The following is a 530,349-nucleotide window of genomic DNA, read 5'->3' as shown; positions in this document are numbered from 1 at the left end:
ATTGCCAGCCTCAGCAATTTGGAGAGACTGTCTCAAAAAAGAGAACATCTGGCTATGTAGGTCAGTGGTGAAGCACCCCTTTACCGAGTTCACGCTACAGTACCAAAAACAACAAAACCCTTCATTAATAACTCCTTAATATCCAGACTACATATGTATTTTTGAAATGTTCTTTTCCTGTTGTGTGCCTTTTATACTGTTAGTATGGTAAACATAATACTATTCCTTTCCATGAAGAATTAAGGTCCTGTTGAGGAGACAAGAAAGATACAAAGTACACAAATTCATGGGTATTGCTAACCATACCCTAATAGTGTTACCAGAGTCATAGGCCAGAGGCCTGATTCTGGGGATCCAATAAATCAGAGCCAGCTGTAACAGAGGTTCACTTGATGTTTTGACTGTATTCCTTTTCGCTTTTTTTCTTTTTCCCAATCTTCTCCCTGATCTTCTTTTCCCTAACATCCTTCTTGATCTTCTTTTCCCTGATCTTCCTGACCTTCTCCTCCCTAATCTCATTTTCTCTGGATCACCCCTAGAAGCCCCCTATTCTTGCTAATGGGCAGAATCACAGCCTTTGGGACAGGAGGTCCCCCCCTCCACCCCATATTTCTCCTTTGCCAGCAAAACAATAAATCATTTTCCTTTTTCTTAAAAACGTGTCCTCGTTATTTGATTGGCATTCAGGGGGCAAGGACCCAGCTTTTGGTAACATAGCTACTCACCCCAAAAATCAAACAGAAATGGTAATGATGAAAAGCATGAAAGGAACTTCCTGAGACAGCTACACCAGGAAGACAAAGGGACCCAAGTTTTTAATCCTGTCTTTGAGGAACAGAGGCGGACCTTGTAGTTTTATAGGAAAAGGAAGGAGGGCAAGGATTTGCACAACTGAAGCCTTTTTACAACTGCCTAAGTAGGTAATCTTGATCAGGTGTGGTCTGTCCACCATTTCAGAATTGGTCAGACTGGGTCCCAGATAAGAAAGTTGCTGTTGCCTGGTTCTGACTTCTCCTCAGGGGATGTTTATCAGATCAGATCTCATTCCTGGAATCCAAAGTGACTCAGAGCAAAGGAGACTGATGCAAAATGGAGGCAGAGATGCCAAATCTTTAATCATCTTTTAGCCACCCATCATATGTATATATGAAGAGTCTAAGTCCTTATTACAATAGGAATTTGGTGGAGATGTCACTGGTGGAATTCCCAGACAGGCGGACCTTGACTGTGGACCAGAAGGGACTTTGATGGAAAAGAATTTCAGCACCTGTCACTACGTAGTGGCACAGACAAATTTATTTAGGAAAAAAAGGAAATAGACATTCAAGGGAGAATGAGAGCCATCTTGAAAGTGAGAAAATTGCTTTTGAGATTCCTGGCTTCTCTTTTAAAGGGAACTGGGGAGGGGTAGATATGTGAGGCTGATGTCTGTCTGGTCATTCTCAGGATCCTTGAGCTGTTGTGCTTTCCATTCTTGGATTGATAAATAATGTTGGAAAGCTCCCTCAGTTATAGGTTTCTTTTTTAAAAATAGTTTTTAGTTGTAGTTGGATACAATATCTTTAATTAATTTATTATTATTATTATTATTATTATTATTATTTAAATGTGGTGCTGTTACTGCTGTTTACCAGTGATGAGTCCTTGCTTCCCCAATGCTGAAGTATAACACCAGAGGAACATGCCCAGGCAAGTTTAGAGTGGAAAGTAAAAGCTTTATTAAAGGACAGCAGAAAAGACTTCTGTCCTTTGTTCTGTTATCTTGCAGTGATAAAAGTAGGTGGGAAGGCCCAAAGGGTGGGGGACAGAGGGGCCCAAAGGAATAATCTGGGCAAGAAGGGCTTTTGGATTAGCATCTCTTTGTTTAGCATAGTTTTTGGATTAGCATCTCTTTGCTGGGAGCTGCTTTATTAACATTTCCTTGGAATGGGCTCCATCTTCACACCACTGGATATTAGACAGGATGTACCTAACTACAATAACTACCTGCCTTTAAATCTGGCTTCAGTGCTGGGGATGGAACTGTCCTTTGTTCTGTTATCTTGCAGTGTAGAATGTGGGTGGATAACAGAACAAAGGACAGTGGATTACAGAACAAAGGACAGTTTGATCCCCAGCACTGAAGCCAGATTTAAAGATAGATAGTTATTGTAGTTAGGTATATCCGTATATCCTACCTACATTCTATCACTGCAAGATAACAGAACAAAGGACAGAAATGCGGGAAAGTGCTAGATGGACACTCACTGCTGAGCCACAACCCCAGCCCCAGTTACAGTTTTCTTTCTTTTTTTTTTTTTTTGTCATTTAGTTTTTATTCATAATCATAAACTTAACTCTGCAATCCAGCTAGACTTGGGAGGGGAATAAGGAAAACATGGAACCCAAAGAACTGCAGCGAGAGCACAAAGATTATGGGATATTGCAAGCAGATGGGGTGGAGGGGTGCTCTCCTGAGCTACAGGAATGGTATGGTGGTTAAGATAAACACAAGTCAAATGTATTAGAGTTGTCTACAGTCGGAAATGGTGATCTTCTTGCTGGTCTTGCCATTCCTGGACTCAAAGTGTTCCATGGCTTCCACAATGTTCAAGCCCTCTTTCACCTTCCCAAAGACCACCTGCTTGCCATCCAACCACTCAGTCTTGGCAGTGCAGATGAAAAACTGGGAACCGTTTGTGTTTGGCCCAGCATTTGCCATAGACAAGATACCAGGGCCAGTTACAGGTTTCTTAAAGTGTTCTCTCTATTGTTGTATCTCTCTTAATTTATCTCTTGGGTTAATGAACAGTGCACCTGGTGATTTTCATAAGTGGGTGAATTTACAGTGACTTTAAAGTTTACAAAGCAGCCTTGGTGGTGAAGCCAGATTTACAGATAGGTAGTTAGTGTAGTTAGGTAAATCAGGTCTAATATCAAGTAAAATCAAGAATGAAGGCCATATTGAGAATGGAGTCCAGGAAAAGGGGAATTGAAAAAGTCCCCAAGGCCCGGAGCCCATCCCAAGGAAATATTAATGAAGCAGCTCCCAGCAAACAAAGAGATGCTAATCCAAAAGCCCTTCCTCCCAGATTACTCCTCAGGCCTATCTGTCTCTCAGCTTTTGGACCTTCCCACCTACATTTCAGCACTGCAAGATAACAGAACAAAGAACAAGAATGCATATGGCAGGAATGCAGGAAATCTGAAAGTAAACCTTAGCTATAAAAAAGGGAAGACCTTCCCCTTCCAAGGATTCCACCTCTTGGGTCCCCTTCTTCCTCCAGGGAGAAGTCTTTTCTGCTGTCCTTTAATAAAACTTCTACTTTCCACTCTAAACTTGCCTGGGCATGCTTCTCTGGTGTTATACTTCAGCATTGGGGAAGCAAGGACTCATCACCAGTAAACAGCGGTAACAATACCACAGGTTACCAGATGAGTTCTGCTCCCTCAAAGGTGGAAGTTTGAACATTAGAGAGGCATGCTGAGGGCTGGGGATGTGGCTCAAGCGGTAGCGCTCTCGCCTGGCATGCGTGCGGCCCGAATTCGATCCTCAGCACCACATACCAACAAAGATGTTGTGTCAGCTGAAAGCTAAAAAATAAATATTAAAAAATTCTCATTCTCTCTCTCACTCTCTCTTAAAAAAAAGAGAAGCATGCTGAGGCAAGCATATAAAGCACGGTTTATTTGCTTATTTATTTTTTACCTTTATTTTATTTATTTATTTTTATGTGGTGCTAAGGATCGAACCCAGAGCCTAAAGGTGAGCGCTCTACCACTGAGCCACAACCCCAGCCCCTAAAGCAGGGTTTATTGAAAAAGGGGTAACATAGACTTCTTCCAGGAGGGAGAAGGGAGGGGGCCATAGCTGGTATCCTGGTATCCCAAGAAGCAAGGGTTCTGACCGTTTTATATGTCCTAGGCTTCCTTTGTTCTCCTGCTATCTTCCCCTTATCTCTCTCCTTCCTGCTGGACATTTGACTAGGCCCTGGAATGCTGGTGGGGTGGCCAAAAGGTGGGAAACCGGTGGGGCTGAAGGAGGAAGGGCAGGATGGAGCAGCCAAGGACGTATTAAGCTTATAGTTCCTAGGGAGGGATAATTCCTGGGACAGGTTACTTTAGCAACAGTTGGAGCAAGGGGAGGTTCTTGATAAGGGTGGAGGAAGGGCTATGAAGGAATTAAAGTGTATATTTGGTTTTCGTTCATGGTTTCTGACTCCAGCTCCAGTCACCCTGGTGATTTCCTAAGTGACAGGGCAATAGAGTTTCCTTTGTTAAAATATTTAGCCCTTTGTATTTAGTTCCTGAATGAGCTCTGGAACCTTCCAGAGCTATAAGGTGAAAGCCAGTCTTTTGTTATTTATAACAAGCTCCTTTCAACCTCAACCTCGTGGCTTATGTTAATAAGATAATCTTTTGAAAATCTATGGATAACCACTGCAGGAGGGTGGGGAGGTTAGGGCTGGGGCTGACTGCCAGGGAAACCAACCCCATGCTCAAGAGCTTTGTAACTTACTGCCCCAGTCCCCAAGTACAGGGAAGGGATCGAAAGGTTGAGTTGATCCCAATGGCTGATGATTTAGTCAATCATGCCTGAAGGATATGAAAAATGACAGCCCCCAATGTAACAGTGGTCTACTTATGCTTTGAATATAACCCTTGCTGCTCTGCCACTGCAACTTATTTTTTTAAATGGACACTGTTTTTCCTCTTACTCTCTCCTTGTTCCTCCCTAATCTCACCCCATCCCTAATCTCAGGGAAAACAGAATTGCCTTTCTTCCCCATTCTAGGCAGAGTTGTCTGTTCCTGAGTACACACACACCATAGGAACCACATCATTCAGAAGATCTCAGAAATAACTACCTTTGAAATTAAAAACAAGTGAATTACAAATCCAGACAGAGAACATGTGGAATGTAGCCTTTGAGTCACCTCTTTAAAAGCCCCCCATTCCTGCTGATGGGCAGAATCACTGGCTTTTAGACAGGAATCCCCTGTGTTTCTAGCAATAAGCCTTCTTTTTCCTTTTTCTCAAAACCATGTTATTGAATTGGCATCAGGGATAAAGACCAAGCTTTTGGCAACACCAAGATAGTGTGACCTGGGAAGAGGGAGGGAGGAAGAAGACAAAACATTTATCCCTGCCTAGTTACAATGGTTTGGAAGTGAGAAGGCAGATACTAAATGCTGGGGCCCAGTACTTTCACCCTTTCCCATTGCTAATGAATCCCAGAAGGAGATATGCAAATAGTGAAGCTCTGGGAAACCATAGAGGCCAAACACTAATCCTTTCTCAGCGACAGTATAGTGACCCCTGGAGGAAAAGGATAAACTAGGATCCTCCATCCTTGCCCAGTAAATACAAGTCTCAAATTTTTACACTCTCTTTCCTGATTGCCCAAACTGACCCAGTCTATTGAAGACATCTCTCATTGTAACATAAAAACCCAGATCCCTTCTGTAACCAGGGGCCATTTTCTACCCAGAAAGTGATGCCTGACTCCGCTGCTCAATAAAAGACATTGCTGGTCCATGAAGTCTGCTCTTAGTTATTTATGTTTTCATTATGGTGTCAACAATGTTTTGCCTACAAAAGCATCCATAAAACTCCCAAAGAAACGAGCACAGCGGGCTTCTTCCAGGAACAAGAACACATCTACGTTCCAGAGGGAGGGGTGGGCCACCCTAACTCCATGAGGAATAGAGTTCCTGCCCTTGGGACCAGTCCAGACCCCATCACCCGGTTATTGGTGACAAGTTCTGCTCCTTCACATGTTGAAGATTGAACATTAGAGAAGCACGTTGGGGCCAGCACATAAACCAGAGTTTACTTCCTCTGGGAGGAAGAAGGGGGCCATCATTGGTATCCCAAGAAGCAAGATATTCTTCTTTTTTTTTTTTTTTCCTCTGGTGGTGTTGGGGACTGAACCCAGGGCCTTGTGCATGCAAGCAAGCACTCTACCAACTGAGCTATAGAGACCTCTGGCCTTTTTTTTTTTTTTTTTTTTTTTAATATGTCCTAGGCTTCCCTTGTTCTCCTGCTCTCTTCCCCTATTCTCTCCTTCCTGTGCACATGACTAGGTCCAGGAAATGCTCAATGGGATGGCCAAAATGTGGGCTGAAGGAGGAAGAGCAGGATGGAGCAGTTTCATGGGAACCCCAATTTATAGCTATCAGTCTGAAGCATAGTTAAAACAAGAAAGCAAAACCTGGAGTTTGTGATTGGCTTCAGAAAGGAAGGAGCAGTTTTATGGGACTGAACCCTCTGCCTGTGGAACCTGTTACTAGCTCCAGATAGATAGTATGAGGATTGAATTAGAGGACGCCCACCTGGTGTCCACTGCAGCATTTCTTGCTTAGTGTTTGGGCATAGAAGTGTTCTGTGCTGGTAAAGTATAACAGAAGTAACTAAGTTTGTTTTTTCTACTCATGGACACATTGTATAATACTGGTTATGAAGAACCTCTTACTTATGAAGACTTCTTTCCTTTTCAGAATCAGTAAATTACTACCAAGGACTGAAATGATGTTTAGAATGAAAATGGAGCAGGGATCAGGAAGGAAAACATTAGTTTAAACAGTGATCTTTCAGAGTTTTAAAATATTTAAAACTCATCAGTGTGCGCTGAGTGATTCTTAACAGAGTACAGGCACTGTGGTGCTGTTGATGGCCCAGTAAGAAAACTCAATGACAGGTACACATCACTTAATGACACCATACAGGTCTTGGAAATCAGAAACCTTGTTCCCTTGGTGTTGAAGATGAAACACCCAAGAAGCGTAGAAAGCAAGTTTTATTTAAGAAAGAGACAGAACAGAGGTAGCAGACTTCTGTGGAGAGAATTCGGGGCTCCAGAGCTGGGTACTCTTGGGAGGGTCTTTTCTCCTTGATAGATCCCAGATTCCCCCTCTCCACCTTCTCTTTCTTCCCTGCCTAAGGTGCCTAAGGAGCAGCCCAGAGGGTAATCACTTGTGTTATGAAGTGCAGATCTTGGAGATGTTAGCAGCCCATTAAGTGAAGTGTTATTGGAAGGATTAGCAACCCATTTCCTTTTTTTTTTTTTTTTTTTTTTTGATAATCAGTCCTCATCTTTCCAACCAGATCATTTACTCTCTCTGCTGACTACCTGTCCTTTGCCTATTTCTCAACACGGATGTGTATTAAATGTGACATGAGGATATCTTGATGATGTGCAAACATCACAGAGTGTGCTTATACAAACCTGGACAGTATAGGTCAATCACTTGACACAGCTCCTTCCTGCAGTCAAGAGACAAGGTGTACTCAGGAGGCTGAGACAGGAGGACCCAAGTTGTAACCCAGCCTGGGCAACTTAGATCCTGTCTCAAAATAAAGAGGCTGGAGATGTAGCTCAGTAGTAGAGCACTTGCCTAGCATGCCCAAGGTCCTGGGTTTGAGAGAGGGAGGGAGGGAGGGAGGAGAGAGAGAGAGAGAGAGAGAGAGAGAGAGAGAGAGAGAGAGAGAGAATAAAAGCCAAGTATATGCTTCTACTGCCATACTATTTTACAGTCAATTCTTTTATGAGTAGATAAACCATGCTCTAAAGTAAAATATGAAGTATAGCATACCAGGGCTGGGGATATAGCTCAGTTGGTAGAGTGCTTGCCTCTCATGCACAAGGGCCTGAGTTCAATCCCCAGCACCAAAAAAAAAAAAAAAAAAGTAGTATAGCATAGTAAATACATAAACCAGTAATATAGTAACTTAAATTATTATTAAGTATCATCTACTGTATATAATTGTATATGCTATACTTTTTTATATAACTGGCATAAATTTGTTTATATCAGCATTGCCACAAACCTGTGAATGATGCCTATCACTCTGACATTACCACAACCATGATGGCACAGAGCAATAGGAAATTTTCAGCTTCCTTATAACCTTAGCAGGACTATTTTTCTATTCTAGGTTCTTCTTCCTTGGTCCTGGGGATTGAACCCAGAGCCTCAATCATGCTAGGCAAGCCTCTACCACTGAGCTACCTCCCCAGCCTCTAGGGGTCTGTCCTTGATTGAAATATTGTTTGGCAGTGCACTACTGTAATTGAAAGAATCTCAGCACTCACTCTCCATGACCCTTTTATTTTATTGCTTTAAGAAAAATACCTTCTGGTGTATGCCTTTAACAAGCACTGATTAGCCAATATTTTTAATAAAATGCATCTGCCAGAAGTGAAAGTGATAACATTTGTGTGGGAGTAAAGAATATGAGCAACAGTTGGGACCTAGGGGGAGAATCCTATTTCTACCTTTTTATCCATGAAAGTAAACCCACCCTGGATAAAACAAAACAGTATATTCTGGTGATGATTTTTACCCTTGAATACAAAAAATAATTTGAACTGTAAAAACCACAACCACACTAAGAAATAAAACCATGGACAGCCTCTACTTAATAAAGCACCATATAAGAGATAGATAGATAGATAGATAGATAGATAGATAGATAGATAGATAGATAGATAGATATTGTTCTAAGGATTGAACTCCAGGGTGCTTTATCATTAAGTCACATCTCTAGTCTTTTTGAGTGGAGAGGGTCTTGCCGAGTTGCTGAGGCCTCAAATCTGTGATCCTCTCAGACTCTGGAATCACTGGGCTTACTGGTGTGTGCCACCCTCCCTGGCTGTAATTTTTAATTTTCTAGGAGCCATATTTTATAAAGTAAAAGGAATAAATGAAATTAATTTAATATCATAGTTTATTTAACTCAGTATATCTAAAATATTATCATTTCAACAGGTAATCAAAATAAATAATTATTAAGAATATTTTACATTTAAAAAATGTTTTCAAGCTGAGGCTGGTGTAATCTCAGCAACTCAGGAGGTTGAGTCAGGAAGATGGCAAATTTGAGGTCATCCTTGGCGATTTAGCAAGACCATGTCTCAAAATAAAAAATAAAAAGAATAGGGGATGTACTTCTGTGGTAGAGCATCCCTGGGTTCAATCTGTAGTCAGTCTCTCTCTCTCTCTCTCTCTCTCACACACACACACACACACACACACACACACACACACACACATCTTCAAGATACCTACACTCATGTTAATTGCAACATTATTCAAAATAATCAAGATAAGGAAACAACCAAACTGTTCATCAATGAATGAATGGATTATATTTTATTATTATTATTTTTTTGTACTGAAAATTGAATCCGGGGGCCTTTTACCACTGAACTACATCCTCAGTCCTTTTTAGTTTTTATTTTTGAGGCACGGTCTTGCTAAGTTCCTTAAGGCCTTGCTAGGTTGCTGAGGATAGCCTCAAACTTGCAATCCCCCTGCCTCAACCTCCCAACTCGATAGAATTACAGGTGTGTACCACTACACCTGGCAAATGAATAGATCTTAAAACATTTTTTTTGTTGTTTTGTATTAGTTGTAGTTAGACATAATATATTTATTTATTTATTTATTTATTTATTTTTATGTGGTGCTGAGGATCAGTGCCTTGCATGTACAAGGCAAGCACTCTACCACTGAGCTACAACCCCAGCCCCAAATGAGTAGATTTTTAAAATGTGTTATTTATACATGATGGAAGATAATCCAGCCTTTACAAAACAAAACAAAACAAAAACCAGGAAATTCTGCCATCTGTGACTTGGGTGAGCTTAGAAGACACTATGTTGCATAAAATAAGCAAGACGCAGAGAAATCCCATGTGATCTCACTTATGTCTAGAGAAAGTCAAAATCTAGAGAAAGTGAAATCTAGAGAAGATGAACTCATAGAAGTAGAGAGAATAGTGGTTACCAAAGGCTGGGGTGGAAGGTTGGGGAAAGGAAAGGAGAGATGTGGTTAATAGGAAGAAAGTTTCAGATCATAGGAGGAACAAATTCTGGAGTTTTATGTACAGCATAGTGACTATAGTTAACTATATTGCATATTTCAATACTAATGCTAATATGGATTATGAATTTCTTAGTGTTCCATAATGGATCATTATACTCTTTTTTCATTGGATGTCATGAACAATTATTATATCAACAAACACAGTCTGGAAAATGATTCTGTAAACTACTATAGAAATATATGCACATACCAGTTATTAAGTATATTCTATAATTGCTAAAATTGTAGAAAACTCAGATCACTTGCACCCATTCCCCAACTTTTTTTTGCACTGCTGGGGATTGAACCCAGGTTTGGTGTTTTTTGGTACCAGGGATTTAACACAGGGGCACTTAACCACTGACTCACACCCCCACAGTCTTTTTTTAAAATTTATTTAAGTAGAGATAGGGTCTCAATAAGTTGCTTAGAGGCCTGGGGTCCTAGCTCAGTGGTAGAGCGCTCTCCTAGCACATGCGAGACCCTGGGTTCAATCCTTAGTACCACATAAAAATAAATAAATAAAATAAAAAGGTATTGTATTCATTTACAACCAATGATGATGATGATGATGATGATGATGATAATTTGCTTAGTGCCGCAGTCTGGCTGGGCACAAATCATGAGCCACTCAAGCAGGAACACGCTTTATTTCTGAACTCCACCAGCACACTCCACACACGCTCCCCGGGAACTCTCCTGAATGCAACCCATGCAGCTCCTCCAGGAACACCACACACCAACTGGAACTCCCACCACCAGAACTTCCCCAACCAACGTGAACTCTTCAGGAATCCCCATGAGAGCTCAACCAGAACTCAACAGGAACTCCGCGAGAACTCAAAAGTCATCATCTTAATGGCTCGCTGCCGTCACCTCTCAACCACTACATCTGGCAAAAATGCCATGCGTCATCCCTACTCGGCTGAGGCCCTCAACATCTCTCCCCTTCTGTTTAATTAAACAACAAGCAATGTGGCTTAGGGACTATGCCTGTCTTAGGTTGTCCAATACTACATATGGTTCTTACCCGTCATCGGATGAGCTGACCTCAAGGCGTCAGCCTCCTGTCTTAGGTTGGTACCATTGCAATTGGATCTTACCTGTCAAAATTGACTACTGGTCCAGTATTCCGCCATACTTGTATATAGGCCTTTGCACCATTGGGGGTGAGGTTCTTTGCCTCACCTCTGTTGGCCCCCAAATTTGGCCTTGGTGCCAGTGGGGGAGTGAGGTTCTTTGCCTCACCTCTATTGGCCCCCCAATTTGGCCTTGATGCCGGGGGGGGTGAGGTTCTTTGCCTCACCTCTGTTGGCCCCCAAATTTTAGACCATCACTAGCAGAAGGGAGGAGGATGCAAAATGCCATGACACCAAGCCAAATGACGGCTCTTTTTGGAAAAATTGTACCACCGATGACACCATCTGCAAAGATACACCAGCACTACCACAATTCGCTGCACCAACAGATAGTTCACAATGCATACAAGTGATACATAGTCCAGGCAAGTTCTGCAAGCAGTTCAAAGCACAGGAATCCATCAATATGTCCATTTCCTCCCAAAGTAAATCCACTCCTTGATTGAGCATTACTTGTTGAGTTATTATTCATTGATGCATCAGTTTATACAATTTGTTGTAATAGCTATCATAGAAGCTGTAGTTTGGTTTTATCTTTGTCTTCACCGGCACTGGGATGAAGATAGGAATTCTGGCGATGATGGATGAAAAAAAAATTATGTAACATTCCAACAGGTACTAAGAAAACAATTTTCTGAACAATTTACATTATCCTGAACAGAATTATTAAATATAATGAAAAGGAAAGGTGAAAGTAAACAAACAGATCTGTTAACCTCCTTCTTTGTTCACATATTAAAACAATCCTCAACAGCTGTTTACCCAATTTAAATTAAACCATTTAAATCATGTGAATAAAAAAATATATTTGGATCCATTTTTTTCATGAGTGCTCATCATATATGATATATGGACATACACACATACAGACATACAACACAAAACACAAGTGTGCACACATAACATACAACACATAAGACGATAGTAAAGGCCTTGTAGCTTTACACAGGTGAAATCTCCATTGCAATGTTTAAAAACTCCACAGACAAAAAATAGAACTGATCAGAAAAACATTAACTTAGGTCTGTATGAGCTCAAAAAATAAAATAGAACTTCATTATGTGGGAAAAGGCAATAATAAAATAGATATTGAAAAAAGCATCCTGGTTTCATTAGCCTCCAGGTGTGGAAGAACACTGTTGCAGATGTAAGGATAGCCAAACTGGAGTTCTGGATATCAGCTGTTATGGATTTGAGCCAAGTCATCTTCTTGTTGGTCTGTAGAAATCGCTTTGGTTAGTCTCTCTGGAATCCAAATCGGCTGCTGTTCTCCCTGTGGAAACACACAATCAGAACCCCGACTCCAGACAATCACTGGGTCAGGACCTTTCCATTGTCCTGTTAAAATATCCTTCCAAAGTACCTTAGGCTTATGTACATTTTTTTGGATACATATGTCTTTCCATAGCACTAAGCCCTGATGAATCCAAATTTTAAAAGTTTTGGGCTGGGGATGTGGCTCAAGCGGTAGCGCGCTCGCCTGGCATGCGTGCGGCCCGGGTTCGATCCTCAGCACCACATACCAACAAAGATGTTGTGTCCGCCGAGAATTAAAAAATAAATATTAAAAATTCTCTCTCTCTCTCTCTCTCTCTCTCTCTCTCTCCTCTCTCACTCTCTCTTAAAAAAATAAATAAAAGTTTAGAGTAAAAAGGGTTATTTTAAGTTTATCTTTGGGGGATATATACCTCTTCCCAATTCCCTCTTTTTGCTTTAATAAGTACATTTTAATAGTTTGATGAGCTCTATGACTATGACTATGCCTTGTCCCTGTGGATTGTATGGGATTCCTGTTATATGAGTAATGCCAAATGATGAGCAAAATTGTTTAAAAGAGGTAGAAGTATAACCAGGGCCATTATCTGTTTTTAACTGTTTTGGAATGCCCACAGTGGCAAAATTTTGTAAGCAATGAGCTATAATATCTTTAGTTTTTTCTCCGGCATGAAGGGAGCCCATCAAAATTCCGGAAGAAGTATCAACTGTAACATGCAAATATTTTAATTTTCCAAATTCTGGCAAGTGTGTGATGTCCATCTGCCAAATATGGTTAGATATCAGTCCTCTAGGATTGACTCCAAGATTAACTTGTGGCAAAAAGGTCATACAATTTTTTTTTTAAAGAAAGAGTGAGAGAGAGGGAGAGACAGAGAGAATTTTAATATTTATTTTTTAGTATTTGGCGGACACAACATCTTTGTTTGTATGTGGTGCTGAGGATCGAACCCGGGCTGCATGCATGCCAGGCGAGCACGCTACTGCTTGAGACACATCCCCAGCCCCAAGGTCATACAATTTTGACATTGTTTTATTATTTGTCTAGCTTGTTCCTTAGTTATTTTAAAACGCTTTTGTAAAGTATTAGCATTGACATGGAACCTTTTATGAAAATTTGTAGCTTCTTCTAGTGTAGAAAAAATATGTATGAAATGTGTAGTTTTATCTGCTAAATCATTGCCCAAACTAAGGGCTCCAGGCAATCCTGTATGTGCCCTGATATGTCCTATAAAGAATGGATCTTTTCTGTCCCAGATTAGACTTTGTATAGTGGAAAACAAAGAGAAAACAGTAGAGGAAGGGGAAATCCTACCAGCATCTTCAAGGGATACTATAGCATTAACTATATACTGACTATCAGAAAATAAATTAAATACAGAATCTTTAAACATCACAAAAGCTTGTAAAACTGCATTAAGCTCTACCTTTTGAGCTGATTGTTTGGGTACTAAAAATGTAAAAGTTCGATCAGGGGTAACTACTGCTGCTGTACTATTATTTGACCCATCAGTGAATATATTTGGAGCATTCATGATAGGTGTTTTTCTTGTCATTTTTGGAAAAACTACAGGATGAGAAGGCCAAAAAGACAACAAAGGTTAGATGGTAAGTGATTATCAAATGAAACATTAGATTTGCACATGATTGTTGCCCAAGTATTTAACTCATTAGCTAACTCATCAATTTGATCCATAGTATATGGAGTAATCATTTCATTGGGAGAAATTCCAAACACTCCCTTTGCTGCTTTTATTCCTTTGAGTATTAATTGTCCTACAGCCTCAGGATACCTAGTAAGAATAGTGTTAGGAGAATAAGACAAATGTATTCACAATAATGGACCTTCTTGCCAAAATACTCCTGTAGGAATATTTTTTGTTGGTATTACAATAAATAATAAAGGCAAATTTATATCAATTCTATCCAAATGCATATTTTCCATATATGTTTCAATAATTTTTAATGCCTTTCTTGCTTCAGGCATTAACATTCGGGGTGAATTTGGATCTGATGGACCTTTTAGGATATCAAATAAAGGTCCCAACTCTCCTGTTGGTATGCCTAGATAAGGCCTTATCCAATTTATGTCTCCTAATAACTTTTGAAAGTCATTAAGTGATTTGAGTTGATCTACTCATATTTGAATTTTTGGTGGACAGAACATGGTTGAGGATAATAGAACTCCTAAATAATTAATTGGAAAATTTAATTGTACTTTATCTATTGCTATCTCTAGATTATAATTTTTTTAATAAGTTTGTAAGTGTGGCATAACATTCTAGCAATATGTTTTTATCTTTATGTGCTAATAATACATCATCCATATAGTGAAATATTTGTAGTTTATTAGGATTTTGATTTCTAAGTGGCTGGATTGCTTTGTTAACATAAATTTGACACATAGTTGGGCTGTTAGCCATCCCTTGAGGGAGTACTTTCCATTCATATCTCTGATCAGGACTTTCATGATTCAGTGCAGGGATAGTAAATGCAAAACATGAACTATCCTCAGGATGAATTGGAATTGAAAAAAAAACATTCTTTAATATTTATAGCTAAAACATACCAGGTTTTTGGCAAAGCAGACGATTGGGGAATCCCTGATTGAGTAGGTTCCATAATAACATCTCATTATTAATGGCTCTTAAATCTTGTAATAATCTCCATTTACCAGATTTCTTTTTAATGACAAAAATGGGAGTATTATGGGGAGATATAGAAGGTTGTATATGTCCCTCCGCTAATTGTTGTTTGACCAGGTCATGGGCTGCTTGTATCTTTTCTTTAGTCAGGGGCCACTGAGGAACCCACACTGGTCTTTCTGATTTCCAAGTGATTTTTATTGTCTCAGTGAGCCCTTCTGAAAACCCAATCCATGTCTATTTATTCCTTGATCTATTTGAATTGGTGCTGCTATACCTTGTTCTTGTTCTCCTAAACTTTTTTCTTTCCTAAAACCTTGTCTATCCCTAATAGTGGGTGCATTTGGATTGATGTTATTTGTTAATGTCAAACCTAATTGATCTAGGACATCTCGTCCCCATAAATTTATAGGAAGATGATCCAATACATATGGCTGTATAGTTCCTTCACATCCTTCAGGATCCTTCCAATCTAATACCATTGAACTTCTATGGGGATTAGTTGCCACTCCTAGGCCTTGAAGCGTTTGAGTGGCCTGTTGTAATGGCCAATGTTTCGGCCATTCTTGACGAGATATGATGCTAAGGTGTGCACCTGTATCCAGTAGCCCATTAAATTCATGTCCTTGAATATTTAGTTTTAGCATTGGGCGAGAATCTAAATTTAAAGACAGCATAGCCCAATCTACACCTGTGGAGCCTAATCCCCTGGAACCTCTTTCTATAGTACGGCTGGAAAATTTATTATGTAGGCTGGGTATTATTAATAACTGTGCTATTATATCTCCTGGTGAACTTACTGATACACTTCTGAGAACTAGCTATAATTTTTATTTCACCTTCACAATCAGGATCAATTACCCCAGGACTTATCATAAGTCTTTTTAAAGTAGAAGAACTATGTCCCAATAATAAGCCTACTCTTTTTTGGGGAAGAGGTCCTTTTACCCCTGTGGGAATGATTTGAACTCCCATCTCTGGAGTTAGTACTGCTCTGGTGGAGGCGCAGATGTCCAACCCTGTGCTCCCTCTGGTTTGTCTGATGAGAGATCTAATGGACAATGTGTCCTGGGCACTACCCTGATGGTGTCGCTGGGTTCCTCCAGTGCCCCATATATTTGTGGTTGTGGGCCCCGGAGCATTGGGCTCCCTGTCTGTTTTTTGGCCATGGAGCCCGATGCTTTTCTCCACGATATTATGGGTAAACACCTGGTCCTTGTCCGTTTTTTGATAATGGAGTACACTCTATGGTGGTTTGAGAACGGCATTCATTAGCCCAATGTAAATTTTCTTCCTCTGTCTGACTAGCTCGAGAGACCTTCTCTTTTACTTGATCTAAAATGTCTTTCTCCATGGTCTGAACCTCTAATAATTTACTTAACACTCTTTCGGTTTGTTTTTTACTAATTTCTAATCTACTATAAAGATAAAGCAACCCAACAAGATAACACAAAACAAAACCGAAACAGAATGAAACAAAAATGGAACAAAAAATCATTGTATTAATTTTCCTATTTTCTTGAAATGTATTTTCGTGGTCTATCTCTATCTCTTCCTCAGGGCCGAACAACTTCAAACCTTGAGCCAACCATTTTTCCCAGTTTGCCTGAGAAAGTTCTAGGGATAGGCAGCTTGAAACAAAAACAAAACAAATCAAAACAAGAACACATTGTTTTTTTTTTGTTGTTTTTTTAAATTTTTTTATTGATTATTTAAAGCATTACATAGCTCATGATATATCATCTTTCATACATTTGACTCAAATTGTGTTTTGAACTCCCATTTTCACCCCAAATACAGATTGCGGAATCACATCTGTTACATATTCACATTTTTACATAATGCCATATTAGTGACTGTTGTATTCTGCTACCTTTCCTATCCCCTACTATCCCCCCTCCCCTCCCCTCCCCTCCCATCTTCCCTCTCTACCTCCCCTGCTGTTGTTCAATTCTCTCCCTTTTTCTTCCCTCCCCCTTGCCCCTCATGACCTCTTATAATTTTATGTATCATTGAAGGTCTCCTACCATTTCCATATGCTTTCGCTTCTCTCTCCGTTTCTCTCCCCCCATTCGTCTTTGTTTACTATAGTCTTTTTCCTCGTGCTCTTCCTTCCTGTTCTGTTCTTAGTTGCTCTCTTTATATCAAAGCAGACATTTGGCATTTGTTTTTTAGGGCTTGGCTAGCTTCGCTTAGCATAATCTGCTCTAATGCCATCCATTTCCCTGCAAATTCTATGATTTTGTCATTTCTTAGTGCTGCATAATACTCCATTGTGTATAGATGCCACATTTTTTTATCCATTCATCTATTGAGGGGCATCTAGGTTGGTTCCACAGTCTAGCTATTGTGAATTGTGCCGCTATAATCGTTGATGCAGCCGTATCCCTATAGTGCGCTCTTTTAAGGTCCTCAGGGAATAGTCCGAGAAGTGCGATAGCTGGGTCAAATGGTGGATCCATTCCCAGCTTTCCCAGGAATCTCCATACTGCTTTCCAAATTGGCCTCACCATTTTGCAGCCCCACCAGCAGTGTACAAGTGTACCCTTTTCCCCACATCCCCGCCAACACTTATTGTTGTTTGACTTCATAATGACTGCCAATTTTACTGGAGTGAGATGATATCTTAGGGTGGTTTTGATTTGCATTTCTCTGATTGCTAGAGATGGTGAGCATTTTTTCATGTACTTGTTGATTGATTGTATGTCCTCCTCTGAGAAGTGTCTGTTCAGGTCCTTGGCCCATTTGTTGATTGGGTTATTTGTTATCTTATTGTTTAATTTTTTGAGTTCTTTGTACATTCTGGATATTAGGGCTCTATCTGAGGTGTGGGGGGTAAAAATTTGTTCCCAGGATATAGGCTCTCTATTTACCTCTTTTATTGTTTCTCTTGCTGAGAAAAAACTTTTTAGTTTAAGTAAGTCCCATTTGTTTATTCTTGTTATTAACTCTTGGGCTATGGGTGTCCTATTAAGGAATTTGGAGCCCGACCCCACAATATGTAGATCGTAGCCAACTTTTTCTTCTATCAGACGCAGTGTCTCTGATTTTATATCTAGCTCCCTGATCCATTTTGAGTTAATTTTTGTGGATGGCGAGAGAAAGGGATTCAGTTTCATTTTGTTGCATATGGATTTCCAATTTTCCCAGCACCATTTGTTGAAGATGCTATCCTTCCTCCATTGCATGCTTTTAGCCCCTTTATCAAATATAAGATAGTTGTAACTTTGTGGATTAGTCTCTGTGTCCTCTATTCTGTACCATTGGTCCACCTGCCTGTTTTGGTACCAGTACCATGCTGTTTTTGTTACTATTGCTTTTTAGTACAGTTTGACCTCTGGTATCGCTATACCTCCAGATTCACACTTCCTGCTTAGAATTGCTTTTGCTATTCTGGGTCTTTTGTTTTTCCATATGAATTTCATGATTGCTTTGTCTATTTCTACAAGAAATGCCGTTGGGATTTTGATTGGCATCGCATTAAACCTGTAGAGAACTTTTGGTAATATCACCATTTTGATGATGTTAGTTCTGCCTATCCATGAACAGGGTACATTTTTCCATCTTCTGAGATCTTCTTCTATCTCTCTCTTTAGGGTTCTGTAGTTTTCATTGTATAAATCTTTCACCTCTTTTATTAGGTTGATTCCCAAGTATCTTATTTTCTTTGAGGATATTGTGAATGGAGTGGTTTTCCTTATTTCCATTTCAGAGGTTTTGTTGCTGATATACAGGAATGCCTTTGATTTATGCGTGTTGATTTTATAACCTGCCACTTTGCTGAATTCATTTATTAACTCTAGCAGCTTCTTTGTAGACTCTTTTGGGTCTGTTAAGTACATTATCATGTCATCCGCAAATAGTGATAATTTAATTTCTTCTTTTCCTATTTTTATGCCTTTAATTTCTTTTGTCTGTCTAATTGCTCTGGCTAGTACTTCGAGAACTAAATTGAATAGAAGTGGTGATAGAGGGCATCCCTGTCTTGTTCCAGATTTTAGAGGGAATGCCTTCAGTTTTTCTCCGTTTAGGATGATGCTAGCCTGAGGTTTAGCATATATAGCTTTTACAATGTTGAGATAAGTTCCTATTATCCCTAGTTTTTCTAGTGTTTTGAACATAAAGGGATGCTGTACTTTGTCAAATGCTTTTTCTGCATCCATCGAGATGATCATATGGTTCTTGTCTTTAAGTCTATTGATGTGGTGAATAACATTTATTGATTTCCGTATATTGAACCATCCTTGCATCCCAGGAATGAATCCTACTTGATCATGGTGCACAAGTTTTCTGATATGTTTTTGTATTCGATTCGCCAGAATTTTATTGAGAATTTTTGCATCCAAGTTCATTAGAGATATTGGTCTGTAGTTTTCTTTCTTTGAAGTATCTTTGTCTGGTTTTGGGATCAAAGTGATGTTGGCCTCATAGAATGAATTTGGAAGAGCTCCTTCTTTTTCTATTTCTTGAAATAGCTTGAAAAGTATTGGTATTAATTCTTCTTTGAAGGTTTTGTAGAACTCCGCTGTATACCCATCCGGTCCTGGGCTTTTCTTGGTTGGTAGTCTTTTGATGGCTTCTTCTATTTCTTCCTTTGTTATTGGTCTGTTTAAATTGTGTGTGTCTTCCTGTCTCAATCTGGGCAAATCATATGCCTTAAGAAATTTATCGATATCTTCACTATCTTCTATTTTATTGGAATATAGGGTTTCAAAATACTTTCTAATTATCTTCTGTATTTCTGTAGTGTCTGTTGTGATATTGCCTTTTTCATCCCGTATGTTAGTAATTTGAGTTCTCTCTCTTCTTCTTTTCGTTAGCATGGCTAAGGGCTTGTCTATCTTATTTATTTTTTCAAAGAACCAACTTTTAGTTTTATCAATTTTTTCAATGGTTTCTTTTGTTTCAATTTCATTGATTTCTGCTCTAATTTTAATTATTTCTTGTCTTCTACTACATTTGCTGTTGTTTTGCTCTTTCTTTTCTAGGTTTTTGAGGTGTTGTGTGAGTTCATTTATTTGTTGGTTTTTTCTTTTTTTTGAGGTAAGAACTCCAAGAAATGAATTTCCCTCTTAAAACTGCTTTCATTGTGTCCCATAGATTCCGGTATGTTGTGTCTGCATTATCATTTGACTCTAAGAATTTTTTCATCTCCTCCTTTATGTCTTCTATAACCCATTGATCATTCAATAACATATTGTTCATTTTCCATGTGATGTAGGATTTTTCCTTCCTTCCTTTATCATTGATTTCCAATTTCATTCCATTATGATCAGATATGGTGCATGGTATTATCTCCACGCCTTTATATTTACTAAGAGTTGCCTTATGGCATAATATATGGTCTATCTTTGAGTAGGATCCATATGCTGCTGAGAAGAACGTGTATCCACTTGATGATGGTTGATATATTTTATATATGTCGGTTAAGTCTAGGTTATTGATTGTGCTGTTGAGTTCTATAGTTTCTTTATTCAGTTTTTGTCTAGAGGATCTGTCTAATGGCGAGAGCGGTGTGTTGAAGTCACCCATAATTATTGTGTTGTGGTCTATTTGACTCTTGAACTTGAGGAGAGTTTGTTTTATGAACGTTGCAGCTCCATTGTTTGGTGCATACAAATTGATGATTGTTATGTCTTGTTGGTGGATGGTTCCTTTTAACAGTATATAGTGTCCTTCTTTATCCTTCTTGATTAACTTAGGTTTGAAGTTGATTTTATTCGATATGAGTATGGCCACTCCTGCTTGCTTCCGAGGGCCATGTGAGTGGTATGATTTTTCCCAACCTTTTACCTTCAGCCTGTGTATGTCTTTTCCTATCATATGAGTCTCCTGAAGGCAGCATATTGTTGGATTTGTTTTTTTGATCCAGGTTACTAGCCTATGTCTCTTGATTGGTGAGTTTAGGCCATTAACATTTAAGGTTACAATTGAGATATGATTTGTAATTCCAGTCATGCTTCTTTATTTATTTATTTTAGTTTGGCTAGTTTTACTTTTTGGTTACTTTCCTCCCCCTTTACTGAGATACCTCCTGCTGTTAGTTTTGGGCACTATTTTTCAATTCCTCTTCTTGTAGTGTTTTGCTCAAAATGCTTTGCAGAGCTGATTTTCTTGCTGCGAATTCTTTTAGCTTTTGTTTATCGTGAAAGATTTTAATTTCATTGTCAAATTTGAAGCTCAATTTTGCTGGATACAGTATTCTTGGTTGGAATCCATTATTTTTCAGCGTTTGAAATACATTGTTCCAGGATCTTCTCGCTTTCAAAGTCTGTGATAAGAAATCGGTTGTTAACCTAATTGGTTTACCCCTGAATGTAATCTGCCTCTTTTCTCTCGTAGCTTTTAATATTCTCTCCTTGTTCTGTACGTTGGCTATCTTCATAATTATATGTCTTGGAGTTGGTCTATTATGGTTTTGAATGTTTGGGGTCCTGTAGGCTTCCAGGATTTGGCAATCCATTCCATCTTTCATCTCTGGGAAGTTTTCTAGAATTATTTCATTTAATATGCTGTCCATTCCTTTGGTTTGAATCTCTGTGCCTTCTTCTATCCCTATGACTCTCAAATTTGGTTTTTTTATGACATCCCATATCTCTTGAATAGATTGCTCGTGGGATTTAAGCATCTTTTCTGTGTTGACTATATTCTTTTCAAGTTGATAAACCTTGTCTTCATTATCTGATGTTCTGACTTCTACTTGATCAAGTCTATTTGTAATATTCTCGTTTGAGTTTTTAATTTGGTTTATAGTTTCCTGCAATTCTAGGATTATTGTTTGATTTTTTTTTAAGATCTCTATCTCCTGGTAGAGCTCGTTCTTTGCCATTTGAATTTGTTTGTTTAATTCATTTTCAAAATATACTTTTATTTCTCGGACTTGCTGTCTCATGTCTTCTCTAATATTCCTTTCCATTTGAGTTAGGTATGCCTTGAGTTCTTTCCCTATCCCTGTTTCTGATGTTTCTATGACCTCCTGTAGAATTGAGTTGTCTTGCATTGTTTGTAATCCTTTTTTCTTTTGTTTTCTCATGTTGTCCACGTTACTTTCCAGCTCTATTTGATTGTTGTGTTTCTGCTCTCTTCTATAGATTTGTTTTGTTTCTGTATTACTCTGATGTCTCTCCTTTGTGTTGTTAAATTATGCCTGCTAACGTGGATTCCGCTGGGAAGGAATTCCGACGTCCGAGCTCCAGTGACGACACTACTCTGCTATGACGGGCCCCCGTCTCCTTGCCGGGGTGTCCTAATGGGGTGCTGTGACTGGACTGTCTCTGTTTGGTTTCAGCTCCCGGTCGCGGCAGGCGGGCGGTCTCTAGCCACCCAGTATCACAGGCCGCGGGCAGGTGATCAGTCGCCAGCGGGCGGGCGTTCTCCTACCGCCCAGTTACGCGGGCAGTGGGTGAACTGTCGCCAGTGGGCCTGCAGTTTACAGCCGCCCAGTCGCGAGGGCCTTGCATCTAGTCCCCTGGTTTCTCCTGCTAGTCTTGGTTTCTCCTGCTAGACCAGATTTCCCCTGAGTGATAGTTCTTGGCAGTTCAAACTGTTCTCTGGGCCTGCCGTTTGTTGGGTGTGGAGGGTGGCTATTGGGAACCCCGGCACTCTATTGTTTTGTTTCCCTTGTGGGGGATAGAATTGTACTGCTTCCTTCCCTGTCTGAAATCCCGTACTCAGCCCGGGGGTCAGTGCGGGCTTGGCTGGCGGGATTCCACTGTGTCGCAGCCACTTATCTCCCCGCTTGCTAGTTAATCCCTTCTCTGCGGCACCACGCCTTCTGTAGCTGCGGGGCAGGCCGCGCGAATCAGACAGCCTGGATCTCCGGGGTCACACAGTTGGCTTTTGGGATCCCTGGCCCTCTATGGTTTTGATTTTTTTCTGCTTGCCCCTCCCCCAGCACTGGCTAGACAGGTTTTGTTTTGGCTGCTGATGGGAGGGGGGGGTTGAAGGTCAGGTGCCTCCAGTTTCCCCTTAGTCTTTATGCAGGCTCACTCTGAAACTCCCTCCCCAGGAAAGTCTAGGAGAGATTTTATGCGAAATCCCCCTATGTATGGGGGCTGAGCTGCGTGACACACACCTGTTTTGTTGTTGCAATCTGTCGGAGAGTGGCAGTGGATACTTCAGCTCTCCAAGATGGTGGCCGCTGATTGCCTTAGTGGAGTGTCCCTTGTGGGGGATGGGACTGTACCGCTTCCTTCCCCGTCTGAAATCCCGAACTCAGCCCGGGGGTCAGTGCAGGCTTGGCTGGCGGGATTCCACCGTGTCGCAGCCACTTATCTCCCTGCTTACTAGTTAATCCCTTCTCTGCAGCGCCACGCCTTCTGTAGCCGCGGGGCAGGCCGCGCGAATCAGACAGCCTGGATCTCCGGGGTCACACAGTTGGCTTTTTCGAACACATTGTTTTTTGAAATGGTCACCCATTCTCTTGCCTTCCCTCAGGGGCGAGCAATTTCACTTACCTCAGAGCTTCAGGCGTTCCCCGCACAGGGCACCAAATGCTGTGGTCTGGCTGGGCACAAATCATGAGCCACTCAAGCAGGAACAAACTTTATTTCTGAATTCCACCAGCACACTCCACACACGCTCCCCGGGAACTCTCCCGAACAAAACCCACGCGGCTCCTCCAGGAACACCACACACCAACTGGAACTCCCACCACCAGAACTTCCCCAACCAACGAGAACTCTTCAGGAATCCCCATGAGAGCTCAACAGGAACTCAACAGGAACTCTGGGAGAACTCAAAAGTCATCATCTTAATGGCTCGCTGCCGTCACCTCTCAACCACTACATCTGGCAAAAATGCCATGCGTCATCTCTACTCGGCTGAGGCCCTCAACATCTCTCCCCTTCTGTTTAATTAAACAACAAGCAATGTGGCTTAGGGACTATGCCTGTCTTAGGTTGTCCAATACTACATATGGTTCTTACCCGTCATCAGATGAGCTGACCTCAAGGCATCAGCCTCCTGTCTTAGGCTGTGGCCCTCAACAGCTTAGGGCCTCACTCAGTTGCTGGGGCTGGCCTTGAATTTGCAATCCTCCTGTCTCAGCCTCAAAACTTATCATTCAACTGGGTGTAGTGGTGCATACCTGTTATCCTAGCTACTTGTGAGGTTTTGGCAAGTGGATCACAAATTCAAGTCCAGACTGGGAAATTTAGTGAGAGCCTGTTTCAAAGCAACAACAACAACAACAAAACTAAAAATAAAAGGGCAAGAGATACAGCTTAGTTGTAGAGTGTTTGATTACCATGTATGAGGTCCTGTGTTCAATCCCAATCACTGTGAAAAAAAAAAGCCATAAAACAAAAAATAATTTCCCTCCTCAAAACCCATAATGCTTTCTGATCATCCTTATAATAAAATAAGCTGGGCACAGTGATGCATTTGTGTAATCCCAGCAAACCAGGAGGCTAAGGCAGGAAGATCACAAGTTCAAGACCGCCTGGGAAACTTAGACCCTGACTCAAAATAAAAGCAAAAGGGCTGGGGGTACAGCCCTGGTATAATCCCTAGTACCAAAGAAAAAATAACAATAAAAATGGAAAAAAATTCCTTTTTTTTTTTTTTTTGGTGCTCTATCACTAAGCTACACTCTCAGTCCACCAGTGAAACTTTTTATAGAATTTGAGAACTCAGTAGTACTCTTAAGATTTGCTGTTTATACACACACATACACACACACACACACACACAATTCTTCAGTTTCTATTTTTGTGTTTTTATCTTTAGAAGGTCAGGATGAGTTTCTGGAGCCGGATACTAACAAGAATCATATGAATCACTTAGTCCATTTGGGCTGCTATAACAAAATATCACAAATGGATCATTTATAAACAATATAAATTTATTACCTACAGCTGGGTGTGGTGGCCATGCCTATAATCTCAGCCACTTGAGAGGCTGAGGCAGAAGGATCATAGGTTTGAGGCCAAACTTAGCAACTTAGTGAAACCCTGTCTCAAAACAAAAAATAAAAAGGACTGGAAATATAGCTCAATGGTAAAGTGTTCCTGGGTTCAACAACAACAACAAATAGAAAAATTTATTCCCTATCGTTCTGGAGTCTGGGAATTCTACAATTGAGGGACCTGCAGAGCAGGTGTCTGGGAAGGGCTGAGTCTCTGCCTCAAGATGGCACTTCTTTCCTGTATACTTCATATAAGGAAGAGACAAGGCAACTTCCTGAAGGCAACTCCTTTTATAAGGGCACAAATCCCATTCATTGTTGTTGTTGATTTTACTGAGGCTGGCTTTGAACTCCTGATCCTCCTGTCTCATTACTTAGTCACTTCCCCCAGAGACCCCATCTCTGAATATGACATGAAGTATTAGATTCCAACATATGAATTTGCATGGGGCAGAGACATCATTCAGACCATAGCATATACCTAATATTTCTGCATGTATACTATGTGTCTGCAACTTTCTTAAATGCATAATATATATTAACCTCTTCAATCTTCCCAGCCAGTTTAATATTTGGATACTATTATTTTAGAGGTTTCTTTAGAGGACATATCTGCAGCACAGTGAGAGTTATTAACATGAGGCAAGTTATGAGTTATTTACCTGAGGCAAGTAATGAGTTAGCAAGTTAATGAGTTAGGGATCCGGGACCTGAAACCAGGCACTGTGTCTCCACATTATTCCCTTTTCTCCTTGTAAGGTCCTGAGGGAGCAGACCCAAGCTAGAGTTTATTTTTCTTGTCTCTGTTGGGCAGGCCCAAGATGGCTGTAATTAGGCTCCCTCTCTGAGCCTTCCAGTGGGCTATGTTTTGTTTTGTTTTTTTTTGTTTTGGGGTACCAAGGATTAAACTCAGGGGCACTCAATCACTGAGCCACATCCCCAGCCCTATTTTGTATTTTATTTACAGACAGGCTCTCACTGAGTTGCTTAGCACCTTGATTTTACTGAGGCTGGCTTTGAACCCCTGATCCTCCTGTCTCATCCTCCTGAGCTGCTGGGATTACAAGCACATGCAACTGCGCCCTGCAAGCAGGCTATGTTTTTAGTGACCAAGGTCATGAATGCCCTGATTCACAGTATGTACTCAAGGTCATAATATATTTGCTTGTGAGCATGCGCCTACTTATGTAACCTGTTGGAGATGTGCCTTCGTTGTCTAGCCTACATATCAATAAGACTTACGGAAATGGCTCAGGGGGCTAAATGGAACTGTCTGGGGCAAAATGGGGCTGGAACTGGAGGCTGGGGGCTGCTATCACCTCTGAATAAAGAATGTCTTCTATCCCAACTGTGTCTTGCATCTTTTTCACCTGCCAGAATCCCAAATCTGTTTCAGGGTCTGAACTTCTGCCTGACACTCTCTTCTTTAGATCTGGAGATCTACCTCCCCTTTCTTTCTGTGAAAGAATTAAAGCCAAAAATATTCCCATGTGTACCAACTTTTGCCAATAAGTGCATGGGTGTATGCAGCAGGGCTGCCAGAACCTCCCATTTAATAATTCAGAATATCACAGACCATTAAATTATTTTTCCTCATGACAAAATTATTTCAGATGGAAAAGAATACTCTTTTGTCTTAAGTGCAGATCAACTGATCCAGAGAAGTTTTTTTTCCATGGTACTGGGAAACCAAACTCAGAACTGCTCTACTGTTGAGCTACATCCCCAGAGTGCCGTTGACTTTCACTGCGGTTATAGGCATGTGATACCATGCCAGCTGCTTAGAACTCTTGGTGGGACCTCATCTGCACATCACTGGTCTGAGCAACAGAGTCAGAATGCATTTGCCTGCAGGTTCTGTTATTCACTAACTGACTTAAGGCAAACTAGGAAAATACTTTGTGCCTTGGTTTTCTTCTATTTAAAATAGAGATCATGATAAAAGTTTTAGGGTTGCTATGGATTAAGTGACTTAAAGAAAACACTTAGAACAGTAACTGGCATAAGTAAGTGCTCAATACCATCAGCTAATACTGATTTTCCCCTTTATTTTTGGTTTTAGACATTTCGGTATCCTTTTTGGAAACTTTATTGAAACTTTCTTATGAAGGGTTATGTTTTTCTCATTTTAATTGATTATTTATTTAACTTTGTTTTTTGTGGTATTGGGGATTGAACATAGGCATGCTCTACCACTGAGCTACACCCCCAGCCCTTTTTGTTTTTTATTTTTAGAAAGAGTCTCCCTGAGTTGCTGAGGCTATCCTCAAACTTGCAACCCTCCTGCCTTAGCCTCCCAAATCTCTGGAATTATAGACATCAGTTTAAATCTTACTGCCCCCCACCCCCTGGCCTTGGGATGTATTACATTGAGGAAGCTTGTGCTCAGCATGCCACAGGTCCTGAGTTCAATCTTCAGTGCCACACATACACAAAAAAGTAAACCTCTGGTTTTCATTTTCTTTCCCAAGTGAGGGAGGAATTATTTCAGCAATAGGTCCATTTAACCAGCAGAAAAGTATAAAATTCATAAATTCATACACATTTCATTCCACCATTTTCCAATTTGAATCTTGTAACACTTGCTGTGTTCTATGTGAAGACATGCATATGAAGTAGAAATATGAAGGCATTCATGGGAAAGAACACCAAGCAGTACCCTTTAGAGAGGCAACGATGGGGCGGTTTTCAGGAAGGGGGAACATAGGGGACTTCACATGTATATACTTGTCTTTTAAAAAAAAATCTAAAAGCCAAGTGTGGTGCAACTGTTCTGTAATCCCAGCTACTTGGGAGGCTGAGGCAGGAGTATAGAAAATTGGAGTCCATCCTAAGCAATTTAACAAGATCCTGTCTCCAAATAAAACTTTAAAAGGACTAGAGCTGAGCACACAGTGATGCACACCTGTAATCCCAGTGACATTGACACTGTAGGCTGAGGCAGGAGGATCCATAGTTCTAAAACAGCCTCAGCAATTAAGCAAGGTTCTAAGCAACTTAGTGATACACTGTCTCAAAATAATAATAATAATAGTAATAATAATAGGGTTTGGGATGTAGCACAGTAGTAAAGCACCCCTGCAGTCAGTCCTCAATTTCTCCCAACCCCCAAAATGGCTGGGGCTATAGTGCTAGTCCTCTAACACACACACACACACACACACACACACACACACACACACACACTCTCACACACACACTCACACACATCCCTGAGCTAAATAGGCAAAATATTAAAATGTGATAATATTAGATGGCAGGTATGTGTTCATTATTTTCTATACTTCATAAGTTCAACATTTTTCACAAAATCTTTTTAAAGATAAAAATTTGATAGAACATTGTACAAATAACATTTAGCTACTATTGTCTTTCCATATTAACAAATTCCTTGAAGAGTCAGACCAAATCAACTAATATTGTCAGCCCTGGTGTTACATTTTTTGACCAGTAGAGGTCACCACACAATGAAACATTTGGTTAGCAGACTACATGGTATAATTCCCTTAATGCAAAGATTTTTTTCCTTTAATCTGTAATGTGTGTGTGTGTGTGTGTGTGTGTGTGTGTGTGTGTGTGTGATGCTTAGGTTCAAACCCAGAACCTTGTGCATGTGAGGCAAGCACTCTACTAGTTTAGCTATATCTCCAGCCCTGTCTGAGAAATTCTTGCAAGGTGGAGGTGGAGTCAGAGATCTCAGAAGCTGGTCTGAGAGCTACTTTTGTGTATGCGGCTTTTTGCATTTGTTCTCCTAGCCTTGGGAATTTCTTCTGATGTTAAAATCTGAATTTCCTCTCTGCTCTCTGCAGAGCACCAATGTGGTAACTTTTGGAACCAAGATCATGAGAGGGAGCTGAAGAGCATGGCATCTGTTAATCAAGGTGCCTCTGGAAAGTGTCAGGCAGTGTCCATTAGCACCATTCCCACATCCCCAAGTTGTAGTGCTAGAAGAATCCTTGGAATGCTCACTCGGCATAAGGACTGTTCTCCTCCCCCACTCCCAGGTCTTTCTTTTTGCCAGAACCATAGTTGACTGCTCTCTCTTGAATCACTTAGCATGGTTTTGATTGCCAGTAATAGAAAACTCCCGCTTAAATAACTTAAATCACAAGAATAATTTATTATTTCCTATAACAAGAAGGTTGAGTGTGGGTCAGAGCCAAGGTGGGTCAATCACTGGCTCAACAATATTATCAAGGACCCAGATTCTTTTCATCTCTGTCCGGTTCACTTATCTATCTATCTATCTATCTATCTATCTATTTATATTTGTTTTAATTAGTTACACATGACACTACAATGACCTTGATATAGCATACATTTGAATCAGATGGGATATAATTTCTCATTTTTCTGAGTGTACAGATTGCAGAATCTCATTGGTCATGCAGTCACATATATACACACAGTAATAATAATGTCTGTTTCATTCTACTATCCTTTCTATCTCCCCATCCCCTCCCCTCCCCTCCCATCACTTCTCTCTACCTAATCTAGGGTAACGCTATTCTTTTTTTTTCTCACATCTTCATACATGTATTTTGTATAACAATGAGGGTCCCCTTCCACCATCCATGCAATTCCCCTTCTCCCTCCCTGTCCCTCCCACCCCTCTTCCCTATGTAGAGGTAATCTTCTTCCCATGCTCTTCCTCTCTTCCCCATTTTGAATCACCCCCTTATATCAGAGAAGACATTCGGCATTTGTGTTTTTGGGGACTGGCTAACTTCATTTAGCATAATCTTCTCTAATGCCATCCATTTCCCTGCAAATGCCATGATCTTATTATTTTTTAGTGCTGAGTAAAATTCCATTGTGTATATATGCCACATTTTTTTATCCATTCATCCATTGAAGGGCATCTAGGTTGGCTCCACAGTTTAGCTATTATGAATTGTGCTGCTATAAACATTGATGTGGCTGTGTCCCTGTAGTATGCTGTTTTTAGGTCCTTTGAGTATAGTCTGAGTGAATGGTTCCCCTTAAGTGTGTTACAGACAGTATTGGCCAGGGAGACCCGGTGTTACATTCTGTAGAAGATGGTGCTCCAACTGGATCCCCTAGAGTCTCTTCCTTCCCTTCCCTTTTACCAGGCCTCCTGCATGCTTTTCAGGCACTCTACCACTGAGCTACACCCTCAGTCCAGCCTTCCCACACCCCTGCTCCTTTAAAAAAATTTTTAAAAGTTTTTTCCTTTTTGTGTATGTGTGTGTGCGCGCGCGCACGTGTGTGTGTGTGTGTTGTTCTTTTTAGCCCCCCCCCATGTCTTTGACCATTTGTATGCCTGTACTTTTGCTTTTTTCTTTTAGAATTTTTTAAAAAATTATTAGTGCCTTATGGTTTTACATAACATCAGAGTCCATTTTGACATAATTATACAAGCATGAAATATAATCTACTCCAACTCAGTCCCCAGTACTTCCCCTTTCTCTCCTTTCTTCCCTCCTCCTGCTCCCTTTCCTCTGTTCTTCTATTTATAGTTTTTTTAAAACTTTATCTTGTTTATTTATTTATTTTATGTGGTGCTGAGGATTGAACCCAGTGCTTCACATGTGTGAGGCAAGCGCTCTGCCACCGAGCCACAACCCCAGCTCAGTTTTTTTTTTTAATTAGTGCATTATAAATATCCATAAAGGTGAAATTCACTGTGGCATATTCTTATATATGCATAGGCTAGTTAAGCACAAGTAGCTCTTCTTAGGAGGCCCTTGGACTACTGGAATGGCTTTGCCAGCCAAGAGATGGTGGTGTTTGGTCAGTCCTCTTGGGAGGCCCTTGCCCACTGACTGGTGGTACAGTAGCATAAAACCAGCTCCCATACCCAGTGTGACCATTCTGTAGTGAACTGACATGCCAGAGTTCTGCAGGCTCAGGTTAACGGAACCTTCCTTGTCTCCTCTCCTTTCCTATCCTGCCTCCTCCTCTTTCTGGTCACCCTTGAGGCCACTCCCATGAAAAATTATTTGCACATGAATTTCCAACGTAATGGTAAATCCTGCTTAAGTCATATTTCTCTTCTTCCTTCTCCTCCTCCTCCTCCTCCTCCTCCTCGTTCTCCTTATTTGCAGTGCTGGACTTCTAGACTAGGACTCTAGAACTGAGCTACACCCCCAGTTCCTGAAACACATATATAATTTTTTTTAATTTAAGAATTTTTTATTTGTTCTTTTTAGTTATACATGACTAGAATACATTTGCATTTTGACATATCGTAGATACATGGAGTATAACTTCCCATTTTTGTGGTTGTACATGATGTGGAGTTATACTAGTCATGTATCCTGCAGTCTGTATATAACATAGGAAAGTTGTCTGATTCATTCTACTGTCTTTCCTATTCCATTCCCACTCCCTTCCCTTTATTCCCCTTTGTCTAGTCCAGTGAACTTCTCTTCTTCCCCCGCCAACCCCTGCTTATTGTGAATTAACACCCATTCAGCCTTTGGTTTTTTAGGATTGGCTTATTTCACTTAGCAAGACAGTCTCCAATCCATCTATTTACCAGCAAATGCCATAATTTCATTCTTCTTTATGGCTGAGTAATGTTCCATTGTGCATACACACCACATTTTCTTTATTCCTTCATCTGTTGAAGGACACCTAGGTTGGTTCCATAGCTTAGCTATTGTGAATTGAGCTGCTATAAACATTGATGTGACAGCTGTGTCACTATAATAGGCTGATTTTAAGCCCTTTTGGGTATATGTTGAAGAGTGGGATAACTGGGTCAAATGGTGGTTCCATTCCAAGTAAAACACATATCTTTAATCTGACCCCGCTCCTTGCTCCCAAAGAAAGAAACTCACAGAATGAGTATATGTGTGTGGCTTTGTCCCCCAAGAGAACTGAAGAGGAAGAAGGTAACCTACAGTATCTTTTTCTCCAGGGTCTATTCATATCTGGAAGAGCTTAGCTTACTCTATGTATGGGAAGTAACTATTGCCTAAAAATACAGTATTTCTTCTTTCCCACTGAAAATATAGTTTGAATGAGTATTGGATATACAATTAGAAATTGCTGGCAGATATTACTTCATTGTTTTTGTTTTTTTTTTTTAGTTTCCAGGAATACTATAGAGAGATCTGATGCAATTACATTTTTAAAAAAATTCTCTGTTTGGAAACTGCTTTTCTTCCCTCCTGTCTGGAAGCTTTTACAATTTTCTCTTTATCACTTCATCTGAAATTTCATGATACTGTTGTTTGATAAAGATTTATTGTTATTTATTGTGCTGGACCCTTGGAGATTCTTTTTAATTTGGGAAGTCATGTTCTTTAGTCCTATCTTATATGTCTGATAAATTGTATTTTTTCTGGTAATTTCTTCCTTTCTCTACCCACTCCCATTTTCTGGAACTACCAGTCAGAAAGGGAAAGGCTTTCTGGGTAATCATCTAAGTTTTAAAAATCCCCTCTTCTCATAAAATAGTCCGTTTACTTGTTTTTACCTTCTTGGAGATAGTCTCAATTTAAAATTTTTTTGAAAAAAATTTTTTTTTTCTGTTAACCTGTTTCTTTTATATCCAAGAGCTTTTTCTTTCCCCCTGACTCTTCCTGGAGAAAGGAACTCAGGTTATAGTCAAAATATTGATTTTTTAATACAGTTTCTGCACAGTAGTCTACCCAGCTTCAGCCTGTGAACCCAACTGTGTGACTGATTAATGGGGTCTTACATTTGATTCAGTGCTATGGCTTGAATGTGTTGGAAACTTAAACTCCGAATTTATGTGTTAATGGTATTTAGAAGTGGGGCCTGTGGAGGTAATTAGGATTAGATGAGGTTATGAGGTGGACCCCCCCACTACCCCAAGGCATTGGTGGCTTTATAAAAAGAGGAAGAGAGATCTGAGCCAACATGCTTACTCCTTCTCTCTCCTCTCTCTCTCTCTTTGTGGTACTGCAGATTGAACCCAGCCATATCCCTAGCTCTTTTTATTTTTTTGAGACAAGGTCTCCCTAAGTTGCTTAGGGCCTCACTAAATTGCTGAGGCTGACCTCAAACTTGAGATACTCCTGCCTCAGCCTCCCAAACTCTTAGATTACAGGAGTGCGCCACCATGCCTGACTTCTTTCTTTCCATGTGATGCCCTCTGCATGTGAAGATAAAGCAAGAAGGCCCTCACCAGATGACTACCAGATGCTAGTATGGTGCTCTTGAACTTCCCAACTTCTAGAATCATAAGCCAAAATAATTTTCTTTTAGGCAGGAATTTTTTTTTTTTTTTTTTTTTTTTTTGTACTGAGAATTGTATCTACTACTGGGAATTATATCCAGGGGCACTTTACCACTGAGCTACATTCCCAGGCCTTTTAATTTTTCATTTTGAGACAGGGTTTTACTAAGTTGCTAAGGCTGGACTCAAATATGCAATCTTCCTGCCTCAGCCTTCCAAGTTGCTGAGATTATAGGCATGTGCCACCACACTTGGCTTGAGGCAGGATCTTGATATGTTGTCCAGGCTATTCTTAAACTTATTATCCTCCCACCTTAGCATCTGTAATAGCTGATGTGTGCCACTACACCTAGCCCCCAACAACTTTTTTTTTTTAATAAATTACCTGGTCTCAAGTATTTTGTTACAGAACAGAAAATGGACTAGGATAGTGAGTCAAAGTGTCTGGAAAATATCTGCATATTTTGAGTCTCACACTGCACTTCTGTCTTCAGAGGTACTTAGTTTGTTTAATTTTTTAGGTTTTTCTAGAGCTCTGAAGATGAATCCCCTCATCCAAGACTTGAGTTTCAGATTTCTGTGCTATGCTGAATTACTGACCACTAGTCCATCTACTTTCAGAATTTTGTAGACGTATGTTGTCACTCCATCTCTTCTCAGGGCTGCGATGTAGCTCCGTGGTAGGATGCTTGCCCAGCAAGGAGTAGAGGAGGAAGTCATCTCCTTGTAGTTTTTCAGCTTTAAAAAAAAACATCAGTTAAGATATATAACAGGTTAATATTCCAAGTGGTGTGTCGCCAGAGTATAATAAATATGAAAGTGCCATTTTCATATTTTTTTCAAAGGAAATAGCTATGAACCTGTTCTATTGCCCTTACCTGCTTTAAGGTTATAGAAGGGTCCAGAAAGAATGGACAGGATTTTGTGAAAAATGTTTTCATATAAAGCTGTTATATTGTGAGATTGCATCTCTTCCTTGCAGGATGACTGGGAGGATAGTTTCTGTTTCTTTCATATCAAGTCTAATGAAGCTTTCTCAGAGACCTGGAGAAGTTTCTCAGGTAGGAACCTTAGTTTGTGACCCAGGAGTGGGAAGGGTAGTAAGGAGGGGTTGATTCCTGTTCAAAAAATGTTGAGGGTAAAGGAAGAGCTTCTGGTCTGCGGGAAAGGCGCTGCTGTGTTGGGAGTTTGCTGCACAAAGGAGGCGAGTGCTTCCTGTGGACCAGATGTCAGCAGCACCCAAAAGAGTTACTGTGGGGTGGCCTGGGTCCAGCCACCAAGGCTGCCTTGACTGGTGGAGGCACTTTAGCGGAAGAAGCTGAAGAAGCTAGGATGAGGATCCACTGGCGGTAGAAACTCCTATAATTTTTATTAAGGGACCAGGAAAGCACTGTTGGAGCCTTAACTGGTGTGTATTACCACACGGTTCTGATACTAACCACCTGGACTTAGTGTCAGGGACTCTACAAGTTTCAGGGCATGGTTTCTAACAAAACTGACCTTTACAGACCAGCCACCCTTTGGCAGTCCCAGGCCTGTACTTCTGACTGGCTATAAATTTAAGATTCCCACCACCCCCTCCATCAATAATTTGCTACAATGACTCAGGAAAATGCTATACTCATAAATACAGTTTTATTAGAAGTGACACATACAGGGTGAAGGCTGGGGGAGAATGCAGGTTTTAGTTAAGTCACGATTGGTGCTTATTCAACAAACCAATTTTTAAAAATGTACTAAAAATCCTGTTTAAAGCAGGTTTCTTAACTTTGGTACTATTGACATTTGTGGTCAAAAAATTCTTTTTTGGTGGGAGGCTGTCCTGTGTGTTACAGAGTGTTTAGTAGAACCCCTAACCTCTATCCAGCAAATACCAGTAGCAACTCCCTCTGCAGTGACAATAGAAAATATATCCAGATATTACCAAATATCCCTTGGTGGTGGGAACAGGGAGGTCTGCCCCAACTGAGAACCACTGACATAAAGTAATGCTTTCCTAAAAATTTTTATGATTCAAATATTGTTCTTTAATTTATTTGCTTTGTAGGTCCAGATGGTTGTACATAGCTTTTTAAAGCTGAGTGTAGTTGCAATTCTACCTTTGTGGTTGTTCTTATCCTGAAACAAGTTCAGAGATTTCCCATGGAAAACTTGTCTCACCCTAGTCAAAAACACTGACAAGTTTTTTTTTTTTTTTTTTTTTTTTTTTTTTTTTTTTTTTTGGTACCAGGAATTTAACTCAGGGGCACTCAACCCCTGAGCCACATCCCCAGCCCTATTTTGTATTTTATTTAGAGACAGGGTCTCACTGAGTTGCTTAATGCCTCACCATTGCTGAGACTGGCTTGAACTCTCAATCCTCATATCTCTAGCCTCCTGAGCCGCTGGGATTACAGGCATGTGCCACCGAGCCCGGTAAAAAACACTGATAGTTTTTAATCGTCTTTGTTTCTTATTAGGTATTTTACTTTTACAACGTCTTTATTAAACTAAAATTTAAATAAAATCAATGCTGCATTTTATTTTTTGACATATCAAATGACTATATTATATCAATTTATTATTGTTATTAGATCTTTGTGCCAAAATATTAATACAGGCAAAACCCTGTTACAGTGTCTGATGCTAAGAAGAAAACTTAAATGTTACGTGTGCGTGTGTGCGTGTGTATGTGTGTGTGTGTGTGTGTGTGTGTGTGTGTGTGGTACTGGGGATCAAGCCTAGGGCCTTGCACATGCTAGGCAAACGTTCTACCTCAGTTCTTTTTTTTAAGAAGAAATTTGCTATGCTTTGGAGGCTTTGACAAACTGCTTTGGCTACTTAGATCCTGCCTTCCTCATGTCTCCACAATTGCAGAAAGTTAGAGAAGCTAATGGAGTGGAATGAACCTGCCACTGCCTCCTAATCCAGATGCTTGGATACAGAAAACCCCCTTCAACATTTCAGAAGCTAACATAGGAATGGATCTCTTAAAAGTTGCAGATTGTTGAGAGTGTGAAACATTTTAGCACAAAATGTGCAGCACATGATTTTTCAGATGAAGTCTGTTTGCATAGAAAATATTAAGATATATTCTCTCAGTTGTAGTCTGTCATTAATTTTTAAAGGTCTTTCTACATTTGAGAAGAGACCCTTAACATAGTCTGCCTTAGTAAAAAAAACATCTCAAGTAATATTTCCTAAAGACACATTAAAGAATGTTTGTCTTGCAAATGTGAACTGAATATTTATTTCCTATAAATATTGCCAAAGGACTCAATTAAATTTAGAGATCTTAGTGCTGGGGATGGAACCCAGGGTCCCGCAAATGCTAGGTGAATGCTATGTTGCCAGTAGGGTGCTTTTTAATTGATCAGGGTTCTTGGATTGCTCGTGTAAAATAAGGGACTCGTTTTTTCTCACTTTGTAACTTGGGAAGAGGAAGAGAGAAAATTAATTGTGGAAATCAGAAGTGCTTGACTAATAGAGTTATGCTATTTTCTGATACTAAATGTCTCTTTCTTTCTCTTAAATAATTTTTATTAATAATTTTGTCCTTAATACAAAATAAATAGTAAAATAAATTTCTCAATATTTAAATATATTTTTAACTATTTATGTTCTGGATTTTTGTTGTAGACATCTTATCCAGAATTTTACTTGTCTATAAAATTAAGTTCTAGAGTGTCCCACTTGCTGTCTCTTGGAGACTTTGGATGGCTGGTTTCCTTCCTCCCTCCCTTCCTTCCATCTTCCCTCCTTTCTTCTTTCCTTGAAATTTAACCCAGGGACACTTTACCAATGAGCTATATATATATATATCCCCAGTCCTTTCATCTTTTTTTTTTTTTGAGAGAGGGTTTTGCTAGGTTGCTGAGGTTTGCCTTGAACTTGTGATCCTCCTGCCTACCCTCCCCAGAAGCTAGAATTACAGGTATGTGATACTGTGGCTGGCTGAGGCTTCATTTCTATGAGCAAAAAATAACTCCATTTTTAGTAATGTAGTATTTCAGTCTATCTTTTTGTTTTTGTTTTGGTACTGGGGACTGATCCCAGGGTTGTGCTTTACCACTAAGCTACATCCCCAACCCTTTTTTAATTTTTAATTTTCAGACAGGGTCTTGATAAGATGCTTAGGGTCTTGCTAAGTGCTGAAGCTGGCCTCTAACTTGCAATCCTCCTATCTCAGCCTTCTGAGTTGCTCAATTACAGGTGTGTACCACCACACCCAGCTTTTGTATTTTTTTCTGGGGTTCAGAATGTAACTATATATATACTGGCTTTGAATTTGTGAGCCTTCTCTCTCAAACTCCCAAGTTGCTGGGATTATGGGTGTGTGCTATTGTGATTAGCCAGAAGAATCTTTTAGGAAAGAGTTACATGAGAGATAGAACTAGTTTTGTTTCAACATATTGTACCGCCTTACCCTGTTCATTGCTTTATTTCTGGTATATACATGCCTCAGTCTCTTGAGTAGTTGGGATTCTAGTCATTCATTACTGTGTTCAGCTATTTCTGGCCAATATTTTAGTTTATTATTGAAAAAAATCTATGAAGAGTTTCAGATTTTACACTTCTTACAAGCAACCTATTTTATAAATTCTAGAAAAAGTAACAATAATCTTGAATCAAAGAGAAAAGACTTTATTATTCCCAGAACAGCAAAACTTGGGCTCTATATTTTATATATTGCATTGTTTCTTCCTTCAAGTTCCACTGGGGTGACACAGATGGTCCAGGTGGGTACTATGCATGCAGGGGGTTGTCTCAGTATTTCTGAGCAGCTATGCAAGTTGAGGATCAATGAACTTGAGGAATCCACTGCTGTTATAGTGGGTAATAAGCAAGCTTTCTCTTTGTCTCAGAGGAGACATTATCTCAAGGATGTCCATTACAAACACAACCCTGAGAAATGTCCCGTGTAAAAAGCTGTCTGTTTTTTTTTTTTTTTTAATTAGGGGCCTTAAGTTTTTGACATAATCATAAGGATCTCAGAACCAGTGGTGATCACCTCTCCTAACAATATGTATACGCAGGTCATATATTGATGTATTTTGAGCAAATCAAACAAAAAAGCAAAAACATACAGATGACTGATTGAGGCATTTTGACTTACAGTAATGTGATTTAAGTTTTCAGTAGCATGGCTCAACCATCCATAGTAACTTGGACTATCAATATTTTTCAGTCTTTTTTTTTCCCAAATAAAAAAAGACAAATTCAGAAAGACATCTAGCAGTGTTTTGATCTGTGGGCCCAATTCCAACAATTTCTCTCTGTGTCTTTGCAAGAGGCTTGGAATGAAGAATGTAGACCTTTGATGCTTCCTAACCCCTTCCTTTAGGCTGTAGCTGACCCAAATCAGCCCTGATGTCGTTCTTTTTTTTTTTTTTTTTTAAAGAGAGAGAAAGAGAGAGAGAGAGAGAGAGAGAGAGAGAGAGAGAGAGAGAGAGAATTTTTTAATATTTATTTTTTAGTTATCGGCGGACGCAACATCTTTGTTTGTATGTGGTGTTGAGGATCGAACCCGGGGCTGCATGCATTCCAGGCGAGCGCGCTACCGCTTGAGCCACATCCCCAGCCCCAGCCCTGATGTTCTTAGTGCGATTATTTGTTCTTGATTTAACTGAGATATATTTGGATTTCATGGATTCTTTGAGGTCATTTAATGCTGGAAAGAAATTGCTATATATATGTTAAAAGAAATTCCAGTATTTAGTTGCTGGGTTAATACTCAATATTTAAGATAACTATTTATATGCAGTTTGGAGACTTTAGTTAGATTTTATATATGCGTGTATATGTGTATACATATATATGTATCTGTATGTTTAGGTATATCTATATGTATATACATATGTATGTGTGTACGTACACACACACACACACACACACACACATATATATATATATATTTTTTTTTTTAACCAGGAATTGAACCCAGGGACACTTTACCACTGAGCCCCATCCTAAGCCATATTTATTTTTTATTTTGAGATAGGCTCTTGCTAAGTTGCATAAGGCCTTGTTAAGTTGCTGAGATTGGCTTTGATCCTTCTGCCTCAACTTCCCGAGGCTGGGATTACAGGTATGTGCTACCATGCCCAGCTCCCTGCTTTTTTTTTTTTTTTTTTTTAACTAAGAAGGAAAAACAATTTCAAGAAAGTCTTACTTAGGGCTGGGGATATAACTCAGTGGTAAAACTCTTGATGAGCATGCACAAAGCCCTGTTCAATCTCCAGTACTGGAAAAGGGATAGAGAGTCTTACTTAAAGAAAATGAGCTTATGAATTAGAAGACAACGTTAATAGTGAGGCAGCTCTGACAATTTAAAAGTAATGAAGCTGAGGGTGTAACTCAGTGATAGAGCATGAGCTCAACATGTGCAATGCTCTGGGTTCCATACCCAGCACCAACAAAGCAGAACAAAATAAAAATTATGGAAATGGCAATGTGTTGTACATGAATACATTGTTGGCACTGTGTTAAATGCTTTATAACATCATTATGGGGCTGGGGATGTGGCTCAAGCGGTAGTGCGCTCGCCTGGTATGCGTGCGGCCCGGGTTCGATCCTCAGCACCACATACCAACAAAGATGTTGTGTCTGCCGAGAACTAAAAAATAAATATTAAAAATTCTCTCTCTCTCTCTCTCCTCTCTCACTCTCTCTTAAAAAAAGTGATCAATTCATTAAAAAAATAACATCATTATGCTAAACCTCACATAATCCCTATTATATGTATTGCAGTGTTGGAAATTGAACTCAACACCTTGTGCATGCTAGGCATGTGTTCTACTGAGATACATCCCCAGCTCCAAGTCCTATAATATGCTATTCATGTATTCCAAATGAGGAAAACTCAGAAAGTTAAATAATGCTTCCCAAAGTCAAAGTTAAATAATGCTCCTCAAAGTCCCGTTAGGTTAGAGCTAGGTTTAGAGACCATGTGCACCTATATCAAACTTTATCTTCTCACTTTTAAAATGACTCCTTGAAATTTAAAATATCCAAAAATAAAATGTTCTAGCAAGGAGACTCTAATTTTTTTACATTTATTATCTTTGTCAAGTGATACTCTCAGGAAAGAGGCATTATGGCTAATTGAATTTTCTAGCTCAGGCTACTCAGTGTGGCCTGAACCTGGTGCCAGTCTGTGAACCACTGATTACTGGTCTACAAAGTACAAAACTGAGATTAAGTATTTAGAAATGTTTATAGCAACAAAATATTGCTGGGATATCCCAGCATGTCATCAGTGAACTTGTCTTATTGAACAAAGGTCTACACATGTTCAAGTGTTGTTGAACTCAGTGTGGTGAATCTCATATGGGCATATGAGGAGAATTGCAAACTAGTCATGCCCAGCAGAGATTGGAAATAAGAAAGAAATGGATTCTTCATCGCAGATTGTTTGAATACTTTTCTGTGATGACTTAAACATAACAATTAAGCCAATTTAAAAATTAATCTGTGCTACTATTTTTGAAAGATTTCTCAAAGATTAGTATACATTTTCCTAGTTACAAGCCTTATATGTGGTCACTACAGAGTTTAAAACTTTGGGGTGGTCAAAAAACCAAAGGGGGAATGCTTTCTTTAATATGAGGATGCTGACTCATAATGGTGATTGTCAGGGAGAGTGGGAACATGGGAGGAATGGAGGAACTTTAAATAGGGCAAAGGGGAGGGAGGGTAAAGGAAGGGGCAAGGGGGTAAGAAATGATGGTGGAATGAGTTAGACATCATTACCCTAAGTATATGTATGAAGACACAATTGGGTGAAAATATTTGTATACAATCAGTGTCTTGAAAAATTGTGCTCTATATGTGTAATATGAAATGAATTGCATTCTGCCATCATGTATAACAAATTAGAATAAATAAAAAAAAACTTCAGGGTGGTAAGGAGTGGAGAAAGTTACGGAGCCATTGTGTATGGGAAGGATGTGGATGGCCTAGACACGGAGTCAGAAATGTGTGTTTAGGTGACTGTGGAAGACTTTTCCAGGAGCAGTCAGAAAGCAGGAGAACACACACAGTCATAAGATTATAAATAGTGGAAGGGCCAGTGCCAAACAACAGGTAGGAAAGTATGTTGCTATAATTTGGATCTTAAGTGTCTCCCAAAAGTCCATGTGATAAAGGCATGGTCCTTGATAAATTTTACCTACAAAATTGGAATGATGAAAAATCTTAGTTGAATTAATTCTGTGTCAGAAAAGATCACATATATATATATCTACCCATCTACCTATCTACCATATATAAATCAGTTCATCTATCCAATTACACATCTGTCCAATCTCATTTCATAAAGTACTTACAACAAAAAATAAGACACTTATGCTTTTATAGGAATGAGGTGAAGAAAAAAAATGGCATTTGTAACATAGATATTATGATTTTAAAATATTAACCATGTGAAACTGGCAACAAAACTATTAACCTCAAAAGATATATAAAATTTAAAACATAGTTCATGAGAGTGTTGATTAGAAATACTGATAATTCTAAGATCCAACTAATGTTAAAAATGTTCCAACTGGGCATGATGGTACACGCTTTTAATCACAGGTACCTGGGAGATGGAGTTGGGAGGATTGCAAGTTCAAGGCCAGCCTGGGAAACTTAGTAGAACCCTGTCTCCAATAAAAAATAAAGAGGGCTGGGTTCAATTCCTGTTATCTTAAAAAAAAAGTTACAATTATAATCATTACTTTTTTAGTATGTCAATGGCCTGGTTAAAATTTCTTGGTATAAAGTAAAAGTAAATTATATTTCATGCATGTATGATTATGTAAAAAAGAAGTTATATTATGTATAACTATCTCACACTAATAGAAACCAAAATTTCTTGGTATAATTTTTTTAAGTATTTATTTTTTTATTTTTTTTAAAGAGAGAGAGGTAGAGAGAGGTAGAGAGAGAGAGAATTTTAATATTTATTACTTAGTTATCTAGTTATCGGCGGGTACAGCATCTTTGTATGTGGTGCTGAGGATCGAACCCAGGCCGCATGCATGCCAGGCGAGCGCGCTACCGCTTGAGCCACATCCCCAGCCCCTCTTGGTATAATTTTTGAAATACTAGAATATAGAAATTCTGAATAGAAATAAAAGCCCCCCCTCATTTAAGTTTCTTTCATTAAATTGTCTCGGGTAATTTTCTACTATAAAATTTTTCCTATAAGGAATTATAGCTGTATATTATGCGTATTGATCCTTAAAAATAATATTCTTACCCTGCTGAATGCATCTGAACCTTATATTTGTTTCAGAAGGGTTATGAAAGGATCAATAATTATTCTCTTTTATGTTTTTGTTATATGTCTTAGAATTCCAATTTATTTTTACTTTTTAATTTGCTTAAGAACTATTGATTAACTACATGTCAAATTCAGAGGTATCTTGTAGGTGAACAATAATATACTAACAGGTCTCTAGGTGAGGCCCCTTGCTTCCTAAAGATCTCCCACCCTACTTACTCTCTTTACTATGTAATAAGGCATTTAAGAATAAGCTATAGAAACATTTGATGAACAACATAATACCATTTATACAGGTACTTGTCACCACAACTCATGGGATTGAATGGATGGATAGGTAGATGGATGGATGACAGTTTTCTATGGCTGTATAACTAGCCATTTCTGATCTTAATGAATTAAAAAATAATAACCATCATAAACATTTTTTTCCATAAATATGTCATTTGAACTGGGTTCATAAAAGAATGGCTCATCCCTGTTTCATACAATGTAAGTTTGGGTGGCTTAACTGAGAGCTGAAGGATCTGACTGCGGGGTGATAACACTCATGTGGTTGGTTATGTTATTACTAGTGGTTGGCTGGGACCTTATTGAGAGTTAAGAGCCAGGGCTTTGATTTTTCTCTATATGGATCTTTCCATGTGGCCTGTGTTTTCCATTGCATGGAAGTTGTGTGAACAACCTCCAAAAGGGCATGCTGGGTGGAAGCCATATTGCCCGTTTAACATATTCTAGAGAGTCATAAAGTCTCACTGCCACCATGCTCCATTATTGACATTCTAAACATTGTAGGATGTTTAGAAGCAGCAGCACCCACTCTACTAAGTGGAACAACCAAAAAATTGTCTCTAGATGTTGCCTGTTTCTTCTGAGGGGGAGAAGTACCATGAAAACCAATGTTCCTTCATTTTATATAGTCACGAGAACCTTCTCAGCTTCAAGGAGAAGAGAAATAGCTTCCATTGAGTTATAGGAGAATGACAAGAAAATTTCTTTTTCATTTTTTTTTAATTGGAACAAGAAATTTGGTTCTGGTCTGTTTTGGAAAATACAACTTGCTACAGTAGACTTTAACTAATGCTTTGGACTAAATGTTTGTGTTCTCCCAAATTCACATGTTGAAACACTAATTCTGAAATTGATGGTAATTGGAGATGGTGACTTTAGATCTTGAGGGTAGAGAGCTCATGATGGGTTTGCTGGCCTTATAAGAAGAGACACAAGAGAGACTTGCTACATATTGCTGTTTCTTTCTCAGTTTCTTTCTCTCCCAGCAAAGACTTAGCAAGAAAGCATCCATCTGCAAATCAGGAAGTGGGCCCTTACTGAGAAATAGATTTATTGGCATCTTGATCTTGGACTTCCCAGCTTCCAGAACTCTGAGAAGTGAATTTCTGTTATTTAAGCTACCCATTCTGTGGTATCTTGCTATAGCAGCTGGAACTGAATAAGACTAATGAAGAGTTTAAATTTCTTTTCTTAGTATTTTCTGTGCCAATTAATAAATTTTTTCTACAATTGTGATGATATTTCTAGCCCTAGAGAATTCTCATCTTATTTGTTCTTATTGAAGAGAATGCTTCATTTAGAATCTACCATCTTGACAATTTTGATATCTTAATTATATGAAGCAGTTCTTGAGGTAAGATTCTCTAATTAACATCTTATTTGCATTATAATCCATGAAATTGGACCATTAACCTGCCATTTACTCCCAGTATACAAATTCATAATGTACAGAAATATAATAGAAATAACATCCTTTCACTAAATTTTTAATCTTCAGTGATTATTTTCTTATTTTCCTTCCAATGATTAGAGAAGCTGCTTCATTTCCTTTCTGTGTTTCTATGGCCTTATCACCTCAATGGATCCTTTCACTCTCATGAAAATACAATCATTAACACCAGTGCCATTTTTTGTGTACTTTCTCTAGTTTGTCAATGTTTCTGATGTGCCACTGCAATATAAAATAAATATTTAGGTGCCCATTTCATATTGACAGCAAGTCTGAAGTTTTAAGAATTCTAGTTTAAGAAGTGATTTGAGAAGCTGGGGTGTAGCTCAGGGGTAGAATGCCTGACTAGCATGCACAAGGCCCTGGATTCAATTCCCAGTACTGTGAAGAAGTAATTGGAAATTGAAATTTTCTTTTTTAAAGCAGAGTTTAAAGCTTTGCCTAAAACTATTTTAAATTATCATTTAGAAGTATTCCCTCCTACAGATCTATGCCATAAAAATGCCCTTATACCATTTCCTCTATAATCCTTTCAGTACTACCATGACAACTCCCTGAAGGTTTGGAGGGCTATGAAATGTGGGCTTTTCATTCTCAGTTTCATTTTATAAAAAGATCTTTAAAGGATATGACTTCATTTAAAAACTTGCAAAGACTTTCCATAAAAAATCTTATCTCATGCCTTTGAAAAATAAGGTTGTCTAACATTTACTGAGTATATATTATGTAGATTATTTCATTGAATGCTCACAACCACCCAGTAAAGTACTGACTGTTATTATCCCCACTGTACAAACAGGGAAACCCTTGTCAAGGTAGAGCCCTGAATAAACTCTAGGCTGTGCATTCCTAGAACCTGTGCTCCTGACCATTGTTCTGTACATCTAACAGTCAAATGGAGTCAGAAGGTTGTCCACACTGTAAGACTTCACTGGTGCTTGGACTTACCGTTGGTATGGGTTAGGAAGGGAACCAGACCAAATGAACCAGCCAGGAGTCAGATAGATGAACATTTTTTTCCCTGTTATCCATTGCTACACAAAATACTACCCCAACAGTTAGCAGCTTAAAGGAAGAATACTTATCACTTATGGTCAGAAATCTGGGTATTTTTGCCTGGGTGCTTCAAGATGACCTCACTCACATGTCTATCAGTTGGAGTTCACCGTCAGCTGGGGTATTTTACTCTCCATGTGGCGTCTTATCCATTACTAATTCAGACTGTGTTTCTAGCAAAGTGGTTTTCAGGTTCCAAAGTATGAGAGCTAAAGCTGCAAGGCCAGTTGTAGCTTGGTTCTAGGACTCGCACAAAGTTTTTCTTACCATGTTCTTATGGTCAAAAGAAGTCAGAGGTCCCCACCGTTTGATGGGAGGTATGGCAATATCACATTGTGAGGAGGAGGCATAGTTGCCGGGTGGTATCAATTTTAGTTGTCATTATTACAGTGTTTTATCACAGTATTTCTGTCAGCCATATATTGCTATGTAATAAAACATCCCTAAACTTAGGAGCTTACAGTAATCATTTCTTTGCTCACAAATATGTAATTCAGGAATTCAGATGTGTCTTGATGGAAATAGCTTCTCTCTGCTTCACATGATCCTGGCTGAAGCAATCATGTGGGAATGGAGGATGTTAAATGGCCTCAGTCATCTGTCTGGCACCTTAGCAAGGTAAACTAGCTGTGTCCCTCTCTGGTCACGGTGGTGGCTAGGCTCATGCATATGTGGGAGTCCTTCATTTTCTTCCTTTGACCTCCACTCCCATGTGATGTCTTCTCTAAAACCTGTCTTCATGGCTCCTCTCTTAAGTAGGATAGAATGGATTTCTTTCTATTGTAGCAAAGCTCCAAGATAGAGAAGCACACATCCTCAGACCTCTGAAGATCCAGACCCAGAAAATCTCAGAATTGCATCCTCCCAGACCTTTTTATCAAAGCAAGCTACAAGACTATCCCAGATTCCATGAGGCACAAACAGACTTCACATCTTGATAGGAGGTGAAACGTGTGTAGATAAGAGGAACCACTGAAGGCCATCTTTGTGGACATTGTACCAGTGTTTGACCAAATGTGTAAAAATGAGAAGCTGGGGTCAAAGAGTTAGTCTAGGCTTGTAGCTACCTAGACAGGATTATAGCCAAAATGACTCAATCTTAGAGAAGGCAGATACATATGGAGAAAATTACAAAGCTTTCTCTCAAATGACAAATTAAGTAGGAGACAATGTAAGCACAGGGGTTGAGAAAATAGGGAGAATATTTCTGCATAAGGCATCTTCATTGCTGACTATGAGACAGTCGAATAGGAAATCCCAGAACTTGTGCAGCCAGGGGGAATGTTTGGCTATTACATAGGAAGCACCATGGGGTGGGGTGGGGGGACATGTGTCTTCTCCAAAGGCGTTTTGTCCTCATCAGACAAATGTGGAATTTATCCTCCCACAAATGGATGAGATCATAATATACCCCTTCCATTACCACAACTTGGGCAGGACCTAGAAGCAGATGGCCAGACAATATGGAGACTCTAATTAAGGAGATAAAGCTGCAGGGCCACCAAAATAGAAGGAGACATCTTCCTTCAGCAGTAACTAAGCGTTTGTAGGCATTTTTCAGTGTTTTGGAGGAAAATAAAACATCATTTTTGTGTAACTATGCTATACAAGGTCCAGGTGAAATTCTACTGCTCCCAGTGCCTTTTATGATTATTTATTTATATATTTATTTTTGTTTTGTAGTGATGGAGATCAAATGCAGGGCCTTGCACCCTACGTCTAGCCTGTACCTCTGACTTTCTTCTTATTGTTTTAACCATTTATTCCACTGAAAATATTTTTTAATTTTTATTTTTAAAGGCTTTGAATAAATTCTGATATTCATAACTCTGGTAGAACTGAAGGTGACAAAAGTTTAAAATTTTATGCCTTTAATATTCTTGGCTTCACACAGAGTCACACTATTCTTAAGGGTTAGTATTATTATGACAACAGTAGCAATAATAGTAATAAACAACTGATGCTAAAAAGACATATCTACCTTTTCCATAGCATACTCACATTTATGATTTATTTTTATCTTATTCTGCCTCAGTGATGAAGCTGTGTCTCTATGGCTCATGGGACTCTGGATTGGCTGTGAAGAATCAGAAACTAAGATACAATATGTTGCCATTCTCGCATGCATCAAATTCCTCATACTTATTTAGGCATTTTATTATTTTCTTCTCTAGTTTAAATGTTAAATCTTTTTAGTGAAAGAAAAAAATATCATATCTGGAAGCCAAAGTTTAATTAGAAACCATAAATACTAATTTTGTTCTTCTGCTAATGAGAGTCATTACTTAACAGTAGGTCCTGCGTGTGTCCCTATTAACACTCAAAATGAAAAGTAGTGGTGTTATTGGTGTAATTAGGCTTAACATTTAAATTTGTGTGTTCAAGAATTATTAAGGTTTGTTAAGAACCAGTACACATCAGTACATTCATTTATGGGTGCTATAGTTTAGATGTTAAATGTCTCCCAAGGCCCAGGTGTTAGAGGCCTGGCCCCCAGGATGGCACTTCTAGGAGATGGTGGAATCATTAGGAAGTAGGATCTACTGGGAGGCTTTTAGGTCTTTGGAGGCAAACCCTCAAAGGGAATATTAGGACCCCAGCCCCTTCCACTTCTCTTTTGTTTTTCATCCATCAGTAGTTTTGCTCTATTACATGCTCCTGCCATGATTTGCTCTCTCACCACAGGCCCCAAAACAACAGGGTCAAACAATCTTGGACTGGAACTTCCAAAACAAAACTTTTTTCTTTATAAGTTAATTATCTCAGATATTTGTTACAGTGATGCTAGGTTAACTAATACATAGGGAAACCACAGCAAAAGAATTGGATCTGCCCCTTCCTAAGTATCTCCCTGTGGACAGGTCAGGGAGCTGCCTCTGAGTGTGGCTATTCCCATTGGCCCCCAGATTGAGAAATGTTTGCATCACATTAAATAGGCCCAGGGTTGATTTAGATTTTGTGGGGCCTGAAGTTGTTGCCCCCCTGGTGGTAAGCCATTTGAAGCTAAAGCTGTACTAATTTAATGGATGTGAATCTTCTCAGGCTGCAAGGTCTGAGCCCTGCAGAGCATAGAGGGGTAAATAGGTGCAAGTACTGTAGAGGAAATAGATAGGAAAACATTATTGAAACATTGCTTTTTCTTTCTTTTTTTTTACACTAATAGTTGACTGATACTTTGTTTTAATTTTAATTTTCCAATTTTTATTCTTATCCACATTGTCCAGCAATGGCAACTACTGTAAGACACATTTCAGGCATCGTCACAAAACTTGAACAAAGTGAGAACAGGGTAAAAAAAAAACTCAAGTACTCCTAATACATATATTTTCTGCATATAATTTTGTTCTTTTTTGAAAAGAAATGCAAATCACAGTAAAGCACAGTAAAATGCAATTTGACCGTATGTCTGATATTTATTTTAGCCTCAAATGTAAAGGAAAAGAAATGACAAACTGCAGAGGTTGCAAAGTAACACATTACCAAGCAGCACTCAGCCTGGTAGACTTTCCCAGCAAGCACCAGCAGGGGAGTGTCAGGACATTCTCCACATCAAAGAGCCTTCTGGGGGATGGGGGTCAGCTCTCCAGAAAACCAAGAAGTCTCAGGCCACCACCTGTGGGTTTGATGTATAATGATAACTGAGATAAAGCCAACAGAAAGACCTTTGTTAGTTCCCACTTTTTCTGTGAGCCTTAGCCCAAATGTCACTTCCTCTAAAGACCTTCCCTGACCTTACAAAGAGCTGCTGAGTTTTAATCTCCCAGTGTCTTGTTCATATTTCTCTTAGGTCACTTACCACATTGCACTAACTATTCCTTTCCACCCATGACTATATCTTCAAGCTTTTAAGTTATGAGGGATAGGACTATGCTTTATCCATTTTTAAATTCCTTGGACCTCATTTAGTAACTGACTCCAAAAGACTTTTAAAAATCCTTTCTAGAGCATTAACATTTACGTGAAACAAAATATAATTTACCATTTTAAGGTCATTTCATGGATTCTGTCAACTGTGCATTCATCTGTAACCAACCACCCTAATTGTTTCTTTCAGCACTTATATTTCAGTTCGCTCTCCGAGAAGTCCACTGTCCTGTAATTTTTGCCCTTATTTCTTAGAAGATAAGGTGTTCTTTCCTCTGGCTTCTTTCACCTAATCTTTTGTTTTGCAGTTTGAAATGATACACCAGGTATAGACTTTTCAGTATTCATCTTGATTGGTGTTTGTTGAGATTCCTGGATCCATGGTTTGGCGTATGCCAATAATTTTGGAAAATTCTCAATCATTATTACTTCAAATATTTCTTTTGCTTTGTTATCTCCTTCTCGCCCCTCTCTCTTTTTTTCTCCTCTTTCTCTTCTCTCTGTACAAAGGATTGAACTCAAGGGGCTTTACCACTGAGTTCTTTTTATTTTTTATTTTGAGACAGGGTCTTGCTAACTTGCTGCGTGTCTCACTAAATTGTTGAGACTGGTCTTGATCTTGTGATTCTCCTGCCTTAGCCTCTGGAGTAGCTGGGATTTCAGGCAGGCACTGCCATGTCTGGCTTTTATTTTGTTTTCTATTTCTTTACTTTAGGTATCCCAAGTACTCATATGTTTCATCTTCTCAAATTTTCCCACAGATCTTGGATTTCAGCTTTCATTTATTTTATTTTCTTCTTCTTTTATCTCTTTGCCTAACAGTTTGAGAAGTTTTATGTATCTCTGAGCTTTGACCAATGAGTGTATCAAAATGCTTCTGATTTGCAGCATTTTTTATTGATTCTTTTTTAAGCTTCCCATCGTCCTGCTTACATTATCATCTATTCTTGCACATTATCTACATTTTTCAATAGATCTTAACATACTTACATATATGTATATATGTATGTATGTGTGTGTGTGTGTGTGTGTATATATATATATATATATATATATATATATATATACACATATATATAGAATTTTACTATTTTAGTAAGTGCTTTACCCCTAAGCTAAATTTTCAGTACTTTAAAAAGTTTTATTTGAGAGCTGGGGCTTGCCTAGCACTTGTGAGGCCCTGGGTTCAATCCTCAGCACCATGTAAAATAAATAAATAAATAAAAAGCTGTTAAAAAAAGTCTGAAAAACATTTTTTAAAAAATTTTATTTGAGACATAGTCTTGCTAAGTTGCTAAGTTGCTGAGGCTGTCCTTGAGCTTGTGATCCTTTTGCCTCAGCCTTTCAACTAGAACTACAAGCATGAGCCACTGTGCCCAACCAACCCTTAAAATGTTAATTACAATTATTTTAAATTTTCTCTTTGGGGGCTGGGGATGTGGCTCAAGCGGTAGCGCGCTCGCCTGGCATGTGTGCGGCCCGGGTTCAATCCACAGCACCACATACCAACAAAGATGTTGTATCCGCTGAAAACTAAGAACTAAATATTAAAAAATTCTCTCTCTCTCTCTCTCTAAAAAAAATAAATAAATGAATAAAACAAATGCCAAAACATGGAATTCAGTGTACCCTAACAAGGCCAAGAAATTACCCATCATGGTAATTACCCTGTCAATTTCTAATATGTAGCCGTTGCTTTTATTAAAAAAAAATTTCTCTTTGGAAACTCCCAAATATCTGTCATATCTGCATATGGTTCTGATGAGAGGCTTTGTCTTGTCAGGCTATATTTTCTTGCTTTTAATCATGATCTATGCTATAATCTTTCGTGTGTGTTGAAAACCAAATGGGATGTATCAGGTAATAGGAAATGAAGTAAAAAGCCTGTAGTGTGAGGTTTAATGTTAATCTGGCTAGGAGATGCTACAGCTGCAGAGCTGTGGAGGCTTCACATTACTCTAGTGTCAGCTTCCCTAGGAACTCCTTCTTAAATGGAGTCTGCTTTGCAGTTCTTTCCACTGCAATCCATGTTTCTGTACTGGAGTCTTGTTGGTATGTTGGTAAAGTGTGGGGGGAATGAAGACATTCTATAATCACAGGATTCAGTTTTGTTCTGTAGTGTGTCACTGGGCTGTAACCTTTGCAAATGTCACAAGGTCTTTTTCTTCCATCCACGTGAAAAAGGAAAGCTACAGGGAGTCAAGTTGGATCAGTACTCTTCCATAGTTAGGATAAGGCTCTAGAGACCCTCTTAGAAGATCTTTTTGCTGGAGAGTAGGTCCAGGCAGATAAAACTGGCAGATATTTGGAAATGCACAGAAGGTTAACTGCAACTTGCATTTTCATGAGCTGTTTGATGATAAGATTTTGAAAATTGGTAGCTTATGCATTTGAGTATTTAATATTTGGAGGAACACTCTGGGGCTCTGGTAAATTATATCTTATTTCATGCCAAAATGTTATATTAATGAATGGCATGGTGCTGTCATGATAAGACATATTTTAGAATGGTTACTATTCCTCTCCCTCTGCCAGAGCCATGAAGGAATCTTTCTAGGCAGTTCACTATGGGAACATGGTGGAGTTCCTGGAGGTCAAACTCATAAAAGTGTGGGGCCTTCCCCAGACTGTGGTCCCAGAAGTTTCTCATTCTTGCTTGTCTACACTCAGTCTCCATTTAAGTGTTCCTACCAGGTTGTGGCTCCAGGAAATTTTGCTGCAGGTTGGTGGATCTTGGCTGTGATTCTCTTATTTACCTGGCTCTCCAGATTTTGGGGGCGGCAGTTTGCCCTGTGACCTCAGTTTTCTGATGAGTTCAAGAAAATTGGTTGACTTCTGTTTGTTCCACTTTTTGCTTGTTTAAGGATGGGAGTGACAGTGCCCAAACTCTTTACATGATGAAGCTAAAACTGGAAGTTTGAGTTCATCTTTCCTAGTTGTTATCCTAAGTTATAGATGAGGAAACTGGAGCTCTGTGCTGCTGAGAGATCTACTCAAAATTACGTAGCTTACAAGTGTCAAAGTTAACTTCAAAGTTAAATACTTTAACTTGAAATTCAAAGCTCTTTTTCCCTTAATTGCCACATATAATACAGTTTATTTATCCTCAGGAGTTTCTGGAAGAGTTGGGGAGTAGAATTGATTGATTTAGTAAGTAAGTCTATGAGACCTTACAGGAGGCTGTAGTTCCTTTTGGCTAGAGGGAAATCAAAACAGTCCTAATTAGTAGTAAATTTCAAATAACTGAAAGTAGTTTTTAGTTATTCTTGTGTTATCCTCTTTCTAAGTGCTTTAATATACCAAAGTAAAGTCTCTAAAGCTATTTTAAGCTTCAGCATTCTATGCAGTAGCAGTTTCTGAAATAAAATTGGTGGATCTCTAAATTTTTTTAAAATATGAAAATCAAATAGTATAGAAAAATTAGTGTCACATAGTAAGATTAAATATTTTTTTTCATTCAACTTTTATTTATGAGTTTTGATATAAGTATGCAAGTATTATTATGTATGTATAAATATGTATACATATGTGCTTGATTGCAATGTAAAATGTATTTCTTGCTGTGGGTTGTGGTTAAATAAAAAATTTAAAGCACTTGGTCTTAGGAGATAAAGGAAATGGAGGAATAAAGCCTCGTTCTTAAGAGTACTTGAATTAGTAACTTAACCTTCCCCTCTCTCTGAATTCATTCAGAAATGAAAAAAGCACTCATATGCCAGATAAAACAGGAAGATATTTGGAAATGCACAGAACGTTAACTGCAACTTGTATTTTCATGAGCTGTTTGATGATAAGCTTTTGAAAATTGGTAGCCTATGCATTTGAGTACTTAATATTTGGAGAATAAAAATTTCTAGGTAGAACCTCAATGCCTCAAGATGATACAAAATTGGATTTGAAAAATGTGGGTCTTTTGGTGAACACTAATGGTAAATTATATCTTATTTCATGCTAAAATGTTATATTAATGAATGGTATAGTGCTGTCATTATAAACTTAGATCTAGATAAACTTAACTACAATTTTGATTAGTTAACTAATCAACTAATCTGTTCACTTATATTTAATTTTTATAAGACCTTGATAAACCTCAAAATTTAAGATTTAATGGACTATTTATTTTTGATATATTTCTTTGTATATGTTGCCAACATTAGAAACAGCATCTATAAGCCTGGTGCAGTGGCACATGCCTATAATCCCAGCAGCTCAAGAGGCTGATTCCATAGAATCACAAGTTCAAAGCCAGCCTCAGCAAAAGCAAGGTGCTAAGCAACTCAGTGAGACCCTGTCTCTAAATAAAATACAAAATAGGGCTGGGGGTGTGACTCAGTGAGCAAGTTCTCTGAGTTCAATCAATCCCTGATACACCCCCTCTCCTTCCCCACAAAAAAAAAGAAAGAGCATCTAAACTTTTACCCAATTAACCCCTGTCTTTCAGATTATCTAAAAACACTTAGATTTGGTTTTAGGATTTAGAGGTTATGTTTGACCTTCATGTAGCTTCATTGGACCTTTATGTGATATGGCTTGGTTTCCATTATATATCCAAGTGTGTTAGATTCTACTATGCCTGAGGCAATAGTAGAATGGCTATATCAAATCATATTGCTGCATCATCATCCCTAAAGCAGAGATGAGAATATTAGTTTTCTTTTCCCTGATTTTGTCAGCCAAGTATTTGAAACATCATGTCCCTGAGTGCTCCCTTTCTGTTCCCAGAAACCACATCAAGTTAAGGGAACAAGTCTGGGAGGGAAAGTCCAGATTCAGATTATCTAAAAGGACAATGGCTTTCTCTTTTTTTTTTTTTTTTTAAGAGAGAGTGAGAGAGGAGAGAGTTAGAGAGGAGAGAGAGAGAGAATTTTTAATATTTATTTTATTATTTTTTTTTAGTTCTCGGCAGACACAACATCTTTGTTGGTATGTGGTGCTGAGGATCGAACCCGGGCCGCACGCATGCCAGGCGAGCGCGCTACCACTTGAGCCACATCCCCAGCCCCTGGCTTCCTCTTATGTGCACTGGAAATTTGGGTCCATATTATCTGAAGAAAGCTAGTTTCTAGGTTGTGCACCAGGATGGATGCTCCATAGAATACTTATCAGAGAGCAAACTAAACAAGTTAATGCTGATGATGTCACTGCTTTTGCAGCCTAACATATAAAACCCCTCTCCGAATGGGATCAGGTGCAGAACTGAGGGCACTGTGGAAAGAATGCTTCTCATCTATCTCGTCGGCTGCCACTGAGCAGGGCGCTGAGGAAGAGGAGGCACTGCTCGAAAACCACTGTGAGGGACAGAGGTGCTGTCTTTCAGCGTTGCCACTGAACTCTTCTTGGAGCACCTTCTTACCTCTTTCCCCAGTGTCTCCCATGCTCTATCCAGGTATTCTCCTTGGTTTGTTTGCAACCTGACACAACTGGGCTGTGGACCAGACAGCTGCTAACCTAAAGAATTTCTTGAATTGAGTGGACTTTGATAATTCTTTTCTTGATTTGGATATAATTTGGGCTAAAAAGACTTCATTGAATCTTTTATTTAATTAAAGTTTCAAATACGTGGCTGACAAAATCAGGGAAAAGAAAACTAATATTTTCATTTTTGGAATTTGGAAACCTTTGGAAGAAGAGACATTTTTTTTTTTAAATGAAAAAATCCAGCCTGTTGGTTGGGCAGCACTATGTTTCTTCACCAGTAGTGATGTTGCTTACTTAGTAATTGCTAACGCCTTTGCTTACAGAACAGAGGAAGACAGTTCCACATACTAAGTTCCTTAATGCTCATGTAGTTCTATGATACAAGTCTTATGATACAAGGTCTTTACTCAAATTTTACAAATAGGAAACTAATTTTCAAAGGGGTTATGCAACTTGCCCGAAGTCATGCAACTGGAGTGAAGAAAGGTAGGACATAGACTACTTTGGATCCCGGGTCAGTCCCCTAAATCAATATACTCCACTGCCTGTTACTTAGGGATGAGCTCTGATAAACTGGTCTAGATGAAAAGAAGACTTTTCTAGGGTATATAGAATTGATGTTAGTAGACAAAATTTTTGTTGAGTCACTGTTTTTGTTCTTAGAGGTCACAGATATTTACAAGGGACTATAGAGATCATACAAGCCAATCATCTTATTTTTATAGACAATATAACAGACTCCCAGAATGCCAAAGTCAAAATATGGTAAGAACATGTTTGTTTTTGAAAATAAATGACTCTAGAATCTCTGACAAAGTGAGCTTAATTTCTCTTCAAGGTTTAAAACTAATTTCAAAATAAGATTTTTTTTCCCCTTTCAGAACTGTTAAGTATTGTGTGGATGAAGGAGACAATTATGGAATCTCTTCCATTTCCCTCACCATTGAAGAGGTCATTTAGAGGTCTAAGACAGAGGTTAGTAACCTGGCATAAGTGGTCACCCATTGTTTTTTCTGTCCCATTTCCATTCCTTCTTGGGAATGGCAGCCTACTTTTCCTCAAGGAAATGCAGCCCTTGCATTCCCTCTCTGTTGTGCCTGGGTAGGGATGATCTTCCTCAGGCTCAGTGTCCTAAGCCCAGCCAGACAGAGCTCTGTATTTCCTTGGACACAGTAATTGGTCCAGGACTGAGCATAGGATAGAGACGCTGAGACCCCAGTCTTGTAATATTCAGGAAGCATACTTTTTCTTTCAGATTTTCTGAGAGAAAACTCCTATTGGAAAGAGCCTGTTGGAAAATGGAGCTAATATAGACAAAGTAGAGGAGACCAAAGAGTATTATTTGAGCCTCTGTATCTAGTCCTGACTAAAGCAAAAATCCCTGCATTTTTCAATACTTGAGCCACACGGTTGTAGTCATAGGTAGCATTTGTTAAGTGCTTTGTAAGTGCTAAGTACTACCATAAGCATCATATGTGGGTTATCTTGTTTGGGTCTGTCCTTATTAATATTTACTATCATCATTTTCATTCTATAAAGGAGAAACTTGCGGTTTGGAAGTTGCTTAAGGTATAGATGTAAGAAAAGGAGGTCAGGAATTTTAATTCAGACCACCTAACTATTGAACTTGAATTTTTAAAAATATTTATTTTTATTAAGATATAGTTTACAAATAATTGTATGTACTTACGGTGTACAACACAATGTTTGATATATACATATGCTGCAAAATCAAGCTAATTTGAATATCTATCACCTCACATACTTACCACTTTTGTTGTGAGAACATTTAAGATCTCTTAACAATCACCATGCTGTATAAGAAATCTTAACTTAGGATTTGGATTTTTCACCTTCTACATTTTCAATCAACTTGAAAAGATATCTTTGACTCAAAAAAGATGAAAAAACATTATCACCTGCTTTTAATGGGGACAAGATAAATGTCCCAGTTCTCTTCTATAATTTTAGCTCTAGGATTCTATGTTGCATTGCTTTTATCTTTTACAAAAAAAAAAAAGGCACCTATCTTTATTTTAACTCTTTGCATCTTGGTTCATCTGGATAAAGAGTATGCTTTAATCTTGTTAGAAATCAGCTTGATTTTTTTTTTTTGATGGTTTAACTGTTACTAATACTTTGGTTCCATTGCTGTATCTTTGAGGTTGCAGCTTAGGTTGGAGGTATAGCTCAGTTGTAGAACACGTGCTTAGTATGTATAAGGTCCAGGATTTCATCCCTGTTTCATTTCCAGCACACACACACAAAAAAGACTATAGCCTAAAAGAAAATGTAGACAATTTCTCAAAGCTAAAGAAATTGCCCTACTACTGCCAGGACCCTTATTTCCTGGTTTGCTACTTCTCTCTTTAACGGTGGCATGGTCCTTCTGATGGTGGCTCATTTATAAAACAGTTACATTTAAAAAGACTCCGAAATGGGCTTTCATGCTCACAAAGAGGAAATGGCTCTTTGGAGAATAAAGGTTGATTACTTGTTCATTGAGAGCAAAGTTTTCCATTTCCACAAAGAAAAATTTTAGATTGTTTATGAAATTTCTCTTAGTACTTCAGTATTTGGGAACTTCCCTGGGTAATTTCAAATAAGTTTAAGAGAAAGTACAAGGCCTCCAAAGATGTTCCACTGGAAGTGCTTTTGCAGGGAGAATATTCTCAGCAGGCAAGTCCATGGGAAGGAGGAACCAGCTACTTGGATTCAGGGTCAGCATGGGTAAGTACAGAGTTAAAGGCCTGATGTTCCCCTGCTCATCTTGCCATCTTAGTTTGAAATCTTTCCACTGAACTTTGTCCTCCAACCCAGAAACAATAATAAGTATTAGGATGGGCTGTGATCAGGATTAAAGAAAAACAAAAGGAGATGAGCCCCAATTCTCTCCCACCTCCCACACCACCTCCATTTCTTGCCTACCTTCCTTCCTTCTTTCCTTTTTTTCTTCCTCACTTTTCCCCACCCCCTGACCCCTGGGGTCTTGCTCTTTAGCCCCTAGCTGGCCTCAAACTCTTGGTCTCAAACTGGAAATATAGGCATTTCTTGAGTTTATCTTACCCCTTAGTCCTTTGTTTCTCAAACAGATGGCTTCCTATAAATTTTATTTGACAGTAAATATGTTAGAAATGTATTTAATGATTTAACTGAAATGGTTCATTTAATAGTCACAGAAATACAATTTGTGAGTTTCAACTTTGCCACGTGAAAAGAAAAGAAAACTCATATGGGGTTCTTATGTTTATTAATTATTGTATTATTCAGGGTTCTGTAGAGGAACAGAACTAACAAGTTATGTATGTAAATAAGAGGGGATTTATTAGGGTGACTTACATAATTGGAAGCTAGATAGTCCCCTAGTGGCCATCTGCAGACTGGAGAGCCAGGGAAACCAGTAGCTGCTCAGTCTAAGAAGCTGGAGTCTCAGAACAAGAGGGACCCATGATGCAGCTCCAGTCCAAGATTTAAGGACTACAAACTCCATGCAGAATTGCTGATGAGTGTCTACATTGAAAAAGTGAAAGAGCTGGAGTCTGATATTCTCTGGCAATGGCAGCAGCAATAGACTCACCTGCTTAAGAAGAATGGAGCTTGAATCTGCAGTCACTTCATCCTTATTCCACTTCTTGTTCTATGAGAGCCTGTAGACTGGTGGACAGTTGTCCACATTTAGGGCCAGTCCTTCCCCTTAGTTTGCTGTTCCACATGCCAATCATCTCTGGAAACACCCTCATAGACACACCCAGAAGTCTCTTCACCCTAGGTATTTTCCTAGCCATCTCTCAATGGAATCCAGCTGGCAATCCAGATTAACCATCGCAGCTATTTAGGGTTTTTCTTGGAGACACTGAGGATCAAGCAAAGAGCTCTGCACACATACTAGGCAAGTACTCTACCAAGGAGCTACATCCACTGCCTTTTTATGTTTTATTTTGAGACAGGATCAGGCTGGCCTTGAACTTTGCAGTCCTTCTGCCTCAGCTTCCCAAGTAGTTGGGATTACATGTATATACTACCATGCCTAGCTAGTTATTTAATCTACTGATTTATATAAATCCCATCTGTTTCCAGAAAAAGATTTCAGGCAAGAGGAAGATTACATGAAGAGGTAGCTTAGTAAAATGAAGCAATAGTTAGAACTTTGAATTCTGGCCAAAATAAATGTTACAGATAATTCTCAGTTAACTAGAAATATATGCATTCCTTTTGTGTAATGTAGTTAATTTAACCAATGCTTGACTGTCAACAAGAAAGCATTCAGTGTTAATCCCTGCCAGTTAAAAGTCTTTCTGAACTATATTAACCCCCTTGGTTTTAAGAATCTTTCTAAAGAGATACATTTTTTAATCTTTACCAAAGAAAGAGGTTCATGATATGACTGAGACTCAGCACCATCCTTCTAAATATTACTTCTTGTTGTTTGATAGTCTAGATAAGTGGTCCTCAGCCATTTGATTAATCTAGAGACATATATTGATTGTTATTAGTGGGGAGTGCTATTGGCATCTAGTGGTTGAGGCCAAATAAACATGCTATAATCATAGGACACCCTCAGTCCCCAACAAAATATAACTCCCCTAAAAGTCAGTGGTTGAGAATATGAACAGATTGAAAAAGCCTGGTCTATGCAGAGAAAGATATAGCTGAATGGGTTCCAAATCTAGAACAGAAGTGGCAATTGCTTATTTCTGAATTTAATACATTCTGTTTTGCTTCTTTTTCCTTAAAATATTGGGCAGAAGGTCTACACTGATCTGAGGATTCTAATTAGTTGAAACTGTATTGTGCTATCATCTCCAGGATTATGGTTGTTTAACCTCAGGCATTACCTACTGTGGGATCCACATCTGTTACCAGTGTACCCTTATGTCCATCTTGTATAACTGATCAAATTATCTCTTAACTCATTTAAATCTCGCTCTTCTTTAGTGCCTGGAGCATTTAAAAACTCTCAAGAGTATCTGTTTCTCCCATTTAATCTAGTGGGTAGAATGATTTTTTTTTTAGGGAAAAATAGTTAAAATAAAAGAAAGTTTCTGCTTTAACATCACATCACAAACATGTTAAATAGCTATGGCCAAATCATACTTACTATTCAATATTAAAACCTCAAAAATAAAATTATCTTTTCCACATGGTCCCTTCCTTCACTGAGTATGATACTGTCATGCCTATTTCTGGTCAAGATTTTCTTTTATTATCAATTTCTATATAAGGTGAGAGTTGTCTGATGACCTCTGAGTTTTTTTCTAGCTCTCCCAATGCATCATTCAATGTCATTTTCAACATCTCATTGTGTTTTGATTTTCATTAGTTTTTCCCTATGTCTGTCTGTCTGTCTGTCTGTCTGTCTGTCTCTCTCTCTCTCTCTCTCTCTCTCTCTCTGTGTGTGTGTGTGTGTGTGCTGAGTGACATCATTAGATATGCTTGAACAGAGGTCAGTGTGATGGTCTTAGACTTCCAATTCTTCATAAGTGTGAGCTAAATAAACTTCTATTCTTTATAAGCTTTCCAGACTCGGTATTTTTTTAATATTTATTTTTTAGTCATAGTTGGACACAATACCTTTATTTCACTTATTTATTTTTTATGTGGTGCTGAGGATTGAACCCAGGGTCTCACACATGCGAGGCGAGCACTCTATGGCTGAGCCACAACACCAGCCCCTCAGTATTTTTTTTTATAACAACAGAAAATGGACTAAGATACCTCCCAAGAATTATATCAGGATACCGCTTACAAAAATATTAATACCAATTAGGAAAATATTTGGCTGAGGCCTTATATCACTTACAAAACTATTTGACTATGAGGTCTGTAATGGCAAAGACTAAATCTCAAAAGTCTGTTTTACCAAAAAAGTTCACAAAATAAATCTCAAGCCCCCTCGTGTACATGGACCCCATTGCAAGATTAATGCTCTCTCTCTCAGGGATTTGGAAAGGAAGCTACGGTCCCAGCTGCATACCAAGGGCATGAAGTGCTGCTCTAAGGAAGGGATTATTCTCTGTTGAACTGGCTCTTTTCAACATTGTATCACTACTACTCTCTTCTAAAATCTCCTCTGCCAAGAATTAAACTTCTCAGAACCTCCTTCCCTGTGTGTTTCTGGGCTTAATTTGCCAGTGAGAGGAACTGGTGTGAAATTTATAAGGTGACAGTAAGGAGGGGCTACAATTCTTGGGAGTTAATGCTAGTCCATTTTCTGTTACTATAACAAAATATAGACAGTGGGTAATTTATGAAGAACAGAAGTTTATTCAGCTCACACTTATGGCGAATGAGAAGTCTCAGAGCAATGGCACTGACCTCTGTTCTGGCAAAGGCCTGCTAGGTGCATCATAACATGGCAGACGGCATTGGCATTCATCACACTTTGAGGTAGAACAAACATGCTAGCTCAGGTCAGTGTTGAGTCTTCCTCCTCTTATGAGACCACTAATGCCCTCATGGAGATCCCATCCTTGTGACCTCATCTAATCCTAATTATCCCCAAAAGACCTCACTTCCAAACATGGCTAATATGTAAACTTTGAGATTATGTTATTAGCACATGAATTTTGGATGGACACATTCTGACCATAGCAGGAAGTCTTTATATTTTTTTCTAGTACTGGGGATTAAACCAGGGGTGCTACCACTGAACTACATCCCCAACCTTTTAAAAATGTTTTATTTTCAGGCAGGGTCTCACTAGGTTGCTGAGGCTGGCCTTGAATTTATGATCTTTCTGCCTCAGTCTCCTGAGTAGCTGGGGTTACAGGTGTGCACCATTGCACCTGATAGGAAGTCTTTGTTGGTAGACACTGTTGTTTTCTTGGGTGTGTAAATTTAACTGTCACCGAATTAGAGAGTTGGTATAGGTTTCCTTAGAGAAACTCAAGAATTGAAGCAGTTTTCTGGTAAGATTTGAGAACTATTTAATTGTGAGTTTCAGCTTGAGTTCCTAGTTACTATTTTCCCTAACTTTCAGTTGCAGTCTTTGGCCCTTCATTTCCCTAACTCTTACTGCAGCCTAAATTCTGATACTGAATCACCCAATTCTTCAAATATTTACATTGAATCAATTTTCTTAACCAAACTCAAGTGATATAGTTGTTATTATTAGTAGAATTTTACCTTAATATTGTACGTGACACTGATTTTGAGGTAAGTAAATAGACAGCAAAAAAAATTATATATATATATCTCATGTTGGGAAAGTGGTAAGCTATGTTCTGTAGTGGAGAAACATTAGATCAAATTTGTCCATGATAACATGGGAGGGAAATGTACTAATAAACTCATGGCATTGGGCAAGATTTTTAGTTTTAATTTTTTTGTACTGGAGATTAAACCCGGGGCCTGTGCTTGCTTAACATACACTATAACTGAGTTACATGATCAGCCTCTTGGGAAAGGTTTTAGGGTAGAACGTTAAGATGTGGAGAGCAAAAACGTATTGTAACTGCTATATTTGCAAGGTGTTAGAAGAAATAGATGAACTCAGAAAAGGACTGGCTTGTTTGCAAGTAGAACTGAGAGGAACTATTAAGAATACAATGATTCTGATACATGCAAGGTTGAAAAATGAAATGTTTTTAAAGAATTCCAAGCAGCAAAAGGTATAATCAAGAAATCCTTTTGAGTTAGAAAGGATCACAAGACTCCACCTCAGGGAAAGGCATAGTCATCATACCCTCTGGTAAGGATTCTGAAAGATCTTTTGGCAGGACAAGTTGGCCCTAGAAAGGAGACTAAGGTCATGGTCTTATAAAAGCCTTGGATGCCCAAAGGACTGAAATGAGGGAGAGATGCATGTCTCAGGGAAAATTCTTAATGTTGACTGGAATCAAATACATTGAAACAATAACAATGATAAGAGTTCTCCTGCTAAATGCGTCACCAGCCTAAAAGAGACTGTGATTGGGGGCTGGGATTGTGGCTCAGTGGTGGAGTGCTCACCTGGCATGTGAGGGGTGTTGGGTTTGATCCTCAGCAACACATAAAAATAAAATAAAGGTATTGTGTCCAAACTACAACTAAAACAATTTTTTTTAAAAGAGAGACTGTGATTGTCCAAGATATAAAAAGACCCTCCCATTTCTTGGATGACAATGTAAGCAGCTCCAAAAATCCACTTAAGTAAAGTTGGTAGACACTATTAAAAAACCAGCCATTTAAAGTTTCTGGAAATTGTCCTAAGGGCATATAGTCAATGAAGAAACAATTATTCAAGAAAATCTACTGAAGCTCAGTAAGAACATGGACAGTCTGTGTTTTTTTCAGCAAGGACAAGTACTCCCTCCTTCAGTTGAACTGGATGGAAGCTCTCCCCTATTCAGGTATAGACAAGTTGACAGGACTCCCTTTCTCTTTAGCCCCCAGTCAATACTTACTGTATCTCACCAAGAGGGGACAGCTGTCAACATTTCTTATCTCCTCAACTCCAAATTGAAGAGGCTAAATTCTTAGTAAGTGTGGTTGAAAAGCCTGGAGTTCTCTTCTTCTACCTAGCTCCTTCCATAGGACAGAGGCTCAATACCAGGTGAAATGGTCCTTATCGTAGGTAATTCACAGGACAGAGATTCCACCCCAGGAGAGGCAAGTCAAGAAGACCAGAGGCTGCCATATGAACCAGTGTCAAGGGCTATAGCTTAATGACTTTGTCCCAGGGAAGAGACAGCCCCTTGAAAAAGGGAAATATACACAGAAAAGCAAGCAAGCAAGCAAACAAAAAATCTGTATCTCTGAGAGGAATCTAAGGTCAGATTTATTAAAGACTTCAAAGTAGCTATTATATATTGGCCAAATTATATTGTTATATTGTGTGCATGTACAAGTATGTTAACAGCAAATTCCATCAACACATACAATTATAACATATCAAACAACAATATGGAAAAACAGCCATTCAAAGAACCATCGGAAGGAAGCCTGCTTAAAAAAGAAAAGATAGATATGAAGATAATGTCTCATCAAATAGGTAAAATGATATAAAGAGAAATAAAAGAAAACTGTATTGGAAATTATAATAACCCAACAACAAGAACAAGAATAAACATTAGAAGGGTTGAATAGTAGATTTGAACTGACATATCAGTGGTCTTTAACATAATTGATAAAGGTTATGCAAGACAGGGGCTGGGGTTGTGGCTCAATTATAGAGTGCTTGCCTAGCATGTGTGAGGCACTGGGTTTGATTCTCAGCACCACATACAGACACATTAAATAATAAAGGTCCATTGACAACTAAAAATATATATATATATTTAAAAAAGGTTATCAAGACAGAATTAGGTACTTTGAAAATAGATTAATAGGGATTGTGGAAGCCAAAGGACAGAGAGAAAAAAGAACAAAGAAAAATGAAGAGTTTCAGAGAAATGTGGAACAATCCCCTTAAAGTGTACAGCATACATGTAATGGGAGTTCTAAAAAGAGAGGAATAAGAGAAAGGGGCAGAAAAACACTGAAGAAATAATGGCTGAGAACTTCTTGTGTCTCATTCAGTTATTTGTTCCAGACACTAAGAACCTGGACCCAGGAACCCCTGGGAACCTCTGCCTGAGCACCAGTTATAAGAATTGAGAGAGCATGCCAACATTGATGGAAAGGAGTTCAAAACTTCTATGGACCAGCAATTCTACATGCCTAGCATTCTTATCCTTTTTGAATGGTTGTGTTTATTGTAGTTATTCTGTCCTTCTGCCACTGTAAGTGGGATGTGCTGGGGCAATAACTTGTTTTTTTGTTCATAGCTTTCAGATCAAGCAGAGTTACAGGAGTATCAGATATGTCATGAGATTATGTACCAGAGGCAATGTTTGGGTGGGAACTTTAAGGTGTCTTGATGAGTGAGTCAATATATTTTTTCTACTGTATATGAATGGGTTATTTGTGACCAAGAGGGAGAACTGTTATATTTTTGTTTCATGGTTTTTCCTTTCCTTCTTTGGCCATGATTCACTTTGGTCAGAGTATACCTTCCTTCTTGACAGACTTGCTTTCACTCATGGTATGTAAGCAAATATAATGCACGACACGTCCAACCTAAGCTTCAGTGTGCTTGCATGGCTTGATTAACCCTGATTTACTTCTGCCATCCACCATGGAAATGACGAGTGTTGGGTAGATAATTGTCTTAGAATAAGATAGATGCAGAGCAGTTTAAATCCAGAATCATTGCCTGAGTCAGAGCCACCCCATCACCTGTAGATGGATGAGTGAAAAAAATTTTTTTTTTTTCAATTCAAGTCACTAAGATTTTAGTGGGTGTTTTAAAACATCACTGCAGTCCTGGTGGTGATGCTGGAAATAGCAGCGTAACACACTCAGGTCCTGGTTGGCCTCACTCAGTATCCAGACCTTGTCTTTGACCTCAAGACAAGTTGCTGAACAATACATTAATCCATTCCCTATCAGATGTATGTGAGAGAACCAAAGGTCAGGTAGACCAGAGCCTGCTCTTCAGTACTGGTCAATGGACGCCAAGACTAGTAAAACCAAAGGACTTTCTGAGACATAGGAAGCTCCCCCCAAGAAGGAAACTGTGGAGAATGTTGCATAAGTAGTATTATAGAAATGAGTTGTAGATTGGTAGAATTGTTTTCATTTTATTATTGTTTATAATTAAACAATAATAAAAATGAAAAAAAGTTAACCACAACAGTCAACAGAGGAAAGACTGAATTAATTTCTATATTCTCCATAGAAAATATAACAAGGTCACATGGAGAGTTGCATTAGTCAACTTTTTGTCACTGTGACTAAAATACCCAATAAGAATAGCTTAGAGGAGGAAAGGTTTATTTTGGGGCTTACAGTTTCAGAGATTCAGTTCATGGTTGGCCAACTCTATTGGTCTGGGCCCAAAATAAGACAGAACATCATGGTGGAAGAACAGGCAGAGGAAAGCTGCTTAGCTCGCGGCAGCCAAGAAGGAGAGGGGGCAGGGGAGAGAGAGAGAAAGAGAAAGAAGACGAACTGGAGGGGTTAGGGAAAAGATATAATCCCTAAGGGCACACCTCCAGGGACCTAAATTCTCCAGCCAAACCCTATCTGCCCATCTTTATCACTCAGTAATCGAGTCAAATTATTAATCCATTAAATAAATCCATGCATTGAAGCATATTACACCTCTCATAATCTAATCATTTCACCTCTGACCATTCCTGTATTGCCTAGCACAAGCTTTTGGGGGGATACCTCATATCTAAACCCTAATAGATATTCATATGTAGACAAAATTCTAAGAAGATTCTAGAGGTGTACCAGACACTTAACTAATAGTAATCAAAAAGGATAATGCTCACTTTCTAATAATTTGGGATTTGTTAGCTTTGGCATTTCTAGTTTCTTCTGGTTTCTTTTTGCATTAACAATGCTCCTTTGCATCTGATTTTGTTTTGTTTTCTTTTTTTTTTCCTTAAAATGAGCCACAAAGTTACACAAAGATATGAATCCTGAAGCAGAGGAAGCTATAGTTAGCGATGAGGGGAGAGCCTGAAGCTTCCAATGTCACCATGAGATGACTACAGATGGAAATGACCCTGTAGATGGTGGAACAGTGGGATGGAGCACATGTGGGTACTTGGTATCATAGCTTGAGTCACTGAACAGGACACACTTGAAACTTTATTGCTGGAGTTTTCAATTCCAGAATCAATAAGTTTCTTTTGTTAGTAAGTAACTGAGATTTTTTTTGATCACTTGTGATATAAAGTGTCTTAATGAAAATAGAGAACAATGCACATAAAATGCAATTTTCTAAAATGTAAATCTTTCTTTTCATTCTTTCTGACTCTTATTGTGTTCTTGTTCAGACTCTTACTATTATTTTTTAAAAATTTATTTATTCATTTTTTATTTGTTAGTGGTTCCAGGGATTGAATGCAGGGCTTTATGCTTGCTAGGCAAGGACTCTACCATTGAACTACCATCCCCAGCTCAGATCCTCTTCATTTCTTATCTAACTTATTAAAATAGTATTCCTGTTCCCAAAACTCAGTTTTTAAGCCTCAGTTTCCAAACCATAAAATGAGTGGCATTGTTGTGAAGATTATATGAGATTAGGCATGTAAATTTCTAGAATGTTCTCTATCACGTAGAAAGTGATCAGAAACTTTTCCCCCTTTCAGGTTTCTCCCATATTTGCACAACTATCTTCGCTTCATATCTGATCATGGCATTCTCTTCCTCAAGTCTTTCTGAGGAAAGGTAAAATTCCTTTGCATGACTTTCAGGGTTCTGTGACCTCTATACCTGAGCCGCTCTTTGCTTCACGCATCCTGTGATGTATTTACTGTTTCTGGAACACACTAGGCACTTTGATGTCCTTAACCATGGCGCCCTTCAAAGTTGGGTGCTTTCAGCATGTGCCCCCTTGGTGAATCCCTCTGAGATCATTGCACCTAACTTTCATAGTGCCTACAGTGCTGGCATTCCTGTCCCTTGCCTCTTTTAACAAATGATAACTTACAGGAAGTCTCCCTACCAGACTGTGGGCTCCTTTAGGGAGGAAAGTTGCTTCTATTTCTCCTTTGTTGTTCTCACAAGACCTTGTGGTAATGTAAGGAGCCCAGCTTGTTGTGACTCATTCAAGACATTCCCATCTCAGGTCTCCTGACTACCTCAGGTCTATTCCTGCTCTCATCTTTCTGGGATAACAGCTTTTCTTTCTGTTATGGTTTGGATCTTAAATGTCCCCTAAAAGCTCATGTGTTGAAGGCTTGGTCCCCAGGGCAGCAGTGTTCAGAGGTGGGCTCTGTGGGGAGTGATTGAATCATGAGGGCTCTGACCTCATTAATGAATTAATCCATTATGAATTCACAACATAATGGGCTATTGGGAGGTGGTAGAAATCTCAGGAGGTAGGGTCTAGTTGGAGCAAGTAGCTCATTGAGAGCCTGCCCTGGATGGGTATATTTTGTCCTTGCTCCACCCCTCTTGCCTTGCTCTTCTTCTCTGCCATCCACTCTCATTCTCACTCTCTGCTTCCTGGCTGCCATGAGGTAAACAGTTTGTCTCTGTCCCACCCTCTCTGCCATGATGTTCTACTTCATCACAGGCCCAGAAACAATGGAGCCAATTGACCACGGACTGAAGCCTCTGAAACCATGAGCCCAAAAAAACCTTTTCACTTTTGATTATCTCAGTTATTTTGTCACAGTGATAGAAAGCTGACTAACACAGCTTTTCTTTTTTCAGTCCTCATCTTCTCACTTTTTCATTTAATATATATTTATTGAGTGCTATCTAGGTTCAGCAACTATGGAGATGAACAGGAAGACTAGTTGTCACCTACACAAAGTGCTTATTCTGATTGAGATAGGAGTAGGAAACGAATACTAAACAAGTAGAAAAATAAATGAACAAGAAATTTTCAGAGTATGATAGGCTACAAGGGGGAACAGAGTGGAGATATGTAATAGAGAACAATATAGTTAGTATGGCTCGGAGTCAAGTGATGACTATGTCTTGTGCCCTCAACAGTGACTCACTGCTATTTCTGGCTACTCTAAGTCCCTCTCCTGGTACTGTATTCAGGGAGCCAAGTAACACCATCCATGAAGCCACAGAGAGGCTTGAACCCATAAAGTGGAAGCATCTATTTGATATGATTAGCAAACTCCTAAAACCTTAGTGAAGTCTAAACAGGTGCAATGTTCAGGACTCATGATTTGTTAGACTTCCTTTTCCCTAGTGATTTAAAAAAAAATACTGTGAAAAAGAAAAAAAGGCAGAGGAGAATAACACTCAAAATTCTATCATTGAAAAGACAGAAATTGCCAGTTATAGTGGCTCATAACTGCAATCGCAGCAGGAAGATTGCAAGTTCAAGGTGAGCCTCAGCAATGTTCGAGGCCTTCAGCAACTTAGCAAGACCCTGCTCGAAATAAAAAATAAAAAAAGTACTTGATATGTAGCTCAGTGGTAAAGCATCCCTGGGTTCAATGCCCAGTACCAATAAATAAATAAATAAAATAAAGGCAGAAGTCTTCATACTTTTACTCCTGCTATATTTCCTGCTTTGATAATTGACTTGATAATTTGTAAATTGCTTTCCTTTTTCCTGTGCCTCATCTCTTTCCTATACTGTGGCTGGTATGTGCTTTGCTCTTTCCCTAAGTTAGTCACTGGCAATTGGAATTCTAGTTTATTGGGAAGATCTAGGTTATCCCTGCTCTGGGAAATGGCAGAGGTAGGGACCAAGAACCAATTGGCTTTACTTCATCCCATGAGCAACAGGTTTAAGAACAGATAAAGCTAGACGGTCCTATAGAATGGCATGTAAATACTGGGGTGTCATTATTTAAAGCCTGAGAAGCAGAATAAGCTTTTATTATTAAATTGTAGTTTCATTGAGAAAAGACCATGTAAGCATTATAAGGGGCTTCTTTGTTAAAATCAGGTTCGATGTGAATATTTTTATGAATTCTGGTCAGAAAAAAATTGAACTAAAAATAAATCCATCCAAGATTATTATTGTTTTTATTGCTTCCTTAGAACCTTGAAATTTCAGAATCAATTTGTGTCTATAAGTAATAAACGCTTATGAAATTAGACATCCTAACACAAGAAATTTTAGCACAGATTAATGCATTTGTACAAGTTACAGTGATTCATTTGCTTGGGTATCTAGGATTTAACTTTTGCATCAAGTTTGCTTTGGGATACTTTTGAGAGTGATTCTCTAAACAAGATATGTGCTTCCACATGTAATGTAGATTTGCAGTTATGAGAAGTTTAAAAATATGTGTTTACAAATTGCTTGCCCCCTCCCCCTGCCCCTTGCTAATTTGTCATCTGTGCTAAGCGGATGTGGAGACAATTTAATGAAGACAATTTACTAGACTTTAGCAAAAAATAAATTTGATTCTGGAGCATCACAACTTATAGAATCTCGGAAATGAAAAGGACACAGAAAGGTCATCTGGCTTGTCCTTCTTCATTCAGACAAGTTTGCACTTCTCATTACAGCTGGGTGAAAATCTATCCTAATTCCGAAGACATCCTGGGAAGAAGATCTCACCAGCTCTCTCGTTATCGATAATGGGAAGCATCCATCACACGTGGAAAATTTCTCTGAGAGACATCTAATTTCCTCATACTGGAGTTTATTCCCATCTCCTTTAATTGAGTGTTCATTGATGACCACAAAAGACTTCTGTTAATCAACCACTTTAGAGAGACAGAGTTGAAGGAGATAGTAACACCTATAAAGTACAGTGTCTGGCATATAATGGGCTCTCAAAGCTGCCATAATAATAATGACCATGATAGTAATAATAGAGGGAGACATCAGGTTCTTTGCCTACCTGGTGATAAGGAAACATTGAGTAATTTTGGTATTAGCAATTCTGACTGCCTGGTGGTGGTTGATTTGGATGTTGTATCCTGAAGCTGCATCCTGACGCAGTAGGAAGGAATGTATGATTAGTGGTTGACACAGGTGAGGGCAGGTGGCACTGAAGGAATGAATGGCACACTGTCCACTTTTGTCATTCCCATTATGTTGATTATAAGCTCTTGGAGGGCAGGGAGCTCATCTTACTCGTATTGGGGCCCCGATACTTACTTAAGCATAGTGCCCAGCACAGAAAGACACAAAATATATTGAACAATTATTGATTATTTTTAAAAATAATTCAACAAAATATGTTTTCATATGAATGTCATTCCTATTTTCTAAAAAAAAAAAAAACCAGTGGTATAATTAAAAAAGATTTGCCCTTGAACATATTGCTGTTTCTCAGATCAATCGTTTCTTTCTCACTTTTCCCATTCTCTTTTACTGGGCCAGAGAGGTCACTTTGGCTCTTGTTTGAAGGTGTTTCCAGTTTCTCCAAGCTATTTGTGAATTATAGAGGCCAGAAGTAAGCCCTGTGTCTTGCATCAACCTTGAGCATTGTGATGAGCTGATCTTTCATGCTTCATACTGATGCTTCCTGCCACCACACTGGCTTCTTATGTGAGGAATAACAAAGTTCAAAATCAGGGGAGGTGTCACAGTATTTCAGCCAATCTCTGACTTCCATGTAACATTTAGCCTTGACTAGGGCCATTGGCCACTTTCCTAATTGAGCTCTAAAGTGCTTGCTGGGGGCTCGACAATATTTAGCACTTAGAAGACCAACAGAGGAGTCATAGGGTGGGGAGGAGAAACCCTTGGGGATGAAGTAGGGAATATGCTCATCTTTTGATCCAGCAGTCTCTGCTATTCTGCAGCCATCTGAGTCACACTGTTAAACCCATCTGTTGAATATGGGAGAAGGTGGAGAAGGGAGAAAAAAATTCTTTTTTTAGTTCTCTTAGAGTAGATGCCATGCTATTATTCCACCTCCCACCTCCATCTTTTTTTGTTGCCCAAATCATGCACTGGAGGATTTATTTTTCTAAGACTCAAGAAAGAGGAGGAATAGGGTAGACTGGAGAAGAGAGAAGGGACTATACCTTGGGGTGAAAATTTTGTATTCAACCAAGTCAACAGGAGGAAGATTTGGGTTTGTTCCATTTCTCATAGGCTAGATGGAATCTAGGGGTGGATGACTTCTCCCAATTATTTTCTCTCTTTGTATGTTGTTTCCTGATTTTTAGTAAAAGAGGGTTCAGGAGATGAGTGTGGTGGGTAGAACAGAGCCGTTTATTTGAAAGCTTTATATTTCCTTAAGTGAACAGATTGATCTTCCCCTGGGGACTGCGGACCCTCTAGGATAACTGGAGAGAATGCTATCATCTTTTGAGTGGATCTGCAGTTTCTAAGTGGTACAGTTAAACATGAAGGGTATGGGTACAGTGAGCTTTTGGGGAACCCTCTTTTCTCATATATGACTTTGGACCTCAAGCATTAGTCTGAAGTAGAAGGGTTCTTGCAGATTGAATGAACAGTGAACATACTATATTTTTTCTAATTCCCAGAATCTAGGACTGAGTTTTTCTACTTACCAGTCCCAACCTCTGATGTCCATAAAAATACATCTTTGATGTACTTTGTCCTCTTTTAAATGAAATGACAACTATGGTGGCATTTTTAAAATGCATCCTGGCCCTTTTTATTTTAGGGAGATGTGTGGTAGCATCTGAGCTAGGAAATCAGAAGGGGTTGATGAAGGAAAGTGTCATCAAACTCAAGGCTAGGCTTCCTCTGTGTCATTCCTCTCTGCTCTGTGCTTAGTGTAAGGGTTGGCTTAGCAAGACCAAGCCCTCTGAACTTATATGTGTGACAGAGCACAAACTCACTTGTAATATTTTACTTAAATTTTTATAGCTGTCTCTTATTAATTTGACACAGGCAAGTGTCTTTGGCAGCAAGAGCAGAGACGTTTTGCTGTGGAGAGCTGCAATTTCTTAGAAGTTGTCATCCTTAAAAGTTTTAGAATATTAAGCAGTGGTCCTAGAGGTAAGACTATAACACACATCCCCAGCACTCTATTAACAAACAAAATAAGGTAGTTTTCTTTGATGAAAAGATAGCGTGGCATGGCTTAGATGGTCAGGGGCCTGTATTCTGTAGCCAGGATGCCTTGCTTCAACTTGTGGCTTTCCTAGTTGTGTGACCTTAAGCAGACTACTTAACTTCTCTGTGCCCTGACTTCCTTTTGTATAAAATGGGGGTGATAATAATACATTAAGAGGGTTAAATGAACAAATAAATGTATAGGACTCGGTAAATGCTGTATAAGAGTTTTTTTTTAAAATAAATAAATCTCTCTTTTCATTATCTGATAACCTCTTGCCTTGAAGAGTATAAATCAATGGGCAGTCTTATCATTTATCTCACTGTAAGGCAGGACTGGCTATGTAAAGTATGATACCTAATGCAAAATGAAAATACAGGGCCTCTTCTTCAAAAACTGCGAAGAATTTCAAGATGGCAACAGCAGGGTGCTAAGTTAAGTGCAGGACTCTGTACATGTCTGTATGCAAGTGCACATGCCTATGAAGTTGACTTTGGGGTCAGGAGTTAAGACTTGATTTAACCACAGGGCTGTTCTGAATTGATTTCAGGAATGGTAGTCAAATCAAAGTTCTTTGATTATCTCACCCTAGAGTTTTGGCAAGGTGATTTGCATTGAATGTTTTAAAAAATACAAACCAAGTGACATATATTTGTCATCTATCTAAAAGGATTCCTTTGAAAAGGGAGAGTACAGTTTTTTTCATTTCTTTGAATGGCAATGGTTCCAACTTTTATTTATTTATTTTTTTCCCAGAGACTTGGCGGTTTTACCCTTCACTCCTTCCAAAAGCCACCTGCCTAGAGTCAGTAATGAGGTGTCAAGAAACCATGGGTTGTTGGGAGGTGGCAGGTATGCCATGCTTAATGTTAAAGTGGCTTCATGCAGAGAACTGAAATGACACAGATGATTCATTTACACATTTATTTTCTATCTCGCTTATTCTACCAGACTGAAATGGAGAACAATGCCAGCAATTTTTTATAGACATTTTGACATAAAGTAAACAAGTATTTTGATGTTGAACAATTGTACAGACTACTACATGCATATAAGTATGCTGATTGGTTCGGAAATATTGAGTTGATCAGCAAAACTATTAATGCAAAATCACATTTTCTTTTAATGGAGTTAAAATGCAGCCGATATGGGGACACCAATACAAACACCATTAAATGGGGAGAGAAAGGCATTGTATTAATGGTGCAGGATGACAGCAGAACAAACACGAGGAGGCGAAATCAGATCCTCTTTATAGAACTGAAATCAACACATTTTGTTTGCAAATATAAAGAAATAAAGCACATGGAGGCAGGTGAATGAGACTAGACAAGACTTAACCACTTACATATATGCTTCCATTTCTATCAGGAATCTGTATTAAAAGTATCTCAACATACTATGAGATGAAAGGCTAATGCTATGATGTATGTAGACAAGACAGGTTAACTCAGTTGAGAACTCCTAAAAATAAAATACTGATTGTGCTTGTTTTTCCCTGCAGCATCCAGAGCATTCATAGACTAGTATGAAAACTCTAAAACATGAAAGTTAATAAAAGTGAAGGATGCTTCATTCTACTGTTATCTATAAACCTAATACCATGTATGACTTAGAAATATGAAATTTTTACTTAATATATATTTATATGTAATAGCATTTTTAAGGACTATGTTTGTAATATTTAATTCCTGATACTTTACTCCTTAGGTTTTAAAAATAGTTTTGAGTATTTTTTAAATCTGGGATATACTAGGGACTTAATAGAAAAAAATTAAAATCTATACAGCTTGAGAAAAAGAATAGGTTGTATATTAACCTGTTTATTAGAGAAATCACCCAGGATTATTCCCAACAAGTTTTCTTTTCTGTCTTTTGTTTTTTGGTATGTATTAATTACTGATAGTACTGGATAATTTCACTATAAGTTTTCAGAAAATTACTTTGTGAATCTTCACAGAGTTGTCCTGAGTTTATCAATAAACTTATATTTCAGCATTAAATGTTGAATTAATACGTTTTGGGAGTTAGAATTTTTTTTTAAATGTGACTCTAGTAAACCAGAAAAAAGAAAAGAAAAAGCAATAGATAATTCAGGCTCCTCTTCCTGATTCTAAATACCTTTCCCTCCTTCTTTTCCTCTTTCCCTCTCCCTCCCTCCCTCCCTCTCTTCCTATTCTTTTCAAATACTGCCTTTGAAAGTCCATGTAAGTTAATTTTGTGAATATCTACCTTAAATCGTGTGTGTGTGTGTGTGTGTGTGTGTGTGTGTGTGTGCGCGCGCGCGCGCGCACGTGCTTGGGAACTGAACCCAGGGCTTTGTGCATACACCCTAACCCCCAACCTTTAGCTTTTGGACACCAAAAAGAAATATTATATTCCTTGGAACACCAGACTTCAACAGCTGGGTCAATTCTGAGGAATGTGCATCCTTTGATTAGTGAAACGATCTAATGTCAGGCAAGGAAAAATTCACCATAACCCTCCGTAACCCTCCTCCCTTTATTTTACATATAATAGTGCTGAAAGAAACCATTTGAGGCAGGCCTATGTTGCCAACAGAAAATAATTTAAGCAATTATATGGGATTTTTTTTAGTTTGTTATTGGCAATACTGAATAACTGAATTACTTGACATATTGACTATGTAGATATGACACAGATTTTTCACTATAAGCTTGAGAAAACAGTCCAAAAATACTATTTCAATATTCATGGTCAAGAATGCACAGATTAAAATGATTCACATGGTGAGATGTTTTAACTAACAGTGTTATTGCACTGCCTCAAGCCTTTTTGGACTAGATGTTGAATAAGCAGTTTACAGTCATTTTTGTGCCTTGGCCTATGTACATGACACTGTGACAGAAGGTGTTGGCATAGTGAGATGAGAAGATCACAGGGCAGCTCTTGAATGAAGCAGACATAGGACAGTCCACGCTGAGTTTTTATATGAGCTACACAAATACAGATATAAAATACATCTAGCGAGCTGTTTGGGCAGCATGATGCTTTATCAGAATACTAGTGATTAAACTAGAAATTCATATTGTTTTGAGAAAAAAGAGGAATACAGTATTCATTAGGCTATAACTAAATAGTAATAGGACCCAAGTTGTCATGCAATTATGATTTAGAATGTGAATTACTTCTTAAAGAATCATAATAAATTGAGAGTCCCACTAAGTCATGTGTTACACTAGTTTTCATGAAATGAATAGGCAACCCTCCCCCAAAGCCCCCCAAACAAACTAACAAACACCTCCAACTAACCAACCAAATAACTCTGAAATAACCACCTCCAACCAATCAAAAATCCTCAATAAAATTATTGTTTTCAGTATAATTTCAAGTATTATTATCAGTATTATTTAAGTATTATAATGGCTACTGAATTCTGTGAAGGTGAAATTTTAATGTATCTTGGAAATTCCTTTATAAATTTAGTGGAAGAATTTCCAAGTCATCCTGTCTTTAACATCAGAATTTATTGCACCCTGCAGGGTCCCACAGGGTCCATCCCACTTTGGTTGGAGTAGTTGTGTTGAGACAGTGTAAGGACTGTATAATGTGCTGCATTATATGTAGTCCTTGGTCATTACTCAGCTCTAGTGCTCACAAGGACATAGGGCTCTATCTAAATTTTATGTCCTTGTATTTAAAAAAAATTGAAATTAAAAATTAGCTTCACCATTATGTTTCTAGATCAAAAAGATTAATTTTAAAACAAAGTAAAACAAAGTCTCCAATAAAATCTATATTAATAGAAATCAATACTTTAGATTTCAAGACAAAATTTAATGAAGAATTTTTTTTTTTGTACTGGGAATTAAACCCTGTGGTGCTCTACCACTAAGCTATAACCCCAGTCCTTTTAATTTTTTATTTTGAGATAAGGTCTCATTAAGTTGTTCAGGCTGGCCTCAAACCTGCAATCCTCCTGCCTTAACCTCCTGAGTTGCTGGAATTACAGGTGTGTGTCACTGTGCCCAGCTAAGAAATCTTTTTTTTAATACCAAAAGCTTTTATTCTCATAGTTTATTTTGACAAATGGCCAATCATGGTAAATCTGGAATCACATTGATTATGAATTAATTTATGAAATGTTTTCATAGGTTTACAAATGTTTAAAGCAAGAAAGATGGACTCACATATTGAATATTCACAAAATGATGAAGTATATTTAAATTTAGAGGAGGGGGTATAAAAGACTCTCAAAGTCTTAGTCATTGTAGGAAGCTATCTTCCTCTAGAAGAAATTGGTGTTTGTCTAGTAAACATTACAAATTTAAGGCAATTAGGTTAAAAAATGTGCTACCTAGTTTTTGTAGCATGCCATTGTCAAAATAATGTCAGTCTCTCTTTTCAAAACCACATGGGGCAGATTTATGTATGTGTATAATTTAGAAAATAAAAATTCCCTCTATTTTACATAATAGTAGTTATATTCTCTCTCTCTCTCTCTCTCTCTCTCTCTCACACACACACACACACACACACATATTCACACACACACACACATATTAAAATTTTTGACTGTTTAGGAAGCCACAGAAGAATGTGAGAATACTAAGTAATTAGAACACAAACGCGAGTTAAATTATTTCTTTTGGAATACTTTTTTTTCTTTTAATACTTATCTCCAGGTTGTGAGGCATTGTGCTAGGCACTTCCCTATAAACCATCTCATTTAAGTTATAATAATCTTTTTGAGAAACCTAAGATTTATAATAAAATTAGATACATTAATTTCAAATGGTCACCTAAATATATGTTTACATGAGAGAATTTTTAAAAAGTCTATTCCCAAAAATGACTTATTTGTAATTAGATGTATAGCAAAGTATAATTTTTCAATATGGCTTTCTCTCCACCCCTAATATCTTTCACTAAAGTTTTGTTTAAATGGCTATTACACTTTGGGTCCAGGGCCATATAAAAACTACCAAAATAATTTTAATTTTCCCTGATTGAAGTATTTGTTACCATTGAAAATGAAAAGGGTAATATTTGTATTTTCCTTTTGTTATACTGCCTTAAAAATAGACATACTAATTGGTTACAAACACACTGCGTGTACACACACACACACACACACACACACTTATTTAGTAGAAAGTTAGCATTTAGGATGATGCCATGAGATAAATTAACAAATTAGGCATCATCCTTCTCATCAACCAGGCTATTTACCTTTGAAGTTCAAAAACTTAGTAGAGGCTTAAGAAATACTGTGTCTTTGGGACGAGTGGTCTCAATAGTAGTGTGCCTAGTAGCATGTACAGGGTCCTGGGTTTGATACCCAGCACCACCGAAAGAAAACAAACCTGTTTTTTATTATTATTATTTTGGTTAATCATGGTAGAACACATTGTGTCATTGTTTTGTTGATCAAATCATGTCAACATACTCTATGGAGACAGTTCCTCTGTCCTTAGGCCTAAGTTTTCTGACCTCTTGGGCATCCTTTGGCTTTGGGCTTCAGGTTCCTGTTGCTAATGTCCTATTGGTCCTGCCTTTGACTTGGTACCTGAGGTACTCTTAAGCAGGAAGGCCCTAGGGAAGGATTGCTGGTGTGTACTGTGGATAGAAGAGGAAGGAGGCATTTGAATGGGCAGGATGTGAGATTTGATTACAAGAATCTTATTTCAAACCAGGATGGTGAAACCTGACAAGGGAGAAGGCTGACTCATACCCACAAATGATTTCCATTATTCTCCAGGACCCTGCAGGGAATGTTGATAAGATGCCCAGTAACTTTCTCCTTTAAACATTTTCTTCCATTTACATTCACTTCTTCAAACAAAGCAGCACAAGCAAGCAAGCCATATAAAACAGAAAAGATTCCAGATTGAAAGTAAGGTACTAAGAGCAGACATAGCCATTATATAGTTAATTAAATGTTATTAAAAATGTTCTAGTGTGATAATGGTACCTCATATTTGCTTAATAAACATTTTTTATATGTTCACTTTTGTTTTTTTCTGCTTTGATATCATACTTTTAAAAAATTGTATAAGTTTGGAACTTGGCTATGTGTGACAAACCTAATGTTTTGTAAGTTGCATGTTTTAATTTTTCTTCTTTGGTTTTGAACTAAATAAGACTTTTGCCAATTCTTTAGTGATATTTTTCAGAGCATATACATAATAATTCTGGTGATAGCATTAGAATGAATAAGTAATTTGGGAAATAGTAGATATTGCTTTTTGTGTATTTGTTTTCCTTTCAAAAAACTTCTAATTTTAATTAAACATTATGATTTGAGTTTAATTCGCAGGTTCAAAACATTGCCTAACCCATATGCTGAATAAGAATTTTAGAAGCATCTTGTTCTAAAGATGGGACAAAAATCTGGCTGACAATGAATTTCTGGCCAGCATACACAGATGTCTGTAGGGAGTTTAGAAAACACCTGCTATTTCACCAGGGTCAGTTCAGGGGTGTTTCAGGCTCTCCTTGAAATCTTCAAGTGGAATGGGAACTGTAGGTTTCCAAGCTCATCAACCCAATAGCTTCATCTTCACAGATCCATGATTCTTAAACAACTTCCACTTTTGAGTTCATATTCAGCTTCCCACTAAGGGCAGAAAGGTCAAAGTAACATTTATTGTGGATCCAGAGTGCAGACCAGGGCACTGTTAAATATTCAGCTAAAGTCGTGACTTTGTTGTGATTTAGAGGCAGCAGGGTGAAATATTTCTGAAAGTGCAGTGCAGAGAGAGGATAGCCACAGTATGATCAGATATTTGGGAGTAAGAAAGAGAAAACTGAGAAATTATCATAAAAAAAAAGAAAAGAAACTCTTGGGATGTAGTTAACTTTTGGCTATATGAATGGGTAACCAAAAGTCGTGAATTTTCTTTCAAGTTCTGCTTACCATATCCTTTCTTGGCAAGTAGAATTCTACTTTATCTCGGACTGACCACTAGAGGACACTCCAAGTGGAGAATAACAATCAGGATGGCGCCTCATGACTTCCTTCTGAACCTGTTAGCTCAGCTTCTGCTCTGTCACTGTTCTGTCTCTTGGGTCTTGATTCTTTATTTTTATTTTTTATTATTTATTAGTTACACACGACAGTACAATGATCTTGACATATTATACATTTGAATCAAATGGGGTATAATTTCTCATTTTTCTAGGTGTACAGGTTGCAGAATCACCTACGTGACTGTATAACCAATGTGATTCTGCAACCTGGGTCTTGATTCTGAAAGTTTGTTTTTATTATTTGATTCTGAGAAGCTGCTTTTACTATTTAGTATGCCATCAAAAATCTGTTTCAGGTTGAAACATAGCAAAAATAATAAAAACTCTTCAGCCACATTGTCACGGTGGGTGGAAGATAAACTACATTGCTCAGATTAGCATTCAACTTTGGTCAGATCAGCAGGTTGGGATGACTTTGATCACAGCATACAGGGTGGGATTAAAAAAAATCAAACAGAACAGTTGAAACGATAACTTAAACACAATTTCTGGGTGGAATCTTATTTTCTTTTGATAAAGTGGGAAATACCTTCATTGAAATACATTGTCACAAGAATTGAGCGAGATCAGTAGAAGAAGGGGACCAGGTAAAGCAGGGAAGGAGGGGAGGGAGATGGGAAATACTGGGAAATGATATTGGCTGAATTATGTTGTTATATTGTGTGCCTGTACGAATACACAACAACAAATCCCACCATTATGCACAACTACAATGCAACAATAAAAATATTGAAAATAAATAAATGAGGAAAAAAGAAATACATTGTTGCTATATTTCAGACAGTTGTTATAATTGAAAACCTGTGTATTTGGAAATTATGGGGTGGAACTTGAATTTGGGGAAAAGTAAAATAGGATGTTTTTCTTGTTTATCAAGGGTAATTTGGAAATATCTTAGATGATAAGAAGTAATTTCTTCAGGACAGAAAGTGAAGTTGAAATTGTGACCTCAATTCTAATTTTCATGTAAATAGTAAATATTTCATCTAAATTACATAGAAGTAGATATGTAGACCTAATACAATTTCTGTTTTAAAATGTACTAGTTTACTTACATTTTTTTCTTAGTCTTTCTTCCTTTTTTTTGTTCTTGTATCTTTAGCTAGCCTTGAAATGACTTATTATTATAATAGGCAATTTCCCCACCTTTCTGTGTTTATATGTATATTTATAGGTTAAAATGCTTTTAGACTTAGTAAAGAAGAGATTATGCATTAATGGCAATGATAAATATGGATTTATGGAATTAAGTCAGGCTGTTTTAAAAAGGCAAGTAGAAGAAATGGTTATTGAAACCACTAATGGATAGCAGTATATCACAATAAGTGCTAAGTTGAAAAATACATAGGAGATTCACCAAGATTTTATATTTGAGACATTTCTTCTTTCTCAGCAGGTATTAGCTTTTAAATCTTTTCATATCTACTTAGATTTTATAGTTTCCTTTTGCTTTCTTTTTTCTTTTATCTCCTTCTTTTTTAGTTTGTTTGGAGAACAACATTATAGTGGCAAAATATCCAATATATTTTCAAATCCTTGTGGACCTCCTGTATAAAGATCTGGAATCAAGCTAAATGATTTCTGCATATCAAATTTTAAATATTAGAAATTTAGAGGTCTAAGCAGAGAATCATGATACATCCCTAAAATGTTACCTATAAACAATAAGAAGTAAGAAAGAACATTAAAATGCTTCATTTTCAACCATGTAGCCATTGAATATACTATTAAAATGTAAAATTTTTATAGACCTTTTCACTAGTATTAAATTTTGCTTCAGTTATTTATGATAGACTATTGTTCACTATTTTCGACAAGCAATTAATCTATCTGAAAACATTTTTGATTTTTGTGTTTTGTTTTAGGTGTCAGAAATTGAATCCAGGACCTCACACATGCTAAGCAAGCACTGTGCCATTGAACTACATCCCTAACCCTGAAAAACTATTTTTAAATTCATCAGATAATTAGGAAAGATAACTCATAACCTCATGCAATCAATCAACAATTTGCTGTTTGAAAAACTAAACTATGATTAAAAATAATTATATATCAGGTTATAAACCATCCATTTCTTAAGAAAATAGTTCTTTGAAAAATAATATCATTTGTTACTGCTGTATACTTTCTTGGTTTGATCATGAAGTGATTTTTCTCCATTCTCTAAAGTGACATTTTTTTCATAACCCAGATCATCCTCAGCCTGGTTGTTGGACCAGGCAGCCCCATGAGACTGAGTTTGTACCTTAGTGCCTGGTGTTGAATATAGAGTGCTCAACTAGTATTTACTAAATGAATGAACAGTGGAATGATAGTCAAATTCAATGAGACAATATTTCTGAGTTTGGATTAGAAGTATTTCTAAAGTTTGATTTGCTTTTGTTTCAAAAGATCAAGTGGCTTCCTGCAGCCCTCTGCCTAATGTGCATGTCACATTGCATCACGAATAATGCATTCTCCTCTTTAGCCAAGGGGTGTGTATCTTATGGCCAGAATTCCAAATTGGCAAACATATGTGCTAAACATGGTCCATGCCAATTAGCTCAAGTCATTACCATTTGGCACGATCCACTGCTACATTAAGCAAACTGCATGGCTGTAAATTCACTTCTAGCTTTATTTACACAATTCCAAATATTAATAGTAAAAAGCCTCTAATTAAACATACTTTCCAGTGATATATCAGAATGCCAGACTTGAAGCCAGATGACATGCTGAGGCAGGTCCCACTATTCACCAGTGACCTGTGTGAACTTGAGCAAAGAACAAAAACCTCTCTTGTCCTTGATTGGTAATTCAGAAGATTGTTGTGAGAGAAGAAACTATACATCCATAAGGCTTTTTGTTTTTTTCACAACTCAACCCTCAAGAAAACATAGTTGTATTATTGATTTTGCTTGGCTAGTGTCTACATGAAAGTGAGACAGTTAATAATAAGAAATTAATGGGAATAGACACTTGGCACATAGTCTTCTTGTTACCTAATAGAGTCACATAAGGGATGCTTGCTTCAAAGCAGTTGGTTGTGCCAGAGTGAAGAAATTTCTGGTGAAATTGTTTAGAGACTAGTTAAGCCAACTGCAGGGATCCACTTAGTATATCATTCTTGTATATGTGGACCTACCTGAGATGTATATTGATGCCTATTTTATCCTCTTATGGATGGTCTCAATCTTTGGGCAAAGTGCACTGTTGTTGAGAACCAGAAGAATCAGATCAGTCTTTCCTGGGACTGTGCTATTTTGAAGTCATTCAAATAGTTTACATATTGACATTTGTCCCTGGTCTCTGAGTTAGTTATCAATGAATGAACTCTCTCAGCAGCAGACATTTTCAGTAGTCCTCAGGGTACCAATTCTATATTCCTGCCTATAATCTATATTGAGGCAGTGCTTCTCAAGTTGGGAATGCATTATCCGGGGGGATACAAAAGAAGTGTCCTACATTATAAGAATATTAATTTTGTTAGTTCACAAATAATACAAAACATCATTTTAAAATATTGAAACAAGTATTTCACAGAATAAAATGCAGCATTTACATGAATTTTAATGTAAAACTTATAAGACTTCGAAAGAACTCTTGTCTGGTAGGCATACTTCCAGATCTTTCCAGGCATACATGTTCATTCTCTGAGTTAGGTGCAGTTCATGGAAGAGGTTTAGAAAGCACTGCACAGATGCATCTTGGGAACCCTCTGTCACCAAACTGTCTCCCTGTGGAATACCAAATTCAAAGATTTTTTAAAGAGGAAAATTTTCTATTTTTCCTAACGAAAGACTATTGGCCCAGAGGAACTAGGATGAATTGAAGGATAAACTTTCCATGGGATATTTTAGAAAATTCTTTAAAACTTAAACCAATGAAAAGGAAACAAAGACACTTCCTCCACTTAGATTGAAGGGACAGAGTTTTTAGGGAAAACACTTCCATGAGCCTTGTCCTTGACTAGGCAAGGCTACTCATGTTAGGAATTCTGGAGCAGACACATGAATAGTGAGAACTTAGTCAATTGTCAGGACTACAAGATAAGTCCACTGTGCAGTGAAATTAATTTAAAAAATTGAGATATATCAGTAACAGACATCAGACAATAACTGCTTCATGAGGCTATATAAATAAAATGATTTTCATAACTTACTTGCTATTCATCTAATAGCCAATAAAACTGTTTGACTTTGAAAAACTATATATAGAAAATTCAAACACTCTAGCTTTACAAAAAATGATCAATGTTTAGTTTTAGACACTGAAATAAGTATGAGTAATGTAAATATCAATGATAATGACCATAAACTCTTAAAGGTTATGTTTTGAAACATAAGAAACAGAAATTCAAAGTACAGTGAAAACAAAATGTTTTAAATAATTATTTTTAGCAGCAGGGCTGCTTAGATTTCAACTAAAGATCAAAGCTTGTTTTCTTATCTGAGATTTAATGACCAGATTTTGTTAATAAAGAAATGTTAAAGCCTGAAGCTAGGTTTTAATATTTGGGCTATTTTTTTCTCCCTAAGTTTTTTCTTTCTTTAACAACTAGAATAAAATATAGAATGCTTTTTTCCCCCTTTACACAATAAGCTTTACTTTTAATTTGGCTCATCATTTTCCTATTTCCCTGAAATTTATACCCACAGGTGCAAAATGTATTTTGCTGAAGCAAAACCTGGACATTCATGGGAGACAAAGGAATAATTCATTTGAAGTTTTAAGGGAGTTTGACATCATTTTTTTCTTGGTTTTCATTTGGGCAAGACTGAGACCCAAAGAGATTGTGGAGGTTTATACAGGATCGCACATCTGGTCACTGCACATCTGTGATCAGAGCCTCGATTCCTGTGAAGTACGGTGGATTGGAATGACCAGGGCTCCAGGACAGACCTTCCCAACAGGGAACCGCCCGCATGTGCCTTAGTGCCTCTGGATTTCACCATTCTCGGTAGAAAATGCTGGAAGTGGCTTTCATCAAGGTTACCACTCCCAAGGAGATGGATCTGGAAACCTGATGAAGGTAGTTGCTGAAGGGGTTTCTGATGAAAGTAGTTACTGAAGGGGTTGCTGTCATCTGTGGCTTGGGCAGAATTCCTATCCTGCAAAAGAGAAAAACTTCCCAAACCATTACAGAGAAACACTCAGTGACCCATTTCTAGGCTTGGGCTCTTTCCTTTGTAACTCATGTTGAAACAAACTCTCTCTCTATAATGGGTGGCAGTCTTGTTTAAATGGCTCTGCTTTTAGTTTTTCAAAAGACATTTTCTGGAATTTCTATTTTGGCATCTCTACATTATTATAGATCTTTAGTTTGAAAAGTTTATATTGAATATAAGAGAAAAATGTAGTCAGGTTGAGATGGACAAAATAGTTTTTTAAAAAATCTAGTTTCCAAATATGGAGTGCTAATTTTTAAAAAAAGTTTTATGTATTTTATGTAACCCTTTATATATTTTTCAGGATTTTAAAAAAATGCATTTCTCTAATAGGCTATGGCATGATGCATAACCTATTGGCAAAATTTCAAGCTTCCATTCCAAATATTGTTATACCTGGTCATTAAATCTTGTTGATTTCCATGATTTATAAATAAAATCACAAATGCTACAACTAAGCAAAAGCAAAAAAGAAAAACATACCCTATGGATTATAGCACAAATAAATAAAAATACTGTATTCCTTTAAATGAATGTTCTTATAAGAGCTTTATAACCCAAAGCAAGATATGAGAGATGATTTAAGAAGAGGTTGCAGTTTTGCAACCGAAGTCTGTATAGCTCCTCCAGGCAGTAGCTGTGAAGGAAATACCTGCGTCTCAAAGACTTGTTTCCACATGTTCTTGACACTTCTGCATCCAGGCCCCGTTATTTACAACGTTATGCATTTTTGCAAGCTCAAAGCACCTTACTCCTCATAATTATGAATGCATGCAGTGACATTTCATCCTTTCATGTGCAAATTCTAAAATTCATTGTAACATAAAAGTTAAAACTTGAAAATCTGCCTACAATTTGAAATGAAAGGATCAAAAATGTCAGACATTGCAGAGGAACTGGTTCCTAACAGAGCTCTCTTTATTGGTTTACTGTTCTTCAGTTGTTTTTGTTTGTTACAAAATGCAGTCTTGACTCTTTATTTAAACAGTACTTAAACTAAACTGTTCATGCCATGCAAAAAATAACATTTTATGCACTTTTTTTGGGGTATAGGGGCTTCCCATGATTTAGTTCACAGGCATTATTAACCGTGTTTTAAGAAACAAGTTTTTTTTTTTTTAATTATTGCTTTTGTAACTAGTCACATGCTGGTTTCACGTGTGGGACAATAACCTGTGTCGCCTGGGTTGGAATGAATTTCTGGGGCAAACAAGTGGTTTTCCATCTTGCACCCTTCTTGACTACTCTCCTTTTTGACTTCACCCACAGCGTGACAAATGTCTTGCCTACAGTTGTGACTTGTGTTTTGAGGGGAGGAAGAGCCCACACAGCCCTCTTCTCTCAAAGGGTCTCTCCCATCACTAGGCTTATCTGCAAAGCAGTTGGGGCTAGAGACCGCTTGCATGTCCGGCCTGGCCCCTTGGAGCTCCAAGAAGTCTTCGTCTTCTCCAGTATCTATTTCAGTGAAGCTTCTCCTCTCCCTCGAAGAGAAAGGAAATAGTTTCTGTTTGGGAAACCGAGGGGACAGCCCTTTGGAAGGTCCCTGACAGTGTGCTGAAACATCAGCACCCAGCAAGGGTCTGTCTCCCTGGGGAAGGGTTTCTTCCAGGAGGATGGTACTGATGTGCTGCGGGGTGGTAAGAGAAAAGTCAGCTGTGGTTACTGGCAGTGGCCTGGCTGTGCTGGGTGGAGTCTGGGGAGCACTGCCTCTGTTTTCCTGAAAGTTCACTTTGAGGGATCTGGACTTTAATGGGTTGCTCCCTTTCAGCGAGCTCTTAGGGCTGTCAGTGGTACTGTCAGACGGCACAGGACCATGTAGCCCACACTGGGCACCACTGGCATCAAGGTTCACAGTTATATCGATTGGGGCATATTCCAGGGTGGCATCCCTGGCATCATGCCCTTTCTCTCTGCTGAGTGTTAGAAATGGGGGGCCTCTGGCTCTTTGGTGCTCATCTATCCCCGGGAGGTCAGTGGGGAACTTCATCTGCAAGTGAGATGCAGAGGGTGGTGGCAGGGGTGATCTCTCTGTCTCTGTGAAGTCAGTGGCACAGCTGGTGAAGCTGTCGATGCTGGAGGTGCTCTTCATGTCCACAATGACCTCGGTCTGCGCCACGGCCAGCTGCTCCTGTGGGTAGACCACTTCTTCCATTTCTATCTCTTCTTCATACACAGATGGCCTCTCAGGCTGTTCTTGGCAGTCTGGGTTCGGGTGAGAATGAGGCTGTGTCTTGGTGATTTCATTATACAGCATCTCCAGTTTCTGGGCACTCAGATGCTGTGGGCTGGAGGAAGAAGTGTTGTTCAGCTGCTCGTGGGAGTCTTTCTGGCTAACCTCCTGGTACTTATTCTCATAAGATTTGTTGGAGCTTGTTTCTGACAGAGCCTTCCTGGCCCACTTCCACCGGCTTGGGGACAGGTGATTATCATCAGCCGAGTCCTTTGTATTGGCTGACTCTCCAGCCTTCTCAACAGCCACGTCTATCAGTTCCATACTTCGAGCGAAGGCATCTTTTAAGTTCATAGAAACAATGCTTCCATTCCTTTTGGCCCGCTCAAGAGCCTCTCTCCTTTTAATGGCCTTCTCCTGACGTTTCTGCTCTTTATAAAACTCAGAAAAATTGTTCACAATGATTGGGATGGGAAGGGCAATAACCAGAACCCCAGCAATACAGCAGAGGCCTCCCACAATTTTCCCTAGTAATGTTTTAGGGTAAATGTCACCGTAGCCCACGGTGGTCATGGTGATGGTGGCCCACCAAAATGATGCAGGAATACTGGTGAACTTGGTAGCATCTTCATCCTTCTCAGCGAAAAATACCAAGCTGGAAAATATCATTATCCCCATGGCCAGAAATAATATCAACAAGCCCAGCTCATTGTAACTCCGTCTGAGGGTGAACCCCAGAGACTGCAGGCCCGTTGAATGTCTGGCGAGTTTCAGGATCCGAAGGATGCGCATGATTCGGAAGATCTGGACCACACGCCTCACGTTTTGGAACTGCAGTACACTCTTGTTGGACTCTGTGAGGAAAATGGTGACATAGTATGGTAAGATAGCCAGCAAGTCAATGACATTCAGCGGGCCTTTAAAGAACTTCCATTTATTTGGTGAGGACAGGAACCGTAAAAGGTACTCCATGGTAAACCAAGCAATACACACAGCCTCCACGTGTGCCAACTTGCGGTTGTCGGTGGGTTGTCCAAATTCATCATTTTCCTGCAGCTCTGGAAGTGTGTTGAGAGACAAAGCAATGGTGGACAGTACGATAAACAGGATAGACACGATGGCCAAGATCTGGAAAAGAGGAGAAAGGTCAAGTTAGTAAGTCCTCTTGGTCGCTTAGGTGGCCGGGCAACCTGTGGATCCGTGGTTCTCTAAATGATATGGAATGCTCCAAGTTATTCCAATAAGGATTTAAGAAGATAAACTTTTCAGCCTAAAGTTCTCTAATGAATACAAACACATTCACTCTTCATGAGTTCATTTCACTTAAAAGCTGAATGCACAGCTGGGAGCAGTGGCTGCACACCTGTAATCCCAGCAACCTGGAGGCCAAGGCAGGAGTATCAAAAGTTTGAGGCCAGCTTGGGCAAATTAGCAAGCCACTATCTTAAAATAAAAAATTTTAAAAAGGAGATGGCTTGGGTGCAGTTCAGAGGTAAAGTGCCTCTGGGTTCAATCCCCAGGTTTTTTTTTTTTTTTTAAAGAGCCTAATGTACATTTAAATTCTAGGACCTAATTAATTTGAACAAAGTCAAGTCCCCTTTCCATGCCATTGTTCTTAGGCACAGTTGTGTGGGTTTTCCACCATTGGATGTGGGCCCCATATGGCTAGAACAGTATTTTTTTTAAACAATCATCTTTTCTTTCTTAGCTAGCTGTAATTTTTCTCTCTTAACCATCCTGTTGTTTCCTTAAGTGAATTGTCTTACATACTATATAAGGTAAACAGAATTCATGATTGCTATAAGTTTTATTATATAACTAAGAATATAAATGCAGAACATAAATGTGGAGGGAGAATATGGCACTCTGTATGACACTACTTCTCCTAAGAACAAATACTTCTTGTGTGTAGTAAGACATTGGAATCAAGTCAGGATAGCCTTTGTTCTGGGATGTGTGCACTCTGGGCCAACATTGTGTGGGAAAGGAACATTATGAGTTATTATGGTTTGGACATAGGTGTTCCCCTCAAAAGTTTAGGTGTTAAGACAGGAGTGTTTAAAGCTGAAATGTTTGGATCATGAGAACTGTAACCTAATTGATGAATTATTCCATCTCATGAATTAATAATTTCAATGGACTACTCTATTGGGTGGTTGGCAGGTGGGGTGTGCTGGAGGAGGTGGGTCACTGGGGCACGCCCTTGGGGATTGTATCTTGTCTCCTTTGCTCCTTCTTCTCTGTCTGTTTCCTTGTCAGCACAAGTTAAGTAACTTTCCTGCCTTGTGTCCTTCCACCATGTTGTTCTGTTTCATCTCAGGCCTAGAGCAATGGAACTGGCCAACCATGGACTGAATCTCTGAAACATGAACCCCAGATAAACTTTTCCTTCTCTTGTCAGGTCTTTTGGTTACAGCAACAAAAAGTTGACTAATATGTAAGCTAAGTCAAGTCAGGCAAGATAAAGAGCTTGAAGAATGATCATGGTGATAGTGCAAGGCAAATATTCTAGGCAGAAAAGGTAGTAGCTTGGAAGGAAAGAGGAAGAACTCAGAAAGAAGTAAGAAGAGGATTGAATAACTGGGTTTTAGAGTCAAGAACTCTGAATCTGTCCCTGACTTTCACTGTTTGACCTTGGGCAAATTATTTAATATATCTATCTCAGATTGCAAATACGGTGAGTGAAGGTAATAATCATAGTCACTTCATGATTGCTGTAAAGATTACAGAATATACAGATGTTGCTACATATATAAAAAGTACTCATAATTGTTAGAGGCTGAAATGTCCCAAAAACAAGTATGTAGAAAATCTGTAAAATTATACATTATACAGGCAACCCAAGAAGGGATTTCCTCCCTATAACTCAATGTTCTAGATTTATGGGGTAAACTAGGAAGATTAATGTTTGAAGGCAATGTAAGGAAGATTTTGTTTAGTAAAGGATGCACATTTGGAATATAGTTCTTGGTGGAATAGGAAATCTCTCTTACTTAGGTCAGTTCTGGCTTGGTTTCATCTGACTTTTGGCCATGACCTTGGTAGGTGTCATTGGTCTCAAGTATTATAGGTAGCTTTGAGAAAAAATATACTGACAGTGAGTGTTTCATTTAGAGAGTCAGCGTCTAGTAAACATTTGAAAGGACAATGATTAATATTCTGAAACCACAACTCTACACATCAGATTGAAAAAAAAAATTAGTTTACATCAGGACTTCTTTCTCTATTTCTTTTGCTTTATCCTCTTAAATTTCTCTACTTCCAGACAATTCTCCTTTCCCTTCCTCCTTTCTCATCTTAGGCTTCCGATGCCTTTCATTGTTTGTTTGCTTTTTTTCTTCCTATTCTTTTGGCTCCCATCTTTCCTCTTAAATAGATAAAGAAAACCATAATTTAACATATTTCAGAATGGGTCACAGACATTAAATAAAGACTTAGGTCTCTTTAACTTAAAGAAAAATGCTTTATTATTAGTGTTTGTGGTTTTTTTCCCTTAGAAATAGGTTAAGCATTTTTTTTTTCTGAATATACTTCAGAATTTCCATTAAAAAGGTGGGTAAGTGAATAACAGTAGAAAAAGGTCATCTACTCTAAGAGATGGTGAAAGCTGAAGTTAGAAACTCCCTCAAGAAGGTTTATTTAAATAAACCCCTGGATAATGGGATTCAGATGGTTTATTAAAGGCACCCTGGGAATGCTCACCTTGCATCTCTTCCTTCAGAGGCCAATGGCAGACACCGCCTACAATACTCCATCACTAAAATGTGCCTGAGGGGAAGCATTAGTGAGATCCCATCCATTTACATGGCTCTTACTGTGAGGAACCAGGGCAGCTGTGCATTTTCTAGGTGGTCTCACTGTTACTAATATACCTTTAGACACTTTTGAGTATTGGATTTTCACCATCATTCTTGTACTGATACTCCCTAGATTTTCCACATCTAAATCCATTCCCTTGCCCATTTGGGATGCATTTTACTGATGTTTATTCTTTAAAGAGAAATTAGAAAAGCTGAAATGCAATTGAATTCACTCCACATTCTATTATTTTCCAACCTGCTTTCCTCCTCTGGAGATCCAACCTAAGGCCTTGTGTTTAATAGGCAAGTGCTCTACAACTGCGTCATACCCCCAGCCCCCACATTTCAATCTTTAGGACAAAGCGAAAAATGAAAAGTCCAAAGTGGGCCTTCAGTTTTTTTTTTAATTCCCAATCAGTGCTAGATTTGTAGGCCATTTTATTTCTTCAATTAATTTTTTTTTGGAAAAAAACACAAAATGTTCTATAATATTAATGTAGTCCATAGCCTAGCTGATTACAGTTTAACAAACATGGCTACCTTTAACTCTTGGAAATAAGCAAACACACAAGATGATTGGGAGTACATTCTTGAAGAAAAATAATTACTGAAGGAAAAACCACTCCAGCCCTAAACCACCCCACATTCATATTAAGGAAACCATAAGGCAATGAAATACATTATTTTCTCCTGGTGAAATTCACCCATCAAAACCCATTTGCTCTCAATCTAGAGGAATGGTTTATTTTAAATATCTTCTGAAGCTTGGAGTTCTCCCAGAAAGACAACACTTTAGACAAAATTTTGACCATGTACCAAAGGTGATGCGTGGAGCAATAACCCAAATGCACAGTTATTGTCTTATTGAAGGTTTTTTTATACACAATAAATATAATAAATGTGAAAATTTTCTCTAAGCTAAAGGATGAACTTCTAAACATGAATATTTACATTAGTACAGCAAACCCTCATGGCATTTAGGTGTTGCTTCATTTATCTTAACTGTGCACAGGTTAGGACAGGACTGACTGAAGTTTTTAATCTCCGTCACCTCCAACAACTGACTTCTGGAGCTGGCAGGAGTAGAACTGTTTCTCTCAGCTTCCGCAAATAGACTGATGTTTGTACGTGGCAAAGGAAGTGGAGGTTCCAAGTGATTGTGTCATGTTGGTATGGTCTCCTTGGAGATTTGGATTAGGTCATCTCCAAGTTTCCTTTACCTCTAACATTTGGTGGTTCTGTGTCTAAATTAGAATCTTTTGCTAATTCCAGTCATGTCTGTAAACCAAGCCAAGGACAAGGCAAAAATGACCCTGACATTTTGGTTCAATAGACAAAATAAAATTTTATTGCTTACGAAGTCAAAAATTTAAAAGGGAAGACTTTGAAAAAATATTGCACCATCTATGTTCTGAGTGTTTAATTACCGGGTACAGACATTCTTTCTGGATAAAATGTGCTTCCCTCGTGAATCGTCTGGATGATTACTTTGTATTTTTCATTTAGATATAGATATTCACAGGATCATGTGGAGTTAAGGACAGGACTCCTAACACTTGTATTGGTGGGCACTTGAAGTTCATTATATTGATCTCTGTTTGTGAGAGGGAGTGGGGAAGCTGGAGACTTGCCTCAGTTATGCCAACTTAATGATTTTAATCCTTTGAAGATAATGGTTGTTTTGCAGTGGAAAGAAACACAGGACAAGGAATTAAAGTAACGATACTGCCTCTGCTGACCATGTGGACAAGCCAGTTTCCTCCCCGAGTTTTAGTTCCTTCTTCTCAAAATGAGGTGCCTCACCTTACCTTGGAGGCTTGTTAAGGATCAAATTGGATCACACACAGGCAAGCATCCTATAAAATGTGAGTGTGCTAAGTGTAAAAATGCCAGAGATGTGTCTGGAAGAAATCTCTGACCAGCATTGGAAGAGAATAAAAACACTTAAACTGTTTATTTTCCATGTTAATACAATTCCAGAGCTGTTCCTATTCTCATCTTTAACACTTTCAAACATATTACCTAAGCATCGATTTGCCCAGACCAGTGTATCTTATTTTTTTTTGGACTGGACTATCTAGATTGTCTATATGTGTGGAAAAAAATAGATGTATAGTCCCCTGACCCCACTTTTAGGGATTGAATCCAGGACCTTACGTATATGTGAGGCAAGTATTCTGCCACTGAGGTGCATCCTTTGCTCTTTTTATTTTCTATTTTGACACAAGGTCTTGCTAAGTTGCCCACCTGGACTTGAACTTGCAATCTTCTTGCCTCAGCATCCCAAGTAGTTGAAATGAAAGTCATGCACCTCCCTGAGTGGGTAGGCTGCCAGTATTTATTGAAGAGAGTGAGGTTACTTTAGGTGAGTTTGACCTGCTTCTTGCAGGAAATTTTCTAGGCTTGTCTTCACATGTGGTAATCTGCTGTAAATTCACTGGTATTAAGCATTCCACAAAAATATACCGACATGTATGTACTTCATGAGGAAGGTAACACGTGGTACTTTCTCTCTTCCCTTCCTCTTAAACTCTCCTTCTTTCCTTTCATAAACATATGCTGAGAGGTGATATAAATAAACTGAGTTAAAAGATCTTAACCACTAATAGCACTCCTGCTTTTTTCTTCTTAGTGGGATGCAGGATGTATTTTTCTTAAATCTGATCAACAATGGAAAACAACATGGAGAAAGATGCTGGCAGGAATTTTCAGGATAAAACCAAATTGTTCGAGTTGATAAGAAGGAAAAGTCTTGTGACAAGCATTCTTAGAAAAGCTTGAATAATTTTCTACTTTCGGAATAGGGATACAACACGTTGGCATTTCTGAGTCTTTAAGCCAAATGCCAACCCACTTGTTGAGGGAAGAAGTAAGGAGTTGATAAGAATATCTTGATTTTTCATCCACTCATCTCCTACTTCTAGCTATTTCCCAGAAGACCACTGGGTGCAGCAAACCCAAAAGTAACTCCTTTGATTTCCTCCAAAGGAAGATTCATCTATGATAGTTTTCAGGTCTAGCTTTTCATGTTCCTTGAACCACATGATGGTCTCCTTTGTTAAAGCTAAAACCTCTCAATAGGCTAATAACTCTTCTCCAAAATGTTCCAGAATAAAAGATGTTCCATGCTTAAATATTCTCAGTTGATTTGCATATGCAGGCAAGGCCCCTTTGGGCTAACACCATATGACCAAATGCAAAAACTACATCTCTGTAAGGTTCAGTTGCATTAAAAATTCTTTGGGTCCAAAGGATAACATAAACTCAGGAATTCAATTCTTCCCCAGTTTGTGGAGCTATGGAATGAGGGATGATCCACGTACAAGTTGATTTCATCTGTAAGTCTCCACAATAGCTCCCATTTGGGGAGAAGTGGGACGTGAGAAGTAATCCTGTTCTACATACAATCAATTTCTTTCCCTTTCTTATTCTCACATAGAAACCCATCCTTTGAGAGGAGAGTTTTTGGTTCTCTTATGACTGAAGAAGCCATTTTGATATTTTCCTGGTGTCTTTGTAATGGACTTTGTTTCACTATGATATGTTTCTATATTTGAAAAGATGAGATTCTAAGCCAAACCATGAGGTGAAGGCTGGCAAAGGCAACCTTGATGTTATCACTAGTAACTGCAAAGAAAAGAGCCAGCAGTGAGGTGGAGATAACATGAATCTTAGCACTGACTTCCATGATTAGGCAGTCCCTTCCTAGGTAATTGGTCCTGAGGGACAGTCATCAGGAGCCCGAGAGTGAAAGGAGGGAATGGCCAAGCTTGGCAGAATGCAGACATTACATTCTTTACTAGCTCTCACTGGCAGGGATCCATGGCTTTCCTTTTGGTAGACTGTCTGACTCCCCCCAGGGAAAAGCACAACATGAATGTCCTTCTCTTTCCTGTATGAAATGATAGAGTTTGGAGGAAAGGTGCAAGAAGAAAATGAATGGAGTGCATCCTTTGAATAGGTGTTCATTTAAATTGATAAGCTTAGCATATGTAGATTATAAAAAAAAGGCCTGGAAGAAATATTAAAAATACTCCATTTCTCATTTCATAGGTAAAGAAATAGAGATTGAGGAATTCTATCAAGTGCCTGGTAGTGGGAGGGGTGATAGTGAAAGAGATTTAGAGTCCAAAGGCCTGAGTTTAAATCCCAATTGTGACATGCTTCGTTAGCTTTATGACCCTGGTGTGTTAGTCAGGTTTTCATTACTATGACCAAAATACCTGACAAGAACAATTTAGGGGAGGAAAAGTTTATTTGGGGCTCATTGTTTCAGGGGTTTCAGTCCCTAGCTGGCTGACTTCATTGCTCTGGGTCTGAGGTGAGGCTGAACATCATGATGGAGAGGTGTGGCAAGGGAAAGTCCCTCAGCTCATGACAGCCAGGAAATGGAGAGAGGGATGGGGAGCAGGGGCATGGGGGGCAGCAGGGACAGATATAGTCAGGCCATGTCCCCAGTGACCTACTTCCTCCAACCACACCCAGCTGCCTATAATTACCACTAAGTAGTCCATTCAGTGAGGTTACAGCTCTCATAATCCAGTCTTTTTATTTATGAACATTGCTGCATTGCCTTATACATGAGCTCTTTGGGGGACATTTTCATATCCAAACCATAACACCTGGATATCATAATTAGCTTTTCTGGGACTCCGTAGTTCCTTAGAGAAAATGTGGAAGACAAATGCTTGTTTTGCTTACCTAGATAGCCTTGTTTTGAAGACCAATTAAATATCGTGTATGATAGCATTTTGTAAAGTGTTAACAATGTCAATTATTATTCTTATCTATGAACTTTCCAAATCATATATCAAATTCTGTTGATTCTATATTCATGACCTCAAAGTCAAGATGGTGGTTATTTCAATATTTTACAAAGAGAGTGCAGTCGAGTGCACAGCATAATTAGGACAGTCAAAAGTGCAGCAGGTTCTCAGCAAGATTTCACCAAATGGTAAAAACGAACCAAAAATTCTCCAAGTTGGATTTTTCTTAACAGCTTCCAACCTCCTTGATTCTTCCACTTAACCGAGTTGAAGTGAACTCAGAAGCTGAGAGGAGCAGTCCTCTGGATGCTTGTAGTACTGATTTCCTACATCATTATACACAAGAGGTGCATGGGCACTTTTTGCATTCACCTGAACTCACACAATCTCCCTTTGTAGGCTTGCTTGTACTCAGCTGCCTATTTTTTCAGGGGAGTCACATTTAGGAAATAAAAATATAGCATGCCAGGTTATAGGTGAATTTAATGTTTATATGGGATATATTTAAACAGTGTTTGATGTGTAACTGAAATTCAAATTTAACAAGGCCTCCTGCATTTGATCCAGCAACCCTACCTCCTTGGAATTTTGGTCCAGGGGACAATACCTGCTCCAGGATGCCCAATTGTATTTTCTTGCTCCTGGAAATCTGGAAGTTTGAACTGAGAGATTTGGAGATGAAGATTCACTGGGATGGAGTCATGTTATTTATAGTGCTCCAGAAGCAGGAGCAACAAACTGACATTGTGGGAAGGCTTGGTTTCTGCCTTCTGATAGTACCTTCTGGTAAGGTGTCTATTCCCTTCTCCCTCTTTTGCTGAAGTTAGCCAGAGTTTTAATCAGGGTCTGTTAATATCCATAAACCCATACAATCTTCTTGAATAATCATTTGATAATTTCATAGGAGACTGTTCTGTTTCTCAAATGAAAATTTAGAATTGTGGAAGGCAATGCCTACTGATTTTCTATACAGTTTTCTAACAGAGAAGGCACTTTGCAAATCCACTGTGAACAAAGAAATGAGATAGAGAGAGAGAGAGAGAGAGAGAGAGAGGGCAGGGGAGGGAGGGGAAGGGAAAGGGAATATTTCCACAGAACAGGAGAAAATGGGAATGGACCTTGAAGAAACAAAATAACACCTAATCATCCAAGAAGACAATGAGGGGTACTTTGTCATTTTTGGTTGCTTTCATGAAGCCCAAGGTCAGCCTAAAAGTCTTAACTAGAATTTTTTTAAATTGTAGAATTTTTTAAAAATAGAAATTCATATTAAAAATAGTCCATTCTGAGATAAGAGAACAGGTCTACAAGTTCAATGACATAATTTTTTCCCAGTTTTAAGCTCTATACTTTTTATTAATCCTTTCCTTTTTCCATTATGCTGAATAGATTGTCTTTTAAAAAAAAATCCGTATTCTTTGGGAAGCCTGCTTTTGACTATATATTGGCTTTGGACTTCACCTTCACAAAATAATGCATTTTCTTAAAAGTGTACAGTGTTCATTCTATACCACATTTTGCTATTGTTGTTGAGTATAATTTGGACTCTGCAGTTAATCCAACCAGTTAAAAAAGTGATAATTGCATGTATAGATTCAGGTTTGTGCAAAACCACATTAATCCTCTAGAAGAATTAAAGTGTAGCTTATTCAATAAAATACCAACATACACTTTATATTACCTATATACCTATCATTGTTCCATGTATTCACAAGTAAAGCCCCACAGAAGAATAATAAAAAAGTCATAAAACTGTAAACTTAAGAATACTGTATGTTCCATTTAATAAATATATATTTTCAAGCACAATTTAAAAATATATATGTGCTTATAAATAAAGCATCTTAGATAACGTGGAGACAGGATAAAATAAGAAAATGGACAGCAGCCTCCCTCACTTCTCTCCTTATCAGTTTTCTAATTCTTCATAAGATAATTCATGAAAACTCAAGGGAGAAAAAACAGATCTTGAACATTGATAATGTTCTGAATACTAGCTTATTTACTATCCAGATTCTGTAACATTCTTTTGTTGTTATTGTTAAAATGTTTTCTTTGATCTAAAGACAATTCTAATAATAAATCTTCTTTTTGAGAGAAAATCTTAAAGGACAGGTAAAGGTTTCCAACAGAAAAGGGGATAAAGTACATTATGGGCTGAGAGAAGAAGGTGGGGAATGACTTTGAATCCCCTCCCAAGTTATGACTTGCTCAGAAAATGCCAAGTCATTTTTGTGTGGCTGGGGACATCTATAAAGAGACATGGCATGGAGGCATCTGTGGTGACTTCAGAGATGCTGCATATAAAGGTATAGGCTGTGCACTGTTCAAACCCTGAGGGCTCCAGTCAAGTTATTATAATGTGAATGATACTTCCATCGTTGGTGCAGTGCGTAACTTGTACAACCAATTCCAACCGCCCTGATTTCGGGGAAGTGAGTAGTTTGTTGTGATTGGACAGAGGTGCAGGCTCAAAGGGTGGGATGGGAAACTTCTGGGAAGTTAGACAATGGACAAATTATTCAGGGTATTTTATGCAGTAATGAAGTGTTGGTGGGCTTCCTTTTATAGGCCTGTTTTGCTCAGAGTATGGACCTTGAACCATCAGAAATACATCAGCAACATCAGCATTATTTGGTAAGTTGTTAGGAAAATTCCCAGGCCCTGCTCCATACTTTGGGAAGAGGTCCAGCAATCTGTCTTTTAACAAATTCTCCAGGTGATTTGTTACTTGCCAAAACTTGAGGATGCCACTGTAAGGAGTAAAAGCCACTGGAGGATCTCAAGTGAAGAGTTGGTATGCTCAGCCTTGCATTTTAGAAAGACTCCTGGCTATAATGCATGAGCCTAGCTGGGGGTACAACTGAGGGCAAGAAGTTTCTTTTGCAACGGTGGTAGAAAAAGAGGAGATGGGATAGGGTATATAAATGTTTGTGAAGCAATGGCTGTCAATTGCAAGCTGGGAGAGGAGGTCAAGGTGGACATTTTCTACAGTCGCATCAACTCATGCTGTTATCTGCATGGAATGACTCTTAGATTCTTGGAGGACTACTTAAGGCCTTGCCTAGTCAGCCTCAAATTATGGCCCTTGAGCCAGCAGCATCATCTGGAAGCAGATTGGAAATGTAGAATCTTAGGCCTCACAGCACGTCCACTGCATAAGAATCTGCATTTTAACAAGATTCTCAGGTAATTCATATGTGCATTTAAGTTTGAGAGGGCTAATCATGACAATTTCATTCACGTTACTAAGTTGTAGTGATGAATCATCATGAAGTGAAATTTCAGTCTTACTTGTTATGGAGATGGAAAAGTCCAGGACTCTCTCAGGTTCATGACTAAGTTTACCAGGAAACTTAAATAGCTCTGACAGATATCCATTATTATCTTATAGAAGTAGAAGACTCAGAATTATCCTACACCTAAATCATTTCTGATCTTTGAACATACTATTTCTCATAGTAAAAAATATTCTAATCAGAGCTTTAGGCTTCAAAATAAATTCTTTCTTAAACAACTATTTATTGGCATATGAATAAATTATGAGATACATTCGATATTACTTACCATAACTGTTTTCTTTTATAAACTTTTAAGTATACATTCTGCAATCACACAGGGCAAAGACTAGTTTAAGGAGCTATTTATACTTGCTGTTCCCTGAAAGCATGCTCATTTGTTGAATTATTTCTCACCCATCCTTACTTCCAATTTCTGCAAGGAAGTCTTCTAAATTTCCAGAATTAAAGTGCCATTAAAAACTGGCTTTGTTCCTTGAATACCTAGTCGGCCCCAGCAGCTCATCAATCACCATTAACAGAGAATTGCAAGGATTTATTTCCACCATTATCCCCCTATCTCAAGACCGCATCCCAGCAGCTTCAAAGGAAGAAAAAACAAAAGCCATAATGCAATCATTTCTCCTTTTAATGAATCTCTGCAGCAAACCTCTTCTGAAAAGTACTTTTGGGGTCAATGTCATTAAGACCACATTATGGAATGCCAGAAAACAGAAGACATGTGAGGGTCATGCTGTAATGGAGCAGTGCTGCCAAGGGAAAAGTTAGATGGGAGCCAAATCCAGCAGGGACTGAAGAAAATTTGCCCGATTCACTTTACATCTGCTATTAGGGAAGGCTGCTGTGCTGTCCCAGGGCCCCATGAGCAACAGTATCTCATGGATCCTTCTGTTGCAGAAATCACAGGTGGTGTTCTGGCAAGAAACTGAGGATCATAAACAAGGACCTTTCATTGAGTCTTATTGGGCTTGTTTTGGCAGCAACAACTGGGGACTGGTAATTCGAATGGGCCCCAGTTTTTCTGTACTTAGTAGGGACTGAAGAAGTATTCATTAAATAGAAAAGTCCTGCATTTTATTGCTGTCTCATGTAGACATTTTTCACAATCACATAAATTCATTCTGTGATCCACATAGAGTGACTCCTGGATTCTGTTGTGAGGGTTAATTTAAGACTTTGATACTCAAAATGTGGCCCTTGAGCCAGCAGCAGCACCTGAAAGCAGATTGGTAATATAGAATCTCAGGCCCTACCCCATGTCCACTGAAATAGAGGCTACATTTTAACAAGATTGTAAGTAATTCATATGGGCATTTATGTTTTAGAGGCACTGGCCTCAGATATAAATGCATACCATTTAAGGAAAAAAATCAGAATTTGAGACTTTTCCATACATTTTTAACCACTTGATCTCAGTTTTGTGGGCAAGAGCAGATTCTCAGGCCCTGTGGGGCTTTTCAATACTGTTCAGAGGTTCTGGGCTGGGAGGGTGTAATTAGTTAGAAAAAAGTCTTGCAGATGATGCCGATGTGGTGTCTGATTCTACCTTGACCTCTTCTCCTACCCTGTGGTTGACAGCCATTGCTTTAAGAACTTGCACATAATGCAATTCAAGATGGCAGTGGAAAGAACACTTGGTGTTGAGTCAGACGACTTAAGTTTCATCTCTATTATTAAGTAACTGCATTACCTGTATCAAGATGCAGAGCTTGTTGGGGCTAATCATGACAAGTTCTTTTGCATTACTAGGTCGTAGTGATGAAATTATACAATGCACGTGGAAATGTTTTGGAAATTATATGCTTCCACATAAATGTCAATATAATTAAAATTAAATTACATTAAAATAATTAATTGAAATACATTGTTTTCATGTGGGGTATAGAGTTTTGGGTAGAATTATTAACTCAAATATGATGTTAGGGGTAGAAGAATTTTATTCTTGTGACTTCCTGTTTGATGTTAATGGGTTCCTTCTTATGTAATTGCCAGGTAGCCCATTTCTGAAGATGATGCTGACTGATTTCAATAGTTTGGTTGAGATAAATGTCTGGTCCCTTTGGAAACTCAGGATACTGGGTTGAATAGTGCTATGGTCTGAATGTCTGTGCCTCTCCAAAGTCAGTATGTTGAAACTGAGTCCACAATGCAATAATAAGAGGTGGCATCTTTTGGGAGGTGATTATGAGGAGGTCTCATGAATGGTGTTAGTGCCCTCCTAACTGAGGCTGAAGGGAGCATAATTGCCTTTTCCACCATGTAAGGAAACATCAACATGTGTCATTTTTGAAGCAGGAAGGACGACCTCACCAAACACTGAGTCTGCCAGTGCTTTGATCACAGATTTCCCAGCCTCCAGAACTGTGAGAAATAAATTTGTGTTGATTAAAAATTACCCAGGCTAAAGCCTTTCATTATAGCAATAGAAATGGACTAAAGCAAATATGCCCACCCCACCCCTGCCAAGTCAGTACACTCAGAATTTCAGAATGTGACCTCATTTGAAAATGGGCTCTTTGTAGATATAATTAGTTGAGTTCATATTTGCTTAGAGTGGATCCTAACCCCATCGCCTGATGTCTACTAATAAGAAGGCCATGGGAGATACAGAGAGGCACACAGAGGGAGGATGACCCTGTGACAGAGGCAGAGACTGGTGTGGTGCAGCAGCAAGCCAAGGATGTCAAAGATTGACAGCAACCACTAGATGGTAGGAGGGGACAAGGAAGGCTTCTTCTCTGGCATCTTGAGAGAGAGAGCACGGCCCTGCCAACACCTTGATCAGACTTCTAGCTTCACGATGAGAGAATAGATTGCTCTCTGTTGTTATTTCAGGCTACCCAATTTGTGAAAATTTGTTATAGCAGCTTGAGGAAATGAATACAGTCAGGTTGTATTAGTCAATGAGTGAGTTTAACCTTTAATGAGAGCTAGAGCTAAGAATATTCAAAGAGCCCTTATTCTCTTCAGAAGTAAATTCAATGTCACCTGAAAAGGACCTGGAAATGCTGAGAACCGGAAACCGAGTCCCTAGGAAAACCAGTGAAATTAGGAGAAACTAAGTTATATTTACATGGGAAGTAAACAGCTTGGATTTGTTAAGTAGGTAATTAACACCAGCATTCTAAATATCAGGAAATCCTACCAAATAACACATTAAAAGCCTTAAGTTAGAAACAACAAATCTCTCTAATGTTAGAAAATTTAAGAACCCAGTTTTAAAACGCATCCCCTAGTGGTGACTTTGCTGAGGAATCATCATACCGTTGTCTAGATAAATCAGATTTTACATCAAAAGCACTATAAGTGGACTATGCATCCCTGACACTCTGTTATATTTAGCCTTAATAAAAGAGGGTGCTGCAAAACCATGGCGGTTTTGCATGCCGTATATGTGTAGAACGGTGTTTTCTTCCAAATTGGATTGATGGATCTTTAATAAAATTGAGTCATAATTAGCATTAAAAAAAAGTGAAACAGAAGAGATGAGAATAGAACAGAAAATATGAGAAAGAGTAGTGTTTTGTAATATGTGCATACTTATGTGTGTACTGGGTCATATTCTTAATTAAAATCATGATAATAATAGATGCTATTAAATTATCATTATATTTGATGAACCATTTAAAGGCAATAGGACCCCAGTGTTTCCCAAGCAGAGATCTAGACAATTTCTGTCCATGGGAGAGACGGTAGACTATCTTCTGGATTCTCCTCAAAAGGACAGAAGTCCTACTCTTTCAGTGGTAACTTTGGCTTAGGACTTTCAAAATTGAACTGCCAGTACAGTCACATGTAGATTAGATCTGAGAAAGACATTATTAGGTGATTTTGTTATTGTGTGAACATCAAAGAGCACACTTCCACAAACTGAGATGATTGTGATGCCCCTAGGTGATATCTTACCAAACCACTGATATGTGGTCGTTTAATTGCAATGTCATTATATGGTGCATGACTGTATATGATCACTTCATTATAGTCATGTTGGCACTTTTTTAGTTCTGACATTAAAACTTCTGTCCTTTGCTTTCACTACTTTTCATACTTCCTTACTATTTGGTTTATTTAAAAATTTTTTTTAGTTGTAGATGGAAACAATATTTATTTATTTATTTATTTATTTATTTATTTATTTATTTATTTATTTATTTATTTTTATGTGGTGCTAAGGCTCCAACCTAGAGCCTCATGTGTTTGAGGCAAGTGCTCTACCACCGAGCCATGACTCCAGCCTGACTATTGTTTTTTTTTAAATATATTTTTTTAGTTGTTGATGGACCTTTATTTTATTCATTTATTTATATGTGGTGCTGAGAATTGAACCCAGTGCCTTGCACATATGAGGCAAATGCTCTACCAACTGAGCCCCAGCCTCAACCCCACTATTGAGTTTTTAATAAATACAAGTAGTTTACTTTATGACATTTTCTAGGATATAAATTGGAGTAATAGATTTTCACTAATCATTAGGAAAACTATTGAGCCGATTTTAACCTTTGTTATAAGGAAATGCCATATGAAGACATTTTTTAAAACTTCCAGTTAAATCATTCAAGATTTAAGATAAATTAACAGTATTGGTAGATCATTGATTGATATTGATTTCTAAATATCATATGGGGGTTTCAATTATATGATTTGCCTCAAAATAAAAGACCAAATATTTTTCTAGACATATACAACTTATATTTTTTTCCAAATTTTTATTTTAATTTTTGTTTACTTTATTTGTCCCTTTTAGTTATACATGACAGTAGAGTATATTTTGACATATTTATACAAACATGGAGTACATCTTATTCTAATTAGGATGCTAGTCTTGTGGTATGAGTAGGTAAATGTTTACTGATCATATAAAAATTATACATGACTTAAATAGCTAACATTAAAATAATTGATTCCATAGTTTCAAATGCCAACTTTAGCTAATTCTAAAGTGTTCTGTATTTAAATATCAGTTCCATTACTCAGTCAGCTAGGTAATAGAGATGAGATCAAGATTAGAGCTTAAAAATCTATACCACCTAATGATAATTAATAATGGCTACTATTGGACTGGGGACATGGTTCAGTGATAGTACTTGCCTAGAATGTGTGAGCTTTGGGTTAGATTCCCAGCAACCCCCCCCACCAACTGAGTAATATTAATGCATGCATTTCCATAATAGTTTTCATAGGTTATGATTTATGTCTATAAAGATTCCTGTTTAGCAAGACAAAATTCAACCACTAAAATAGTCTACAAATTAAAAAAATACTTTGTATTATAACAATTGGTCAGATAATTTTTATATGTAGTATAAACATTTAATGTTTGAATTTCTTATTTTTTAGGTAAGAATTTAAAACATTTCTTCAGTTTCAAACTGGGTCAAACACGATTGGTCAAATGTAATCAGTTTGTCATTTGTTGACCTACAGGAAATGAGGTGTGGCTTGAGGTTGTGACAGTATGACTATGTGTAGGTCAACAACTGACAAACTGATTGTAGAAGGGAGATGGAAGGTCATGGCTGAAGGCTACCACACATCCTTTTCCTTCTAATGTTGGGAAGGAGTGTTTCTGGAAGCCTACGTTCTGTGTGGTGCACAACTATTTTGAATCAGGCCTTCTTTAAAGCTACATCTTCCAAAATTCTTTTTCTTGATCTCCTTCTGTGGTTTACAAAAATGCTTTTTCTGGACCCCTGGGGTTCTTTGCATGTGCCTTAGAGGGCATGCTGAGATAAGGAGAAGACTTACTGGGCAGCCCTAAGGGACACTCCCTCCTCCCACACATGAAATGGAGCTGTCCTTCCAGATAGTGCTGAAGTTGCAAAAATAGGCAAAGTGAAAAATGTTCACAGAATTCACCCTAATTTGATGGTGTAACATATACACACATATGAGTACATGCATTCATATGCACACACAGATGTATATCTCCTTTGGAGCTGATAATACTGTTAAATTTTGCTAGCTGTTTTGAGGACATGGTAGAAAAGACTTGTGTATGATTCAAAGCTCTTTCCAAAAAAAACCAAAAAACATTATTTACTCAAAAATAGATGCTATTTTATTTGAAGTCACAGCTGTTGTCTTCAGAGTTGGTTATTGAATACATCTTTGTCTTTTAGACTTCTAGGACTTCTAAATGCAAGGCCAGTTTTGTCTGTGCTAAGAAGCTAAAATTCGACATCCCAAAGCAGGCAGAGGTCATGAGTAAACACATTATATAAAGATAACATATAAAACTGGAATCCACTAAGCCATGGATGGTACCACATTAAATGGCTTCTAGGAGGCTGAAAGATTTGGGCACCAATAAGACTGAATTATTGGTTTTCTTCTTTTATAGAAGTAATATTTTATATTTTAGATGATTAGGTAAACATAATAAAGATCATTTTGCCTCATTATTTATAAACTAGTTTAGAATTCCCTAAAAAGAGTTTTCTAGGATTTTGTCCAGGTCTGAGCATTGGACCCAAAGAATACTCATTAAATATGTATTAGTCTCATCAAATTTCTATTTATACCAATGTGAGTCCAGTGAATACCATCTATGTCCCCTGGATGTTCTTAATTTTATTTTCTAAGACAATAAGCTGAGGAAAACAAATTTTAATCATTCTATCCATGTAAAAGAGTTATCATAATAATAATTTTAGAAAGCCCACTGTGTTACCCACATCTGCATTCTCTCATTGCATAATAGTAAATGTTTGCTTCTGAAAGTTTAAGTAGATCAGCGAACAAAGCACAGGCAGATGATGACTTAGTACTGCTGCAAAAGACACGACTTTTGTGCTGCTTGATCTTTTTGCTTTAAAATGCTCATCCTAATGATATGGTTGGGAGATTGTCAGGTACCACAGATTTGGCAGATAAACAAAGAACACCAAAATTCACAGTAGGAATAGGCTGAAAGGAACTAATTTGCTCTCTATAAAACCATGACTAGGTAGGTTGGAAATGAGAACATAATTGCCCAATTGTATATTGGCAATCCTGGCCAGCCTGGGAAACATGTGAGGCAAGTTTTATTTATCTTAGTTACTCTTTAGCCTGCTTCTCCTTTTCCACTTTAGATTGTTCACATGTCTACCTCTCTCCCCTTCCCTTCTTCATTTTCTCCTCTCCCTCGAAAGGCCAAATTCTCACCTCCTTGGGGCCACTCAGGGTTCTCCAACACACCCTGGCCTGGCTACTCTTACCTTCTTCTGTCCCTTTCCAAATATCACCCCAGTGAACTTTGCTTCCAACTCTTGTTCAAACTAACCTTGTATCAATACAAGTGGTGGATTAAATCTTGACCCAATGAGTATATCTTCATTAGTAGAATTTCACTATCAGGCAGTGCAGACATTTTTGATTAGTAGAACCTTTTAAATTATACCACAAAATATTTACCTGTTATGCCTAATTATAAAGCTATTATTTCTGGAGAAATAGGTTTTGGTATACCAAACCACAATACTACCTCTTCTTCCTCTTCCTCTTCCTCTTCTTCTTCTTCTTTATCAGGGATTGACTCCAGGGGTGCTTTACCACTAAACCACATCCCCAGCCCTTTTTATTTTTTATTTTGAGAGAGGATTTTACTAAGTTGCTCATGCTGGCCTTGAACTTGTGATCCGCTTGCCTCAGGCTCCTGAATTGCTGGGATTTCAGGCATGTGTCACTGTGCCCAGAAAACCATTATTCTTTTTAAAAACTTATCACCTAAATAAGTGGTATAAAATATTTTTTTCCTCCTAATTTCAACCTCAGTGACAGATAAAAATTCTATTTGAACCAAAATCTAAATACTTGGCTTTATTTGTGCCACAAACAATTGTCAATTAGAGACATTTTAAACAGAGTGGATTTATTGACTAGGTCTCAGGCTTTTAACTCTGGAATTCATTCTTATTTTCAATAAAATGATCATATGCTCATTTAAGGACAGCATAAATAAATTCCCTCTAATTTACATTGTCTCTTCTTGGCTTTAAAAAAAAATCTAAACATTACAATAAGGGTGGTATCTCATGTATTAATGACTGCCTCCAGTCAACTGATTATAGAATTTATTCTCTCTCATTCCATGTATATTTGGTGCTGAATCCAGCCTTTTGAATTCTTGGTTTCTCTTAGACATAGGTGAGTTTACTTCATTTGATTTATTCACTTTTTAAACAGTTCAGTTATTTCTCAACTTTGATACTTATCAAAATGTCTCACAAGGAAATATTTTCCTTCTCAGCTTAATGATTTACCATGGTTCATGTCTAGAAACTTCCTTTATAATCAACAACCTTTTATACTTAACCAGCATTCTACAAAAGTATGCAGTAGTGAAAGTGGTTTCAAATTAATCCCTTGTAAAACATAAATTAATCACATTTATTTGCACAAGTTTTCAGGGGGCTTCCAATATCTCATGGATTCTTTCCATGGCTCTCCTAATATAAAAAATAGTTTTCTGAGACCAGTTCCACATTTCCAGCTTCCTCTGTGATATTTCCACTTATATAGCCATTAGTCCCTTTGGCCTTACAGCTATTAGAAAAGAGAAGTCCTCCAAACCATCTTCTTCAATGGATCCTTCCTGACTTTTCTATTTATAATGAAAGTACTGCCTTTATTTTATTTTTGCAGCCTGGGAATTAAAGTGATTTTTTTTGTTCTAGTATTTTATGTCTACTTTAATCTATAACTCTTCTCCTTAATCTTCAGATTCAAGTCCCTAAGTTCTAGTTACTCGCCCTTGAATATTTTCCCAATCCTTTCTCCCGACTGCCCTTCCCCTTGTTAATTCAGATCCTTAAAATCTTATTCTCAAACAACTGCCTTGACCTTCTAATTGGTTCAACTGCTGCTAATCTTGCCCTTGTTCTTTCTGGGAATGGAATGAATCCAGGGGAAGAGGGAATTCAAGAATCAGAGTATCTTTCCATTTCCTTTATTTGTTTCACTCTCCCTGAAGCTTCTTCCTAGTTTTAAAGATTAGTTATTTGTTTTCTCTCTCCTGCTGCATTACAACTCCTCAGTGACATCAGATTGCGATCTATTTTCCTTAAAGCACATAACACAATTCTTGCATTTAGATACTTAATGAAAAAAAATTAATAAGTAGTGTTCATGAATTTTTTTAGAATATTCACTGATACATTCCAACAGTCAGTGAAATCCTTAATTACAATGTAAATATCTGATTAACTTTTAAAAATTATCTTATCTCCCCCATATGTCAAAGTACCCTGTTTAAATCAATAGACACTTTAATCAGTTTTATATCATTCAATTGCACTTGTAGGTAGGCAAACTCCATTGCTTTAACTCCAAATTCTACCTAGAAACTAAAACCACACAACATGAACAATTGCACCAAACAACCCAACTGAGAACTATTTCTTCGAAAGACATCAAGACTTTTCAATTATACATGCTTATGGCTAGGAAGTTTAGAAGGTTTGAAGAGAATCCAAAGTGTTTTAACTAATTGAACAAAACAAAACAACAGGATTGCCATCTTCTTACCAAGTTTACTCCTCTCCTAAACTTCATTTTCTTTCATTTGCTGTGATCTCAATGTTTTGTCCCCCCACTCCACCTCATTCATATGTTGAAATTCTGGTGACTGCATTAGGAGACTGCATTAGGAGCCTTTGGGAAATGATTGAGCAACAAGGATGGAGGCTTCATGAATAGGATTTGTGCCTTTATAAAAGAAGCTTGGAAAGAAACCCCACATGAGGACACTGTGAGTAGGTATCGATAAACCAGGAAATGGGCTCTCACTGGACATGGAATCTGCTGGTGCCTTGATCTTGTGCTTCCCAATCTCCAGAACTGTTAGAAATATTTCTGTTGTTATAAGGAACCCCGTGTTTGATACTTTGTGATAGCAGCCTGAACAAACCAGAACACATCCTTTTTCTCACTTCTTATTTCTGAACTCTTTGTTCTAATCAAAACTTAGGAAAGTACAGTTTTCAAAGTAAAATCTCATCACCATCCAAAGGACATGGCATAGGAGAAAACTGAAATGATTACCCATTCATGAAACTTGGGATGGAAAGTGTCATCTCTGGGGGATCAAAATAATATCCCAGTTTCCCAAAAGAGAGAAGATCCTCTGATCTGATGAAGCTAGCTATGAGTCATGGGAGTTCCAGACCAGATGGGAAGCACCTGTCTAGGGCCACCTGTGATATTTAGAATGTTGAGCATCTTGTCTCATGGCTTGTAAGATGGGAGAGCCTTATGGCATTCTATCTCACCTGTGGTTGGAAGGCAACTTAACAACAGTGTGTGTTAAAATGTCAGGATTAAGGGACATCAGAGATCTTGACCCAGCCTGGTGTTTGCCTCACCCAACTATAGCTAGTTGATGCAGTATCCTAAACAGTAGGTTAGTATATGAAGGAGAATAGAGATCCTATGATTGAGTTATAAAGAGTTGGATACATCTGAATTAAATTTTTTTTAAAGTTCTGGAGATTGAACCCAGAGCTTCTGACATACTGGGCAACCTCTCCAGCCAACTCTCCAGCTATTTTTAAAGACTTAATTTTGAGACAGGATTTTGCTGGGGAGCCCAGGATGGGTTTGAATTTGTAATCCCCCTGCCTCACCCTCCTGATTAGCTGGGATTACAGGCATGTGCCAGCAGGCCTGGCTTGATTTTTTCCTTTTGAAAATGTAAATTCCCCAAAGGGAATATTCTATATCTTACTCTCATACTGAGCATATCCAATACATTTTAAATAGTGAGCAACACTGCGTTCTCAGAATAAATTGACTGAAGTCTATGAAGTGAGGCTCGTTCTCGTCAGTAGGTGTCTCTGTTCCATCATACTCTAGTCCAGCTGGCCCAGGTTTCTCCTGGAAATGCATATGTTACATAAAAGGCATCTTTTCTTTAGAAATTGTATACTTTAAAGAGAAGATGTAAAATGACTTCTCTTTTTTATTTATATTCACTTTCACTCTGAATTTGGCCTTCACAGCACTGGTTGTTGAAAATGTTGGAGGGCGTTTTCAAGATAAGCTCCCTCTTCACTCTTTGGTACTTAAATGAGCTTTCTTGCTAAGCTTTATCTCTGTCAGATCATGGTGCATTTCTGAGAAAAATGGCAATAAATAAGTTGCTAGGTATGTTAGACCGCTCAAAAAGCCAGAATCTTTCTCTTATACACTTATTCCCTTGCTGATAAAATGAAGCCCTAGGTTAATCATCCTCTGGGCTACACAAGTATTAAATCTCAAGTAAAAATTATTCAGAGAAGGAATAGATAATGGTTAACTATGCAGCCTCTGGCTTCAGACAAGCAGGATCCCAATCCTGACTCTGCATCTCACTCCCTGTTTGATCTTCTTTGAGTTACTTATTCATTCTGTGCTTCAGTTTCTTCACATATAAAAGGGTGATAATAATAACTATTATTCTGTGATAAAGTTGCAGTGATTAAATATCTTACTATCTAAAATGCTCAGAATACTGCATGACATGTAATAGGTTATATAGATCTTTTCCATATACAGGATATATATATAAAATATCTCCCTCCTGTTGACCGAACTGAAGCAATAGGTTACTATAGGGCATATGTGTACCTTCTTTGTGTCTTGTCTCAGAAAGGCTATGGCTATTGGAGTCATGAAACTGTAGGTCCTGTGGGGTTTTCCTTGGAAGGTGGTTATTTAATCCATCTCATGATTTTTTTTCCAAAGGGGGAGAGCCACTCACCATCTTTTGGGGAGGTTTCTTACTCAATAGCATCCAGGAAACTCTTTTCCATGTGAAGTTGGGTTAGATGCTTTGGGTGTTACAAACACAACTCCAAAACTGAGGAAAGTCAGTGCTAGAGATGTAGCTCAATAGTAGTGCTTGCTTAACAAGTGAGGCCCTAAGTTCAATCAAAAGTACTAAAAAAGAAAAAAAAAAAAAGAAAAGTGAAATAAATGGGGAATAAATAATGGAAAAATGACCCACCATGAAGATGTACACAATTTTCATGACATTGCCTGGGAGCTATCTTGATTTTCCAAACAAGCTTGACTAGGATGTGAAACAAACAGAGGAAGATGTTTAATAGAGATAAGCAGTTATATGCATCAGATCAAAAACTCTTTTAAACAAGTCTTAAGGTAGGTACCATATTACCTTTAGTTTACAGACAGGAAAGTGGAAAGACAAATGATTAAGGACCATGCACAGCTCTGCATTAAGAAACACGTGCTAATCCATCTTGTTCTCACTGCTACCCTGTCAGGTGATACTACTTTGTTCTCATTATGCTAGATGGGAAACTGAGGCACAGAGAGATTAAATAAGTTGCTCATAGTGAGTAAATGACACAGCTGGGATTTGAACCCAGCCACATCTATTCTGGAGATGGCCATGTTAAGTAAGGATTTAGTCAGCAGTTCTCAAACTTGAGATTGTACTGTAGGAATCACCTGCATCCAGTTAGCCTGTTGAGATGATGCTGAATGATTGGGAAGTCCTGGCTAAACATACAGGCTTGGCTAAAGGGATGAGTGCTTAGCTTGAGTTCCGGCTGTCATTTGATCACTGAGTTTGGTGTGTGTGTGTGCGCGTGCTCGTGCACGCAAGTGTTTGATGTAAAAAAATCTTGTTTGATTTGTAGATAACACAGATCACATAAAATGTCCACCCAGGGATGGGTGCTAATCCCAAATCTGTGTGTTCTCTCTGCGAGTGAAGGGAAGGTGAGACTGTTTTTTAATCCACAAAACCCATTGAGAAGACCCTGAAGTGGGACATAGAGATGTAAACTGTCATCAGAAGTTCTGCTCCATAGAGACCTTTTAACACTTTAAATGAGAAAATGAATTCTCCAAGTGAATAAACTTGCAATACAGAAAATCACTACTGAGGCTATACAGAGTTTAATTCCTTTTCAAAAAAGCCTTGAGAACAGACAGAATAAACACATTATGCTTGGATGGTGTATTCAGGAAGTCTCCGCTATAGGAAATTACTTTAGAAATATTATTTTCCCTTTCCTTAGCCAGCACCTGACAATGCATGATAAAAAGCCAGAACAGGGCATCCAAATCCAGACGCTGAAGGCCTTTTTGTTACATGCTGAACCAGAGCACCAAGGAAAAATCACAGCTCTGTAGCCAGAACAGACTTTAACTTCGTTCTCATGCCTCTGCCCTGCACTGATTTAATAAAAAGTATTTGCATATTAAGTAGTGACCCATATCTGGCAAAGTCTTTCAACTTTGCTCTAATTTTCCTGCCTTTCCACTGAAACTCTTGTCTCTGGGGCCACTGATCCTAACTTGTCCTTAAATGCAAAGGCACTTTACAACCCTTATCTTTCTTGAGCCCTTGGTAGACTTTTATTCTATTGTCTACTTTCTTTCCTTGAAACACCCTCTTGCCTTCTATTTCATGATGGTATGGTACACTCTCCATTTTCCTCTCACCTCTATACTTTTCTTTTTTTTTAATTTAATTTTTTTTTATTGGTTGTTCACAACATTACAAAGCTCTTGACATATCATATTTCATACATTAGAATCAAGTGGGTTATGAACTCCCATTTTTACCCCAAATACGTATTGCAGAATCACATCGGTTACACATCACATTTTTACATACTGCCATATTAGTGACTGTTGTATTCTGCTACCTTTCCTATCCTCTACTATCCCCTCTCCCCTCCCCTCCCATCTTCTCTCTCTACCCCATTCACCTCTATACTTTTCAATCTCCAGCAGGTGTGTTCTTTTTTTTTTTTTTAAGAGTTCATTTATTTTTTTATTTATGCATGACAGTAGAATATATTTTAACATATAAAAATAGAGTACAACTTCCCATTTTTTTTGGTTGTACATGATGTGGAATTACATTCATCTTTGAACATAGGAAAGTGATGTCAGATTCATTCTACTATCTTCCCTATTCCCATTCTCCCTCCCTTCCCTTCATTCCCCTTTATCTAATCCAAAGTACTTCTATTCTCCCCCTACCCTAATAGGTGTGTTCTTTATGTTGGTGATTTTTATACACTTATCATTATTTCTTCAAGTAGTTCCTAATAGAGCAGTTCCCAGTGGTTCTATTTACTGGTATTTCTTAAATCTATATATATTCTAGGTAGATGATTTTCCTATCACCATCACCATCACCACCAATAAAGATTTATTGAGGGGATGTGCTCTACAAGCATTGTTATTTCACTTATTTCTCCCAGTGTCCTCTGAAGTAGGTAATATTATGTCTTCATTTTATGATTACATGTGATGTTTTCTCTTGCCTTCAACTCTTTGAACATGTTGGTCCCTAGTTTTGCTAAGATTTTCTTTTTCCTTCTCTCCTTATTAATGTCTTCTCATCTGGTTTGCAGGTGAGGCCACAGGTCTCGTGGGACCATGTGCCACCTGGGACCAGACTGGGTGCAGCTCCTCTGTGTGCCCACAGCTGTCTTTGCCTTACCTGTCAGAACATTTACCACATTGAACTCTACTTGCCCTGTTGTTGCTGTTTGGCTCATTAGTCTCTAAATTTTACAAGAACAGTGGCCATATCCACATCAATTTTTTAAATTCTTCTCTCCGCAGTACTGGGTATGTACTTAGTAAATATTGGTTGACAACCATCCATCTGATTCAACCTGGAGTTTCAAACCTTCCCAAGATTGTCTGGAAAATAGCAACTTGACATTCTGCTGATATTGCCATTGTGTCAAATCTAAGTTTGGAGCAGCCTCTGGCTCAGGGATATTTTTGCTGTGTGGGTCTCCCAGGTCAGAGAAATTTTTTCAGGCCAGCCCCTACTTTCTTTACAGGCAAGGGATCGACCTCTAAAGGGCATCCCCTGCAACCCTTGTTAATCTCCTAAGAAAGCACAAGGAAATCTGGACTCCATGACTCAGCCCCTCTGTTCCTGCTGTTCTGCAGCTGTTGCCTTTGACTGAACCTCCTCATCTGTGACCTGGACCCTGCAGCACCTTCCCACTCTTCCTGCCTCTGACTCTTCTGTTCCCAAGTTTCCCTCCATCTTGGTACCTCAGTGAGCTTCCTAAAATCCTAATCTGATCATTGTTGTTTTGACCTCTGTGAGCTTTCTTATGGTCTACAACATAATGGTGAAGAGCTTTAGCAGGGCTGTTTTATAATTCTATCCCCAACTTATCTCCCCATTCGTATCTGTTTTCCATTTCCAACTATGCTTATTTTCCTACAATATACTGTGAGCTCTTGGAGGAAAGAAACTGCTTCAATTATCAATCTACCCATTCATCATTCACCAGTCAGTCCACCAATTAACTGAATGATAACTGTGTGCTGGGCACTGGAATAAATTGCTGAACAAATTCAGACATGTTCTCAAGTTTGGGAATCAAGCACAAATCACATAATCAATAAATGAGTTTATTTGCAATTGAAATTAGATCTCTGAAGGAAAGACTGAAGTTTTATGCAACAAAGATGACTGCCCTTGACTATGGGAATCAGAGATGCTTTTCTGAGGAAACGATGCTTGAGATGAAGGAAATGAAGACATTAAATAGGTATATAATAGGGAGAAAATCTTATAATTCCTTCACTGTTCAAAGCTCTCCCTCACTGCATGTCACAAAAAAGGTGCTTAGTAAATACCTGCTGAATGAATCAGGAAAGGAGGGGGGAAATACCTAAGAAATAGTTGGTGCAGACCTTGTCTCAGAGGAGGACAAACTGAGCTTTGCACACAGGGTGAATCAAAGACTCAGAGTTTCCAGAATGTGCCAGAAGAGATGAACAGTCTTTGTTTAGATGGAGGATGATGGTTCCTGGAGGCAGGTGTACAAGAACCAGTGTCTTAGGAAGCTGGGGAAAAGACTGCTTTTTTTCCCCCCCCTTTAACTCAAATAAAAAGAAAAATAAATGAATTGAAAACTATATGTAAGAACTGATTAATTCGGATTGTAAATTTTGTTATATAACCTTAGAGGATATTTCGTCTACACTTTTGCATTTCTCCATTGGGTTCACAGACAGTAGAGGGTCCACACTCTGCTTCTTCTGAATCTAAACTATTAAACATCATGACATAGAGGCAGGGGGAGTTACTGAGGCTTTAACTTCATTTAACTTCTACTTCATTCAGCAGGAATTTACTAAGCACCTTTTTTGTGACATGCAGTGAGGGAGAGCTTTGAACAGTGCAGGAATTATAAATTTTTTTTTCCCTATTCTATACCTATTTAACTTCTTCATTTCCTTCATCTCTTTTTTTTAAATTTATTTTTTTAATTTTTTTTATTGGTTGTTCACAACATTACAAAGCTCTTGACATATCATATTTCATACATTAGATTGAAGTGGGTTATGAACCCCCAATTTTCGTTTCCTCAGAAAAGCATCTCTGACCCCTTAGTTAAGGGCATACAGATTTGATTTTCTATTTGTAAACATTTTTGTGTTGAGAGAATCCAACTATGTCTCTGTATTCTGCCAGGTAAAATTCTTTTAGGTTTCATAAAAATTTTAGGCATGGACTTCAAATAGGTTCTGCTCTGCTAGGCATTCCAACAAGCTTTGGATTTCCTGTACCTGTTCAACACATCTTCTACTCTGTATAAGGTACAGCTTTCAAAAAATATACTTTTAAATCATTTTTAAGGATTGCAACTTGGTTTTATTTATCAAAGATACTTCATGGTTGGTTAATTCTTGTAAATAAAAGTAGCAAGGAACACATACTTATCAGCAAGTTCCTATTTTTACTTCCAAGCAAACAAACATTGATTTGCTTGTCTGCTATTAATGGCAACATTCTTATGGCAGTACTGATTATACCACATCTTGGGGTAAAATGCAGGAGATATATTTTTGTAACCATAGACACCCATGGTCATAATTGCCCTGTGCATCCTTCAAGGACAGGTAATATGAGGTCACAGTGGGTAGCGCTGGTGGCAAAAGTGTGATATTTATAATGGAAAACTTAACATTAATTAGAAAGCAATCAAATGACAAGGCAGTCATTGCCGTTGGAAAGATATATTTTAAAAAGTCAAAACACTGTGAGTCACTCTCTTACAATGCAATTCTCTATGTTGGCTCCACCTCATTAATTTGCAAACCAACTTCTACTCTGAGAGGAAATGATTTTTTTTTTTTTTACATAAAAATCACTGAAGCAGCCTGCTTTCACCTTATCGTTTGAATTCTACAGAATATCTTTAAAAATCCTGAGTATTTTGGTTGTAAAAAAAATGGAAACAAATACTTTTTCTAAATAATAAATGATCTTGTTTAATTTGACCTCGTCCCAGGCGTAATGAAAATAATCCAAACTTCTTCCTGGGAATGCTTTCCATATTAGCTAGATTCCTAAGATCCATAGAGGAATAAACAGCAAAAGAGTCATTGGCTTTTTAAAATAGGTGGCTGAGATGAAAAAACTGTAAAAAGTTTAGTAAATTAAATCATCAGAGATAAATGTTTTTTTGGAGGAAAAGAAAGAGCACAAGGCACAATGCCAGGTTCTCACTTTGCTTGGTATTTACCCCCTCCTAAAATTTCCTTCAATGCAGCAGTTTTATTTATATGCAGAAATTAAACCTAACGTATTCATCTGAAAATGTAAATGGCAGCTCCAGGGCTGCTTGACAACTTAACCAAAGAGTAGAGGGGAAGAAGAGAAAGAAGTGAATAGTGACTTCTTCAAATGATAGAGGAGGAAGGTATTGAATATTGTGGATTTGGTCTGGTATTATCCCTACCACAGCATTGGCCCTGATGGATTCCAACTTCTTCATGTCCCTTGGCTACATCCCAAAGATCTTGTATGAATCTCTGATGGTCCAATGGCTTTGGGTGAGCATGGTATACTTCATGAATTCTGAACGGAGCTGAATAATCGGTCTTCCCAAAGTTTTGGGTGGATTTGGGGTTGAAGTCAGGCTAGTGGACTGGATTCAGGCATCTGACTGATGGCCCCTTTGTTAGAAGCAAGCCTGCCTCACACACAGCAGTTGAAACATTCTACTTCACAATGGATTGTCAATGGCAGTTCCACACTTGCGCTCTTAGGTAATCAGAAACCAATAGCAGAGGACTGCAGGTGACTGCATTAAGTAGCCCCTCCACCCTCTTAAGTGCCGGTGCTCTGGTTTGGCTGAAAGCTTTCTTCTTTATAAAAAAGGCCTCAAATCATTAAAATTCACTTAACTTTCTCTCTTATAATTTTAGTATACAAATATTTCTCAAAGGTTCTGATTTTTTAAAACATTTTTTCCTGCAATTATACTTCCAAGCGTTTTTTTCCCTTAAGTTCATCTGGAATGGCCAAAGTGAAGTAAAAAACTGCGAGATCCTGTGAATTTGGGACATTTTAGGGCAGGGCAGGAGGTGGTAATGGTGGCAGTGGTGGTGGGAGACAGGAGAGATAAGAGAAAATACTTGGTAAAGCTCTGTTAATTTGGCCTATGAGTGCTTTTCTTCAATCTGTACTGAGCTTGAAATATATTCAATTATCTTCATTTCTTAGGGGTCAAGCTTAGTTTCTAAGGTATTTCAAGAAACTTTAAAAGACTTTGGTTCTTCCATTTAAATAAACCATTGGATTGGAAGAAGTCAGAATCCCGTTTAAAGTGAGGTCCATAATTGGCAAGTGTGTCATGAATGAAAAAGGATCATGAGTGGTTCTCTAGATTTTGTGGAAAAGTTCAGTTAAAGCTGTCTCTCATCCATCTGTCTGTCCATCATCTACACATCTACTTTATACAAGGAACAAGAAATACAACAATGAAGAAGACAAAGTTTCTGTCTCTTGATGCTGAGAGGAAGAAGGAATAAGAGGAGAGAGTAGGGGGGAGCAAATGATCATAATATAAAGTGATAAATTTTCAAGTATAAATTTATGGAAAGTGGTATGGGAACATTATTGAAAAAGGCTTTAAAACTTTATTTATTTATTTATGCACTAGAGCTACTTAGAGGCAATGAACTAAACTAATTTAATTTGTATCTTTTTTATTCTCTTATTCAATTGTTAAAGGATTTAAAAAATGTCCAAGAATGAAGGTGCAGAAGAAAAATGAGGTGAAGTTAATATTACACAGAAAGTTACCCACTCTGAATAATTGAATTTCATAGTCTAAAACTATCTGTACACACTTAAAATAGCATGGTAGTTATACATCTTAGTAACACTACACTTACCTGTAAACACTTCAATTTATGAAAGTAATTGACTATACAGCCATCTTCTGTATATAAAAACAAATCATTTAGATAAAAATAGAGTTGAAAATGGAAAAAAGATGGTATAAAAATAAAAAATGAGAAATGAAGTATTTCAATTATCTTTACTCCTCAAATGCCTTTTAAAAATAACCTAGAGGACTGGGGTTGTGGCTCAGAGGTAGACAGCTCACCTAGCATGCATGAGGCACTGGGTTTGATCCTCAGCACCATGTAAAAATAAAAGTATTATGTCCACCTATAACTAAAAAACAAATGTTTAAAAAATAATCTAGAAACCTATTTTTCTTATACTATATTATTCATATTCAAATTAGCTTGCTTTTGGATTGTGGTTATTTATATTTCCACAGATTTTATCTCCCCTATTATGTAGTCTTATCATGGGTAAAGAGCTGTTGTCTTATCCATCTAAGTGCTATATAAAATTAAGTTTTTATTGAATAAAGAAATATATTTTTCTTTCTAAAACTTGGAAGAGTAGAAAGAGAAACTTATATGATCTTTACTTGACCAAGATTGAGATAGCTGGCTTCTTAGATGTCTAACTTTCATGGGGAAGATTATTTTTTCAGAGAAAACTTTTCATTTGAGGTCACTGAATATTTGAGAGGCGCTTACATTATCTTGAACCTAGTTCTGTGGCAAGGAACTGATGTAGTTTCCTGAAAGTAGTTTCAAAAGATCAATTCAAGAGGTTCAATGCTCCAAATTTTTATTTTTATTTTTTTTAAAGAGGCAGGGTCTTATTACATTGCCCAGTCTGGCCTAGAACTCTGGGCCTAAGTGATCCTTCTGCTTCAGCCTCCTGAGTAGGTGAAACCATAGACAGTTGTGCCTAGCTTCAAAGCAATTTTCAACCAAAAGAATTTCAGACTAGATGGGTAACTATAATCAACGTTTTAACTTTCTGAGTTTCAAATTCCATAATCACAGAATCCTGAATTTTAGAGTTAGAAGTGAATGGAGAAGTTATTCAGAACCACTCTTATCACTGAAGATAAAGAAATAGGAACTTTGCCCAAGGTTGCAGGTAGTGAGCAACTCTGGTACAAAAAGACTGATTTCTCAACTCATTGTTTAGATTTCCTTCTCCTACACAATTCTTCACAGATGGAGGGAAAAAAAATACAGGAACAGAAATATGCCATTTTTCCTTGCTAGTCATCCATCAGAGAACAAATCACAGAACAAGTCAGAAATACTAACCCAATTACTAAAAATAGATAACACTAATGTTCCTAAGTCATATGCTAGAGTTTGGATGTGGTTTGTCCCCCCAAAGGTGCATATACTGGAAGCTAGGTCCTCAATGTGGCAACACTGAGAGGTGGTAGAAGACAGTGCAAGGTAATTAGGTCACTGGGGTGCTACCTTGGAAGGAATTGATCCTGCTCTCACAGAATAAGTTAGTCATGCTCCCAAGAGAAACTTGTTATAAAAGAATGAGGCTGGACCTTCCTCACTCTCTGGCTTCCTGTCTCACCATTTTATTTCACCACCTTGCAACATGCTCCTGCTATAATATCATCCTTGGTGATGAGATATAGCTGGGAGACCCACACCAGAGCTGCTTCATGCTCTTGAGACTGCAGAACTGTAAGCAAAATACATTCCTTTCTTTTTAAAAAAATTTTATTAGCTTCAGGTATTTTGTTATAGAAACAGAAAACATACTGATACAAAATATTATCTCCTAAAAGCCAAATTAATCTTTTTTTGCAAAAATTAAGTTATTTATTCAATAATTTTTGCAACAACTGAATTATTTATTCAATAATTATTTATTCAGTGGTTCATTTTACAATTACTTTATGAGCATTTTACAATAGCTTTATGTTATGCTATTGACCCTATCAAAGTAAAATAATAGTAGACATTTTCTCTGTCAAGTAATTCCATCAACTCCAGTCATGATCTCAAGGGAAATCAAAGTCCATGTAATATACTTTTTTAATTACTTGACCTCTAAGCTTTTAATCTTCTTTTTTTTGTGGGGGAGGTACCAAGGATTGAACTCAAGGGTACTCCACCACTGAGCCACATCCCCAGCCCTATTTTGTATTTTATTTAGAGACAGGATTTCACTGAGTTGCTTAGTGCCTCCCTGTTGCTGAGGCTGGCTTTGAACTTGTGATCCTCCTGCCTCAGCCTCCTGAGCTGCTGGGATTACAGGCATGCACCAAGGTGCCCAGCAACCTTCGATTCTTCTCTAATTCAGTTGTCTACTTCCATTGCCCTACCCAACCTTCCTCAACCATCCTGTCTCACATGTTCTACTCCATATCTGAGACATCAAGCTCTCAAATTCTTCTCTCTGTTCACAGCCTAAAATCTTTTCAACCTTCCCATTTTTGTCTTCTATGACTCTTCATCATGACCTGCTGTCCTTTCAACTCCTTTCTATTCAGGCCCTTCTTAATTTCATTTCCTACTGTATGGGCAACACCTCCAATTAAACTGCTCTTTTGTTAATCTCCTATTCATTCCTATCCTGCCATATATTAATCAAACTACTTATCTTCTTTAAAGTCCTATGTTTGGTATATGAACCACTACTGAAGTAATTGTCCTGCTATGCTGACTGCTGCTAGGAGAAACTCAAAGACCAGAATCTTGCCTGAGTCCTCAACACTACTGAATGAGCCCATCCCACCTGTTGCTTGGTTCCCTCTATGGGCATTTAAAAACCTCCCTTCTCCCCTCAAGACACTAGCATATGCCTGCTTCCTGTTCTCTTCACTGATGATTATTTTCTATTTTAGCAGAAAATAGAAGCACCAGGTTTGAAATACCTAAAATCCCTACCCTGCTTCTTCAACATAACATTACATGGATTTGCCTTTCATTGCTGGTGCAAATAAAAAATGCTATAACCTCTGAGGCAGGGAATTTGGCAGCACCCAGCAAAAGTGCATATACCTTGACTCAGCAGAGTCAAGGAGTCTAGGAATCTATCTTAAAGGTAAAATGGCAAAAATACAAAGTGGTCCATGTGCAAGGCTATTAATTCTAACACTGTTAATAAGAGGAAAAGATTGGAAACAACCCAACTGTCCTTTACTACCATAAATTATGACATATCCACTGTGGAGCTGTAGAGAAGAAATGAAGAGGATCTCCATAGATTATAATGGAATGATCTTCAGTATTGATTAAGTGAAAAAACCAAGGTACAGAAGAAAATTATAATATATATCACCTTTGGCATAAAAAAGGGTGAAGTTATGAATCTATATACATTTTTACTTTCATTAAAAAAAATGTGTGGCTGTCTGACTCTTACATATCAACTATTTATTGCCTGATGTCCTAGGGCAGGGTTCTTTCTGTCTCTTCTCTTGAAACTCTGCTGCTGTTGTTTGCCAATCACTTGCTAAAATGTGCCTGATGTTGCTCGGGAACTCGGGCACCCTGTGTGCATGGTGCTTCTTGAATCTTCCCCTGTAGCTTTTCATGTCTTGTTCCAGTTCACTCCTCTTCCTTCCTGGGTCCCTGAAAGACTTGTCTTTTGACAGGCTGCTTCCAGAGTACAGGAGGGCAGAGGGCTCAAATAATGGAATAAATGATGATTTTTAAAAAGACACCTATTGGCATTCAGGACTACTAAAATCCTTACTTAAAAATGTAATCTATATTTTGTTGTTTCCTGTACTTAAGCACAAAAGAGATCGGCTACAGCCATCGCTCTTCCATTGGGCAAATCAGTTTCCTGAAGCAAAAAAGATAAAGTGAGCTGACAGACTTCTATAAATTGAAGCATCTAGAGGAAATTTATCAAAAGCCAAGCTCATTGCTACATATAAGAAGAAGAAAGAAAAAAAAAACCTTAGAATTCCATCCGTTCAGTCCAGTACTGGGCCTCTAGTTAATATTCAGAAAATAGCTATCGAATATTTGTTGAATTTGACCAGTTTATGTGAGGTTGATTGAAAAGCAATGTTCATGTGCCCATGAAGAAAGAAGCTTGTAAAATAAATTTCTAGGAAGCTCAGGAAAATTGGAAAGAAATGTGAAAGAGCAAGGGAAATTTCTGGCTTGGCTTGATAAGAGTCTTGGCTTAATTTCAATACATTTCCTAAGTATAGTTTAAACTACTGTTGCATTGGTCTTCGTAATGCAGTCTAGGGAATAACCCTTCCAGACACAATAAGTGGTCAGCTTTTCAATGTCAAAGGTGTTTTTAGCCTATAGTTGGAACCTGTCAGACATCTTGGCTGGTAAAAGGAATCCTCCTGAATTCTCACCAAATGTGTTAGTCCTTGTTAGACATGCAAATCCTCCTGAATTCCATAAAGAAATTAATCCTCGTTTTAAAAAATAGGCTTTGAAGTATGAAATGAAAGAGAGATAAGCCAGATCTCTGGGTCGAAGGGCTGCTCTTGGAAAGCCTAAGAAATTCTTAAGAAGCTAGAGCTATCAGAGGTGAACAGCTTCAAAGCACATAGGCTTAATAACTGCCCAGAGCACCTCTGTCCTTCCACTAGGGTCTGTGACTGTCTCCTTCAGATTCCCCCATATCTGAGAATAGGGTGCACCCAAGAAGTCAAAATCTCAAATAAAGAATAGTGTGTTAGAATGGAAATTTGTTTTCCTGAAAGGATTTTATATTGATTCCCCATATTCAGGATTCCCATAAAACAGTCAACCTTCCTACCAAAGCAATAGGGCTTTCAAGAGTGAAACTAGACATCCCAAATAAGGGGGCATGCTGGAAATAGGAGTTGTGAAATAATGAATTTGGGACAGGTAGATTCAATCTGAATAATTAGGACCAAATCCTACACTTAATTTTGCATGGTTGTATTGCTGTGGCCTCAAAGTTAATTTAAAATGATTAGCTGCTATTGTCTTTTAAATAGGTTCTTAAATCAAACACTTCATCTTGAGCTATGATTACACATACAAAACGAGAGAGAGAACTGGAATATTTTGTGGATAATTCAAGCCCAAAATGACTTATTTCGAATACTTGTTAGTGGCAAAATTTGTTTTCTACATTGGATGTTCAGGTAACTTTTTATATTATTTACTGTCCTGCTATACTAGATGAGTAGGATCTGGAGGCCTTAATTATACAGTTTTCTTTACTTGTTGTAGTGGTGCGGTTTTATTTTTATAGCACTGGGCATCCAACCAGGGCCTCATGCATGCTAGGCAAGAGCTCCATCACTGAGCTACACCCCAGCTCCAGTTATCCAGTTTTTTAAAAAAATTTTTTTAATATTTATTTTTTAGTTCTCGGTGGATACAACATCTTTGTTTGTATGTGGTGCTGAGGATCGAACCCGGGCCGCATGCATGCCAGTTGAGCGCGCTACCGCTTGAGCCACATCCCCAGCCCAGTTATCCAGTTTTATTGACTGCATCAAACAGGTGAGGTTAATTAGATGATCATCTTATTTTCACTTCATTTTGTATTATTAGTTTTCTGTTATCTAGAGAGTGAGATTCTCCATAAATTTAGAGTTGCTACTATATTCTAGATATAAGGAATTATGTAAAATCAATAAGGTGTGGCCTCTGTCCCAATACAGGGGCATGTATAGGAAAGATCAGTGCAATTTCCCACACTGTAATGAGAAAATTAAGTGTGGAACTTCCTAGAATCTGGAATGCATCTGTGTTGCATAAATCTATGCATTCATAGGCACAACCATAATCTGTATTTTTGATAAGGCTATTCCATTTTCCTAGAAGTCCAGAATAACTACAGAAACAGTTTAAAAATTCTGGCTAGAGGTAAATAGATACTGACAATGAAAGGGAAAGGAATTTTCTGGTCTTTTTTTTTTTTTTTTTTGGCACTAGGGATTGAACCCAGGGGCACTTAACCACTGAGCCATATCCCAAGCTCTTTTTATTTTTTAATTTAAGATGGGGTCTCACTAAGTTGCTTAGGGCCATGCTAAATTGCTGAGGCTGGTTTTGAACTTGTGATCCTCCTGCCTCAGCCTCTCAAGTCACTGGGAATGCAGACATGTACCATTGCATCTAGCTGAATTTTTCTAGTCTTGATACCTATATCAGGCTGAAAATAAGAATTTCTCTGAATGACTCATATCTTGACTTTTTCTTTCCAGGGGTAGAGCCTAGATGTAAAAGAATCTTCAATGAAAATACTATATGAAAAATCAGTCATTCTGAAAAATGTATGGTGAGAAAATGAATTTCTGACTCTTAAATACAACGTTTTTCTTTTGAAATATTATCTGGATCATTAAAATTACTGTATTTGATCTAATAATTTAGCACTCAACAGTGTGCTAGTTGCTGTTCACAAATTTAGATATATTAAGATGAACTTTGTAATTTACATACACATATCTGCACACATGTATGACTACAGAAGTTTCCCATGTAACTATGAAGCTTCATACATAATTATGAATCTGAAAAGGCTACTTTGTTCAACCTTTCTACTACAATTAGAGTGCTTCATTTATTCATTCATGAAATACCATTTAGCATTGACCTTGTAAAAGATACTGATCTCATAACTGGGGGGAAATGAAGGTGAATGATGTATGTTGCAATTTGTCCAAAGGGAGGAGAGAATTTGGAGAGAGAAAAATGCTAGCCCCACAGTAATTGCCAGGGCAAGAAATGAAGGTGATGGCATCTTCCCTTAGCTGGCTTATATAATGGACAAACAAGGGACACATTCAACTTCTGGAAGAGGTACTGCCTGAAAATTGTCATCAGAGTCAAGCTTATTAAATATCAATAGTCACTTAAGAGGATATCCTGAGCTAACTTTCTCTTTGTTTGGAACATTCAGCAAAACAAAACTCTGCCAGGGCATGAGATTATGCTTCATCATAACTCCTCAAAGACTCAAGGAAGATTACAGAAACTCAAAAAAAAAAATAATAATAGGCCAAGGATATTATGTCCTGTTAATTTTATGAGGTGTAAATGACAACTTAAATGGTTATGAGATATAGACTTTTAAATTAGGAACAAAAATCTATCCCCAATCAGCGGCTGTATTAATTAGCTCAGATATTTTTAAATTTATACAGAAATCAATCAAAAATATTCCTGTTGCCCATTAATTTAGACAGGCTGCTGGTCATGAATGTTGTTTCCAAAGACATTAAGAGCTTGTTTTGTTACCTTTTGCAGAAGGATTTCATTCTTTTTTCCTTTCCCTCCCTCCATCCCTTCCTTCCTTTTTTTCTTATTAGAACTTTATAGTTATACATGGCATTTGGGATCATCCTGACATAATCATACATGCATGGAATTTGATTTTAGTTCACAAATCCCCCATTTTTCTCTTCCTAATTCCCTCTCCTTCCCCATTTTCCTTCCTCTATTATACTAGAATTCCATTTGTTCTTCTGTTTATTTTTATTTGTTTGGTTCTTTTTACTTACAAAGAAAGGTAAAATTTCCTGGGGTGTATTTACATATACACATAACATGATTTTTAAAGATTTCACTACACATTGCCTCCTCTTACCCATCCCTCCACTCTGCCTTTCGATATTCTTCTTCTGCACTTATCTTCCCTATATCTTTATGATATCCTATCCTTTCCTCCTCCTTTCCTTTATTTTACTCTAGCTTCCAAATAGGAGAGAAAACATTTGAGCTTTGAGTATGGCTTATTTCATATACCATGATGTCCTCCATTTTCATCCATTTACCAGCAAATGCCATAATTTCATTCTTCTTTATGGCTGAGTAGAACTACACTCTGTATATATACCACAATTTCTTAATCCATTCATCTATTGATGGGCATCTGGGTTGATTCCATAGTTTAGCTATTGTGAATTGTGCTGCTATAAACATTGAAGGTGGCTATATTGCCATGGTATGCTGATTTTATATTTTTTTAAAATTTTTTTTAGTTGTTGATAGACCTTTATTTTATTTATTTATACGCGGTACTGAGAATTGAACCCAGTGCCTCACACATGACAAGCAAGTGCGCTATTACTGAGTCACAGTCCCAGACCCTGATTTTAGATCTTCTGGGGAAAGGAATAGGTCATATGGTGGTTTCATCCCTAGATTTTTGAGGAATCTCCATACTGCTTTCCAGAGTGGTGGCACTAATTTGTAGCCAACAATGGATAAGTATGCCTTTCCCCCCACAACCTCACCAGTAGTTATTATTGTTTGTATTCTTGATCATTCCCATTCTGACTGGAGAAAGATGAAATTTGGTTTGATTTGCATTTCCCTGATTGCTAGAGATGTTTTACATTTTTAAAATATATTTTTTGGCCATTTGTGTTTCTTCTTTTGAGAAGTTTGTTTAGTTATTTTGCCCATTTATTGGTTGGGTTATTATTTTTTTCAGGGTTAAGTTTTTTGAGTTTTTATTTGTTCTTGCAGAAGGATTTCTCTATATTAAGTTTTTATGAACCACAATTGGTGTCTATATTCTGTTGTGTTTAATAATTGTTTCATGACTATTGGTTTGTTTTCCCAACAATTTTCTGTTATCTCATTCCCTGCAGTTAAGGGGTCTACAGAAACAAAACATAAAAATGTCCACCTGGATACTTATAATACTTCTCAAACATCCCTTCCTTCACTGTAGGATCTTTCCAAGACCATTCTGCTTGTGTTTTCAATGAATATCTAAATGATCTAAAAAAATGCAATGCAAACTTAACATAAAGTAAGATTAAAATTCTCGAGAAAGAATCAAGATTTCATGAACTTACATAAAGTGATAGAGAATTCCTTGAGTCACATATAAGGTTACTGCAAAGGGAGTTTAGGCCAGTCAATATCTCAACAAGATGATTTGGCAGGATGCTGCTACCTTGAGTGTCTCACAAGAGAGGCCTTGGAAAGACTGCTGGAGGTGTCAAATATGGTGTCTTTATGGTCATGCTACAAGGGGAAAAGTGAAGTGAGGTGATGAGAGATCATGCAATTCGATATAACCAACATGTAATTCATTCTTTTATTAAGAATAAGTGCATGGTTCTAACAAACTCTTAAAACTTTAAAAAATACAAATCAGAGCTGGCTGTGATGGTACCTCCCTGCAATCCCAGCCACTCAGGAGGCTGAGGCAGGAGGATCACAAGTTTAAGGCCAGTCTCAGCAATTTAGTGAGACCCTGGATCAAAATAAAAAGTAAAAAGCACTGGGTATGTGGCTCAGTGGTGGAGCACTTGACTAGCATATGTGAGGGTCTGGGTTCAATACCTAGAACAGCAAAAAGAAAAGAGAGAAAAAGATAAGAAAATCAGATCATGTCCTTCCTCTTAATACTCTTCAATGGCTTCTTCTCGCCTTTGGAATAAAATACAAACTATTTTGATGGGGTGGGGGAGATGCTGGGAATTGAACACAGGGCAAGTGCTCCACCACTGAGCTACACCCCCATCCCTTATTATATTTATTTTTAGTTTTTGGACAGGGTCTTGCTGAGTTGCCTGGACAGGCTTTGAACTTGTGATTCTTGTGTCTCAGCCTCCTGCCTGCCTCACACCACACCTAGCCCTGAGGCAAACCAGTCCTGATGATGCATTATAACTGAATTTGAAACAGAATGATATTAGGCCCCCATCTCACACCACATACAAAACCCAATAATAATGGATTAAAGCAAATGTGAGACTTAAAAGTATAAAACTACTAGAAGAAAACAGGGGAAAGCTCCATGACTTAGATATGAACTTTTTTTTTTTTTTTTGCAGGGATAGGTGGGTGAGTGGTGGTAGGGTGGATATGAACCCAAAGCACAAACACCAAAAGAAAGAAAAAAAAAACTAAAATATAAACTCTTTACCTAGACCTGTAAAGCTCCACATGGCCCTATATCTCCTCTCTCTGATTTCATTTCCCCCACTCTCCACTTTGACCAGTGTCCTCCAGCCACAAAGCCTTCTTGCAAAGCTCCTTCTCACCTTTAGAAGTTTTGCATTAGTGTATATTATAGCTGAATATACAGGGAAACCCGCAGTGTCTTTCCTGCTTTGCTGGCTCCAAATTGTCGTTCAGAACTCAGGTCAAATGTTCCAGTGAGCCAGTCATCATTTGCCCATGCTCATCCTTTATTTGAATTCCTGGTATCACACTTATCCCAGAACAGTCCAAAGTAGAGGAAAGGGACTCAACAATTAGGCATGAAAGAATGGACAGTTGGGTTTATACTTGCCTTTATTATAGTTATCAGTTGGAATGAAATACCTTTGGGTTCAAAACTGATTTAAGAATGTCATAAAATGTACTGTTCTCTGAATATTTCTGTTCAATGTTCATGGAGCAAATCAATTCAATCAAACCCTTTGGCTTTTAAGTGCGTCTATCATCACACATCAGGATTGGGAAAACTGTCTAGCCTGACATTTTGGTGTGTGTAGAGCTAACTAATATTCAACATTTTTTCCTGTGTTATCTGCTAAGTGGACAAAAAAAAAAGATAATAATCGTAGTTGTTTCAACTAATTTTGATAATTAATGTACATGGAGATTGAATAAGATAACTCATGTATATAAAATACTTTGCACCGTTCATTTAGTGGTATTGTTGTTTTTGAAAGGTATTATGATTAAATTTTAGGTCAGAATTGTGCTTACTAATATTGTGGGGTGTTTTTTTTTTTGGATTAAAATAGAAACACCAGAAATACAAGCAAAATATCTTCAAATATGAAGTATATAAAATATAGGTGATAAAACATTCAACAGAGTTGGAAGGAACAAATCAGATGTGTGTTTTGCCCCATGCTGGAGTGGAAAATAAATTCAGTGTAATAGGACCTGGGACATATTTATCATGCTCAGAGTACAAACTGATGAGTGTGAATTTTTTTTAATAAGCAGAATAAATCAGGGCAGATGAATCTATCACAAAAACAAACAGAATCTCTTTATAAATAGCAAATCACACCAAGCCATAACTAGCTTGTTTTTTGTCAACTTGTATCAACCTCCTTCCTTTTATCAGTCCTTGGATCTAAATCACACACATTCATCATGCTAAGGTCAAACCAAATTTTCTAGCTGTGCAGTAGTCCAGGACAAAATCATTAACTATTCCCAGGAGTTGATCAGCAGGCACTGCAAAGCACATAGTTTCAGAAGTGAAATGTTATCACGGCCAATTCCTTAAGCACATTTGCTACTTTTGAAGATAATCTTCCATACCTGTTTGAACAGTAATTTAATTTAATTTGCAACCTAATGGCTATATGTCCAGAGCCATAAGATGGTAGAAAAATTTTCACAGGCAACAGTTTTCATAGGGGATTTTGAAAAAAAAAAAAAAGAATTGAGTGAGATGTGGAATCAGGATGAGAAGCAGTATAGAAGGGAAGAGAGAGCAGGTGTGGGAACATCCATGATGGGTTCAAATCCTGGCTCTGTCACTTTGCATCTATGAACCTTGGACAAACTGTGTAACCTTTGGGAGCCTTAGTTTCCTCATCTATCAAGCAGAGATGGCTTGGCAACTTCTCAGGTGCTGGGGGAGTTCATTGAGGTAATGTATGTGAAACAGCTATCATGAGCTGGATAGCTGGTAAATGTCCCCAGGGTTAACTGAGAAGAGCCAGCTTTCCTATGCAAAACCTGGAAAAACAAAGATGAAACAGGCTTAGAAGTTTGTAGCAAGGCCTTTTAATTTGCCAGAGGAAGCTCCTTCCTGCCACTCTCCATGGCTTGGAGCCCTGCCTGCCCTGTGGTTACCACACACATTCAAAGCCATCGCTCTATCCCTTCCTATGAGGGAATCACAATGCGTGTGCTGCATCTCAACTATCAAATGCTGAGTGCTCCGTGGTGGGAAAATATTAATTTTAAATAATCTCCAGTGGGAGAGGAGTTTAAAATAGATGACCTAATCATCTCAAAGAACAAGTGCAGATCCCCTCCTACTGTTGATTTCAACAGGCACTAACAATGGAATTGAGCAAAACTGAAGCTGTTGACATGATGTCTTTGGCTCTCGCCCCCTTATCATTCACCTTCTGTTTCAAGATGCTTTGACTTCTCAGACCTATGAGCACTTTTCAGACATTTAGATCATTTTGCCAGCCTCCCAAATTCTCTCCTCTCTACTTGGAGCCCATCAAAACTCCCATTTGACCAGTCATCCATTATGAGGAGACACCTGATTAAATTATCCACATTAAGGAATAATGGTTGATAGAAAGTATGATGCATTAATTACTGAAGGATTATTTTTCCTTATGAGGAAAAAAAAAATTCCCTAGGTACATTTAGCTATGGCATCCCTTTGGATTAGGCTGTAACTTCGCCCCTCTGGAGGATGGCCATCTTGAGTTAAATATCAGAAAAATGTCACAAAGATTTATGAACCATGAATGAGTGAAATCATTCATGCAAACATTTATTCATCAAAGTGCTATCTGCATTGAGGGTGTTATACATAAATGCTGAAATGGACCATGAGATCCCAGGTTGTCTGAACTTTAAATATTTGCTTTCTTTATACATACATTGAAAAATATATGATTTGTCTGTAATTTAAACTTGATAATTGTCGTTTCAGAGAATTGCATCTTATGCACCTTGTCCATTCATAATTGTATTAGCATATCTTTGTCCATTAATATCACCTCTAATTCTTGCCATATAAGCACATGTAGTAATTTTGAAGACAGTCGTAGAATTTTATGGAGGGCTTAGCATCCATCCTGCATTACCTACAACTATCCTATATATTTAGACAGTAAACATGGTCATTTACAGCTGTATATCTACATTCCTGGAATCTGCTTTTGTTATTGCTGCCTCTTGATGGCATAGAACCACAATTGTAAACTGCTGATTTTTTTTTTGTATGAAACATAGATAAGAAATATGTGGTTTTACAGCCACTAAGATTTTTGTATTGAAGCAGGAAACTTTAGTGCCATTTGAATCACTTTTATAGATGACACTATATAAGTGATAATCCTGGTTACCAACTCTTGTTGAACTATGTGCCATATAGATTTAGTCTTCTCCCAAATAACTTCATTGGCCCTCATAATGATGGGATTTGTGCTGAGGCTCTTGCAGTTGTGCTTGGTATATACAAAGATTCTCCAGTGCAATTCTAAAATGCCCGTATGAGCCAACATTGTTGCAAGTTAATTTTCTGCCACAAATTACAATCTCCATTACTGAAGAGATTGAGGTCTCATTGAGTAGACAACAACAGGACTGCCTCTACTATGGTTGTTTACAACAAATATTTGGGGGCAAAAACAGAGGAAGAAGTGGAATATAATGGAAGGAACATGGACTTTGAGGTAGAGGTGGCTCCTTCTCTGAGGTTTGGTGTTATCTGGAGAATGAGGTTGGGGTGAGGATTAAATAAAATAATGACCCCTGTAAAGAAAAAGTGTTCAAAGTTCATGCATAGCCACTTTTTACTCCATAAGGTCAGTCCTGTTGATTTCTGTGGCAATTGCTAGGAACAGGTGTGGCAGGTGGTTTTCTAGGCAGGTGATGGGAATGAGGAAAGGGTCTGAGCTTCCCAGGTATGAAGAGTGCTGGATAGGCAGGCCGAGACCTACTCATAGTGTGTCTGGGAAGCAGTGGTGTTCTGTCTTGCTTTGCTACAGAGAATGTTCTAGAACTGAATCTGATGCTTTATAGATGACGGGAAAACATGTCCTCTATCTCCTCGTCTCCCTCACCTTTCCAATCCTAGAAATAAAGATTAAAAAATAATGGGGCTTGTTTTGGTGCTGAGAGTTTTGCATTTATCACTCCATCTAGTTTTTTGTTTGTGTGTTTTGCTTTTTTCTTGTTGATCAGGGAGATGGGTGTTTTCCTTATTGAGCAAGGCTCTGTGAAAATGTATCTTTTGCTTAAATTCTTGCTTTATCCCACAGTGCCCTGGGACCCTGTGTTACTTAGCCCCAGTAAGTGTGTCTTTTCAGTTGTGTAATGAACATTTCTGCATTCAGTGAAGCTAGGAGGAGTAACAGTAACATCTTGAAGGGTTTTCTGAAGGCGCAATGTGGGACTACACGCAGTGGAAGCAGCCCTCATTCTCTCTCCCCTGAGAAGCATGTGGTAGTGCCTGTCAGATGCTGGGGAAGCCCTACAGAAACTAGGCTCTCTATTGTGCCGGGGATTTTTTCAGAAGTCATCCAGAACATTTCCCTCAGGTTACAGATCCTGCTGTAGATTATCTGTGTCCCAGAGTTAGTGTTATACAAACTGCAATTTGTGAATCCCAAATTTCATAAGAGCAGTAACGGCAGCAGATGGCAAAAAATACATTTCTAATTCATTTAAAATCCGCTCCAAGAAATGAGTTCTCCCTGTACTCTTTATACTGTTATTTTTCTATATGTCTCTTCTATGCCTTCTAAATGAAATAATTATGAAGAAGAAAGACAGGCTTATGTTCCACTCTGCTGAGAGGCAAAAGCAGTTTATGTTCCATAGTCTTACTGGGGAATCATAATATAAGCCTCTACCTTCCAAGGAACAAGGAGCTTAATTTTGTTGTTTTTCATGTCTGAGGCTTTTTGTAAGGGCAAAGTGCTACGTGTAATTTACCTTTATGTTTATGGAATGTTTTCTTATTTTAAAATGAATGGATGTGTCAAGAACAGCAGTCAGCTTGGGTCAAAGGCTTACGAAATATACTTTCATCTTGGTTCTCCATGGCATTCATGTCTCAAAAGCAAAGTCTTTACTTTAAAAAATGTCTTATAATCACGATTGCGATTATAGATAGATTAGAAATCTAACTGGCTGGAAATCCATCAAGAAATTTTACCAGGAGACCACTGTGTGCAAAACACTTGACAGAGTGTTCAGGGTCTTCCCTAAGGCATTTAACATCTCCGAGAGACAAGACACACAGGTAACACCAGCAGCCTACATTGTTTGGGTCTATCTTCTGCAGAGGTCACTTTGGGGAGCCAAGGAGCAGGCTGATGAGGATTGGGAAGGTGTCTTCTGCACCTCAGGCCTGTTCACATCCAACCTCCCCTCTGGGAAGGGAAGAGGTCCTGGACTTTGGCTTCAGTTTGGGTTCTGTGCTTGACCTGGGTTCTCTGACTTGATTAGTGAGGGCGGCTGGGATAGAGAAGAATACAAGTCCAAGAGTGATAACTAGTTAGATCAGAGAAGTAAAACCCTTAGCAAACTACAGCCTCAAAGTATCATGGGGAGCAAATTAATTTTGGAAGGAAGTCTCTTATGGGAGACTGCTGCTTCTCTTTGTGCTGGGAGCCAGGGAGTTCAGAGTGGTTCTTGTTGCAACACCCTCTTCTGGTTCCTAACTAGGGATTGTGCCTGTCTTCTGATAAGCTCTTAGAGTGATTATTTTGAAATTGGGCCATCCAGGAAAATTAGGAACCATGCCATGCCTTCACCTATGCACTCAGTAGACTAAACCTCTTATGTATTTTGGCCAACTTCCCTCACTCCGAGTTTTTAAATGAAATCAAATAATATTCTCCATCCTGTTTTAGTTATGGGAAGGTTGTTGTTAAAGTAGTTGTGACCCAGGCCAGCAAGGCCAAGTTTGAGATAGAGAAAACTGTAAGATGTGATATTGGATAGCACTTGTATTAGACAAATAGGACATCCAGGGGTGGAGCAAGCCATTTGCTAATATCATGGTTTCATTTTAAAACCCACAGGATTTAAATTCAGGATCTAACTCAACTCCCTCACTTGATGGCTCAAAAAACAGTTATAGGTAATCTCACTGAGCTGCTTTAGGGAATCTTCAACAATTCCCTTTCATTCATATAGCGCAGCTACAACCAGGACATGTCCTTTTGCCCAGAGAGCATGGCATGTGACAGTGAAATGCTTTTTGGAATCAGACAAATTCCCTTGGCCCATGTCACTTTGTCTGGGGGGCCCATGGGCCATCTCTTGAAGATTAGGACCCAGTGACTGCTCAGTTGTGACCTTGGTTAAGCCATCAGATTATGCTTTGGTCTCTCTTCAGTGCCACTGGATGGCTCCTGATTAATATTTACTGAATGTTCACATCGTGCCAGCTGCCACTGTGATGAAGAAGCTGATGATCCATTTAAATGGCTGCTATTTTGTTTGGCTGAAAGAGTCTGGAGATACTTGGAACTTTCTGAGGCTCTCTGTGAGCCAGGCTAGTGTCAGGGGAAATTACCCTGGCAGGGCTGAGGCTGGCGCTAGGCTTGGTGGGGACAAGCCAGGTGTGCATAGGGGTGTAGCCAGCTCTGCCTCCTCCCTGAAGGAACCTGCTTTGGAAAAAAATACCTCTTTCTGACCAGGGAAGAGTAGATGGTGAGGATGAATGCTCTCCACGTGGAAAGATATTTGATACCTGACTCTTTGGGGAGTTAGAGCGTGTGAGAAACAAAGAAGAGGCCTTTTAAAGTCTGGGTGAAGGGGGAAAGTAGGTGGGAGTCAGGTGCCCAGGTTAGAGGAATAGTGAGGAGTTTTTGGGCTTCCTCAGGAAAGTGAAGCACAAGAGAAGGTACATAGAAGAGTATTTATGAATGAATGTTTTTCTTTTGTTAAGTGATCAAAGCATTATATATGTGTGTGTGTGTATATATATATATATATATATATATATATACACACACATATATATATAACTGAGCTATTAAAATTATTTCTGATATATGGAAAGATAATTTGTGGTATATGAAAGCAGGAAAGACTAAAAGGTTTTTTTTAACCTCTTCCTGAGAAGCTAGTTTCAAAGCCCTGGAATTTGGAAATGGGGTTAAATTGTACTCAAAGTTGTAACATTTCATGTTTTTAGTCAGAATTGGAAAAATACTATGAAAAACAGGCAGCATATTCTACCTAAAGATATACCTCTATCTACATCTTAGAAAGCAATTGTAGTTTCAAAATCACAGCAGAAGATACTACTCTTCAGAATTGAGTTTTGTGATATGTGTAAATGAGAACATGAAAAAGGCAGGAGAAAAGGTAGAGGGGAGATGGAGAAGTAGAAAGAATAATGAAAATTATAGAAATTTAAAAGGGGGGACTAACTACTGATACTGTAGAAAAGTTTTAAAATCATGATATATTATGATGTACATCTTTATCCCAATAATGTTTTTATTATTTCTTTTTTTGTGGTGCTGGGGATGGAACTCAAGGCCTCACATATGCTAGGCAAGCACTCTACCACTGAATTACCTCCCTGATCCAGTCCTGATGAATATTGAGGTAAAGTAGATAATTTCCTAGAAAGCAATGAATTAACAAATATCTCAAGGAGAAGATGAGAGTCTAAATGTATCAACAACCATTAAAAGAAACTTAATCAGTCATTGGAAGGCTAAGCTTGCCTGAAATGCACAAAGCTGGTATGGTTTTATGGTTTTGTTCTTCAAGGAACAAATTATCCCTTTATTAAATAAACAGTTTTAGAGAAAAAGAAAAGAGAATGATGCTACCTAGCTCATCTGGCTAACTAAAAGTAAATAGGAAAGTATAAGAAAATTACAGACTTATCTCACTAATGAATATAAATGACACAGTTACTATATAAATAGTAAATTTGTTCAACAAGGAATATTTATTCAAGGAATGCAAGCATAGTCTAATATTTTATGACTTTTTTTTTTGGTGATGCTGGGATTTGAACGGAGGGCTTTGTGCATGATAGGCAAATGTTCTACCTCTGAGCTACATCACAGCCCTAGGATTAAGAATTCTTATCAAAGTACAGACAGAAAGAAACTTCTTTAACTTGATGGAAGGTATCTAAAGTGAAATTACAAATCATTCTATAACAGTGTAATTCCAATCCAAATTGCAATAGAGATTCTCATGATACATAATGAGCTGATCTTAAAAGTCACATGGAAGAGCTAAAGATTAAGAAGACCAGAGATAATTTAAAATGCAAAAGAAATGGAACTTGTCCTTATTATGAAGATGTGGTAGCTAAGATTTGTGAAGTTGGTGTGGGTACATTAAAAAGGAACAATGCAACAGAATAGAGATCCCCAAAATAGGCCTAAATATGTATGAAAATACATATATGAGAAAGGTAATTTGCAGACCTTAATAAAGCCTTAATAAAGGTGGAAAAGATAAAGCCTTAATAAAGGTGGAAAATTAATAGATACCTATCTCCCCCATAATGCAAATTCCAGAGGGATCAATAATTTAATTATGCAAATTACAATTTTTAAACTTTTAAAAAGTAACATAGGAAAATGTATTTTTGACTTCAAGGTAGGGATTTTTTGCCCTCGGTACTGGGGATGGAACCCAGGGCACTGGGCATCCTAGGCAAATACTTGACCACTAAACTACTCCTCCAGCCTCAAGGTAGGAAAATGTTTCTTAAACAAGAAAATGCAAGCCAGATGGAAGATATTGACCAATTGAAAACTCCTATAAAACAAACCCCTCTATAAAAACCTCTCATAAACACATCTGAGAATGACATTTTTGATGCACATAACCTTCAAATGATTGTTATTACAATTCAAAAACATGCCTATCGATTGATACAAAGTAGACAACTCAACAGATAGCAGGGAGAGGAAATAGGTGACTAGGCAATTCATGGAATCCCTATGGCCTATAATGCTCAAGCTAACTAGTAATCAAAAAGGGAAAATTTAAACAATGTCAAGATGTTATTTCACCCTTAAATGGGCCTCAATTTAAGACCTTGGCAATACTGTATACTAGAAAAGACGAAGAGGATTGGAAGCTCTCCTATATTGCACCTGAAAAAGCTCCAGCAATGACATTATTTTGGAGAAGAGTTGGCAATAAAATAAAGATAAAAAAGTGCTGCCTTGTGACTCACAGTTCCACTTGCAGGTATATAAAGAGAATTGTGCACATGTGTATAGGGGAGATAGATATAGGAACATCCATTACTGCCTTGTTGACAATAGCAAAAAAGTAACCAGACACCATCAAGAAAAGCAAATATTAAACTCAATAATCTATTTCATAGTGGTCCAGCCCTTAAAAATGAACCCATATCAAATGGCTAAAACTAAGAAGAGTATTTAAAACAATTCAAGATAAAGACAATTTAGGCTGCTGATAACCTCTGGAAATTAGGTAAGAGAATGGGATCTGGGAGGGATATTTTATTTCTCGTGAAAAAATAATCTTGAGCAGTATGGAAAAGTATGATATTTCAATAAAGTCAGGAAGTGAATGAGTTACGCTGTTCTCATTCCTTTTTATAGATCTGAAATAATCCATAATAAAATTGGAAACAAATGAGTTGATTTTATATAAGGATAGTGAAATACAGGCACATGGGGCATTTAGTAAAGTCAGAGATGGAAAGCATCCTTGCAGCCAGGTCAGAGGCATGGAAAGTACTGCTTCCAGGTGATGCAGATCAGCTGGAGGTGGGATGGTACCAAGAAGCAGCTGGAGCCAGACAGACGCCTGAGGAGGACTGCCAGCAATACTGCACTATGCAGAAGGACTGCTAGTTACACCTTGAATCCATGCATGCTTACTGATGCAATCATGCAATTAAATAACCAAGGATGTTACATAGTTTGTCATTTTCTTCTCAGGCACTCTTTGTTTTTATTTGATGTTCTGAGATAAAGAAACATCTTAGTGCTTTGTAAACTGAGTGAAGTGGACCTCCCCCAACTGTGTTCACAAGCATCTGGGCTCCCAGAGAGTATCTTGATGGGGACCCATCTTCACATCAGGTTATAAATGCCTTCTGGGACCAGGTGGGTACAGAGTGGGCAGGTGCCAGACTCTGGGGAGTGAAGGGGATGATGGGGGAACTACAGAGGGTGTCTAAAAAGAGGGATGTGGTCATGTCTTTAGCTGATTAGTGCCACATGGAAATGAAAGTATCAACAGATTTTACAAATCAAAGGAAGCCAGAAATTTGAATTTTTTAATAAGTGAAATTTCCTGATTTTTAAACGTTTCAAGTAATTTGAACATTTCTTAAAATACCGTGTAGGAAAACAACAATACCAACAACAATCCAATCTCTCCTTGATGATTTTTTCTGGCAGACCATCGTCTTGCTCGGAATCCACAGAGAAAGAACTGGCTGCTGGGGTCCCATGACCCATCTCACTACTGGCCTGGTTGTGGAGGAACTTCCAATGCAGAGCAAAAATGAACACACACACGCAGACACACACACACACACACACACACACATGCACACACACACACCATCCACCTGCAAGAACTGGCTTGGTGGAAATAGAAAACCTGATACATTAGCCTTCTGAAATCCAAACAGGAGCACAGCATGAGCTGGGAGGACCTGTGGACAGCACCTTGGGATGAACTGTGACTTGGTCCTACTCCCTTTTTGCCATTTGCGTCTCACACTCTCACTCTATTCCCTCCCGTGGGCAAGCCCCTGAAGAGGTCCGAGTTTTTGTTTTCATGGAACAGCCTGCTACATACGGGAACTCCCAGGGCCAGTGAAATAAAGGCAGCCCGAGTCAGGCACTGCACTGTTCTGGGGGGGGGGTGACAGTGCCTTGGGAATCTAACTAACGAGGGCTTTGCAGCACAGGTGTGCGATGAGAATCTAAATAACACCTGATGGCTTTACTATGTTTTCTTCCCGTGAAGGAGAGAAGACTGTAGAATCAGAACAAGAAACTTACAGAATTGCCCTTATTCAGAGTTCTAAAAAGGAACTGCTCGTTCCCCCAGCCTACAGACATGATAACTCTGGGTTTTATTTTTGGAAAAAAGTACTTTTCACCTTGTAAAAATTTAATGGACTTTGAGTGACAGGGAAGTTGCAAATGTTTTTCACTGGTTCTTTTCCGGCTGCAGCAGAAGGAAGACAGATATAAGGGCCAGGTTTGTCTCCTGCCTCCTCCCTGCTGCTCAGAGGGGCAGACAGGTAGGTAGAGAAACCCTCCTTTTCCATTGTCTGGGTGCCACTGCTAACAAGTTGCCTGTATGCTCTTCTTTCTTCTTCCTGCTCAGAGCTAGAGGCAGGGCAAACGTAGCCAGTCCTCTGGGTAATATTGCTAATACTAACAACCCAATTCTGTGTAATGCTTTTCCATCTCCAGATGCTTGAGTGCCTCTGTTCCTTTCTGTATTACAATGTGGAATGAGCAGCTATCTCCTTCCACTTGGTGCTAATATAAAATGATCACACATCTCATCATTAACATAAGACTCAGATCAGGGCTTCTTAAAACTGAACAGGCAAACAAATCATGTGGGGATCTTCTTAGAATGCATGTTTTCTTTTTTCTTTTGCAGTACTGAGGATTGAACCTAAGTGTGCTCTACTACTGCCATATCCCCAGCCCTTTGTATTTTGTCTTGACACAGGGTCTTGCTAAGGTCTATTTTTTTTAAATATTTTTAGTTATTGATGGACCTTTATTTTATTTGCTTATTTATATGTGGTGCTAGGAATTGAACCCAGTGCCTCACACATATGAGGCAAGCGCTCTACTGCTAAGCCACAACTCCAACCCCTCTTGCTAAGGTTCTTGAGGCTGGCCCTGATCCTCCTGCCTCAGCTTCCTACATTTCTGGGATTACTGGTGTGCACCATCATGCACATACCAATACTGTGGGTATGGAAGGGTTGAGAGGGTGCTAGCAAACTCTCTAGTGATGTCTAAGGTTGCTGGCCCATGGACCGGCACCTGGAGGAGCAAGGGAGGTTTGAGAACAATAGAAAAGAGTGTGGGAAAAAAACACAGTTTCATTTTCTTTGTTCTGAGGATGTGCCTCTGCTTTTCTTTTTTTTTTCTTTTTTTTATTGGTTGTTCACAACATTACAAAGCTCTTGACATATCATATTTCATACATTAGATTGAAGTGGGTTATGAACCCCCCAATTTTACCCCAAATGCAGATTGCAGAATCACGTCGGTTACACATCCACAATTTTACATAATGCCCTATTAGTAATTGTTGTATTCTGCTACCTTTCCTATCCCCTACTATCCCCCCTCCCCTCCCCTCCCATCTTCTCTCTCTACCCCATCTACTGTAATTCATTTCTCTCCTTGTTTATTTTCCCATTCCCCTCACAACCTCTTATATGTAATTTTGTATAGCAATGAGGGTCTCCCTTCATTTCCATGCAATTTCCCTTTTCTCTCCCTTTCCCTCCCATCTCATGTCTCTGTTTAATGTTAATCTTTTCTTCCTACTCTTCCTCCCTGCTCTGTTCATAGTTGCTCTCATTATATCAAAGAAGACATTTGGTATTTGTTTTTTAGGGATTGGCTAGCTTCACTAAGCATAATCTGCTCTAGTGCCATCCATTTCCCTGCAAATTCTATGATTTTGTCATTTTTTATTGCTGCATAGTACTCCATTGTGTACAGATGCCACATTTTTTTATCCATTCATCTATTGAAGGGCATCTGGGTTGGTTCCACAGTCTAGCTATTGTGAATTGTGCTGCTATGAACATCGATGTGGCAGTATCCCTGTAGCATGCTCTTTTAAGGTCTTCAGGGAATAGTCCGAGAAGGGCAATAGCAGGGTCAAACGGTGGGTCCATTCTCAGCTTTCCCAGGAATCTCCATACTGCTTTCCAAATTGGCCGCACCAATTTTCAGTCCCACCAGCAATGTACAAGTGTACCCTTTTCTCCACATCCTCGCCAGCACTTGTTGTTGTTTGACTTCATAGTGGCTGCCAATCTTACTGGAGTGAGATGGTATCTTAGGGTGGTTTTGATTTGCATTTCTCTGACTACTAGAGATGGTGAGCATTTTTTCATGTACTTGTTGATTGATTGTATATCCTCCTCTGAGAAGTGTTTGTTCAGGTCCTTGGCCCATTTGTTGATTGGGTTATTTGTTATCTTATTGTCTAATTTTTTGAGTTCTTTGTATACTCTGGATATTAGGGCTCTATCTGAAGTGGGAGGAGTAAAGATTTGTTCCCAGGATGTAGGCTCCCTATTTATCTCTCTTATTGTTTCTCTTGCTGAGAAAAAACTTTTCAGTTTAAGTAAGTCCCATTTGTTGATTCTTGTTATTAACTCTTGTGCTATGGTTGTCCTATTAAGGAATTTGGGGCCCGACCCCACAATCTGTAGATCGGAGCCAACTTTTTCTTCTATGAGACGCAGAGTCTCTGATTTGACATCAAGCTCCTTGATCCATTTTGAGTTAACTTTTGTGGATGGCGAGAGAAAGGGATTCAGTTTCATTTTGTTGCATATGGATTTCCAGTTTTCCCAACACCATTTGTTGAAGATGCTATCCTTCCTCCATTGCATGCTTTTAGCCACTTTATCAAATATAAGATAGTTGTAACTTTGTGGATTAGTCTCTGTGTCCTCTATTCTATACCATTGGTCCACCCGCCTGTTTTGGTACCAGTACCATGCTGTTTTTGTCACTATTGCTCTGTAATATAGTTTGAAATCTGGTATCGCTATACCGCCTGATTCACACTTCCTGCTTAGAATTGCTTTTGCTATTCTGGGTCTTTTATTTTTCCATATGAATTTCATGATTGCTTTATCTATTTCTACAAGAAATGCCGTTGGGATTTTGATTGGCATTGCATTAAACCTATAGAGAACTTTTGGTAATATCGCCATTTTGATGATGTTAGTTCTGCCTATCCATGAACAGGGTATATTCTTCCATCTTCTAAGATCTTCTTCTACTTCTCTCTTTAGGGTTCTGTAGTTTTCATTGTATAAATCTTTCACCTCTTTTGTTAGGTTGATTCCCAAGTATTTTTTTTTTTTTGAGGATATTGTGAATGGAGTGTTTTTCCTCATTTCCGTTTCAGAAGTTTTGTCGCTGATATACAGAAATGCCTTTGATTTATGCATGTTGATTTTATATCCTGCCACTTTGCTGAATTCATTTATTAGTTCTAGTAGTTTCTTTGTAGACCCTTTTGGGTCTTCTAGGTATAGAATCATGTCATCTGCAAATAGTGATAATTTAAGTTCTTCTTTTCCAATTTTTATGCCTTTAATTTCTTTCGTCTGTCTAATTGCTCTGGCCAGTGTTTCGAGAACTATATTGAATAGAAGTGGTGATAGAGGGCATCCCTGTCTTGTTCCGGATTTTAGAGGGAATGCCTTCAACTTTTGTCCATTCAGAATGATGCTAGCCTGAGACATAGCATAGATAGCTTTTACAATGTCAAGGTAAGTTCCTATTATCCCTAGTTTTTCTAATGTTTTGAACATAAAGGGATGCTGTACTTTGTCTAATGCTTTCTCTGCATCTATTGAGATGATCATATGGTTCTTATCTTTAAGTCTATTGATGTGGTGAATAACATTTATTGATTTCCATATATTGAACCATCCTTGCATCCCAGGGATGAATCCTACTTGATCATGGTGCACAGTTTTTTTGATGTGTTTTTGTATTCAATTCGCCAGAATTTTATTGAGGATTTTTGCATCTAGGTTCATTAGAGATATTGGTCTGTAGTTTTCTTTCTTTGAGGTGTCTTTGTCTGGTTTCGGAATCAGGGTGATGTTGGCCTCATAGAATGAATTTGGCAGAGCTCCCTCTTTTTCTATTTCCTGAAATAACTTGAAAAGTATTGGTATTAATTCTTCTTTAAAGGTTTTGTAAAACTCTGCTGTATACCCATCCGGTCCTGGGCTTTTCTTGGTTGGTAGTCTTTTGATGGCTTCTTTAATTTCATCCATTGATATTGGTCTGTTCAAATTGTGTGTATCCTCCTGACTCAGTCTGGGCAAACCATATGACTTAAGAAATTTATCGATGTCTTCACTATCTTCTATTTTATTGGAATATAGGTTTTCAAAATAATTTCTAATTGTCGTCTGTATTTCTGTAGCATCTGTTGTGATATTGCCTTTTTCATCCCGTATGTTAGTAATTTGAGTTCTCTCTCTTCTTCTCTTCGTTAGCATGGCTAAAGGTCTGTCGATCTTATTTATTTTTTCGAAGAACCAACTTTTAGTTTTGTTAATTTTTTCAATAGATTCTTTTGTTTCAATTTCATTGATTTCCGCTCTGATTTTAATTATTTCTTGCCTTCTGCTACATTTGCTGTTGTTTTCCTCTTCCTTTTCTAGGGCTTTGAGATGAAGTGTGAGCTCATTTATTTGTTGTTTTTTTCTTTTTTTGAGGAATGACCACCAGGCGATGAATTTTCCTCTTAAAACTGCTTTCATTGTGTCCCATAGATTCCGATATGTTTTGTATTTTCATTTATCTCTAAGAATTTTTTTATTTCCTCCTTTATGTCTTCTGTAACCCATTGATCATTCAGTAACATATTGTTCATTTTCCATGTGATGTAGGATTTTTCCTTCCTTCTTTTATTATTGATTTCCAGTTTCATTCCATTATGATCAGATAAAATGCAAGGTATTATCTCCACCGCTTTATATTTACTGAGGGTTGCCCTATGGCATAATATATGGTCTATTTTTGAGAAGATCCATGTGCTGCTGAGAAAAAAGTATATCCATTTGATGATGGTTGATATATTCTATATATGTCAGTTAAGTCTAGGTTATTGATTGTGATATTGAGTTCTATAGTTTCTTTATTCAACTTTTGTTTGGAGGATCTGTCCAATGGTGAGAGAGGTGTGTTGAAGTCACCCATAATTATTGTGTTGTGGTCTATTTGATTCTTGAACTTGAGGAGAATTTGTTTTATGAATGTCGCAGCACCATTATTTGGTGCATAAATATTGATAATTGTTATGTCTTGTTGGTGAATGGTTCCTTTTAACAGTATATAATGACCTTCTTTATCCCTTTTGATTAACTTAGTCTTGAAGTCGATTTTATTCGATATGAGGATGGCCACCCCTCTTGCTTACGAGGACCGTGTGCGTGGTATATTTTTTCCCATGATTTCACCTTCAGCCTGTGTATGTCTTTTCCAATCAGATGTGTCTCCTGGAGGCAGCATATTGTTGGATTTTTTTTTTTTTATTCCATGATACCAGCCTATGTCGCTTTATTGGAGAGTTTAAGCCATTATTACTATTGATATATCGTTTGTACTTCCATCCATGTTTGATTATTTATCCTTTTTTTAAAAAATTTAGTTTGTTTCTCCATGATTATCTTTCACCTCGCCCTCTGTCTTTACTGAGGCACTTCCCACTGATGGTTTTGGTTATTGTTTTTCATTTCTTCCTCGTGTAGTGTTTTGCTCAAAATGCTTTGCAATGCTGGTTTTCTGGCTGCAAATTCTTTTAACTTTTGTTTATCATGAAAGATTTTTATTTCGTTGTCATACCTGAAGCTTAATTTTGCTGGATACAGAATTCTTGGTTGGCGTCCATTGTCTTTCAGTGTTTGAAATACATTGTTCCATGACCTTCTTGCTTTCAGTGTCTCTGATGAAAAATCCGTTGTTAACCTTATTGGTTTACCCCTGAATGTAATCTGTCTCCTTTCTCTTGTAGCTTTTAATATTTTCTCTTTGTTCTGTATATTGGATAGCTTCATAACAATGTGTCTTGGCGTTGGTCTACTGTGATTTTGTGTGCTCGGTGTCCTGTATGCATCTTCAATTTGTATATCTGTTTCCTTTTTAATTTCTGGAAAGTTTTCTGTAATTATTTCATTCAGCAGGTTACTCATTCCCTTGGTTTGAAACTCTGTACCTTCTTCTATCCCGATGACTCGTAAGTTTGGTTTTTTTATGTTGTCCCATAACTCTTGGAGGTTTTTCTCGTGATTTTTTACCAGCCTTTCTGAGTTGGCTAGACTCTTTTCAAGATGATATATTTTGTCTTCATTATCTGACGTTCTGGCTTCTACTTGCTCCACTCTGTTAGTGATACTCTCAATTGAGTTTTTAATTTGGTTTATTGTTTCCTTCATTTCTAGAATTATTGTTTGATTATTTTTTATAATCTCTATCTCCTGATAAAGATGCTTAACTTCTTCTTTTATCTGTTTATGTAATTCATTCTCAATTTGTTCTTTCCCTGCTTGAATTTGCTGTCTTGTATCCTCTTTAAGGTTCCATTCCATCTGTCTAAGGTGTTCCTTGAGTTCTTTATGTGACCATTTTTCTGATGACTCTAGGTCCTCCTGAATATTTAGGCTGTCCTGCATTGTTTGTACTCCTTTTCTTCCTTGCTTTTTGAAGCTGCTCATGTTACTTCTTGTTCTGTTTGACTGCTGAGTTACTGTTTACTCCTATAAATTTATTTGATGCTTGGGAGGAAAGGTATTAGAAGGGAAGGGAAGAAGTCACTAAAGAGAATGAGAGTAAGCAGGTAGAATTCAAGGAAGGGGGGATAAGAGAAATGAAAAGACAAAAGAAGAAAAAAATAGGAAATAAAAAAAGAAAAAAAATTTTAAAAAACCCAAAATAATAAAAGAAATTAAAATTAAAATTAGAAGAAAAAAATTTAAAAAAAATTGTAAAAAAAATTAAAAAACAACAAGAAAGAAAAATGAAAATGAAAGAAAAACCCAAATCAAAAAAAAAAAGAGAGAAAAGAAAAAAAAGAAAAAAAAACTAATAAATGCAGTCTTAGAGTTTGATTAACTTCTCTTCCAGTAGGTGGCGCTGTGCCCACCAGGTCAAGTTTTCTCCTGTCAATACGCGGGAACCAATCACTGTGCAGCAGCTCCTCCCAGACTGGGCGAGTCTCCAATTCTGAGTGCCTAGGGCCTCCTCTTGTGTCTAGTCACTTCCCACTTTTCCTCTAGCCAGGCCCCTCTCACGGGTGCCGCTCACCACAATACTGGCTACACGCCAGGTCTGCTGCTCCCGGAAGCCCTGTTTTCATGAATGACTGGGCACACTCTTCCAGTTTGCCATTCCCTCAGACCCTAAGTTTGTAGAGCTTGGGGCTGAGAATCCTCAGCGAATTTTACTTGCCCTCCGGTAGCCACGCCCCCCGTAGCTGGTGCAAGAGGCCTCAGCAGTCAGCCCTGGTGGGAGCGGAAGTTCCGCGCCGCGGGTCCCGAGCCACCTCTGATTCCCTCGGGCTGGCTATCGCGCTCACGGGAGAGCTGGGAGGGGCCCTTACGGGAGAGCTGGGAGGGGCCCTTAAGGTTTCCCCGATGTGTGGAGAGGGAAGGCTAGGGAATTACACACCTGTACCTGCAGGTTTCAATGAAGTTATCTCCTCTGCCGCAGTCTGATGACGTGAGTTCTCTGCCATGGTGGTGTCTCTTGCAAATGGCGACAGTTCGTTTTCCTTTGCTGGGTGACCAATGCAACGGGTGGGTCCTTACTGTCTCTCCCAAGCCCCGTTTCAAACCTGTGGCCACTACCTATGAAGGCTTGGTAGGCATTTACCTCCGTAGGATCAGAAGGGCTGACCAGTTGTTTCAGCCGGATGGATTAGTGCTGAGTCACAGCTGTTTGTCTGCGGGAAGCAGGCGAACGGGAGTTTGAATTCAGCCGATCTGGGCTCAGTGTGTGTTCTGAGAGGCCCAGACTGTTTGCCCCAGATCCACGTCAGCTCAGCATTGCCTAGTGATCCTGAGCAAACAGATTTAGGTTGTTTACGACTCCCTATGCCTGCACAGCTGAAGAGGTCAGGGACTTGATCTCTCTGCGCCTGCCGCCATGTTGGAATCCTCCTGCCTCTGCTTTTCTTGCCCAGGACAATAATCCATCATCTGAGCTCTGTTGCTAGTGTTGGGTGGGTGATGGGGGTGGGGTTTGAAATCAGGCCCATAGCCCAGGAGGAGGTTGTGTGTATGTTCCTTTGTGAGAGAAGATGACAAGGTCAGCAGCATTGTTCTGAAACACCAGCCCTGGTCCTTCAGCCTTCCTGACAATTGTTCTCTAAGCTTCCAAAGCAGCAGGAACTGAAGGCTGGAGGAGGTGAATGTGAGGTCAGAGGGTGTTGGTGGAAAGAAGCTCCATGGATTCCAGAAAGTGGCCAATTATCAGTTCTGTGTTGCCTTTGAGGTTGTGGCAGGTTAGGGAAGTGAGAGAGGGTGAGCATGCTGCCAGTTGGGTCCAAGACTTTTCTTGGTACAGAAAGGATGGAGTGAATTAAGCCCTCACAGTGCCAGGGCAATTGGCCCGAGTCCCTGGCATACAGATGGTGTCACAGCCGGGCTGGCCCCCTCCTGTTGCTGACATGGAGGTGACGAGAACCTTGGGGGCCCTGCAGGACTGCAACAGATGTTTGGTTCTAGCAGCTGAGCAAAACCTCGCACGCAATGTAAACATTTCATCTGCTTAGCCAGTTCTCTGGCTGCTTTGCCTCGGAACAAGTGACTTTCTCTAAGTATTTGCATGCACTTTTTTGGTCAGCGTTCCAGCTGATAAACCATCACACGGCAAGGGCTCGGGTGTGCCCCCAAAGCTTGCCCTGCCGACATTTATGTGCAGTTAGAGAAGACCCTAGAAGCAGACCTAGGTAGAAACCAGACCTACAGATGTCAGGATGCTCCTGTCAGTGAATTTCACTCTCAGACTCCCTGGGAGAGGACTTTGGCACATCAGTGTTCATTATGGCTGGAATCAAATAGAGCCTAAGGCTCTACTTTTAAGATGTCTTTAAAAATCTTGGAGCATCTCCAGCTAATTTTGATTGGTCCCCAGGGGCACAGTTACATTACCTAATATACTTCTTAAATAATACTGGATGAGGGTAAAGATATTTTAAAAAATTAAAATTAAGTTCCACTAAAAAAAAAAAGAAAATAAGTTAAAGGGAAAAAAACAGTCCCCAGTGAAAAAAGAGCAAATAACTTTTTTTTTTTTTTAAAGAGAGGGTGAGAGAGGAGAGAGAGAGAGAGAGAGAGAGAGAGAGAGAGAGAGAGAGAGAGAGAGAGAGAACTTTTAATATTTATTTTTTAGTTCTCGGCGGACACAACATCTTTGTTGGTTTGTGGTGCTGAGGATCGAACCCGGGCCGCACGCTTGCCAGGCGAGCACGCTACCGCTTGAGCCACATCCCCAGCCCAGCAAATAACTTTAATTCACTTTAAATCGAAGATCTGAGTGAGCAGGAGTAGGCGAGTCTGCACTTGCCTCGTGATGCTTCTCCAGGAAATAAGGAAAAGACGATACTACGTGGAATGCAATGCCAAATTTGTCACAACCTTAGGCTGTAGCTGATCAGCTATCAGAAAACAGGAGTTTTCAGGAAATGCTATTTCTAGGTAGAGGGGGAAGCTGACATCTGTAGGAAGACAGGCCCCTGCTCATCTAAAGGTAGATAGCGCTAACAGGTATCATGTTGTAGATCCTGCTGCTGCTGCAGGCTGCCCAGTCTCCAGCTGTCCTGCTGGTGGCTTACAGCAGAAGATGTCATTTTCCCTTTGTCCTCAATGGAAAGACACTTGTGGGCCAGCATCCCCATCTCCTTGTGTAGGAGCCAGTTCTGCATCATTATCTCCCCCCCCCCCCCCCCGAGGTTGCCAAAACAAACTCAGAGGTCTAGAGCACTTACTGTCTCTCCGTGCTGTGCTCTGCTCACCTACAGTGACAGGTTCACTTTGAGCAGCTTGGCTGTGCCAGAGGCTACTATGGATGGCAACTATCATTTGTTGAGGAGCTATTTTGTACCAGGCCCTTGCATTTTTACTATCTCACCTAAAGCCAACCCAATGGGGTTAGTGGCACTGATTTTTTTTTTTTAATTTGGGGGCACTGATTTTTATTATTCTAATTATGAAAGAGCCAAAATTAGAGGGGTTAAGTGTTTGTTGTTTTTAGAATCAAAGGCTGCATGGAGTATGTCAGAGCTGGGTTTTAAGGTCATGTGGACTCTAAGGCTATGTCCTCTCTATTGGCCCTGCCGAATAGTGATGGTGGTGGCATTTATTTTGCCTGGGGGGGGGGGGAGGAAGAAGAATGACATAGTCTCTTAACCTGCATGACTTGTGGTCCCTTTTGCAGAGCAGGAGGAAATGACTACACTGCAGGAGGGACATTCTGGTTTAATTTTAAGTTTGGAATTCAGTGAGAGAGGATTCTGAAGACAAAAGCCATCACTGAGACCCTCAAATGTGCCAGGGTGGGACATGGTGGTGGCTGAAGAGTCTGGGAAGGGAATTGACTTCATGCTGGGTCAACTGTGGGGGCTGTGGTGTCAGCGCACAGGCTGAGCCTATAGGAATCACCCAGTCCATAAACACTTATTGAGTACCTACTATATGCCAAGTATGGAGAGTCACTGTGAATTCCATGGGGAATATACAGGTACGGTCTTTGTTTGGAGGAGATACTACCCTTTAAGCAGATTCAGGACAGAGCTGGCCCATATAGAGAAATGTAAAAACTGTGGTAGGTAGACAAGCTAACAATCTCCCCAGGAGGGTTTTTTGAAGATTTTGGAGCTAGGATGATTTTTCTTCTTGGTAGTTACTTTATCCTCATGAGATAAGTTTAGGCCAAGGACAAAGATCACATTTCTAACTTGATGCCCTTCTTTCATGGAAAGTTGGTCTGTTTTGAAAAGTTGCTCTCTCCATGGAGAACACCTTGCTACCATGAACTACTAGATAGCACTCGTGACAACTTAGTAGTGATAGTCATTTGAAGGACAGAGATAATCATGGAAACCGCCTTCACTTTTAAGTGAAATCTAAAGACTTCCTTCAATTTTGTTTTTTCCTTCCAGGACTAAAGCTACACCTCAACTACTCTCCGGGGACTCTCCACTGTACATACAGCACCACATTAGAACTGAGAGGAGGGGGAGGGAAAACTGTAGAAGACAGAATTGACTGAAGCCAGTTAAAGAGAGGAGATGTTTGGAGGCACACTGGGAAATGCTGGGAACAAGCAGGGCTTTTTCGACACAGTCATTTCCCTGAGAAAGATGATCAGCATCCTGTCTGCTCAGAACTTCAGCCCAGTACAGCCACAGTTGCATTGCTGAGATGCCAATTTATACTCAGACACCATCAAAGGAGCAATTTCCACAGGATGCACCATACACTAATTCTCCAAAGACACTCTGTTGTAACAAGCAAGTGGTCATGGCTTCAAGGATTCTACATGCTGCGGGACAAACTGAGTTGAGATTTCTTAACATTTGAGCACTATACTTAAACATCAAGGGGCCACCCTTCCAAGTTCAGAAAGAAGATTTTAGGACTGATACTTTCAATGAGAAACTCTTATATGTTTGGTCCAAATTCTCTGCCAAGGTGCAGAGGCTTTGCAAGATGGAACCATTCATACTAGTAAGAATTATTAGTGGGATTCTGAAGTCTGATTTGATTAAGATACTGTGTGAGTTTTAACTATTCTATTGTGTCTCATAATATAAGATAAGCCATTCTATTGTAACTCCTATAATGCACAGTATATTCTCTCAAGCATCCTGCTGGCTCTATGGTTAGCAACATGAATTTAAAGTCAAAGCACGGTGGACGATCTATTAATTTGAACATTTAAATAACGTTTTCCTCTGCCCTTTTTAATTCGAAGAGTCTTATTGAACAAATAGCAAAGGAAGAGTTCTGAGAAAATAAGGAATAGGGAATGTTTCAGTATGAAGACATATTAAGATTGGTTACAAGAGCAAGTCCTATTGGATATATAAATTTCTAAGTACCTGCTGAGTGCCTAGTGTATATTAACACTGAAATCAGAAATGTAGGGAATCCAAATATATAAGTAATGTGTATTTTCCAGAAGTCTAATTTTTTTTGTACCAGGGATTGAACCTAGGGGTGCTTAGCCAATGAGCCAATGAGACACCTCCCCAGCCTTTTTTTTTTTTTTTTTGGATACTGGGTCTCAGTACATTGCTTAGGGCCTGGCTAATTTGCTGAGGCTGCCTTTGAACTTGCAATCCTCCTGACTCAGCCTCTGGAGCTGCTGGGATTAAAGGTGTGTGCCACTGCACCAAGCTATAAGTCTGACATTCCTAACACTTAAGTGTTGGAGAAAGTTAGAGTTATGACTTTTAGTTGTAATCTCCTCATATGAAACATTTGTTATCTTTGTCTTGGGCTGAGTTTACAATGTTTTCCACAATAACGTATACCAGTCAAGATTTTAGTGTTTCAAATATTGGCAGCTTTATGAGGACCTTATCTGTCTGTCTGTCTGTCTATCTATCTATCTATCTATCTATCCATCCATCCATCCATCCATTCCAGCTGGACATGTAGCTTGGTGGTAGAATGCTTGCTGTGCATGCTTGAGACTCTGAGTTCAAAAATAAAAAGTCATTTATTCATTCAATAAACATCCACTGTGTAGTTTTTGTGTGCCGGGCATGGTATACTACTTCCCTCTAACATAATTTTTGAACTGCTTTGGTAATGGTTCCTATTATGTAATTCTTTGAGCTATAATAAATATGCTTCTACATCTGTTACTTCATTTGATCCTTTCATTAATCCTGTGAGGTCACTGGGGGCAGATGACTATTATTACAGATGATGAAACTAAGACACAGAAAGGTTAAGTACTTAGTTCAAGGTCACACAGCTGATGTGAAAACAAAACAAAGCAAAACAGAACTAGCAGCCATCTCTTAATTTCATTTCAAATGTTTTTCTCTACTTAGTGCTTTGAAATAGGCAGAAGGCAAAGTATTCTGTGTATATTATCTCATTTAAATTCTCAGAATTTATGAGAAAGTCAAAACTCAAACACATAATTTGGTCAAGGTCATATGTAGGTGGAAGAGTGATATTTGGAACCATTACCTTCCCACAGTTTCCTCTTGTTAGATTCCCTGTTTCCTTTTGAATGAGAATACTGTATAAGAATAAGTTCTCCCTTCATAAACTTAAGTTCACTTTGAATAAGAAGAAAAATGATCTAAAAACAATTAATATACAATAATGAATCCAGACCAGATTACATTCATCCTTATCTCAATGCATTCATAAAATATAATTTCAACATATTTAAATTTTTTTCCTTTATTATGATAAGAATGCTTGGCTTGAGATCTACCCTCCTAACAAATTTTAAGTGCCTGATAGAGTATTGTTAACTATAGGTACAATGTTGTATAGCAGGATTGCCAGAACTTACTCAGCCTGTATAACTAAAATCTCACACTGATTAAACAGCATCCCAACATCTCCCCCTCCCTCCACTTCCAGCCCCTGGAAACTACCATTTTATTTTCTGTCTCTGTGAGTCTGACTACTCAAGATCCTCACATGAATGAAATTGTGCAGCATTTGTCCTGCGACTGGCTCAATCTCACTTTGAAGTTCATCCATGTTGTCACATATGGTAGGATTTCCTTGTTTTTTAAGGCTGAGTAATATGGCATCATCTGCCGTGCATCACATTTTTATTTATCCATTCATCTGTTGATGGACATTTAGTTTGTTTTCATGCCTTGGCTTTTATGAATAATGCTGCAATCAACATGAGTTTGCAGATACTAGTTTGAGATTCTGCTTTCAATTCTTTTATACATGTTCTCAGAAATGAGACTGCTTAATCATCTGATCATTCTGCTTTCTGTTGCTGTGGTTGTTTTGGTACTGGGGATTGAACCCAGGGCCTTGCACATGCCAGGCAAGGGCTCTACCACTGAGCTACAACCCACGCCTTTTTAATTTTGAGACAGGGCCTCTATAAATTGCCCAGATTGGTCCCCAATTTACAATCTAATCCTCCTACCTCAGTTTCCTGAGTACCTGGGATTATAAACATGTACTGTAGTGACACCCCCTTTCTCCACAGAAATATCTTAACTGGGCTGCTCCAGAAATCTTCACCATGGCTGATTTTAGCAAAAGAATCTCTACAAAAGACTTCAGTGTAGATAAACTTCCTATTTTTGTGTTGCCCTAACTTGCTTGGCCACTGTTCTAGAAGAAAGCAGCACTCTAGGTGCTGGACACCCCCTTATAAGTTTTTCACAAACGTATCCAGGAGAGTAGTTTGTAGAAATGTGCAAACAAGGCCTCTGGCCTTGAGCTGAGCTTCACAGAGATGTCTACATTTCTAAGATAAGAGAAGTGACCAATTGGGCTCCATGGTAACAGCTGGCAGGGGGAGGAAAGAAAGGGGAGAAGAAAATTTCCCCTTCTCAGGTGTTGTCCTTGAAGGGTTAACTTGCCCAGAACAGTGAAAGAAAAAGCTGCTTTTATGTGAACTTCTGCAGACTGTGAACTTCTGAGCCCCTCCCCTTACATGCTGGGTATAAAACTCTGAAACTATCTGAACACGGTTCAGGGGATTGAATGATTACAGCAAAAGCTGTGCCCTCTGAACCTGGCTGCAGCCAAATAAACCTGTTTCCTGCTGTCTTTGGTGCCTTGCCTTGTCTATCCCTACAACTGTATTACTGTGCCTGGCTTATGTTCAGTTTTTTGAGGAACTTGCATACTGTTTTCCATAGTGGCAACAGTAATTTATGTTCCAACCAATAGGTACAGGGATTCCAATTTTTCCACAATCTCACCAACAATTGTTATCTTTCATTTTTTGATAGTGGCCATCCTAATATGAGGTGATGTCTCAGCGTGATTTTGATTTGCATTTCCCTGAAGACTAATGATATTGAACATCTTTTCATATAGTTGTTGGTCATTTGTGTGCCGCCTTTGGAGAATTTTCTATTCAATTCCTTTGCCCATTTTTTTCACATTTTATTTTTTTCTCCACATTTTTTATTGGTGCATTATTTGTGGTTACTTATTAGGACATGTACACAATGTAACAATATAATTTGGCCAATATCACTCCCTAGCACTTTCCACCACTTCCCTCCTCCCACTTGCTGGTCCCTTTCTTCTATTCTGCTCATCTCCCTTTGCTTTCCATGTGATCATCCCCTTTCTTTTCCTTTTTCTTTCTACCTTCCACATATGAGAGAAACTGTACGATTCTGACTCTTAATTTTCTGAGTTTAGCTTATTTCTCTTAACATAATAGTCTCAAGTTCCATCCATTTTCCTGCAAATTATATCATTTCATTTTTATTTATGACTGAATAAAACTCCATTGTGTCATTTGTACTACATTTTATTTATCCATTCATCCACTGATGGACACTAAGGCTGCTTCATAGTTCGACGATTGTGAATTGTGCTGCTATTAATATGGGTGTGCATGTATCACTATAGTAGGATGACTTTAATTCTTTAGGATAAATACTGAGGAGCGGTATAGCTGGGTCATATGGTGGTTCCATGCCTAGTTTTTTGAGGAACCTCCATACTGATTTCCAGAGTCTTCGTACTAATTTACAATTCCACCAACAGTGTAAAAGTGTTCCTTTTTCTTCACATTCTTTCCAGCCTTTATTATTGTTTGTATTCTTGATGATTGCCATTCTAACTGGTGTGGGATGAAACCTCAGTGTAGTTTTGGTTCACACTCTTAGCATTATTTCCTGAGCTTTAAGGGTCCTATTGAGAAAGATGTTGCATGTGTCTGAAAGCCGGAGTATTAACCTTAAGTTTTCTTCTAGGAGTTACATAGTTTATAGTCTAATTCCTAGGTCTGTGATCCATTTTGAGTGGATTTTGGGTCAGGGTAAGAGATATCGGTCTAATTTCATTCTTCAACATATGAATAACAGGTTTTCCTCTTGGCTGTCTTTTCTCCAATGTATGTTTTCAGCACCTTTGTCAAGGATTAGATGGCTGTAGATGTGTGGGTTTGTCTCTGTGCCTTAATCTATGTGTCTGTTTTTATGCTAGTACCATGCAGTTTTTTGTTACGATAGCTCTGTATTGTAATTTGAAGTCAGGTATTGTGATGCCTGACTTTTTTTTTTTTTTTTTGCTTAGAATTTCTTTGACTATTTTGGGTCTTTTATTCTTCTAAATGAATTTTAGGACTGTTTTTTTTTTCCTAGTTCTATGAAGAATGTAATTGGTGTTTGATGAGGATTGCGTTGAATCTATATATTGCTCTTGGCAGTATGATCATTTTAACAATATTAATTCTGCCTGTTTATGAGTATGGAAGGTCTTTCCATCTTCTTATGTCTTCTTAAATTTCTTTCATTAATGTTCTATAGTTTTCATTGTAGAGGACTTTTACCTCCTTTGTTAGATTTATTCCAAGATATTTTTTTTCTAGGCTATTGTGAATGGGATTGTTTTCCTGATTTTTTTTTTTTCTCAGTAGATTCACTGTTGGTGAAATCTACTGAGGAAAGCTATTGATATAGGAAAGCTATTGATTTTGTGGTCTGCTACTTTTCTGAATTCGTTTTTTAGCTCTAGCAGTCTTTTGTTGGAGTTTTTTTTTTTTTGGATCTTCTAGGCATGGTGTAATATCATCTGCAAACAGTGATAATTTGACTTTCTTCCTTTCCTATTTTTATTTCTTTTATTTCCCCCTATTGCCTCATTGCTCTGTCTAGAATTTCTAGTACCAAATTAAATAAGAGTGGTGAGAGTGAACATCCTTGTCTTGTCCCAGATTTTAAAGGAAGGGCTTTCGGTTTTTCACCATTGACTATGAGGTTGGCTTTGGTTTTTTTCATATAGAGCCTTTATGATATTGAGGTAGGTTCATTCTCTCCCTTGTTTCTTTAGTGTTTTTGTTTATTTGCTTGTTTGTTTTACTATATGTGAGTGCTGAATTTTGTCAAAAGCTTTCTCTGCCTTTTTCAGTTTTTTAAAAAAACTGAGCCACTTGAGTGGTCTGTTCTTGCCGTTGAGTTGTAGGATTTCTTTATATATTCTCAGTCTGGCAGAAGATTTGCAAACATTGTCTCCTATTCCTTTAGTATGACTTTAATGGCAGAGGGGCCTACAAAGGCAAAAGTGCCCAACGTTGATAAAAGTCATCATGAAATCCTGGTTTGTTTTGTTCTCCTTCCTAATGTGCATAGTCTTTTGAAGAGGATCCTTAGTTTTCCTTTCTTTCCGAATGACTCTGTCTGGAACAGAGGCTCACACACAGTTCTCCTGGCTTCCCAAGGCCACTTAAACTTGTTGGTGGCATTCCCCATAGGTCAGGGAACTGCATTACATCCTGTTCTTACCTCTGGGCTAGAAGATTCTCTCTATGATACTAAGAACTGGTGCAGACTTAGAGTGAAGGGTCACCTTCCTGAAGGCTGGCTCTAGTTTCTTCTACCATCTACTACTCCTTCTTCCCCAATTCTGTTTACTAAACTGGTTCTGATTTTTGATAAATGAGGACTTTGGAGGAAGAAAGAGAAACTGTCCCTTGTTGAAGGGTGCTGTGGTTAGTGATGGGTACTGGTGTTGTAATATGAAAAGGAGCCACATTTCAATCTTTGAGAGCCTGGATAGAAACTTCCATGGACACAGATGTGTACTTTTGGTCCAAACATGCTCTTTCTCTGATACTCTCCTGGCTTCCTGTATTTTGAGCGTTTCCATTTTTCTGACCAAATAGATTCAGAACATTATATTTCATGTCTTCCTGTCTGGGCTGTAACTCAGTCAACTAAGGCAGCGTTTAAAAAATGTTCACTTAAAATAGACAGTTGAGCTTCCAGGAGCCTCTTTTAATAGTGAGGTCTTTATTAGAATTGAAAAACTTGAATGTGTGATAATTAAATTTTTAAAAAAAGAATAAAACTAAAACCAACTTCCAATGCTTTGTTAGACTATTATTTCACAGACAAATGATCGATAACTGTCAGGTTTATAGCATCCATTTGAAGTATCGGACAACATATTTCCCATGCATCTGCTTGCCATCCTTGTGAGGTGAAAGGGTGAAATGAAGATAGTAGCCAAGAAATGTTGGCATCTACCCATAGCTAGTGGCCATGGCTCTTTTTTTGCTTCAGTCTAGAAAATAGCTTCAGTGATGTCATCTTCATTTGACACAAAAGAAAAAGAAAAGACTTTGAGAAAGAAATGCTGTCACTGGATGGGTCATTCAGGTCACGCTATGTCTATTGTGGGCTAATAGCTCTTTTTTAAATGTGAGTGGATTTGTAGGGCATGACTTTTCAAAACTCCAACAAGTGGGAGCAAAGAATGTGTGCCAACTCACTAATTAGATTCATGACAGATGTAGCCTGTACCACTCTAGGCTCTTTTTACAAAGGTCTCTTTAGGTCACAGACTCATTTGACTAATTTAAGTTTAAACAAGAGCCACTATTTATTATCAACAAGAAAATCTCCAGCTCATTGCTTTAAGACATGCTCAACATAAAACTTAACTGCACAAAGCAAACATAAGAACGTTTCCTTGTAACTGAGTAAATGTTCACCTCTGGAGCTACCTGTGTTCTTAATGCTTCATATTATGATGGTCAGTGATACATTAATTAGGTATTATTTTGTGGGTAGATAATGATATCTAAAAACAGGAAAATTAAGAGGGTTATAAAAAAGATGAACAATTGACAAACATATCTCCAAGCCATCAGCCTCTCCTTTCATGGTCTTAGACAGGGAAAGAGACAGATGTTATCAGACAAAAACTACTGCAAACAAATAGATCATTATAAGTAGCATTGAGCACTATTAAGAAAAAGGACCAAAGTGCAGTCTGAGAGGACGAAGGTGGTTTCTTGAGGGTGGCCAGGGAATACTTCACTGCAGTCACAAGAGACCAGAAGGAAAGAAGGATTCAGTGAGCTGAAGACAGAAAGACAAGTATCCCACACAGCTATGCAAAAGACACGAAAGAATTTAGTGACTGGTAACTTGGAAAGCCCAAAGCTTCTAAGGGGAAAAAATCTTTTATAATTTAGAGTTCTATGAATCCTTCTTAAATGTAAGCAACTAAAGAGGAGGAGAAAACTAACATTAAAAAAAAATATTTAGTTTTTAGTTGTAGCTGGACACAATACTTTTTTTTTTATTTTCATGTGGTGCTTAGGATCAAACCCAGGGCCTTGCACGTGCTAGGCGAGCACTCTACCACAACCCAAGCCCAAGACTGACGTTTATTAGCAGTGTTATGAGATTATTCTAAGTGATTTGATAATGATGGTGATTAGCATTATTATTGCTTATTAACTACTTACTGAGTCCTAAGTTATATGCACTCAAAATACATTTTCTCATGAAACTCACAGTCAAATATGTCCTTAGAGTTCCACAGAACGTTCCAGTCTCTTGGAAAGGAGATTGAGAACAATAAGGCAGAGCCGAAAGGAGAGGGAGGCCCAGGCCTGGGAAGTGGGACCTTTGGAGCTGTCTTCTTATTGAAGCAAAGGGGCATGTTGGGCCTCAAAGGCCAAACCATGGGGAACTGTTGGCTGTAGGAATGAGAAATGAGGACAGAGTGGTGAGGGGCTCTCAGGAATTTCCTGGCAGAGGCCAGAAACATTTAAATGACTACAGTTCAGCCAAGAGCAGGATGATATATAGGGGGAAAAGCCCAGAATCGACCTCTGGGGAGAATCAGGGGCCTGTTGCAATAGTTCTGGGAAGAGACTCTGAAGGTCATGGGCAGAGGGAAAAGACACAGGTGAGACACATGGAAGGTGAACTCAGCCAGGGCAGGAGGTTTGGGGAGAAGAGTTCTGTGTAAGAGATTTTGCAACCGCGGCGTCGGCAGGATGAACACATTTCATAAGTAGTTAGCACTGGTTCTGATTTCTTTTCACACCCATTTCATGAAACCAAATAGAGTCCCTTGTGAGGGATTTAATTAACCGGGGCTCAATAAAGCCCAGCCGGCAGCAGTTCCTATTCCCTCACAAATGCTCCTGAAGAAACATCAGATGGTTAATCAAGCTGTGCAAGGAAAGAAGAGTAAGTGCTGGGAATGGATCTCCATAACATGCCGGCCACAGAATCCTGTTGTCGTTATCCTCTATTTTTCTGTTATTTTCCACACTGGCATTGGGAAATTCCATATGAGGACGCAGCTGGATTCACAGAACGTCAAGGCGACCTCTCTCCCCAATCTTGATCCCTCTACATTAGCTCGGAGCTCACCCTTCTCTGACAACATGCACGCTGTAGGTAACACACTCTGGGTGACCTTAATGGAACCTCAATAAATTATTTATACCTCCTCCATAGCAGGCAGAGGGTGTCAAATAAGAGAACTTACAGAGATTTTTTTTTTTTTTTTTTTTTTTTTTTTTGCTCTGGGTTTAGTTTCTGTTCTTAAGAACCAGAACAGAGACAGATAAGAAAATATCTTCAGAATAAAAGATTCACTTTTAAAGATACAAAAGCTGGGCTTGAGGACGAAAACACTTTTGAGTTTTCATAGGTCCATGGGCAGCATTTTAAAAATGGAGCACTAAGGAGCACTAAGACTGCCACTGGTCTTCAGGATGGACGAAGAAATGCTGGACTCTTTGGCCTGAAGCTATGATGCATTTAATGGTTTCTGTCATTGAAGCTCTGATTCTATAACCTACCCACCCACGGCCTTTCTACCCAGGAAGTATAGTTGATTTGAATCAGGTTCAGAGATTAAATGTGGCGACTGGAGCAATCATGAAGCAGGCTGGAGTCTGGTTTTAGAAAACATGCTGCCTCTGTCACCTGTGATTATGCCCTTTGCTCACATCTAATCACACTTTGACATGGTGACAGGCTGTGTCTGGTAGCTGGAGGCCCATGAAGGACTGGCCTCCACTGTATAGATGCTGACTCTTTTTTTGTTGTTTTTTTTAAATTGATGCATTATATTTATGCATAATGGTGGCATTCATTATGCCATATTTGTATAGGCACATAACCTAATTGGGTCCACTTCATTCCTCAGCAGACACTTAGATCATTGGCCACTAAAGTTAACAGGTTGGTAAAAGACCTCATGGGATGATGGCTCAAAGTACATTAAGCTGATACAAATGTTGGGTTTTCATTTTCATTCTTTCTTCTTCTTCTTTTTTTTTTTTTTTTTTTTTTAGGATGTGTTAACTGACTTGAGATTTCGGATGATTATCTGGTGTGAATTCCAAAACCCATTAAAATATACAAAAACCTAAAAAAATTCCACTAATGCAAAATTTGTTATCATTTTGACAGGCCCAAGCTGGGTTGACTTACTTTTGCTTGGTGAATGTGTTTTTAATAAATGTAAGATTAATAGTGCAAACCAGATTGCTGAGGGAATGTTTAAAATACTTAAAGGACAAATTGTTTTCAGCACCGACAAGCCCTGTAGGAGTGCTGTTTACATAGAAACAAATGACATGCTGCTTATAAATCTTTAGAATTTATTAATTAACTCAGATCTTCCCTACTAGGCAACATTGAGTTGGCTTAATTTGAATTATTGTATGTTTTTTTTTCTCAGAGGAAAGGGGTATACTTATGAATATTCTCTTGTAATTGAAAATAAAATAACTTGGAATAGTACAAAAATCATGGGCTTTGCAATAAAAAAAATCTGGATTTGCATCATGGCTTTTTCCTTTTGCAGGTGGTTAATGTGGTTGCTGTCATTGTGACTTTGGGTGAACGGTGGCTGAATCTTTCTGTACTTTGGTTTTCTCACAGGTAAAGTGGGAACTACACTGACCTTCGCGGGTTATTGTGAAGATACCACAGTTACAATATAAAGCTATTAGAACCATCCGTAGGGCATCATGAAGGTTCATTAGTGTTTCTACCAAGGTAGACGTTGAGTCTGAGAAATAAAAACGTAATGTCTGCTGAAATACAATGTAAGCTCATTGGGGAGAACCTGAACAAGAACCGTGACTTGCTTAATGGCAAATGGTAACTCCATTAAAGCAATAGTAAAAGCAATGGCTTTCAATTACTGAGTGGAAGCTATCACAGGATCCCTTTTTCAGAGAAGAGGAAACTGTGGAAAAATGCCTGTCCTTGATAACTTTAGTATTCAATCCAACTTCGATTCAGAAAGAAAAAGATTTCCAACAAAAATAGGATCTCAAAAATCATGCCATACCTTTAATGTAAATATCTTGGAAGATTTTATGTGTTTTCAATATTTAAAAGCAATGCAAATTTTTATAGGTCTCAGGTTTCACATGAAAATAGTGTTGAGAGAACAATGGATGGGACAGTGGCCACAGCAGGGAAAAACTGTGTTCAATTTTTCCCAAGTGCATGACTATAATTTGTTGTTACCTGAAAACCATTAATATTATAGTTTTCATTTACACCTGAAAACTAACTGTTGGACCAATTATTTAAAATCAAATTTGGCTTGTGTCTAAACTGGCAGAAAGTAAAAATGGTGGTCATTTGGCAAATTTCTTTGACTATCAGACTTCTAGTTTCTTAACGAAAGCATGAAGTCAACTAAACATTTTAACCTGGCAACAACTCTGACCAGGACAGTGTTTGGCCACAGGAGACTATCCTTATTCTGCATTCACGGGATGTTAGGAGTCACCTTAATTAACAGTAAGCAGATATTAAGCATAGTGTTTTGTTTTGTTTTTCAACAAGATTCATGAACTTTTGTTCTTTGGTTTTGCTTTGTTTTTTCAGGTCAAGCAAAGTAGGAATTTTCCATTTGTCAGGAACATGCAGTCTAGTCCTGATGCAAACTGGCTGAGGTGCCCATTGAGGCTCACTAACAGGGGTCAACGCTAACACCAGATTGGGCTCCTCCCACATTCTACTGCCAAAAGCGCCCTTGGCACCAAAACAGCAGAGTCTTAATGAGTTTTCTTTTAACTGCACTTTGTAGCAGGTGCTGCTGCCCACCCTTGAGCTATCAGGCTCCTCTGGTGAGCTTTCATCTCCTAGGACCAGTCTCTGGGGAGGGGCCCTGTAATTACCTCTGAAAGGCTGTCAAGGAAGAGGATGAGGAGGAAATCTCTTGGCTTTCAACTGCCTGGATATGATCAAATTCTTATTTTTATCAAAATTGCATTATAGCAAATGACATAATGGCTTTGAGGTTAGAAATATACAGAAAAAAATCATAATGTGAAATTTTGATCATTTTGATTTCTTTCCCACCAGGGACATTAGCAAATGTGTGGGAGCTCAACATTTATAAATGGATTCTGTTCAGATAAGACAAGAGCATTTATGCTGAAAAGCAAGGGAAGTCACTCTCCTCATTAGGGATCTTAGTATTTTTCAAGAACAAATAAATGAACAAACAGAAAACAATCTTCCTCCGTTCTTCTAGGTTTTGAGATGAGTTTAATGCTTGAAGTCTTCTAGAGAATTCACTTACAAACAAACTTATTAGGGAGTAGCTATGATATGTACAACAATTTAGAGTTATTTAAAAAAAGAGTTCTAGATTTTAAGTAGTGTATAATGTAGTACACACACACACATAAAGCAATCTAGGAATAATATAGATAATATGGATAAGTTAATACCATGGTAATAAATTTATTTAGGACACATAAAAATTCTTATATTGCCCCAGTGCTTCCTTCATCTGAGAATGATTTAAAAAGCAAAAACAAAACAAAAAATGTCAAACTCACCACCATCAACAAAAAACCAACAGCAATTACACATGCCCAACAAAAGCAAAATAGGCACATGGGATTATATCCACATTAAAAACTTCTACACAACAAAGGAAGCAAGAGAAAAAAGACACAACTTATGGACTGCGAGAAATATTTGCGAATCATAAATTTGATAAGGATTTGATATCCAAAATAGATAAGGAACATCAACAACTTTATACAAAGAATATAGTCTGATTAAGAAATGGGCAAGGGGCTGGGGCTGTAGTTCAGTGGTAGAATGCTTGCTTTGCACATGTGAGGCACTGGGTTCGATCTTCAGCACCACATAAAAATAAACAAATAAAATAAAGGCCTGTTATCCATCTACCACTACAAGTACAAAAAAAAAAAAAAAAAAAAAAAAGAATGAGCAAGGACCTGATGGAGATTTCTCAGAAGAAGGTATTCAAATGACTTACAAATAACATGCAAAAAATGTTCACCATCACTAATCATTAAGGAATGCAAATTAAAACCACACTGAGATATTACCTCCTATCTGATAGAATGGGTATCATAAAAAAGAAAAAAAAGATACATGTTGGCAAGGATATGGAGAAAAGGGAAACCTTCTACATGGTTGGCTGATAGGACTGTAAATTAGTACAGGCATTATGAAAAACAATGGAGGGTTCTCAAAGACTTAAAAGTAAAAAGAATTATCACATGATCCAATTTCACTTGTGGGTGTTTACGTAGAAGATCTAATATCAGTACAGAAGAGGTGTCTGCATTCTCATGTTCATTGCAGCATTATTTACAAGAGCCAAGTTATGGAGTCACCCTAAGTGTCCAAATAGGGGCTGAATGGACAAAAAAAATATTATATATATATATATATATATATATATATATATATATATATATATACACACACACACACACACACACACACACACACACACAGAATGGAATAACACTCAGCTCTGAAAAAGGAAGAAACTCTGTCATTTATGACAACATGAATAGAACTGGAGAACGTTATCTTGAGTGAAATAAGCCAAGTACAGGAAGACAAATGTCACCATCTCACATGCATGTAGAACCTAGGACAACTGAGCTCCTAGAAGCAGAGAATGCAGAGATGATAGTGAAAAGGTACAAAGCCTTAGGAGGAAGAACTGTTTGATTTTTTAGATCAGTTGAACAGTGAGGTAAATATAGCTAATAACTGAGCACTGTGCATTTCAATATTGCTAAGAGAGTACATTTCAAATGTTCTCATCACAACAAATGTTGAATATTTGAGGTGATGAGTATGTTATTAGCTTTATTTAATCATCCCATGTTATATTAAAAATCATATCACTTTGTACTCCCAAAATACATTCAGCCATTATTTGTCAATTCATTAAAAAAAAAAAAAAGAAAAAAGAAAAACCTACAACGAGATACTGCTTTACATCCATCAGGATGGCTAGAATTAAAGTCAGATAGTAATAAGTGTTGACAAGGATGTCGAGAAACAGGAACTATTCATTTACTGCCGGTGGGAGTCTAAAATGGTACAGCCTCATTGGAAGGGAGGCTGATGGTTGCTCAAAAAGCTAAATGTAGAGTTACCACATGACTCAGTGATTCCACATCACATGCCTTAGTGAATGAAAACATATGCCCTCACAAAAACGTACGTATAAATGTTCATCACACCATTATTCTTAATAGACAACAGGTGGAAATAACCCAAATGTCCATTAGCTTTTATGAGTGAATAAGTGACAGGTCCTATATTCATGCAATGGCATGTTTTTTGGGTCAATAAAAAGATGAGGTATTGATACATGCTATAGCATGGATGATCTTTGAAATCATCACTATGTGAAAGAAGTCAGTCAGAGAAGACGAGATCTTGTATGATCCCAATGATGTGAAATGTACAGAATGAACAAATCTATAGAGATAAAAAGTAGATTAGTACTGCCTATTGTGGGTGGGAGAAGAAATGGGAAGATTGGAGGCGATGGAGAAGGAATACAGTTTCTTTAGGGGGTAAAGAAAATGTTCTAAAATGCATTGCTGTGATGTATGCACAACTTTGTATACATTAAAAACCATTGACTTGTATAATTTAAGCAGGCAAATTATATGGAATGTAAATTATACTGAAGCTATTATTTTAAAAAGTATTAAAATGTATGAGTAATTTTATAAGGAGACAGTACTGCATGATAATATCCCATACAGAATTCTGAACTTGTCATTGTTGTTTTGTGGTGCTGGGGACGGAATCCAGGCCTCATACATCCTAGGCAAGTGCTCTACCACTGAGCTACACCCCAAGCCCTCAAATTCTCAGCCTCACTTGCTCTTAGTCTTAGGTCAGTCCTTTTTGGTAATTTCCCACCCATAAGATGCCAGAAACCATGACAAACCACTCCACCCTCTTTCTTCCTCATAGGGACCTTGGTGAGACCAAACATTTAGGTCCCAGTGAAGCCAGATTTAAAGTTAGGTAGTCAGTGTAGTTAGGTAAACCGGGTCCAATACCGAGTGAAATCTAAAATGGAGGCCATGCTGGGAATGACTCAGGGAAAACACAGGACAACTCATGGAATGTTAATGAAGTCCCGAAAAGGCCCTAGGCCAAAGTCCACCTCAAAGAAGTGTTAATGAACAGCCCCCAGCAAACTTAAAGATAGCCCATCACAAAGAAGTGTCCCACCCCTCGGGCTTTCCAACCTACATTCCATCACTGAAAGAACTATAAAAAGGGGAAACAACCACACTTCCATGGATTCCACCTCTTGGGTCCCCTTCTTCCTCCGGGAGAAGTCTTTTCTGCTGTCCTTTAATAAACTTCTAATTTCTCCTCTGACCTTGCCTCGGCGTGCTTCTTTGGTGTTATTCTTCAACATCGGGGAAGCAAGGACTCGTCACCGGTCAACAGCGGTAACACCAGGTTCACACTGAGACTTTTTTCTCTTTAGGAAACTCATGCTCGAAAAACTGGAGGCATTAATTGTGAGCACTACGGGTTTACAGGGCCAACTGGTTGCAGAAGCAATCATTTTAACTTTCGGATAATCCTGCCTCTGCAATGGAGGCAAACAAGATTAAAAGCTCTGTTGAAGCCAAGACTCATTTACATGAGATAAAGGGTGTAGAAAACAGAGAACACTGTTCCCCTTGGAGAATTGCATTTATTCAAGGAAAAGTTACCAGGGAGAGGAGCAACTCACTCCCTGTAAGACAACACCTACTAAGGAGGAGAGAAAACAACAATAAAGGCCAGGACTCCCAGGTGGCCCCATTCTGTGGTCACTTTGGAAGGCCACTGGTATTCACAGCAGGTTCCCTTAGACATTTATAGCAACAACTATCTTGAGACCTCACATATTGGCCTCCTCATTTCCAAATCTTTTCTTAATGTACTTCTCTTTGGGAGAGGGTTGTGACCACAGCATTAAACTGCAGAGAAAAGCAAATTTGTGTTAGCAGTTTAACTCTGCAAAGTGAGAAAACTGCTTAGTTTCTATGCTTGAACACATAAAAAAAATGCAGTTATGAAAAATTATTTAATGAACTTCAGTGGAAAATAGCTACACTGCATATTAGAGAGGTAAAGTTACTCCCTGATCTAAACATATTTTTTTTTTACTTGCAAAAGCATTCTTTTTTATTTTATTGATTTTATTTTTTTAAATACAGCAGAATGCCTTACAATTCTTATTACACATATAGAGCACAATTTTTCATATCTTTGTATATAAAGTATGTTCATGCCAAATCATGTCTTTATACATGTACTTTGTTTTTTTGCATTACAATTCTTATTATACATATATACCACCATTTTTCATATCTCTGTTTGTATATAAAGTAGGTTGACACCCAATTTGTGTCTTCAAACAGGTACTTTGGATAATGATGTCTATCACATTCCACCATCCTTGCTAATCCCCTACCTCCTCCTTTTCCCTCCCACCCCTCTTCCCTATCTAGAATTCATCTATTCCTCCCAAGCTTCCCCTCCCTACCCCACTATGAGTCAACCTCCTTATATTAGAGAAAACATTCAGGTATTTGTTTTTTTTGGGATTGGCTAACTTCATTTGGCTTTATCTTCTCCAATGCCATCCATTTACCTGCAAATGCCATGATTTTATTCTCTTTTATTGCTGAGTAAACTTCCATTGTGTATATATATGCCACATTTTTTTTTATTCATCTATCCACTGAAGGGCATCTAGGTTGTCTCCACAGTTTAGCTATTGTGAATTGTGCTGCTATAAACATTGATGTGGCTGTGTACTGTAGTATGCTGTTTTTAAGTCCTCTGGGTATAGAAGCACTCTTTTTAAAAAGAAAATTTGAAATAGTGTTGTTTTTATGAACTTGCTTATGGTTTTCTTTTAAGACATATCTTAAAATTATAAGATAACTCATAAAATATTATTGGGCCAAAGACGTTTAATGGGGGTAATCTTTTTAATGATTTAAAAATCTTACACTTTTTAAAAATAAGAACTATATAAACTAGAAATGTACTCATTTATAAATAAATTTATTTATATGCGTCACCATTCTTTCTGCTAGATTAGAGCACTGTACATATGTTAATTTTTGACTACTGATGCATGTAGAAAGGTAATGAAACTAGCAAAATGCTCAATTGTAATATTAAGGCCAAACCGATATGATTTAACAACTTATCCTGAGTAACTTTTAATGTCAGAGACTGAACTATATTTGACTCCAGAAGTTACTCTTTAAACAGCTTGGAGTCTCCTTTTGGCTTGGCATAGTGGAAGAACATTGGCACTGTGGCTTGATAGATCTGAGTTTATATCCCTTGTGTATCATTTGCTAATAGATAATTGTGGGCAAGTTACCAAACTACTCAGCTTCAATTTCTTCATGGCAAAATACATTGTTGGGAGGATTAAATAAGATAATATCTGTACATGGTCTAAAAGTAGGTTTTTCAATGAATGGCCCCCCTTCCAAGGTTATGGCTTCTTCAGGTTCTAGTTCCAGGAAAGTGTAGCTTTTGGAAGCCAAGACTACCATATTCCATATTAAATTGGAACCTCCTATCCTCTTTTCTGAGCCTGGAGAATGCTCTGCCCCTTTCTATTCAGCTGGTCAATCCTACTTCTCCATCAATTCTCACCTCGATATCCCTCTCTCAGGAAGGCCTTCTCTAAGCCTCTGGTCCAGGCTCCATCCTGCCTCCAAAAGTCGGCCCACCTTTCACCTTGAACACCACAGACTCATCCAACATCTGACTTCCTCAAGAGGCTCAAAGCTTCTTGAAGAGATTGTATAGTCCCTTGGCCCAGCACAAGGTCTGACATATAATAAGTGCTCCATAAATATTCATTGAAAAAGTGAGCAAAGAGTGAGTAAAATAAGATTATATTCCTTAATAAATCCTTGAAGTAGTTGTTAAAGGTGAGTAGCATATTAGAGAGGACTATAGTTTGTCTGTCCATATAGTCTATGTCTGTGTTTCCATATTTTTCTGTGGAGGTGGAGAGAAAGCAGGAGAGTTGTTGAATCTTGCTCACTCAGTGACATTAAGTTTTATATATACAGGTCAAATGAGAAAAGCTGATTCTGTGTGCAAGGGAAGGAATGTTGCCTAGCAATATTCCAGCTGTTGTCTTTTTTTCCCTCTTGAAATTTAAATTTTTTTTCTCTTGCAATTAAAAAACAATCATCCTACAGTAACTCTTTATCACATTACAACCATTTATCTCATATATACTTGCAGTTAGAATCAAGAAGAGTAATTCAGGAAGAACAGAAAAAAGAAGCTGATGAGTTATTTTTTCCTTTGGATATGTGGACACTAGTAGAAACAGTTTAAACCATCAAAATAGAAAATCAAATCAGATAATTGAAACCTCTGAATTCTCAATGAATTCCTCCAAGGTGTTTTCAATATTGATTCTGTTCAGCTTATATTCAGGCTTTTAATTTTGTTGTTGCTGTGACCTTACCTGGAAGCTAACTGTCTAAATTTGTGAGGTCCAATATGGTGGCTATCAGCTACCTGTGGACTTCAAACACGGTAAGTCTAAAATGAGATTTGCCCTAAGTGAAAAAATACACATAAGATTTCTCATGCTTAGTATAAAAAAAGAATAATTAAAAAAATTTTTATATTGATTACATGTTGAAATGATAATATGTTGAATATATTGGGCTAAACAATGTATTATTAATATTATTTTCATCTGTTTGCTTTTACTTTTTGAATGTTGCTACTAGGAAATTAAAACTGTGGCTTGCAGTATTCTATTTTCATTTGGCAGTGCTGGGCTAGATTCTTGGGCAGTTAATTTGTAGGGTTCAGAAACCAAACTGACCTGCTGCCTGCTAAGTTATGTCCAAGTCTTTTTTTTTTCTTAGCCAGACACTATAATAGTCCTTAGAGACACAGAAGCAAAACAGATCCTATATTTGACTTTGTGGAGCTCATAATCAGGTTAGAAAAAGCTTCCTTGCAGAGGGGTTGTTTAAGCAGAGTGTTGAAATTCAGGAAAGGCCAGAAGCCTGAAACATTATGGTGTGTGCTGATTGTGATAAACATTGTGCGATTACAAGCAGCCTGGAATTGCTGGAGCATAATGATGCAGGGAGACATGAGAGATGGAGGTAGGGGGGAGACAGTCCGGTCTGGATAGGTTCTGCATGCAAAAACAAATTTTATCTTGCAAGCAAGCGGAAACTTCTAGAGAGTTTAAAGCATAACCATGTCAGGCATATAATCTAGGAAGCTACCGTGCAGATTGGATTTGGTCTTGAATCTGTTTAGTTCTATATTAGAGATTATACTACATCTTAGATGTATAATACAAGGCTCTCAGTGCTTTTAGTACCCTTGGTATGAGGGCAATATGAGGTTGTGCAAGGATGACCTTTGAGGGCAGAAATGGTAGAGGGATGGAGTACAATGGAGCTGAGAGGCACTGGTGGAGTCCCCACAGGAAGGCTCTTAATGGAAAGTGATCACAGATGCTAAGTCACAATAAGGCGTATGGTGGGGGGGGGGGTGGAAAAAATATAAGTGCTTTCAATTAGACAAAGGGGGATATGAAAGTAGGAAAGTTAGTAGAATGAATTGGATATTACTTTCCTATGTTCGTATACGAATACATGACCAGTGGAATTCCACATCATGTACAACCAGAAGAACAAGAAGTTGTACTCTATATATGTATAATATGCCAAAATATATTCTACTGTCATGTATAAAAAAGAATGAAAAAAATGAAAGTGATCACAGCCCCTTGTACACAGTGGATACAAGATTTATTTTGTTTGGATGGATATTACTTATAGTTGGGTGACTTTCCCTTCTTAAATTCTGCTCATAGTTTCTCTGGGTTATTTCTCTTAGATTTAATGCTTATATTATCACTTCTACCTTAAACTCCACCTGTAACATTTGATTATGCCTCTTCCTGTCATAGTGTCTTTGCACATGCTAGTTCCTCTTTTCCTCAATCTCGGATTAACAATTTCTTCTTTTGGAAGCCTTCTCCGATAACTTGGAGTTGCTCAACTGCCACTATCCTGAGAGCATCTATCACAGTTAGTTACATTTATACATTATTTGATTAAAGTTAGTCTCTCACTATCTACTCTGCATTTGAAGGGGGCAAGTGTTCTTTATGTTTCTTCTCACTATTGTGTCCTCAGATAACATTCTGTACCTATTAGGTCCTTGCTAAACATTTGTTAAATGAATGAATGAGTTTTCACTTCTCAAGGCATTATGAAGATTGGAAGAAGTATACTGGTCCAAGGTCAGGATTATGGAACACAACAATCCCTAGATTGAAAGTGGGCTTGAAAGCTAAATTTTAACTTGCCTTCTGACCTTTGAAAAAAATAAATGGACTCTTGCTATTGTGTAGGATGTTCTTCTCAATGTGTATGTAAGAACATGAGATTTTACTCTTTAATGATTTTATTTTACCTGCTTAGGAAAATGCATAATATTTAAAAGGAAGCAAAATCCAGTTTAGGGAAGGTCCTAATAGCTTTCCTGATTACAATTGACTAATCCAGGAAGTAATTAGATGCACTAAGTAAATAAGTAAATATCCCATAAATAAGTAAATAAATATCTCATAGGACTTGAAGCAAAATATCCCTAAATGATTTTTATTTTAATTGGAAGGAAATGTCTTAGACTTACAGATGAGTTGTTGTCAATTTTCAAATTTGTAGTAACAAGAGAATAATATCCCATGGACAGTGCGAAGGGTGAGACAGGAAAGCTGAATATTGCAGCAATATCTGTGTAATTGCATGGAAAACTTAGAATTTTAAAATAAGAAGACTCTGGGAAAAACAAGGAAAATTCTCCATTCAGGTTATGCTTCTGAGAAGATGCAGAGAAAAGTTTATCATCTTAGATCGATCCAAAAGGACATTTATAGCACACTTTGCAGGAGTCAAATAGTAACTCCCAGAGAATTATGAGAATCAGATCCCTGTCATTGGTTTTCGTAACAATATTGAAGAGGTAATAGCTAACATCTGCTGAATTCTTCCCAGGTTTCAAAGACTTTCACACAATGATACATTCTGTAATTCTCACATAATCCCACAGGTCAGCTCTTAAGACTTATTTTTACATAAAAAGAAGTGAAAGCTCAAAGGTTAGGTGGGATCTTAGATTGGATCCCCTATAGTCAGAGTCTGTAACAGGAATTTTTGTTCAATGATGTGTTGAGTGAGTACTTTGAGAAGAAGGAGCAGGAAGAAAGTAAGTAACATAAGGAGAAAAAAAGAAAAAGCCATATGAGAACACAAGATCTGCTGGAGATGAGATTTAGCCTAACTCTCAGGGGCTCTGAAGCACACTGTATCATGTAGCTGATCCCAGTCAGAAGCAAGGGAGCCACTTGGATGCAAAGGAGCCAGCCTTTTGTGCCTTGTGTCAGCTCAGTAACTGGCTGCTGGTGTGTAGCTTTCTGCAGCATCTCCTCAGTCTTCCATGAACTTGCACTTCTGGAGAAGTGCACCATCTTGGTAAAGAGGATTGGTTGAGGAACTAATAGGGTCTATTATAAATGGCTGCTCAAGATAATGCAGATAGTAGGTTCAACTATGTGTTGGGTCTGAACTTATCTATGGCAAGTCTAGGGGTCTTTTCAACACATTTTCAATAGAAACCAATGATTCCTCCCCCATTTCCACAAAAGGCTATTCCTACATGCAGAGGTGAAATTTATTTACCATATATTAGTGCAAATACTTTCCAAATAGTATTTGGATGTAATTAATTACACCGTGTTAATGAGAAAGCACTATGACCACAGGTTTGTTTTCTAAGTTCTAAGTATGTGAAATTCAAAAGTAAATAATTCATAGTACCTAAAAAGCTACCCGATAAACACAAAGCCTCAACATTATAAATTACAAATGGCCAAACTTCTATAAGGATGGGTGATTAAATAGTTTGTTAGTACTTGCTCATTGTTGATGTACATTTTTTATGGACCACTTTTACACAGAGAAATAAGACTGAAAAATTAACCTTCAAATTCTACTGGAATATCTCCCCCATCAACATGCAGAGACTATTACCACCAAACCTATTCGGTTGTAGATTACCCGCTACAGAATATGGCTATTGATTGTTTTTGCATCCCCACATAAATATTTAATAATATGTGCTGCTATAAAACTAAGATTAATGGAATGCAACTACAGGGTCTGCAATATTCCAGTCGTAGTTTGCATCATAATTAGTATGAGCTTTAACAAAGTGGTAAATAAAATGAAATATGTAATACTGCTGATAAGTAATACAAATGTCCTTTTTGACTAGTGGAAAAGTGGTAAAAATGGTCATGAGAATAGTGAAGAAAATTTAAAATTTTCAAAACAGTCTTTGATTAACTTAAAATGGTAATCTTAGCAAATTAAATCTTTTAAATTAGTGTTCTACAGTTACTGTTATGCTAGCAAACTTCAAGAGGACATAAGATATGGTTCTTTCATTTATTTCTTAAGGAGCAAATAGTTATTTCCAGAATAAGATGTTTGTATGGTAAGCGTTAAGCTTTGTTGACAAAGTCAATATGTTTTCTTATGGTTTCCCTGACAGTATTCCAACAATGAAGAGATTTTTGAGAAGGTTAAACCCTTTTGGAATAAACATTGTATTAATCTAGATTACTTCAAGTGGCACTTCCAAGTGAATTTAATGTGAGCCACAGGTATAATTTAAAGATTTCCAGTAGTCACATTAAAAAGAACAAAAAGAAACATGTGAAATAAATTTCATGGCCTATTTTATTTAACCCAATATGTCTAAAATATTGTCACTTAAACATGTAATTAATGTCACATGTATTAAAGGGACATTTTAGATTCTTACACTTTTTCCTTATTCTGTCTTCACTTTTGTTGTGTGTTTTCCACTTCGGCACATCTCAGTGTGGACCAACCACATTTCAAATGTTCCAAGGCCACACAGACAGTGTCTACTCTTTTGGACCACAGAGAACAGAGACATGGCATGCTGGAACTAAACCTAGAGAACACTTTCTCTCTTTTTTGGCTAATAAAGGTGCTATTTATATATTCTTTGAATATTAGAAAAAAGAAAATGAGTTTTTTTACTCTCTATATTCCTTTTAATCCTTTATACTCCAGATTTTCTCGTATCTGATCAGAAGTCTATAAAGATGGTGGGGAAAATCCTGGAACTCAACACATGTATCTTTTCTACTATTTCCTACATTTAAAAGAAGTAGAAGAGCTGGGTGTGGTGGTGCACACCTGTTATTCTAGTGGCTCAGGAGGCTGAAGCAGGAGGATTGGAAGTTCAAGGCCACCCTCAGCAACAGTGAGGCACTAAGCAACTCCATGAGACCCTGTCTCTAAATAAAATACAAAATAGGGCTGGAGATGTGGCTCAGTGGTTGAGTGCCTCTGAATTCAATCCCTGGTACTCACCTCCACCACCACCTCCACCAAAAAAAAAAAAAAAAAAAAAGTAGAAAGAGAAGGAGAGAAGGAAAATGAGAAGGAAGGGAAGAAAAGAGGGTCTAAGATAGTAAGTTCCCCTTGCTTAAATTCAGGTAAACATCAGCTGTCTTCTCTGAGGAGCTGCCTTTTAGTACAAGTACTTGATGAGCAAGTCATGCCAAGGGTAGTGTTGGACTTTTCTCTCCCCTTCCGTGGAACCACCCAATATCTCAGAGTGATATGTAGATGCTCAAAAGGAGCCCCAGGGTAGAAGTCAAATGCATCCTGTCAAAGGAAAACTGCCCCTTAATAGAAAGTGATGGAAGCTCAGGCAAGAGGTGCACTGGACTTAGTTTTTGGAGGGAACCTCTGGTTCTGGTAACCCTATCCAGTTCTTTACACAGATTTAATGTTGTTTTAGATTCTCCATATTGAAATTCCTTCTAAACTTCCAAATGATAAGAATAATGCAAAAATGAATGTGAACGTGTAACAAAGTGCTATGTAATACAATGTAGGTACTTTATCACTTGTCCTATTGCTGATGGTTTCTAAAGGTATATTTTGTCCCTTTTAGCTAGACTCCATTGTAATCCCCATTGTGTCCCATTGGGGCTAAGCACGTAGGAGGTGAGCCCCAAGGACTTAAGATGGAAGGCAGTAGTCTGATAAGGTCCTATGTCCAGATGCTTAGGAAATAAGGAGGGGTAGAATTTTCTGCGGTTTGCTTTCAGAGATGTTGTAACTCATTCCATACAAAGAGCCAGTGTATTCATAAACTTTATAGGTTTTTCTGAATTAGCTTTAACTTCTAGAGAGAGAATCAAGTTTGGGGATCATCAACTCTTTTTATGGGATGTACCTTAGTGTCTGTCTCTGGCTGCTGTGGTACAGGTCTCCCAGTCACATTTGGAGTTACACGTTGTGGACACATATTGAAGGACAATAAGAGGAAATATATGGAACACAAAATTAGAGCAAGCCACAAATACTAGACCCCAATCAAATGAAAATTAAGAAGGAACCTTTAAGGCTGACCCTCATATAAATGTTCTGTGTTATAATCACTCACACACACACACACACACACACACACACACACACACACACTGCAAAGTTAGGAATAATTAGCCTTTCCCATTTATGCCATGTGTTAGCCTTTTATATCTCATTCAGCCAAGGTTATAAAATGATTCCATTAAATTTTCTCCTTTGGCACTTCCACATTAACTGGAGTTTGGGATTTATGGGATTGCATGGAGATTATTGTACCCCATAAAATTCTCCATCTAATAATTGTTTTTTATACAACAGAATCTGAGTCTTGCATCATAATTATTCCTCTGGCTCCCTTGGGCCGACAGGCTTTTTGTAACGTATTAAATGTAAATGGCAAGAACAATCCTAAATGCTTACAGCCCTGAGATTACCCAAAATGAGATCTATACACATCCATACCTGAAAATGTGCTGTTATTGTACTCTTAACATTCATATGACAGACATTTGTTGAATGTACTTGAGGTGTCAGAAAAGTGCTAGGTGCAGGGATACAAAGATAGCTTAGATGTGGCCCGGACTACAGGTTGTAGATGGTTCTGCCTCACAGATGGGGTGTTATGAATAACTAGCCCTTGATGTGCTGCAACCGCAGGACATTGATTAACATACACATTGTTGTTGGATGTTAGATTTTAGATTTGAAGTCTTGAATTTTCTCATAGACTGCCTCCCAAATCTTATGTTTCACGACACTGATAATAGACAAAGATGCCTTCCAGTTGAAGAACGATTGAAAAACAGATACCAGCATAACTCCTGCTCTAAGACACATTTTTGGCGAGCTCTTCTCTAAAGCAATAAGGATACTGAACTTTCTCACTTTAAAAATGTGTATGTTTTCAAAGGAGGGGAGATTTTTTAAAAGTAAGCAGAATTATCTATTATCTATTTTAAATGATGTTTGACAGATTTAAAGAGCTTGCATTTAGCAAAAATAGATTTTATAGTCATATAATATGTGTGCTTTACATTAGAAAGAAGATTGTTAGGACCAACCCCAATGTTTCAGGTGCAGTTAAGGAAGATGAAATTGAAAGGAATTATGATTTGTAGGTTCTAGAATAAAGAGTTACAAGGGTGGTAAGGCAAACAATTCTCTTTTTGTGGTTATGAAAATGAAAATAATGAATAAGTATTCAAAAAAACGTATATATCAAAGATGATAAAAATATACTGAAAAATAAAGAATAATAATAGATATGAAAGTAAATGCAGTATAATAATTTTATCTAGGTTTTTAATTTCTATTTTGGGGGATATTTGAGTGGCAAAATTTCCAGTGGTGTGTAAGGTCCTGAGGGTAGAAACTAAATTCTTTTATTACTGTATCCTCTGTATTTAATCATTGCCCAAATCTTTTTTAAAATTTTTTTTGTAGTTTGTAGTTGGACACAATACCTTTATTTTATTTACTTATGTATTTATTTATATGTGGTGCTGAGGATTGAATCCAGAGCCTTGAACATGCAAGGCGAGTGCTCTACCCCTGAGCCATAACCCCAGCCCCATTGTCCAAATCTTAATAAGCTATCAATACATATAGTTTGAATGACTAGATGGATGAGTGAATTAACAAATGATGCGAATGGTAAGTTTTAAGAGAAAGGACATGGAACTATCATTCTTTAGACCTACTATGTGTTACGCCTTGCTTTGTTTCAGGTGCTTTACAGAGGGAGTCATGTATCCTTCTCTAAGGCTATTCAAAGTATGATCCTTGGGCCTGACCCATTTTAAAATTGACACTAATCCACAACAAGACACATGCAGAAATTGAAAGTAAGCATTTAGAATTTTTTCATACCAATTCAACAATGCCCAAACAATCAAGAGTATGATTATATTTATCTCAATTTTAAATTATTATTTACAAAGAATTGATCTATAACAAATTGAAACAATAAAACAAAAACAAAAACAAAAAAAGAAGCAACAGTTCCTTCACTAGAGTTTCCAAAATACTTCTCTAAAATATATACTACAATCTCCACTTTACTGATGAGGAAACCAAAAGTCAGAAACTTGAAATAGCCAGGAAGGGCAAGGATTATTGGAGCCAGAGCTTAAGACTTTCATTAGCTGGAACACAGATACATCTTCTAGCTAAGGGCTTGATTTTATAACCTGTTCTTATTGATAAAATGAAAATAAAAAGTTTATGGCTATTTTGCCATATTCTAAATGTGAAAGTGGGTTTCACTGGTATAAAACAGTGAAGTAATATTTAGGATTCATGCCAGAAACAGTGAAATGCAGGAAGAAACACACAAGAAATACATGGAATGGGGAAGCTTTAGGCAACAGGACTGGCCCTGGTTGCGATCTATGATGAAGAGAATGAGTGCAGAGGGAGAGAGAATTTAATATACTTCCCACAGAGACTCTGTCCTATCTCAGCTCTCCTGCTGAAGCAAATATCAGTCCGGGAGGCACTATTTACAGTGAGTTGGAGAACTGAGAAGACCAGCTGGGTTACATGGGGGAAACATCCATCAACTGATTCTTAACTGTTTGCTGGAATATCCAGAATATTGAGGAAAACGGTTTATTTGCTGTTTTGTGTTTCCCCTTATTTGGACATTTTTTTTCTTTTTTTTTCTTTTTCATTTTAAATATAGAGAAATCGTAGAGACTTCTCAAGAAACCGGGAACTTTTAGAATGGTATTAGCAGATGATGCAATCAAATGAAGTTAAAACCCTTTGCATTTTCAATGTGATTTTTCCACCTTTGGTTATATAGCTGCAAAAGGAAATATATAATCTTGATGCAAGAATACTTGAACTTATTGACAATGGTATTAGTATTTGTTAACAAATAGGAAACCAAATAGTTAAAGTAGCAATTAAGGGCTGGGAGATGCTAAGTAATCGGTTTGCATAAACTCTCTGCTTGCTATCCCAGGGGTCCAGACTTGATGCCTTGGGAGGCTGGCAGGCTGAGAGGAAGACCACTAGGGGGCAGTGTTATAAAGGGCACCAAGTGGGGCACTGGGCCATCCTTTGAACGTTGAAGGTTCCTTCTAACCCTAAGCCTCCCTGAGAAGGAAGGTCTTTTACGTGGTTTCTTGAAGAAACTCTTGATCCAACTCCTGGAATAGTTCCACATTTTAAAGGAGACTTTCAAAACTTGCCTCAAGAATTACTTCTCTTTACCTTTCTCACCCTCATCCTCTCCAAAATGAAATGTATATTAGATAGGACATGCAGGAATTGTGTTTTTTGCCTAATTAGATTATCATTTGCTCAGGGCAGAGACAGTGTCTCAGTCACCCTTCTGTTGTAATGACCTATGCTACTATTATGTGGCAAGGCATGGGACTGGTATTCAAAGATGTTTGTTGGATGAAGTGGAACCAGGTCTTCTAAAAACCGGGAGACAAGACTTGTAAAGTTATGTTTTCCATTTAAATAATATTTAATCATTTAATGTTATAAATAAAATGACTGTAGAAATGTAGGAAATACTTATAGGTCCCAGAGATAAGAGAATATAAGGTATCATATAACATGATTAACTAGAGGATATATATATATATATATATATATATGTTTTTGTATTCAATAATGAAAAAAGGAGAAGGAATGATGTAGAATGGAAAAGAATTATGTTGGGATGATGACCATCTTATTGTAATAAATATTCTTTATTATTATTATTATTGTTTAGTTTATTGAATCCAATTACCTTTTAAATAAATTCAAATTTTATTTCATCAAGGATATTGTTGAAAATAAATTTAATTACTTTATTGTGGCTAACTTAGAAAGTCAAGGATCATATTTTTTTCTCTCGTATGTGGAGGCTAGAGAGGAAGATGGAAAAGAAAGTTGGTGAGAATGAGAATCTCATGAAAATCAAAGGCAGATCTATAGAGGAAAGGAATGGGGCGGTGGGGGTGGAAAAAGGGGAGGGAGGAGGGAAATGCTGGGGAATGATATTGGCCAGATTATATTGTTATGTTGTGCATGCGTAAAAATATGTTACAACAAATTCCATCATTATGTACAACTATAATACAACAATAAAAATGTGGAAAGAGAAAAAAAAATAAATAAAAATATTATTTGTGGCTAATGTGATTTTAGGGAAAAAAAATGATCATAAGGTCCTCCCCTCAAACAATCATGGGAAGAGGAAAATACAATTACAGTTTAGATCTAGAAATTTAATGAGAATGACCCTACCAGAAAATGACTATAATACCTGTAGAATTTATTCTGAAATGCTCAATTAATGAATATTTTAAGAGAGTATACAGGGTGAGTATATTTCCTAAAGATAATATTAATGATTCTATAAGACCTAATTAATATAATTTGAAGAGATAGATCAGTATGAAAGCATAAATCAAATCCAATAAAAATTTTTAAAGAAATAAAGTTATCCTATTTAAATATCATTCCAAACTTAAACTTTGTTATCCAAATATTTTATAGTCTAAGTTGGTCCTTTGTAGTGAATAGGTTAGAAATAAAAAGCATTTGAAATTGGCAAAGTCTTGTTTCCTAGAGTCTGACATTTTCCCTTGCTGTGGATCAATTGCTACAGGACTGCTAGATCTCGCTCTGCTATGAATTGGCTCAACAAAATTTTTCTAAGTACCTCATGAGATGATACATTTTAATCTTTAAATTACGTTATTTTCTAAAAACCATGGATTTTAAATTGGTGGAATTCTGATGCGAATGTGCTTCACTCTATGTAAATTAATTGCTTCCCCTCAAATAATCCAGGCTCAGGGAAGATTGAGACACAGTCTGACCAATGGTAAGGTGATGGCCCGCCCCCATAGTGTTTTAGTGTATATTAGTTACACAGAGTAACGGTTTCACTGTGGATAGTGCAGCTTTTAAGGATGGTGCTCATTGGTTTGGTTTTAAGAACCTGTAAAGGGACTAGAGAATTCTAATGTGGGAAATCATTGGTAGCTGTTAAAAATCCAGGTTTCTAAGTATTTTTGCAAACTGAACGAGTCCAAATTACCCCAGCAGCCATCACAGCCCTAATGGTTTTCCAGCCAATGAGGAGAGTCACAAGAGATCCTAACTGCAGGAGGGACTTCTGGAGGGCTTCAGGTAATAGAACAGATGGGGCTGTTCTGAGAAGAACCCACAGACCTCAGGTGGCCCTTTGGATCCTGAATAAAGGACAGTTACAGAGCGTTCTTAACAGCTGCAGCCCAAAGTGGTTATCAGTAAATATTTCTCTGGTTCCAAGCATGGTAGCTCTATGCAACTCTAAACAAATCAAGTTGATGAAGTAGTATTTGTCCTCATCTTTATAGAATTAGAATCCACTATCTGGAAGAGTGTTCAGATCTGAAGTGGGGAGCCCACTGTGGACAAGTGCTTATTGAATCCACCTTGAATTTGAAGTCCCTGATTTACAGGAGAAAGCTGTTGGTGGCCTTTTGGGTAGTGAAAGGGGAATAAGGGAATGAACAGGAAGTGAACTCACTTCCATATTCCTTGGTGTAAGGTACTCAATAGTGAAAGGGTCACCCAGCTTTTAGAATTTCTAGGAAACAATGACATTTCCAAGAATAAGGAGCTCCCTTAGGCTGGTACGATAGCTTGTAAGAAGCGTCTGCCTGCTGCTGAGCCTCACAGTAACAGGCATGTCACTGGTCTTGAAAAAGATTTCCGCTTTCTGTTCAGTGGAACGTAGATTTTTTACCAAAGAAAGATGTCTAACTATTCATTGTCATTGGTGTTTCACTCACTAAAAGCTGAAGAGAATTCTCACAGGCCTGTTTTAAAATAAATTTATTTTGTGAATTGTATATATAGTTTTTTTTAAAAGCAAAGTTTTAGCTGCAATGTCAAAATTTTGAATGATATCCCTCTGTTGAATCTTTTTTGAACCCTGGTTTCTGTTACTCCTGTCACAAGTACTCGGAAAATTCAACAGAAGAGAAATGGTGGTAGGTAAATAGAATCAATGTAGGGTTCTTTTTTTGTTTGTTTTTTGGTTTTTGGTGCTGAGAATCTAATCTAGGTTCTTATGCATGCTAAGTCAGTGTTTTACCACTGAACTACATTCCCATTCCCCAATTTTAACTTAAAATTAGATAATTCTTTGAGCAACATAGCTCAGATGCAAATTCACCAGTAGACTCCAAAATTAGTAAAGGATAAGATATTAAATATGAATTATTATAAACAGAGCAAGGGGTGAGGGTTGTAGCTTGATAGTGGAAAGTCTAGCATGTGTAAGGTCCTGGGTTCAATTTCCAACACCACACACACACACACACACACACACACACACACGGCATAGAAAAAGGCAACCAGGCCAAAATTGACATACCCTGGGGAAGGCAAATGGTGGTGATTGTGTGCTCTGATATCTGTTTACGTTCACAGAACAACATCTTAAATACATTGAGCATCAGGTGTAGGATTGCACTAGGAGTGCGTGAATGTGGGAAGGAAGGAATATTTTCTAGAAGTAGATCTGCAGTGGTTAAGAGAGGAGGCAGGCTTTTGATCTGATTTATCCAGTGGCTCTTCACACTCTCCCATTTATCAGACAATTGTGGATTTTCAACTTGAGTCATGTGTGTGATTTGTACTTTCTAGTTCAGTTACACCTCCGGGGCGTTGGAAACCTCACACCTGGGAGCTCTTTGCACAAAAGACTTCAGAATAAGTGCAGGTTTTTATTTTAAAGTACTCTAAGTACTGTCCAGTTTCCATAACTCTCAGTGCCAACCTCAAAAGACAAAGGTGATTAGCTTCTAGGTTATCCTGCCAGAAGCACAATTCAGAAAGCAGGATTCCCAGCACAATTCAGAAAGCAGGATTTCATCTTTCTGTAAGTGTCCTGCAGCATATATTTAGCTTGTTAACTTTTTTTTTAAAAAATTGCTTTCTTTTTCCTGATAAGGCAAAGTAGCTAGAACCCATACAAATGACTGGTTTTAGTTTGATTTTGAGCATGGGGAGGCATACTGTTTCTTCCAATAGTCAAACATTATTTGTAAATTAAATTCAAACATTTGAAAACGCCACCTTGCCCTGCACTAATGTGAAGTCTCAGTAACATAACTTGAAACGTTATGAACAAAGTGGGTTTGGTCAACATTGGTCCTGGTTAGCTTCTATCAGGCAGGTATGCTTCACTCCCTTGATTTTTTTTTCCCCCTCAGTAATATGTGAACTCTGAGTTACTTGTCAAAGGTAATATTGCTACTGGAACATGAGGAATGAGCCTCACTAGAGGAATTAATCACTCAAGGACTCACACAATTCTCTTCTTCCTGCCAGTTTCCCATTCATTTGCATTGACACCCTTTGGAGGGTGCCAATATTAGAATGATAGAATCAAGGATAGTAGGGGATAGGAAAGGTAGCAGAATACAACAGTCACTAATATGCCATTATGTAATAATATGAGTGTGTAACAGATGTGATTCTGCAATCTGTATTTGGGGTAAAAATGGAAGTTCAAAACCCAATTGAGTCTAATGTATGAAAGATGATATATCATGAGCTCTGTAATGTTTTGAACAATCAATAAAAAAAGGAAAAAAATATGTACAACTATAAAAAAAGAATGATAGAATCAAGAAGGCAATGCTATGTATGTATGTATGTATGTGTGTGTGTGTGTGTGTGTATGTGTATATATATATATATATATATATATATATATATTCCCTACATTGCATTCAAAGATGATGATTTGTTTTTTCCTTCAATAATCATAGTAATTATTTTCCTAAAATATCACTGGGCACAATTAGATTATCCCCTCATTTCTAGTTTTTTTTTTTTTATGTTTTTTGGTACTGAGAATTAAACCCAGGGGCACTTAACCACTGAGCCACATCCCCAGCCCTTTTTAATATTTTATTTATAAATAAGGTCTCACTGAGGTGCTAAGTGCCTTGTTAAGTTCTGAGGTTGACTTTGAACTTGTGATCCTCCTGCCTCAGCCTCCAGAGCTGCTGGGATTACAGGTGTAAGCCACTGCACCCTCATTTCTGAGGCATGTCCAGATTGGGTATATCCTTGGTGTTTCCCAGTATTCCCTGGACATTAAGATCACGTCACTACTCCTGGACCAAATAGAGAACAGAAGTGGCCTCAGGAAAGTCACAGCTACTTGGGAGACTGCTTCAGGCTGACTCAGATTTTGTGTCTGAGGACTTCTAGCAAGGGTTTTGGTTTGGTTTCACTCCACACCAAAGGATTTAAATGAGTTTGTGAGTTCCCATCAGTAGCTCCTTGGAAACAGTGTCTCCCAGAGGGCTTAAGTCAAAGCTGGTCCTCAGATCTTTCCTGGGCCTGATATAATTCATGCCCCACCAACTTCAGATGTCGTTTTTCTCCCAAGAACTACTTTTCTCTTTCTGTAGCAAAAGTTTTCCAAACATCAAGATTCTAGAGTCATCCCATAGTCTGCAATCTGCAGGGTCAGCATTATAAAGTCTTTTTGCCACTGAAAGGCCAGATAAAGAAGGAACCTTAAAGATGTTACAGGAACAATGCAGAGCTTGAAATTTAAGGTAGTTGGTTCCTGTGAAGGTTAAAGATGTCCCACGCAGATGCACAAACGAATAGATCATTACAAACAACTAATTTGTATGGAAAATTGAATAATCCACAAAATCACAGATAACGTTTTTCTCAGTTAAGTGTTACCTTGAAGTTCCACCAGGGGGAAAAAATGCTTTTGTGTTAAAAAAGAAAAAAAGCATCTGGTCTGTAATGTTCAACAGATATTACTTGGGTCAAATCATATTTGCTGATTTGACAAAATGCAAGGGCCAAATGAGATGTGATGTGAAGTGATGTGAAAAGGAGCCATATTAAGAGGAGAGGATGGTAGATTCCTTTGGTGTCCACGCTGTCTTCTTCAGTCATCATTTTGACTTGATTGACAGGCCTTCCACTCTGACTGCATGTTCCTAAACTCCTTATCTTTATGGGTTTCCTCTCAACTCCACATCCGTCAGGCACTCCTGAGGCCGCATTTAGATCTGCTTTTCCGTCAAAGTTCCCACTCTCCCTCTGCGTTCACAGATGTCTACCTCTCAGCTCTTGTCCTCCACACTTATACTGGACAGTTCCTGGCCTTCCATACTTATTGATGTAATAATCATCTTCCTTCTTTTCTCCTAAAGATGTCCATAGTTCAGAACTCCTCACCCCCATTTCTCTGCTGTCTCTTACCCTCAATAATTCCTATCCTTTGCTTCCCCTGTTTCAGTTTTCATAGAGCAGAGAGATACCTGTCTAAGTGACCAGACTCTTCTGATCTGACTAACAAGTCATACCACCTCTCTCTCCTAAGCTGCAGCTTCAGTGTTACCAGTAGTCATTTTGTTTGCTCCTTGTTGATATCATGCCACATTTTACACAATAGATATGTAAAACTTAGGAACTTTTCCCATATTTTTTTTTTCATGTTCTCCTCATCTCCAGCCCCAGCTCTGAACCATCCTGGTTAGTCTTCAAATTGGCCTTATCTCTTCCTTTTGATCAAAGTCCCTGCAGCTTCCCACATCTCTTCTTGAAAATTCCACTGTACCATACCTGCTGTTCTTGCTCTTTCCTATTCTAGACAGAAACAGCCTCTCCTTTCCAACATTACCTTCACTGCTCTTGATTCTGGCTCTTCGGAGTCCTTTTAGAACCTTACCCATGAATTATTTATCTTTCATAATATTCAGTATTTCCACTGATGACTTCTCTTCTACTTATTGTTTGGGAACAATCCTCCATGGGTCTCCTGTGTTTCTGCATGTCCTTTAGTAGAAATATGCCTGTCTTTTTTTTTCTGGACTATTATCCCCACATGTCTGCACAGCAAAGAGCCTTGCAAGGTAGAGATAGTTTCTCCTTCCAAAGCAAACTTACTCTCCAAGAATGAAAGATTTGGGATTCTTAAACTGAGATTCCCCTCCTGTTGATGGCAGGTATCACCTGATCTTCTCGGTGTTGCCTTTTGGGAACTGGGACATGGGAGCCACTAGAAGAAAACACGAATAGTCTGGCTACTGCTATTTCTTGTAATAACACCCTGGTCTCTGACTTAGTGGCCTTGTGTCTTCTGCCAGCAGTCATGGAGCATGCTGACTTGTTAGCTTGAAAGTGTATTAAGTCTCAGAGTCTTTACAGTTCTGGGCAAAAATAATACAGGTCTTCCAAATCCTTTAAAAAATAACTTTCTCTCAGTTTAATGTTGATCCTATTTTCTCTTGCGTCTGCTGTTCAGCTTTTCAAAAGTGATATTGATGCTTTCTCAGAATTCTCTTAGAAAGCACTCATTCTGGCCTTGAACTCAGCTTTTGCCTCCAAACCTACTAAAACAACACTGAGATTTTTATCTCAACTCCAGTCAGAATGGCAACTATCAAGAACATAAGTAACAACAAATGTTGGGATGGATGAGGGAAGGCAACGTTCATACATTGCTGGTGGGATTGCAAATGGGTGTAAACACTCTGGAAAGCAGTAGGGAGATTCCTCAAAAAACTTGGACTAGATCCACCATTTGACCCAGTTATCTCACTCCTTAGCATATATCCAAAGGATTTAAAATCAGCATACTACAGTGAGGCAGCCACATCAATGTTTAAAGCAGCACGATTCACAGTAACTAAGCTATGGAAATAACATGTATGTCCTTCAACAAATGAGTGGATAAAGAAAAGGTGATACATATACACAAGGGAATATTACTCAGCTATAAAGAAGAATGTCTTTATGACATTTGCCAATAAGTGGATGGATCTGGAGACTATCATGCTAAGTGAAATAAGTTCATCCCCCAAATCAAAGGTCAAATGTTTTTGCTAATATGTGGATGGTAACCCTTGATAAGGGAATGAGGAGAGATAAAACTGCTCACTGAAAGATATTAGTGATTTTCTAATTGTCCAACTCAGGGAATTATCTTTTCTAAGTCCTTATCATATGAAAGTATGAACTTGACCATAGTATATCCTGTTCCAATGTTTTAATAATTCCTTATATTCTGCAGTATAACGTCCAAACTATTTAGACTGATATTCCTGACTATCCTTTTGTAATTTCAAGTTTCTCTCATGTGTCCTTTCACCAGGCAGTTTGGATTATATCCTCTATTCCTAGACCACACCTAATGCATTCCTGGGGGACTATGTTTCCATGTTAGTTCTTCTGAGTGGAATTCTGTCTTTATTATTTCTCTTAAGCCCTTAAAGATCAGCCAAATAATGCTTCTATTTGAAGTTTTCCTCAGTTCTTTCTCCAACATTTAGAGTATTACTGGAAGACAGTTTTAAAACCTTATTCTTAAAAGACTAAAAATAATATTCTAAAATGATTATTTGTAATACAATCTGATGATTTGAAAAATAGTCCCTCTAAATACCTGATGTACCATATGAAACATAATTTCTTGCATCCTTGCTCAAAGCAGAGAATAGTTCTTTGCCATTCCAACATATCCTATTATGTGTTGCTGAAGTCTTTCTACATAATTGGGAACAAAATTTGCTTAGATTACTCAAGAAAGCATAAACATTGATTTGAATGTGTGTGCAATATTTTATTTCAATTAAAAACATATAAATGTACATTCATTTGCTAAAAACCTTTTGAAATAGGCAAATGACTCTTACGCATGCTTGCCTGCCAGACAAATGGTGTCCTGGATCCCTGTTTGATTAAACCATATTCCTAAGCCTAAGGCAGAATTTTCAATTTTCAGTTTGGCTTTCCTTAAAGTGAATAATCTTTTCCTTGTGAATAATCTTAAGTACAAGTTCCTTCTAGAGTTGTACATTCTTCTTTCTCAATCTCTGACAGAGAGATTGAGAGATGATGGTGAGTTTTTAAAATTTGTTTTTATTGATTGCATCTTAGTTTTTATAGAAACAACTCTTTTTCCTCGGGCATTCATATTTCATTTGTGCATGTAATCTTTACTTAAATGACAGAATTATAATACAAGTATTAATGTAGTAAACTGGTCTGAAAGCAAACAGAGCTGATCTTGGTTGAGCATACAGCTCACTCTGTGGGGGTATAAGAATGAAGGTGTACTGGAGCATTTAGCTGGAGATGAACCTCAGTTAGCATGATTACTGATGGGAAAAGGAGTACTGGCCAGTCTAATGAGCTGTTAAAGCAGAAGAAAGTTAAGAGGGCTTCTACTACATTTAGAGTCAATTCTTAGTTTATGGCATTGGTCTATAAGGAGGAGAACAAAACAGAGAATAGATATTATGATTGATGTATGTATATAGGTGACTCTATGACCAGTGTGATTCTGCAATCTGTTCAATTAGAAAAATGAGAAATTATACCCCAATGATTCAAATGTATGAATTGCCAAGATCATTGTAATGTCATGTGTAGATTAAAAAAAAAAGACTTGAGTTAGAGCTTTGGTAAACCTGATTTGTGTGTGTGTGTGTGTGTGTGTGTGTGTGTGTGTGTGTGTATGTGTGTGTGTGGGTATGTAGGTGCGCGCACACATGAACTGGGGATTGAGCCCAGGGCCTCACACATGCTAGACAGATGCTCTACCACTGATCTACATCTCCAGTCCAAACTTGGGATTTGATGTAAAGTCACAGAATATTTCAATTTTCAGTGTACTTGAAAATTAGATGATCAGGCCCTGAATTTCATGTCACTCTAGATTTTCATTGTTTTGTTTTTCTCAGGGCGGGCAGCAAAGTGCCACAGAGATCAAAGATGTCACCTGGGTCAGGTAAAAATGGTGTCTGAAGCACAAGTTTGAGTGACCAGATGCTGATGATTTAGGTCTGGCATGGCCCATGGGAGTGCAGGGCACACCCATGTGCCTGATGATGGGCCAGGTCCTTCCCACGTACACAGAGGATTGAAAAGCATTCCATAAAACAGGCAAGAGAGTCCACAGATATTAAAATGCAAAGTTAACATGGATCTGGGTTTGGGAGAATAAATGGAGCATGGAATCAGTTAATTCTGGAAGGGGTGGGGTGGGTGGTAATGAGAATTTGATAAGTAACTCTTATGTGGACAAGAAATTGGTTGTCTTGTTCGTTTTAGTACTTAGTGTTCCACAAGTCCATTTTTCAGTATAAAGTAGCACTAGAATGGGTTTTGATGGCCCTGTAGAGTCATCTTTGAATTTGTACATCTTGAAGAGCAGGACCTGTGGACGAGTGAGCACATTTCCACATTAACCTGTTTTTTGGTAGTTTCTGAACAAGAAAGTTGCAATCTCCTTCTTTACCTTTCTCCTTTCCTTCTTTCCTTTCCTTTTGGGAAAGTATCTATGAAGATATATATATATATTTTTTTTTTTTCAGCCCTAAGAATTTCGGCTATTACACCAACATGCGTGGGAGTATGTCTGTCATTTGAAGGTAAAGGGACCAGGATGAAGAGGGTCGTGTTACACTAAAAGCAGAAGAAAGAGTGAAGAATAGAAGAAATAAGATTTTAAAGAACAATGGATATTCTTAGTATTCAGTGTACTTGAAAATTAGATGACAAACAGTAGTAATTTTTAGTGACCAATTAAGGAAGGAAAATTTTTTTGAAGCAGCCTTTTTCCCCCCATCTTTCAACTCCTTCCGACTACTCTTTTACCTCCACAAAGAATGATATAGTGTCTTTCTGTCTCTTATTATACATATAAGAATGCACACCTGTACAAATGGTTACAGAGGTCAATTACATAGAATCATTTGGACATTTTAACTTCAGACACATTTTTGTTTTGTTTACATTGAATTTTCAAGTCCTAGAAAAAGGGTTTACAAAGCCAAACAGAACAATATATTAAAAAGTGATAAAAAGTGATACTTGGAAGTACCATAACAGAAAGAATCAGAAACTCTCCAAACTGAGTAATAGTTCAGACCCATCCCTTAGTAATGTGACCTCCAGGAAGTCGCCTTGTTTCTGCAATTCCCACTTTCTCCTTTCATAGAGTAGAAAAAGCAGCCAGATGTGGTGGTTTACTCCAATAATCCCAATGACCTGGGAGGCTAGGCAGGAGGATTGTGAGTTTGAGGCCAACCTTGGCAAAATAAAAATAAAAAGGGCTAGGAATGTAGCTCAGTGGTTAAGAGCCTCTGGTTTCAGTGCTTGGCACCAAAAAAAAAAAAAAAAAAAAAGAGAGAAAAAAAATGGGAAGGAGTTTGAGGAAGTATTATTTAAAATAAGTTGCTGACAAGTCTTCATTTCACTTTTCAATGAACAGAACTTTGTCTTAGATGCAGATATAAATCATGGGAGGATTCTTGCCTGAAGAGGGCCTCAAAGTTAGTGCAGAACAGGGAAAGAGAGCAAATGTATGCAGGTAGAGCATCCAGGCACACTTGAGTTTTTCCTTTCCTTTCCCTTTCCCTTTCCCTTTCCCTTTCCCCTCTCCCCTCTCCCCTCTCCCCTCTCCCCTCCTCCCTCCTCCCTCTTCTCCTTCCTTCCTTCCTTCCTTCCTTCCTTCCTTCCTTCCTTCCTTCCTTTCTTCTTTTTCTTAAGACAGTGTCTCATTAAGTTGCTGACTGGCCTTGAACTTGTGTTCTTTCTGCCTTATACTCCTGAGTTGCTGGATTACACGGGCACCTGGCACACACATTTGTGTTTCATAATATCTTATTATAGTAGTCTGAATAAGGCAGAATAAGAAATATAAGGGGGCTATTTTCAAGCTATCAAACATGTTAAGCTTTCTCTGAGTGTTAGAAGGGAAAAGTTGCCAGCTTTTATTACTAATGTATACTTCACTTGGGGTCTTTTGATAAAGTAGTATTGGGGGCTTTCTAGGCTTAAAGTATTAAGAATGGGTGAATATAGCATCCTCATTCTTAGAGGGTTTGGAAATGAATGATCTTAGCTTGGCTTGAAAACTATAGAATAGAATATATTTTTAGCATAATAAATCTTTTCAATTCGTTCAAAAAATAGATCCACAGAAAGAGCAAACAGATGGAAGCCCATGTGCTGTTTTGTAACATGTCCAGGGTTTTAAACTGGATAAACACTGAAACCCTGCAGCCACAAATCTGTTCTTTCTCAAACAAAATCCTATGAGATTTTGAGAGCTGCTCTAATCAAATATGCACATTAAAAAATACAGGAAGCCCTGCCAACTTCTCTGCTAGGGCTATATGATAAATGGTCTCAGTGCATGGACATTAACCCATTTCTTATTGATGAAAATATGTACTAAGGACTTTTAGGATGCTTATGACAACAACAACCAATGCATTCAGGATATTAAGCAAATAGAAAGTCATACTGAAGTACTGCAAAACAAAGTTATTTTCCCATAGGATCTCCTCACATTATTTAATAAGAGTCTGTACTAATTTAAGGCTATGAATAAAATTTAATTCTATTTTTTTTCAGTAAATAATACTTAAGCTGAGCCCTCATGAGAGAATTGGTTAGAAATAAACTTGCATTTTTAAAAAAATGTTGTCTTCCCCTCACGTATTTCATATTACTCCTTACAACAACCTTTTCCACTTTCTATATAGTTGCAATTTAAAAGATATTTTGCTGAAGAAAAAGATAGTTTTAGTTGGAATTGAAGGCACAGAACATAAAGTGAGCTCTCCCAGGGAAGAAAAGATCCCTTTCTGTGAGGCTGGTGCCTCCAGCCATGGCCTACAACCTATTCACTTAGCAAGTAAGCATTTACAAATATTTGCTGAATTAATTAGCAAATAAGTGAGTAAAAAGTTGGAGGTTAGGATCTGTTTATAACTCTTGGGCACTGATGCAGCAATTAAAGCGTTTTTCTCATTTGTTCTTTATTTACTTGTTTCCTTTAAATTTGTGGCTAAGTAAATGTTTTGGTTGGAAGTTTTTTTTTTTTAACCTTAGCATAGTGCTTGGGTTTAAAAGATCTCTATGATGTATTTTAAGGGGTAGATTTTGTTTCCTTGCTTAAAAAAAAATACAACTACAAATACTTGCTTAAATACTTTAGTAATTCCAGTCACTACTGAAATGATAATTTATTCACTTTACTACCACAAACATTCGAATGCTAGATGCTGGGGTTTTAGGTTGAGCATGTGCCTTCCACTGGGAACCTCAGAGAGAGTAAGGGGAAGGTTGGGATTGAGGCATAACATTATAGGGAACTGCAAAGTGTTAAGATCCATGGAAGGGTGACGCCCTGGATACAGCAGAAAAAAATGTCACTCTGGGTGTAAGTGCAAGAAGCAGGAAGACTTCCCAGGGGCCTGAAGGATGAAATCACTCCCTGCTAAAGACAAAGGAATGGCTGTAGGAGGAAGCATGGTGTGATATGTAGTGGAGTGTCACTGGAGTAGAGGGTTCAAGTCTTGGAAAGAAGATCGGGGCTGAGAGGGAGGGGAGGAAGTCATAAGAGATATGGCCAGATGGTGAGCAGAGGTTAGAGTCAGGGATAAGCTGTAGGGGAAAAGTCAGCAGAAACTCTGTGAAGTTGGAAGGTTCACTTTCTGGGTCAGTAATGAAGTCATGATAACAGAATAATATAGCTAGGCATGGACTTGGATGGTAAGCATCCTAAGGATACTCTAGAAGCAAGTGCCTTGAATTCTCTAGGAAAAAAACAACAACTAAAAGTCTGAAATACTAGGTCAACACATCAGAGGATTTAACAGATTACTTGTGGGAAAAATCTCAATGTCAAGTTGACTCCCCCCAGCTATATCCAAGTTTCTTCTCCCCTCTCCCTTTTCCTGAGCATTTGGATTGTGCTCAGAGGATGAAAAGTAATTTTACTAAAGCCAGCTTCCCCGACCTGAAACCATCATGGGAAAGTCAATATCTCCCTGCTAAATCAGATGATATAATCTAGAACCAAACAGAAATGAATTCTTGGATTATCTGATGTTACAGCTATTCAAGTGCCGCTCTCCTTCAAGGCAATGGGCAGCCAAAGGGTGACCATAAAAACAAGTAGCATGCTGTTTGATCCTTTCCCTTCAGCATTCAAATATTTTACAGAGAGGCAGAGAGCTGAGAGGCAAGAGTAACAAAGATGCTAGGTAGCTATGATTGCTGTTTACATTTAGCTATTGTAAACAGTACAGAAATTGTGTAGAGAATAAGTAGCAACATATGTGGAAATTATATCCGTGAGTGCTCTGGGTTCGAATTCTTAATGCTCAAAATTACTAACTAGTTAGGTAAGGAAATCACTTCTTCTCAAAATATGGATTTTTCTCCTGCAATGTCATTTTCCAATAGAGAAGAGACTTTAAGGAGTTAATTCCTTCACCCCACCCCCACTTTTATTTTATGATGTCAGAAGAAAAATCTCTAAAGAAAGGTATTTACCATACTCAGTAACCTAGATATACATTCTCAGGAAATATCTAAATTAATCTCACATGCTGCGATTTAAACCTATTTCCTTTTATTCTCCCCTTAGTGAAGTAAGGGAACAGCTGTCCACAAACCTTGTCATATGCTTGCAACCTGTTCTTGTCACGCCTCAGCCTTCTTTTCTTTAAGTTGTATACACCTCTTTCCTTTCCTCGTTGTTCGTGGACATAAAACACAGTTATTGATTCACTTTTGTTAGGCTGGGAAACGCCAACATGTAGACCTGCTACTTTCTTAGGATTTGTGTTCCCCGGGGATCTCATGGGGGAACAGTTGACAATTTGCAGTCCCTACTTTTTGTATTCCTATCCTATAGATGTTGCAATCAGACTCTTCCTGCTTCAGCTCTGACCAAGGTACCAATAGGGTAGGTAATGGGTACCAAAATAATTGGAAGACAAATTTGCCTGTGAGAGTTCCAAAGAAAATTTATGATGTTAGGATACAGATCAAGATTTCCAAAAGACAGTTAGATACTTTAGGCCAAATACAAAAATTAACTCAAAATGGATCAGGACTTAAACCTAAGAGTTACAACTATGAAAATCTTGATGAAAGCAGAGGGGGAAACTTTTGTGACGTTAGATTTGGCAATGATTTCTTGGAATAACACCAAAAGCACAGGCAACTGTTGGGAGCTGCCACATAGGGGCTGAGCGCCCCCTAGCTGTGAGCGATGGGAATACGGAGATGTGGCAAGCCAGCCATGGGGCTGTGTGTGTGAGCTGTGAGCATTTTGAGCACACAAAGCAGACTGGACTGAGGATGCAGCTCTGTCTGAGCTGGTGCACTTAGGTGTCCCTTTCGCTTGCTCTGCCTTTGATCCCCACTCATCACGTGAGATGGGTGTGACCTTCCAAGATGTCAATCTCCTGACAGCAAGACATCACAAAGCTAGACTCAACCCCCCTGAAATCTGACCCTTTGCCTTATTTGAATGGCTTCTCCCCAATAAAATCGGTTCAAGGCATGCTTGTTCTCTTTTTTGCCTGCTTTGCCTCCTTTGTGGGAGCTGGGTCAGAGAAGCCATCACAGAACCCAAAGAAAAAGGTGTTTCTCTGTCTCTGTGTGATTATTTCGTGCCAGCCCAGTTCACCTGGAGTGACCCTGACTGGTTTACTCATGTGTCACGACAGGCAACAAAAGAAAAAAATAGGTAAGCCAAATTATATAATAGTTAAAACCTCCTGTGTGTCAAAGGACACTATCAACAGAACGATAAGACAGAACCCAAGGAATGGCAGAAAATATGGGCAAACCATAAATCTGATAAGGAATCAATACCCAGAATAAAAAGCACAAAAAACCCAATTTAAAACTGGGCAAAGAAGGGCTGAGAGTATAGCCCAGTAGTAATGGTAGAATGGTTGCCCAGCATGCACGAGGCCATGGATTCAACTCCTATCACTGCCCAAAAAGGGGGTGGTGCAAAGAGTTTGGATAGGCATTTCTTCAAAGAAGGTATACAAATGGCCAATTAGCACATGAAAAAGATGTTTAAAATCTCTAGTCCCTAGGGAAATGCAAATTAAAACCACAATGTCATAACATTTTCTATTTATTAGGAAGGATGCTGCTGGACAAAAAAAGCAGGAAAAAAAAGGTGTTAGAAAGGATGTAGAGAAATTGGAACATTGTGTACTATTGGTGGAAACAGAAAATGGTCCAGCCACTGTTCAAAATGATATGACAATCACTTAAGTAATTAAACACGTTCACAGCTTTATTCATAGTCAAAGATGGAAGCAACCCAAATGTCTACAACTGGGATGAATGGATAAACAAAGTGTGATATATACATATAATGGAATATTATTCAGCCTTAAAAAGGAAGGGAATTTGACAGACGCTTCAACAGGGATGGACCTTGTAGTCATTATACTGAATGAAGTAAGACAGTCACAAAAAGACACACCTTGTGTGATTCCAATGACATGAGGTTTTGGAGTACTCAAAATGATAGAGACAGAAGGTAGAATGTAGAGTTCCAGAGTCTGGTGGGTGGGAGGAATCAGTGTTCAATAGGTTCAGAGTTTCGGTTTGGGAAAATGAAAGGGTTCTGGAGATGGCTGGTGGTGATGGTTGCATGACAGTGAGAATGTGCTCTATGTGACAGCAGTGTGCACTTAACAGTGATAAAATGATAAATTTTGTGTAATGTATATTCTACTATAACAGAATCAGAAAGAAGTCAAGAGTGTTAAGGAGAGAGGGAAGTATGAGTAGCTCTCTAGAGGAAGCCTTTCAGGGGATTCTATCCAATTCCCCCCTCCAAGGGGGGTGTCATGTCTTCCATGGTAGGTCTGTTGGTGGATGATGGTGACGGTATTGGTGATGATGGAGGTGGTGGTGATAGTGGTGAACAGATATGAGACTATAGGTGAGCTTTGTCTCTCCAACTGGGATACCATCAATCAGTGTATCTAGACAAGAGTAGTCTCCTTGCTTTGGTTTCATGGCCATTAAACCGCTGCTTTGGCATGGCCTGTACTTGCAGAGTTTTGGGTCAGGCAGCGGAGAGACATTGTCAGATTTTTTTTATAGGGTCAAAAGGATCTCAGCAGAAACAGTCTGGAGGTTCACCCCAGGATGGCTAGTATATGAGGGAAGCCCAGGAAGTGACCATCTGTCTCCAGCAGGAGGGCCAGGTAAACATGGGGACAGAACCCAGCAGGGAACCTCACAGAGGAGAGTTAGCTTTTGGATGCCTGACAGGCCAGGGCACACGGAGCCAACTGGCAGAGATTCTAGTTCAGGAACCAATTGCCTCCCCACCCCCTAGTTCCCTGGGACAGATGCAGGCAAGGGGTGGGGCAGAGCGGGCACAAAGCAAGCCAAGCTGAGAGGGCAGATTCTATCAAGTTTCAAGTTTTGATGTATCAGATACCTTAGATTGTGCATTCTAATGTCTCAATTAAGACTGTGTTTGCCACATGAAATGGCTACCTCTAATGAAGAGAAAAATTAATGGGGTCTATGGAGAAGTGGGATATTACAAGTTCAAGGAAATGGTAGAGACAAAATATAAAGCTGCATTTTGATCCCCCACCACCTACCATGCTTGTTGGGCATAGTAACAACATGGGTGCTTCTGCGTCTTGAGGAATTGCCTTCCAGACAGTCCCTCACAGGTCAAGGTAAATTCCATCCTCCCCAGGGTGACGCTTGGGTTTTGGTCTAGTCTCCGCCTAAGGATGGGTTCTCTGTATCACTTTCAACCATTTCCTTAACCTCTTTGAACCTCAGTTTCCTCATTTATAAAATAGAGCTAATTATAATATCTCCCACCTAGATGGTAATGAAAATAACTGCTTTATAAATGTGAGCTGTAATTATTATTACAGGTAGAAAAATTACAGTGTTTGCCTCTTAGGAATTTAGTTTCCAACAAAGAACATCATGAATCTCCTATCTGGGACCCTAGAAACTTGCGTTTGATGAGGAGCTTGGAAGCAGAGTATTCCAGGCATCAAAGTCCCAACTCAAAGGACAAGATGAACGAAAGGGCCTGCCCCGAGTGATGCCCTCGGATGGGCCCATTTGGGAGACACAGTGTCTGTGCCGAGAGACTCCAGAAGCATGACAACCTGCTTCCTGGGGCCGGATTTGCTTCATAAAGCCTTTACCATGGCAACAGGGAAGCACTTGCAGAGCCCTGCAGCTGACACTGTGAAAAATATCACCTGCTCTCAAGGTACTCGAAATTGCACAGCATGACTCATGGTGGCTTTCTCTTTTTGGTTATCGGCTGGGTCATAAATGCTGAGCAAACATATGGTATTAAAGAGGTTCCTAAGTTACCGAGATCGCGCACGAGGTAGAGAGCGTGTTCAGATCGGAGATGAAGGATTTGCAAAACAACCTGCTCAGGACAGAAGGGAGTGCTTATTAACTCAACAAATATTCCCTGTCTGCTTCTCAGCAGCCAGGGAAGGCCACATGCTGGAAAAATAGTGGTGAGCCATGTGAACAGGCACCTTACTCTCAATGAGCTGAGAAGGTTCTGGAACGACCAGGTGGGAGACAGACCATGCACAGATTAAAAACAACAAGCCACAAGTTATTCCACGGTGACAACCATCATGAAGGAAAGACTTTGGGTGATCAAGAAAATGAAGTGGTAGCTATTAAGGTGAGATGTAAACAACAGGAAAAGATCTAGGCTTTGGGAAGATCCAAGGCCACCAAGAAAGATTCCAACCACACAGAAAAGCCAGTGGTGGGAGAACTAGGAAGGTATCTGGATTTGGAGGACCCTCCCCTAAATTTGGATTTTTTTAAAAATTTGGTTGGAAATCATTCAGGAGTCTTCACCAGGAGATTGATGTAATGCAATTTATAGTCATTTGAAAAAGATTGCTGCTGTTGTTGACTGAACTGGGTAAGAGGTGAGGAACAAACAGAAGAGACTAAACTGTCTTAATGGTGGCTCCTGATGCTGGGACCAGGGGTGAGGGAAGGTAGGTGAGACCACCGCTTCCTTCCAAGCAAGATAGGAACCCTCACTTAACACTTAGGCGCATGGCCTGTGGCCTGTTCATTCTTGTGCCTATATCTTGTCTTTGCAACTAGGCCATCGTGTCATTCAATACAGATACACCAAGCACGTGCCATTGTATGGCATTGGTGTTCCCCACCTGAGAGAACGTACCAGAAGGGAGGGAACATAAAACAAGTGCACATTTGACCTGCAACTGATAGAATACTCCAAGTGCCATGAAGGTACAGGTATCAGTCTTGTTGAAGGAGAGGGCAGCAGAGTCAGGAGCACACGCTTGTTCTTGGAGAAAGGCTCATTGCAGTGACTGAGAAGTTACTGGAGGGTTTCAAGCAGGACAAGGACCCACTTAGATAAGCAAGTGGGTTGCAGTTAGGTGAAAATAGCACAGAGAGACCTGTAGCAGGCGGGTGTGCAGCATAGGGTGAGGGTGGACACAGAGGAAAGTGGGTGAGAGTAAGACCCACGGAGAAGTGGAGACCACTGTGAGCTTGGTCACTAGCTTAAAAATTATTGAATAAAATCTAATTATCATATTTCACATTTTAAAAGAACCTCTTTACAACTGTATTACTGACTCAAATGGATGGGGATGGGCAGGGACAAGTGGCTCAGGAGAATCAGGGAGAAGGAGGACCTGCAGGTGGCCGCTCTCTCCCTTTCTCTCTTTTTCCTTCCTTGACCCATCTTCCCTCCCTCCCTTCCTTTCTTTTTGCTTTGCCACCTTCTTTCTGTCCTTCTTTCCTTCCTTCCTTCCAGCTTTGTTGCAAAAGAAATAAACAAAAAACCCTCTTTTTTTCTTTTTGTGTGACTGTTTATAGAAGGTAAATTGAATGGCAATATATTTCACAATTACTATTTTTTATATTTATTTTTTTAGTTGTAGTTGGACACAATACCTTATTTTATTTATTTACTTTTAGATGGTGCTGAGGATCAAACCCAGGACCTTGCACGCGCTAGACGAGTGCTCTACCGCTGAGCCACAACCCCAGACCCCACAATTACTACTTTTTACAACTCCACACACTGTCAGGGCTCAATATATGGGGGGTCCAGTGTGTGAGTGTGTATGTGTGTGTTTTAACAGAATAATTAGTGGGATGTAGAGACTTCCTTAGAATGAATACATTAGAAAACAGATCACTAGCTTAAAATTCTTGAATAAAATCTAATTATCATATTTCACATTTAAAAAACACCTCTTTACAACTGTATTACATAGTTTTAATTATCTCACTTCATAGAAGGAGCAGCTAAGGTCATCCAAGATCATGTGGTTCTAAAAGATTAGAGCCAGGACTTGAAATTAGGTCTTTACACCTGAATTTAGGGCTTTCCTCCCCACCCTGGACTCTGTGTGGGTCTGCTTTCACCAAGTGTCTGACTATTAACAGAGCAAGAACATTAACAGAGCATTATTACATCTGTTAGTAAGTACTATATATTTATTTCATAGTTTGGAAAAGTACATCAGAAAACTTTACAGATAAACTCAGCAATTCTTCCAGTACACTCCTGGGCCTCACGGGCCAGTCTGTTGTCCTTGATGCCTGATGAGCATGTGAACAGGTGGGGTGGGTGACAAGTTAAGGTAAACAAATGCAAGCACAACAGGCCAAGGTCACCGGCATCTTCTTTATTTTGTCCATTAGGTAATATTTTCTTTGAGAAATAACAATTGAGGAAGAAAATATAATCTTAATTCATGTGTTGGGGTATAAGAAAATAATACTAGAATATGTAAGAGAGTACCATAATAAAACCATACTCGTTTATAATTCTTTTCCAGTATATTAGAATGAAATATTTGTGGGTTGAACAGAAACAATGAACCACAATGGAAATATGCCCTGTACATTGCAGCAGGACAGTCTTAAGGGAAAAATAATATTGAGAAGAAACTGGCAAAACTAATGAATGTAAGAAACATAGTATGATTCTATATGAACAAAGCAGAAGGGGAGAAAAAGGACATTTTTATAAAATTATCTGACAGAGGGGATCAAAGTAGGACAACACATTTAGAGATAATAAGTTGAACAGTTTTGACAACTTCAAGAGGTAAAGACTACTATCTTAATTTAGGGGGACAGAATTCAAGTAGAAATAGCAAGATTCACTAAGATGCGATTCACAAAGTGAGAAAATGAAAAAATGTATCACAGAGAAAAAAGTCACAAATTAGATAAGATATCAAAAGATACATTTTTGCAGCCAGAGACAGATAAAGGCAACGTGATTATGTGCAAATTATACATTTGTTTTGAAGTGGGAAATTAAAACATTACTTGGAACATGTTTGAAAAGGCTGCCCTGAGAGCCCCACATGTTTATAGAGAAATTCAGTATGCAAACTAATTGGAAAGAAGTTCCTGGAATAAACATACTACTTAGGAAAATGAAAAGGTTAATTTGTGAAGTTACTCATTCAAAAGATATCATGAGTCTATGACTAAATTACTTCTGATGAAAAGAGGTGTACCACCAGTTTCAGCTAGGGGCTGACAATCTGGATAAAAGTCTGTTTATGGAAACAGTAACCACACAGAGAAGATAACTTTATGCTCAACGTATAGGATGAACAGTAAGGCTTGACATGGTTCAGAGGGGCAAGAGGTGGCCCGAGGAACTTTCTGGAGAGGGGAGGACTTTGCAGAGAGCTGAGGGATGAGTGTTTGGAGAGTTGGAAAGGAAGTTGGGGTTACTGGAATAGAAGTGTGCAGACCACCTGGAAGCCATACTTTGGGAGCCAGGGAAAGACCAGCCATCTGGAGTGGAGGATCTAGGAGGAGAATAAAAGACAAAGGTAATTGGTGTCGATAGAGCAGGTGTTGGATCTTAGGCTGAATTTGCAGTTTATTTGGTAGCAGTGGAGGACCTATGAAAGTTTTAGTTAGGGGAATAAAGAGATGAGAATAACCACCCAACATAGGATTGTTTGAGAGGAGACTGGTGGCAGACATCAATAACAAGAGTGTTAACAACGATCTCAGTGATGGTAAAAACAACGATCAAAATAGCAACTAGCATTTACTAAGTACGTGTCTGACCTGTCACTCTAAGTGCCTTAGAATCAACCTCCTGTGTTCTCAGGTTCTACACCTATAGATTCAACCAGCTCTCGGTTGGAATTTCATTTCATTTATGATTTTGGTACTGGTGATTGAACCCAGAGGAACTCTACCACTAAGCCACATCCACAGCCCTTTTTATTTTTTATTTTGAGAAAGGGTCTCACTAAGTTTCTTAGAGCCTCTCCAAATGGCTGAGGCTGGCCTCAAACTTGCCATCTTCTGGCCTCACTCTCCTGAGTCTCTGGGATCACAGGTGTATGTCACCACACCCAATGACAGTATTTAAAAAAAATTCCAGAAAGTTCTAAAATGCATAACCTGAATGCACCATGCCAAGCACTACAGTGAATCCATGTGAGTGAAGTGATGTGTAGCTTGCCCTGTGTGACCCCCTGGCATTTCCTAGATCTGCAGTCCCTCTCTGGCACTTGTTTTTGGAGTATTGTTTGTCTTGGATCTCGTTCTATGAAGTTAGGCCTGCAATGCTTTTGTCTTTCCTGAACACTCATGGACTTTTTTCCTTGCCATTATTCTCTAAACAATACAGTATAACAACTATGTGCAAGGCATTTACATTGTATTAAGTGTTTTAAGTAACCTGGAGATGATTTAAAGTGGAGGCTGGGAGGATGTGCGTAGGCTATGGGTGACCTCAAGGCCATTTTATATAAGGGATTTGAGCAACTGTGGATTTGGGTATCTGGGGGGGGGGTTCTGGAAGCAATCCCTCACACACATATAATCTCATTGAATTCTCTCAGCATCCTTAAGGTAATTATACTATTTACTCCTATCATAATTGCATTATAATCACTATTGATATTATTATCCCTTCCAATAGAGACAATCAGGAGCACATCTGCAGCCCCACAAAGGTAAGATTATTCAAGTTCCTATAACACAGGAGATCCTGAGCTATAAGAAATGCTGGAGTGTTTTGGTAAGAGGGATTTTGATAAAATTTGGGTTTGGCTCAATAATTCTGAGAAGGAGCTGGGAGTCACCTCTGGAAGAGGTGCTATTGCAGATATGGGATTAATAGAAATCGGGGTTAGCACTGGGCCATTTGCTGCCCTGAAGTGAGGGTAGTTTAGCAAATTGAGTATCTCAGTAAACTTTTTTTTTTTTTTTTTTTTTCCTCCAGGAAACAGAGGAACAAGGCAAGGCTGGGGAGTCACTGATAAGAAGACAGTAATTATTCACGAGACAGGGATAAGGCATTTTGTGGTTGGGATGAGACTTTGGCAGAATCATTATTTCATGTTGGCTTTGTCTCTGAATTTGTCTGTCTCTTGTCACAGCTTAATTGTTGGCAGGATGAGTTTCCTTCTCGTCTTGGGTTTTACGGTTACTATGCTACAGATGATGAATCGGAGACACAGAAGCAAGACAACTGTGCTTACACAACTGGTGAGGAGCAGAACCAGGATTGAAACCCACAGTTGTCCAGGAGTGAGGTTGGGAGGGTCTACTCTGTGGACAGGGGGGAGAAGGAAAGGAGCTGTGGTTTGAAGGATGGAAAAGACCTGCTTATTCATCAACCCTGAGGAAGGAGACGGAAGTCAGCCTGTCTGAATACTCAATCGGTGACCCTTGGTGCATTATAGGTGTTCCAAGGGAGGCATCCAGAGAGGTAGAGAGAAAATATTTTATTTTAGGCTACTGAAAAGTAGAGCCTCAGTATTAGTGTATGGTTAAGAAAGTTAAGTTAGTTTCTAAAATATCATCATAAAATTTATTCATTCATTATCAATTAATTTTTAGACTTTCATTATGATTACCTAAAAGATTTCCCCACCCACTGGCATAGCATTGTGCTAATTCTTGTTACTCAGTCCTTAAAATAGCGCTGTGTGAAGGAGGTGTGACTGTGCATTTTCCAGGGGAGGCCTAGGAAGTGAAAGTGACATTCTCAAGGTCACAGAGCAGGTTCCTAATGAACTGTAATTACACTGGTTTTATTTGCTGCCCATTGTGTAATTATCCCCAATCAAAATTTCTCCAATGGTACAAAGAGTATTGGATTTGGATATGTCTTAGTAGGAGTAACAGATTTAAATTTAGTAAGTTGTTTAAATGTCAGGAAAAAAAATCTTGACATCAGTAAATAGGTTATAGAACATTTTTGTTACACTACAGGGTGGTAGAGAATGATATTTTGTTATTGGAGGGTAATAAATTTTCTTTACCCACAAATGGAATGGCTGCAACACACTTCGAGTTAGGGCCCTTTTAATAATGAAATTCAGAGGCATCAAATTATGGGCCATTAACTCTATTGGGTAAACCTGTGTATAGCTATCAATTCTCCTAATACTCATTCACTTGTGAAAAAAAATAATAAAAAATTTGGTTGTTAACCTTCCTCTGCAACTCAATTTTCCCATTTGATGACAATATTCATGAAGATAATTGTAAAATATTTTATTGAAAAATTATTTATTTATTTTACTATCAATTCAGATTTTAAAATGATTAAGAATGTGAATAAGAAAAGAAACCATTTGGAGGAAATAGCTTTCTCTGAGGAAAGAGTTGCAAGGCATTCTAGTTGCCTTTACTTCCTGGGATCATGGAGGAATCCCCTAGAAATGGCAATTAGAGTAGGTAGTACCTCTTCCGTTCCCACAGGCAAAGGCCTTGAATGAACTTGCTTGGGGAGGGGAGTGGAAAGGGCAAGAAGAGGGCAAGACTTTTTTAAGCACAATCTGCCACAGCCCTAAGAAGGCTTTGCCCTATGAATCACAATTCCCTCCTTCAGAAATGGAAAACCATTGAGAAGATGTCATAAGCAGAAACTCTTTGATTCATTCAAAACCCTTTAAGGTATTCCCCAAGGTCAATGTTTTTCTTTTCTCTTGGAAGATTATTTTTCCAGAGGCTGTGTCCTTTTTCAGGACCTAAGGTACCAAGGTGTGTGAAAGTTGGGTTTCAGAATTCTCTAACTCTGGATATTTGTAGCATTCACTGATTTTTTTCACTGCAGCCATGGGTGGAGTAGAAAAGCCCTCCACAGACATACAAAGACCTGGATGTTCCCTGGGCCATCAAAAAACTGTTTCTATCACTTGGCTTTGGAAGTTCCACAGCTGGAGGTCTTGGGATGAGTCACAATTTGGGTCAAGCAGCAGTGAAGACCCATCATCTACCTGTTTCTTTACAATGGGGAAATAAGCAAGCAATAAATTTCATTTAATTTCTTTTTTTTCAACTGAGGTTTCAAAAACAAAGATGCTCCTTAAATCCCTAGTAGGAGAACTCCAATAAAAGGGGTTAAGGGTTGGGGTCTTAGGGTACATTTAGTATGGTATTTCTTAGGGAAAAAGACATTATCCATGAATTTATATTGTGAAAATATAAAAATGTTCAGCACATCTATATAGTCTGATTAAACTGTTTCGGAGACACATTTCTATTTAATTCATCTGCTGCCAGGCTACTTGAGGAATTGCTGTATTTTGTGCATATTTTGGACTAACTGCTTCAAAACCTTGACAATATGTTTAGTTTGCATAAATCAGGCAAAACATATTTTGTTTTGTTCAGCCTGCTCTGAACTTTCACAGTTATTTCATTATCTGTTCAGATGGTCCCTCAGCCTTGCTTCAACTGAAAGGGAAATTGTAAATGTTGTTAAAATAAAACCCGCCTGGTGCATTGGCAGCTGTGCAATTTGCGAAGGACCCGGGTTCAGGGAACTAGTTAAATCCAAGAAGCTTATCGTCACGAACTTCTTGTGGTGACGAGCATTACTATTCAGCGCGTTTCGCAGAAATCTGTTCCTCTTCTCTCTTTAAGGAAATCTATTTTCATTTTAGTCGAATCCATCTTACCCCAGCTTCCCTTCTTGGTTATAAGCACTGCTGACTTTCAGTTTTTTCCCTCTTTATAAAGTATTTTAAAACTTGTCCTCCTTACCGTGGTGTAATTTTGAATCACTTTATTACGAAAACTTTCATTATGATTGTTTTGTGTCTTCCTTTGTCACCATCTTTCGCAGTTAATTTGAGAACACTGTATTTAGATAGTTTTCTTTTATATTATGAAATTGTTTCTTAATACCCTCATTAATTCTCACAAACTTTTCATAAGGTTTCAGTGATTTGGTTTGCTCTCTGGGTTTTAGGGCATTCTTTGTGTTCCCCTTGACCTTCCTCAAGGACATTCGTAGCCTTCCCCTTCTCTCCTGCTATGTGAAACACTTCATGCTAAATTTTTGTCTTGGGTAAGAAATTTGGCATAATGGGACTAGATCTCAACCCCTTGCTCTCTGTTTTTATGAGACATGAAAGATAAAATTTACGGATTAGTCAATGAAAGATTAAGGAAAGCATTAACCTAGAGTTTGTCCCTATTCCTTTGTTCATTCATTCATGAACACAGCAGATATGTATTGAATAGTTCAGGTGCTCTGTTAGGCAATGGAGATAAAACAGAGAGCAACAGACAAAAGTCTCTGCTTTCTCTGAGTGCAAAGTTCCTCCTGGGAGATAAAAGATTAATCAAAAGTCCGTTGTGCAAAGATAACTGCTAATAAAGGAGAAAGCACATGTAATGATATATTTAAAAATTTAGGAATTTACAGAAAGAGATAAAACAGGTTTCCCCTCCCCCACTTTATTTTAGCACTAATGTCTGAATACATTCTGGATGGACTTTGTGCTAAAAATTTAAACTATCTATGAAATATCCATATGACATGAAAGTAGATTCCCAAACACAATTTAGGGGGCCTTTGTCCATGTCCTTTCTTCCCTAGTACAAAAGGAGGAGGCACTCAGTGTTTGCTTTAATGAGAAGAGTTGACTATCACTTTTACCTGGGTAGATTTTGTTAAAGAACCACAGTGGAAAATACTCTGCAATTCAAAATACCCACTTTTGCAGCTCCTTCCTTATGATCTCTAGCTTATTAATTTACAAGGAATTACCCAACCTCAATAAAAAGTCTCCTTTCTCTGCTTTGCTTTCTCTTTACCAATTATTAACCTTCTGATTGACTTCTTTAATTTTTCTAGTCATTATGCTAGCTCAGCCCACTGTTGTCTCTGTAATTCACACACTATTCCTTGGCTCATTATCTTGCATTATTTATACAGAACAATTATTATTCCACATACTTATAGGTGTAATTTATTAAAACTACAGTGTACTGAATAAAGTAGCAAAATTAGAATAGGAAAAATTTAAAAATCTGGAAACAGTGAGTCCTCTTAATGTTAGGACTTTGTGTAGTATTAATCCAAGCGAAAGCTGTCCTCAGTGGCGTGAATAAAATCTTTTGCTACTTAAGAATTTCCTATTCCTTTTGTTTTTATTTTATTTTTTAAAAATTGTTCTTTAATTAGCCAAAGGTTTACTAAACACTGGAACTAGCTTGCGTTTGTGACTTGTGCATAGCGGCTAAGATGGTAAAGCTGAGATTTCACAAGTATTGATGAAGATATAGAGAAAACAAAAACTCTCATATATTTCTGAGTGGAAAATAAGTTAATACAACCACTTTGGAAAACTGTTCAGTAGTACCTATAACAGCTGAACATTGCTACCTATCCAGAAGTAGCAATTTCACTCCTAGGTACAAACCCTATAGGAAGGGTAATGAAAAATCACGGATAAGAAGAATGCTTCTAGAGGTACAAGAACTCATAATAACTCCAGACCAGAAACTCTGTGCAGGCTTGTCAGTACTAGAATGGATAAATTGTGGTATATTCACATAATATAATACTATACAACAATGAGAATAGCATTGATGTCTGCCAACATAGCTGTATTGTACAAACATAATATTGAACAAAAGAAACCAGATACAAAAAAGCATGCCATACATGATTTCATTTACATAAAGTTCAAAACCAGGCAAAGTATGATGATCAAAGTCATGAGAGTAATCCTTTGGGAAGTGGTTGAAGGGGCTGATCGTTACATAATTGTGCTTCATTTGGGAAAATTAATTAAGCTATCCACTTCTTATTTGCATTTTGTAGTTTTACATATGAGTATAATTGTTGTATAAAAATTTACAAGGAGAAAGAGAGACAGAGTTAATCTACTCATTGATTGCATTCTCGTTAGGTCTAGACAAGTTAGTAAATTTGAAAAAATTTTCCATTGACAGCCTTTAATTTCCCTTCTCAGACTTCCTCATTAGTCTCACTCTCATGAACCAGGTGACCTCGAAAACTGAACTTTTTCTGTTTCTGTATGAAAATGATCTTCAGGAACAGATGTCTATAAATCATTATTTTAGGGTATAAACTTAAATGGGAATTTCATATCTCCCAGGGACAGCTGCATTTTAAGCCTTAGAACATTTCTAATGTAAGAAAAAGACATCTTTTGTCTATTATTACAGGAAATTCAGCAGCTAGAGACAAGTTTGGGGACAAGGCTTCTGAAATCACACTGGTTGGGCTTCTGCTTGCTTTTCTCATGAGAAAGGCCAACACTGGTTAAAGCATCATTTGTTGTTTTCTTTATGAAAACATTCTTTGTGTTCTCAGAGCATCTCCTATGTACCTTTACTACAGAAATCTATAATGTAATATATTATTGACATGCTCGTGACCTCCACTAGACCATGGGTTTCTTGAAGAAAGAGACTATCTCTCATTCATTTTTGTATCTCCAGTGACCAAGAACAGTGTTTGACACAACTTCAAGCCTATTGGGAAGCTTACCATATTATTAAGAAGCATTTAGGGCTGTGGCTGTGGCTCAGTGGTAGAGTGCTTGTCTCACACATGTGAGGCACTGAGTTCGATCCTCAGCACCACATAAAAATAAAGAAAGAAAGAAGCATCTAGTTTCCCCCAAGAAATAGACAAATAAAAAAACCTTCCAGATAAAGAATCTGGTTGATTCATGATGACTGCACAATATTGATAGGAAAATCTGTAAAACACTGTACAAAAAAGAAAATTACAACCCAAAAGAACTTATGGGTATCAATGCAAAAAGCCTATATAAAATAGTAGAAACAAGAATCTAGCAATATATTAAAATAATAAAATTTCAGGACTGAGTGGGAACTATCTGGAAACTATCCCAGAAATACAAGGATGAATTGGTATAAGACTATTAGTATAACATATATTTTATTTATAGATAAAAGGAAAAACATATGATCATCTCCTTAGACCCAGTAGTCGTCTAAATTCAGAAATTATTTATAATTTAAAGACACTATTTAAAGCAAGAATTGATAAATATATCTTGAGATAATAAAAATATTTTTCATATTTTTATCCATGCATCCATCCACCCATCATCCATCCATGTCAGCCCCAAAGTGGCATCAAAATTATTGAGGAAACAAAAGTAGCATTCTTGCTGATTTTATAGTTGAGATAAGGATGATCACTGTTAGCACTATTATTTAACAAAATTAGATCAAAAAGAAAAAAAGAAAGAAAAGTAAAAAAGTCAGAAGTATAAAAATTGGAAAGGAGGAGGTAAGATGAGAGAGTTTACCAGGAAAAGCCAAGAAATCAGTAGAAAATACACACAAGCAATGACAGAATCTAGTAAGATACACCATCAATTAATAAAAGTCAAGGATCCTTGTATATGAAGACAAGTTAAAAGATATACTGGAAAAAAGCTCTCCCCTCAGATGGTATCCCTGAAGATAAAACTTAATGAGAAATGTGGGAACTTCTACAACTTTAGGACATTGCTGAAGAAAGACCTAAATTAATAAAAAGATATCCCAAATTTTCAGTCAGAATATGTGACCACAGAAAGTTGTCATTTCTCCCTAAAGAAATTTATGAAGCTAACACAATCCTAGTAAAAATATCAACAAGCTTCTAAGAAACAAAACTAGGTGATTCTAAAGTTCATAGGAAAAAACAAATAAGCAAGAATAGCTAGGAATACTTTAAGTAGCTGTTAAGACAATATCTTAAAACCTTAAGAATTAAATCAATGTGGCAAAAGTACAGGAAGAGACAGACCAATAGAAGATGATTTTAAAAAAACTGAACCCATGACTTATAGGTGTTTATATGAGAAATGTGGTGTCCTTTGAACAGGGGTGAGCCACCTGGATAAAGAGAGTTAGATCTACTTTTTATCTCAAATAAATTCTAAATGGACCAGGGTTTAAAAAAATGAAACAATTTTAAAGATTTTTAGAAGAAAAATTATAAAAAAACCTTTTTCTTTATAAATTTGCCACCCTCATTCTGTGAAAAAACCATTTTAAATGTTGACTTAAAATCCAGAAGGTTAAAAAAGACAAGAAAATCCCTTCCATATCTGGAAGTGTGCAACTTGGTCCAGTAACTGAAACTCCTTTAAGCAAGATGGCAGCTGAAAAAGAAATGGTTGAGAAAGGAAGATAACAGATAATATAAATATGGTTTGGATAGGTCTCACGAGCAGAGGATATTCATCGTTTCTCTTTACTTTTATGTTCTAGCTTGGCAACTGTGACAGTAACACAACAAATTGGGCATTAGCAGGTCCTCTATCACAGTTTAGATAAGAATGTCCACCCAGAGATTTGTGGATCTTAGGCTGGAATGTAAAGGGGCACCCTATGCTGTCTTTCTTTCAAGTGCTAAAACTGTTTGATATCAAACACAAAACCTTTAAAACAATTCTGCTTTTGGAATGGAAGTCCTTTTAATTGATACAGGACACTTTGGAAGTAAGTGTTCAAAAATTTGGGAACAGGGGCTGGGATTGTGGCTCAGCGGTAGAGCACTCACCTAGCATGTGCAGGGCCCTGGGTTCGATCCTCAGCACCTCATAAAAGTAAATGAATGGAATAAAGGTATTGTGTCCAACTACAACTAAAAAAATAAATATTAAAAAAAATTGGAAACAGGAGGCTGAGGGTGTAGCTCAGTAGTACAGCACATGCTTAGCATGCATTGGGCGCTGGGGGTTCAATCCTCAGCACTGCAAAAACAAACAAACAAAACCCTTGGGAATAAGAGACATGTCTGTTCTCCTCTCATGGCTCTATTATAAAATTAACACATAACTGGTTCCATCAGGGATTCATGTGCATCACTTTAAGAACACTGGCAGTGCAAGTCAAGTCTTGGCCATACTTGATTGAGAGTATTTTCTTATCTAAATAAGGGATCTCAAGATCTAAATTATCTAAATAATGCATCTCAAGAGCAAAGGAGGCATAAGGCATCCACTATACCTACCTGGACTCTAGGCAGGGACAGCTTGATTGCATAGGAAAAACCATTCTAATAGGAGCCAAGGTGAGAGAGACATTAGGCCAATGGATTTTTATTGTTTTGATCCCATTGACAGTAAGTAAAAGTGTGAGTTAATTATGATTAAAGTAATGAGTACTAAGATGAGACTGAACACTAAAAAATGCAAAAAAAAAATAATAAGAAACAAAGGCTAACACCTTTGCAAAAGGCATTCAGCAACTATTTCTTAAAAAAGACAGATTACAAATTAAGATTCACGTTTGTTTCTAAATTGTAAGGTGGAAGGACTGATTCCAGGTATAGAAAGTACTGATGTCTTTTGGGCTGGTAAATCCTAGGATTGTTTTTGGGCCTTGGGACATGGGACTTCCTGAGAAAGAGTCATTCTTGCATATTGATGATCCTTGCCAGAGGAATGATATAGAGTATATTTGAGGCAACATCAGTATTATTTTTAGAATGTATTTATCTAATAAAGTTGAAAGAAGAAGTCTTACTTTATCCCACAGACCAATGTCCCTAAGTTAATCAAACTTAATTCCCTTTGACCCTCTAGGGATAGGGTAGCCTGCTGCATGGAGTTCCTAGGAGAGGAGCTATAAGTACTTCAACATTTCCCTTTCTCTTCATTTTAATTTGAATTTAATTTTCATTTGTAAATGTCACTTATACTATTGAGGGGAAATGAGATTTATAGGAGGAAGGATAAGTAACCCCTGTATACTAGAAAGAAATTTGTTAAAATATTTGTCATGGAAAAGAGAAAGAATAAATGATGTTTGGACTATCTGCATGTGGAATGGAATGTCAACCCTACACCATCATATGGAGCTGTGGTCATTGCAGTGGAAATACAGGAGGGTGCTTACCAGATTTAAAGACCACTTTATAGTAACTACAATTATTAGAAGGCTCTGTTTCATTTCTAAAAATTTGTTCTTTGTAGATACGCATGAAAGCAGAGCATATTTTGACATAGTGCACATTCATGGGGTATACCTTATTGTAATTAGGACCCTATTCTTGTGGTTGTACATGTTGTGGAGATTCACTGTGCTGTACTCATATATGAACATAGGAAAGTTATATACAATTCATTCCACTGCCTTTCCTATTCCCATCCTCCCTCCCTTCCCTTCATTCCCCTTTGTCTAATCCAATGAACTTTAATTCCTCATGCCTTTTATTGCGTGTGTGTGTGGGGGGGTGGGGGGGTGGGGGGGCGGGGGTGGATAGAAGCATTCACATATCAAAGAGAACATTTGGCCTTTGTTTTTTGGAATTGGCTTATTTTACTTAGCATGGTAGTCTTCAGATCCATCCATTTACCTGCAAAAGTAAAAAAGTCTTTCTTTTATGTGGCTGAGTAATATTCTATCATGTATATATACTGCATTTTCTTTATCCATTCACATGTTGAAGGGCGCCAAGGTTGGCTGTGAAGCTTAGCTATTGTGAGTTGAGCTGCTATAAACATTGATATCATTGTGTCATATCATTGAGGGGAAATGAGATTTCATAAGTGAAGGGTCAGCATGGGGGAAGGATAAGGGACTATGTCAAGTACATGAGTTCCCGATTTCTCACTAAATCATTTAATTATCAATGGTATTAGAAAGTTTTCCCCAAAGACACTAAAAGTGTTGTGAGTAATACTGACTAACTGCAAACATCCTTTGCAACTTTTATACTCTGTATGAAGCCCATGGGTTCTAGAGCACACTTCAGGTTATTGGGATTGGATTATAATGACTCTATTTTTTGGGGGGGGGTGGTATCAGGGATTGAACTCAGGGGCACTTGACCACTGAGCCATATCCCCAGCCCTATCTTGTATTTTATTTAGAGACAGGGTCTCACTGAGTTGCTTAGCACCTTGCTTTTTCTGAGCCTGGCTTTGAACTTGCTATCCTCTTGCATCAACCTCCCCAGCTGCTGGGATTACAGACATGTGCCTCTGTACTCAGCTACAATGACTCCTTTTAAAGACTCTGCTTGGCAGTTTTCATTCAACAAACATATTGCATTGCCTACTCTATGACAAGCACCATAGTAGGTGTTTTGAAAAACTATGTCATGAAATGGATTATTCAATAGTCCAGCCATGTGTTGTCATTGAAAGATTTTTATCTAGAAATATGAAGCTTCAAAAATATTAATAGGTCAGCCAGCACAGTGGTGCACACCTGTAATCCTAGTGGCTCAGGAGGCTGAGTCAGGAGGATCTTGAGTTCAAAGCCAGCCTCAGCAAAAAGGAGGTGCTATGGCTGGGGTTGTGGCTCAGTGGTAGAGAGCTTGCCGAGCATGTGTGAGGCACTGGGTTCAATTCTCCAGAACCATATATAAATAACATCCATTGACAACTAAAAAAAATGAGACACTAAGCAATTCAGTGAGATCCTGTCTCTTAATTAAAAAAAAAAGAAAAATACAAAAAAGGACTGGGGATGTGGCATAGTGGCTGAGTGCCTCTGAATTCAATCCCCAGTACCCCTTCCCAAAATATTAACAGGTTATTATTACATAGACTTAGATGTATTTCTGATCAAAGCATAAATTCTGCACTGTAAGAATGATGTGCAGAAAACTGCTGATAAAATTTATCCTATTACATGGAACCGGAGCTCATATTAAATGTAGACTGTGCTTCAGGATGGAACTGATCCCTTGCTACATGAGCTTTAGTGAGATGAAATGAAAGCCTGTATTTGGCCAAAACAAGGAAAGATTGCAACATGAAGATTCTTGGCTCTTGTATAACTTGCATTGAAACTGTCAAGAATATTATCATGAGGGAAATTACCATAAAAGTAGGATATTTGGGCAAAATTCCAGTCCTTTTAATAATACCTCAGCTTTACTAACTGGGTTTGCCCGTCTGTTCCTTCTCCCTGGCTTATTTCTCCCAAAGTCCCTTTAGAAAAGAATTAGAGAAATTAGAAAACAAAAATGTCTCCCTACTTGTGTGTGTGTGTGTGTGTGTGTGTGTCTGTGTGTGTGTACGCTCATTTTTACCAGGGTTTTTTTTTTCATTTACTATTTCCTGGAGGAGTATATAGAATTATGGAGATATAGAATTATTCTTGTCTCACATTTGTGTGACACAGCATGGCTGCCTCTCCTCTGCCCAGCTGCTATCTAGATGGAGTTTTCCAGTTCATGCTGCTGGGCAGTTTCCTGGGACACAGTGAGTGAGTCAAACATAACTCAGTCTGTATAAACAGTCAGAGGTCAGACCTCACCATTGTGATGTTGGGCAAGGTGAGTCTGATTAGCACATAGGAAGATGGAAGCAGTTAAGAACAAACTGCTCACAGACCCAAACTGAGCATCTGGAAGTGAGTGGTGCTTGCAGAAGCCATCAATAAGACCTATATGAGCAGAAGGCCCAGGAGTAACTTGTGCCTCCAGGGTGGGCAAGTTTACAAGGGCTGACTCACTTAAGAATATCTCAGATGAATCGCACAACCACCTTGGATCCCAGAAACCAGCTTCCTTGTATTGACTTGTATTACAGTATATGGTTTGTATACTTCATGTGAAGAGCTCTCTTGGGAGCAGACATGTTCTGAGATATGGGACATAACTACACAGGCTGCATGCTGTGAAACTTATCTCCGCAGCTTCCAAAAACAGCCATAAATCTCTCACTCCTTATTAGTGGGTGCATATTTAGGCCCGTAGTTTTATTAAAAATCCCAAATATTTTTCTCTCTTGGGGTTTTTGTGGTAAACTAGACTCCTTTTACCATGTTGGTCATCATTAAAATGAACCGGGGGGAAGGGGAATATCCATGAGTATGCTCTTTAGACTTGTGAATCCCTCTCTGCTAGTCTCTTTCACATTTATTTCTTTCAGAGTACTTCTAGCAATCTGAAATTATTTTGATGATTTCTTTGTTTATTATCCCATCTGCTGGAATGTATGTAAGGACCCATCCTGTCCACCATTGCAGTGTACTAGCACGGTACCTGGTACAGATACACTCTAGGCATTCAATAAATTCTTGAGAGGACTTCATGCAATTATGTTTTTGATTAAAATATTCATCACTTTTAGTTAATTGGGAATATGAAATAAAGCAAAGCAATAGAATTCACATAGTCTATCTCTTCAATTGAGCAAATAAGGGAAGTTGAAGCTGTAGAAATTGTGGTTTGCTCAAGGTCATGGCCAGGATTAGACCAAGGTCTCCTTAACTCACCTAGACCTCTCTCTCCTATCACTCCTTGGCTGATAATAGAGAAGGACAATATTTTGCACAAAGGTTACTTTTGCAAATCTCATGCACACAGATGAAAGAGAAGAATTTTATGAAGTATATAGCAAATAAGCCCAAAGAGGGGCATAATGATACCAGTAGGGTCATGCACCTTGAAAGCAATTATAAACATTTTGGTTGGTTATATGTTTTTAAAGAACCAGATTAAAAATGAGTTAAAGGTCGAGAGGAACATGAATCAATTTGGTTAATAAGGGGTAAAGGGGGCTAATTAAAAACATCACTGGATCAAAGAGGGGCTAACTCTTAGGTATCACTGTTTCCCCAGATCTTTATTTGCAGCAGGAACAATCCTTGTGACTATAACTGTATGCAAGGCGACAGATTTATAGTCTAAGATAATGTCTTTCGATTCCATCTTATACCTCCCTCAGGGTATCTACGCTCTACCATGTCACTCACACTTTCTCAGGAAGAAGCAGGCAGAATTCCACATAGTGAGAACAGCCACAACCTCTTCATTGTGATTGATTTCTGAGAGGATGGCTCCCTGATGAGAACCATGACCAAAAGGAGGAAAGCTGAGTTCTGTAGAAAGCCTCTGCCCCTTCGTATAATTCGTCTTGTCAACGTTTATTTTCTTTTTCCATTTTGCTCCTGCTTTTGCTAATAATAATGATGATGATGGATGACAACTGTTGAACAGTTACAATGTGCAAGGCGCTGCTCGGAGCTCTTCATCTCTATTAACCCACGTGATCCTCACAACGATCCTGATGAGGTGAAGATGCTCTTCTTACCAGGGAGGAAATGGAGCTGACAGGGTGGATCTGGGATTTGGACTCAGGCAATCTGGCATCAGTGCCCAGCAGAAGAGCCACGGCCATGGATCATCTTTAACCAAATGCTTGGAAGTTAATATTCTCATGGTGACATTAACTCTAGGGATTAAGACCCAGTTCTCTGTGAAACCCATGGGACCCAGTACGTCCTTTTCAACACTCCACTTGATCAAATCCTTCTTTATCCCTCACTTGCCTCTGCCCCAGCTCTAAGAAGCAGGGACAGTGTTTTCAGATAATAGGTGTTCAAAGAAGTGTTTAATGAGTGAATGAGTTTTCAGAACTAATTGCCATCCTTTTCATTTTATTAATTCTATAGCAAAGCCCCATAAGTCATTTCCTAATGTTATGTTTTAATTAGTAGTTAATTTGGCTTAACCCTTGGAGAAGGGGGTGGTGTGGAGAGAAAGGAAGGACAATATTGACTAAAATTTTTTATTTTGAAAAGCTTTGATGGGAATACAGTCAGATACCCAAACTAATCTTCATCAGCAGAGCTTTAATTTAATTTTTTGGAAGTTTAATTAAATTAATTAGGTTTTTTTTTTTATTTTGGCTGTTCCTAGGTGCCCAATCTTCCCCATTGTGATTTTAACTTTCCAATGACCATTAGCAGTTTATATATGCTGGTGATACTTTACAATCCCAACAGACTAGAATTTCTAGGCACTATTTTCTATCAAAGCAGTGAGTAAAGAGGTTAAGCAAAAAGGCAGGAGGTGGAGAAGAAAAAGGAAAAGGAAAAGAAGGTAGGTGTACTTGCTCTTGCTAGCTATTGAAAAAGTAGCTAACAATGTTAGCTGACTTAACTATTGAGGAAGCTTCCTGGTTTATTTATATTTATTTATTTAGCGTTCTCTCTCTTATTCCATATATTTGCTTCATTTCTGCTGATAGAAGTTCGATCCTATCACCCTTCTATTTAAATCCCTTCAGTGGCTCCCTACTGCCTTGGGGATAAGGGAAACTCCTTGAGTGACCCACAAGTCTTCCCTAGACTCACCTTCCTTTCCAGGCCCCTCCCCACCATGTCTACTGATCTGCCCTCATTCTGGTTGTAATGAACCACTGTTTTGTCTGGAACGTGTCACTCTCAATGTTCCTTTGCAAAATGCCATCCTGCCCGCACATATATCCTTCTCTCTCTGGGATGGAAAGTTAAAGCTGTTGCCCACACTCAGGCCTCCTCAGCTCCTCCCTCCTGCTCTCTTTGCTCCTCCAGCCCCATTATTCCAGAAGCCTGGGAGAGCAAGTGTAGTTTGTGACCCCTCATTCATTCTTTCAATTTCTCTCTGCCTTTGCCAGACATCCCTTCAATTCCCAGTACCCTGCCTCTCGTCTACATTTCTCTCAGCATTTCCTTACACCAAAATGGTCTTTGGCATACTGCAGGCACTCAGCATTTGTGTCTTCTCTCCAGATCTACAAACTCACAGGATTATAGAAAGCAGTGAGGGGAGGAAAGCAATCTCTATGGGACAGTCTTATGCACTCAGAATGTTCTGGGGGCTTCTTATGCCTTTCAGTTTCTATAGATATGTGAAGCAGGAATTCTGCCTGTTTTATAAATGTGACATTGGTGGTACCTGTAAGGTACTATCTTGGGGGTATTTTTCAGAGTGCCTAATGTGGCTTTGGGGACTTCTCAGACATAGGGAAGTTTGGAAAAATGTTGGTGAGATGCTATGGGCACAAAACAAGACTTCAGCCTAGCTTTTAGTTGCAAACTTTTGATTTTTGTCATCACTTGTAAGGTACAAACAAGTAATGAAGGGAGACCAGACACATAGCACTTTGCCAAACACATAATGACCTAATGAACTTCCTGAAAGATGATTAAAAGCCCAAATGAACATCTGTTCTTGTTACACTGCACAATATATTTAATTAAAACCAGTATGATCTTAGCAAAGTAAAATGAACATCAACACTTTTTAATATATGTCAATACAGAAACAATCAAAATAAGCGAGGAGTTTTCTCTCTGTACATGACTTTGTAGACTAAAGATAGTACTGTTTGCTATTCTGAGTGCAATAACTATGTGGTTGGTGACCATTGCTATCAATAATTAATGCTGCATGTCTATGCTTTTAGGAATTATTTGTCATCTCAAAGCCTTTCCAAATGGCTTTATTTGCCCTGTAGGACTGAAATCTCTGCATCGTTGGCTGAAAAATATTCAGCTCTGTGGCAGAACATAACAGTTGCTTAATACCAAATAACAACACTACATAACAATCGAAGAGACGTGAAGTCAAATTCTGAAACCAATTAAAACTACAGGGATAAATTAGGAAGGAGGAATGTAATTATCCAAATTGAGATCTGGGCAGACTTACAGGACTAATAATAAACTCATCTTTTACAAAGATTTTAATAAGGAAATCAGTGACTTAATTTTTCTTTTAAATGTTAAGTTTTTCGCTCCTTAGCAGCTGGGAGAAGTGGCTGAAATGATTCTGCATTTGTTTTAGCCATCGTGTAAAATGTAAAACAAGAACATGCTGCTGTTTATTTTGCTGTCTCATGGCTCTCATTCAGTCCATCTGGGAATCATCTGCTTCAAGCCTCTTCTTAGATACCTTCTCTGATGTGCCCAGATAAAGAACCTCCTCCTTAGTGGTCTCATTGCACCCGATCCCACCTCTCTCATAATGGAGAGTTTACTCAGTCTCATCTGAATTAGACTCTTGGGCAAGGACTGTGTTATTCATTTTTATATATTCAGTGCCTCAATTCGTACTTAGTAAATATATTTGGAAGTCAACAAATGCTCCAGAAAGTACAATGGCAACAGATAGTCTTAATCTATCAATTAAGATACATTACTATATGATCTTTAATGGATTCAATTCTAGTTATACTCTAGTCAGTATAACATCCATTTCCCCTACAGAAAAGCACCAAAAAAGAGAAGGGTTTGGGTAGATCAGCTATTACATTCTATTTTTTTATTTTTATTTATTTATTTATTTATTTATTTATTTATTTATTTATTTATTTATTTATACAAAACATAGAAAAAAGAATCACTGCTATCAACAAGGATATTTTGGGGTTTGGAGACAAATATATAAAAAGGGGGTACAAGATGACCCAATAGGCTACATAATACTACTATTTCAATCAAGTGATGATATCTTTTTGAGTCAGAAGATCTAACAGAACTTGGTATTGGTCTCAATCCCTTAAGGTCTAACAGGGATTTAGTTCTCATTGGTTTCCCCAAGGGGAGCCAGAGAAACATAGATCTCAGAGTTTAAGATTTTTCCCTTTCATGTCTGGGCCTCTGATGGACTCTTTCCTACAGGAAACAGAACAAACATAATGTGAAGGAAACTTTACAAAGAGCTGCTGGCAATAAATGTAAGTGGCTGAAAGAAAAGTTTCCCTCTTCTCGGAAGGCTCTGAATTTGCAAGTTTGCAGTTAGATGGTATCCTTATTGGATGCCAGACACTAGCACCTGAGGAGTGGTTTTGATTATCAGTAACTGTAAAAGAAACATCACTCCACCAAGTGTCACTTGGGGAAGCAAATCTGAAATTCTATCTGTTATAATAAGAAACACAACTGTAGTCAATTGCCTCCTTGCCTTTGGGGAGTTTGGAAACAACAACAACAAAATCTATTAAAAGGTAGTAGATATGTGTCACTGGCAAAAATGTTTATTGGATCTCAAAAGACTAATTAGGTCCTGGACCTTTCATAGTGCTCTAGGGTAATATCCATATATTTTCAAATATAGAGCCGTAGGAAGCAAGGGGCAGTGATTAAAGTGAGCTACTGGTTTCATTGCGGATTCTTTATAAACACATAGAGACTTTGATTGAGGAATAAACAAGCAACCTCAAGAATGTTTTTATATAAAAAATTCAAATTTATTCAATAACCAAAAATTGTTGGCCAAGACACATAGTGTTGCATAGTTAAGGGCTGAACTCTATAAACATTGATGAATTATAGTTGAATAAAATATAGAAATACAGCATTGTAGTTTGTATTTTTCAGGGAATACGTTGGACTTCTTTCTTAGAAAAATATTGTTAGGTTCCAATGACACAACACTTCTGCCAAATGAGGTTTCTAAAGGTCTTCATTATTTTCTTTGGACTAAGAAGACATTTTAAAAGCAAAACAAAATGTATTCGTGTACAATGTTGAGTGTTCTATACATGTGCATGTGCACACACATGCACATGTGCATGCCCCAAGTTATTTCATGGGCACTTGAATAAATACCTAAATTCAGATAGTTTTGATCCTTGCAGTTCTATGATCAAAAACTTTCAAAGTTTAAGGCCAACCGATGAAATTCAAATTCACTACTTTGGATTCTAAGGGCCACTGTGCTCTAGCTTTCACCAGTTAGCCAAATGTTCCTTTATTCTTTGTTTTGCACCCAGTGGGCTGCCCTCTTCCTGGAAAATACCCCAACATGTAAAATTTCCTGCATTGAGTATGTAGTATTTGCAGCTCCACATACTGAGACTATATCAGCCTTCAAGCCTCATGTGAATGAGGCCCTTTTGACTAAATCTTGGCCTTCTGACAAAACCAAATTTCTCCTTTTACTGAAATGTCCATGAGTCCATATCTTCAGATGTCTCCATCCTTCAGAATTCAGCATGGTGCCTAGCCCAAGGGCAAGGATACATATTTACTGCATTCATGTCTCTTGTCCTTCTCTTTCTGGTTTTCTTGATTGCACAATCTGTTAACAAATTTCACTATCATTTTAGATACTCAACAGACCCAAATTCTGTGACTTTAAAGTCATGGACATTGTATTTCTCGTCTGATTCCCTAGCCTTTCTTATAAGCTACCATATAGTTTTCCAGTTTTGGAAATTTATGAAGGTGCTAAAGAATTTTATCAGTATTTTTAAAGCACATTATTTTTATTTAAAAGTATGAATATAACTGTTTTTTGGAATTCTTATTATTCAGAGAATAATACTAATTAGTGTATATATTAATAATATATTATTTAATATATATTATATATTATACTATATTATTATCATTATTATTATTATTATTATTGAATTTGAATTTCATCTGTTGGCCTTAAACTTTGAAAGGTTCTGAGCATAAACTGCAAGGATCAAAACTATCTGAATTTAGGTATAAAAATAGGTATTTATTCAAGTGCTCATGAAATAAATAAATAAATAAATAAATAAATAAATAAATAATGGTGTGTGTGTTTATGGTACTGGGAATTGAACTCAGGGGAACTCTACCACTGAGCTACATTCCCAGTCTGTTTTAAAAAATTCTACTCTGATACAGGTTCTCACCACATTGCTAAGGGTGGCGTTGAATCATCCTGCCTCAGCTTCCTGAGTAGCTGGGATTATTAGCATGAACCACCTTGCCTGGCTCCCAGTGTGTTCTTGAACAGTGGATTTTAGTTAAAAATGAGTTAAGTCTTTTACACATATCAATTTGTTATTTAGTTTTTTTAAAAATCAAAATGGAGGAAAGAACTATTTTAGTTTTATAGTTAAGGAAGCTGAGGTTGGTTTGCTCACAGTAATGGCATTAAACTGATATCCAGGAAAGTTATGCTGTAGTCCTTTTTATTTGGCTCTCTGAATTGTGAAAAACAAGAGTGATGGTGTAACTAAGGGGTCATCTACAGAGATGAGAAGTCAGTAATGGGGCTGGCATAGCTTGGCTGTATTTGGACCTATCTCACTGAGACAGTTCACATTGATAATGCCCCCAGCAATGGCACTCTTTTGGCAAAGATGGTCCTGGAGAAGCTCTGCAGTGGAAGAGCCGCAAGAAGGGAGTGAGAGACTCTCTTCCCTTGTTTCTTACTTCCTTGACCCACCATGGTCACCTGGGGACTTGCCCATCCTGTGCTTCTTCCCTCTAAGGGATCGGACATCATAGGAATCTGGTCCCACCCATTCCCATCAGGAACCTCTAAGCTATATCATACAGCAGCTCATCTCTACCCTTAAGGGAAGTCACGATGTGAGAATGGATGCTGGGTGAAGTGAGAAAGTAGAAATGGATTACTTATGCGTTTGTGTGGCTGGGTGGGAGGGCGAGGTGGGGTGAGTCAGGAAGGAAGAAGTCACCTTCTTTCTCCCATATAAAGAAACCAGCTATTTATTAACATCTCTGACCACCAGGATTTCCAAGCTGGAGGACCTAGGTTTTAGTATTAGTTATTTGTCAGTTCCAGGGTAGAAAAGCAAAATAAATAAAGGAAAAGTCCATGTTCATAAGCACTTCCTGAGCAGTTCTGTGAGTGAGGCATTATGATTAGTGCTATGATAGTTATGTTACAGAAAAATACACACAGAACCTGCACTCAAAGAGAGCTTAAATCCATGCACCTGTGCTTAGGTCGCTGAAGAATTATTGGTTTGTATTCTGAAGTTGGGGTAAAATCTTGTCTTGGTAGGAAATCTTTAGACATAGCTAAGGAAGTTCCCATGGGTATCCCTTGCAGAATTTTAAGGCTGCAGCTATTTTCTTGAAGTTTATAAAAATGCAAACGATACTGATGAAAATACTTTAAAGGAAAGGGTCCAGCGTTACATGTATTAAGAAGGGAAAAGATGGAGAGGAAAAAGAGGTAAGGAAATGATGTTGTAGAGAGCAAGTAAGTAGGAAAAGGGATAAAGGACATGGTTTGAAATAGATATAAAATTTTGAGAGTTTTGGCTATCATAATATATTTAGAAAATGGAAGGCAAGGAGAGTCTTTTTAGCTGTTTCTCCACATTCCAAAAAATCATTTGTGCGGCTATTCTGCAATGGCATTACAGACAACACCTTTGGAGCTGGCAGGTATTGGCAGCAGTTGACATCATCATAACCCAGTTCCAGCCATGCTGCTGTTGGCTATGTGGATAATTGGTTTCACCGAGGTAAGCTTTGTCAGCATGGGTTATCCCAGATGCATGAGAAAATTCTCTAAACTTGGCAGGCACTGGATGTCGAATCTCAAAAACCTCATTTCGCTTTGTTAAGCAACTCCCATTTGTTGCACATTTTCTTTGTGATAGAGTTAAAGAAGTAAGTGGAAGAATAAACTGATTAACTTGATAGAAGCTAGAAGCTGAACTGCTGTGATCTCTAGGAGCCCCACTTTGAGCACAGGTCCTGCAGAGCACTGGACATGGAAGAGTATCATAAAAAGGGGGTGCCTTTTATATCATACTCTTGCTTTGTGGGTAATTTGTTAACAATGATGTGTTTATTAGTAGGGAAGCCAGAACTTAAAGTTTCTGAGACAACAAAATAGCAAGATTCATTCCATTTATGTATCTACTTTTTTCAGATTTTTTTTTTTTTGTGTGGGACTACATTGATAAAATGTTTAAAAATCTTTTAGGCTATTTTATCAATTCCCCTTAGAAATTCAGGGGAAAAATGTATTCTCTTTTAGAGATTATGTCATTTCCAACATCACCTGAATCAAGAAATGGTACATAGTAGGATCTCTCATTATTATATCATATCAGATCAGATACCATACCATACCATCACTATTAACCAGGAAGATTATGATGCTCAGATAAATAGAACTATTTGTAGCTTATGAAGCACTTTCATGTACTTGATACTAATTGACTATAGGATTCACCAAGAAACATTCCCCAAAGTACCTAGCATGTTCTCTGCTCAGGAATTATCAGAAGATATTTTTCTGGATTCTATAAGGAGCAACTGGGATTCATTTAGGATACATGCACTCAGGGGCAAACTTATCAATATGTAGCTGATATCAATTTGGTGACACATTAAAATTCTCATGTAGTTACTAAAAGATCTAAAACACTTCTATTTGACTAATTTATTCAGTACAACAGATCAAAAACTATTTCATTGGTATTTACTTCCAGGGGAGTTTTTAGGGTCTTTTGATTTTGCAAGGTTTGGTAAATTAGAGTAAATCTGATAAATTGATTAGGTACATTAATCCCAGTCTTGTTATCTCAATAAATAACTTGCGTATTTATAAATTCTCCCACAGCACCAGCAAGAAGCTAAGGAACCATAATTACTTTTAAATTTGACATAACTCAGTTTTCCGAAATTGCTTTAAACTCACAGGAATAGTGGCAAAATAAATCTGTTTTCCGTATTTTTGAAAAGGCACTAAATTGCTGCCTCTCCGAGTTGCATTAGCCAGCTCTTTGACTCAATAAAAATGGAGGAGACATATTAATCTCTATATCCCTTTATATGTAAGACCATCTCTGTCATTTCCCCTTTCTGTATTTATGACGAAATCCCAGGTACATAGAAGAAATTCCAGATTTCAGACTTAAAGAGCAAACCTGAATCCATGACAATTCAAACAATGATTATCCCAACGGCTCAAACAGGTGGTCACCCCTTGACAAACAAACCTGAACAAATATTTCCCTCAGTAAACATTTCCTGGTGACATAAAAGCTCATGGGTCATAAATGTGGCTGCTTAATGTAATACATGCCAGATGGAGCCTTAAAAGACTGACAGTTGTGATCTTTTTATTCTGTGAGAAGCGAGCTTTAATTTTTTTCCCCCCTTGGGTGCTACATACTATCTTGCCAGTTGAACAGCTTCTTAGGGCTACATATTCGTATTCCAATCCTTTTTTTTGTTAAAGACTTTCCTTTTCTTACAGTCTTTAAAATTATAGAAGCTAGTTTAGTTTTTGGTGCATGATTATAGGCCTCTCTGAGAGACTCTTGCTTGCTTGCTGTAAGGAAAACAAAAGAAATATGCTGTTCTTTCTCATGAATGTGAATAATGGTTGCATAAAGGTTTTTGACATTGGTGTATATTTAGTCATCTTCAGGAATTTTTAATTTTTAAAAAAATTCATATTTTTTCACAGTTCATCTACATATGGAACATTGTAAGACATTTGAGGGTAAAATTTCAGTTCCAGGGGTTTTTCTATTTTCATTTTACTTTTTATCCATTTTATTTTATTATTTTTTGAAGTGAAGCTCTCTAATGAATAAATGACTAAGCTCAAGGTAATTGGAATCTGATTTCCTGTAGTCATTGAAACAGCTGGTCCTTTGTGTGGCACCTGGATTACCTCATACATTGTATTTTCCTTTAAACAGATTAAGGTTGCTTAGTCTTCTGTCCACATCATATAATTTCAACAGAAATCTCAAAGTTGTAGCAGAAAACATTCAGATAATTTATTTAAAGTGTCATTTTGTGGTGTTACTCCCCTAGTCGAGAACTAGATCATTCATTTACTGATTGAAATTTCTGATGAGCCCCTACTATTGTTTCTTATACATCAATTCTCTTGGGTCCTGTTGAGTTTTTAAAGGAAAAGGGAATAGAAAACTTATTGGCCCAGTATTTTTCTACTTTGTAATGTAACTACTTATGTTACTTTAGAAACAAAAGTGATTCATATACTTTTTTCTTGCATTAGTATTTAAACCCTAAATCTTACTCATCTCTTAATGAACCTGCATTGATCCTGCTCATGTCTGCACACACAAGATGCACACGCAAACCTCGTTACCTATATATTTTCAGTCTAGGTCTGTTTTGCCAGATGTACCATTAATTTGTGGCAAGAATCTTATTGTCATCAATTGCATTCCCTTTGGTGATGATATTCCCCAAAATCCATACTGGAGACAATCCCCCCCTACCCCGACGCCCCAATGATTCTACCTCTATTAGACCTACAGCAGCATTTTTTATATTTACATATTCTTATATGTATATATCATAATTTGATCTATCTTAAGCCCCAATACCTTCCCCTTGCAATTCTCTCCTAATTGGTTTCCTTGCATCTGATGTTGCTGAGTCTACCCCAATCCATTTTCCATGAAGAAGTGTGGTATCAGTTTCCTTCTTTTTTTTTTTCATTTCGTAAAATTTCTGATATTTATTGGCATATATTTTTTTTTAATTTTTTTTATTGGTTGTTCACAAAATTACAAAGCTCTTGACATATCATATTCCATACATTAGATTGAAGTGGGTTATGAACCCCCAATTTTACCCCAAATGCAGATTGCAGAATCACGTCGGTTACACATCCACAATTTTACATAATGCCTTATTAGTAATTGTTGTATTCTGCTACCTTTCCTATCACCTACTATCCCCCCTCCCCTCCCCTCCCATCTTCTCTCTCTACCCCATCTACTGTAATTCATTTCTCTCCTTGTTTATTTTCCCATTCCCCTCACAACCTCTTATATGTAATTTTGTATAGCAATGAGGGTCTCCCTTCATTTCCATGCAATTTCCCTTTTCTCTCCCTTTCCCTCCCATCTCATGTCTCTGTTTAATGTTACTCTTTTCTTCCTACTCTTCCTCCCTGCTCTGTTCATAGTTGCTCTCATTATATCAAAGAAGGCATTTGGTATTTGTTTTTTAGGGATTGGCTAGCTTCACTAAGCATAATCTGCTCTAGTGCCATCCATTTCCCTGCAAATTCTATGATTTTGTCATTTTTTATTGCTGCATAGTACTCCATTGTGTATAGATGCCACATTTTTTTTATCCATTCATCTATTGAAGGGCATCTGGGTTGGTTCCACAGTCTAGCTATTGTGAATTGTGCTGCTATGAACATCGATGTGGCAGTATCCCTGTAGCATGCTCTTTTAAGGTCTTCAGGGAATAGTCCGAGAAGGGCAATAGCAGGGTCAAATGGTGGCTCCATTCCCAGCTTTCCCAGGAATCTCCAAACTGCTTTCCAAATTGGCCGCACCAATTTGCAGTCCCACCAGCAATGTACAAGAGTACCCTTTTCTCCACATCCTTGCCAGCACTTGTTGTTGTTTGACTGCATAGTGGCTGCCAATCTTACTGGAGTGAGATGGTATCTTAGGGTGGTTTTGATTTGCATTTCTCTGACTGCTAGAGATGGTGAGCATTTTTTCATGTACTTGTTGATTGATTGTATATCCTCCTCTGAGAAGTGTCTGTTCAGGTCCTTGGCCCATTTGTTGATTGGGTTATTTGTTATCTTATTGTCTAATTTTTTGAGTTCTTTGTATACTCTGGATATTAGGGCTCTATCTGAAGTGTGAGGAGTAAAGATTTGTTCCCAGGATGTAGGCTCCCTATTTACCTCTCTTATTGTTTCTCTTGCTGAGAAAAAACTTTTTAGTTTAAGTAAGTCCCATTTGTTGATTCTTGTTATTAACTCTCGTGCTATGGGTGTCCTATTAAGGAATTTGGAGCCCAACCCCACAATATGTAGATTGGAGCCAACTTTTTCTTCTATGAGACGCAGAGTCTCTGATTTGATATCAAGCTCCTTGATCCATTTTGAGTTAACTTTTGTGCATGGCGAGAGAAAGGGATTCAGTTTCATTTTGTTGCATATGGATTTCCAGTTTTCCCAGCACCATTTGTTGAAGATGCTATCCTTCCTCCATTGCATGCTTTTACCCCCTTTATCAAATATAAGATAGTTGTAACTTTGTGGATTAGCCTCTGTGTCCTCTATTCTATACCATTGGTCCACCCGCCTGATTCGGTACCAATACCATGCTGTTTTTGTCACTATTGCTCTGTAATATAGTTTGAAATCTGGTATCGCTATACCGCCTGATTCACACTTTCTGCTTAGAATTGTTTTTGCTATTCTGGGTCTTTTATTTTTCCATATGAATTTCACGATTGCTTTATCTATTTCTACAAGAAATGCCGTTGGGATTTTGATTGGCATTGCATTAAACCTATAGAGAACTTTTGGTAATATCAACATTTTGATGATGTTAGTTCTGCCTATCCATGAACAGGGTATATTTTCCCATCTTCTAAGATCTTCTTCTTCTCTCTTTAGGGTTCTGTAGTTTTCATTGTATAAATCTTTCACCTCTTTTGTTAGGTTGATTCCCAAGTATTTTATTTTTTTTGAGGATATTGTGAATGGAGTGTTTTTCCTCATTTCCGTTTCAGAAGTTTTGTCGCTGATATACAGAAATGCCTTTGATTTATGCGTGTTGATTTTATATCCTGCCACTTTGCTGAATTCATTTATTACTTCTAGTAGTTTCTTTGTAGACCCTTTTGGGTCTTCTAGGTATAGAATCATGTCATCTGCAAATAGTGATAATTTAAGTTCTTCTTTTCCTATTTTTATGCCTTTAATTTCTTTCATCTGTCTAATTGCTCTGGCCAGTGTTTCAAGAACTATATTGAATAGAAGTGGTGATAGAGGGCATCCCTGTCTTGTTCCAGATTTTAGAGGGAATGCCTTTAACTTTTGTCCATTCAGAATGATGCTAGCCTGAGGCTTAGCATAGATAGCTTTTACAATGTCAAGGTAAGTTCCTGTTATCCCTAGTTTTTCTAATGTTTTGAACATAAAGGGATGCTGTACTTTGTCGAATGCTTTCTCTGCATCTATCAAGATGATCATATGGTTCTTATCTTTAAGTCTATTGATGTGGTGAATAACATTTATTGATTTCCGTATATTGAACCATCCTTGCATCCCAGGGATGAATCCTACTTGATCATGGTGCACAATTTTTTTGATGTGTTTTTGTATTCGATTCGCCAGAATTTTATTGAGGATTTTTGCATCTAGGTTCATTAGAGATATTGGTCTGTAGTTTTCTTTCTTTGAGGTCTCTTTGTCTGGTTTCGGAATCAGGGTGATGTTGGCTTCATAGAATGAATTTGGCAGAGCTCCCTCTTTTTCTATTTCCTGAAATAACTTGAAAAGTATTGGTATTAATTCTTCTTTAAAGGTTTTGTAAAACTCCGCTGTATACCCATCCGGTCCTGGGCTTTTCTTTGTTGGTAGTCTTTTGATGGCTTCTTCAATTTCATCCATTGATATTGGTCTGTTCAAATTGTGTGTATCCTCCTGACTCAGTCTGGGAAAATCATATGACTTAAGAAATTTATCGATGTCTTCACTATCTTCTATTTTATTGAAATATAGGTTTTCAAAATAATTTCTAATTTTCTTCTGTATTTCTGTAGCATCTGTTGTGATATTGCCTTTTTCATCCCGTATGTTAGTAATTTGAGTTCTCTCTCTTCTTCTCTTCGTTAGCATGGCTAAAGTTCTGTCGATCTTATTTATTTTTTCGAAGAACCAACTTTTAGTTTTGTTAATTTTTTCAATAGATTCTTTTGTTTCAATTTCATTGATTTCCACTCTGATTTTAATTATTTCTTGCCTTCTGCTACATTTGCTGTTGTTTTCCTCTTCCTTTTCTAGGGCTTTGAGATGAAGTGTGAGCTCATTTATTTGTTGTTTTTTTCTTTTTTTGAGAAATTACCACCAGGCGATGAATTTTCCTCTTAAAACTGCTTTCATTGTGTCCCATAGATTCCGATATGTTGTGTCTGTATTTTCATTTATCTCTAAGAATTTTTTGATTTCCTCCTTTATGTCTTCTGTAACCCATTGATCATTCAGTAACATATTGTTCATTTTATATGTGATGTAGGATTTTTCCTTCCTTCTTTTATCATTGATTTCCAGTTTCATTCCATTATGATCAGATAAAATGCATGGTATTATCTCCACCGCTTTATATTTACTGAGGGTTGCCCTATGGCATAATATATGGTCTATTTTTGAGAAGGATCCATGTGCTGCTGAGAAAAAAGTATATCCCATTTGATGATGGTTGATATATTCTATACATGTCAGTTAAGTCTAGTTTATTGATTGTGATATTGAGTTCTATAGTTTCTTTATTCAACTTTTGTTTGGAGGATCTGTCCAATGGTGAGAGAGGTGTGTTGAAGTCACCCATAATTATTGTGTTGTGGTCTATTTGATTCTTGAACTTGAGGAGAATTTGCTTTATGAATGTCGCAGTACCATTATTTGGTGCATAAATATTGATAATTGTTATGTCTTGTTGGTGAATGGTTCCTTTTAACAGTATATAATGTCCTTCCTTATCCCTTTTGATTAACTTAGTCTTGAAGTCGATTTTATTCGATATGAGGATGGCCACCCCTGCTTGCTTACGAGGACCGTGTGCGTGGTATATTTTTTCCCATGCTTTCACCTTCAGCCTGTGTATGTCTTTTCCAATCAGATGTGTCTCCTGGAGGCAGCATATTGTTGGATTTGTTTTTTTTAATCCATGATACCAGCCTATGTCGCTTTATTGGAGAGTTTAAGCCATTAACATTCAGAGTTACTATTGATATATGGTTTGTACTTCCATCCATGTTTGATTATTTATCCTTTTTTTAAAAAATTTAGTTTGTTTCTCCATGATTATCTTTCCCCTCACCCTCTGTCTTTACCAAGGCACTTCCCACTGATGGTTTTGGTTATTGTTTTTCATTTCTTCCTCATGTAGTGTTTTGCTCAAAATTCTTTGCAATGCTGGTTTTCTGGCTGCAAATTCTTTTAACTTTTGTTTATCATGAAAGATCTTTATTTCGTTGTCATACCTGAAGCTTAATTTTGCTGGATATAGAATTCTTGGTTGGCATCCATTGTCTTTCAGTGTTTGAAATACATTGTTCCATGACCTTCTTGCTTTCAGTGTCTGTGATGAAAAATCTGTTGTTCACCTTATTGGTTTATCCCTGAATATAATCTGTCTCCTTTCTCTTGTAGCTTTTAATATTTTCTCTTTGTTCTGTATATTGGATATCTTCATAACAATGTGTCTTGGCGTTGGTCTACTGTGATTTTTGTGTGCTCGGTGTCCTGTATGCATCTTCAATTTGTATATCTGTTTCCTTTTTTATTTCTGGAAAGTTTTCTGTAATTATTTCATTCAGCAGGTTACTCATTCCTTTGGTTTGAATCTCTGTACCTTCTTCTATCCCGATGACTCATAAGTTTGTTTTTTTTTATGTTATCCCATAACTCTTGGATGTTTTTCTCGTGATTTTTTACCAGCCTTTCTGAGTTGGCTAGACTCTTTTCAAGATGATATATTTTGTCTTCATTATCTGACGTTCTGGCTTCTACTTGCTCCACTCTGTTAGTGATCCTCTCAATTGAGTTTTTAATTTGGTTTATCATTTCCTTCATTTCTAGAATTATTGTTTGATTATTTTTATAATCTCTATCTCCTGATAAAGATGCTTAACTTCTTCTTTTATCTGTTTATGTAATTCATTCTCAATGTGTTCTTTCGCTGCTTGAATTTGCTGTCTTGTATCCTCTTTAAGGTTCCATTCCATCTGTCTAAGGTGTTCCTTGAGTTCTTTATATGACCACTTTTCTGATGACTCTAGGTCCTCTTGAATGTTTAGGCTGTCCTGCATTGTTTGTACTCCTTTTCTTCCTTGCTTTTCGAAGCTGCTCATGTTACTTCTTGTTCTGTTTGACTGCTGAGTTACTGTTTACTCCTATAAATTTATTTGATGCTTGGGAGGAAAGGTATTATAAGGGAAGGGAAGAAGTCACTAAAGAGAATGAGAGTAAGCAGGTAGAATTCAAGGAAGGGGGGATAAGATAATTGAAAAGAAATGAAAAGACAAAAGAAGAAAAAAAATAGGAAATAAAAAAAGAAAAAAAAATTTAAAAAAATAAAAAATAAAAAAAATTAAAATTAAAATTAGAAGAAAAAAATTGTAAAAAAAAATTTAAAAAAACAGCAAGAAAGAAAAATGAAAATGAAAGAAAAACCCAAATCAAAAAAAAGAGAAAAGTAAAAAGAAAAAAAAACTAATAAATGCAGTCTTAGAGTTTGATTAACTTCTCTTCCAGTAGGTGGCGCTGTGCCCTCCAGGCCAAGTTTCTCCTGTCAATACGCAGGAACCAATCACTGTGCAGCAGCTCCTCCCAGACTGGGCGAGTCTCCAATCCTGAGTGCCTAGGGCCTCCTCTTGTGTCTAGTCACTTCCCACTTTTCCTCTAGCCAGGCCCCTTTCACGGGTGCCGCTCACCACAATACTGGCTACACTCCAAGTCTGCTGCTCCCAGGAGCCCTGTTTTCATGAACGACTGGGCACACTCTTCCAGTTTGCCATTCCCTCAGACCCTAAGTTTGTAGAGCTTGGGGCTGAGAATCCTCAGCGAATTTTACTTGCCCTCCGGTAGCCACGCCCCCGGTACCTGGTGCAAGAGACCTCAGCTGTCAGCACTGATGGGAGCCGTAGTTCCGCGCCGTGGGTCCCGAGCCACCTCTGATTCCCTTGGTCTGGCTATCGTGCTCATGGGAGAGCTGGGAGGGGCCCTTACGGGAGAGCTGGGAGGGGCCCTTAAGGTTTCCCCGATGTGTGGAGAGGGAAGGCTAGGGAATTACACACCTATAGCCGCAGGTTTCAATGAAGTTATCTCCTCCGCCGCAGTCTGATGACGTCAGTTCTCTGACATGGTGGTATCTCTTGCAAATGGCGACAGTTCGTTTCCCTTTGCCAGGCAACCAATGCAACGGGTGGGTCCTTACTGTCTCTCCCAAGCCCCGTTTCAAACCTGTGGCCACTACCTATGAAGGCTCAGTAGGCATTTACCTCCGTAGGATGAGAAGGGCTGACCAGTTGTTTCAGCCGGATGGATTAGTGCTGAGTCACAGCTGTTTGTCTGCGGGAAGCAGGCGAACGGGAGCTTGAATTCAGCCGATCCGGGCTCAGTGTGTGTTCTGAGAGGCCCAGACTGTTTGCCCCAGATCCACGTCAGCTCAGCATTGCCTAGTGATCCTGAGCAAACAGATTTAGGTTGTTTACGACTCCCTATGCCCGCACAGCTGAAGAGGTCAGAGACGTGATCTCTCTGCGCCCGCCGCCATGTTCAGTTTCCTTCTTAAAGCCATTCATTTAGTTACTTCTCATTAGGTTGTATGTATAACACAACCACATTTCCTTACCTTCATCCTGGCCTTCATTCTTTATTTAATGGATCCCAATCCTTTGTGAACACTGGGATCAACTTGGAAGAAACTAATGTTGAAATCCTAAAGATTTTGAATTGATGAGTTTGGTGTGGACCAAGACTTTGGTCTATTTTTCTTAAGTGATCCAGAAAGTACAGACAGAGTTGAAAACATTGCCTTTGTGCTTGGTTGTTTGAATATGTCTAGGTGCATGTCTCCATCCATTTTTGCTTTCCTTATTGATGTGCTAGCTTCTAGATATAGGATGTCCATTTCTGCCCTGGGACATTAGCTGCTCCAAATATGTTTCCCCAGACTTTTACAAGAATGCCTGCTTCTTGTCATTTGTTTCTTAATGCAAATGCCACCCCTTAAAGAAACATTCCCTAATCACTAAATCTCAAGTAACCACCCATCAGTTCCCATAAATCACCTGTTCTTTCTTCTTAGCACCAGTTGTTTCTGGTTCATTAATTTATTCATTTATTAATATAAGTTTGGTAAAAGGAGAAAGCAATACTTACGATATGATAGATCTCACCCAATATTTGATCAGTGAATAAATCAATGTGGTATCAGTATAATAATGGGAAAATATGAAAGAATATGTAAAACTAGTATGGTCCTGGAAAATCCAAGTTATTTTAGTTACTGAACAAATAAGAATATTTAAAATTGTGTAACCAGGACCTGGGGATGTACTATAATGGCAGAGTGCTTGTCTAGCATGCACAAAACCCTGGGTTTGATTGCCAGCACTGAAAGCAGAATGTGCAGCCTCTCAGGTTTTGAAGCATTGTTCTTTGGTTTGAGGGGAGGGAAAGAAAAAAAAATATTTGTTGAATGTTAATTGTTCATTTTTCTCAGATATTCCAACAACTTATATTTTAAGACATTTAATCTGCGGGGCTCAAAAATATCCTGCAGTCTATTATATTATTGATAAATGCTATTGATCCTTCTTCATGCTATGTTATACCATTTTGCTGATGTACTACAAAAGATCAAGGCAGAACACTTAACCAAGTATGTGTGGAAGTCTTAGAAACATTATTTAGCTTGCCTGCTACCACAGGGCTATCAGATAGATTGTGGACCAGGTCTGAGGTTACCAAGCTTGGCTGCACTTTAGAACCTTCTAGAGTAATAAACACACACACACACACACACACACACACACACACACACACACACTCCTAGATTGTACCATAGTGTAATTAAAATAGAATATCTGAATATGGGGTCCTGGCATCAGTACTTTTTACAGTTTTTTTTTTTCGCCTATGTTGTCCAACGGCTATGTGGCCAACTTAAGTGCCGTTGACAATCAACACAATTTTGGCTTAAGGAGAAGGGGAAAACCTAACAAATTTGCTAATATAGGTAGCAAATGTTCCAACAAGAGAAATCCTTTGCTTACAATAGGACTGAGTCCTTACCTTGAAATACATTGATTCTTCTAGCTCATCAACTTAACTTACAAATTCACAAATGCTCTTAGTCCTCCAAAAAAGTAAACATATAGATTTTTTGGGTGGGTGGGTGGTGGGTGGGTATATTTTTAAAATGTCAATTTGGCTGGAGAAATTTGGAAAGTGTATTTTATCCAGTGAGGCCAAGGGATTTTATTAGCTCCACTCCCAGGCCCAACAAGGCATCCAGGCGGTATGTGGAGACCAGCCCTCCTGCCCAGGCCCTGCCTTGCTCATTCACCCTGCTATTTCCTGTTTTGACTCTGGAGAAGTTCCTGAGCTTTTTGGCTCAGCCTCCCTCACTGCTCCTGCAGAATGTGATGATGACCTGCTCCTCCGTGGATCGCTGCAGTACCGTGAGCTGATGGATGGGGAGTGCAAGGTACTGCTGGTGATGCCATTCCTTCCTTCTTTTCTTTCTTTGCATTATGGATAGAATGGTGCCTTCCAAAAGTACACAGTAAGGACTAAGCAAGTGTTTGCAATATCTGTTGTCACTAATAGATTTTTGACACAGACATAGTTTACTTGAAGTCTTAAAAGATGTAATCTTAACATCTTTCTCTAGGTCTTTGCTTTTCCTTTCTTTATAAGGGAACATGGATCACTTTGTGGCCTCTGGTTAGAGATAAAGCCAGAGAAAATTGGAAAGTGAGAGATTCATGAAAGAATGTGCTGGTGCTGACAGGATGATTGGTCAGCCTTCCATGAAGAAGAGGGTGGCCCTTCAGTGTTACCTGCTAAAGTCCTCACTAAAGGGGACTCTGTGAATACACCAAGGATGGTTTCCCAATGCAATCTGCTGTTTTTCCTTTAAGAAGTAAGTGAAGCAAAGACCCAGGGGTTCTACAGTGGCTCAACATCCTCTGGCACACAGATGGGCATCATACAAAGGGCTGTTTCTCTTCTTAGAATGCTAGGCCTCTTTTGTCTGAAACTTAGAAACTGGCCCAATTCTCTAACCTTTTGTCCCATATTAGTCACTTCGAATATTTCAGTCAAATTTTGAGGGTCTTTTCCTCTCAACGTCCTAAACATGCAAATCTTTGGCAGGAGTCATTTGGTTCTTCTTTCTTCCCCTCCTCAGTCTATTTATTTATGGAAATGCTCACGTGAAAGGTTTTCTTAATTCTGATCACATGATAAAAGTAAACAAAACAACAACACTAACAAATTTATAATACATTTTAATGACCCCTGACAGCAAAAGTAAATATAAAAGTATTGAGTATAATACTCTTCAGGAGAGAAAGTTTTATAAAGGCTTTTATATTATTTAGCTGGACATAGAGTAAGCATAGGTAAATCTTATATAAAAATTCCAAGTAAAAACCAATTCATTTATCACTAGCAAAGAAGTCAAACTTGAGTAGACTGTCTGTAAGGTGTTTTTCAAAGGCCTGAAAAGTTAGGATATTGTTTGATCCTCAAAGGTTATGATATTATTAGAAGTATTAGATGTAATGGGGGAAAACCAATAGTTCTCTCTTGATCCTTCCTCCCTGCTGGCTGCCGTCACAGAAATATCCTCCTCTGGAGTGACCAAATTCTTGAAGGCATATATGTGCTCAAGACATTCATTTCCTCCTTCCCTTACCCACTACAATTTAACATTCGTCCTTTTAATCCACTGAAGGAACTACAGTCATGTCGCCAGCGACCTCCTAGTGATCACATTCAATGATATTAAGAAACCCTCACTTAACCTTTGTGCCATTGAACCCAGTAACCCTCTTGAATTCTCTGGACTTGAAGAATGCTGCTCTCTTTTGGTTCTCTCCTACCTTTCTGACCTCTATAGCATCTATTCTGGGTTCTTCTAGTTGCCAACTTTGGCAGGTCCTCTTGTCCGACCTGCTATTCTGGCGGCTTCCACTTGGCAACTTGACTTCTAATTGACTCTGGATAACAGCTTCCAAGTCACCATTTCCAGCCCCGACTTCTCTCTCTCTCTCTCTCTATGGGGCTCCAGAGTTGCATTTCTAGTGTCTACATGCAACATTCACTTACATATTCCACAAGTAACTCACAGTAAGGAATTTTAAGTGGAATCCTATCATTCACTCTGAACCTCCTCCCACTCTACTTTCCCCTCTCTTGCTTCAGAGAATGGTTATTTGACCCAATTCTTTGAGCTAGGAACCTAGGAGTCAGTCTCACCTTTTCACTCAACTTCATTTCTCATACCTAATTAACTGTCTATGTCTTAAATATATCTTTTCACACTCTTCTCCAGTTTTGCTCCCAGTTTCCACGATCCACATCATCTCTTACTTGGACTATTATAAGGTGAACTGGTCACCTTCTCTTGGATGTTGCAACTCTGAAATTCTGCCCTCTCCATCCCAGAATACATATCTTTATCAGAGTGCCTAAAAAACAGAAAGCTAATATCATTTTATGTTCTTTCCTGTCCCCTCTATCTGCAACCAACTCCAAGGTCCCTTGCTGTATTTGGGGTAAGCATGATAGTGCTTACTTCAAAGTGGTCTCACACGGGGCCATTCCCTCATACAAGTCCTGCTGACCATCCCTAAGTACTCTGTGTTCCTCTGTGTCTCTCAGTCCTCTGATGCCTGCTTCCTCCTTCTCCACCTGATAACTTCTGCTCCTCTTTGAAGAGCCAGCTCAATAAGAACTTCTGCTATTAAATATTTTGAGGCCAGAGAGATTTAGGTACTTCTCTGTGTTACAGGGTAAAGAGGCAGAACTCACTGTGGTGATGAAAATGTTCTCCAGCATCAGACACATCTGAGCTCATCTGAGCTCTACTACTTTGTGGCTGTGAACCACTGCACAAGACCTCATCTCCCCATTCCTATAAAATGTTGATCAGAACAGTACTCAACTCAGTATTTGTGGAAATATTAGATGAAATGGTGAATATAAAATACTTGACATACCTAGCACCTAATGATAACCTATTGTTACATCTACATAGCATTTAATCTTACAGCAAACAACTGTGTTCTATGTTCCTGGTTCAGTATAGTTGCTTATTCACATGTCTGCTGTGAGCTATGTAAGGTCGTGTTTTAAGAACTATTTCCCTTGTTCAGATAGTGTCTGGCACACAGTAGGTAATAAATGAATTTTTAATGAATGAATGCACACAGTAGGTAATAAAAAATTTTCAATGAATGAATGGAAGAATTAATAAAATTTTGAATATAATATCAAGGGTAAGAAGCCAGCTATTACACCTTGATGTTTACCTTTACCCAGAAATCTCAGGCTAGTTATCGAACAATGTCATGTTACTTCTTAATATATCCTCATGTAGTAAAGTACATGATGGGTGATTTATAATTGATTTTTCATGTGGATATAAAGGAAAAAGAAATTAAATAACAACTGCAATTTCATGTTGTGAGTCAATAGATTTAAGTATGGAATTAAGGTTCTCTAATTCTCTTTTGAGTTTCTATCATGAGGCATTAAAACTCGTTCTTTGGAGTTCATCCTATATGACAGGTCATTTCTGCTACAGCCCAAAGTTATTCTTGGTTCCATTCTTTATAAGTACAGTATAAATGTGGACTGAATTGTGTCCTCACCAAATTCATGCCAACACCCTAGTGTGACTGTATTTGGAGAAGAGCACTAAATGTGGTCATGAAGATTAAATGAGGTCATACAGCTGGGGCTCTAATCTGATAGGACTGGTGTCCTTATAAGAAAGGAAGAGATGCCAGAACTCTCCCTATGTGAGCACAGAGGAAATGTTTAGTGAGGACACAGCAAGAAGGAATCATCTTAAGCCCAGGAGAGAGGACTTAGAAGAAACCAATCCTTTTGATACCTTGACCTTGGGTTTTGAGTCTCCAGAACTGTGAGAAAGTAAACTTCTGTTGTTTAATCCACTCAGTCTGTGGAATTTTGTTATGGTAGGTTGAGAGGATTCATACACTTGAGTTAAAATTTCTGTTGTAATAATAAAACAGTATATAGTTGATGTAATGACTGTCAACTATCATTATGACAAAATAACTGAGATAATAAGCTTATGAAGAGGAAAGGTTTATTTTGGCTCACAGTTTTGAAGGTCAGTTGCGTTTAGGCCTGTGTTGAGGCAGCATATCATGATGGGAGTATGTGGCAGAGAAAGCTACTCACTTCATGGCAGATGAGAAGCAAAAGGGAGAGAAGAGACTATGATTCAACTTCCTCCCACCAGGCCTCACCTTCCAAGTAGCACCACAGTTTGGGGATCAAACATTTAACACATGGGCCTTTGTGGGGCATATATCTAATATATATATATATATATTATATATACATATATAATATATATATATACACACACACACACACACACACACACACATACACACACACATATAGCAAGGGCTTACTGTGTTGCCAGACACTATTGAAAGTTCTTTATGTGCATTATCTCATCTAATCCTCCCTATAAACTTGTGAAATAGATACTATTATCATCATTTTACAAATAAGGAAACAGAAACTCAAAGCAGTTAAGTAACAGGCCCAAAGTCACAGAGTATTGTCAGATCTGGAATCCGGGCAACTATCTCAGAGCCTGAATCCTCAACCACCATGCTACAGAGTAAAACTGAATTGTCTATTGTAAGTGAAAATAGTAATTAGTGGTTAATAAAAAAGTTGAAGTGAGGAAAGCAGTAAAAAATACAATACATAATTTAACAATGTAATTTTAATATAAAATGCATGAATGCACATTCATTTACCCATATTTCACTGGGGGAAGGAAGAGGAAGAGAGGCAATACTAATTTCTTTGATATGGATAATTAGAATTCTGCATTATCTTTCTTCCATAAACCATACTCCAAAATGCATTGTTTACTACCTCCAGCTGCAACTCCTTCAGAGTGGAATGGAGCTTTAAAGACCCTTCCTAAGCAATTTGTGCAAAGATCTGTCTAGATTTTTATCCTCCTCTCCTCAGTCTTTTAAAGCTGCCATATATACACCAAATTCAAATTTATCCTCATACCTTTACTGAATATCTCTAAAGAACTCACTTCAGTTTTCAAAAACCATTTTTATTGTACTATGTTTCATGAATGGATACACTTTTGAATTAAGGTACATAAGTACGACATCAACCTTAACTGGCATATACAGGTAGGGGTACCAATACAACAGATTTGGAAATAATCAAACACTGGATTTGGAGGGAGGACAAGGTGAGTGATCACCCTCTTAGCCCTAAGAGGTCAGTATGCTTGGGAATCAGTGTCTTTCAGAAGGAAACGCAGGTTCTTGGTTACATTGGGCATTTGTTTAAATAGCATAGGTTAAAAGAGATTCTGCTGTAGTGTTATCCCCTCCAACACTTTTTACAAAATGGGATCAAATTTATTTAACAATCACTTTTTAGGCTTTCATCTCAGTATCTTCACAGAGTGACTTCCTGTTCTTGGGCAAAGCACTTAATCACATCATGGTTTACTCCCTGTGTCAATGGAAAGCTGGATTCAACTCGCTAGGATCAGAGGCAAAAAATGATGAGTACTTCATCAATGGAATGGGAGAGTCTGTAGTTAGCAAATGATTAGTTTGGAAAGTACCAGCAAGGGCAATGAAATATGAGCGCTAGACATTGATTTACCATCACTTTTATGTGTGAACTGATATTAAATATGATATCTCTGAGCCTTGGAAGAGTTACTCTGCAGACATATTGAGAAAAAAATGGGAAATGAAATGCCTATTCTTCTTTAAGAGTCTCTTTATCAGATGATGGAGTATTATTCTCTGCCACTCTTATTACAGTGACTTTAAGACTTTTTATTTTAGCATACTCGTAATCAGTTTAAGATATTCAGAATTAAGCAAATCTAGGCTCTCAGAAGATATCCTCAAGTTTTCATGGCCCCGAGGAGGCTTAACTGAATTGTCTGATCATGTAAAACAATCCGTGCAATGAATCAAACACAGGAAGTGTTGAGATAGCAGCACTCTGGTGGTAATTCACAGCCTCAGAACTAAACTACAGCTGAATCTACCTAGTTGTATGGGGAGAGGGCAACAGGATCTGTGAAAATTCCTGACCTTTCAGAAGAATTCCATGTTGAAGCCAGCCTTGCCTTAATTTAGGAGTTTAGGATGTTTGAAGGCTGACTACACAGACATGGGGAATAAAGTTGAAGGAGTAAGTCATTGGGCAGACACTTATCCCATTTTGTCCTATCTTCCCAGATGTGGAACACCTGTAAAAACTTAAATACTACATATAATATATAATGTAATCATATAATATTCATATAATCATACAATAAGTGCAATTATATAATAATATCAATATAAAATATATAAAACTCTAAATTATGATTTACAGCCTATTTTAATGGAATTGTGTCAATTTTGTTGAGATATTTGCAAAACTGAAAAGTTGGGACTTAATGGGTTTTAAACATGAGCACTCTTCCTGAGAGTGCCTCAAACTCACTGAACAACTTTTGATAAACCATTTATTATATCTTCCTCATGCTAAAGTTGTGGCTAATAAGAGATTTGTCATAAAATGCTTTAAGAAGTACAGGAATTTGTGAGCAAAATGTCATACTCTATGTCTCATAAGAAACGAGTGTGTGTATTTTAAATGATGTGGCTATGTCAAATTATGTGGCAATGTTATTTTTGTCCTTCTAGCATAATTTATGATTTTATAAACAGATTAATAATGAATAATGCTAACTGTGGAAATGTGAGTAAAGTCTTCTTGCTTTTTTTCATTTTCAATATTTTCCCCCCTTCACATTTAATTATGAACAACTTTATTTTTGCAAAAAAACTAGCGACCTTTTTGTGTCTTCAAGCTGCATTTCAATATGGAAATACTTGTGAATTTAAAAATGGAATTGCCCTTTTTAGTATGCTGGTTATGGGAAAAGGTCTCATTAAATATGAACCCCATGATGTATCTTATTCAGCACCTAAAGCAGAGGCCGACACATAGTAGGCACTCAATAATTACTGAATGAATCATACCTTCTACATTAAGTTCCAGAAACTGTTTAAATCATTGCCAAAGAAAAATAGATTTATGGAGACCATGTTACCTCGCCTGAGCGTGCGTTTCTGAAATGCATGCACCAAAACAATGACTTATTATTCATGGTAGTCATCTCCAATCACGTGAAACAGGATGTCAGACAAATACCTGATTAAATGGTATCATCTACCCTTAAGGCAAACAACTTGTTTCAATTAAGGAGCACTATTAAATCCATGCCATTTATCTTTCTGACTTAATCTGAATTGTTAACTGATTAACTTTATTTTCTTTCCAGAAAATAGAGAAAAAGGAGCAAAGCATATTTTATTATTTTCTCAGTGACTCTCGTCACTCCCCGGGATAGACTTGATGGTTCTAGGGAAATGCAAGAAATGACTAACACAAATTTAGGCAGTTCTCAATTATTCAGAAGCTCATTATCCAGCATGTGGGCTGTTTATAATTCTTTTTTTCCTCCCTTTCTCCCACATATTTTTGTTAGGAAGAGAAAAGTACAGAAATCACACTCATCAATATAGCTTCTCATTGGTTAGCAGCTTTGATCCAATGGTTGGTGTAATTAATTTCTAAAATAAGAGTTGGGAATTAGGTTATCCTTAGCAACCACTTAGATTATTTTTAATGTTATAGCAATAAGCAACATTTCCCTTATGCTGAAAATAGAATGTGAAACATTAAATTATGAAGGTTTTGTTTTTAACTCTGAGAATCTAACAAAATATTACTAGCAATGAAATGTGGACTAAGGTTGCAATGGTTTACTTCTATAGATTCATGTGTTTTTGCAATATGGAGGTTGAAGATTCTGATCTTTAGCAAACTTTTATACTGGATGGTAAGCTTGGGGCTCAGAAAACAAAGATGTACTACTTCCTTGGGGTGGGCCCTGGTCCCCTGGAAGGGTCTAGAAACCAAATAAATATTTATAAAGCAATGAAGTCAGTGAAACAAACCAGACACAGAAAGGCAAATACTGTATGATCTCACTTATATGTGAAATCTAAAGAAGTCATAGAAGCTGGGTGAGGTGGTGCACATGGAGACTAGGGAACCAGAAGCAGGAGGATCCCAAGTTCAGAGCAGCCTCAGCAACTTAGGGAGGCCTTAAGGAACTTAGTGAGACCCTGTCTCTTAAAAAAAAAAAAAAGGCTGGGGATGTGGCTCAGTGGTTGAGTCCCTGGTAACTTAAAACAAACAAACAAAAAAAGTCATAGAAGCAGAGAGTTCAATGGTGGTTGCCCATGCCAGGTTGGGTTGGGGGTGGGAGTGGAAGTGGTGGTTGAAAAGATGCTGATCAAAGAGTACATACTTTCAGTTTTAAAAAGAACAAGTTCTGGGGAGCTGAGGTAAAGCATGGGTGGTGACAGATGTGCAAATTAATTTGATGATATTTAGACCAAAATACAATGTTCATGATTATCAAATCATCACCTTGTACCTTTAATATATTTAATCTTAATTAGTTAAATATTTAAAATTTTTAAAAATGTGGTAAGTACAATGGTAGAGATTGCAGAGTGCAGTGTAAGGCTTGGAATTGATTACCTAATCCAGCCGAGGAGGTAGGGGAGGCATCTGGACTAGATTTAATGGATGGTAGGGTTTAACCAGAAGATGAACAACCTTTCAGGTAAAGGATGGCATATGAGGTCAGAAATATTATGGCACATTCATTGAGACAGGAGTTTGTTTTAGAAAACACTTGGGATCATAATCTCTCACCCATACGCCTATGTGCATGGTGTAGGCAATGAACAAGAAGCAGGTCCCTACTTTTATGGAGCTGATATTTACTGAAAGAGCAAGCCTGCAAGCAAGTGGCTTCTGATAGTGATAGAGTCTGCAAAGAAAACAAAAAAGGCTAATGGGATAGAGTCAGGGGATGTGTGGGAAGGATGGGTACATTTAGATAGCAGCTCAGCAAAAGCTTCCTTTGGAAGTAACACTGGAATGCACCGTGAATCCCCTGAGGATACAGGAGAAGACATTTCCACACAGAAGAACCAGCAATTTCAAAGGCTTTAAGATACAAACCACCTGGATACTGGAGGGCCTGAGAGATGGGCAATTTGTCTGAAGAACCATGAGAAGAAGCGAAAAGAGGTGAGAATGGGGAGAAAAGAGTTTGGGGAGGGAGATGAATTCAGCCTTGTGGGGGCCTTGCAGCACAAGGTAAAGATTGGATTTCACAGGAAGTCAGTGTAAGGATGATTGGACTTATGCTCTAAAAAGATCATAATGGATGTTGTGTGGCAAATAAATGATGGAGAGCAAATGGAAAATAGAAGTTAAGAGTTCTTTAAAAATAATGGTGGCTTCAATATTTTTGTAGCGTGGGAACAAATGGATTCCCTAAGACACCTGTGAAGTCATCAGAGGTATAGTTGGGAAGGGTTTTAAGACATGGCACTGGATCTGTCTATACCTTAGAGTTGACTCAAGCATCTGATGGCACCGTGGAAGGTAAATGTTGAAGTTCCTTACAACTCAAATGAACTCTGAACCATTCTTATAAACAGCAAAAGCAATCTCTCTTCTATAACAATGGCTTAAAATACTCTTAAAAAGACCCAAAGGGAGAAAAATTTAATAGTCAAACTCTCTCCTCAAAAATTCTGTTAAGAGTAAGAGAAACTTTTCAAAATGGAATTGAACTTCAACTTGAACTTCACTCCCAGCCAGCAAGACAATTATTGGGGAAAAGTATTCGTGCGACATGGATAAGAGGAGCCACTGAGGAAGGAAGACTTGGAAGGATGGTTGTCTCACAAAAACTGTGCTCAAAACAAGGCACTCAGGCTTAGCATCCTCTCCCGAGTTTCAATAATCAAAATGAAGCAGAAAAGGCTTCACTTTGCAACTGTCCTGCCTATAATACATTTAAATAGAGCAACGCATTGCTTGACAATGGGGCCATGCTCTGAGAAATGATTGTTGCATGATCTCATCACGTGTGCACATCACAGAGCAATGTGCACACAAATCTAGATGTGGTCTCCTTGATGCAACCAAGGGAGGAGGTAAACACGCCATGAATGAGGCTGCAGCCACACATGGAACACGGCATAACCCGGCATACTGTTTACAGGAAAAATCTTTGTTATAAGTAGAGGGAGTGCACTAAAAATGGTAAAATATAATCCAGTAAATACAAAAACCAGTAACAGTTGTCTATTATCATTGTCAAGTATTAGGAAGTGCACATAATCATAGGTGCTGTATTTTTATACAGCTGATGGCACTGGAGGTTCGTTGCCAGCAGCATCACCACAAACACATGAGTGCTGCATTGTGATATGACACTAGGACAGCAGCCACCATGTCACCACAAGTTTTGGGGACCGCCATTGTATGTGCTGGTCTGTTGTTGTTCTAAACGCCGTTATATGGCACATGACTTTAACTAAATGGATTGCCTTGGAGTTCTTTGGAATACCACCTGAAGGATAGACACTTGCCACCAAATCTTATTGACCTCTTATACCAGCATGCTCTCTGGAAAGGGTGGACTTTTCCAATATGTTTTAAACACCAGGTTAATCACTCTAAGAAACTTTGGACTGAAGGAAAAAATGAGAATTTATTAATGACTTGAGATCTGTATAATTTGCAATTGATCCAAACATTGAAAGAGGCTTAAAACCTGGTTCCAATTTTGGGAAACTCTCTGTTTTTTGAATACTTTTAAGATCTCTCTTCTTTACAGATCTTTCTCTACTTGAGAATATTAATATCTTTCAAAGGCTAAGTGATATTTGCAGTCATTTTCTAGACAAAAGAGAAGAGGAATAATGCAAAGTGAAGTGGGAAAGATACATTAGCCATACAATTTAAGACGAAAAGATTTCAGTACCAGGATTCACAGATGTTTTGCTCTCTGGTCTTTATTTTTCAAATTGGCTTCAGATTTTTCAATTTCCTCTGAGCATAAGGACAATTGGAAGTCAAACGATAAAGTAAAAGTGTCTGGGCTGAGTGGCGAACACAGAGTATTTGGCTCCTAGCTCTGAGATGGAACTACTAGTAGGTTCTGCTTATGGCTTTGAATTTTATTAAATGATACTTCAGATGTAGAAGCTTTGATTTATAGGGAAACAGCAGCTTTACAGCACAGCTTTATCCACATCAACTGCCCTGGGATAAACAGGGAGATGGATTCTATCAACCAAGTACTGTCCATGGTGATTGGAAGATGGGTGCTGAATCAATCTCCGTAACAGTTTCAGACTCAATGGATGATCCTGAAAAGTAGTGGAGGGTACTGAAATACAGTCACTAAGGAGCAGCAGTCCATTTTTATACACCTCTCATATATTCCAGTCTGTGCTGAACCTAGAACATTTGGCTGCCTTAACCTTGATATTATTCAGTACCCACAGTTTTACATGTACTGACCCAGCACCTTTTCCTCATTTATCTCTAATTTTATATTCTAAAATTGTCAAGTTGCTTTAAAAAAGAAGAGCTCCATAGCCCGGCAATAAGATTTTCAAAGAGCCATAAAATTCACTAACGAAGGTCTTTCACATCCCATCTGTGAACTGGATTCCAGAAAGGGGTAAATGAAAATTAATAGGATCAAAGTTGGAGAATCATGTCAAATACATTTTAAATCTTTCTTTTTCATGTCCTCACTGGTAAGCTCAGGCATTAGGCAGTTTTAAACTGGCTGGGGAGATTCATGGCAGGAAGGCAACTAGTTCTGATTCGGCCTAAAGTAAAGCTGACAGCTAGCCGGCTTGGTCACTCGGCCCAAGAAACAGGAACATTCTGTATGGAAGCTGTTCTGTATGCACACCTCCATGTGGCACAGTTTTGTTCTTTGTTCCTAGGGTCAGCACCAGAGGAGGCTGACACAGGTTTCTCTTAAATGGATTCTTGCTGTGGTGTGCATATGGGTTGAGTGTCTTCCTGGGAGATTCATTTGTTAGAAGCTTGGTCCTCAGTGTGGCGGTGCTGGGAGGGGGTACAACCTTTTGGAGGTGGGACTTAATGCAAGTTAATTAGATCACTGATGGCGCTGCCAGAGGGAGGGAATAATATAGTTCTCTCAGGATCCCAGTTAGTTTCCAGCAGAGAGATGGTTCTTATAAAATAGCAAGGCTGCCCTCCATTGTCCTCTGGCTTCCTGTCTGACCATGTGATTGTCATTGTAATGCCATCTGTCTTGTGATGCAGCCAAGGTAGCCTCCATCAGAGCCAAACAGATGTCAGTGCCATGTTCTTGGACCTCCAAGAGCTAATTAAACTCTTGGACCTTGGTGAGTTAAATAAACCTCTGTTTTAAAAATACATTACCCAGTGTCAGGTATTTTGTTACAGCAACAGAAAACAGATGACTACAGAGACCAATGTCTTTCTTTAATGGAGGCAAAAATTATTCTACAAGGGCTAAAGATTAGAGGAGCCATAAAAATACTATGGTACCTGTGGCTTTGCAGGCTGAGTGTGCAGCCTAGTTTCCTCTGCCTGAGCTTCCTTGGCCAAAGCCTTGATCAGCATTTACAAAGAAAGCAACAAGCTAAGCTGTGCCTAAGCCACAAGTCAGGAGGGTTGGTGTTGGCTATTATCCAGCAGTACTTGCATTTGCTGACTGGGGCACGGGGAAATCACCACAGAGCTCAGCAATCCAACCACGTAGAATTGGCTGCTTAGGTATTTACCTGGCTTCTCACCATCAGCTGTGCTGTAGGTACCATTGGCAGCTATCTTTAAAAGAGGACATGTCAGCCAAAGCCTACACTTGGCTTTCCAAGTGACCCAGTAGGAAATTAGGCTATAAAGCTGGGTTGGGATTAGGCTGTATTACTTTGTTATCTTGAACTTGACTGGATCTGAGCAATTGCTAGAGAAAGGATATAGTGAATAAAGTCACCATTTAGTATCCCGAAACCAAGAATGTGCTTTTCTGATTTTCCTTCAAATGAGGTGAGGTCATAGTTGAACCAAAAGGATTGGTAGGGAGCCAGGGGCCAATGAGAATTACTCTCTTTTCATAAATCTTCATTTTCCAGGGTGGTAAAAACAATAATACCTCTGTGTGCAAACTCGCTCTTTGTTTCCATAATTAGAAAACTAAGCTGCATAACTGTTGGCTGGAAAGGAGAGAGTATTAATTATAAATATCACCCAGCAAGGGATGGCAGAGTTATCATATGGCCCACCCACAGAAGCTGTTAACTCTCACAGATGCTATTTTAGACAATTCATTTTCAGTGTAACATGAGTTTATAAGCAAAAAGCATGAGACAGCACCACTTTTGATCTCCTGTGCTTAAGAATAGATAGCGGGGATGCAAGGCCAACTTTATTTCAGATGTTTGGCATAATGGGACTAATAGTGCAGAAGACTTCAAATGAACATTCAGTCCTGAATCTGTCTTCAGAAGAAGGAACCAATTACATACTCTATAACAAATCAATGAATGTATAATTTCCAAAAAGATTGTACCAGCCAATTGTTTTGAAGGGCTAGCATGCTCTCTCTCCCCACCCCACTATTTTTGTCTTAAAGAAGACAGAATGCCATATATTACTGGGCTGGGGATGTGGCTCAAGTGGTAGCGTGCTCGCCTGGCATGCGTGCAACCCGGGTTCTATCCTCAACACTACATACAAACAAAGATGTTGTGTCCGCTGAAAACTAAAAAATAAATATTAAAAATTCTCTCTCTCTCTCTCTCAAAAAAAGAATGTCATATATTACTATTTCCTCTTTTTTCTTGACTACTGAACCTAAGAATAACAAGTAAATCAGGTAGTTTAAACATGCATGTACACATGTACAGAGCTTTTTAGAGTGTTTTTTTAAAAAAGAATATGACTATATTGCACATTAATTTATTCCTTTTAAGAAACCTGGGACTCTGGAAATTCTTGAAAAACAAAACAGAGTGGCAATAAGCAACCGGGACAATATTTTTTTTACACCAATTTTATAAACCAAGATGGGGAAACACCCAATGTAGCACATTGACCCCTGCCCCAGGGTCTGCCTGAGGTGACTCAGTCTGCTGAGATCCTACAGCTCAATCCTCTCACCTTCTTCATCATTTCCAGCTCCAATGAGGTTCAAGAAACCTTCATTCCCTTGTACCTCCCAAACCTACGTACTGCATCCTCTCATTAGCCAAACACCACATTAAACTGGTTCATAAAACAACTTGGTATCACTTGGCAAATAGGCAAGGCTAAAATAACAACAAAGACAATAGTATTCTCTAGTCTGTTGGACTTTATGTTTACATAGCACTAACTAGTTCACCTTTAGGCACTTGACTCTTTGGCATAACAGTGTATTGCAAAAAAGAGGAAGAGAGAAGATGAAAGGCAAATTCTTTAAGGTCCTGGTGCAATGTAGATTTAATTAAATAAATTCATCTTGTTTGCTTAAGATGATTCCTGTATTTCTTGTGAATTTTCTGAGGACTGTTCCAATTACATCACATATAGCATTAGATAAAAGAATAATGAATCACAGAGTTATAGGATGTCAAAATCTCAAGGAACCTCAGAGGTCATCCAACCCCCCCCCCCCCCATTTTCCAATGGAGGATGGAGAGTTTAGGTTCAAGGTCATTCAACTGGCTTGGCAGGTGGCAAGGTCTCCTCCCTCCCTAAAGGGCTTTGATCTGCAAGTAGTTAAGGAGATGTCAGGATCTCTAACTGATTGACACCACATGGATTAGTGCCTGTTAGTCTCTGAACCGAGTCATGATTTTTACCCCAGTACCCTTGGATGAGCCATATTGGATTTATCTGCCTCGGGCCCAGCCCCCAGGTCCCCACTGCACAGATGTTTGTAAAGGATACTTGTTAGCAGCAATCATAGAAAAACACAAATAAGATGCTGTGAACAAGGAGTCCTACATTGAAAAAGCTAAAAATATTCACCAGTGGAGTTGAGAACATCCTCCTGAGATCCCAATGCCCACACAAACCAAACATATGTAAATAAGGACAAGAGGATGAATAAAGAGCAAGGAGCTTTAAAAACACAGGAAATAATCAAGTGGCTTTAAAAGAAGGGCACAGCCTGGGATTTTTGTAATCTAGAGTGTGGCAGGCCTGTCTATTCTTACCTGTAGATCATTTTTTGGAAAGGCTCATTCATACAGCCATTTAATCCTCCCCTCCCCCCCATTTATTAATAAAAGGCTGGAAGATGGGGGTGGGTAGTCAAAGCGCTTCTCTGCTTTTGCTCCAAGGCTGAGGGGCGTTGCCATTGGGTTGTTTACTGTGAGTCACAAAGTAAAGTCACGCATCTGTGTTTTTTTTTTAAATATATATTTTCTTAAAGGGAGAATAAAGAACATGCTTTTAAAAATACATGCACACATTGTGTTATTGAGGGGAGAGCCGCAGTTCCTCTTAGGTCAAGCTGTTTGTTATTCTGGAGGAATTCCTGAGCCCCCTCCATATGGGATATTCAAAATGGGCAGCCTGGGACTACAGCTTGGTGGTTCTGCCCAGTAGTTTTTAAACAATTAGTGTTTAAACAATTTCAGTGTTCTTTTTTCTTTCTTTTTTTCCCTTTTATATATTACCTGCAGATTCTCCTTCTCAATGGGGTTCACTAGCACCTCCAGATGTTGGCTGGGGCCAACCATGTTTCAGATACTACTCTGGAGAAGGAGGGGAGGCTGTGTAAGGCCCTGACCTGAGGGGACAGCTGGCCTCTCTGGCGTTTGTCTGCATCAGAGGTAGAAGGCACAGGTGGCAGTTAAAGAGCCTGTGTCTGTAGCTCTGTGTCTGGAGTTCCTCTGGTGTGAGCATTAGGGATGACTGGGCCCTTCTCAGGTCCCTGGATACCTCCTGTACCCCTCATCTCTGCTGCTTAAATGTTTCTGTTCCTGCCAATTAATTAACTGGCTTCTCTGATTTCTCTAACCACGTTTAGGTTACTATCTGCCTTTAGTGTCCAGTAGAGACTTGATTTCTGAGTCACTTGGATAGGGAGTCTTTAAATAGGAGGCACTGGAATTAACATTAAATCCTCATAATATTTTATATGTAGTTTGTTATTGCTCTCAATGCATCACTAAGTATGACTCAGGGAAATACAAATTCATACTTAGACATTCTCTCATTTATATATTGTAATATATGTATATATAATATATATGTAAAATCTGGGATTATAGAAAAAAATATATATATATTAAAAATGTGGGGTTACTGAAATTGTAATTATATATAATGACATAAATGTGAAATAAGAATGCAAAGAAAAAAATATAGATACAGCCTTCTTTGATCATATATAAGGAAAATGGACAGAATAGTATAATCATGATAAGTGTAGACTCTGCTTGGGCTTAAATGCTGGCCACTTCCATGACTGACCTTTAGGCAAGTCACTTTCTGTGACTCAGTTTTCTTGCCTATAAAATAGGGATAATAACAATAATATCATAGGGTTATAATTGATTTAATGAGAAATATATTACAAGTCCTTGATAGAGTAGTATAACCAGCCCTTGATTTTTATTATTGTTGTTATTGCTACTGTGTAGTATAATTAAAACTTGACCTTTTAAGAATTTTAGTGGCTTTACAAGACTACCACTCTTGATTCTTGAATTTATCACTAATTATTATATTTCATATCAATCAGTTCAGACATTAGAATGAGTATGAGATTTATAGTTACATATAAATACTTCAGCATAAAGTATATATTCTAGCATATAATTCCATAGTTTAAGTCTTAAAATTCTTAGGTACAAAATTCATTGTGACGGTGAATAAACTCTAGGAAAATAAAAGTAAAAATATGCCAGTTCAAAATATAGGTAAATTGAACTCTTACCAAACATCCCAGAAAATACTCTAGTAATAAGATTTAATAATGAATTTAATAGGGAATTTAAATGTCTTACAAAGGTTTCAGGCTCCTCTCATGATTTCCATCAGTACTCTCAAAGCCATCTCACACTAAAAATCATCTTCTAAGCATAACCCCCATACCTGTGGAGATATCCTGGCCTGATCCTAATGTAACATAGGCTAATAGAAAATGAATGAATACTCAGGGTGAAATGTGGTCATGTTCTCCTTAGGAGATCCACACAGCCTTGACAGGCTTTCTGTGTGGACTGCATATAGATCTCTGACAATCAATTAGTGTTGACATGCCTGGGTTAGATTATATTTTCTTCCACCCTAACAAAAACTTAGTCTGTTTTCCCCACACAAGGCTTTGGCCACAAGAAGCAGGCTGGGCAAGTTTTCATGGTTTTCAGCTCAGCAGAGTAGCAGCTAATGACTGGCTCTCATCTATCAAATAATTCATGTGGCAGATGCTAAGGAGTGGTACCTAGAACATGCCCAGTTCAGGAAAGAGGCTAATACTATTGAGATCTTATGTGGTACCTTCCATTGTAAAATTATAACACCATCTTTCTAGGCCATTGATTATGGCCAATTAAGAGAAATGATTAGAGAGAAAGGTTATGAGAAATTCCCCTAAAGGGCAGAGTGAGCTAGGCTTGTCACTATATTGCCATCTGACCCTTGGTCATTTCAAGCATTAATGGTCAATTAGTGAGAAGGATATTATTGAGCCTGTGGGTTTTTTAGAATGTCTTAGATGACATATCAGAGACCAACACCAACTGGAAACCAGTTCCAAACACCCACCTCACCAAGAATGGAGTTCCTTATAGATCAGATTTATAATATGGACAGTGCCACCAATACTTCTGGGCAGGATATTTTTCATTTGGGTATTTATGGTTAATGAACAGACAAATGAAATTTTAACTATCATCTTATAAGGAGCATGTAGGTATGTAATTGTTTTTAGGGCAAAACTTGACTACTGTTGGTATTTCCTACCAGCCCAATACAGAAGCTATCAGAAAAATGACAAAAATGACTAGAAAGAACCTGCTGCTTAAGAACAAAGAAGTTCTTTTGGGACATCCAGATAGGAATATCAGGGAGACAAATAAACAAAAACAATAACAAAACAGAAGCTCAGAATGCCTGATCATCTACGTGCCTGTTCACCTTGGCAGTTCTTGAACTTAGGCAGCTGTGCCCACTTAACATGGTGATTCTCCATCAGGTCAAGTTTTGCTTCCCTCCTCGAAACAAAGAACTATCTGAAAATGTCAATAGGGCCAAGGTTGAGAAATCCTGACTTAACTCACACCTATGGGTTCAACTAGCTCTAGATTTAGACTAATGTTGGCCCTAGTTGGGGTCCTGCAGCTGGTATCTTAGTGACTAGGCAACATTAGCCTTGGTTTGCTCTGCCCTTGAACCCTAGTGCTAGGCTCTTATCTTTCCTCCCCATCCCTTGGCTTGAGTTTCTCCTCAGATTTCCTGGGTGGTGTTCTGCCTGGTTCATCAGGGCCATGGTCTTATCTTTCTTCCTGATTCCCTCAGGGACTGAAGTCCTGAATCTTGCCCTCTATTCTTGTGGGCTGGGTCTCTGGACTGCCATGGAATATTTTTGATACCTACTAGGTCATGCTGTGGACATGTGCTTCACACCCTGCTCCTGGGTCTTCTAAAGACTGCTGTAAGGATGGAGTAGACATGCTCACCTCTTGGATTTCAGGGTCTGAGTTTTGTTTTCATAATATTGCATGGGATGGTTTGCTTTGCCTAGCTCTTGGAACACCTGTTTTTAGCCATGGCTAGACTATCTTCATACCAAATCCTCTGAGCACTCTCTGATCATATTTGCCTGGTCTTAGAGGTCTCCCTGGTCTCTGTGCCTACCTGTTCCCTCTCTGGCCTGTCCTATCTATCACTCACTCACTGAAATTTGGCTATCACAGAACCTGAATTTTCCCATCTCAAGTTCATCTTTCAATGATTCAAAACCAGTAGGCTGGACTTCCCATCATAACACATTTTTCAGGTATTTGTTTACATTTAGAGAATCCAGAGGAAAATCAACTCCTTTAAAAAAAATTAATTCATTTAATAAAAAATACAAATTTGATGACAAAAATGGAACACTGTAACTTAAAGAAAAAATAAAAACAAGCAATCATTTTATCTGCGGGTAGGTAAATTAAATATTTGAGAAAATGCCACAGCAAAAATGTATGCTTTTCAAGCAAGGAGGCTTAGGTAATCGCCGATGTTAATTGCTAGAAAGGTTAATTATGTCTCATTGCCCCTGTGTTTATCATCGTAAGTTTTTTGTTAATGTATCCGTCCTTAATTATATGGCTTATGTCCATCTCTTGTGTAGTCATCGCAACCTCTGAAGATTTTTCTGGAGAAACTACAACTTCAGCTAAAGATAGTCCTGGTCACCTCTCTCAGCCAATAGCTGAGAACTTTTTTTTCAACAACAGACAAATAATACTAAACAAATATAGCTGAGTTCCTATCATTATGGGATGTTTCAAAAATATCATTTGGACTCATATGCAAACAGTATAGTTTCCTGAAAAGTTAATGCACGTTGCTTAGGGTGAATGGCAGAGCTGCGTGGTCTACGAGAAGGCTCGGCTCTGAGGCATTTACACACAGTAAATATGTTTTCAGTGCACAGCATCTATACTGATTTCCAAAGTCAAAATAAGAAATACCTTTGGCCCCTGGGATAATAACGACACTCATTTGTTAAGCACTTAATTTATGCTGGATAGCAGTGCCTTTAACATGGATTATCTCTTTTAATCCTCATTAGGGCTTTACGGGGTAGCTGTCTTTATTATCTTTCTTTTACAGATCAGAGAACTGACACTTCAAGGAGAAACTTGCCCCAGATCACAGAGCTGGTAAATGACGGACATCAGCTTTGAGTTTAGACGGTATGACTGTGCGCCTATACTCTGCTTGCTGTGCTCTCCTTCTTACTATTGATGTGGAAGAATTTTATTTCTCTTTAGAAATGTGTAGGAACATTTTCTTGCTCAGGTTTACAAATGAAAGCACTCAAGCTTTCCTCCTTGGAGCTCAAGTTAGGCATTATAGATGATTCCCTGAAGAAGCCTTTCCAATTAAGCACACAAGGATAACCTACGTAAGAGGAGTCATCAAACACCATCACAGTCTTTGTTGGTGAGAGTCGATTGGCTTTTGATGAGAAGTTATTTTATCTTTCTCAGCCTTTTGTTTTATTGGGGCTAGTGCTCTAGCATAGGGAAGGAAGCTTAGGCTGTGATTGGAATAGTTATAGTGGAAATTTTTCTATTTAAAAAGCAACATAAACACCTAGACATGGTTTGGAGATAATGAGAGATGTGTCATTCTCAGCCAGTGATGCCAGACCTAGAACCACCTCCTGCCGGAGCCAGATTCCCAAGAAGGTTGAGCAACCTCCAGAAATCCACTACCTAACTGATGTCTATGGTCCTTCATGGGTTCCTTCTTGCCAACAGAATGGGGCCCAAACTCCACAGGACAACATGAAGAGTTCTTCCAACCTACCTGTCTTTCTGTCTCGTCTTCACCCTCCACATTCACACTGCAATACTCCAGTCCAAGAAAACTCCCAGCAGATCAGTAGATCATTCCCCTTCTCCCAGGTTGCCCTTCTCACCTTCAGGGCTGAAACTTACATTTTACCCCAAACAGAGTCAAGCATTTGCATTACTATGCTTGAATTTTGCCTTGTATGTATCTCTATTAGAACATTTTACAGAGTATAATATTTGTGTCTTTCTTCACAGGGCACTAAGACATTGGATAGGAATTAGTCAATTCACCCTTCTCACCCTGAGTCCAGCACACAGGAAGTACTTAATTGGTTTCCAATAGAGGCTGAATTAGGCTCTTCAATTGATCTAGGACATTCACAGTATTCAGCATATATAACCACCTTGTCCGATTCTCAGTGAATCTTTTAATTTGTCTTTTTATGTTACTTAATTTAGAAAAAAATGAGGAGGGTGCTAAGGCTATATATAGGTGGAAAGAACAGTTCTTTTTAACAGATGATGCTGGAGCAACTGGATATTCACATGCAAAAGAATGAATTTGAATCCCTTCCTTATAACATACACAAAAACTACCTTGAAACAGATCAAAGGTTAAATGTAAGAGCTAAACTATAAAATTTTAGAAGAAAATAGGCAATAAGCCTTTGTGAACTTGGATCAGGCAATGATTTCTTAGATATGACACCAAAAACCACAAGCAACGAAGAAAAAATAACTGGACTGCATCAAAATTAAAAACTTTTGTGCTACAAATAATACAGTACCAAAAAATTACCATAAGTGAAAAGGCAACACATACATGGGATGCAAATTATACATTTTAGAGGGGATTTGTATCCAGTATGTAAAAATAGCTTTTCTACTCAATCATAAAGAATTAAATAACCCAACCAAAAACTGGGCAAAAGATTTGAATAGACATTTCTTCAAAGAAGATATACAAACGGCCAACAAACACATGATATCATTAACTGTTAGGGAAATGCATATAAAATCACAACTATGTAGCACTTCATATTCACTAGGATGGCTATAATAAAATACAAGTATTATGGATATAATAAAATACAAGTATTAGCAAGGATGTGCAGAAGTGGAGAACTTCATTCACTTTTGATGGAAATGAAAAATGGTGCAGCCACTTAGACAAACAGTCATCAATTCCTTATGAGAGCAGATTGCATTTTGGTTCATTGTAAACAAATGGAGCACAGCTTTTCATTTCTCTGGTGGTATATGATGTAGAGTTGTACCCTATGTGCAGTCATACCTGTACCTACAGTAATGATGTCTGTCTCATTCCACCATCTTTCCTACTCCTAAGTCCCCTGCCCTCCCTTTTGCCCAAAATTCCTCCATTCTTCCCATCCCCCACATTATGGATTAGCACCCACTTATCAGGAAGAACATTCAGCGTTTGGTTCTTTGGGAATGGCTTACTTCGCTTAACATGATATTCTCCAATTCCACAGGATTTCTTTTGCAGATGATGAAAATGTTATAAAGTTAGATTATAGTGATGAGTGCACAACTCTGTAAATATACCCAAACCATTAAACCGCATGCAGCAAGTAGGTGAATTTTATATTATATGAATTACATTTCAATAGAGATGTTAAAAAAATAAATATAAGCATGTATACAAAGATAACCAGGTAGACCCACCATGCCTCATCTCCTAAGAGGAAAATCATATGTCCTCTATATGTTCCTTATAAGCCTTCTTGGCACCTCAAAATGAATCTGACACTCCAATTAAGTATATCTTAAATGCTGTGGATCATGTTCATAAAAATCTGATGAATGTTTTGGGTCTTTTTTCCAGAAAATATAAGTGTATATGTTAATATATTCACATACAAACACACAATTTTAGTTCTATGAAGTCCATTTAAGAAAGAGTTCTTCAATAAAGTGTTCCTTGATGAAACAATTTGGGAAATCCCACATGGAACTGTGATGATACAAAGGAGCATAGTAAAGGCCTTGAGATATCTTGGTGTCAAACAATCCAGTAACTTTTTAGTCAGCATTTCCTGGCTACATCAGATTTGAACATCTGTTGGACCACAAATTCTCTTAAGGAACACAGGTTAAGAAGGACAAACTGGGAAGAATTTATTCATAGGCTATCCTTCTAGGACTGTGACTGTACATTAGAATCTTTGGGGAGCTTTCAAATACTTTAGTGCCCAGGTTGCGCTCAAATCAATTAAATCACAATTTCTGCAGTTGAAATCCACGATTCTAAGTTCTTTATAGATCTATATAGCAATTCCTCTGTGAGTCAAGGCATAAGAGTCATGGTTGCAGATGTTCATAGGTAGCACCTAGAAGACTTGTTCTTCACATAAGGATTCTGATTTGGACATCTGGGATGAACCCCACTCCTAGCTCACAAGGATCCAGGTGAGTCTGACATACATGGTCCTTAGACCATACTTGAAGTAGCAGCTTCAAAAAACGAAGGAGAAAAACATCTGGCTCAATCAACTTATCACCATAAACAGAGACTTTAAAATGACAGCGGTTGGGGGGAAAGCGAGGTTCTCACTGTTTTGATTCTAGACCAGTAGCAATCAACATCACCTTGGAACTTATTAGAATTTTATAACCCAAGAAAGTTAGAGAGTCTGAGGGGTGGGGCTCATCAATTTGTATTTTAATGAGCCCTCCAAGGTGATTCTGATATATACTGAAGTTTGAGAACCATTAAGAGATAAAGTGCAGCATTAATTACATGTGCATTTTACAGACTCAGTATTATTGATTATATAATAACCAGCTTGTCTGTGCTCATCACAGCTCTACAGATAGAGGTCCCAGACTATCTCGAAAGTGACTATTTTCCATTAAACTTATTCTGATCCTCAAGATTGCTAACAATAAACACAACTGGAACTCAGACTTTTTGAGAAGATTTAAAACTGAACAAGGAGCTTCCCAAGGATAAAGATTTGGATAGGACTGTGTTTATACTGGTTTGGGGGAAATATTCCCTTTAATGACATTTGAGCATAAGGCAGGTTGACTGAAATCAGCAGAGAACTTGTATTATATTTTGGTTTAATAAAGGTCACCGAACCTTTATTGCGTCATAGCAGAAGGGACAGTGATGGCAAAACCAATGCCATATTGGTAACATAACACAAAAAAGGAAATAAGTTAATTCATCTGAAGACTTCACAAGTTCTGATACGTTTCCTGTCAACTATCTCCTAAGTGCAATGAAACTGTGAATGAACAATCCTGGATGAGAGTTTATCTTGATGGCAAGGGGTAGGTTTGGCTGTCAGGGACAGTACAAGTAAAGATTACGGACATCATCATTCACAGTGTGACTTAGGCAACTGGGGTCCAGAAACAATGCTTGCTGACGGCTGTGCACACAACTCACCTCACCAAACAGCTATGCCAAGCTCTATTTTATAAGTCCTTGGACATGCTACAATTGGAAACCTTTAATTTTTATAAACTTGAAAATGTCTGCTGGATGTGGTGGTACACACCCGTAATCCCAGTGGCTTTGGAGGCTGAGGTAGGAGGATCGTGAGGCCAAAGCCAGCCTTAGCAACTTAGTGAGGTCCTAAGCAACTCAGTGACACCCTGTCTCTAAGTAAAATATAAAAAGGGGTTGGGGACATGGTTCATGGTTAAGTTCCCCTGGGTTCAATCCCTGGTACCAAAAAAAAAAAAAAAAAAAGTCCGTTGAACTGTAAGGGAGGGATGTCCTCCCCTGAAAGACATTAGTTATAATTCCAACTCTGTGCTTGTTTTAGTCAACTTTTTCATGGCTGTGACTAAAGGACCTGACCAGCACAATTATAGAGGAGGAGAGTTTGAGGGATCATGGTTTCAGAGGTCTTAGTCCATAGAAGGCTGGCTCCATTCTTCAGGGCTCAAGGTGAGGCTGAACATCATGTCAGGAGAGGGTGGCGGAGGGAAGCAGCTCACATCACAGTGACCAGGAAACAGAGAGAGGCTCCACTTTCCAAATACAAATAGATATCCCAAAGCCACACGCTAATTCCCTCTTCTTCCGGCCATATCCTACCACTCAGTCACCACTCAGTTAATCCCTATCAGGGGATTAATTCTTTGATCGGGTTAAGACTCTTCACAACCCAATCATTTCTCCTCTGAATGGTCTTGCATTGTCTCACACGTGAGCTTTTGGGGGACGCCTCACATCCAAACCATAACAGTGCTGTAAGGGCTACCTCGGTCATTCCTTGTCAGGGAATTTATCCCAGTGAATTTTGCAGATATATTTTCCCCAGAATAGACACTAACTCTGGCCTCCTCTTCTGTGCAGTGGGAGAGCACTGAAAACAGGTCAGCATGTTAATATTTATTTTCTCTTGATAAATAGGAGAGTACACTTTCCTAAAATAGAGTGCCTAAGAAGCAATCTGGCATTAGTTAGGATTATTCTGTGGTGATGACTATTGCTTATTTTTTTCAACTAAGAGAGAACATAGGCAAATGGAATATAGGACTATATACAATGGTCAAAAATAAGAGGACTTGTCCCCTGGTGTAGAGGTACACTGCCCCTATCAATAGTCCAAAAGACAATTTGGGGATCAGGACTGAAGCTCTACTTAGATTTGGAGGCTAAGCAGATGGAACTGCCTCTTCCCTATCACTGTCCCTCTAGAACACCAGCCTGCCTGGTTCAACCCGTGAGCCTTGGACAGTTTTTATTCCTTTCCATCTCTTCCTTTCCTTAGGAGCCCCATCTCTTGGCAATTTCTATGGAGTCCTTTGGAATCCAATTCCCCTATATCTTCAAATTCTTCCTGGAGTGTTATCTCCTTGCATTTAGTAAAAAACTGACTTGCCCCCCACCCCAGGCCCTGTTCCCCTTATTGACCACACCTTGAGTCAGGTGGCACACTCCCCCAGAGCATCTCTTCTCTACTGTCTATCAAAGTTCATGCTTTCCATTCTGTCCTCTCTCTTCATCATGCTCTGACGACCCTGAGGGTGCTGTACCCCTTCCATGGGGGACTTTGGCATCTATGTCACAATCCTTATTTTCCCCTCAACCCCTGAGATCATTCTGTAGGGTCTCTGTGGTTCTATGTCCTGGGCCCAGTCTCTGTGGCTCTCTTTTGTTGGACTCTTGCCTGTAAAGTTCCTAGACAAGAAAGGCTCTCTTCTGTGCCCATGCCTTTGTGCACAGTTTGATCTGCCTGGAAGGCGGCTCCTCATTTACCTACCTCTCAAAGCCCAACTCCTTCTTCAGGGGTCACTCTAATCTCACCTCCTCAGAGAAACCTGTTATTTCTGTTTAAGCTCATGATACATTCTTTTTAGAACTAAATAATTTAACATAACTTATTGAGCACCTAAATTGTGCCAGGCAGAATAGAGCTTTGGGTATGTGTTTAGAGAATTCTGTTTTTATCACTGGAATCTATTGACTTTACTGGCAGACACGTAATTTCCCTTGTCCAAGCTAAAATGTTTTTGAGAAACAGAAGTCTGTTTTTTAAATAATCATAATCAAATGCTGCTCTACCCTTGAGGTTCAGATCTAACCACAGAGCTTTCCATGTTATTCATGTTATGAATCACTCCAACCCCTTAAGGCTCAGTCTTAGATCTACAGAATTTAGCCCAGACCCAATGTACATCTAAGGAACTGGATCTAAGGCACATTTGTCGCATATTGCCAGATTTGGCAAAAAATATCAGTGGTTCTGATATTTCAGTGTGCTTCACAATTGCCATAGGGGGAGAGGTGTTCAAAACAGGAAACTCAGAGGCTGCCCTGGAAATTGTGGTTTCTTGAGATCAAGTTGACCCTAGGAATTTACATGGTTGTAGGGTACTATGGGCTGTGTTCTGAGATGCTCTGCTCTAGGGTCTTCAGGTTCCACACTCTGCTACCACATCATCAGTAAGGCAGTTCCTATAGAAAAGTCCTATGAATTATGACCTGATACTAGATCCTTAGCTTTAGGACAGGACTAGAACAGCTTGCTAAAAAGGAGAAAGAAAAAAAAAAACACCTTAACTCTGAAAAGCTCTGTCTGAAGAGATCAATCATTTACTGTTACCAAGCAATGTTTATACAGGGACCTTATAAACATTCAGAATAACACTTCTATTTCCCATACTTGTATTTGAAAGATTTAAATTTAAATTTGCCATTAAAGTGAAAATTTCACCTATTGCACCCATGTATGTATGTATGTATATATATACACACAAAGTGTGCACATATTTAATATAATTCACTTGTTGCTATGCTTTGTGTTGTTCTCTGTTTCTAGGAAACAAAGTCAACTTTTCAGTGCTCCAATGGAGAAACACAAACATAGAATTATCTAGCCTTAGGCCTCCAAGAGCAGGTTGGCATGAGCGAATAATAAGATCTAACATTTAACTGTACTGAATCTGTACCTAATATATCATTATTTAATTTGATCATATAAAACCATATGCATAGGGATAGGCATGTACATTCTTATTTTACATACATAGAGACTGAAGGCAGTAACACCTGTCAGGCAAAGTAAGGCCTGGAGTGGTCTGAAGACACAGTACTTAGGGTCAAGTGGAGCACTTAGTGTGAAGGAGAATTGTAAAGTGGTGGGGTTTAAATGAAGTTCCACTAGAAACTATTTTCTTTTCAATTTTGGTTTTGAATAATATTAAAACAATTTGTCCAAATGTGTCAGCCAATCATTTCTAGATCACTGATGTGCATATGCTGGAATAGGTATAAATGTCACATCATTTTTTTCCTGGAAAAATGTAAAGCCGTGGCCTCAAATCCACAGACCTCTCCCAGATCACAGAACACTGTCAGAAAGTCACATCTGCTGTAAAACAGGCAGTAATTTGAAATGGGTCTGAATGTAACTCTGGTGACATAGTTCTAGGTTCGTTTAGGGTAGGGGACAATGTTACTCGGAATAATTTATTACTAGGTAGCACCATGCTTTCCATAAAGAACATATGGCAATATGAATATATCTAAGCCCAGATTTAAAACTCTCAAGTGATGCCAGTTTAAACAAATTTTTGGTTTGGGTTTCTTAATTTAAATGTGATTTCTGGTGATATTATAAACCAGGCTGCTGATTAAGATAGACAAGTTATTTGGGCTATACTTTTGCAAGTTCTTCCCTCCTGAGACCCGTACAGACTGTCAGTAGTGGAGATATTAGAATATGATTTCCTTCTTTTGCAACAGCATTTTATTCTAAAATCAATGCCATAATTTTCATAGCTAATGGGTTTTGTTGATATGCATTCATTTGCTGCAGAGAAAAATCATTGTTTAAATCAGGCTGCTTCAAATAGGATTGACTAAAGCAAGCAAGATAGTATTCTTGTCAAAGCCACCTCATATGCCAATCGACATATTGTATTCTAGTGCTGACAGCTGAAGGCTAGAGTTTTGATTAATCCATTTTTCTCTCATTATAAACACAATCTCTCTTCCCTGAAGGTTCTAGCAATCACTTTAGCAAGTGTTAGACCTTGACAGAATAGTGCTTATCCTTTGATGGCCACAGTGTATACAAGAGAGAAAGAGCTGGTTTTGTTTTCTGAATCTCTTTGGGCATGGTTGAAAGGGGCTCCTTTGTGAAAGCATGTGTTTTAAGCTCAAGGCTGTATTTTGTTTTTCCTCTTCTATTTAAGGAATAATAGAGAGAAGGAACAGGTGTGCCATTAACATAAGCATGACAGACAGCTGTTGATGAGTCATTTCAAAGTCCACAGTGAAGTGGTACCCATTGCATGGACCACATAATAGGGGTAGGCTATAGAGTGGGGAAGCATTTCTTCTGGGTCACCTGTGCTCTGGATTGAAGAAATCAGAAGTTGTAGATTTACTCTGCTCCCTGCAACCCTCAGGCTAAACCTTATTATCTGGGCTGCTGTTTTTGAGATTTTAAAGTTTTGCAATAATAAAAAATATTCCTAAGTTATTTGGTGGTCACTTTGGTAATCGGTCCCCAAATACATTTGAGAAGAGTAGGTGATGGTACCTACTAAGAATAGTCTCATGCAACAGGAATGTGGTATGTTCTGTTGGTTTCTCAAACTTGATTAGGATCCATGATCGAACACATGGTCTGACAGAAGAAAGAATTTTAGAAATTATTGTTTTGCCTAAGTCTAGGGCTTAGGCATATTATGATGTAGATGGACCCCTCTTAAAGCCAATACCATTTGGGTCAAAACCAAGTATTGCCAACAGCAGGTGGATCTGGGTAGGTAAACATTCAATTGCACTCAGTATAAACTGTTTACCTGAGGGCCATGGGCTGTACATCTGCTCTATGCTGAATCACTAACCTGATTTATCCTCATACAATAGTTATCAATCTTACGCGTACATGAGAGTCTACTGGAGTGCTTGGTAACACACAGGTTTCTGGGCCCCACCTCAGTAGTTTATGACACAGTAGGTCTGGGATGGCACCTAAATTCCCAGGTGATACTGTTGCTTCCAGTCCAGGGACCAAAATTTGAGAACCCCATTTGGAGGCACTAGACAAGGGAATGCTTTACTTGCCCCATTTGAAACATGGTGGATTTCAGCACAGGTCTTGTTATGCTTTGGATGTGAAGTATCCCCCCAAAGCTCATATATGGGACAATGCAAGAAGGTTTAGAAGACTAAGTTATGAAAGTTTTAACCCAATCAGTGAACTAATCCCCTGATGGGATGAAATGCATGGTAACTGAAGTTGGATGGGGTGTAGCTGAAGGAGGTGGGCCCTGGGGGCGTGACTTTGGGGTATATATTTTGTGTCTGGAGAGTGGAGTTTCTCTGTTTTCTGAACATCATGTGAGCTGAGGCCCTCTACCACATTCTTCTGCCATAGTGTTCTGCCTCACCTTGAGCATGGAGGAATGGAGTCTGCTGTCCATGGACTGAGACCTCTAAAATCATGAGCCCTTAAATAAACTTTCCTCCTCTACAGTTGTTCTGGTCACATCTTTTAGTCACTGCAGGAAACAGCTGACTAAAACAGGCCCACATCACCTAGGATGTTTGGATATTCACTCACGAATGGGAAAAGGAGTATTTATTGAGAAAGTATTACGTGCTAGATACTTCCTACATTACCTCATTTAATGCCAACAACAGTCCAACAGGTAGGTATTATTATCCTTACTTCCCAATTAGAAGAATGGAAGCTTAGAGGTCAGTTGGTTGAGACTTACATGATTGGTCTGGCTCCAAACGTTTAGACTTTTCATAATATCTGGGCTCTTCCTTATAGAAACTCACCTATATCTTTGTAGAAGAAGAAGCAAGACTTGTAAGTAAAGGCATACAGCTGAGTTGACTATGTGAACCATCAATTCATTTGTTTTCGGAAGACAGTGCTCAAATTGCAGATGTCTCACACCCAGCTTTAATAAACTCTTGTTTCTCTCAGTGACATTGATGACCTGAATTCAATGACTTTCCCCCATACCGTGACTCTGATCTCATCTCACTCAGGAACACAGGCACCATTCCTAGCCTTTGAACAACAAGTTAATGCTAAACGGTGATCCCTTCCATGAGGTCATCACTTGCCCTTCCACCTACCAATGAGGATGTCATTTAAAAGGGGGCAAACACCATGCCTCATCCCACCCTCCCCCTGTCTCTAACTCACAAGTCCTGGTCATCATTTCTTCTAGAAAAAGGAAGAGTGCTTTTTATCAATTTCAGTAACTGTTGTGGGTCATGGCAATCCAGATCAGCCATGTTGCATTTTGGTTAATTCATTCCACACAGAGACAGAAGTGAGTGTGTCCAAAGCCTTGCACACTGTGGGAGCATAACTCTGGGCAAGCAGTAAGAGGAATAGGCAGTGTAGCTGGAGTAGAGAACCAAATTTAAATTCTGGTGACCCTCTATTAATATTTATTGAGAGCTCACAGGAGGCATGATCCTTTGCAGGATTCTTCTCAGGTTATCCAGGTTTTCCCAACAATAAATTCTCATTAAGATATTTTATATCTTTTTTTAAAAAAAACATTTTTAGTTGTAGATGGACACAATACCTTTATTTTATTTATTTATTTATTTATTTATTTATTTATTTATTTATTTATTTATTTTTTAATGTGGTGCTGGGGATCAAATCCAATGCCTCTGGTTGGGGCTGGGGCTCAGCGGTAGCACACTTGCCTAGCATGTGCAAGACCTGGATTCAATCCTCAGCACTGCATAAAAATAAATAAAAAATAAAGGTATCATGCCCAACTACAAGTAAAAAATAAATATTAAAAAAACAACGCCTCATGCATGCTAGGCAAGCACTCTACCACTGAGCCACAACCCTAGCCCAAGATATTTTATATCTTAATTTATGATAAATATAGAGAAGTGTACTTCTTCTTTCCCTCAGGGAAAATTTGATTTTCCATATCTTATAATGCAACCTAATGTCATAAAATAGAATAAATGGGCCAAGAAACAATTTTTTTCTATTTAAACTGAAAAGATATATAGCCTTTCCTCTATCCTTCCAATTCTTTTACTGACTAGAATAAACAGGGCTTAAAAACAAACAGGGGGAGTTTAGCCTTCCCATCTGCCCCACTTTATTTCCCTGATCCCAACAAAACACTTTCATCAGTTCAACCTAAGTTTATTAAATAAAAGAGAAGGAGTCCTAAAAATTCTTGTAAATTATCAGCAAGATTTTATTCTGATTCTCCAGCTGCCCTTTAATTATCCAGCAGAGCTAGGGCATATAATAAGGTAATCCAGATAAATGGCACTTCGCATATTTAAAGTAAATGTCAAATCAGGTTAGTTCATGGAGTTCTGCTCTTTTTTCTCATTAATGGAATGCTCATGGGAAATAACTGATGTTTTTGTTCCAAAAAATATAGAATCATGAGCCCTAAGTTTTCAATGACTGCCAATTTAACCACTATTTAACTATTATGTATTCACTGCAAAAGTAGCTCTAGAATTTCAGTTGCTTCTGTCTACCTGATAACAATGCAATAATCAGAAGAGAGAGTAAACCAATCCCCTTTCAAGAGGCAACTTGGAAACTGAGAGGTCTGTGGAATGAACAAGGAGAAAGATGACCTTGAGTGAAAGAACCAGGATATTTTACTTTTAGATGTTGGAAAGGGACCATCTAAAACCAAACTGTGATGCACTCATTAGCTATATAGTTGTATGGTCCATTTATATCTAGGTTTACAACATTTCTTTTGCACCCATTTGACTTGAACTTTTTCTAGCCTCCGGATTGCCTGGGCCTTGGACTTGAGCCACACCTGCCCTGCAGGATGGATTCCACAGTGTGTTCCTGAGCTACTAGACCTGGACTTCTAAGCACAAATGGAGACAGTAGCTCCACTATGAGGTCTGATGCTACTACAAACCCCTTCATCTCCAATCTCAACCAGACATCTATTTCACTTTCCTTGATTAGCTTCCTTTTCTGTTCTCATTGGTCTTTCTAGAACTTTACCCTTCTCCTCCAGCCTCTTACCAGACATCTGATTCCTTTTGATCAACAGATGCCATGAGTCCTGCTTGTTCACAGTGGAAAGAGAGGCTCTACAGTGGGGAAGCTCTCCATTTCTGCCTCCATGCTTTCCTTTAAGTTGGTTGGACTGACCCAGGTGATTCGCTACTCATCTTCAGCTCCCAAGACTCTTCTTACTGTATCTTTATTTTCCTTTCCTACCATGCACACCCCAAAGGGAACCCAATCTTGGTTTGGTGTGGTTGTCTTGACCCCCTTGTAACCTTTGAATGTGAAGACCCCCCTCTAGATTCCTTGACTTCCAATACTGCACTTGGGATTTTGTTCACACTTGTCCCTTGGTTTCTTCTGTTCCTGAATGTCTCATTTCCTCTCTGCTTTCAGTGCCTAAACCTCAGCACCCACAGAATCAGCTCGGGCCTTCTACATGGAAAGGTTCCAATGAGAATATTTTTTATACCATAATTTTCCTTAGAAGAACCATTCTTCTCTCTAGGTAACACACAACACAACACACACACACACACACACACACACACACACACACTCTCCTTCTCTGCATTCTGCATTCTCCTTGTTACCACTGAGTATCCCTCCCTCCCTCCTAGCCAACTTTTCAAGATAATAATTTATATTTGCTCTCTCCACTTCCTTACGTCTCTCTGTGTCCCTATTGTGGTCAGGTTTCTGCCACACCACTTTGTTAAAATGGTCCAGCCTAAGATACCACTGATCTCCCTGTTGCCCAGTTCAATAAAAACCACACTTGATCTAGCAGCAGCACCTGACTGGCGGACTAGTTCTCTTCTTGAAGCTGCATCTTTGTCTTTTGTGACATCTCTCATGGTTTTCCTTCTTTCCTTCTAACCTCCCAGTCTGCTTTGCTTACTCCCTTTCCTTGGCAAACTGCCCCCCAACCCTTAAGCACACGGATGCTCCCCAGAGGTCTGGTCTTCCCACCCCGACACCTGCTCTCCTAAAATAATCTTATCAACTCCCAAGCTTTTAGATACCATTTTATGCCAATGATTTCCAAATTATTGCTTTGGCCCACCTCTTTTCTGAGTATCTGACACTGTCAACCTGGATAGCTTCAAAAGTGTATAACATTCAACACATCTAAAACACAACCGATTTATTTTCTTCCTCCTGCCTCCTTATATTGATCTAACGGAACTTGGAACATTAGCCTCATCCTCTCTCTGACTCTCCATCCAATGTCCCAAAACTCTGCTGATTCCACCTTTGATCACTCAAAGCTACCCCACCTATCCATTGCTACTGCTGCTATTATCATTTCTTGCCTGAACTACTATTGGAATTTTCCAACTTGGCTAATAGAAGGGTCAGCTGCTATAATTATCCCCCAAAATTTGATACCTTTCGTCTACTCTACTGATTTCTCAGAAAAGCAGTAGTTTTTATTCTTGGCTAAATGCTGCTTAGAAAGCTTTAAAAAATATTGTTGCTTGGATCCCACTCCCCTTAATATGTTGTTCTCAGTGTAGGGTTAATCCAGACTTTTATTATTTTAAAAATATCTCAGGTGATTACAAAACCGCAGCTAAGGTCAAAGAACCACAGCTCCAAAGGGCTGACCATTTGCATCATCCCTGTGATAGAAAAACCCAAATTTATATGCATAATATAGGATACTTATACAATTTATTACACAAGTGAGACTCAGTGTGGAGGATAACTAAGAAGGTGGATAGGGCTACAGGAAGGCAGAAAGTAGCCACAGCAGGAAGTGAGAAGGCTGCTATTGACCACAGCAACTCACCAACAAGCAAACTGGGCACAGAATGACAATGAAGACCTCTATCCAATAATAACAAGGTGTGATAGATTAAGTCATAGCCCCTAACAAAAGGTATGTTGAAGTCCTAACCCCCTAGTACTTTGGCATGTGCCCTTATTTGGAAATAGGGTCTTTATAGAGGCAGTCAAGTTGAAATGAGGTTGTTAGTGGGTCCTAATCCAACAGGACTGTTGTCTTTATAAAAGGAGAAATTTGGTTAGAAAGACAGATGTGCAAGGAGGAAAAATTGTGACAATGCCTAGGGAGAATGACATGTGAAGATGGAGAGCAAGAGCATGTGGCTCTAAGCCAAGGTATGCCAAAGATGACTGGCAAACTATCATATATATATATATATATATATATATATATATATATATATATATATATATATATACTGTCTTAGTCACATGGATTTGGTGCTTTGTTACAGCAGCTCCAAGGAAATGAATATAACAGGTACCACCCTGTGTGGTAATAGGTGCAGGCTCTCTGAGATCCATCCTAGTATAAGAACCTTCTTGATGTGAGGGGTATTGTTCACGAATCTGAACCTCCCCCAACACCTTTCCTCCATTGGGATCATGTCTTCACAAGCCACGGGTGATCTCTTTCCATCTCTTTGGTCTGAGGGGTGCAGTTTTCTGAGGTTTACTCACTGACTACTGCAGGCAGGATTTTTTGTCTTCTGAATGATTCTAGTTTATCATTTAATGCCTGGCTATGTGCAGTAGACTTCACATACATTAATACTTTTTATCATCACATTAACCCTGTGCCATAGGTAGTATTACCTCCATTTAGGATACAGAGGTTCCGAAGCACCAATAGATTCTGCTAAGTGGTGGGACCTGGAGTCTAGTGGCCCCTAGAGCTTGTCAGATTCATTGTATTCTGCTATCTCCCTGGCACAATAACTTCTTCAGGCTGTAGTTGGTGCAAACTTTCCTTCAGATATCAGCAGTAGGGATTCAATGGACATCTCTCTGCTAACTAATTAGTGACTATAGTCTTTTAAACAGTCTTTCTACCCATGCTGGGGACCCTGGTAGCTATTTCAGTTGACAAATGCTCTATGATCCCATCCCAGTGATAAAGCACTTAGTAGAAGTTTGAAAGCATTTAACAAGAGAGCCAATCTCCGTGTCTCAAGAGCCAGTCATTACAGTAGGCCCCAAACCCAAGCTCTCTTAATTTCTTCTACTTTTCAAAGGGATATAGTTACTTATTGTTGAGTTTTAATAACTCTATATTCTAGATGTGAGTACTTTCCCAGATTTGGTGGTTGGTAAATATTTTCTCCTAGAAGAAAGACTCCTGTTCTTTTTTTTTAAAAAAATATCTTTGTTTAATTAATTAATTAATTTTTTATGTGGTGCTGAGGAATAAACCCAGTGCCTTACACATGCTGGGAAAGTGCTCTACCACAGCCCCAGCCCCAGCCCCAGCCCCAAGACTCCTGTTCTTAATGGGCAACAGTCTCACAGGAGATGGGCATCCACCCTGACTCACTCCTCCTCCATTTTTTCTGTTCCTACCACTGAGTCCAGGGCACTCTCCCCCAAGGGATCCTGGATGGGCCAACATTGGTAATCTATTTTTGCTTCAATGGAATCTCGTAAGGGGTGGGGATGTGGCTTTATGGTAGAGTACCTGCACAGCATGCATGAGGTCCTAAGTTTAATTCCCAATACTCAGAAAAAAAGTTGTGAAACTTTGTGAATATTGTACATACTAAGGATATAAAAATTCCCCAGATAAAATCATGATTTTCTTGAATAAAAAGAAAAAGAAAACAAAATTGCAATTGACATTTACAACTTGATTTTCTGTCTAGTCTAGTGAGTCTGCCACTAGTTTTGATACTGTGGCAGTGAATTCAAATATTAAGGCAGGCTTGTTTCGTATGACACTATAATGCCAATTTCCTAGGGAATACTTGCCATACTCCTGTGTCTATTCCTCTTTTTTACATTATTTTGTATGACATCTGGAGCCCACTCCACGGGCCCTCACACAAGTTCAACACCAATATCGAACCAAGGTAAGCATTATACACCCATAGGCTGAGGAGGGCTCATTCAAAATTCAGTGCAGACACCCCTAAAAAACAGCTGGGAATATTTTTCACAGAAGCTCAATGGACATAAAACTTTCATTAAAGTATTAAATCTCTGTATCAAATTCCTCTGGGGGATTAATTACCGCACTTTTAGAGACTTTGATTTATTAGCTGAGAAATGAACTTGAGAAAACCATGTTAGCATAAGTTACACAGTTTTTACTTTATATTTATATTTTATTTTAATTTTATATTTATATTTGAAAACTAAGAGATATCACCCATGCAGTAATTTAGTCCTGAGCATCCTCTGCCTCTTCCAGAAGGACAGCATCTTTGCACCAGGGTGACAAATGAGGCTCTGTCCTGTCTCTGTGTGATGGAGGCTAAGGCTTCTCTGCCACTGTCTAAGCTTGCTTTTTTTTTTTTTTTTAATAGAGACGAACTGTTTTTCTAGACCGTCTTTTTCTAATTTTACTTATTTTAAATTAAGGACAGTAAAATGAGTTTATTTTTTATTTTTTAGTTGTTGACAGACCTTAATTTTATTCATTTATTTATATGTGGTGTGGGGATTGAACCCACTGACTCACATTTGCAAGGCAAGAGCTCTACCACTGAGCCATAACCCCAGCCCCATGAGTTTTGTTTTCGTGAACATTTCTGTGAATTTTAACACATGCTTACTCATTAATCACAACCACAACCAGGATATAGAAAAGCTCCATGATCCCCCAATAAACCTTGGCTTTACAGCCTCTCAACACCTGCTGTCTGTCAATCATTGATCTGACCTCCATCACTACAGTTCTGCCTTTTAGCAAATGTCATAGAAATGGAATCACCAAGTATGTAACTTTTTGATTCTGGCTTTTAAAAAACCAAAAGCATGACGCTGAGATTCATCTAAATTGTGCATAGCTGTAATTTGTTACTTTTATGGCTGAATAGTATTCCATTATAAGAACATACCTCAGTTTATTTACGTATTCATACACTGAAGAAATCTGCCAGTTTTCGCGTGCCAGTGCCTGCATTCTCACAGTGCATGGAAGTCTCAGTTGCTCTGAATTCTCACTAGCCCTTATGTAATAATATCTAATGTGGTGGGGTTTTTTTGTTTTGTTTTTTTTCGGGGGGGGGGTGGCGGGATACCCAGGATTGAACTCAGGGGCACCTGACCACTGAGCCACATCCCCAGCCCTACTTTGTATTTTATTTAGAGACAGGGTCTCACTGAGTTGCTTAGTGCTCCGTTGTTGTTGCTGAACCTGGCTTAACTCTCAATCCTTCTGTCTCTGCCTCCCAAGGCGCTGGGATTACAGGCATGTGCTACCATGCTTGGCTCTAAAGTGGTTTCAATTTGTATTTCCCTAGTAACTAAAGGCACTGGGCATCTTTTCATGTGCTTAATTACTTACATGTTCTTTGATGAAGTGTTTGTTCAAGCCTGTTGGCATGTTTTGCCTCTGAATATAATTAAAAATAAAAACTATTTTTTAAGAGTTTTCATTTACAAGAAATGCATTAATATAATATTAAATCCCCCTTCACCCTGCCTCACCCTCTATGGTTAACACCTTTAGCACATATGGTACCTTTGTTATAACTGCTGAAGAAATGTTGATATGTTATTAATAATGAATGTCTATATTTTATTCAGATTTTCTTCATTTTCACCTAAAGTCCCCTCTCCCACCCTGTGACAGGATGAAGCAACTGACAGGCTCCTCAGTTGGTTACATCCTCATCTTGCAGGTTCTTACATTCTGCACTTCCCAATGTTATAACTGCAACTACTTGTGAAATGATTCTTCTTAACTATAAGCTCCATGAAGGCAAGCACTGAATTTGCCTGATTTTCTACTCTATTTCCAGCAGTAGAAACTGCTAAATATTCATTCAATTGCACTGTTATAAAAAGGGTGCTAAGTGATCCTTATAGAATGGTGACATTATTTATATCCACATAAACATAGGCTGTGATCATCAACATAAACTGATGTTTATTTTTATTTTTTCCATTTCATTATTGGTGTGTTAAAATTATAATGTAGTAAATGGGATTCATTCTACATGTTCTCATATGCACATAATATAACAATATAATCTGGCCAATATCATTCCCCAATATCTCCTCTTAAATTTTAATAAGCAGAACCAAAAGAAGAGTGTAAGTCAAAGGAAGTAATCAATAAAAAATTACTTTTCTGGGTGCTCAGGGTGTAGCTCAGCAGTACATTGTGTGCTTAGCATGTACAAGACCCTAGGTTCAACCCCCAGCGCAAACACACATATGCAGGATTTTCACCATGACTCCTAACCACCAACATCACTATTTTATTCAAAAATTCAGGTCTGTCATCAAGATACTCCTCAAAGAAGAAAATTCAGCAATCTTAAGAACACATCCTTCCACAGGTTGTCAGCTTGACACATTCAGGACAGAATCTCTCCTTCAGGGCTTAACATTTTGATTCATAGACTAAGATCTCAGAACATGAGTAAAATGGAAATATGTCATTTGGATGTCAGCGCTGATTTTATGATATTCTAGAAGGAAGCAAGTGGGAACATAAGGGCGTTCAGGAGACCCATCTGAGAGTTCAGTGCACACTGCCTTGAAGTACTGGAACGTGTGTGTCACCTTGGAGTGATCAGAAATCAGGGTAATGGTCATCGTCGTGGTCAAAAACCCGTAGCCTCTTTATGAGTTAGGGTTCTTCAGAGAAACACACTAATAGGATAACCCCCGCCCCCAAATGGTTTCCAACTTAGAATGATATGACTTAGGGATTTTCCCACTTTGCAATGATGTGAGTAAGTAATACTCGATTCAAAATTTGAATTTTTGAACTTTTCATGGGTAGGGATATATTATAAATAATACTTTCTTGAGATGCTGGGCAGGTCAGAGAGTCATACCTCCCAGTCATCGACATGATCACAATGGTAAACAACTTGTCCTCTGCTAAGCTCCATGGGCACCATGTGAACCCCTGTGCATGCACATGTGTGCATCCACACACAAACACACACACACACACACACACACACACACATACCCCACATGTGAGGTTTGGGAATTAGTTGGATTAAATGCACTTTTGACTTACGATATTCTCAACTTATGACACTTTACTAGGACATCACCTCATGGTTAATTGAGAAGCATATGAAATGAGGAATTGCCCTGCATGATGTTGGAGGTGAGGAGAGCCCCTGATTTACCATCTGTGAAATGAAGACCTAAGAACACTGGTGGCATAAAGTTTCCAAGTGAGCCCAAAGGTCTGAAAACCAGGAGAACAAATGGTGTAAATCCCCGACTGGGCACAGAAGAAGGTGGGGTGAGATGCTCTAGCTTCAGCAGGGAGGTCCCCCACCCACACAAGCCTGAAGAGGGGAGTTCACCAGACCATGCTGTTGGTCTCTGTCACACCCCACCCACTTGGTTACTAGACCCTTTTGATTCTACTTCCACAGTATTTCTTGCATCCTTTCCCTCTATATGTTCCCACTAACTCTGCCACAAGACTATCTTTGAAAGGTAATAGGCACTTTGTGAAGTGAAATATTTTCTCCCTCCCTCCTAGCAGTCATCAGATTTCAAGCTCCTGGAAGACAAGTGACATGTCTTTCTCATTTTGTGTTCATATGTTCATGAGTGTGCATGTGTGCACACTGTGTGTGTCCAAGAGCTCACATGGTGCCCCAAACAGTGCCAGGCACTTAGAAAGTCTCATGTGCACATTTATTTACCAAAATGTCCACGTGGACCCATCACTAAGCTAGTTTTGTAAAGACAAATTCAGAATCCCCAAGTCACGGCTGATGGTACATATATGTTTTTAGGGTAGCCAGGTGGTTCTGTAGCATCCCCCTTGAGACCTGCCCTGGCACCAGGACTTTACCTTATGAGAATAGCTTTATTGAATGGAGTTGCTGGGTCTCCAAAGGGTTCCTGTTGAAAAGAGGGACAGTTTAAGTAAAAAGCTCAGCTTCGGGGCTCTGGAGTCAGTAGGCTTGAGTTCAAATTTCAGCTCTAGCATTTTGGCTATGAAATTATGCTTTTTCATAGTTTAGCTTCTTCATCTATAACATGGTAATGAAATATTAATACCTATACACAGTGATGGTATACAGATGAAATGAGATAATGCATACAGAGAGATTAACACAGAGAATAATGGTTCATTTTCTTCCCAGAAAGAAGGATGAGCTGCATGTCTGGGATGAGTCTGGATTTCAATGGGCTGGTTTTTTCCCCTAGGTGGAGTTGCTGTCCTATAATATAGGCAGCCTTAGCCTCTGTCTCCTGTCTTCTACCTGCATGCCCTGGAGTTGAATATCCTTTCTTTCTTAGCTTCTTGCTCCAAATTTATAACTCCCAGGTCAGGGCCTGATTCATGATGCAGTAGGGAAAAGAGCCTTTCTTAATCTTCTCCACTGGTTACTGGGGACAAGTCAAATAAGGACTCAGCCAAGCTTTGCAATGTTCTCCAATGTAATTTTCCAAACAGAAATCTAATATTATACCTTGATTTTCACTTGCCTTCTGGTGAAAACCAAAGGGAAGGATAACTGAGTGACTGAAACAATTAGATTTTAATAATGTCCATCTATATTACTGCGTTAACAAGAGTTTATGGCACCTGCATGAGTAGAGCAGCACAGGTAGCCACTCACATAAATTCATACAGAAAACAAGAAACAAAACTGTGTTTCTGTCATAGTTTTGTTTATGGAGTTAATTATGGAGGAAAAAAAACTAACAGCATGGTGCATTAGTTAGAAGGGGCATCAGTGGGCAAACTATCAAAATTAAGCAGAGGAACCCAGAAGACAAAACTCATGTGCTGTAACCTCTTCATATCCCTCCTGAAACTTCAAAAAATAAACCACTCCCAGAAACAAGTAATTTAAATCAATTCAGTAACATGTATTGGTCATTCCTTAGAGCTTTAAGAAACTCTTTTTTTTTTTTTAACAGATGAGCATGAGCATACCCCATAATACAGGAAATCCTCTCCCAGTGATATAAGTGAGTCTCTCATATATAAGCACCAGAATATGATAGCAAGTGGCCACACAAATGTCTACTACTAAAAGGGGTAGATAAATTGTGGTAAGCCTATACAAGGGAATACTACATAACAGAGAAAATGAACAAAGTTCAACAACAAGCAACATAATCAATCAATTTATAATGTTGAGGAGAGCATGTCACAGAAGGCTAAGTCACACAACTAGACAATATGTGGTTTAAGGATCCATGTGTAGACGGTAAAAGCTTTGATAAATACTAAATTCACTTTAGTGAACATCTGGAGTATGTGCAAGCAGGGAGGAAGATAGGTATTGCTAATATTCTAGATGTCTAGTTGTATTGGGTTTGCAGATCTTTATTATGTTTTTAAATATACACAGATAATACTTTTTGGTGTGAACTAAATATTACATATTAGAAAATTCTTTTTAGGGTATTTTATTTATTTATTTATTTATTTATTTATTTATTTATTTATAGCTATTGTTACTACCTTTGTTTATATAGTCCTAGGCAATAAGAAATAGAGTGACTTATAAATATATATTTATAAGTAAAAATTTATATTTATATGTAAAAATGGTTTAAGGCTTCTTTCCTGAGGTGGGAGGGAATGACAATATATATATAAAATCCACACAAATATGGTGACTGTTTCTTAACTATGAAACACACACAGTCACAAGCCAAAAATTTTCTGAGAAAATGACTTGTGAGAATAAAATCTATGAGTGAACTCAGAAAAGGCCCTGGGTGACTTTAGGTTCAGAAATACTATATTCATTATACTTCTGGAATAAATCATGGGAGGGGACATTCTGGTCCAAAGGTACAAATTTCAGTTGGGAGGAAGAAGTTCAAAGGTCAGTGATACAATCAGTGATAATAATGATACTCAAGGTACCACATTTTGAAAATTGCCAAGAGCAGATTCTAAGTAGTCTCACCATAAAAGTATGAGGACTAGGTGAGGTTAATGCATATGCTAATTAGCCCATCAAACCATTCCACAATGGATACACATTTGCAAATATCAGGTAGTAGACAATAGATACGATTTTTATTTGCCAATCAAAAATGTATCATTGGAAAAATAAGGAGGAATTTTAAAAGAATAAACCATTGTAATGAAATATCATGTTACATTTCTTTAGCTTCTAATTCCCCAAATCAACCAAAGTGAATTGGGTACTCTAAGTTCAGTGGGACTGGGAAGTCATTTATCGTTTTTTTTTTTTCCTTTGTTTATTTCAACCGAATCCCTTTCCTTCAAGACTTTTTCCCTCAAAGCACTGAATGAGTACAGATCTTTGAATAAAAATAGCATAAAATTTACCCTGGTAAAATCAAATATTATGAAGCTTCCATCCACAATTTGTTCCTCTGATGGATTTGGTGTGTGATCACCCAGCGCAGAGACGGGTGGGGGTTCTGATGAAGTGCATCTGACAGGGCAATGTTGAATTATATAAATCATCTTAGTCGCCACATATTCTTCTGTAACTTTCTTCATAAAGGAAAAAAAAAATAATGGGACTGGAGTATAAGTCAGTAGTAGAGCATCAGCTCAGTATGCAAGAGGCCCTGAGCTGGTTCCCTAGCACCAAAATAAATAAATACATATGTAATAAATAGTAATTAAACCTCTTCACATTCTATAAGTAGATGAGACTAGAATTAATCGGGATATGAACTTCCAGGGTGTTAAAAATGTGACAACAAAAATTAAATTTATTTTCAATTAAGACAACCCATGTACACTTTTAGTCCACACTGTTTATTTCGTATAATGTTCCTGTTTACTCTTTCTTTGCCTTTTTTAAATCTTACTATCTGTGGGTGCCACCCTGTTCTCTACTTTTCATTATAATTTCACACTTGACCAAAGAACAGGGGAGCTGAACAAAGCTGTTGATATGTAAATAGCAGCTTTGAAAATGGAAGCACCAGATTGTTCCTAAACAGAAGAGAAATTGCAGTTGCTTTATTTGACTGAGTAGAAAAGAATGTCTCAATATATAATTTCAATGGCTTACTAAAATAAAAAGCACATCATCTGGATTTGAGCCTTTTACGGAGCATGAGGATATTATGGTCTGTTGAAAACTGTTAATTTCCTTTGCTTTTGGAAATATTCTCAATATTCCTCTAGAAATACACATTCTTATGGTGGTTTTAGATTTGGAGTTTGAAAATTCAAAAAGAATTTTATTTATATGGAACCTAAATAACCTCAAATACAGAAAGCAAATTAGGTTCTAGGGCAAAACAGGAAGGTAGATATGATCAAGTAGTGTCATTGAGAGAATCAATCCATCTATGCTATAGAATAGAAGGTGACCAAATTCTGTTTCTTCCTTCAGCAGCATCTGTCGATTACCCTCTATTATAAGGACATTGAAAAATAGGAGATATCCAACAGTTTTACTACTCAAAGTTTTGCTTCAAGGGTTGACAATTAATTAGCAAGACTTGAGAACTTGTTAAAAACATAGAATTTTAAGTACCTCCTCAGACCTATTGGCCCAGAATCTATATTTTACCAAAATTGATGACTAGGATTGCTGGATTTTGCAAATAAAGAGGACTGCAAGTTAAATTAGATACTCAGATAACACTGTGTTTTGTTTAGGACAAGTATGGCCCAAATATTATATGAGCCATACTTATCCTAAAAAATTATTTTTGTTGTTCCTCTGAAATTCAAATTTAACTGAATGGTTTGTATTTTATATGGAACTCAGCAGATATTTGTATGAACAATGTAGCATGAGAAACATGGTTGGAAAGCAGTGATTTTCAAAATGTAGTGAAGCACAGAGTCCCTTAGAGAGCTTATTAAAATACATACTGCTGGACCCAGTCCCCAGAACTTGCTGACTGCAAGACATCAGGTTGCAAGGTGTCCCCCAAATTTAAACAAGTTCCTAGATGATACTATTGCTACTCAAGGAACACACTTTGAGAACCACTATTTTAGAACACTGATTCTCCATGTGGCTTCCCATGGTAATAAGCTGAGAGTCTTGGATAAAATGCTAATGCCCAACTACAGAGATTCTGATTTTATTGGTCTAAGGTACAGCCTGGGCATAAGAAGTTTTCCATGTCCCCCCTCAGGAGATTCTGATGTGCTGCAAAATTTGAGAACTATTGCTTTAAAATATACGATCTGCATTTTCCCCCTTAAACATTTAAATACTCAGGTTAATTTTACAGTTTTATATAATTGCATGAGCTGTGTTTATACTAAATTTAAAAAAATTTTTTAAATAATCTTGATGCTAAAAGTTATTGGGACTTGTAGCTCAGATGTCACTCCCTAACCCCATGTAATAATCACATTTTCTAGTTTCTGTATTTGATAAATTGACATCTGGGCCTTGCTGATCCTGGAAAAACTGTCCCTGTCAGGGCTAACTAATTCCCAGAGAGGAAAATTTAGTTTTCTGGATGGTTAGTCTACGCAATGCTTGGAAACATTTGGTTGATTCGATTTTGTGGCTTCTATCTAAAGTTAGCTGTCACATGGGCATCATGGCCCATTGACTTCTTCAGGTCAGTGAAGGGCCAGCAATCATAAAGAGATATATTTCAGCCCTTCAAAGAATGATGCAGTCATTCTAAGACTGCACTTCACACCCTCATACACATCAGGAAGTGGAGGAGACAAAGCCTCTGTGCTTTGTTCAAGGTCATTTGAAAAAAAAAACGCAAATATTGTCACGCAAATCCTAGCTCTTTATGCAGTAAGAGGTGACATTCTCTGCATAATCTTCCATTGACTCACCCAGGCTTCTTTGATTATTTCTTTATGTGTGAGCTTTATTACTAGTAGACAAAGAAAATGTTGAAGAGTTGGTGGCAGCCTCTGATTTTAAATGTGAAGGACACTGAGGTTCTATTTATGACCATTCTCATCTGGACAAAAGAAGTAGCTAGGATTATCTTTCTCTCACCATTTTTTCATGATATTAATTTTGTGAGCCATCCATGGGCTGCATGTGGGCCACCGTGCATCGAGCCTAGTGCATAGGAATATTTGGTGTCCGGGAATGACCAATGGACATTTCCTCTGGTTAACTGTCCTGACACATTGAGAATTTCTATTCCGCTCTGCCTTGTCCCACACAGCACCTGAGATGGGTGTGACCTGCCAAGATGCCAATCAACCTGCTGACTGCAAGACATCTTGAAGCAAGACTCCACCCTTGAAAGTTACCCCTGCCTTTGAAGTAGCCTCTTAAACACAGAGGATCTTTCTTTGTCTAATTCCAGCTCTTGTGTGGACTGGATCTATCAGGGGCTCTGCTTTTGTAAATACATTTCTGTCTGTCTTTTGTTCTTCACTAATTGTTTTAGACTTTTAAGTTCTCAGGTGGCTTACACCCTCCTCTGCAGGAAGAAGAATCCCCCAATGAGATACTGGCCATCGCGCCCTAGAATTGATATCAACTCCATGTAATATTTGCCAGACATAGGCAAACATCCAACAAAGAAATTGGAAAAAAAATGTAGAAGAAAATAAGATTTAGGGCCCCAATTCACTAAAATCAGATTATGACATCTAAGGGCATCTTAAACGGAGGAAAAAGACTTATAGTGCCATTGCTTTTTTTTCTATTATTCTTAGGGCACAGTTTTGTCAGGCTATTATTAGATGTGACTGATATGTTTCAAAGCATAGATGAATCTGTATAATAATAAGTAAAACTTATAGGGAATTTGATAATATGTATACAACATGTCATAAATTAGCTATTGTGTTAAGGACATTGAATAAATATCAATGGTCGGTTGTCTGTCCCAGAAGAAAAAAAAAATACAGAAAGCAAAGAATTTAAAGTGAATTAAAGTTTATCCAATTTAGCATCAAATAAAGATGCCCTAGGCCCAGTGCCAAGGAATATTTTTGAATTGGAGTTTGTTCAACATCCTAAATTTAACCAGCTGCAGTTCTTTTTTAAGTGCCATCCAATACAACCTTTTGAGAGGGTGTGCTTTTAAAGGGTAAGTGACATTCCATCTGAATATTTATTGTCTAGATAAACAGATTGCAGCATGCTCAATGTAGATTAGAGAAGGCATAGGTCATAGATAAAGATGACACACAAAAGATTAGTTATGTGTTTCTGTCCAGGCCATAATGTTTAGAATATTGCCATGTTAAAATGTGTCATGGGCAGGCAACCTTCATGCCTAATATTTCATAAGGAACTGGCTTCCTATTTTGAAGAATCAGAATGTGTCGGAGCTGGAGGAGACTTTTCAGAATGTTTAGTTGCAATTCAAGGCCCCCATTTTACATAGGAGCAGTCTAAGGTCTTCATAATATGCAGGATGCAATGCAATTTAGTATCACTAAATTGGTAAGTGAAGGACTCCAGGTGTCACCAAGAGCCCATGTCCTCATTCATCCATTCCACAGATATTTATGGATGTAGACTACATTTTATTAAAAATAAATTATTTTATATTTTATTAAAAATAAAATATGACTAAGATTCATCATCCAATTACACTCCAACCCCAATGTGGACATTTATAAATGCTGTTAAAATGCACCAACTGTTTTGAACAGTACAGAGCCAAGTGTGAAAGAAGAGATTATCGTAGACTGGACAAGTTACAGGGTGACCATGGGATTCCTGTATATTGACCCTGGACCTCCTTCATGAGGACAGGAGATAGGAAAGGCAGCCAGGATAGAGAAGGTGGCAGAAGCCAGAAACCTGGGAGAAATGCCCCTTCCATGCTTGGGAGGATAGGAAACATTCTACCTGTATAGGTAACTCCAAGGACAAGGGTCTGATCACTAAATTGATGGTGTAGGAAATTGGACGATACCAGATGCCCCTTCCTGGGAGGAGAGAGCAGCCAGCCAGAGAGGAAAAAGACCAGCTTCTTTCTGCCTGTGAGTCTGGAATGTGGTAGGGGAGGGTGGGAGGTGTCTCTAGTAAGAAACAGAAATCCCAAGGCTGCGCCAACCATGAGTATTAAGTCTTAATCTATACCATTTTTATGGTGCTAGCCATCCCAGGCAAAGGTAACCTCTGCCCCCAGTAAACATTTTTCACGTGTGAGAGCCAAATTATAGACACATTCAGAAAAAGACTACAAGAATTATAACAGACCGTTACTTCAGAGAATCACTGAAGAATGTGCTTCAAGAAAGGGAAACCTGAATTCAGAAAGAAAGAATGGGATTCAAAGATCAATGGTGAACAGATACATTATTAAATTGCGGCAAAATCGAATGAAAAATAGATCAAAACCCTAAAAATTATATAATATAAAAACAGGGTTGCAAAAAGATGCATGACTCGAAGTATAAGCATAAAAATGAGAATCACTAATTCTATCTGGGGGAAATAGAGTAAGAGCTGATTTTGAATTGAGTATCAAATAATGAGCAGGAATTTAATAGGGGACAAGGTGCAGAAGGAGATTTTCAAAGGTAAATCTCCTAGACATGAAGGTACACAGAATGTTCTAGAAAACTGCAGAGTAGTTCATAAGCCAAGTGTTTTTGAGGAAGTGGCAGAAGAGAATGCTGGAAAGGCTGAATCTGGTCTTCCTTTCAAACCAAGTTCATCAGAGTCAGCTTGCACAGAATGTTAGATTAGGAACAATTAAATGAATTATACTGTTAGAAATAATAATGAAACAATGAAATGAAACATACTGTTAGAAATAATAATGCCAAATTTCATAATTTAGAGGCTTTTTTGGCCAAGATTGTTTAAAATAATTATTTTGCTATTTTCAAAAACCTCAGACCATATCCTTTCCTCTAGATCCCAGGGAAGTTTATTATCCCTGCAACTCGATATAATAGTAAGGAAACTTCCCATTTATTGAGATAACTCTTTCCTTTTTAGTAATCAAAAGTATTTCAAGTCTATTAAAAACAGCGAGGGATCAATTAAAATATCTAAAGTTAAAATATGCAGGATGCAATAGCCCCTTGAACAGTTTAGAATTGTTTCCTTTTGCTGCAAATTCTACTTGTTTAGGTTAAAAAAAAACAGTCACATAAATTCCAAAATGCAGGATTTAGTTAGAAGAACTGGTAAACATAAGATCTCATGAGAATTAAGGTGGGGATCTGGGATTTAAAGATAGGTTGAGGGATTTTCTTTGTTGGTAATTCAGATCAAAGCCATTGGAAAAACAATGCAGGGCTGCCCAAGGACCTTGTAGAGAAGGCCACCTCATATTTCTCCCTCTGGGCTTTTTTTCTGCTGTTTCTTGCTTTCAAAAGTTTTTCATTCATCAGCCTCTCATTATTCAGAACTTGCTCTTTAGCAAAGATCTTATAAGTACATCATGTGAGATATGAATGACTGCTAGGGGCTCCTCCTCTGTCACATTCACTGTGTAGTAGGGGACAGTGGCTTAAACTTCTCATTGAAGAGCTTGAGGCATTAGCTGGTGAGGAAGGGGTGAATCTTCATCTGGGCATTCCAAGAGCCCAAGTGTTGAACACATAGGTTCTTGTTTGTATCACCTCGCCATAAATCTGGTTCTGAATCCATGTTTCCGAAAATATTACCTTATTTGCTTTTCTGGGTCAATGTCAATAAAAATAGTACCTGTCTGAATTGACATAATTTCAAATACATTATGACTATTTCAATTGAATCAGAATTTAACCACTACTGAGTATTAGACAAACACAAATGATATCAGCATCAAAGGTAGATAGATGATAAAAAAAAACATAAAATCACAAGGAAGTAGTTTTTAAGATAAGCAGAATCTGAAAACTTCAAAACATGAATATTTACAAAAAGATATTCATGAAGTCACCAAACTGGGCCCAAAGTATGATTATAGAGAAGCAGCTGTCCTATCCAATAGATCAACCAATCAATGATCAGCACGTGTTTATTGAATGTCTGTTTTTGTGTGCAGTATTGCCCATACAATTTGATGTGGGTCTCCTCTTCTGCTTAGTTGGAGAAAGTTCTCATAAAATAATCAGAGAAAAACTAAGTGATGCACCCTGTGGTAGGTACTAAAAGAACTAATGATAGAATCTCCTTTTTACTCCTCCGAAGTCCTTTTATCTTCAGGATAAAGGCCAAAGCTCTTATCGTATTTTAGAGAACCCATTTTATTTGGTTTCTGCTTATTTTTCCAGCCTTATCTTGGGCACATTCTTTCATGAGCTCAAAACTCCAGCCCTACCAAACCACATGCAATTTTCCAGATTTACCATCTTATTTTTTCACCTCTAAGCTCATTCCGTTTGAAGTGTACTTCTCATGCTTTTTTGCTTAGTTCCAACTCATTCATTTAAAAGTTTCCTCCTTTGATACTCTTCTCTAATCCCTAAAAAGTTTTGCATTTCTATTTGTTTCTGCTGCATTTCTGTCTTTACCCCATGGCAGGGAATTTCACATTGTATTGAAATCACTTAGATACTGTCAGAATCTCATTACTCTGCTTTTTTCTAAACTATGAAGTATTTGTATCTCCTTTATGTTTGTGCCTAATGTGAAATCTAGACATTCAGTAGGGGTGGATAAATATTTATTGAATGAATCCAAGTTCTTTGGGGAGGGAGGAAGCATATGACATGCAAATTTTTTTTTTCAGTGGGCTCCCAGATTCAACGATAAAAGAAGAAATGTGTAAGAACACAAAAAGGTGGAGTGATTATGAGATGATATCTATGAAACCATATAGGATACAAGTGAGAAAAACATCCACCAGATCTCACAACACGTTCAAAAGGTAGGACTTGTCACTGGATCCTTGAAAGGCAAATTTGAAGAAAAGGAGGAACAACTCTTTACTCTTAACAAGTTGTCTAGTTGGAATATGTAAATACATAAAAACCTATTAAAGCCAGGGATGATTGTCCAGAGAAAACACTTTAAGATTAGAACTTTCTAACTTAGCGAGACCCTGTCTCTAAATAAAATATTTTTTAAAAGGGGGAAAAAAAGATTAGAACTTTCTAAATTTGATGTCAGGATGGAAATGCATCCTACGTTGCAACATTCCTAGATGATCCTCCCGCTGAAATATGTGGCCTGGGTAGAACATACAGTTTATTTAATATGATAAAACTCTTTTTAGCTTAACTTTCAGTTGGTTCATCTGCTATTCTTTTGCCAAGGATGCTCAAACCTGACCCTCTGTGCCCTTGATGGTGTTGAATTTTGCCAGAGAAACTAAGAGCAACCAATTAATCTGAATCGCCACATGCCAACTGTGAATGATCACAGCAGGGCTGCAAGGGTGGGGTGACAGCAACTTGCTCTCCTCCCAGGGATTGGTAGAGGGTATACCGGGATTGCGTGTCTCCTCACTGTAATGCATCCATGTAGCCAATGACAAATGGCCAGGGGCTGGCTCTGAAATGGAGAAGTAAACAGTAGAGAAAGTTGAGAAACAGGACTCAGACTTGGAGCTGACAGTTGCTATATTAGAATACAACTTCGACAGCTCTCTTTTAAACATTAGAAAACAATCTTAAAAGTCATTTTTGACAGAATTAGAAATCAAGCTTGGATTTGATGGTCAACTCCCAGAGGGACTTCCTGCCCAGAATCAAAGGTCAGGATGAACAGTAAAGGTCAGCACAAACATCTAAGAGGAGCAGAAAGGTGCATATTTATAGTTTAGGAATGGTAGGTTGGGAGATGAATGGATAAAGAAAATGTGGTATATGTACCCAATGGAAGCTTACTCAGCCATAAAAAATGACTTTATGACTTTTGCCAGTAGATGGATGGATTTGGAGATTATCATGCTAAGTGAAATAAGCAAATCCCCCCAAACCAAAGGTTAAACGTTCTCTCTGATATGTGGATGCTATCACACAACAGGGGTAGGGGGAGAGTTCATTGGATTAGACAAAGGGGAATGAAGGGAAGGGAGGGGGCAGGAATAGGAAAGACAGTGGAATGAATCTGACATAACTTTCCTATGTACATATATGAATACAGCACAGTGAATCTCACATTATATACATCCACAAGACTGGAATCCTAATTAGAATAAGATATACTCCACATTTGTTTAAATATGTTAAAATAGACTCTACTGTCATGTATAACTAAAAACAACATTTTTTTAAAAAAAGGAATGGTTAGGTATTTTCTCTAAAACGAGCTCTTAATCTTTTCTGAGATGCTACAAACTGAGAAATTGGTGAGGGCAGGAAGGCCCTCTTCTGGGAAAGATGCATAATTTTCACATCTACAGAGCTCTAGCTACCTCTTCCCCACTTCTTAGAGATCCCCTCAAGTTAAGAACTCTTTTAAAGAATCTGTGAAGATTGTATTGAGACTTTGTCATTGTGATATAAACGGTCTGAAAATTCTTGATTTTACATACGGGGTCAATTCTGCAGTGCTTATAGGGCTGGCATTTTGAAAATCAGGAAAATCTTACATTTTACTCAGAGTTTTTAGTGGTATCTGATAGAATTGCATCTATGTTGTAATGAAAGTGTCACCAAAGAAGAAAATTTGAGAAGCAAATGTTCTGAGTTAATAGCTTTTAATAATCAAGTCCTGAACTTTGTGTGTGCTGAGGAGAGGAAGTCCAGACTATGTCTGTTCTTGAATCTAGAACACGAAAGTCCTCTTCAACCATTGCTCCATTCCACCCCTGCTGCCTTGTCCAACTACTACTAATTAGTTTAGAGGTCTTCCCATCCTATTGCTGAGGACCCATGCCTCAATACCAAGGTCACCATACCTTGTAAGCTGTCTTGAAGTTGGCAATCATAATAGTTGAATCTATTTATACACTAGAAAACATCACACAAAGGATACATGTTCTCTTTAAATACTGCCATTAGGAACATTTGTCATTAACTGATTTGCATTAATGAACAGTGGCTAAGTAGGCATGTCTACAAGCTGTGAAGGTATAACTTCGCCCTGTGGTAATTCTGAATTGGAACCAAAATTTTAATCAGAACAGGCTATTGATTTTTCCCATAAGGAGCATTCATTACTTAACACAGTGGGCAAAATACAGATATTATCAATCAGAACTAATAGCCCTTGTTTGGTAAGCATGCACGTTGTTGTTTATTTGGGTCACAAATTATTTGCAAATGCAACTATAACACAAATTTAGTTGGAATTAGTTGGAAGCATCAATAAATATTTCAGAAATTATGTATCGTGCTTCTTGAGAAGAATATTTTTTACGATTATAAAGTATTTTTCAGTAACTTTGTTTTCTTGTATCTAATCGTACAAATAAAAATCTACAATCAAACCAAAAAAGCAAAAAAAAGCACCTTCATTGCAAATATTGCACAATTATAAATTAGATTAACATGAAACATAAATATAAATATAAACATACAGAAAATATTATATATATGTGTATGCATATCTGTTCATACATTATATGGATACAAATACATAGATCTATCTATGCAGATATATAGATATACATATGCACATATATATTTGATATATAGATATACATACATACACATATATCATATTTTCTAGCTTCATATTAGTTCGGGCCAAATTTTGCTATCAAATGAGTTTTGGTGCAAAACTTGGGAAATCACTACATTTTCAGTGTTTTTAGGATTTGGGAATGACAAATTAAGGATTATCGTCCTATATAAGTGTATGGAAATAATTTTTTTCTATGAAGGAGTAATAATCAAACCACTTGTCTGTCAATGTGCTGTTTGATTTGCTGGGAAGCTGTAATTTCCATGAAAGTTGAACTCTGGCCAGCCCTACCCTGTTTCTGTAATATTTTTTAATGACATCCATTAACAACAACCTTGTTGGCATCAGAACAAACCAGGAGATTAAGGGATTGGCAATGAGTGTGGTAAATGGCTACTACACATACTGTGCATACTCTGCGAATATTCCTAGATGAACAGTGCCATTATTGCTTCCGGAAGAGTCTAGGGTTGTTGTTCTCCTTAACAAACTAAATAAGCACAATTTAACTCACCCAGTATGTATCAGTACCTACAGAACACAAAGGCCCAGTCTTGGTGAAGCAGGGATGGGCTTCAATATCTGAATTTTTATCAAGTACCTTGGATGATTTGAATACACAGTAAAGTTTGAAAATCACTCATCAAGACAATACCTTGTTATATTATAACCTCATCCGTTTTTTTGTGTGTGGGAGACCTTTACACACACAAAATCCTGAGTATCAAGTTTGACATACAGATTTCTTATAGGAAATGGGAAATTATTGCCATTTTTTTTCCAGTAAGATACACAATGATTTTCATGAGTAAAATAATAAGTCTTGCTGTGAAATTACGTGATCCAACTGCTTCTAATCAAGTACTTTTAAAAGCCTCAATACTTATCTATAGCAAAGCACAAGAAATAATCAAAAAGTCACTTCCTGGTGACCGATTCTTATTTGTACAAATTCAAAATATTGTGTTAAAAAATGGAACCGCACTCCTGGATGCTATTTAAAATCGTGAAGATCGTCGTGGATTGGGGAGTCTGTGATTTAAATAGCCAGGGTGGTATAAAGTGACTATAATTTGACTATGAATCATGGTGATGCTCACAGGAAGATTGTGACAAGGAGACAAAGGGGCCCTGCTGTCCATTATAAACCACTGAATTGCCTTCAGATAAATGCATCTTGTCCTTTGAGTGGAAGCTACCTATCAACTCCCCCCCACCCCCACTCACAGCCTGTTTTGTTCATAGTAATGAAAATGCACTTGGGTACAGTAGGAGCTGCCTAATTCATCAGTGCAGGCCTGCACAGACCACCTGCCAGGCTCTGGGGTGAAGAACAAGGGAGAAAAACGTCCATTTTTCTAAAATTGCTGACCTTTACCTGAAATTGTTGAAAATCTTCCTTATTAGGGTGAGATGCTCCGTGCACCACGTAGCCAGGTAACTCCCTAGAACAAGCCTTAACTGACTGACAACAAGTTCCTTTTCAAAGAGCATTCAGTCTGATTACGTGGTGCTGGAGACCTTTAGAGGAGATGGCAATGAGTCTTACTCAACTTCCTTCTCCCAGTGAATATTTACCCATGGTTACCAGACACACTCACACACGTGGCAGTGTGTTACAGATCCTGCAGTTCAAGCCCTAGCAGCATCCAGGCTTGTAAAAATAACTTTTTCAGTATGGCAACAGAGGTAGGAAATGTTCAGACAGTTCTCTAAAAAATACTTTAAAAGCACCAGTTGACACAGACTTCCTGCTTTTATATCTGACAGTTTGTAACACCCTCGTTGGAAAGAGCGACTACTCTTAATTGAACCAGTCTGAGTGATTGTAATGGGGATGTGTTTTGAAATGGTTGAAGTCGAGGTTTCCTTATAAGAATAAAGAGGAGAGGGCTGCTGGGCTGGATTGATGTTGGCTTTTATTTTCACCAAAGCTCCCTGTACAGGTTGAACCTAAACTGACAATAGAAGCCCTTTTGAAATGGTAATGCTGTGTTTGCAATCTTTATGGATAAAACACTGGTATGCTGAATCTATGGGGGAGTTGATGAGACTGTTTTTTTACATCTTAAAGGAGTATCTAATTGCTAATCTCAATGTTCCAGATTGCAGATGATAAATACTCCATAAGCCATCTTCCAAATCAGCTCAGCGGCCTGGGAAAGGATCGAAGGCGATTTGCCTTTAAGAAAAACCAGTAACTATAAAAAGAGCCGGATCAGAAGTAGACGCCTGATCACACACCCACTGTGGTTGGGCTGACAAAAATAGCCACTTGCACAGATTTAGTTCACTTCAATGTCAGGCTTCCCCTCCAAACACCCTGTCTTCCTCCCCTACCTCCAAATCTTTAGCCTATTCCCATGGTGAATTCAGCCTTCTTAGCAGGTGCATTAGAGTCCTCAGCACCAAATGCCTGGCTCTGTGAGAAACGACCTGAAGAAGCACCCAGCTTGCCACTCTCCTAACAACCACAGCTCTGGAAATGGTTGATTTTGCAGTGTGCTAACATGTAGACCATGTCTACAGGGGGCCAGGCCCTGTACCAAATGCTTTACACACATACTTCATTGGGTCCTCCAAAGCTCTACATCAGAGACATCATGATCTTTATTTTACTGATAAGGAAACCAGGACTCAGACAAATAACTTCTTTGAGGGCATACATCTATCCCATCTCTGACCCACACCTGATCACGGGATCTGTGCTTGCACCCATTACCCTCTGCTGCCTCCTGTCTAGTCAAGAATAAAAACCTCACCCCACATCCTGGCTGGGTGTCCTCTTAAGAGGGGGTACTGATCATCCACACCCTCATCTCTCATCTCAGAACCAACATCAAAATTCTTGATTCTAGCTGTCTTGTATTTTAAAAGATAATACAGTGAAAAATAAAGAAATAAAGGGCTACAGTTTTGCCACTTTTTCTAGGAAACATTTCCTACAGATGGCAGGTTCCACAGCTCTGGGTCTGAGGAAAGGCAGAACACCGAGGCAGAAAAGTGTGGCAGAGGAAAGCAGCTCAGGACATGGCACCAGGAAGCAGAGAGAGACTAAGCTCAGCTCACCAGAGACAAAATCTATACTTCAAAGGCAAGTCCCCAGTGACCTACCTCCTCCAGCCACACCCTACCTGCTTATGGTTACCACCCAGCAAATCCATTCAAGTGGATCAAGGCATCCATTAGGTGAAGGCTCTCATAGCCCAATCATTTCACCTTTAAACTTTCTTGCACTGTCTTGCACATGAAGTTATGGGGAATACCACATATCTAAACCATAATATTGATGGTTAAAAAAAATTTTTTTTGAGCATTTAAGATTTCAGGTTTTTGGGTTACAGATGTTTGACCTGTACTATCTTAGCTAATAGTCCTTTCAAAAATAAAAATTAAAAAAAAAATCTAGCTATCTACTAGGCACCTCAATCACAGTTTCTTGCAATAAACATCTAAAGGGTGGACAGTGACCAGCATGATAATACTAAATATTTTCTAGAAGCCTGTGGGCTGCCTCCCAGCAGTGGAGTCAGGTCCGGTGAAGACTGACTATAAGAACACAGCTTGTAACGCAAAGCAGATTCTGTCTCAGATCTCCTAGCACCTTCTGGAGTGTGAGTTGACAGACCCATAAACTGCAGTGTTCACAGGTTCTGGCTAAGGAGTAGCACCTGCAATTAAAGACCTATAGCTTATCACATACAACTGCCTCCACTTGTACAGGCAAGTCAGGAAGCTCCTGTGGCAGACAGCTCAACTCCCAAGGCCAACAAATAGAAGAAGACATCTTCAGCAGGAAATGAACAAAACACCCTGTATCAGAGACAACCCACTTGGATGCAGTAATTTCCAACTGAGGCATCCTCTTGGCATCTGAATGGAACGAAGAATCAGCAGAGAACTCAAATCTAACTGTGGAGAAACATCTTTCATGCTGTGAAGATGAATTAGCAGAATTCACAGGTGCTACCAGATGCCACATGGGACCTCAGCAAAGACAGTCTCTAGGCAGCTGTTCCTAGGACACCAAAGTGGCCCTAGATGGACAAAAAATCACCAGGACAAAGATCCAGCTGACCAGATACGACATCAAAGAATTGCAGTTTCTAAAATCAACAATCTGTCCAAACACAGAACACTTTCTTTCAGAAGTTCTGTGACACATATTGATTTATGATGTGTTTTTCTCTCCTTTTCCTAGCTCATTGCTCATAGTTGTCCTGAGAGGAATTGACCTTATCATCCCATATTGCCTGAGAGGCAGCAGGGGCTGAGAAAGGTTAAATGATGTGTTCACACTCAAATTGAACACTGGCTCTCACTTATAAGTAGGCACCAGGTTGCATCCCAGTATTTACCCTTGAGCAAGTGGCCTCGCTCAAAACAGCTTCTAAACTGGTACCTTTTATGTGAAGCTTCTGTCTTCTTGTTTGTGAAGTATTTTCAAAAAGCGTAGTAACACTTGGTTAATGGGCAAATTCTCTTGGCAGATACTTCCACGTTTAACATACAATGATGATTGATGTTCAGAATGAGGACTGCTGGATTCAGAAATGCCTTTTGAATCATTAAGGGAAATAAAATCATGGCAAAGATGATTTTTGTCTTCAGTGTATTTTATTGTATGTTAATTCTTGTTTAATTTTTTTAATTTTCATTATTTTTTTTTATTGTGGTGAAGTATACATAAAAGTTACAATTTTAATCTTTTCTTTTTCAGTGCTAGGGATTGTATGTTAATTCTTTTTTTGGGAGGGGGGTACCGGGATCGAACTCAGGAGCACTCCACCATTGAGTCACATCCCCAGCCTATCTTGTACTTTATTTAGAGACAAAGTCTCACTGAGTTGCTTAGAGCCTTACTAAGTTGCTGAGGCTGGCTTTGAACTCTCAATCCTGCTTCGGCATCCCAAACCAATGGATTACAGGTGTGAGCCACCAAGCCTGGCCCCTGTATGTTAATTCTTAGATCAATAATTCATCACTGATACATTGATGAATTCCTTGTGAGGGAAGTATTCAAGTAGCAAAAACATTCCAATCTCTGAAAATGCAAGATGATACAATGCAAGACGTTTTCCTCTTCGGGTTGCCTTTTCTTCCTTGCTCACTCACCTTCCAGCCAATCTACCCCTTACACAGGACATTATTTAAAGTGCATTTGACCACTGCACCTTAAATCAGAATCTTCAAGGACCAGCATCACAGTCTGGCAGTCATTTCCTAGCCCTAAGTAGGACGACACACAAAGCAGAAGGGGGACTGGGAGAAGGGTTAAAAAAGGCTTGCTGGCCAGGAATGCTACAGCTTGGTATCACTGTTTTCATAAAACATACATCCTCTTTCATTGTGACATTTCCAGATAATTCATAATCTAACCTGTGCTCTTTTGGTCAGAGTTATTTGAATAATTTCTTGAAAATCAGATTATGAGAAATTGGTGAGACTGGCTGGTGTTTAGAAGTCCATCCTTGAGCGAGATGGTACCTTATGATCTGATGTTTAAAAAAAAATTATATGCCATATTCTTTCTCTCTCTCCACGTATTGTATTTTATGTAGATGATTTAACTCTGCCATTTTATCTTTGCAGATTCAGTAAGGAAAGTAAAAAATAGAGCTAATTGCTTTTTTTTTCCTTTAAATTTCACTGTTCATTGAAAAGAGAAAGTGGAAAAAATGACATCGGTTGTGAAGAAACCAGGACAAATGAATTAGTTCATGAGTTATTGCCATATTATACACTCAGTAAGACTTTTCTGGATTTAAAAAAGGGCCAACCACAACAGGTAAAATTTAATCAATCATTAAGATAAGAATTATACACTCTGTTCTTTCTTAATATGGTTTTAGTATTCAATTGACATTTAACTTAAAATTAATACCAGTTAATCTAGATTTCATCAAAGGGTATTTTAGGTATCCAGTTTCAAATTTATTACAATACATTAGGAATGGTGGTTGACTTGCAGGTAAGCAGGACAGTTGTGTCAAAAGCAAACCCATGTATTTTAGGGTCTAACCACCCCCAAATAAGCTAATTTCTCCCACCTTGGCAGTTGTGAATGCTTGGCTACTAATGTCTAGCCTAGGGTGTCCCTCAGAGTTGTGAGCTTCTCTACATGAAGATGATGTCTGAAGGCCTCAGAGGATTCTAGATTAAACCACTGGAATAACAATATCAACATGAATAACAATTTTGTAGCAGTAGAACTAGCTCCCCCTAGATATGAATGACTGAAAATTAAGTTTATTCTTTGCTCCTCATAAAGATCCAAATATTCTTAGGAGATGGAGTCACTAAACATTTTCAGCTCTTTTTGTTGTTCAGGAAAGTGAATTTTCTTTCCAGAGAAATCTGATAAGGGGAAAGGAGTGCTATGGAAAATCCTGATAAACAAGGGAAACTTCACGGGGTGGCAATTCACTTCAGATTTATCTTTCTCAATGGAGGGAAACAGAGTTGCCATGGCGGATCAGGAAATGGTCTTAGTGTTAGTTTGCATTTAAGTGAATTAACCATAAGGGGCTTCTATATCTAGAATGCTGGGAGTTGATGTCTAGAGTGAAATTGGCACACTAAAAACAGAAAATGGACCAATGGAATGGTACTGATGAGCATTGCTGCCAAAATAATATATGGATATATAATGCTGGTATTTAAATAAAGTCTAGAAACAGGAAAATATATGGCTAAGATTGTTATTTGACGTGCACTCTACAAAACTGCTTTAAAATAGTCAAAAATCTGTCCATTCCTAGAAATAATGCGTGTTTATTTCCTTTTTCTATAATAGTCCTAATCCATCTCCAACTTTTTGTTGTGTATTTTTCTTTTATGATCTCTTGCCTGACCTTCATTGTGACTTATTCTACAATGAATCTGTGTGCCAGTAGCTATTTCATACGAAGTCCATGAAATTTAGGCACTTCTTCTGTAATTACTCCATTATAGTTTGTGATAGTGAAAGAGAGCAAAGATAACCACCCATGGAAGGTTGAACCCCAGTCTTGCTAATTGGGTTCAGATTTGCAAATATTTCAAATAAGCAGCCCAGATATAAGGATCTCATCTATGCAAGGGGTTGGAAGCCACCTAGCAAATGAATAGACCGGCAGCTTTATCGGACTTTTGAATGCAAAAATGCTTCCATATTATAACAGTGTAGTACAGTTATACATATGAACTATTTTGATGAGCTGTATGAGAAATAGAATAAGAGGAGGATCAGAAATTTTGGTTTAAAAGCTTATTACAGTAGCCAAGGAGAGAAATGCTCCTATTTTTGAAAAACAAAATTAAAGTTTTATTTTTATATTTAATTGACAAATAATAATTTATCAATAATTATTTGTCAATAATTATATACTAATGGGGTACAATGTGATGTTTGAAGACATGCATCATTGTGTATCACCACATCAAATCATGCTAATTAAGTATGCTCCCTTTTTCTGAGTTTGTGATATTATTGCTAAAATATTTGATAGCTAGACAAAATTTCAAATTGTGCAGAGATTAAGTAAATGGGTAAATGCCCTGGGGATTTAAAATAAATCTAAGGGGAAGCACAGAGAAGTCAAATCTTTAACTTACCTACTGTTGGCAACATTTCTTTTCATTTTATTTCAATTTGTAAGGGTCTCGTTAGCTCATTAAAAAAAAATCTTAGTGTTTCTACTCATTAAAGAATATATGGTTCTTGCCAGACTCGGTGGTGCACACCTGTAATCCCGGTGGCTAGAGAGGCTGAGGCAGGAGGATTGCAAGTTCAAAGCCAGCCTCAGCAAAAGCAAGGTACTAAGCAACTCAATGAGACCCTGTCTCTAAATAAAATACAAAATAGGGCTGGGGATGTGGCTTTAGTGGTTAAGTGCCCCGGGGTTCAATCCCCAGTAACCACGTCCTCCGCCTCCCCTACCCCCCCCCCAAATGCCTATCTAAGAATACCTGGTTCTTTTTTTTTTTTTTTTTTAAAGCTTACTAGTCTTTTTATCTATGGAGTAGAAGAAAAGGAAAACTAGCAAATTAATAGTGATGAGAGACAAAGTAAAATGAGAGAAATACAAAGCATTTCCATTAGGTATTATTTAGGTTGCTCTCAGAGCTTTGAACAACCTCTCAGTCCATCAAGAGGCTGCTGGCTATACCTGGGAACTCTGGGCACCACAGGGAAAGACTCCTGGGTATGAGGAAACACCTCTTGGATCAGGCTTATATCTTTGTTTTCAGTTGCCGCTGCCTAAAGTGAGTGTTCATTAACAACAACAAAATTGCTTACTTTTTTTTCTGATTACAAAAGTAAAAATATTCAAAATTCAGAACTTGTAAATTATGGTAGAGCAGAGAGAGAGAGAGAGAGAGAGAGAGAGAGAGAGAGAGAGAGAGAGAGAGAGAGAAATAACTTGTAAATCAACTACTTAGAGATAATTATTTATTCATATTTTGATATATGACCTTGTGTTTCTTAAAAATTTGGATATTACTGCTGGTGGCATGGTGGCATACGCCTGCAATCCCAGTGATTCAGGAAGCTGAGGCAGAAGGATCACAAGTTTGAGGCAAGCCTCAGCAACTTAGCAAGGCTCTCAGCAACTTAGAAAGACCCCATCTCAAACAATAAAATGGGCTAGGGAGGTAGCTCAGTGGTTCAATCCTCAGCATCAAGAAAAAAAAATTGGATATTGGTGTGTGTGTGTACACATTAGTTCTTATGATATGTTTATCTAAATTATATTCTAAGGGAACTAAATCTATTTGTACCATATTTAATGCTGTTTTGTAGTCTGATTTTTCATTTAAATGTAGTAAACATTTTCCTATACTACAAGTCTACTAAAGCATGACTAAAACTGCATAATAATCTACATATGAATTTGCCATGATTTATTTAATCAATATTATACTTGTAGATACTGATCTTAGTTGGCTCAGGTTGCCATTGCAAAATACCCTAGAGTGGGTAGCTCAAACAACAGAAATTTACTTTCTCACAGTTCTGGAGGCTGAAGTCTGGGATCAAGGTGCCAACATGGTCGGTTTCTGGTGAGGGCTTTCTTCCTGATGTGTAGATGGCTGTCTTCTCACTGGGTCCTCACTCAGAGGGGAGACACAGGGACCAAGTTCTGCAGTGTCTCTTCTTACAAGGGCACTCACAAGGGTCCTCAGGATGTAGAGGGTGGCTGTCCAAAAGCCAAGTAAAGAGCACTCAACAGAAACTGACATGCTCACGAATCATTGTGGAGTGCTCACTGTGTTGTATGTACAAGAAAAAAATTCAATAATTCTTAATCCGCAGGAGTTCACAGTCTTAGAAGGATGAAGGCAAGAGAAGGGGTGGGAAAAAAGAAACAACAAGGATAGAAGCAGACTTCTTTTAACCCTACCCTCTACAGAGAACGTTTATTGAAACAGGATATAGGACCTCATACTGTTTTGTATTTATTGCCAATCTGTCTCCTTGAAAGCACATAATGTTTCCAGGAGCAGAAGAGGGAACCTACTTCCGAGAGTGTCAGTTCATATTTAAATACGTGCTAGACTGAATGTGGCCTTTAGTTGGCCATTCATTCTCTTAAATGGTTAGAAGTCAATTTACTGGTTCAGCGCCTATGCTATTCCAAATGACCATAGAAATGTCCTTTACTAGACAGAGAAAAAGTATGTGCATTCGTCACAAGTCCCCCATTCTTAGGCCTGATGAGAAGCAAACATTTCAAAATAATTTAATATTTCTAGCCTACATTTTAATTTTTGAATAATCTGGTGGAGAAGGAGAAAAAAAACCAATGACACAACCAAAAATGTAATTTTTTTTTCTAAAATATGGTTTACTTTAATAGAGATAGGGAGTGCTGGATTTTCCTGAAGATTTTTTTTAATGGCAAAGCTCTTATTTAATACAGTGTTCTTAATTAAGAATCATACATTATTACCAGTTCCTAATCATAATACCTGGACATTTGCTATATGCCAAGTGATTTGCATTCATCCTGACATTGACTCTCTACCCTCCATCTTTATACAGGCTCAGAAGAGTCTCATCATTTGTTCAAATTGGATAGTGGACAGATTAAATGTGAAATATGGGTTTATATAGCCTATCATGTGCTTATTTTTTATTGATTTTTAAAAAAATAAATGACAGCAGAATGCATTACAATTCTTATTACATGTATACAGCACAATGTTTCATATCTCTGGTTGTGTAAAAAATATGTTGACACCGATTCTTGTCTTCATACATGTACTTTGGATAATGATGTCTATCACATTCCACCTTCCTTGCTAATCCCCTGCCCCCTTCCTTTCTCATAGTGGGGTAGGGAGTGGGAGCATGGGAGGAATAGATGAAGATTTTTTTTAAAGAGAATTAAATATTAAGTAATTTTGTAGAAGTAAGTATGACATCTGTAGGATTAAAAATGAAGTTTAAAAAAGGAAGTAAGGGCTGGGAATATAGCTCAGTTGGTAGAGTGATTGTCTTGCATGCATAAGGCCCTGGGTTCAATTCCCCAGCACCACACACAAAAAAAGTAACATGTCTTGGTGGTAAAACTTTCAAACCTAAATCGTTTCTCTGAACAATATTTTTTTTTTCCAGAATGATAACCTGACTTCCCAATAAAGGAAAAGGAAAGTAATCTATAGTTGAATAGCCCTTATCAGATATGTTTTGGACCAGAAGTGATTAAAAAAATATATTGGAATATTTGTACATTCATAATGAGATATCTTAGTGCTGGAACTCAAGACTAAATACAATATTCCTTTATGTTTCATATACACATTATACATGGCCTGAAGGTAATTTTGTACAATATCTTTAGTGCACCTGCATTTTGACTGCAACCCATCACACGTAGTCAGGTGTGAAATTTTCCACTTGTGGTATTGTTGGGGTGCTTAAAAAGTGTTGGATTTTCAAGCACTTTATATTCCAAAGTTTTATATTAGGAATGCTAAACCTGCCTATCAAATGTAGGGTGCCATAATAAATCCTTTCATTTAAATGGTCTCAAACAAAATTGCTTTTATTTCTCATAACTGTCTTATGTGGAAGTGTTTGCCAACATTCAGCAAAGAAAACTATGGGATAACCAGTTAGATTTGAATTTCAGATATACAGCAAATGGCTTTTTAGGATATCTCATAAAATATTGGGGACATATTTACACTAAAATTGTTAATTTGAAATTCAAATTTAACTGAATGTCCTTTATTTTTTTTCTGGCAATCCTACGTAGGTATCATGATTCATATTTTTTGTTCCATACCATGGAAAATGAAATGGCCAGAAAAGATATAAAATAAAATTGTCACTGTGTGTCCACAATTGAAGCCATTAGTTCTCCTCTAAGAGTCAATTTTAAAATCCTGTGGCATATTTGGCTTGTCTTCTTTTGTCTTTACTTTGAGTTTTTCCAAAATGACACATTCACTGTTTTGCACTTCTAAGCCAAGATACACATTAAACGGAGAAATAGCTCTACAACTGTCATTGAAATATTAATTTGCTTAAAGATTGATTTTCCTGGCCATAACCACTCACTCATATTTAATTTACAGAACTGCAGGTACACAATAAATATACAAAGTAGACAGTGACACATGACATCCTGAAGGAAGAGTATGAAATACGTCCATAACACTGTAACAAGAAAGCAGAGCAACAGGGAGCAGAAAATGAGAAGCTCTGACTTACAGGGGAAAGGCACCGAGAATCAGAATAAAGGAAGGATGAAAGGAGAATTACTTCCCAGGCAACAAGAGGAGTTCCTCCTCATCCACTTGTGAAAATCCATAAAGGACGTGCTCATGGTAGAAATGTGTGCCCACAGAGGACTTTGCTCAACTTGCTACGGTTAAGCCTGTTGGCCTCTTCAGATAACTAAGAAAGAAATCTGGTCCAGAACGTTCCATGATTGGTTGTCTTAGTGGGCTTGGGAAACTCTAGAACTTCTTAGTTCTCCAAAAGAGTACTTATTCAAATGATTTTGAAATGGAAAACATGACCATAATTCTGGGCCTTTTTTATTTTGGACATCTACATTGTGAGACTGAGAAAATGATCTTGTCCAGTGTCTGTGGCCAGGGTACTAACTACTAGGTAGAGAAGCAACTGACACCAGGAAGCAGAGTCATCTATCAAGAGAGCAGAAGGGCACATAGCGTTTTCCAGGAGTTGGAGTACAGGGTACTGCAGGGTTCTGGGCTCCAGGGAGACCATAATGACAATCACTTCCTGAGAGGGGGTGCATAGCCTGAGGTTTGTAGATAGGTGACTTTTTATATTGCACATTGAAGAAGTGAGGATGATAAACTCATTTGGGACAACATGGTTGGTTTGGGGATGAATATGAATATTTTCTTCAGTTCTAGTGTCACCCTATTTTAAACGTTTGAGTTCAAATAAACACTTCATGCAAAGCATGTTCTCAGCACAAATTAAAGCAGTCATTTTGGTGCTCTACTTAGAACAAGGCATGGGGGGTGAATAATTGAAGAGAAATTTCATTTCTGTGCATCTCTCTGTTGAATTGCAATTTAATTAATGAAATTGCAATAAAATATTACAAGAAGCAAATAATTTTATAATAAAACATTATAAGAATAAAAAATTATACATTACTAGATATATTCAAATCAAATGCTTCTCAGCTCTGTTAGGCAAGTGTTAATTCTCTACGCAAGGGTATGCATTTTCCAGAATACTGCTAATGTCAAAAAGAAGAAATGAGTTGATTGTTCTCAACACTTTGGGCCATTCCATTTTGGAATTACTTGTGAGAAAAGAGATTTCACTCTAATGTGTGAGGTTATAATATCTAGCATTTTCCATAGCAGGTACTCCATGAATTTATTGATTAATAATATTGTACTCAATGTAATGGATTTTGTCAACAGATACTCGGGTATGTTTATTTTAACTTCCTATTTTTTTTTCTGAATCCACAGAGCTCTTGAAGTCTAAAGCAACATCTGCTTTAACATGCATAAGTGTATAATCATTTTGTCCATTTATTCAATCAGCATCTACTGTTTATCAGGACCTGTGCTGGGGAGAGCAGAAATAGACACTGTTCATGGCTTATGGATTCAATGACCCTGTAAGCTACAACTGTGACAAATATACAGAGGATAGACTTGATGAAAAATAAGTGGTAGCCAGGTAGAGATGGTGGTGAGAACATTCTGAGCAGAGGGCACTGCATGGGCAAAGATCCTGGACTAGAGAACATGCATTGTATATCCCAGGGACTAAAGGAAAGGCCCTATGACTCATGCAGAGGACAACAGAGAGGATAGGTGGCAGTAACTATAGGCTTCATAGTGATTTGTCTTACTTGTATAAGCAGTGAGAAGGGGTTGTCAGCTCAGACTTACAGTTTTGAAGATCATTCTGCTTGCAGAGTAGAGAGTAGAATGGAAGGGGGACTATAAAGGAGACAGGTAGCCTAGTGAAGAGATAAATGTCACTCTGGTGGGAGGACACCAGGGTAGCCTGGACAACTCATGGTGATCGAGAAGGTGTGGTCAGATTTGAGAAGCAACGAGGAGGCAAATCCAAAGGATCTGCTTATGGATTCTAGAGATGGGGTATGGAGAGTGTGGATACTGAGTTGTCCAGATGGCACGTCTCTGCCATCACTAGAAATCAGCAAGTAAGGACTCTCCGTGGAGAAGAGAGAAGAGAGAGTGTTTTCTCATGGGTGATTCAGATGATGGTCCAGTTGGTGACTATACTGTTTGTTCATGTCTGGAGCTCAGAGAAGACCCAAAGAAGCCATTGATGTAAGTTCCTATTGCAGGAGTATGTTAGAGAGGAAATTGCTTGTTTGTTTTTTTGGTAGGTGGGCAGAAGCCAGTAGAAGAGGGAGTTTCAAGCCACATGATTGATTTCAGAACCAGCTCTGCTAAGTGCAGACCGAGTCTTCACCTATCAATCAAGAATGACTTACAGGATGGAGTCTGTGTAAGACGACATCATGTGCAAGAAGCACACGGTAAAACAGAGTCCTGCACAAGGTCGAGGGGTTCTACACTGACCACCGAGCCAGCATTACCCGCCCCTTCATTCTGCCTCTGAAATCTTCCTTCTTCTGCTTCTGACATTTACCGGATCCCTGACCTTCCTCTCACCTTTTACATGGCAGGGTCAACAACATTACAAACCTGTTATTTTCTGGACTTAAATAGTGAGGAGACAGCTGGAGAAGAGAAAAGGTGCTTGTCATCAAGGCACTTCTGTTTTACAGGAGAAAATGCCACGTCAAACTCACTCCCTTAGTGTACCATTTAATAGACCTTACCAGCAATGACAGCAGTCTTCAGATCATGTAGTGTGGCCGAGGTCTCAGAGAGACACGGTGAAGAAAAACTATGAGAAATGGCAACATACAGACAAGAGGAAGCATGAGCCAGGTTTAAAGTTGGATGATGTTTCAGTTTCAATTTTAAATTTCAGAGTTTTGAGTATATCTCTAATGTCGGTCCAGCCTCAATTGGAGCTAATGACAGAATCCAAGTGTGGGGTCAAGAGCAAGGTCAAATGGAAGATTTTTAATACTTCTTGTTCCCTTCAAAAAGGCCCCACTCAAGTAGTTTTTCCTGTATCTGTAGAGTACAAAACGAGATATGGAGACTTAAATAGGAAAAAAATTCTTCAATCTTTGATTGGACAAAGGGGAAGGGAGGGGAGGGGCATGGGAGCAGGAAAGATGGTGGAATGAGATGGACATCATCACCCAAGTACATGTATGAGTGTACATATGGTGCGGTGCTACATTGTATACAACCAGAGAAATGAAAGTTGTGCTGCATTTGTGTATAATGAGTCAAAATGCATTAAAATAAATAAATAAGTAAATAAATAATAGAAAGTACTCAAGAGGCTCAAAGGGTATCTGAATGTTAAAGTTTACAATAAATCATAAAAGTTTGATTTAAAAAAAGAAAGAAAAATGTTCAGTAAATTTATCATCTTAGTACATGGAAAAATCGTAAGATATAATTAAAAATAATTTAGATTGGCTGATGAGGTATAGTATCTAGGGTGGATCGTATAATAAACTATTGAGAGGAAGTACCTTGTTATGGAGTAGGTGCTCATTAAATACATTAAATAGGTTTAGTAACCTAATCTATGTTTGTTTACTCATTGGACTAAGTTTTATCATGCTTACTATGTGCCAGGCATTGTGCCCTGGGGATGCCAAGACAAACGAGACCCTTGATTGAATAGGGAGGAGAGAGTGTACAGAAGCAAGCACAACTCAGTGGGATGAAAGCTACAGGAGAGGAAAGCCTAAAGGAAAAGAGCAGGGGAAAAATTACATGCTACTGGGAGAGGGTCTGGGGAGAGTTAGGAAAAGTTTTAGAAGGAGATGAAGTTGGCCATGAAGGACTTCTGAAAGGAAGATTTTCATTTGAAGATGAATTTAAAGATGTTGGGAAAGACATGCTCTGAGGGAAATCATGGTCAGGAGAAGGACTACAGCAAAATAATCCAAAGAGATTTTCTCCACAACAGATGAGGAAACAGGAAGAAGACTAAATGTCAAGCAAATGACATCTATCTCCCAGTCTTTGACCCCTCTGGGCTGAGTCTTAGTAAAGTGGGGAGCTAATCTATCTCCTTCTAAGCATCCCTCATATTTTGAGGTTTAGTAGATAATAGCTGATCTCTGAAGAAGAAGGCAGTATAAATATATACATATAGTCAACCGTTGGTATCCACTAGAGATTGGTTCTGGGACCCCCATGGATAACAAAATCCAAGGATGCTCAGGTCCCTTATATAACATGAAGTATTTGCATTTAACTCACACTCATCCTCCAATACACATCAAATCATTTCTAGGTTACTTATAATATCTAATACTATGTAAATAGTTGTTATACTGTATTGTTTAAGGAATAATGACAAGAAAAGTTATCTGTATATGTCCAGTATAGATGCACTTTTTCCAAATATTTTTGATCCATAATTGCTTGAATTAACCAATGCACAGTCTGCAGAGATGGACTTAAAAAACAAGGGTATGTAATATAAGGTACAATGTCTCTCGGTCAGGCTTTCAAGTGAGCGGGAAGATGAAATGGATGAGTATCCTAGCCATGTTCACTACCCGCTCTGGACTCTATCTTTTAGACATCAAGGACAGCCCTCCTGAGTGCTTCTTATCATCTGCTTCCTTGAACCACTTTTTTCCTGTTGTATTTTCTAAAAGAATTCCTTCTTACCAGAAGTTTCCTTTTTGTCTTCTTGTTTTTCAATTAAAATCAATTTTTATTTTTCTCATTTTGTTTTCATTTAAGCCATTAAAGTATTATAAATGCCAACTGCCACCAACCGCCCATGCCTTGTCCCTGGTAGACGGTGACTGGGAAGAGCAGAAGAGGAAACAGTTTAACCCTGAGGTCCAAAAGCATCTTTCTTCTTTCACCCAAAATGAAACCTTCAGGAGGATATCTGTAATGACTTAAGCAGAAAATTAATTCACAGTTTAGATTATTTTAAAAATATATATATTTTGATGGGAAAAAAACCAGATACTCCATAAACCAAACCAGTATTTGTTTAATTGTTAAGTGAATGTATTAGCAATAAGTATAACTGACCATTTTTAGCAGAAGAGATCTGAGATGGGAGGAATGTCATCAGATGTGTTTTATGCCTGATGCCCCCCAGAAAATTGGGCTTCAGGGGCTAAGAAAGCATGTCTTCCCAGGGTTCTGTGGTTTCTGCAAGAGCAACAGGCATATTGGGAGCTGAGTTCTTCCTTGTGGATGTGGATGATACCATTGGTCAGGCAGAACTCTAGAGTAAAGTCAAAAAGGAAAACCAAACAGTGATCAGAGAATATACCACTATGCCCCAGTATTGACCATTATTCCAGGTCTAGTATATTAGCATAGAAAAGAAAGCTTTTTGTATATCCCAAGTTTCATATCACTACTATGGCAACAATTCTTAACATTTGAGGTAGATATTATACCCAGATTTATTCTGAGAGAATAAAATCTCCCATCTCCCACTCTAGCACTCAGAGAGGAACTCAGCTTAGGGCTTTGTCGAATTTATTTTATTGACATTCTCTGAGCACCAGTTGTCTTATTTGCAAAAAATGGCGGGGAAGGGAACCCCACAACAATACCCACTCTGTAGATTTGTTGCTATAATGAATAATTCCCTGACCAAATGGTTATCCAACATTAGAATACCGAAGCACAAAAACTACAGTAGGTGAAAAGCTTTGAGCACCATCTGTGGTATATAATATGCATTTAGTTAAGTGATAGCACTTGTTATATTATCCTTACAGAAGAAAACCACATAATTGAGCTGTTAGCCCAGTCCACAGGACCTGTTCATGGGAGCAGTTTGGCTTTCCAAGTTAAGTCACCAAGCCAACTGTTTTCAAAGAAAAACTCATACCATAGAATAAGAGAGGGTAAGAAGTCTGCCAATATAACAGAGGTCAGTGAGTGAAACACTCTTGCTCATTCTAACAGCTATAAAGAGCAGAGCTACTGCCTGGTACTGCCGGGGTGCACGGCCTGTCTTTAAACCTGGGCTCCCCCTTCTCCTATTATCCTCCCACTTCCTTTTCTGCACTGAGTGGTCAGAATGAAACATTTACTGTGACTTATTTGCATTTTCTTTTTACACTATCTTTATTTTTTTATATGGTGCTGAGAATTGAACCCAGTGCCTAGCACATGCTAGGCAAAAGCTAGGCAAGTGCTCCACCACTGAGCCACAACCCCAGCCCTTGCTTTTCTTTTGATGGACAACAATCATCATTAAGTAAAGGCAAATTAAAAGGATAGTTGAACACATTTAGAATAACACAAGTAACATACTAAACAAATAACTAACGAGGACAAAAAGCAAGTTCATTTCTTACAAGAGCCTTTTGGAGGCCCATGTGGGCCTTTGCACATGCTGCATCTTCACTAAGGAATCCCGACCACCACCCTTGTCTTTATCTCATGAGTTCCTTAGGTAGCATAACTTCTACAAGCTCTACTGTTGAAGAATTTTTTTTTTTTTTTTTTTTTTTTTTGGTAACTGAATCCAGGGGTGGTGTTTTACCACTGAGCCAGATCCCTAGACCATTTTTTTTTTAATTTTGAGACAGGATTTTGCTAAGTTGCTAAGGCTGGTCTCAAACTTGCCATCCTTCTGCCTCAGTTTCCAGAGCTGCTGGAATTACAGGCATGCACCACTGCACCCAGCCTTGTTGAAGAACTTTTGAGGGTTCTCTTCCTGTATGCTTTCACATACTCTTTATCATAGACTTCATTAAACATTACTGAAGTTGCCCTCTAAGCATCTGACTCTTCAGTGTGGGAGTATGGGCCACAAGGGGAGGGATGATAAACCTGAGCCTTGCAGGAAGCCTGGCACAGGCAGTGGGGGCATTACCAATGCTGCTTGCAAATATTTCTGGCTCTTTGCTCCCAGGGCACATGTCAGGGTTGCACTTTTCTGCATGCCCTGGTTTTGTTGTGCTGTGAGGAGTATACTCTTTACAGTTAGATTCATGGGGAAGTGAAGGGTACCACTTCTGGGCCAGAGCAGTCAGTTGTCCGTGCAAGATGCTAGACAGCTCTTTCCCTCTGTCACAGGGACCAGCAACTCCCTGAAGAATGGCTGCTCCATCAGCCCAGATCATTCAATGAAAATGATGCAGAGCAGAGTGCCAAGCTGACCCATGATGGATACGAGAGCAAGATGTAAATCCTCATCACTGCAGACCACTGAGATTTTGGCATTGTGCTTAACATAACGTGGCCCATCCTTATACAAAAGTCCATAGTATTGATGAATGAATTAAGAAGGAATAGCACCTTGACCTCTCTATCTACTTAAATACCTTGAACGGTCTTCAAATTCATTGTTTCTCATTCAGGGAAGCCCATACTCCAATATAGATTCTTCTTAAAATCTCTAGAAATGACCAAGAGTACATTTGGATATATAATAACATCTTAGAACATTCTTTGTATCTAAACAGGGATGTGACATACTGCAGTGTCCTTGGCAGTACTGAAAGGCCCTCTGTGGTTTCATGATGCTTTTGGTCATGACATATTATGCCTAGTAGTAACTCAGCCCAGTGTGAGGGCAACTGTCACTATTACTGCAGTAGGTGGGCCCTGCTGCCCTTACCATCCACTTGTCCCTTAGTTTCTATTCCCCTGCTCCCACCACACACGTGTGCACACACACACACACAAACACACACACACACACACACTCCATTTTCCCTATATTTCAAAATGAACCCTCACAGTAACAAAGACTATATTCCCCATATCATCTTACTATTGGCTCTAATGAACATTTGGATTAATCATTTGTCATTTTCAAGTATCAGTTTCCTGTTAGGAGATTACATAAGCCTTGAAAGAGAGAATATATGAAAAACAAAGTAGAACTTCCAAGTATAGCCACATCTGTGGCGTGTGATTTGAAGGGAGCCAGAAGGCATAACTGCTCTTAAAATGCCAATACTCCCTTTTGTTGGTGTCTCTGGGAGGCCTTTATGAAGTTTAGTCAATCACCTGTAGGTGAAGTAAAATCAATTCAGTATTACCCTAAAACACCTGCTAGCTAATATGGTCTAAGAACATGGGGACATGGGACAAAATGTGCTCAGGGTATTGAGGAGGTGTTTCAATAGCCTCTCTGGACAGGTAGGTGCAGACTGAAGGCCAGGAACACACAGAGTATGAGTTATTGACAGGAGCAGCACTTTCCATCGCTGAGCAACATGTTTGGAGAAACATCTGTATATTCTGGGTAACAGTCCCTTACGGAGGGCCTCCAACATCATCAACAAAGTCACACTTAATGAGGATGGCTGAGGAACGGAAAGAATCCGGGTACTTATAAGAAGGTCAAACAAATTTTAAACAACTGAATCTTCTTTTGTCTTAACTTTATGCCAATGAAAATTAAATTGTGTGTGTGGGGGTGTTTGTGTGTGTGTGTGTGTGTGTGTGTGTGTGTGTGTGTGTGTGTGTCTCCATGTCACAGAGGAAGTGATAGAAACAGATTAGGGAGACTTTTCTTTTACTTTTTTCCCTTTCCATAGAAATGAAAATAGGGGCTGGGGACGTGGCTCAAGCGGTAGTGCGCTTGCCTGGCATGCGTGCGGCCCGGGTTCGATCCTCAGCATCACAAACAAAGATGTTGTGTTCGCCGAAAACTAAGAAATAAATATTAAAAAACTTCTCTCTCTCAAAAAAAAGAAAAGAAAAGAAAATAGTATTCCTACTTTTGCTCTTCTAGAGATAGTTAACCTGAGAGGTTAAGTCCAAATCACTGGGTGCTTGATAAAATGTGTAAAGGGACAGTAAATAATGCCAGCACTAAGCGAGGGCAATATTATCCAAAGGTAAATGATATAGGTCACTTTTTCAGTGCCTGTCATTTTTTACTGGCCACTCCTTTGTGACCTGGCAGAGTACCTATATCCACGTTTCATGCTGGGCTTCTGAGGTCCACAGATAGAAAGGCAATCCTGGGGGCAAGTTTGATTTCTAAAGTCTCTATGTCTCTATGGCTCTAAGTAGGATGGGAAAAAAAAATAGCCTGATACTGGATTCTCATTCTTTAAACTTTGTCAGACTTTGGAGACACACTGTTAATACTATTATGAAAAAATTAAAACAGAGGCAAAAGAGCATTATTATGAAGTCCAAAGATAAGAGCTAAGGAAAACATTTAGTTACATGTCTCTGATACAACACAAATCTGTATCTGCTTCCTGGCTGAGGGGCGCGAGGGATGGGCAGACTCCTGAAGACACTGAAATCAGACTGAGAAGCAATCACTCTTTCCACTATTAAAGGGTAAAATGTCTGAATAATTAACACCGGTGCAGAAAGGCTTGCAGGGAGATTTGAGGCTTGTTCCAACCCTTGATGAGAGAAGCATTAACTCTAAGATAATGCACCAGAAGATGGCATTCTCTGAAATCAATGGCAACTTCCAGTCCACACCCAAGTATTGATTCTTCATTGTACCACGAGGAGCCACTTTAGATGACCTCAGCAGATTAGAACAAAATTGGAGATTCACCTCCATGTGCACTCAGCGATTTCTCCTACAATTCTAGTCTTCAAATAATGTCCTTTCCAAAGGAAGAAAAAAACCCAAACAAGCTTTTCATAAGAAGCCAAATTTCTTCTTGCCAACTGTGCTGGGAATCTTTCATTTTCTTCCACTTTTTCTCCGGTGGCTCTTGCCCTGCAAAGCTTTGTGGAATGGTCACCAGCAGTAGGTTCCCCTGCACTGGGCTTCCTGTTGGGACAAACCAATGGAGCACACTGGTAAAGCACTGGCTGCAGTAGGCTGTGGAATCACAGGGGCCTGGATCTGTCCCTTACCGAAGGTCCTGGCTCCTCTCCATGCTGTCTGTCCAGGTCTTTCCATGTCTGGGTTTTTGTTTCCTTGACTCCTCTGGTCTTGGGGTGGAAAGAGACTCCTACTATCATTACCAGTTGGGGTTCCCCTCACCCTACTCCATGTTGGTGAAGAGTCCCTTTTTGATACTCTCCTTAAATGATCCTAATTTTGACTGGGCCATGTGGTCTGTTTCCTACTGGTTGGTAATTCATTTCAAAATGAAGAATTATATTTCTTAGGCCACATCTTGATGATTTGGAAAATGGGAGGAAAAAAGCTTGAATAGGAAAAATATTAAGCCAAATTCATGTTTTACCTTCCTGATTTAGGAGGTGCACCCCTTGGAGGTTTTGAGCTCTGACAACCTGCTCCGGGGGTTGCAATGCTGGATTTTTGTTTCCACCAGAACGCTGGTGGGACTCGTGCATGTGTGGATACCAATCTGTCTCTGGGGCGTGTGCCTGCGGGAGTAGAGGTCAGGTTTTCTGAAACTCTCTAGCCTCTCCTCTTGTACTTTTCACTCTGTAAAATGGAGGGGGAAAAAACCCAATCAAATCCAACAACAAAAAAGCTGTGCTTAAACATGGATCATGACATAGCTAAAAGAGAAAGAAAAGAGAAATGAAGGAATAATTTGGAGGCTCCTCCAGATTATAAAGGCATCCACCAACCATTCTTCATCCTCCTGGGTTCCCCAAGAAGAATTTAAATGACAGCATGAGGAACCTACATCAGAGACTTAAAACAGAGCCACTATGTGTCTATGAAAGTTATCACCTTTTGAAGCCCTAAAGAAGGTTATCAAGGAAAGCTGTGAAATTACTTTCTCTGGATGTCTTTGCAACTTCAATTCTTTCCTCTCTGGGATGCCTTAGTTCTGACTCCCTCTGAAGGCAAAGTTTGAGATGAAGTAACTTCTCAAGGTTCTTTCTTAGCCTATAACGTATTAATCAGAAAGCATGAACATTCACAAGGAAATATGATGAATGGGGTACGAGGCTGGAATTAAACAAAGTAGCCATAGACCTGATCATAGGAAGCAAGTGGCACAGGTGAGTGACTCAGAACCAGATGGACAATGAGCAGCATATGCTTATGATGGACACTGGTTCACAAACAGGGAAAGGGCTGTGAACAACATGACAGCAAAACAGGTCAATATCTTGAGAAATCGTTTGAGAAGATTGTGCTTATAAAGCAATGAGAGCCAAATGTTATTTTAACAAACATCTGGTGGCTCTACCTACAATTCTCTTCCAGAGGGCTTTATGTTATATAAAAATTACAAGTACATTTTTTTATTATGTGTGAGACAATGAAAAGATGGGTCATGTTCATTTTCCCAAATCAAGGAGCACTCAACACAGCAGTGTGTACAGATGGAGACAATGAGATTCAGGTGCTGGTTTAAAAAAGCTATAAATCCCTATGCTTGAATGCATGAGGAAAAAACTGGCAACATAATGCTAATTGGTAATTTACCTCTCTAGGAAAATTCAACAACAATCCTGATGCCTGAAGAATTCAGTCACTTTAAAGGAAACACATTGTATTCTACGTGGGATCCCTGTGAACTGCACTTATTCATTTTTCACTTTAAAAAATAATGTGGTTGGTGGTTTGAAACTAACACTTTGAGCCAAAACCCATGATGCACTTCCACCAACAGATGTGTAACCAAGTATCAATATTCAGCTTTCAGATGAGTGCTCCATAATATTTTTAATTGTGGAAACTTAGCTGAGTGAGAAAAAGATCAAAGTTTTCAGGAGGGTTTTGCACTCATTTCAACAGATTTCCCCCTACCCTCTGACATACGTCCCATCACTTTGTTCTTCTGGGATGTCCATGAAGATCTCTTCAGTCTTCTTCAGAATACACTACAGAAGTAGAAACACCACTGTGCATACTTCCCCCCCCCCAAAAAAAAAAAGTTCTTGATCTGATACTTCTCCTTTCCGTTATCAGGAGACTGTGTCTAGCTGCCAGTCCCATATTCTCTCAAATCCCTGGGCTCTGTCCAGTCCAGCTCTCCTCAGCCTCCTTCAAATGAATACGGCAATGCATCTTTAGTTTTGCCCTGGTCCTAGTAGGCTCCTCCGCTGTGTGTCTCTGACATCCTTCTTTCTCTAGCCAGGACCACTACTGGCTCCTCCTGATGGGGGAGCCCCAGCTCCAAGAATGGGCTCTTCTCCATCCTGTAATCAAGACCCCAGAGTTTATCCCAATCAGGAACAGGGTCTCTGTTTTGTCCTTCTGATCCTGAACCTGCCTCAGTTAGCTGCTGAGCACCTCAGGTCTTTCAAGACTAACCCTTTTCTTTTCTGGGGGGTGGGTACTGGGGATTGAACTCAGGGGCACTCGATCACGGAGCCACATCCCCAGCCCTATTTTGTATATTTTATTGAGAGACAGGTCTCACTGAGCTGCTTTGCTTAGTACCTCGCTTTTGCTGAGGCTAGCTTTGAACTCGTGATCCTCCTGCCTCGGCCTCCTGAGCTGCTGGGATTACAGGCATGCACCACTGCACCCAGCTAGACTTACCCTTTTCTTTACACCTAAATTTCTCCCATTGAGAGTGCTTGGGGACATTATCTGTTGTTGGATGCACGTGAGAAAAACGTCTCACTCTCAGGCTGCATATGCCTGACAAATCCAACTCTGGTGCCTCCTCAGATCCCCTCTTTCCTGTTAGGCCCTCATACAGTCCACAATCACTCACATTCTCCAGTTGTCCTGCCCTGTTGGCTTGATTAACTTCCTCTACCCTTAGGTAAATTCTGTTTCAGCAGATTCCTGCTGTCCACTGCGCTACTTTCCACCATACCTGATGTTACAGCAGATAAGAGGAACACATCCATCATGTCCATCTTTACAGACATTAGAAGGACCTACTTGAGGATTTATTTCTTCACAGGGACAGTGTCTCAAAGTTTTTCAATCTTTACTTCCCCTTTCTTCACTAGAGAGATCTAGCTTAAGTTCCTCTAGCATCATATTTTACTCTTTTTTTTTTCAGATGAAAAGCTTTAATAAAGTCTTTATTTTCTAGGGCTGTTTGAGTATTTCTTTTTTAAAAAATTTTTTATTTGTTATATATAACAATAGAACACATTACAACTCATATCACACATATAGAGCACAATTTTTCATATCTCTGGACGTACACAAAGTAGAGTCACATCCTTTGTGTCTTCATACATGTACTTTGGGTAATAATGAAAATCACATTCCACCATCTTTCCAACCCCAATGCCCCTTCGCTTCTCCTCCCTCCCCTTGTCCCCTTTGACCTTTCTAGATTCATTTAATCCTTCCAGCAGCATATTATAGATCAGCATTCTTAAATCATTTGGCCTTTGGGGATTGGCTAACTTCACTTAGCATTACATTCTCCAGCTCCATCTATTTACCTGCAAATGTCATGATTTTATTCTCTTTTAATCCTGAATAATATTCCATTGGCTACATATACCACAATTTCTTTATCCATTCATCTACTGAAGGGCATATAAGTTGGTTCCACAGTTTAGCTATTGTGAATTGTGCTGCTATAAACATTGATGTGGCTGTGTCCCTGTAGTATGCTGTTTTTAAGTCTTTTGGGTATAGACCAAGGAGAAGGATAGCTGGGTCAAATGGTGGTTCCTTTCCCAGTTTTCCAAGGAATCTCCATACTGCTTTCCATATTGGCTGCACCAATTTTCAGTCTTACCAGCAATGTATGAGTGTGCCTTTTTCCTCACATCCTTGCCAACGCTTATTGTTTGTATTCTTAATAGCTGCCATTCTGACTAGAGTGAGATGAAATCTTAGAGTAGTTTTTATTTGCATTTCTCTAATTGCTAGAGATGTTGAACATTTTTTCATATATTTGTTGATTGACTGTATATGTTCTTCTGAGAAGTGTCAGTACATTGGAAAAAAAGATAACCTCTTCAACAAATGGTGCTGGGAAAATTGGAAATCCATATGCAACAAAATGAACTTAAACCCCTATCTCTCACCATGCACAAAACTCAACTCAAAGTGGATCAAGGACCTAGGAATTAAACCAGAGACCTTGGGCCTAATGGAAGAAAAAGTAGGCCCTAATCTCCATCATGTCAGATTAGGCCCCAACTTCCTTATAGCATAAGAATTAATATCTTATAGCATAAGAATTAATATCAAGAATCAATAAATGGGATGCAAAAGAAACAATCAGTGAGGTGAATAAAGAGCCTACTAATTGGGAACAAATTCTTACCACATGCATGTCAGAGTACTAATCTCTAGAATATATAAAGAACTCAAAAATCTTTTTTTTTTAAGAGAGAGTGAGAGAGAGGGGGACAGAGAGAGAGAGAATTTTTAATATTTATTTATTTTTTCTTAATTCTCGGCGGACACAACATCTTTTTTTTTTTTTTTTTGTATGTGGTGCTGAGGATCGAACCCGGGCCGCACGCATGCCAGGCGAGCGCACTACCGCTGAGCCACATCCCCAGCCCCCTCAAAAATCTTAGCACCAAAAAAACCCCACAAAAATCCACAAATAACTCAATCAACAAATGGGCCAAGTAACTGAACATATTTTACTCTTTATATTTTATCAGGTAAATTCTGATAGATGCAGTTAGTAGAGGAGTGATGGTTCCTATGTATAAAATCTAGAGACAGGGTAACCAGGTGGGGCTGTATGCAACAGAAAGAGGCCATCTAAGGAAACATGTTCCAGGGATTGTAAATCTTAAGTTACTTCACCTTACTGGTAAACAGTTCAAGGTTCAGTCTATACCAATGATTAGGTAAAAAACAAAACAAAGTGAAGCCAAGATGTCAAGGGGACTTACACATGTAGAAGGAAAGGGTCCTTCTGAGGAACTATGATTAAAACTGCTTGTGGTTTTATTCCCCCTGCCATATATTTATATTTGAAGTCTGCTATTATTTGAATATGCCCTCCGAAAGTTCATGTGTTGGAAACTTAATTCCCAAATTCATACATTGGTAATATTTGGAGATGGATCTTTTGGGAGGCAATTAGGGTTAGATTAGGTCATGAGGGTAGGCTCCGGTGATGAAATTGGTGATTTTATTTTAGTTACTTATTTATTTTTTCTTTTTTTATTGGTTGTTCAAAACATTACAAAGCTCTTGATATATCATACATATTTCATACATAAGCTTCGAGTGAGTTATGAACTCCCATTTTTACCCCAAACACAGATTGCAAAATCATATCAGTTACACATCCACATTTTTACATAATGCCATACTAGTAACTGTTAAAAGAAAAGAAAGAAAAGACTAGAATTGGCATGCCTACTCTCTTGCCATGAGGTGTCTCCTGCCATGACATGACACAGCAGAAAGGTCCTCACCAGATGCCAGCACCTTGACCCTGGTGAGGACCTTTATTGTATGAAATCAATCTCTGTTCTTTACAAATTACCCAGTCTCAAGTATTCTGCTGTGGTAACACAAATGGATGAAGAGTCACTGTCAGATTCCTTTTCTTTGGTGAAATCACTCAAAAGAGTAACTCTTAATTATCTTGAAGCAGATCTTGGGTGATGGGTAGGAGAGTGCTTCTGAAGGCTGAGGACCTTCCAGGGACACAGTGCTTATTCTATTTCTGCCCCAAGTCTAGCGCTATTTGACTATTTTATTAAACCCACCCACACACGCTAACTTTCTGAGAGAGAGAGAGAGAGAGAGGGGAAAGAGAGAGAGAGAGAGAGCTGTAATCGTTGTGCCATTTCAGCAATTCCTTTCCGGATGCATACTCCTAGCAAATTTTTAGGGGAATAATACCAACTGTTAGCTGTTTAGAGAAATTTTCTTGCTTTTCCAAACTCCAATTTCCTCATCTATAAAATGGGGACACTCCTGTAATTCATTAAATGAGATAAAATTATGCTACAATTATATAATGAAAAATGAGCCCAATGTTAGTGGTCATTACTTTCACTTCACTTTGGTAGTGCCCTACAACCTCTATATAAAAGGTTACTTGCTCAATAAATGTCATTGACTAAATGACTGATAAAGTAATTTGGACCTAAATTCTCTCAATTAACTCCAGTAGCACAGGTCTGTTTTTCACGGTCACTGACATTATCCAAGAATGGATTTTTGAGCTGTGAGGTTTACATGGGGGATGATTACCCTCTGGCAGCCACACAATGAGAATTCAAATAGAGACATCAATCTTTGGTCTAGCTCTAGAAACTTCATCTACTGTTTTAAAATTTGTAACCATAGAGTCAAAGGCAATACATGATCAAGACCGGTATTAACAGGATGATGCTTGAGAGCATTATTTACTTTTCAAAAATGACATGCCCTTCAATCCAGTGCTTTTTCCCCAGGTGCACACCATTATCACAGGTTGTTTCTAGGGGCAATCAATGATGTCAAACTTCTTATGCTACAAATACCCTCACAAACCAATTTAATCACTAGTGATGGTGGTTTTGGGTAGGGCTATCCTTTGTGGTAGATATTAGACCCAGATTCTCCCTTACCCTGACCCCAGTATAGAAGCCCTTCTTCTCTCGGATATGGGAAGCATTAGCAACTAGCATCTCTCAGCTGAGACCCTCTCTAGAGGTTGTCTGAGGGTCCAGAAAGCCACTTTGCCCAAGATCATGGGGCAGCATGAACCCAGGGACTGGTCAGTATAGAAGTATAAAGGTCTAGCTCTCTTAGTCCCAACTGTTGACAATTGTGAAGGGTCACTCCAGAGCATCGTGTGGGACTAGCTATAAAATTGCAGTTCACTTTCTTCCTGCCCAATTGGTCATCTCTCTACATTCCTCCAAGTCCCCCGACACATGTTGAGCCCACAGGCTCTTCCCAATACGTTACTGCCTGCCAATCTCCATCCCTGAGATGCTCCCCAGGAATAGGACCTTGACACCATTATCTCATGATAGCAGGGAGTGCCTGTAATGTCCTAGTGTAGGCTGATGGTTAAGCTCCTGCCTCCCAATAGCACCATGACTAGGTTTAGAATTGTGCAGCTGGAGAAAGAAAAGGCCTTTAATTTCCACGTGCTCCTCTTGCTGGCTTTCTGATGAAGTGTTTATTGATATTTACATAAGAGCTCTCTACTGTTGTTCCAGTAAGATGAGAAACAAATCTGGAAGCTTCCTTGGTAGAATGTGGCTGGCAAAGTGTTCCCTGGGTGCTCATTGTCAACCAGGGACAAGGACAGGTCACGGTGCACAAGACAGTCTACATGTGGGACACAGAAGACCAATGGGACAGCATGGCTCTGGGGAACAGATCTCTGGGAAACCTGTTTCTCAATATTCTCCTTTAAAATCTGGTGAGGCAGACACTTCCTGAGCTTCTTCTCAGATGTAACAATAGCTCCCTGCCAGGGCTCTGTCCACCCACCTGAAGTGGCCTCTCATAAACAGAACATGACATTTAACAGCACAAGCTCACTATTTTTCTAGCAGATTCCTGGCAGAAGTTGGCTTTTGAATTAAACGAATGGCACATCATGGTTCAGTTTCTCCACATCATTTCTTTCCTTCCCAGGGTGGCAGCCCAGGACAGCGAGGGCCTGATAAGGTCAGTCCTCACTTCCTCTCTGATGTACAGGGAGTCCGAGGTTTTTGATCAGCTGCTAGCAAAGTAATTGACTGCATGTCCTATTTTCTAGCCTGGGGGGGGGGGGGAGAGAACACAAAATGAAAACAAAACCAGACTCTGGCTGAGACAAAACTGCAAACCAGGCCACCTACAGAGCTTGTTCATAACTCTGGAATTCTGAGAATAGGAACAGGTAGTTTGTTTGGTGTTACTAAGGATGTTCATTTCTTCCCTGCTGAGGAACTCCTATCTGTCTGGGTCTCAGTGGGGAGTTCCCTGGAAGAGGACAAGCCAGAAGATAGGGAGGAAACTGAGTTAGCTGGAAAGGAGAACAGTGCCGAGTGCAAAGGAGTTGATACAAAATTCCAACACAGAGAAGTTAACTCATGCATTGGGCATGTGCAGCCACTGGTGAGATCATATTCTGACACAGATAGAGGCTGGGGTGGTGTTTTGACCTCATGATCAGTGAAGAGGAAAGTTTGCTTAATGCTTTGGGTTTTTCTAGGTACATTTTACCAAAGTTAGGATAACCAGTAGAAAATTAAAAAATACAAAATAGAAAAACTGAAAAGAAAATTAAAATCACCTGTGACTTCACCTTCCAGAATTAATCTTTATTAATATTTCAGCTCCGATGTAGCATTACATATCTTACACTTTATATAATAACATCTACTGTGCATGAAAGAATATACTGCTTTGTTAAGCTTTGTTTCCACTTAAATTATGGCATGTCTATGATTTTAAATGGTTGCTTAGTTTTTCCTCTTAAGTATGTTCCATAATTCATTTGACCCCGCCCCTATTAGACATTCAGGTGTTTCCTATTTTGGGCTATGTTACCCATGCTCCTCAATTAATGACCTTGTAGCTCAATCTCCACACATGTGAACATGTTCATGAGTATTAGGATAAAATCTTAGAAACAGTACAGAAAACATTCTTTTAATGGTCATTCTGCCTCCTCTAATCTCTTTCCCAATCTAGGAAGTAGGAAAAAAATGAAAGCAGAGAAAAGTTAAAAGAAAAAAAGAATCTACATAAAGTACAGTTGTGATGCCAAACAAAACAAAACAAAAACTACAGCTTATTCTATGCAGTATCAATGTTCTGCAGGATGCAGGGGAGTGGGGAATGCTAGAAGCAGGTGTTACTAATAGATAGATACCTTAATCCCTAACTGACTTCCACTCTGTGGGACACGCCTGCTTTTATGCAACTTGTTAATTTCCTTTATACTGAATATAAACAAAATGATTGGTTCATTTTTTTTAAATGTCCAATGATCAGTGCCTGTTTCACAGTACAGTTCAGTTTTAATTTGAAATGTGTGAGAGAGAAGGTTCTCAAACCTTCAGGTGCATCAAAATCACCTGGAGGGCTTGGGCTTTGCTGAGCCCCACCCCAGAGTGTGGGACACAGGAGGTCTGGGATGGGCCTGAGCATTTGCATTTAACAACTGCCAGCTGATGCTGATGGTACAGGACTCACACTTTGAAAACTACAGTTTTAGCAGAACTGATTTAAAGAACCTGAAGTATATACTTGGTTTTATTCAAATTCTGCTTGGGTTAGGAAAAGAAAAAGTTACTTCTTATGTCAACAATTGCTTCCCAAATTTCCCATTAGATAAATTTTAATTTTATGAAATTGGATTGGATTTTTTGAAATAATTGGGCCCTATTTCTAATGCAAATCCAATTTCTCAGTGGTGAGGATTCCTTAAGTACATTCTTGGTTGAATAGCAGGTGAGGGATATTTACTGGAGAATTGGGTGCTGAAAAGACACAGATAGTATCTAAGGTAAAAGTAAAATATGAAGGATAATGATAATAGCTGACCTCTGCTGAGTGCTTACTATGAATCTGGGACTTGCACAAGCATTTCATGAGTCTCAACTCACATGATGTGCAATAATTATAGGAGGAGGCTCCTATCCCATTTTTTTTTCTGCCTCAGATGAGGAGGTTAAGGTATATTTCATATGCTATGGAAAGTGAAATGTTTAGTTATTTTTTAATTGTACACAATACATTTATTTTGTTTGTTTGTTTGTTTTTTCTTTTTTTTTAATGTGGTGCTGAGGATCGAACCCAGGGCCTCATGTGTGCTGGGCGAGTACTCTACCGCTGAGTCACAACCCTTGCCCGAAATGTTTAGTTATTTGCTGTGGCCATCTGTGTATTTTGAATACAGAACTTGAAACACTTCCAATAATGGCAAAGGATAGTGTCATAAGCTTCAACAATAAGTCAGCAATGATGCTTATATAGATTAAACAATAATTTGCTAAAATCAATACTTTTTAGTCTTGCATATGAATTTCTGGGTGATATAAAGCCACAAAGTTTCTTAGGATGATAACCCTATTTTAGATGTAACCAGGAAAGATTTTTAAAAAGATTAATTACACAAAATCATCATTTTTTCACTTGCTTTTCCCACAGATACACTAATAATAGGAAAAATAAATATTTCTCTATAGAGGGATAAATATTTCTCTATATAAGTGATGAAAAGAAAGGAATTTATCAAACTGAGACAAGTTAGCATGCACATGATTCACAAAGGTCCCTTAAGTTAGGTGATTTATACAGAAAAATTCTTTATATCTAGTAAGCAGAATCAAAGATCAGAATGGGGCTGTTCTTTTGTTCCTGGCTTCTGATTCCCTCATGCTGCTCTGTCCACTGTCCTCACATTGTGTCCAAATTGTACTAAACTTGAAGGATCAAGTCCAATAAGGTGCTCATTCTCTAAGTCTGGGATGCTTAATCTAGGGTCTGGATACATGAGCACATGGGTGCACACATGTCCCCATCGCCATGGCTCAGTAAACTCTTTGGATACATGTATATGCATAAGAGAAGACATGTTTTTTTGGAGAAAGGTTTATTAATTTTATTAGGTTTTCCAAGAGATTCATAGTTTCCTTAATTCCCCAAACTGATATCATCTCTTTCCTGTGAACTCTCCTATTGGTTGTGCAATTCTTAGGATCCTTAGCACATGAATCCTACTCATTTCTGTCTCTTCTCCTTGCTAGATTATAAACCCCTTTAGGGCAGGATCCACTTCTGATTCATTCTAGGCTTCTTGCCCAAGCACTTAGCACAGAGAAAGCCCTTAATAAATATTTATTGAAGGAAGGAAAGAATAAAGAATGGGCAGCAGGGAGAGAAACTTCAAAAACTATTAGATTTATCCCCAAGTCTCCTGACAAGGTTACACCAAAATGCCTCCAATAGATGACTCTGCAAGTGCCAGATACTAAATCACTTTAGAAAAATCACTTTCTCAGCGTGGTTCACTGGCTACAGCCTAGGACCGTGTTTAGATTCAATCTACATTCCATCTCTGTCTCTAATTCGATGTGTCACCTTGTAGGGCTAATACTTAATTTGCCAAAGGCCTTAGAAAAAAGAAAACAGACACAGAAAGCATCAAGTAATTAGGATGAAGAAGCTGCTGGAACGATTTAGCTGTGTTCAATGATGACCAAAATTTGTTCATTGATTCATTCATGGATTATGAATATACTGGTATGTCAAAATTCAGCTCCAGGAAAAAGATTGGATGAATTGAATTACACAACAAGAGAACAATCATGCCAGAAAAAAAGAGTATTTGGTATGTTCTTGTTGAGTTTGCTGATGGCTCTGGCATTGTTGCCTAAAGGAATCCCTCCTCTACACGTAGATCACTACCTGAGTGAATTAACGGAGACACCTAATACAGATTAAGAAGACTTCCATTTTTAAAAGCACTCATTTTACTGGAGGTGTGGGTCGGTGGTAGAACACTTGCTCACCATCCTCAGGAGGATGCATGCCAAAAATCAAAAATGGATAAACAAACAAAAAGTTCTCATTTTGTTATTTGATTAATATTTTAAAATGTCATTTTTATTCACATTTACCATAGTCACATAAACATGTGAACCCTCAAAGATTCCCTCTGAGCAGAGAAGACATGAGGATATGTAGGCTTACAAAGTTAGATCTTTGTAAAATTTTTTTTGATAAAAATTTAGGCATCTTTGTTTTCAGGGAAAAGAATCAATCATTTTAAAAGCCTGAAACAGATTTCAAAAGATTAGACAAATGAAAGAATTATTGATTGATTGATTGATTGCTGTGCTGAGGGTGGAACTCAGGGCTTTGAACAAGCTAAGTAAGCACTCTATCATTAAGTTATACCCCCTATCCATTAATTTATTCTGTTTCAAAAAACTGTATTTTTACCACTTAATGAGAAAAAGATGACCAAACAAATGCTATAAAACTTATTATTGACCACAGTCACTTTTTATTGGTTGGTCCAGATTGATTATATTGATAATGCACTGTGACCAATATTGAAAAAAATACATTCAGCAATGGCTTCGACTAGTGAATTAGCATCTAATATCCACATTTTGTTATATCTGGCAAGATTTAAGAACACTTTTTTTTTTAAATGCCTAAGTCTACATAGAAGTCTCCATCTTTCAGAACATTCTGATTAAGTTTTTCCATGTGCATTTAAAGAATTGTTATTTAAAAACTGTTGCTACATGATGGATTTATTTTGGGCTTTTAGAATGACTGCTTAAGGCAGGTTTCTCTTTAAAATGCTGAAATACACAAATGGAACAAATCCATACCATATATAATTCCTGATATTTCTGAATACTGGGGAGGGCTTCCTGTGGGAAGACAAAAGGAAACAGATATATTTGTGAGTGAACAGATGTGGCATGTCACACATGCAAACTCACCGATTTGACTCTAAAAGCCAGTCTTCTTCCCATCCACCTTATGCAAAGTAAAGGGCTTTGCATGCCTGCAAGGGGATATGTTAAGAAATGACCTTTGCAGAATAAACAAACAAGAATTAAATTAGGCTTAAAGTACTTCCATATCCCTTAATAGTTCATAATTTAGTTATAATTATTTATTGCTCTTCCTCTTGTAAGGACATACAAATGCACACATTTAATATTAATTTTTCAATATTCTTCTCAGTGTCATATATCATTTGATGCTCAGAATAAACATTTTATATGAAGTTGAGATAATAATAAATTTGAATGCATTTTCCTGTTATTTGAGAAAGGTTTAGCTAAAATACTGAAGTATAAACCACAGTTATTGTATTAGGAGGAAATTCAAATTTAGGACAATTTTCTGTTTTTTAGGTGAGCAGAATTGATATTTCTTGTATGCACAGGATGATTGAGAAAGCAATACTCTTATTCTCTGCCTCTCCTGGTCCTCTCTTTTCTGTTTTCTTTTTTTCCTCTCTAGGCACATCCAGTTCACACCGAAACCCTGTAACTATTGAGAGAGCAGAGTTTCACAGATAAGGTTAAGCTGGCTAAATTTTAAGTCATTCCAAGAATAATTCTAGAATATTACGAACTGCCTATACATTTCTGAGGCTGGGACCAATCTGAGGCCAAATGAGTGACAACTTGTACAGGGAGTTGTTGCTTTTTTTAGAATGGAGAACTTGCTCTCTCCCTGGCTGTGGGATGGACGTGCAGGTTGACAGACATAGGATTTATATGCTCCCTGTGTGACCCGATCTCTCACCAAGTCTCAGAGAACCTTATACAAGGACACAAGAAGGACAAAGCTTCACATAAGCAGATGTACTCTCAGACACAACAGGAAGTGTCACAGCAATACTTTTGCAAAAGGACATCCAAGCGCCAAGGGAATGGACTCTACTTTGTTCAGAGAAGAGAGACCATCAGGTGTAAAAAAGTGCTGTGGGAAGCCCATCTCCACTAGCCCCAGTGACCTTTCCCCTGCCACAGATAAACATATCACCCACCATGCCTGGTTGCACTGCAAAATCAAACAGCTGCTAAGAGAAGCAGGAAATACAAAGGGTAATCAATTGTTCTTCATTTTTTCAAATTACACAAGACAGCTAATAACGGTGACCAAAAGAAGTTGTCAGATGCTAATGATATCATACCATTATGATAATCACAACATTCTATTTTTCATTATCAAAAGCAAGTTACAGTTGGGTGTGGTGGTGCACTCCGTAATTCCCCAGTGAATTGGGAAGCTGAGGCAGGAGGATTGCGAGTTTGAGGCCAGCCTCGGTGACTTAGACCTTCAGCAGCTTAGTAAGATCCTGTGTCAAGAAAAAATAAAAATAAAAAGGGCTGGAGAGGTAGCTTAGTGGTAAAACAACCCTGGATTCAATGTCAATCCCCAGAACACCCTCTGCCAAAAAAAAATCAAGTTACATAATTTCATCATTAGGAAAAAGCTTAAAAAAATGCCCAAACTCACGATACTCAACATCACCAGCAACTACTGTTTGACTTAAGATTTTTCTATGACTTAGGCTTTGTTCCTAGTTCACACTTAAAAAAAATCCTAAATTAGGAACGACATTAATATATTTTAAAATCTATTGAATAATAAAAAATTTAGTATGAATGATCTCCAAGGTAGAAATTAAAGCCAGTAATGTGGAATACAACTTCAAAAGTAGAAAGTGGTTTCATATAATTTTTGAGATTATATATGTGAGATGTGAGGTGGGATGACATTATGGAAGGGGAGCCCTTTGGAGGGTACAAGCCTAGAATTCAAGGTCTAAGATTCTGTTTAACCCAAAATATAATACTCAGATACTGGCATAATATTAGTCAGAGATGTTCAAATCATTGGAGGCGAAGAGAACACACAAGCTTTTACACATAATGACTATCTTAGGTGAGAAACATGGAAACTTTCCTGTTCTTCCCACCAGCCAAGTGTCTCCAGGGGGTCTACTTCCCTATCCCACCTCCAATGCTTTGCAGATACTTTTAATAAATACTATAAAAATTAATAGAAAAATGATTAAAAAATCCAAAGATGTGCAAAATCTGAGCTCCCGTTTTTTTTATAATTAGGCTCAGCAGACAAGGTCAAACTGCTATCCCTAAATGCTCACTCTCCATTTCTGTATTTATTTCATCACCAGCCACTGGCGAACAATCAACTTTAAGTAGCACTCGTATAGACAGTTAGGTATCTTTAATCATTTCATGGAGAAATATTGAAATTACTGAAGGAAAAAAGCAGGGATAGAAATGAAATAGAGTCAGGCATGCAAATATTCATGGGAGGTTGATGACATCATAACAACGAAGCCACCATGAAGCTCCCTAATGATCAACTTTGGAAAGTCAAAAAGCTCTCTCTGTGAGAATCAATGGGCTTGAAAAATTTTGAGGATATCAAATGATTAGTGGGCTGCTGTACTTGTAGCTCAATGTGTAATTAACCTGTGGCACCTGCAGAGGTTGAATATTATTTCAGCAAACAGATTAGCTCTTTAAGCCTGAATAAAAACTACCAGTTACGTTCACTAAAATAATTATAAGGCTTACAACTTCAGAGGTTTCAGGATCTAAAACAGACTATCAACTGGAAGGAGTTTCTCACTGTGCCCTGACATGGCATAAGTTCAAATCTATAAGATTTTTCTTTGGACAGCAACTTCAGCATTGGCTGTTATGAGAGGATTTAAGTCATCTGATAATTTGATCCAAACTGGTAATATGTGTCCTCACAGTTTTAAGACCTCATTTTTATTCTGTGAGGAAGTTAGGTGCTCTGGGAGGCATGGAGATGTCTGCTGCTAGAGTTCAAAGCAGAGTATTATAGGCAATGACAGGCACCGGGGAAGACAAAGCCTATGTTTTAAAATGTCAAGTTATATAAACACGGAATTCAAAAGGGAAACAGACTAACTGTCTCTTAGCCTGGGGGAGCTGAACCAGCCCATCCTACAAAAATGGCCCAAGTCAACTTGACACTCAGCTCTGTCAGTGCAGCAAGTTCGGGTCTGCCAGGGACATTTCCGACACATGGACATCCGACTGCCCTGGAGACTTCCACAGACTCTGACATCAGGACAACATCATTATTTTCAAGAAGATGGAAACAGAGGCTTTTGCAAAGGTGAAAATCAACCAACCTCTTCTGATTTTAAAATGTGAGGGGACTTTTGAGATTCTTTTTTTATTTTTCCACCCACTACATGTAAAGATACTTTAAAAAGGTGACTCCGTATGCTTCATGGACAACTGAGTTAATGAAATAAGCAACATATCCTCTTGTCATTTTAATTTAAAAAAGTACAGCAATGCATTTGATGACACAATGAGATAAAATGGCCTCATACTTCTTTTTTTGTGTGGTAAATTGTTAAAAATTCTATAAGAATCTGAAACTAGGCACTTATAGAAATGACAGCTGCCGAAGTCTGGCTGGGCAAATTAACGGGGGGGTGGGGGGGTGGGGGGTGAGGAGCAACTTATGAAGTGGGAGTGGGAGCCGCTTTATTGCCGGACAGCAAGGGTATATATACATAACTGAATACACAGCTTAACTTAATTAACATAAACTAGATACAGCAGTCAACCAATAAGGAATCCTCATCATCTTAATGATTACACACAGCTTAACTTAATTGACATAATCTAGACACAGCAGTCAGTCATTAAGGAATCTCTATCATCTTAATGGCTCGCTGGTGTTACTTCTCAAACCACTCCTTCTGGCAAAGTGCCAGGCACCATCTTGACTTGTCTTTGGCTCTCAACAGACAGCCTAGCCAAGTAGGGCTTGGGAACTCTCCTCAAGAAGGCTGGAGTGTAGTGGCAGCGACCAACCAAGAATTACAGAAAATGCCAAGTAGCTTGAGAGAGGTAGGTACATGTTGGGGACTAGGTACAAGGCAGAAGGAAATTTTGAAAAATGAGAACACTTATTTTTGGCTTTATTCCCCTAAAAGAGGGATCCTTAACTGGCCTACAGGCACTGAGAAGACAGTTGATTTAATTGATGACAGTTGAAAATGACAGCATTTTCCTTCTCTTCTGCGGAGAGAAGGAAATAATAATTATTAAATCATATGATTGTTTTTTATTGAGCAGCATTTGAAAAGTCCAAATCTACAGGAATCAAGATGTTTCACTTAGGTCCCTTTCCACACAGCAAATGATTCATAGGAGCAAGTGATTTGACATTAAATTCTTCCAGCTTTCAAAGCTCAATGAATGACAAATTGGCTTCAGAGGGAAAAAAAAATCCTACAACATCCTACCAATGGTGACATAGATTTACAATTTTAAGAAATTGGACTTTTTTTTTTTTTTTTTTTGGCTAGAGCAAGCTTTAGCACAGACTTGTTAATATAATGAGTAATTTCAGCAAAAATAATAATTTTGTTTTAGGGTCACAAATAAAAGAAGTTGGGTCCTAGTCTGGTTACCAAATATAAAATAAAGCACATTTAATAGGTGGCAATGCAAAGCCTAAGCCAGACTCTCAAGCAGAAAAATTACTTTTAAATTCCAAAGTTTATAGCCCCAGTTGAGAAACAATACAAAAGCCCATCAATCAGTGAATGATTAAACAAAATGTGGTCCATTCATATAATGGAATTCAATTCAAAAATAAAGGAATGAAGTACTAATACAAGCTACAACATGGATAAGCTCAAAAATCTATGTCAAGTGAAATACCACAAACACAAAAGATCACAGGCTGTATTATCCCATTTATGCAAATTTCCAGAAAAGGTGAATCTATGGAGTTGGAAAGCAGATTAGTGGCTCCTTGGGGCTGGAGGTTGGGATGGAGAGAGACCATTAATGCTCATGAGCTTTCTTTTTAGGGCGATAAAATATACTAAAATTAGGACATAGTCATGGTTTTACATTTCTGAAAACATACTAAAAATCATTGACATGTATACTTGAAATGGGTGAATCTATGGTACATAAATTTTATTTCAATCAATACCAAAAGTAAACACTTCCAAGTTCAAGAATCAGCTCATGCTGAGAATAGCACTCACCAAAATGTATTATACTTATTATTTAATTATTATACACCATGTGAAGTGAATTCCCTGTTCATTTCCACTAGAATGCTAAATTTTGGAGGATAGGGTCTGTGTCTAAATAACTATAAACACAGTGCTTGACACATGGCAATTGTTTAATACATTGAATGAATGTATTTATTGATGAATAATTATATAATTAAAATAAATTTTAAAGTACCTTATATCTCCGTAGAACTTTATATCTACATTCATCTATCCATCAATTTTTTTTTCTCAAAATTTTAAGGTTATTTGTAAACATATGTACCATAAATTTAAAAAATTAATACATTTTCTCCTTTCATTTTTCAACTATAGTAATTGTGCCCTAAAGTGTCTCATTCATTTTCTCATTCCACTTTTATTCAAATATTCATTAAGCACTTTGCCAGGCACTGAAATGCAATGTAAAATAAGCTCTGTTCTCGAGAAGTTTACAGTGAAGCAAGACGAGTGGAAAATGGTAAAGAATTAGAGTAAAACATGATGAATACTATGAAGAAGGCAGGAGTAGGTAGGGTCCTGTGTAGGTATAGGGTACTGGGAGGTGGGGTGGGGAGAGATGGTTCTTTCAACCAAGCCAACCCAAGAAAGGTAAGTATGAATTTGCTAGAGGATGGTTCACAGAGGATGGACATTCCAGCTAAAGGCAGCCCAGGGAGACCTGAAAATGCGATGTACTTAGAGAAGCTGAGTAGATTCTAGGGGCTACAGTGATGAGTGCATCTCAGAGATCAAAAGGAAACAAGATGAGAAAGTGTGTGTGTGTGTGTGTGTGTGTGTGTGTGTGTGTGTTAGGGGGCAGGGGCAGAAACCAGGTCAGAAAGCTAAGGATCCCACCTCCTGCCCCCCAAAAAAGTCTTGGGTTTTGACCATAAAGTTATAGCTGTGAATGAGAATCAGACAGGTATTTTACAAAGATTCCTGTGTCTGTGTGGAGCACAGACAGGATGCACCTTATATAGGAGCTGCAAATATAGCTGTGCTCTCAGCCACCTCTCGGGCCCTTCCGCTCAGGTTTCCAGACTTAGATTCCATCTCAAGTAACCAGGGTTTCCTTTATCCTCTGGTCTTCCCACTATCTCTTACAGATTCAGCCTATCCCATCCTCTGTAGCCAAAGCTTCTCCAGCTGCCCTGCAAAGGAATTCCTGCATCTTCCATGATTGACACAAACTTAGGTCCAACAACAGTGACTTGTCAGGTACCCAGGCCAGTTCTGGGCCCCTGCATCATGGGATATGGAGGCATTGTGCATCTTATTTTAAAAGACATTCTCCTAAAAGTCTCCATTTCCAAGGCTGTTACATTGTTCTAGAGTATGATTTCGCAAAACCATCATTGCTTAAGGTCAAAAGGAAGTTACTGAAAAAAAAAATAGTTTTCAGTTTGAAAGAGCCAACTAACTTAAACTATCTGGAACAAAGTTCGTGACCTTAGGCTTAACAGCACAACACTTAGATTTGTTGTATTTTAATGTTTTTCTTGCTGTGGTTTTATTGTTTATGAGGTCCATTGTTGCGACTCCTCTCCCACCAAGAAAATCACCCCAAGGCAGCACACTTGCTGGAAATGAAATCTACTTAGACTGCTTTCTCAACCATGGGGGAGAAAGATGACAGGTTAAGCTTGAAAACAGGCTACCCGTGATATATGCATGAAATAAAATCACATTTTAGCGAAGAAAATTTTCTATTATTGCTATACAGGCTATCTAAAAATTTCCACTGGTTGGTGACCACAGCGCTAAGAGTAAACACTGATTCTATTCCAAGTAGTGCTCACAAAGTCAGGAGAAAATAGAAACACTTGCATTGATTAGCAGTTTTTAAAAACTGCATTGTTTTCAGGAACAGATTTTCCAGTATGTTGCTATCAGGAACCATCAACATCAAAGAGCGAGATGAATCATATTCATTCATTTCAAAGAATTATGAGGACATCTTCAACTTCCTGTCAGCGAGGGAGAGGCTTTTTATTATTCTCAGTAGCATTCCCAAGTGACTTCACACATAGCTTCCAAGGTAACTGATGCTATGAGGTGAGCACTCGTGTGAAGCAGATTCCTCAAGGGAATTCTACAGGAATCGTGGAGTCATCTCATCCTCATTATTCTATGCCATCAAGCTTAAAAGACCATTGTCCTGGACAATAAAATAACTTTAAGATAGGTATTTAGGTGGTACATTTAATTCTCAATATTGATCTGGGTAAACATGATGTGGGTTTAATTCCAGAATCTTATGCCTCAGGGCTGTTTCTAGCCAAAATCACTTAGGACATGTAATTCTACCATGATGTGAACTCTCATAACCTTAGAAAATTACTTATCACCCAGGGACAAGAAATAATTTCTTTTTTTTAATATTTTTTATTTTTTAGTATTCGGTGGACACAACATCTTTGTTTGCATGTGGTGCTGAGGATCGAACCCGGGCCGCACGCATGCCAGGTGAGTGCGCTACCGCTTGAGCCACATCTCCAGCCCCAAGAAATAATTTCTTAGAGAAACTCAATGATATACTGTTTCTGAAGTTAGGTTTGTTTTTAGGTCATTTGTTGGCAAGATCATTCATTCATTGCCTTTTGTGGCCCTGTAGCTTTTCTTTCAAGTTTTTTAGAAAAAGGAAAGAATTATAACACTCTGCTAACTTGGAGAAGCCCAAACCAACCTGATAAGACTAGTCTCAGATGAATCATATTCATTCATTTCAAAGGCTACTCTCCAACAACAGGCTTATCCTGTTGAAGAGTCCATGGAAAGGATAGAGTATTTTTCTGTGTGAAAGGTCAAGGTCTTGATACAGCAAGAAGTTAAGGAATTTCATGTTTCAAATGGGAAAAATATAATCTTACAGACAAAGTCTCAAGAGAAAAGGGTTGGCATCAGTATTCTCCCTTTCCTGGATGCACTTGAGGAATCTAGAACTTCTGTTCCCACAAATGTACCCAGACACCTTGCTCTCTCGCTGTCATCTGGGTGTTCTCACATGGTTGTTCCTCTACCTTCTTTCTGACTTTCCCTCAGGCCCTCTGTCACTCATTTTCAGGTCTCAGCTTCAACGTTCTGCTTGGTTATCTTCTTTGACCTCTACATATAGTTAGATACTCTTGAGGCTTGTTCCCATTCCCATGGCTTGCTGTACTTCTAATGTCAGAGTATCCAATGTACCTCATTTTTAATACTGTACAAGAATCTTTCCTTATAGACTGCAAACCAAGAGCCATTTGGTCCCTTTCAATATGGTACCTCCAGCTCCTACAGCAAAGCATGGCATGGAGCAGCAACCGGAAACATTTGTTAATGAATTCACTAAAACTGCCCCAATCTTTATGAACATATGTGTTATGCATATTGTTGTCAGAACTGGAAAGCAAAAATAACTGAGATTGTCGAAAACACCATCAGAATATGAGGGGATGATTGCAAGAGTGGTGTTTCCCCGGTGCCAGTCATTTCTTTTCTGAATACACATTTGCCAACATGGCCTGTCATGGTTGGCTTTACATCAGAATTTTTAAATTTTTCTTCTGACTTGTAAGAAGGGCATAGTATGTATTAAATCCAACATTGGTGCCTCAGAATAGCAATGGAATCCTGTCATATTTCAGAGAAATATTTATTACTTTTTGTGACCTTAGTGAAATTATATTTTTTTTCCATTGCTTGAAAACCTCCTTAATTTATTTTGACATGAATTATTTAAAGATGAAGGATTACTATTGCAAAGGAATAAAGATGATTGTGTTTATTCATAGGGCAGAAGCACAATAAAAGGCAACACTTAAATATTGGGTGGAAGACGTCATAAAATAAATTTAAACGCATTTGTGCAAAAACATCCTCAGTGGAATGTTCACAACCGGCACACACCCTTGACTTTCTCACTCCCACACTCAAACACAAGTCGGCCACCTATCTCAACAAATTCTAAGCCTTCTAGTAAAATGATTTGTTCCCCTCTCTCTTTCTCTTTCAACCTATTTAATGGAGTCTACTCTAAATATACAGGATGCACATTTCATCAGTGGATGGCTTGATGACCATTCATAAATTAAACTCCTCTACTTAATTAACATCCAGACACACACAATGCACTGCCAGCTCTCCTCTCTCCTCCCATTCTCTCTTCTAGTCCCTTCTTCCATAACAGAAAACCTCTTCTGTTTACTAAGGGCACAAATTTATTTATTTATACCTAAATAAAACCATACAGTATTAAATCCTTCGTGTCTACTGGCTTTGCTCAATATTTTGTGTGATTACTTATATTGTTTTCTTTGTTATTCTCTATTGTCAATTGAAATTAATTTTAGACTGAGACATAAAACATAAAAATTGTCCATATTTATGGGGAATCATGTGATGTTTTGACACAGGTACAGATTATGTGTATCTGCATCCTCAGACATTTATCAGCTTAAATGTATCTGCATCCTCAGACATTTATCATTTCTTTATGGTGGAAACATTAAAAACTCCTTCTTCTAGCTTTTTGAAATATGCAGGATGTTATTGTCATCTAGGGTCACCCTACTGTGCAGTAGTAGCATGGCAGAGCTTCTTGCTTCTGTAACTTTGTACCGCTGATCAGCCTCTCTCATACTCTCTTCCTCCTACTGCTTTGTTTCAACTGTGGCTACTGATCACATATTCTCTTTAATCTTCACATTTTCAAAAACTCCACATGGTACTAGAAAATACTAGACTAGATTTTTTTTCTTTAATAGAAAAGAATTTAATTATATTTCTACAATGTTATCAATTGAGTGTCTAGAGATTTATCAAATGTACCAACAGTTTTAGGTAAGTATGAATAAGGCAGATGACCTTCCTTCTTCCCTCATATCCCATCTTCTTGCTTCTGACTCAAGTTCTGACATGCAATTGGCAAGGATTCTAAATCTGTCTCTCTACCCATTCCTACTCTCTCCCTAAGTGTCCTTGCCTAGCTCCAGAGTTTTATCTCCTACCTGTATATACGACTGACTGCAGAACCTCTCAGCTGGTCTCCAGAATCTTTAAACCACTGCCTTCTGGGCTAACACCACCTGAATGTCTCAGGGAAACATCCAACCAACGTGCAAAATACAGAACATCCCATTTTGTATTTCATCTTTTAGTGATCACACAGTTGGTTCAAGCACGAGACCAGAGAGAGACACCCAGAATCTTGCTTCTCCATACCTTGTTTGGTATCCTCCGGGTACCAAACCCTTTACATCATTTACATCTTTACAATCCATCCCCTCATAACTCCACTAGTGCTGCTTTTAGGCCAGTTCTTGCCATTTCTCTTAACTGATGATCTTACTCCTAGTCTTGCCTTCTAATCTGTCTACCGCCTCACCAGCAGAATAATTCTTCTAAAATAATCTTTATGTTAGTATCCTTCAATCTGTGCCTATTCGAAGGGTAAAGTACAAACAAGAATATCATCTAAAGACCTTCAGGATCTAGCTCCTGCCAACCTTTCCAGCCCCATCCTACGCTGCCTCCTAACATGAATTTTCTCCTCCTCCTGAGCTTCCCTGGCATCCTGTGTGGATCCCTAATAATGTGTCTCACACTGTCTGATGAATGACCCCCAGCCAGCCCCCTCTGTAGCAGGCACCTGCTCCTTCTGCCTGTGTAATATCTGTTATCTCTTGTTTTGGCAGAACTTGGGACTCTTCAGGCTTTACTGGAGGATGCATCAATCAAGTGCTCCGCCCTCCCTGGCCAAGGGGTGGGCTCCTGACATAAGCCAGGCCAATCCAAAGCTCTTCCTAGAATGTTAATTGGGCAGAATGATCACAAATGGACAAGCAGTGGAGCTAATTCAGTTCAGCAACAGTGCCTTGGTGGGGATGTCCACTAATTTTCTGCTATCTCTATTCTAAGAGTTATCCCCATTCCTGGAATCCCTAAAACATAGTTGTTTCGATCCTTTAAATTTTTCAAAGTTGTTTGCAACAGCTGTCTCCCCCACAAAGAGAAATCCTAACTGAAAAAAAAGAAAAAAGTCCTGGAAAATAAATTTTATTGTTTTATTTTTCATTCTATATTGACCTGGCACAATGCCTAGAAACCAATAAACATTTAATGATTGATTGAATGAATGAATGAACATTTGCATGCAAGAATAATCAAAGCCCTTGAGGAGGAATAGAGAAAAAGTATTAGAAGCAATGGAAAGGGCTTAGGGACAGTGCCAACATCCCTCAATGATAATGGCAGGGTATTTGAGATATTTGCATCTCTTTATGTCTTTACTGTTTACTTCACATTTCCCTACATTACAAATGAAAGAATAAGAAAGTTTTTTCCTCATGTCAGGAAAAATGTTGATCAGAAGGACACACCTTATTATTCAGTAGTACTGGACCATGTGACCCTTTTCATGTTCTTGCCATGCAACGGATTCTGACTACACCATAAGCATGAAATAACAATCATTTTTTTCTAGTATTTAGAAGCATTCATATCACAATGATGAAATTTTATTAAATTTATCCAAGTGACAATTCAAATTCAACTTTAGTACCCATATTATCTGGTCAGTTCAGTTGAGAAAGACTCCGAGGCTGAGTCAAGCTATACAGTGAATCACAATCAAATATCCAGATGTTCTAATTTCTGGGATTTACTAGAATCAACTTTAAGATTACAAAAAATTCCTGTGTGAAACTGATGATGCTAATATCGTAATTAGCAACTTCTTCATAATACTAGCTAGCAGTATTCTAAATTCTGGAGGATAGTACAAACATTAAATGTGTAATAGAGTAAAGTATAAGATATTCTTTGCCTTGGTCTATAACCATGAGTCATGCTGGGTATTAAGAAGACTGGGCCAGATGTATGAGGTGGGGTTGACACACTCCAGCAACATTTGTTATATCATAAACTCACTGTAATAAATTTGAAAAGCTAAGGCCTTGTTATTCTCTAAAGGGAATTAGATTTCATACAGAGAATTGGGTTCATATTAACACATTATCTTAAGAAAACTAAGCGTCATGTCTAGAAAGCAGGAAATTGAAACCCTTCTTGGGATAGCTGGTAAAGCCTTCATGTCCTGGTTAATTTGAGCAGAGCTAAAGATCTGAAAATAGATCTTCAACCCCTAGAAGCAGATAGCTTTCAAAAGAATGTTCACTGAAGAATCTGGGTGTATTCAACCACCATACTTTGATTTTAGTTTTCTCTCCAGTTAAAGCAGGAACAGGACACTGCTTCCTTCAATGCTGAATTTTGTGTAACTCTGTCAGGGCTCTGGGAAAAGACCCAACCCCCAACCCAGTCCTTTATCACCAGTGTCGGTGATGTGAGAAAGCCTCTGTCCCAAAGCCAGCTGCTCATCTGACTTTTCAAGGCACAGCATGGGTGTCCTTAGTGTCCCGGTGTCCCGCTGAGAATGAATGAACTGCCATAGGATGGCTGAGGGGCAAAAGAGAGAGCTGCAGATGGACCTCACCTCCAGTGGCTTCCAGATCCACCCCAAATGTGCAGAGTTGCTGGAGAGTTTCGGAAAACATCATCACTGTCCCCAACATCAACGAAGAGAGGGCTACATTTGCAGCAGAAGTAAATCCAAGAGCTGCAGCCTTGGACTTGAGAAACAGGGGCATTGTTTTCAGCAAAAAAAGAACAACAAACTCTCATGCAAAGACCACTGCACCCACTATTTTCCATCAAGCCCATTCGAGTAGCACTTAAGGCTCATCTCCTGACTAGAAGGTCAAAATGTCTCCCAGAAACACTCAATCTGACTGATCCATATCAACACACATTTAGCCAGAGCTTAGAGGAATTCATTTACCCCGGGGGCCATCCTCTAAAAGTGAACACAAATGCATTTCACTTGGGATTAGAGCGTGGGAATAGCAAGCCTTTCTTTACACAGAACCAGTGATGCTGCACTTTATATGGGGCAGTAAAATGTCACTGGAAGGCTCTATGTTCCTGTCCTAAAAGCTTTGCTCATTACTTGGTTAACTCCCACTGAAAGGGTTCCTCCCAAGTCAAAGACAGCATTCTTTGTTGTAAAAAAGAAACTGCACTTATGAAAGCACAGAGCCTGCACTTTCTCCTAACATCGACTGCCACAGAGTACCACATCTAAGACGTAAGATACCCTGGGAAGATTCATCAAAATCTTTACAGCTGCTCTAAGGGGTAGATAACACTTCTTGTTGTTATTCTTTTATTCTGGCATCTTCTCAACAAGGGATGAAGTGAGACAAATTAGGGAGCCAGGTATGAAAGGCAGCAAGTGTCACCCCAAGAGCAAACAAGGGACTTCTGTGAACTCAGGCCCTGTCTGATTGTCCACTCAGTAGCTGTATGACCTTGAGTGAATCACCTGTCCCCATTGAGTCCCCACTTACTCAGCCAAAGAATAAAGGAGCTAAATCAACCACTAGGAAGCTAGTGAATGTCACAGTTTGGATATGAGGTATTCCCCCCCACACACCCCCTCAAACTCCTGTGTTAATGCAGGAGTGTTCAGAGTTGAATTGATTGGATTGTGAGAGTCATAACTGAATCAGTCCATCCTGGCTTGAATGAATTGACTGGGTATTAACTCAAGCAGGTGGGGAGCGGTTGGAGGAGGTGGGTCACTGGGGGGTGTGCCCTGGAAGGTATATTTTCCCCGCAGTAGCCCCACCCCCTTGCTTCCTGGCTGCCTTGAGGTGAGCAGCTTTCTTCCTCTGGGCCCTTCTGCCACAATGTTCTGCCTCACCTTGGGCCCAGAGCAATGGAGTTGGCCATCTATAGATGGAGATCTCTGAGACCATGAGCCCCAAAATAAACTTTTCCTCCTCTACGTTGTTCTTATTGAATGTTAGGTCACAGCTATGCAAACCTGATTAAAACAGCAGATCTCTCTATATATTTTCTTTTTAAAGCAGTCACATGGGAAGGTCTATGAAGGTCCACAGCCCCGCAGAGGGTATGACTGGCAACTTTGGGTTGGGAGCCTTAGGTAAAAACATGAACGACGGCCAACAATGGCCATGAACATCAGTCCTTGATAGATAGAGAAAATAACTCACACTGCCCCCGTAATGAGTTCATTATTTGAACTTGGAAGTAGCCTTACATGAGGTCCACTAATATTTCTCATGGAAAATCACACTGTTTCTTCAAGTCCGACATCCCCTTCACCATTATAAAATCTTGTCCCTCGAAATACACTCATTCCATTCTCCGGCAGGCTAGCCATTCTGTGGGTCATTTTCAACTTAACATAAAGCCAGTTATCAGTCTCATCTGTTCTTCTCTATCTGCCATGTTTGCTCCTTCACTTCTTTGGCTACCAGTCAAGAGGCTATCACAGGAGGGTAGAAGGCAAGTGTCACTAGTGCTTAGTATATCTGATCTTCACAACCCTCACCCTTTGAGGCAGGGTCTATTATTATCTCCATATTCGAGGCGAAGAGATTGCAGCTCAGAGATGTTGAGGACTGTATAGCTGAGTCAGTCCATCAGCCCAGAGTGGCCAAGCTCCAGAATTTAAACCCAGGTAGCAGAGACTCCAGAGTCCAAGCTATGTCAGTTTGCCTCTTGCACTTTTGAGAGGCTGGCATGGCACTCAGCTAGACGTTATTATATGTTATCTCATTACTCATCAGCATGACCTTGTAAGCAAGGTCATCTCCTCTCTCTTTAGAGATAAGGTCTCATAGCCAGGAAATAGCTCCCAGATCCATATTCTTTTTCTACTCTGCAGTGCCTCATTGGCTCTCACCTAGATTATAAGGACCACCTCAGCCCTGTCACTCATGTTATAGTATCTCAGATACAACTCCCCAATTAGTTTCCATTAGATGCTTCTTTAATCATGTCACTTTCTGGCTCAAAATCTTCTCATAGCTACACTATTTTTTTATATCTAATAAATTCCTAATTCATCACTTTAGATTCAAGGCCAAGTGAGAAGGTATGATGTGACATTCCTTCATCATCTGATTTCTTACTTTGCTGACATTATCTCCCAGGATTCACTCGCACTGGGATAATTCATTCCTTCAGGCTTTTTCCTCTCCCCACCCTCCGCCATGTGTAAGGTCTTCCTTTAGGGTTCTTGGTGTTCATACCCCAGAGGACAGGCCTGGGAAAACCCCTAAATGAATTGGAGTTGAAAGTGGGTTATAGGGCTCTAAAAATTCAGGTAATTAAAATCTTCTTAAGCATTCCTTATTATTAGACTAAATCTTGTGCTGAGATAGGTGACACCACAGTGAAACTTGGGTATAATATGAGCCTTCAGGATGCTGGTTGCATTATTGATCTTGGCATAATAGAACAGAATGAATAAAACAGGACCCATTACACAGTGATGCATCATTCCATTAGAGATGAGGATTGGATCAGACAGGAAGCTCTCAGCTGCCAAAAGCAGCCATATGATCAGAGAGCAGCTTTTGTAGGCAGTGAGTTCGGTTCAATAGTTGCCAGGTGCGTGTCTAACAAGGATGGTCAATTCTGCTCTTCTCCAGAGATTGTGCAGTAAGTCCCAGATCAGGTGGGGATTTAAACTGATGTCAGTCCTAGGGATTTCTCAAAGCCACAAGGTAGACACAGTTCACCTCTCATTTACTTTTGAGGATTGGGGGCAAAATGCAAATACTTGAACTGAAAATATCTCATAAATTTTGTCAAAACACAAAAAAATCAGTGGGGCTGGGAGTGGAGCTCAGTGGTAGAGCACTTGTGTAGCTCTCATGAAGCCCCGGGTTTGACCCCCAGCACAGACACAAACAAACAGAAACATTAAAAAAATTATGGACTTATTATCGAGTAGAATGGAAAATTCCATGGTTTTTAATACTAAAACACAAAGCACTTCTGAATTTGCTGTAGACTCCTTTGGTTTATAGAGTCAGACCCTTGGGATGCATGTTGTTCTCTTCTGATATTAGAAGAATTTCAGTGGAAAAACTTGAGAAATTCTGATGTAATGTGCTAAGGGATATGGACCAAGACCTGATGGAATCTAGTTATCCTGCGTTGAAAGGTTCTTGCCAGATATGAAGAGCATGACCATTCATAAATTTGAAATGTAAAATGTTGACACTTTTTTGTGTGTGAGCTTGTGCCCAAATAAGAACACGGTTCAAGCTATTCCTTAAAAGTTGGATGTTCTTATTGTTTCAGCTTATTTAACTAGGGTTTCACCACGTATCTTGGATCTTTCCAAATATGATTCAGCTATTACATTTTGGAAGATGTGCAATCTACATTCCTTTAAAACAAACCTGCCACAAAACAAGGTCATAGCAGAATAAATTTGGGTCAGGATTATAGATCAAGACTCAAAATCTAAAGTCTACACATTTATGCATTCCAAATAATTTGCCACGTGATGATCATCCGTCTAGACAACAAAAAAAATAAAGATAAAAAAGTTTCTACCAAGGCTGATTCCCACAGGAATCATCACAGAAACACATGGAAAGATTCTAGGTGGAAGAAAAAAATGCAAACATTTACATCAAGGTACACAGTAGACAGGAAGGGAAACCATAGCACTGAATAAAGTACTGAAATGTTAGCTTGTATTTGGCGGTCTAACGTTGTCAGTCCAACCCTGGATCATTCAGTAATTCAATTCATCTGTGTGTGGATCTATTCTAATGGCCCATGTTACAAAGTCTGGGTCTTCAAGAATCTTTCATTACTTTGCACATTGTGTACAAATAAAAAGGACAGAGAACGATGGGCAAGAATTGGAAGTCTTTCTGGTAAGATGACATATGACTACAGAGTGGAAGGAGTGAGGAAGTGAGCCAGAGAGTCTCCTGGTGGGAAAACATCAACAGCAGAAAGAACTGCAAGTGCAAAGGCCCTGAGACAGGATCATGCTTGGAATGCTTGGGGAGGGAAGGTTGGGAAGCAAGGAGTCTTCAGTGGATGGAATGGAATGAGGGAAGAACAAATCACACCCAGCCTGAAGGACTCTATGAGAACTTGATAAAGCTCTTGGAAAGAAGTGAGATGGAAGTGAAATGGGAACCACTGGAGATGGTGATGTGATCTATCTTATTTTGAAAGGACCACCCAGACAGTTACATGGAGAGAAAACTATACACCAATCAATAATGAAATATAGCTTTAATTAGACATGCAATAAACAACATCAGAGATAATGGAATCCGAGGAACACCCAACATTTAAGAAATAGTGTGAAAAGACAGAGGAGGTAGTTAGAATTCATTGGGTTCCAGATGTTACAAGGTAAGAAGCATTAAGATCTTCTCATACAGTGGATGGGGTGTTCAAGAAAAAAGAGAATAGTTAAGAATATTTCCAACTTTTTCATTCATACATCAGGAAGAATGCATTTGCCATTTATGAAACTGAGGAAGAACAGTTTTGGAGGAGACAGGTCAGCGTGAGAAGTTTATCTATCATTTACTTAGAGATATCCAGTAGTAGATAGATAGACGATTCCTGAATTCAGGGGTGAGGTTTCAGCTAGAGACAAATTTGGAAGCCTTGGCATAGTGTATTTTATTTAAAGCCAGGAGGACTGGAGGAGTTCATCTAAGAATGAATATAGATTCCAAACATGCTAATAGGCCTGGACAGTGAGTCATGATGCACTCCCCTTTATTTTTAAATAAAAATTTTACTGGGACATAAATGAAACACAACTATTTAAGGGAAGCAAAAGGGGATTTACTAGCAAAGGAGTCTGCAGAAGAGTAGATAGTGAATTATGAGAAGAACTTAGAGAATGGTGTCCTAGAAGTCAAACCAATGCTGCTGATAGATGGAGTAAAATAAATACTGAGATACATGCACTAGATTTGGCAGTGTGGAGATCAAGGGAAGTTCTGATCAAAACCTGATTGGAGTTAGTTCCAAAGGGAATGGGGCGGGGGAGAGTAGAACTAGCAATGTAAACAATTTCTTCATTAATTTTGCTATATAAGGGGGTAAGGAAATAGGGTCATAATGGGGGCTTACGCCATGCTTGTGTGCTGACAGAATTGATCCACTTGGAGGGGAAATTTTCAGAACCCTGGAGAGGACAGTGGGGTGGCAGTGAGAGAGAATGGGGCCTGTGTAAAGTCCGTAGCACAGCTGTAACCAAATGTCACACTCCAAGTGACTTAAACAATAGAAATTATTGTCTCACGGTGCTGGAAGCTGGAAGTGTAAGATCAAGTTGTTGGTAGAGCTAAGTTCCCTCTGTAGTTACTCTGAAAGGATCTGTTCTAGGCCTTTCTTCTAGCTTTATGTGGGTCCATGGCTTGTGGCAGCATAGCTCCAACTTTGACAGGAGTTCTCCCTGTATATGTGCCTGTGTTTCAGTGGTGGGTGGTAGATTAATGGACATGCGGACATTAGACAATGGGAGGAGGAAATTATGACAATAAGAATATAGGAACCAGAGAGAAGATGAGAGACAAACTCTCATTCAGCCATAAGGATTACAGTAGGTATTGGTCAATGTTTCATTGTCGTAGCCAAGGTCTCTGTTAAGAACAACTCACAGGTGGAAAGATGTTATTTTGTCTCATGGTTTCAGAGGTCTTGGTCCATGTTCAGCTATCTCCATTGCAGAAACATCAGGGTAGAAGGGTTTGGCCAAGAGAAGGTACCCAGCTCATGGCAAGGAGAGAGAGAGAGAGAGAGAGAGAGAGAGAGAGAGAGAGAGAGAGAGAGAGAGAGAGAACGTGCCATGGGAAAGTTTTAACCATCCCAGGACATGCTCCCAGTAATCTACTTCCTCCAATGAGGCCCAACCTCCCAGAAGTACATTCAGCTATCAATGGATTAATCCATTTGATGGATTAATCCATTTGATGGATTTCCACTTGATGAGGTCAGATTCATTATGATGCCATTATTGCCTAAAAGCCACATCTCTGAACCTTGTTGCACTGGGACTATGCTTCCAATATAGGAGCTTACTAGAGGGATATTTCAGATCCAAACTATAACACATAGAGTTTTTCTGTGATGTTTTTGGGAGAGAAGAAATATTACCTGTAAATGTTAATAATCACAGATTAAAGGTAAAACAATTATATTATCCATGGGAATTTAGATGACTGCACATTGTTCATTGGACTCACTTTTTTAGGTTTTAAATAAACTGTTTCTCAAGCTTTTCACGTTCAGCAATCACTGCACCTGACTTTGCAACAGAGACCTCGGCAAAGGCAATATTGTCATTTTATCATAATTTGCAGAATTTATCTGAAGAATCTGAAGAAGTTACATGACGACTAGGTTGGGGAGGGAGAGGAGACAGGTGATGTGAACAAAAACAATGCAGCAACCGCTTTGCAATTTTTTTTTCTGTTTCCTGCAAACATCCCTGTCTTCAAGTGAATGTTTCCAATGTTACAATTTTCCTAGTCTCAATTCTTCTCCAATGCACTCACATAATTGCTATTAGTATTTCTGTCTTTCTTGAGTGTATGAAGTGGGACAATGAAGCTCTCATACCAGATAGAATGATCTCATTCCACATATAAAAATAAGAGTGCAAACTGCTTGTTTCTGCAATGAGCCTCCCATTAATGTCAGGAAAAATGGTAGGAGTGGACCAAGGGTAATATATGGCTTGCAACCACCTAGAACTCTAGACACAGAGAAATGGAAAACATCTATTATATTGTCAGCTAGTCCTTACCCTGGGGACTGGCACTGATTTTTTTCTTATTGCATATTTTGTTCATTTTTTTTCCAATATTGCTTTGAAACAAATTGAGCAAAAGACTGCTGCTCATTTCTTCCATCAGGAAGCTCATAAACATAAAAGCTTTGATTTAGAAAAGTTCTTGGCAAAGATATTTAAACACTTTTTATTAAGTTTTTTTTTTCTCCCAAAGTACCTAGATACACTACCTAGCTTTGTGATAAAAACAATCCTTTTTTTTCCCTTCCTATCTATCGCTCTCTTCCAAATTTCGTTGACCGCCGTCGCAGCCCCATTAGTCACTGCTACGTTCAGTTGTGTGTAAGCAAAGGGAATGTCGGAAAGACAAATAGAAGTCAACCCCTCCAGCAAAGTGAAACCACAACAGTTACTTTTGTTGTTTTACTTCTCAGCCATACATAATATCATTTTTTTAAAACTTTTGCACAGGGGAAAAATATCCTTATTTTTAATTTGATAGGACTTCATCGAATGCATTGCAGCAGCAAGAAATAAACTTTTCTGACAATGCTTCCAACAGTTCAATTTTACTCTTAAGACTTTCTGCTACGAGCAGAGTTTCATAGCTACACTCTAGTAGTTTTCAATCTTTCTTTCTCTGGGAGTCAGATGTTAGGGCTTGTTCTGTTCATGTATAACATGTATTAAATATTTAATATATGACAAATATTAGTGCTACAAGAACAAATGGTATAAATCCATCACTAGGGATTTAGGAATATAATTTTACATTGTCCTTATTAATAAAAGAGAATTATAATCTTTCTCATGATGATATTTGTGGGGCATCTTTTTATTTATTTTTAACCTAATAAGCCAATGGTTCTGATCAATGACAGATTATGTATATAAAAGTCTATTGTACCCTAAATAGTGTACAAGAGCCTAAAGTTGCAAATGCGAAATAACTAAATTCAAAATGCCATTATACTTTTCCAAAACTTAAGTGATCTTTGATAGAATCCATATCTTAAAATATTGTTCATGTAAGTGATGTTTTATAAACCAAGTGAAGGAAAATCAGAAAGTTTTAGTGAAAAAGAACTGACACTTTTAAATTCTAAGATGTTTAATACTTTTACAAAAAAAAGACCTTTCAAAAGTAAACTGCACATGGATTGAAGAGAGATTAGTGGAGCAAAGAGAAAGGAGCTGGGGGGGAGCCATGCTGGGGATTGAAATCGAGCAGGCTGAGTTCCATACATCTAGTTCAGTGTTATCAAGTACATTAACACTGCTGGGAAACCATCATCACTACCCATTTCCATATATTTTTCATCTTTCCAAACTGAAACCTTATACTACTTAAAATAATTCCCCATTCCCATCTCCTCCAGCCCCTGGTAACAACTTTTCTACTTATTTGTCTCTATGACTTTGAGTATTCTAAGAGCCTCATTCAAGTAGAAATACACAACATTTGTCCTTTTGTGTCTTGGTTATTTTGCTTTGCATGTTTTTAGGACTCACCCATGTTGCAGCACATATCAGAATTTTATGACATTTTAAGTCTGAAAAAGATTCGATTGAATTTGTGTGTGTGTGTGTGTGTGTGTGTGTGTATCTGTGTGTGTGTGTTACTGGGGATTGAACTCAGGGCCTTGTGCATGCAAGGCAAAACTCTATGAACTGAGCTATATCCCAGCCCCTCTATTGAATGTTTATATCACGTTTTGCTCATCCATTCATTTGCTGGTGAACACCTGAGCCATTTCTACCTTTTGGCTATTGTGGATTCTATTGTCAGAACATTGTTGTACACTAATCTGTTAGAGTAGTCCCTACTTTCAACTCTTTGGGATTTATACCCAGAGATGGAATTGCTGGATCACATGTCAGTTCTATGGTTAACTTTTTGAGGACACACGATACTGTTTTTCAAGGCATCTATACCATTTAACATTCTTTATCAACAATGCATAAGAGTTCTAGCTTCTCCACATCTTCACAACGCTTGTTATTTTCTGTTTCTCTTGATAATACTACCAATTATTTTTGAATGGCAATGGATCAATCACACTATGTATGATAAAAGTAATAAGAACACAAAGTATTTTTTTAAGTTTAGTTATAGATGGACACAATATCTGTATTTTGTTTATTTATTTTTATATGGTGCTGAGGATTGAACCCAGTGCCTCACATGTGCGAGTCAAGTGCTCTGCCACTGAGCCATAATCCGAGCCACCATCATCCTCCCCACCCCCACCCTCGCCAAGTATTTTTAATGGTCATAAGACACTGTAAGTAGGAGCTAGGGAGATTATACTTGATGTTGAGATTTATTCTCTTAAAGTAATAGAGCATTTGAGGCAAAAACCTTAACTATAAACAGAAGACTATAGAAACTTCAGAAAGAGTTGCCTCTAAATAAAAAGAGAGACTTTTTGTTAAATTTGAGAGACGTAGCCAGGTGCAATGGCTCATGCCTGTAATCCCAGCAACTGCGGAGGGTGAGACAGGAGAATTCCAAGTTCAAAACCAGCCTCAGTATCTTAGTGAGGTCCCAAGTAACTTGGTAAGACCCTGTCTCAAAATAAAAAGTAAAAATTAAAAAAGGAATGAGAATATGGCTCAGTGGTTAAGAACCTTTGGGTTCAACCTCTGGTAACAAAAACAACAATAAAAAAGGGAAAGACTTCAATTGACCTTTCACTATAGATTCTATTAGTGCACGGTAATAGGAGCAATTATGACAAAAAATACAATGCTCTTAATTTATCACAGTGGTCCAGAGCCTCCCGATGCCCCTAGAGTTGTCTCTCAAAAAGCAATGTGCCCTTGTCAAATTTTATTATAGCCATCCATAATTCAGGATGTGTTACCATGTTGATAATCACCAGTGTAGAGAAGCAGCCCATGTTAATTTGCTGCAACTGTGGTGGAAATGTCTATGCTAATGAATTTGAGGGAAATGAGTTAGTTGAGTATTATATTTTTTTATGAGTCTAAAGAGAGAAATTCCTTAGGACCCCAAACTGCCCTTAGTACTTTTCTAATTCATTTAACTCAATTAAAACAATAATTTTGTAGCAAAATAAACTTTCTAGAATACCTTAGATTATTTAATAAATATTGGATCTAGCCACCCTTATACAGCTAGCCCTGTAGGAAACAACTATATATGAAATACTCGTTACTTCCTTGCTAAGGAACATACAAGATAGACGATTTATCTTTTCTTTCAGTGTATCAGTTATCTATTGCCACAATAATGTTGTACAGCAAATAACCATTCAACCTCAGTGAAAAGTAATATCCATTTATTTAGCTCATGAGTCTGCAGAGACTGATCTGGCCTGGGCTTTGCTAGGCAGGGCTGGGCTTGCTCACATATCCAGGTGTCAGCTGATTCTTGCCTGACCCAGGACAGCTGCAACTCAAAATATACAGGGGTTTCAGCACTGCCTTATCCTTAGCAGTCTAGCATAGGTGTGCTCTTGTGATCATGGCAATGAAGTAAGAGATGACACACAGACAGGTAAGTGCATTTTCAATCCTTTGCCCCTGACACATACTAACATACCAGCCAAGGTAAGTCAAAGAGGTGAAATAAGAATCAAGGGGGAGTGAGATACACTACACCTTTTGAAAGGAGGAATAACAAAGCCACATTGAAAAAGAAACTGGAAACGCAAGATGGCACAAGATGGAGCCATTAAGGCTAGCAGTCCACCACACCCCCTTCATATACTTAGGCTGTGAAGGAATTTTCCTTATCCCAGTGTTTAGAGTGGGGTTCTTTTTCACTTTGGCCCAATCACAGTCTCTTAACATAACAGCTTGCTCATTTGTGTGCACTCCAGGGCAATAAAAATCTAACACAATGCCTAAAGCAGGGTAGCTGTTCTCAATAAATGCTGGAGGAGTAAATTAATGAAAGAAGAAAAGATTCTGCTGTCTGTCATACTCAACATGGTAGCAATCTGCAACAGTATTAACATAAGAAGAGGGTATATTTTGTGATTTTTCTATATATATATCTATACTCACTGTCCTGTGTTAGAATGACTTCATCCACTTTTGTCCAACAAAAATGAAATGTTCATGTCTTTCATGCAAAACACAAGAGTATAAACTTAGCAATGTTCATCTCCCATGAAAGCCATGGGGTAGAAGAAAAACCAATTCCAGCCCTGTTTAGAATTCTAAAGGATGCAAAAAACATCTTCCAAAGAAGAATGTGCATTAAGGTTCCATTCAGCACTGGAATGCCACAGCTATATTATTTTAGGAATAAAAGAACAGAAGACAGAATGTTAAGTCCAGTTGGAAAGACACCTAGAATAATAGAATAACTTAAAGAAAAAAGAGAACACATCCATTTGGAGTTGGAATTAATTAAGGCTTTTGGGGACAGCTAACACATCTTGGGTGTTTTGGGAGAGGTAACCTTTCAGGACTTGTAGGCCTTTAAAAACCAATGGGAGTAGTATATGGACAAAAGTAGATGAGGCTGGATGTGATTAGAGCCAAAGGCTAATCCGATTTTGCTGTGGATAATTGGTGGAAGATATACTTCAAGGAAGGTGGGATCAACATTGTTTATGGTCCTGAATAGAAAGCTGGAGAATTTGTATTTATTTCATAGACGCTTCTGTTTGAGAAGGATTAATCTAACAGTATTGTATAGGACTACCTTGCATAGGGAGAGGAGGCGGGCAGAGAAGTCTATGGAAATTGTCCAGGTGAGATAGAATGAAGATACTAATTGGGAGAATGGCAGAGAGGCTCTGAAAAAGAGGGGACTGTGGGCAAGAGAGGAACAGCCCAGCATCTTGGACATTAAGACCTCTTCATAGGAAACCGGCAAGTCTATCCAAAACTTATATATTCTACAGTAAATGGTGGTTCTCAAAATATCCCCCAAATTTTCTATTAGAATGAATTTATTCCAAATCTCAGTTTTACCAAGGGCAGAGATGCTTGCTGTAGTAATTAAGCATTGAAGGTACCACTAGACTAATGAGAAGCTCAAACGGATTTATCACTAAAAACAGTGACCGGGCACTGGAAGCAGTTCACTGGTTACTCACCTTGGATCAGCCTGAACTGTCCTCTTGGATGGTTGAATGCGATCTAATGTCTTACTAATGCATGGAGTCCTCTAGACAGTCAACTCAAGGAAGACAGAACCCAGGCTTTTAGAGCTGGAAGTAATTTAGAGATCATCCTGTTCAATGTTCTTATGAGTGAGGAAACCGAGGCTCAGATAGTTGTAGTCAAGTGATCCAGCGAATCAGGAGGGACTAAGACCAGAGCCCAGCTCCCCTCATGCACAGTGCTCCCTGTAGGATGCCGATCAGCACTAAGGTACACTTGTGTCTGTTCACATATTTAGGGCATCATTCTCAACCATGGAGTCTTCAATTACAAGAGACACTATTTGATGGCAGTATGATGAGGCCAGCATGGAGTCATTACAGAGACTAGAAGACAAAGCTGTGACATAAGCTGCTTCCAAACTCTCTAGGACCTTGAATGACAAGACAAGAGTTTTGTACTAAAATAGAAAATGTGAAATCACAGAAGGCTTTTACAACTGTGCCTTATTTAAAAGCACTCCATTCTCTCAAATTCTTGTACAAAATCTGAAAGAAATGTACATCATATGATTTCATTACTATGAAAGAATAAATTTTCTGAAAATTGCCATGGGCAATTAGACTTTTTTTCCCTCAAAACCTCAAAACTGAGAGAAGTTTCTGTTTATTATAGTAGCATTTCCAAAATATACACATCATTATGAATCAGAATCTTTTGGATGTATTTATGTCTTTCCTCTCTGTCAGACTTCTTTAAATAGAGAAAGATATGCATTTTATTTAGGTATTTTTAGAACCCTTATCAGTCAAATATATTATTTAAATTCAAAACATGTTGGACAAAGTATGTTATACATACTTCAAAGTTTTCTTGAGCTATGATACATTAATTCTACCAAGTTCACTGAATAGCACTGGTCAGCTAAAATGCAAATGTCACATACATGCAATTTATGACAAAAATAGAAACACAATCTATAAAGGATCTTGATCTGTGGTGGTAGTGATGAGTTTAATCAACTCAAGAGGTTACAGGGGTAGCAAACAGATTATCCTCCTCTTCAATTGTCAAACTAGAATGATTTCTAAATAATTCATTAAGATTACAAATAAAACCTAAGGAAACAAACAATAAAATCTCAGCTCCCATCATTTAAAAATGTCTTTTGAGCTATGGAACCAACCTAGGTGCCCTTCAACAGATGAACTAATCAATAAAATGTGTACATATACACAATGGAATATCACTCAGTCATAAAGAAGAATGAAATTATGGCATTTGTTGGTAAATGGATGGAAGTGGATATTATCATGTTAAGTGAAATAAGCCAGTTCTCTGATATGTGGATACTGACTCACAATAGGTAGGGGTAGGGGGAGGAGTGGAGGTTCACTGGATTGGACAGGGTGGGGTATTGGGGAAGGAGCAGTGGGGTGGGAATGGGAGAGACAGTAAATGAATTGGACATAGCTTTCCCATGTCCATGTATGAATACATGACCAGTGTAAATACACATCATGTACAACCGAAAGAAAGGGAAGTTATACTCCATGTATGTAGATATGTCAAAATATATTCTACTGTCATGTATAACTAAAAAGAACAAATTTTAAAAATGTCCTTTGAGTACCAATTACATCTCAGATAATGTCTGTGGCACAAGACAAATGTGGTACCTGTCTATGTGCATCTTCAAGTTGGGGAGACAGATGAATAAGTGACTAAGAACAAAAAACACAATAATGACTTGAGATAAGTATTTTAAAATATTGGTCCAGGGTTCTGTGATGGAGAATAATAAAGGGAATGGACCTACTTGCATCATGCTGTCAGGAAAGGCCTCTCTGGTCTTAAAGTAAGACCAGAGAAATAAGGAGGAGACCAGGGACAAAGGCCCAAGGAGGGACAAGGCTTGGTCTGCTCTAGAAACTTCCAAATGATCAATGTGCGATAAAGGATTAACTCAGCAGGCCTATGTTGTCCAATGCTTGTACATTCCGAAGAACACTTTAGACTTTGACCAGTTCCTAAGAAATAACATGTAATTTGGAATTCCCTGCCTCAAAACAGTGGTTTTGTCTACTGGGACCATGGTCCACACCAGAGTGTTTCTGCTAGCTATGTGCTTTTTGGTAGGGGCTCTGGGCCATGTGGTGTCACCTTGACTCTGAAGAGGTTACAGACTAAGTAAGGTCAGCTGCATGCATACTCCATGTCTATGTGACTGATCCTCAATACAAACCTTGGACACCGAGGCTTGAGTGAACTTCCTGGTTGGCAATACTCTAAGTGCTGTCACCCACATCATCATTAGATGAATTAAGGGCTATTCACAGGAATCTCCCAGGAGAGAGCACTTGGTCCCTCATGGTTGGTTTTTCCTGGACTCTGACCTATGTGTCTTTTTCCTTTGTTGATTTTAATCTGCATCCTTTTTGTCACAATAAGCCATAACTATAGCAGGTTTTCTGAGTTTTTTAAGTCCTTCTGGTGAATTGTTGAACCTGAGAGTGGTCTTGGGAATCCTGAATATGAAGTCAGTGAACATGGAATGTCAGTGGGTAGATTATGATCACAAGGAATCTCTGATGGGAAGATTCTAAAGGTTATGAAGTTTAGGTTCCAAGTGCAACAAGACTTCACTGAGGAATTTTAAGTAAGGGGGTGACATCTGGTTTACATCTCCCAAGGATCGGCATGGCTGCCTTGCAGGGTAGAAATTATAAGGAAAGGGAGGAGAGGTTGAGGGGAGGAGATATATTTGAGAGAGAGGGAGATTGGAGATACACGCTGGATATAGAGGAAGACAAATTTCATAGTGGGTTATATTTCAGGAAGATGGGAAAGACACATCACAGATAATTCCCAGGTTTCTGTCTTAACAGGATAGATGGTGGTGTCTATCACTGAAATAGAGAAGAGCAGAGGAAGGAAAGCCTTGGGGAATAAGGGAAAGATGAAAATTCAAATTTATACATGCAAATTTTGAGATGCTCTGAAACATGTATGCTAAGTGGACCAAAGATATAAATTAGAGGTGAATACGGAGGATAGATGAATAAGACTTAAAGCCACAATAATGGGCGTGCCCACTTAGAGAGAATGTGGGCAGATACAAGGGCTCAGAACTAATCCCCGAGGTCTTCTAACATTCAGGGGTCAGGAGGAGACAGCTTATTATGCATCAGAATTTCCACAAGCTAACCTAGCTGATCTTAACAAAGACTCTAGGACATAATTATTATTATCCCCACCTCTTTATGTTTTAATTAATGTGTTAAAACTATACGTGGTAGTGGGGTTCATTGTGACATATTCATATATACACATGTACACATAATGTGATTTACTCCAATTCAATCAGACCAAGACATGAAGAATTTAGATAGCTTATCTACAGTTTCTTTTTGCTGTCTGTGTCTCTTGAACACATGCACACTTGTGCGCGCACACACACACACACACACACACACACACACACAATTAAGTGGAAGAAATAGAATCCAAATATCTGGCTCCAAAACCTATTTTGTTTTTGTTGTTGTTGTTATTCTACTTCAATATCATAAGCAGAGAGGAAAACAAAACAAACCCCTCAAAAACAACAAAATAAATAAAAACAGACGAGAACTGAAAAAAAAATCCTAGTATTTATGATTTCCAAGATTGAGAAAAATTCAGAGGAAGGAGTTTGGAGGAGAAAAGAGAGGGAAAAAAGGAGAAGAACTCTGGATTGAGGATGAGCAAGCTAGGCTACATACATTTATGACTTAGTGATAATGAACTCCACCATCATAGTATACCTATAATGCACTAAAAAACACACACAAGAAACTGTCCATATGTCAGGCAAACTACTAAATAAAACATAATACCACAAAATACTGCTCCCTGAACCTTTCATTCAGAATTAAATTCAAGCTCTTGATTTTCCATCTACACAATCAAGACAGTGGTTAAAAAACTGCTCTTGATAATGGACCCAGAGGTGCTTTAGAAAGTGTTCTTTCTAGCTGTTGTCATTATTCCCTTGAAGTTTTTTTGAGAATTGGCAAAATCATATTTCCTCTTGTTGGATGATCTATGGAATAAAGTAAGGTTTCTTTTCATTTTTTTAAGCAGCAGCAGTATGAAGAAGAGATCTAAAATGCATTTTTTTTCCTATGCAGCAGACATCAGGTGTGTGTTTTAGAGAGAAAATGAGATTAATCAGAAACATCTACAAGTTCTTTGTATAAATGGTATTATATGACTTTTTATTCACAAAGAACAGATAGTTGAAGATGTTCATAGGCAGTTTTAAAAAAGTAATCTTGAAAATGAACACTTTTGGTTTTCTTTTAAAGAAAAAAAAAAGGACATGGTCAGACCCATGAAGCTGTGGCACATCAGGAAAGGACAAGGACACTAACCCCTGCCCACAGGGACACAGGGAGTCCACTCCCTCCCCTTCAAGTGTGCACAGTGCCACCCTCCTTATTTCCCGGGGTAGCCAGTTTATTTTCACAGTATGTCGGCCGGTTAGGAGGGGAAGGATTGACTGTGTTTAATGATTAGCTTGATGGGAGGCAACAAGTCTGTTTGGGCTGAGTCTGTGGTTGCTTTTTTAGATGAATAAAACATAATCATTTGGATGGAACGAAGTTTTTGGCTGGGATAAATACAATCCTACAATTTGTAAATACCCATAAAAGCAAGAGTGATTTAAGAACGAACTTATGTAGATGTGAGTCTCCTTGGTGAGATACTTGATGGAATATAGTGAATATCCACTGAGTACTCATCTTAGGTTCTGAAGTCATAATGGTGAATAAGAGATTTCCTCCCAAATAATCTGATGACCTGCCTGTCTCTATAATACTATCTATCTATCTATCTATCTATCTATCTATCATCTATCTATCTATCTCTTTATTGTGGTGCTGGGGATCAAACTCAGGGCCTTGTACATTCGAGGCAAGCACTCTACCACTGAGCTACACCTGTAGCCCCTATATTATTTATAATGTTGACCTACTCAACAATCAAAAGTATATAGGTACATATGTATGTATGTGCATACACACACACACACACACACACACACACACATATATATATATGTGCATATACACACGTATTCTTCATAAATGTGTTTTATGGGTTTTTTTCACTTTTTTCATGGTAATACAAAGGACAAGCAGCAAAAGATATTGAGAGTTTCTCTGTTCTTTCCTCCCCAAATCTGCTCCCCTGCAGCTTCCCCACCTCAGCTAATGGTCACTCCATCCTCCCCGCCGCTCCAGATACAAGCACCAGAGACATCATCCTTGTCTTATGGCCAAGCCCCACCAGAGCCCATTCACCTCTCACCATCTCTCCTGAAGACAGTTCCATTTGGATCATCATGATTGCTGCATGGCTGATCTCCCTGGTTCCTCTCCCCCCCACCCTTTCCTATTCTCAGCACAGCTGCTCCAGCAACCATAGTCAACCATCCAGGAAGTCATCATGGCAAACGCGTTCCCCTTGCCAGTGCCCTCTGGTGGCATGTTCCCAATTCATGAAGAGTGAGGGTCTGTAAAGGGCCTTGTAGGTTCTTCCAGATTTGTTCCCCTAAATCTCCCATGACCTTTCTGCCTCTATCCCCAGTTCTCTATACTTCAGCTTCTCTGGCCCTCTGCCGTTCCCCGAACACTGAAGCCTTCTCCTCCCTTTTGTTTTTGCTATTTCTTCAGCCCATGCATCCACAGCCTTCCCTGAACACTCTATTTACATTTGCAGTACCTTTGACAATTCCATTTTCCTGCATTATTTTGATAGCAATTATGATTTTTCTAATACACTATGATTTTACTCATTTATATTGTCCATTTCTCTGCACCAGAATGTGCTGTTGGGTGGATAGAGACTGTTGTTTTGCTAATTCTGAAACTTCAGTACCTATAATAGTACCTGGGATGAAATAAAGATTATCACAAAAGGGAATGTGGTGATGAGAGATGTTTTCTATATTCCAAGTTGGGTAGTCTTTCCTTTGAAATAATAGGTTCTATAGATGAGGTCCCTAGGATACAAAAAGGGTTTTGGGTGATGCAGGTGGCATTTTACAATAACCCTGGACAGCCAGAAGTGATGGAAACTGTTGGAGCAACTGGTAGGAGAAGTGACAGGTGTTGTTACTGGGTGTGTTTGTGGTGTGTTATCCTCAAGCATAGAATCAGACACATGCTAGTTCAACCTCAGATTCACTCCTTCCCTGAAACATGGGAGGACTCTTCTTTCTTCGGGCACTGCCACTTTTCCTTCTCCCTTGGCCAATCCTGCACAGAAGACCATACAGACTCCACTGGGAGGAAGCTGCAGAGTGTCAGAGTTAGGAGCTGAGCTGACATGGAGCAGAACAGGTGGCCACTAGACAGAGCTAGGCGGCCAGTCTCACTCTCATCTCCTGGGAACTTAAAGCTTTGAAAGCCCGAGTGACTCACATAATTCCTACATCGAGAACAAATTCCCTTTTTACTTTCATCTGAATCAGAAAACTGGAACCTATTGCAAAGCTAAAATGACCCAATTTTGCATTCAAAGAGAATTTCACTTAAACCAGGATCCTGTTTGAAGAACCAAGGAGGAGGCCCATTTATCTATAGAAAGAAAATCATAAGGAAGCAATAATGTTGCATTATCAAATTCACAAAACTACAGTTGCTTTTTGGAAGTAACACTTCAAAATGTCTCAGTCTTTGTTGATAAAACGAACAATTAAAAATACAGAATTATGAAAGCTTTATCTTATCAGTATCAAAGTCATCTTTCTGATCGCTCTACCTTTGCTTACATTCCACTTCAATCCATCTTACAGGAATACCTTCATCTTACCACAGCTCACCCTTGCCCATGTCATTTCTCTCTCAAATGGCTTTTCATTGTTTAAAACAGTAGATAAATTTTTTATATATAAGCAATTGAACCCTTTCTTCAAAATAAGCATTATATTAAACTATAATACAGATGAATGTAAAAATCATCTGCTTAAAGTGAGATATGGGTGGAGAATCTAGAATCTAATTAATTGGCCTTTTACTAACCCCTTTTGCCCAACACTGCACAAATATTCAGAAACATTTGGGGTTAGAGGAGCAGTTTGCATAACCTTGACCTGGAGAATTAAGCGGCTCTTTCTTTTCATTCATTTATGTATTTAGACTCTGCTACAAATGATGACTCCAAATTATCTTCCTACTATTCTCTGATGTTCGGATGTGACATCTAACATACAGTCCTTTACAAGCCCAGCTGTCTGCTCACTGTTATTTGGAATACTTCCTCACTCATTTTACCATATTTTGTGTAATAAAAATTTGGTTGGGGGCTGGGACATGACTCAGTGGTAGAGTGCTTGCTTGCCTAGCATGGGTGAAGCCCTGAGTTCGATCCCCAACACCACATAAAAAAAACTAAATAAACAAAATAAAGGTATCGTGTCCATCTACAATTAAACTTTTTAAAAAAAAAAATCTGGTTGGAATTGAAGTGCCTACTACTTGTACAAACTTTAGGCAGGTTCTAGAACCTAATAATGCCTTTGTTAATCTGTAAGAGCTAAAAACAGAAGCATCTACTTCATAATGCTGTTCTGAGCTAACCCATGTCAAGAAATTGGAACCCCACATAGGATTTAAAAGTGTCCCCTAAATTTTGGTCATTATATGCCTAGGGACAGCCTCCACTCCAATCCATTTTATATAAATATCTTCAACTTAGCACAGCTCATCTGAACTCAGGTGACCTAGAGCTCCTACCCCTCCCTCCAAAATGATCATTGTGAAGACTTCCAGGTCACCAAACATTTCACCCTAAGCAAAAAGAGTCTGAAATTCAGGCTTTCCTTGCTCACAGTTGGACTGCACATTTGTGAAATCAGTGGATTATAAAATCGCTATTTCCTTCTTCTTCCCTAGTTTTTGAAGGTGAATTTAGTGAAAAAAGCCCAAACCTACCAGGAGTTCTCTTGCACTTTTCAAGGCAGGACAGACACAAATCAAGGATGTGACAGTGCTGCTTTCTGTGGCCTCTGTGGTCAGGATGAGGTCTCTAGGGCTGAGGGATGTAGTGGTTATTCAAGAAAATAAAAAGAACAGGTCAGGGTCATGGGCCTGCGAAACCTCCACTGCAGAGCTAGCCAATTTGCGAACACTGAAAGGGCTCTGGGCTGGCACTGAAACCCTCAGTTCTTGAGGCAGTCAGGCAGGGCTGGGGTAGCTGGAGCCCTCGCTCATCAGCCACAGCCCTTGAGTAGCTTCAAGTCAAATCCCAGCATCATGGAGTATAATCATCTATGTATTTTGTGGTGTGAGGAAGGATGGGAAGAACTGTCCTCCACCCACCTCACTGAGGTCTTTGCTGTTTCCCCCCCACTGGTTTTGTTCAGGGTGTAAATGCTCACCCGATGTCCTCTGCAATCTGTTGTGGCTGTCTGGAGTCTGAAAAGCTGGCTCTAGCAGTGGGTCAGCAGTGGTCTCTGGGGCCATGGATGTTCCCCTCCACTGTACTGGCTCTGGAGATGCATGCCAGGAGGTACGTTGTTAGGGTCCACAGACCAGGCCTAGAGCTCCGTGGATTGCTATGGGAATGGTGGCACTGATGGTCAGGGTAGAATATTTTAATACTATAATCATTTCAAGTCTGCTCTATGCAAGCAGAATAGGTTACTAGAATGCCTTCCCTTCAGACAAGAGGTTAAATCCTTGAGAGGCTTAGCCTCATTGAAAAAAGACACTGGAGACCTCGAATCAACTTAAATGGAAGTCAGACCCAAGAACAAAGTATTTGAAAACAACACAACACAACAAAACATGAAACTGGATGTCCTTATTAAAAAGCTTTAAGGCTCCAGGTCTTTACTTGAGTTTAAAATAGAGGTTTTAGAAAAGGACTTCGAACAGAGAAATCTAAATATTTAGAACGACGTTGCTGATGCCTGACATTACAAGAAAGATTTAGTCTTCAGAAGATGCATCAACACACATCCAATTTCAAGTAGCTGTAACTAAAACAGCTTTCAAAACACATCAGAAAAATGTGGAACAACTTCAGAAAGCACTGAAAGATACTGTGCATGAAAATTTCACCCTTTAAGGAAGTAAGAGGCTGATTTCTATAGAGCATGAGGAATGGAAAGGAGGACTGAATGAACACATTATACAGAATAAACTGACAGGAAACATGGAAGTGTTTATGGGATAAGCTTGATGACAAAGTTAAGGAAATTTCTAGAAGACCTCTTGCCAAAGGTGAGAGACTGAACTATTGTTCTCCAAGAGACACTATCGATGGTGGAAATCTGGGATTGGATATGACAAATGAATTAAAGAACAGAGACCTCTCATAATGAGAATCCAAAGGAGTTCTGAAGACCCAAGTGATATGGCTGAGTCAAATACACATTCAGAAAATAAAAAAGAAACCAAATGTGTATTCAATTAACTGAAGACAATAAAATAATTTGACGCACTTAAATATCATGTTAGAAGTCTCTAAAGTGAGAAATCTTCCCCATAGTTAGGGCAAAAAAACCCCCCAAAACTAACAAACAAACAAAGAAAAACAAAACAGAAAGGGAGATAAAAAAAACTTCACTAGGTAAACTCTCTTTTTTCAACTGCATGAAAAGAAAAAAAAAAACAGAGGAAAAAAATAAATGAATTTTCACCAAATATCCAATTTAGAACTAGTTCAAGCCATAAAAATACAGGCGAGTCTATCCAAAGCTGATGACAAGATCAGTCAGGCATGTAAAAATTATTAGCCAAAATTCTTTCATAAAAAGTCAAATAAATCACTATTATCAAAGCCTGCTTATTTCCCATGAAAGAAAAGCTCATGGTAATAGTTTGAGAGCTCTGTCAGCTAAGAGAAATTTCAATAACTTAAGAAGAAAAAAGGCATACATCAGACAAAATTTACTGTGGAAGAATTTAAACATTTCAGAAATGTTTAAATGTCTCTGATGTTGGAAGTGGGGTATTTGACAGACACTTGTGAGGACCATCAGGGAACATATGGACCAGATTACTCAAAGAAGAAGGAGAATTCGGTGGTGACATCACAGGGATCCAGGTCTGGTATCCTCCTTAAATGCCACCCTATTAGGGTCAAGACTCTGAAACAGGATCCCTCCATCAGGCTACCTGGGTCCTTCACAAGAGCAGGCCAGAGCTCTCCCTGGAACTCTCTGTCCTGGCAGGTACTGAGAACCTTCTGGTTCACCCCTTCCATCTGAATGGGATGCCTCCTGCAGCCACCCCCCAATTCCACCATGTGTTCCCATCAGATGTGACTGAGGGATCCCAGGAAGCATTGCCTTATGAGAGAATGCTTTTTCCTTCCCCTATTCTAGAAAGCTAGAACAAATCTCCCTAGGGATTCTCTCCACCAAGGGACTTTCCTGGTCCAGCACGTCCCCTCCTGACAGGAAGTATCTCTACACCAAGCTCTGGATTTGGTATCCTCCCTTCCCCAGTCCCAAACCTGAAAACAGAAATGAGATATCCTCTAAATTGATTCTTCCTTCATAAGCATCCCTCTGAAGGTCCATCAATATAGCAAGGTATTTTCCTTCCCCTGAGACTACAATAATTTTGATGTTTTCTCTATTAATTATATTGCTATAAAGTGCTTTTACAATGACTCAATTGGAGAATGATACAATTTGTAATTCTTGAGATAATGTTTTATAATTGTAGACTATCAATATGTGGATCTCATAGGTTAATTGTGTCTATTTTATTCTATTTGTAAGTAGCATAATTATGGTGTTTTTACTGTTAACAAGTTCACTAAAATCATCTAGAAACACAACAGGCAGTTATTTTCTTGTAAAATAATTTTGGAAATTTTCTCTTCCATCCTATTGCTATTACCTAATGATTATACAAGAGCTCAAATGGAACTATGATAGGATTATAATTTATAGGAGAAATTTCTATAGATGTACATCGTATAAATTTGAATATTAGTATGTGGCATACTTCTTCTTTGATGTTTCTGTTAGGTTTTTAATGAGTCTAAAATTCTCATTGTAACTATTTAACATGTCCTTTTGAAAAATCTAGAAACACAGAAACAGTTTGTTTCTCTTCCAAAGTGATTTTGAACTTCCTCTCATTTATTTTCACTGCTTGTAGTTAAGTGATTGCCCAATTGCTCATTGGAAGCCTAGTAGATTTATAATTCTTAGGATATTGTTTTAGAAATGTAGCTTAAAAGTGAAATTCATGAGTAAATGTTTCCTTTTCTTATTTTACTAGATACTTTAAAGATGATATTTCAATTGCTGCTATTTAATAAGTCCTCCAAAATGTGAGCTATAGTAAGAGTTTCATATGTGCCATCATGCAACTGTAGCAATTTGAAAATCAAAATTCTATTTCTGTAAAACTGAGGCTGAATTTACTCAAGATTAGTATATTTAGCTAAATAAATTCTGGTTTAAAAAAATCCTATCTATTTTTAAAGTATTACCCTCACTATTTTCTTTTCCAGGAATTTGCTTTTGAACTTTTTCTATAATTACTCCTATCAATGTTCAGAATTATACTTCTTTAGTTGTACATTATCCTGCTAAATCCTTGTCAGATCAACCATTATTCTGATAGATTGTAATTCTGTGTGTGTGTGTGGGGGGGGAAGAACTATACTTCCTTCTGTATATTTTGCAATGTCCCTAGTATATGAGTAAATGTTCACATTATAAATATAAGAATTTCAGAGGTGGCCAATAAGTATTTATTAGATTGAAGTACTTTACAAGAGTTAAGTGAACTTGAAAACATATTATATTCAGTAGTAATGTATATGGCCAGCAATAAGTTAGAGGCTGGGGATTCTATCCCATATGTGTGCTTAAAAATGGGATCATAAGCTTTTCTGTTTCAGATAATGCAATTTCTCCTTCTTGCAACTCCAGAATAAGAAAGTGAGTAAAACCCAATCTTTGCTTAATGGGCGTCTACCATCTGCTGAGCATTTTACTAAAGAAGGGCTTACAATTGTAAAGATGTACTTTTTGCACATCAGAAGCATTGCTCAAGGGACCTGCAATCCATTCCCAAGAAAGTATCCATCAAAAGAGTACGACCTCAGTCTCTAAGACTCCATAGGAGGTCAAAATCCTAACTCTGACGATTATCAGCCAACGGACACAGCTGGCCTGGTCTCATTTATAATAAACAATTATGTACTTTTCACTCTTTGACTCTGAGCTCCCAAGATCACCCTCAGTTACTTGCTTTTAGTTGACTTTATCCTGAAAGTCACACAGCTGAGATATACATTATTAGTCTCCTTCCTCTAGCTTTTCTGTAAATAACACCTCTGATATGTGGGTTATGATGCTAATGGTTTCGAAGGTCACTTTTCAGGAACTTGAAGGCCATTTCTGTTGAAATCACCGGCTCCTCGTGTGGGCCTGTGTGGATGTCTGATGGTGATCTTTTGACATCAAAGGGCCCAAACTCCACCCACACACCACAATAATGCTGCTATTTTCTGAACATGTGTCCCATGTTCAGAACTATGAAGGCTGATCACACATGTGAAGATCACTGATTACTTGACCTTCAACCATCTTTCCCCACACTTTAAGTCATCCTGCTTCTTTATCCCATAAACATTCCTAAACCCTATCCTTTTAGGCGTGGATCTTCCCCCTCCATGCAAGGCTGCCTGGAGAATAAAGTCTCTTTTGTAAAATTCATCTAAGTGATTAGCATACCATGAGGCAAGTAAGCTGCTGATCCTAAAATGGATCTGATGAGAAAGTATGAAGGTAATCAAGGAAATCTATGACCTCTACTGAAAAACAGTTCCCATAGTGTATGAGCTATTATTTCCATAGGAGGGAAATGCATTACCTATCAATATACTATATAGTCTTTTATTCCTTAATATGAAACTTCCTGTTAATACAATGTGAAGGCTTTAAGCTGTAATGCTTAAGAAAGTCTCAAATTATGAAAATCTAAGATTCTCATTATAATGATAACTTAATTTTATTGCACATTTTTCATACAGTAAAATAACCCTGGAAAGTTTATCTAGATATTGAGAGATATTATATATTATAACTGAATAAGTTAACATTTCAATGAAAGCCTTCACTTTTACATTTTCTGGCTTTTGTGTGCCATTATTATTATTTATGATTTGAATGTTGACAGCCAAGTCAGCATTGCATAAGCCATAGAGTAGGCATGGTTTTTGCCTTGGGGCTCTCTAAATGAATTAGATGGGCAAACTGTTTCATATTAACTCTGAACTCTGAAGATAGCTAACTCTCAAAGGTGCATGTTTCTTGGACTTTAATATATTTGTGCTTGCCCTTCTTTATCTTTTCTAACCTTTTGCCTTAATTTGTGCACTTCATCACTTGGAGATCATTGGAAAAAAATGAAAGAAGACGTCAATTTTCCTAAAAAAATTATTAGTCTGGATGTTCCAGTGCTGCAAAATTGAAATCACAGAGGTAAAGAAGTGGAATAAAGATCAGGACTGTGAGAATTAAATTAAGAATCTTTTGCCTCTATGCTCTGGAACAAGCTACTTCTTCTGCCCATGATGTCCTTTCTTCCTGTTTTCTGGCTCAGAAGTCTACGCAACTGAGAAGCCTCAATTGACCTTCCCATCTGATCATGCACTCCCAAAGGCAAGGAGTACCTCATTCAGCTGTGAAGCTGCAGCATCTAGCTCTGGATACTCAGCAACTAGAGGTAGTGATGAATAAATAAAAAATAAATAATAAAATAAGAAACTCTTAGAATGACATCATTCTCTTAGAAGATACAGCTAGTGAAATTTCCACCCATCTATTCATACTCTTCACATGATGATGAGTATGTTTTGACCCTGATATAATCTTAAAATACCACCTGTTTCATGATTTTTTTTAAATATCCACACTGATGTTCACTACCTTTTTATTTCACATCCTTTCACAAAGCAAATTATTGAAGAATGTGAAAAGGCAGTTAGTGATGAAAGGTCATTATAAATGCATTACCAAGTCCACATACCTATTGTTTTTTATCCTCTTGGGTGACCATTTGAGCTTGTTTAAAAATGCTGTAAGTTGCTTGGACCTTTAGATAGCACTTCTTTTTATTTGTACTGGGTATTAGAATTTCACCATATTTACTAGGTATTGTTTATCTGCCTTGGTGACTATTCTATACCTTTCCAGAAGTAGCAGGGGTACAAAAATTATATGCTTATACTCCAAAGTAGCTGATGCTCTTTTTTATATTTCACACTAAAATGTGAAATAATACTTAAGATTTGGCAAGCCTAGGATAGATGCCATGATGATAAACTTGTTCATGGAGACTAGAAAGTAGGAAGTGGACCCAGTTTCTGGATCTGCTCTTTTTGGAAGTTGACATCTGTTATGAAACAGAAGTAAAGGGAAGACCTCTAAACTTGAAGTCATAGTGCAATTGGAGTCCTGCCTTTGCCTCTTGCTATCTAGATGACCTCATTTGATTTGAAACAGAGATCATAATGTTGACCTTATTGAGTCATTATGAAAACTAAAGAAGATGGCACATTCTTCAAAGAAATCTGAGATCTCAAAAGCATACTCTGTAATCTTAACGGAATTTTCTCTCTACTTTTAACTATCTGAATTAGCATTTATGAATTATTCTTAGAAACAAACAAAAAAACCAGATATATTTCTCTTCAGAGCACTAGTCCTAAGACCAAATTTAATTTCTCTGCTCAGAAATAACTTTTTACAACATAGATTCAGCAAACATATACTGTATATCAGACACATATGCCAGGAACATGTAGTTTTCTGTAAATATACAGATAGCACATATTTTGGGCTTCGTGAGCAGCATGGTCTCTGTTCTGACTATTCATTTCTGCTGCTACAACACAAATGTTGTCATAAGCATGGGCTTGGCTGTGTTCCAATAAAACTTTATTTATAAAAATAGGTGGCAGTTTAGATTTGGCCAGTAGAGCAGAGTTTGCTGAGTCCTACTCTGGGTGACACTGAGATGAAGACAACAAAGTCTCTAAGCTTCTAGTCTAATACGGAGAACAATAAATAAACAAAATAAATACTACCCAATGATATGGCAGGTGGCATGAAGAAAAACAAAAGCAGAATAAAAGAATCAAGAGTAAGGAGGGAAGGTGAAGCTGTTTCAGACAGGGCACAGAGGCATGGCCTCTCATAGGAATTATAACTTGAGACGAAACTGGGATAATGCACAGAAGTGATGTTCTGACTATCAGATGAAAAAGACTCAGGAAAGAAACTGCGGAAGCAAGAGCTCCTATGTGGTACAGTAAGCTGAACTAGAGCTCTGAAGGATATGTCCACCTGGAATCTCAGAAAGTGACCCTACTTGGGAAAAGGGTCTCTGCAGATGACATCAAGTTAGCAATCTTTAAGATGAGATCATCCTGGATTAGGGTTTGTCCTAAAGCCAAGTCCTCAGAAGAGAAGGGGAAATAAACCGAGAGAGAAGAGGGGAGAAAGCCATGTGAAGTCAGGAAGAGAATGGAGTTACACTGCTATAATCCAAAGAATGGCAAGGACTGCTGGCAGATGCCAAAAGCTAGGAGAGACCCATGCAGTGGATCCCCTCTTGTTGCCTCCAGAAGGAACCAATCCTGTCTACCTCTTGATTTTAGACTTCCAGTCTCCCCTGTAATAGTAATTTATCTCTCAGAAAAACAACTGTTGAGAGTGATTATTTTAAGTCACTCAATTTTGGTGATTTGTTAATGCAGCTCTAGGAAACTAATACAGATGGAAATAAGCTCAGTAGGTTGTAGAAACAGCAAAGCATGAGCCAAGCAAGCAGATCTGAAAGAGGTTGTCAATGTAGATATTTGAAATATTTAAAACCCAATATAGCAGGGGCACCTAACAATCATTAAGTCTTGTCAATGCATATTGATTAATTATCAGCCTGAGAGGTCAAAGGGAAGACTAAAGAGACAGGGAAGAATCAAACGGTATCTAGATTTGCAAGCATGGAAGGGAGTTTGGATTTTATTCTATGTGTAAACAGATGCCAATGGAAGACACAGAGTGAGAAAGGATATGATTTGATGTATGGCCTTCAAAAGATCACTGTAGAAGTCCTAGGGAAAAAAAATGACTATAGCAGGAGGGCAAGAGAAGTACGAAGATTACATAGCTTTTACAATATTTATGGCATCAGAGGATGGTCCCCAACTCAGGCCACCCTATGCTTCCGAAGGTTTTTCACAGCACAATTGCAGGGATGCCATCCTTAGTATGAACATCATGGACTTATGTATTAATTTGCAATAGCTTTCCAGCAGAGGGGTAGGGATGTGCCTGTAAAAAAATATATTACAGCAATGTTCCAACAGGTGATTTTGTCTTGAGAAAGGGATGTCTTTTTAAAATTCACATAAAGGGTGGGGCACAGTGGTGCATGCCTGTCATCCCAGCAATTTGGGAGGCTGAGACAGAAGGATAGTGAATTCAAAGCCAGCCTCAGCAACTTGGAGAGGCCCTAAGCAATTTAGTGAGACCCTGTCTCAAAATTAAAAAAAAAAAAAATTTAAAAAGGGCTGGGGATGTGGCTTAGTGGTTAGGAACCTCCGGCTTCAATCCCTGAGAACTCCACCCAAAAAATTTTTATAAGGATCCTATTTGGGCTAATGATGCTTAGGCCCTAAAGTAGTAAAGAAAAGATACTGAGAAAAGGTCAAATTCAATGTAGATTATGGAGATTGAGCAACAGAGTTGTTACTGTGGGGAGTAAAATAGAAAGGAGTCAAAATGACACATTGCTTTTTAGACTTTAGCCACTGGGTGGTAACATTTACCAAAATGGGGCAAACCAGGTAATGATTGTTTGACACAGGAGGAGGGTACCAATGGACTCAAAGGTTCTGCTTTTTCCTGTTACCTTTGAAATGACTATTAAATATCCAGGTAAAAAGATCAAGTAGGTAGTTGCATATATCAAATTAGAGATGAGTTTCTGTTCAGTTCTTTCCCAGGATTATTATATCTAGAAAAAAATGCAATATATTGAAGTTACATTTGGTAATGGTCTGAGGTTGATTAGATGAACTGAATGTAGATCTAGTGCTCAAAGATAAAAATAAAAAAGCATTTTTCCAAAAGGTGCTCAGAATTGACAGATTATCTGGTACAATTTATGGTGGATGAAGCACATCTGGGCCTCTAGCCAAAACACTGCTGGGTCTTTTATCACTGGTTTGTGTGGATCAGCCACTGCCTTCATTGACTTTAGGGGGCAGAAAGTCTCTGTGGATGTTAATGTTAAGTAATCTTTAACAGCAGGGGTTTAATGAGTTGTTTTAGTGTTGGATGGTAAGTACTTCAAATCCATAATTCCACTTCAACTGCTTTTGTTATCCAACACCATCTTAATTGAAATGCAACTTCGAAAGAACTCCTAAGAGAAAATTGTTTATTATTCCTTTGCCCAAAAAGCCTCTCTGGGCCCTCACTGAAAATTATTTACTTATGAAAATAATGACTTTCATCAACTCTAGGTCAAATTGGATATTAATAGAATGAGAAAATTTTAATATAATTCTTTTATAAGGCTTGCAGAAAATGAAATATGACATTTAACTATGGCTCATGCACAAAATCTGAACATGTTCATATTGGAAAAAAAAAGTATTAAGCTATGCTTTGTCTTGTCCTCATTTCCAAGACTCTTTTCACCGAAGGTTTCTCAATGAGTGCTGCACAGTACAGGAAAAGGCAATTTTTTTTCCAAAGCTTCCCATAGCCTTGTGACATGGTAATTCTAGGTTTAGAAAAAGAATGTCAATTTTGACACTCGATGCTATCTTGAAGTTCCCAAATGTATCAGTCTACCAAATAGGTCTTGGCTGCCAGGTTGTAAATACAAGTCACTAAGGGGAGATTAAAAGTCATTTTTACTAGAGGAAGAATCCCTATCAGCATCTGTACTTTTATATTTATGTCTATCTCTTTATCAAAGCTTAGGGACACATCAAAAGACTACTTCTTTAGAAAGCATAATAAATGTCAACTTTCCCTTTAAAAATACCCTACAATCTTCATACTTTTTCCTTTTTTTATTACCTCACTTTTTATTGGTGCATTATGGTTGTATATACTGATGGGATTTGTTGTTATACATTAGTACATAAACATGGTATAAAATTCAATTTGGCAAAGATCATTCTTCAGCATTTCTCCCCTCCCTTCCTTGGTCCCTTTACTCTATTAATGTCCCTTTGATTTTCAGGAGATCCACCCCACCTTAGTATTCCTTATTCCTCTCTAGCTTCTGCACTTGAGAAAAAACTACGACTCTGACCCTTAACATTCTGACTTTGACTTATTCCACTTAACACGATGGTCCTAGTTCCGTCAATTTTCATGCAAATTCCATAATTTCATTTTTCTTTATGGCTGAAAAAAATTCATTGTGTGTATATAAGACATTTTCTTTATCTATTCATCTGCTAATGGACACCTAAGATGGTTCCAGAGTTTGGCTATTGTGAACTGTGCTGCTATCAACATGGGTATGTATGTATCACTGTGGTAAGATGCCCTTAATTCTTCAGGGTAAATACTAAGAAGTGGCTTTATACTCTTTTTCAAGCATACTCTTACATGTATACTCATTTATCAATGGGTGACTAAACAGTTACAGGACTTTGGGATGTGACACCCAGAGTATAAAGAGTCCAGGTGGTCTCTGAGAGACTTGGTAGGATCCCTGGCTTTGATAAACACTGTCCCTGTGCAATTGAGCAATGTGTTAAGTAATCTTTAACAGTAGGGGTTTAATGAGTTGTTTTCATGATGGACAATAAGCACTTCAAATCCCTAATTCTACTTCAACAGCTTTTGTTACCCAACACCAGAGGTTGCTTAACTTTTCTGAACCTTAAGTTTCCTCATCAGTAAAATGGAGATTGGTGAGAAGACGAAATGAGAGAATGTTATCAAAAGTGCCTCACTCAAAGCCAGGGTTAAGACCAAGATAATATCCTGTCTTCTTTTTATTCCAGACAAGAGCAGAAGAGTGGAAACAGAGCTATTAGAAAAAGGCAGTGACCAAGTAGGAGCGAGATAACTGAGACATTCAGCCAACTGAAAATCCAAGGCCAGGCATTCAGAAATGTGTCCTAGGTGTCTAAGCAATCTGAATTGGCTGGGCAGACTGGGGGAATATAGGCAGGTCGAACATAAAAACTAGGAAGGGTTCATGAAACAGCTACAGGATGTTGCTTAACATTTTTTCCCCTACAAAACAGCATTTTATTTAAAAAACTTAATTATGTCTGTAACTAGTTTAAAAGTTTCTAGGTGTAACTGTCTTTCCTTCTAATGGCCCTTGACTCCTTTATGATCTACATTGACATGAAATGGTTCACAACCCTGGTCAACTCTACTGGGTTCCCCTTTCAGTGGGCCTTCCAGGCTCACTGACTGCTCACTAACAGACCTGTCACTACCAGGAGAACCATCTGTTTAGTAAGATGCAGCTGTCATCCCTTCAGCTGCAATTTAATGACTGCCCCTGTTGGAGTCATTCCAGCTAGGTCTACTATTAATCACCTTATTTGATCATGTCATGTTCAGAACGGTTCAAAGTCCCAGCAAGGTGCAAAAGATCAGGATGTTCAGAGGTTCGATGAGATTCTAAAAGAAGCCAGTCTATGATTTGATAGCTGGCAAATTTTTCAGAGTGCACTGCTGGATATTTTGACCCCACATCTCCATCATGGAAGCATCTATTCTCATTGATGATTAATGGGAAAAACAGCTTTTAAAGGGCTCATGACTCATCTTCCAATCACTCCTTTGTAGATTGAATGCTAATGCATCCTTTAAATAAATGGGAGGTGGTGTTCCAGTATCTCTCAGAGAACTTTAGATCAAGACAACAATTTTCAGTACTGTATAACTTGAAAACATAAACCCATATCCATTAATTCAAAGTGGAATAGTTTAAGAAACTATGAGTGAGTAGTTGTTTTTTTAAAAAAAAGTAACACAATTTATCCCATTCTGTAAAACATAAGGAATATTAGGAACAAAATAGTTTCTTAGGCTATCAGATATAATCAAAATTTCCTCTTTTAAAATTAGAAAAGGAAAGTGTCTTAAATAGAAAAATAGAAAAAGAAAAACATAAGGCGTGATTTTGTATTACATACAAATCTATACAGCCAAGAAGCATACAGTGCAAAAAAATTTTTTTAAATACCTTGCACAGTATAAAATTTCACAAGAGAAAATGTCAAATTAATATAGTAGCATACATATTTCTTACAAAACAGTGCCCATTTTATGGATATCATCTACTGATCCTTAGGTTTTGCTGCTCGTTTTAGGAATAATATAACTTTCTGTTTATAAAAGCTCTTTAGATAAGATGTCCTTTCTGAATCAGTAATTTCTGTCTCCCTTTCTGATATGCATTATTCCATATAGATTTCCCTTCAAACACTAATAAATCTCATATCTTATCTAATCAGGAAAATTCTGGCTTGTGAACTGAAAGTTTGTGGACACTGAATGTGTTAATGAACACCCATCCATTAATATTTATTAACATTTTATTCAAGCTATGAATTTCTATTCTGAAAGAAATATATAAAATGTGCACATTAAAGCAGGAATTTATTGGGATTTCTAATAAAATTGAAACAAAAGTAGTATGGTATAGTTTAAAAGCTACATCTCATTGCTTTTATCCCAAAATAAATCATTGATATTTCTTCCCAAATGCAGGCCACCAAAGACAAAGTATTTATTAAAGGCAGGTCAAAACTTACTCATGATTCTCATATCTAATGTGGCATAGAAGAACTAATGCATTGTTTAAAATCAAGCTTTTCATTGGCATCTCCAAATCAGATAACATACTCTTTCCTCTGGAGAAATAACATCAAATACTAAGAGCTGAAGACCTCTCTGCATGAGTACCCCATTCATACTAAAGGACATAACTACACTGTAGCATGGCTTCTAGCAGCTTCAGGTTGTCAACCTGGGATGACCCAGCTCCCTTCTGAATTCCTGTTTGGAAAAGCTTAAGAATTTACTGTTCTTTCTAGCCTATACTTGACAGCAGCCTTTATTTTGCCTTTCTTAGAGCTTTTACTAAAAAGGATTTTCAGGGGCTGCTGATGTAGCTCTATGACAGAGCCCTTGCCTAGCATGTGTAAGGCCCTAGATTTCAGCACCACAATAAAAAACAAAAAAGACTGAGCCGGGCACAGGAGCACATGCCTGTAATCCCAGTGGCTCAGGAGGCTGAAGCTGCAGGATCCCAAGTTCAAAGCCAGCCTCAGCAACTCAGCAAGAGTCTGTCTTTTTTTTTTTTTAATTTTAATTTTAATTTTTTTTAATTTATTGTTGGTCGTTCAAAACATTACAAAGTTCTTAATATATCATATTTCACAATTTGATTCAAGTGGGTTATGAACTCCCATTTTTACCCCGTATACAGATTGCTGTATCACATCAGTTACACTTCCATTGATTTACATATTGCCATTCTAGTGACTAATGTATTCTGCTGTCTATCCTATTCTCTACTATCCCCCTTCCCCTCCCCTCCCCTCCCCTCCCCTTTTCTCTCTCTACCCCCTCTACTGTAAATCATTTCTTCACTTGTATTATTTTTCTCTTACCCCTCCTTTCCTCTTATATGTAATTGTGTATGACCCTGAGGCTCACCTTCCATTATCAGGAAGAAAAGTGCCTCTGTCTACCAGTCCCCATGGGAGGGGAGGATAGACTCCTCACTGCTGGCTAACAGTTACACTGGCCCAATTGCTCTCACACTGACTCACCCTTTGTGATTTTTCACTTCTCTGAGCCTGCCTCCCCCGCCCCCGACCTCTCAGTCTCCCTTCAAAATGCCCAATCACATCTGCATTAATAGATTAACAGGAAGGGAACTCAGCTCTGTCCTTTGCTGTCAGTAGTTACTAAATAAGATCTAATGCCCACCTGTGTTTATCTTCGACAGTACTAAGCTCTCACTTTTTTACTGAAATATAACTATTACGCTTAAATATCAGGTTAGGTTTCCAGAGAACTTCCATTAATGAATGTGCTTTTCAAAGCATAAGGAAGGGTCCCTATGTTCATTGAAACTGAAATGATTTTAAAATTTCTATTAATTTTCTTGGCACCAAACAAGTTCTAGCAAACTTAATGAATGCTAGTTTGAAAAAAAAAAAGTGTGTGTGGAGGGGGGCAAAAACAGGGTTAAAAATTAGTCAAACAATTAAGGATTCCAATAGAAAGAATTCTAAGCAGGGAATGCTAACATGGCTATGAATAGGAAATCCATCTTCTCTAGTTGTTTTTTTCCTTAGTAGATCATGCTGGGGCTGGGATGAGGAGTCAGCATTTGTAACAGAGTTTGCTGAGCCATGAGAGGTTTTTAGAACTCAAAAACTATTTTAAGACATGGAAGGTTCTCCCCAGACTGCCAGCCCCCCACGTCTCCTGCCAACCTCATTGCTAGAGGGATGTGAGTGTGTTCATCAAGATCCAGGGCTAGAGTCGGGGAATCCTCTGCTCCATTTTTAGCTCTTCCATTTATTTACTGAGTGATCTTGAGGTTACTTAACCTCTTTTTATATTGGAAATTCAGCCAGAAAATAGAAATCATTATAAGTTTCCTTAGAGGATTTCAGTAAAAATGGCTTTCTCATAAATGTGTTATTCTCATTCTGTGTCTCAGTGATCTTTCTCAGAATTACAGAACGCTTATCAGGAATTGTTCAGAAATGATGGAAAAATAGAAAAGATGCTTTAAAAAAGTATTGTGCCCACTTTTTAAAAGTAAGAAAAGGTATATCTTGAAACCAATGTACTTGGTCCCCTCCTTAAATTCACTATTTTAGGACTCTTGGAACCATACCCTCCAGTTCCAAGGAAGCCTCGTAAGAGTGATTAATTTTTCAAGAAAATTGTGGCAAAATATTCATAACATAAACTTTGCCAGTTTAACCATTTTTATGTGTATAATTCAGTGTGGTATTGAGCACATTAACATAGCTGTCACCATGATCCACCTTCAGAACATTTTCATCTTCCCAAAGAACACCCAACTCGACTCTAACTCTGCACTCCTCCTGCACTGGCCCTGGGCACCTCTCTCTCTACATTCTGTCTCTATGATTTACCAACTCCAGGTACCTCGTTTAAGAGGAATGGAATCACACAATATTTGCCATTTTGTGCTGGTTTATTTCACTTAGCACAATGTCCTCCCTCAAGGCTCATCCATGTCACAGTACATGCAGAATTTCTTTCCTTCTTAAGGTTGATTACAGAATTACATTTTTTTTTTTTTTGCAGTGCTGAGAATTGAACCCAAGGCTTTACTAATGGTAGGTAGGCACTCTACCACTGAGTTACATCCCTAGTCTCAGAATTACTTTTTAATCTAGCTTTTTTTAAATTCCATTTAAAAAATTTTGTCCTAATTAGTTATACATGACAGTAGAATGCACTTTGACACCCCATCCATAAATGAAATATAATTTCTCATTCTTCTAGTTGTACATGATGTAGAATCACATGGGTCATGTAGTCATATATGTACACAGGATAATAATGTCCAATTCAGTCTATTATCTTTCCTATCTCCACGCCCCTCCTCTCTCTTCACACCCCTCTACCTAATCCAAAGTATCTCTATTCTTCCCAAGCTACCCTCCACATTTTAAATTAGCACCTGCATATCAGAGAAAACATTTAGCCCTTTGGTTTTATGGGATTGGCTCATTTTGCTTAGCATGATATTCTCTAGCTCCATTCATTTACCAGCTATAATTTCATTCTTCTTAAGGCTGAATAATATTCCTTGTGCAGCTATCCCACTCCTTGGTTTACACACAAAGGACTTAAAATCAGCATACTACAGTGACACAGCCACATCAATGTTTATAGCAGTTCATCTCACAATAGCTAAACTATGGAACCAACCTAGGTGTCCTTCAACAGATGAATGGATAAAGAAAATGTGGTACAGATACACAATGGAATATCAATCTGGCTTTACGGGAAATATGATCCTTCTGAATGCTATCTTTCTGAATTTCATCATGTAACCAAAGAGATAATGAAAGATTTTTGAGTCAACCAGTCAGTTCTTTGAAAGAGTTTAGTTTGAGAGAATTTAAGAAATAAAAACTTTTAAAAGATGTATCTTTTAAAAAGATGTATGCTTTTATCAAAGCATCAAATATCAGTAAAATCATACAAGCTGCATACAATTCAAATAATGACTTTAATATATATAATACATTTAACATATATTACATTTGAGTATTTTACTACTTAGATATATATAGAATTTCTGATGTATCTATATCAAAACATATATGTATGCCTACTCATTAAACTTAAATATATCTAGAAAAATATTTAAACATACAATTGGGTCACATCTCCAAAAAACTCCCAAACACAACATGGGGAGTCTTTCATCCATTTTAAAATGAAAGAAAAATTCTGCTGCCAACATTAATGAAAAAGGTAACAACAGTTGCCGGGTACAGTGACGCACACCCATAATCCCAGCAGCTTGGGAGGCTGAGGCAGGAGGATCTCGAGTTCAAAGCCAACTCAACAACTTAGTGAGGCCCTAAGCAACTCAGCAAGACCCTATCTCTTAAATGAAATCACACACAAAAAAAGGGGCTGGGAATGTGGCTCAGTGGTTAAGTACCCCTGGGTTCAATTTGCTAGTACCAAAAAAAAAAAAAAATATATATATATATATATATATATATATATATATATATATATATATATATATATATAACAGTTGAACAGTTGACACTTACATGGCAGGTTCCAATTTGTTATCTGTGAAACAGGACATGTATTGAATACCAATGACAACAGCAGGAAGAATTTACCAATCCCCTTCATTTACTAATCAAGAAGTGACATTGAAGTAAAAAGGTGACACTGTTGCTGGATCAGCATTTAAGTTGGTAAAGGCATAAGAGCAGTTGATGTTTCCATTTGAAATTTCATTCTGAAGTAGGTGTGACTCAACTCCTGAGTGCTTAAGACTGGCAACTGGAAGGATCAGAACATAATTTGGTGCAGTTTTGAGATCACCAGTCAGGTTAGCTGAATTTAGAGCAGTCCCTTGGCCCCTCCAAAGCTTCAGCAGAACATAGAAATCCATACGTAACTCTGAAATAGGAGCCCAGGAGCTTTGATATCACTAAGAGCTGAGCCAAGTGAACTGAAACAGACTATATTTAATACCTTCTCTGGGGATGCCTTCAGCAGTGTGGGAAGACAGCAGTTTTGTTACTATTCCTTGCTAAGATCAATTGAAATTGACACTGTGATATATATATATATATATATATATATATATATATATATATATATATATATATATATTATAATACATATATGTATATTGAACTTGAAAGCATAAAATGTGCTACTGCCATCTTGTAGTTGCTTACATGAATAGTTCAGGAGCAGTGAGATATCAAGACATTCCAACAACAAAGCATATGGTCTACCATAGGGAGCCTATAAAATATCAAGGGGCATAGATCTGATGCATACACCCAACACTTAACATGCCAAGTCCTGGGGATCAATCTCCACCTGCATGGGGCATAGTTCTTTGGTAGAAGTTGAATGCTAGCATTTTGCATCTTTGCATATTGAATGTGGTTATCACTGGTGTGGTACTGGTGAGGGCTCTTCTGAGTGGTCAGGAGCAATCATGCCTCCCTGTGACTCAATTATATTTCACAGAGATCACAAATATATTTTTTCTCACTTCCAAAAAGATGAGTGCATAGGAAACACTAGCACAGTGTGCTTTTCTCTGTTGCAATCTGGGGCACTGTTTTCTCTCTCCTTCAACATAGACTCCTGGCCTACTGAAGAACCACTGAGCCAATGGCTGGACTTGGGGGGTTCACTGACAACGTGGATTTGAGTCTTGACTTTCAATTTTTTTTTTTTGGTCAAGCCATTTAATTTCTCTAGACATCAATTTCTTTATTTGTAAAGCCAGAGAAACAAGCTCTCAGGCTTGTGCAAAGACTAAATGAGATAATGTATGTGAACAATTCAGCAAGTACCTGGTATGGGAAAGTACTCAACAGATTATAATTGAATTGTAAGATAATACAATTGAGACGCAAACAAACACTTGACACATATTTAAAATGTCATTTAAAATGATGGCTATCTACTTTATAACCACAACTCTGCTGCAACTAAGATGCTAATCTAACACTATGTTTATGTTCTATAGAAAAACATGTAGGCTTTCAAATAAGGCAGCTCTAATTTGGCAGAGCTTGTCTTAATGCCTTAGGAACAAGGGTGTTATTCCCAGTATGTGGAACCACCACATTGCATTGCAAATTGAATGGATTTTCATTGATTGCCTTTCCCCCTTGTATTGTAAAGACCCAATCCACGTCTTCAAGACTGAAGTGTGACTAAATAGCATTGACTAGAAATCTGGTAAGTAATGAGTTAATATCATTAGGCAGCATAATTCAGAGCAAAACAAAACAGAAAAAAAATAAATAAAAACATTACTTCATTTCCAGATAGCATTCATCTGAAGAGAAGGGGGTGTGAGTTTTTTTTTTTTAAATCATAGTTTTAATGTGGTTGGCATAGTTACAGTGCACATGGGTAATTAAGTTTCTGGTATGAATTATTGTTTTCAGAGTATGAAAACAATTGGTTCACGTACAACCCGAAATCCCTTTTCAAAGAACATGGCATGTTATGTACAAATTTCGGTTGCTGATCATGTTATCTTTACTTATTCACTGTACACTCAGTTCAATGAATGAAGGGTCATTCTTTCCCCAGATGCTGCAAAGAACTATCACCTACTGATAAGAAAATGTTATTTCCTTCAATTTGTCCCACTGAATCCAATTTCAAAATGCTAGAAACGTTTGGGGGAGCTGACTCAAATGGCCTTTCTGCACATGTTCGTAGGGTTATTGTTTTCCTTGAGTATGGCTGGCGTTCTCCTTCAAAGCCTCTGCTCAGATCAAAGAGAAATTTGTCCCTCAGATGTATTTTCTCTTGCCCATGTTTAAGTCTGCTAGTCTTCAAAAGTCAGATCTGCATTGGAAATGTTCCAGTGTCTCTGTACTTCCCATTAGGGATTTGTGGCATTAAAGAGAATCTTCTGGAAGGGAAAAATCTAGCAAAAACTGGTACAAGATCAGAAGGAAAAGACGAGTAGGCCTCAAAGAGGAGCACAGCATTCTCTCCTGAAGGCAGACCAACAGATCATTGCAGAGGGAACCACCCACACTCCTCACCCTGGAGACCTCTTGCTCCCCATGAAGTAGCACGATTTCAGGCTCTGGTATAAGTCAGATATGCAAAAACGGGCAGAAAGCTACCTTAGGGATAACATTAAATAGTATCCGTCTAGATCAGGGATCCATGTGGGTGTGCCATACTTCACTGATACCCTGGGATGACTAGGAAGCTGCTAATTCCTCACCTGAATTACTTACCCCGGAGTTCCAGCTCATCCCATGCCTCCTCCCCTACCATGCCAATGCCCAGCCCGGTGCCTGACACACAAAGTTTAATAACAGATACTTCCTTTATCCTATCTTTACTTCCATCTTTCCCTTTTTTACTTCCAAAAATGAAAGTTCAAGATTTTTTTGTTTTTGATATTTGACTTTATGTGGAAAGGGCACCTTGAGTGTACTCATTGTGTGGTAATGAAAACATGCTTCGGAACTACAAGACAGCCACTTCACACTTGACATATATGAAAAGAAAAATAAAGTTCTGATAGACTGCTTGAGATTTTGTTTCCTTTATTCGGCAAGCTCAAACGCCATCTATCTGAAAGTCAAAACAGCTATTTCTTGACAAGGCTAAAAGCTTTCAAAATGCGCCTTTTTTTTTTTATCCTGGTTTCAAGTCCTCTGCACTCAGGCTTATTTCACATCTTATATTATTTCAACAAAGCATTCTCCAAAATATAATCCCATTTATTGGCCAAAACACTACACAAATCAGTGCAAAATAAATTTAATTTGTTTTCTCTGAACAAAAAGATTCTGAAGGCTTCAGAACCACTAGTGAACTATTTTATCTCCATTTTGATATTTTGATATCTGGTTTTGCAGAAGACAAACGAGGTTCAATTCTGAAAACTGGTTAGGAAAATTCCTCTGTTGTTTAAGTGGGTTGTCAGTAGATAACTAGTCATTGTTCCAACTCCCCCATCCTCATTTGCCACCACCAAGTATAAAAAATACAGATGACCTCAAAGCTTCCACATGCTATAAACCCAGTCACATAAAGCATTAGGAGCTCTTAGCACTGTCTCCCATAACTAGCCCATGAGTTCTTTGTACGCACATACCATGATCCCACCTCACCTCTTTTCTTTTTAATGATGATCTATACCAGTTAAAACACGGTAATGTACCAGAAATGTAATGTGAGCCACATATGTCACTTAAAATTTTATAAGAGTTATATTGTGGGGGGTTCCTGGGGGCTGAACTCAGGGGCACTTGCCCACTGAGCCACATCCCCCTCCCTATTTTGTATTTTATTTAGAGATGGGGTCTTACTGAATTGCTTAGCATCTAGTTTTTGCTGAAGCTGGCTTTGATCTCACGACCCTCCTGCCTCAGCCTCCGGAGCCACTGGGATAACAGGCATGTGCCACTGTGCCCAGCAACAGTTATATTTTTAAAAGGAAAAAGAAGTAGATGAAGTTAATTGTAATAATACATTTCCTTTAACACAATTTATCCAAAATATTATCAGTTCAACATTTAATCAATATAAAATTATTAACGACATTTTATATTTCCTCCTTACACACTAAGTTTCAAAAAGCAGGTGATGGCACATCTCAATTCAGACTGGCCACATTTCAAGTGCTCAACAGCCACATACAGCTAGAGGTTTTATAGTCAATAGCGTAGATCAGCCTTTCTCTGCACTTATGTAAGTCACTCTTACTTTCTCAAACTTACAGGTTCAATTTAAATCATGAGCTTAACACAGTCCCATGCTCAAGACAGGATTCATAAGTAGTTGGCAATTCACTGGAAAATTGTTTCTGGATGAAGGAGACTTGAGTGTACATATCTGTTGTAGCTTCCCAGGAAATATCTAGAGTTCCCACTAGCGCTAGCTGTCCACTCATCCCAGGCACTTATGTATGTTATTCATCTCCATGACTATCTTATGAGGTCGATAATGTGATCATATTCATCCTACCGATGAGAAAAATGAGTCTCAGTCAAGTAGCCTGCTCAAGGTCATGCTGCTAGGAAGAAGCTCTGTCAAGATCCAAGTCTAGACAGCCAAGTCAAAAAGTCCTAGAGCTTAGTCATCACACACTCGAGGCATTCAGATGCTCGAGGAGAGCCCACAGTGTCTGATTTCATTGGTGTCTAATTTAATGTGCTACAAAAACAAAGGTTAAAAGGAGGAAACATTAATAATGAGAGTAACTAAGCAAGGAAAGAAAGTACCAGGCAGGCCATCTAGAATGTCCAATTTCTTTTTTCTGGCATAGAAACGTGTAATATATATCTTTCTCTTTGGTGGGCAGTAAGGAAGGAATTATATGGATTTTATTTAACTCACTTAGGTGGTTACGGGAAAATAAGTTTATCCTGGAAGGTATATGAGAAATGAATGGGCATTTGCAAGTAGGAGAGAATTCATCAATCATTGCCAACAGAAACATCACTAGCCAAATAATCATTCCCAAATTTAAGTATCACTATGGTACTTTGGTTCATCAAAACTTATATTAAATATAAACATTTTACTGAAACTGAAGAGGGATTTGGGGCTATTTTATTGGCCTGGTTATATGAGGTAGCTGCTGTTTAATCTCCTATACTTTTGTTGACTTTTTAAAATCCTGAGGGTCCCTTTGCCAGTCTCCTCCACACCTCCACATGCTTCCTGTCCCAACAGAGGGACATGTACAGAATCAATAGTTACTATGTGATTTCACAAGGCTAAGGCCACAGAGGGCTCTGAAGTCCAGCCTCCTGTGATACGCAACTAAATTAATAGATCAGTTGATCATATCATTTACACAAAGATCAAGTTTCTCATAAAAACCATGAAGAGTCAATTAGTCCATGTTGAAGTCAACCCTAAGGTAATATTAAGAATTTATAAACTGTAGTGGGCTCAGGATGTAGCTTGGTTGGTAGAGTGCTTGCCTTGAATGCACAAGGTCCTTGGATCAATCCCCAACACCATAAAAAAGAAAGAAAAGAAAAAGAAAAAAAAAGAAATTTATAAACTAGTCAAATTCCTTTTTCTTTATATATTTGTATTATGTGTTATTTTAGGGACTTTCGTATACATTTCCATCCAAAATCTGATTTTGCAGAGATTAAAAATGAATTCTTTAATGAAGTTCTTTTTATTATTTTTTTTAAATCACTCTTCCAGGGCAGCATGGGATTGAGTGCTACTTACCACAGCTATGCATTGAATAATTGTAGAAACTCTATTGGAGGTTTAGCTGACCTGCTAGTACATATAGTTATTCTGGAAGAACCTGAAACTATCTTAAAGGTTTGGCATAATTTTTGAAGGGCAACACACTGATAAGTCAGGATTTGGATTACTTTATTTCCATGACATGCCCTGACATTAGATCCTTGGTGATTTTAGATAATGAGAAACAGAAAAACGAACAATTGGCTGGTAGGTGTGACTCTTCCATTCTTCCATTCATTTGCCCTGGTTCACCGGCTTCACAAGCACATGTTTGAGTCCTGCTGTGTGTGGCACTGGAGACAGACATGTTCCCATTATTGGAAAAGTCACTGTTTAGGAGAGTGTTGTATAAATAATAGGATCATGCAGCAAGCAAAATCTGGAAGCAGAGTTAATGGCCACCTAACAAAGTGTCCTCCACTTTCCCCTTCACTTCTTGTTAAATAGGATGAAAAAGCTCCTTTATCACAGGTCAGGGCCACCACCACATCACCTGGGGGCAATGATAATAGACATATGCAATGAGGCATTTGATCATCTACTCTTGAAAAGACAGCAAATTAATCTGCGATGTACTCACGCACACCCCGTCCTACCTTCTCTGCTCCCAGCTCTCCTTGACTTGACATTGTGCCATCTGTTTAGCCTTTTGGGGTTTCCGCTTCTTATTTCTATTTTTAGTTTTATTCTCGGGTTACAGGGAAACTCGGAGTAGTTCTCAACCCTGGCTGCACATGAGATTAGCTTAGGGAGCTTAAAAAATATAGACGGATGCCAGGATCTCCCCCCTGAAATTGTGGTTTAACTGGTCTAGGGCACAGCTCTGGCAGCTGCATTTTTGCAAAGCTCCCTTGGCAATTTTAGAGAACAGCTGGAACAGATTCCAAACAAATGCTCTACTCCTAAAACTTGAGGTGTCACACTTGGACAAAGTCACAGACTGCCTCGGTACCCTGTGCAACCCTTCGTGGAAAGAGCACCCTTGCCTCAGGAAGAGCTTACCAGCACTACAACTGGGTGGGAGGCAGGAAAAAAGGCCAGAACAAGGAGGCTCTGTTCACCCAAAAATACCACAAAGCCAATTCACAGCTAGAAGTAGGAAGGTCTACAACCCCTGATGGGAAATGGGAAATATCAAGAAGTTTGAAAATAAATGAGTGCACGACAGCTAAAAAATATATACATTTTTTTCTTGCCTAAAAGTTGAGGAGCAGGTAATCAATAGCATTACTTATGGCTGTCGAATCAATAGATATACTGCTGGTTGCACAGAATTTCTGTGTTTTCACTGTGGGTGGCAGAGCAAGCTTACCAATGATCACCCTATGTCAGACCCAGGAGATCTGCAGCCCAGGATTTCTTCAGTTACAATGAATACCAAGTTGGGGAAGGACATTGTTATGGTTTAGATGTGAGATGTCCCCAAAAAGCTCATGTAAGACAAGGAAAGAAAAATTAGAAGTGATATGATTAGGTTATTAGAGCTTTACCTAATAACTACATTAATCCCCTGATAGGGACTAAGTAGATGGTAGCTCTAGGCAGGTGGGGTATGGCTGGAGGAGGTGGGCCATTGGGGATGTGCCTTTGAGATATCTATTATGTGAGTTGAGCTTAGTGTCTGTCTGTCTGTGTCTGTGTCTCTGTCTCTGTCTCTCTCTGTCTCTCCTTCCTCATTGTCCTGTCCTAAGCTGCTCTCCTCTTCCATAATCTTCCACCATAATGCTCTGCCTTCCCTCTAGCTCAGAGCAATAGAGCTGGTCATCTATGAACTGAAACCTCTGAAAGCATGAGCCCCAAATAAACTTTTCCTCTCCTAATTGTTCTTGTCAGGTATTTTGGTGGTGAAAAAAAAAAAGACTAAAACAGACATGTTCACTAATCTCATAGTCAGGGACTATTCCTGATCATTCTAGCTCCCTTTAGGACCAGGATGAACTTCTTAACATAAAAGTTTCTAAAATTTTAAACAATTGATTCATATTTTCAACCTGTGCTACCACTAGAGATAGAAAGAAGAAGCTTTCTAGGTAATAATTTGGGCACACTGAGCATGCCTGGAAGCCAATAACAAGAATTCAAGGAAGTACCAACAATCTGCATAAGTTGGGTAATGGATTTAATAGTGTCTGAAATGCTTGGAATCATTTCCTTCAGGCATTTAGCCTCTGAATGCAAGAAGGGTGTTTTCACTTGGAGTTTTTCCACTTGGGGATGGGAAATGATGCAGTATAAAGGGAAAAGTTCCAGGTTCTTCCAGAATAACTATGTGTACTAGCAGGTCAGCTAAACTTCCAAAAGAGTTTCTACAATTATTCAAGGAAATGACACGATTCCAAATTCTCATTAAAAGAAGAACTCAGCCACTCAAAGAACTTTTTTTTTCCCCCTTTGGGGCAATGAAGAAAATTGATATGTAGTTACTTTGGAAAGAGGTCAAAGGATCAGCAACCCTTATGAGCAACGTGGCCAGTGCCCCTGGTAGAAATGGCTTCTGGAAACTTAAGAACAAAAAGATGTAATTCATGGTCATTTCATGGTAGTTTGCCAATCTTTTGGAGTCCATAGCAGAAGACTTTAGAGCCTTCTTTCTAGTTATAGTGTCATGTGAAAGACAAAAACACAAGAGAAAGATGCACTCTTTTGCATCAAAGGTCAAAAGATCTTAAATGATCCCTGAGGAGTTCCGAATGGCTGAGGCTGGACTTTACAACTGTGGGGGTAAAGAGAGAGAATTCTCACCACAGTGAATAGAAGGAAGTGCCAATATGTGCTTACAACTGCATGACACGGGCATCATCATTATTATTTTCCTATTTTGCAGATGAGAACACAAAGACTGAGACGTCCACAGTCTCAGAGTTGGTAAGAGGAGCAGTAAGGAAACACGTAACATGGACTGATGGTTTTTTACCTCCTTATTCTTCCCCCGCCCCTATTCCACAGCCCTCGCGTGTGGTCTGCCAGAAGGCTTCTCCACACTTGCTCTAACTTTTTCTCATCACATGTTCTCATACGAGTTGTGCAGTTCTTTGGCAGCCAGTGACTGTGGGTTTGGCAGTCTTCTAATCCAGTGCATATCCATCAGTGCAATTCATCTGTTAAGTGGGATTTTTAGGAAAGGAATTGAGAAAAAAAGGATGGAGAGAATTCTCCCAAGGTGTCCAAGAATTAATTATTTTTTAAAAGTGTGTGTCAGAGAAAGTCTAACAGTGACCACCCAGGGGCATCTATTTGGCGCATCAGCATCACCCAGAAATTTTCACACTATTCCTCTTTGTGTAGTCTTCTCTGCTCCCTCCCATCTTCCAGCCCCATGTGTGTGTGTGCATCATGATTCACTAAGAAGAATCAGGATGTGTAAGGAGGAGGTGAATGGATTGACAGATCTAATTACCCTCCAAACACCTATTTAGAAAAAAAAAAAAGCAAAAACACTGTTGATAGAAGCAATGAACTAAACTACATAATCCCTTAGTACAACCTGCCACACCAAAATAGATTAGTTTTCCTAACCAGGCCATTGTAAAATACTGTTTTATTTCAGAGTAGGACTATTTTCTGTAATTTGGTTTAATCCAGAAATACTATGAAGTACTAGATTGAAACAGACCACACCGTGCAGTGAACTAATTCATTCTCACTACCTTTGGTTCTTTTTAGCAGGAACAGAGTCAAATGCATTGGACAGTGACAGTCCATGATCTGTCAATCATGCCAAGCCACTCCAGTAGCACAGTAGCTTAATACAAACTACTTACTTGCTTGACAAATACACATTAAAGGCCAGATCACCAACCATCATTCTTCTCCAACTCACTGTTGCCCCTAAGCCCTTCCTGGAAAGGAACTGTGGAGCTGCTGGTGAGGTGGGGGGAAGATATTTTAAGACTGGAATCATAAGATGATAAGTCAGGCTTATGGCCTATTAGTGGCAAAAGTGGTCTATCTCCTGGTTTTATGGCTCCCCTTGTTTTTTCTTCTCATTTGCTCTGAATTTCAACTAACATCTGATCTTCTATAATTTGTCATGACAAAAGTTGCTGTGAGAGATCAAGAGAGTTGACTTATGGAAAGGAAAACATCATAGACATAAACAGCACTGTCTTTGGAGCCTGCTTTTTGATAGCTATGTGATCTTGGACAGGGTACTTAACTTCTCTGAGCCACAGATTTCAATATGCAGTGTAACAAGGATTACCTACCATAGTGTGTGAGTGTGGTGAGGACTGATCAGATCAAGTACAGCACTCAATGAATGTGGCTGTCATGATTTGAACCTAATCTAATCAAAATGAAAGGGTTAGAGCTAACTGGAGGAAAATTGCAGTCTTTTAGTAGTTCATAGTGGATAGTTGTCTGCGGATACATTTCTAATTTAGATAAAAGCTCATTTGCTATCAGTTAATTTAATGCCTTTTAGGAGAACATACTCACAATAACAAGCTGGATTTCAACCATCTCTCCCTACATGATAACTTTGCACCAGACTCTTTTACATCAACTGTACTTTCAGTTTAACTATAACCATGAGAGATTGGTATGAGAGTCCCTGTATTACACAGAAGGAGTTCCAGAGACATCTCAATAGACCTAAATCTGTACCAAGTGTCAGAATTTGAACCCATGTCTTCGATTTCCCTGTTGCTTCTTCAGATTCTCTGAACATCAGAAAACTCCCAATGATAGGATCGAATCTTCACTGAATACTTACATGGTGTGTGCCAGGCACCTTTCTAACCACTTCAGATTCATAAACTTATTTGATTTCATGAAAATCCTGGGAAGTAAATATCTATTCCATTGTATAGTCTGAAGGCAAAAAAAAAAATCCAATTAACTACTAGATAATAGGGCTGGTCAAAAATAGGACCATTTCTCTCTAAAGCCTGCAATGTTACCATCATACCATAGAGAAGACACAGATTATAATAAGAACCTTCCTTTTAGAGTAAAGGGAATTATACTTTCAATTCCTTATTGGCATAGCCTCTTTATCTTTTCTCCTCTGTATTCTATACCCCAAATAAAATTTTAGCATCTTTTTTTTCATTGAAAAACATTGTTATGTGTTTACCAATATTCATAGGGTACTTCCATCCTATGAAAATCATCCTCTTGATGATGCTAAAGGAGAAGAAATGGAACTGAAGACTAGGAATATTACCCATGAGCACATGGTGAGACCTCAGTGGCAGAGATGGGGACACTCATCTTTCAATCCTGAGCTCCACATCCCTCAGGAGGATGCCCTGGAATTCCTTTTAATTCCTGTCAATCAGGCAAACACAGCTGAATGAGGATTAAAATGTCACTGGGGAGATAATTCCTCCATTTTGAGGTAAGCAAACCTAATCTTGATGATTCAGAATCCCCCATAAATAGGTTGTTATTGCCTTTGCTCTCTCAAATCCTTGATCTCTGGAGGTGAAAGTCATGATACCACCTCTGTCTACCTTCATTTAGGATTTGCAGCTTACTGCCAGAGGGGCAAGAGGAAGCTTATTTGGGTCCAGGCTTGTCAAAAAAATATAGACTCAGCCACTATCTAGAGAGCCACTGCCCAGGAATGCCCAGTCCTCAAATCAAACTTCAGGCATCGTAAAGCTTTATGAAGGGATTAAATTTCCCCAGAAACCTTGAAAGTGAAGCCTGCTCTGTACATTCAGACTCAACTTGGGAGTAGTTTATACACATGCTCAGACTTCAGATTCACACTGCCTAGACCAGCTCCCAATAGGACAGAAGCTAACACTTTTCTGGGTTTCCCAAGGAAGTCCAGGTGGCTTAAAATACATGTGGAAAAAGGAAGACAATATTTAGTCCAGGGCCTAAATATCTCCCCATCAACACAGCCATTAGGCCACGTTGTCTCATTCTCCAATCATACTTAACCTGTTTTAAAGAAATTATCTTCCTTAAGCTAATTCTGATAGTTGTGTATGAATTATGGGTTTGTTTCAGCCATTAAGGCAGGAGGCTGCTTTTCTGGGAACTCCTGGGTGAAATTCCCTGGTTCGAAAAGGCCCAGATCATGCTGGTGTCCTGCCTTAGTTCATAGCCTTAGGATCAAACACAGCCACCTGGAGATGAGTGTAACCTGCCAAGCACCAAAAAAAATTATCTGTTTACTTCAAGACCTCTGCCACACTGAAAACTTACCCCTGCCACACTGAAACCTTTGATGTACTTCCCCTTAAATAAAGGATTGGGGCCTTTTTTCAGTTGTTCAGTTTCAGTTCGTATCAGGGCTGGAAGATCCATCAGGTACTCCCCTTTTAAATCTAATTTCTGGCTTTGTCTTTTATTCCTTACTGATTATTTCAGACTTTTTATTTTCTCATGCAGCTCACACCTCTGAGCAGGAATCTGCTCTACTGGGGTGCTGATAACCCAGGTGAATGCTGGCAACCCATGCTGAATGTTAGCAAGATCCCTGGATGATTCATGAGCCTGTTAGAGTTAACCCTCTCTGAGAGCCTCTGGGCTGTGATCATAGTCTATAAATAGGAAGAATTAGCTCCTCATTATTATTTCCCCTTCATCTTGCTTGGAAATTCCCTTTAGTTATTGGTTACCTACCATTTCCTGAATACAACTATAATGGAGTTCACATGTCTAGAATGCTTCACGTTTTCTCACACTTGTATCAAGTTCAAGAATTCTTCAGACCGTGGACATCAACCAGATTTGAATGGGTAACCAAAAACATCAGAGTGCCCAGCTAAATAATAACTCACCTATAACTTGAGCAGTCATACATAAATGGATACATTCCAAATGTCAAAGAATGTCTGTGTTTTCCAATCAGACCTTCCCGGATTTTGGCTTTAGGAGAGAAAGTATGGGTGAACAGAATGTACAGAACTTTTTGTTGGGGTTACAGCTTCAAACTGAGCAAGTTGTGCACGGCGCAACCCCAGTGGGCAGCGTTCACATGACAGTCTATTTATGTCCTGACTCTTTCTACAAATGTCTGAGCGATTGTGGCTTAGGCTGTTTGTGTTGCATGGGAATGACATGGTGATGTACAGATGGAAGACTAAAGTATGCTCTATAGTAGAAAAGGATTTCCCACCAAAAGGGGCTCTAGAGTGAAAGAGAACCTAAAGTCTCCAAGGTCAAGTGCTGATTCCCCAGTTACTCCAAGGAGAACACAGAAACGTAGTTGCTCAGGTTAGAAAGAGAGAACCTATAGAGATACGCCAGTTAGATAGTCATGAAAGATGTCGTGTCATAATTCCCAGAACTGGAATCTGTTAAATTTTTACAAGGCAAATGGGACTTTGCAGATGTAATGAAGATATTGCACCTTAAAATAGGGAGACTATCCTACATTATTGGAAAGGGCAATCAAATTACATGAGCTCTTAAAAGCGGAGAATGCTCTCTGGCCAGAGGCAGAAGACAGAGATTCAAAGCATGCAAGAGAGTTGATGTGCTCTTGGTGGTCTGAAGACGGAGGAGACAAAGAGACTAGGACTGCAGGCAGCTTTAAGAGACACTCCCCTTGACAGCCAGGAAGAACTGATTTCTGCCAAAATCTACAGAAGCATGGAAATAAATTCTCCTGAGCTTCTGGAAAGTAATGTGGCCCTGACAACATCTTGATTTCAGCTTGTGAGACCTGGAGCAGAGAAACTAGCCAAGCCCAACACACTTCTAACCTGTAGAACTCTGATAGAGTAAATCTGGAGTGTCTCAAGAAGCTAAATTTGTGATAACTTGTTGTGGCAGCAACAGTAAACTAATAGAGAAAAGATCAAACACAAACCCACCAAATTTAAGTGAATCAAATTACTTCAAGATGAAAGTTGCACATGAAGGTTATATTTACCAAATAAACATAAAATACCATCATCTTGGGGAGAGACTAGAGGCAGTAATGAACACACACCTTTGATCCCAGCAGTTCCTTCTGTCAATGGAATATTAAGCATGCTTACTAACAGCCTCGATGCAGTTTTCTAATTAAATGCTTACTAATTAACTGCATGATTTTTCTCATAGTAACAGATTAGACCCAATCATGAAGATGTTAATATTTATGAATGAAGATATTCCCTCACAGCAGGAAGACAGGCAGTGTCATATTTATTTGCCCCCATGATGGCAGGGCTGTGTCAGTCCGGAGCAGCAGCAATTAGTTGTGAGTGAAGTATAGTTTATAAAATTAGCATCCTAAAGCAACAAGATTTATTTGTAAATAGGCAGGGTCATTATTTTAGGCTTTGCAAACTTTGCTCTTTTGAACTCCTCAGCCCCGCCTGGACAGTATGAAAGCACTGATGATAGATAAATGGGAAAGTGTGGCTGTGTGCCAACAAAACTTTATTGACATTGAAATTAGGATTTCATACCACAATTCTTCTTTTGATTTTTTAGAAATACAAAAACCCTTCTAGGCTTGTAGATGATACCAAAAAAAAAAAAAAAAAAAAAACCCACAAGAAACAGGCAATTGGCTGACCCTGGTGTAAAACTAAAGCTGTACTTACACAAAGCAGATAGAGGCTCAAGAATGACCAGGATGGATGCAAAACTCGCTCAGGTCATTCTGAGTTGCATGTAAATCAGTAGAAATATTGTTTTTCAAAAGGAATAAAATACAAACAACAGTAAGTGTTGGCGAGGATGTGGGGGAAAAGGCACACTCATACATTGCTGGTGGGACTGCAAATTGGTGCAGCCAATCTGGAAAGCAGTATAGAGATTCTTAAGAAAACTTGGAATGAAACCACCATCTGACCCAGCTATCCCACTCCTCGATCTATACCCAAAGGACTTAAAAACAGCATGCTACAGTGACACAGCCACATCAATGTTTATAGCAGCACAATTCACAACAGCCAAATTGTGGAACCCACCTAGATGCCCTTCAGTAGATTCAAGGTAAAGAAACTGTGTTTTATATACACAATGTAATATTACTCAGCATTAAAAGAGAATAAAGTCTGGCATTTGCAGGTAAATGGATGGAGATGGAGAATATCATGCTAAGTGAAGTAAGCCAATCCCAGAAAACCAAAGGCAGAATGTTTTCTCTGATATGTGGATGCTGATCCATAATGGGTGTGGGGGGGTGGGGGCAGAAGTATGGGAGGGATGGAGGACTTTAGATAGGGCAAAGGGGAGGGAGGAATAGGGAGGGGGCATGGGGGTAGAAATGAAGGTGGAGTGAGATGGACAGCACTACCCTAAGTACATGTATGAAGACACGAATGGTGCAACTCTACTTTGTGTATAACCAGAGATATGAAAAATTGTGCTCTATATGTGTACTACTATGAATTGAAATGCATTCTGCTGTCATGTATAACAAGTTAGAATAAATAAATTTGTTCATGTATTGATATTAATGTGCAGTAATTTAATAATTTAATTACAATGCCGTTAGGAGTTGAATTATGACCTCCCCCGTTAAAGTCCCAACCTCCATTACCTCAGAATGTGATTTTACTTAGAAACAGGGTCTTTGTAGATGTAATTAAGTTAAAGTGAGGTCAATAGGGTGGACCCTGATCCAATGACTCCTATCCTTATTTAAAGGCAACATTTGGATGCAGAGACACAAACAAAAAGAACGGCATGTGAAGATGAAGGCAGAGTCAGGGTGATGCAGCAGAAGCCAAAGAATTTCAAGGATGCCAGCCCACCACCTGGAGCTAGGACAGGAGTACAGAACAGACTCCTCCCTCACAGCCTCAGAAGGAATCCATCCTGCTGACACCTTGGTCTAGGGCTTCTTGCCTATAAAACTGGCAGACAAAAAATTTCCACTGTTTAAGCCATGTAGTATGGTACTTGGCTATAGAAGCCACAGGAAACTCATACCAGTGCCTTTCTTGCTTTTAGAGTTAGGTTTATCAATGGATGTCTCTGTATTTCTGTATTTCTTTTTTTCCCCCTTTACCAAAATAACTGCATTTTGATAGAAAGGCGATGCTAACAAATCTAACAGTTGGAAAATCTGGGAATGGGAGAGTCTCTACCAATTTGAGCAGTTAAGAAAAACATATCTAAAATCCAGCCTTTTTTCTCTTTGTTATGTTAAAAAAATCAATATCAGTAAAGTCAAGCCTGTAGCCAGAAAGTCACACATCAACCTCCAGACACCTTGCCAATAGAGAATGGCAGTTTGATGAATGTACACTAAATGGAAAAATGAAATATAAAATGGCACTAATGTATAAAATTGAAGACCTTTGGATTTGCAGTAGAACGGAAGGGAAAAAATCCAATAGTTTATTAACTTCCTGCTCTGTCACATCTCTCTATCTATATCAATAATTATATGAATTTCATTAAATACTCTGGACAAAAAAAGGCGTTTACTTAAAGATGAAATTCCTGTAGCTGTGATAACTAGTGCTGTGCTGGTAAATGTGTAACAATGTGCTCTTGGTGCTGGTGATAGCAGATCTCTGCTCTGTCATGTTTACCAATTTCTATGGCATAGGTAGCCCCACTGTAGCTGATTTCAGACACCAACACTATTTCACTAAATGCTCAATAGGGAAGGATGTACACAATAATTTCTCACCAGCTAGTGTCAACCAGCTCTTGCATACAAATAATAATAATTTACATAACTGTATGCTTAAAAGACAATCATGCTTCAGTAGGTCAGCTTGCTAAAGGAACAGGACAAGATAACATCTTGCTATCGGAAGTGATTTTAGAGTTTCTAGACACAGTGATACCTCTAACTAGGTGTGTGACATTGAAAAATGTCACTTCATCTCTCTAGGTTCCAGTTTCCTAGTCAGTGTGTTTATTGAATTAATGTTCAAGATACTGTAAGCTTAAGGAAGGCACAGACTTTGTCTCTTGTTCACAGTTCCAGAATCTTTTCAAGAGAATTCTTAAGAGTGGCCATCAGGTGTTCTTTCCTGAACCTGAGTCACTCTCCTTTGGTGACAGCACCCTGACTTTCCTTAAAAACCGGCTTATCTTCTACTCTCAACTCATGTGGTTCAAATGAAACTAAGTCCTGCTCTGACTTCACACTGAACATGGGAGTCAGCCCATTTCCCTTACCACACCAACATCATGACTGGCTCAGGACTAGGATAAGACTATAAAATCAGACCAAGAAGGCTCAGTGTTGGGTCATTATTATTATCATTATTATTATTTTGGAAATTCTTGGGAAGAAAAATGTGTTTCCCATTTGGGATTGTTGAGAAGACAGAATACAAGCTTGGAGTTTCTGGAAGTCATGGAATTCCTTAATGGGAGAACCGAAGACTATATATCTATACAGTTGGGATTAACTTGTGGTGACATGAGTGCCCCTCATTAAGGTCACTTAAGTGGAGTCACCATCCACCATGAACCTTCCTTCTGCCAATGGGATTCTTCTCACTGTTAATATCTGAGTCTTCTTTAGAATTTCTTTGAGTATGAGTTGTAGTTTATTCTTTAGATGTCACAGATTTATCCTACTGAGATATACCAGACCTGACTATTCTACATCAGAACTGTTGTATAATGTGAATATTTCAAAGTGCCTTCTTTCATTTTTGTCCATGGTGCTACTATGCATCAATCACTTACTTCTTGACAATTTGTTTGACTGTCCTCAGTTAAATAAATGATTTATTAGTGTCTAAAATGTAAATTCTTTATATTTGCATCTCTAATAAGTTCTGGGGCTACACATAGCTCAAAAAGCACAAATCTACTTCTAAAACCTTGAAGTACAGAGATAAATGTGGAACTTTGTAGATGTAAGAAGACAGCCCGCATGAACACCAGACCAAAGTCTTATCTCAAGTGGGACTCACTTCTGGATATTTTTCAACAGCAGATGAGGGAAGGGAGCAGGGCTCAGCCTGCTCTGAAGGTTAATTCTAAGAGAAAACCACCAGTTCCTGACATGAGCTATATCTAATAATGAAAAGGGGGTTGCAAAGGATACCCCACGATCTGGAAGCTGTCTCCCAGGGGACTGGAGAGACACATGTATTAGCAGGAGTTCTGCGATACCAATATACAGAATCAAGTATGCATCATTATTTGGAGCTATTTGTTACAAACTCTCCTAAAAAGGGTTTTTGATGTCTAGTTAGTCCTTCTTTCCTGGGGCGGGGGGAATGATGCTAACCTGCTAACCACTGTGAAAAAAGTGCTTTGAAAAAATTATCCTTCAGGTGCATAGCACACACATGCCTAACCAGAGTCACAATCTGCATGATGAAGGGCTATGCAGTTAGTTCTGTGACAATGCGACCCACACATTCCTAAGCATCACTGTGCAATGCAAAAATCACACACACACAAAAAAACCCTGCACCATTTATTGGAAAAAATAAATGCTCAAAAATTTCAGCAATAAAAACGTTAAAAAACTGATAAAAATTATAGCAAGAATTTTTCACAAGTCAATGGTTAAGAAATAATATGAATACTACAATAAGTATTATACTTTATCTTGAGAAACACCTGGAGTTTGCTTGTGGGTAGCAGAGGGATTGCAACCTGAGTTTTTGTAAAGTGGGGGAGCAGGCTGAGCTGAAATCAGAAGGAAAGAAGCAACATCAGATATGGATGGATGATTGTGGCTCAGAACACAGTGAACAAAGGTGGCTGGTGGATGTGTGAGGAGTTGTGTGTGAGTGATTTATGCACTCCTACATGGCTCTGTTCAGCTGGGTGCACTTTTCTGCATTCACCTAGAGTTTTTCATGAACAAAAAAAAAAATCATGCATAAGAAAATAAGAAATTCACATTATGCTCAAATTGTTCTCTAATGTATCAAAATTGTGTTGGAACAACTTCGAGTTTTTAAAATAAGTGTAGAGCAGAACGGATTGTACTTTGCTTTTCTGACTATATACTTTCTATGGTTTCTAGGTTATAAACAAGGTTGCCTGTAATAGAAAATATAATTAGATACACAGAAAAATCCAAATTCAAAACCTCTGGAGAGTGTGGTTAATATCTCTGATAGTAATTAGACCAAATCTCCCCTGCCATTTTCCTTAGTGACCTCCTTCTCCAGAGATGATTCAGCACTTGGGATCCTCAGAGTTGTGCATCCTCTTCTCTATAAATATCTACTTTTTTATGAAAGAGTGAGAAAAACTTATTCAAGTATTCATAACTGATAAGCTCCAAGGACTAGGAATAATTTTATAGTAAAACCTCAAGGTAAAGTAATTTAGCAAGCACTTTGGGGATGTTAGGCATTATTAAACTGATGGGGAGCTATTAAAAGGAAAGCGATCTAAATACTTCATAAATATTATTACACAATGGATACCTATGAGAATAATAGTCTTTGGTATCCTCATTTATCCTGGTTGTTATAGCATCAGAAACTGTGTGTCTGCATCATGGCTCAATTAAACTAGTTGTTTGAAAGAGGTTTTTCAAGGCCTATCCCAGCACCCCTCAGTATCTTTCCTAGGGCTGCTTTGAAGAACAAATGAAGGAATGTGATGCCTGAAATTGTACTGGTCATGTTAACAGAAGGCAGCACACAAGGTGGTAGGAGACAATCACATTTCCTAAAGTAAAATCTTGACACCCAACCAGGCACCAGTAACCCCAACTAGTTAGGAGGTTGAGGCAGGAGGATCACCGGTTCAAGGTCATCCTGGACAACTTAGGGAGACCTGTCTTAAAATTAAAAAACAGGACTAGGGGGTATAACTCAGTGGTAAAGCACTTGCCTGGGAAGTGCAAGGCCCTGGGTTTAATTGCTAGCATCCTTTTAAGAAAACAAAATTGAGATAGACATACTCACTCCACATTATTGATAACAGGAGTTTAACAAGAAATACTCCATATATATATATGTCTTATGTGCATCAAAACACAAATGTTAGTCTTAACTACATGCAATCCATTAAACCTATAAGCTGCTCAATATACTCTGAATGTGAATGGTTACATATGAATTTCAAAATCCTATTATATCTATTCTACAGAATATGTCCTTACCTTTGTGAAGAGCACCAGTCCCACATCTGACCATCCTGCCCTTACTTTCTCTCCCTGGACAGGATCACTGGTAAGTCAACATTGGGAATGAAGTAGAGGCTCCTGATTCAGTTAAGACCTGCTGAACACTTGGTCACAGGCAGGCTGTGGCCTGTGTGTTTGGATATTCCAGGGCTGCATACAAAGCCAGATATGAAAGATTCAACCTAAGACCTTGCCCAACTGAGCTCTCTGGCCTGGATACCAGAACTAATGTACATACCATGTTCATGAATATGACTTCAATCTTCTAAAGATGAAGAATTACACACTAGTTTTTCTATTGAAGTAGAACTGCAAGGCTGATTTTCAAATTGCTTATTCTTTATCATAGTGACTTTTGGCAGTCATGCAATTAAAGCTTTTACACATCTTATTTTTGAAATGTGTTACAGGTACTGTGTGACCATAAGAGCAGGGTATGGCAAAGTTCTGATTCTGAAGTTAAAGACTGGGAAGATCACTGGTCCCACAGCTGACCCCACTGCCCTCACCTTTTCTCCCTTAAGAGGGTCACTGGTAAGTCAATGCTGGTATGTGCTCAGCCTAACTTTTCCTTCTTCAGAACAGAAATAAAATCCTCATGTGAAATATCTACCACATTGGAAATCAAGATGTTAAGGAATTTTGGATTTTCTTTCCCATTTTATGACTACTGAAATTTTTACTTCAAAATTATAATAGGTGGATTAAAGTTTCTAAACTATACATGTTCCAGAGATATCAGAATGTAGCTTATAGGGATAGGGATTTTCTTCTGCCCACCACTCCATTCCCAACACCTTCAAGCATGCCTAGAATGCTGTGGTGTTGTGTTAAGTTTTCTGTTTCCATCAAGGTGGATTAAGGAACTAGGCATTAAACAAGAGATCTTGTGCGTACTAGAAGAAAAAGTAGGCCCAACCCTCCATCTTGTCAGTTTAGAAACCAAAATCCTCAACAAGATCCCTAAAGTGCAAGAAGCAAAATCAAGAATCAACAAATGGGATGGTATCAAACTAAAATGCTTCTTCACAGCAAAGGAAACACTCAAGAACAAGAAGAGAGGGGCTGGGGATGTGGCTCAAGCGGTAGCCCGCTTGCCTGGCATGCGCGGGGCACTGGGTTCCATCTTCAGCACCACATAAAAATAAAGATGTTGTGTCCACCAAAAACTAAAAAATAAATATTAAAAAATTCTCTCTCTTTAAAAAAAAAAGAAGAGAGAGCCTACAGAATGGCAGAAAATCTCTGCCACCTGCACCTCAGAACATTAATCTCCAGGATATATAAAGAACTCAAAACACCAAAAAACTAAGTAACCCAATCAATAAATGGTCAAAGGAATTGAACAGGCACTTCACAGAAGAAGAAATATGATCGGTCAACAAGTATATAAAAATATTCAAAATCACTAGCAATTAGACAAATACAAATTAAAATTATACTGAGATTTCATCTGACTCTAGTCAGAAGGGCAATTATCAAGAATACAAGTAATAATAAATGTTGGAGAGGATGTGGGGAAAAGGGTTCACTCATACATTGCTGAAAGGACTGCAAATTGGTGCAACCAAAACAGTATGGAAATTCCTCAGAAAATTTGGAATGGAATCACCATTTGACCCAGTTATCCCACTCCTCAGCATATACCCAAAAGACTTAAAATAAGCATACTATAGTAAGGTATCCACATAAATGTTTATAGCAGCTCAACTCACAATAGCTGATCTATGGAACCAACCTAGGTGCCCTCTGACAGATGAATGAATAAAGAAAATATGGTATATATACACAACGGAATATTACTCATCCATAAAGAAGAATGAAATTATAGCATCTTCCAATAAATAGAGGAAAATGGAGACTATCATGCTAAGTAAAATAAGCCAATCCCAAAAAACCAAAGACGGAATATCCACATCTCTAATATGTGGATGCTAACTCACAATAAACTGGGTGGACAGAGGGAGAAGGGGAGATTCACTAGATTGGATAGGGCAGAGTTCGGGGAAGGAAGGGGGATGGGAATGGGAAAGACAGTAGAATGAGTCAGACATAACTCTGCTAGGTTCATATATGAATACATCACCAATTTAACTCTGCATCATGCACAATCACAAAAATGAAAAATTATACCCTAAGTACATATGATACATCAAAATTACATTCTACTGTCACATATAAATTTAGAACAAATAAAAATTAAAAAATTATATTAAACCAGAAAAAAAGATAATAAATTTTTTTTCATTTTCCCTAAAACATTTCAGTTCATTTTTGATGCCTATATTTCATTTGAAAGGACTAAACAAAAACCACAAATTTAATCACCAGTGTTGGCATAACACAAATATTTATGACACTATGTTTTATTTAATGGACATTTAAGGTTTTAAAAAGAAACATTTCAACAATTTTTATTATCTGAGTTCATTTAAATATCCAAATTTTCTTGTACTGCAATAAAGCCAGGTCTATGTGCCTGGACACCACTTCATGTTTATGAATAATAATACATGTTCAGTGGCAAAAATCATGTGAGTTACTGATGTTGAATTTTTGGCTGGTGATTTGGGGTTGTTTTATAACTATCAATGACATGAAAGACATTCATTGACCTCCTTGAATAGCAAATTCTTGTAAAATTGCCCTCAATATTTTTTATGATATTATTAACATATAACATCCTTTATATAAAAATAAAAGTTTTTTGTTTCCATGTAACAAATTACAATGAAACAACAGACACTGGCATCTCCCAGCTTCTGTGGGTCAGGACTCTGGACACAGCTTGACCAGGTCCTCTGTTAAGGTCTCCCAGGACTATGATAAGGGTGTCCATTGACTGATGTCAAAGTATCATTTGAGATTCAATAGGAAAAGGAATCTAGTTCCTTATGGCTATGAACAGAGGGCTTCGCTTCTTCCTAGGAGTCAAACAGAGGCTGCCCTCATTAGTAAGAGGCCGCTCTCAGCTCCTTGTCATGAGGGCTCCCAACCCAGGCAGCCTACAATGTGGTACTTGTTTCTTCACCAGCAAGGAGGGAGAAAGACTCCAGATAGATGGGTGCTGTGATATTATGTGGCATGCATGTATCTGGACATGTAATCATGGGAAACTTGTCACCTTTGACCTGTTCTGTTGGTTAGAAGCAAGTCACAGGCCCTGCCCACACTCAACGGGACAGCATAAAAAGGACATAGGCACCAGGAGGCAGGAGCCATGAGGGCCACCCTAAGTATGCAAACAACCGTGCATAATACACTCTGTTGACTGAATAAATGAATGCAGAACCGAAGAATATGGTTTGTATGATCAGATGGTGCAAGTTTAAATTTTGAGTCCTTTAATTCCATTCTAATTAGTAGATGTTCAATTTGTTCTTTAAGTGAAAAGAAGCACATATTTAAAAAAAAAAAGACAAGTTATTTGTTAAAAGCCATAGAGACTTGTAAAATTTGGGAAGAGATTGTGAATGAACCACAGAAGTGTAATGTTACCTTTTGTGCTGAAGATAGTGTTTCCTCAGCAGAAAGTCCTGTGGCAAAGTAAAAGCTTCCGAAGAAAAGGCACTTAACTTGCTTCTCCTAGAGGTTGTTCTCCCAGATTTCCTGAGCATACAGATAATTGGAAAGGTTTCCCCTCAGAACTATCTAATTCTATGAGACACCAGTAGGGAAGGCCAAGATGCATCAAACTAAATAATGATATTTAAGAACTTAGCAAGTATTTGTAAAATAGCTCAAGTATTTGAATAATAGAAACGTACTATAGACTGGTTTGATTTAAAAAGCAGAATGAACCGAAAAATTAGAAGCCATGGTTTCTAGTCCTGTCTCTATGAATGATTTATAGATCAGATACTGATGAACCCAGACTAATTCCATCTTAAGATTAGAAGCCATCTCGTCACAAAGTCATGAAAAGTTCATTTCTGTTTTACCGTGAAATACTAAGATTTCCATTTGGTCTGACCATAATTTGATGTTTTCAAAAACTTGCTTGGGATTTTTGACTGTGCTTTGAAATTACCCGTGCCCAGCTCTCCTTGACCAGATAACAACCCTCCCTGAAGTCCCAGCTGCTCCTCATTAACTTTGATGTTGGAATCTGAGTTTGCTCCCTTCCTTGAGATGTTAAACAATGAAAATTGTAAACCTGCTTGTATTATGCTTGCCAGAACCTGTTAGAGGTAAGTTCTCAAGATACTCCCTTTATAGCTTTTTGTGCTATAAAAACCTCTTTTTTTTCCCCTTAGAGAGCTGTTGCTGTCTTCTGGCCCTGTTATTCTGGGTGAGGCAGCCACTGGGCAGCTCTCTTTTGTGTACAAAACATAAGCTTGCTTTAATTTGGTTTAAATTGGAGTCTGTGGTCTTTTTTGCATGGTGCTTCAACAATTTCTTCCCCTTACTAACCACTCAATCTAATGGAAAAATGCTTATGTATTGATAAGGAAGCCATTAAAAATCTGAGGGTGGGGGTCCATGAAAGGAAGGGGTGATCATAAGGGAATCGAGAGAGCTGTGACTAAAGAGGACACTTTGGGGCCATTTGGAGTGGGTTGGACACTTCAGTGCTGGGACTCTGGGAACATGATCCATCTATGAATTCATCTCCTCATTCATTAAAGAGGGAGAATGATGGACTTACCTTCAGGGGTTGTGAGAATTAATTAAGTTAATACAGGTAAAGCATTTAGAATACAGGCAGGAAGATAAATGTTAGCTGTAGATTTTAGTACTACAGAAAAACAGATTTTAATTTATCCAACTGATAATGGATCCAAATACTTTCTTTCACAGAGGCATGAGAAACAGAGGGAAAATATTTGTAAATTCACTCTGATATCCTTAAGGGAAACCATATGAATGGATTAATATAGCATCACCAACAGCCCTTCTCCTTTTCTTTCCAAACCAGCAAAGGAAATGCAGGCTCCATGTGCTGAGATGTTACAAATGGGCTATCTTTGTAATCTGATATGTGTGAAGCCTGGTTCCTTGTACTGGTGTACAAGGTCATGTCTCCTACCTTTCCCCTGTCAACCTAACTACCTTCCTCCATTTGCATAACCTCTTTTGGTTCTTCATAGTCTCCTGAAACATGCCCAAGTAGCTTGGGTTCCAAAGTCCTCGATTAGCACAGACTGGCAAATGCAGATCACAGCCTTGAATTTCCAGCTTCTTTTGTCTTCTGCATTTCAGTGAATGACACTTGGGTTCTTGGTGTCTTCTTCCTCAGGCAGAGTTGACCCTGCTGCTCACCTCCAGCCCTCCTGCTCATACCTAAACCTGAGTATCTGCACTCCTGGAATCAGAAGGGCAACTGATGAGAAATGTCCCTAAACTGCGACAGGCATCTCCGTGGTCTACACCAGGAATTTATTTATTTTTCCTCCAGCTTTGGGGATAACTATTTCATCAGATCAATACAGCCAAAGAAAGTTAACCTCAACATTGATTGACTCTGGCTGACTGGAACAGAAAGAAGTCTTTATACACAGAAATGCTGCAATGAAGTGGCCTCATGATTAACAATCCAGTCAATGAAGACCCACTAAAAATAACATTTACAAACCTCCAGTTGCCTTCTTCTTATCCCATTTTGATTCTCGTAAAATCAGAAGGCTGAACCCACCCACTTGTTTTATACATGGAGAAATTCAAGGATAGGGAGAAGTTGTTTTTCACACAAGTCCACACGATCAGTTCAAGTACAACCTGAACAGATTCCAACCCAAGTACTGGTGTTCTGGGACTCTCAGGTTCACTATGGGACTCTCTTATAGGTGACTAAGATACATTGAACACTTCAGTAAATAGGGGTCCAAGATGAAAACACTTCATATTCTTCTGGATACAAATTATGTTTTAGTTAACATTCCTATGCCAGGCAGACAAAAAATATTTGGGTGCTCTGCATAGATTCTTATGCAGTCATCATGACATAACTGTAGACCAACTTTCAAAGAAGCTGCACAATAGAATTTAATTATCTAGATGATTCATGTCCCTCTTCATTAGATTCCTGTGTATTCTTAAAAAAAATATGCCTGAAGAATTTAAGCTAATAGATTAACCATTTTGCAAGGCTTGACACAAAGAAAATGACTTTTGAGCCACTTTACTCTGTATGTAGGAAGATGTTTATCCAGTCAGTCAGGTATTATTTACTCTAACTTTCTAACAGATCATGATATTAACATCACATTATAGGTTGAGTATTCCCTCTCAGAAATGCTTGAGGCCAGGAACGTTTTGAATTTTGGATTTTTAAAAAATTTTGAAATAGTTGCATATACTAATGAGATATCTTGGGGATGAGATATTTTCTAACAGAAAATTCCTTTATATTTTATGGACCTTATACATGTAGATTGAAGGTTATTTTACACAATAATTTAAAATAATTTTATGCATGAAACAAAATTTAATGAAGAGGAAATATCCACTGAGTATAACGTTCAAGTGCTGACAAAGTTTCAGATTTTAGAGTATTTTGTATTTTCAGATTAGGGATGATCAGCTTTGTATTTCAGCCATGGTCTTTGATGACAGGTTATGTTAACAACTTGTTTGAACATTTCCCATTACTAGTCAAGAAATGCTCCAGGTCATCTCAATGTTTTTGGATGTTAATGAGAGACTGTAGACATTATTCAGAAGCCCAGTTACAGAGGAGTAGGGCTTTTCTCCTTCTGAAATCATTTATAAATCATTTTTAAAAGTCAATAAGAAGTTAGAACTGGAAAACATTTTAATTCTTGTTTTGCAGAACAAAACAAAGTTCTAAGAAAAGTCTAAAACATGTCTAATTATTTTCTGTATGCCTTTCATAAGATCAGACTGAGAGCTTATTTATCAATTTATCCCCAAAACTTTGTTCAGGTCTAGCTACACAGTACAAACTCATAAAATATGGACTAATGGGTAAAATTATGAATTAAATGGCTTATAGATAATACCATATATATACATATTTATATATTTAGTGGTACTGGGGATTGAACTCAGGGGTACTCATCCACTGAACCACACCCCCCAGCCCTATTTTGTATTTTATTTAGAGACAGGGTCTCACTAAGTACTTAGTGCCTCACTTTTGCTGAGACTGGCTTTGAACTTGCAATCCTCCTGCCTCAGCCTCCTGAGTTGCTGGGATTACAGGTGTGCACCACTGCGCCCGGCTACAAATTTATACTTTAAAAAGCAAGATGCCAAACTGTAATTTGTCTAAAGATCAAATGGAGCAGATGAAATACCTTTAAAAAGGAAATTGCTGCCTATGTATTTAATGAACACTCATTAGATGCTTGAGGATCCGCCTCTAACATACAACTGGGAGACAACTTTTCAAACAAACACCTAAAGATGGTGAAATTATGTCACAGATTTCATGAGATACTTATCTGATCTTTACAATTAATTGAAGATTTGAGTCTAGATTTTATTAAGACTATGTTGTGGATGTTGAATTATTTATTTCCATTTTTTAAAATGTTATTGCTAATTAAAGTGAGTGAAGGGAAATATACAAGTCAAGGAATGTTATTACAGAATAAAAAGACAAAGCAAAAAAAAAAAAAACAAGCAAAACAAGATTTCTGGAAAGCAACAGAAAGAGTCACTAGCTGAAACTGATGACAGAAATTTTTCTTGTAGAAAGATTTGGAAGTTGGGATCAGGACTGGATGAGGTACGCCTACTGGGATCTTGACTGCTCTGAACCCCACGTACACCACCAGATGGCAGAAGCTCCTTGGTGTGTGTGAGAGGTCATTACCAACATGTTGGGATGAAATAATTTGGATCAAATTTTAAAAATACATGTCAGAAAGGGCCAAGAAATAGAACACACACACACACACACACACACACACACACACAATTCAGACAGATCTTTTAAAAAACATTTCCATAAGTTTGCAGTCTCTTTTTTTTAAATATACAAAATGAAGACTCCTTTAAACAGAATCACTGATATATTACTATTTCTTATTCCAGAATATTTAAATACCAGATAGTTAACTTTCACAGCAAATCAAGTCTCTGGAAGAAGTCCAGAGAGCACAACCACTTCTGTGTTGAAGGGCTTAATAAATAACCTCCTAAATTAACATGTCTCAAATATAATACTGCATGCCTGACCACCATGGATAACAACATTTCTAAGAGAAATGCTTTGGTTAGAAAGGGATATTGAGCTTTATAAACATAAGAAGGCACGGAATGTCCACCTCTACCGTACATGTTCATTCCTTTGAACCCTTTTCTTCCCAGTAATTTAAGATCCATTTTCGTCCTCAAGATGCTGCTAATTATATCACTGATACTGCAGAAGAAGGATCCAGAATTGGATCAGCACACACAATAAAACCACCCATTCCTTTTTAGAGAGACTTTCTAGTTGGTTCTGCAGGACCTTTGGTTAGGCTCTCTGGGTAGAGCATCTAAACTACTTGCTGTATTTGGTCTTGCTGGGCAACACTGTATTTTAACTGTTTTCTAATAGAGTAACCAGAAACTCTAGTTTCTCAAAAGCAGCATTGTCAAATACACAATTTTTTTTCATACTGTATTTTACAAATGTAAATATAAACAGCTGAGATTAATAATATGTTTTATTTATAACAACATTCCAAAATATTATTACATTGGTATTTAATCAATGTAAAAATTGATAAATGAGATTTTTTTAGTATTAATTTGTTTTGCAAAACAAATTTGGTGTGTATTTTACCCTTGCAGTAAATAGCTAGTGTGAGTGGAGATGTAATACATCTCCACTCACACTAGCTATATATGAAGTACTCAGTTGCTATCATAATGGACAGCACAGCTTTATCTATCCAATAAATGGATAAATAAACCAACCCCTTAATAAATCACATCAAAAATCATTCTGAAATTTGTTCAAATTTGCTCACCCCGTCGGTTCTGAGTATTATTTTGTTACTTGAAATTGATCGAAACTGTGCACAGTGTAATACTGAACAGCTTTTTTTCCCAAAACAAATCTGAAAATAGAATAATGTTCTTAAAATGAAGGTAAGCAAAATCCTTCTACTACTACTTTATCTTAATATCAATGGCAAAATAATGAAAATTCTTTTTATTGAGATCATATTTTAAAAACTTCTGATTTTATCAGCAAGAATGATAACTGAATGTGCGGGAAAGGTACACTCATACATTGCTGGTGGGACCGCAAATTGGTGCAACCACTATGGAAAGCGGTACAGAAAGTCTTCAGAAAACTTGGAATGGAATCACCATTTGACCCAGCTATCCCACTCCTTAGTCTATATCCAAAGGACTTAAAATGAGAATACTACAGTGAAACAGCCACATCAATGTTTAAAGCAGTTCAATTCACAATAACTAAACTGAGGAACCAATCTAGATGTCCTTCAACAGATGAATGGATAAAGAAAATGTGATACACACATACACACACACACACACACAAATGGAATATTACTCATCCTTAAAGAACAATGAAATTTTGGCATTTGCAGGTAAATGATGGAGCTGGAGAATATCATGCTAAGCGAAATAAGCCAAACCCCCAAAACCCAAAGGCCAAATGTTTTCTCTGATAAGTGAATGCTGATCCATAATTTGGGGGTGGGGCAGGGAAGAATGAAGGAACTCTGGATTGGGCAGAGGGGAGTGAGGGGAGGGGATCAGAAGGGGTGTGGGGGTGGGAAGGACGGTGGAATGAGATGGACATTATTACTCTATATACATGTAAGACTACACTACTGGTTTGATTCTGCATCATGTACAGCCAGAGGAATGAGAAGTTGTGCTCTTTTGGTGTACAATGTGTCAAAATGCATTCACTGTCATGTATAACTAATCAGAACAAACTAAAAAAAAAAGAAAGAAAATTGTAAATTGGAACACTTAATTCTGAGAAACTTGCTATTGAAACAGTAATTTTTCTAAACTCTTTTTTTTTAGAGAGAGAGAGAGAGAGAGAGAGAGAGAGAGAGAATTTTAATTATTTATTTTTTTAGTTTTTTCAACAGACACAACATCTTTGTTTGTATGTGGTGCTGAGGATCGAACCCAGGCCGCACGCATGCCAGGCGAGCGCGCTACGCTTGAGCCATATCTCCAGCCCCTCTAAACTCTTTATAAAGGAATGTATTTCAATTTTAAAACTGTGCTAGTTTCTCCAAAAGAAAAAGAAAAAAAGAATGATACCTAACACCACAGCACAGCAACACTCTTTTTTTTTTTTTTTTTTTTTGGTACCAGGGATTGAACCCAGGGGTTCTTAACCACTGAGCCACATCTCCAGTCCTTTTTATTTATTTATTTTTTTAGGTTTGAGGCAGGGTATCAATAAGTTTAGAGTCTCACTAAGTTGCTGAGGCTGGCTTTAATTTGCGATCCTCCTGCCTCAGCCTCCCAAGCTGCTGGGATTACAACATTCTTAATTTTAAGCTAATATTTAGGATGAACTAAGTAGCAAAGAAAAAAGAGTTTCCCTGATTCTAAGGGGACTGAAATAATCTAGGTGAACTATTTAGTTTTGATCTTGGACCTACTTCTCTGTTTCTAGGTCCCATAGAAATCTGAATCATATGGGATGATTAGTTCTTTGGGATCATTTTTTTAAACACACATTGTGCAGCTCCCAAGGATTATGAGGGACCATCAGTCTACACTGCCATCGTGGCTACCCTACCATCTCAGCAGGTATTTTCAGCTTCCTCATCATCCAGATGCAGCGCAGGAGGGACTTTTATGAGAAACAGCAGCGTGTGTAGGTACCAAGGTGAGTGGGAGGCTGCACGGCACCAGCAACTGCATAATGAAAGGCTCCAAATGTCATTGCTGATGCTCGAGACTGGGAGCCCTGAAGTTGTTCTGCCACATATTTATATCCCTTGCTAAAGAGCCTGAGATGCTGCTTAGATAATATTATGGTGTGTGTTTTCTAAAATAAGCTATAGACAGCACTTGCCAAAAATCGCTCTATTTTTAATTGGTTGTTTATTTATTTTTTGAGGGATGGGGAGGAATTCAGTGCTTGGGAAAACCACTAGATGGAGAGTTTAACAGTGAGGAGAAAGTATGCCACCTGGGCAAGCAAGACAAACAGCATCCCTTCTGAGTGAATCTGTGAGGCTGGAGGAGGTGGTCTGTGCCCTTTCCTTCCCTTTTCTCTAGTTTCCTTAGATAGTTGGTGTCCTTTTGAAGCCTTCTTCCTGCAACCTGTACCCTATTAGACCAATTCTGCAGCTCTCACTTGGCTTCCCAACTTTTGCAAACCTTTCCTCTGCCTGCCCAATCAGACCTTATCATAAAGCTCTACTCAATGACCAAATGACCAATGGATCAAGTGACAAGCAGGTAAAGTCTAACAGCCTAACACTGCTCCAGCCCCTTGCCCTTTCCAAGATGATAGTTTCTCCCTGGCGTCTGAACAGTACTTCAGAAGAAAACAGCCTTATTCCTGATTTCAAAACAAAGGTATGCATTCAGTGGTGTGTGTTCCAGATGGAAGAGGAAGAGAGCAAGAATAGGATCTAGAAAAAAAAGGTGGGAACAGCATTTTAGGAAGGCAGGGCTGTGTACTGTTCATTCCATCCAACCCCAGAGAGACTAGAACTCGCATCTTTGAACAGCAGGTCAGCATCCATGACCTGACATCTCCACTTGGCTCTCACCTATTCAATGTGGTGCGGCAATCAGTATATTTAATACAGACCAGAGTCACAGAAATGCAAAAAGGGACAATGAACCTTGGCTCCTCTTGATTACTGGACATTTTTACAATAGAGTCTTAATTATTGAGCCACTGTTTCACTGGCTACTTAGAATTGGCCTGCATAAATCACATTAAGCAGAAACCTGGCCCAACGTGTGAAGTCGTAGAACTCAAGGAGAAAGAGGAACTGTGAAAACCATTTAGTTAAGGAAGTTGTAGAAGCTGGGAGATTTCTTTAACCCCTCCAAACCTCCTCTGTCAGATTTCAGTGACAGGCAAAGGACAGTCAAATGCAGAGCCCTGAGGAAACATCGCCCATTATTATCACCTCTCTCTATAAATACCTTCAGCAAATATTTATTAATTTGCTTGTTGTGCACCAGGTATAGCTTCAGGAACTAGAAGGAACAGTAACTTAGATAGCCACAAATCCTTGCTCTCATAAACCTCACATTCTAGGAAGACGGTAAACAAATAAATAGATAGGAAAACACTGCTGCATGTTATGAAAATAAAATGAAATGTGATAGGGTAAGGAGGAGTTCTTTTAAGTGGGGTAATTTATGATGAATTCAGCCTACTATTTGGAACTGAGACCTGAAATAACCCAAAACAAACAAACAAACAAAAAAAAAAGTGTCCAGGAGCTAGAGAGTTTCACACTGAGAAATACTGAAACATGCCTGACTTTGGTGGCTAAAATAAATTCCATTAATATTGGAGGAAACAAAAAGCCTTGTGCAAATGACACTTAACATTTATGAGGATTAAAAACATGGCACTGTTTTGTTATTAGCTTGCACTGACTACTTACACAACCAAAATCCATATTAATTTTTAAACCACAGCTCTTCTTATTGCCCTAGATCTAATTGTATAGCCATTCTAAATAGAAGAGTCAATGGGAAAGAAATAAATGACAGTAAGGACCCTCTACTTAATTTCAACAAAATGCCTAAATTAATTCAAAAGGAGTCCTTTAATTTACAATTTTAGAAAAAGCAACATGATGGTCCACTGAGAAACTTAAAAAGTGTTAATTTAAATAAAGTTAGATTTTGTGTGGTTTAAGCTTAAGTTGCATTTTGTTCACCAACTTTATAAACTTATCACAGCAAATTATGATTCTTGTAGCTGTGAGCTTATGTGCTCTACTGAGAATAAATCTGCTTATCTGAGTTTTTTCCTCCATCGACTCATTTCATTCACTTACTCTAAAAACTGTGTCCTCATTTGGCAAAGTCAAGTCAATTTGTAGGTTTAGAGAGTTGTCTTTTTATTTTTTTATCTTATTCAACTTTCAAAAACTTTCCAAAATTTTGGGTACTTTGCAGGTATAAAAGTTTAAAGTCTACAATATATATCATTTCCTCAATAATTATTTCCTCAATAATTCTTCAAAGCATGGTCTGGAATCTTATGGGACAGAATAACATTTTGGTCATGGTTCAGTTTTATTCAAACAGTCAACTGTATGTTTGTTAAAACACAGATTTCAGGCTCAATCATAGACTAAGAAAACCAGAAACTCATGGGATGAAGTTATGAAATCTGCATTTCAAACCAACATCTTAAAAGTGTTGAATTTTATGCTCCATAGTGAGCCCTTCAATGCATGTTTTCAAAGTCATTTAAAGGAATTAGATAAGATCATAGATTCCCAAGTACTTTCACAAACATCTTGTTCCATTCTCAACAACCACCAGGTGAGGGAGACAGAATGACTAAATCCTGTGGGTTTCCCTTTACAGTCAAGAGAGCTGAAATTCTGGGGGGAGGGGGGGAGGGGAGGCTGCACCCCCTGCAGGTGATTAGTAGAATGCAGCCTGGGGGCTGGGTTTCATTCTGAAGAGCTCCTGTTCCCCGGCCTTCCTTCCCCACCTGCAGCAAACTTGCCATCCAAGGGACAGCTCAGGCAGCTGGTGCTGTGTGGAAAGAGGCCTGGCTCATAGCAGCAGGCTGCTGTGGCTTCCCTGGCCACATCTGTCATCTGGGCCCTCTCAGTGTACTACATGACCCTTGTTTCTTTAATACTTCTGATCCTTCACAAGTACTTCGAGCATTAAATCATCTAGGTCAAATGTGCCACTGTGGGCATCAGTAAGTTCTGGGGTCTCTCTGGGTGTCTTCTGAATGCTTCTGTGAGCATGGAGTAGGGACAGGAAATTGTGGAAGAAATCAAAGATGTTTTGAGGCAGGAGGAAGCCTACAGAAGGGAGTCAAAGACTGAGAATCTAGTCACACCATGGCATATTTTAAGTACCCTGAAGAAATTCTGTTGGAAAAGTCATACAGGGGCAGGCCTCTTCCCTAATATCCACACTCCAGCATGCGGAGCAAGGGTAGAGACCTCAGCTAACCACGACAATTAAGGGCTGGCTTCCACTCTGTGCCCCATACTGTATGTTAATCTCATTTAATTAGAAAAACCATACAGTTAGGTGGGGAGTACTCATGTAGCAACAGAAGAAATTGAGTTTCCAAGTCAAAACCTTGTTTATATTCTCAGGACGACTGGGGCAAAGTTAAGAGTTTGACCCCAAGACCTACGTGACCCTACACTTATCCTCATGCATTGATCCTGCAGAACAACAATAAATCCTTCAATGGTTGGATTTAACATAAAGAAATTTAAAAGTCTATATATATATATATATATATATATATATATATATATATATATATATATATTTAAAAGTCAATATATACTTAAATATATGTATTTAAAAGTAAAGGGTATTTTCTTCTTATTTGGCACTTAATCAATAGCTAACTAAACCTACTTTTACTCAATAAACAGTGCTGGTAGAAGAGATGTGTGATGTTATCAGAAACAAGAGCTGTTCCACACAGATTGTACATTACACACTTAACAAGAGCAAAACTAGTTTGCATCGATGTGTGACTAGCTACGTTCCCCCTATCCTTCCTAGCAGGAAGACGGCAGCATTTCTCCAGGAGAATCCACTGCCACCTGACTAAATTAGATCGTCCACATTTATGCTTTGAGTTGGTGTCATTATCTCAGCTGCAGTGTGGGAGTTTAAACCCATAATCTCTGCATATTGAGAACGGATAAGACCCAATCTGAAAAACTGCAAGAGCCTGAGAAATTCACTCATCCACTATACTTCATTCTGGTGATGAATTTTAAAAGCAGACCCTTCTGAATTTCCAGCAGAGGAAAGGAACTTCTGCTAATTGAATGTTCAATGTACCAACTGACAGAAACTAACAAGTGTACCACTGAATCACATCAAGTGTTTAGAATTCGACCACGTGACAGGTGTGAATACTAATATCAGATGTCCCTGGGTTGAAGTTTACCACTGAGAGCACAGCTTACATTGAGGAATCATGTACCACCAGTTGGGTGCATGCTACAGGCTATCAAACCTTAATATATAGCAAAACACTGATTCCATGTAAGAGGGATTTTACTTTTTTTTAATTAGTTACACATGACAGTACAATGATCTTGACATATCATACATTTGAATCAAATGGGGTATCATTTCTCATTTTTCTGAGTGTACAGGTTGCAGAATCACAATGGTTATACAGTCACATATATACATACAGCAATACTAGTGTCTATTTTATTCTGCTGCCCTGGATTTTACTTTCATGTGGATTTTTTCCCCCTTCTAAGTCAAATGGTGCAGAAACATGGAACTGATTAGAAATATTTTTACAGCTACATAACAAAAACTTTCAGTCATTGCCTCGATTACCTCAACGTATGTTGGATAACAGTATGAGAGGTATTTACAATATCATTTTTTAAGGACTATAAATGTATAATTATCCTAGGCATGGTAATAACTTCCCTAAAGACCAGTACAAGCCAAATATGATAGTCCCCTAGTCCCCCCACTTTTTTTTTGCTTATTATGACTGAATTCAGGTGGAAGATAACTGCTTATTCAAAATCTACTGTTTTCATTTTATTTTCAATTTATCTTTCTAAATTTGGATTCATTCTCTCTGGCCATAGTGTGGAAAACACTATAATGATACTGTGAGGCAGAAATAAATTAGTCCATATGTAACTGTGAAACAGTTTTTGATCCACTGTTATCTTGTTTTCTTTTATTCTACAGCAGTTATTTGAGAGCTCATATGCACGTGTGTGTGTGTGTGTTTGTGTGTGTGTGTGTGTTTGTGTGTGGGGGGGAGGGAGGATAGTGTTAACTTGATAGAAATGTTATTTCAACAGGAGATCATGTCTTCTAACAATGCCATCATGCTTAATTTTCTAAAAGGTGTTAAAATGCAGAGAATCTAACTGAAATCTACTGAAAAGAACATTCTAGGTTATTTTCTCATGCTGCACTTTATATTAAAAATTCATTCTTAGCAAGTTAAAATTGAGCACCCTTAGGAGTTCTAAGGGCTAAAATCATATTTTGCCTCAGAAATAAATCAATTATTTCACTCAGTAGCATTCAGAAGCCCATTCTACTCCACAAAGCCCAAGGCAGCTCTTTCTATTTATCTTGTTGTAGACTTTGACCCTGATGTCTAGGTTCCTGACGCTGCTTCACAGCCTGGAGCTTTAGTACGGACGAAGGAAGACTTGAACTACAACCAGTTTTTCTGGGGCAAGAATTTCTAAATCCCCAAACATCTTCCATGATGTAATTGGCTTAAAAGAGGTGGAAAAATTAGGGAAGAAGAAAACAGAGAAAAAAAAAATGGCATCAGTATGAATGACAAAGAACTGGAAGTGATAATCTGATTCCAGAAATTCACCAGTAAGTCTTTAGCTAGGTTTTATTTCCTTGTGTTTTCAAAGATCAAGTTGCTTATATTTAGTTTACCAAAGCTTGAGTATTTTAGGCACTTGTGGGTAAATTTTTAGCCACTTGTGGGTAGGTTGAGTGTCAATCTTCACGGAGAATCCAGCATTGTTGACTCCCTCAATGTCAGAAGAATAAATAATTTATATTTTAGTGAATTAAGGTGGAATGGGACAGCAGATTTAAATGTTCATGCTTAATGTTGTTACACGGCTATGAGCTGAGAAGTCGCAGAATTTATTAATTATGAGTTTTAACTCAAACACTCAAAATGACATTGCATATGACACTCTATTTGCTAGGACCTGATATCTGCATAGTGTTTTTAAGGTTTATAAACACTATTTAATTTGAACAGAATAATAAGTAACCTGGCATTATTTTTCTAATTTAAATAATAGCTAACATTTAGAGACATTCTAAACACATTTCAGGTGTAAATATTAATTGATTAGTACTCACCATTGTATCCTCATCACAATTCTATTGACTTCATTTGCAAATGAGGAAAGGGAGGATCTAAAAAATGAATGGGTTTCTCAAGATCAGGCGGCAAGTGGACAGTTTAGGATTTTAAGCCCAACTCAAGTGAACTATTGCTTTGTATATTATAAATAAAAAAAAGCAAAAAGGTGCAATTGAAGAACGGTGCCATGGCCTTTTTGTGGTGCAATTTGGAAGCTGCATCGAAGCAGAAGGTGTGCTTTCCACAGTGCACTGCATGGACCACAGTGTGCCATGGAGCAAGCAGCAAAGTCAGCTGCTAAACACTTCATGTCTGCTTCCATCACTGTTCCCAAGCAGACCACAGGTACTCATAAGATAATTTCTCATCACAAAATATAGAGACCATTCAAAGTCAATATTGCACAATATTAACACCATATGTGGTTAAAATAGCAAGGGGGATGGTAGCAGATGCAGTTATGGAACTTCAATCTGCCAGGGTCACAAAACCCCAAGAGTGGCAAGCTTAAAAGCAGTGAGCCCAACTTCATCCCAGGGGAGCCTGGGGAACCAGGTGACCCCTCCACATGTAAGAGACTTGTTTATGATATTTTTATAAAACATACCTTTTGTGAAAGACACTGCCCATTCATTTTGGGATACCAATTAACTTTGACAATGCTATTTTAAAAACATCTGTGTGCACACTTGTCAGGAATCTGTAAGAAAATATTGATAATATTCTGTGAATTAAAATGTCTTGCTTTTAAGACTTAAAACACACCCCCCTTTTTTATTAGTGCTCCTTACTCCCTACAGAATTTCAGAATTCAGGAATATAGAGTAATCGAAATACACATGCCTTGATTCCTTGATTGAGTGTAACCACTGCTAATCAGTATGAGTGCTATTTATTAGTGATAAAGGCCTTATTCTGAAGGTGGCCCCTCAACCCAAACTTAGGCTTGCAGGATCATTACTCACTGTAGAAAAAAAATCATTTTTCTTACAAATCTGGTCTCACGGGATTTGTTGGCCCGAGTCACCCTGCTAACTCTTCCTCGAGATAAGCTGCCTGCCTTATTTGTACATGTGGTTAATTACTCAAATCCTGTATGTCATGTGAACTACTTGTCTTCTAAACTCACTCAATCTAATGGTTGGTTTTCTTTGATTTCGCTTTAGAATGATCCCGTTTTTAGTTTAATGATATCTTAATTCACCCACATTTTTAAATGAGGTTAATAATAGACCCTATCTCATAGGATTGGTTGTAAGGATTAGTGAGTTAATATACTTCTAAAGTACTTAGAACAGTGCCTTTCCTATTTCAAGCACTGTCTAGTTATTGGTTGAGAGTATTTTTAATATTATTTTTACTGCACACATAATAAGAGATCATGTTATTAACCTTTTGTTAAGTGTGATTTGTCTTGAAAATTTCAGAAAGAGACTAACTGCAAACCTGGGCTTTAAAAAATAGCCTTTGGTGAACACACACAAGAAGTTCTGAACTAAATCATCGTACCATTGTAGATGAAGGGGGCTAAAAGTCTAGATTCTGTTTTAAACTTTTTCCCTCACGGCTTAAGAGTCCAGTTTGTATGTACATCAGTCAAAGAAAGAAATCCCACTGATTTAAGCAGGAAGACTAGAACGGCAAACCCCGGATGCCAAGGGGATTATATTTCAGTACAACATCTACTTTTCAAGAGATGTGATTTGAAGTGCTTTGAGAGTCATTATCTTTTCTCTTCTCTCCTAGATTTTCAGTGCTAATCCTTTTCTGTTCATTGATGTGTGGATTTTTCCCTGTTGTTTTGTCCCATCATTGGTCAAAAAAAAAGTCACCAAATTCTTTTCAAATATTATTAGATTATTGTACTTTACTAGGGGCAAGAAAAAGCAATTTTAGGATCCTTTCCATAATAAAAAGAAGATATCCTGGGCTACACCTTGTACAATTCCAGTGACAGCTGTGGACTTGTTTCATATGAATAGCAGCTCCTGGGTCCCAGAGCTCAGTGGGAATGGTGCCCTGGAGCTGCACTATGGGGCAGCACTGAAGATATCCAGATGATAGTGCTTTATTCAATTAGGGGCCATAATGAAAAATAATCTAGATAAATGCACACTTGAGCATAATGCTCAGTGGACTAAAACATTTTGCAGATATTCCAAGAACTGCAAATAAAATCATACTAAATTGATCCTAATTGACATTATTGCATAAAATATTAAATATTTTTTTCTTGGTCTTTTTGCCTGATGCCAGATTCTGCAGTACATTCCAAATCTGATTTTATCTGTGTCTGCTCTAGTTTATGTTCAGGCACAAATAAGAGGGCAGTAGAAAATACTAATATTTATTGTACCATAAACCCTTGTTCCTAATGAAAAAAAAATAAAGGAAAATCACAAACCCAAATGCGGGGAGATCTATTATTCTAACATTTTGATTCAAAAAGAACAAAGACTTTTTTTTCTCCCTCTTAGATGGTAAATACAACTCACTTCATGAAGGAACTTCTTGGAAAAGGAATATTAACTGAATGTTTATAAATCAAATGAGCATTTTAAAATGCTCCAGAAGAGTTTGTGTTTTAGCAGTACTCCTTTAAGTCACTTTTGAAAGCAAATAATTGTCACTGAATGCTATGTGATCACATGTGAATATGCACTTGTGATTGTGAATGTGGTTGCATGTGTGTTAAAAGCATACTTGAGCAAAGAATCATGGACCAAGTGTCTAGCTTTAAATCTTTCATTAACTACTACCTGACATTGAACACATTCTTGCCAATGCTCTGGGTCTGTTTCCTCATAAAACAAAGGGGGAAGTTATACCACAATCTCTCAGATTTCTTTCCATTCTAATCCTCCATTAAACAATTTCCCTGCTTCCCATCATATTACTCTTGCTTAAAATTATGCCTCCATCGTAGAAAATTACTCATTACTCATAATTGCATTAAATCATTGAGTTGTTGAGTAAAAGCACTTGTCTGTACATCTTGCTCCTCTTTGGAACCATTCTTTAACAATATTTGGATGATTGACATCTCTAATGATAACTGAGTTGGACCAAGTTGGGAAGTTAAGGAGTTGGCTCTTGATTTCTGACTAGGCTGCATATTGGTGGCCTATATCTGGCCCCCCAACTTTGGTCTCATCCCTTCCTTTTAAAAATACTTTCATCTCTCATCTCTGAGAGATCACACTCTGATTTTCATTCTTTATCAGTGTCCTTTGATGGCTGTTTTCATTCTGCACAGCCTCTCAATATTGGTGGTATCCCCAGGCCACCTTTCTTCTCTTTTTGTCTCTATCTGCCAGGTTGCCGTCCACCTTTAATTCACATCCTTGACCTCTCCACTTCTTGTTGCTCTATCCTCTCAGCAACTTCCACGTGCCTATTTCAATAGCTGCCCAACATCCTCTCTGCTTTCCCTCTTGCCACCCTGGAGCCCACTTTCCACATAGTAGCCAGAGTGTTTTTTTAAAAATATAAACCTGATAAACCTGATCACATCATACCTCTGCTTAGCCCCTCCATTGTCTACCCACAGCAATCCAAACCTGGCCCATACTGCTGCTCCAGCCCCTGATCATCTCTCTGATCACTCTCACCTTCCTACCCCAGCCACTCACTCCATCTGCTGGGAATGCCTAGCTCATCTATGTGCACATGGCAGGCTCCTTCTCCAAGAGGCTTCCTTCAACTTATGACCTAAGGTAGACACCCAGAAGTCTCTATCACATCACTCTACTCTAAAATCCCCGAATAGCTCATCACTATCTAAAAAATGTTCAGATCACTTCTCTTTCCCCCATGAGAATGTAAGCTCCATTAGGCAGAATTTTGTCTGCTTGGTTCACACTGAAATGCTGTTTGACCAGCGCTTGACACACAGCTGATGCTCAATAAATGTTTGTTTATTAATGATGAGTGAATGAATTCCTGAATTTTATTTACTGACCCAGACTAAATCTTTATATTTTACAATTTTCATTTTATAAATATGTAAGGTTCAACATGTAGGACAAATTAAATTTTATTTATATAGTTCATATTTCTCTTCAAAGTTATTATTTTCCCAAATGAAGTGCAAATATGGACTTTCTCTATTTTATAGTTAATAAACTTTTTTTTTTTTTGCTAAGACTAATTATCCAATGTGAAAATGATAAAATATTCAGAGACCAAGGAAGACAAATTTTCTACAGGTATATCTTAAGTTTATAAAAACCAACTTGACCATTTTCTAAAAAGATCATAATATATAAATATATTTTCTTTCTTATTGTATTACTGCTAGACAGAGACACTTCAGTGTTTTATACCCATTATTCTTCATATTATTTCAATATTTTTGCATTTGTCAGGGCATGCCAGCCTGGAAATGCAGCAGTGAGGAACCAGTAGCTGTAATTATAACACAATTAAATTCTCTAGTTCAGCTTCCAACAGATAAATTGCCCAAGTTCCAGCAGTCCATCTTTATCCTCCAAATAACTACATTTTGAAACAATGGGTCCTTGGAGTGCTTTGCAAACCTTCTTATGGAGATGGTCTTTTCTAGTTTAAGAGGCCTGCCCCTTCCTTCCCTCTGCTCCTCATGTGCATCTCCATTGGCCCCCATCTCTGTTCCTCAACTCTATCCTTCTCTCCACACTGAAGGCTGCTAAGCCTCTGGTTGCCTTTGACCTTTGTCACCCTCTTAACATCACTGCTGCCTTCCTCACTGTGTTGGATGTAACTCATAAAAGACTCAGCAATTGCCAGTTGGTGGTCGAGACAGGTACCTAGTTCTTCGGCCTCCCTCCTCCATCAACACATAGTAGTCTATTACTCTATAACTGGTTTTTCCCAGGTCTTTCCGCCTGTCAAATGTGCATACTTTGGCCACATGACCCCAACATCAGTCCCCAACACTGGCCCTCTCCAGATCCCAAGTCTCAGCCTTTCTTCACCATCTACCTTAAGATAGGCAATCATCCCCAGCAATGATGTCTTGGTACCTAGAACCCAGACTCATCTCAGATACACTCTTCCACCTCAACTTCTGCTCCCCCTTGGAAGGGTTATTTCATCATCTGGTCCTCTTGGGTCATAGCAGTTATGTGGTGTACATCTATTTCTATTTATTGGGGTTCTTCTCCATGGGGACCAGCCCTGATAGTCTATTTGTGATCTCTCCTCCATGACTTACCAGACCTTCACGCAAATTACAAGCTAGCCCAACTGACCAGCCAGCCCATAACCTCCTAAGGGGCCAAAAAACAAGGGCTGTGGAATTGAGGATATCTTGCTAAGTGCCTTTAGGATGAAAAATAATGTCTCATTTGTTTCTGTTTGTAAAATAATAGTGAACAATTAGTATGACAATAATAATAATTTCAAAAATCATCATTATCTGGCTATCCAGAGATAATTATTTATACTTTGATTTTAAGATATTGTAGGCTTTCTGAAATACTATAATATTCTATCTATAGTTCTATATTTTCTTTTACAAAGGTCTTAAGCATGTTCATGTATTATTAAACTTTCATCAAAAGTGTACAGGATTTCATGGATATGTCACTACTTTCAAGTCTTTATAATTTTTTTCTAGATTTTTCTAGAATTATAATGATTCTATGAAAAATTATCTAGACTTAATATTGGATGTATTTCTTACTGCTCCTTAGGACCAACTCCTAGAAATAAAACTACTGGCAAAAGGATAGAAATATGTTGCTAAACTATTTTTTCAAAAAAAATGATGCCAATTTGACTTTGTAAAAGGATCCTATCCCACTGCATACTCACCAACATGAAGTCTTATTGCAACCCTTGCAATCTTTGCCAATTTGAAAAGTAGAATGTTATTGAAATTGACATTTTTTTAGCATTACTTTGGTTTGTTCTGCCCTTTGTCTTTTTTTTTTTTTTCTGTTAGGGTAACATTCCTCTTGTTTTCAAGATATTAAGGGTAGGATATTATATTTTTATAGTTTCTATTGAAAAAGTAAGTCTAAAAAGTATGAATTTTATAATTCCTATAAAAATAAATTCCACTTAATTATCATCTTGCCTTTAATTTTATGACCTCCTGCCATTATTAGCTTCTTGATTGAATCATGTATTTTGACAGAGACAAAGTTGAAATTGAGAAAAGATTCATTTGAAACTAAGTCATTTGGAATATATATCAAAGAGTTGCTCATAATCATCTCATTTTCCTTTTCCATTTTTTTTTAGTACTGGGGGTTGAACCCAGATGGGCTCTCCCACTGAGTTAAACCCCCAGTCCTTTTATAAATTTTGAGAGAGGGTCTCACTGTGTTGCTCAGGCTGGTCTTGAACTTGTGATCCTCCTGCCTCAGCTTCCTGAATAGCTGGGATTACAGGAGTGCACTACTAAGCCCAGCTCCAGAATCATCTTGAAGCATTTTTCCCAATATTTACAATACTCCACTTAAATTGGTCCCTGTTTTTGTATATATGCATCTAGCTATTGAAAGATTTTCCCCTTTCTTTAGTAATGCCTTACAAAGTTGTCTTAATAAGATCACATGGTTCTCTTGAAATCCTGCTCCCTTTTTCTCCTAAGAGACTCCTTCAAGACCATGAAGTGGTTTTCCCCATAATTAGAACTCTTCAAGTCTCAGACTGGTTAAGTAATGACACAAATGGGCCCAAAGAACAAATTCAAAAGCTGCCAATACCACAAAACCCCTAATGAGGTCTTCTGTGGGGCCTCCAGTGTAGGTGAGACACTAACCAGCTGCCAAGGAGCAGGACAGCCTCATTTGGCACCATTGTTAACGCCACCTCCCAGCTGTGCTGTGTCAGACTTGGTAACGAGCACAGAAGCAGTGTGATGGGGCGTTGCATTTCTTTCTGATATTTCCCCCAAGTGACTTTTTTACAGCCTACTTCTATTAATTAACTTCATCTCCTAGCCCAGTGCTACACATACTTTCTTCTTGCATATCTGAGTGGCGCACACCATGGTAAGCCTCAGTTAGGTTGATTGGCTGTCTCAAAAGTGACAGCACAACAGGAACAAAATAAAATATTCCAAGCAAGACTGCTGATAAAGTTATGAGAACAAGAGAAAACCAACTTGGCATCAAGATGCCGTCATGGAAAGCTTGTCAAGAATGTTAAAATCATTTTCTCCTCCTTCACAAAACACAGGAGAAAGTATGATTGATGGATAGTTCATAAAATAATGAAAGACACATTTTTTAAAAGATCATGTGCTTCTACTCGGCATTCTAATCCAGGCTCTGGATGACCTTTGGAGTCTTAAGTGAAAAGATACAAAATTCAAAACCACAAAATGACATCAGGAAAGACATAGAATTAATTGCTAAAAAATGTTAATTTAAATAGGTACAAAGGGATTGATTTATACATTCAATCAGAAAGCATTTTTTGAGCAATTAGTATGTTCATGGCTCTTTACTCAGTGTTTATGGGGAAAAGAATACAGCTTTCATTATTCGAGTAGCTACTATGTGTCAGATACATATTAATTCCACTGCTGTAGAGTATGTATTATTTGATCATTCTGCAGAGAAGGAGATCGAGGTTCAGAGCGAAGTAATTTGCTCAGGATTACACAGTGGCTCTTAAATACCACATCCTGAACTTGAACTCAGGATTTTTGATTTTATAAGTTATGTCACACTGCTTTTAAAAAGACACAAAAACAAAGAGGACATGATCTATAACTAGTGAAGGACACACATAAGCATTAGTGATAGCATACAGACTGGAGAATTTATTGTATGCAGATGGTATATAGTTCCTGAATCATTTAATTCACACAAAAACTCCTTAAAGCAGGGTTGATTGTGATGTTCATTTTACAGATGAGAAGAAAACTGAAGCAAAGAGAGTATTAGTAATTTGCTCAAGGTCATCCAGCTAGGGCCTTGGTTTTCTAGGGCTGCCATAACAAAATACCATAAATTTAATGGTTTAACTAACAAGATTTATTCTCACACATTTCTGGAGGTTGGAGATGCAAAATCAAGATGTCAACACCTTGAGGCTCTAGAGGAGAGACTATTCTGGGTCTTTCTCCTAGATTTTAGTGTTGCCACGGTCCTTGGCATTTGACTTACAGACACATCCCTCCAATCTCTCCCTCCACCTGTCACATGGTGTCCTCCAGCTCTTTTCACATCATGTTCCCTTGGGCATGTCTGCTTCTGCATCTCTTCCTTATAAGGATACCAGTCATATTGGATTAGGACCTTACCCCACACCAGTATGACCTCATTTTAACTTAACTAATGACATCTGCAATGGCTGTGTTTTTAAATAAGGTTACCTTCAGAGGTTCCAGGACATAAACTTTGCTAATCAACCCAACTATGAAGTTGTGAAACTGAACTGGGGCAGCCTGGCTTATGTTCTGTACTCTTGACCACGGGTGTTTTGGTGCTTCTCTGACACATAGTAAATGAATATCTGCAAAATGGTGATATGCTCTTGCACTGGCAGTAAAATATATTGTTACAAGAGTACAGACAGGGCAGGTGATATTTGAATGGAACCTTGAAGAGAAATGGGACTTTCATTTTTATTAGGCAGACAATGGACAGTAGGACAACATTCATGGAAAAGAGAACTGTTAGGTATATAGTCAAACAAAGGCATTGGGGGAATGGTATGGCCAGAGCGTACTGGAACGTGGAAGGTAATAGAGGAATGGGAAAGAGTTGGAAAGGGAATTGTGGATGCTTTGTTTAAAAAGAAGACTGGGACCTAATAATAGAAGGTCTTAAGTGGCAGCTAATGCATTAGAACTTTGCTTTATAGATCACTCAAGAGTCATTCATGTTACATTATACAATCATACATGCGCTTTAGCATAATAATTTTGGCCACAGTGGAGAGGATACAAAAGAGACAGGAATACCAGTTAGGAGGCTATGTAGGAGATTCTCAGGGGCTACATTTGAGAGGTAAAACTCACTATAATAATTAAATTGGCTGTAGGGAGTAAGGGAAGGATACTGTGTACACTAGATTTACAGGAGATATGACTTCATGTTCAATGACTAGCTTGTTGGCTTTTGAGTACTCAACTTCAGAGGAAACTAAGTTGACTGGCCCATCCATGGCAGATTAAAGGTGACCTTGAATTTTCTGATGCACCATCCATCTAGAAAGGCACTCTCAATGTCTCCTCTCCTTAGTTCTTGGTGGGCTCGGGCATGTCCTGGGACTTCTTGGAGCACCAGAAGCTTTGTGGCTCCTACCTGGAAATTATGGGAAATTACTAGAAATTATGAGCTGTCATATAAGAAATCCAGCTATCTGGCTGAAGAAATCATATGGAAAGACTTAGACACTATGTGGAAAGGGTGAGGAGCCTGTATGAGCCCAGCCTCCCAGCTACTCCCATGAAGGTGTCAGGCTTCTGAGCAAAGACCACCCATCTACCAGCTGAAATACACCAGCTGGCCTCAGTTGAGGCTATATTTGAGAGGTAAAACTCACTATCAAATGAATAATTGCCAAGCTATGCCCTGTTTGAATTCCCAAGCCACAAAATTGTGAGTCATAGTAAAATGGTTATTGCTGAAGCCGCTTTATTTGGGGATATTTTGCAAAAGATAACTGCACCCCACCCAAAACTTAATCTCTCATACAGAAATTTTTGTAAAGCTTAGCATATAAGTATAATAGAAATTAAAATAATCTAAAATGCACAATCCTCCTTTGATTAAAATTCAGTAGGCTGGTAAAAATTCAAGTCATGATTCAGTAGAGGATATCTGTGGGAAAATTCTACTTATTGTTTTATGTAACATAAAGGAAGGGGAAAATGAAAGATGAAATTGAGGGTTCTTCCCCAAATTTAGTCTGGTATATTCCTGACAGACCACTCAGTGACAGATTCTGATATTCTGGGAACATCTCTCTGAATAGTTTTTAAAATGGCTGGAGCTGCCTAATATCAGTTATTAGTACCAAGAACCAAGCTTCCAAGCTAAATAGAACAGTTCGCTTTTCAGGAATGATAAAGCTTTCCCAGGGCTGCCACCTCTCTCCGCCTCCACTGTCCTGCCACAGTGAACAGAAATAGAGCATGTGTGGAGAACAATAAGCCTTCAACTACTTGATCATTGACCAAACTCGAGTTGCATTCTGAGGATTTAAGCAAGTTCAAAGATATGTGTGAATTTGTGCATCTCTGTGGAGCTTCAGTTTATGACTTCTTGTCTTTATTAATTGTCTGCCAATACCATTTAGACTTATTAAATTGTTGTCTGGTGATACTCTCAACAGATTGTTTTTGTATTAGAGTGTCCTGTCCCGAATTGGCATTTCAAGCCACTCAGGTCAAAGAAATCACATCAGTTTCTATTTTGAAAGTTAAGAGTTACCTGTTAGGACAACAGACATATATTTCTAGTAACAGTGATGACTCATCTTGCCTGAATTTACTGAGTCTTTCATACCAGAAGTGTTCTAAGGCTTAAGCAAACAAATATTGATGACTGACAGAAATTAAAAATAATCCAAAATGTACAATCTACCTGTGATTTTCTTTTCCCTATGAACACTTAACAGTGGATGTTATCAAGCAAGTTATAATAAGTCAAATCCCTATCCAGCAACCAATGCAAGATTGAATCATCAATTCTATACAAAAAGGGGTTAGATTTTTCAATCTGTTAAGCTTAGTTGTCACGTATATGTCACCACTAACTGGCACTTCCTGTGGTACTCCTTGGTGAAAGCTCTTTGACTCCAATTTTGTCTCCTTTTCTAAACTCAATTCTCCCCTTTAAGTGACAAGAAGCAAAATTCTATAATGATGGTATTTCCCACTGGAATACATATTAACAATGTAACTAACTGTTTTGTGGGGAAAAATTCTGATTAAGGATAATTGCAGCTAGCAAATGTAAGTCCAACATAATTGACACAAATGATGAAATTCAAGTATGTCAACTTTTATTAGAGTTAAAATAATGATTAAGAGAACATTAAATGAAAAGCTCTTAATTTGCTAACTGAAACACATAAAGCCTAATTAATAAATTTGCTAATATCTTTTCTTTACTGATAGTAACATAATTTTAAGTCCAAAATATAAGATTCATTGTGACTATTACATATCATTTTTCTTTTCTTTCTTTTTTTTTTAAGCATTTTTGGGTTGGGACCCACCAGTTGACAAAGTCAAGGATGAATTCCAAAATTGTGGATCCCTGACAACTTCATATTCCCATATGAGGTCAGAACAAAAAATATTAACTACATCATGAGGACTGAATTCTACCCATCTGCTCAATCAATAGAGTTAATTCTTCTTTTAACAACAATTCGATGAAGAAAATATTCTACCTCATTGATAGGTTTAACAGAAATTGGGATAAATTTGAAGCAAGACTGCAAAGCCAATTTCAACTGCTTGGCCAAAGACATTTCAGTGCACAGCTACATTTTTGTTTTTAAAAAACTTTCATAAAACTTTCTAATGATTCGCTGATGACATTTTGATTCTTTAAAGGAAAACAACAACAAATACTCAAAACCCCAAAACTATAGAGTCTAGACTTTTGCATTTCTTTAGGTAATGGCTTGACATTATCACTGGTAAAAAAGAAAATGTATCAGCTTAGGGCAATGAAATGGAAGGAAATTATCCATATCAAAGTGCTCCTGTATTGTTAGGGTTGACAGTGGAGACAGTAACATCAACAGAAAATCCTTAGGGGTAAACCACACATTAATTCGGGGACTAAATTTCTATATCACGTATATGACATTTGGAAAATGACAACAGTAGACACACTTTATACCAATAGAAGTGGCAGATGGTCTCTTTAGTCTTTATTTAGAAAATAAGATATAATACTTCGTGTTGCTTTTAATATAGCTATATCTTGAACTACTTCCTAACCTTTATATAAAGAACAAAAAGGCAAAAATACCACCAAACATCATTTTTGAAAGTAGGTAAAATGTAAGTTACAAATAGAATGGAATTTCTTGAAATTCTGAAGCTATCATCAAGGATTTCTTTTTTTTTAAATTTATTTTTTCATCATGGTATAATATTTGTACATCTTTATTGGGTATATCACGATAATCTGTAATGTGTAAGCACTACAAAATGATCACATCAGGGTAATAAAAACACTTCCATCTTCTCAAATCATTTCTATGTGCTGGGAATCTTTGTACTCTTTTGTGATTATTCTAAATACATCATAGATTGTTGTAACTAACAGTTACCCTACTAGACTACAGAAAACCAGAACTATTTCCTCCTAACTGTGTTTTGGTACCCTTTACCTAATTCTTGCTGCACCCCTACGCTTCCCAGTCCCTAGTGGCCACTTTTCCAATCTGTTCTTCTGAGAGGTCCACTTTTTAGTTTTCACAAATGAGTAAGAACAAGTGGTATTTATCTTTCTGTGTCTGACTTATTTCACTTAACATAATGACCTCCAATTCCATCTAAATTGCTTATCAGCACTGATTTTGAGAAAGACGTATAATACAGAAGAACGAGTCTTTAATGCTTCCTATGTGTCAGGCACTTCAAAGCATTTTATGTATAATATCTCATTTAAACCTCACAGCATCCTAATGAGACACTAAAATCATCTTGTTTATCATACGTTGAGACAAAGATCAGAGAGGTGAGATAACATCTTACAGACGTGAAAAAATTAGGCACAGAGCAATTTAATTCGTCCTTGCACAAGGTCATGAAAGTAGTAAGAGGGAAAGCCAGGATTTAGACCATGCATTGCCTGATGTGGATCATCACTATCATGGTTTTCTGTTTCTAACTCCAGGAAAGCCATTTTTACACTCTTTGCAACATTTAAGAAAGTCATTTGTTCACACTTCAGTGTCTCTATTGCGAACTGGGCATGATATTGTCTTCTTCCCAGGGTTGCTATGAGGAAGACAAGAGCAGCCATGAAAAGACAGAGAATATTGCTGAGCACCTGATAGATGTCGAAGAATGATCTTAATTTTTTTTGGCCACTTTTATATTTTTTATTTATTATATTTGCTTCCAATTAATTTCTTCAAGATATATTGAACGTTTACTTTGTATAAACACTGTGTTACGTATCAAGAGATTTGGTGGCAAACATGGTAAATGTATTGCTTGTTCTTAAGGCCAAGAATCAGCAAGCTTTTTCCAGAGCCCAGAGAGTAAATATTTTTGGTTTTGTGGGATACATAGTCTCTAGAGAGCCGAACTGCTCACTTCTGTCAGTCTGATATGAAAGGAGCTACCAAAATTGGGATAGTATGCTCCAATAAAACTTTGGTAGGAGTCGGATTTGGCCCATGAGCCATAATTCACCAATTCCTGCTCAAGACCATTAAACAAGTAATTAGGACATCACATGGAATCGGCTGGGTATATGAAGTTGTAGGGACACAGGGCAGGGCCACTTTTCTTGCTCAAAGATGAGAGAAGGCTTTTCAGAGGTAGTGATTTATGAAGTAAAACTCTGACTATGATTAGAAATTAGCAAGAAGAACTTCAGGAAGAAGAGACCAGACAAACCAAAGGTTAGAGAGAGACATAACCCACTTGAAGATGACCTCATGTATGCATTCAAGGACTGCAACAGAGTGGGCAATGAAAGAGGGCAGGAAGAGGCTGCCCAGCAGGGACCAGCCCCAGAAGGGCTCTGTTAAGGAGTTCAGAGTTGATGCCAATGGGAAGTTGCTGATTGCACATGTGAGTGACAGGATCAGATGGCAGCACTCTTCTGTAAAACAGCAGCCCTCAGGGACTGTTGAACATGAAGGACAATTATCTTTGGATAAATGGTTCCAAGTTGCTGAGCTTTTTGTTCTTATACTACTTTTTCATAGTTTTTTTTTTTTTTTTTCCATTTCGGCTATCCAGGTATTTCTGAATGATGTAAGTACACCAAAGAAACTTTTTTTTCTAATCTTCTGACTTGGTACTTCTAAGATGCTAAATATTGAAAGCTATTCAAATGCTTTATGAATATTTATTTATTTTTAAGGTACTGGGGGTTGAACCAGTGGTGCTCTTCAACTGAGCCATACCCTTAGTCCTTTAAATTTTCATTTTGAGACAGGGCCTCAAATGTGCAATCCCTACCTCAATTCTCCTAAGTAGCTGGGATGATAGGAATGTTCCACCATCCCCTGCTAAAACTGTTCTTTTTTTTTTCTCCCCCAAAGAGTAAATAAATTGGCCAAGGAAACTCTTTTATCAGAACAGGATAGGGTTGATGGGGGTCTGTGCTCTTTGGCCAGCTGTGTGTTTCATGGCTGAGTCAGTGACTGTCAGGTAAAGAAAAGTACTGTTGCATCAAAAATATATGGTTTGCTGAAAGCCATGCAGCTTTCTTACTAAAATTCTGGCCCAAAGAAAACCTTAGGCTAACTACCAAATTAAGTATCCTGTTTCCTTATTTCCAAAGCCATCCATATGTACCTGAAATATCACCTTTCCAACCCTCTCCCCAGCCACATCTCCAAGACGAATACATCATAGGCCAAAGCCATTTAAAAATTCCCCTGCCTGATTATATTTGGTTTAGAGAATATAATCTCAGTGATCTGGACTCAGAAATGGGGGGTAAGCATGCATTTGAATGATGATAGGCACAGCCATTGTGTGTGTGTGTGTGGGGGGGGCAAATTGCTTTATTTCTTATAGTAGAATTAAATCTAACTTTTTAAAGATTGCAAACACCTTAAATTCTTAATAATAAAAGAGCTCATTTTCTCTCCTTATTTCCACTTTCAAATTCTTTAAAGGCCATCATAAATATCAATGGAGCTGAGTCATATGCAATATCCAGATGAGGTGTATAACTAGGTTATAATTTCCTCAGACTTCACATTCCTTGAAATTGAGGCTAGTTTTACTCATCCTTCTATCTCCTACCATCTCTAGCACAATATCTTGCTCAATTAATCACTGTTGAGTAGCAGTAAGTAAAACAACCCTCACTGAAACTTCCCGACGGTTTCTATTAACTGACATTCTACACAGAGGTTTTCTTTCCCTTCAAGCTAAGAAAAAAGAACGTGCTCTTGCTTGCTTCCTATGAGTCCAAGAACAGAGCAAAGCCATTTGGCAGACTCTAGCTCATTCAATATTTATGAAATTAACCATAACCCAGCAGATTCAATCACTTTAGATGCTGTAACAATGGTCCTAACTATTGATCACCTCAAAAATCAATTAAGCCAGGCAGCAGATCATGCCTCCAGATCAGGAAGGGGTTACTGGAAATCTGCCCAGACCCTGCAGTGGGCCCTGACTTGAGCTGCCCCACATCTGACTCAACCTCTTGAAAGGTCACAGGATAAGAAGGTTGTCAGACTGCTGCCCTGATCTCATGTGAGTTCTAGAATGGCCAGGAATGAAGACAAATGAGGGGAAAACAGTCATGGTGGTTTTCCCAATACCCACCTCAGCACTGACATGTGCTTAAAAGTCTCTCTTTTCTGCCACTGAATTAATTTTTTAAACATCTTTCCCTAGTTGGTGAAGATGCCACAGCTGCCAAAGAGAAGATAGGACACATCTTAAAATGTGTCTAGAGCTCCCAAAACAAAAATCAGGACACAAATAAAGACTTTAGTGAAATTCTTTACATAAGTCATGTTTCTTTTATAGTTTTTTTTTAACTTTAAAGTACTTCTCTCTATACAGATATTTAGGGATCAGTACATCATCTTAAATGGAAATACTATACAAATGTCACAGATTATCTAAAAACAACTATGAATACTAAATACAGCTAACTATTATTTTCTAATTTAAATTACAACCACCAAGTATCAAGCATGCCAAATACTCCTTTTACTAAACGTCACCTCTCTTCTGACATTTTTACAAAAGAAGCAAAAAGTAAATGTCTAAACATTTCAAAGTAGTTCAAATTCGAAAAGCCTTTTATTTATTTTATTCCCTCAGATTCTCTTATAAATATTTATAGCAGAAAAACATGCATTTTCCTTCAAGGAGAAAAAAAAACAGAAATGATCTATATGGATAGTTTTAGATTTTGTCAAGGTGTGTTAGATTAGGTTATGCTGCTAAAACAAAACAACCCCAAATATCAAAAGCTTTATACACAGAAGCCTCTTTCATATTTTTATTGTACAAGCACAGATCATCAGAGCATCCTGTTTAGCAAAGTCACTGAAAACCTTGGCTATTGAGAACGCATCTCAACACACACTTCCATACTCACCAATGTAAAAGAAAAAGGTAAGTGCAAATTTCGTACTGAAACTCAAAAATGTCTGCCCAGAAGTGGCACCAGTTACAATATTCACATTTCATTGGCCAAGCCAAGTCATGTGGTCATGCCTCACATGACAGGAATATCTATGAATTGCCCTGATAACTACAATTTTAGATGGATTTTACATTCAGAAATGAACCAACAGACATACATTACATGAGCGCACACACACACATTTAGGCTACAATTACTTTCCCTTTAAATCACCTTCCTTAATTTTTTACCTCAAGTCTTAATTGCTTTCTATCATTCTCTAAAATATACAGTTATATAGTGATGTGTTATTTCAGATAACAGATTAAGAAAAGTCATTCTCAAATCCAGCACCAGTGCAAGCATTCAAGTCTCTTACATTTAACTCCATTTTCTATCTTTTGGGGTGAAGAGAAAAGTTACAAAGTCATTCTTACCCCGAGTACAGATTTCATAAATTTCTTATCATGAAATAAAGACAGACTTTGGGTAAAATTTACAAATTAGAAGGTTTCTATATATCAGAGCATGAGGCAGATGAATAATCCATTAAATCTTTCATTTTGGCTCACTAGAGCCTAAATATATCCAGTACTTGAGCAGATGGACATGGCATAATTCAATAATAATATGAATCTCCCAAGCCAAAATGTAAATTTCTTATGCTTTAAGATTTGAATGTATACTTTGTGTAGCTAAATATTCATTTCAAGAGATTATCTAGCTTTTAGTTATATAAACTTACAGAAGATTATTCTTAGTGACACTATTTTTATCATTCAAAAGGCTAACATTATAATATAAAAAGCTTTACCTTAAATAATAATCAAAAAATTGTTAATTAGCCAAATATTAACTGAGTCTACTAAGCCCTCTGCCACAAGGGATCCAAAGTGGAATGAGATTTGACTATGATCTTCAGTCCACAGACTGGTCTGATTACCTTTCAGTGAATTTCCTCCATTGTGTGTAAAATCTTGTGTGCATCCTCTCCTTAATATATTGAGAATTTGAGTCAATGTGAATAGAAAAATTGGAGGAGAGTAAGGGATGGGATTAAGAACTATAAATATAATTCTTGACTTTTCACTGATAACTAAACACATAATGAGATTCTATGATTTTGTCTTTAGGATTTCTAGAATAAATAATTTCTACTCCCATAGTAGGTAGAAATTACATTTTTGTATTACTTCTGGAAGATGTCCATCTTGTTCTATGCACCCATCAACTCCCAGCTTAGTCCCAGACTACCAATGTAGTTATTAGGTTGATTTATATATTTATTTATATATTAAATATCTCTTTGTAAATATATATCTGTAAAGACCTATACATATTTGTAAAGAAATATTTTAAATCCCAAACCATTATTGCTCCCTTGGATGCCCTGAAAAGAACAGATATGGGTGTCTGGCTATAGAAATCTGTGCTTATTTGAGTCAGCCAATATGCAGTTATGCAAAGCCTTAATGGATCCACTCAATCTCTGACTGCCTAAGAAACTAGAGCAACTGAATATCTAGTGTCCCAGCACTGGGAAAACACACTTAGGAAGTACTACAGTTACAAAAGATTTTGCAAAGAAGGTAACTAAAAAGAGCTGACTGAACAAAAGGTGTTTCCAAGCAAAAAAAAAAAAAAAAAAAATGGTAAAGCTATTTAAAAGTTGAGTGAACCCACTTTCACTTTTACTCCCACAATGCGGTGCAGAGTGTTGTGTAGAAGGCTTTCCTCTTTCCTTTTGTCACACGCCATAAATTTCAATCAGAAGCAAAGCTTTCACCTACCATAATTAATATTCAGCTGTGATTTCTAACTTTTGTTTTGGTTTTCACTTGACGGCATGAACAGCTACAAATACACAGCCTAAGAAATAGAGTGAAAAAAATGAATGGATCCCAGGGTGGTTGTTGTTTTTGTTTTGTTTTGTTTTGTTTTTGTTTTTGTTTTTTAATCCCTTCTTCTTGGTCCTGATACTTCATGGGAAATGGAAATGTGCCATTTCTCAGACTGGGTTGAATGCATTTATCTTATAATCAAAGCATATGGTTCACTTTTATTAAGCATTTAAAAGATGAAATGCTACTGTGATTTCTTGCAAAGTGTAAGGAAAATGCTACAAGATCTCACAGGAATGATGTGACCCAAATCAACAGCGGTGTCACCTTATGCTAGTCCTTGCTACACTGACATGAACTCTCATTATTCTCTGAAAGAAATTTACTTCTGAAAGAATTCATATTTCATAGGCCATGTGGTGTGTATGTCATAGGACATCCTGGTTACCATAGTGAAAAAGGAGCTTTTCTTTCAAAAGAAGTAACTTTGCCCTTTTACTCAATGGTATAAGCTCCTTTCTGATTCCAGTGTTCTTTCAGAGAATAGCTAAAAAATAAAATAAAATAATACAAGCAGCAGAGAAATGGGGAGCACCTTCTCAGGAAAATGCTGGCATTTTTGTATTGCTTCTGGATTTAGTGTAATTTAAAAATTACAAACCAGGTAGATTACAAAATATCTTAAGGGTCCCACATGGTACTTAAAAATGAAGAAGTGCTGAGGTGATTAAATTACCTATAGTTAAAATTGCTACAAGTTTTTGCAGAATAAAATTAATGACTGGATGTTTATGGCTCCAAGTAAATTTAACTCAGGATTCCCAGTTCCATCTGAAACAACACTTCCTTTGAAAAGCATCATTTTGTGTGGCTTTATTTACTGTACTGAGATGAAATTCATGGATAACTGAACTTACCTGTGACATACTTTAAAAAACATTAGAAGAACCTCACTGTAAAATGAAAGAGAGAAAATGAAAATGATTTATAATAATGCGATCTAAATTTCCATAATGTAAATGCTCAAGCTGGACAAACAGAATAAAGCAGTCGCACGTCTGTCCTTAGTTGTATAATCATCATGAAAGCAATATCTGGTTATCTGCAAATGTGTGTTATCAGTGACTCAAATCTCATGAGCAGTGTCGCAACCCATGTGTGATTTTCAGAATCGTTGAACAGCCCTGTAAAATTCAGAGCAAAATAAAGTACAGTTGTCTTTAGATTTGCACTTCAATGTGTTCCTGCAAAATTCAGTGTTTATTAATTCTGAGATCTAAAATATGTCAGCAGAATTGGTTCTAGGTTCAGATAATGCAGCACGCTTTTCCACTTTCTCATGTGTTCCTCCTGTGGGGATGACTCCTCGCCCAACAGGAGGTGGAGGACCCCAGTTTCTATCCAACAAGTATCAACAGTGCCAATCATTACATCTGTAGGGAGGGACACCACTCCTATTGAGAACCACTGTTCTAATTAACATATTGAAAAAGGAAAGCATATGATGAAAAGATATATTTTTAATGTTTCTCCCATATCCAAAGACTTATACTCAAAGCAGACAAGAGACACAAAGTCCAAAATTACAAATGAAGTTAGAAATTCTAAGTGAACCAAATTAATGTATTAATTGCCATTGACCATTCCATAGATTCTGAGGAAGTAGAAACCTACATTTACATATCAGGGGTTACCTCGTACTGTTTGGACCTAGAAGAAGCAAAGCTGGTGTTGGCCCTGGGTCACCATTCAGTTTGGCTACCTTTTGTTTCGAGTGCTGGGGGTTTTCTCCTTGTACCTGGTGTGCTTTCTTTGGATTTCTGGACTGCTCCCTCCGAGGAAAGTAGCATATACAGAAATTCAATCCACAGAATCTGGAAATCAGACTATGGGCTCATCCCAGAGCTCAACCACTCACCAGCTGCATGACTCTGGGTATGTGTGTTAATTTGTCTGTGGCTCTGTTTCTTCCCCTGTGTGATGGGATGAAAAAAATATCAATATCATAGGCAGACTATGAAGACTAAGTGAGTTAATCTACTGAAGTACCTAGAGTAGTGCCTAGTATAGTGTATAGTCTCACTAAGTGTTGTCTGTTACATTCATCCTGAATCCAAGTAAACATGAATGATATAGTGAAGCTACATACAACCACACAACCTAGTGAGAGCCTGTTTCAAAATAAAAACTTAAAAAAGGGGGGTGCTGGGGATGTGGCTCCATGGGTAAAGCATCTGTGGGTTAAATCCTCTGTTTAAAAAAAAAAGACATTTAACACAAATTAACTAAGAGTCTCAGGAATCTTACACTGGAAGGAAACCTAGAAATTAGACCAGAGACCCTGCACCTAATAGAAGAAAAGGTAGGCCCAAATCTTCCTCATGTCGGATTAGGCCCCTACTTCCTTAACAAGACACCTAAAGTGCAAGGAATAAAATCAAGAATCAATAAGTAGGATGGTTTCAAACTGAAAAGCTTCTTTTCAGCAAAAGAAACAATCCGTGAGGTGAATAGAGTCTACAGAATGGGAACAAGTGTTTACTACACATACATCAGATAGAGTACTAATCTCCAGGATATATAAAGAACTCAAAAATCTTAACACTAAAAATAAACAAATAACCCAATCAATAAATGGGCTAAGGAACTGAGCATACACTTCTCGGAAGAAGATATACAATCAATCAACAAATATATGAAAAAATGTTCAATCTCTAGTAATTAGAGAAATGCAAATCAAAACTGAGATTTCATCTCACTTCAGTCAGAATGGCAGTTATTAAGAATACAAGCAACAATAAGTGTTGATAAGGATGTGGGGGGAAAGGCACATTTTTACATTGCTGGCAGGACTGCAAATTGGTGCAACCAATCTGGAAAGCAGTATGGAAATTCCTTAGAAAACTTGGAATGGAATCACCATCTGACCCAGCTATCCCACTCCTTCGTTTATACCCAAAGGACTTAAAAACAGCATACTACAGGGACACAGCTACATCAATGTTTTTAGCAGCACAATTCACAATAGCTAAATTGTGGAACCAACCCAGATGCCCTTCAGTAGATTATGGATAAAGAAATTGTGATATATATATATATACACACAATGGAATATTACTCAGCATTAAAAGAGAATAAAATCATGGTATTTGCGGGTAAATGGATGAAGTTGGAGAATATCATGCTAAGTGAAGTAAGCCAATCTCAAAAAACCAAAGGCCAAATATTTTCTCTTCTAAGTGGATGCTGATCCATAATGGGGGTGGGGGGGGGAGCATGGGAGGAATGAAGGAAATTTGTATAGGGGAAAGGGGAGGGAGAGGAAGGGAGGAGGCATGGGGGTAGGAAAGATGGTGGAATGAGATGGACATCATTATCCCAGGTACAGGTATGAAGACACAAATGGTGTGACTCTACTTTGTGTACAACAGAGAAATGAAAAATTGTGCTCCATTTGTGTACTATGAACTGAAGTACATTCTGCTGTCATGTATAACAAATTAGAACAAATAAATTAAAAATTTTGAAAAAAGAAAAGAAACATTTGATCCTATTTTTCATATAATCAAGATGTAGTATCAACTTTAATACACAGAATATGATTTAAAAATGAAGGCTTATGGAGTTTACATTTTCAATATTTGCACTAATAAGCAAATTTAGACATAAAAATGTCATTCACTCTTGTTTTTACTGAGCCACCATTCACAGAGAACCCACCATTATTGTCACTGTACTAAGCTAAAAGTTACTAGCCCTGTCTTCAAGAAACTTTGGGCCTCGAACTGGACTGGCTGCCCCATGTGGACTGTTAGAATGAAAAATCATGTCAATCAAGAAAGCAAGATGCCACAACCACCAAGCTTTGATGCAGTGTTGTCGAGGGTACAGCATCAAGATTTGTTACTTCTCTATGGTCCAGTCTATATATACTGTTTCTTTTTTGAGAATAATGTGCTGTAGTACTTAGTCAAGTAGAAAATTTAAGATCTCATCTTTGCTTTCCATAGATCATATTATAATAAAGAACTCAGGGATATTAATACAGGGATGGGGAGTACCTAGCAACCTTTGAGAGAATGATATATCTACCCTGTGGAACTGAAGGGTGGTATTTTCTGACAGCAAATTGAATAAATGACCGCTGGAAGTGACCCTAGCCTTAGGAATCTAGGAGGCTTTTAATAAATGTGATGTGGTTGGACCGTTGACAGCAGTTTGCCTTCTTTTTTTTTTCCCAAGGATTATTTATACTGTCTGAATAGCATGGTTGATGGAATTACTCTAACCAGAATGTGCAGTTTGAAAATTCCCCTAGTTTTGCTACTTAACCTCTCTGAGCTTTAGTTTTTATCCTCCAAAGTCAGAATAAGAGCACTCGACTCATAGGATTAGTGTGTGGTCAAGATAAGGTGGAAACTGTTACAGCAGACAATTAAGCTGGTGTCTCTCCCAGACACCTCATCCTTCTGCATTATCGCATCATCATGCTCCTCAATTTGCTTAGCTCTTTTTCTATTAAGAGTTTTTTTTTTTTTCCCTCTCTGTGACTTAGTGCAGGAATTACAAAAAGTTCAACAAGTTTATTTCAAAGGCGATTTCAATGGGGAAATTTTACTGTCTGGTGAACTAGTTCAGTTACTTACAGCTTATGGGTATGAAAGAGAAATCTATTATTTTAACTACCACCTAGAACTCCATCTAAAATCTCCACAATAAAAACAAGGGGCTATTAAACGGAAACTTTTCATTCTTCAGAGACAATCTTTCAAAGTGGAGCTGAAAAACAGCCATGGCTTCCACATTAGTAACCAACTCTGCAAATGTATAAGTAGATCATTTTATAAAAGTTTTTCCCTCATGCAGGCAGTGTTAAGGGACCAGGGGACAGCAACGTAGGAGTTCCTTCTGGTGAGCTAAGGCCTCTGGCAATGTGGACATTTTTCTTCTCCACATGACAAACATCAGTATGTCACTTTTCAGGGATGCAAGTGAACCCTGAGTCTATTTAGTGAGAGAACATAAGAAAAAGCAATTAATTTTTTGAAAAGATCTGACTAGATAGAAATGCTATCTCCTTTCACATGTTTCAAACTACTGCCTTTCCAACCTGCCAGTTTCCTTTCTTTTTTGAATATTATAGATTTAAAAAAAAAATCAAATGACAAATCAAACAAATGTCAGCTGCCATCATTTGGCTGTAATAAGGTATTTTCCAAACCTGTTTAGAAAAGCCTAGTAGATCTGTGCTATAATAATATCACATTTTGTCATAATTGTTTATAGATGAAATTTTAATGGATTTTTTCTTTTTTTCACCATTGATAACTTCTGTCTTTAAAGAAAACAGTCAAAACCTAAGCATGATTATGTGCTCAATGCTTTGTGCTGCCCTGTAACCCTTGATCGGAACAGTAGAGGCAGACAGAAAAATAAAACAGGGGTTTCAGTCCTTATAGAGTTTCAGATCTAACTGGGGAAATCAATACATATTCACAGAATATACAGTTCAGAAGAAATTAATAAATAAATATATGGTTCCTTAAAGGAAAACTTTATCAATGGGTAAATCATGAGTAATTCCCAGGGAATTACTTGCAACTTTTTCTATGCTTCTTGGGATTTGTTTACAAAGCTGATTGCATCTTTTGCTTATACTCTGCCACTTGACTAAGGACAGAAACTAATAATCACAATTACAAAGAGCCCCTTATTTAGAGCTCACAATGAGCCAGGTATTATGTTAAGCCAGGTGACATCTACTCACACATTCAATCCTCGGCAAGGACTCAGGGACTGACTCCTCGTGAGAAATGAGAAGCATAAGGCACCAGAAGGGCCTACATCTCTGCAGATTATGAGTCCAGAGCCACAACTTACAAGGGTGAGGGCTCCAGAGGCCCCCTCCTAAGTACCTTAAATTTCTTGTAATAATCCAGAGCAGGGTGTGATGAGAGATGGAGATGGAGAAAGGGAAAAGGTTTTTTTTTTTTTTAATCTTCAACAGTTCCAAATCTGGGCTGCAGATGGTAGTTTTTGCCAATAGCATATTACCACAAAGCAAATACCAAAGTGTTTTCCATGATTTTAGACATTATGAAAGTATAATACCATGCCTTTTCATACAATAAAAACAGCACTATTGTACTTGCTCAGTGAATCACAACTGCAACCATGTTTGTGATGTTTGTTGAGGTTTTCCTGAGACACTGTGCTCCTACACAGGGCAGAGAGTGGCTTATAAAACCACTAACTAAATCTTGGTCTAGATTTTTAAGAAAACACTTTTTGCCCTTCCTGTAATTCATTACCGTTATTTATAGTCAAGGAAGTAGAAAATGGTAAAAAGAAAACATGTTTTTATTACATATTCCAACAGCAACAAGAAGGCCTATGCCCTCCATGTAAATCAAATTAGCTGATATCATGGGGAGCCAAAGTGGGGACAGGCCTTCAGCAACATCAGCTGTGACCTGCTGCAGGCACCAGAGCCAAGTAAAGGTACACAGCATTGTCTCCACATTGGAGTTTCCTGCCATGTTTTTCTCTGTGGTATTTGCAATTTTTGGACTTGGGTTGGTCTACTTGTCTTCTCTGACTTTTAATTTTTTCAAACAATCCTCTTTGGATGTCCCTTAAAAAAAAAAAGTGTCTGGATTTGTCTGAGCCTGATTTTACTTTTTCTAAATGCTTCTTTTTAAAGAAAGCACTAAACAAGGTTAACTAATTATAAGGATAGCTGGAGAGAAATCTACCACTGCTGGCGTTCTTAAGCTGCTTTATGTCTAAGAAAGAGGTGTTTTAATGTTTGTTTGAGTTCTTCTATTGTTATAACTGTTGAAATCTGATTTTTGCCAAATGACACTTTTCCCATAAAAAAAAAAAAATGGGTTAGCTAGGACAATGTGCGCACAGACACCAGTTTAAGATGAAAGACACAAAATGTAAATATTCTGGATTGTTTTTTTTCTTGAAAAAAAAAAAAACAATATGCTCATTCATCCTGTGTAGTTTTATCATTTAATGGGATTCGGTCCTTCTCCATAATTATTACAATGGTGTCTAGCTTCCTCCTTCTCCCTTGGGAAGATTTATTTTCAACACAGAAGCTGAAGTCAGACTGTTAGAAAGGGAATCTGATTACCTCTGCTCAGGCTGGTGGCTCCCATATTCTCTTAGGGAAAATGGCAAAAGCCCCAATAAGGTCTTCCAAGGACCTATGGGATCTTGATCCTTTGAGATCCTGAGCCTGTCTCCTCTCACACTCCCCCAGGCACACTTCTTACTGTAGAGTAAGAAGGCTTTCTCAACCCAATACCACTGACAGTTTGTTTTAGACAATTCTTTGTCGCAAGGGGCTCTTCTGTGAACAATGTCACGTTATAGCAGCATCCTGACCTCCACATATCAGATGACAGTGGCATCCCCAGCCATAAAGTTGGGAACCAAACAACGTCTGTAATTGCCAAATGTTTCCTGAAGGCCGAAATCACCAGACAGGCTCCCACCCATGCCTGGGACCCTCTCCCACTCACACCCACAGGGTTTCTTAATTTCATCAGAAGTTTGCTTAAATATAACCTTTTCAGCAAAGCCTTCTCTGGGAAGCCTGTTTCATTGGAACTACCAGCTACCAGGCATTCTCTGTTCTTCTTGCTTTATTTTCCCCACACTAATGTGTTTTTACTATGTTATACAGTTGTTCCTCAGTATCCTTAGGAGACTGGTTCTAGTACCCTCTGCAGACCCCCAACTCCACAGAGGCTCAAATCTGTATAACATGTCTCTTACATAAAGCGTTATAGTATTTGCATATAACCCACACACATTTTCCTGTATTGTCATCTCTACATCACTTATAATATCCAATACAATGCAAACACTGTGTAATAGTTGCTTTACTGTATTGTTTAGGGAATAGTGAAAAGAAAACAAAAGCTCTTCGGCATCAGTACAGATGCAAATTTTTTTTCCCAAACATTTCTGAATCCACGGATGTAGAATGCACAGAGACAGAGGAGCTGATTTCACAACTTCTCATCCTCCCTCCATAATGAGAAGGAAGGGGTTTTGTCAGGTTTTTTTTTTTTTTTAAGTGATAGAGGGAGAGAGAGAGAGAATTTTTTTTAATATTTATTTTTTTAGTTCTCGGCGGACACAACATCTTTGTTTGTATGTGGTGCTGAGGATCGAACCCGGGCCGCACGCATGCCAGGCGAGCGCGCTACCGCTTGAGCCACATCCCCAGCCCCAGTTTTGTCAGTTTTGTTCTAGGCTGTAGCCCCAGGATCAGAATAGAATCAGGTGCTGGGTAACATATGTTCAACAAATGAATGGTCATCTGAAGAGTTGACCCTGCCCACTCCCTCTCTTTTCCAAAGGACCTGACTTAGGGAGGGACCATAAAGCCTGCCTCATAAGTCCAGATTTTTATGTTATTTTGTACTTTTTATTTATGTGTTCCTGTTTGCACTAAGAATGTTCAACCTACACTCTTCCCTCTAATGACAGTAGACAAATGTGTCATGAATTTATAGATGCCTGTCTCCCACTTTTCCTTTTACCTTGATGTCCCTAAATTCCCTTTGATTTGTCTAGTTTTTGTACCTCCTACCTTTTCATCTTGTTTACCCATTCTAGGTAGCTCTCTATCCACAATCCATTCAATCATTTATTATCATGTCATGTTGCCCATCTCTGTAAGCTACTTTAAATAATTTGAGGAAATGAGACCTGGTAATACATGCTTTTAATCAAGAACATGATTTATTAAATGCTAATCTATTTTAAAAAACCTGACATTTTGAATGTGAGAGAATTTTTATTTAAATAAATTTTCACATCAGGAAACAAATGCTATGCCAAATACCTACCTCAATTTTAAATTCATATAATGTGGTTCTTCATGAAAAAATCAAATAAAAACTAGCATTTTCTAGTGTTCTAACTACTCCCTAGTTATTATACTGTTTTTGAGCAAACTCAAAAGCTTTTGAGGTTCAGCACATTTTTTTTTGGCTGATACTACATTTACATTGAATCCAGTTCTCCCTCAGCCAAATAATTACTTGCAGTAAAACATATTACTGTTAATGCATCATAATGTCAGGGCTTTAGAAGGTCAATGGTGTGTGTTCAATTTCACACCTTACTAACAGATACTTAGATAAGAAATACAAGCTGATGAGCCCAACTGGTAAGTGCAAAGTGATAGACTGATCACTTCCCTCTCTCAAAGCAAAGCTCTGCAAGTGAATAAGAACAGAACTATTTATAGCTGCTCAACTTCTGGGCAGTTATATTAATATCAGTGATTAATATTATGGTGTCTTTCAGGAGAACATCTGGATAAGAATGCTATACTGTAATCAAGTTTTGGAATGGTCAGTACATTCTCTTTATTTTCTCTGTTAATAAGATCCATTTAAAAATAAATAAATATAGGAATAAATAAAGGCTCTTTAAGATTTAAATTTTAATTTGTATTCCAGGTTCCATACATCAAAGCATAATTTTCATGAAAATCTGGACAAGTCAATAAACATGAATTCAATTAGCTGTTCTTAAAGGGTTTAGCTCTAAAATAATATGAGGTAATTCATTACTGATACAAAGATATTGTCCTTCAGAGTCTAATAAAGTTACTCAAATTGTTACAGAAGAATACTAAATATTTATGGAAAAATGTTCTCTTTGTAATAATTATTTTGAGCATGGTAATGCAATACACTCTACGCACATGTATCAGGTACTCTGTTAACTAGCTTATTTAATCCTCCCAATAATTATAGTCAGTATATATGCTCTTTACTATTCAGCTGCTTAGCAAGGTCACCATGTTGGTTAAGAAGCAGAGTTGGCTCACCAATCCAAATATGTCTTACCCCTGAGCCTGGGCCCTCACCACAGTGTTGTTCAACCACCCTTGAAGCTTGCCAGCAGAGAATGACACATTGGAGGCCAAGCCCCACCCACCGGCATAACAGCAGACTCCCAGGCCAGCTCAAGTCAGAGCAGCACAAGCCCTTCCTTGATCCTCCTGACTGCTACCTAGGACAATTTCCCTAAAGTCCATGCATGAACCCAGTACCTTGACCCCTTTCCTTCTGCCTGTGTTTATGCTTTCTCCCTCTTTTCCAAACTTATTCTCTTTCTACTTCACTCCCTCTCATTCACAAAGCTTTCTCTGTTATAATTCACAAAATCAGACAATTTCTCTTGAATTCTCAATAACATATAAAATAGACATCTACTTGAACTTGAGCTTTTATAAGGAACTTTTTCTGGTCGTTTTAAATCTATCAGTTTTGTCCCCCATAAAATCCTGTGATCTCTTCAAAGACTACTTTTTCTTCTGGTCAGTGCATAAATAATTAACTGCAGAAGTGGAAGCCTACTTTAGCTTGACAGTTCACCTTTTGTCCCTTTTGTAAAAGAATTTTGAAAGACTTAAATTACAACAATGCTATGAAAAACTCAAAAATGTATTTGATGGTGTCAAAGGATTTAAGAAATGAAAACAATTTTACTCTTAACTGTCATCTAATTAAAATTCTTACAAGATATGCTTAAGGTTTCAAGATTTCTAATATGCAAAATAACTCTTTAAATAATATTTTATGAATTATAAAACTGAAACAAAGTCAAAATCACCTCCTAACTGACTGGGAATTTTAAGACATTGACTAAGATAAAACTAATTTGAAACATCCATAAACACTACCTGAAATATCAGAATAATATTTGAACACACTTGACAATTGTGTGGTAGGCTGAGAGTAAACTTTTTTGACAGAAAATGAATGTCTAATTTCTATAAAAAAACTCAACCTACAAATGTTCAGAAAATATTTTTTTTTGGATTACAATGAAAGTTCCCTCAAATTGATAACATTATGATTTTTCTACCTTCTTTAACTAAGGATTCCCGATCCTCCTTTTCTACATGATGCCATTAAGAATTTATTTTTCCAGACTATCTTTGAATCTCCACAAAAAAAGTCACCATACTGGTCTTGTTTCAAATCCTGGATTTATACAATCTGTGACTTCTGAGTAATGCAGTAACCCTGTAGGACAGTTTTCAGGTGGCCTGGGACCAACCCAGACTCCCATCTTTCTCAGTGGTGGTTTTATACCAACAACCATGGAGTGTTCTGGGTAAACAACATCCTGATACAGAGACTGTTCCAGAGCCCTCCAATGCTTTAGGCTGGTGAGTCACTTTATCCCCAAGATATGAAACCCAAGGCAGGTTGCTTTTCAGGGTCCCTCAGCTGCAGTACAAGAGGAGTACATGCAGACAAATCTCTGTACACTCTGGGAAGCTTTCCTGAGCCTTGGGGGAACAACTCACCCTGATTCCTAGGCTTCCATTGTCCCTTGCTGCCTGTGTGTAAGTAATACACTGCTCCAAGTGACTTGTGTGCATCAATGTTCTGTCTCACCATACTCACAATAGCACCTGGTGCACAGTGCACCTGCTTCACAAACCCAAGGTCCTCCAAAGGTAGATGGCTGAATGTAGAGAAATGATCTATCCATTCTCTAAGGTCGTGGAAGGGTTGCCCTTCTGATCTCCTTCCCAAGGTCAGACCAAGCTCTCTTGCCACCCACACAAAGGCTACATTTTGCAGATGACAAGAGTTCCCAGAATCTGTGGTTCATATGACAAAATGAGCAACTTAGCAAAGCAAAGCATCTGCCAGCCTGCCTTCCAGCAGCACCTGATTCCTTTCCTGCATACACTCTGGCATAGAGCAGCCTACACTGCTATTCTAGATGCAGAGTTTATACAATGTGAAAACGTAAAACTCACATCTGCGGCTCTCATTCTATTTTAAAAACACAAAGCCGTTTAAAACTGATAAGATATCTACCTTTCTTAAGCTGTGAAAAAAAACAAACCCAGCAATACTCAGGACCAATCATTTGGATTAAACAGTCAACCTCTATCTATGTTGCTTAATCTTCACAGAGAAACAGAAATATGTAGTCTAGTTATTTCTGCCCTTCAGTGCCATTCAGTGGCAGGAAGTGAGTATTTTTCTCTGTGTCAGGAACTATACTAGGTATCAAGAACTGAAGATAAGAGAGGTGGTCTGATCCCTCAAGTGCCACAACCTAACTGAGGAGATGAGCAGAGCACAGATAGAATCTCTAAGTTACAACGAGGAAGAGAGAATTAGGGAAGAAACAGGGGTGAGTCAGGCAGACAGCAGAGAAGAGTGACATATGAGCTGAGAAATAAGGAAGAACAGAGAAGTGGTAATAAGTATTCTAGGTAAGGAAGCAGTGGTGGCCACAGAGACAGTGTGTCAGGTGTGTGCAAGTGTGGCTGCGGTTATTGTACAGGCACCCTGTGCAAATTAGGAAAAACACTGCAAGGATGTCACCATGTGACAGTACCATTTGTGGAGTGCAGTGAACAACTGCCTAGATGAGAGCCCCATCTTCAGGAACTGAGACAATTGAAGCATTGGGTTTGAGGAGCAGAAAGGCATACGGCTGGATAGGAAGCAGACAGAGATCTCAAATGCAGCGCTCAGGATTTTGAACTAGACTGTACACAATGGGCAATCACTGAGGCTTTTAGTTCAGGAGCGACCCATCAGAGACATGTTTAAAATAGAAGGCAGAGCAGGAGAGAAGAAGCAGGGGACCAAGGGTCTGGAAGGAAGGGAGGCAAAGGGGAAGCACTGGGGAATAAAGTTGACCAAATGATGCTGTGTGCAGGTATGAATATATCACAATGCCTTCTAATTTACTATATATAACTGTAATGCATAACTGGCTATATAGTTTTATATATATATATATATATATATATATATATATATATATATAATTATATATAATTATTGAAATAAATAAATAACCAATAGAATAGAGAAAGAGGATCAGGAGAGGGAGGGGCAGAGGAAGGGGTAGTATTGGAGAAAATGGTTACGTGCATTTATGAACATGTCTAAATGAACCCCACTATTTTGTACAATTGCAATGCACTGAAATATTTTAAAGGTAATTGTGTTGGCTAAATGGAGAATGGGTTGGAATGCGGGGGTCAAATGATGAAGTTCTCTTAATAACTTATTGCAATAGTTCAAGTGTGACATGATCAGAGCCTAGACCACAGGTGTATTTCCAGTGGTCCCAACTGCGCGACACATGAATGGGACAAGTACAGACTTAAGAGCCTGCATCAGGGGCTAAGGACAGATCTGGTGGGACACAGAAGACTCAGTGGTTGTAATCAGAGTTCAAGATTCCAGAGACAGAATAACTTCAGCCATAGACTAACAGAGTTCTAGATGTGGAAAATGTAGGGTGGGATTTATGGCTACTAGTCCTTCAGGGTAGCAAAGGGATAAGATGATTTTAAGTCATGAGTTGCATCCTCAGTGAATATCAGGGAGTGACAGGAATATTGGACAATGATGAGAAAAGGAATGAAAGCTACACCTGGACAGGAAGAAGCCCTGTGGGAAGCCAGACTTGGGGTGGGCTGAATACGAATACTGGTATGCCACTTAGTGTGGGGTACCAGACCTGAACTGATATTTCCAAGTGTCAGCAGTTTAATCTGTATAATGGAATTAGTGATGTCCTCTCACAATGCTAACCTCAACTAGCAGTTGGCAAATATGTCCCAGGGTCAAATCCATCTAGCTTGCCAAGTTCTACTGGAACCTGCTATACCTCTTTGTTTGCCTATGGCCTATGGTTGCTTTCTCACAATATGGCAGAGCTGAGAAATTGCATCAGAGACTTTATGGCCCACCAAGCCAAAAATATTGGCTTTCTGCCTCTTTACAGGAAAAAGTCTGCTCACTCCTGCTGTAGAGTCAACATGAAAGCTCCCAAGCTCTGTGCATGGCTCACAGTACACGCTCAGTATCAGTTCCTCCCCCCCCACTTTCTGCTCTTTCAGGAAGACTGTAGTGATTATTGAGGGAACAAGAGAAGGTGGCCTTCACTTCCTGACCCTGGATTGCAGAGAATAAGGTCCATTGTCCCCTGGTTGTGAGGGAAGCAGTACTGTCACCCAGGAACTGGTTTGAGTTAGAAGACAGAGTAAAGGCTGCAAGAACACTCTTAAGCATCAGGAAGCTCTGTCTGTACCTCACAGCAGACGCCAAAAACAGAAGCTAATACGCCTTTGTGAAAAGCATCTGTTACTATATCAGGTACCAACTAACCACGGTCTCTTCCCCCAGAGTTAAGTTTCTGCTCAAAACAGAAGTCTCTGGGGAGAATGCAGGAATAGAAAGTAAACCCAGTTTATTGGGCACAGAGAGTTCACAGATGAAGGGGAGGGCACAGGGTAGGTGAAAAATCTGCTTCTATCAAAGGAAGAGGAAGAGGACTATTTAGATAACTGCTTTCAGAGTCCAGGAGAGGAGTGTCTACCTTGCCTCCGTCTCTGATGCTAAAGAAAAAGAAAAACCTGTCTGCTTTACAGGTTCAAGACAAAATGAAATCTGGATTTGGGGAGGTTTCTAGCTTTTCTAATTCAGAATCTCCACTTACATCCCATTTCATTGAGATTTAACTAGATATCAGCTCACTGAAAGATTTAGGAACTAGCCGAACATAAATACAAAACCCAATTGGAGCCAAAGAAATTAAATGGAGAGTCAATAGGTGTTCAATAAAGTCTAATCGAAGAGTCCTGGATAAGGAGGGCTCTTGAGAGGCTTCACTCAGTGGGGGCTGCACACGGAGCGGGCAGGGAGTCAGGGTTTTCTTTTGCATTTCTCTAGAAAGGGTGGCACAGGTGAAGGAGCTGAGAAGTTAAGAATGAAGAGAATTGCTGAGGATGAGTTGAGCTTCCTCAGGCAGAAAGCAAATAAAAGCTTGAAGAAAACAATGAAGATATCTCCTTATTTGGGCTGAGCAGCAATGAGAAGGACATTTAGATATTTTCTGAGTACTTACTGGTGGCAATATGGTGCCTTGGACAGTTTCTTCTGTGCTGGAAAGCACACCCAAAGGCCACTCCCTCCCAGCAGGTCACAACAGCCAATAAACAGCAAAGATCTGCCAACCAATCTTGAAGCTTACTCTTTTTAGATAGACATCAAAATACAACAGAAAAGTTCATCAAGGCCTCAACATCTTCTAAGACACCCCACAAAGATAGGTAAACCTAAACTCCAAAAAAAAATTCTTTCAAATATAATAAGATATTCTTTTTTGTAGGCATATAAATGTACCTGGTATACTGTTAAAATATGAAACCGTTTGCTACCCTTTAAGCTACCTCATGCTCACCTGTACATAAAACTTTGGAAAAGAGAAAAGTGTGTATGATTAACACTTTGTAAACATTCTATGTGATTTAAAATATTTATAATGGCTTACGAGCCAGAGATGAAAAATTAAAGTGAGTGCTGAAAACAGATTTTTGCTTTGAATTTTGATATTACTCATAATGCAATTACTTTACACATACAATACAATAATTTTCACACCTGTAGAATTTCATTTAAGAAATATAATAAAGTGTGCTAGCTGTTTTTACATAGCAAAAATTAAATGGCAAGTTCATGTCATCCTAGATTCTAGTCTACCATCCCATATTATCTTTCATTACATATGGAGTCCATTCCATCTATAGTATTGCAAAGTATCACTTTCTAAAGAACAAGACTGCCTGCCAATCTTTTTCTGTCTCTAAAAAAAAAACTTCACTGAAATGGAACAGGATGCTCACCTCAAGGATATTATGCAGGGCCTCTGCTGGTTTCCCAAAGTGAAAATTTCCATTGTATGAATGAAACACACCTAATTTTCATAGCAGAAATCTATTGCTGTATGTCATATATAGTAACTTATTTTTCAGTTCAACCAAATTCTGGTTGAAACTATATGCTCTGACATTAATGCACAAGTTAGACAATCCTATCAAAGTGTTGCCTGAGACAGATATAACTCTAAAATGTAAACTAAAAATTGAATATTAAAAAATTCTGTTAGAAGAATAACATTTGAGGACTTCATTTGGATGTCAGCAGATAAAACAACTGCAGTTCAAATCTAAAATAGCACTCTAGGATTTATATTGATTAAAGCTCAATGATTCCAAGGCCAGAAGTTCTTTCTTTCATGTGCAAAAATCCTGAGGTTCACTATTCCAAGGAATTCTGCATCCAATCAACCTACCTAGAGCTGTGCAGGGATTACTTGGCCACCCTTGGCACAGCTGAGGCATCTATTCAAAGTGGCATGTGGTTGCATCAGGAATGATTCAATGAGAGATGGTTAAATCGTGAGATCGTTTGCGGCAATGACCTCTAGCATCCTGAAACAAAATCCTAGGATGCTAAGGAAAATACTTCTTCCTTCTATTCTTGGACTTTTAGAGCACTTCCCAAGGATTTTCACACCTGCTCAGAATATCAGGAAAGTTTCTATTCTGAATTAACTGACTCTTATTTGGAGGACAACGTTGCATTCGCATGGAACTATGTACATGGAATTTCATTGCCTTTTTCTGCGGGTGTGTTGTTTATAACATAAGATACTCTGATGGAGAGATGGCAGTGTGTGTGAGTAACATTTATCCCCCCCCCTCTCTCTCTCTCTCTCACACACACACACACACACACACACACACACACACACACAGAGACTTAGCTCAGGTACATTCTATGAAGACTGACACCCCCTGGTTTAACCACCATAAACATAGAAACTTGACTGCAAACATCAGCTGGACCTCTCTATGTAAGGTAACATCCAGAGAAATTCCTTTACCTAAAGTTTTATAAAGACATTAAAGGAGTGACTTAAGAGGAAAACACTCCCTTCATTTTATGCATTAGCTAACTCAAACTCAGATACAGACCCAGTGAAAAATAAAAAAAAAAAAAAAAACAACATGCAGGTTCAAAGTCTGGTATAGTTCTGATGTCAGCTTTTAGTGCCTCCAGGAAAAGCTTCACAGAGATGAAAGCAAAGATAGTCCTCTTCACTTTTCCATTACCAAGCTTGTGCCAGTTACTGCACCTCTGGTCCCCTTTGGTTATGTCTGGGCTAAGATTGGTATAGAATCATGGAGGAGTCTCAGACTCTTCAAGCCTGTTAAATTTCTCATTATGAACTCTGAAGTCATCATCAACTACAGCCCAAGAGATATTGGCAAAAAAAGAAGAAAGGGCAGGGGTGAATGTTGTTTACAGGAAGTGCACCTTGCCCCAGTGCCCATGTGCTACGTGTAACATGCTTGCCATTGTGTCTAGGGACACCTTTATCTAGCTCTGTCCCATCGGTTTTAATCCAGGCTACTGGTGAACAGGAATAATTTCCAGGGCTGGGGCTGTAGCTCAGTGGTAGAGTGCTTGCCTAGCTTATGTGAGTCCCTGGTTCGATCCTCAGCATCACATAAAAATAAATAAATAAAATCAAAGTACTATGTCCATCTAGAACTAAAAAAATAAAAATAAAAGAAGAAGAAGAAGAAGAGTTTCTAAGCCGAATGTACCTTAAAAAGCTCCTATCACCTTTTAGAATACTTAGATAGGATATTTTTAATGAGGGATGTCATGAAAGCTTTATAAATATCTACTATTCTATATAATCTTCCCTATTAAATACACTAACAGTTAAGGACAATCAGAATATGAAACAATAAGGAGAAAAAACAAATTGGGTTAAGTTGACAGTGCTGGGTAGCCAGCTAAACTCACTCACTATCAAAGTCATTAGCTTCACAAACCAAGTTTACATTATACATAATTTATGCCTCAACACATCACAGTTGCTGAATGTTATGGAACTTGAGGTTATTCTCTAATAGAATAAAATCAACAATGCTAAACAATATCTTATACAAAAATATATTTTAATCTATAGTTGCTTTATGAATTATACTTTAACAGCTATTTTTTAATGTAGCATGTTTGAACAAAATGGAGTTTTTGTTTGAGTAATTCCAAATCAGTTTTGTTAATTATTTTGAAAACATATTCCTTTATCAAAGTGAACAATTCAAATGGGAATCCAGACAGAGTCTCTATGTAAAAATGACTTCTATTCGGGGGCAGTTAATAATGTTCACTAGGACCAGAGAGGTAAGATTTTCTAATTATGAACACCAACACTTTAATGAATTTCCTACTTTATTTAAAAATTATAAGATTGTCATTGTAATTTTTAATTAAAATCATTTAATGTATTTTATAGAAAATGTTGCACTCTCTAGTGTTACTCTGACAATGTAAAATATACTTCTTTTAATTTTGTTTTTTGTTTTGGATTTCTTTTTTTTTGCTATTTCATTTAAATAATTTGTGTGTGTATTTTTAATGGGCTGCCCCTTCAGTAGAACCAGCTGGAATTAAAAATAAATTTGAAGAATTATTTTAATAAAATTATTAATAATTTTTAAAAATTAAAATAAATGGGGATCCAAAGATTTTTCTTCCTAATAATTCAATATGTGCAATATTTGAGACTCAATAAAATGAAAATATTCAATATTTATATGAAATATGTAATATTTGATAAAGATTATTTCAATAGTCTATAACAAATAATCATAACAGATTCTCTGCTGGGAAGATTATTTTATTTCATGCTGTATGTCAAATGATTCTGTAAATTATAAAAGAGGGGAAATTTCAGTGACATTCACTATAAATTCTTTCTAAGTTCAGTTCCAGCATAATTAACTACTATACTTATACAATATCACAATGTTATTAAAATGTGACTATCGATATATCAATTTCACCATGTATATTAATATATCAATCCTTAAAAGGGATGAACTAAATTCTCTCTAACATGCTGGGGAGAAAAGCTAAATAGTAGCAACGTAAGTAAATAGGGATAATGGGACAATGACTAACACCTCCTTGAAGAATGGAAGCAATTCTAGTCAACCACTGGATGAACTTTCAATGTTCCACGAGAAAACATGAAGGCTTAAAGGTAAACAATGTGGAGAAGTTACCTGCGGTCAAGATGCATGCACCGTAAGAATTTTCTTATATGAGTTTTTAGCATTTACAAAGTATTGGCTTTTCTTCTTCCCTTTTAAATGGGAGATAAAGCTCAGATAAGAACACTTAATGGAAAATATTATTCAAACCCTTCTAGAGTATTCTGTGTGAAGAGTGCTAAATATTGTGACCATTCCTTCATAATACTTATGCTTACCTAAAATAGCAGATCATTCACTTTAGAAAGTCTCTCACTTGAAATAAAGAAAACAAATCTGTTATTAACCAAAGCAATGTACTTGGAATTCCAAAGCCAGAATATTTAAATACTGACAATGTATTCTAGTTTCTGATAACATTAAGTAATGTGGAAAGAACTCCTCAGATTTTTTTTTCTTTGCTTTGAAAATGATAATTACTTACCGAGGTTTAAAAATCAGGTTTGAAAGAAATCTGAATGCCTTCTCTTAATATTACTGGAAACCAGTGATTTTTCAAAAGAGATGGAAAAATTGCTTGAAAATTAATACTGGCTCTCCTAAGATGCATCCAAAAGAAACAAAGAAGAAATGAAAAGAGCATAATTTTTGGATCTCTCTCTCTCTCTCTCTCTCTCTCTCTCTCTCTAAGAATATTCAGGCATGGGGTATAGTAGCTCTGTGGCAGAGTGCTTGGTTAGAATGCACAAGGCTTTCAGTTCAATCCCCAGCACTGTGTGTGTGTGTGTGTGTGTGTGTGTGTGTGTGTGAGAGAGAGAGAGAGAGAGAGAGAGAGAGAGAGAGAGAAAGAGAGAGAGAGAGAGAGATACAGGAAAGAGGGAAGGAAGGCAATTCACATATAAGATGATTATGCAGTTTATTGTGCAAACTGAGACATTATATCAGTGAAAGGAGATGTTATCAATAATTACATTGAGACAAAAGCCAGCACTAAACCCATAAAACTCTGTCCTGGGTCCTGGTATGGCATACTAGTAAGGGGACCTTGGGTGTGAGCTGTCTGTGGCCTTCCTCCTATCTTCTTGTCCTCATACTGATCAAAAGTGTCCAAGTGAACAGAGTGATGCCTTTCCCAGCCGGCCTTTCCAAGAAATCAGAGCAGCATAATCTATAAACAGGACCACTAAAGCTTAAAGAATGGAATGTTTGAGACATTTGAATAAAAATCCTAGGTTGGTTTTCTCCCTTCTTGGTTTTATTGTTTTGTAATGCCTAATTTATTCCATGTTCTTGACCTCTCCATCTGCATGGATTTTATATTTTTAAAAAGGAAAAAACAAATCTCCAAGCTCAACCTCCAAAGACTGTTCCAGTTCTTTGAAGGAAACAAATTTATTTAAAATATAATAAAAATAATAAAACATTTAGGAATAACATTAAGTTCTTTTAAACTCCATCTCCTGTTAGCACCTCTGAACTCCTGCTCTCTGTTACCAGAAGTGCACAAACAGCTTAATCTGTGCAGTTTGGATGTAGAAAGGAAAGGAGAAGAAAGGAAACCCGAAAACAATCAATACCCAAACTGCGTGATTGGCATGCTAATTAGCCCACTGCCAATTCTAGATAAGAACTAGAGATCTGCCCAAAACCCAGAAATGCCTTGATGTAGGCAGATTTCTGGGTGTGCTCATACCACACCAATGCATATTTCTGGCCCATTTATGGCTTTAATGGCCATTGTTACTTTTTATAACAAAGGAAGGCATCAGAAAGCTAAAGAGAGAGTTGTATAGCTGGAGCTGTTCACTTGATCGTCTATATACCCACAAGCACAGCAATGTGAAGGTTCTGTACTTGAACTAAAAGGAAATCATTTATGGTTCTGTTCCAATACCTTCCTTTCTTACTTTTTTTTCACTCAAAAGCATTAGAATAATTGATCCACACACTATAAAAAGAATGAGAATGTTATGCATTCTTCCCCCTTGATGAGCTCACAGGAGTTTTTGTTTCATTTTGATTTATTTTCTCCTTATTATTGCCATAGCTTAAAAAGACCCCACTCTAATGAACTTGGAAGGAATGTTATTCTCACAGAGTTACCATCAGTAGGGCAACTCAGCAGTGGGAATTTGTAACTTGGACCCCTGTCTCTCCAGGCAGGGAATCTATACATCTGCCACCACCAGCTCCCACCTTGACTCAAAGATAAATAAGGTTTCCCTGACCCTTCCCAAGCATGCATTAGGTGTCATGCTGCACAATGCCAGGACATGTGACTGGGATCATTCACCTCTTTCTTTTAGCCATTTCCTGAGTTCACAAGTGAGAAGAGTGGAGAAGAAAAAGGAGGAGGTGAAGGAGTAGGATAAAGGGGAGGTAGATTATGGAGCAGAGGAGAAGGAGGAGCCATTCAGGAAAACAGAAGCAGTTCCTGAAGATACAAGCAAGAAGGAGAAAAGGAAAAGAGGAAGAAGGAGGCAGAGGTGGAAGAGAGGAAGAGAGAGAGGGAGTAGGAGAAAGACAAGAGATGAGAAACGAAGGAGGAAAATATAAGAGGAAGTGGTAGCTGGGGATAAATGAGGAAATGGAGAAGCCAAAGGTGACAATACACAGCACCCCTACCAGGCCCTATATCCTGCCCAGTGAAGCTGCTGGTGGCTCTCACTGTTTGGTTCCAATGAACAGAAACATAAGTATTTCTGTAGATTTTGCCTTTCATTGTTCTAACCAGATAAGGGCTGCAAAGTCTAATGTTCCTACTTACTCCCCAAGGTCAGCTTGCTTGCTGCCCAGCACTGTCCTGCATGCCCGTCCATGAATGCTCCCAGGCTCAGGCTCAGCCATGCCCCTGTGGGTTTGCCTGAGACCTAGCTGATGTTTTAGTTCATGACCTTTTTCAGATAGACAGAGGGAGGGTGCTATGTGGCATGGTGAGTCTAGATTCTTTCGGATCTCAGGTGGGCTGTGCTCCTTGCTGACTGTCCTTTCATCCCAAGCCTGAGAATACTGCATGCCACAGGACCCACTTCCTTTCAAGGCTTTTAAACGCCTCTCAGACTGAAGTCACTGCATGTAATATTTACGGGGGAATAGCTACTGCAGTTCCTTTGGGAAGATGCCAAGCAAAGAGAGAAAAATGTTTCCAATCCAGCAACTGACTAAATTGCCCTAGTCTGGAAGAGGTACAGGATCAAGTCTAATTCCAAGTCACTGCCCAGGAAACTGGCAGGCATTTAAGTTCATTCTCTGACCTTGTATGTACCCGTAGAAGGATACCAGAGCCAGCAATCCCACATTATGTCGTTCCAGCTATTCCCCAAGCCCATGTGGCTGGATCACACAGTTACAGCCTCAAATTTAAATTTTGTACATTATCTCTATATGAGGTTAGAAACAGTCCCCACAGCACACTGACATGATTAAAAGCAGACAAAATCCATCCTACAGATATAAACTTTTGTCCCATCACCAGGTTATACTACCCCCTTGGAACTAAGAAAATACCATTTCTACTAGTCCTAACACATTTTGTGAAAAGTACAATTATATTTCAAGGTCTTCTGTGTATGCACACAAATGTTAATTTATTAAATATAGATATTTCAAATACACTCCATTCTTAAGTCTTGTTCTGGCTTTTTTTCAGTCATTAATATAATGCAAAGTTTAATTAATAGAAGTGGCTCCTTATGTTACACCAGGGAGTTGTTTTCTAAGAGCCAAATTGTCATTGTCAGGGTTGTATCTAAAGATAGAGCATAATAGGTCAATAGGACTTGCAATAATTTTGCATATCATAGCATATGCACATAGCATAAGCTTAACAATTATAACTTAATTGGTTACTAAATATCGATTCCATGTCAGTGAGATTTTAGCCCATTGTGAAACATCTGCTAGAAAGGGCCAAATTTTTCTTTCTCTACTATGGATATCCAATAATCATAACTTTTATACTTCATTACAGAAATATTATAAGTAAATTACAAAAATATTGAAAACCCAAGAGAAAAATAAATATTTTCAACAATATGAAATCTATGTTTAAGATAAGAGACTACTTTTTTAAAATTCTGCTATCCTAAGGTCTATTTTAATGAGAGTAGCACACGCAGAGCAAATATGCAACTGAGAGGCCAAACTAAATAAGCAACAATTGAAAAGGCACCATACACAGATACTCTCTCCCATAGAATATCTGTTCCTAAGCCAGTAAGGAAGAACACAGAGATTTCAAGCATCAAAAGAGCTCATGCATATGTAGGAGCCTGAGATACCCATAATATAAGGTGTGTCGTGATGACCAGTGTATCATCTTACTGCACCCATAATAAAACTACTTGTTTTTAAATTATGAAAATACTATTCTCACATACCTGCATTAGCATTGCCCTCACCAAGAATCACTCCAGAAAACAGCAGTTTATATGACTCAAGCAGCATGCAGGGAAAGGTTTATATACCATATTGTATAGACCTAATTTTAAAATAAATGAATAAATTAGCAATATTTTCACTATACTACTATATAATTCAAATGTAAATAATATCCACAGTATTTCACCAGTCAACCAGAGAGGAAAATGCAGACATTTAAATAAACAGATATAAATCCTTTATGAAAATGAAAATTCATTGAAGAATCTTTGTTAAGGTAGCAATGTTCACTTGGCTTCCTTAAAGATGTGGAGACAAATTGATCATTTGTAACTACATAAACACTTTTAAAAGCAGTGTTGTTAGTTGCTGGGTACAGTGTGTAGAAAAATATCTTCTTTGTACACACACACCCACTTTGAAGCAAATTTAAATAGTCTGATGTATAGGGTACCTAAGGGCATATCATAATAGATCATTATCAACATCACCTTCTTAGGGATCACGGAATGGTGGCTTCTTTCACAGTTCAGGAATTAAATGTACACCTTTATCTGGGAAATCAGGTTATTGACCCTATTCCAGCCTTACTTGAAATTCTTCAGAAAAAAATACATATGCATTTGAAACATTTTTCTGTAACAGTGCCTAACCTTAGAGGTATGTTAATCATGTTATGAAAAAAATAAATCACATTAATCTTTCAATTTTTCTTTGCTTTAGCTGCTCATTTTTATAGAGTTAGCTGAATCCTCCTAGAACTTCTGATGGAACAATGATTTATTCCTCAGTTGCCAAAAGTCTTGAAAAAGTTAATTTAACACCCACAATACTCACTTAAATCTAGAGTCTATCTCATTCACTTTCAAAATACACTCCATATTTTTAGTAGTAACTCAAATATGTAACTGAACACTTGGCATAGGAAAAAGCAATAGCTTTTCCTAACCAAAACCCCAAAATGTGGTACATCTATTTCTTTCTTACAGGTAAAACAAAAGTAAACAAAGGATTCATAACTACAAAAACACCTAGTTGAAATCTCTTTGATACAATATACATTTCTTCATTATATACATGAGAGAGACAGATTTTTATTTCATTTAGGTGCATGTCCCGACCAGAAAGTAAAATGCCTCTGGAATTCAGTCAGTTACAAAAACAGACATATCAAACAGCACAAAAAAGCAGTTTCATGATCATCTGCCTAGCTAATTATTTATGTAGTAGATTATAATGCAGAATCTTAATTTTGGATAGGAAGGCTCAGATAGTCTCTTATATTTCTGTAACCACTACTATTTATGAGACTGAGAATATTTGAAAAAACTGTAAGTAATCAAGAGAATTCATACAATGACACACTCTTCCCTTCTCCATTCCATACTCCAATTCATCCACTGGGCACATTGATACTAGGTTCCTGCTGCTAAAGATGACTCTTTTGACTTTTTACTTATCATTCATACTGCAATACAGAACTAAATATATGGGATGAAAATCAGTTTGCACTAACCCTCAAAGCTGTAGATAAAATTAGATAAACTGAATCATGCAGTTCAATTAAAGACTGAAATCTGTAACAAAAATTTTACTCTGAGATTTGGATATATGCAGGCATAGTGAAAATATGAATTTACCTTCATTTGAAGCACTTTAAGAACTCTAAAATATGGTAGTAACTCCATCATAAAAATATTATGCACCAACAGTCAAAAATACCATTGTTAGAGCAGAACTCAACAAAGAGCAGTAGATGGATGCATTCTGAACACTGATTCATTGCTTATACAGCTTCTTAAGACAGCCCCTCCTGGGAGTGGGGTGGTCCCTATCCCTCTGAGCCACACAGGGGGACTCTTTCCCTGAACCCCCCAAAACCAGGCCAGGAGGCACCTGCTCTACTTCCAACAACAGCACCTTCCCTTTGTTCAAAATGACATCCAGATCCAAGTCTTCTGCAAGATTCTGTGACTGATGGGTCTGGGTCAAGGCTCCTCCCCAACTTCCAAGTCACCAACACCATAGGGCACCAGAAAAACCAGAGTGCTTTTCCATACTCTTGTTACCTAGACCAGTTCCTATAGACAGTGATATTTATAAAAGAGCAGCAACATTTTATGGCATCACACAAGAAGAATGACACCATCTGACTAAATGATATTTTAGAAAAGATTCTTCACTGTCTGAATAGGCACAATTTGCTCTATCTTACCAAAGCAGTGAAGAAAAAAAAACTATGCTCTCTGGGAGGAAGGTACCACTTTTCCTGACCATGCACAGGCACTCAACATCCAGATTTTCATACCTTTGCGGCCACTGATGAGTTGGGCTTCTCCAGCAAGTCCCAAAGTTTCTTCCTTTTCTCAGGACAGCAGGTATTATCAAATTCTTCTCCCTCTCGTTCGCGCATGGTTTCTGCCTCTCGCCTCAGTTCTTCGTTCATCTGTTCTTTCTTTTGATGATACCTGGCTTGGCAGCAGGACTCCAAGTAGATCTCGTCGATCCCCCAATAATCAAGCTCTTGGCCAAAGGAGAGCGCGCACATTTCTTCCATCATGTGCAACTTCCCCGTGCGGTAGAAATTTAAAATAGAGGTGAAAGCTCCAGGATGTCGATCAAAGAAATATTCGTTCTCATTCAGGTTATAGTCATCGCACACCTCCAGGAGGCTCTCGTGCGTGTTGCAGTCACGGAGCTTCCCCAAACGCGTCCTGGGCAGCCTGTCCAACGTCCTCCACAGGACTTCGTGGTTGAGGCCCCCCACGTTGATCTTCACTCTCCTCGAGCACGTTTTGCTCCGGATAATGTCCACAGGTTCTGGAGGAAGAGAAAGTGTCGACCTTGAAGTCTTCCTGTTTAAGCCAGGGGGTGCCTTTTCTGCCATGTTGAACTGGACAGAGCCACAGAGCCAGCAGGGTCCTTACAAGTACGAGGTCAGCGGAAGCAACATCCCTTGAGGGCAGGCATGTTCCACCAACAGCTGGAAGAGAGCGACAACCATTTGGTTACTTGCATTTTACTTCAGGTTCTTTCTATTCTGTGGGATCATTCTGTTGCTACACCCAGGAGGTATATTATTGATTACTGCATATTTTCGGGAGATGTAAATCTTTGCTTTAGGATATAGTAAAGGGAAAAATAACACCATGCACTGCCCAGAAGAGGCTGTGTGTATGAGGTTGTATATACCTGTATGTTGACAACTGCTAAAAAGTATTACCAGAGGGGCCTCTTTCTCAAGCTGTAAACTAAAATATGCATGTGTTGATGGGGTCTTCCTAGATAAGCCACAGACAGAGTGAAACCTACCGTGCCTTCCACCTGCCCAGCCAGTTCCTGTTTGTTTTGCATCTTTTATGGCCCATCCCTATATCCAGTCACTCAAGCTCAAGCTCAAACTCAGACAAATCTTGATCCATCCAATTAGCACCAGGTCTTATCTATTTTGTCTTCTAAACAATTAACAATTCCTTTTTATTTTTATTTTTATACTGGGGATTGAACCAGGGGGTACTTTACCACTGAGCTACATCATCTTCAGTGTTTTTTTAAATTTTGTTTGAGGCAGGGTCTCACTAAGTTGCTTGGGATCTTGCTATGTTGCTGAGGCTAACCTAGAACTTGTGATCCTCCTACCTCAGCCTCCTGAGCCACTGGGATTACAGGAGTGCACCACTGAGCCAGGCTCTTAAACAATTCTTAAATCCTCCACCATTTTCCTCTGTATCTCTTGCTCACATCTCTATAACAGCCTCTTAACTTGGATCCCAAACTCTTATTCTGTCCACCTAAAAACCATTCTTCACACAGCTACTAGAAAGATCTACTAAGGTATATATCTGACCTTGCCACTCATGCTTTTGAAACCCTGCAAAGACTCACCATCACTTGAAGTATAAAGTCCCAAGAGCACTTTAAAGTCTAGTTAGTCCAACTAGGTCTGATCTACCTCTCATCTCTCCCTCTTCACTACACAGTAGTCCCCTTATCCACAGGAAATGCACTGGCCATCAGTGGGGGATCCACTGATGCCTGACATTGGGGATATCAAACCTTGTATATACCATGTTCTTTCCAATACATATATAACTACAATTAATTTTAATTTGTAAATGATTCAATAATATTCAAAAAATAGTAAAATATAAAAATTATAATAATATGGTATAATAAAAACTATTTAAAATTTATGAATCATTTATTTCTGGAACTTTCCATTTGATATTTTTGGACCTCATTTAACCACAAGTAACTAATACTGCAGAATGTAAAACTGTGGATAAAGGGGACTTGTGTACTCTAACAGCTCCATATTGCACACACCATTGTTTCAAGCTCCTGTCCTGGAAGGGCCTCCACCTTTCCCATTGACTAACTGCTGCTTGCTCTTCAGACATCAAGACTTTCCCCGGAAAGTCTTCAAAGATGTACCCCCACCTATCCACCTGCTGGAATCATGAAACTCTCTGCGAACGTCTCTTCTGTTTCACTGCAACACTACAGTAACATCTTTCCCAGAGTACCCTGGGAGCTCTTGAGAACAAAGGCCATCTTCTCTATCAACGAGCACAATGCTTATACATTGTAGGGTTTCATACCATTAAGCAATGAAGCAATTCATTATTTCTGTAAGACAGCTGACCAAAGTATTGAATATGGTCAGAAAATGCATAAATGGAGTTATTAGTATCACGTGCCTAAAATGCATCTATGTTTACATGTGATATGTGTGCAGTGTAGATCAGAATAGGTATGTGTGTGTGTTTTGTCTTCTTTTGCTTCACAACTTCTTTCTCCCATGTGCTTATTTTTTTTAAACATTACTGCCTTGTATTCCCTCTTGTTGATATCTTATTCTGATCCACAGCAACAAGAATCTTCACAGTTATCTTCCCCTGAAATGGTTTTGCAGAAAATTATGACGCTTCAAGCAATTCATCCAAAACATCACCTTTAATGCAAAACACCATGTTTCACAAGGCAATGGCTTATACCAATGGGAAGAATTTTTAGATTTAAGAGATTCTTATAATTAGCACTTTTTTATAATGCACACCAATTTCTGCATGTCTCTGGTTTCTGCATCATGTAAGTTAAATTTATTTCTCCATCTGGAGGGCAAGTATCCTCTCAAATGAATATGTTAGGTAGATGAAAATATGAAGATGCAAATATGAGAAGTATTTTACATATAGCCAGTAAATATATTTGAATTGAGAGTTTTTTCAACTACATAGTTACAGGAATATTTTAAACATATGTACACACACTTTCCTCTCAGATGAAAAAAATGCCTATTTTTACAAAAATAAAGAGGCACTATAATGACTGGGTAACTTACACTATCTGAGCTTCCATTTCCTAATCTACAATCTGCTTCATAAGTAGTATTATGACAATTAAATGAGAGTTTCTACAAAGTGCTCACTACAGGGAGGTATATCTAAACAGAGTATTATTCATATTTCTCCCTGAAGCTTAGTTTCTAACCACTGAAAGAAAATGAAAAATAAAAAATATATTTAGATCAATTAAATAAATTTTAGCTTCTAATTACTTTTCCCTTTGCATATATTCTGTCTTTCCCAATAGATATATATCTACAAGGCCTGGAATTATGGGTCCACAAATAATGGGTACCTCCTAGCATGCACCTTGGTGTCTTTGGATACTCTTTGGATATCATGTCCAAATTTTGCATTCAAGTGACTGACCACAAACTAAAAATATTTTTAAAACTGGGCAGTGATATCAAGATCAGGCAAAAATAACTGAAAATACTAGCGATGCGACAATTCAAGTAGAGAATCTTTATTAAGTCCAGTCTTTATTAAACATCTTTGCTGTAGGCGTATTGACATCTCAACAATCCATATAGATTATGTGACTGGTCCAAATGAATAATAAGCAGTTAGTCTAGTCCATTTTGAATTTGGATATGAATGAAAATAAAATTAATTTACTATTCTGGGAATGTTGTGTTTTATGCAAGTAATAAGAAGATAAAGTTTTTGAACTGATGATAACATTACATGTGAGATTTTACAAAAAGAGAGCTAACTCCATCATGAGATCTGGAGTTATCTCATGTATCTCATGCTCCTGGTCAAGGGTACAGTGTGACTTGCTATCTTAAAAAGTCATCACTAAAAGCAAATAGTATGTCAGAGTCACTGGTAGGTCCCCATTTGTCTTAAATAATTTCATGCCTATGATGTACAATGAATTTTCCTTTTTGTAGGGCATATGTCTCAAGTAAAGAGAGGTCACAAGACTTAAATTTCTAAATATCTTCTTTACTGATTGAGAACTTTCTATAATGAGAAATCCAGTGTTGATTACAAATCCCACAATGAAAGACAGACTGAAATTCAATGCCCTTTCTTCAAAGCAGGGATAGAGAAACTCAGGGAAAGAGAATGTCCCGTTGATTTGATTTCTTAAGGCTTAAAGATGACCCACTCTGATTATTTGTTAGTGTGGTTAAAGCTTTTTTAATTCTGCCTTGGCAGAATGTTCTGCATGTTACCTGATAAAGAGTGTAGGTTAAGGGTTTAAGTTCTTGAGCAGCTGAATAGCTGGGAATACTCTTCAGAGAATTAATTGAGCTTAAAGAATCAGCCATATTTCAAGTAAACTGCAGAGCATAAGCTCTGGTCAGCAGCACCTTTGAAACTCACTGAGCCTGTCTGCCAGCTTGTCCTTCTCCCTTCTCGCTCTTCCTGTGTAGTTTCCCCTCTACCTTCCTCTGTCCCTATTACCCCATACTTCCTTCCATTCCATTCCCTCTCTTCTTATCCTGTTCCCTAGATCTTTCTATCCTCACACAGTCACAGTCTTTTTTTTTTGGGCGGGGGGGGGGGTACCAGGGGCATTCGGCCACTGAGCCACATCCCTAGCCCTATTTTGTATTTTATTTGGAGACAAAGTCTCACAGAACCTCACTGCCTCACCTTTGCTGAGGCTGGCTTTGAACTCACACTCCTGTCTCAGTCTCTAGATCCGCTAGTGTTACAGGTGTGCACCACCACGCCCAGCTCTCACACAGTCTTAACCAACCACAAAATGTGTTTTCAAACTTGTAGATGCGTTATGAAGTTCTCTCTACATCCTGTCTTAATATAGAAGCCTCCTGAGCTCAAAAATCATGTCTTTTTCTAAACCAAGCTCTTACTCCCAGCTCCCTCCCATGCTGGGTGGATCCAGGGCTGGGCAAATGGTAAGCACATGCTCTACCACTGAGCTATACCCCAGCCCCGACTTTACTTTCTGGGTTCCACTCTGCTGCCCAGGCCTCCTTTCTTAAGTATGGGATAGCAGGTGCTAAACACTGTGCCTAACTCACGTTACTTTTTACAGAAGGTTGTATGAAGCTCAGGACACCTGGGTTCAGTTGAGTGGACCTTTGCCTCCTCCTCACCTTTCTAGCTGGACTTTAGCTTCCATGGTATTTCCATACCTGTACTTCATTGACTTCCTATGACACTTGGTTAATTTTTCCTATCACTGTGATTCTGTGACTTTTCCACATTAGCCCCTCCAATAACCATCCTTAACTTTATTTATTTATTTACTTATGGATTTATTTTACTTATATACCAAGGATTGAACCCAGGGGCACTTAATCACTGGGCCACATCCTCAGCCTTTTAAAATATTTTATTTAGAGACAGGGTCTCACTACGTTGCTGAGGCTGGCTTTGAACTCTCAGTCCTCCTGCCTCAGCCTCCCAAGCCTCTGGGATTACAGGCATGTGCCACCACACCCAGCTTCCTTAACTTTAGATAGAAATAAACTTATACTACCTTACACTCAATGAAAACATTTTTTCATGTCTAGTTTCTTAAGAAAAGGTGGTTTTCATATTTCATTTCAAGAGCCCTTTAATATCTACCATGGTCCCTTTAATATTTCTTTATGAACAGATTACCTTCAGAACACTATACAAGTTTCATTTTTATTATTTTAAATATTTGTATCTACTTTAAGTTTTCACTTTTAATCTATGTTCTTTTTTGCTATATTGATTTTACTTCCAACAATCAATCTGTTGGATCCCTCTGGGTTAGGTATTGTGGCCTACTACTCCAGAGTGTTTGCAAAATTTATGTTTTTAATTTTAGTAATGAAAATGGATACAATGCTATGTTTTCTCACATATAATTTTATAAGCAAAATTATGTCTATCATAATAATTTTACCCCATAAGAATTAATCATGTAATTCAATTTAGTATATACGTATACTATAAAATGTAATAATTCAGTGCTTAAACTGTGTAGATATTATGCAACCATGTAGAATTTATACACGTAAATGGTCAGTTACAACCCAAAGCCATGTATTTATGTCGAGGGAGAAATCTCAGTGAATATTTTCTTTTGGTAATTGGTGGATTTAGTTCACCTCGCTGGATCAATTGAAAGTCAAGCCTGTTACAAATCAGTTGGCCAGTGCACTGGTACTAAACATCCCTTCATTAGTCTGTTAGAGGAAAAAAAGCGACTTTTTAAACAGTAAACAACAACAAACATTTGAGTTTTGCACAGCTGCACCCTGCTCCTACCAGCAGTGTGGAATTATGTTGCCACCCGTTCAGGACCAAACCTGACAAAACACGACTTTCTCATCATGGCATCATAATTACAGCTTGAGACGCCAGGTTTGGGGGTAGGGTGGGGTTTATACTGTAGTCTCAAAAATACTAGCATTATGTCATATTCTTGACACTTGCTTAGTGTAGCCAGGCAGGGTAAGTCACATGTGCAATCCTGTGAAAATAAAAAGCACAATTTTTCTAAAGGTCTAAGTGTTTAACATTTTCAGTTTAGTGTTGCTATTCCACACTGTACAGGCATTTGCAAACAAACAGCTCTGAGACCTTTAAGTGGATATCATTCCATGTATGGCTCTGACTGAATTTTCTTAAATTTTCATGTATGATATTAAGTAGTAAATTTCTGAAGCAACTATTTCTGTTTCAGAGAGCCACAAAGATTATTTGCAGGAGATAGGCATCATAACTGTTGGATAGAAATGTAATCAATCTATTTTTAAATGTCATGACTTGCTGAGATTTTAAAAAGCACCTTCAAAGTTTAGTAATGAAAAACCAATAAAATTATAACACATTGTAAATGAATCAAACCTAACATGTAGACACACTATTTTAAAGGCAGGTCCTGAAAACTTTCAGCTATTTAAGAAACTGAACAACCAGGATTGCTTTAGAATTTAGAAATATTAATGAATTCCATACCATCTAATGTTGCATGCTATTTGTCAAGTTCTAGTAACAACTGAAATGCTGCCCTTGTCCTCGGAAAAGTAAAAGGTAGAATTTCTTTTCTGTAATCAAAGACTGCTAATGTCAATATGCTCATCAATTTTAGCACAAGTATTTACTCTTCAGTTAAAAAAAAATTCAGAACTTGTATCCTTGATATAACTGATGTTTTTTTTTAGATCCACTCAAATGAAATCCTAAAAGCTTTGCTTTCAGTGGTCAAAATAAGCACAGTGTTGCAGTAAGAAGGGGAAAAGACAGGTAATAAGTAGGATATGTAATCTGAGCATCTTTCAATATCATAGATTTCTCCAAATTTAGAAATAGACTTTTTTATTTAGATAACCTTTCATCAGAATACAGAATTAAAGAATTAAACCATTTAAATATATATATATATATATATATATATATATATATACATATATATGTATATATTTATATATTTATTTATTTATGCTAAAATTAGGGAAAACCACAGATTTGCCTTTAGAAAAATGACCTTTCATAAGGCTAACTCACAAGAATCCTTTTCCACTCTGGAAAAATATAATTCTGAGTTATAAGGCATCTTGGACTTTTTATAAACTACTAAGCTATAGTTGTGGTTGGAAATTTTCAGTCTGCTTCAAAATACAAAAAAAAGAAAAAAAGAAAATACCCTCAATTTTTATACAAGCACGCAGCCATTCAGATAGTGGATTTTCTATTGTGACAGTAAAAGTGCCCTTTTCACTGGGGCCCAAGATGCGTTCTTTCAAATGTCTTTTTGGCAAAAGTCTTTCCAGAGTCACAATGGAGTGAAGGTGATAAATAAAGATGAAAGGTGATGAGAAAAATACAGAAGGCAACCAAGAGAGGAACTCTTGGTCCCACTGAAAGGAATGGTGAACAATGGGCCACCCTGTAATATCTTGGATAAAAACCACAAGCTTCAGTTGCTACCTGATATTCTATGTGGATGACACAATTTGCTATTTGGGTGACTGGCTTAAATTTCATAATTCATTTAGATGTTTGGCATAACAAATATTTAACCTCCAAGAACCAAATTAAGAAATGTTCATGAAATGTGGATAGGCTTTGAATGTTTTATTAGGTTCCTCCTAATAATATTGATTTTTGGATCGTGTAATGATCAGTCTGGAATGCACGGGAATAAGATTCTTGTACAGGGATGTTTGTAAATTGGTATCTGTTTAATAGTAAAAATACACTTCCAGGGCTTGGGGGTGTAGCTCAGTGGTAGAAAGCTTGCCTCGTATGCACAAGGCCCTGGGTTTGATCCCCAGCATTCCTAAATTAAAAGTAAAATACACTTAAAATCCTGTCCTGATTGCTTCACAATTCAACACATGTTAGGTAACATGGCTCTTGTAAAAGCTCAAATACTATTAGTCTCTTTGACTTAACCATTACACCATGCTTTATGTACCTCCATGTTTTGATATTAGAACTACAAAACATGGCAGAAAGCAGTTTGGATTAGATCTGGTTCAATCTCCTCATTTATACCTTTTAACACTGATGTCCAGTGAGGTCACATGACTTAGCTAACCCCATTCAGCAGTTACTGAGCTTAAACTAGAGTCCAAATCTATAGATGTCTAGACAAGTCTCTTTCCATTCAAATCTTAACTCATTATTCTTTTCAATTCAGCTTGTAGTTGAAGTTTAAAAGAGCTTTTCTTTCTTGTTCTATCTCCATATCAAAATATGAATTCAGCACCTCGGGAGACTGAGATAGGAGGATTGAGTTCAAAGCCAGTCTCAGCAACTTGGTGAAGCCCTAAGCTGAGAACTCAGTGAGAAAAAAATACGAAAAAAAAAAAAAGAAAAAATAAATTGGGGGGGGGGGTGCACAGAGCTGGGGATGTGGCTCAGTAATTGCGTGCCCCTGGATTCAATCCCCAGTACAAAAAAATATATATTTTATCTATATCTATATCTATCTTTATACATAGATAGATAGATAGATATTATCTATCTATATACATAGGTAGATAGATATAAATATAGATATACAGATATAGAGAGAGATATTGATTCTCAAACAATGCCAAGCTGAGTCTTTATCTCCTAAATATTGTTCATTTCAGTAAAGCGTAATGGTTACAGTCAGAAAACTTGACTGTTCTCTTATAAAGAGACATGAACTTCACAGAACCTGTCCTTACTTCTGTTTCCCCAGAACTAGCTTTTCTGATAAGCATCTCCTTCCTCTCAACTCTCTAGTCGATTCTGTACCCTGCAGGGCCAGACACCAACAGGTTAGGGGGTAGGGTCACTTCTTTTTTATTTTTTATTGGTGCATTCTAATTATATATAATTGTGGGGTTCATTATGTAGGGCTCTCTCTCTTGTAAAAGATGCATCCATGGCTTGTTGATTCTCAGGATAAAGACACAATACAATACAAAGACTGCAGCATCTGAGCTCTACTTATCTCTGTGCTTCTATCAGGTACCTTGCTGCCTCTCTCTAACTTCTAGAATCTTCTTTTATTTCTTTGACAATGTCATTCTTCCTCTGCTGTGCAGAGTTTGCACATCTTTTCTTCCCCATCTTCATCTTCATGTCTCAACCCAAAGATCATGTCTTAGCTCGCTCTTGGCCTCCCTGGGTATACAATAATCTTCTTAAGAATTTCTGGAACCTGGTACCTTTTGCCTTTTACTTGTCACAGCATCAGATTTTGTATTTTCTGGCATGAGTACTTTATTTGATTAACCCACTAAGTCTCAAGTTTTCAATTCTATATAGGACAATAAGATATAATGGGTAAATATGCAAACTTCTCCAAATTCCTTGAGGACAGGGATCATGTCTAATCTTATTCATCACTGTATCCCAAATAAAATACAATAAATATTAACTGAATGGAAAACTTGATGATCAGATTTATATATTATATTCATTTATTTAAAAACCATTTTTTTCTTTCATTTCACCTACCTCATATTACCTACCATTCCCCAAATCCAATGACTTCCACATATGAAACTCTCTTTTACACATTCTCCATATGATAAACTGTTTCTTATTACTCAAGGTCAAGATGAAATACCTTCTCCAGGGAGAATTAATCTCCCTTGACCTCATGAGTTAGCAGTTTGTTTTATGGGTTATCTGCTTTTCTTACATCATCACTATCAGTTACAATCCTTTCTTATTCATCCATTCAACAAATATTTATGAGGCCCTACTCGGTTTAAGACATAGTCTCTGATATCATGGAACTTACATTCTAGTGGAGGTAAACAGACATTCTCTACTCTTATAAAATATGTAAGCAATGGCCTACCATGAGATAAAAGCTACAATGGAGAGGAAGGTGCCACATGAGCTTCTAACTAGAAACATCATCCTGACTGTTACATAAAAGGACAAACATCTCTTACCACATTTGCATCTTTGGTACCTGGCTAGCATGACACATGATGTGAGCGCTTAACAAATGCAAGAGACTGAATGAGTGAGTGATAATGAACTTGGAAGAATGAGTATCGTGTGTGGGGGGGGGCTTGTTTTGTTGCTTTAGTCAGATATTGTAGTAAACAATAATAGTCTATTATGGTTGCTTTCAATTTGTTTAAAAATTCAGCTGAACTTATTTGCCAACTTGAATAAGGCCTATGTTCTAAATAAGAGCTAGATTTTTCTGGAAGTAGGTAGAGAATAAATAACAGCACTGCCTGATAATTCCAGCTGGGCCCAAATGACCACTGCTCACATACATAGAAGAATTCCAGCCTTGTGGGAGGTTGACAAAATGGTCCCCAAGGTTCCTCCTATCCCAAGAATCTATGGTTCTGAGGTTTCCTAGTCATCTACATCAGCCACTGGACAGAGGAGCTCTGGGGAAAAGTTCACTTTGGTCAATTTCTTAAGTTTGTAATTTTATAAAAGTGAAATTTCTACTTCTCAAACCCCATTCACCCACTCCTAGGAAAGCTATTCTGTCCAGAAAAGCCAATATAATGAATTTTGCATCATTAAAGGAGTAAGGAAAAGTAAAAAAAAAAAAAGTTAGTGAGTACTGAGTCTGTTTTTTTTTAAAAGGTAACTTTTTACTCTTCAATAATGATCTCTTCTTTTTCCAGATAATATAATATATTGCCATGTGAAGATTCAAAGGAATAACCTTATAGTAATGGAAATATAATCAGAGAAGTATTTGAGTTAGGAAAATAATTTAATGTATAAGTTTAAAAAAACTTTCAATATGTTCTTATTATAATACAGAGGTGGTCATAGGCTATGGTCTGCATGTTTATGTCCCCTCAAAATAAATATGCTGGAATCTTACGACATATTAAGAAAGGAGACCTGATAGGAGGTGATTAGGTCATGAGAGCCAAGCCTTCATGCATTAATGGAATTAATGTCATAATAAAAGAGGCTCCAGAAACCTGCTTTGCTGCTTCCATTACATGAAGATGCAGTGAGAAAGAAGAGGCTATCAAAGAGGAATTGGCCCTCATCAGGTACCAGATCTGCAGGCTCCTTGATTTTGGACTTCCCAGCCTCCAGATCTGTGAATAATAAATTTCTGTTGCTTATAAATATCCCCATCTGCAGGATTCTGTTATGGCACCTCCCAAGCACTTAGACATCCTATCTTCAGAATCAAAGCATACCACTGCCAAAATCCACTCAGCAAAGAGTATTGCCACATCCTTAGGTACCTTTTCTGTCTTTCTCTCTGATTGAAAGAATATATCTGAATAATATATTCAGAAGGATGTGTTCTAGATTCTCATTTAAAAAAACCTGTTTGTAACAAATCGATAGTATTAAAGGAATTAGTGTAAAAAGCAGAAATGGTCACAAGTGTCGGCTCGATCATTTTCCTGATCATCATTAGGTAGAAGGGGAAGAGGTTCCCTCTACTGTAGACAGCACCATCTCTATATCCCTTGTCAATAATGTTTTCCAACCACTCTTGTCATCAGTGAGGATCATTAAGCAAAATTTTTTAAGCATCCATCTGTGTATGGCACTGTGTAAATATTCCTTCCCATTGCCCCTGTCCCGTCTCTTAACCTACCATGTGTCTCTGTTGTGCAAAAAGCTAGGGATCTACAAAAATCATAAATAATAAATGGTATGACTGTAAGGCAGATGGATGAGATGACCTACTAGCATCTATGAATCTTGGGATGTTAAATTTACTGCCAATAATATAATATAGCACAATTTGATAAGATAATATCAGAGCATTTCATGAGGAAAATGCACTCATAGATTTCCATCAACAGTTTCTAAAATAAAAATGTGAAAATTAGGGACCACAGATGGACTGACTGAAGCCCTGAGTTCATGTGATTTGTACCAGATGATACAGTCTTGAAATAAATAATTTGAAAAACAGTGTGGGAAAAAAATCATCAAAAATAAGATTGCAACATTATAATAGGGAATGTTACTTTGGAACAAGGGAGGAAATCTTCAGAAATACAGGATAGCTCAGGTGTGTGAAAGGTAGTATCATGGTGACGGGTGGTGAAACTATAGATTTTCTTTAACTTTTTTCAATTCTTTAATGTCATTATATTATTTTCACTGTTTTCTTTTTCTTCAAGGAAAGATCTGATTGTTCTAGATTTAGATATGATGATATTTAAAACACTCTTTTTCATCTTTGCAAGCCTCATTTAGTTAGGATTACAATGCAAGAGCATGTCAGAATAAAATAAAATGCTATAATGGGATTCAGATTTACAATTTGGATTTTATTTCAGCTTAAGATCAAAATGTCCATAAAGAGGATTTACGTTTCCTAGAAGGTAGGGATATTCTTGGAGTTCTATCTGAAAGAGAGCCAAAATTGTGATTTCATTTTCTTTGTGAACTTTGTTAATAATTATCAATGTCATCATCCATCAAATATTGATTATTTTATGTTGCCACTGAGATTACTCTATTTAATTCTGATAAGGAAATTATCATTATTTCTCAACCCATGCTGGAATTGATAAATAATTTAGGATCTTCTATTTACAGATAAACTGAGGCTCAGAAAGAAAAGTTTCTTGCCCAAAATGATACAAGCAGTGAGTGTTGATGCCAAGATTCCAACCCAGCAACATCTTAACCCAAAGCCCACATTCCTAGCTTGGATGGCAGGATTCTAGATGCCTCAGAATGAAAATAAAAAATGGAAATATAGGATCAATATTGAGCAATCCTCCTAGAATGATAGAGAAGGAAGAAGAGAACCCCAAATAATTCCCTACTATCATGTCCACTCCTTGGCCTAGCTGGCATGAATGAAATCTGTTACATGTCATATTTTCTTATGGTTAAGAGATGATAAGATTGTCAACTGTTTTTGCAGCTCTATATTTTAAAAACCATACATGATTTTTGGTATGTGATTTTCAGAAGTAATGTTCTTAGTCTTAGTATTTAAGATTCATGATCATGATAGACTTTCAATATATTTTTTTAAATGCTAAAAATATTCATAGCATTTGGAAGGAATCCACTCTAACTGGACAAACATCAGCAGATTTAAAGATTTTTCCCAGGGTCTATTCAGCATTAGAGCTGGTAGCCAAAGCTCCTGTACCAAAGTTCTCTCCACTAAACCTTGCTACCTCAGAGCACCAAAAAATAAATATGAAATTGAAATAATGACTGAGAAACAATGTGAAGCAAGGGATGCACATACTTGAAGCTTTCTACTTGAATTAAGCATGTTGCTGCAAAGAAAGAGAAACTAATGGAAAAATTCTAGCAAATGATGTAAGTTTTTTAATTTATGAATAGAATATTCCCTTATGCGCTCCCTTAGCCATTGTTGAGAATTTTAAGGTCATATTAATTTGTTAATTCACTCAACAAACATTTATTGAACAGCTACTACCTATCAAGCACTGTATTCCAAATGTCACAAACAAGAAAATGGCTCCCTAGATTTTTTTCAAATGACAAAAACCCTTAGTATAATGTTCTACTTCAGCTGCATATATATGATTGCAATCTATGTTTATTATGCTGGAAACCAAGTATTTTGTCGGGCATGAATCAAACCAGAAGCCAAATTTAGGAAGCAGCTTTTTAATAGTGTCTAAGCTTTCAATGTGCACTCTTTCTATAAAGCCTAATGAAAATGCTCTCCTTAGATTTAGAAAAAGCCAGGATTCCAAATTTAAAGTGACATTTATCTCAAAAGGAAATTAATATTTAATGATAGTCTGATTAATAATCATGATTTTATGAACTCGAGACATTTAGCAAAAAGCCCCTGGACCCATTTGTTCTGATCTACGCAGACTAAAGAAAAAAGGAGTCAAGACAGACTCTCTCTTTTTAAATGCTACTTTACTATCACATTTCAGAATTTTCTAAACCTCATATTCTTATTCCAAGATTGCTTCCTTGGAAAGTCTTTTATGTATGAGAGGTAGGGCAAAGACTTCAAGAATGAGATTTCTCAGAAAACTTGGAATGGAACCACTATTTGACCCATCTATCCCACTCCTCAGTCTATAACCAAAGGACTTAAACTCAGCATACAATAGTGACATAGTCACACCAATGTTATAGCAGCTGAATTCACAATAGCTAAACTGTGGAACCAACCTACATGTCCTTCAATAGATGAATGGATAAAGAAACTTTGGTATATATACACAATGGAATATTATTTAGCATTAAAAGAGAATAAAATTATTGCATTTGCAGGTAAATGCATGGTGTTGGAGAATATCGTGCTAAGTGAAGTAAGCCAATTCCTCAAAACTAAAGGCCAAATGTTTTCTCTGATTAGCAGATGCTGATCCATGATGGGGTAGCATGGGAAGAATGGAGGAACTTTGGATTGGGCAGAGGAGAGGATGGGGAAGGGTTATGGTAGGAAAGATGGTGGAATGAGATGGACATCATTACCCTAAGTACATGTATGATTGCATGAATGGTGCATATCTACATTGTGTACAACCAGAGAATTGAAATGTTGTGCTACATTTGTGTAAGATGAATTGGAATGCATTCTGCTGTCATGTATAACTAAGTAGAACAAATAATAATAATAATAATGTCAGAAAAATAGATACTTTCAAAGAATCAAAAGCTACTATAATATTTTCTAGGTGATACAATAGGGAAAAAATTCTGGTCAATACTGTATGTGACATTCTTTACATAATTAATATTCAAACCATCATCTCTAATAAATCCCCAAAACATATTAACTGACAGTCGAAGAACTATCATCATTTTGGAGATTGTGTGTGTGTGTGTGTGTGTGTGTGTGTGTGTGTAATGGTCTAATTTTTTTAAATTTGTTTTATCCATTTACTTATTTTTGTTCTATTTTTTGTTACTGAACGGAACTGATAAAACAGATTTTGTAAATAAGCACAAAGGAAAAGAAAAAGAACTGGATAAAGAACACAGAGGTGTGTTTGTGTCATTTTAAAAGTTAGAAAGGAGGAAGGAGGAGACAGAGAAGAGGAGAGGGAGCAAAAGAAAAGTCCTTTTGGGTACAAAGTAGACACAAGAAAACACTTAAGGTCATATTACATACACACAAAGATAACACTCTGCGCTTGTGTAATAGTTTACATTTTGTACAGGTCACATAAAGAAAGAAATGCCATCAATAAAAAAAAAACCAACTTCTGGCTGTGGCTGTGGCTCAGAAGTGGGGTGCTTGCCTTGCAAGTGTGAGGCACTGGGTTCGATCCTCAGCATCACTTAAAAATAAATAAAAAAAAGGTATTGTGCCCATCTACAACTAAAATAGTTTTAAAAAGAGAACCACTTCTATGAATAGAAACAAGAGACAATGCATCTAAACCCCTTCAGTAGGATGGACCTGGGAGATACCATCAGAGGCCAAGCAGGCACAGGGCACCAGATTGCTGACATGTTTACAGACGGTAAATCAGAGGCCAATATGCATTGTAAATGGCTATTTCTAGCATTTAAAGCATACTACTTTGAAACCTAGGGCTTCCTAAATTAGTTCATGCTAATAATAGTCTAGACCTGCACAATCTAGTATAGTAGCCACTAGCCACATGTGGTCATTTAAATTTAAATTGATTTTAAATAAATATAAAATTTAATTTCTCAATGTCACAAGTCACATTTCAAGTACTCAAGAGCTCATGTGGCTAGTGGCTACTGTACCGGAGAGCACAGATATAGAACGCTTCCATCATCTCAGCAAGTTCCAATTGAAGCCTTCCTGTGGAATTAGGAGGCTGGGTTCTGTTCTTAAATAAGAAATAAGTTCTGTTCTTAATAAGGATGAGAGAAAAATTCTACTGGAAGAACTGTGTTTTGTCTTATCTGTATTCCTATCCACCAGCCACCTCCATTACACCAGTGATAGACCCTGGGCCCTCAATTACAGATGCCAGCACCTCCCAAATTCTCAGAACATCTGATCCTTGTCAAGAGGAATGTGAAGAGGACATGAATATAAATAGTGCAGGATCATGGCTTGGTGGTTCATCAGACCAAAAAGCTAAAGAGGGAGGGAGGGAGGGAGAGAAAGAGGGATGGAGGAAGGGGGAATAGGAGGGAGGGAGGGAAATCATTTAAGGACATTAGGCACATGAATGACATGATCCGATTTAAAAGTAAAGTGCCAAAGTAATTAAAAGGCCAAGAAAAGAAGCTAAGAATCTCATTATGGAGCTTCAGTAGTCCAGTCAACGGGGGCGGGTAGTTTGGTGATGGCATAAGAAATGGTTCTGTCCATCATACCCAAAACCCTTCATTATTAATATGAACATCACCTTGTTTTCCTGAGAATGGAACTATACACTGGGTAGACCCCTGCTAGCTACCTAAGAGAGACCTCTAACCTCTGCATCCCCACAAACCATAGCATTCTGAGCTTATGGGGCCAGACCACTTTAATCCTGCCTGTCTGAATGTCCAAACAGTGCCTGCTCCATACATCCTGTCCCATATTCAGTCAGACATCCCCTGGTACTCCTAAGATCTAATTTGCTGACTGTGTGGACTGCCGTTGGTCATCTGCTCTGTTCTTTCCAGATGTCATGTTGCCCTATCCGGCTAATCTCCTTTTAGGACTGGCTTATCCTATTAGAAATAGGAGGAGAGAATATAAAAAGAACCAAATAGTTCAAGTCCTAGAATCTGCAAAAAAAAAAAAATAATAAATAAATAAATAAATAAATAGAGCGGGTGACCAGAAACAGAGCAAAAACTTATCTTCTGGGAAATAATGGCCCCATAATGCCTCAAGTCCCCCAATTTAGCACACCACAGACTACCTCCAGTTCCTTGCCTTGCCTTTCAAAACAGCTCATAATTCAAAGACTCATCAATGTTTCAGATCTAGGGGAGACTATGTAATTAGCACTAGAAGGGACCTGGAGAACCGTGTTTTGTTTCAGATAGAATGTAAGCCCTGTGAGGATAAGGACTAAGCTTGCTTAACCTGTGGCCCAGAGAGTGCTTTAAAAACGAAAAGTGCCTAATAAATATTTGCCAAGCGACTGTCTTTAAAAAGCTGGCTATAATTTCAAACCAGTTTGACTCTGAGAAGTGATAAGAATCACTTCTCTGTTTTGGAAAAAAACCATAATGGACTATTTGGCTAATGCAGAAAAATGCCCTTGTGGAAGTCAGAGACAAACAAGAGTTAAACTGTTCTGCATAATGAACTATCTTTGACTTTTGAAGACATCCACTGGCTCCTTGAGAAAGGACACCTTGAAAATTTTGTGGAGATAGGAGGAAGTGTTTTCTGGATCCCAGTGAGAAAAGAGCATGTGGGAAAACCCTTGTGGTGAGAAATGGTAAATACATTCTAGGAGCAATGACATCTAACATTTAATTTGAATTTGTTCCTTGTCTGAATTATAATTACCATCCTTTATCCCGAAGCACTCAGCCAGAGTCTGTTATATACAAAAGCCTCATAATAGTGTTACTTCAAAGAACGAAGGAAGATGTGTCCCAGAGGAAGATGCCCCAGAGGTCTGGGCAGAGAGCCAACAAGAAGACAGGAGTGAGGAAGGGGAGACGCCATCCACAGCCTTGGTCAACCAGTGCAGGGACTTAATTCGTGACCCCTTTTCCCCTAATATATCTAAAGGAAGATGACTACAGCAAGGATGGCTAATTGTCTATCTGAATTTATGTTCCACCTTCATTAAAGAGAACTTTTGTCCAAAGTTCCTGCTGAGCCAGGGATTTCATTCCCCAGCCCACTTCCAACTAGGTGGGACTGTTAGTCCTAATCAGTGGCATATAAGCAGAAGTGATGTCATATCTGAGTCAAATGTCTCAAAAGTGAAGATGCCTCTTCTGTGCTTTCTTCACTTGATTACTCTGTGGGTGAGAAATGTACTTTTTAAATGTCCTATTGCTAACATTCTGGTGTTAGTTGTATTTTCTAGCATTATCCTAACTTATTCTGAAATTGATACCTTGAATGGAGGTATCTAAGTATGTGGCATTGGTCAGCAGCAAGGAAACAGATATAGAAGTTTAGAGATATGGCACCTTAGTTATGTCCTAGAAAAAAAAACTGCATTAACTGAGAGACAGATCTGAGTTCTAGAAGAAATAGAAGACTCTGAATATTAATGTGTGAGAGTTGCTCCTCATTACCTATAGCAAAACATTACAAAATAATTGATGACCTTAGGAACGAATTGATCGTTTGAGAATAGATACAAGGGGAAACAGCCAAAGTCTAGAAATATATAACCTTACAAAGCTGAAATAGCTTATTGCTTCAAGGAATATAAAGATGTGGAATAATGTGGAAAAAAGGTTTTGTGCAACCAATGACCATTATAGCTTCCCAGTTAGACAGGCAGCCTTTCCACAATTATTGATTAATGAAATTATCTAACTACCCAAGCCTATTTTTCATATGACCCCATAGTAATCACTTGAGATATGAGAAGTTGAAACATGAGCAAAGGAATGAACAGGGTCAAGAAGTATGAATAGGATAGAACTTTCCTTGTAATTAGTAGTGTAACTAACAAAAAGCAAATAGTTAAGTAACCTATGAAGATTTTGAGGGAACTGTATTGTCAAGGAAATTAAGAGCTAAACCTAAGACCAAAGAAAACACGGTGACTATAAAAAAAAAAAAACTCTAGTCATCCATACTTGGACCAAGAAAAAGCAGGCAGAGAAGGTAATGTATATTCCAGGAAGAGCACACGTTCCAATACCTATCTGTGGATATGGCCATTGGAGTAATGGACAATGAAGAGCCTCCTAGAGAGTGGCCAGGGCTTGAGAACAATGAACAAGTTTCTTCCAAGACAGTAAAACCAGGGATGTAAAAAGGAGTTCCCACCTCTGTCAGGGCTTGGAGTTTTTTTACAGTATCTACTAGGATTTCTTCCATGTTCTACGTCAATAATTGTTCATTTTTCCTTTTTCCAACTGATAATTTTGAATGCAATTAATATCTGATCCATCAACTTATATAAACTGCCTTTTAGCCCAGTGGTTCCTGGACAATGAGGGACCCTATCCAGACAATGTGGGGGTAGGGGATTAAGTATTTCTGCACTTTGAGATGGATGCAGTGACGAGGTGGGATTCATGTTGTCATCTGGGATGCAGGATTTTCTACATGTGGCCAGAAAAGTCGATAAGGTAGAAATAGGTGTTCAACAAAAATTGTGCTTTTCCTTTCATAATATAGAAAATATACTGAGAGTGGCTGACGAGCCGGGGGGGGGGGGCTGCATATTCCAGACTTCTTTGTCTATAGATGAGCATGTGAGTGCCTGACCAATGGAATGGGAATGGAAGTGAGGAGTGTCAACTCTCGGGTTACCTTCTCTAATTCATTCTCTTCTACAGCTACCTGCTAGATGCAAAGAACTCCAAGTTCTAGTGTGAGTTCTAGAAAGAGTCTGAGTTCCCAAATCACTGCACTTAACTCATAGACTTTGATGTAAGTGAAAAAAAAATAAACATCTACTTTAAAATTTTTTTTGTAGTTGTAGATTAATAGAATGCCTTTATTTTTTTAATTTTTATGTAATGCTAAGGCTCAAACCCAGTGCCTCACTCATACTAGGCAAGAGCTCTGCCACTGAGCTACAACCCCAGCCCAACATCTACATTTTTTAACTACTGAATTAGGGAACTCTATCACAGAAGACCAAGTTACCTTGAAGAAAAAAAAAAAAAAAGGGAGGCGAATACTTCCTATTATGGCCTGTGGCTCTTGTTAAGAGCTAGAACACTGAAAGACACTTAGACTGCAAGTGTTGGCCATGCAGAATCCAAATCCTCTTCCCCTTCTTCATTATCCCTGTTTAGAGTAAGCTGTGAACCTTATCCTACCTGTATTTCACAACAGACCCCTAAATATTCTCCAAGGTATCCATCATTTCTCCTTTTATAGTCCACCCTCTCATGCTGGTTCAGATTGGCTCCAAAAATAGATTATGTCACTTTTTAAAAAATTGCAAGTTGACTCTGGACTGTCTGTCCAACAGAAGAAAGTCCAAATGACTCAGGAAGGAACACAACAACTTTTCCATCTAATCCTCAATCTTCTTCTTCAGCCTCATCTCCCATCATTTTCCTACAACTGCAATGCTGAGCCCCAATCACCAGCCCAGACCTTTTTATGACATTGGTTTGCAAATGCTGTTCCCTCTGCCTAGAATGGGCTCCATCTGCCTCCTTTTCTGCATGGAGAATGCTTACTCATCACTGAAAAACGAGCTTAGATGTCACTTCATCTGTGAAGTCTTGTCTGACACTCCCACGTAGAAAATGAAACTCTGACAGTTATGATCAGATCATCTCTATCAGTCAGCCTTATACATTGTGCCTACTATTAGGATGTCGCCAATGTTTAGCGATCTATATAGTTTGATTTTATTGCTGTTTATATTGTTTGTTATTTAGTCAGCCACTAAACTTGCCTTTTTACTAAAAACTTCAGGGAGTACTGCTTTTTTCAAATCAGCCAGTCATGCATTAGGATTGGATTGGCTTCTTTCAATGAGAGAAATATAGCCATAATCCCATAATCAGTGCTGCTGAATGGGATTAATACAGTCTGCTCTGAATGAGTTTTTGAAGGTTGTGATGTATTTGGAGGGGAAGGTCCAGGAATGCAGGAAATCCTGCCATGTTTGTGGAAATCCTGTGTGCTCTATAACATCAGACATCCACCTACATGAATAAATCCTAACCCTACTGTACAAAACATATTTTATTCAGGAATTTTTTAGGAACTTCACCAAGATTTGTTCACCATTTTGGAAAGTATAATGATGCTTGTGTTAACTGATTCATTACTATAGCACACCCACATCTGTTTGCAATTGTAACTGTTACACTCAATGGAATATATTTATTTCACTCTTACTTAAAAATACCAAATATACAAAGTATCACACATACTGAATAGAACATTATTTTCTTATCCAAACTTATTTTTTATCTTATTGTATCCCAAATTATCTTCTTATCAGAACTTATATATTTTCAGGAGCAAGCATTTATTTTACTACGTCTTCTAGTGTAGTTATACCTAAGTTTATGTGTATTGACATGCCTATTATCTTCTCTACAGCTACTTTTCCTTTATTTTCTTTCTTCTATTACAGATAGGGTAATTATATTGATTTTCAAAATATTATATGTGTAGATAGATTATTATCATCTATAAATATCATTTCAGAAAAACAGAAGGGACATTCCAAAATACTGCTTATAAAAAAGGGGGCCATGCATCTGACTGAGTACAGAATCATGGCTCTAAATAATTCCAGGAACTAAAAGCAACTGTATTTTTCTTACTCTTGGGATCCTTCTGTTATAAAACTACTCGATTGAACTGTCATACCAACCCACCAATAACATTTATGATATTTTGTCAGAATTTATTTGTCTATGCTTATAGGCTGTGAGTACATGATGTCTTATTCATATTTATGCCTCTAACAACTAGCTTAAGGCTTGGCACAGAGGAGGAGCTCAGTAGACACCTTTAGGATGAAATACCAAATGAGATTCCTTTAGGGGATATGCAGTTCCTGGCTCTCAGGATAGAACTCTGAATCAATTATTTAACATTTTGCTTATACCAGTCTTATAATGCTTTCTTCAATCTGCCTAATGTCTGAGTTGTCTATAACTCTCTCCCCATTTTCTTTTCTCCTTTGGGCCTAGACAGTACTGTATCCACCTCCATATCCCTAAAGAGTCTCACACTCAAGAAGTCAATAAACAGTATTTAAATCAAATGATTCCACAGGAATGTAGCATAATAGTCAGGTTTTTTAGTACTAACGGTATATCATTGATTGAAAGGACTTTGGTAAATTGGTCTGAGGACCTGATCATGATTTAGAACACTGTTTTTATGGAGAAGCATTTGCAAATTTTAAAGTGAACTGTTATATGAGCCAACTGTAGGTTGAGTGTGGCTATACAATGCTACTTAGCCTATGAGATCTAATACCTGTGCAAAAAATAAAAATGTCAGTTAATCCTGATGATGTATCTAAACATTTGGCTCAATCACATCCTGCAGGCACTATTTAATCAGATTATCTTTTAAATTTGATGCAGATGGCATTTTTCAAATACAAAAAGGCAATAGTTATTTAGAAAGAACTTAAATATTATGTAAATTGTTTTGATAAAAATCACAAAAATGACTTTTGTGATTGTATTATAGTTATCTGCCCCCGAATAAAATAAATACATTGAAAAATATACTAGAAGGTAAATCTGTTAGGTCACTATATATTCAATTTCCATTATAATACTAGGGTTACATTTTATCAGAGTAAAAAAATGGGGATAATACTTTTTTTTCTTTGAAAACATGAGTATCTAATTCTAAAAATATTTTAATATGTTCAAAAAATTCACAAAATCTTTAAAAAATCCTAGACATGAAAATAAGCTATCATTAGAAATTTACCATATAGATCATCTATAGCAGCCAGTCTCACTTTCCATGTGGTCACTGTAAGGATAATACTCTTTAATGTGTTATCATTCTGATGCAAATCTCACTCACATTTAAAAATTGGCCTCTAACTAATTACCTTATTTCAAATTCATGTTTAGAACTTAGCAATTTTCTCTTACTTCGGGAAAGTCCTTACTTTTTGCCTTTCCCCTGTACTAACAACCATGCCATTCGTTAGTGGGAAGATACAGCTCCAAATAAATTGAGGCACTGCAAGCATCTTTTCTTGTTCTGCTTGGGATCATGGTTCTTAATACTTCCTAAGATCATACTGGTTCAAGTGGAGCCAGAACAACTGAGTTCTAGCTGGGCTTTACCATTTACTTCCTATGTGACTTTAGACAGTTAAGCAAAGTCTTTGAGCATTCGTTTTCATGTCTGTATAATGAAGAGTACTGTGGGTATGAAAATATTAACCTTTGTAAAATGCTTAAAACAGCACTTGGCTCAAGTAAATGTTGGCTACAATCATTATTTTATATATGTAAGTATAATAATATAAATATTATGATTTATATGATAATATTCCAATTCACCTTAAATCTAAAATTAGATATTTTAGCAAAATTTTTAGTATTGTTGTTAATGATGTTTCCTAACAATTTCTAAATTCCATAGCCTGTAACAAATTTTTATGATCCTCTTCATGAATTTGTATTAATTAACCTTTTAAGTATGAAATTGTTTAATGTACTTCTGTATGTAAGAGATCTCTCATTTTTGAATGATTCTTCAGTTAGTGATTAAAGGTGCTTTTTTTTTATTGGACTCTACATTATAAAAAAATCCTTGAGTACAGGACTTGTTCTGTACTTTTTGTATGTATTACTTTCTTGTTACGTACTCTTCTCCTTATACATATTTAATAAGTAGGAAATGAATAAATGAATGTGTTAGTGATATTAAATGAGATGGTAAAGACAGATATGATTCAACCTATGGCAACAGACACTCTTTAAGATTACATAGGAGGGAGGGTTTGGCTTTCACTGGCCAAGAGGCCCCTGGTCTTCCACACTTGATATTCTGCCTCACAAACTGTATTCGCTGTAAAGAGCTGGGGGAAATATATATATATAAAGAACAGGGAGGAAATAAGCAATAAAAAAGAATGGGCTATAGATCTAAACTATGAAGATACTTGTAGTATGTGACTACAAAATTTAAGACTGCTCTGCTCTATAAAGTTTATTTTATCACTTTGGGAGTAACAAGGCCATAAAGTCTTACCTTAAAAAAAAAAAAAACACTCTGAACTTAAAAAAAAATCTCACGTATAACACATTTGTACCTTCTGCTCCTCTGAAGTCCTCAAGAAAATAATGGGTATCATGCTTGTATGCAAACTCCACTTGGTGAATATAAGCAAATCTATAATAATATTACCTTCTGAAATAAATAGAATATCTTAACCTTATTTATTTACCTTAGAAGGTACCTGAAGTATTTTACATTAAGTGTAAGGATTTTCCTTAGGAATTAGTCTCTGAGAGATAACAAATTTCAAAGGAACTAATTTAAAAATGCATTAAGGGACTATCTTACAGGTTTCCTAGATTTTACCAGTAATTTTAACTACTTTGAATATATATATATATATACATACATACATACATACACACACACACACACACACACACACACACACATACACACACATATACTGGTCTCTCTAGAAAAGTCATTTCAGATTTTTCTAGAAAAATTCAAGAAAAAAATATTTTTTTCAGTGCTCTAACCATATCCTGCCATTTTTTTCCCTAGCAGTCTCATTTTTATCACCTTCCTTAAAATTAAAAGGGCAGGCTGGTGGGCAGGCGGTGTTCATAGTTATCCCAGGGTATCAACAAGGAAGTTTTAAAAGCTAAGGAGAAAGCACTGGATAAAATAATAATTTCTACTGATCCCATCTGAATATTCGGAAAACACTAGGCTTGAAAAAAACGAACTACAAGATTTCAAGAGAAGTGAATATGGAAACAGTTCCAACAACTGATACATGATTGATCCTAAAAAAAAAAAAAAAAAACCAAGAGAAAGGACGATATGAGTAGCAGAACACTCAACATGCCAGACAGTAGAGTGATTTCCTGGGGTCAGTGCCTATGAATTTGTGTATGAGGGATATTTGGGAACTGTAGGAAAGGTGAAGGTGAAAGGTGGAAGAAACCAAAGAGAACTGCCAAGTGATTCATTCCTTTCTCCAAAGGTCTGACTAGTGCCAGAGAAGGTAGAAGAGCATATTAGATAGAATCCTAGTTGGTAAACAAGGGGTTTGAACCCAGTGCAACCCAATGAGGGAGGAGATTACAGGATTTGCTTTATGGGAGCATATTAACTCTTTCAGGTGCTGAGGATACTTCTCAGAAAGCCTAGGTTGCCATACAAGGAAGCACTTTACTCATGTCCTATGTTAAAAACACTTCAAGCAGCAATTAAGTGCACATACACATGCATGATGTGCCAAATTACTGAACTGTTTAAGTTCTGGTTAACTTTAGAACAAACAATTCTAGTCTAGATGTCTGTAGTTTTAATTCATGTATTACAAGTTAAGCTTTGGATAACTTTGCACTTATTATACACACACACACACTCACGCGCACCCACACATCCATCCACGTACACAATCCCTAAAGAATTACTTAAAAAAAAAACTTTATTATGATGTTATCCTCTTTTCAAAATCTTTCCTGAAAGTTATTCAACACAGAGAAGTAAGACTTTAGATCTTGGACAGAAATCTACTTTTTGCTTGCCCTATGAAATGTAATATCCTGATTGATGTTATTGGTAAATAAACAAGAGATCTCTGTCCCACACAATACTAAACATTTTAAAACAATAACCCTAAAATGCTTACTTTTCCTTTGACCTGGGCTTAACAATATCAGATTCCCTACAAAATTCAAGACCCAAATCAATGAAAAAATAAAAATGTGAAATTCTATTTCAAATATTGACATTATTGCATAACTTGATCAGAAGGGATGTTGAACCCAAGGGAAGTGAACTCCAGTGCACATCTGTGCATACTAAACTGTTCCAGTGTGATCTTGTATTTATTATTATTTATTGTAAAAACACTTGTGCAGTCATAAATGTTGCATAAATGGCATTTTGTGCATACTGCACACTGACAATTTTTATGAATGGATACACATAAATGCTCATAATTTGAGAAAATGGATGGCAGCATACTATTTGAGAAAAGTCATTAAATATTGGCAACAAATGATGAGGCAAATGGAGGGTGTCTTTTGGTGCCATTCAGGGCAACTGTATTCTCAAGTCCCCTAGCAGAGTGTGTTGGAAACAGCCATGAAGCTTTCTCCTTAGAGACCTGTCCTCCCTCTCAGGATTCGTGCTACAGAACAGAGACCGCGACCGCTTGAGAAATAAAATGCATGCATATCTCGGTACTGAGAACTGTTCATACACCAGAGACATCACACTCCCTAAATCCGGTCCCACAAGTGTGTGCATGTGAGTATGGCATTTACCAACAAATGAACAGAAGGCAACAAGAGCTCATCTCCTAGAAATAACATTTCTCATCCCTTCCCAGTCAGGCTGCCAGGAAGCTTTCCAGGGGCTAACACTTGCGTGCCTTCCCCACCGGGAAGGAGCCTTACATTAATAACCCTGTCAGGGCTAAGTCAGCTTTGTGTGTAAGTCCACTCGGCGCCATATGGCAGTTTCCAATTCCTTTAGCAACTCAAGTCTGGCTAGGTTGCAGCGATGATTCATTTTTAAAGGAAGACCCCTTCGGGAAGCAGCAATGCCCCCGCCACTTACCTAGCTCCCACAGACCCCTCTCAGCAGGCGACAAGGGCTCGGGCGCCACAAAGGGCTGTGGGATTCCCCGCTCCCTCCGGGGCTCCTCTCCCTGCGACGGTCCCCTTCGCCAATGATCTGTCGCTGGAAATCCCCCTCCCCTCCACAGAGAGGAGGGTCTCCCCGGCTGGCTGGAGCTCCTGGCGGTTTTCCCCCTCTCTTTACATCCCTGACTCTGGCTCACAGTCTCTAGTAGCAAGGCTCAAAGGAGAGGCGGCGGGAGGAAGCTAAGGCATCCTTAAAAAGAACAATAATCTTCATCGATCTTCACCCCCTTCCTCGCGTGGGGTCCCCATCCCCCTGCCGCCGCCCAGAGAAGAGAGGGCTGGAAAAGAGAAGGAAAAATCGAGCGGGGCTGAGCTCGCCGCGCGGAAGGAGCCGGAAAGGCTAGTCGCGCCAGCCCGGGAGTTGCCGCTCGCTCCGGCTGCCCGAGGCACGGCGGCGGCGGCCGGCGGGGGCGGCGGGTGGTGGGTGCTTGGTGGGTGTGTGTCAGTGCAGGAGCAGCGAGAGGCGGCGCGCGGGAGGCGAGGCGGGGCGCTCGGGGGCGCCGGTCCCCCGCCCCGCAGCTCGCCAGCCCGGCGCGCACACTCGCCCGCGGCCGCCCCAGCCTCCCGCTCAGCCTCCCGCTCCGCCTCCCGCGCTCCGCGCACCCGCGGGCTGGAGCGGTCGTCGCTTCCACCTCCGCTTTCTCTGCCACCCCCTCCCTCCTCCTCTTCCTCGGCGTTCGCGGCTCGCAAGGTGGGCAGCGGGGCGGGGCGGCTAGGCTGTGTTGTCCGCTGGGCACCTTTGGAGACGCTGGGGTTCGCTCGGCCTCGCGGCGTTGGAGCCGTGCGCTCAGCCAGGGACAGCGCCCCCATGCCCAGGGCGCGGCCGGGGCGCGGGAGAGTGGGCGCCGCCCACACCGCGGCGGGCACCTCCCTTTGCTCCCGCTCACCCTCCGCGCTCTCCGACCCGGGGCCAGTCTTTACACCCACCTGCTTCGCTCTGCGGCTTTCAACCGGCCGCTCCTGCAGAGAGGGTCCGCAGCCCCGAGGCCGCCCGAAAGCTCGGCGGCCGGGAAAGCCCTGGGATGCCCCACCGAGACGCGCTCCGGCAGCTTTGCGGGATTCCCTCGGCCCTTCTGCTTCCAATTACGGGGCTCTCCCGCCGCCCGACCCCTAAACGGCCATGGCCCTGGGCATACTGCTCGACCCCGATCCCGGGGAACTGGGACCAGGACCCATGACTCCTGAATGATGGGACCAGGAGTATTTTCCCGGAAAAGGAGCTGCGGGAATAATGGGGAGTGCAGATAAGATCTGACTTTCCTCCGGGCACATCCAGCTCCACTTGGGGGCCATCACTAGCCCCGGGTAACCCCGCTTTTCTGGGTTTGAGGGTAAAGCCGGGTCGGTGGCAGCCTTAACTCTTGCTTCCCACGGGGGCGCTATTCATACCTTGCTTGCTTTCTCTAGCCATCTACTTACCAGCTGGAAAACTATGCCAAGTTCCTCCAAGTGAAGCTGCTTGGTGAACACACAGACCCTTCCCCACCTTCAGGACGCAGGAAAGACAATGAACCTGAACAATAATAACGGGGCCAAACAGGTTCCTAACCAAGGTTCCTGACAGGTGGAAATAAAGACAGCCTGCATAGTTGTAGGGCTTTCAGAAAAACAAAGTAGCTTAAAACACCCTTTCAAAAAGAATGCTGGACATGATAATATATTTCAATCTGATACTTAAGAATTTCTGTAGATCAAGAAAGATGGCAGTTGAAGAAGTTTCAAACACATTTAGTTTTAAATATATCCCATTTAATCTTTGCTTTTGCTTTAGTTGTCATCTGTACTGGGATGTACTGTCCTCTTTGATTTCCTACACGTGGACTTCCTGCCTTCCCAAGAACCTACCTTGTGTTCAATGATCTTTTTGAAGTATCAGATGTTGGGTTGTAGTATGGAAATTGACCTTTCTGATACTGTCACCCTTCAACAAGAACCTGCCTTGCCCTCTGCACTTCTCTGGGCGTGTGGAGCAGGAACACTAGGATGAGATCACCCAGATTTCCACACCTTAATACAGTCCTAGCCAGTTTCCAAGCTTCAGCTCTGCACTTCCAGGGAACTGCAGAAAGCCCATTCCTTCACTCCAGTCTTTCCATCCTCTCATACAGTTTACATCCTCTCCTGCAGATGACCGCCCCAAATACAACCCTGAAGATAATCATTTCCCTATTCACCAATGTTCCCAGCTTTTCCATTCCCTATTGGCCTACTTCTATGCCATTGCATGCATGTATTTTTCTCTTTCTAGAATGTTTCTTTCCAGGTGCCAGCTCCAAATCATTGCAGCCCCTCCAAGGCCCACTTCACATTTTGCCTATTTTGTGACCCTTCCCCTTTGATATCTCCAGCACATTGTCTCAGCTCTCTTAAAAGGTATGGGCCACCTTCTGCTTCTTAGAGCATACATGAACTTCCTATGTATATATTCTACCATTTTAAGATGTAAGTTCCTTCAGGGCCAACTCAACACCTTTTGTTGTTTGCTTTCCTTACATCTTACCCAAGGCCACACATGTGGATTCAGAGATAACCTATTCATCCAGTAAACATTTATTTTGCAGTTTTTGTCAAGCACTCAATATTTGTTAATGAACAGAATTTATAAAATAGTTTAAAACTAGAAAGATCTCTTAGGACTTATTTTGACTATACCTAAATATAAATGGCATGATCCCTTTCCTTAGGCATGGTGAAAATCCCCTTACTTTATTAGCCCTAGATCAATAGTACTGATCACCTTGGTAGTAATTGAAATATTTGACAAGTATTGTCTAAAATTTTCTACCTTAAATTTCCATTAGATTTGAGAAAACTGAATCTGTGCCTACTATATGAGTGGTCATTAGTTAAAAGAGTAAATTATCTGTCAGGTAAAATAAAATGCTGCTGTATCCATTTCTGGAAGGCAAGGAGCTAGGAGTAAGTCATCCATCAATCCTGAGTCATGTCTGTGAGCATGCAATGATAAGAAAAAAATCTCTGGGGGAAAAGTTTAATTTTGCTTACTAAGTTACTCATGGCTCAAATGAGTTCTAGAGAACAACCCATTGTACACAGATTGTTTGAAATAGCAGGGTTCTCCATATGCACAGCTTGAATTCCACGTGGTAGTAGAGACTTGTATTCATTATCATCATGCAGCTCCATCCATAGCCTTAGTATATATAATTTGGATTTTTTTCATTTATTCTCCAAAGGAAAATTTAAATGATGTAGCTGAAAGTGTGATATGTTTTCACATTGCTTCTTAACTCATCTTTTTTTAACCTTTATTGAGATTTATAGAAATGTTCCTTGTGCTTGTATTTCAATTTCCCAGATTTATTTTGTGATATGATGAAATCATATTAAAGGGGAGAAATGTCTATTTAGTATGTCAAAATGTTTCCCTTATAAAACTTCGTAAGATAAATAACTCCAATACAAGTTTAACCTGAAATACCCTTAGGCATTTAAGTAGATAAATTTAAGCAAAATGTTTTCCCTCGTACGTCAATATAGGGGTATATATATATATATATATATATATATATATATATACACACACATACATACATATACACACAATATAAAGTATAAATAATAGGTTCTTGGGTTTTTTTGTTGTTAAATGTAATATTTGAAAAAAACATTAAGTATAATCTAGTTATACTGGCTGCACTTTATCAAGTTTGAGTTTGCATGAGCAAGTTGATTTACAGAGAAAGTCAGTATAGATTAGAAAAAAAATGGTAAATGTAGAGGACAAACGTTTTTAAAAATGTTAAAAGCATAAAGATAATGATTTGCAAGTTTTGCAAAAGAGAATTTGATGTGATTTTTTTTAAAGTCAAATGGAAGGAAGCTTATAACATATTGAGGAAAATCAAACAAAAACAAAAGTGAATTCAAAAGGAAGAGTAGTTTAAAATGATGTGAACCCCATTAAAGGGAAAATATACAAACATATATGTAAATATGTGTGAGGGTGTGTACGTATACATTATGAAAGCATCTGTATTAACTAGCTAGAGTTAACTCTGAGTTGGGAAGTAGCTTTTGTTTTATTTGGTATAACTTGTTTATATAAAAAGATGGGTGAATATTAACCTTTCTCAAACATCAGCACAAGAGGATACATTTTGCATTCCTAATTATAAGCCAATTTGTAAATAAATTGTGACTGTCTTCCCCCTAACCCCAAATAAGGGCGGATACCACTCTGGTTTTTTATTGTGATGTAAAAAGCAACCACTGAAGGATAACTAGAATTTGCCATATTCTTATACTTAATATGCCCTCTTTTTTCTCTTCTAAATAAAAATGTAGGAAAGCCTGGGCATTCTCAGCAATTCACAGAATCTTAGCAGCCACTGAAATCCTACACTCACACATTGCAGAAAAGGCTTGAAAAATAAATGAACCGTCTGTGTGTTCTTCATTGAAGAGATAAGTACTATCTCATTGATTCTTTTGGATTTAGTTGAGACAGATTTGGCTGTCCTTTGAAGATTTAAAGCTAGAGATAAGCTCCAGACTGACTGTATTTGTATTTTTTAAAACAGTTCTTGTTCTGAGTATGAACTTTTTGAAAAATGCCAGATGCTTGAACAAAGCATTTTTTTCTGCCATGTAATAGTGTGAATATAAGTACTGTGTTTGAATTTACCCTTAGACATACTTCCAGATGTCATCATTGTCTAAGCAGGCTGACTTGGTCTTAGAAATTGAGAAGTTTAGGGTGAGGAGTTTCTGGGGACAGGGAAGCAGAAATTTTAAAAATATACCCCTTAGATTCTGAAATTTTTAATATGCTGTTCTAGGGCATGATGGAGCAAGGATTGGATTCCTGATCAAAACTGAGTCTTATCTCTGTTTTGCATTTGTGCTGTGTAGTATCCAGTAAGTTTTACCAAATCCTTAAGACATGTCGGACATTAAACTAAATTGTTACAAGTATTGGCTACTAATATCATAATTTAATCCTAATGATAGCGCTTTAAGTTAAACACTATTATTATTATTTAGTTAAAAATGGAGGTAACCAAACTCAAGAGAATTTAAATTACTAGTCCCAGATCATATGTTAAATGAAAGAATTAGAATTTGACCTAAAGCAGTGTGTCCCTAAACTTTTAAACTATCTTCTGCCTACTTCATCGCACACTGGTAAAATCTTTCCGTATGTTTCACCAGATTATCTCAAGTTCATGTGAAAATTTTGTATAAAATATTGTCTTTCATTTTTAAAAATGAAATATAGTTATGATAGTGTGGTAGTTGCCAAATACAGCCTACCTCAGGAAAATAGGTAATCCTAAAATGGTACTAAAGGTGATGGAGATAGGAAATGTGCCTTTTGTATTCTAATATATAGGTTGATAGTGATCTGATGGCTCACCAGTCATCTGCATGTCTGTCCTCTGCAAATTTGATCCTGCCATGCTGAGCACCATGGGGATGAGACACATTGTCAGGGACTAAAATGGAGTCTTTCAGGCTTACAAAGGGAAGGTACCTGTGTGGACCATGGGCTACCCAGAAGTCCTAAACAGCTCCAGATCACAAACATACCATCAGCACAATAGCTCAGGTGCTCTTAGGAACAGAGTTCATTTAAAGCACTGTCTGTGCTTAAAAGAAAAAAAGGGACTGGAATAATCCCCCACAGTAGAGGTTGTACAACTGGTCACAAATGAAGGAGCTGCTTAGCAAATCCAAGGGCATTTTTCTCAGCCCCAGATTTCACATCATTATCAACAAAAAGTGGATTTAATAACATAATATGTCTCTGGCCATGCAAGGACCTTGTCTGTGAAAAGCCAAGATTAAAGCCATGACAAGCAAGATTAAATTAGTTGCCCAGTCTTTTCTGGGAAATTTCCATGTGGACATAGGACTCAGCAAAGCAATTGGGTTTAAATTGTGTCAGATACTCTTAACAGTGCCTTTGTTCCTTTCTGATGATGAGGACTGAGCCGACAATATGTTCAACAGAAATCTACTTCCAAAGGGGATATTAATTCTAAGTGATGAAAAAGTAATTCTGCCATATTTCTCTGTCCTCCTTGTAGTTAGCACTCAGACCTTCAGAATCTACTCTCCAGTATCAAGTAGAAATATTGATCATTTCCAGGACCTCTAGTCTGAAAACTATCATTTCCCATCACTTAACATGGGTTTAATGTTTTATCTAAATAAAACACATTATTGTCATAAATAAAAAAATAGTTTTTCTAGCATGGTATACCCACTAAAATTATATCAATAACTTAATAGAGTAGTTATTGGAAAGCATTTAACATTAACAATGAATAGATGTGAATAACTAGTAAAGATTGATAAGCATGTATATAAAACTTACAAACTCAAATATAAGCACATATTACCTAAAATGTACTGTTGCAATGAAAGAATGACTTTTTTCAATAATTTTTTAAAATTTTTGTTCTAGATAGTTTTACATGACAGAAGAAGGCATTTTGACACATTATATATGAATGGAGTATAACTTCTCATTCTTCTGATTGTACATATTTTAGAGTTACACCAGTCATGTAATCATATATGCAAGTGGGATCATGATGCCCGATTCATTCTATTTATCCCATCCCCTCCCTTCACTGCCCTCTGTCTAACCAAAGTACCTCTATTCTTCCCTACCCCACCCCCTTATTGTGAATTAACATCAGCATCTCAGAGAAAACATTTGAGTAGTGCCACTTTTAAGGTTGCTTAGTTACGACTAACATTGTTGGGTTATGGAATTTAATATCTATGATCATTATGGCACTCATTCAATATTTTATTTCATATATATTATTGTCACATTTTGTATAGTACTTGAAGTAAAATATTGTCAATGTACATTTTTTGTATTTGATTCTGTTTAATAATCTAGTTCTTTTCAAATAAAAAATGAAGATTTATTTCAACAAATACTGGTATGTATTTTAGAATACAAGAACCAGTGATTTTGATTACAATTTAAAATACAATCATTTTAAAAAAAATTTTAATAAGACCTGTAAATGACTATTTCTTACCTGCCTTGCCACATCTACTCTATGCATAACTAAATAAGGCTAGCCAGATTTTAGCATTTGTCAAATTTCATTTTAGCTAATCACATTGCTTATAATCAGACATGGGAGAGGAGAATCAAACATGGAAAGTTAGCCTGTTAAACAAGTCTAATTAGCATGAAGGCAGTTTAATTTGACTTTACACTTCTGCAATTCAAGAAGTCCCCAAACTGCCCCAGATATCAATCATTTCCCATAGTACTGTGTTGATGGAGACATTTGTTTCACTAAAGAAACAGATCTTCATGAGCTCTCATCAACCAAGGCTCATCCTATCATATTCTTTTCCATCACATGGGAAAGTGTGAGTACAGTAGAAAATTAAACTCTCCAGGTTAAAAATTAAAAAAAAAATACATCCCTGCTGTGGTTAATGCTGATTGGAGTAGAGGGATGAAAGCTTACTTGAATCAGAAGATTTCTCCTATTTTCTCTTTCACTATACATTTTTACCTCCAAAGCTAGACCGCTGGCACACACAGAGTAGAGTGTCATTCTCTTACATTTTAAAATTAGTGAATGCAGTAGTCATAAATAACAGTTGACACAAAATAAGTGTAGTGTAATCCCATAATCTTTTTTATTATAAGTTGCATCAATTTGAAATATTTCTAACACTTGTATTCCTATGATGTATCTTTAAAGTTTGGTATTTTGCCCATGCCCAAAATTTATTTAAAAATTCAAAGGGTACCATAGAGGATATTGTGAAATTATGTTTGGAGAAGAATGCATTTAGATATAATATACAAAATGAAATTCACCTATTAAGAACTACAAACTTGAGAGTTTCCAGGCACAAAACTTTTAATACAAACTGCCAGATTATTGGCTTATGTAATTTTGCTATATTGCCCTTGGCAATTATCAATAGCTATAGAACAGGAAAACTAATGCAGAAGAAATTAACAAAACAAAAAAATCAAAACTAATGCAGAAGAAATTAACAAAAAAAAATCAGAGTAGATAAATTGAATTAGTTAAATAGCTAATGCTGAGGAAGGAAGAAACACTTTTCTATCTCTTTACAAACTCTCCAGTTTACTCCCTGAAGCATGAGATTTGAGTGCCCATAGACAGTATTATTGTTTGGCTTGCAGAGCTATAAAGTACTCCTGGCATCCCCATTTGAAAAATGTGGCTGTTGACATTTAAATGACTCTGTTAAGATCTGACCTGGAAAATTACAGTGGACTTTGTGCACTTCATTACCAGAAGAATGTGGCCAGATGAAAAGGAATTGGAAAAGAGTAACACAAACAATTAAACAGGAGAATGGGAATTGTTCTACTAGAATGAATGAAGAAGAAAAGGAAAATACAGAAATACAGTGTCCATTGAGTGATGATGGATGTATGGATGTAACATTAAGATTATATTCAGCATATTAAATGTGATAAAACAGAAAGATCAAAGATAACTAACGGGTGAGTAGGTGATTCTGGAGATTAAAACCTAGGGCCTTGTGCATGCTAAGCATACAATCCAACCACTGAGCAGCACCTCAACCCCCCAAACCTTCTAATTTTAAAATATCTACCTTCATGAAATAAAAAATTATCATAAACTATTGTTCTTCTCTAGTCATCAAATATTGTAAGCCCTTTTTGCAAAGAAAATAAAGCAAAATGAAGCAAATACTTAAAGAAGTAAGTTACTAATAGTACAGAATTACATTATTCATATTCTCAAGAAAAAATCAACTATTTTTCCTGATAATATTTGCCAATGTAAGGAGAAGCAAAGAAATATGATACCTTCTTTGATCCCTTAAATAATAAGGTGCATTACATGATATATTTGGGGGCCTCATGTTCAAAATATATAGTTATGTCAGGTAATAAACATTAACATTATTTTAAAAACCAGGGTACTTATTGCTTTATCCTGGAACTATTTGTGATGTAAAGAATCAAAATTTTAATAATTCTTATGTCTAAGTGAAAATTTATTGGACTACTTCAGAGCATATAATTTCTATATAAAGTACTGCATTTTTCTCTAAGAAATTTGTAGACTTAGCCATTTTCTTTTTTTTTTAATTGTAGTTGGACACAATACCTTTATTTTATTTATTTTTATGTGGTGCTGAGGATCGAACACCAATGCCTTGCATGTGCTAGGTGAGTGCTTTACTGCTGAGCCACAACCCCAGCCCCAGAATCATTCTTCTTAATCACCTTCTTTTCACTGCTCAGTGTCAGAGCTTTGGCAGCCATTTTAACTTACCACTTGCTTCTTCTACAAAGGTTTCTCCAAAAGCCTTGACTTTTCTTTCATAATGTCTCAAACCTCTACTTATGTGGCCGAGGCCAGAGGATCACAAGTTCAAGGCCAGCTTTGGCAATTTATCGAAACTCTGTCTTCAGAAAACACACACACACACACACACACACACACACACACACACACCTCATACTTTAACTTCTATTCACAGTTCCCTCTAATAGGCACTCTCTCCCCATATCACCTTCCCAAAACAGCCCTAGCCCTGGGTGATTTAAAAACATAACAGCTGGGTTTAAGGGTGATTCCCTGTTGCCTGTTGAATAAATCCCCAACTTATTAGCCCAATGTTATAATTTATGTTTCCATGATTTATCTATACCTATGTTTTCACCTTCATTCCTCACACATGTTCCTGTAGTCCACATCCCACAAAGAGACCTGGGCTTTGTCAGTTTTTCACTTTCAATAGCACAATATGCTTATCTGGAGATACCCTTTCTTCCCTTCTCCATCAGTCAGAACTTTGAGAAAGTCCAACTTAAATTCCACCTATTCCCTGAAGCCTTTCTTGACTACTATAGGCAGAAGAGCTGTTGTTGCCTCCTAAGCGATAACACATTATCTGCTACTCATTTATTTTAGAAATCGGCAACATTTGGAATAGACCGTCTCTCTGAACATCTATTAGATTCATAACATATGCATTAAATACTATCTCATAATTACTTTCCAGGGAAAGTTTCAAAGGTCCTCTGTTTCTCTGTGTGATTGACATCCTGAAAGAACTTTGGTAGAGAAAACATTTAAAACCACTCAGTTTGCAATCACACCATCTACAGAGCTCAGCATATGATTCAAACATTGCTGTGAGAATGGGCAATTTCACAGGCTCCTCTTTTGTAAAAAGAAGATGATAAACCCATTTTGAAAGATTATTTTAAAGGTTAATTAAAATAGCATATGCAAAGATATCAATCACAGAGGCAATCAATAAATGTGAGTTATTTCCCTCTGTGTCCTCCAAGTAGCTCACTCACAGTGGGAATTTGGTGAAAATCAGAATGATAACACGCTCTGTTCCAACAATTTAAACTTTTAACACTTCTTAGAAAAGAAGTTTCTCAGTCTCATCACAATGAAAACACACATAAGTTATTGTGTAGGAGCTAGGTGTGGAGGCATGCCTGTAATCCTAGGGACTCAGGAGGCCGAGGCCAGAGGATCACAAGTTCAAGGCCAGCTTTGGCAATTTATCGAAACTCTGTCTTCAGAAAATGCAAAGGACTAGGAATGCAGTTCAGTGGTAATGAGCCCTGGGGTTCACTCTCCAGTACAGTAAAAGCGAAACAGAGAGTAAAGGGATTGACAATGTGAACTAGTGCCTGTCTGTGGATAACCTTGATTGTCAAGCTCTGGACTGTTTTTCTCAGTCTGCAATAAGACAGGCTGAAACACTTGAACAAAGAGTTGTGTGAACTATTGCTCTGTTTTTCATTTGCTCCCACTGTACCATGATGGAAACAACCAGAGTGGTTACTAGGTATTTACAAAGGAACTGACTTCATTTCAGAAGTCTGCCCTAATGTCCTGGCCTTGACAGTGAACGGCTATATAATCACAGGCAAATCCCTTTGCCTTCCTGAATTCTGTCTTTTTTTTTTTAATCTATAAAAGAAAACTAATAATTCCCTGCTCATAGAACTTCTTTCAGTATTAAGTGAGATGAAATATGTAAAATATAATTAATGAGACATGAAGTATCACCTCAATGTCAAATATAACAAGTCTTCTTCATAAATTATAGTTTACTAAAGTTAGATTTGACGAGATATACCATATGTAACTCTCATCAATGGCTGTAGTGCATGCTTGTAGTCCCAGTGGCTTCAGGAGGCTGAAACAGAAGGATTGCAAGTTCAAAGCCAATCTTAGCAATTTAGTGAGGCCCTAAGGCAACTCAGTAAGACATTGTCTCTAAATAAAAAACAAAAAAGGGATGGGGATGTGGCTCAGTGGTTAAGTGCCCCTGGGTTCAATCCCCAGTATCAAAAAAAAAAAAAAAAAAAAAAAAAGAAAAGAAAAAAAAAGGAAGCTACAGGTCTTTGTTTATGGTGGAATGGGAGTTTAATTATAATAATGGAATTGAATCTCATTTCACAGAGAGCTGAAGCTACAAAGAAAATAACAGTACCAAAGGCAGTGGTCCCTGTAAGATGGGCTTGTTTAGCTGCTGTTTGTCCTTTTCTCCCTTTTCTGGTCTCAGTGCTGCCAGATTTCAAAAGCAGGCTGAAATTCCATAAAGCAAAAATAATGTGATTTAACTGTTTACTAAATGCATAAGACAACATCGAATACTGGAAAAAAGTAATAACATTACATCAAGTTAAACTAAATCCAGTAGGCAGAAAATTCAATAGAATGTTGCAAAACAAAAGCACACATTTTGCTCTGAGCCCTAAAGACCAACAAGGGAATGGCAATGACGAAACCTCCATGTGGAAAGTTGGGTTTCTGTGTTCAGGTATGAGAACAGATGAGAGTAGCACCCGAGTTGTCTGGGCTGCTGTGATGTTGGATATGGAGGTAATTAGGCCCCAGATCTTGCCTGGTTTTAAGGAGCAAAGATAATTCAATACAAATTCAGAAATCAGCCCACAAATTGCAAACTGAATTAAGAAACAAGTAATAATCATTAATATTGTTTATATTTCTTGATATCATTTGAAGAGTATTCATCACTGATTTTCTAGTGGCAGGGAAGATTATATTTCTCTGGAAATAATGCAGAAGCAGTGTTGTATACAGAAGTAAGCTATGGATACCTGGGTTGTAATATTCTACTATTACTAGTTACTGAAAATGAACTTAGCATAAGGATGTACATGAAAAAAAGTTTGGTCCAAATTCTAGCCCTTGTTATATATTTTAATTATTTCTGGTTTGTGGTTGAGCCTTCAGGCTTGGTAGTCTTCTCATTTAAGTGAAGGAAATGAAAAATCGAAACACATATCACTTTTAATTAAAATTCTAATATCAAAAGATATTGAGCAGTCTCCCCTGATAAAATCAGTCCCAACAGTGCTTTTGTCTTTACAGTTAATGATTAATTTAATGATTTTCCATGCTATTTTTTATACTCTGATCTATATTGCTTGATGAGGAGGTAGGACTTCACTATTTCTAAGTTATAACATGGCATAAAAAGAACTGCCTGCAGAAGAATTAGGCTCCTTATTGGAATAGGTATGGAAGATCCTGGCTTAATGCAATATGCAAGGCCAATTAGTTGCAGAGATCTGAAGGTTATGGGAATGAACTATTTTTAAATACTGGAACCAATCTTTAGATTTCTTAATAGATCAAAAATATCTGTAAGTTAAGTTTTAAGCTTTATGTTTTATTGAAAAAAATAAAAGGCCCACTTTAATTTTTCAGGTCTTCAGGAATGCCTTCTTACCAGCTTTACTTTAAGGAAAGATGTCCAACTCTTGGGTGCTTTCCAGAGAAATGAAAAGACAATCAGGCTATCATCAGATTTCTCAAGAAAAATCTTCAGATTTCTAAGTAAAAACTATTTTCAATCTAGAATTCTATACTTGGCTAAACTATCAATAAAGTCTGAGTAGGCAATAAAGAAATTTTTAGATTTTCAAGAATTCAAAGTATTTCTTCTGATTTATCATATTATACTTTATATAACTTACCTTATTTCTGTACATTCTAATAATTTTTATTGTGGTAAAATATATATAACATAAAATTAGCCCTTTTATCAAGCTCTAATTGCACAGCTGAGTAGCATTAAGTAAACTTTTGTTGTTGTGCAACTGTCTCCACTGTCCTTTCCAGAACTTTCCAGAAACATCAAATCCATTAAGATAATAGCTTATCCATTATCCCCTCCTCAGTCCTGACAACCCACCATTCTACTTTCTGTCTCTGTGAATTTGACTATTTTAGGTACTTCATATAAGTATAATCAGAAATATTGAACCAATTGTGTTTGGCTTATTTCACAGAGTAGGTTTTCAAGGTCCACTTGCATTAACATATATAAAATGTTCATTCCTTTTTATGACTGCATAATATTACCTTGTTTGAATATACTACATTTTGTTTATCCATTTATCCATAAATAAACTTTTGGGTTATTTCTACCTTTTGGTTCTCATAAATAACAGTGAACATTGGTGTATAAATATCTATTCTACTTCTTGCTTTAAATTCTTTTTTTTATTAGTTACACATGACAGTACAATGATCCTGACATATCATACATTTGAATCAAATAGGGTATAATTTCTCATTTTTCTGAGTGTACAGGTTGCAGAATCACAAGAAGTGGAGATGCTAAGCCATATGATAATTAATATTTAATTTTTTTTAGAAATTTTCATACCGTTTTCCATAGCAGCTGCATTATTTTATATTTCCACCAGCAAAGCACAAAGGTTCCAATTCCTGTATCCCCTCCAACACATGTTATTTTCTGTTTGTTTTGGTTCTGCCTGTAGTAGCCATCCTAATGGACGTGAAACAGAATCACATTATAGTTTTGGTCTGCATTTCTCCAATAGTTAATGATATTGATAATCTTTTTCTATTGACTATTTGTATAACTTCTTTGTGAGAAATGTCTAGTAAAGTCCTTTACGCCCCCCGGCACCCTTGCCTTTTTTTTTTTTAAACTTTGGTGGTTTTTTCTGTTGTTGAGTTGTAGGAGTACTTTACATGTTAATATATTACCCTTTATCAGGTATGAAAATTCCAAATACTTTCTTCCATTCTCTGCATTACCTTTACAATCCTTTAATAGTGTCCTTTAATGTACTAAAATTTCTGATTTTTAATGAAGTCTGATTTATCTATTTCTTCTGTTACCTTTGTTTTGGTGTCTTAGCCAATAAATCATTGCCAATTCAATGCCAGAAAGATTTTCCCCAATGTTTTCTTCTAAATTTTTTATGATTTTTTAGCTCTTATATTGAAGTCTTTCATTCATTTTGATTTAATTTTTGTATATGTTAAAGATTTAACTTCTTTCTTTAGCATATGGATGTCCAGTTTTTTAGCAACATTTGATAAAAGAGTATCTTCTACTCAAGGAATGGTCTTGGAAATCTTGTCAAAAGTCATTTGACTATATTGGTGAGGGTTTATTTCTGGGATTTCTATTTTGTTGCATTGATCTACATGTCTGTCTTTATGATACTAATATTTACCTTAAGAGTTGCTTAAGTAAGTATTCCAAAGAAACCAAGAAAGAAGACCAGATAGATACTTTAGAAGACGAAAGTACCAAATCAGAACAGTGGTAAACAATTCTCAAATAATATTTTACTGAAACCAAAGGAGAAACAGTCCAGATTGAAGCAAGTCAGAAGTTTTCTGATGCAGGTCTTAGGGGTATGAAAGGATTTGATTAATTAGAAAGAATGAAAGTGTGATAGTCAACTTCTGCTCACAGTGAACAAAATATTGAGAAAGACAAGAACAATATCGAGAAAGAAAAGTTTATTTTGGCTCATGGTCTCAGAGGTTTAGTCCATAGTCAGCTGACTCCATTGCTCTGTGCCCAAGATCAGACAGAACATCATGGCGGAAGGGCATAATAGAGGAGTGCTGCCCACCTCCTAGTGACTAGAAAGTGGGGTTGGGGGAGATGAAACCTTCCATGGCATGCTTCCAGTGATCCACGTCCACCAGTCATGCCCCACCTGCCTACAGTTATCACCCAGTTAATCCATTCAAACACAGATGGGCTAATTGCGTTACAGTTCTCACATTGGAAACATTTCACCCATCACTCCTGCATTCACACTGGAGTTTTCTTGAGGACGCCTCATATTCAAACAATTACAGAGAATTTTGATAAACCTGAAAATATGGTAAAGACGTGGTGGAGCAATTCCTGATTGGAGGACAATTGCTTTGAGTAGCATCACAACTGTGACATCGGATCTGCAGGAAACAAAATTTACATACTTCTAATATTATAAACCTTGAATTGTTCATTAAATTGTCAATTTAAAAATTAATTCACAAACTATTACGAATACTGTCTGAAAATGTTGTAAAACAACAAACAACAATAAGTAATGAACATTGATGAAGAAGTCGAGAGATTGTTAAAGTACTGTGAAGGAATTAGAAGCAGTCATTTTTAAAGGGTTGCCCCTGAAGAGCAAAGCTGGAGGAAAATAGGAAAATAGGAAAGCTGGAGAAGCAGACTCTCTTCATTACATGCACTTCTATTTGAGTTTTCAAACACATGCATGTCTTGTTTGGATAGTGTAAAATAAAATACAAGTTGCAATGCCAAATAAAAACTACAAGATCATATTAGAATTCATAAACCAGAACAATTTGGGGTAATGGTGAGATTACAAAACATTTTTCAGTTGACTAAGAAGTCAGTGGTGGGTTTTCTTAAGTAGTTGGGACACCATCTGCATTCCATTGAAATAGAACTACTATAGAGTCATCTTAGAGCATCTCTAAAATCAAAATGTAAATCATTGGATTAAAAGCTTTTCTTTAAAACTTTAATTCATGAATCACTTATTTGTAAAATGAAGATAACTAAAAATCCTGAAGTTATATCTGAATTTATAAGCAGTAAAGTTTTATTGAACTAGAATCCATGTATTTGAGTTCTATCCTGGAAAACATACCAAAATCACAATATAAACCACTAATTTCTAAAAAAAAAACCGTGAGGTTCATGTCTCAGTTTTTACCAAGAGTCCAAACTGTAAGATATGTTAATGGTATTGATGCTAATATGTATGCACAATCACAAATAGTTTTTGGTTAGCCAATTATATATGTGTATGTGTGTGTGTGTGTGTGTGTGTGTGTGTGTGTGTGTGTAATAGAAGGTTGATAGCATCAAGAAGTCACTACTAAAAATAAGGAAAGGGACCCTGAAAAACAACTAAGATATAAGAACTTGAAAAAAAAAATAGCAGCTGGAGGCCAGTCAGTTTGCTGACAAATCTTCTCAAGGGAAGAGAAGGTGCAGTTCAACATGGCTGTAATTAGTAGGACAAATAACTTCCTCTATGTTGACGATTCTCAACTCAATGATTGAGCAATGTAGCTGATATCTAAGTATTTTTAACAAGTACAAAAATACCAACAAGCAATACTTTCCCAGTAAACACAGGAAAGATGCTCAACATTACAAGTGCGGGGGGTAGCAATGATTTAGAATGTTAAAGATGAAGAAGACTGACAACTTCTAGTGTTAGTTCAGATATATGAAATTGACATTTTCATGCACATTTGGTGAGACTATAAGATTTTGCAACTACTGCAACCAGCTTGGCAATCATTATTAGATAGTTGGCTCATAAATCTCACTTCTAGAATTTTATCTGACAGGGAAAAAAGTACAGTAAAGAGATGAATATGTAGGTTTATTGTAGGATTGATTTAGTAGCACTGTGTCTAGATATAGCTCAGTGATAGAGCCCTTGACTAACATGGGTGAAGCCCTGGATTCAGTCGACCAGCACTGGAAAAACAAAGCAAACAAACAAACAAACAAACAAACAAAAATACTCCTAGAAACTTAAATGCTTAACAGTAGAGGAATCAGTATACAAAATCATGACACATCCATACTGTGGAAAAATACAGAGTGAAGTAGATCTATGTACATTGACTTGGAAGAAATTGTCTAAAATACAATGACTCAAAAAAGCAAGTTGCAGAATAATATGTATCACATGATACAATTTTATAATACTCTTGTACAAGCAAAAGAAATACAGAAAGATAAAATTGTCAGAGGAATGCGAAAGAAGACTGATTTTGCTTTATATAGTTATAAATCATTTGAATTTAAAAGTGTTTTCAAATAAATAACTACTTGATATGTGGAAAAATAAAGGAAATTTAACAGACACCCGTCTACCAATTACTTAGGTACATTAAATATCAATATTGTGACATATTTTATTCAACTCTTTTTTAAAAGGAAAAAAGTGTCACAGAGAGAGCTAAAGTCATTTCGCCCACATCCCTGTTCCCACTCTTCCTCCCACTCTCTCCAGAGGTAACTGTTACTTTGATGTTAGGATGAATCCTTCCTGCACATGATTCTATAATATGTCGTCTATGCATTTGTACACCCACACACATTCAATAACAACAGAGATCTCTTTCTTTACATTTATATAACTGGTATCATTTTTATTGGTTCTTTTTTAGTTATACATGACAATAGAATTTATTTTGACATAATTATAGAAGCATGGAATAGAACTTGTTGTAATTCAGTCCCCATACTTATTTTTTGTATTCAACATTTCTTTCTAGAATTGTCCACATTTGTGTAGTTAATTCATTTTAATTACCTATAGTGTTCTGTTGTATAACCTCACCACAGTTTATTTATTCTGCTGTTGATGGAGATGAGTGATGCAGTGAATATGGTATGCATCTTATTGAGTGCATGTGCAGGAGTTTCTCCAGGTTATGGAGCTAAAAGTGGAGTTGTGGATCACAGGACAATTTATTTATTTGTCATTTTATTTATTTATTTATTTGGACTGGGGGCTGAAACCAGGGGTGCTTAACCACTGAGCCACATCCTCAGTCTCTGTCTCTCTTTGTCTCTCTCTCTCTCTTTTAATTTACTTAAAGACAGGGTCTCACTGAGTTGTTTAGGGCATCACTAAATTTCTGAGGCTGCTCTTGAACTCTCAATCCTCCTGCCTCGACCTCCCAAGTCTCTGGATTATAGGTGTGCCACTGGACCCGGCAGAACATTGTTTTTAGACTGATCAATTCTTATTTTTTTCTCCTTTAACCCTTGATTGGTTTTGTGTTATGGTTCTTTTATTATTTGTTTAGTAATTTTTGTTACATTTTAACATACTTGTTTAACTCTAAAGAACTAATTGATTTACTCCAAAGAACTTTGATTACTATCAATGAGTCTGACTTCATCTTGAATAACAGGAGCAACTTAGAACACTTGAAAATTACTGCTCTTCCTATCTCCATATTCTGTGCCATTGCTGTGAACTATTTTAATTTTATTTTCTTTTTAAATATCCTCACCCCAAATTAATCTTTGCTCTTGTTGTCACAGTCAATGTTTGTTTAGATGTATACATGTGCTTTATACTTCTTTGGTTCACCTCTGCTCCTTACATCCTTTCTTCCATGTTCAATTTACTTATCCTAAAGTACCTTAATTAGTATTTACAAAACATTCACCTAAAAAGTGTATTTTTGGTCTAATTCTTAATAGGTAGTTTAGTTACTAAAATTCAAAATGACAGTTCTTTTCAACCAGTAGTTGGGTTAGTGTCCCCCTATTTTTGGCTTCTATTGTTGTCACTGAGAAGACAGCAATAAGAATGAGGATTTCCCTGTTGATGATCTAGCTTTCACTTATGGGTTATTTTCACAATTTGCTCTTTATTATTGATGTTCCATACTTTTCCTATTATTTTCCCAGATGTAAATATACTTTTATCTTAACTAAACCAAATGTTTTTCCTCTAATCTGAGGATTTTTCTCATGTAAATTCTAAAAATTTGTCAGTCATTGTCTCCCTTAATATGCCCATTTCTTTCTTTTTCTTTTCCCTGTGTGTGTGTGTGTGTGTGTGTATGTGTGTGTGTGTAAAGATCAATAGAGGGAAGGGAGCAAGGAGAAGGGAGAGGTACTACAGTCTGAATTAGAAGATATATTCCATACTTGCATAATTATTTCAATATGGATTCTACTGTCATGTATAACTATACATAATAAATAAAAATTTTAAAAATTCACCTAAAAATACTCCCATTTTTTTACACAGTTCTTCCTTGTGTCTTAACAAATGTTTCATATTCATCTATTTTTATCACTGTGCTGCATTGTGTACATTTCCTTATGTAAATATTTTAGTTCACTAATTCTCTCTTCTATTGTTTTTCATTTGTTGTCTAACATATTCACTGAGTTTTAAATTTAAAATAATTGAGTTTTCATTTCTCGATATTGTTTTTTGTTATTTAAGAAAATTTGTCTTCTTTTCTTATAATGACCTGTTTTTTTCTATAATGTTTCCATTTAAAAAAAACAACAACAACTAACTTTAGCATTCTGAATATAATTACATTTGCAACTTTGTATATACTAATATTCTTAGAATTTAACCTGGCAGTTTCGTATCTCTGTTGGCTCTTACATAATCAGGTGGATTCTTTCCTTGTACATGTTATAACTGGAAGGTGAGTTTATCTTTAATGTGGATTATTTTTCTGTGAGAACCATGTGCCATTTGCATTCAGTTGCTGCAGTGTTTGTGCCCTTGATTCTGACTGGTACTCCAAGACTTGTCCCAGATCAGGGCTAATTTCTGATATTAATTTTTTATTGTTGTAATTTTCCTTACTTTGCATTTGGGAAGATTCACTGGCACATGACTCAATTTTTTTAAAAAAATTTCCTTTTTTGCTCACAGCTTCCTATCACTTCCCTGAGCAAAGGTATTGGCAGAGAAAGTTTTCAAAGCCAGCTTGCCGGTTTTCCTGGTGGTCAGACAGCTCTGATCTTTGTATTTCTCATCCTCCTTGGAAAGATTGGGCCATTGTCTTTTTGAACCAATGGCAGAGGCTTACAGTACAGTAAACCAAGACAAAGAAGTGCTTTCTGAATCTCTGATCATGTCATGTCCATTAGTCTACCATTGCCCATAGTGACCTGGTTAAGCCCCAAATCAATGGAGAGGGTCCTAACCTCCACCTACGGAGGTTGAAGAAGAAGTGAATATTTCTGAACAATAACCTAATCTACCGCACAGAAATACACCATTTTACTCCAGATGACGGTCTCCAAAGACAAGCACATTGTTTTCATCATAAGGTTCTATTGCTTAACCTCTCTGAATTCAGTTTCTTCCTCTGGAAAACAGGAGTATTAATATGACTAGCCATCTCATAGGGCTTTTCTCAGAAGCAAATGAACTGTTTCTACAGTGCTTGAGTAAGACCTGGAATGTGGTAAGAATTAAATACATGGGAACTATTTTAACTATTCTCCAGTTCCTCTTATCTCCCAGCAATCTCACTGCTTGGTCAGTTGCCACGTGGTGCTGATGTCCGTGACTGGTGAGCTCAAACTCTGTACCATTGGGTCATCTAGGTCTGGAGTCCTCCCTTTGATGACCCCAAGTTGGCCCTCTTTGAGGTTGCAGACTCTTGAGGTTTTGCTGTGATTCACCTTTGGTCCCAGATAAGACCAGGTGTCCTGTAGTCCCCAATGTAAAATCACTTTTCCTATTACTGTGACAACTTCTGACCACTCTGGGTTAGAAGGTCAGCAGGTAATCCTAGGCTGCTTCTTCCCATACACAATTTGATTTGGTCACTGAGTCTTCCCCTAAACTCCCTCTATGCTGCCACTTCCATATGCCAGCCAAATTAAGGGTGTCCCTTCCTTAATCATTGGCTTCCCTCTACCTAAAAGACCTCCCTATTCTAGGAAATTCTGAGAATCAGAAAAGCAGAGTGAGAACATAGGTACCTCACAAACCAGCTTCTTCTCCTTCAGGTGCCTTCTCCTTTCTCCTTCCTCCTCACAAGATTAAGAAGGTGTGGATCTCCAACTTTCTCTGTCTGCAGTTGTCCTATTCTTCTTTCCAGAGGGGACATTCTATCCCCTCTTTCTGGGAGGCAATGCTGATGAATGGTTGCCAGGGAAAGCATTTTACACAAAGAGAAATGAAAAGCATGTCCTTTTAATATTTGCAAATGACTATCTTACTTGCATTTTATTTTAATAAGCAAATTCCATATTATCACCATGGAGAGAAATAAGTGGTATGTTGGAGACATAAAATCTATTTCTAAATATTTAAAGAACCATCATGTTGAAGAGAGATTAAACATGCTTTGGATGGTACTGTAGGGTAAAATTGGGACCAAAGGGCCTGAAAAGTTATTTATAATAAATGTTTAAAAACTGGTATTTGCATAGGCTTTTTATTCATCTGGGAAAAGTGTATCTTAAAACAGATTTTTATAATAAGTTAATTCAGAAGGCTATTTCAACATGCATCTACATTTTTGCTTTTACATAAGATGTTAAGTCATATGGTAGAGATGCTCTTGATGAAGGAGTTGACTTGAAGTCCCTGGTCCTTGAAGACATTCTTCCTTTCTCTGTCGCTTTCTTCTTTCTACTCCAGCTCCTTATCTCCCAAATTGCCTTTGCTACCAAGCTATAATATTCTTCATAGACTTGATAGGGGTTGAAAGTACAACAAGCCCTCTGTATCTGAGTTCTACAGCTATAGATTCAACCAACCATGGATTGAAAATATTTTTTAAAAAATTAGTTGGTACTGAGTAAGTACAGATTTTCTTTTCTTGTCATTATTCCATAAGTGATTCAGTGCCCATTTACATAGCATTTACATTGGATTAGGTATTATAAGTAGAGATGATTTAAAGTATATGGAAGACTGTTCAGACGTTATATGCAAATACTGTGCCATTCATATAAGAGACTTGAACATCTGCAGATTTGGGGATCTGGAATGACTCCCCAGAGGATACCAAGGAACAACAACATATGACTGGACAAAAATATTAGTTTGTAAACACAGAGGTCATCTCAGATTGTGACAAATTGTGATGACCATTTTTTATCTTCAGCTTTCTGGGAAGGGGCTTCTGTAGCTGGCTAAGGAAGGACTCAGCCTGTTGAAGCTTGAGCAGCATGGTTAGTATATTAAAAGATCAAATGATCACGTGTGCAAATTAGGTGTTGTCTTTCTACCCATGTTGCCCTAAGTTGGAACAACTATCTATTGTTCCCGTTATTCATGATATATTTTAAACTTGAATAGATTCTTCTCTTTCTAGGCCACCCCTAATATTTAACTTAAAAGTTTCTAGTTCAGTAATATTGTAAGGGGCCATACTGTGAGTTAGTCTAACTCCTAAAGCTTCTAAATAAAGGGCCCTGGGTCAATGGCTATTTTTGTTCATGGAAAAATTGATTGAGGGTGATAGTTACTTTTCCTTTTACTCCTTTTTTATCTGATAAGTCAGAATCCTAATTGTTCATTGATCTTTTGTGTTTGTTTTGAAATGTAATTTTAGATATTTATGAGGTACAGTATGATATTTTGATACTGTTGGTCAGCTTTCTGTCACTGTGACAAAATGCCTGAGAAAATCTAATTAAAAGGAGGACATATTTATTTTGGCTCACAGTTTCTGAGGTCTCAGTCCATGGTCAGCTGGCTTTACTTTTGGATCTCTGGTGAGGCAGGACATCATGGGAGGGAGCACAAGGTGAAGGAAACTGCTCATCTCATGCTCACTAGGAACAAAAAGGGAGGAAGGGCCTGGGAACCAATGTCGCCTTCAATGGCATGTCCCACCTTAAAATTTACAACACCTCCAAGTAGCACCATCATTTGGGGCCTAAGCCTTTCAACACATGAGTTTTGGGGTGACATTTAAGATCCAAACCATAGGGCTGGGGTTGTAGCCCAATGGTAGAGTGCTTGCCTGACACATGTGAGGCTTGGATTGATCCGCACCACATTAAATAAATAAATAAATGTATTGTGTTTAGCTCCAACTAAATATATATGTGTACACACACACACACACACACACACACATATACACACACACACACATATATTTAGCCAGGCATGGTGGCATACACCTGTAATCTCAACAGCTCAAGAGGCTGAGGCAGGAAGATCATGAGTTCAAAGCCAGCCTCAGAAAAAGTGGGGCACTAAGCAACTCAGTGAGATCCTGTCTCTAAATAAAATACAAAATAGGGCTGGGGATGTGGCTCAGTGGCCAAGGGCCCTTGAGTTTAACTCCAGTACCCAAGGAAAAAAATTATGTGTGTGTGTGTGTGTGTGTGTGTGTATTCCAAACCATAAAATTGTATAATAATTAAATCAGTATATTTAGCACATCCATCATCTTCGACATTTATCATTTCTTTATGGTGAGACTAAATTCTCTCTTCTGGCTATTTTGAAATATCCAGCACAATATAGGTATCTCTTCACTCTGTTGATTGTTTCCTTTGTTAGGCAGAAAGTTTTTGATTTGATGTAATTCTATCTATCTAATTTTACTTTGTTGCATGTGCTTTAATAGCCTTAATCAAATTAATATCAAAGAATTTTCCCTCTATGTTTTCTTATAGTTGTTTTTTAAATTTCTTCTTTTTAGGTATACATGACAGTAGAGTATATTTTGACATAGTATGCATACATGGAGTATAACTTATGCTAATTAGAATCCCATTCTTGTGGTTGTACATGATGTGGAGATTCACTGGTCGTGTTATCATATAAGAACATAGAAAATTTATGTCTAATTCAATTCTATTGTCATTCCTATTCCCATTCTTTCTTCATTACCTTCATCCCCTTTGTCTAATCCAATGAACTTCTATTATCCACTCCCTTATTGTATGTTAGCATTCACATATCAGTGAAAACATCCTGCCTTTGTTTTGGAGGGGAACTGGCTTATTTCACTTAGCATGATATTCTTGAACTCCAACCATTTACTAGCAAATGCCAAAATTTCACTCTTTTTAAAAGATGAGTAATATTCCAGTGAGATATATATATATATATATATATATATATATATATATATATATATATATATATATATATATATATCTTCTTTGTCCATTTATATATTAAGGGACACCTAGGTTGGTTCCATAGTCTAGCTATTGTGAATTGAACTGCTATAAACATTGACGTGGCTGCATTACTGTAGTATGCTGATTTTGAGTCCTTGAATATAAACCAAGGAGTGGGATGACTGAGTCAAATGGTGGTTCCATCCCAGTTTTCTGAGGAATCTCCATACTGCTTTTCAGAGTGTTTGCACCAATTTGCAGTCCCACCAGCAATATGAGTGTACTTTTTTCTCCACATCCTTGCCAGCATTTATTGTTACTATGTTATTGTTGATAATTGCCATTCTCTAATTGCCATTCTCACTACACTGAGAATGGAATCTCAGTGTAGTTTTAATTTACATTTCTCTAATTGCTAGAGATGTTGAACATTTTTTTTTCATATATTTTTGACCATTTGAGGCATTAGACCAAACACTGTGCCTACTACAAAAAAATGTAGGCCCAATTCTATCATGTCTGCTTAGGAGCTAACTTCCTCAATTAGACCCCTAAAAGCATAAGAAGTAAAATCAATAAATTGGATAGCATCAAACTAAAAAGCTTCTTTACAGCAAAGAAAACAATTAAAAAAGTGAAAAGAAAGCACATAGAACCAGAGAAAATCCTTGCCAACTGCACCTCAGATAGAGCATTAATGTCCAGGATATACAAAGAACTCAAAAAATTTAACATAAAAAAACCAATTAATTTTGGGCTAAGGTTGTGGCTCAGTGGTAGAGCACTTATCTTGCATGTGTGAGGCACTGGGTTTGATTCTTAGCGCTGCACATATAAATAAGTGAATAAAATAAAGGTCCATCAACATCTTAAAAAATATTTTAACACCTCCCACCCCCCAAAAAAAACCCAGATAACTCAATCAATAAAAGGGCTAAAGAACTGAACAGGCACTTCTCATAGTACTTGTGAGTTTTTATGTCAGATGCAAAATATAGCTTCATTCTTTGGCACATGTTGTGGTTTAGATATGTGGTATCCTCCCTGAGGTTTGTGTGTTAAGACAATGGAAGAACGTTCAGAGGTGAAATGATTTGATTATGACAACTGTAACTTAATGGGTGGATTATTCCACTCAAATGACAAGATTTGCCATGTCCTGAGCTACTTTCCTATTCCATGCTCTTCTGCCAAGATGTTCTGCCTCATCTTGGTCCTATAGCTATGGAGTCGGCCATCTATGGACTTAGATCTCTTAAACTATGAGCCAAAATTATGTTGTTCTTGTCAGTCTTTTGCTTAAAGGGATGAAAAAGCTGACTAAAACAATGTGGTTATTCAGTTTTTCTAACACCACTTATTGAAAAGACTGTCCTTTTTCCATGGCAAACTTTTGGAACCTTCTTTTTTATTTTTTTATTTGTTTTAATTAGTTACACATGACAGTACAATGATCTTGACATATCATACATTTGAATCAGATGGGGTATAATTTCTCATTTTTCTGAACGTACAGGTTGCAGAATCACATTGGTCATACAGTCACGTATATACATACAGCAATAATAATGTCTATTTTATTCTGCTGTCATCATAAATCAGTTAGCTGTAAGTGCATGGATTTACTTCATTCTATAGGTTATGTGTTTATGTGTATGCCAGTATCATCTCTTGGTCATGATAGCTTTGCAATATATTTTGAGGTCAGATGACGTGATGCCTCCATCTCTGGTTCTTTGCTTGAGATTTATTTAGCTATTGGAGTCTTTATGATTTTATATGAATGTTAATGTTTTTTTCCCTATTTTTGTGAAGAATGTCATGACATTTTTATAGGAATTACATTGAATCTAGAGATTAGATTAAGTAATATGGACATCTTTACAATATTAGTTCTTCTAACTCATGAGCATAGAGTATCACACTTATTTGTGTCATCTTCCATTTCTTTCATCAGTGTTTCATAATTTTCAGTGTAGATGTCTTCTACCATGTTGCTTTAATATATTCCTAAATACTTTTATTTTTTCAAAATTTACTTATTTATTTATTCTAATTTGTTATACATGACAGCAGAATGCATTTCAATTCATAGTACACATATGGAGCACAATTTTTATTTCTTTTGTAACTTGTAAATGGAGTTTTACATTTATTTTTTCAGAATTTGCTATTATTGTATAGAAACACTACTGTGTTTTTGTGTTGATTTTGTATATTTCAACTTTACTGAATTTTTAAAATTAGTTCTAACAGTGTTTTTTAGTGGAGTCCTTAGAGTTGGTTTTCTCTAAATAAGATCATGTGATCGGCAAACAGGGACAACTTAAGTTCTTTTCAAGTTAAGTATCTTTTTTCTTTCTTTTATGTAAGTTTCTTGTTTAGGACTTTAAGTGCTATGTTGAATAAAAATTATGAAAGTGGCATCGTTGCCTGATTCCAGATTGTAGCAGAAAGCTTTCAGTTTTTCTCTTTCAGTATGATACTGGTGGTAGGTTTGTCTCATAAGGCCTTTATGGGTTTGATGTGCATTCCTTCTATACCTACCTTGTTGGGGGGTTTTATCATGAAGGATACTACGTTTTGTCAAATGCCTTTTCTGCTTCTATTGAAAGGAGCGTAAAAGAATAAAATAAGGGTCTTTAATTGTAAAAACAAGGCCAAACTAATGAACCAAAAATGCATATAATGGCTCAGCCACTCTTAAGTATTAGTACTTATATTAGTATGGACATTTATAGATATAAATATATACTTTTATGTGATTGTGGAGGAGCATAAATATAAGGAAGAGTCATCCATTTCCTCATCCGTTGATCATTACATAATGACACATTACTCTTAATATATAATAATTATTATATAAATTAGATAAATGACAAATTAAATATCCACCATATTCCATTACTCTCTCAACATTCTGTTTGGGCTCTTTATGTTGTATACTTACACACTTGGGTTTGGAAAGACAGGAGAATGAATCAGACAACTTTCTTAACATTCATATTTGAATACACCATCAGTGTAACTCCACATCATGTACAATCACAATAATGGGATCCTAATTAGAATAAGTTATATTCCCTGTATGTATAAGATGTCAAAAATATATTCTACTTTTAGGTATCTCTAAAAAGAACAAATATAAAAATAATGATAGTGGAAAAAGTTAACTAAATTTCATAATTGGTTCAGATTTTTATAGTTTTTTACCTTATGTGCTTTTTAAAAATTATTATTTTTTTATTTGTTGATTTTAGATATACCTGAAAGGAGAGTGTATTTTAATGCATTATACATACAGAGAGAACATTCGGCCTTTTTTTTTTTTTTTTTTTTTGGAATTGGCTTATATTGGCTTATTTCACTTAGCATGATAGTCTCCAGTTTCTGTTCCAGAATTCCATCTAGAACATCTCATTATTTCTCAATGTCATATGTTCTTAGGTTCCTCTAGGCTGTATCAGTTTCTCAGACTTTCCTTATTTTTAAAGACCTCAAACATTTTTGAGGAGCACTGCTCAACTATCTATTGGGATTTTCCTGTTTTTTTTTCCTTGTGAGTAGAGTGGGATTATGGGGATGGAGATGTTGAAGGTAAAATGTCACATCACACAATCAGCATGACTTATCACTGGTGATGAGCACCACCTGACTGAGGTAGTGCTTGTCAAGTTCCTCCACTGCAAAGCTACTATTTCTCACTTTCTATGTGCAGTCCTCACGTAAGGCATGAGGTATTGTTCTCTAGCACTTTGAGGCACCAACTATAAAATTATTGGAAATCCTTTGCAAAGAATGTTCATCTCTTTATTCATACATTTGTTATTTATTGATATCAGCATAGACTTATAGACTCATAGATATTTATCTTATACTCTGGGACATCATCTGATGCTATTTTATTGTATTGCTCAAATTGTTTTGTCTTTGGTTATTGTGAGGTTTTTTTTTTTTTTTTCAGTTGGTCCCTGTGTTCCTTTAACATATACCATCATTGTGGATGATTTTTTAGTACTTTCTTAATTTCTGGTGCTACAAAATGCTGTAGGTTCAACTTGTATATTTCCTGCCCAAGTTCTATGCTCAAATATTTATAAGAAGCCTTGGTTCCCTGAATTGTAGAATGGTATTAGAAACCAAGATGTGGGCGCTGGGTGTGCTTATTGCTGCTGGAGTGCTGTTATTTCTTTGCCTTCTCCATGGAAAAAACAATAAAATACACACTTGCATACTAACTCTTGTATATGCACATATCTATGAATATATCTACAAATCCATCTGCATTTATAGAAAACTAAATATGAGTTTACAATACTGATGTCTCCATATCTAATCTATTATCATCCAGATCATTCTTACCCTTTCCCCTTGCTTGTCCGCAGCCACTTATTCTAACAGTGAGAAAACCCGCTCTCACATTCTGCCATCCATTTAATTAATTGTTCAGTTCTATTACACATGTATAGTGGATTCAGTTTATTGGCCCTTATTGAAGAAAGATAAAGCTAAGTATTCAATTCTAATTGCCATTATGCACCACCCATACCAATGGCATTAAGTATTGATCTACTATTCTTAGTCCCATTTGGAGAATGTTAAGGAAATTAGTCATCAAATATTTGTATTACATGTAAATGGACTTTATTTGATTCAACAAACATTTGCAAACAGGCACCCTTATAATAGGTACTGATGAAGGTACTGGTGGAGGTAAAGGATCCTTCAGAAAAGAACAACATATAGTGTGGACATTCATGGAGTACCTACTATGTTGCAAAGCATTGCTCTGGGTATTGGACAAATGAAGATGAGAATGAGCCATTCTAAGAAATAGAATTAATTAGGAATTTAAGGTGTAACAGGGTAGACATACAAGGAATAGGTACAGAACTAGAAAGTGATACACAGAGTTTGCTCAGTCTTAAAGTATTTGTATAAGCAGATGGGTAAGGAGAGAACTTTTTACTGAGAGAGTGGGGAAGGATTAAGAGAACTGATATTTAATCTGGGCTTTGAAAACAAGCAGAAATTGAATAGCAGAGAGAGGGAAAGAGGGTCCTGGACCAAGGAGTCGGCAAACACTAAGGCACAGAGGCCTGAAAGTGCACATTATGCACTACCCATACCAATAGCATTAGCTAATTCTGAGTATCCTATTACTTTATCCTAATAATATCCTTTTACCACTCAGTGACATTAGTTCTTGGTAAACCATAAACATAAATGATTAATGGAGACTTGTGCTTTGGAAACACAGTGACATTCATAATACCTGCACTATTTCCAGCATGGGACAAACAGTGCAGAAATGAGGTACTAATAGCATCCTCAGAGAATTAGCATCTTAAAACAACAGACACGAAGATTATGCCAGAGGAAGCAATGGAATAATTAGGTTTTATGATCTCTTGGGTCTAATGGAACAAATCACTTCATTTTTCACTTGAGATTAACCCAACGGCTTAACCATAATTTTAGAGTATCATAATATTTATCATAGTCTTTCTGAGTACATGACCCTAAACACTGAATAATCTCCTACAAGGATATATGGAAATTAGGGAGTTTCTTTCCTTTTAAATTTTAAAAATGCTACCTTCAAATTTTTATTCAATTTTTCTCGTTTAGATTTATCATGTTTAACAAATCATTTTTTCCTTCTTTATGAAAGTAACCTTTACCCTCTGTAATGACGTTGTGTTCACATGTTCTTTTGCTTCATGGTTGTCATCACCACAAATAGTTTTCCTATTATATCACCCAAGTACCCATCAGCATTCTAAAACTGGAGCCATATACTGTAAACACTGAGAGTTCTTTACAACATCAACTATAATCAAAAGTTATTTCAGTGATAATGCCATAGTAATTTTACCTTCGTCCCAAAATATTGGGTATAAATCTAGAAAACGCAACAGCATGGGGGCCTAAGGTTTTTAAATAACGATAATGCTAGTACCCAATGCTCTATATTAAATTAGAATTTAAAAAAACTTAATGGCAAGGCATAAAGTCAATAAATTTAGAACAGAAAATTTCTTTTGTGAGCAAAAAGTCAAAGAACGGAGGGATTAGAAACAATACATATATTTATGTATTTCCTAAACAAAATACAGAATGTGCTGGATAACATTTGGGGATTTAATGCTTATTTTACTTGGCAACAAGGATTGATTTTTGTCTGGGGGGATTTGCTGTGGTAGTTGACATCAGTGGGGTTTGAACCGCATCAACTCATGCAGTCAGTGAACACCACACTTGTACCTGCTGTAATGGGCCACGTAGGTCCATTACATTACATTATATTCAAGTCCCCTGGAGCCTCTTACTAACCTGCCACTTCAGTGTCCTTCACTATCACTCCTACTAAATTGCTCCTGCCACTTTCTTCAAGAACCACCATTAGGCTATTCATACTGCTTCATCTAGACAACTGAGAGAATTTACTTACCAAGAAATTTACTTACCCTCCTCCCAACCTGAAACAGCCCAGTGACAAATACAGAAATATAGAAGACCAGCTCCCTCTGCTCCAATTGGAAATAACTCTGTGCTGTTTTCATATCACATACCACCCTGCAGCATCTGGTCAAGACTGGAAGGATTCACCTGAAATCATGCCTTTACCTGTTGGTTTGGTTTGGCCTTATGAACATACAGATCCCATCATGCAATAAAGATTAAAAATTACCATGGGAGGGGCTGGGGTTGTGGCTCAGTGGCAGAGCACTTGCCTAGCATGTGTGAGGCACTGGGTTCGATTCTTAGCACCACATATAAATAAAGAAAATAAAGGTCCATCAACAACTAAAATTTTTTTAAAAAAATTACCATGGGCAGTCTCTGGAAAGCCACAAGAGGAGCATTACAGCACAGACCTCTAGGTTTTGGAGTCAGATCATTTCATCTTTAGTAAGAAATTCTATATACCATTTGAAAAAAAACATGCTTTCAATATTAGTATCAATAATATAGGCCCTGTTAGTGACTGAGTAGTCCATGAGGTGGGTCCTGCAGGCCTATCAAGATTTAAGGTTCAAGGGGCCCAGTTGCAATTTGTTATATGATAAAAGTGACATGCGTGCGGCCCGGGTTCGATCCCCAGCACCACATACAAAACAAAGATGTTGTGTCCGCTGATAACTAAAAAATAAATATTAAAATTCATTCTCTCTCTCTCTCTCTCTCTCTCTCTCTCTCTCTCTCTCTCTCCCTCTCTCTTAAAAAAAAAATTAAAAAAAAAAGTGACATGTCAAGGCTCAGGCCCAAGGCATTCTCAGGTCTTGATGCCTCCACTAATTTTTGCTCTAGGCTTCTCCCTTATCTCACATTCATGGCCTCATGAATGGAGGAATTCCTTTGACCAGGGAATGGAAAAGAAAAAACTGAGCTTGATACATGACTTGGTATTTTGATGCAAATGGAAAGTGAACTTCTACCAGATACAGTCCCATTAAAGGGTATTTCAGAAAGGTAATGTGAGTAGAAGTCTTCCCAATGACCACTGGATCATCTATTTTGTGTTGAGAAAAAAATAACCGGAGGTAAGGATTTACTTGTGCTTAGGGGTAATGGTGAATGGCTTGGTTGCTTGATCAGTGCCCAGTAACATTGGACAGTGGAGTACAAAGAGGTTTGTGGGAAAACCATGCTAGTGAATGGATGGAAGGGACACAAAAAGGTTTTTATATTATATATTAACATTCACCACAGAGCATCCATTGTTGAAGAGATATAAGCCTACAGTGGACTGAATAGTCAGTTCAGTAAATGATGGTCCATTCTCTGTCCTTGGCTAGTTTTGTGAATGGAGTAATTGTGGTGGAATGAAGCCTTTGTGTAGGTCTACCAACATAATTTCTCTCTTATTGTTTTGGACTGAATGGTTTTTGTCTCTCCTCACTCCCCAAAATTATATATTGGAACACTACCTTTCAGTGTAATAGTATTTGAATTTGGAGAAGTAATTAGGGTTAGATTAGGACTTGAGAGTGGGGTCTTCAGAATGGTAGCTTCATAAAAAGAAGATATCTCTCTCTCTCTCTCTCTCTCTCTCTCTCTCTCTCTCTCCATCTCCATCTCCATCTCCATCTCCATGTACCGAGAAAAGGCCATAGCAAGGAATCATCTATCTGCATCCAAAGGATAGAGTCCTTACTGATCCAAATTGGCTAGCACTTTAATCTTGGACTTCGCAGCCTCCAGAACTGTGAGAAAATAAATTTCTGTTGTTTAAGACACCCAGTCTGTGGTATTTTGTTATGACAGTCTGAGCAAACAGACACTCACCAAGGCTGATCTATAGCTGCTTTCAATTATCCAACTTTTCAGCCACAAAGATTGACTTTAGGCCACCAATACTCTCTGAGGAGACTAGTACAAGAGTTTTGATGGTAGTTGATTACTTCAGGTACATTCTACCCTGAAAAATCAGACATTTCTCTTCATTGGGATTGAATCACAATTTAGTTATAGATTTGCCTTTTCTCTACTTAATACCTTGATTTGTTCATCCTAGGTATCATAGAATGTCTGATTTACTGACATGAGATCCCATATATCATTGCCTCTGATTGTGGAGAAAAAAGAGGTACAGAAGTGGGCATATAATCATGGGACCTTTTGTCATACCGCATACTACATCCAGAAGCTGCTGCTATGGTTAGTATCCGAATAGTTTATTATTTCAAATGTGTGAAAAAAATATGGTCTTCAGTACTCCTAGTTCCCCTCAGTTCCATCCATTTTGATACAACAATCCTATTTTTAGAACTTGACCTTAAATTAATAATATAAAACACAGATCAAGACTTACATTAAAATATTTGTCACAAAATTGCTGATAATAATGGAGGATGGAACCTTATAAATTCAAAAAATTAGAAAAATAGATAAATTAGGGTATATACCCATGATGGAGTATTATGCAATAATTGAAAATTATGTTTACCAAAAATTTTAGTGGCATGAGAAAATGCTTATGCTAGAGTTTTAAATAAATTTTTAAAGAAAAAATTGGTGAACAAATACAGGAAAATAAATTTATTTTATTAGATATGAGCATTAATTATAAAGCTATAGTCATCAAAATAATTCAGGATTTATAGAACAATCTACAAACAGTAATGCAAACAGTAACAACTAAGATTTTTAGCTTGTGTTATGTGCCCTATACTGATCAAAGTAATGGACAAGTATTAACCCAATTTTCATAACATCAATAGGAAACACATACTATTACTAATTGCATAAAGACTTCAAATGTCTTGCCTTTCTGAAACTTCATGAATAACTCAGAAACGTAACAAGTATATGTGCTACACAAGTGTAGGATAGAGGTAGTATTATAAGTCATTTATAGGAAAATAGTAGAAAAAAACACCACGTTGGACACATAGCTGTCAATTTGGGGAAAAAATGAAATTGGTTCCTGAGGTCATACCATATATGTAGTCAAATTATAAAGAAAAAGAAACACTGAAAGTTATTAGAATAATATATAGGGGGATATATTCATGACTGTTGATCAGGGCCAGGGAAGGAAACGGGATCATTCACAAGCATACACTGAAGAGATTTTAATTACTGGTGTATTTACAAAGTTGTGTGACAATTAAGGGAAGCCAACAAGGAATGATGAGATATTCTGGGGCTGGAATAGCAAATAGTCATTACCCTTATAATACCTAAGCTTGAAGGGGAAGGGAAAGGGAAGGGAGTGGACACAGGAACTGTGTGAGTCCTAGACCTCTAACAAAAAAGGCCACTCAATAAGAGCCATGACCTTAGAAAGAGAAATGCAATCATTCTCAAACTTTCACGAAGCAGGCAATAGGTCAGAAATACAAACTCCTCAACTTTCTTCTCTTTCTGCCCCTTGATCTCCTGCAGATGCTTCCCATTGGCCAAACTCAATTGGAAACCAGTGACTAAAGGAGTACAATTGGCACAGTCTACAGAGCCAGGATCTTCATGTAGCACAGAGCACAGAGTGTAGGAGGGTGGATGGTGGATCTGGGTTGGAGAACAATGAATAGCCAACAAAATGACTATTTTGAGTGTTAAGAAAGGATTCATTTTAGATAAGACACAAAAGAGCACAACTCTTAGACTGACAAATCTGTCTATATCAAAAGTAGAACTTGTTTAATAGTTAAGAAATATTTGAAATGTATCAAACAAAATTCACATCCAGAATATATTGGTACATATAGCTGTGTGTATACATGTATGTATATGTATACATATACATATATACATACCAAATGTTGAGAGCCATGTGAGGAAAAAAAAAACTAGTGGTAATGTGAATTGGTACAGCCATTATAGGGAGAGTAATTTGGCAAAAACAAGTGATGTTAAAATTGTCCCTACCTTATGATCCATCAATTTCTCCTCTAAAAATATTGTCCAGAAAAATTCTTGCAAATGTGCTCCAGGAAGTCATATTTTAGGAATATCCATTACAGTGTCTTCTGAATATAAGTGGAAACATTGAAAATAACTAAATGTTATTCAGAGGGAATAAGTAAATTATAGTTTAGACATGTCATGAAATATTAACAGTTAAAATTCATGAACCATTTACTCATTTTTAACAACATGGACATATCAAAATAATAAATTTAATAAAAAATTGAAGAGTTATTTAGTATTGTATTTATATAAAATTTAAAACACAAAAGTAAAATAACACACATACATATTGTCTTAGTCTATTTGATGGTGCTACAGTGGAATATCACAGTTTGGGTAATTTGTAAAGAAATGAAATGCTTTTCTCACAGGTACGAAGGATGGGAAATCCAAAAACACGGCACCAGCATCTAGCAAGGGCCTTCATGCTGCCTAGTAACAGGATAGAGGGAATCAGAGAGGTGGGGGAGAACTTTAATAATATAGCCACTTCTACAATAATAAAACCACTCCCATGAAAATAACATTGATTTATTCATGATATTAAGGGGTAGAACTTAATCACCTCTTTAAAGTACCACTTCTTAATATCATGATGGCAATTAAATTTCAACAAGAGTTTTGGAGGGTATATATATATATATATATATATATATATATATATATATACACACACACACACACACACACACATATACACACATATGTATATATGTATATATATATGTATATATATATACACAAATGATTATATGTGTATATATTATATTACATATATTATAATTGTATGTATATTATATATGTATATGTATTATATAGGTATATATATATATATATATATATATGTTATTAACTTGAAAGATATTTTAGAAAGTGATTAGCTCTGGGGATATGTTTGGGGAGGGAAATTTAAAAATATTTCAGTCTTATTTATAACATTTTGTATAATGTGTCAAAGAACTATAAAAAATAAATTAGAGTGAGGTATACTCAAAGATTAGTAGGCAATTTTCTGGAGAGTGGATGTTATTTATCCTACTCTTTGTATTTTTCAAATTTTATACAAAGACCATGTATTATTTTTAAAATTAACCCTCCACACCAGCTTGTGTATGTGTGTGTGCATGTGTGTGCGTGCATACCACTCTCATTATTAGAAGCAGTCATGGAAGCTCCCATTTTAGAAGCAAAACTGGGTAGCAGTCAGCACAGCCTCTGAGGAAGAGCTTGCCACCTGTGTGGATGCTCTTTCCTAGTTGGGTGAAATCACAATGGACTGGAGGTGGTGGCAATTTAAAATGCTTTGACTTCAGTACTGTGTGTCATACTTTCTTTATTCTGTGTTTAGCAAACTGAGTAAAAATCATCTGGAGTCATGATTTCCATGAGAGTTCTTCAGGACCTTGTCTAGGTTAATGAAATATATGGGTGAATCCCATATGTGCCTGCAGTCTGTTTTTAGGCATGTTCAAAAAGAACCCTGTGGATGGATACACTTCCTAAATTTATTTTGGCCTGTTGTTTTCTTATCCCCACTCTTCTCAACGTTTTCTTACTCTCCCACCATTACCTGTTAAACCAGTTTCTGTTACCACGTGACTACCTTCTGTCATTTTTTTAAACCAATCAAGATAAAAGGAAGCATGTCACAATATAAGGAAAATGGGATCTGTTATTGGAAATCATAGGTCTGTGTGCATGCTCTTCTTATTATTAGAGCAAATATTTATGAGCCTTGTTTTTTTTCCTAAGTTGGAGATGACCTAGATATCAGGTAAATAACCTCATTGGAATAACAAGTTCAAAGGTGTCAATGTGGTTTGTAAACTATAAAATGCAAAGTCAGGGCATATTAGCTTTCTTGGACTGAGTGGGTGACTTCAGGATAGCCAAGGAGCGATGAGGAAGAAAGGACCTAGCAATGTCCTTTACCATCAAGGAGCCAAATCCTTTGTAGAGAGGTATCCCTTGAAACAAAACATTAATCACTCTGTTACATGCACATCAGATATAGCACTAATCAGATGATCAGTGATCACATAAATCCTAGGTAGGAAGATCAATAAAGTTGATGCCCATTTTTAAATAGCTTTACTTTCTTCCATTCTTGGGCTTCTCCACTTATCTATATCCCACACATTTCGTTGCATAACACCACAATTTAAATCAAATGGAAATGTGGCAGAATTAATATTTACTCATTCGAATTTAAAAAGTAAGCTATTATATGCCAGGTACTGTTCAAGACCCAGCAATAAACATATGGATGGAGATTCTTGCTCTAGTGAAGGAAGAAAGGCAACAAACAAGTCAGTAAATTATATAGACTATTAGAAAGTGACATGTGCTATGGAGAGTAACAAGTCAGGAGTAAAGGTTAAGGTATAGAGAAATGGGCTGTGGCAGGGTGGTTTGGAGGTCTGCAAAACGTGCCTGACAGATCCCCAGCTACAGGGAGTGTATATTAATTTTCTATTGTTGTTGTGATGAAAGGTTGCCCCAAATCTTGGTGCTCAAAACAACACAGAATCAGGAGTCTGGCTGGACTCAGCTGGTTTCTCTACTCTGGGTCTCAGAGAGCTAAAATCAGGATGTTGACAGGCCTAGACTCTTATCAGGAGTCTCTGGGGAAGAATTCATTTCCCAGCTCACTTAGGTCATTGGCAAAATTCACTTCCCTGCTATTGTAGGACTGATGTCCTCATTTCCTTGCTGGCTGTCAGATGGAGCTTCTCTCAGCTTCTAAAGGCCACCTGCAATCTTGAAAAATCTGTTGTTTGAGTTTTTATTGAGGCCATGCTTCCCATGGCTGAGCATGGGACATAATCCTCTGACAGCCAACTTTGGCTTGAGGACTATACAAGGGCTTTGTGAACCCTTCCTTAGACTACTGAGCATTCCAGGATGCTTCTATCCAACTTTTCTTTCCTTTTTCCTTCACTCCGGTCAGGCTTGTGTCATAAGAATTTTCCCTAACAGAATCCATGCACATTTAATCCTGTCTTTTGTTTGCCTCTCAGAGGACCTAGCCTAGGAAAAGTGATCCAAAGAAACAGATGGAATGGTAAGCACTGGCTCACCCACCACCAAGCAGCAGGTGGAGAGGATGTTGTGCTGGTTGGTAGGTAGGACACAAGATAACACATCCATTGTTAAGGATTTCACTGATGGTGACCTACAGCTGTGTTCTGATGCATATACATGGCAGGTGCAATTAAGTAGGCATTTGTAAAATAGCAAGGAAGCAGTGCCTACAGAGAGGAGCTGGTCAGTTACTGGTAAGTTATAGTCACATCTTATGTAAGGATAATAAAAGGTTAAGGTTGTCAGCAAGCCTGGCAGACATAGGACCTATAGGACGCTTATAAGTTCTATCTCCTATAGCTGTGGGCAGGCTGAGGATCTCACTGATAGGATCACAGAGATGAATTCTGAACCAGTACAGGTCTGTCTTGTGAACGTCAGAGGGTCCTGAAAATGGGATGGGGATATCTTTAGAGATGTACCTGAGGGTGTTGACCATATTGCCTACCTCTCCCCGCCAGTAACTTCCATCATATTTTCAACAGTATTTTTTATTTACAGAAAAAATATATATATATAATTTCCCAAGATAATGTGCCAATTAACTAGGTGCTCTTAGAGCTCTCACTGTGGTGTAGCAGAAACACAATGACCAGAAAGTCAACTCCTCTGGTTTAGGTGTCAGTTCCACACAGCGCCAATTGTTGACTTCTTCAGAATTCAGAGATTCCTTGCAATTTACCAGCAGTCTGGTTCTTTGACCATGGTACCATACCAAGGGCTGAGAATTGATCTCAGCTGTTAGGTCAGACTTCTGTGGTAGCACTGGTGGGAGGAAGCTCACATCCATGAGTAGGTTCCAATCCTACCACCAAGAATACTCTCTCCATTGTCCTCTTATTTTACCCTGATGGTTAAAGACAAGACCTATTTGACTTTCACTAGATAAATCATCCAGTCCGTTGGATGTATCCTTCATATAGCCTCTGATGGGCAATGACATGAGCACAGATATGTTCCCAGTTTGTGTCACTTCACGGTTTCACTCATGTTTCTTCCTTTAGTCTCCTTGCTTTACATTCTTCTAATAGTCTAGACTTCTTTTAGTCCATTTGAGTGGCTGTAATACAATTTCACAAACTAGCTAGCTTATGAACAAGATTAATTTATTTCTCATATTACTGGAGGCTAGGAAGTCCAAGATCTAGGTGCCAGCAGAATCAATGTCTGGTGAGGTCTTGCTTTCTAGTTGAGCTTGCACCTTCTCACTATGTTTTCACATGGTGGAAGGGCAGGGAATCTCTCTTAGGTCTCTTTTTCAAGGGCAAAAATCCTATTCCTGACCTAATTACCTTCCAAAGGCCCTGCCACCTAGAGTAGATTTCAATGAATGAATTTTGGAGGCACAGAAACATTCAGATCATAGTAAGGCCCTTGACCAACCAACGAAGCTATTATATATATTCTGATCCCATGCTATTTGAATTCCTTTATACAAAGTTGATGAGCTGGGATGCTTATGGTTCTACCTACTGAGAGGATTTATGCTCATCACTATCCTTTAGGAGCAGCTCTGAGTGGGAGTGTAATTTAGCAGCAGCTCAGTTTTGGCTTGATCTCACATATTAAACTAATTCATCCATTAAGTCAGGCTTAAACAGTTGCCTACCACACCTGCTGGAAATAGGGAAATTCCATAGGGACATAAGTAGGCGGTAAAGGAATGTCAGCTGAATAGCGATAGGTAGAATGAGGGTCTGAGCCACATTTACATGCATCTTACTACTGCAGGCTGGACCAGCCCAAGAGTGATCTCCAATGCATCTTTTCAATTATACAGGGATGGCTTTTGAACCCACTGACCTTAAGACTTTGAGGATATGATAGTTCACAATGGGCTACTCTTAGCATAGACATTGATTGGTATTTCGTAGTCAGCTTCCTAATGCCTAATAAGATTTAGGAGCATGCCAAAATTTATTTTATTTTTTTAAATTAGTAAACTTTATATTTTTTAGAGATGTTTCAGGTTCACAGAAAAATTGAGCAAATTTGAATGTACTTTCTATCTTCGTGAGCACCGCATGTACACGCACACACAAAACTTCATATACTGTCAATATCTTGCAGCCAAGTGGTACATTTGTTACAATTGAACGCATATTCACCCACGTAACCACAGGTCTTTTTTTACTGTTTTCTGTTTTATCTGTTCTAGGATGTCACATAATTTTAACAACTAGAGTACAGCCTTTTCAGATTGGCTTGTTTCACTTGGTAATATGCATTATGTCCCTTCCATGTTCCTTTAGGATATGATTGTTACTTTGTTTCAGTACTAAATACTATTCCATAATCCTGATGTACCTCAGTTATGTATCCTTTCACCTACTGAAGACTATTTTAGTTGCTCTGAATTTTTTGCAATTATGAATAAAGTTGATATAAAATGTATGTTTAGGCTTTTGTGTGGACCTAAGTTTTTAATTTATTTGGGTAAACACAGAAATGTGATTTTTGTATTATATGGTAAGATTACATATAGTTTTGCAAGAAACAGGCAAATTTCTTCTAAAGTGGCTATAGCATTTTCCATTCTCACCAGCAATGATTGTTTCTTTTATTCCACTTCCTTACTAGCATTTGGCATTATCCATGTTTTCTTATGTCTGTCTAGACTACTGTAGCTTTATAGTACATCTAGAGTTTGGGTGATATAATCTTCTGATTTGATCTCCTTCAATATTGAATCAGCTATTCTGGGTCTTTTGCCTTACTGTATAAACTGAGAGATCAGTTTTTCGATATCTGCAAAGCAACCAGCAGGGCTTTTGATCGGGATTGCTTTGAATGTATAGGTCAAATAATATCTATAATCTAATTTCCAATGTCAGAGGAACTGACATTTTGACAGCATTGAGTCTTCCTGTCCATTTACATAGAATATCTCTCCAATTATTTTAATTTTTAATCAAGGTTTTACAGTTTTCCTCATACATATCTGGTACATATGCTGTTAGATTTATACCTAAATATATTACAAGAGTGCTAACATAGAGAGTAATGTGTTTTTGAAACCAAATTCCCCTTTTTTCATGCTATGTGGGAAATCAATGAAATGTATATTAAGTTAGTATCCTACAACCTTAATTATATTTGATTTTCAGTTTCAGGAGTTTTTATGTCAATTCTTTTAGACCTTCTACATGAATGTCAGATGTGAATATGGACAGTTTTATTTCAAATCACTGTAATTTTTATTTTTTTTTTGTCTTTTGCATCAACTGGGATTTCAAGTATGATATTGAAATGAAATGGTGAAAGGGGGCATCCTTGTCTTGTTTTGATATTAGCCATAAAAATTCTAGTTTTTCACCTCGTGCATAGTGCTAGCTATTAGGTTCAGATTTTGTGTAGACTTTTTTTTTTTTATAAAGGTGATTACATTTCTCACTATTTCTAGTTTGCTGAGAGGTTTTCTTTTTCTTTTTTTTTTAATCATGAATGAGTATTAACTCTTGTCAAATGCTCCTTTTTTGCATCTATTATGTGATCATATGATATTTCTTCTTTAGCTTACTGATATGATAAATTATATTAACTGACTTTGTTGAACCAGCCTTTTATTTAACCTGAGACAAATACCATTTAGTTTTGGTATGTAATTCTTTTCATATATTGTCAATTTGATTTGTTCATATTTTATTGAGGATGTTTGCATTTAAAATGTTCATGAGAGAGATTAGACTAGAGTTTTATTTCCTGTGTGTGTGTGTGTGTGTGTGTGTGTGTGTGAGAGAGAGAGAGAGAGAGAGAGAGATCTTTGATTGGTTTTAGAATTATCATAATTCTGTCCTTAAAGACAAGTTAGGAAATGTTACCTCTGCTTCTATGTTCTGGAAGAGATTGTAGAAAATTGGTATAGTTTCTTCCTTTAGTGTTTGATAATTCACCAGTAAACTTGTCTGGACCTGGTGCTGTTTTAGAAATTTATTAGTTAATCTATTTTTCCTGAAAGATTTTTGGCTGATTATACCTTCTAAGGAATTGGTCTGTTTCATCTAGATTATCAAATTTGTGAACACAGACATGTTCATAGTATTCCTTTCTTTTTTATTTATTTTTTTAAAATGTATTTTTTTAGTTGCTGATGGAACTTTATTTATTTATTTATTTATATGCAGTGCTGAGAATCTAACCCAGTGTGTCACATATGCTAGGCAAGTGCTCTAACCACTGAGCAACAACCCCAACCCCATAGTATTTCTTTCTTATCCTTTCTATGCCCATAGGTTCTATAGTAATAGTTTCTTTCCTTAATGATATTAGGAATGCGTGTTCTTTATTTTTTCTAAGTTGGGTAAATATTTATCAATTTTATTGATATTTTTGAAAGAATCAGCTTCTGATTTTGTTGATTTACTTCACTGATTTCCTATTTTAAATTTCCTTGACTTCTGCTTTAATTTTTATTATTTCTTTTCTTCTGCATATTTAATTTGTTACTAAAATTCAGCTTTCTAAGGCAGAAGCATAGATTATTGATTTTAGATCTTTCTTCTTTTTTAATAAATGTATTAAATACCATGAATTTCCCTGTAGGCACTACTTTTGCTGCAACCAACAAATTTTGATAAATTGTATTTTAGTTTTTTATTTAGTTCAGCATATTTAAAATTACTCTTAAGATTTCTTCCTTGACCTAACTGTTATTGAGAAGTGTATTGTTTAATCTATAAATATTTAGCTGGATTTTTTCCAGCTAACATGTGATTCTCTGTATCTGCCTACTGTCTCTCCAGTTTTTTTTGGCTGTGTTTATCCTTTGACCTCACTTTGCTAGTGGATCCAAGAAGACTTAATTATTTCTGAGATGTTTTGTTTTGTTTTTTAAATCTTTTCACTTGTTATTAGGATGAGGTCAAGACTTCTAAACTCTTTGCATGACAGACTGGAAAACAGAAGTAGAATCTGTTTTTTAATTGATAAATAGGCCTTTACTGAAGAAGTTGTTCTTGTCATGTATTTTGGTCACAAGAATGAAAAACTAACACACCATGTGATACAGCAATGACGAAAATGTGGATTTAAAAATGCATCATTTAATCTGCATTGACTAATAAATAAATTCCAGGAGATTTGAATGAACTAAAGTCATATTTTCCTGAAGAATCTAGCAAAGGCACTGGTTGGTTCCAAAATAATGATTTGCCAGGCAGGGTAAGAAGACACGTAATGCAGTGGTGTTGCTGTTCAATCCCCAGTGTTCTTTCCACCAAATTTGTGGTCTGTATGTGAGCGCATGCAGGATGGATTGACATGTACACAAAGCAGCATAGAAGCATGGGAAGGGAGCAGAAGATGGGAAAATTTAATAGGGAATGCCTGCATCAGTATGTATGGAATCAAAAGAGCAGTACCATGAAGATAATGAATATGAACCATATTTTCCAAAGAGACCCAAGGCATAAAAGGAAAAAAAAGACAATTATTAAAAATGACTTGAAACTTCAAAATATAGTTGGTCATAATACAATGGTCATGAAGATTGGCCAGCTTTTAAAGACTACCTCTGTGCAATTGCCACCATCTATACCCATAATATATTTCTTCAAATGTCAACTTTTCTTTTAGTGCTATTTTTAATCTCCTCCCACTATTTAAAATGGTAAGCATCATTTTTGACAAAGCACCAGGCCATGTATTTTATCTTTGTATCATTTACAATGCTGAAGGTGTAAATTGTATAAACATTTTTAGAACATTCTAATTTGTTTTTTAACTTATTTTGTAAATTTGACTTGCTAAAAATTTATTATTGCAACGTTGACTTTGTGTGGAAGTATTGTGCAGGTGTGTGATAACATTCAAACTTCCTCAATAAATAAAGAGATGTGCTTTTTGTACACATGTACTAGTGAGAGGTAAAATTCCTGGACATCTCAGACCTTTGGGCCACTGCATATACCACAGTGACCTATTATAATTTTTAATCAGTATTGTCAAAAGACGTGGGTTGTCCATCATGGCATTTCTGCTTTCTGCTGAAAGGTGGGTGCACACAATTACTAACTATAGTGATATGTGTTTATATGTTTTGCTTTTTACCCATTTCTTCATGAAAACAGTTCATCTGCTCATAAATGTGATACCCATGAGACTATTTGTAAACCTATTTATACTTGCAAAAAATGTACTATTGCTCATTCTACTGTGTAAAATGACCTAGGAAGTATTTGTCATTATTTGTGTATTTCTCAACATAAAAATAATTCCCTTTTAAAAATATAAATAAATGTTTTAAAACATTTTAACATTGTTACAAGAATTATACTTTTGAGTTTGATCTTTCCAGATTTTAGGGAAATTTAACATTTGGGATTGTGGTCTTCAGGACTATGCCTTCTGAGATCATAGCTTAAACCTTTTTCTCAGATACCATGCATACATTATTTTATCTATTTCTCATAAAATTTCTGAAAGATAAGCATTATAGTCATTCTTTTACAGAGAGGGAAATGAGACATGGATAAGTTAATTTTCTCAGAAGGCAAATCCTAAATCTACATTCATTCATCGTTTCATGTTATATGAAATCTCAAGAAAACGTGTTAAAAAATGATATTAGGTCTAAGTATTTGCTAAAGAACATATGGGACTTGTGGTCCAGGGGTTTCATTCCAGGAGGTTTGATGAAGAAATCTGATAGTGCACAGGAGACTTCAAAGCCTGTTCTGAGAATTCAGCTGCATTTCCTCTGGACCCAAAGGATCAGCCTGAGTAACAAACTAAAAATAAGCAGATAAACAAACACCAATGAGCAACAATAACAAAAAGAAATCAGCCAGCACAAGGTCAGAAAAAAAAAAGCTAGAGCAGATTTGTTTAATTTTTTCATCTCGATGTATCTTGGGAAGTAAAACAGAAAGCTGTCATAAAATATAAGGCACTGAAAATAAAACTACATTAAACAGAATATTATTGTGGGGTGGCCAGCACCTTGCCATGGAATTCTTGCCTGCTCAGAGGGATAAGCCTCCTAAGAAATTAAAGTCTAGAATAATTAGTGAAGAACAAAAGACAGAGTCAGAAAAGATAGTTTTAAAGAGGAGCCCTGATAGGTCTAGTTCACACAGGAGAGGGAGCTGAACAATTAGAAAATGGATCCCATGGTTTATTTAAGGGAGTACATCAAAGGCAGGGGTAAGGTTTCAGGGGTGGAGTTTTGTTTCCTGAAGTCTTGCAGTCAGCAGGTTGATTGGCATCTTGGCAGGTCACACCCATCTCAGAGGGACTGTGCAGCTGAGTGCTGTATGGGACCAGGAGGAGCAAAATATGGCTCACAATGTGTCTGGGTAGTCTTACACAGAGGGAATGTCCACTGGAAGTTCCCAGACTCCAGATTCTCCTATTCACTAGGTTGCAATGTGCAATAGAGTCCACAAACAGTCCATGGATGGCTCTCGACAGAATATTACCATTTATGTTTAGGCTAATCTAATGGTTTTCTCAATAAGTTCAGAAGTTTTCTTCCAGGAATGGCTTAGCAAGCCAGTGTATATGGTGGTTGCACTTTGAAGCTGACTATGGCAAATACCTCAATGAGATATTCAGTGTGTCTCTTGCAATTTTCAAGATAACAAGAGATGATTAGGATTAGCACCTCATGAAGTGCAGCTTTATTTCTCTGGGAATATTTAGCCATGGACGTAATTTGGATATATCCCTCAAAGATCCATGTGTTAAGATTTGGTCAACTGCCCGTGAGGCTTTTGGGACCTGATGGGACATTTGAGGGGGAGAAGCCAGTGGGAGAAACTTAGGTCATTGGGAGGTATACCCTTGGAGAGAATTTTGGGACCCAACTCTTCTCTTCCTCTCTCTTTGAATTCCTGCTGCCATAAGGTGAGACCTTTGCCCTATTTTGTGTTCCCTGCCATTATACACTGCCTTTCCACAGACCCCAAAGCAACAGGCCCACTGACCATAAACTGAAACTGCAAAACTGTGAGCCAAAACAAACTTTCCTTTCTTATAAGTTGTTTATCTCAAGTATTTTGTCATAGTGATGTCAAAGCTAACTAGTACAACCAATAATGGTTTTTCCTTCCCATCCATACTGATGATGAGTTACTACAGGGTGCTCAGAGTCCTACCATCCCTATCCTTCCCTGACCTCTACCCTTCACTCTTACTCTGCCATTGGAGTTATAGCGTAGTCTTTTCCTATTAAACCCAACCCTTAGATATCAAACTCTGAAATATCTCTTTTGGTTGATCATCTCTGTCACTTCTTTGTTCTTATTAAATCTACTCACCCTTTCACACAGTCACTCTATTTTACCTCACTTACCTCTCTCCTCAACCAAACTTTATATTTAGGTAAATGCACTAGAAAACTCTAGAGTGGAATTTTAACTTTCCTTCTTCTCCTTCTCCGATCGTCTCTACTTCCCTCTCTTAGATTCTTGCTCTCTATAAGCTATGGATAAACCTCTACCATTTGCTTTCCCTTCTGTTCTTTAAGCTTCTGGTCTCTAGAGAATAGAAAGCATGAAACTGCTGATTGGATATCCTGTTTGATGCTACTATAATTTTATAGTTATAGGAAATTGTTCATTCATTAGATGTATAATCTCTCTCCCTAAGATATTTTCCTAAGGAAACAATCATTCATATATATATATATATATATATATATATATATATATTTTTTTTTTTTTTTTTTTTTCACCTTTATGTGCTAAGGTGCCCTTAGTCAATGAAAACTAGTAGTGTAGACTGAACTCTATCTCTTTGACTCCAGTCCGCTATAAAACCCCTCAGCCAACATGCTCTCTATTCTCAATCCAATGATGTTAAATGTATTCTGTGCTCCACCTTGGGTCCCTTTCTGTCACTGTCACACAATTGTTGTTCTATAAAAACACTTCAACACATAATGGCTGAGAAAGGGTGTGCAGTTGATAGTGAAACTGTTGCAAGTGACCAGAGAACGAGGATCATGCTAGCTTTCAAAGGGCAGGCTTTATGCTTGAGCTGACTTCAGAGTTGATAGATCAGTTCAACGACATTATGAGGAATTTTTTTTTCATTATTTCTCTCTTCCTCTCCTCCCAATCCCATTCTTAGCTTTTCTCTCAAGGTATCTTGTCTCAGAACTGTAAGAGATGGTTGGCAGAAGTATTTAGGGACACAAAGGGACTGTCTTTTTCAGGGCCTTCTTAGTGGATAAAGCTTTCCTCAATCTTCCCCCTCCCCTAGAGACTCATCACTACCCAGCAAGGCCTCTGTGGCTGCCTATCAGTGACCACTTACCTTTGGAGTTGGAGGTGGGGGACAAGTTGGATTCCTGAGCAACTCCAAGGGTAAATCTTAACTGGCTCTACGTTATTTGTCCATTGGAGTCATGAGGCATATTCCTGGTCCCAATGTGTGAAGACTCTAATTCTGGTGAGTTTCCTTGTCACTTCCATGCCCTTCATTGGTGCATGGGAATTAACTTTGCTGGACTTACAGTGCTGGAAAATACACTGTGGGGTTGCATAAGATTCCCTCTGGCTGCACATAGCTCTCAGACCCACAATGTGTTCTTCATCCACTTCTGTTCCATTCTGAGAGTTCCTGTCTACTGAGATACAGTGTTTAGTCATTTTTTTTTCTCCTATTGTTTGACTGCTTCCTTGGGAGTCTTCTAGGAAGAGACTCTGAGCTTCTTCACTATCAGTTCCTACAACACTCTGGACCTTGTGTTGTCACCAGCCACCTTCCACCCTCCTTCTCCTCTCCAGAACTCAGTTTCAATGACCAAGGGATTGAACTGTATCTAAATTCCTTTTCCTCTGTAGTTTCTTTCCCACTCTGACTCCTCCTACTTTGGGTATCTTTATGTAATCTTATTGGTGTGAAGACATGCTCTGATTCATCATGAATTTTTTCACTGAATTATTTCAACACCTAGGGTTATGAAACTCAAAGTGCAAACAGGTGTATGGAAGAAAAAACACTTAAGAATCTTAGAAATCTTATGGAGAACGTTTTTGAGAGGAAGGTTCAAGAAATGAATAGGAATTTTTAAGAATATAGAAGTAGAGAGCCAGCGTACAAAGGGAGTATATCTTTCCCAAGGGTATGGAAGGCAAGGGTCCTTCACATGAGTATATAAGGTGTTCTGGGATTAGTAGTAATACGAGATGAGGCCAAACAGGCAGGCAGAGGCTTTGGCACTAAGGGATTATAAAGCTTTTTGATCTTATCAGTTGGTGTAACAAGGAGCCACTGGAACATTTAGAACTAGGCCAATGACATGGTTTAAACTGAAATATCAAACGTTTTCTGGTAGCAAACTGGAAAGCAGACTGGTTTAAAACTTAAAACAGGGAGACTATGAGGAAGTTTTGGTTGTTTTCCTTTAAGAGAAAGTAGAAAAGGCCCATAACATGTTACTGGTAGGAAAATGGCAGCTGTAGGTATGACATATAATTAGTATATTATATAATGACCCACGTAATTTGTAATATGCTTATGGAGTAAGGTAATTCTCTTATTGAATATGTTGAATTTGAGAATGTGAAGCTAACTAGAAGACATTGGCATTGGACATGTGGATCTAGAACAGGCAAGATGTTTGAACTAGCTATAAATGTGGAAGTCATAAGCAATAATATTATAATTAAAGCCACGAACATGTATAAGATTGTCCAGGGAGAATATATTGAGACTGAGGAAGGGAGGGGGTGAGCAAGGAAACAGAAAAAGAGAGGAACATCTACTCCGAGGGTGAGAAGCCCACAGAGGGTTCTGAGTAGTGATTAAGGAGGAGAACCAGAGAGAGTCTATTTGTGTAGTGAGGAGAGAACTGGACTTGAATGGGTTCAGAAGTGAATGGGAGGTGAGGTGGTGCAGGTTGCTGGTGCAGATCACTCTCTGTAGAAGTGTGTCCAGGAAAGAAAGACTAAAGAAGACAGAGGGAAATATGGCCCAAAGGAAGGTGCATGTTATAAGAGGGATGACATAAAGCTAAAATGATGTCCAGTGTAAATAAATGAACAAAGTGATTTCAAAGGAGACAAGGGAAAAGGTCTCTCAGAGTTGGATGGTTAGCCTCAGACATAAGACGATAACATAAACCATATGAATATTTAATATAGAGAAATTTTAATTTTAATGTGGCTAATTGGTTACACAGGTGATTGAAGAGTTAAGAAAGCAGAAATGTTCATTTACCCCAGAGATTAGCATGAGTGAGAAACCACTTCTAGGATACAGGGACAGAATGAGAAGGCAGTGCATCTGGAACCTAGTGGCCTGAACTTGTGGGTAGAAACTGTATTCTTTAGTGGGCTAAGATCATTACCAACGTAGGGGCAAAATATTTTTTTTTTCAGAGTATTGAGGATTCTCACCCTCTGGACCAGACTTTATAGAACAGCTGCAGCTGCCTCAAGCAGAAATGAAGAGTAAAATAAATTCAGGCTTCTTCTGTTTCACCTTGCATCTCCCACATGCTCTTTGAGGAACCAACAATAAGCTACCATGGAAAGGCAGCAGCAGAGAACAATCTTCAGAAATACAGAAGGGAGCCAGAGAAGGGAAAAATGGTTCTGAGAGCAAACAGGCCCCAGACAGGAAGGACGTAGTAGTGACTTAAACAGAAGGCTGACATTTTAGAATGGTCACTGTAGAGAAGAGAAGGGGCTGATAGGTCATTAGATTAGAAATATGACATAAAGTCTAACGGTGAAAACGACCTTAGATATCATACATCTGTATTGGCATCCGACCACACAGGCCCACATGGTGTGTCCACAATGGTTCTAAGTAACCAAGGTATAAGAGGACAGAAGAAGGATTTGTAGGATTCCTTAATTTCACTCTACTTAACTCAAATGTACCTAAATCTTCATTATCCTCTTTTGTCTTTACTTATTGTCTATTCTTGCTGATTCATCCATCTTTGCACTTGCTCCCATCCCCTCTGGCATCCTTGGAAATGTCCACCATTTGATACTATTCATGGTTGCATTATTTTTCTCTATCCTGTTCTTTTTTTTTCTCCTTTCCCTATGAGGGCTCCCAAATTTAATTAAACTGGTACAGCCTACTCTTGTTGTCCTTTGTCCAAATCTTCTCTTTACTTGTTTTATCCATTACTGAAAGGGATGGTGATGAAATTTCTGAGCATAGTTGTGGTTTTCTTTATTCCTTGTTTCCGTTCTTTATTCTGAAGAAGTGAGATGAAGTACATAGATATTTAGGACTCTTATGTTCTGTTGATGAATTAACTCCATTAGCAGCACAAAATGACACTATTTATTCCTGGTCATAGTTATTGCTTTGAAATATACTTTGATAATATAGCTACTGTGTTTTTCTTGATAGCAGTATTAGCATAGCACATCTTTTTCTATCATTTAAATTTTGATTTTCTGTACATTTATGTTTAAGATAGGTTTCCTTTAGATAGCATATAGTTGGGTCTTGATTTTCATCCAATCTGGTATTGAGGCCATTTATATTCAATGTGACTACTGATAAAATTTGGTGTAAATCTACTATCTTACTAATCTGCTTTCTAGTTATCTCATATGTTCTTGATTTTTCTCATCAAGTAACATATGATTTCACACATGATATAAAAACTATTCAACACAATACTTCCAATTCTCCCTTCAAAGTTATTGTCATTCCTTTTATTTCTATAAGTTTTATTAATAGCACAATAAATTGTCATTATTTTTGTTTTTACATTTTCTTTTGAAAATAAAAGGAAAAGTTTTCATATTTATCTACGTATTGATCATTTCCTGTGCTCTTATACCCTATCCTGTCTTTCTGTGTGAGAACTTCTTTTAATTTTTCTATAGTTCAGTTCTCTGGGTGATGAATCTCTTTTAGATTTTTCATGTCTAAAAATGTCTTTATGACACTTTCACTTTTGAATGATATTTTCTCTCAGTATGGAATTCTAGGCTGATGGCTTTTTTTGTTCAGTATTTTAAGATGTTGCTCCTCTGTCTTCTGACTTGCATTATTTCTAGCGAGAAGTCTATTTTGACTCTTATCTTTCTCTGTATATAATGTGTTTTCTTTTATTGCATTTAATATTTTCTCCTTATCACTGTTTCAAGCAACATTATGATGATGTTTTTTGGTATAGTTCTATTCATGCTTCTTGTATTTAGGGCTCATTGAGTTTCTTGAATTCTTGGGCTTAAAGTGTTCATCAGATTTGAATATTTGTGGACCATTAATTCTTTAAGTACTTTTTATCTATCCCCCACTTTCTTTTGGGACTTCAATTACATGATAATACTTTCAAGTTGCCACACATCCCCAAATGCTTCACCCACTTTATCTTTCAATGTTTTAAAACTTTTGCATACTTTGAATTTCTTTTCTTTGTTATTTTTAAAAATTGATTTAAAAAAATAAATGATGGTGGAATGCATTACAGTTCTTATTACTTGTATACAGCACAATTTTTCATATCTCTGGTTGTATATAAAGTATGTTGACACCAATTCATGTCTTCATGCATGTACTTTGGATGATGATGTTTATCACATAAAATCAAGTTCACCAGTTTTTCCTTCTGAAAGGATTAATGTTTTTATTTTGCATTCAACATTATTTTTTTAAAAAAAAATTATAGGCTGGGGATGTAGCTCAGTCCAGAGCACTTGCCTAATATGCATGCAAAGCCCTAAATTTAATCCCAGCCCCAAACACAAAAACAAAAACAAACCTCTCATATTTGTATGTTTTTAATTAGAAAAAAGAGGATTTATCAGGAACAAAAGAAAACAAATCTCCAGATACCTTAAATTCATATATCCATATTTGCTACCTCTTTTTTTTCCATTCTGATTAGACTAAAGTGCCAAAATTATAGGGAAAATTATTTTCTCTGACTTTCTTACTAAACAACTTTGTGTATCTTAATTTTATAATTTTCAATGTATTGCAAACATGAAAAAAATTATGAGCTTTAAAAAATATTTTATAGGTATAAAAGTTATTTTATAAAATAAAAGTTAAAATAAATTTTATACCTAAAAAATAAGTTAAATATTGAAATAAGTTAAAATAAGCCAAAATAAGTTAAGGTAACTTATTCTTAAAATAAAGTTAAAATAACTTTTATTACTCATTTACATTTTGAGTAATCCTTAATGAATCAGTTAATGATTATAAACAGATTTTATCAATAAAGTGATAAAATAGAATTTTAACTTATCATATACTTATCTTATGTCTTAGAACTATATATTATTTGATTGCAGAAGATGTGAAATATATAAAGAAAAAATATATAGGTATATATACATATAAAATGTGTATTTATAAAGAAAAAAACTAAAGACTCCATTATAATATTTAGAATAGGTGAATTCAATAAAGTTGTTGATTATAAAATCAACATAAAAATATTAGTATCATTTTATAACAAAAATGCATTTGCTGAGAAATAAATCATGAAAGGAATCCCATTAAAAAGTTGCAGGGGCTGGGATTGTGGCTCAGCCATAGTGTGCTCGCCTAACACGGTCGGGGCCCGGGTTTGATCCTCAGCACCACATAAAAATAAATGCATTGTGTTGTGTCCATCTACACCTAAAAAATAAATATTTAAAAAAATAGTCGTAAACAAGAAATAAAATCTAGGAATAAGTAACCAAGGGAGTGAAAATACCTCACCAATAAAAATTATAAAACACTGATTAAAATATTGACGAGGACACACAAAAAAATAGAAGGACCTCTTATTCATGAACTTGAAGGGTTAATATGATTAAAATATTCATACTACCCAAAGCAATTTAGAGTTAGTGTAATACCCAGCAAGATACCAAGGACATTCTTCACAGAAGTAGAAATATTACATTAAAAAACTCGTAATAACATGTACTATTTTTTCCTGTGTTGCAGGCAAAAACAAATCATGCTGTCTTGTGCAAAAAGTAGAAAATTAACTGTTGTGACTCTGCTTATTTGTATTCCTCTCTTTCAAAAAAATTATAAAACTCAAGAATATAAATCGATGTTGCAATATACTTAGGAAGACTAAAAAGAGTAAGGGATCCTTTGATGTAAATATTTGATCCAAAAGGATACGAAGAAGCTAGAATAGTATAGCATATGGCTTTGGTAAGTCCTATATAATGAAGAAAAGAAACTAAATTAGTAAGCCATGATGTAGATTAATTTTGACATTTAAAAATATATAAAAATGTGGATAGTGAACAGAGAAACATAAAATGCCTGAATATTTTAAAAAACAATTTCTTTTATGATAGCTGTAGGATTTGTAATGTTCTCTAAGACACAAGCTCTATTAAATATAGACAATGTTATATTTAAGAATTCTCAAAATAATTACCCCGAAGCATCTATTTTCTTTGTATATTCTTGCCTCATACATTTGTTATGCAGTGTAATGTTGATATAGTATAGAAAAGTGACATTTGCCATAACAAAAGAAGCATACCTCTATTAATGTTACACACATATGGGCCTATTATTAAGCTCTAAGCACAGATAGAAACATCTCTGTGACATGTACATATTAATTTCCGGAAAGGTTATTTGAAAAATTTTAATTAGTTTAAAAACTTACCTAAATTTGTTAAGGTTATTACAGGCAGCACAGAAGATGATTATACTGTAGATAATTTACACTATAAATATTTGTGTTCAATCTGCTAACAACTTCTTCAACCTTTGAAATAACTGTAAAATATACTCATCTATAATTGGGCATCATTTTTATACACAGGAAGTAGATGAGTGCTTCTCATCATATGTAGTATATCATTGACTTTTTTTTAGAAAGTGTGGTTTAAAATTCACTGTAATGACAAAACAAAAATAATATCAGGAGAAACAGCATAATAAAAAGTTGATTCCATGAAAATATTTAATAAAATACAAAAATTTGTGGTAATATGGATCAGTGAAAAAAGAACATTAGAAATGACACATTTACTTAACTATGGATTCAACAGAGCTCAGGAAAACAGATAACATTAAAAACAGTTTGATTCCAATAATTTTGCAAAGTTAAATGAAATATATATATTTCTAGAAATATGTAATATACTTAAAGGAAAGAAATGGAAAATCCAAAAGACACATAGCGACTGAAGAAATTAAAATAATATTTCAAATTTCTTTTAATGACAACAGACAAAATACTAGGTTCTGAAGCTTTTATGGTACATTCAACAAATGGATTATTCCAGGAGTTTACAAACTTTTCTAAACGTTTTCTAATCTCTGTGGTATTGTAAAGTTTCTAACTTTTCCTTTGCTTCCTAAAACAAGGTAACACATCCTATTCATGTGGCTTTCCCTTTGGAATGGGGTTGGTTGTGTGGTGACCCAGTTCCAGGGTGAGGCTGACCTAGCTGACTATAGCCTACCCCCACTTTTCTGCTGCTGATCTTCAGATGTGTGGGCAAGAAGTAAATATTTGTTAACCAAATCACTTAGATTTAGGAGTTGTTATCAGAGTATAAATTGAATAACACACTTACCGAGTCATTGTATAAAATGGTAAATCCTTGAAACACAAGTTTCTATTTGTATTAACAGATAATATTATTCCTTCCACTGAAAACTCAAATATAACCTATAAGTTTCAAAAAAAAAGGATGAATAATAAGAAAAGCTATCTGTCCTTCTAATTTCTAGTCCAGCACAAGAAAGCACTTGGAAGTTATTATTATGTCTTAACAAGAATTAAAAAGCTGCATAAACTGAAAAAAAATCAACAACTTATATCCATCGGAGGAGGTAGTTTATATGACAAATTGCTGTTCACCCCCATATTGGAGAGATAGCTGACTGAATACAGAGAATGGTAATTTATCGGATCAGAACCTGCAAAGAGAAACCTCTGTGTGAGCCAGTATCAGGTTAGGAAAACCTCAACTGTAACTGACAAATCCCTAGAGGCTCAGTGCAGAGGAGCTGACAGGTTAAAAACTCCAGGAGGACCCTCATACTGTTGTGAGTTTTACCTCTAGCAGCTCCAGCATCACAGTGAATGTGGGAGGCAAAAAATATCTCATCACACTTGTAGTAGGAGGGGCAAAGAAACCACTTTGAAACTCTCCAGAGCATTCTGTTCTCAGCAGGGCCTGCCTCCAAAGGAAAGTTCTATTGTTATGCCGGATTCCTGGGACCCCAATAGACCTCCAGGAGCCGAATTGGTTGCAATCACACAAGAATCTTTTTTTTTTTTTTTTTTTTTTTTACTTTTAAAAAAATTTTTTTTTTTATTGATTGTTCAAAACATTACAGAGCTCATGATATATCATCTTTCATACATTTGACTCAATTGGGTTTCGAACTCCCATTTTTACCCCAAATACACATTGCAGAATCACATCTGTTAACACACTCACATTTTTACATAATGGCATATTAGTGACTGTTGTAGCAGAATACAACACAAGAATCTTTATTGCAAGCTCCAGCCAGGACTCATCACAACCGTTTCCAAGCAGGGATCGAGTCCTGGTCATTTGTTCAGTGAGATTTTATAGGTTTTGGGGGGTACTCTATGCATCACAACATCAAACAGCAAATCATTCCATACTGCGGGAAAGTCAAAAAACAACTCTTAATATTGATTAGCACATTCAATGGCAGGAACAAGTTGGGTAGGGGTGATTGGTTAGTATAAGAGGGGGATTCCTTTGAACTGATTGTTTAGGCCTTGAGGGGTGTACGTGCTAAACTACATGGTTTCCCAACATGTTATCAACCTCCATAAACTACTTGGGGGTCATCTGGCATTCCAGGTATTTTCCCTGTCTCATGCTGATTGGAGGTTGCTAGGGGTCCTCACCTAGCCTAACGGAGTGAAGGACACCTGTCACCCAAGGCCTCTCCTGTTATTTACAAACAACTCTGCAGGGTTGGTATGTGCTTAGGAGTGCTCTGTGGGTTTTTCCAAGGACAAGTGAATGTAGGAGGACAGGCCTTGAGGTAGAAGCTGCTGTTATTTATTTATTTTCAAAAATGGAGTCACATCAGTTTCTCACTATCAAAGCCTAATCTACAGGTGTTTTATCTAAGTCTAACCAACCTAGGGAAGGGGAATACTTAATTCCAGCTATGCTAGCCATCTTGCCCCATCTTCAAGGGGGAGGAAAACCTGAGAAGAGCCTGTGAAGTTTATAGTTGTGGGGCAAAGTCTCTGTATAAGTCTGTGAAACATGTTCCTTCCCCAGACACCTTACATCACATGGCTGAAAACTTGTGAACTGGAGTACATCATGTCTGGCTTTCAACAAAAAAATTACAAGGCATACTAAAAGGCAAAATGCCAGTTTGAGGAGAGAGAGCAAACATCAGAAATACATGAAGATGAGACAGGGATGTTGGAATTATTAGCTTGTGAATTCAAAAGAAATATGGTTACCGTGTTCAGAGCTGTAACGGAAAAAGTAGACAACATATAGGAGCAGATGGATGATGTAAACAAAGATAGAAATATTCTAAAAAAAAAAAAAGAAAAATGCTAGAATCAAAAAATACTGTCTCAGAAATAAGAATGCTTTTCTTTGATGGACTCATTAGCAGACTAGATATGGCTAAGAAAAGAATCTGTGTGCTTGAGAATATGTCAAAAGAAACTCCAAAGCTGAAAAGCAAAGAGAAAACATGAAAAGATTTGAACATAGTATCCAAGAACTGAAAAAAAGTGAATATAATATCCTGAGATATTATATTCTGTTAGGTGGGAGGGAGAATCTACCAGGCAAAGCAGGCAGACATTTTAGAATGGTGAAAATACTCCACATGCTACTCTAATGGTGAATAGTTGTCATTACATTTGTTCAAACCTATAGAATGCACAGCTTAGGAATGAATCCTAATGTCAAGTGTGAGCTTTCAATAGATGTATTAAGTAGGCTCATTGATTGTAACAATGTGCTGTTTGTGGGAGATGTTGATAGAGGGGAGGCTATGAATGTGTGGGAACAAGGAGTCTTTGGGAACTCTCTGTATTTTCCCCCTTCTTTTTCTGTGAACTAAAATCACTATAAAAATAGTCTATTCAAAAAACAATAGCTACCTGTAATCCTAGCAGTTCCAGCGGCCGAGGAAGGAGGATGGTGAGTTCAAAGCCAGCCTCAGCAAAAGCAAGGCTCTAAGCAACTCGGTGAGTCCCTATTTCTAAATAAAATACAAAATAGGGATGCAGATGTGAGTCAGTGGTTTAAGCACCCCTGGGTTCAATCCCCAGTGCCCCCCCCCCTGAACACACACATATACATAGCTAGTAATGAGAATTCATATAGGATCTATTTGCAAAACTTTCTTGCTTGTCTCTGTACAATCAATAAGCACAAACATAATTATAAAAGATT

At 37.9% G+C, this 530,349-nt stretch overlaps 1 protein-coding gene across 3 annotated transcripts; it reads right to left on the bottom strand.

Moving 5' to 3' along the window:
- Positions 1 to 75,033: 75,033 nt before the first annotated feature.
- Positions 75,034 to 474,855, bottom strand: KCNB2 (potassium voltage-gated channel subfamily B member 2). Of its 3 annotated transcripts, XR_014018748.1 has the most exons (4): positions 473,499 to 473,636; positions 446,746 to 447,420; positions 84,550 to 87,195; positions 75,034 to 82,466 (listed from the first exon to the last, which is right to left on the bottom strand). XR_014018748.1 is itself a non-coding variant. In XM_081265861.1 (3 exons), exons 2-3 carry the CDS (start codon positions 447,322 to 447,324, stop codon positions 85,039 to 85,041), a joined length of 2,736 nt encoding a protein of 911 aa, XP_081121987.1. In that variant the 5' UTR covers positions 447,325 to 447,420; positions 474,512 to 474,855; the 3' UTR covers positions 83,787 to 85,038. The 3 variants fall into 3 exon arrangements, 2 of the variants coding, with proteins under 2 accessions (XP_081121987.1, XP_081121986.1); XM_081265861.1 differs by lacking the exons at positions 75,034 to 82,466; positions 473,499 to 473,636 and adding an exon at positions 474,512 to 474,855 and having other exon boundaries at positions 83,787 to 87,195; XM_081265860.1 differs by lacking the exon at positions 75,034 to 82,466 and having other exon boundaries at positions 83,787 to 87,195.
- Between the last annotated feature and the right edge of the window lie 55,494 nt (positions 474,856 to 530,349).

The sequence above is a fragment of the Spermophilus citellus genome (assembly GCF_964194105.1).
Source record: "Spermophilus citellus genome assembly, chromosome: 14".
Classification (NCBI taxonomy): domain Eukaryota; kingdom Metazoa; phylum Chordata; class Mammalia; order Rodentia; family Sciuridae; genus Spermophilus; species Spermophilus citellus.
The sequence above is the reverse complement of the archived record's forward strand: the minus strand, read 5'-3'. Positions and strand labels throughout refer to the sequence as shown.

Bases quoted from the DNA above. Each gene is read 5' to 3' on its own strand.
- KCNB2 (XM_081265861.1), bottom strand. From the start codon at position 447,324: ATGGCAGAAAAGGCACCCCCTGGCTTAAACAGGAAGACTTCAAGGTCG. The intron at 87,196-446,745 runs GTATGAAAATCT...CCTCTTTTCCAG, and splicing joins ACTCATCAGTGGCCGCAAAG to ATCTTGGCCATCGTGTCTAT.